General features: G+C 45.7%; 4 protein-coding genes, 1 long non-coding RNA gene and 1 pseudogene across 6 annotated transcripts; 2 read left to right on the plus strand and 4 right to left on the minus strand.

The window, feature by feature from the left end:
* Positions 1–26570: 26570 nt before the first annotated feature.
* MRPL30 (mitochondrial ribosomal protein L30) lies at positions 26571–185350 on the minus strand. The gene is made up of 6 exons (XM_086934232.1): positions 185234–185350; positions 158494–158569; positions 111500–111583; positions 84677–84823; positions 36947–37020; positions 26571–26838 (listed from the first exon to the last, which is right to left on the minus strand). The coding sequence occupies exons 2-6, from the start codon at positions 158539–158541 to the stop codon at positions 26706–26708; spliced, it is 486 nt and encodes a 161-aa protein (XP_086790358.1). The 5' UTR covers positions 158542–158569; positions 185234–185350; the 3' UTR covers positions 26571–26705.
* LOC147697163 (uncharacterized) lies at positions 75772–76731 on the minus strand. The gene has a single exon (XM_086933302.1). It carries the CDS (start codon positions 76729–76731, stop codon positions 75772–75774), a length of 960 nt encoding a protein of 319 aa, XP_086789428.1.
* LOC147697164 (uncharacterized) lies at positions 112090–117186 on the minus strand (annotated as a pseudogene).
* Positions 185351–185444: 94 nt separating the features above from the next.
* MITD1 (microtubule interacting and trafficking domain containing 1) lies at positions 185445–295519 on the plus strand. The gene is made up of 7 exons (XM_086934233.1): positions 185445–186323; positions 255699–255797; positions 270752–270888; positions 270988–271074; positions 288585–288700; positions 294590–294650; positions 294753–295519. The coding sequence occupies exons 1-7, from the start codon at positions 186185–186187 to the stop codon at positions 294846–294848; spliced, it is 735 nt and encodes a 244-aa protein (XP_086790359.1). The 5' UTR covers positions 185445–186184; the 3' UTR covers positions 294849–295519.
* Positions 295520–302568: 7049 nt separating this feature from the next.
* LOC147697166 (uncharacterized) lies at positions 302569–305671 on the plus strand. Its single transcript, XR_015299142.1, has 3 exons — positions 302569–303244; positions 303537–304059; positions 304270–305671. It is a non-coding gene; the product is annotated as an uncharacterized LOC147697166 (long non-coding RNA).
* Positions 304269–498955, minus strand: LOC147697167 (lysozyme g-like). Of its 2 annotated transcripts, XM_086933304.1 has the most exons (6): positions 498829–498955; positions 474017–474081; positions 443328–443426; positions 337331–337527; positions 337090–337228; positions 304269–305914 (listed from the first exon to the last, which is right to left on the minus strand). In XM_086933304.1, exons 2-6 carry the CDS (start codon positions 474075–474077, stop codon positions 305781–305783), a joined length of 630 nt encoding a protein of 209 aa, XP_086789430.1. In that variant the 5' UTR covers positions 474078–474081; positions 498829–498955; the 3' UTR covers positions 304269–305780. The 2 variants fall into 2 exon arrangements, with proteins under 2 accessions (XP_086789430.1, XP_086789429.1); XM_086933303.1 differs by lacking the exon at positions 498829–498955 and having other exon boundaries at positions 474017–474075.
* Between the last annotated feature and the right edge of the window lie 77761 nt (positions 498956–576716).

A 576716-nucleotide genomic window follows, 5' to 3' on the forward strand; every position in this document is an offset into this window, starting at 1 on the left:
ACTCTCTGGGGGGTGTCCGAGTTCAGAGAAGTGGATGTATAGTTTGCTGGTAGTTTTATGGGAACAAATACTGCTCTTGTGCTCAGTGATTTTGACCTGAACGGGCCTCATTGTCATCCCAACATACCTCTTGTCACAAGGGCAGGTCAGCATGTACACACAATGTGGAGTTGTACAATGTGGGGTGTTACAGTTAGTGTGTTTGATTAGCGTCCATGTAAATGTGTCTAATAGAACCAATTGTTTGGTGTTTCTGTTCTGTGGGCACACGGTACAAGAGCCGCAGGGATAGTGTCCTGTCACGGGTGGGAGATCCCACAGTTGCCTCTGGTTAGGGATGTTGCTCTTCTTGGGTCTAGCGTGTACCAACATATCTTTCAAATTGTTGGTACCTTTAAATGCAAACCTTGGTTTGAGTATTGACAGAGTACCCGTGTTCAGAATTGCCCAGTGTTTGTTCACTGCCTTCTTTATTAGATTGGATCTAGGAGTGTACATGGTCACACAGGTCAAACTGTCCGTGGGTTCTTTCTCATGTACCTCTAGGAGGCTTCCACGATTATTGTTTCTTGCTCGTTTCATGCAAGAGTGAACCTGTTTCTTAGGGTATTGTCTCTTCAGCAGATTGTCAGAAAGTATCTCTGCTTCAATTTTGTAGTCCTCTGTAGAACTACAATTTCTTCTAATTCTTAGAAATTGGCTGAAGGGAAAGTTATTTCTCAGTGTAGCAGGATGATAGCTGCTGTACAGTAGCAAGCTGTTTCTGTCGGTAGGCTTTTTGTATAGGGATGTCGTTATTCTACCCTCTTGTAATCTGATGGTGAGATCTAGGAAGGCAATGTTCGTGGCAGATATAGTGTTGGTGAATTTCAAACGCTGTTTTTTTTAGTTAATCCACTCGCAAAATTCAGTGCATCTCTGTATGTCACCCTGCCAAAAGATGAGGATGTCACCTATGTACCTCTTCCACAGTCTCAGGTTAGCTCTGAAGGGGTTACTCGCATGTTGAATGATCTCTTGTTCAAACGCCGCCATATACAAACATGCCACACTGGGGGAAAAGGTACTCCCCATTGAAGTACCCTGAGACTGGTGGAAGAGTTGGCTGTCAAACTCAAGAAAGTTTTCTGTTGAGGCCAAGGTGGCACATTGCATGATAAACGAAATGGGTGTTGGGTGCTGTCCATTCACTCCCACTTAGTGCAGATTCTATTACTGCCAATGTCTCTCTCTGTGGCTCTCTGGTGCAGTGCATTAACTAATAGAGGTTTCATAATGTATGTAGTAAATTTCCTCACTGATTAATATAACTTGTATTACGTTTCATTTAAGGTGTGTGTTATTTTATATGTAGTTACCGGAAGGTGAAAGACCAAAAAAAATGTATATTTTATTTTGTTAGCCTCGCCCACACCCTATATCACCCCGCCCCCTGGTGTGCCACATCCCAGTTCCCATAGTTTTTCTAAGGCAGCTAAGCATGGTGAGGGAGTGTGGAAAGAGCCTGTTGAATAGCCAAGTTTTAAGAAGTTTTCTAAAGGGCAGCAGCAATTATGAGGATCTGATATGGAGGGGCTGAGTATTCCAAAGTCTAGTGCCTCCTGTAAGGAAGCTGCTGCCACCCCATTTGGTTTTCTTAAATCTAGAAAGTGTAACTGAATAGGTGCCCAGAGATCTGAGATTCCTTTTGGGAATATACCAGGAGATGGGGTTTCTTAAAAATTCTGCAACCATACCATGTAGGGCCTTAAAGGTGAGACAAAGGGTTTTAAATTTGATACAATTACTGACAATGCGCCAATGTAGTTTTTTGAAGGCCAAGGAAACAGACCGATGTTTCAGAAGAACGAGAAGTGCTCTGGAGGCTGAGTTCTGCAGGACCTGCAATTTATTGAGGTACTGTTTCTGCAGATTGATATATAATCCGTTACAGTAATCTATTTTTGCTAAAATGAGAGAGCAATTGACTTTTTCTGGCGCTAACAGGTATGTAAGGGAGTATCTTTCTATTAGTTCTTAATGTTTTATAAGAACCGGATTTGATGGAGTTGACTTGTTTACTGAAGTTAAGTTTGTGGTCAAGAATCACTCCCAAGCTTTTAATCTTGGGAGTTGGAATAGGAAGTGAGCCAGCAGTCGGGAGTCCAAAAGCGAGGATTGTTTCCAAAGAAAATTACTTTGGTCTTATCTGAATTTAGCTTAAGACAATGCCTATCCATCCAGGTGCAGATTTCTCTCATACAGTTGTGAAGCTGTATGCTTGTATTATTGGCCTCGTTTGCCGCCGAGACCACAATTTGTGTCATCTGCGAATTAAATAAGTGAAAGACCAAAAGATTGAATGAGCGGGGCAAGCTCAGCCACATAAAGGTTAAATAGAGATGCACTGAGCGAGGACCCCTGAGGAACCCACCATGGTAGTGAAAAAGATGTGGAGCAGAAATTCTGTAGCATCACAGGGTTTTCCCTATAATGTAAAAACAATCTAAGTAGATCTAAAGCTAAACCTTTTATACTCATGGACTCTAGGCAATGGCATAATGTTGGTTGATCCACAGTATCAAAGGACGCAGATAAGGATCAAAGCTGCGTTTCCTCCATCATCAAGGATAGGTTTAAGTCTGTCTTTGGCTTTGATCAGCCCGGTCTCTGTGCTATGATCTGATCTAAAGCCAAATTGAGTTGGGTCTAACAAATTGTGTTCCTTAATGAATTGGGTAATTTGGGAATTCATCATCTTTTCAACAACTTTGTCCGGGAAAGGAAGTGTGGAAATAGGTCGGTAGCTAGAAGGAATGTCAGGATCGAGGTTAGACTTTTTTTTAGAAGAGGAAGAATGAATGCCTTCTTCCAAGCTGACGGAACAATGCCTAATAGAAACATAGAATTAAAAATTTTGGTTAGGCACTTTGCTACAAGCTCATGAATTTGTTTGAGCACCGAGGGAGGACACAGATCATTCGGGGACCCCGATTTATTGGACAGAATAAGATGTTCTACTTGAGTTGTCGAGACTGAACTAAAACGGGACATGTCAGGATGGGAGGCATTGTTATATTTCTTATCATCATTTACTAAAGTTTGCTGTGACAACGGGTAATAATTCCTTGATGCGCTAAAAATATTATAGATATGCTCCACCTTGTTCCTGAAAGATTGGGCAATGTCATCAGAGAAGGTTTGACTGCTTGTACTTACTTTAGCTACAGAGACTTTGGTAAGTTTGTTGATAACTTTAAAGAGTTCCCTGGGTGAATTATTAGAGGGTTCGATTTGAGCTGTAAAGCAGTTTTTTCTTTCACCAATAAGGTCTTATATTTGGCCAAAGAGAGTTTGTACATTTCCTACCCCTGCGTTTCATAGTTAAGCCTCCATCTCCTATTTTGTCTACATTTGTGTTGGGGGGGGGGGGGGCGAGGAGTGGGGTGGCATAATGGCCAGAGCTGCCGAGATTTGAGCCTCTGCACGGCTCAACATTCTGTGATTCAGGGCAAATCACTTAATCTCCCCATGCCTGCCAAAAATTAGTGTGTCCTTAACTGGTGCTCATGAAACTATAGCACCGGCATTGATTAAGTGCTAGTGCTGAGCACCAGAAACCATTGGCTCGAATTAAGCACTGTGCGTGTCATCAGCATTTCAGCTGTCAGAATTAAAAGTCCAAGGACAGATGCCTTTCTTTAAAAAGTAGGGGAACTATTTTTCTTAAATGAAAAAAATATGAGCATGTCATACCCCTTCGATCCCCGCACTTCCATCACTGGCACAAACAGCTTATTATTAATCGCATAGGTGAAACCGAATGCATTTAACAATGCTTTTCTTTTTGGCAGTATTATGTAGCGTGAATTTGTCCCGGATTGCTTACATTACACCATTAACATTAAACTTTTTTTAGGCACAGAGAGATTAAATAATTTGCCCAGAATCCATCATGATGAGCGATGCCGACTCAAACCTGGTTCCCCAGGTCCGAAGTAGGCAGTTCTGGCCATAATACCATATCCTCCGCTGCATTCTGTTACAACTTTAAACAAGCTTTTGCAATGCAATAGGTCTTGCATTCATGAGAGTAAGAGCTATTGGCGTTGTAAATGACAATGGCCAATTTGAATTTGTAAACTTCCTTTGACTCGCTCCTCTCTCTCGGGCTGAGTTGTCGCTCCCAGTGTCCCTTGGAGACATTTGGTATCGTTGTGCTGCATTGCTATCTAAAATTGCCAATTAGTATTGCCTGCTGTCTGCCTGGTTGCCGCTTTGCTTCATTTGCACTTTTATTATTTAATACTGTTGTTTTTACTCTGTTTGCGCGTTTGCCCCTAGCGCTCCGCTGTGCTCCCCCCTCCGCCTCCATTTTGTTTGTTGTTGTCGTCCTCGTGAGCCCGCCCCGCCTCCCAGCTGAGCCGCCCTCGCCCCTCTCCCTCCACTATCCATATATGACAGTTGTTCCCGCGCGCAGCGTTCTCGCGCAGCGGTCGCACCCAGTCGCGCCGAAGGTGCGCCAAAGGTAAGCCCGTCTACGGCCGTCCACGCCTGGACCGCGCCCAGCGCCAGACCCCCTGGCCCTCACATTGCCCAGCCCTCCCGCATTACCTACGATGCCTCCACCCTCCTAGCCCTTAACCCCGGCCGCTCCACCAACTGCGTCCAAGCCGCTCCTGGACACACCCATGGACCTTTCTCATGCTACTCCTGCAAATTCATCGGTACCGTCACCAACTCCGCTACGATCACACCTCAGATTCCCGACCCCAACCACCTACAATGCATCCTGCTCAACACCCGATCGGTCCACAGGCACGCCATTGACCTATGGAATCTACTAGACACCATCTCTCCGGACGTCGCCTTCCTAACAGAAACATGGATGAACGCTTCCTCCGCCCCAGACATCACCATTGCCATCCCAGAAGATTATAAGATCATACGCAAGGACCGTACCGGCCACACAGGAGGAGGAATCGCTATCGTCCATAAAAAATCCTTCCACATCTCAACCAGCTCTGACGTCAATCTCGCCAACTCTGAACACCTTCACTTCCAGATCCACATCGACCCCAAGACCACACTCAGAGGCACCCTCCTTTACAGGCCACCAGGACCCCGCGCACAATTCAGTGAAGACATCACGGACTTCATCACTCCACACGCGCTCCCCTCCAAAGATTACATCCTTCTGGGAGACCTCAATTTTCACCTTGAAAAGAACAACGACCGCAACTCCACCACCCTTTTGGACAACCTCGCCAACCTCGGACTTAAACAACTGGTCACTTCCCCCACCCACATCGCAGGTCACACTCTCGACCCTATCTTCACCTCCAGCAATCATGTCTCCTTCAGCCACACTACGGCTCTCCTCTGGACTGACCACAGCTGCGTTCACTTTACCTACAACAAGCCCAAACCCATCAACCACCCCAAACCAACTCTGCAAAGAAACTGGAACAAAATCACCATCGACCAGATCTCCTCATCGCTCCTTCTAAACACCCCAGCCCACTCTTCAAACCCCGACCAAGCCGCCACCAACCTCACCCTATGGTTATCCAACAGCGCCGACATCCTAGCACCACTGAAAAAACGACAAAGCAAACTTGGCAGCAAGAAGGCCTCATGGTTCAACGATGATCTTAAGAAGTCCAAGAAACTCTGCCGCTCCCTTGAGAAGGCCTGGAAAAAAGACCCAACCACCAGCACCAAGGACGCCTTCAAAAACGCCACCCGCAGACACCACCAACTAATCCGAAAGGCCAAGAAAACCGCCTTCAAGGATCGACTAGATAACAACGCCCACAACAGCAAGGAACTTTTCAACATCGTCAAGGAATTTACCAATCCCTCGGCCAACTCCAACGACATCACCCCCTCTCAAGCCCTCTGCGACTCCCTAGCTTCATTCTTCCACAACAAAATTGCAGACATCCACAACAGCTTCGACAACCAACCCGGAGACCAACCCACCCAACCATCTGCTGAACCTTCACCCCCCTTGAACATCCTTAATGACTGGAACCCAATCTCCACTGAGGACACCATCCGCCTGATAAACTCCATCCACTCAGGATCCCCCACAGACCCATGCCCTCACCACATCTTAAACAAAGCAGACTCCATCATAGCACCGCACCTCCGAGACGTCATCAACTGCTCCTTCAACTCCGCCACCTTCCCGGAAAGCTGGAAACACGCTGAACTCAGCGCCCTTCTGAAAAAACCCACAGCGGACCCCACCGAACTCAAAAATTACCGCCCCATCTCGCTCCTTCCATTCCCGGCCAAAGTCATCGAGAAAGCTGTCAACAACCAGCTCGCCGCCTTCCTCGAAGCCAACAAATCCCTCGACTCTTCACAGTCCGGCTTCCGAGCAAAACACAGCACTGAGACCGCCCTCATCGCAGCAACAGACGACATTCGAACTCTACTGGACAATGGAGACACAGTCGCCCTCATCCTCCTCGACCTCTCCGCAGCCTTCGACACAGTCTGCCATAGCACCCTTCTACAGCGCCTCAGAAACATCGGAATCCAAGGAAAAGCACTAGAATGGATCACCTCGTTCCTCACCGGAAGAACCCAGAGAGTCCGCCTTCCACCATTCAAGTCAGAGGCCACTGAAGTCATCTGCGGTGTACCACAAGGATCCTCACTCAGCCCCACCCTCTTCAACGTATACATGAGCCCCCTCGCGGCCATCGCCCGCCAACACAACCTCAACATCATCTCCTAAGCGGATGACACTCAACTGATCCTATCACTCACCAATGACCCTAGCACCGCCAAAACTAACCTACACGAAGGAATGAAAGAAGTTGCCAAAAGGATGAAACACAGCCGTCTGAAACTGAACTCAGATAAAACAGAAGTCCTCATCTTAGGTACATTCCCCTCCGCATGGGACGACTCTTGGTGGCCAGAAGCCCTTGGAAAAGCACCCATCCCGACAGACCACGCACGGAACCTAGGCGTCATCCTGGATTCCTCACTTTCAATGAACAGACAAGTCAACGCCGTCTCCTCATCCTGCTTCAACATTATGCGCATGCTCAAAAAAACATTTCGTTGGATCCCCACCGAAACTAGGAAAACGGTCACCCACGCTCTGGTCACGAGCCGACTGGACTATGGAAACACCCTCTACGCCGGTACTACCGCTAAACTCCAGAAAAAACTCCAACAAATCCAAAACGCCTCAGCCAGGATCATATTAGACATCCCGCGTAAAGAACACATCTCTGGTCACCTGAAAAACCTCCACTGGCTTCCCGTCAATAAGAGGATCACTTTCCGGCTCCTAACCCACGCACACAAAGCACTCTACGAAATCGGACCAGAATGCCTCAACACACGACTGTCCTTCTACACCCCCTCCCGCCAACTACGATCTTCCAACCAAGCCCTCGCCACTGTACCTCGCATCAACAAAACCACCATGGGAGGTAGATCCTTCTCCTACCTGGCAGCTAAAACCTGGAACTCACTTCCCACTTACCTTCGCCTTACCCAGAACCACCTAGCATTCAGAAAGCAACTTAAAACGTGGATATTTGACAAGTAATCCCCCACCCCTCCCCAAGCGCCTTGAGACCCTCTGGGTATGTAGTGCGCTATATAAATTCTCTGACTTGACTTTATGTGTGAGGCCGAACAGGCACTCATTTTCTACCATCCTTGACAAAAAAGTAAACAAGCAACACAACGGAGAAGGGAGGGATGTTGGTGGCAATTAAAGCAGGACAGAGGGTGAGGTAGTGTGGCAGGGGGTGTGAAAGCAAGCAGAAACAGCTGGGAGGAGGCCAGGGTGTGGGAGGAAGGGAACCAACACAAGCGCTATAGCTGCATCGGCAGGGCTAAATGTGGGACTCCTGGGAACAGGCAGCCGGTAGTGTTCTCGGTTCTGAAGTAAGTGTATCTGCAGAAAACAGAGAACCGCTGGTGTTCTTAGGTCTTACGCACATGTAACTGCAGAGATGCCTATCACCAGGAGAGAGGGGCTGGAGGGGGCGAGGATCAGCTGAAAACACAAGATGCAAGCACTTATGTTTTCAGCCGATCCTCGTTTAGTTTGCAAGCACTTGTGTTTTTAGCTGATCATTAGTTTGCAAGCAACTAATGAGGATCAGCTGAAAACACAAGCGCTAAGTTGGTTAAGTTATGTGAAATAAAAGGCTGGTAAATAAATCTTTGGAACCTTGTAATATGTTAATTATTCAGCCCAAACCTGCCGCACGGCTGAAAGGTGAAGCAGGCGCAATTATGAGAAGAAATGCGTTACTTACCTGTAACAGCAGTTATCCAGTATTGGTGTCTTTCATAGATTCACATGCCTGATTTTCTACCGCACGTTGTGCTAAGGGAGTCTCCTCTGAGCTCTGCTCAGATTCTGTGTTTTTTCACTTCATTAAATGACATTGTTGTCAAGGATTCTTTTCTACTATGGATTATCTTCAAATTTGAAGATAATCCATAGTAGAAAAGAATCCTTGACAACAATGTCATTTAATGAAGTGAAAAAACACAGAATCTGAGCAGAGCTCAGAGGAGACTCCCTTAGCACAACGTGCGGTAGAAAATCAGGCATGTGAATCTATGAAAGACACCCCTAATACTGGATAAGTGCTTGTAAGCTTTCTTATATGCTAAGTAAACAAACCGCCCAACGCGAGTTAGGTGGGAGAAAAAAAAGTGCAGCTGTGGACATGATGGTTTGAGTGCCGGAGTGGCTCAACACCCTGTGAATGTAGACAAATCCCTTGGACAGGATGGTGGCTTTAAGAAAGGAGGACCCCGCTGCATGGCAAAACTTGAGAATTTGGGCAAAATACTGAAGCAACATGGAGGCTTCATGAAGAGGGTTCATGGAGAGGGCCCCTGCTGCAAGCGAAACCACCCACTTCTGTTGGAAGTGGCAGACATGAAGGTTTAAATCTCGGTGTGGGCTCAACATCCTTTAAATCTGCGCAAATCATGCTGGCAGCATGGTGGCTTTATGAAAGGATGCCCCTGATGCACAACAAAACCACCTGCGGCTGTGACCGCTAGCATATATCAACGTACATTTTAGAACAAGCCCAAAATAAGTTACAGGCAATCCGCCACCTTTCTGGTTCATAACAATTAAGAGTTCTCCCAAAGCAACTGAAAAGGAAAGCAAGCTAATGCAATCTGTACTTGGTTGGTGCTGCTCGGTCAAACACTGAAGTGACATATCACTGCCTGAATCAGTTAGGAGGCAGCAAAGAAGATCAAAACTGGCCTGAACAATGGCCAGCAACGGGCAGGAGCATAGTCATTTATGGATTACCACAGGTCTTGCAAACAGCGAATGCACGCTGCTAGGCTCGACCTAAAAACACGAACGAATATCTTTTAGACAGAGGTGGTAAAAGACAGTGCATTTGTGTTGGTGGTTTAGAGTTGTAACGAACAAGTTATTTACCTTCGGTAACGCTTTTTCTGGTGGATACAGTATCTGCCTGTGGATTCCTCACCTTGTGAATATCCCCCTGCTTCAGCAACATTAAGAAAATTATTTTGTAGCACGCCGGCGTGGACGACGTCACAGGAGCACGGCATAGCGCGCGACTCCGACTGACGTTACCGACTCCTTATAAGGCCTACGTCGGCATGATGACATCAGTTCCGCCCTTTTTTCCGTGCCTTCGAGGCACCCGGACGGACCAATTACAGTAGATATAGACATATACAGTGTACACAGTACATAATATTCAAGATAACCCACATAGTGTGAAGACAATGCATGAAAAACACCATATATATACGAATATATAAATATTGAATATCACCTTCAATGCTATGGAAATTCCCCTGCTGCCCTGGCTCTGGCCCATTTCCATTAGTTCATGACGAGCTCAGCTCGTCATGAGTGTAGCAGCAGGCTACTGCATGACGAGCTGGGCTCGTCATGAGCGTGGAAGGAGTTATACTGCAAAGTAGACAAGCGGTACATAGTGAATCTACGGGAGGAATACTATAAACAATTGGGGCACTGGCGAGATAAAGGTTTACTAACATGGGATGAAGAGAGGTATCTCCACAAGGAAAATCCTAAAACCCCAACCTTTTATCTATTGCCGAAAGTGCACAAAAATATATCCAAACCACCAAGCAGACCCATAGTTGCATTTATCAATAGCCTCTTTGAGCATACCAGCATCTATATAGATCATTTTCGTTTCCCATTTGTTAAGGAATTATCTTCCTATGTGAGGGATACCTCTGATTTTATCCACAAAATCTCAAGTATTGAATTGGACGAACAATGTTGGCTGGTATGTTTGGATGTCGAGTCCCTATATACAAGTATAAGACATAAGGATGGCATTGAAGCATGTCAGTTCTTTTTGAAAGCACGAAAATTGGACTATCTTGAACATACTTGTATGGTTTTAGAAATGATTAGGCTGTGTCTGAACGACAATGTGTTTCTGTTTAACAAAGAACATTACAAACAACAACAAGGGACTTCCATGGGCACCTGCTTCGCCCCCAGTTATGCCAACCTCATGGTGGGCTGGTGGGAGAAGCAGGTGCTCTGGAATGACCGCACGGAAAGATGGGCATTGAATGTGGTACGATGGCTAAGATATATAGACGATGTCTTTTTTGTATGGCGGGGGACTGAAAATGATCTAAACTGTTTCATTGACTGTCTACATGATAATCATGTGAATTTAAAATTTACAAGGCATTACAGCAGATACTCCGTAGACTTCCTAGATGTCAAAGTCACAAATACCAACAACCAACTAGCCACCTCACTTTTCCGTAAAGAGACAGCAGGGAACTCTTTACTCTATTCCTCCAGCGCTCACCCCCCTAGTTTTCGGTGGGGAATCCCTTTTAGTGAATTCCTGAGAGCTAAACGAAATTGCTCAACTGAATTACACTTCCAAAACGTTAAGGAGGAGATGAAAGAAAGATTTAAAGCTAGGGGGTATTCCACCAAATCGCTCAAGGAAGCTGAATCTAGAATTGACAAAATACCAAGGGAGAAAGCTTTAACCCCTAAAACCACTACTGTTTTGATTACCAACACTGAAACCCAAAAAGTGAGGTTTATCACCAAATACTGCAGCCAGTCAAACCAAATTAGACAAATACTGAAAAATAGGTGGGATATACTGAGGCAAGATCCCATATTGAGAAACGCCATTGGCAGTTCACCTGGCATCTCATATCAACGTGGCCAATCACTTAAGGATTGCCTAGTACAAAGCCATCTAGCCCCTAAAGAGACTGATTGGCTGAAAACGACTAAGGGTTTCAGGAAATGTGGAAATTGCAAGGCGTGCAAATATAGTCAAAACTGTAATAAGATCCTCCTTCCTAAAACAAAATGAAATGTAAGTTTAACACCTTGATAACATGCACTACAGAATACGTTGTATACTTGATTCGTTGCCCATGCAACTTATGGTATATTGGGTCAACCACAGCACCTGTCAAGAAACGTATCCTCGAGCATTTCCGAGCGATTACTAATCAAGACTTCTCTTACAGTACAGGCAGACATTTTAGTCGATTCCATCAAAGTGATGCTTCTAAAGCAAACTAGATAGGGATTGCCACTATCAAAAGCAACATCAGGGGTGGAGACAGATTGGGAGCATTACGCAAATTAGAATCAAGACTGATTCTTTTGGCAGGCACCCGTTTCCCTGACTGTTTAAATGTGGATGAGGAGTTACATTCCCATCTTTAAAAGAATGTTTTTCCTGAGTGAAAAGTAGGACAGCTGAATTCTCACCTGAAATAATATACTCTTTGTTTTTTTACCCTTCCCGCACATTCTCACCCCCATAACCCCTTTCTTTTACACGTGAAACCAGTCTCTATTTAGCTATGATGTAGTTTGTATAACATACAATTGAGTAGGTCCTCTGAGTATTATCATGAACTCTTTAGACTGCCTTTTCTTGCATTTTATAAATCAATGAACTATTTCCTCTTCTTCCTTTAGGTTGTAAAGAAGAGGATACCACTTTTGAGTGACGTCCACACATGGGAAATTTACGTTCTTCCTATTTAATGTGTATATTATTACATATGATATGTGTAAGATTAAATATAGTTAGCTGCATGGAATAGGCATAAGGTACTATACCGCAATTGTCCTTGGAGTAATCATGTATTATGGTATATACGGGTACTACAACGTAATTATGGACCCTGCTAAATTTCACTGCTGAACGGAGTCTCTCCTCTAAAAAAAAGGTGGTTGTGCTATTTTGTATCTTATCTAAAAGGGGTATTTTCTCTCTTTTTTTCACTTTGTTCACATTTAGAAAATTTATATAAATTTCTGCGTGACATTAACTGATACAGAAGCCAAATTGTTGCACAGAGCTTTAAAGAGAAATGTTGTTTATGTCTATGATTTATTGTGTTTACACCTTTAAATAGTGGGTTGAGAAAAAACGCGGGTCATGTGACCAAGAACAACTTGTTCGAAACGCGATATCTCTTGACTTTTGTTCCAGCCGAATAAGGAACTTTTCGGATGAACTGCGGGCTGTCTGGATTCATTGAATTGGATTCCGTCTTTATATATATATATATATATATATATATATATATATATATATATATATATATATATATATATATATATATATATATATATATATATATATATATATATATATATATATATATATATATATATATATATATATATATATATATATATAAACATTGTCATAAACTCAGATATAGAAGAGTGGACAATAGGGAGGCGGTGGGCATGTGAGGAATCCACAGGCAGGTACTGTATCCATCAGAAAAAGCATTACCGAAGGTAAGTAACTTGCTCTTCTGAGAGATACATCTGCCAGTGGATTCCTCACCTTGTGAACAGAGTCCCACAGCAGTCCCCACTCCCAGAGGAGGGTGTCCACTCTCCTATACTAGAAAATCTTGTAGGACAGAGCGCGCAAAATGGCCATCCCTCCTCACCTCGCTCTCCAAGCAGTAATGCTTTGCAAAAGTGTGGAGGGAGGCCCATGTCGCTGCTCTACAAACGTCCTCCACAGGAACACCCCTTGACAAAGCAGATGTTGATGACTTTGCTCTAGTAGAATGAGCCCTTATACCCTCTGGAGGTTCCTTACCAGCCAGGGCGTAGCAGATCTTGATGCAAAGTATGATCCATTTTGAGAGTGTGCGCTTGTGCACAGCTCGTCCTTTCTTGCAGCCAGCAAATCCCACAAAGAGCTGGTCATCCACTCGATAGTCTTTTGTTCTATCAAGGTAAAAGCTCACCGCCCTCTTAGGGTCCAGACGGTGAAGACGCTCCTCCTCCTTGGAAGGGTGAGGGGGAGGATAGAAGGTAGGGAGGGTAATGGACTGTCCTAAATGGAATGGAGTAACCACCTTAGGCAGAAAAGCAGCTCTGGTCCTAAGAACCATTCGGTCAGCATGAATGGTCAAGAATGGGGGCTTTGAGCTAAGAGCTCGAAGCTCACTTACCCTCCTTGCCAAGGTAATTGGGACAAGAAAAACTGTCTTAAAAGACAAAAGTCTCAAAGGACACCTGTGTAAAGGTTCAAAAGGAGAACCCATTAAATATGTAAGAACTAGGTTCAAGTCCCATTGAGGCACAATAAAGGGAGTAGGAGGAAACTTATTTGTTAAACCCTTTAAAAATCTCAGTAGAACGGGAGATTTAAACAAAGATGGTTGATCCAGTAAACAGATAAAAGCTGATAAAGCTGATAAATAACCTTTTACCGTAGCTACAGCAAAACGCTGCTGCGCCAATGAAGGAGCAAATTGAAGTATTTCTGACAACCGAGCTCTCAAAGGATCAACAGAATTCTCTCCACACCAGGATACAAATTTAGACCACCTATATGAATAGATAGACTTGGTGGAGTCACGCCTAGCCGATAAAATGACATCCACCACATCAGGTGGGAGAGAAAAGGAATTCAGGTTGCCCCATTCAATCTCCAGGCATGAAGGTGTAAGGTCTGGAGGTGGGGGTGTAGAACCTTCCCCTCCACCTGAGAGAGGAGGTCTGCCCTGAAAGGAAGACGGAGCGGAGGGCACGAGGAGAGATGGAGAAGATCTGTGTACCACGCCCTTCTTGACCAATCCGGGGCGATCAATATAACTTGGGCCTGGTCTTGACGTATCTTCCTCAGAACTCTAGGAATCAAGGGTATGGGAGGAAACGTGTCTAGGAGTTGCGAGTCCCAACTCAACTGAAACGCGTCCCCCAAGGCTCCCTGCATTGGATACTGGAGGCTGCAGAATGACGGACAGTGAGCATTCTCGTGAGTGGCAAAAAGGTCCACCTGAGGCGTTCCCCATCTCCGAAAGACATGACGAACTACCTCCGGATGAAGCCTCCACTCGTGGTCGGCTGAGAACTGCCGACTGAGATTGTCTGCACGAACGTTCAGTACTCCGGCCAGATGATTTGCCTCTAGACAAATCTGATGTTCCTGAATCCAGGACGAGAGGCGCAGAGCCTCTCTGCAGAGACACTGCGACCCCACTCCTCCCTGTTTGTTGACATGCCACATCGCGGTGGTGTTGTCAGTCAGGACTTGAACCGACCGACCGCGAAGGGAAGGGAGGAAAGCCTTGAGTGCCAGACGTATTGCCCGCAATTCCAAAAGGTTGATGTGAAGAAACCTTTCCTCTGGAGACCAAAGACCCTTGACCTCCAGATCCCCCAGATGAGCACCCCACCCTAGAGTGGATGCATCCGTTATCACTGTGGCCACCAATGGAGGAGATTGAAAAGGCTTTCCTTGAGACAGATTGCCTTCCACTCCCCACCAAAACAGATCCGCTGCAGCTTCTCTGGAGATCCTTACCGACTCCCTGAGATCCCCTTGGTGCTGATACCACTGCCTGCGGAGGCACCACTGGAGTGCCCTCATGTGCCAGCGTGCATGGTTGACCAACAGTATGCAAGAAGCCATCAGACCGAGCAGACGAAGGACCTTCAGGACTGGAACAACCGCTCCATTGCGAAATAAAGGAATCCTTTCCTTGTATGTTGTGAATCCTTTGAGGTGGAAGGAATGCACGACACACAGTTGTGTCCAGTACCGCACCTATGAACAGGTTGCGCTGGGAGGGCACCAGGTGTGATTTGGGTACATTTATCGAAAAACCCAACCTGTGCAACAACTGAGTTGTCTCTTGCAGATGATGGAGCACTACCTCCGGAGATTGTGCTTTGATCAGCCAATCGTCCAGATAAGGAAATACTGGAATCCCTGACCTTCTGAGATGTGCAGCCACCACAGCCATCACCTTGGTGAAGACTCGAGGCGCAGGAGTAAGACCAAACTGTAGAACCGCAAACTGGTAGTGCTGAGATCCCACCGTGAAGCGGAGATACTTCCTATGCGACTTCAGAATGGGTATATGGAAGTAAGCATCCTGCAAGTCGATCGACACCATCCAGTCTTCTTCCATCAGCGCTTGAAGCACCTGCGCAAGGGTGAGCATCTTGAACTTTTCCTGCTTCAGATAAAGGTTCAAGATCCTGAGATCCAAGATTGGACGAAGTTTGCCATACTTTTTGGGAATCAAGGAATACGTGAGTAGCACCCCTGACCCCTTTCCTGCTCTGGAACCACCTCTATTGCACCCTTTTTTAACAGTGCCTTCACTTCTTCCTGAAGGAGTAACAGGTGGTCCTCCGAGCAAAAACCTTGGCAAGGAGGGTAATTTGGGGGAAACTCCTGAAAGGGAAGAGCATACCCATTCTCTACGAGATTGAGAACCCAAAGATCTGATGTAACCGATTCCCAATCTCGTAGAAAATAAGTAAGCCGACCCCCCACAGGACCCACATGATCCGGAATGGCGGATATAGGGCTGCTTTGCTGTTGTAGGTGGGGGGTGGGTATTAGAGGAGGAAGAGGAGGAGGAGGAGGCTTGATGTCCACGAGTACGACCCCTTTGTCTGCCTCTGTAGGACCTGTACAAAGGATTCTGTTGCTGCTGGGTTTGCTTAAAGGAACAAAAAGTAGACCTTCCTAAACCATTGTACCTTTTGGAGACAGAACCTCTAGTCTGCAAACCCTAAGATCTTGCCGTCGCTCTCCTATCATTAAACCTTTCCAAAGCAGCATCAGCTTTCTTTCCGAAAAGGCCAGAGCCATCAAAAGGCAAATCCATCAGAGCAGCCTGAAAATCCGCAGAAAACTCAGACGTCTTTAGCCAAGCAGCTCTTCTAGTGGCGACCGAAGACCCCATGATCCTAGCCACTGAATCTGCTGTGTCCATACCACTTTGTATGACCTGCCGAGCTGCCGCCTGCGTGTCAGATATTACTTCATTAAAGTTCTTTCTATCCTCCTCAGGAAGCTTAGATGATAGCTGTTTCACTGTATCCATCAAAGCATGGACATATCTGCCTAGGAGACAAGTAGCATTAGTAGACTTTAGGGCCATACTGCCTGACGAAAACACCTTCTTAGCGTTCTGATCCTGCTTCTTAGAGTCTTTATCTCCAGGAACCTGGGGAAAAGCATCTGCAGATCTTTTCGAGCAAGCAGCTTGAACCACCAAACTCTCTGGTAAAGGATGAATGGACAAGAATTCTGGATCTCTAGGCGCCACTCTATAACGCCTTGCTACTGTCTTTGACACTGCAGGAGCCGTAAGTGGTCTACTCCATACCTCCAATATGGGATCAGTAAGAGCCTCAGTAAATGGAAGAGTTGGCTCAACCATCAAGGATGGAGAATGGAGAACTTCAGTAAGGATGTTCGATTTGTACTCCACAGATGGTAAAGTCAAATTCAAGATTACCACATGGTAAGGCGCCACATCCTTAGAAGGAGCATCAGATACCGTGGGCAACTCTCATTCTGGTGAAAGTTCCAGTCCACTTGCATCATGCAACTCTTCAAAATAGTCCTCCTGATCCTGAAGCTCGCCCTCTTCAACCTCAGCCTCTCCAAAATTTCTTTCCTCCAAAAGGCGCTGCGCTCTATGCCTCGACCACTCCATTCGAACCAACGTAGTCAGATCCGCTAACGACTCAGATGGAGCCGGCGTCGAATGAGGAGATGGAGCGGCCTTCGAATGAGAAGCTGGAACCGGCGTCCAACTTCGAATTGAATCACGAGGTCGCTCCGGAACCGGTGAAACCGTGTACGGAGTCGACGACCTCGGTGGCGCCGAGAGATGCCATGGTGGAGTCGGCGTCGGCATAAACGGCAGGAAAGGAGCCTGAGCATATGCCTGAGGCACACCCAGATTATAAGCCAATGGACCCATGGGACCAGCAGGTGCACCAGAGGGGAACATTGCTCTCGCATAAACGCCATACATAGCGTTTAGAAAATGCGATGGGTCCTGACCAGGACCAGGAAACTGAGGGTAAGAGCCTACCGGCTGCTCCCGAGGAGGCTGCACCGGATTCGACCCCTCCTGTTCTTCGGGACGTCGTACCGGAGTCGTCGATCCCTGAGGAACTTCTTCTCGTTCATCATGCACCGAAGACTGATACGGATCCGGAGACGGATTCGATACCGGAGCCGGTGTAGGCTCCCAAAACTGTAAAGGTGTGACTTCACCTTCAGGAGTACGAACTGGAGAGGGAGAAATTGTGTCCTTATGATGTCTTCGAGAAGATGACTTCTTTTTCGAGTCCGACTCCCTGCCGGAATGGTGTCTCGAACTGTGCTTCTTTCTCTTGTGCTTCTTTTTAGAAGAACCAGAAGCATGACCCGAAGCCAACTTCGACGCCGACCTCGACCTCGATCTCGACCTCGTACGTCTCGATCTTGATCTCGAAGTCCTCTTGGCGTCCTTACCCTTCATTTTGGCAACTAGAGGTTTCGCCTCTCGTTCCCGAAGAGCCTTTGGGTTCATTTTTGAACAGGATCGACAACCCTTGACGTCGTGATCTGAACCCAGACACCATAGACATTCGTGATGAGGATCGGTGAGGGACATCATCCTCCCACATGAATCGCATGGCTTAAATCCGGTCTTCTTCGTTGACATCTCGACGGAAGACAGCAAAACCAAGCAGATACAGAACAAAAGTTCACAATAGTAACAAAGTAACTATCCGTAACACAGAAGATCCCAAGAAACCGTTAGCGTCGATGATGCGGAAAAAAGGGAACTGATGTCATCACGCCGACGCAGGCCTTATAAGGAGTTGGTGACGTCAGTCGGAGTCGTGTGCGATGCCGTGCTCCTGTGACGTCGTCCACGCCGGCGTGCTACAAAAGAATTTTCCGAACGTTGCTGACGCAGGGGGATATACACAAGGTGAGGAATCCACTGGCAGATGTATCCATCAGAAACTGCTTTTCACTGCTTGAAAAAACCAACAAGCTGTTACAACTTTAACCCCTTCGCTGCTAGATCTTCCCCATGTGCTAAGCCATTTTTTGGCAATTTGGGGTAGTTAGCGCTTAGGCCCCTGTAACCTTTTGACCACATAAGGTATCCACGCCAAATTTGAGTCCTTTTCTTCCAACATCATGGGGATTCTAATGTTACCCAGGGTTTGTGGATTCCCCTGGAGGGGACCAAGAATCTAGTGAAAATCCATCAAATTTTTGAAAAATGGGAAAAAAGTGCTGCAAATGAAAGAGTCTGTATTTTTCCCTGCAAATGTTATCAACTAAGGGTTTCTGGGGCTGAAATCACCATTTGCCAAGCTTTCAGGGACTGACCACTTTTGTCAGAAAACCAACATTTTATACAGTTTTGGCATTTTACTGAGACATAGCCTATTTTTGCTATTTTTTGTACTTTCACCCTTCTTCCAGTTAATGGTAGAAATGGGTATGAAAGCAATAATGGATCCTGGAAACTTATCCATTTTAGAAAAGTAGACAAAAGTCTGAATTCAGCAAGGGGTCATTTGTGTAGATCCTTCAAGGTTTCTTTATAGAAACTAACAGCTGAAAATAGGAAGAATTGAAAATGAGTTGAAAAAAACAGCCATTTGTGCCAACGTTTTCACCTGTAACTTCTTCTAATTAGGACAGATGTTTGGGAGCAATATACCGTTACATCCTTTCTGGTTGTGGGGATATATAGGACTTGTAGGTTCACCAAGAACCCGACGAATCCAGAGCCAATAACTGAGCAGCATCTTGCAATGGTTTTTTATTATGTACCACATATATAGCAATTCATATGGGAAAATATACACAGTAAAAATTGGAATGAAAGACACCTATGTATTTCTGAACTTGGAACAAAATATAGAGTTTAGAACCAGTAGCTATTAGCACATTTCCGAAATTGTGAGTACCCATACTAGCATGAGAATTATAGCCCATTTTTCAAAGTGACTTCTTTTTTACACATTGTTTTTCATTAGGAAGGAAGAAATGTATCGAACGTCAATAGGTAATAACAGTTGTACTAAGTCTCCTGATAAAAATGGTACCTCACTTGTGTGGGTAGGCCTAGTGCCCGCATTAGGAACAGCCCAAAACGCAAAATGAACACACCTCATTTTCACAGTGAAAACTGACCCTTTTTTTGCAAAGTGCCCAGCTGTAGACTTTGAACCCTAGCAGTGCCGGCACCTATGGAAATCTATCAAACCTATGCCTTTTTTAAACCTAGACACCCAGGGGAATCCAGGATGGGGTGACTTGCCTGGCTCTCACCAGAATCTGTTACCCAGAATCCCTTGCAAAGCTCAAACTTTGAAAAAATAAATACATTCCTCACATTTCTGTGGTGGAAAGTTTTGGAATCTGTGTGGATCTATAGAATTCTACCCCCCCCCAAATTCCCCAGTCTTCTGAGAAAAATGGCACCTCACTTGTGTGGGTAGGCCTAGTGCCCGCAACAGGAAATGGCCCAAAACTTAACGTGGACACACCACATTTTGACAGTGAAAACTAACCCTTTTTTTTCCAAAGTGTCTAGCTGTAGATTTTGAATTCTAGTTCTGCCGGCACCTAAGGGCAAACTAGTAAACCGATACATATGTGAAAACTAGACACCCAGGGGAATCCAGGATGGGGTGACTTGTCTGGCTCTCACCTGGTTCTGTTACCCAGAATGCCTTGCAAACCTCAAACTTTGTAAAAAAAAAATCCTCACATTTCTGTTGTGGATTTGTTCTGGAATCTGTGGGGATCCACAAATTTCCACCTACCCCGTATTCTCCAAAGTCTGCCGGGAAAAATGGTAGCTTACTTGTGTGGGTAGGCCTAGTGCTCACGACAGGAAACGGCCAAAACGCATCGTGGACACACCACATTTTCAGTGAAAACTGACCCTTTTTTTTGCAAAGTGCCTAGCTGTAGATTTTGAACCCTAGCTCTGCCGGCACCTAGGAAAACCTAGCAAACCTTCACATTTTTGAAAACTAGACACTCAGGGGAATCCAGGATGGGTTGCCCTTCTGGCTCTCACCAGGCTCTGTTACCCAGAATCCCTTGCAAACCTCAAACTTTGTCCAAAAAAACATTTTCCTCACATTTCTGTGGTGGAAAGTTCTGGAATCTGCGTGGATCCACAGATTTCCTACTACATGGCGTTCCCAGAGGTCTACGGATAAAAATGGTACCTAACTTGTGTGGGTGGGTCAAGTATTCTTAAGAGGCAAGGGTCCAAAACATATTGTGGAGACATCAAAATCACCTATCACAAAACAACCTGGTTTTCCACAGGGGATCACCAGGGTTTTTGGCCCCGGGCTTGGCGGCCATCTAGGGAAACCAACCAAACCCACATATTTCTGAAAACTAGATACCCGGGGGAATCCAGCGAAGTATGGCTTCCGTGGGGCCCCCAACGTTTTTCTACCCAGAATCCCCTGCAAACCTCAAATGTATCTGGACAAAAATCAAATTTTCCTCAAATTTCTGTGTGGGAAAGTTCTGGAATCTGCATGGATCCACAAATTTCCATCCTCCCAGCGCTCCCCCAGGTCTCCTTATAAAAATGATTCCTCACTCGCGTGGGTGGGTCAAGTACCTGTGACAGGCAAGGGCCCAAAATGTGCTGAGGAGACATCAGTATTACCTATCACAAAACAACCTGGTTTTGCAAAGGGGGGGGTTGTCACCTGGGTTTTTGGTCCGGGGCTCGACGGCCATCTTGGGAAACCTACAAAACCCACACATTTCTGAAAACTAAACACCTGGGGGAGTCCAGCGAGGTGAGGCTTGCGTGGAACCCCCCCCCCCCCCCCGTTTTCCTAACCAGAATTCTCAGCTCACCTCAAATTTAGCTGGAAAAGAAATCACATTTTTCGCAAATTTCTGTGTGGGAAAGTTCTCGAATCTGCATGGATTCACAAATGTCCTACCATTCAGTGGTCCCCCAGGGCTCCCGATAAAAATGGTACCTCACTCGCGTGGGTAGGTGGGTCAAGTACCCATGGCAGGCAAGGGCCAAAAATGTATTGCTGAGACACCAAAATTACCTATCACAAAACAAGCTGGTTTTGGAAGCGGGTCCCCTGAGTTTTTGGCCCCGGGCTCGGTGGCCATGTTGGGAAACCTACCAAACCCATACATTTCTGAAAACTAGACACCCGGGGGGGAGGGGGGGGGGGGGGGAAGGGGTTCCAGCAAGGTATGGCTTGCGTGGATACCCCAACGTTTTCCTACCCAGAATTCCCTGCAAACCTCAAATTTAGCTGGAAAAACACATTTTCCACATATTTTTGTGTGGGTCACTGTGCCGGAACAAATTTCCTACCGCACAACGTTCCCCTCAGTCTCCCGAGTAAAATGATACCTCACTTATGTGGGTGGGGCAAGGGCCTGTGACTGGGAAGGGCCAAAAACATAGGGATTAAGGGTATAGCACTGAGAATGCGAAGCGCTACATTTGTTTTAAAATACGTTTTTAGCCAATTCTGCATTGGACACCCACACAAGTGAGGTGTCATTTTACTCAGGAAACTGTGGGGAACGCTTTGGGGTAGGACATTTATGCCGACACGGTGATCCCACATAAAAATGTGTGGAAAAAGTGCTTTTGTCAGCTAAATTTAAGGTTTGCAGGGGGTTCTGGGTAGGAAAACTTTGGGGATCCACGCAAGCCATACCTCACTGGACTCCCCAAGGTGTCTAGTTTTCAGAAATTTGTGGGTGTGGCAGGTTTCTCTAAATGACTGCGAGCCCTGGGCTAAAATACCTAGGTGCCCCCCCTGCAAAACCAGGTAGTTTTATGATAGGTAATTTTGAAGTCACCACAGTACGATTTGGGCCATTTCCTGTTGCAGCCACTATCCCTACCCATACAAGTGAAGTACCATTTTTATCGGGAGACCTGGGGGAACGCTGGGTGGTAGGAAATTTGTGTCAGACCTGTGATCCCACAACTGTCCCACCCAAAAAAGTTCAGAAAATGTTATTTTTTTCAGCAAAATTTGAGGTTTGCAGGGGATTCTGGGTAGGAAAATGTTGGGGGATCCTTGCAAGTCATACCTCCCTGGACTTCCCCGGGTCTCTAGTTTTCAGAAATGTGTAGGTTTTCCTGGATGGTCGCCAAGCCTGGGACCAAAAACTCATGTGATCCCCCTTGCAAAATCAAATTGGTTTGTGATAGGTAATTTTGATGTTTCCTTTTATATGTTTTGGGCCCTTGCCTGTTTCAGGTACTTGACCCACCCACACGAGTGAGGTATCATTTTTATCTGAAGGCTTTGGGAAATGGGGTTGGGTGGCATTTTGTGGATCCATGCAGATTCCAGAACTTTTCGTCACACAAATGTGAGGAAAATTAGTTTTTTTTGTTAGTTTGAGGTTTGCAAGGGATTCTGGGTAAGGGAACATGGTGAGAGCCACACAAGTCACCCCATCCTGGATTCCCCTGGGTGTCTAGTTTAAAAAAATGTATAGGATTCTTTGGGTGCCAGCTGTGCTAGGACCCAAAATACACAGGTATGCACATTCTGAAAAAAGTCTGTGCCTAGTGGGATTTCTGACGCCCTGGGGAGGGGGAAATCGGGGGCGATTGCCTTGATATGCCCCTGAGGGGGGCAGAAAGACTGTGGCTATTTTTGTGGGGTGGGTGGGGACATTGGGATGCCCAATTTGGGCAGCCCCCAACCCTACGTATAAAGAAGACAGCATAACTGCTGGCGCCCCGTGGGCTCTCTGCTCCCCAGGGGGGCAGATCAGGGGCTACTGTCCCCATCTGTCTCCTTGGGGGGTCAGACAGACAATGGCATCTTTTTGGGGGGTTGGGCATTGGCATACCCATTCTGGGCAGCCCCCACCTCTGAATTTTGAAAAGAATTTACCCCTGGTGTCTAGGGGGCTTTCTGCCCCCATCTGCCTCCTGGGGGACAGAAAGACTGGCATTTTGGGGGTGGGGCATTGGCATGCCCATTCTGGGCAGCCCCCACCCCTATGTATAAAAATAAACAAATCCCTGGTGCCTAGTGGGCTTTCTGACCCCCCCCCCCCGGGGGACAGATCAGGGGCTACTGCCCCCATCTGCCTCCTCGGGGGGCAGAAAGACTGGAATTGTTTTGGGGGGTGGGGGCATTGGCATGCCCATTCTGGGCAGCCCCCCACTCCAAGCTTTGGGGGAAAAAAATTCCTGGTGTCGATGGGTCTTTCTACCCTCCGGGCGGGGGGGGGGGGGGGGCAGATAAAGGGAAGGGCTACTGCCCCATCTGTCTCCCAAGGGGAGGCAGAAACAGTAGCATTTTTTGGGGGGTTGGGGTACTGACCTGCCCATTCTGGGCAGCCCCCACCCCTACGTATAAAAAAAAAAACAAATCCTTGGTGCCTAGTGGGCTTTCTGCCTGCCCCCATCTGCCTTCTGGGGGGGGGGGGGGGGGGCAGAAAGACTGTAGCATTTTATTGGGGGTGGGGTCATTGGCATGCCCATTCTAGGCAGCCCCCACCCATACAAATATATTTAAAAAATATCCCTGGGGCCTAGTGGGCTTTCTGTCCCCCCCTCCAGCAAGGGGGGGGGAGAGATATGGGGATATTGCCCCCATCTGCCTCGGGGCAGGGGGTAGGTTCGGGGCTTTGTTATGCCCATTCGGGGGGGGGGGGGGGGGGAAGGCTGTCTGACAAAATGTAATGAGGGCGAGTAAAGGTCCTTTCCCAATGGGCTGCTGCCCCCTCCCTGGTGGCAAGTGGATCCCTGCTTGGGGATCGCCCTCTTTGCCCTGGGCTGCAGGGCAAGATCCTTGTTCGGCTGCAGACACAACGAGGAGCCGGCAGCAGTCCCTGAAGCCAGTTGGTAAGGCCTTAAGGCACAGGCATAGGGATAGTGAATAACAAGCAGTGCTTAAGGAATGTCTAACAGTCCAGAGACTCGAGCAGTCAAATGCAATGAGTTCAATCACAGACAAGTGTGTTGCACACAAATGTGAATAATAGTGATTGTGTTTGTCCATGTTGCCTGGGATGTCAGTAAAATTGACAAAGGGGGTAGGATAACCTGCAGAGTGCTGCCCACAGGGCATGAACAAATGGTGATCTGCTCTTGCCTGGGTGGGGTCAGAACCAGGTACTGGAGACAGGATTAGTAAATACAAATTGATATTAGTGCACAACAGTTGTATGATGGTACAACATATGCCTGAACAACGCATGCTTATACCACATGATCTCTACCACGCAATTTTGTGGTAAAGACATGATGGGTAAAGGGACATTCTTGCTAAAGATCATACCCCTATCCCCCTGCACTGTAAACTGTCCCTTTCCCTCCTGCCCTGAGCCTTAAAAACTAAACCCACATCCCAAAAACGACCCCGACCCCCCTTAAGTCCTAAAAATTGTCCCTTACATACCAAAAGTACCCCAACCTAACCCCCCTAGGTCTAAAAATGCCCCCTGGTCTGTAAACTGTGCTGTTACCCCTGCACTGAGCCCTAAAAATTAAACCCACACCCCAAAAACTACCCTGATCCCAGCTCCTCGCCCTAAGCCCTAAAAGCTGCCTCCTACATCCCTAAAGTATCCTCACCCAGCCACTACACCCGCGGGGCAGAAACTGTCCCCTGCCCTGTAAACCGACCATATACCCTCACCACGCCCTTAGCCCTAAAAATGGTCCTCCTGTCTTAAACAACGACCCTAACCCCAGCCCCCGACCTGAGCCCTAAAACTGTCCCCTACACCTGCAAAGTACCCCGACCCAGCCCCCTTGGCCTGAGCCCTAAAACTGCTCCTTCCCCTACAAACAACCACAACCCCCTACTGAGACCTAAAACCTACTCCCCACCCTGAAAACTACCCCTCCCCCAAAGACCCGGGCCCAGCCCCACTTATTTTACTGTATCCTCTCCCAAGCGTCCTTCCTCTCCCAGTCTTCCTCTCCCGCCAATCCGCTCGGCATCTAGACTGCGCACTGCCTTAACCATGCATATGCGTTGTTAACCTGTTCCATGCTCTTGACGGAACCGTCCGTCACGTGCCTCGGGTTGGCTGTGCTAGTGACGGAGCGGTTCCGTCACGGCCCGCTCTGCGCGCCTGCGCGGCGCGTTTCATTGAGCGGGCGGGGCCGTGACAGAACTGCTCCGTCACAAGCACAGAGCGCCCGAGGCTCGTGATGGAGCGGTTCCGAGTATAGGAACGCCGCGGGCCCCCCCTGCCCCCTAGCGCTGCGGCGGAATAGCCACTGCAGCTAAGGGGTTAGGCATATGTGTGGTTAAGGCAAGTGTGGTATGGCTTGCGTGGAAACAATTCGTGCTGCGTGGCTGGGCCCGCGTTCTTTGGGCAGTTTCCCGTGCACAACATCAACCATTAGAAAGATATGAATAAGCAGACACCTTACTTAACATAAGAGGTCTGAGTGGCAAAGACCAGGCTGAACCCAACGCACAGCTGGCCCCTGAAGCGGGCAATGATTGCCATAGAGAAAAAAAACCCTCATCTCAAATTAATTAGATATATAAAAGGCACAAGAACAGAGTGCAGTAGAAAGCCGGATACCAGATGTTACAGATGCAAGAAAAACAGTAAGGTACCTGTGTACACCTATGTACATTCCCGTAACACAATAAGTCCTATACAGAAGCGAGTGAACGAACAACTGAAGATAATGCCACAACAGTATCCTCTCAGCCTCCTTCATTGTCCTTGAAATTCTTTAAGGTGATCTCCTAATAAAAAGGAAATCTTTGATAGTATGAGGAATTGACAAGCAGACTGCTAACAGAGAATATGTGCTTGCAGCTTTTTCCTTCCTCAACAGACGAGACAAACATAAGAGGCATGTCTGCCAGGCACTGCAGAAAAAGTTGGAAAAGCTGGAAAAATCCACTGCTTTGTCATTTTTAGTCGACTGCCATGTTTAAAAGGCAAACCCCTCGAAAATAGCTAAATCTAGCCATGCATAGGTTAAGGTAAAGTTGTATGCATTTAACATGCATATATGTTTTATCATTGATTTTGATTGTTGTAAATCTGTTAAAGGTGTTTCAGGGTTTTGCGAACACGGGACAATTTTAATACTTACGATTAGCAATGAATAGCTCAAAATGAAAAAAACTAGATTACAATTACATAGTCAAACAGCATTTGAGGATCATGGCATTACAACTAGACAATTGTCATTGTACGAACGTACATGTAGCCAACATTATCAGCTCGGAGACAGAACATTGTTGTAAATTTATTAACAATGTGCACATTTTCTTGAAAATGTTACATATAATTAAATAGTTTTACAATAAAGAAATACATCAGAACTCTCATTAGCTATTTTCCAACAACATAAAAACACACACACACACATTATGGTTCAATTGCTTTGGTCTCCACTGGATACAAGCATCGCCGAATCACCAATTCGCCTTTGCTGTTCACATACGTATCTGATATCTCTTCTTCTGTTGGGAGGCCATGAGGTAATTTTAGTGGTTGAACTCTGTGAAAACATGTATTGTATTAGAATGTATTCGCAGTTCTTGACAGAGGACTGTATAACCCTATGAGGTGGTAGACAGATTTACATCAACACATCAAGTATAACGGTACAGAGTATTAGAAAGCAAACACTGAGGTGTAAAGCTAGGCAACTGAAATCGTGTCTCGTGTACTCTCACGAGTGTCAAAATAAACCTAGATGAAGGTACCCAATCCAAGTGGCAACCATCTGTAATGCTGGAAAAGAGTCAGGCATGGGGGCATAGATTACATTGGCTGCACTAGGTGGTTCACTGTTGATTTGAAAGATCTTCAGGGTACGGTGTAAATCGTACGAAGAAAGGAAAGGTGTTCAATATGTCTGGGGCGTGATCTGAAAAAAAGTGTTTGATCGTCGACATTTTGGAAACATGGAGTTAGAAGCACTCTATTAAAGTAAGCTTCCAAATTCCTGTGGCAGATTAGTTAGATAATCTAAATAAATGGCAGCGATGTGAGGCTGTTTTTAGAGAGAGTAGATATAGATGCAGCTAACTAAAAGATTTAAAACAAGCGAGATGCTATCAAATGTTCTACACATCGTAGTCAGCTTTGTGATAGAGTGGATGATTGCCTTAGATGTACTAGGTGCGGCTCTGTAGACCCAGTACAGAGGAAATTCCCACATTCAATGTGTGAGGTCACCAATGCTTGGACAGTAGTTGAAATATTTGGTGGGTAGGACTGGCCTGGTATTCCTCAGAAATTCAAAATGGCACCTGGCACTTTTGGTGACTTCTCTGATATACACATTTAGATTTAGGATCAATCTAGAGTGAAGTCAAGTGATTTTTGTATGGTCACTACCTTAGGAAGGGTATCTAGGTCTTTGAGGTTTTCTGCCCAACACCTGGGGTAAGTCTTTGGAGTTCCTTGGGGAGAGGAAGAGAAATTCCGTGTTTTTTTTTTAGTATTTAGCAGAGTTGCACCTGGGCCATCCAACATCCACTGCGAGAGACCGGTGATAAGGGAATGGATACAATTGTTGCTATCCATTTTGAAAATGAGTTACAAGAGCATTGGTGGAAAGTATTGTATTTAGAGAAAATCTCTGCAAAGGATTCAATTAAAGGTGTACCCCGTTGGCTGCCCTTATAAGTGTGTATGTATTTGTATGTTACATATACAGTGAAAACACGCAAAATAGTTATTGTTGTGGCTAAAACAGAACAAAACAACTAAAATTCACCAGCTATGGTATGCAATAAATAAAACATGCCATAACTCAAACCGGCGGGTTGAGAGATTGTGGTTTGAGTACCAAATACTGCTATTTTCTACATTTTTCTCAGTGCGGTACTCTGGTTTTCTACAACTTTGTTACCCCTCCATCACTCCCTGGGGTTTGACACCTCATGGGGGTCTCCTCCCCAACTACTGCTCGGGATTTTTAACAATGAACTGCAATTTTTTTTTATTTTTTTTTCCCAAAACCTTTATTGCACTTTGCATAGTACACAGCGGAATGCCTACAACCCTGCGGGCCGGCCGCTATCAGAGGATCGTTGTTCACAGTGATTTTCAGCAAAGAGGATAGTAAAGCAACAGTTACATTAAGTGTCCAACGGAGCTTACTGAAAAAATAAAAGTGCAGTTTGAGCAAGTGTTCAATGCAGAAAAAGAGGTTTTGATGGAGTTTTTTCGTTTTTTGAAAAATAACAAACTCGTAACGGTAAACAGGAATGACAGTACGGTCTGGCACGAATCAGTGCATTTCAAGTTACAGGTGTCTCTTGGGATTATGGAAATCCGACATCTCTGCACAGTATATGCATGCATCTACTTACAACACATGTCCCCACCCCCCTTGACTCACCATTCTAAGTTCTAAGATGAGGCCACATGCAGCAGCCAAGGCCTCCACCCCACCCAGCCATCCCGCCCAGCTTCAGCCCTCCTCATCCTCGTCATCGGAATCGCCCTGATCATCCTCTAGTAAGGGTTCGCAGATGTCCCCTCTGTATTCATTCCATTTCAGCCATATCTTGTTCCATTTCCCCGGGCAGGCTCGGTTGGAGTATACTGCGCGTTCGGTCAACATTACTCGATCCATGTTCAAGCACCACTGGGACTTGGTTGGAAGTTCCGCCGCCCCCCAGCGCTGTGCTATGTCGTGTTTCGCTACCATTAGCCCCGCCGTGACCCAAAGTTGCTCGTATCGGGACAAGTCGGTAGGCTCCCATATATTTAGCAAGCACCTTATCGGGTCAGGCAGTATGGAGTGATCTAATGCCTGTGAAAGTGTGCGGAGTATCTGTTTCCAGTATTCCTGGATCTTGGGACAGTCCCACATGGTATGGAAGAACGTGCCCTCCTCCCCGCACCCTCGCAGACAGTAAGGATGGGGCGCCCTGTGTATGCGGTGTAGCATTGTCCTTGTGTAATAAACCATGTGCAAGATCTTAAATTGCACTAGCCGCATGCGTGCCGAAATGCCTACTTCTTTAGGGGACCCAAGTGCCTCGTTCCACTCATGTTCATCCATGTCGTTAATCTCCCCTTCCCATTTCTCTTTCAGGTGTAATGTAGGCTCAGGGGTGTTATTGAGTAGCTTCCGATAAGTAAGGGATGTCGCCCGTTCTAACATGTAATCAGTGAGTAGGCGATCTTCTAAGGGTGAAGACTCAGGCAGTGGTGTGTCGGCTGGGATGGCTGCAAGCAGCGCGTGTCGGACTTGAATGTATCTATAGAGTTCCCTGTCATTGAGCTCATATAATTCCTTTAGCCGGGCAAAGGGGATCACCTCATTCCCTTCCCACAGATCACCCACCGTGGAGATACCTATTGTGTCCCATTGTGCGAACCCCTTAGTGTTCCTTAGGTTGCCTAGTGTGCGAGAGTCCCACAGCGGCGTCATCCTAGTGATCCTTCCTTTCCAGCCCAGAGCTGCCGTAGCTGCGTGCCATATCTGTACAGTTAGTTTAGTGGGGCCCACTAGGGTCCGTATCCTGCGGTGATCATATAGAGGACCCAACAGACTATCAGCGCCCAACTGCACCCTGTCCGATTGAAATGCTGGCTCGGCATGCGGTGCGTGGATCCATTGATTAATGGGTTTGAGGTGTGCAGCCCAATAGTACAGTTTTAGATTCGGTAGCGCAATGCCCCCGCTATACCAGTCTCTATGTAACTTGGATTGTGCCACGCGCGCCGGGAGGTTGCCCCATAGTAGGTTGGAGACCAAAGCCGCTACTTTCTGGAAAAACTTGGGGGGCACAGGATAGGGCGAGTTTTCAAGGACGTACAAGAAGCGTGGTAACGCCATCATCTTGTAAAGCGCCGCCCTACCTAGGAGCGTCAACGGCAGGCCTGACCAGAACTCAACATCCCGTTTAAGCCTTTCCAAATGCGGCTTCAGATTTTTATCTATGAATTCAGTTGGGTCCTTAGTGACATGTATGCCCAGGTATTTAAAAGATGATCCCGCCAGTTGTAGCGGGCAAGTACTGTCGAGTTCCGGGGCCGGGCCTTGCAAGACATATAACTCCGACTTGGACCAGTTTAGCGTGTAGCCGGAGATCCTGCCATACGTGTCGCAAATGCGTAATAAGGCCGGCACACCTTCCTCGGGGTCTGTTAAATACAGCAGCATGTCGTCTGCGTAAAGGGACAGACGGTCTTCCCAACCCCTGTTCCCAGGTATACCCTTGAGGAGGGGAGAGGCTCGTATGAGAGTCGCGAGGGGCTCCAGCGAGATGGCAAACAGCAGGGGTGACAAAGGGCATCCCTGTCGCGTGCCCCTTCCCAGCGGGAACGTGCGTGAAATGTGGCCATTCGCCACCACGTGAGCCACTGGGGCTGTGTACAGCAGTTTGACCCATGCACAAAAGCGAGGCCCAAACCCCATACGCGTCAGCGTTTCGAAAAGGTACTCCCACACCACCAGGTCAAATGCCATTTTGGCGTCAAGTGCTAGAATTACTGCCGGCATGGTGATGGTGTCAGTTCTGGGCAGGATACCGTGCAGCCGCCGCAAATTCAGCGCTGTGTTCCTGTGCGGCATAAATCCGGACTGATCCGGGTGTATAATCGATGACAGATGGGGCAGGATCCTTTGCGCCAGGAGCTTGGCCAGGGTTTTCACTTCCGCGTTTAATAGGGAAATGGGTCGATAAGAGGAACAATCCTCTGGTGGTTTACCCGGCTTGGGGATAGTTACGATAGTAGCCACTCGCTGGTCTAGTAGAAGGGAACCCCTCTCTAAACAATCCTTGAACATCCCCAACAAATGCGTGCTGAGGGTGTCCGGCATCACCTGGTACCATTCTATGGGTATCCCATTCGGTCCCATTGCCTTGCCCGGGTTCAGAGCCTTAATGGCCAGTTGGATTTCATCGGCTGTGATGTCCGCCTCCAGCTCGCTCGATGCCTCTGGCGATAGAGTTTGGACCTCAATCGGCGCTAAGAGCGCCCTGGCACTCTCAGGTGTAATCTTACGCGCCGGGGTGTATACTTGTTCAAAATGGGTCGCAAGCAGTTCTGATATACGCCTAGGATCAGTGTGTGGCACCCCCTGTTCATCTTTCAGACGCTGGATCCCCCTGGAGCTGCCCTCACGTTTATCGAGCCACGCAAGCATTTTCCCTGCTTTGTCCCCCACTTCATAAATCCGGTTCTGAGTGTCGGTTATGTGGCCCTTAATTACCAAACGTAGGTGATCATTATACAGCTGTTGTTGGAGAGTGAGTGCGTGTAGGGCAGAGGGAGAAGGGTGAGACTCATGAGCCGCGGTCCGTTCCTGCAATGTCACCTCCAGGTCGGCCAGTTCCTGTGACTGCTGCCTCTTGTGCCCGGTTATGGTGTTAATGGCTTGGCCCCGCAGAACTGTTTTATAGGCTTCCCAAAGCGTTGCTGGGGAACGCACTGAGTGTGTATTTTCAAGGAAGTATTGTTTCGTGGCGTGTTTGAGTGCTTTGCGAACCTGTGGAACCTTAAAATATGATGCGTGCATGGGGTAAATGCGCTTGCGTGCTCTAGTCTGTAGGGAAAGCGTCAGTGTGAGCGGTGAATGGTCAGAAATACCTCGAGGGTGAATCACCAGGGTATCCACATGACAAAGGCCATCCCCCAGCGACAGGAAATAATCGATGCAAGACAGGCTGCCGTGCACCGTGGAGTGAAAGGTGTATTGCTTCATGCGCGGGTGTAAGTGCCTCCAGATGTCCGTCAGGCCCATGGCCGTGGTGAATCGTCGAAAATATGTTTCCCCCCCTGTCGGGTTTGGTGAGGGGTGTTTATCTAGTTGTGGGTCCAGGACAGCGTTAAAGTCCCCCCCTAGAATGGTCTCACCCTCGGGGAGAGTTAAAAGGAAGTCCCCTAGTCTTGGGAGGTGGACCGAATACAACGCCGGTGGGATATACACTGACACTAGATTGAAGAGTTTCCCCTCCCACTGTCCCTGCACGGCCGCGAAGCAGCCCTGGTCGTCAGTTTTAGTTGATAGGGGCATGAATCGTGAGTTTTTCTGTACTAAAATGCCGGACCCCCTGGAGCCGGACGTGAAAGCATAGTGGGCCCACATTTTGTAACCACGTCTATCCAAGGCCTTCGTAGCTCCCCCCACCTGGTGTGTCTCCTGCAACAGGGCCACAGTAGGCGGCAAACGCTTAATAGCAGTCAATACCAACCCCCGCTTAACCTTGTCCCCCAAACCTCTCACATTCCAGGACATCAAGGTCATAGGTGGGCATTGTGTGTCGGAGGGATTCACCCCCCCTGTCGGTACGGAATTGTTAGCCATCGGGGAGTATAAGGTACATGTTGTATTGCCCCAGAGATGTAACCGGTCTATCAGCTGCGTCGTCGCGCAGCGAGGCGTTCAGAAGCATCATGGGGGCATAGTGTCACTGTCCGTTCCCAGCAATGTGTCTTGATTCCCATAAGTACTGAAACATCGTCCTTGACCCTTTGCGTACATTCCCAACATAAACAGTTCAAAACAGACCCCCCTCCCTGCCCCCCTGCTTAACGGACCTCCAACTGCCCGCCACCCCAACTGAGCAGAGTGCTTTACCCATCCCAAAACCAGAGTACTTGCGTGTAGGGGGGAGAGCGTCTCCCCGGGTTGGCGGCTCCCCTGTAGGCTTTCGGGGTTGCCATGCCAGAGTCAGCGTGCAGCTATGAAACACCAAGTTAGGTCGGTGATCGGCGATCTCGTTCAGTTCAGAGTCAGTAGCCGGAGTCATTCATCCCCGCCTCCCCCTTCAAATCCATGGGAGGGTGAGCGTTCTGCACCCTCCACTCGACCAGATGCCTGCGAGCCATTCCTGCTGCCTCCCCTGCGATCTTGATCCGGTCTATGTGTCCTGCGCTGTCGTCCAACGGTGTGCCAGCCCTCCAGCCAGTCCCGGGCCGTGTCTGGAGAATCGAAGAACCACACTTTTTTGTCCGCTACCACACGTAGCTTGGCCGGGAATATCATTGAGTACGGTAGTTCTTTCTCTCTCAAGGTTTTTTTGACTTCCAGGAATGTTCTCCTCTTCCTAGATACCTCCGCCGTATAGTCCGGGAAGAAGGTAATTTTCGAGTTTTGAATTTGAATGGCCGGCGCCACTCTTGCGGCCTTTAAAATGGCGTCCCGATCCCGGAAATTGAACAATCTCGCCAGTATTGGTCGTGGTGTGCCTCCCGTCCTGGGTTTCCCCCCCGGAACACGGTGGGCCCTTTCGACCGAGAAGAAATTGGACAGGCCTTTGGGCTGGAGTCGAGTTTTCACCAAATCTTCCACATATAAGTCCAGGGCCCCAGTGTCTTCCGATTCCGGTACACCTAGAATGCGGACATTATTGCGTCGTGAGCGACCTTCCTGGTCGTCCAGTTTGTCTCTGAGCAGTTTATTGTCAGTTTGCAGGCGTTCCATCGCTATCTGCAGTTCGGACACATCTTCGACCAGCGATTTAGTGACCACTTCGACCTGTTTGACCCGCTCGTTCATTTTTTGGAGATCCGCCCTGATTAAGGTGACTTCAGTTGCCGTGGCCCCCACAGTCTCCTGTACTTGCGCCAACGCCGCCAGGACATCATCCAGCGTGGCCTTTCTCACCACCTCGGCATCCGCCGTTTTCCCCCCGGTTTTGCGCTGGTCCTGGGGGGGTGAGTGTCTCTCGTATGCAAATTTGTCCAACTTGGCCTGGGTTGTTGTGTTTTTGGGGCCCCTGTGCGACATGGCGCAGTTATTGTTGAGGCGGCCTAGCGGTCTTCCCGGTCGTCTTGCCGGGCAATGGCGGCGATGAGTCAAACGTGTGCGGCGCCTTCCGCGCCTCCGGCAGAATTTTGCACGCCCGGAGAGGGTCAACAGGCGACTGTAGAGTGTGCTCTTGAGCACGGGTCGCTGTGCGGAATTTTTGTGGGTCTCCGGAGTGATGCAGTTGATGAGCCGACACTTCCTGTCCCTCGGCCCCGGCTTCAGGTCGCTTCCGGCCGGGTCCGACCAAACTGTGGCTCCGCGGTTTCGCGATTGAGAGTAGGCCCGGCTCCTCCTCCGTCCAGCGGGAGTGTGCTTGTTCAGCCTGTCGCTGCACCGAAAAGTTCTGGAGACGCTCGCTGCATGGACTCCGGGTCCGGTCCACCCTTCGTAGCCGGAGTAGATCAGGATAATTGTACGGATTGTTGCGGAAAGCCGCCTTTACCCGGGAGCCTCCCTAAGCTGCGGCCGCCATCGTTGGCTGCTAGCCACGCCCCCCCCTGAACTGCAATTTTAAAAGGCAGAGAAATACAAAAGTGCTTAAACCTTTCAAGTCCACGTGGCAACTTTTTATAAAACTGATATCCAGGAAACTATTGAACAGATTTACACCAAACCAACGAAAGCACACTTTTTGAGTAATGTTTGATTTTAATTTGAATCCATTGAGCAGTTTTGGCTGCAAGCTTCAATAAAATGTCCTATGGGAGCCATAATTGGAAAAACATATTTTCTTCGAGGGTGGTGTGTGTGTGTATATACTGATTTTCATCCAACAGGCGCAAAGGTATTAACGGTCAAACCCCAAGGAATTCCTATCTCTGATATATATATATATATATATATATATATATATATATATATATATGTGGGTGGGTGTCGTGATAGGCCCCTAGGTCAAATATCTTTAACTTGTCATACGATTTTGAGCAAGGAGGTTCTGATGTTGTTTCAAAAAGAGAGAGGGGACCCACTATCTAGGAGACAATGTACCATATACAATCAATGTATCAAAAAAACTATTTCTCTTGGATGACGTCACATAATCAACAGTATTTCACACTCAGTCACTCATATGATGTTGTGCCTTGACTGGGAACTGGCTTAAAATGGGGTTGGAGCTGCTCAGGAAGATGGCTATCAAAGTTAAAGTTTCCATAGTAAGCTCAGCCAAGAGAGATAGGCTTCAGATGGGGTTCTCGTTCTCCAAGGTGTTTGGAACGATGCATGGTTAACTTTTGTCAAAGGGGATGCACCATGACCACAATGGATACAGAGATGGAGAAGAAGCCTTGTTCAATGGATAATATAACACCCCCACTCGGGGTGGAGAGAGGGAATCCATGTTTTGCAGGAGGTAGGGGCATGGAGTTTGAGGAATAAGACAAAAGTTTAGTGCTTTCTTTGCCAAATTTAAGACCAGAACCTGAGACAAGTTTGAAGGAAGCCCATGATGCATTTAGAGATTTTCAACTGAAAGTTAAGCTATGGGTGTCAGGAGAGTGTAGGAATATAGTCAACTTCATCTCTTTGGTTTGAGATTTTCAGAGTCAATAATAAAGATCATTGAAATTTATGAGGGGGGTCCAGGAAGTATGTCATGGCACTATTCTTGTTTGACAGTTCTCTTGGCTAGTTAGAGGATTTCTCCAATTTGAAAAAGATATTACAGTCTGATATAGGAGATTCTTGTCTGCCTCAGAGCATAAATGACATGTTCAGTTGCGTTATAGGATTTCATCCTCTTTCTTTTTGAAGTACATGAGACTTTACCCTTATTGCTTGCATCCTTATCACAAGCTGCCTTTTTCATGGATTTAACTTTGAATTTGGACGGTGATAGTATGTTTGACACATAAGTGATTTACTTAATCAAACTACGCAACCAAGGTGGAAGAGCTGGGATGGCTGGAGTTATCTGGTTGGAATAAAAGGAGATTTTGATATCTAGAGGGATCAAGCATTGGACTTTTTGAGATGTCCAAAGTCAGGAGGTTCAGGGCAGGTTTTCTTTGCTATGTTGGCGATACATCAACTGCATTCTGTCATGCAAGGCAATTGCTTAAATTACAGTCGGGCTTAGAAGGTACCAGGTGAGTGGGTGCTGGTGCAAGATATTGAGTGTTGTTAGATAAAAGATACACAATCTCCAACTGTGTTAGGGAGGTCACGGTGGAGGATTGTGTAACTATATAGCAGAAATAGATCACCACAGGATTTGGAGGAGGGGCCAAACCAGGTTTCTGTGAAGATAGAGTTAGAAATAGCAGATCTTCAGTCTTAAGGCTCATTTTAAGTGGATATTGTAATTAAAGAGGATTAGTATTGCTTCTGCTGCCAATGAAAATGTTCTGTGGAGTTTCACAGGATGCCTAAGTATGACATTGGTGGAAATTGATAGAAGAACAAAGTGGGGGATCGGGAATTTTGTGAGTTTACAGTGGAAAGAGCTGATGAGGACATTCTGTAAGGTTAGCTATGGAATAAGCAGGGGAGGAGCGTTGCCTAGAGTAAAGGTAATCGTGCTGCTTGGTTGGATTTGTTATCACGGGGTTTGGCTCGTATCAAGGTACGAGTTTGTTAATTAAGTCAAAGGAAGCTACCTCTTCAGTAGCACCAGAGGAAGGCAGAGTGCTTATTTAGTCCAAATCTGACTGAGGGATGATGTGGTTAGACTTTTCAGAAGATGACAATCCCATAGAGAAGGAGGTCAGGTGGGGTAAGGGTAAGAGTCCATCAATGGTCATTTTGAAATCTATGTAGAGCATCATAGTAGTTTAAGGTCAAGAGCTGCCAACTGTCTTTCAAGTGTTTCAGTGCTGAAAGGCACTCAGCTAGAATCATGTGTTTATGCCATTTGTGGCCTAGTTTTGTGAAGGTAACCTACCTGATCAAATGTTTGATGACCTTCAGCTTTGCATTTATGGCAGGGATATTCTTATGTACTCTTGGATGAAGTCTCTGTAAATATCAAAGATTAGAGCAATTTACAAACAGGTGACAGTAAGAATAGTTGCGACAAAAGTGTACATGCTCTGATCCCTTCAATTATAAGATTCATTCATAAAACACAGTGACGTCCATGATGTTAATGTAAACTTTGTTTTAACTCCCAAAGCATACATTTGTTTTGTCTGTTATATGAAATGCGTTACTTACCTGTAACAGCAGTTATCCAGTATTGGTGTCTTTCATAGATTCACATGCCTGAATCATTCCCCGTCGTCGAGACGGGAGCCTCCGGTACATAAAAAAGTAATGTCCTATAGACATACATAGAGAAAATAGGCCTAAGGACCTCTCCTTAGTAGCCTTTCTTTGTCCCTATGTAAAAAGGACCAAACTCTCACAGTCAGCCAATCAGCTCCGACCTCCCTCTAGAACCTTCCTGGGAGGAGCCTCAGTCCCTCAGATTTTCGTACGCACCCAGCTAGGTTGGCGTAATATTGTCAGAGAGGGATGTGAGTCCTTCCAGGGGAGGCGGGAGGGTTGCATGTGAATCTATGAAAGACACCAATACTGGATAACTGCTGTTACAGGTAAGTAACGCATTTCTTATCCAGTATTAGGGGTGTCTTTCATAGATTCACATGCCTGAATCAGAGTAGCTAGCAATCAGATATGCACATGTGTGATGTAAAGTCGTCCTGCAGACATGTTAGACAATGCATATATTATCATATAACATGGGGACAGCATAATTGGAACATCACAAGAGCAAAGAATGTGCATACCTGGATGGCGGGATGTAGGAAGGCTCACCTCACTGAAAGAGATGGCGAAGCACCGCCTGGCCCCCTGCCGCATCCTTCTGAAGTTCGATATCCAGGCAGTAGTGTCTGGAGAAAGTGTGCGGTGACTTCCAGGTCGCCGCTCTGCATATGTCCAAGATTGGCACCCCAGCGAACAGTGCTGCTGACGTGGACATTGCCCCGGTGGAATGAGCAGTAACATGATCAGTCAAAGGCCGTCCGGCCTTGTCGTGTCAGAATGCAATCGCCGAGGAGATCCATCTCGAGATGCTTTTCTTCGTAAGAGGCAGGCCCATTCTTGGTCTGCTGTATGCCACGAACAGTTGTGAAGACTTCCTGAGAGCCTTGGTTTTATCCAGGTAGAACTTTAGGCATCTCTTGAGATCCAAAGAATGCAGTGCTCTTTCTGCTGCTGTGGAAGGGTTCGCAAAGAAGGACCTAAGGACAATTGGTTCATTGAGATGAAAGTCCGAAGGCACCTTTGGTATGAATTTAGGGGTCGGTCTCAGCACCACCCTGTCCTGTCTGAACTGCATATATGGTTCCTGAATGGACAAAGCTTGTAGCTCGCTAACTCTCCTGTCCGATGTTAAAGCGAGCAAGAGCGCCGTTTTCCAGGAGATGTATTTGATAGATGCTCGATGAATGGGTTCAAATGGATGTCTCATGAGTTGGTTGAGTACCAGCTTCAGTTGCCATGTCGGAGGGACTTTCCGAGGCCTCGGAAAGGATCTGTAGAGCCCCTTCAGGAATTGCTTGACCAGCCTACTTGACCACAGAGAAGGTCCCGTGAAGGTTCTGGTGAACCTAGAGATAGCTGCCAGGTGAACCTTAATGGATGCATGTGCCAGTCCTGACTGTGCCAAATGTAGGAGGTATGGTAATATCTGTTCAGTGGTGACAGCGAGCGGTCGCAGGCCCTGGTCTGAACACCAAATGCAGAACCTTTTCCACTTGAGAGAGTAGGTTTTGTTTGTACTGTCCGCTCTCGCTTTTGCCAGGACATCTCTGCAGTCCTGTGGGATATTTAGGTCACAGAACTCTGTGCTCAGGAGCCAGGCCGATAACTTGAGTGATCGGAGGTTCGGGTGCTGTATCTGTCCGTTGGACATCGTTATGAGGTTCGGGTGCTGCCTCAGACGAATCGGTGTCCTGATGGAGAGGCGATGAAGATCCGAGAACCAGTGCTGCCTCGGCCAGAACGGGGCAATTAGGATCAGGGTACAAGGCTCCGCCTTCATCTTCCTGAGAACCCTGGGAATCATCAGAAATGGTGGAAAAGCGTACGCAAATACGCTGAACCTATCGATGGAAAAAGCATTTCCGAGTGACCTTGGTTGGGGACGCCAGCTTGCATAGTTTGGGCATTTGGCGTTCTCCTTGGTGGCAAACAGGTCGATTCCTGGGGCCCCCCATTCTGAGAATATGTGATCCAGCGTACTCTTGTCGAGCTCCCATTCGTGGGAGAGGGATTTCTGTCTGCCTAGGGCGTCGGCAATGGTGTTGACCTTGCCCGGGACATAGTCCGCCCTGAGCGTGATCCCGTGGAGTACAAGCCAGTGCCAGATCTTTTGCGACTCGCGTGATAGAGTGAGCGAACGCGTTCCTCCCTGTTTGTTGAGATAGTGCATCGTCGTGGTGTTGTCCGTTCTGCCGAGCACCTGGGAGTTCTGGATGCGTGGTAAAAAGGCATGTAGTGCTAGATACACAGCCCTTAGTTCCCGAAGATTGATATGGAGTTGCTTCTCCTGAATTGTCCATTTGCTGCTTATTTGGAGATCCTGGAGGACAGCTCTCCAGCCTTCCAGGGATGCATCCGTGGTGATCACCAGAGGTGCTGCTGGAAGTAGGAATGGCAGTCCTATAGACAAATTCCTGTGATTTCTCCACCATTCCAGGTTTGTAGGTTCGAACTCTTAGGGACTTCCTTGATGCCACAGCCGTGGCCAGAGATATTATCCTGTTTTTCCTGTCCTTTGAAGGAAATGCCCTTGCGCATTCCGTGTTCAAGGTCGCCCCGAGGAAGGTGATGTTTCTTGTTGGGGTCATGCAGGATTTCTCGTGATTGAGAGTCAATCCTAGCTGCTGAAAGAGATTGGTGCAGGAGGATTTGGTCGCGCCTGCAGCTGAAGGTGCTTTGACCAGCCAGTCGTCGAGGTAGGGGAAGACTTGGTGACCCATTTGACGCAGGAAAGCTGCCACAGGTGAAAGGCACTTGGTGAAAATCCGCGGTGCGGATTTGAGGCCAAACGGTAGGACTTTGAATTGGTAGTGCTGCCCTGCCACCTCGAATCTCAGGAATTTTCTGTGCCCCTTGAGTATCGGGATGTGGTAGTAGGCATCCTGGAGATCCAAAGATGTCATAAAATCTCCTTTTTCCAGTATGCCTAGTATTTCTAGGATCGTCACCATCCTGAACGACTGACTCTTCAGGAAAGAGTTTAGTGCCCTGAGGTCTAGTATGGGCCTCCACTTTTTCTCATTCTTGCGTATAAGAAAGAAGCGGGAATAGAATCCTTTCCCTATTTGAGACGAATGAACTCGCTCGATCGCATCGCTCCTTTCTTCAACATCGCAGATATTTCCTGGAGCAGCAGGCGTAGATGTTTGTGCGGAAGCCTGCGGGGAGGGGTTGCTCCAGCCAACTGGCGGAACCTTGTCATCGCGATATCCATCGCGCAGTCTATAGTTTCTGACGCCGATTCTTCACCATCTAGCAGAATCCTCTTTGGATGAATCTGGCAATTCCGACAGGTATGGGGCTATGTGTGCCCACAATTGTCTATGATAGCGTCCCAAGAGCGCTAGGGCGTTCGCGGCCTTTACCATCATTGCCGACATTGAGGAAAACCTGTTCCCAATGTTGTCCACTCTTTTCCCCCCTTATCAGGAGGAAGCGACAAAGGGGCCGAAGGATTCCTGGAGCTCTTCTGGGTCGCCTATGTCACTACGGAGTCCGGCTTAGGATATCCTGTTAAACACGCCGGTGCTGTATCTGGCGCCCTATACCCCTTCTGACTTTCTTGAGAGGTTCTATGAAGTCATACAAGAAGCAGTCCTGTTCTTGAGAGGCCATTGAGATCTTAAAACGTTGATCAGCCTTCTCTACCACCTTGTAAGAGATTCCAGAATTGTCGGAATGTCCCTCGTCGACGAGCCAGTCGCAGAGATCGCAGTCATAGACTATGCCGTCGTAGACGAGCAGTCATAGACGAGGCCGTCGTAGACGATGCCATAGACGAGCCATCTTAGATGAGGCCGTCGTAGACCAGGCCGTCGTAGACCAGGCCATCATAGACCAGGCCATCATAGACCAGGCCATCATAGACCAGGCCATCATAGACCAGGCCATCATAGACCAGGCCATCATGGACGAGGCCATCATGGACGAGGCCATCATGGACGAGGCCATCATAGACGAGGCCATCATAGACGAGGCCATCATAGACGAGGCCACTATAGACGAGGCCACCATAGACGAGGCCACCATAGACGAGGCCACCATAGACGAGGCCACCATAGACTAGGCCATCATAGACGAGGCCATCGTAGACGAGGCCATCGTAGACAAGCCATCGTAGATGAGGCCATAGTAGACAAGCCATCATAGATGAGGCCATCATAGATGAGGCCCTCATAGATGAGGCCCCCCTAGATGAGGCCCTCATAGACGAGCAGTCATAGACGAGCAGTCATAGACGCTCTCGTCGTCGACGCTCTCATCGTCGACGAGCCGTCGTCGAGCCGTCGTAGACGAGCCGTCGTAGACGAGCCATCGTAGATGAGGCCATCATAGATGAGGCCATCATAGATGAGGCCATCATAGATGAGGCCATCATAGATGAGGCCATCATAGATGGTCATCATAGATGAGGCCATTATAGATGAGGCCATCATAGATGAGGCCATCGTAGATGAGGCCATCGTAGATGAGACCATCGTAGATGAGGCCGTCGTAGACGAGCCATCGTAGACGAGCCATCGTAGACGAGCCATCGTAGATGAGCCATCGTAGATGAGGCCATCGTATACGAGCCATCGTAGATGAGGCCATCGTAGATGAGGCCATCATAGATGAGGCCATCATAGATGAGGCCATCATAGATGAGGCCATTATAGATGAGGCCATCATAGATGAGGCCATCATAGATGAGGCCATCATAGATGAGGCCATCATAGATGAGGACATCATAGATGAGGACATCGTAGATGAGACCTTCGTAGACGAGGCGTCGTAGACGAGCCATTGTAGATGAGCCATCGTAGATGAGGCCATCGTAGATGAGGCCATCGTAGATGAGGCCATCATAGATGAGACCATCGTAGATGAGGCCGTCGTAGACGAGCCCTCGTAGATGAGCCGTCGTAGACGAGCCGTCGTAGACGAGCCGTCGTAGACGAGCTGTCGTAGACGAGCCGTCGTAGATGAGCAATCGTAGACGAGCCATTGTAGATGAGCCATCTTAGATGAGGCCATCGTAGATGAGGCCATCGTAGGTGAGGCCATCGTAGGTGAGGCCATCATAGATGAGGCCATCGTAGGTGAGGCCATCATAGATGAGGCCATCATAGACAAGGCCATCGTAGATGAGGCCGTCGTAGACGAGGCCGTCGTAGACGAGCCGTCATAGACGAGCCGTCATAGACGAGCCATCGTAGACGAGCCATCGTAGACGAGCCGTCGTAGACGAGCCGTCGTAGATGAGCCATCGTAGACGAGCCGTCGTAGACGAGCTGTCGTAGACGAGCCGTCGTAGATGAGCAATCGTAGACCAGCCATTGTAGATGAGCCATTGTAGATGAGCCATCGTAGATGAGGCCATCGTAGATGAGGCCATCGTAGATGAGGCCATCGTAGGTGAGGCCATCGTAGGTGAGGCCATCATAGATGAGGCCCTCATAGACAAGGCCATCGTAGACGAGGCCGTCGTAGACGAGGCCGTCGTAGACGAGGCCGTCGTAGACGAGCCATCGTAGACGAGCCATCGTAGACGAGCCGTCGTAGACGAGCCGTCGTAGATGAGCCATCGTAGACGAGCCGTCGTAGACGAGCTACCGTAGACGAGCCATTGTAGATGAGCCATCGTAGACAAGACCATCGTAGACAAGACCATCGTAGACGAGGCCATCGTAGACGAGGTTGGCTTCTTAGTCTTTACCTCAGACGGTATAGAAGACGCCCTTCTGAAGGGTCCCATGACCAGAGGAGGTGATTTTGACGGCTCAGAAGTCGTCTTTTTTACATGATTTTTCTCCAAAAGCCAGGCCTTTACTCTCCTTTTCCACAGAGTGAGGAGATTTTGAAGGACTGTGCCCAGAAGACCCATGAGTGGTCTTTTTGAGGGCCTTCTCAGGACGTTCCCCTGAGGAATGAGTCTGAGGAGATTCTCTTCTCTTTTGAGGTCTCCTAGACGTTGAGGACAACGCCTCATCTCGGTCACTGGAGAAAATAAAAAACCTCCTTTCTGGTCTTAGTGTCTCAAAAACTTACTTGAGAAAGTGCGACAGACTTTCAGTCCTTGGCCTGCAGTACAGGCAGTCAATGCAGTCGGTGTGAGGATCCGAGCAGAGCAACCTCTTCCTTACCAGACCTTCTTTAAAGAATGTATTTGAAGATAATCCATAGTAGAAAAGAATCCTTGACAACAATGTCATTTAATGAAGTGAAAAAACACAGAATCTGAGCAGAGCTCAGAGGAGACTCCCTTAGCACAACGTGCGGTAGAAAATCTGAGGGACTGAGGCTCCTCCCAGGAAGGTTCTAGAGGGAGGTCGGAGCTGATTGGCTGACTGTGAGAGTTTGGTCCTTTTTACATAAGGACAAAGAAAGGCTACTAAGGAGAGGTCCTTAGGCCTATTTTCTCTATGTATGTCTATAGGACATTACTTTTTTATGTACCGGAGGCTCCCGTCTCGACGACGGGGAATGATTCAGGCATGTGAATCTATGAAAGACACCCCTAATACTGGATAAGGATATAGTACCCGCACATCAAATAAACATTTCCGCAAAATGCAGATTTCATTGAAGAAACAAAGTAAACTTTTTGTTTTTGTTTTAGGAAACTTTAGCCAACAGGCAAAGTTGTGCAATGATGAGAAACTTCACAATTAACAACCTTGTAGAGTTCATCAACTTCACAAAACTCATTAATAATCCACACACCCCTTAGTAACATCTGCATGCACAGGGTTAGGGAATTTGTGAAACTTCAATATTTTTCTTTCAAATGGAACACATTATAAATTGACCCCCGCTACCCCCCCCCCCCCCCCCTTCTCCCCCCCAAAAACTTGGGGGATTGGGAGTGCTTCATATACTTTCTCACAATCCCTGGCATTCTCAAGTTTAAGATTTCAGTCTGATGTCCAGATACATTTTTCTGAACACACACTGATATACAATTAAGAGTGTTCACCTTAATTGCTTGATTGCTTGTACCACTCTGTTGTCAACAACCACTAGGAGTCATGATAAAAAAATGTGCATACTCAAGTAAATTCCAGCATGTCCTACCTCTGTAAATCGTGATCTGATTTCAAGCATGGGCATTTGATTTGTTGTAACCTTTAGCGAACATGGACTGTACCGTTTGCTAAATGTCTTCACGATCAGTATTTTCGAAAGACTTGTGATGTGTGTACTTTACCATATTTACGCAATGTTTGATTTAAGATCAGAGCTTTTATTGTTTTTACTTTTTTTCTTATTTAACTCTGCATTGCATGGGAAACACCTCTATCAGCTGGAACTATGTGACAAGCTGAAGAATCCAGTGGATAAATGCTTTACACTGAACTTCATTCAGATATGCTGGTGATTACTGATCTCTGCATTGGGAAGAGGTGCCAATTTGAACTTAAGTAAATGGAAGTCTGCATGGATCTTCTCATGTGTTCCTGGGCTGCCAGGGTTTACTAGGCCCACATTATATCAAAGTAATTTACCACTGGTGTCCTCTGGACTGAACCTTAATACTGGAGCGAAGGCTGAGCACCAAGTCCCCTCGAAAGGCACTAAACCCTCAGGCTAGGGAAATCAAGCAGTCCAAGTGTTACTCATGGAGATTGTGAGGGATTAGCGAGTCAGAATTCAACAAGACAACTAAAAGGTCAATTAATCGATGTCCAGGTAATGCTTCATCTTTAGCAAAAAATATTTTTGCTTCATTCACTCTCAACGTACTGTGGTACAAAATACTACAAGAAGACCACAAACAAGGTCGGGGTATGCGAGTGAGGTGTTCCTGTGGATCAACCCCTCGTGATACTCCCCATTCAACACTCACAGCTATGTCTCAGAGGTTCACCCCAGTGGTGAAATGCAAAATGTCGAGTGGGGGTAAGTGGCCAGGACAAGTTGAAACTGTCCCACTAGTATGGCTCAATTTTCCACAGGTTGGAACCTTTACATGGTTCATTGTTGATTACTGTAGGCAGTGCCTGTGGTTTACAGCATGCTGAAGGGCAATGAAACTCTACGTGGTGTTAGGTACCTACCCCAAAGCGCACACGTAACTCTCCAGCCCAACCAACAGGTGAACACCTGGCATTTAAAATGCCAGCGCAGTGTCACAGTTAAGCATAGGAAGGGCCATCATCAGTCCAGGAGGCAATTACTGAATTGCGGTACTTGCAGTTTGGAGAGGCTTGCAACTTCGGATCTTACGAGAACAGGCACAAACCCAACACCGAAACAAGCTAGGTACTTAAGTCATTGTTGCAGGCCACTCTGATGTTTCTACAATCGAGGCCAGAGTGCCAGAAGTGAACCGCATCAATAGACAGCTTTCTAGCTGGTCCAAGCTCTTTGTGGCTTCTTGGTGCTTGATTGCACTGTTAGACCTTAGACTGGCTTGAGAACCAGAATACCCTTCATTCACGGGGGTACACAGTCAGGTTACCCTGCAGATACACTTCTGCGACTTCCGGGACTCACCTTCAGAGAATGGTGAAGGCCCCTCTATGAGACAACAGGGAACATCTTCAGATTGCCACACCTCAGATTATTTATACTGTCCACGTCTTCTGAGTTTTCATGGCCAACCTGAAACCACAGTTTACAGAACCACTGTGCTGTACTGGGAGCGGCCTTCTTTTTCAAATACAAGTCTATCAGCATTTTAGTCACAATCAGCGTGTGCCACAGAAGATGGCCATTAGCGTGGATTAATGGGACTATTTTTGGCTGAGAAGACACATCAAAATAAACTGCCAGTATACTGCTTAGAGCCTCCTTCCAGAAAATAGTGATGCCTGCACACTCCTATTTATATAGATCACAGAACCTTTTCTTTTTATGAATCTGCAGCATTTATCAGATGTGGTTGAGTAGATTTGGCGCAATCTCTTGAGTTAAACACCATTTATACATGTAAGCAGATTCTCTATGTGATATGCTTTTGTACACTTGTGTATGTTTGACTACATGCCTCCCCATGTTCGTCAGGTTATCTCTGTGTTTTGCATTTGTGACCATCTTTCCTAAAATTTCCATGGGGACTCAGCTGTATTATCTTTTAGTAGTTTATAAATACTGCTGATCCTTCCTCTAGAACCCAAATTGTTTCCCACACATTTCTCTGTAAGTAACTCCCTGACAGCAGCTGTTTTATATAAAGGATACATAAACCAATTCAATAACTGTAAACAGTGTAATCTAGCCTTCTGTAAAATTTTGAATCCATTTTATATGGCTCCAATGGCTTTATTTTACTCTGCTTAAACATATCGGATATTGTACGGCATTCTCGCCCTTTCCATAGTTTGAAAACTTCAACAAATGTGGCTGGAGTAAAGTCAGGGTTATCATAATTAGGGTTATAAGGGAATGGAAGGTTCTTGTATTCTCCATCATTATTTACTTATCCTAATTTTCCAGGAGCGTTTTGACTGGCCAGGAAATAAAAGTATTTTGTTATCTTCCGGCTTTCGCTAGCCATGGGAGATCACAAAGTGATCAGCCTTTGACCACTTTTTCCATGCAAAGCTATTTCTTTTCTGTTTTCCTGGCAGTCCATTCTGTAATCGCCCTTGAATGAACTGTCCTGTAATATGCTATGTCAGGGCATACAAATCTTCAGTTGTCCCGTCATTTTAAGGTTTTGCATACACCCTAGCTCTCTTGCCTGCCCATGTAAAACAAATCAAGTCCCTTTGCAAAGAGAAAAGGTTCAGTTTCTGTAATGCGGTCTAGAATGAGTAGAAAAGCAGCAATACATTAATTTTTAGAACATGTATATGATTCAGACACCATACATTAGAGGGGCATCCAGCAGCCCATCTGAAGGGGCAAGTGACCGCTGTTTGCTGCCTTGCTTCTCTGGATAAAGTTCAATTTAATATTTAGGATTTTCTTGGTTAATATTTATTCCGGAGAAATTCTTGAATGTGCTCAGTATTATTGCTGAAAGGGATCCCTTTGAGTTTGAGAGGGGTAGAAGGATTTTATCCGCAAAAAGCTAAATTTGGTCTTGCCTTCTTCAAGTGTTATTCTGTTTTGCACTTGGCAAGCATCCATCACTTCGTTTTAGGGTCAAATCTCATCTGATGTAATGCACTTTCCATGTAGTTCTAACTAACCCTGTTAAACATCTTTTCTCTTCATCTAATTTAACAGGCTGGCAGGGATTTCTTCCCAGCGGATTTTTCAAGCAGGCGAGCTACTTGTCTTGCATTGTCACTTACTTGTCTATCCTTGATGAATCTTGTTTTGTCTGAGTCAACCAATGTTATCAACTTTACTTAAAGGCTTTGACAAAAAGATTGGTAAATATATATCCATCAGTATTTAGGAAACCTGTTGGGCTATGCTCAGAGTTATCTCTTCCAGGTTGGTGGATAAGAGCAATGTCAGCTTTCCAGTCTGGAAGAAAGACTTCAGATGTCCAATCACATGAGTTGAAGAGGGCTATCATAGGCTGTGCCACATAGGAGAAAAGCAGCTATAATATAACAAAGTTCACCTGCCATAATAGGAGTTTAACCCGTTGGGTGTGTCGAGCGTTCAGCTCCAGTGCTGAACGTTCGAAAAACGGGTGGGGGCAGCGTCGGCCAACGGACGTGCGCAGCACTACTAAGGTAGTGCACATGACGACCGTTGGGCGACGGCAGCAGCCGACGGGTTAAGCCACCATTGCCTGTTTAGGTCTCTTTTAATCAGCAGGATAGTGGTGTGTAGCCGGTGGTGCATTTTTAGAACACTGGCGCGGTAGCACACTGTCCTTTCCAGACAGCACATTTTACATTGAATTGGCACTAAATGTGCATAGACTAACAATTCTACTGTTAAAACTATTGTGCGCATAAACAATAGTGTGTGGTAATTGGATTTCAGCAAATATTTATCATTTGCACATCACCAAATAAAGTGTCTTGATTTGTTTTGATCCTATTAAATATAGTTTCCATCATACTTCCAAATGACAGAAAATGTGCTGCATTTATGCTTTCCTAAATGCTGATACGTTTGGGAATAGGTATATGGTTAATTTACAGGTATTTATATGATGTTTTGTATTAGAAAATAACTGGCATCCTACAGCAATTCTTTTCACTTCGTATACCCCAGCGAGATTGCCACCTAGATCTCTTTTACAAAATCCTCTCTTTGCGAGCAGAGAAATAAAAGTAAAACACCACTGTCAGCAGACATAGCCTTTGAATGCGAAACAAATGTGACAAGATAAACACTAAATTTAAATGCATCTTTATTGCTCATTCACCTTCTGAGCTCCAGTATGGTTATTTTTGGGGCTGCTGCATCACCCCCGCATCCCTACTTCTAGCACCTGCCAAAGTGTAAGCACTTTAGGGATTCTACACTTCTGTATATAGTTTTCGCTCTCTTTGTCATCTGATTAGTAAAACTGGTGAAAGAACTGCCTGAATGCTTCTCGTTTCCTGCTCAATCGGAGTGACTGATCCATCAACAATATGATTTTTAGGTCTCGTGACCCATCAATGCGCATGCGCATTGAGCGGCGCGAGACTATAGGGCTTTAAACAGACTTTAACTAACTGGAGATTTGGTGCTGTGCCCGTGCGCTTTTAGGTCAATGCGCAAACGCATTGACCTAAAATGCGCGTGCATATCATCAAATCGCCATCTGTTCCCTCAGCCGCACTCCTCCCACACCTTTGAAGTGAAGCTTAGCTTCACTTCAAATGCCCCTGCTGCTTCACACCCTTATCGCCGCTCTCCCCGCTCCGCCCCCTCAGCTGCCCGCCGTGTCGCATTTCTCCTCCCCCCTCTCCACAGCTATGCCCTGCGTCTTGTTTGCGTTTTGCTTCGTACTAGTGGGTGACCTGTATATTAATGTATGCTGGCATGTGGTGGCATGGTGGACATCTGTGAAATGCCCCAGCCTCTGTATAGGGTGTTCTGGCTGCATGTGCACTTGCATCTGGCTAAGAATCCTTCTCGTCCATTGATGGGAGATTCATGCGTTCATTCGCTGCTTAAACTGCTGGAGATCTGTCTGCTTCACATTGAGTTTGCCCCCGCCCAAACCACCATACACGAATTGAGAGGCTGTCGGACGCTAGCTAGACCTCTTTAAATACATTGCTGTGTCTGGACAGTGCATGCACAGAGACTTCACACTGTAGGAGTTTCACCCCTCTTCACCTCCTAAAACCCTGATTTTATTGCTGCACTGCCCTAGCCATTGGAGCGTTCCGACCTATGGAGGTATTCATTTATTTATTTATTTACTAAATTGTACAAGCGCGATCCGCTTCGGATGCGCTTGGTTCCGTGTCTCTTTTTTTTTTTCATTAGTTGTGTTTGTGCCTACAAGAGTTCTGCAGCATGCGGCTGTAATGAACAGATCTACTCTTTAAATACATTGCTGTGTCTGGACAGTGCATGCACAGAGACTTCACACTGTAGGAGTTTCACCCCTCTTCACCTCCTAAACCCTTATTTTATTGCTGCACTGCCCTAGTTTATTTATTTATTTAATCAGTTGCACAAGCGTGGTCTGCTTTGGCCGTGCTTGTATATTTATTTATTTAATTAGTTGCACAAGTGTGTCCGCTTCGGCTGCACTTGCTTATTTTTTTCTCATTAGTTGTGCCTGTGCCTACAAGAGTTCTGCGGCATGCGGCTGTAATGAAGAGATCTACTCTTTAAATACATTGATGTGTCTGGACAGTGCATGCACAGAGACTTCACACTGTAGGAGTTTCACCCCTCTTCATCCTCCTAAACCCTGATTTTATTGCTGCACAAAATTGGTTTGCTTGGATTGACATTCTGAAGGCTAGTACTGATAAAATCTTTTTAAAAGGATTTAAAGGAACAGCGTGCCGTCCTTCACTGGCCCCCCCTCTCATATTGTTTGTTGCTGTGAACACCATGTAATGAAGTACAGTCCCAGGGGAATTGAAAAGGTACTATATTTACAGGATTCGCACAGACTTTTACTACATCGCCCTGCCAGGGCTGCAGCTGCTCGACATGGTGTGCCCATGCAGACTCAACCTACCACACCCGAGCTCTGGCTTTTCAAGCTAGTTTGCAGGAGGAACTCGCTTCTTGGTCTCCCTCTCCCCCTCTGCCTGCTCTCCTCTCTCTCTCTCCCTCCCTCTCTCTCCCCTCTCTCTTCCCTCCGTCCTTCGCTCTCGTCCTCCCCCTCTCTTCTTCCCCTCCCTCTCTCCCTCTACCCTCTCTCCTTTTCCCTCTCTCCCTTTCCCTCACTTCCCTCTCTCCCTTTCCCTCTCTTCCCTCTCCTCTCTTCCAGTCTCCGTCTCTCTCTCCTCTCTCCCCCTCTCTTCTCCCTCTCTTTACCCTCTCCCTCTTCCTGCTCTCTCCCTCTCCCTGCTCTCCTTTTTCTCCCTCTCCCCATCTCCCCCTCTGCCTGCTCTCCTCTCTCTCTCCCCTCCGTCCTGCGCTCTCGTCCTCCCCCTCTCTTCTTCCCCTCACTCTCTCCCTCTACCCTCTCTCCTTTTCCCTCTCTCCCTTTCCCTCACTTCCCTCTCACTCTCTCCCTTTCCCTCTCTTCCCTCTCTTCCCTCTCCTCTCTCTCCCTCTCTCTCTCCCCCTCTCTCTCCTCTCTCCCTCTCTTAACCCTCTCCCTGCTCTTTCCCTCTCCCTGCTCTCTCCCTGCTCTCCTTTTTCTCCCTCTCCCCATCTCCCCCTCTGCCTGCTCTCCTCTCTCCCTCGCCTCTCTCTCCCCTCCGTCCTTCGCTCTCGTCCTCCCCCTCTCTTCTTCCCCTCTCTCTACCCTCTCTCCTTTTCCCTCTCTCCCTTTCCCTCTATTCCCTCTCCTCTCTCCCCGTCTCCGTCTCTCTCCCCCTTTCTCTCCCCCTCTCTCTCTCCTCTCCCCCTCTCTCTCCTCTCTCCCTCTCTTTACCCTCCCCCTCTCCCTGCTCTCTCCCTCTCCCCCTCTGCCTGCTCTTCTCTCTCTCCCTCCCCCCTTCGCTCTCTTCCTCCTCCTCTCTTCTTCCCCTCCCTCTCTCCCTCTACCCTCTCTCCTTTTCCCTCTTTCCCTTTCCCTCACTTCCCTCTCTCCCTTTCCCTCTCTTCCCTCTCCTCTCTCTCCGTCTCTCTCTCCTCTCTCCCCCTCTCTCTCCTCTCTCCCTCTCTTTACCCTCTCCCTCTCCCTGCTCTCCTTTTTCTCCCTCTCCCCATCTCCCCCTCTGCCTGCTCTCCTCTCTCTCTCCCTCGCCTCTCTCTCCCCTCCGTCCTTCGCTCTCGTCCTCCCCCTCTCTTCTTCCCCTCCCTCTCTCCCTCTACCCTCTCTCCTTTTCCCTTTCTCCCTTTCCCTCAGTTCCCTCTCACTCTCTCCCTTTCCCTCTCTTCCCTCTCCTCTCTTCCCGTCTCCGTCTCTCTCCCCTCTCTCTCCCCCCCTCTCTCCTCTCTCCCCCTCTCTCTCCTCTCTCCATCTCTTTACCCTCTCCCTCTCCCTGCTCTCCTTTTTCTCCCTCTCCCCATCTCCCCCTCTGCCTGCTCTCCTCTCTCTCTCCGTCCCCTCTCTCTCCTCTCCGTCCTTCGCTCTCTTCCTCCTCCTCGCTTCTTCCCCTCCCTCTCTCCCTCTACCCTCTCTCCTTTTCCCTCTCTCCCTTTCCCTCACTTCCCTCTCTCCCTTTCCCTCTCTTCTCTCTCCCCGCCTCTGTCTCGCTCTCCCCCTCTCTCTCTCCTCTCTCCCCCTCTCTCTCTCCTCTCCCCCTCTCTCTCCCATCTACATCTCTTTTCCTCTCTCCCTGTTCTCCTTTTTTCCCTCTCCCCATCTCCCACTCTGCACCACCACAGCACCACCACAGCACCACTCTGCACCACCACTCTGCACTACCACAGCACCACCACAGCACCACTCTGCACCACAGCACCACTCTGCACCACCACAGCACCACTCTGCACCACCACAGCACCACTCTGCACCACCACCACAGCACCACCACAGCACCACCACAGCATCACTCAGCGCAACCACAGCATCACTCAGCGCAACCACAGCATCACTCAGCGCAACCACAGCATCACTCAGCGCAACCACAGCATCACTCAGCGCAACCACAGCATCACTCAGCGCAACCACAGCATCACTCAGCGCAACCACAGCATCACTCAGCGCACCCACAGAATCACTCAGCGCAACCACAGCATCACTCAGTGCAACCACAGCATCACTCAGTGCAACCACAGCATCACTCAGTGCAACCACAGCATCACTCAGTGCAAACCACAGCATCACTCAGTGCAACCACAGCATCACTCAGCATAACCACAGCATCACTGGTTCAAATATGTTCTCTCAATGTTTCAAGCTTTATTACAAATGTCAAAAAATATGTTAATATTTCACTTCTGTTCTTGGATTTTCGTCACAATAAAATACACTGAACATAATCTTCACTAAAGTTATTTACAAAAGTTTAAGCTATTGCCATTATAAATTACAATCACTTTTATTTAAGTAATACTTATTTAAAAAAGTTAAAAGCCATTGTTCTTTGTAATATCAATACATCTAAGTCACGTAAATACAAAACATGTTGCATTACAAATGCTATAGGTGTCACATTTGCGAAAGTTATAACTATTGGCATTGTAAATGACAAAGCTATTAATTTAGATATTTTAAAAAACAACACATAAATAAAAAAAAAGTCATTTATAAGACCAATAGCTCAAACTTTCCTAATGCGAGACCTATTGCATTTCCAATGCTTGTTTTAAATGTATATTTTGGCCTTTTGGATTTGCAGTTGTCAGAACAACAGAGTACCCACTTTATTACATTTTTCAAAAAATAATTCCATCCCAAAATCAATAGTGTTGACAGTGTTTCACCAGTTTGTAACTGAAAACTGGGGACAAAAAATGTGAAACAACGGCTCCCTATAAAGGTTATTTATCAAAACCTTAACCTGATCTACAACAGTGGTACAGTTCACTATTGGTAAAAGTACACTAAGTAAATTCACATAGTTAACATATATATATATATAGGTAGCCATACACACTGTGATGAAAATCCATCTGAAATAGGTTTGCGCCATGGGACAACCTCTACCTTCACATATATGGACTCTGCAAGATCAGTAACATCTCTCCCACTTTGCTTGGGTGGCAGTCTTCAAATCATAAGATCTGTGAACCTGACTTATGAGTTTCTGTACAACCTGTATATCTGTATATATGCCTTCTGAATTACTATGTAGAATTTGTAACACCTATACATCTTTGCCCCCTGATGAAACAGAGTATGGACTACCATGGACGTGTGTATATACCCAGAGATACTTCATCCCAAATGATATATACAGACACTATATACGTTAAGTGTGTGATTCCGCTTGTAGATGTACTTGTAAATAATTGGGTGATGGGTACAATTTTGAGAGTATAGGTGTGTCTGTGACTTTGGTATCTCCATCTTGACAGACAACTATGCACTCAATTTCCAATTTCATTTTCACTATGATACACACGTAGAAATGGCTTAGTCTGACTCTATCAATGTAAATAGTGTAAATAGACCATTCCTTTGCAAGCTTTAGGAATTCAAAAGAGTTTTTTCCGGTTATATATCCTGTAAACAGCATTATCTATGAACCGTGACGAATTATCACAGAATGTTTGGTTTATTGACTGTTATAGGACAGGTATCATTTCCAATTTAATTTTGATTCTCCTTTTGATTCCTCTTTTCCTCTACTTTTTGCTTTCATGTGCTTGAGAATTTATATGACTTCTTACATGTTTTCTTTGCACTGATGTGACCATATCAGCATTGTAGATACATGCCATAGGACACTTGCCGATCCACGGCTTTATTTTTAACCATGATCACTCCATGTTAAAATCAGTACTTGACCCTTGGAGAGAACACCATTCCAAGATGGCGCCCTCAGTGGCGTAAGGGTTGTAGTCCTATGTCCATGACAATGCCTATGGTTTGTGTGTATGTTTATAACATGGACTGTGAGATGTGGACGAATGACACACTGACGAAGGCTCACGCCGAAACGCGTCTGTGCTTTTCCCTTTTCCCTCTAATTAAAACCCTGGTCTGACTTTGCTCCGCGAGTGCTGCCTCTTTCTTTTTGACTTTGGGAGAGTCGAGCGTAATATATATATATATATACATATATACATATATACATGTCAACATATCCTTTCACATAAACTGGGTACAGAGCCTAAAAGGATTTCATATTTAAAATTAATTACACATATTACCGTTCAGGGTCATTGGATCTTTTAACATGCAATAGTGTTTACACTTGTAATTTCAGTGTTGAAAATCTACTATGAAGTAGTCCCAATATTCCTACATCCTGGCCAACAATAAATAAATAAACATGGATGCAAGGACATTAACATGTTTGCTGAACATTTAATTGGCCTCGTACTGTAGCTATATGTGGGAGGGCTCGTTTGTCTAATATTTCCTAAAGTTGTTAAGTTGTCCTGTACTTAACCCCTTGCATGCTGATGACGAACCCCAGCCGTCATGCACTACGGTGCTCGTGTGCTGATGACGGCTGGGGTTCGTCATGGCCCGCCCCTGTTCATTTGTTTACAGCACAGGGGCGGAAACGGGCCAGCAGTGAAGGGGTTAATCTACTAACAGTCTGATTCTTTTCTTTTAGCGACTGTAATTTTCATAGCTTCTCAACTTATCGTTACCTTCAATGCATCCCAACTGGTCACTAACAAGAAAAACTACATTTTTAATTTAGAATAATTACCCTATATTTATGGGCTAGTGCCTGTTTTGGGACCCAGTCTCTGAATAGTTTCCAGACTGAAGTCTATATTTCCAAATTGCCTCTATATGCCCAGTCAGATACTGAAATATCAGACATGTGTGTAAAAGTTAGTTTGTGCATTATGCTCTTGGACAAAACTATAAAGACAATACAGGAATAGGACTTATGATCATGAGAGTAAAAGGAGACATACTTTGTGTCAACATGTAAGGCAAATTGGTAATTGCTTCTCTGTGGGGTACAGATAATATAGTTACATGTAATATCTTACTGATGATATTGTGAAATCACATAGAGAAAACAAGCATTTGCAATGCAATAGGTCTCGCATTAGCAAAGTTTGAGCTATTGGTATTGTAAATGACACATTTTTTATTTATGTGTTGGTTTTGTACAGATTGATGCTGTGGTGGCGCAGAGTGATGTGGTGGCGACGAGTGATGTGGTGGCGACGAGTGATGTGGTGGCGACGAGTTATCCTGTGTTGATGTTTTTTACTTGAAAACTAGGGGATAGTTGGTCCGTTTTCCGTTTTTGCACATGTGCACATTAGTGTCTGAAAGCCCTCAGTGCTCCGTACGGGACTGTCACATACCCAGCTTCAGGTAGGAAAGCACCTGGGGTGATTCATTCTTTAGGTCTGATGTCTGCTTAAGCTAATTTCCAATAAGCCTGCTACAAGGGGTGTCAGCTTGAAGGCAGAGCCATGCTCTGTGAGAGGATGTGTGGGCAATGAGGGTGGGGGCGCTGCGGTGACTGTCTGTGGGCAGAAGAGAGGCAAGGCCACTGCCCAAAATCCTGCCCTGAAGGGATATACCGGGACTGAGAACGAGAAAAGGCCTGTTCAGGGGTTGGGGATCCCCGGAATGAGAGAATACAAGGCAAAAGGGGAAGGAGAAGCGTGCAACGAAAGAGGGAGTAAAGGTCTACTGAGAGAGCAAACATTGAGAGGCAGAGAAGGGGAGGACATGAAAATAAAGGAGAAACAAGGGGTATATAGTTATATAGTTCGCGCAATCTGAATATGCAACGGAGGTGGGGTGATGTGAAGGGAATGGATAGTCCAAAGATATAGAAAAGGAGAGAGGGAACATATGAAAACAGTGGAGGGAAAGGGCAAATAATTAAAAGGGAACGCAGAGAATATGAAGTGAGCAGAGGAAAAAATAAACTAAAAAGGGAAGTAGTAAAGAAAAAAGCTAGAAAAGAGATTGAGGAAGTGAGTTAAGAGGGTAGAGATAAAGTAGGGAAGAAAGAGGGGACTGAGGAAGAGTTTGAGAAGGATGAGATAAAGAGTGTGTCTGAAGAGAGAAGAGAGCGGGGAGAATGAAAAGGAGAGTATATAGAAAGCGAGTGGAGAGGGAAGGCAAAAAAAGAATGGGGTAGATGAAATGAGCAGAAAAAAGGAAAAATAAACAGACATGGAAGGTGTACATAGAGATGACACTAGAAAAAGTAGAGTGAGGAACGTGCAAGTGAGTGAAAGTGTATCTAAATGGGAAAAGAAGAAAGATTAATAAAAACAAAGTATGGAGAGGTGAATACATGGAATGCAGGGAGTACACCCATACTCTTGGGGTGAGAGGGAAGGCTGGATCCTAAGCTCGAGGGGAGAGTACAATAAAGGGAGAGAAGGGAAAGTACAGTTGTCAGAAGAGCACATGGGTTGGAGGGTAGGAGAGCAGGTTGTGGAGGGTGGAGAGACAAAGATTGGTCATAGTGTTAGGAGATAATCGGATTTTGGGGGGACAGAGGAAGATTCTCAGAGGTGAGAAAGAGAATGGGAGAGAGCATAGCTGGGTAAAGTTCTGTGCAAGGAGGCACACAAGACTAAATGCTAACAGTTCATGCAGACAAAAGATAACAGGGTTCATTCAGGTGGGAAAGCGATTTGTCCAGGATCACCCGAGCGGCCTAGTGATGAAGCCAAGATCTCCAGAGTCACCAGTTGTATTTACTTTTTCGATATAAAATATCATAAAAGTATGAACAAGAGATATTTTTGAAAAAGAAATCCAGCAATTCATACGATAATAGCCCGATAAATTAATACAACAATTACAGGATAAAAGCATTTAAAAGTCTGTTAAAAAGAATTTTTACATTATTTACAATAAAAACAATTGCATATAAAGTTGGCATATGGATAAAGAAGGGTGCACCAAAGTAGTACAATGACGCGCAGAATATGTTAGGAGGAAGCAAGTACTTATGCCGACGGGGAGGATATTATCTGTACGTGTGCTATTGGGGTTATAGATGCCCCATGCACACGTTGTTGATCATCTGGCTATCAACAGTCTCCACCCCCAGCTCCATACTTCACAACGGTTGCTCTGGCTGAGCACTTCACTCTTCTGAAACAGGGCAACTGCAGCGTTACTAGACACCGCACAGACTTAGAGGCCTGACTTTCTCCTTACTTAACTGCTATTTGTTGATATAAAACCCATTGGTTTCTTTGGAGAGTCCCTGCACGTGAAATTTCTTTGATTGCTTTAAGGGACTCCACCTATAAACCTTTCTGCCCTGACGAAGTTCCCAACGGGAACGAAACGCGTTGGCTGAGGCCTTTTAAAGAGTTGGATCAATAAAGGAATTTTTTGCAAAAACTATAATTTGCTTGGACTTCTACTTTTGGTGCACCATCCTTATCCATAAGAATCTGCATCTATCTTGACAGTGTAGCTTCTCTGCGGCTAGCTCTGGATGTTCTTGTGCAGTACTCCTAATGGACATGCCGACATTTGAAACTTAAGTGCGAGACCCTAGTCAGCCGCAGTTGTTTGTTTGGAATTTACAGTTGGCATATGAACAGCATAAGGAGCCTATAGGTGCTAGTTCTTGCTATTTTTTAACATCTTTGAGCGTAACAGCCAGGCATTACCCATGTACTTTGCTACCGCACCGATAATACTGAGAGAGGAAGTATCAGATTTGAAAATGCGTAGTGCTGCCCTATAGTCGGTGACCCCAACGTTTTTGCATATAGGTTTCAACCATTTCCTCCTTGCAGCCCTGTAAGCGGGGCATGCAAAGAGGAAATGTGGGTGCGATTCAGATGGTGCATGGCATCCTGGGCAGCTCACAGATGCCAAGCTATGCTTCCGCCAACCTGCTACCATAACATTAAGTGGGAGCGTTCCTAGCCTAAGCTTCATGTACAGCAATCTATCGCGGGAAGATTGTATAAAATCGAGATAATGCTTGAATTTAACAGCTGGCTTATGTTCTAGAAACTGAGCAGTAAGGGTCCCTCGTTTAGGATTTCGTGCCTCCAACCCTTTTACCCATTCCCAATATGCCTTCTTTACAAACTGCTTGGCAGGCACGTTCTGGGTTACCCAAGCTTCTTCCAGCCCTATTTCTTTTGCCAACTTTCTTAGATTGCAAATCCACTTGATCTTGCTTACTAAGCCTCGGTTGATGATCTCACTCAATACGGCCGCGTAGCTTGCCAGTTCGGGGGTCCTTCTTAGGCGCACCCAGAACAATAAGGGACGTAGTCTAGCGATGTTTGTAAAAGACTGTCCTCCTAAATCGCTACTAAGCGGGGTCAGGGGGGTGGAGAGCGGCGAAGATACCAAGCCCCTAAAGAACTTTTTCAGATTTCTCAAGCTCACAGACATCTTCGAAACCCCATAGCTCCGACCCATAGAGAGCCGAAGGGAGTGCCTTGCCCTCGTAGACCACGAGGGCCGGGCCTACTGGTCTGCTAACTGATAGGCGCTGTTCCCTTAATATTAATATTATTATTATTATTATTATTATTATTATATTTAAGTTTATAGAGCGCACAGCTACCCGGAGGTTTTCCGGTGCTAGGAACCGGAAGAGGGGAGTGTACCAGCAGAATAGTGACTCAGGATAAGGGATGCCTATTGGTTAAATAACCATGTTTTCACATCCCTGCGGAACTTAAGGTAACTAGGTTCAGTGCGCAGGGAAAGAGGAAGAGAATTCCAAAGGGAGGGGGCCAAAAAAGCAAAAGAGCGGCCACCCATTCTGGCTCTCTTGATCCTAGTGACCTGAAACCTGTGCTGGTTGGACGATCGGAGGGTGCGAGAGGGGTAGTATTGATGAACTAAGGTTTTAAGATAATGTGAGGCCCTACCTGCGTTGATTCTATGCATAAAGCAGAGGGCCTTGAACTTAGTACGACTTTCAATACGGAGCCAATGAAGGCTTCGTAGAGAAGTGGATGTGGAGGACTTGTTAGGTAATTTGCAGAGTAGGCGTACCGCCATGTTCTGCACAGTCTGTAGTTTCCAAGTCACCTCCTTGCAAGCCCCCAGGAAAAGAACGTTGCCATAGTCCAGTCTGGATGTGATTAAAGCTCGGACCACGGTTTTCTGTGTTTCCCGAGGTAGCATCCAGATGATCTTTCTAAGCCACATAATGATAGTGATACAAGTGGAGGAGATTTTGACCACATGTTGCTTCATGGACAACTGGTTGTCAAAGATGACGCCAAGGTTGCGTGCTGTTTTAGAGGGGACAGGGAGGGTACCCATTTGTAGCGGCCAGTGGTGGGGCCCCCATAAGGTGGTATTGTGGCCAAACAGAAGGAGTTCTGTTTTTCCCCCATTCAGTTTTAGTTTATTGACATGCATCCAGGTGGCAATGATGTTAAGTTAAGTCCTGCGCAAAGGGATGATGCAGTGGAGTAATGGCCCATAGAAAGTGAGTAGATGATCTGAGTGTCATCAGCATATGAGTAAATGGTGAGCCCAGCTTGCTCAGCGATGGTGGCTAGCGGTCTAACATATAGATTAAAAAGTATGGGGCTCAGGATGGAGCCCTGGGGTACGCCGTATGCAGATTTACAGATTTTGGAGGAAGATGAAGAGGAAAAAACTTGGAAGGTACGATCAGAGAGGAAGCTGGCGAGCCACTTGAGGGCTGAGCTAGTGATGCCGGATGACTTAAGAGCGTCAAGAAGGATGGAAGGGGAAACCGTATCGAAAGTGGCACTTAAATCAAGCAATATAAGTGCCACGGTTTCCCCATTGTCCACCCGGCAACGAATGGTCTCAGAAACCCCCAGTAGTGTTGATTCTGTCGAAAAACCTGACCTAAAGCCCGATTGGGATTGATGTAAAATATTCCTAGATTCAACATGTTTGGTCAGTCGAGTATTGATGTGTTTTTCCAGAATCTTAGAGCAAACTGGAAGGAGTGAGATGGGACGGAAATTGGATGGGTTGTTGGGGTCAGCATTAGCCTTTTTCAGTAGGGGCACTATCATGGCGTGTTTCCATGCATTGGGGACCTTGGCTTGTCTGAGGGAGGTGTTAACCACTTGGACGCTATGGCACTCAGGCCCATATAATGGGATTTCCATTGAAATGAATGGGAGGGGCATGACGAGGTACCCTTGTCATTAGCAGCGAAGAGGTTAAGCAGTTCTAGAATTAGATTAAGGGAAGGAGAATCTAGGGTTTGTAGAATTTGTGGAGGGATAGGGTCCATTGGAGAACCAGATTTAATATTGCCAATGATATCAAGGAATGTAGTGATGTTGAGAGGGTCCCAGGCAAGGATCTGCTGCGAGGGAGAGGGGTGTATATGCTCAGGTGCCACAGGTTCGCAAGAGATGGCTGGCGTCGGCTGCACAGAAGATAAGTGGATGGGGGTTGGGACTCCAAAGTCGGTATAGATAGTGTCAATTTTGGAGATGAAAAATTCTGCCAAAGTATTGCATTGTATTGCATCAAGACATGGGGCTTTGGGCTGGCAGGAGGCACCTGAAAGTTCCTGTACAACCTTGAAAAGCGCCTTGGGGCGTTTTTGTGCATTTAGTATGATCAGGTTGACATATTCTGCTTTGGCTGTATTGCAGAGTGAGTGATACTTGGCTAAGGCCGTTTTGTACAGCTGCTTGGAGCATAGGTCATAGTGGATGCGCCACTTCCACTCAAGGTCTTTACAGATGGTTTTTTCCCTTTTCAACAGGTCTGTAAACCAAGGGGCGGGAGGGTGGTGCAGATTGTACTTCTGCTTACGCTGAGGTAGACACATGCTGACAGCAGAGGCAAGCCAGCTGTGGATGACAGCCTCCTCCTCGATACGGGTAACCTTGCTGAGGGGCCTAGTGTTCTTGAGACAGGAGTTAAATTGATTGGAATCCAGATTCTTCCAGTTTCTGGTTACCCTTGGTTCAGTGGGGATTGCTGGGGTTTTAGCGAATCGATCGATTGTAATGGAAAAATCTACCATATAATGGTCAGACCAGGGGATGGGTAGGGGAGGCCTACTTGTTATAGTATCTAAATTAGAGAAGATGGGATCCAGTAGGTTCCCTGCCTGATGGGTTGGGCCTGAGTTGTGTAGGGTGATATTCAACGCTGCTAGGTCCAGCAAAAGATTGGTGCTGGTGGGGCAGGATGTGTCGTTGAAGTGTATGTTTAGGTCTCCAATGATCAAGAAGTTGGTGGCGTTAATAAGTATGGGTGCTATATGCTCTGGGAGGGCGGCAGCTGGCAGGGCCTGGGGGATGGTAGATGAGAACTCCGGAGAGGGATCCCGCTACCCTTCTGTGGTTAAGGAGCATTTTTGCTAGGTGAGTGTTCCATTTCATGTGGTTGTTCAACCTAATCCCCAAATAATCAAACGACTACGGTTTCCAAAGGGGTACCATTCAGGTTAATACTAATCTTCAAGCCTTTGCGAGGGGAGAGTGCCATCAATATCGTTTTGTCAGTATTAATCGATAGGCCCCGTAAATTACAAAAAAGGTTAAACATATCTAAAAGTTTTTGTAGGCCTACAGGTGTTTTTGAGACCAGAAGCGTATCATCTGCGAATAGGAGGGTGGGGGTTTTCTCCCCGGCCAGGGTTGGGGCATCAGATGAAACCTCTCTCAAATGGTCTACCACCCCATTTACAAAGAGAGAGAACAAAGTTGGAGCCAAAACGCAACTCTGGCGTACCCCCCTATTCACTGCCACCCTTCCTGTTAGCTGGCCTTGGTTACCCCACCTAATTTTAAGAATCATGGGGGGAATCCCTAGATCATACAGGACTTGCCATAACTTGGCCCGGGGAACCAGATTGAATGCGGTCTTAAGATCGATCAAAGCCAGATATAGGCTACCCTTCCCAATGGATACCACTTTCCATTGTAGAGTACAAAATCTGAACACTTGGTTAATCGTCCCTACTTTCTTCCTGAATCCCGCTTGAAAATGCGAGAGGACATTAGAATCATCCATCCACGACCTTACTCTCGTTAGGAGGACCCTGCCAACCACTTTTTGTATTACATCAATCAAACTGATTGGCCTGTAGTTGGCAGGATCCTCCCGGTTGCCCTTTTTGTATATCGTGACAACCTCTGCCCCTTTCCAAGAGTCCGGGACAGGGTGGCCTCTGGCTATCAGGTTCATTATGCGGAGGATGAAGTCTGCCCACACTTTAACTTCGCGTAGGAGTAAATCACCAGGGAGGCCATCAAGACCAGCTGCCTTTCCAGGTGTCAGCCCAGCTATGGCAGAAGAAACCTCACTGAGCTCAAAGGGTTCATCTAAATTAGCCCCCTCTGTTCGGTATTCAAGGCCAGGAACCCTGTCAGATTCTGGGATGGGTCCATTGGACTCTATCGTAGCTGTTTCAACATCGCAGTACAGGGCAAGAAAATGGACATGCCATTCATGTTCCGCGATGTGGTTCGGAATCGGGCCAATCCCCTTTTGGCTACCTTGTTGATTATTTCCCAGAATACTGCAGGGTGTTTTAATAGAGAAGCGGCTTTAAGTTCTTGCCAATGATCTTCTTCCCAGTTATGTTGACTGCCCTAGCGTACTCCCTTCTTGCTAGTCTTATCAGGAGGGGATTGTTCCCTTTCAAAACCAGGGAAAGACTACGCCTCTTTTCCCTGCAAACGTCTGAGTACCACAGGTTAGGAGACCTGGGATGTTGTTTCCTGTTGGTACTCTGATTGCTAGGGACCGGAACGGTGAAGAATTCACCTAACCCATCAATTGTCCTTTGGTAAAAATCGGGAAGGGGAGAGGGCACTATGATCTCTGTAGCAGCAGTAATCGCCACAAGCTCCAATGATTTCTGCTTGACAAGTTCTCTAATGTTGACCAATTTAATCTCCTGATTCGCAACTTTATGCCTTTTAAGGCGTCGGTTACAATGGGAGGGGACTACCTCTTTTGTCATGGTCCTCACCAAATTTGCAGACTTAGAAATCGTCCAGGTGTTTCTTAGCTGCATGCAGAGTGGATTGTGGTCACTGTCCTGGGTTGGTTTCACCTCCATGTTTATTAGATCTCCCAAAAGTCGGATGTCTAGAATAATATAGTCAATCCGTGATGGGCAGCCATGCCTGTTATATGTATCAGCCCCTTTGAGATCGGAACGTGTACGCCCATTAACAGCTCTCAAATTGATCTCCACGGATATGGCGTTCAATTGTATGACTCGTTGTGTCCACTTTTTAATTGGGGGGGGAGGTTAAGCAATGGAATGGCAAATTTACTGTCCTGCTCCCCGGTACCCAGCACATCCTCCTCGCTAAGCGGCTTGAATGTGCAGTTGAAATCTTCTGCCACTATAATGACTGAGTTAGGGGGTAAGATGGACATTTCAGATTCAAGAGTTGCAATAATAGCCGAATGGGTGTTCCCCGGTGACCCTCTAGCATACACATTAAATATCTCCAAGTTGGGGCTATTTGGGGGACCTTTCACTGTCAGATGTAAGATGTCATGAGATGGGGTAGTATGCGCAGTTATACACCAATTTAGAGCGATGTTAAGCCAGATATGGAGACCCCCAGAGGGTCGGCCCCTCCTTGTGCCTAGCGCTGGAATAGAGAATGTTGCAAATCCTGATTTGTAAAGAGGGACCAGGCTCCAGGTCTCTTGGAACAAACATATAGCTTGTTCCTGAATAAAGTTATTCCATTCTGGTAGGTAGAAGCATTTTTTTTCTAGCCCTGCAATGTTCCATGAAAGGAGTCGGATTGTGCTTATGGTACTTCCGTCACCCCTGTGTATGTCTTCCGTGCCCCCCCGCAGATCTACCCATCTCTAGAACACTAGGGCAGGCAAGCTCGTCCTCGCTTGACGTATCGTCTGCTTCCAGGCTGGGAACCATGATCCGAGGCTCATCTAGTCAATCAACCAATCCTAGGCCAGTCTCTATTCCCTCCCCCCCTGTTGACCATTGGGGGGGAACAGCGAAACTGGATTGGAGAATGACCTGGGGGGAGGGTGCGAAATTCAAGTTCCACTAAATTTTTAGCAATGACGGCACTGAATAACTGTATCTCAATACAGTCCCTCTTGGAGCTCCCCAGGCTGACCCTTCTTAACCTTACCAGATCCTCTCTAATCACAGACCTGCAACCCCTAACATGTCTCATCCAATGTATCACTTTGTTTTTGAGGGAATCACTGCTCTCATAGTTGTTGTTACTTACTAACCTTGGAACATTAGTCATATATATCTTGGGAAGAAGGTTCTCTATAGGAGTAGTTCCCATGCGTAAGCCTGGTCTCGCATGGCTGCCCTGACCTTCCCTTATCGAGGCACTACTATGGACGTTACCTGTAGGGGTCTCTTTTTCTGGTACTGATGGCCTAATTCCTAGAGATAAATCTCTGATGTTCCAAGGAACGGCACCAGATTTACCGGGGCAGTTAGGCCTATCCTGGTATGCCAGTGCTTTAATCTTGTGCCCTGGTGCTGACTCAGCCCCGCTCCCTCAGTTGCCCCTGACCGAGGTCTGTTGTTTATACTACGGGGCAAGGGGAGTGAAGAGGGGACCACAACAGTACGGGGTCTTTGGCCATCACTAAAGTCAGTTACTAGGGTGGTGGCTGGAAAGTTAGTTCAACTGTGTCTTAAAACCTCCACCTCCTTACCAAGTGAAGCTAATTCTTTTTCAAGAAGAGCTACTCTTTGCAATATGGTGCTGATGTTAGTAGTTTAGGCATTACAGATCTCTCTATTACATAGAGGTTGCATTTCTTTACCTTTAGTCGGGGGCTTAGGAAAATTATCCTCACCAATAAATTCCATGATGTCATATCTATTGGTACACAGGATTTGGGCCTTAGCTAAGTCCGCATCTAACCTTCCTTTGGGGGTATCACCTGCAACTTCACTGACAATCTGCACTATGGGGAGTGGAAATGGTGTATCCTCCTCTAACCTATGTAACTCTCAAATGGCGCTAGGTAAAGTTGTTTTTTTACTAAATATTGCTGGGATTACTTTTCTCTTTGCTCCGCCTGGGGCCTCGTCAGGTGGGTCATTAGTTGCGGCTGGGGGAATTAAATTGTTAACCCCCAAAACTTCCTCGCATTCGCTTACAATTGCCTCAATCCTTGTTAGGACGCAATTGCTGGCCGCGTGTGTAACATTCTTACGTTTTTTCCCTCTTTTTGATGGAGCTGCTCCTCCCCCCTTCATAGACTTCCTTTTCCCTATCTGTTTCACTTGATACAGGTTAGGGCATAAAGGGAAATCCAAATCAGCATAAAATCACAATTCAAAACCCCAAAGGTAGATGCCAATATTAATAAATCCAGTCTATTGTAGCTCAAACATTGTCCCATATTGAATACTGCTACAAGTACCTTATTGTCCAGCACCCCGCTGCTCAAGAATAAGGTGGGAGGCCCAGCCCAGCCTCCTTTGGCCCCCTGACGGTCCTGCCCTTTTCCCGGGCTTCTCTCGGCGCCGACCGTGCGTGTCCCGCGGTGCGTGGGGCCCCGCCGAACAAGTAGGTGGCGTCTGGCGTGTCACCCTCGGCGACCCTCCTAGGGATTCTGGGAGATGTAGTTTACTGGCGGCCGTTTCCCTCACGGCGGATTTGCTGGGCGATGTTGGCCGTTTCCCTCTCGGCGGATTTGCTGGGTGATGTTGGTCCTTTCACTCACGGCTTGGAAGCAAGACCAAATCCCTCCTGCGCCCACTCAGCAAGGCTCCACACGGCAGGAGCGTCCAATTATGTCACTGAGAAAAGTTGTTGAGGTGTGGGGGAAGGTGACTGAGTGGGCTTACCAATTAGGAGAGTGGGTGTCTGTGGCACGAATGTATGACGTTACAACGCATACATTCACAACGCATACCATCACAACACAACTTTTATAACGCAACATCCATTACAACGCATGCTTTTACAACGCATGCCATTACATCCCAGATGCTATTACATGTAACAGGGGACGTCTCCATGTGAGATTCCAAAACACCAAAAGGAGGGGCTAATAAGCATAGTCTCTAAACAAAAGCAGGCATTTATGAAAGGCAATAACAGGAACCAACGAAAAAAAGCTCTCGGCATTGCTGGGGCGGGAGCGCATTCCTTTGAAGTCTGATGTAGAGGCACAGACAAATGGTGGTGTGCGAGCGGCTTCCTTCTAAGTCTGATGGGGGGGGGGGCTACTGTCAAAGCAATCTCAAACTGTATGCGAATGAGGTACTCTTTCACAAAGTACAAACTTTGAGAGATCCCGCTGTTCACCCAGGTTGCGAGCAATTTTGTATTTTATTTAACATGGGTTTTTGTAAGGAGGCAATGTAGAATAGGAAAAGTCCCGACAATGGCGGGTCAAGCAAGTATTATCTTGGGCCTAAAAAGTGGTGAAAATTGTGAAGACGATTCGGGGGTCCGGACGATGCAGGAAGAAATTACAATTATCAATGATTACCACAAACTATCCAATATATAAATTGTGTATACCCTAAATGACTGATCAGATAGTACAAACAAATAATCGAGGGAAATCAGAAATTCCGGGTATTGTTGGATCTATACAGGCACATGCTAGAAAGAGTAAATGTCACTGAGGTGCCCACAGGCAAAAATGAGAAGCAGGCTGCAGAAAAATATTTTGCTGACTATTCAAAGTACAGCAAAACACACAAGGTGATGGACGGAAAGTTGCACATTGGCAAAACATTCCCCCCCGCCACTGGAGTCAAACTATCCTAGCTGATGAGGGCTGAAAGCTCAAAACCGGTCCTAGAATGCTTGTTTCCAGTCCAGGGAGGACCTGGCTTGGCAGTTCGGGCTGGACTGTTCCTATGGGGCACAGAGTCAAGACTGATTTGCATATGGCTGGGTTCAAACTGGAATGGCATGGTGAGCAAAAAAACGATGGATTTAGGCCCAGATCTCTGTACTGGGGTGAATGTATGACATTATTCTGCATTCTGTCCATCAAATGCTGTTTTTGCGACTATTCTAAGTACAACACGGGGGCGTGGCTAGACGAGTCACCATGGCAGACGTGATTTAGCTGGGCTCCCTCCAGCCCATTAATTATTCTACACTTATCCTACCTTCCGTCCTGAGTACGATGCCTTGGGGGTGACATCCCGACACCGGCAGTCCGTCAGGGCACCCCGCCGGCATTTTCGTGGTCAGGCATGGCCGGAGCCCGGGGCTGTGGTCCCCGCGTGGTGAGGCCTGGTGTGATCCGGAAGAGCCGGGGCGTCAGGTTTGGAGTGCCCCGGGACGGAGACGCGCACTCAGCTGGCAGGATCCTGGGGCAGTGGGCCCCCCAAGAGGTGATCAAGGGGCATATCCGCCCCCCCGGAGGCTCCTGTAGTGCGGCGGATGGGCAGGGGTCCTGGAGTGGAGGGCCTTCTTCTTTATCCTAGTGCCTCCGTGAGGTGGGGCCTGCGGAGGGTCATCGGGGCCTGGTGGTATAGGCTGAGTGGCGGCCCCACGGGTGACAATGGCCTGAAGGACGCCCGGTGGCAGTCGGATCGGGCTGCAGAGGGGAGGGGTGTGGTGTAGGGGCCGGAGCGGCGCCCCTCGGTGAACATGGACATCGGTGCCACCCTAACTGGGAGTCAGGGGAGTGGAGTGTGGTGTGCCTGGCCGGACTAGTGGTGGCTGCGGAGGCCCTGTGATGACCGGCCCGTGCCTCGCTGAAGAGGAGCGTGTAGGTGGGGCCAATGTGGTGTCCAGTGGTCCCGCACCGGCGGAATTCTAGCGGAAGGCCAAGTGAGTGACCTGAGACGAGGGGATGGACTTCAAAGCGAGAGAGCAGCGGACCCTGGATTGGGTGCCCGGCTGGTGGATCACGGCCGGCGCTGACTGTAGGGGTGCCTTCGCGAAATGGGGTCTGGTGGAGGCAGTGTTCTGGACTTGAGCCAGGTCGGTGGGCACCCGGAGGCAGGTGGTCATGACGAGGGGCAGGGGCAGTAGTGCCGCCATAACCCAATGACCTATCGATAAATTTACCGGTCCTGGCGGTGGGACTGGAGCAGCTGGGGGTCAGCGGGAGCCCGGGCCGGACAACGCAGCATTGATGGCGGCCATCAAGCAATCCCGAGACATGTTGCATGCAGAGATCGGAGCGGTGGGCGCGGATGTCACGCTCCTGCGACAGGACATACGGAACGCTGTGTCCCGCATTACGGGGAGGGGGGCGAGTGTAGGCCATTCCACAAAACTGCAGGACATGGTGGTGGGGCTGGACTGGGTGGACACGTGGCGGCGCCTTCATGGGGATAAACGGGAGTATACCTTTCTCTCGGCCGTCCACAAATCCTTCTCCAGGTGGACTATATATTCGTACCCAGGGTAGCGGCTGGACGAGTAGAATCAGCGACAATCCTCCCGAGAGGCCTTTTTGTCCATTCGCCTATTTCCATCGAGCTTCGGCTGGGCAGTGGGAGGCAGCCATTCCGCTGGCGCCTTTCAGTGTGGCACCTTCAACAGGATGACTATGGGAAGCGCATGCATGAGGCGATTTCCAATTATCTAATCGGGAATGTAGGTTCGGTCTCTAGCGCCGGGACGTTGTGGGAGGCACTGAAGCCCACTCTCCGGGGAGTGGATATCAACTGGTGTGCAGTGGCTCAAAAGCAGCGGCGGGCAGGGCTGGTGGGCGCGGAGGCAGAGATTCGGGAGTTGGAGCGCCAGGGACGCTCGGCGGGTGAGACACAGGAGGTGTGCCGACTCCTGGCCCAACAGTCCTATGCGGACATGGATGAGGCGCGACAGGTATGGATTGCTACACGCAGTAGAATTTGTCAATCCGGCAAAATGCTGCATCGGCTCTGTCAGGGGACCTTCCATGCGCAGACTTTGCCGGGGATCATTGATGGAGCGGGTGCTCTGCTGACAGACCCTGGGGACTTGGCGCAGAGTTTCGCTGCGTATTATGCAGGAGTGCCTACCAGAATATATGGTGGACAAGTTCATAGCTGACTTGCCTCCTAGAGCGGTATCGGACGAGGTGCGGGATCGGTTAAAGCTCCCTCTGGCTGATGAGGAACTGGGCACGACCCTGGGTGAGCTCAATTCGGGGAAGGCCCCGGGTCCGAATGGGTTCCCCCGCGAGTTTTTCAAGAAATATAATCTACAATTAGCCCCTCACTATCGGGTGGCGCTAGAGGAGGCCAGGGACCAGGGCAGGCTCCCTCCGGACTGGTGCCATGCGGAAGTGGTGGTGTTCCACAAGCCGGGTCGACCCCCAGAGCACCATGCCTCCTTTCGCCCGATTTTGCTCTTAAATGTCGAGGCCAAAGTCTTGGCCAAGGCATTGGCCAACCGGCTTCTTTCTCATATCTCGGAGCTTGTCCACCCGGAACAGGCTGGCTTTATGCCTCATAGGGCGACCAGGCACAATATTAGATGAGCTCACGTGGCGGTGGAAGCGATCCGCCGTACGGGGCGGCAGGCTGCGCTCCTCCTTGCAGATACGGACAGGGCATTTGATTAGTTAAGCTGGGTCTATCTGTTCGCGCTGCTGACCCGGCTCAATCTTGGGCCTCATTTCCTGTCTTATCTGTGTCTTCTCTACACTGACTTGACGCCCTCAGTTCAAGTGGCGGGGGCGGTATCGTCCAGGTTTCAGATTCGGCGAGGTACCCGGCAGGGGTGCCCCTTCTCGCCCTACCTAGTCGCCTGGCTATGGAGCCTCTGGCGGCGTGGGTACGCATGAATGCGCAGCTGAGCGGGTTTGAATGGACACAGGGGCCGACTGACAGGATGGCATTATAAGCAGATGATGTCCTCTTTTTTCTTACAGATCTTAATAGATCAGGGCCGCGTCTCCTGCGGATAATGCAGATCTTTGGTGAGTCATCAGGGCTCTATATGAACCCTCGAAAGTCCACACTATGGGAGCTGGGGGAGCGGACACCAGAGGTGGGCAATTGGGCATCTTCACTCCAGGTGGCGGTGGGGGGTCTCAAGTATCTGGGGGTTTTCCTGTCGGAGGTCCCGGCTGTGTCCTGGGAGCAAAATCTGGTGCCGGTTTGGGAACGTGTGCGGGCTGACCTAAGAACCTGGTCGCGTATGCTGCTTACTATTTATGGTAGGGCGGCAATTTTTAAAATGGTAGCGCTCCCGAGCCTGCTGTATCAACTGCAAAATCACCCGTATCCGATATCGCTAGGTTGGTTCCGTCAAGTGAACTCCGCCCTGGGGCAGGTTTTGTGGGGGGGGAGGCGCGGTGCGCTTTGCATTGCGCGCGTGTTTCCTATCCACCTATTGTGGGGGACTGGCATCCTCTGATATTCTTTCCTACTATCAGGCCTCCCATCTTTTGGTGTTGAATGAGTGGTGGTATGGCGACAGAGGTGACCCGGCGTACACCATGGAACGCTACTTGATGGGCTCCCACACGTTACACACTCTCCTTTACACTGACTGCGTCGTTGTGGAATGTGTTGCCGGCGGCCACTCGAGTGGTGTTTCGTATCTGGCGACAGGCATTGCGCCGGATGGGGTGGTGGAATACCCTGACAGCGGAGACCCCCCTGTGAAACAATGGGCGGTTTCCCGGCCTGGTGACGTTACAGGGCTTTAGGGGATGGGACAGCATAGGCATTTCGACCCTGGGTGATGTACTATGGGGTACGACACTTAAGTCCTTCCAGGATCTTAGGGAGGAATTTGCTATGCCTCGGTCCCAGTTCTTTAGGTACCTCCAATTTTGCCATGCATTGTTCCCCAGTCTGGAGGGGTTGGAGTCCCTATCATAACAACTCGTAAGAGAGGGTCCGAGGGAGTGTTTAACGACCAAACAGGCTAATACCCCCTGTGTAACTACCTATATAACAACAAAGCCCATTGGTCACGTGGTGCTGAGATATAACAATTAACACTGGTAAAGTTGCACAACACTTAAAAACTATCAACTAGATGATTAAGTCCTATCAGCCCACCTGATGGCGGAGCCTCATCATCTAGGACTTGCCAAACCAGGTTGTGTGCAATCGCCCAATTAGATATTAGCGACACATCACAAAACCGAGGTGTGGTTACCAAAATTGTAAGTCTAGATAGTGGGACTGATATGTGCAGTGCAAAAAGAAAAAAAGTGAAGTGAATTAAAATGGCTATCAAGGCAAACAAAAACCTTTAATAGTGTTCACCTGGATGTCAGATTAAAAATAGTGAACTGACAGTGTGAAATAATCACTGTCTAACTTGCTTGGTAGAAATCAAGACAAAGATCTATACAGGGCCAACATGTTTCTGCCTTCTTGTGAAGTGTCACTGGCATTCGTCAGGGCCAAGCTAAAGTCTGCTACTGCAAGGGCACTATCATATGTGCTCAACTAAGAAATAAGCAAATAAACATACTAGTGATAAATTAGAAACCATCCTACCACATCTTCTCAGTATTGTTCTGATGATGCAATAGGTCTTTCCTATGTAGGAAAAAATGAGAAGAAAACATTGTAGACAATGCATGTGTTTTATCCTTACAATTATATCTACAACGAGAGCAAAGTGAAATTGCTGAATGCTTGTGCACGACCAGTGGTAATGTAAAATACTCTCAGAATGGACCATCATAACTCTATGATAGTCACATATACAATATATTATGTTTCGTCACACAATGAATAAGTATACAAAAGTTTAACACTTACCCATCAGTGTGTGGGAAGTGGACCTCACCTCACCCGGCAACTGCTCGGACGAATGAAGGCACCGCTCTAAACATATAAAGACAAACTCTATGATAGATGCATGTCTTAAGGATACGACCTGTGTGTGCTGTTGGAGAAACCCACTTGTTCTTCTAGTCTGTCTGTAACCAGTAACCCACCGGTGTCCTTGGTGGCCCCATCGGACGAATAAGGTATCTAGTCACCTTTTCTGGGGTACTGGGTGGTTATCCCATGATATCTACCGATGTTAGTGTAGACCACTGGGACATTATGCTGTTTACAATTGTAGCAAGATGTCTGCCCTACATTAGAGCCATTTCTCAGGTGGGAAAGACAAATTAAAGACTTATAAGTCCTTAGGGCCTGTCCTCCCCAGTACCTAGAATGACTTAGGTGTCTGGTCCCCTTCAGTGTGTTCCTGCGGGGAATGAAGGGTCACAGCATTATGTTAAGACCACAGCCAGTGACTACAAAGCAGCCGTTTAAGAATGCTGCTAGTAACTGATGTGGTTGTTGTCCCAGCTAAATTCACTATTGATAGGGGTAGTTAGGTGCCACAGAATTATGCCTAGACAGCAGTCAGTGTCTAATATGCAGCCGTTTGTGAATGCTGCTAATAACTGGTGAGCTGATGTCCCAGCTAAATTCCCTTTTGTTAAAGTGGAGTGGCAAAACTATAACTAATGTCTACAACCCTGGGTCCAAGCAACCAGGTCCCAGCTTACCTGTCCGTCGGTACCTTGCGGCGGAAACACGAGCCGAAGGGGAGGCACCGACGGACAGGACTTGCGTGTATTTATAATGCAGATGATTGGATAATTGGAATCGGCTGGGCCGTCCTACTGATGCGCTGCCGTTGCGCTGTTAAAGGATGGTATTCCCCTGCACATGCGCCGACTGGCCCGGACAGCGGGCGCGCAGGCGCGGAGGCAAGCGTGGGGGAAGCGCGTCCTTCTAATGCGCTGCCGATGTGCTTCTGAAGGACAAGAGTTCCCCGCACATGCGCACCCTGACCCAGACAGAGGGCGCATCGACTTAGGAGATAAGCGGGCCCGTTTGGCTGCACCGGGCATGCTCGACGGGAGTGTGTTCACTACACATCGAGGGCGAGACACTGCCGCATTAACTCGATAGCCTGCCATGCGCTGCACAGCTCAAGGCAGTATGTAATTGCCAGCTCTGACGCCGCGGCGCAGTAGTCAAAAACACAAAAACAAAGAGTGTATCTATCAAAATAAGATAGGGCCGTGATCATCATCATGGGAAATCAAGGATGATTATCAGTCATAGATAGCGTAGAGGACGCTATGTGACCTTAATCAACAGTGCATAGATGTGGGGAGAGATATGTTATCATGCTTACTTGGACCCCTAAGTGCTGTCATCAGCCATAAATGAAAGATGGGAGATCAAGATAATGATCAATAATGGAGATAGTCAGAATTGCTGATTTAATTAGTAAGTCTAAAAATGGGTGGATCAGTGGACACCCAACATTTGAACCTGAAAAGTGATTATGACAGGTGCGTTATAATGAGCGCCACAGGTGTGTGGGACACTCAAACGCTCCATGATGTGATATCAAAGAGCACCCAATGGTAAGTGTTGTGTTCAGATGGACAACCATGGAATGCTGTCATTCAGTCCGTTGACGTCAGATTTCAGTCTGTATATCCACCGTTGCTCCTTGACAAAAAGGAAGTGGGAGACATCAGTAATATGTTGTGGTATGTATGGCTGTTCCAATACAACCCAGAACAAGTCCTCAACTTTATGATTTGCTTCCAGAAAATGGTTGGTGAGGCCTGTAGATTGCTTCTTGCAGCGAATTGTGCTTTTATGTTCGCTGATGCGGGACTTAATCATCCGCGTTGTATGCCCCACATATTGCTTCTTGCAAGGGCAAGTGATCAGGTATATTACTTTTTCTGAGTTGCAGTTTGTGTGCCTAGTTAGTCTCCACGGTCTGTTCGTGCCCATGTCAATTGTGAAGGTTTTCCGTGTCTGTGGGCAAGCAGCACAATTCCCGCAGGGGTAGTGACCTTGAACTGGATTGCTATTCCAGAGGGTGTTGATGGTTTGTTTTATTTCATTGCGAGGTCTAGTGTGCACCAGGTTATCTCGAATAGATGGTCCCCTTTTGAATGCAAACAACGGGCGAGGTATTGTCCCTGCACCTGTATTCAGAATTTTCCAATGTTTCAATATGGTTTTCTTCACTTGATTGGAAGATGTAGTGAAGGTTTGAACCATAGTCATCCGATCTTTGGTTGTCTCGGGCCTCTGATGTTGCAGGAGTGCCTCACGATTGTTGTTAAATGCTCTCTTTCGTGCCTGGCGTATTAATCGGTTGGGGTAATGCCTATCTTTCAGGTTGACTGCCAATTCCTTGGCATGATGTTCGTACAGGGTATTAGATGAACAATTTCGTCTAATCCTGAGAAATTGACCGACAGGTAAGTTCTCGCGGAGTGCTTGAGGATGAAAGCTCTGAAATGACAAAAGCGAGTTACGTGCCATCGGTTTCTTGAACAGTTCACTCTGTAGGCTACCCTCTGCCGGAAAGATCTGGAGATCGAGGTACGCTAATTTGTTTTTACTGCTCTCCATGGTAAACTTGAGAAATTGGTTCCTAGAGTTTAACCATGTATGAAAGGATGATACCTCTGTAGCCGTCCCTCTCCATATCACCAAGACGTCATCAATGTATCGTTTCCACAGTACCACCTGATGGATGAAGGGGTTACTGTGGTTAAATACATGGTCTTGCTCGAATTGATGCATGTAAAGGTTTGCCAAACTAGGCGCAAAGACACTCCCCATTGAGGTCCCTGACACCTGGAGATAGAGATCGTTCTGGTACTGAAAAAAGTTTTCCATCATGGCGATCCTCGCACACTCCATGATGAAAGCAACGGGTGTTATGGTATCCATTTGTCTAAACTCAAGGAGGCTCCTAATGCAGTCCAGTGTTTCTTGCTGCGGGATTGACGTCTACAATGATTCAACGTCGAAGCTGACCATGAGGTCTGTCTCAACGTTGAACTCAATGTCAGCCAGTAGTCTAAGCACATCACCAGTATCTTGTAGGAATGTTGGAGTTTCCTTTACGATAGGTTTTAGGAAGAAATCCACGAAGGTAGATAAAGGTTCGAGTAATGAACCTATGCCCGAGATAATGGGCCTTCCCGGGGGCGGTCTCTGGGCCTTATGTATTTTAGGAAGGCAGTAAAAGTAGGGAATAACCGGGTGTGTTGTTATCAAATATCTTGCTTCGTGAGGGGTAATCCAACCCTCTGCTATTCCTTCCTCCACCAGACTCTTGATGTCATTCGAGATTCTGGGAGTTGGGTCTTCAATGAGGAGACGGTAGGATTTGGTGTCATTAAGTTGTCTTGATGATAGGTTGTAGTGTCTTGTAGCACTATAGCTCCGCCCTTGTCAGCCGGCTTGATAGTCAGAGACCTGTCATTAGACAGAGCAGAAAGCGCTGATTTCTCTAAGTTGGACATATTATGAAAAGTCTTCCGTCGTTGTTCGATGTTAGTGACCTCGTGTGTCACTGCTTGTTCAAAAGCTAAGACATTTGCTGGTACTTGATGGTTCAAAGGAGTAAATGTCGATTTGGGTCTAAGGCCAGTATTCTGTTCACCTTGATCAAAGTTGTCAGACTCGTTCGTAACAGAGCTAGTTGTCTTGAAGAAAAAGTGCAGACGTATTTTCCTATAAAAACTTTCGAGCTCGCACCTCAATTTGAACATATCGCCTGTATTGGTAGGAACAAAGCCCAGCCCTTTGTTCAAAACAGTGTTCTCAAGCGGTGTCGTAGTCCTTGAGCTCAGGTTCACTACTAGGTCGCAGCTCCTGTTGTCGGGCCTGTCTTGTTGGGCTGAGGAGCCCAATTCACAGTTTGTTGGCCTCTCCTTTTGCCGCAGTTCCTGCCTCGGCCCTGCCATAAAAAAGACTGATCATAGTAGAATGACGGGTTTGGGGGATACATGGGCATAGGGTGACCCATAGGTGGAGGGCCCATCGCTCCAGGATGATAGTTCCATGGGCCTGGGGGCCACCACTGTCCCGGATTGGGGTACTGTTGTCCTCCCCTGCCTCTATTGGGTCTTCGTTGGAAACCACCACCGCGTGTCCCGGTGTTGGGGCCTGTGTTGGAGTTCCCTTGATCACTGGAGCCTGAGTCAGAGCCTGAAGAAGAAGAATTCGACCCATATCTCCTGCCTTTGGAATTGGTTGAGGGAGCTACATAGGAGTCACTCAGGTAGGGGTAAGCCAATTCCATGGAGAAACGTGCCAGATCTTTTTTGAACTTCTCCACTTTGTTAAGCAGGATGTTGTCATAATATTCCTTGTTCGTTTTGTTGGCATCGTCCAAGTTCTTTTTATAGATCACAGGCCGCACAGCTGCGTTGATTTGGCCCTCCAGAACTTGGATCTCTACCAATAAGGCGTCCGCCGTTTTCTTTGCTGTCTTAATAATTAAAACCAGCCAATCACGGGTACACCGCCAACCAATCAAAGCCCAATTTTTCAAGAATTCTTTGTCTTTCAGAAAAAGTCTCGGTGTCGTGGTGACAATTAAACCAGACGGTGCACACTTACCATGTAGGTACTCGTTCATAATCACACCGTGTAATGAGATACGGGAGTGATTCTTTTTCAGGTTCAAAAGTTTAACCCAATCATCCTCTATTGTGGGACTAGAGGTGGAGGGTAAGTCATCTAATATGCTGGGGTTGTTACTTAGAATGGTATTAAGATCCTCATCGTCAAATGCTAGGCCACCAAATTCCTCCATGGCGAGGAACTGCAACAGACAGACAACTAAATAAAAGAAGTGGGTGAGCTGAATTGCACTACAACATTTGCTGTGTGGTGCTAAATAGGAAAACAAGGACCCGCAGCCGAGGCTGCTCCATACACTATCATAACAACTCGTAAGAGAGGGTCCGAGGGAGTGTTTAACGACCAAACAGGCTAATACCCCCTGTGTAACTACCTATATAACAACAAAGCCCATTGGTCACGTGGTGCTGAGATATAACAATTAACACTGGTAAAGTTGCACAACACTTAAAAACTATCAACTAGATGATTAAGTCCTATCAGCCCACCTGATGGCGGAGCCTCATCATCTAGGACTTGCCAAACCAGGTTGTGTGCAATCGCCCAATTAGATATTAGCGACACATCACAAAACCGAGGTGTGGTTACCAAAATTGTAAGTCTAGATAGTGGGACTGATATGTGCAGTGCAAAAAGAAAAAAAGTGAAGTGAATTAAAATGGCTATCAAGGCAAACAAAAACCTTTAATAGTGTTCACCTGGATGTCAGATTAAAAATAGTGAACTGACAGTGTGAAATAATCACTGTCTAACTTGCTTGGTAGAAATCAAGACAAAGTTCTATACAGGGCCAACATGTTTTTGCCTTCTTGTGAAGTGTCACTGGCATTCGTCAGGGCCAAGCTAAAGTCTGCTACTGCAAGGGCACTATCATATGTGCTCAACTAAGAAATAAGCAAATAAACATACTAGTGATAAATTAGAAACCATCCTACCACATCTTCTCAGTATTGTTCTGATGATGCAATAGGTCTTTCCTATGTAGGAAAAAATGAGAAGAAAACATTGTAGACAATGCATGTGTTTTATCCTTACAATTATATCTACAACGAGAGCAAAGTGAAATTGCTGAATGCTTGTGCACGACCAGTGGTAATGTAAAATACTCTCAGACTGGAGTTCAACGTTGAGACAGACCTCATGGTCAGCTTCGACGTTGAATCATTGTATACGTCAATCCCGCAGCAAGAAACACTGGACTGCATTAGGAGCCTCCTTGAGTTTAGACAAATGGATACCATAACACCCGTTGCTTTCATCATGGAGTGTGCGAGGATCGCCATGATGGAAAACTTTTTTCAGTACCAGAACGATCTCTATCTCCAGGTGTCAGGGACCTCAATGGGGAGTGTCTTTGCGCCTAGTTTGGCAAACCTTTACATGCATCAATTCGAGCAAGACCATGTATTTAACCACAGTAACCCCTTCATCCATCAGGTGGTACTGTGGAAACGATACATTGATGACGTCTTGGTGATTTGGAGAGGGACGGCTACAGAGGTATCATCCTTTCATACATGGTTAAACTCTAGGAACCAATTTCTCAAGTTTACCATGGAGAGCAGTAAAAACAAATTAGCGTACCTCGATCTCCAGATCTTTCCGGCAGAGGGTAGCCTACAGAGTGAACTGTTCAAGAAACCGATGGCACGTAACTCGCTTTTGTCATTTCAGAGCTTTCATCCTCAAGCACTCCGCGAGAACTTACCTGTCGGTCAATTTCTCAGGATTAGACGAAATTGTTCATCTAATACCCTGTACGAACATCATGCCAAGGAATTGGCAGTCAACCTGAAAGATAGGCATTACCCCAACCGATTAATACGCCAGGCACGAAAGAGAGCATTTAACAACAATCGTGAGGCACTCCTGCAACATCAGAGGCCCGAGACAACCAAAGATCGGATGACTATGGTTCAAACCTTCACTACATCTTCCAATCAAGTGAAGAAAACCATATTGAAACATTGGAAAATTCTGAATACAGGTGCAGGGACAATACCTCGCCCGTTGTTTGCATTCAAAAGGGGACCATCTATTCGAGATAACCTGGTGCACACTAGACCTCGCAATGAAATAAAACAAACCATCAACACCCTCTGGAATAGCAATCCAGTTCAAGGTCACTACCCCTGCGGGAATTGTGCTGCTTGCCCACAGACACGGAAAACCTTCACAATTGACATGGGCACGAACAGACCGTGGAGACTAACTAGGCACACAAACTGCAACTCAGAAAAAGTAATATACCTGATCACTTGCCCTTGCAAGAAGCAATATGTGGGGCATACAACGCGGATGATTAAGTCCCGCATCAGCGAACATAAAAGCACAATTCGCTGCAAGAAGTAATCTACAGGCCTCACCAACCATTTTCTGGAAGCAAATCATAAAGTTGAGGACTTGTTCTGGGTTGTATTGGAACAGCCATACATACCACAACATATTACTGATGTCTCCCACTTCCTTTTTGTCAAGGAGCAACGGTGGATATACAGACTGAAATCTGACGTCAACGGACTGAATGACAGCATTCCATGGTTGTCCATCTGAACACAACACTTACCATTGGGTGCTCTTTGATATCACATCATGGAGCGTTTGAGTGTCCCACACACCTGTGGCGCTCATTATAACGCACCTGTCATAATCACTTTTCAGGTTCAAATGTTGGGTGTCCACTGATCCACCCATTTTTAGACTTACTAATTAAATCAGCAATTCTGACTATCTCCATTATTGATCATTATCTTGATCTCCCATCTTTCATTTATGGCTGATGACAGCACTTAGGGGTCCAAGTAAGCATGATAACATATCTCTCCCCACATCTATGCACTGTTGATTAAGGTCACATAGCGTCCTCTACGCTATCTATGACTGATAATCACTCTTGATTTCCCATGATGATGATCACGGCCCTATCTTATTTTGATAGATACACTCTTTGTTTTTGTGTTTTTGACTACTGCGCCGCGGCGTCAGAGCTGGCAATTACATACTGCCTTGAGCTGTGCAGCGCATGGCAGGCTATCGAGTTAATGCGGCAGTGTCTCGCCCTCGATGTGTAGTGAACACACTCCCGTCGAGCATGCGCGGTGCAGCCAAACGGGCCCGCTTATCTCCTAAGTCGATGCGCCCTCTGTCTGGGTCAGGGTGCGCATGTGCGGGGAACTCTTGTCCTTCAGAAGCACATCGGCAGCGCATTAGAAGGACGCGCTTGCCCCCACGCTTGCCTCCGCGCCTGCGCGCCCGCTGTCCGGGCCAGTCGGCGCATGTGCAGGGGAATACCATCCTTTAACAGCGCAACGGCAGCGCATCAGTAGGACGGCCCAGCCGATTCCAATTATCCAATCATCTGCATTATAAATACACGCAAGTCCTGTCCGTCGGTGCCTCCCCTTCGGCTCGTGTTTCCGCCGCAAGGTACCGACGGACAGGTAAGCTGGGACCGGGTTGCTTGGACCCAGGGTTGTAGACATTAGTTATAGTTTTGCCACTCCACTTTAACAAAAGGGAATTTAGCTGGGACATCAGCTCACCAGTTATTAGCATCATTCACAAACGGCTGCATATTAGACACTGGCTGCTGTCTAGGCATAATTCTGTGGCACCTAACTACCCCTATCAATAGTGAATTTAGCTGGGACAACAACCACATCAGTTACTAGCAGCATTCTTAAACGGCTGCTTTGTAGTCACTGGCTGTGGTCTTAGCATAATGCTGTGACCCTTCATTCCCCGCAGGAACACACTGAAGGGGACCAGACACCTAAGTCATTCTAGGTACTGGGGAGGACAGGCCCTAAGGACTTATAAGTCTTTAATTTGTCTTTCCCACCTGAGAAATGGCTCTAATGTAGGGCAGACATCTTGCTACAATTGTAAACAGCATAATGTCCCAGTGGTCTACACTAACATCGGTAGATATCATGGGATAACCACCCAGTACCCCAGAAAAGGTGACTAGATACCTTATTCGTCCGATGGGGCCACCAAGGACACCGGTGGGTTACTGGTTACAGACAGACTAGAAGAACAAGTGGGTTTCTCCAACAGCACACACAGGTCGTATCCTTAAGACATGCATCTATCATAGAGTTTGTCTTTATATGTTTAGAGCGGTGCCTTCATTCGTCCGAGCAGTTGCCGGGTGAGGTGAGGTCCACTTCCCACACACTGATGGGTAAGTGTTAAACTTTTGTATACTTATTCATTGTGTGACGAAACATAATATATTGTATATGTGACTATCATAGAGTTATGATGGTCCAGTCTGAGAGTATTTTACATTACCACTGGTCGTGCACAAGCATTCAGCAATTTCACTTTGCTCTCGTTGTAGATATAATTGTAAGGATAAAACACATGCATTGTCTACAATGTTTTCTTCTCATTTTTTCCTACATAGGAAAGACCTATTGCATCATCAGAACAATACTGAGAAGATGTGGTAGGATGGTTTCTAATTTATCACTAGTATGTTTATTTGCTTATTTCTTAGTTGAGCACATATGATAGTGCCCTTGCAGTAGCAGACTTTAGCTTGGCCCTGACGAATGCCAGTGACACTTCACAAGAAGGCAGAAACATGTTGGCCCTGTATAGATCTTTGTCTTGATTTCTACCAAGCAAGTTAGACAGTGATTATTTCACACTGTCAGTTCACTATTTTTAATCTGACATCCAGGTGAACAATATTAAAGGTTTTTGTTTGCCTTGATAGCCATTTTAATTCACTTCACTTTTTTTCTTTTTGCACTGCACATATCAGTCCCACTATCTAGACTTACAATTTTGGTAACCACACCTCGGTTTTGTGATGTGTCGCTAATATCTAATTGGGCGATTGCACACAACCTGGTTTGGCAAGTCCTAGATGATGAGGCTCCGCCATCAGGTGGGCTGATAGGACTTAATCATCTAGTTGATAGTTTTTAAGTGTTGTGCAACTTTACCAGTGTTAATTGTTATATCTCAGCACCACGTGACCAATGGGCTTTGGGGTTGGAGTCCCTCCCTGAGTTCAGCCCGCTAGAGGCGAAAGTGTTCATGGGGGACCTGGAGAAAAAGAAAATATCCCACATCTACCAGACACTAGTCACACACTATTCCCCTACCCTGCAGAGGCTTCAGGAGCAATGGGAGGAAGACGTAGGCGAGTTAGAGGAGGAGGACTGGAGGGAGGCTCTGTCTGCTCCCAGGGGTGCCGCCATAGCAATGCGTCTCCGCCTCATCCAATTTAAGTATCTCCACAGAGTCTACTATACCAGGGTTCGGCTCTGGAGGGCAGGACTGATTGCTTCGCCGGACTGCCTCCGCTGCAATAAGGAGAAAGGGTCCTTCATATTTATTTATTTATTATTTATTTATTTTTAAGATTTGTAAAGCGCGACTTTTACCCGTGGGTGTCTTGGCGCTGTAACTCAACCTATTATCTCAGTGAGAACATCATCAGGCTTCAAAAATGGTACAGTAAACAGAAAGATTATTGGTCAAACAACCAAGTTTTCAGCAGCTTTCTAAACTGAAACAATGAAGGGGTAGATCTTATCGCCATCGGAAGAGTATTCCAGAGTCTGGCGGCGGTGTTTGTAAAACATCTGTCGCCCCAAGTGACAGTCCTAGTCCGTGGCCCTGTCAGTTGGTGCAGATGTTCAGATCTAAGTGATCTATTGGGTTGTTAGAAGATAAGCTTCTGTTTGAGAAACACCGGGCCAAGACCATGTAATGCTTTAAAGGTGAGGCATAAAGTTTTGAATCTGATCCGATTTCTTACAGTTAGTCAGTGGTAGCTCCTGATTACTTGCTTAATGGATTTGAATTTGGGGGTGCCAGACAGTAGCCTTGCTGCTGCGTTTTGGATAAATTGTAATTTGGCCACCACCCGAGATTGAGCATTCGCAAATAGTCCATTGCAGTAATCCAAGGATGAAAGTACCAAGGAGCTCACCACCGTTTTCCTCGCATTATCTGGAAGAAATGGTAGGATTTTTTTTAGAAGTCTGAGTTTGTGGAAGGCAGAAGATGCTATCTGATTGGCATGGTTAGCAAAATTAAGCTTTTCGTCAAAGATTATCCCTAAATTCCTAACCTTATGAACAGGGGTTGGTATGGCTCCAGGTAATGGGGGCCACCAGACGGAAGACCACAAGGGAGATAACTTTCCGAAGATAATTACCTCAGTCTTCTCTGAGTTTAGTCTTAAGCAGTGTCCAGCCATCCACTCCTTGATTGCCAACATGCCTTCCTGAAACCGAGCCGCCACCTCTTCTCCATCGTTCTTGATGGCAAGCACCAACTGGGGGTCGTCGGCATATGTGGTAAGGCTCATCCGGTAGTTTTTAATAACCCTAGCTAAGTTCGACACATAGATATTAAAAAGTGTCGGACTTAGGGATGAGCCTTGAGGAACACCACATGGTAGGGCAAGATCGGCAGGTTTAAAAGATCCCAGTGTTACTGCCTGCGTTCTGCCCGCCAAAAAAGAGGCGAGCAGGGCCCTAGCCATTGAATGTATACCCAATTCTTCGACACGGTCAATCAAGATGGAATGATTGACCGTGTCGAAGGCCGCAGACAAATCCAATAGGACCAACACCGCTTGGAGCTTTGGATCCCTTGATCGGTTCTGGAGGGGGGTCCTGGCCTGTTTGTCGGAGGTACTGGGATGGGTGCTCACGCGCACGCCACAGTTTGCCCTGCTGCATTTCATGGAGGGGGTGGGGGGTAACCTCTACAAAAGGCACCTGATGTTACTTGGTCTTACAACGGCCAAAAAGACATCGCTAAGGGCTGGAAGGCCTCACAGACCCCGTCCGTGGCCGTCTGGAAGAGGGGGCTGGACTTTTGTATGGGGCTGGAGCAGCCGATATTTGTGGCCAGGGGGTGCCCGCGGAAACATTATAAAATCTGGAAGCACTGGGCAGATTATAGGGGTCTGTGGCTTGAACCCCCTGTGGAGCAGGAGGACCTTACCTGGGAGCGGTGAAGGGGCAGGTGCTGTGGACCTAAGGGACTTGGGGCTATGGGAGGCGGGTGTGCTTGTGCATGTTTTACCTTTTCTTGTTGTGTGTTGCTCGATATGGGTTGGTAGGGCCTGGTGGTGGATGTGCGACTCAGGAGTGGTGGGCAGTTGAGGGGGGGGGGGGGGGGGGGGGAGTAGGGAGGGAAGGGCGGTTGTTCAAAAAGTGCTTGGTTATCCACTTGTTATTTCGTGCTTGTAAAGTGAAAAATCGATTGCTCCTTGACACTGTTTGATGATTAGAGGGAGCGGTCCAAACTTCTTGAAAATATTACAGGGCCAATGAGTATTGATTCCCAATTTTTATTATTCACGTTTCATTCACCAACTGGCGACAGCTTCCTCAGTGAATTTCAACATCAATGAATCCAGATTTTACTCAAAACATCAGACAGCCGACGCGTTTCGTCCAATTAACCTCTTGGATGCTAATGACAAGGGTAACTCGTCATGCACTGCCCATTCATTTCAATGGAAATCTCATTATATGAGCCTAATTCCAATAGCGTCGAAGTGGTTAAGGACATCATCAGGGCTCTTAAAAGTTGATTTGACAGATAAATCTCTCTAGTCCCAGTGAAAATAGGTTTTGACCATAATTTGATATCTTTTTATTAAATAAGATCCCAGTTAGGACCTCAACTCCCCTTTGTGTTCCTCACGTCTTCTATTAGAATCTCCTTTAGCTATCCATCATTCACTCCAGCGTTTCTTCAAACTCTATATTTCCTATTCTGGTCTCATTTATTTTCTTGTTTGTAGTTCCTTAATTCATCAACAAAACGTTCAAATGCGGGAAGTCTCAGTCGGCGGCTACGGGCAAATCTCCTGTCCTCCCTGCATACTGTGTGCAGTCTGACAATAAAATGTGTTTAAAAAAAAAAAAAAAGTACAACACGCTGAGAAAAGAAAGACCATCACACTAAAGGTACGAGAAGAGTTACTTTTGTAACAAGTGGGATAACACAAAGGAACAACAACAGAAAAAGGCTGCAATGATTAATAAATAGCGCTCAAGTGCACCATGTCCAATGAGATTTAAAAGTGAATTTTCTTTTTGAAAAAATATAGAAACTATGATTAAGCGGAGTACCTTATCCAAGCCAAGATCATGCAGGATCTTTTTTTCCCAGTATGGCCGCGCTATTCCAGTTCGAATTCTGGTAATGAGATGCAACTTGTGTGGTTGTTGTGGGTCACCTCCATATTTCTCGTGATCTTCAGGACGAACTTCAAAAACCTGGGGGAAAATTAAATTCACAAAGGCAATCTTCAAAACACAACGCATAATTTAATAATCACCAGATGAGCTGTGAATAAACTAATGGTTCCAAAACAGACTATAAATACTTGACCATTAACAAAATTGGGCAATTTTCACTGGTTTCCACTTATGTGTTTCTAGAAGGCTGCCCAGTGTCATGGCGTTTTTTGAACCAACACTCTCCCACCCCAACTGACCTCCACCTTTGGTCTTGGGCCAAAAGGACTACTGTAAAGATCTGTGGGATTGGTCTCAGATTGTTACATCAAGGTCTCAAGCAGGGCCCTTCCTTATGGGTCTGTAAGGGGACCTTTCAAATGGGATGTTTCCTGGTCTCTCCTCTTGCATTAAATGTATGTGAGGCAGAAGACACAAGGGGTGAAATCAGTGACATGTCCATTATTTTGCTTCTAGCCTTCTGCAAAACTAGTTAGTAGTAGAATGTTTTTGGGGTGTTCAAGGAGAAACATCGTGGCAGCAATCAGGAGTATATCATATCAACTTTGAAAGGAAGCTACTGCCTTTCAAAATAAGTGAAAAAGAAGGAGTAGTTTCTTACCTGTAACTCCAGTTCTGTAGTAGGGCGAGAGAAGAGTCTGAGCCTTCCGAAGAATCGATAAGCGTCGCTCCGCCGAACGACGCACGCTTGCCCTGGAGGCTCCCAAGTACAGCAGACACTGAACAGGAGTCGGGACAGACTTGGACATGTTGATGTGCAAACCCAGTTGGTTCAACAGAACAGCCGTCCTGTTGAAATGCAGCTGCGCTTCCTGGAAGGTGGATGCTTTGATCAACCAGTCGTCCAGGTATGGGTAGACAAACACCTTGTTCTTCCTCAGGTGCACTGCCAACCCTGCCATGCACTTTCAAAACGTCCTGGGTGCCGACTAGAGACCAAACGGAACTACGGTGTACTGATAGTGATTGGTGCCGACTAGGAAGCGCAGGAACTTCCGATGCTTCTGTGCAATGGAAACGTGGAAGTACGCGTCCTGCAGATCTATTGCGCAAAGCCAGTCTCCTCGATGCAGCTGAGGATAAATCTGGTGCAAGGACAGCATGCAAATTTTTTTCCTGCAAATCCATTTGTTTGCTTGTCGCAATTCCAGAATGGGCCTGAACTCGTTTTTAACCTTTTTGCACACAAGTAGGAACCTTGAGTATAGATCTTTTCCTCTCTGAGATGGAGGGACGTCTTCTATCGCCCTTTTTCTTAACAGGGTATTGGCCTCTGCTTGGAGTTCGCGCAGCAGGTATTGTGAGCGAACCGGTGGAATAGCTGGAGGAGGGCTCAGAAAACGTAGACTGTATCCATTGCAAACAATATTCAGCACCCACTTGTCCAGAGTAATTTTTCTCCACTCTGCCAGGTAGTTCTGAATGCTTCCCCCCACCGGAGTGGGTAACAGAAGAGGGGGAAGTAATCCCTCAGGGCTTAGACCCAGCCGGGCCCTTATTCCCCGATGTGGACTGCTGGTTGCCTATGCCCCTCTGTCACCTTTGGAAGGGCTGCCTCCGATATCGTTGTTGCTGCTGCCCAGCCTGGCGACCCTGCCCGCGTTGGTACCGCTGGGAGGAATAACGCAGTTGGTAGGGACGGAAAGTCTTTCGCTGTACCTTGGGCTTCCCCAAGCCCACAGCCATGAGTGTCTCAACTTCTGCCTTCAAGTGAGCCATTTCCTCGTCCGCATGGGTCCCGAAGAGAGTGGAACCCAAAAAGGGCAGGTTGGCAATCCGCTGTTGTGCTTCTGGCTTCATGGAGGTAACCTGCAGCCAGGCGTGCCGCCTCAAAGTCACATTGTTACAGTATCCATGGGCTGCTAGAAAGATGTGTCTGCAGCCGCACTAATGATTTGGTTAGACACCATCATGCCTTCATTAACAACCTCCTGACATCGTTACAGTATCCATGGGCTGCTAGAAAGATGTGTCTGCAGCCGCACTAATGATTTGGTTAGACACCATCATGCCTTCATTAACAACCTCCTGAAAGTCCTCACGTTTGTCCCTCGGGACGAGTTCAATAAATTGTTGGAGAGACTCCCACAAGGAACGTCCTAAGAGGGCAGTCGAACTTGCTGCCTTCATGGAAGTGGATGCTGTACTGCAGACCTTCCTCCCCGCTGAGTCCAGCCTTCGGCTCTCTTTGTCCGGTGGCACTGTAGACGATGGAGCAGTAGAGTGCTGTTTCTTTGCCGCCACCACTATAACCGAGTGCGGAGGAGGATCCGTCCACAGGAATGTCAGAGTCCTGTATTTCTTCTGAAGTCGAGATGGAGCCGACTTCGCAGAGGCAGGCGTCAAGAAAAGTTCCATAGCCGGTTCCTCCAAACCAGGCACTACAGGAAGCAGGGGACGTGAGAGCTGTTTCCGTTGCAGCATCTCGAAGATCACAGAAGTGGAGGGGTAGGCGCAGTCAGCGCAATCCCCAGCTTAGCCGCTCCCCTCAGCAGTACATCCTGAAAGGTAGTGATGCCATCAATTGGAGATACCCTCATGGGAGGCGAGTCTGACAAGGTCGGCGAATATCTCCCACCACTAGAGGAATCCGTGTCCCTAGTCTATCTGGAGTGTGATCTCTCCCGGTGGCGACTATGTCGAGACCTGGTGGAAGACCTGTGCCGGCTACGAGAACGATGTAGCGTTCTGGAGCAAGATCTCAGCCGTCTGGGCACAGGCTGATCACTGGCACCAGTGGCTGAAGTGGCATTGCTCTGGGCGGAGCCAGAGGCGGAGGAGGAGGCGGTGGAGGAAGAGGTGGAGGCGGAGAAGGAGGAGTCGGAATCCGAGGCCGTGGAGGCGACAGACGAGGAACCACAGGCTGGTCCCTCCCCGGAGACCTAGTTGGTGAATAGGTCCTGGAGTATTCAGAGTCCGGTGAACGAGTCCCTCTTCTCCTCTTACGGTCCGGCCTTGAAGAAGGTGCCCCGGAGGCCGTGTCCCCTGATGGAGACCGCCTGCGCCGCTCCGACTTAGAGCGGTCAGACGTAGAAATGCTGACCACTGAGCGCGACCTGCTCCTGGAAGGAGTCCCCTTCCTAGACGTCAATTTTCTCCTTGACGTCGATCTACCGGACATCGACTTTCTCCTCGACGTCGATCTTCTGGACGACATCGACTTTCCTCTCTGCGTCGACGGCGAAGATCTCCTTTTCGACGCCGACCTGCGCGTCGACGTTGACGGCGGTGTCGCCTCAACGGCGAGCGCCAATGCCTTCGGGACTCAGATCGACGACGATGATGTGTCGACGTCGGCTGCGAAGTGCTCGACCTCGTCCGAGGTCTCGACGGTCTTAACCTCGACGCGAGAATTGACGTTGTTTAGACCCAGAGCCCTGGGTCGACGGGGAACATATCATCGTCATACCTTTCGACGTCGTAGCCATCGACGGCGACCGGGACCGATGCCGTTTCTGGGCCTTCTTGTGACTGGGGAGCCCCCCAGAGGCCAAATCACGGAAAGTGGAAGCAGATAGATTCCCTCCACGCCCGAGGTCCCACCTGCATCCCGATGTCTTCTCTGCTCCAGGCCTTGAAGACTAATCTTCTCCCTGTCACGCAGAGTCCTCCTGGAGAATGACTTGTAGATGACACAGGAGTCAGGAACATGAGTAGATGGAAGACAGAGTATACACACTCTGTGAGAGTCCGACTTGGCCTGCTTCCTGCCACACTCAGGGCACTTGTCAAATAAAGATGGCATTTTGACAAGAAAGAGGTGGCTTAGCTGCTCAAAAAAGACATCAAAAGGAAGAGAAAGGCCACAGACGTTGAGTGAAACACTAAAACTTTTCAAAAAGTTCAGAAAATTGAAGTTATACCAATAAAGGTAGAGCTCAATGCTCCAGGGTCCTGCTAGCAGGTGCCAGAAAAAAGAACTGAAAGTAACTTGCCTTTGGCTGTGCATCGTGGGATACCGAGGGTCTCTGGAGGGTTCCTTTAAGGCACGGTATCCCTTTTCCAGACACACATTGGCAGCCTATGGGGCTTGTCTGTCAAACCCTTCATCTCTATCATGACAAAGGATTTTTGTGAAGGGGAGTTTCTCTATGTGTGAAACTCTGTAAAATGTGCACATTTCTATATTATTTGGCTATCCTTTTTCACTTCAGGATGAAGTACTGGCCAATGTAGCCTTGTTAATGTTAGGCTATATTATTTGTCTTCTTTTAAGTGTCTATGCAGGGCTGCAGAAGAGGACAACTTAAGAGACTATTTTGATTGCTCCTTGGTCCACGCACATGGGCGGGACTATTCACAGATTATGACTATCACAGAGATACCCCTACTACAGAACTGGAGTTACAGGTAAGAAACTACTACTCCTTTTTCACTCATTTTGAAAGACAGCAGTCTTCCTTTCAAAGTTGATATGATATACTCCTGTGTGTTTGGGGGTGGGGATGTGGTACATTCTGATGGTACAGAAATGTAGCATGAGACATCAACTTAAAGATTTACTTTCAAACGTTACTGTATAGCAATGAACTAAAAGCATATTGGGTTGGACTTGTGGATCCTTGCAAAGTTTTTTTTAACATCTGTATTATTCGTTTTGAAGGCAGTACATATAAAACCACACAGCTATCCCATGCTGTTGTAGAACAATTGCATTACAAACAAAAGTGAATACATAAGCCATACATGAGACACATTGTAAATAGTGTAAGGATAAGTATATCCTTAGCAGATAATGCATGCATCATTGGTGCATTAGCATAATCCAATCAAGACACTGCACCTTTAGTTCCATAGCTGCTAATGTACTAAGATTTTATCACTGGTTGACATATAATCTGGTATGCTTGCTGAGCGGTTACATTACAGGACTGTTCATACTTAAAGTAAAAACTGCAGATTTGAACACTTTGTAGATAAACCAATAGGTTGCCAATTAGAAGACCAGTAGGAACATCCCCCAGCACTAAACTGTGCATCAAGGTAGGGCTCTAAGGGTACTTTATGTTACTTGTTCGCAAGGTGCTGGTGCAGTGATCCCGGTAAAAGAAGCAATACGTATATGACTGAAGTCTTATATGTGCTGAGGCGTGATTGCACGAGCACGAGATGCCACGTCGTGTCTGACTAATCAGGCAGTGTGAGGGGATGTAACACCACAGTGTGACACAAAATCTCAGATTCATGAAATCACCATTGGGTCTAAGAGAGGGCTGCAGAAAAGGAAAGTAGTATTTTGTCCCATTGATCTCTGTGTAACACTACACTCTCTATTTATGACTATGTTATAACCCATCTATATCATGCTGCTATTGTGGGAGTGGGAGTGAGCATAGCAATCCCCATTTTGGTCGTTAATAGCGCCAGAAGCATGAATTAGTTAGAACTGTTGAAGTTACAGGGCAAGTGTACCTTCCCAGTAGGCAACTTCCTGGAGTGTGTGATCCAGTTCTTCCTAGGGTAAATTTGATTTGAGAGGTAATACCTTCCAAAAAAGGGGTCAATGCTGAACATTCCCAGACCATGCGAAAAAAACCCTGCTGCTACTTTTATCTTCGAGCATGTCACAGGGATAAATCCCGAAATCCGATTCAGTTTTTAGGGTTAGATAAGATCTATGTAAATAATAAAGTGGAGTGTATTTGAAAAGCTGGTTGTGTGATACTTTGCATGTGTACTGTAGGATTCATGCCCAGTCTTTCTCCACTATGTCAATGTTAACATCTGTTTCCCAGTCAACCTTAATGGTGTTTAAATTCATTCTGGTATGTTAACAAGGGGTTTGCAGAACTAAATGATCTTGTGCTTGCAGCGACCCATGGTGTAAAAAAGTTAGAGGACTTTTTGTTGCTGAGAATTTGAATCTGGGTCTTTCCAAATTGCTGTAGGAGTTGCCCTCTCGGCAGCCCGTCATTGTAGATCAGTTTAGAGTGTTTTAAGTCTAGCCAAATCATACCAGTTCCCTACCGCCTCCATTTCTGGCCTCGTCCAGGTACACATCTGTAGTGTACAAATTGCCTCTAGCTCTGGTGAACTCTACTAAAGAAGTCACTTGTGCCTCACTCAGTGTCCCTTTCGCCTTCAATAGCACAGATTTCCAGGTAGACACTCGAGGTACAAGTAGTCTCAGCCTATGCTCAGAAGGGGGGCCATGCTGAGAGAAGATAAACGGTTAGTGGTACTTGGAGCACAGAAGCCTCGGTTAGTCCTGTTTTCACCAAGTGTACCCTTCTGCCCATTTGGAAAACTACTGCATTAGCACAGCCAGGAAGTACAATTCAAAGTCTGACACACTCAAACTACCTTCGTCTTTGGGCAATTTCAGCTTGGTCAGAGCCACATAGTGCCTGAATGAGCCCCACATTGAATATGGCAGAATAGCAACAAATTCCCTAAAAATGGACCAGGGTACCTGAATTCGGAGCACTCTAAAGTAATATATTAACCTAGACAGCAGGACCATTTTTGATAAAGTAATGCACCCGATCACTGACAGAAGTAGAGATTTCCTAAACGCAAAATTTTGCTTCATTGCATTAATTTAATTCACTATGCACCTTTCTTAATGCCTTTCTCTGTGTGGTATATTTGAACTCCCAGGTACTTGAATGTGTATGCTTCCCATGATATTCCCTGCTTTGTAAATACCACAGAGTGTTAACTGCACCAGGCCAGATGGGCAATGCACAAGTCTTATACCAGTTGACACGCAGATCTGAGTCAAAACCAAAAACAATTCTGCTAGTGTCTCTGATGCTACAGGTATCAGAAACACCATCTCTCACAAACAACACTAAGTAATATACGTAAAGTGAAATCATGTGTATCCCATCCAACAGGTCAAAGCCTGCTGCGCAACATGTCTCTTGGGCCGCCATCGCCAGGGATTCTATCATCAACGCAAATGGCAACACAACAAAAAGCATTCCACGCGGTTCCTCGGCACACAAAGAATGCCTCCGAGATCAATCTTGCTCTTAAATTTAGCTGTGGGATTGGAATACAGAATTTGAAACCATGCTGCGATTTGAGGAACAAATCCCAAGTACCTTAATACATGTAACAATAAATGCCACTCGAGCAGATCGAAAGCTTTTCAAGGGTGTCCCTTATTATCTGTGCCGCTTTCCTAATGTTTAATGCAGTGTTTACCATGGGTATAAAACAGTTTTGATGCGGGTGGATTAGTAAATGCATCTGTGATTGAATTCTGGTTTACCAGTACTTTGCTATGGATTTCATCATTAGTGTTTAGCATAAACAGTGGTTTACACGAGGGGGTATCAGTGGGGTTGCTCCTAGGTTTTGTAGGAGAACCTATACGGCTTTGTTTCTAGCTAGCTAGCTTGAATCCAGTGGCTAAGTGAGCTGGGTATGAACTGGGGTGGCGAAGTGAGCAAAAGAACGATGATGCATTCAACCAAGATCTGTGACTGGGGTGAGTGTCTGAAAAGTTTCAGCTGTCTATCATCTCCTTGTGTTTGCTTTGTTCGCCCCAAGTTGATAGGGTATGCCCAGACGTGGGTCACTTGCTCACTTTGCCACTGGATTCAAGCTAATCTTGCTGATGAGGGGTGTTGCCCCGAAACCAGTCGCAGGATGCTTGTTTCCGGTGCAAGGAAGACCTGGCTTGGCAGTTTGGGTTGGACTCTTCCCTTGAGGTACAGGGTGAAGACTCATTTGCATATGGCTCGGTATGAACTGGGGTGGCGAAGTGAGCTAAAGAACGATGATGGATACAACCCAGATTTTTGACCAGGAGTGAGTATCTGAAAAGTTTCAGCACTCCGTCCATCATCTCCTTGTGTTTGTTTTCATAACCCACCTGCCCTATCACTTTCTTTGTTTACTGGTTTAAGGTATTCTTTCTAATCAAGCTAGTGATGCAAATGCTGCATATTTTCTGCCTGTCTGGAGTTGTGTCTAAGCTGCTTATCACCACTTTAAGAATTGTGTACAGCTGAATGAGCTCACTCGCTAGTGCATTCCTAACACCTACTGTTGCCTTAATGTAGTGGCCTCTGATCACAGTTTTAAATGCCTCCCATTCAGTCAGCTTATTAGAGGCAGTTTCCTATTCCTCAGCAAAATAATTATTTATGGCCTGCCTTAGGGATTCGGGATATAAATGATCTTTAAACATTTGGGTCTGAAGTGTCTATGATAGGACAGAAGTGCCTGCTGCCCCCCACCCCCTCTATATAACGTTTAGGCTTAATGGGGTGTGGTCAGACAAATTTCTGCCTAGGTATTCACCATGTGCTACTGTAACATATGCTTCGGAAAATGAATAATCTCTCACTGATGGATGTAGGTGTCTCTATAGGTCTGCCAAATTCCATTGCTGTTACCAAATGTTAAATCCCTTATATGCCCTGAGGGCTTGTGCTCCTGGCAGTGGTGGGTGGGGTCCATCCATGTCAATATTTCTTCAAGAAATTTGGTTTGTTCTATATTTGGTGCATAAATTGTCCACTTGCATGGTTTCTAGCCCGTCTAGTCTCCAACAAGTTAGGACATATCTACCGCTTGTGTCAATGCATGTGTCATGTGTCTTAAAGGATGTGATAACCCATGTCCATATTAGCACCCCACTTCTAAATGAGTATAATATTGCCAGTATTCGTCCGATCCATCTGTGCTGTAGTTTAAGCAGTTCTTTGTTTATGAGATACTTTTCAAGCAGGACTGTGTCTTGTAAGGGTTTCGAACTAGTTCCATACCCCTAATGTTTCAATTATTCTATAAATTATCTCTGTAGACTGGTGCACTGAGAAGCATGAGGCTGGCTGTGTTATTCTGTTGTGTGCCCCCAATTTACTGCTGAACTCACCCGCTCAATGGCACCATCTAATCTAATGATCACTCCACTGCACTACATAAGCTTGATTTGCAATTTACCCGCCTTTCCACAAGGCAATAGCAGAACAGTACCCTAGCCAAATTCCCAACAATGGGGGGACAAACTGCCTTCATTCCGATAGAATGTCAATGCATGAGGAGGTCAGGAAATCGGGCACATTACAAGCTCGAACAATGTAAGTTCTTTCAACAACTACTAATGTCATTCAAATTATATGCATCTGCCAGCTGCTTGACTGTTTTTGCTCCCAATATGTAGATGCTGCTGGTAGCTCAAAGCTATTTACAAGGTCATCTGTTGTTTGAGACAGTAGAACAAGGTCTTCTGAGTGTTCCATGCTTGTGTCGTCATATGAACTATTTTGGTCTAATGTCTTGGGGCTCTGTGGTGATGTTGGCTGGCATTGAGTGCCCACAATCTCTATTGCCTTTCTCCGATTTTCTGCCAGGGCTGGGTCGTATTACGGAGCTTCAGGGCACTCTTTGCTCATTGCTCAGGGAGTGCATGTGGTTTTAGGTTTGGCATTATCACCTCAGCCAATGTCAAATTGCTCAAACCACTGCCACACCTTGTTCAGGCATGTGAAAAATAAGGATTTATCATCTAATATGACAAAACCTGGCAGAGAAGATCAGTATGAACTTAATGTTTTGCTCTCTTGGGTATCTTTTGGCTGCTATAAAAGTGGCTGTTGTACTGTGGCAGTGTAGTGAGGAACAATTTATAACTTGACTATTTTTAATTGTGAAATATACTGCCTCCCAGGAGTACTTTAGGAAGACGTCTCTGCCTTTGTAGTGTAGCAGACGAGCAATCACTGGCCTTGGAGGAGAGCCCAGGGGCAACCTTCACACTAGGACTTTGTGTACCCTTTGCAAAGTAGCTTCAATTCAGCAGAATGAAGCTGTACTTTAAAGGACTGCGCAGGATTTGGCAGCTGGGCAGCTTCTGACTATGCCTATGTAAAATGGCACTTCGCCTGAGAGACGGGTGATTGTCTGTAACTGCACACTCAGGAGGCCGATCACTGCTGGGCTTGAAATGACGGATGGTTATTTTGGAGGATAGCAATGCCACCCAGCAAGTTGCAAGGGGCAGGCCTTGCAAACTAGGGCCGGCTGGCTCACTTATGAGATCAACTGCCCTGGGTACAACGGAAGGTGCAGAGCAACGCAAAGCAGGGGGAAGGACCAGAGCATACGCATGGAGCTCTACCGAACAGGAGGAGAGTGCTGCAGGGGGCACGTGGACTTGAAGCTGGACAATGTGTAGTCCGCCCTTTCCTGCTTTACCAGACAAGTTAGCAGAACAGTAGATGAATTTGACCTACAGCACAAACGCCACATCTTGGCTAGCTAAAACACACAAAGTCTTGGATTATGTTGCTGCGAATGGCAGGAAAATGTTCCCCTCACACTAGTGTAGCCTGCTCGCCTTCATTTGCAACCACAATATTTCCACCAAACCGGGAGGGGGGGCTGAGGGTGGGGGGGAGGGTCTCTTAGAAGCTGTTGCTTTCTTTAGCGATATGCCGGAGTCTAAAACGGACTGTTGCATGATCACCATAAGCTGTCATATAAGAGTCAAACAGACACACTACAACTTGCATTAGTGAAACTTGAAACAGTTGTATGGGAGCTCACAAACAGAATAATCATACTGGAGGGCAGGTTGAAAGACACTGAGGAGCGATCCAGGCACAACAACATTCAGGTGATCGGTCTCCCAGAAGGGATCAAGGGTGAATATATGGTGCGCTTTCTAAAAAGGTGGAACTTGGAAGATCCTGCACCACCTATTGAACAAGTTCTATGTGCTGGACAGGGCACAGAGAGTCTCGCAGCTGCCATACATACCCTCTCCCGAATCTATTGCGGTTTCACAGCTATAAACGAAGAATAAATGACTGTAAAGAGTGAGGGCCCAGGTATGCTGAAATTAGATGATTTGGCCTGTTTTCAGCCAAGTGACCCCCATATGGATCTTTGCAAGGTTTGAAGAGGCTTACTTGAGAACTCTTACATGCAAAACGTCCAACCTAGCCTTAGTTTTTCAGCTGGATATAAGCTTAGTTGACATTTCATTCACTATTGCTGCACTCTGATTATGGTGGTCTATATTTTATAAGTTGATGAGCATTTTTATTACACTGTTTAAAGAGACTGACTTCGATGAAGATGTACCTCGTAGGAGGCAAAAATCAATTTCCATGTTATTATATGCGAACAACGCTGTTCTAATCGCGCGTACTGCAAATAGCCTGCAGTCCACTTTAGAGTTGTTTCTTGTGTTTATGGAGGACCTGGATCTCAAGTAAGATTCTCAAAGTCATATGTAATGACATGCGCCTACCCCAGCACTAATTAAAAGTCTTTCAACATGGGGGACTTGTTTAACCAGTCACTGAGCTGGATCCCACTTTTAACAATTAGATGCCAGACTTTTAACCGGAACATTGATGCCATTTTTAGATGTGACCATAAGCTCTAAAATAACCCAATTCCACAAAAGCTGAATCTATACAGGAGGAAGTGCACCTCAGCGGGGGTATATGGCGATGATCTCTGGGGGTACAATAAGGTGGATACCCTACAACACGCAGAAAATACCTTTTTGCACAGACTACTTTCAGTCCAAGGGGCTACAGCTACCTTAATATTCCAGGAGGAGCTTGGGATGCCTTATCTAAATCATTTTCGATTAGCTCCTTTTATTATTGTGGGTTAAAATAGGGTCATCCCCAGAGGACTTTCTGATTAGAGCTTGCATTCGAGACTGCATGTCATCAGATAGGGTGAATCAGGTATAATGGATAAGGTATTTGAAGGTCACCTTTGATAGATTGGGCTTCCTCAATCTTTATAAATTCCCTTAAACAATCAGCCCCAATCACACACTATGCATTAAAGAACTGTTTTTAGAGCATTGTATGAATAAACATTTGGCTGCTGCTCAGGCCAAACAAACAATTGCAAACTATGCCACAGTTGCAACAACTTGTGATTTAGAGCCTTACTTGAGGTGATACGTTTTCCCTACATATCATTACTAGCTGACTTTGTTTAGACAATGCACTTTAAATTTGCTTTTCCATTCCCGGAGCACTCCAGCAGGATATATCTCTTTCTGTGAGCAACAACTTCTCGATCCAAAGCACCATTCATTTATTTTTGTTTCGCCCATTGTATCAAGATCCAAGACACCCTTTTTGGTGCTGTTGAAGAGCAAGGCCAATGTGAGGCGGCAGAAGGATGGTTTACTTTTCAGGCAATATTTTGGCTCACCTGAAATGTGTTTTGCAATTTACATTTTTATAAAATCAGTGTTTTATATCAGTAGGAGATTAATTTTAAAGGCTATCATTTTAAACGGTTTTAGTCTATATGACTTGGCTCTTTTAAATATTGTATCTCAGAATTGTCATTTGAAAATTGGGTATTGTCTGTGATTCTGAACCAGACGAAATTATTATTCTATGTCTTTTTTATTTTATGTATGCTTAAATGGCCTTTGGCTGAATAGATTTTACTTTGACTTGACTGACTTTGGCTCCTAAAATCCAAATGTAGTACTGCATGTAAAACCTTTTAGAGCTTACTAGGTACTCAAGTGCCTAGGACACCAATGGAAAATAACTATCTCTGAGATACTACCTAGTAACCTCTTGCCGATAGCAGCTGAAAAAGCCAGTAATCTACACACTGTCAGAAGTGAAAAGTTATTGCCACCATGATAAAAACATGGGTGCTACATTCATGCCAAAGTGAAGAAATCTGTGCTGGTAATACGAACCTTTAATTAAAAACTAGAATGGTCTACATTTCAATAACTACACCAACTAATCATTTCCTGACTGTGACTCAGCTCCACCGCCCCTTATTTCAGTCTCTGAAATGCTATAACCTTTGTCTACCACAAGCCACTCATGTTTTCCTTCACCTACACCTTCTCCTTTAGCTACTTTGACAAAGTCTCATCGCCAGCCCCATGAACCAGATTTTAAAATATTTTCGAGCAGATTTATTGACTGAAAAAACGGACCTAATAATTAAAAAATGCTGAACAACAGAAATGTAGGCCACCAACTAACTCTTTCTAAAGATGAACTGGAACCTCAACCTACTTCGTACCCTTATGACGGATACTGATCCATCACGCACAACTATACCCAATAACCTTAAGATGTCTAGTTCCCCAGACTAGCAAAAAACAAGAAATCCCTTTTCGAATAGATAAGAAGTGAGCAAAGGAAGTATAAAAAGGATTTTATGAATAAGCACTATACCCCAGACTATACACTCGAGGTTTCCAAATAGCAAAAAACTCTGACATGTAAGACGCCCTTTTTTGTAGCAATAAAATCTGTTGCCAACCTCAAATGCACTATAGGTACAGTGAAAGCATTTGCAAACATTGTCTCTCAATGCTTCCTATTCAACAACTTCACCTCTCAAAGTAAACTTCCAGTCAAGATCGTGCAACCTACTTTGAGCTGACAACATTGAGGAACAGATTGCGGATTAGTTTATGTAGCTCAGATAGTCCATCTTCATGCATCTCTAAAAACCCACAATTAAAAACATTCAAAACCCTAAAGCAAAATACTCCAATAGGCCAAATGTCAGTAATTTCACATAAGTACGATTAAAACCGACCCCAAATATGAACATCTTTATACAGCCTTCTTCACAACTATGGACCAGTTGACAAAGATAAATATAATCCTAACCGATTTCTGACCTGTTATGCCTGATCGCATAGTACTTCATAATCTGTGAAAACCAATACAGTAGAATGGGTGGGCTGGCAGTGATTGTTACAAGAAAGGACAGATTCCATCCAAGATGAAAGTATGAAAAATGAACAATAACTTCCCACCAGCTGGCTGCTTAATTCATTTTCTATTTCATGTTCTAAATTACTATCCAATGTCTACACTATTGGTCAATTGACAAGCAAAGGATTATGAAGTCCCAAAACATTCATTTTTGCATCCTTGCGTCAAGAGTATTCTCAAATTTGTAAACTATGCTCAAAGTGTAATACGTTCATGCACTCACAGACCATTTGAATGTTACAAGGCATGAGACTGTTGATGATTTGAACTAAAATTATTTATAAATACATTAACAAACACTGGCCGGCCAAAAGCACACACACTCTGAGGCAAATAGTGTGCTTAAACACAAAGTTGGAACATGGAAGATTTGGAAGGACACTTCTGACACCCATGTTTTCTTTTCAGAGTACCAAAACCAGCTATACTACTCCAGACTCAAAGTGGGTGGGCAGAATCGAACATTTCTGCTTTGCTATATAAGGTTATGTTGGTTTGGTTTATCCATGGGTGCTCAACTGCTCCTAATCTGTGCACCAGCTTTGCCCTTCTGCATCATATTCGTCCTGAGCTCTCAGCAGTAATGATATTGCTGAATGTTGACAAAGCATTTGATTCTCTTGAACGGCACTACCAATTGGCTGTGCCAAGAATGATTGGGATAAGTGACAATCTAATTAAACAATCATCTCTGTTGTACTCCATGCCTAGTGTTCTCATTCAAATCAAAGGTTATGTCACAACCCAGACTGAAGTGGACCGTGCAGAGGTGCCTCTTATCTCCAATGTTATTTGCTATTGCTGTGGACCCTTTGCTTAGCTTGTAAAAGAACACTATTTGCCTAGTCTGTTATTGCTTAGGGGGGCACGGGATATTGATATAATTATCTGCAAATTCTATCTAGTGCTAGGTGCGGAATGCTGCTAGAAATCGGTTTCCTATGATTTGACAGAGAAAGGGGTTGGTGGGTGGTGTTCATTTAGACGGCAATTTAAATGGAATAAGTCCGAAATTTTACCTATGACAACAGAGACCTGGTTGTGAGTTGGAATTTTCTTTACGATGCAAAATGTGGGTATACAACTTCCCCAGAATGCACAAACAGTGGTCAGTGACAACTATGGGTCAGTAACGCTCAAGATTCGTGCCATAACTGATCGCTTTACTTCCCATCCTCTTTTATTGGAAGGACTCATTGTGTTTATTAAAATAGTGATTTTTCTCACAAGGCTCCTTTATATATCTACTAATATTCCTAGCAAGCATAATGAAGGATGTTTGGAAATTGGGATATACAGCAGAGGCTAGGCTTGGAAATGCTAAAGGTATCCTATACTGGGGTAATTTTTCATTCTCGGATAGTGAGTTACATTTTTCCTTTTTATTTGGCAGTGGAGCGAGAGGTGATGTACCCAACTCCACTAAGTACGGGTTTGGCATGACCACTGACTAAGCCATCAACATATCCCCTGAATCACAGTTGAGAAGTAATTCATGACTTCCACTGTCTTACACACAGAAGGTGTGCCAGCAATATGATTGCCTTGGACCAGTCCAAATGAAAGATATCCCCCCAGGGGACAAGTTCATGTCATTCAATCAGTTTAAGACACTTAGGAAGTTGACAGCTTTGGATCTATTCTGGTACTGCTCGAAAAGCCAGGTCTTGAGTTGCTTCCTGAAGGAGAGATGGTCCTGGGTGAGTTGTAGGTGGGTGGAGAGGGTGTTCCAGGTCTTGGCCGCCAGGTAGGTGAAGGATCTTCCTCCGGTGGTGGTTCTGCGGATCCGTGGGACGAGGGCGAGGGCGAGGCTGGCGGAGCGGAGCTTGCGGTTTGGCGTGTAGAACGTGAGGCGGTGTTGAGGTATTCGGGGCCCAAGTCGTGGAGAGCCTTGTGTGTGTGGTGAGGAGTCTGAACGTGATCCTTTTGCTGGCGGGGAGCCAGAGCGGGTCCCTCAGGTGGGCGGAGAGTTGGCTGTGTCGGGGGATGTCCAAGATGAGTCGTGCTGAGGCGTTCTGGATGCGCTGGAGTCTTTTCTGTAGTTTGGCGGTGGTCCCAGCGTAGGGGGCGTTCCCGTAGTCCAGACGGCAGGTGACGAGGGCCTGGGTGACCGTTTTCCTGGTTCCAGTGGGGATCCAGCGGAAGATCTTATGGATAATGCGGAGTGTTGAAGCAGGAGGAGGTAACGGCGTTAACTTGCTTGGCCATCGTGAGGGAGGAGTCAAGGATGAAGCCCAGGTTGCGTGTGCGGTCCGTGGGCTTGGGTGGGGGGGCCACCAGGAGTCGTCCCAGGCGGAGATGGATGGGCCGAGGATGAGGACTTCAGTCTTGTCTGAGTTCAGTTTCAGGCGGCTGAGCTTCATCCAGTCTGTAATGTCTTTCATTCCGTTCTGGAAGCTGGCTCTGGCGGAGGTGGGGTCGTTGGTGAGGGAGAGGATCAGTTGGGTATCGTCGGCGTAGGAGATGATGTTGAGGTTGTGCTTGCGTGCCATGGCTGCGAGGGGGCTCATGTAGACGTTGAAGAGGGTGGGGCTGAGCGAGGAGCCTTGAGGTACGCCGCAGATGATCTTGGTGGCTTCTGCGAGGAAGGGCGGGAGACGGACTCTTTGGGTTCTGTCGGAGAAGAAGGAGGTTATCCATTCCAGGGCCTTTCCTTGGATCCCGGCGTGGCGGAGGCGGGTTGTCAGGGTGCGGTGGCAGACCGTGTCGAACGCAGCCAAAAGGTCGAGCAGGATGAAGGCGGCGGCTTCTCCGTTGTCCAGCAGGGTCCGGATGTCGTCGGTGGCCGCGATGAGGGCGGTCTCGGTGCTGTGGTTCGCTCGGAATCTGGACTGCGATGGGTCGAGGGAGCCGTTCGTCTCCAGGAAGGCTGTCAGCTGTTTGTTGACGGTTTTCTCGATGACTTTTGCAGGGAAGGGGAGGAACGAGATGGGGCGGAAGTTCTTGAGGTCTGAGGGGTCTGCGGTGGGTTTCTTCAGGAGGGCGCTGATCTCTGCGGGCTTCCAGCTCTCCGGGAAGGTGGCAGATATGAAGGAGTTGTTGATGATGTCCCGAAGTTTGGGTGCAATGATGGAGTCGGCTTTGTTCAAGATGTGGTGTGGGCAGGGATCGGCTGGGGAGCCAGAGTGGATGGTGTTCATCGTGTGGGTGGTATCTTCCCTGCTGACCTGAGTCCAGGCGCACATGGTGGTGGTGGGGGGTGTAGGTTCTGTGGTGGGGTACGTGTTCTGAGCGCCAAAGCTGTCGTGTATGTCGACGATCTTACAGTGAAAAAAGGTGGCCAGAGAGTTGCAGAGGTCTTGAGAAGGCGTGATGTCGTTGTTGCTGGCGTTGGGGTTGGAGAGCTCTTTCACGACATTGAAGAGTTCCTTGCTGTTGTGGGTGCTGTTGTCCAGTTGTTCTCTGAAGGATGACCTTTTGGTGGTGCGGATCAGCTGGTGGGGTTTGCGGGTGGCGTTCTTGAGGGCTGTCATGTTGTCCGTTGACTGGTTGTGGCGCCAGGCTTTCTCGAGGTCACAGCAGGATTTCTTGGAGTCTTTGAGATCGTTGGTGAACCACGCGGCTTTCTTGCTGTTGAGGTTACTGGGAGGGTTTTTCAGTGGAGCAAGGGTGTCACGCAGTCGGTGATCTACTGTGTGAGGTTGCAGGCTCCTTCGTTGGGGTCTGTGGTGTTGGTAGGAGGGTTTAGGCGCAAGGAGGTGGTGAGTTGGTCGGTGGTGATCTTGCTCCAGCATCTTAAGGGGGTTTGTTGAGGTCGGTGGTGGGTCGTTGTTTTCCTGAAGTTGAAGTGTACGCAGCAGTGGTCGATCCAGTGGAGCTCGTTGGTGTGGCTGAAGGAGATGTGGTTGCTGGAGGAGAAGACAGGGTCAAGCGTGTGGCCGGCGTAATGGGTGGGGGTGTTGACCAGTTGCTTGAATCAGAGGTTGGCGAGGCTGTCTAGTAGGGCGGTGGTGTTGTTGTCCAGGTCGTTCTCCAGGTGGAAATTGAGGTCTCCTAGGAGGATGTAGTCGGGGGAGGCGAGGGCGAGTGGGCTGATGAAGTCTGCGATGGCTTCGCTGAAGTGTGAGCGTGGTCCCGGGGGTCTGTAGATGAGGGTTCCTCTGAGGGTGGTCTTGGGGTCGGTGAGAATCTGGAAGTGCAGGTGCTCTGCGGTGGCGAGGGTGGTGTTGGTCGTGATGCGGATAGTGTTTCTGTGGGCGATGGCGATGCCTCCTCCGGTCTGCTTGACGCGGTCCCTCCAGATGATCTTGTAGCCGTCCGGGATGGCAATGGCGATGTCGGGGGCTGTGGAGGCATTCGTCCAGGTTTCCGTGAAGAAGGCGACGTCTGGTGCCGTTTTATCCTGGAGGTCCAATAGTTCAATGGCTTGCCTGTGGATGGAATGGGTGTTGAGCAGGATGCACTTGAGGTGGTTGTTGTTGGCGGCTGATTCAGCTGGCGAGGTGCAGAACCGAGTGCAGGTGAAGTAGCCGGCGTGGCAGGTGAAGGCTCCATGGGTGCGTTTCGGGGTGGCTTGGTAGCAGGCTGGATGTCGGCCAGTGTTGAGTGCGTGGAGGGTGGCGGCGTCGTAGCTCAGTCGGGTTGGCTGGCTCTGGCGGGGTCCAGGGGTTCTGGCGCTGGGCGCGGACGGGCGTAGACGGGCTTGCCTTTGGTGCGCAACCGGCAAACCTGCTGCGCGTGCCCGCTGCGCGTACGTGCGGTCCCCGCCATTTATGGCCAAGTGGGAGGGAGGAGCAGCTGGGAGGCGGGTGCAGGGCGGCGAATGGGGAGCGGGAGACAAGAGAAGGGGGCGGGCCGCAGGAGAGCAGCGGCGGGGAGCAGAGGGGGGGTTGGAAAGAGCGGGAAAGCGGAGCGGGGGAGAGCGAGGGCAAGCCTGGGCAAGCCTGAAGAGCGAGGGCAAGCCTGGAGAGCAGGGGCCCTAAGGAGAGGCGGCAGCAAGAGGGCCAATCAGGCAGCGGCAGCAGAATCCGGGCACACGGGGGCCGTGCGGTAGTAGAGTGACCGGGTCAAGGGTCACAGGGTCTATGACAACCCAGTTAAACTGGTCTTTTGGCCTTGAAGGGGTTATTACGTGCCTTCGATGTTGACACCCCAACGCCAACTTCCTATGTATAGCATGGACATGCCCCATGCTAATAAACAAGACAAATGTCTTTTTCAACTTTGTTGGGCATGATATGATGCAGAAGGACCTTTCCTACTCTTAGCTCTACTAGGTAATCTGAAGTATTCTCCGTCCTCCTCTCAAAGGTTCACGACACTTGCATTGGGCAAAGAATGGCCATGTCCTGGGGGTGGGGTCCAACTCTCAGGACGTGGAGATGGATTAGCTATCTGGTTGGACCAGGAACTTTCTGCAGGATCATCCCAGATTTTTGCCTTCCTTTACGGAACCTGTTTTTGATGGCTGTATGACTCTGCACATGTTACTCGTTCTAATCAGTGATAAAACACTTGTGCTCTCCCTTTTTAACATGGTAACATTGGTATACAACTGAATTGTATATATAATTAACTTATGAGTGCAAACTATATGATACTGCATGTACCTAGGGCCTTTAAATTAAATTCCACAAGATGGAAGCAGCACTCATTGTGCTATCCACTTCAGTAGTCCTGTAAAACATGTCTCCAGGCTGGCCCCTACAGCTTGTGTGTGCAATTTTAAACTGCCACCTGGCAAAAGAAACCTTTTGTCAGGCAAAAGCCTTCCTATTTTTTAATATTTAGAAGTCACCCCTAAGGTAGGACCAAACGGCTTTTAGGGGAGGATGAATAATATTTAATAAATAGGACATGTGTACTTAAGCTTTAAATGTCATGGCAGAGAAAAAGTCCCAAAGTTCTTTTCAGTGCAGCAGGGCTACCTCTTCCATATGCTAACACTGGGTTACCTTATTACACTTAATAAGTGATAAATTTAGTTTGGGAGCAGATACAAAAATGCTTCTTCCATTCATTTGAATTGTAATTTAAACTCCTCTTTAATGGTAAAATTGGATTATAAATTTCCATTCAGAAAATGGCATTTTCAGAAAGTACTGAGTCAACAAATTGCTGCCTGTGCCACTGGATTCAAGCTAGCCTGGCTGACGAGAGGCGATACCCTGAAACCGGTCCCATGATGCTTCTTTCCAGTCCAGGGCGGACTGGGCTTGGCAGTTTGAGCTTGACTGTTCCCATGAGGAGCATGATCACGACTGATATGCATATAGCTGGGTCTAAACTAGGGTGACATAGTGAGCAAAAGAACAATGGCTTTAACCTAGAACTCTTGACTGGGGTGAATGTTTGATTTATTCAGCATTTTTCCCATCATTTGTTGCTGTAGCAATTTCTACCATAAGTGGGATGGGTATGCCCAGAAGTGGATCTCTTGCTTGCTGTGCCACTGGATTCAAGCTAGCCTGGCTGATGAGGGGAGATACCCCGAAACCAATCCCAGGATGCTTGTTTCCAGTCCAGGGAGGACCTAGCTTGGTAGTTCAGGCTGGTCTGTTCCCATGAGGAGCAGGGCCAAGATTGATTTGCATATGGCTGGGTCAAAACTGGGGTGGCAAAATGAGCAAAAGAACAACAGATTTAACCCAGATCTGTTGACTGGGGGTGCATGTTTGATTTATTCATCATTTGTTGTCATAACAACTTTTAGAAAGTAGGCAAACCAAATGTGCCTTTCTGCAAGTATACAGAGTCACATGACTGTTAATGTCTCTCCTGTGGTGGGATGTGTTTTCTTTGCAAACAGGACAAAAGGGCCATGGGTGTGGGGAAGATGTTTCTCTCCTGCGCAGGATGGCCTGTGGAAAGAGGGTGTATACTCTTCTTGAGCATCAAATGGTAGCTGAGGGCTGTGCCCACCACCTTCCTGAATTCTGAAGCTGCCTGCTCTATCACTGGGTGGTGTAGTTAACACAAAAGCCTGCCTGCCCTTTGCTTCTCTAGCCAGATTTTAGCCAAACCCAAGGAAAGGGGTAAGCTAGTCAAAGAAGGTTGGCACTGGGCATACAAGTAGCACCATCAGACCCTCTCAACAGAACATTGCTGCACCTGTGGAGACCCTAAAAAAATACTGCCCTGCTTTCTAAAGCCTGAAGGAAGAATTTGCCTTGAACCAATGACCCCAGAGACCTAACTCCAAGGGTCAATTGGCTGACGTCTTGTTTGTGCTACAAGGACACAGCAAGCTTCCAGAGGCTTCTCCTGAAACTGCAGTTATTGGTTTGGGATTTTCCTTGTGTTAGGTTTTCACTTTAATACTATTTGAATGGTGCATTAATACTTTAGCCAAAGGCTTAAGCACAGGTTTATTTAGGGTATTTTGTGGTTAACCTGACAAGGATTGTATATATTATTTGAATGGGACCCTCACCCCCTCACTAATAACTCAATTTCTTACAGATCTGATATACTGTAATGATACACCTGATACATAAGCTCAACTGTTACTGTGCACTTAACTTTTTAAAGATATATGTTAGCTTTACGTGGGTTCCTAGCAACGGATTGCAGTGGGTGGAGCAGGAAGTTGTGCTGGATGGAGTTCCTGGCAATGTGTAGACCTCTGCCCTGTGAAAATGGTGAGTCTTGATTTAAAATATAAACACTGCACTTCGTAGCTAGACACTTCCCCTGCATACAAGATGTGTGCTGCCCTGAACCGTGGACCTGCACAGAATGTTGTGCAACATTCTTTGTTTGTAATTTTTGACCTGTGTAATTTAAACTACTAAAACCTAGGTAAGTATAAAAAAAAATGAAACTGAGCACTTTTTAATTGATCAGCAAAACTCATTTAGGAAAAGGGGAGGTGATGTTGAGCAAACCTGCAATCATGACTGACATCTTGAGAAAACATCCACCCGCCTCGAACAGTACAGACAGCACTGCACAGGATTTGGACCATTGTGCAAGTTAATTTTAAGGCGTAGTGTGTAACAGAAGTGCCGGTGAATTACACATATAAAGAACATCCAGATATAGTACCCTTCCAATACACTCCCTTTTGGCACTTATAACCTTTAAGAAGTGCATTCCAAAGGTTAATTAAAAAGAACAACTAGAAAAGAACTACAGACTCTGGTTGCGAAGTACTTTAGAGTTTGCTAAACGTGACAATCCAAGCACAACAGAACAGCCCCGCATTTTACTGGATCACAGCCAATTCTTGTTTTTCCAGGAACTCATACCAAAGTATGAAGGTCCTTCAGTGGCACCTCTTTACACATGGGCTAATGTTATATTTTAGATTTCTTCAGTCAACACGCAGGAGCCAGATGCTTCAAAACAGAGCACAGGTGATAAAACACCAGGACAATAGCATCAATAATACAGGGCAAAGAGAGCAGAACAATTAATAATAATGTGAAGAACTGACACCTAACAGTTACAAAATGTTTTGCACTAAAAACTATTTTTTTAAACAACATTGAGAATGAAAGCTGTAATATATTTAAAATCTGGATATCTTGCTTCAGAACTGACATTAATTCCAAGATAACTGTCCTTTTAAGGTCTCGCCTATGCAGCGCATGCAGCGCGCATGCGCTGCATAGGAAAGAGACTTTTAGCCATGGATTCCCTTTTGGCCCTAAAAACGTGCAAGCGTTCTATTGCCTTCAATGGCAACGCGTGGGCGTTTGGTGATTCCCTTGCGGGAGCGAGCAGCTGGCGCCATATGTTTGTAATTAACTTCCAAAACACATGGTGCCCATGTCTTGCTCCCGCAAGGGAAACAGGCGCCGACCCCTCCTCTCTCCCCTCCCCCGGTTGCCAGAGCGAAGCGCACACGCTTGTGCTTGTTTTTGTTGCATTAAATGGAGATGGACATTTCGATTCTTGGAGCCTTATACTTTCATCCACATGCCCAGCTGCATTCATCACTATATAGAGGACGTTTCATACTGGACCAGTGCCATCAAATGGGTGGACTTTCAATGAGAATACGTCACTGGCCCATGTCTTTCTCCAGGGCTCTGGTGTGATCGGTATTTAAACCCAGGGCTGGTTTCAGTGGGTCGTTCAGTCAGCAACATATTATATTGAAGATCTATCTACTCAAGGCATCCTTTTTCTGACTGCCGATTTTTAATTCACAAGTATGCTTCCTATATATATATATATGCATTCGCACCGGTTAAGGCTGCAGGGTGTCATGCCTTGAGCAATAATTGCTCCAAAATTGCCTCTCTGGAGCACTTACTATAACATTGTAGTGAGTGTACAGTTTCAGGAACGCTCACCTTGGCCATCCTGGTTTCAGCCAGCAGAACTAACAGTTCCCTTTAGCCAGTTCTGCATGACTCACACTCACAAACAATAGGCATTCCACTTCTTTTGATGACGTTTTCACAGGTTTTAAGACATTTATGACATCATTCAGCAGATGGCCCCTTCAAGAGGCAGGTAGCTACACAAGTGGACTGGGTTTATCAATGACGTCTTGGCTATTCCCTAAATCCAATCATTTCATTTCCGTGGTTCTCACTGCGATGTACTTCAAGTGGGATGGCAAAGGCACGTACATGTCAAGATAAACTTGACAAGTAGCTGTGCCGATCAAAGGTTCACGTCCTTTACATCCCACCGTGACATCACCCCAAAAACATTATTATGAGAAAAAGCATTGTTTAAATTGTATGCAGACCCCGTGTTTTATATGTCTCTCCCTATTAAGAAAAGAGATCTTATTTTGGGAAAAGGTGGCTTGTGCAGGACAGTGACATATTCTCGAAAAAAAAAAAAGGGAAAAACACAATCCCCTTTAGCACGGTGGAGAGTCGAGCACAAGAAATGCTGTTTTTATAAAGTGACGATATTTATGACACAAAAGCAGTTACAGTTGCTGATCAACAAAAACAATAAGCATCTCTCTCAGGCCCTCCCCCACACCACAAACACACAGAAAATGAGCGTTAAAGGTGCCTTTGTGAATTTCTGAGCATACCTCAGAGTCCCGAGCAGACCTTGTTAGAACTCACTCGAACCATCAATGACTGCAGCGCATACATCGACACCACTGTGCCACTGCCAAAGCTCATTTGCGTGCTCGTGCAAAGGGTACCTGCGGCCTGGTGAGAGGGAACCCCCCAGTACCTGAAAGAAGGGACTGATTCAGACCGTGCTTACACCCCTCCCTGCCGGCGGACTTTGCTGTCTCTGTACTCTCCTGTCCTATGCTTCTGGTGCTGCGGCTGAGGCTGCAATGAGACGACTCATGTGCATACGCAGCATCTGGTTTGCTCAAGCTTGGAAGAGACCAGAATGTCGAGGTCACGCGCTCCCAGGCCTGGATGCTGATCACACACAGCTAGACAAGTGGCCATTGGCTAAGACTGACCGCACGCTGCACCTCGCTGATGACGCCCGACAAGGTGGAAACATGTCTCAGGCTCTGCCTTTCAGAGAGGAGGTAGGTAGGGGAGCACTTCGGGTTGGCCTCACACTTTTGGGAAGTGCTGCAACGTAGGTCAGTTCCTTCGTGTTCCGGTACAGGATCAATACACAATCGTATGGATACTGTTAGTTCTGGCTGGATTTAGGGTATTTTGGCATTTCCTGTTTGGGTGCAGTACCTGGCTGGATTTAGGCTAGTCTGGCATTTCCTGTTTGTGTGCAGTGCCTGGCTGGGTCGGCTGTAAGCTCTGGGGTCTTCTTTTAAGCCTAGATGAGCTACCATGAACCACTACACTTCACACATTGGGCTATAATCTGCACTATTTATACCAATGATAAGGCCTTGCTTAGGGTATAGTGGTTTCTGAGGATCACCTAACAGGAAAAAAGCATGGTCCAGAAAGCTTCTTCCATTGGTCTGCTCAACAAGCTTTCACATTTTGCTTTTGCCCAATCCCTCCATAGAGCTGCGGGCGATAGGTCAGCCCACTTCAATCACTTGTTTTCCTGCATGGTCAAGTTTTTCCCTAGATCATATGTGTGCGTGCATCTATAAAGCAGTGTACATCAATGATGTTGAGTCAATACTTAGCCAGTGATTATCTTTTCATTATCTGTCTGATTTTGTTAGTCATCCGTGTGTGCTTATGCTTTGCCTACAGGTTACAGTAATGCAAATGACTACCAATGATGTTGTCCATCAGGCCAATATGTACCATCTGTATTTAGAGGCATTGAATATTAGCACTTTGCACAGTCACACTTTACTTTGCATTTTTACCTGTAAATACTGAGCTATAGTAATCTGCCTATTTTAATGATCCTTGGATGACCTTGCATTTATTTAGATGGCCTATTGATTAGGAATTATGCATTATGCACTATGCACTTTACAAAACCAGCACCTTAGATAATGCTGCTAAACGCTCCAGCAAGCCCTTATTTTAACTGATGCTTGCAACATGTGTCCTGTGTATATATTGCTGCTATTGTAAGGGTGATTCCTGCATATGTATATTTCATTCGATAATGCCATAGAAAAAGACTTAAACTTGATGATCTGGACAATAATGACACCTTGCACTTTGTTATTTCAGTGTTGCTGCTATTGATAATAACAAGGAAAATCCAACAATGTTTTTACCTTATTTTAATGTGATTTTTATTCTGACCATGTACGTAATTATGTGTGTACTTTTATGGATAATGAAATATCCGAATAAAGGTTATTGACTTGACTTGACTACCAATGAAGAGAAAAGGGGTCTAACCTGGTGAGTACCTGCCAGCTGTCCCGAGGGTGGTGCCCCCGTGAGGGGTCTTTTTGTTCTTCACATATTTTTTACACTACATTGTGTGTTTGTGTTTTGATGCCCTGTGTAATGTTTGACCCAGACATCGCTTTGCGCTCTTGTTGACTGTCAATTTGAAGTGTACAAGGAATTTCCCGAAAAATCTATTATGCTACGAAATTTAGGCAAGAAGCGGTAATACACCCCAAGTTTAAATTAAGAATTTTTGTGTTGTAGCAGTGGAAATTGATACATGGTCTCTCCATTGCTTAATACTAATACCGACAATGAACGCCTAAGGGACAGGGTTTTGCTGTTATTGATGATTTGTGAGTGGAGGGCATCCCTGGTTCGCATTTTCCCTCTAGGCTCTTGTGTGGATTAGATACAGTAATTCAAAACCAAACTTGCCCTTTTCTTGCACCAAGAATAAAGATATTTTCCTGCGAGTGAAATAAAACTTTAAAAAGTGTTTTTTTTATATCTGTGTTAAGTAGATCTGCCTGTTAGGGAGCATTTGTATTGTTCTATTATAAATAAATGAATAACCACCACATCATCAGTCAGCACCACCACATCATCACTCAGCACCACCACAGTATCACTCAGCACCACCACAGCATCACTCAGGGCCACCACATGATCACTCAGGGCCACCACATGATCACTCAGGGCCACCACATGATCACTCAGCTTCACCACTGCATCATTCAGTACCACCAGAGCATCACTATGCACTAACACAGCATCACTCTGCAGCACCAATCAGCATCACCAGAGGCATCGGTCAGCATCACCACAGCATCACTCAGGGCCACCACAGCATCACTCTGGGCCAGCACAGCATCACACATCGCCGCCGCTACATAACTCAGTGCTTCTTACACTTTTTAATTGCAACTTTTCAGCATACTGCACAGCAGCCACACTTCTCTACAGAACAGTTAAAAAACATTAGCAAAGTCAATAGCTCTAGCTAAAAACGTATAAGGCCCCCCAACACATAGCCAATAGGTCTCGCCTTTGGAACATTAAAAGTGTTTAGTTATCCAGCACAATATCCTTCATTAAACAACATCAAGTGCTGCATGGCTAATCACATATAAGGTCCCAAAAGCTAGAACTATTGACGATGCCAATGCTTGTTTGTTTAGGCAACAACAAAAGTATACTGAAATGGAAAAATCTCACATGGAAAACGCATATGGTAACAGGAGATAGGTAATCAGGTTTGACCTGATGCATTCATTGTGGCGAAATAGATAAGTTAACTTATCTGGCTAGACACACACAAATATTGCACTTACCTCCTTTGGAATACGAGATTTCGTAAACTTATAACGAATGCATTCCGTCCATGTGGGAGAAGTGAACTGGGTCAGTTTCACATCCTAGAACAAAATGTTCCAACATTGGCATCAGCTTTTTATACATGAAAACATGACAAAACAAAGATGCACACTTGACATTTTCTTTCAGTTATCAGGCCGAAGAATGTAAAATGCATAATATCATCAAGAGATTATGATTAACTGACCAAACACTGCTGGAATTATACAACCTGAAAATGTCATAACTTTGGAAATGGCCCACAAGCTCCTCAACTATATAGATATACTTAAACACAAACAGAATGCTAAAAGAGAAGTTTCAAATCTATGCCCTTATCTCTAAGTCATGACCAGAGCCTGATCTTCTCATCCATTAACACATGACTCCCTTCCTCCAGGTTCAACTTCTGTTATATCTACACAAACTATTAACATGGCGTGTAACAATCTTGGATTCTCCTGGTTTAACCTCAAAATATTACCTTCCAATATATTCTATTTATAGAAGGTTTTTGCACTGTAGTTCTCTAAACTCCATTTCCAAGCAAGTTATCACTGTGAATTCTCTAACTCTGAACAGGGATAATTCTGAAATATTCCCTGTAGCTAGCATTCACTGTGGTTTTGATAACCACATATCTATGGAAATATGTGAGGAGGTACATGACGCCAATATAATCTCTTCTGGGAGCAGCATCTGGGAGATTAATTTCCCCTTTCTGGAGTTTAATCAGTGGCGGCCAGCATGGATCTGTGGTGGCAAAGAGGAAGGGGGGGGGGGAGGGGGGGGGGTGTAAGAGAGGTCTAAAAAAATAAAATTCACTTACCTCCTGCCGGGTCTTTCACACGTCGTTTCTCCTCACGTTGGGCTGAACAGGAAGCAGCCAGGCTCCTCTGAGCCAATCACAATGCTGCAATGCAGCGTTGCGATTGGTCTGATCGCCATGGTTTGTCGCTCAGCCAGGAAAAGAAAGCCTGGGCGTGTTCTCCACCCATACTGCAATGCAGTTTGAGTGGATAACATGCTAAGGGCCGGCCACAGCCTCATGCGCACCACTCCTCCCCTGTCCTGCTCTGTGAGTAGAGCTGCCCCGCCCCACCCCACCCCACAAAGCTGCAGCAGAAGGAACAAACAAAATGATAATAACATCTTTATTATCATTTTATTTTTCATTTTTTTCATTGCTGCAAAGCAGTGTGGGGTGACGCTCCTCCGCCTTAGCCACAGATCCGTAATTAAGTTCAATGGGTATATTCATTCTGACAGGTTTTCTAAAAGTATAAATTTAGTGCATTTTGCCAAACTGGATTTTATAGCTTTATTAGTGTCTTCCAGGACTCCCCTCCTAAAGTCTGCAAGTTTAGGGCAAGCCCACAGTATGCAAGTGTTCCTGTCTCCCCACAACCTCTCCAACACTGACAACCGCCAGGAGGCCCATTACCCCCCAATCTTGCCAGGCTGTAATGCCAGCTATAGTTCTCTTAAATAGTGTCTCTTTTCCTTTTCGATTGAGTCCCTTGCTCACTGCAGAATTCAAGCAAGCCGGGCCGAAGACGGCTGTAATGCCAGAAACTGGTCCCCGGAAGCTTGTTTCCTTTCCAGTAAAAGAATTGGCTTGGTAATTTGGTCTGCCCTGTTCCCATGATGCACTGGGCCTGGGACAGACTAATTTGCATGTAGCCAGGTTCTAAGCTGGGATGGTGCAGTGAGCTAAAAAACGGTGATGGATCAAGCCCTGATCTGTTGACTGGGTAGGAGTGCTCTGCTTAATTCAGATACTCTGTCCATCACCACCCCCTTTTCTGAATTGTTTTGTAGATAAGCTGCTATTGCAGACAAATGTATACGAATGGAAGCATAGGCCAGATTGCATTTGTATAGATGCAACAGATAACAAATGATGTTGTGAGTAGGTGCATCTAGCGGGTTGATGTTGTGGTCAGCACAATAAATGACTAACCGCTTCCATTTCGCCGCATAACTTGCTCTGGTGGTGGGCTTCCTTGCTTCCCTTATGACATCCATACAGTCTGGAGGCAAGTTGCGGTAGCCAAATTCTAAGACTTCAGGAGCCAGATCGGCAGGTTGAGCTGTTGCGGATCTGGATGCTGAATGTCTCCATGGCTCTGCGTCAAAAGCCTGGGTGTGAGGTGCAGCCTTTGATGCGGTACCACGGATAGTTCTAGAAACGGGGTGTACCATGGTTGGCGTGCCCACGTCGGAGCAACCAGGATGAGTGTCATCGAGTGTTGCTTCAGCTTGCGTGCCACCAGCGGTATTAGAGGTGCTGGGGGAAAAGCGTACGCAAATATGCCTGACCAGTTCATCCATATCGCATTGCCCTGCGACTGTGGGTGTGGGATCCTGGCGGCAAAGCTTTGGCATTTGGCGTTTTCCTTTGTGGCGAACAGGTCTATCTCTGGATGACCCCACTGATGGAAGTACGGGTGGAGTACTGATGGTTGTATCTCCCACTCGTGCATTTGGTGGCTGTACCTGCTGAGCAGGTCCGCCATCTGATTGTCTTTGCCTGGGAGGTGTTCCGCCATGAGGAAGATGTTCCTTTGAATGGCCCACTTCCACATGCTCTGAGCCAGATGAGACAACTGTGGAGAGTGTGTACCTCCCTGCTTCTGAATGTAGTACATGGCCGTCATGTTGTCCGTCCGGATCAACACGACCTTGTTGCACAGATGTACTTTGAATGCTTTCATTGCCATGAAGATAGCCATCAGTTCTAGAAGGTTGATGTGCATCTTCTTTTGCTGCGTTGTCCATAGTCCCTGCACTGTGTAGTGGAGTACATGAGCTCCCCATCCCTGGAGAGATGCGTCCGTCGTCAGAATGATCTGTGGCACAGGCTCCTGGAACGGTCGTCCCCTGCAAAGGTTTTGTGGATTCCACCAATGCAGAGAGTTGTATGCACGACCGGTTACCAACACTAGGTCTTTCAACTGTCCGTGAGCCTGATTCCACTGACGTGCTAAGCACTCCTGAAGCGGACGCATATGTAGTCTCGCGTGCGGAACTATGAAGATGCAGGCCATCATGCCTATCAACTGCATGAACACTTGTGCTGGAAGCGAGTGTTGCGGTCTGAATTTTTGTATCAGCAATTGAATGACTTTGATCCTCACTGAATTTGGCTGTGCTGTGGCTGCCAGAGTGTCTATTGTCGTGCCCAGATACTGTCGTACGTGGGCGGGCTGAAGGTTGGACTTTGGGTAATTCAGTGAGAATCCCAGATCATGAAGAAGGTAAATGGTGTGGGACATGTGGGCGGCACACTGCTCCGCCGACTTTGCTTGAATAAGCCAGTCGTCCAGAGAAGGGGAGACATGAACATTCTGTCTCCGTAGGTGTGCAGCCACTGTCGCCAGGCCCTTTGTAAACACCCTGGGTGCTGTCGTCACTCCGAAAGGGAGGACCTTGAATTGGTAATGCTGATTTTGAATGGTGAATCTGAGGTACTTTCTGTGTGACGGGTGTAGCGGAGTATGCATCCTTCAGATCGAATGTTGGGAGGAAATCTCCCTGACTGAGCAACGGTAGGACCTGCTGCAGTGTTAGCATGTGAAAGTGTTCTGACAGGATGTACTGGTTTAGGGGTCTGAGGTCCAGTATGGGTCTGAGGGACCAGTCCTTTTTTGGGATTAGGAAGTACAGTGAGTACACTCCTGTGCCTCTTTCTTCCACAAGCACGAGTTCGATTGCTCCTTTTTGCAGCATGACGAGTACCTCCTGCAGCAATAAGTGCAAATGCTCTGTGGACATAGGACGGTGTCTTGGGGGTATGGTGGGTGGAGTGGATGTTAACTCCAGACAATAACCGTACTGGATAAGCTTCCTGACCCACCTGTCTGCGGTGATGGATTTCCAGACTGGCAGGAACTGTTGTAGTCTTCCCCCGGCCGGTGTTGTATGGTCGGGGGGCAGTGACAAGGCGTCACTGTTCATTAGTGGCGGAGCATCTGGAGCTGTTGATTCCACGCCCTCTGCCCTTGGCGCTGTTTCCACGATAGCCACCTCTACTTTGTTTGGTGTATGTGGTTTGCGCGCCACTTTTATTGTACTGTGTTTGCTGGGACAGCTGGCCTCTTGAAACACCTCTATTGTTTGAGCGACGAAAAGAACCACCCCTGAACGGCTGCGACTGGAGAGCCCCCATAGACTTTGCAGTTTCAGTGTCCTTTTTGATTTTTTCCAAGGTGGTGTCCACCTCTGGGCCAAATAAATGATCAGGGTTTACAGGCTGATTTAGTATGGTGGTCTGTATCTCTGGCTTGAACCCGGAGATTCTGAGCCAGGCATGTCGCCTCAACATCACACTGGTGTTAATGGCTCTGGCCGCGGTGTCTGCTGCGTTCAGTGCACACTTGATAGAAGCATTTGATATGAGCTTTCCTTCCTGAATGAGCATCTCTGCTGCCTCCTTATATTCATCTGGCAAGTGTTGTAACAGGGTCTCAAGTGTATCGTAATGGGCCCGGTCATATCTGGCTAAGAGTGCCTGAGTGTTTGAAATGCGCCAGATATTGGCCGCTTGAGCTGCCGCCCTTTTTCCTGATGCTTCTAGCACTTTAGATTCTTTGTCAGGGGGAGGAGCATCACCCGTTGTTTGCGAGTTCGCCCTCTCCCGGGCATTGGAAACAACCAGAGAGTCCAACTGAAACTGTCCCTTAATGTAGGTAGGGTCCCCAGGCGCCGGTTTGTACTTCTTTTCAATTCTGGGGTTTATTACCCTGGCCCTTGTGGGCTCTTTAAATATGTCTCCAGCATGTTTTAAGACACCCTTCAGCATTGGCAGAGTCTTGACAGTTCTTTCTGAGGTGGAAAAGGTGTCAAACAGAAAATCCACTTCAATAGGGTCAGCATGGAGCTGGACATCATGGTTTTTGGCTGCCCTTTCAATAAGTGCATTAAACGCCGCCGAGTCTTCAGTAGGCGATGTTTTTACAGCATACACATGACTGTACGGGGCAGTGTGTGGATCCCCTGGGTCAGCAGCGTCCGCCCAGGGTTCATTTTGATCTTCTGGATCAGTGTCCACAGGATAGCTGTACTCCTCATTGTCACCATCCCCTGTCTCCACATCCGAGTAAGTGGGCGAAACAGGAGCAGTGTCTTGGCCACGTGGAGATATAGGTTCGACAAGAACGGGTGCTGTAGTAGAATCCTTCTTCTTTTTCAATGTGATTCTATATGACTCCATAGGCTGTTCCGGGGCGATCTTTCGTTTGTAAATTGAAAGTCTACCAGTGTCGGCATCGATTAATTGTTCCGACTGCTCTTCAAGCGAGGGTTGTCGATGCTTTGTGACTAGTACCGCAGTTGTGGGCTTCGGCCCCGTGGACACCTTCTTGGACGCTTCGACGGCAATCTTCGGGGCGAAGGCCTTAGGTACCACTTTCGGCGGCAGCGTGAACTGGATGGGCGCCGGCGACTTTTGAGGTTTACTGGCAGGCTTTGGTGGTGGAGTATCCTTTGGTCCGACAGCCGAAGCCTTTTCCTTAATTCGCTTGAGCGATTCCGACACCTGCTTCGAGAAGGAGGCGGGTGGCTGCGTCGACACGACGGGTTGTTTCGAGCCACCGCTAGGCGTGGAGTCGAGGTTCGTACCGCTCTTAGCCTTGTCTGGTCGACGCGTAGGATCGAGAACCATCTGAGCTCCGAGTCCTTTGTCTGTGTCGACGGTCTTCAGTGCTGATTTTTTCGGGTCGACGTCTTTGACCAGTTTTTTCGGTGTCCCAGTCTTCGGCTCGACACCCTTTAGCGACCTCACCGGGTCGATAACACCTTTTTGGTTCGTCGGTGCCGATAGTTCAGAGGACTTCGAGCCGACCAAAGCAATACGCACTTTCGGTTTCGATTTCGCCTCTAGTGCTTTTGGTTGCGTAGACACCGAAGCTTTCTCTTTCGTTTTCGATTTGGCAACCCGTGGCTCCTTAGAACTGTCTGAAGGCGAGGCTGTAGAACCTAGTGTAAGATCTTGGGTAAGGCCATGTGGCAATCCCTCGACCTGAGCCTTATTAAGTGTCTCGGCCCCAGTATCAGCATTCGGGCCTAGCTCCTCGCTTGAGCTATCTTCCATGGCCCCAAAGGTCCCATCGTCGTCTCCTACCTCGTCGAAAACGTCTTCAGTATCGACCATTTCAATATCAGCGTTGTAGCTGGAGTCCATCTCCGATGCGGGATCAGACAGGTCCTCTCGAACCTCCCGCTCTGCTCCCTCATCGTCCCCGGCATCGAATATGTTCACCGGGTCAGGTGCCGTCTTCTGGGCTTCTTTGCGCGCTGCGCGTCGAAGTCGAATCGTCTTCTTGGTGCGGATACGAGAACAAGCCATACAGCTGGCTTCATCGTGATCCGGAGACAGGCACTTGTTGCACACCGGGTGGACGTCGATGTGAGGATATTTTGAGTTACACACAGGACATATCTTGAACGGGCTCCGTTCCATGATGGTTCGTCGATAAGGCCTCTGGCGTCGACCGGGCCTTCAGTGCTGAAAAGCCACGCGGCTCCTCTGGATGTCTGGCTCGGGAACTGAGCTGGAACAGAACTGGGCACCGATCGCAAGACAATACCGACGATATACTAAAGGCCTTTTGGCCAAAAAGAAAGTTTTTTATCGATTCCGAACAAATATGCATCCGAACCCAATGGCGGAAAAAAACAATCTGAGGATGGAGTCGATGCCCATGCGCACTGTAGTCCAGGTGAGGAGCCACCTATCTCGTGATACTCCGAAGACTCTTCCAGGACAACAATGTGCGATCATCCGGACCCATCACTAGGCGGCGATTAATGCACAGATATGAATTCAGCATCCCACATGCCTCGAACACCAAGGTTCTCATCAAAGTGGTACCTGACTAAGTGTGTGCTATATTATGCACCACCCATTGTCTGTTTCTATTCTGGTCCATTTGACTAAGAAGCGATGGTGTGTCATTAAATAATACCTTCTAATGTTTGGGACACCCAAGCCCCCATCCCACCGTTAGCGTATGTCTACTTTATGTGCCCCTGTAGCTTTCAAAATGAATTTACCGCCTCTGCAGGATCTACAAATATCTTCTATATGCACCGGTAGGGAATAAAAAATTAATTATTTTGGGAAGGATTAACATTAAATTTTATTGCTGCAATTCCTCAAACCCTGAGTACAGATCTATGCCTCCCACTCGTTAAATTTGTCTTCACTGATTTGCATAGCTTCATAAGGTTCATAAAGTAGGCTTTCTGCAGAGTTTTCCTTAAATCAGCTCCGAGAGATTAAATCGTCTCAGTGGACCATCTGAAGGTTGCAACACCCTCCACTACAGAAAGTGCCTTATTTTGCAATAAGATGTTCAAGCCTTCAGATTTATTTGCATTGATTTTGAATTCAGATACTCTACATAAGTGATCAGGGGGCAGATGTATCAACCAATTTTTTTGTCGCAAACGCGAATCGCAAAAAAACAGCGTTTGCGACTAAAAAATAGGAAAAAATAGGAAAAAGGTATGTATGAAATAAATCGCATTGCAATATAAGGAATCATAAAAATTGTGATTTCTTATGTTGCGAGAACATCAATTCTGCAAATTAAATTGAGATTTCAAATTTTGCAATGTTTCAAGTTTGCGAAAATCGCAAACCAGAAATTGCAAATTAAAAAATCGCAGTGACATGTATGAAAAAAATCGCTAATTGTGAATTGATGGAAATCGCAATTTAAGAAATCACAATTACCACCAAGTGCATGCAGGTGGTAACCAGGTTGAAGGTATAAAAAGCAACCCACAATGCAACAGAAACTTCCAACATGGCAGGACTATACCTGATGGGCAGGAGGCTGCATATCTGTGCCCTTGCATAGAGGAGACAGAGACAGGAGCGAGTATTCAGACTGCGCATCAAGCTGTTCCAGCAGACTGAAGAGGACATCTATGATTAGTACAGGCTGCACCCACACACCATTTTGGACCTCATAGATGAGCTGAAACCCTTATTGGAGACCCAACAGGCAGGACACAATCAATTCCTACCCATGTGCAGGTATTGTGCTCACTGCACCTTCTGGCCTCAGGGTCTTTTCAAGGAGTCATAGCAGAGGTTGGAGGGCTCTTTCACGTTTTTTTCATGCCTTTTTGGACGCAATGCTGAACAGGCTACAACATCACATTTACTTTCCAAGCACCCAACAGGCATTACAAGAAACAAAACTTGGTTTTTATCAAATTGCACGTTTCCCCCATGTGATTGGCTGCATTGATGGGACCCATATTGCCATCACACCACCAGCAGCTACAGAATATGTCATCAGGAATCGGAAAAGCTACCATTCCCTGAACATCCAGATTGTGTGCAATGCCAAATACATAATCAATGACATTGTGGCCAAATACCCAGGCAGCACACATGACTCTTACATTTTCCGACATAGTGGGATACATGGACGTCTGAGTACTGGACAGTTTGGAGAGGGATACCTGCTAGGTAAATACATTTCACACATACATCCTTCCATACATTACTAATTTGTCAGTGGACTCTTACTTTCCATCCATGCAGGTGACAGTGCCTACACAGTGCAAGACTTCATCTTAACGCCATATTTAAATCCATCAAATGCAAGTGAGAGAAGATACAACAGGGCACACCGGTCAACGTGCAGCATCATAGAACGCACATTTGGCATTTTGAAAAGCCGTTTCAGGTGCATAACTAAAAGTGGAGGGGCATTGCAGTACAGGCCTGAAACATGTTGTAAAACAGTGACAAGCTGCACAATGCTACACAACATGGCCATGAGGAAAGGCACTGAAATTGAAGTGTGCGACTCAAACACATCGGATGATGATTGCACGCCTCCCCCTGGCAGGGCAGCAGCAGGAGTAGGAGCAGCGGCTGGACGCCAGAGACGGTCTGAGATCACACAAAATTACTTTTAGGTAAGAAATGAATGTAGTCTCACAAAATATCTGTGTCACAGGTGCTGTGTTTATTCACACTTTACACACCTTATTGATCTTAGAACCCATAACATGTTACAACACAGTCATACGATTTAGAAAAGGGGGGGGTGGTGATGAACAGAGTGTCTGAGTTAAACAGACCACTCTTACCCAGTCCAAAGATCAGGGCTTGATCCATCACCGTTATTTATCTCACTGCCCCATCCCAGCTCAGAACCTGGCTATATGCAAATCAGTCTGTCCCTGGCCCAGTGCATCATGGGAACAGGGCAGACTAAACTACCAAGCCAATTCTTCACCAGAAAGGAGACAAGCTACCGGGGACCGGTTTCTGGCATTTCAGCCTTCTTCGGCCCGGCTTGCTTGAATCCTGATGGAGCAGTGAGAAAGGGACTCATGTCTGAGTATACCCTGCCACACCTATAGTGGCCAAAAACGATTTAGAAAAGGGGGTGGTGATGAACAGAGTGTCTGAGTTAAACAGACCACTCTTACCCAGTCCAAAGATCAGGGCTTGATCCATCACCGTTATTTATCTCACTGCCCCATCCCAGCTCAGAACCTGGCTATATGCAAATCAGTCTGTCCCTGGCCCAGTGCATCATGGGAACAGGGCAGACTAAACTACCAAGCCAATTCTTCACCAGAAAGGAGACAAGCTACCGGGGACCGGTTTCTGGCATTTCAGCCTTCTTCGGCCCGGCTTGCTTGAATCCTGATGGAGCAGTGAGAAAGGGACTCATGTCTGAGTATACCCTGCCACACCTATAGTGGCCAAAAACGATTTAGAAAAGGGGGTGGTGATGAACAGAGTGTCTGAGTTAAACAGACCACTCTTACCCAGTCCAAAGATCAGGGCTTGATCCATCACCGTTATTTATCTCACTGTCCCATCCCAGCTCAGAACCTGGCTATATGCAAATCAGTCTGTCCCTGGCCCAGTGCATCATGGGAACTGAGGAAATATGAATTTTTATGATCAAGTGTGTCCCCTATCTTAGACCCCAACGACTCCGTGTACGCGTTACAAGTACATGTATGTTCCCTCCACTTCCAGTTATGAAGACGCAAATACATTTGCGTCCAACGTTAACATGTCCTCTTTCAGATCCACCATGAATGGGTCGAATATTCCGTTCCTAAGTATGCCTTGCCAACGTCTTTATGTGGTGTACTTTACACGTTTTTCAGCTCTGGCGAAGTAGGCCCTGAATTCTGCCATCGAGCCTTTTTCCTGCCTTCTGACTTTGAATGCCTCAGCCTGGGCCTGCATCTGTACCCGTGACCTCTGCCTTACTCCCTGCGCGGCTAACGGTGCTTGGTTCAGCCTGTTGCCTGCCAAGACTGTATTCAGCCTTCAAGTTATCTGCTCCGCTCCTCGAAAAATACATTCCTGTCTAGTAGTTCAAGTAAACATCCTTCCAGCTGCAGAGCAAAGGGCCCGGCCTCACTGTCTCCGTGCAAGTAATTCATAGCTCCTGTTACCATGGTAGGCCCATGCCCCCTCACATCTCATGCAGACACGTAGACGCTTATACACGCACTCACAGTTAGTATAGAATAGCCTCTGTCCGAGAGACCTTTCCTTCCAGATAATGTAGTTCCTTAAACACGAGATATTAGATACGATTTGGGATTAGGTTGTTCTGACATCCCAGACTTCTGTCTCCTCATGTAGGGCTAAATGTCAAGTCCCCTTCACCCTCCAGTTACACGTCAATCACACGTCATGCTGCCTGCGCGCGCATCTCTGCCATGTATTTCTGCTGACACTGCAGGATTCTCTTATGGATCCACCCACTTGTGACATCTTCTTAATGACGTTTCTAGTACACGCCTTCATGCACGCCTATTGTAACGTCTTTTCATTACGTATGTGTATTCTTATCTCTCCTCTCAGCTGTTACGCCTCCTGCATATGCCTTTACTGTAATGCATTGACTATATATATGAATGATTGTCAATATAGTATGGTCTGTCAGTCCCTTCCCGAACCTACGCGGTGACGGAATGGTATGCCACCTTTGGTTCGAACCAAATACCCATTCCTTTTTAAGGAATAAAACCCCTTTTCAAAACCTCAAATATCACGGATTTTGCCTCTTATTTTTCTGAGTTATTCTTATTGAACTATACCGCATAAATTAAGTTTTGGTAATTTAAATTTACCACAAAATTGGCGCCCGAATAGGGACTCCTCCCCCATCTCACGCGCCGGAGGTGCGTTGCAGGCCTAGCCCCCTGCCACAGCCGGACGGACAACTACGCGTACCCGCAGGATTTCCTGTATCTCCCTCAGGCCAACGGAGGTGACTGAGGCTGCGATCAACACCCAGACGAGGCGGTGAGGAGTGTGGAGGATCCCGACCAGAGCCTAGCTGAGAGAGCAAGATCCGAGGTATACAGAGGCCCACCAGGTTCCGAAGTTCCGAAGTATCGGCGTCACGAGTCGAGTCGAGTCCAGTCCAGTCCAGTCCGGTCCAGAATTTCAGAGGCCTTCCGTTTCCGTGCTTCCCGGTGAGTACCATTGCTGGGGACGCATCTAGACGTGCGCATTAATTTGTGCCGGTCAAGACGGGTTTGGGTACACAGACCTGGTCTGCACTGTTTAGCAGTGTATCTGTACTGTTTAGCAGTATATCCGGTTTGCACTGTTTAGCAGTGTATCTGTACTGTTTAGCAGTACATCCAGTATCATGCAGTTAGCTAGTTTTATTCTAATCATTGTTGTTCGTTTTAAAATGTTTTAATGTGTTTTCAAAATGTCGTGGTATGAGTGATTGTTCGATCTTCATTGTTGTGATTATTGTGTTAATTGTGTTCATATCTAAGTAAGGACCAAGTAGCCTGATTTTTAACAATGCCGTTATTCTCCAAATTAAGACAGATAAAAACTAGAAAAGGGATACTCGAGGAAGCTGTTCCCATTCCACCTAGGGACACTCCAGGGTACTTTATGTACCACAAACATGGCCTAGATGCCGTTTTATATCTCGATTTATGGGTGGACTACGCCAAGGATCTAGCAGAGAATCAGAGATGGCCCGCTGCTGGGACATGGGATGCAGATAGCATCATGAGAGTAGAAGAAGCATTATGGAAAAAGAAAGCCAGACAGTCACAGAAAGATGCCATTGAATTATGGCGTAAAGAATCGCATAGGCGTACAGAAAAAGCACACAGAAAAGAAGAGAAAAGTAGAGAGGATTCAGAAAAGGCCCGTGAAAATGTATTAGTTGAAGAAGGTATCCGAGTAAAAATAGAACAAGTAGATAGACAACGAAACACCCTTATGAATGGTATGTATCCTCTTCTGGCCGAGGGTTTACCTAAGGCCACCCCGGAAGTACCAAAAGACCTGACACCTCCATTGCTCCCGACTAAAATGCACCAGAAAACCGCAAAGGACATTTTCCTTTCTTCCTATCTAGACGATGTAGCCCCCGAATATGTTAATACTGCAGGCCCCGTACCGCCGCACACACCCCCTACTGGCGGCGCTCGACCCCGAGATAGTCAGACCCCACCTCCGCGACAAACTACTCCTCCTCCCGTCCCGACCCTTCCAGCCGTTCTTCCACCTCTTCCTGCAACTATTCTTCCTACTTTGCACCCAACGAATCCCTTCGGAGCCGGCGCCTCAGGAGGCGCGTCCGGAGGGGCGACAGGTTTCCAGACAGGTTTCCAGACCCCACCACCAACACATAGGTGGACTTATAGGGATTTAGCACTACAACGTACACCTCAAGCAGCCGATTTTGACATATATAAAGAACGTCTTGCAGACTGTAGATATGATCCAGTACCCGGTAAAAATGACTACAGATTAATACTCGCATCAGTGCGACTAAGACGGGTTACCAACTTTTTATTGACACTACCTGGAATGGTTGATCATCTAGACAGAATATATCATTTTGTTCAAACAGGGGAAGGCCCTGAAAGTATTGGCCAGGCCATGGCTCACCAGAAAGTTGACACTCAAGCCAAGATATTACGGTTTTTTATAAACTGCCTAATAAGAGAACAAGATAGGCCGGGTGTAGACCCGGAGGAAATGAGAGCACTTCATAGATGGGGTCAGAATATAGCAGATGGGAACCACGGTAAACAGAGTTGTATAAAAAACCTGTATCAAAGAATCAGAAGCGCAGTAATAAAAATACATGAAAAAAGACAGTTAGAACCAGAAATAGAATCAGACAAGTTTGAATCCTCAGGGGAGGAGGACCCACCAGAAACGGCGACAGGACAAGCACAATTACCAGTTAGAGAAACGATAGCTTATGTAGGTAAAGGAAGACCCTATAATAATTCAATGCGTCCAGTACGTCCAGAAAGTAAAAGAATTTTTCAAGAAGCCATGTGTAATCCGAGAACTCCTGAACACCTATTCCAAGCCACTGATAACAGACTTCGAGAACGAATGGGGTACCATGTACTTGATTCTATGGATGAACAAGAATTAGCCAGGTCAGCAGTACAATGGGCTGACAATCCCGAGAAATACAGTGATGATGCGTTAGCACACACATTTTTGAATATGACACCAAGCGAACAGCGTTTAGCTGGTACATACATGATACAACACCTGCTCCTATTATATAGAAGCCAACACTCTGATCCAGGTCCCCTGCCTGATATATTAGCAGAACTACTCATGAATAAATGGAGAGGTCTACGTACCGATCTAATTAAAGTAATTCTAGAACATCGGCACAGATATAGTGCCTTCCTATGTCCACAATCTGATTCAGCACACTCCTTGGAAAGAAAAATGTATTACATAGACAGACAGAATCCGTTACGAGAAGTGCACCCAGTTCAGAATACCGACAATACGCTTAGACGTGTGTTTGTGTACACGCCCATAACTAAAATAGAATTATTGGAAATGAAAAAGTTAGTACCTAGCCATGACAAAGATCCCGCAGGTTTTCACCGTGAAATAAAAGACATGTTACTCATGGGTGATTACACTTATCCAGACCTTATGAAAATATTGAAAGTACTACTGCCTGCTGGTATTTACGAGAAACTCAAAGAAAAAGAATGGGAAGTGGGAAATGCAAAGATTGATTGGACTACATTAGAAAACGAAGAAAATACTCGAGTTCCAGGCCTAGGGCTTGGAGACAAAGTTAAAGCGTTACCAGGATTGTTAGTACAAGTATTGCCACGTTTATTAAGTACAAAAAAGGAAGATTGGGGTGCAATCTCAGCCTGTAAACAGAAACCCGATGAAGACACCAGTGATTTTTATTCCCGATTTGAAAAATGTTTTGGTATTAATAGCGGCCTGAAAGCAAGTAGCGAGTCGTACCCACATCTTTTTGTAACGAAATTAGTCGAGAATTCCCTGCCCCAGGTTAAGAACAGAGTACTGAAAGTCGAAAGCACTTGGCAAGCTAATACTCCTTCACAAATGTTACAAATGTTACAGTACCATCAGAATAGAATTAGAGAAGAACAAGAACACGAACAAAGACGTATGAAAGACACGAAAATGAAAATGTTAGTTGCTCAGTCAGTTCCAGCTGACGGTCATAAAAAGGGTACGACCCAGCCCAGTAATTCAACGGCTCCTGTTAAAGGGGTATGTAACTATTGTAAACAGCCAGGTCATTATATAAACGATTGTGCAGTTCTGAAACACAATATCTCCACGGGTAAGACCAAGGAGAGACCACGTCCACCTAGACAAGATCAAGCCCAACAGCAAGTACCCCAGAATATACAGCATATACCACCTATGCCAGCCTCACAACAGACCGTAGCAGTACCACAGCAACAGCCTATTGCCGCAACACAAAACACGACACAACAGATGTACCAGTATGCACAAAATGACTACCCAGATTATCAACGATACACATGAAACAGCCTAGAGAGGGAGGTTGGCTTGCCTCTTATTGAGGTTCCTGTAGATCAAGAGGGTCCTTATGTACACAGTCAAGTATTAGGGAAAGACAGAAAGTTTCTAATTGATACAGGGGCAAGCCGTACAACAATAAGTCATGACGAGGTTCCAGGGGCACCCCTCTCAGGCTCACAGAATGTTTCCCTTGGTTTTTCAGGAAAACCTATTATCAACGAAGTATCACAACCTCTTCCTCTTGCAGTCGGTCCTCTGACACGGACTACAGATTTATTGCTTACAAAGTCATGCCCAGAAAACTTACTAGGTATAAAGACACTGAAAGCTCTAGGAGCTATAATATGCTGTTCTCCGGAAGGAGTACGATTATTCTTGCGAGATTTTAAAGGTCACTATGTATTGAGAGACATGGATCACCGATTACAGAATGTCCCTGCACATTTGTGGGCACAAGGCCCCACTGATGTAGGTTGTATGCACATTACACCATATTGAGTCACACTCAAAGCAGGAGTTGTATTACCACGAATTAGACAATACAAGTTACCCCCAGATGCTGTAGTGGCTTTGCTGAAAATCATTGACGAGCTCATTGCACAAGGAGTGGTTGTGGAAACCGACTCCAATGTATGTAATTCTCCTATCATTCCAGTCCTTAAACGTACTGATCCAAATGCACCACCAGTTTATCGATTAGTTATTGATCTGCGCGAATTGAATAAATGCATTGTACCACAGTATCCCGTGGTTCCAGATATCTCTTCATTACTGACAGCTATTGATCCAGAAGCAACGTTCTTTACTGTAATTGACCTCAAGAACGCCTTCTTTAGCGTCCCAATAGATCCGGAAAGCCAATACTTGTTCGGATTCTGTTTAAATGGACGAAGTTTCAAATTTGCACGCGCACCTCAAGGATTCACAGAAAGCCCCAGCATCTATAGCCAAGCACTGAAAAGACAACTTGACAGTATCCACATGCCTGCTAACACCGCCCTACTTCAGTATGTCGATGATCTGTTGATCACCGCCCGAAGCGAACCCGAATGTGAGAAAGCATCACTGACGGTTTTGAATTTTCTGGCCGACAAGGGGCACAAGGTATCCCCTTCGAAGCTGCAATTCTGTGTTCAGCAAGTTGTGTACCTTGGTCACTTGCTGTCCAAAGTGGGGAGACAGCTCACACCTGATCGCATCCAGTTAATTGTAAACATGTCACCACCCAAGACACAAAAGGAGGTGCGGGCCTTTATAGGCCTCACTTCGTACTGTAGACAATGGATTCCCCAATACGCATTCCTAGCAAAACCACTTATTCAGCTGACAACTCAGGAGGCAGCGACATCGACTGTCCTCCCTTGGACTCAAGAACATACACAAGCTTTTGAAGACTTAAAGAAAGCCTTATGTCAAGCACCAGTTTTAGCAACACCATGTTACAGTAAGCCTTTTACACTTTTTGTCACAGAACGTGAAGGCACTGCTTTGTCAGTACTCACTCAGGAACAAGCAGGTTCACACAAACCGTGTGCTTACTTCTCTAGCACATTAGATCCAGTAGCCCAGGCTCTGCCTGCGTGCTTGAAATCAGTTGCAGCGACAGCTTTAGCAATCAGACAAAGCGATTCCATAGTACTAGGACATCAATTGACAGTACAAGTTCCACATTCCGTGGAAGTTCTTTTAAACCGTACACAGACCCAACACTTGACTATAGCAAGACTGACAGGTTATGAATTGACATTGTTTCAGCCACACATAGAAATCAGACGCTGTAGTACGTTAAATCCTGCCACACTTCTGCCATTAAGTGGCGTAGACCCATTGTCACATGATTGTATTGAAGTCATTACTATTACGACCAAACCCAGACAAGACTTGACAGACGTTCCATTACCAGACCCAGACCTGACACTTTATGTGGATGGTTCATGTATGAGAACAGGTACAGGTGAATTAGTGGCCGCCTACGCAGTCACGATAGACACCGAAGTTATTGAAACCAATTGTATCGACACCCTGTCAGCTCAAGCAGCAGAGCTCATCGCTCTGACACAAGCCTGTATTCAAGCCAAAAATAAGAAAGTTAATATATACACTGATTCACGTTATGCATTCGGAGTTGTTCACGACTTCGGAGTCCTCTGGCGAGAGAGAGGTTACTTAACTTCTCACGGTGCCAACATTCAACACGGTCCCCTCATTCAAGCCCTGTTAGATGCAATACATCTGCCTACTGCAATATCTATTATGAAGTGTAAAGCACATACAAAAGTCACCGATATCATTTCCCAGGGTAACGACCTGGCAGATCGAACAGCTAAGCAAACTGCTCAGAATCAAACTCATGTAACTAACTTGACAAAGACAATAGTTCCGACATCGATACACTGCATGACAGTTAGGGATCCCGCACATGATGTAATCGACATACAGACACATGCTACACCAGATGAAATCAAGAAATGGACTGAACTAGGAGGGATCCAAACAGATCAGGGATGGATGACGAAGGGAAAATCTACATGGTTTCTCCCCGACTCTATGGTTCAAGTCATCATTAACACGATACATAGCCCAGCACACCTAGGAGAAAAAGCCATGCTAGACAGTATTCAACACATATGGTTCAATAAAAACTCACGAGCAGCAGCCAAACAAAAAGTGCGTACTTGCATGATATGTAGTCAGTTCAACCCAGGTAAAAGCATTCCCGTAGAGCAAGGTGGATTTCAGCCTCCCGATCACCCTTTTGAAGTCCTCCAGATGGATTATATCCAGATGGAACGTTGTCGAGGATTTAAATATGTCCTCGTAGTCGTATGTGCACTTTCCCGATGGACAGAAGCATATCCAGTCCCAGATTACACTGCTCTGACCACTGCCAAGCAACTGGTTCGTGAATTCTTCCCACGGTATGGTTTGCCCCGTATCGTGTACTCAGATAACGGTCAGCCATTCTTATCCGAGCTTGTGAAACATATTGCACTCCTGTTAGGCTATCAGTGGAAGTTCCACTGTGTCCGGCATCCCGAGGCAGCAGGTCTCGTGGAGCGTCATAATCAGACTCTGAAAATCCGACTTTCTAAAATCTGCAGAGAGAAAGGCGTTGACTGGATAGTAGCCTTGCCAGTTGCCCTTTTCTATATGAGGATGGTAGCGCATTCTCGAACCGGGCTATCCCCGTATGAAGTGGTCTTTGGTAGGCCACCAAATATGTGGGGGACGCCTATACCTCGTAAAATCACAGATGTTGACTGTATTATGCTGACAGATTACCTTGCCTCCTTGATGTCTGCACTACAATCTTGTCGTTCACAGGTAGCTGCAGCCTTTCCCGACAACACCGAGGTGAAGCCCCATGAAGTGGTTCCTGGTGATTTTGTTTTTGTTCGTAATTTCGACCGGAGAAGTCCGCTGGAGCCCCGCTGGCAAACCCCGAAATTGGTTCTTCTGACGACGAGGACCGCTGTGAAGGTTAAGGGCAGAAAAGGGTGGCTGCACTCAAGCCACGTTAAGAAGTTTCACGGACTCCCTTCGGACTTGGACTCTAAGCCCTGCCCTCCTCCACAGACTGATTCAAAACTCCCCCTGGTTGAGAAAACCGCCTCCGAAGAATATAGACTGAAACTACGGTCTAGCAAGTCAGACAGTTTAATTGTTTAAGTCCTCCTCTAGGTGAATCGGTTAAATTAGTTTCTGACATGTATCCCCTAGACCGAGATAGAGAGAGAGATAGACAGAAACAACTCAAGAAACGTGCATATTGTAAATCACTTCGTAGTCACTGTATAGTGACATTATTGATTATGTTTTTCCTAAGTCTTCTGATTATTGCTGCCAGTATATTACTACATATCTATTACCCTATTTTCAAGCGTGCACCATCTGCTTACAACGTCACTGCCGAACATTCTTTTAGCGAACTACCTCCACACGAATTGTCTTACAGACTTGCGCTGCGCAACAACACATTCATTAGTATGTTACATCACTCTCATCAGACCAACAACGCTACAAATTGTTGGATATGTGGCCGACTCCCTCCCTACCAGAAATACAAGGGAGTTCTGCCCCTCTTTCCGTACCCGTTCACTCACAATGGCTCATGTGGTGCATGGTTTAGACTGATTAATTCTTTAGATTCTGATACTATAGTTTATGAAGGAAATTGGGTTTGGGGAAACCTGAACTTAGTTTTGCTTAAAGCCTGTTACCCTGACAAAAAGGGACTTCTCACCAGGACAGGAACTGATCTAGAAAATGAAGTATATGGATTAGGTAATTATACAATTAACCTCATGATTTTAACGGTTGAATCCGAAGCTGCACCAGTATTGCCTGCTATGTCAGTATTACCAGTCACAGGTGAATTATGTATCAGAAAGAATGGTTCAGTACACTTAGGTCATAGTAAATGTACTACTGTGGTCGAATTCAGTGATCAAGGCAAGTCTACGTTCAGAGCTACTCGTCATTCCTACTTGGTTTGTGGTCATACCGCATACATACGCTTACCTTTAGATTGGGATGGTACCTGTTATATTGCATTCCTTCTGCCACCTGTTTTCCTAGCCCCTCCTGATTATCACAGAAATACCAATCTAGTAAACAATAGACTTCGAAGAGATCTCCCGATTGTCGACTACACTGAAACGGCATGGGAGCAATACACAGACTTCAATAAAGGTTTCTTTCCCTACTTAGGTGCTGTCTTTAATAGTAAACTGATACGCAAATTAACTAGAACCCTCGAAGCAGTAGTGAATGAAACTACTTCCGCCCTAGGCAACTTAACAGAGGAGCAGTCTGCTATGCGGGTTGTTGTTCTTCAAAATCGTCTCGTCCTTGACGTCATCCTGGCCGATAGGGGCGGAGCCTGTAAGGTCATCGGGTCAAGCTGCTGTGTTTTCATTCCAGAAAACGCGCCATCAGTATATAAAGCCATTACCCGTCTTCATAAGATTGCAAGTTTGATACACCAGAATCCAGGCACCTGGACTTGGTCCGGTTGGTTCTGGACAACGTTGACCGCCTGGGGATGGAAGGTCCTATCCTTCCTAGGCATTGCCCTTCTCGTAGTATTCAGTTGCTGCCTATGTCTGCAATGTGGGCCAGCGATTTGCGGCCTGTGTGCCACATCATGTATTCCACATTCAAGTTCCCATTCAAAACGCCATAAGAAGAAAGAAGAGCAAATGATGTTACGTGAACAGATTGATCGATTCATGAGGATCGATATGTCATGAAGGGTCCGTAGGGGACAAGGAGGGTATGAGGAAATATTAATTTTTATGATCAATTGTGTCCCCTATCTTAGACCCCAACGACTCCGTGTACGCGTTACAAGTACATGTATGTTCCCTCCACTTCCAGTTATGAAGACGCAAATACATTTGCGTCCAACGTTAACATGTCCTCTTTCAGATCCACCATGAATGGGTCGAATATTCCGTTCCTAAGTATGCCTTGCCAACGTCTTTATGTGGTGTACTTTACACGTTTTTCAGCTCTGGCGAAGTAGGCCCTGAATTCTGCCATCGAGCCTTTTTCCTGCCTTCTGACTTTGAATGCCTCAGCCTGGGCCTGCATCTGTACCCGTGACCTCTGCCTTACTCCCTGCGCGGCTAACGGTGCTTGGTTCAGCCTGTTGCCTGCCAAGACTGTATTCAGCCTTCAAGTTATCTGCTCCGCTCCTCGAAAAATACATTCCTGTCTAGTAGTTCAAGTAAACATCCTTCCAGCTGCAGAGCAAAGGGCCCGGCCTCACTGTCTCCGTGCAAGTAATTCATAGCTCCTGTTACCATGGTAGGCCCATGCCCCCTCACATCTCATGCAGACACGTAGACGCTTATACACGCACTCACAGTTAGTATAGAATAGCCTCTGTCCGAGAGACCTTTCCTTCCAGATAATGTAGTTCCTTAAACACGAGATATTAGATACGATTTGGGATTAGGTTGTTCTGACATCCCAGACTTCTGTCTCCTCATGTAGGGCTAAATGTCAAGTCCCCTTCACCCTCCAGTTACACGTCAATCACACGTCATGCTGCCTGCGCGCGCATCTCTGCCATGTATTTCTGCTGACACTGCAGGATTCTCTTATGGATCCACCCACTTGTGACATCTTCTTAATGACGTTTCTAGTACACGCCTTCATGCACGCCTATTGTAACGTCTTTTCATTACGTATGTGTATTCTTATCTCTCCTCTCAGCTGTTACGCCTTCTGCATATGCCTTTACTGTAATGCATTGACTATATATATGAATGATTGTCAATAAAGTATGGTCTGTCAGTCCCTTCCCGAACCTACGCGGTGACGGAATGGTATGCCACCTTTGGTTCGAACCAAATACCCATTCCTTTTTAAGGAATAAAACCCCTTTTGAAAACCTCAAATATCACGGATTTTGCCTCTTATTTTTCTGAGTTATTCTTATTGAACTATACCGCATAAATTAAGTATAGGTAATTTAAATTTACCACAGAACAGGGCAGACTAAACTACCAAGCCAATTCTTCACCAGAAAGGAGACAAGTTACCGGGGACCGGTTTCTGGCATTTCAGCCTTCTTCGGCCCGGCTTGCTTGAATCCTGATGGAGCAGTGAGAAAGGGACTCATGTCTGAGTATACCCTGCCACACCTATAGTGGCCAAAAACGATTTAGAAAAGGGGGTGGTGATGAACAGAGTGTCTGAGTTAAACAGACCACTCTTACCCAGTCCAAAGATCAGGGCTTGATCCATCACCGTTATTTATCTCACTGCCCCATCCCAGCTCAGAACCTGGCTATATGCAAATCAGTCTGTCCCTGGCCCAGTGCATCATGGGAACAGGGCAGACTAAACTACCAAGCCAATTCTTCACCAGAAAGGAGACAAGCTACCGGGGACCGGTTTCTGGCATTTCAGCCTTCTTCGGCCCGGCTTGCTTGAATCCTGATGGAGCAGTGAGAAAGGGACTCATGTCTAGAGTATACCCTGCCACACCTATAGTGGCCAAAAACGATTTAGAAAAGGGGGTGGTGATGAACAGAGTGTCTGAATTAAACAGACCACTCTTACCCAGTCCAAAGATCAGGGCTTGATCCATCACCGTTATTTATCTCACTGCCCCATCCCAGCTCAGAACCTGGCTATATGCAAATCAGTCTGTCCCTGGCCCAGTGCATCATGGGAACAGGGCAGACTAAACTACCAAGCCAATTCTTCACCAGAAAGGAGACAAGCTACCGGGGACCGGTTTCTGGCATTTCAGCCTTCTTCGGCCCGGCTTGCTTGAATCCTGATGGAGCAGTGAGAAAGGGACTCATGTCTGAGTATACCCTGCCACACCTATAGTGGCCAAAAACGATTTAGAAAAGGGGGTGGTGATGAACAGAGTGTCTGAGTTAAACAGACCACTCTTACCCAGTCCAAAGATCAGGGCTTGATCCATCACCGTTATTTATCTCACTGCCCCATCCCAGCTCAGAACCTGGCTATATGCAAATCAGTCTGTCCCTGGCCCAGTGCATCCCTTGCTCATTGCACCATCAGGATTCAAGCAAGCCGGGCCGAAGACGGCTGAAATGCCAGAAACCGGTCCCCGGTAGCTTGTTTCCTTCCCAGTATAAGAATTGGCTTTTGTAGTTTGGTTTGCCCTGTTCCCATCTTGCACTGGGACAGGAACAGACTAATTTGCATACAGCCAGGTTCTGAAACTGGGATGGTGCAGTGAGCTAAAAAACGGTGTTGGATCTAGCCCTGATCTCTTGACTGGGTGAGAGTATTCTGTTTAATTCAGAGACTCTGTCCCTCACCACCCCTTGTTGTAAATATTTTTGTCCACCCTAAGCGTGGAAGGGTATACTCAGATGTGAGTCCCTTGCTCATTGCACCATCAGGATTCAAGCAAGCCGGGCCGAAGACGGCTGAAATGCCAGAAACCGGTCCCCGGTAGCTTGTTTCCTTCCCAGTATAAGAATTGGCTTTTGTAGTTTGGTTTGCCCTGTTCCCATCATGCACTGGGACAGGAACAGACTAATTTGCATACAGCCAGGTTCTGAAACTGGGATGGTGCAGTGAGCTAAAAAACGGTGTTGGATCTAGCCCTGATCTCTTGACTGGGTGAGAGTATTCTGTTTAATTCAGAGACTCTGTCCCTCACCACCCCTTGTTGTAAATATTTTTGTCCACCCTAAGCGTGGAAGGGTATACTCAGATGTGAGTCCCTTGCTCATTGCACCATCAGGATTCAAGCAAGCCGGGCCGAAGACGGCTGAAATGCCAGAAACCGGTCCCCGGTAGCTTGTTTCCTTCCCAGTATAAGAATTGGCTTTTGTAGTTTGGTTTGCCCTGTTCCCATCATGCACTGGGACAGGAACAGACTAATTTGCATACAGCCAGGTTCTGAAACTGGGATGGTGCAGTGAGCTAAAAAACGATGTTGGATCTAGCCCTGATCTCTTGACTGGGTGAGAGTATTCTGTTTAATTCAGAGACTCTGTCCCTCACCACCCCTTGTTGTAAATACAACACAGTCATGGCACTGTACAGTAAAGTCAGTTCAAAATAATAGTTTTGTTGCTTCACCATTTTAAACAGTAGTGTACTGAAGTACTTCACTTCCTACGGTGGCGGCTAGGTGCAGGGCGGTGTTCAGATTGTGTGCTCTCTATTCCATGGCTACTAGCAGAACCATGTCCACACTTCTGCGTTGAGTGACTGGCAATGTAGGAGTGTTACTGCTACTGCTAGAGGTCTCCTCAATTTCTCCTGAGACCATTAGAGTACTGGCGCCAGAGTTGGCTGTTTGCAATAGTTCCACAGCATTTGTGACTTGCTCTAGGCCTCTAGCAATATCTTGACTGCAGTGAGTCATCTGCATCTTCATGCTGATGCTGCGCCTTGTAAAGTTTGATGTGACTGTGCAGAGGCGGTTAACAGCCTTTGTGTAGCTGTGCATATGTACATGTGCACGTTGTGCAGCCCTGTTTCTTGCAGTTTCGGTGCGCTCAAGTGTTGTACATAATTTTTCTATTGAACCTGTCATCACCATCATGCCCTCACCCATGTTACGCTGATTTCAGTTTAAATTGGACAGCTGCCTATTGATTGACCGCAGTGCCTTGTGTTGCAGGCGCTGCACCTCAAGCATGTCCTGCTCCAGTCCAGCAAATACAGCAGGGGTCTCTACATTAACGCTACTACTCCTGGACAAGGACCTTTGTGCTCCATATGTGCGTGTTCTTTGCTGCTGTTGCTGTTGTCCTAGGGTCTCTCCAGGTTCCACAGTGTCTTAACTACTGTCTCTTGCATCCCCATGAATGTCCATGTCATCCTCCAAAGCAGGCAGAGGGGGCACATGTCTACAATCCTGCGCACTATTGGTGTGGTCACACATTCCTCACTGTTATCCCCTTAAATGCCAGAATCAACATGGATTTGGGAGTCCTCTCCCTCAGCAATGTTCCCTGGTGCCCTTGATTTAGCTGTGGATGTAAAGTGGGCACTGTACAGTAAAGTCAGTTCAAAATAATAGTTTTGTTGCTTCACCTTTTTAAACAGTAGTGTACTGAAGTACTTCACTTCCTACGGAGGCGGCTAGGTGCAGGGCGGTGTTCAGATTGTGTGCTCTCCATTCCATGGCTACTACCAGAACCATGTCCACACTTCTGCGTTGAGTGACTGGCAATGTAGGAGTGTTACTGCTACTGCTAGAGGTCTCCTCACTTTCTCCTGAGACCATTAGGGTACTGGCACCAGAGTTGGCTGTTTGCAATAGTTCCACAGCATTTGTGACTTGCTCTAGGCCTCTAGCAATATCTTGACTGCAGTGAGTCATCTGCATCTTCATGCTGATGCTGGGCCTTGTAAAGTTTGATGTGACTGTGCAGAGGCGGTTTACAGCCTTTGTGTAGCTGTGCATATGTACATGTGCACGTTGTGCAGCCCCGTTTCTTGCAGTTTCGGTGCGCTCAAGTGTTGTACATAATTTTTCTATTGAACCTGCCATCGCCATCATGCCCTCACCCATGTTACGCTGATTTCAGTTTAAATTGGACAGCTGCCTATTGATTGACCGCAGTGCCTTGTGTTGCAGGCGCTGCACCTCAAGCATGTCCTGCTCCAATCCAGCAAATACAGCAGGGGTCTCTACATTAACGCGACTACTCCTGGACAAGGACCTTTGTGCTCCATATGTGCGTGTTCTTTGCTGCTGTTGCTGTTGTCCTAGGCTGTCACCAGGTTCCACAGTGTCTTGACTACTGTCTCTTGCATCCCCATGAATGTCCATGTCATCCTCCAAAGGAGGCAGAGGGGGCACATGTCTACCATCCTGCGCACTATTGGTGTGGTCACACGTTCCTCACTGCTATCCCCTTAAATGCCAGAATCAACATGGATTTGGGAGTCCTCTCCCTCAGCAATGTCCCCTGGTGCCCTTGATTGAGCTGTGGATGTAAAGTGGGGCATGTGAGTTTGTGTTTTGTTATGCATCTTGAAACAAACAAAGTTTTCAATTTTGAAGTTCTAACAATCCTGACACTCTCATTTTGTCTACAATCGCAACCACAATGTGAGCATGTGTATCATTGCTCTCAAATACAGAGTATCCTTCATAAGACTACAACTCCCATGATCCATTTGTATGTGTATGTTAAGGAGTGGACCTGGACTCAAGCTTGTTTACTTAATGACCCTCTATTTACAGTGTGTGCATGCAACACCTAGCTGGTTTTATCTTTTTATCATGCATCTTACCTTGAGAACTGGAAGCAGGGTCGGAGCTGTCAATATCAGCCACTCCACTAACAGTCTCAGGCAGGAGAGTTGTCTCCACGAAATCCTCATGTGGTGCTGGTTGCTCAGCAGTTAAAGTACCACCACCAGTCTTCTGTGCCTCCTTCAACCTGGCTGCCACCCTCTCTTTAGATCTCTGGCGTATATCGTAACATCTTTTTTTTCTAATTCCTCTATGGTACATGTGGTGACTCCAACAGCATTCACCTTTTCTTGTATGTCAAGCCAGATCTTCCTCTTCCTTGACTCTGGAACCTTCAATGCTTTCTTCCCAAACAGCAGCTCATGGCTGCAAACCATCTCCTTAATTAAAACCTCCTGCTCCTTTTCTAAAAACGTATGCTTCCTTTTCCTTTTTTCTGCATCCATGCCCTCCTGTGGCCTCTGGGACTCCATTGCAGAGCTAGCAGTTCAGTGCAGCCTGCAAACACTCTCCTAACTGCCACTGGGTGTGGCTCAGGCAAGCAGGTGATCACTCCCTCTTCCTGGTTGTGATGTCATCAACCTGCACCCGCTTTGCAGATTCACGTTTTTGCGATTGCTTAAATTGCGAATTTCGCAATTAAGGAATTGCAAACCATTATTCTGCGGTTTTTTAGCAACAATTAAGAAATCCCTAAAAGTTAGCGAATATTTACATACATCCCGTTTTGCGAATCTGCAACTGCGAATCACAAAATTTCGCAAATACAGATTCGCAAAACGGAATCTTGATACATCTGCCCCCAAGTTCCTAGACTATGTCCAACAACAAGGTCTTAGGTTTAGTTACTGTCAGTGTGATATCTGTCTGAAAACATCGCTATTTTTAATTTATCGCCTCCCAATCTAATGCACTTGATCCAATTGTTGGCAAGTATCTGTGGTGCTAAAGGCTCCAGAGTCAAAGCAAACCAGATGGAGTCAGGGAGAATCCTTGCCTCGTACCTCTCTTAATATTGATCTGTCAGGAGGTGGAATTAATTAGTCTAACTCTTGCTTTCAGGGTATGATTTTCTGCCAATATCAATCATTTGAGGCCCTTGCCACATCCCATCTCTCATTAAGGACCAATCATCTCTATCAAGAGCAGTCTAGTTGTTATTCAACCTGCCTGGCCATGATGGACTAATGGAGGCACCACGTTCTGTATGCAGGTTACAATGATAAGCAGTATTTTTAAGTCTGTATTCAATGCAAAGAGGGCCTGTACAAACTACAGTTTCCTGACAGGTTACCACGATTAACTATGAGGCAAATAGTTGAGGCATCTTCCATTCTTTGAGTGACTACATCTTGTCCTATATTTACAAACAATTTCAAGATGGTAGGCAGCAATGTAGCTTCAAAGTTTTTAAAGAAGGCTTCTAGAATCCGTCAGAGCTTGGTACCTTTGCTGTTTTGGAATTGCCTATTGCTAGTAAGATCCTGTCTTTGGAAATTGGTTTGTCTAATTTCTCCCTATCTTCATCCAATAGTTTTAACGACTTGGTGCGGACGGACTAAGTATTTCCATCTAACAGACTTCTGTGGGTTCACCAGCATATAGCTGAGAGCAATATTTGTAAAAGAATTCTGCTTGGTCTACCCTTTTAGTGTGGGTGACTCCTTGACCGTCCTATTTCTGTTACACAGTGATCTACTTGTTTGGCTCCGATTAGGTTTACTAGAAATTCGCACAGTTTATCACACATCTTGTGGAAGCTCTGGTTAAGCTCTGAGTATTCTAATCTGTCCCCTGAGATTAATTACGTTCTACCAAACTCATTGTGACTGTTTGTGCTTATGTGTCTCTTACTTATATTTAGTAAGCAGGGCCTCAGTGTTGAAAGTGCCTCTCAGCAATGTTTCCCAAAGCATTGTCTTGGATATGTTATCCATATCGTTTGCAGCCAGATACTCAGTAATGCATTGGGTAGGGTGTATCACTACTGGGTCCTTCAGTGGAGTCTCATCGAGGTGACATGAAGTAAGCCTTTCTGTGGGTGTTTTCCAGGTGCTTTCTAGTGTGCACATGACCTGTGGGAGATGGAATAGGCTCATCCATCCATGTTCTGCTTTCGTCACCTGAGAAAAATGTTTTGATAAGAAGAATAATGTGAAAAACCAGCCTTCATAATGGGCCTATAACTCCAGCTATCAACCAACCCTATCTCCTCCATCCACTCCTTCCCAGCATAGGATGTCGCTATTGTGCCCTCTAATCTGTTGCCCTTGTCAATGTCTCTGTTGATAGCTAGATTCAAGTCACCTCCAAGTATCAAGGGCTCTACCTCACAAGCACCTGTATTGCCTGTACAGCTTTCTTCAAAATTCTCTGCTGCCCCTGGTTAGGTCAAAATTATGGTGGGGAGGACCTGTGTGTACACTTTACTGCCACCCATCTCCCTTCCTCATCGCTCTTTTGTTATTGTACCTTAAATTGAAATCTCTGAGATAACACTATCCCCATTAGAGCGGTTTTTTTTCTAGCCCCAGAGACGAACTGGAGAGGGTACTTCTGAGACCTACATCTTGGTAAGTCCTCTTTCAAGAAAAGGGCCTCTTGGATCAAGACTTGGATGTGAGCTTCCATCTGGGTTAATTAATGTAGCATTCCAATCCTGTTGGTTGGAATATTAAGGTTCCAGATAGTATGGGAGACTACTGGAAATGTTAATTTGTGGTGCATAACAGACTGCCACTGTGCTGTGACAGGCTCACACTCACTTCATTGTGTTGTGGTATGTCCCTTAGCACAAGCACCTCTCTTAAATGCTTAAGGCCTTCCCCTTTGTCATTTCTTTGAAAATGAACTCCCTCCTCTTTGCCGTAGCTTGCAAATCTTTGCAATAGCTAAGGAAGTCATCATTTACCTCAATATATTCTGTGTGTTGACCTTGGAGCATCCAAGGTTTTGTACCCGTAACTCCGATAAGTCACCATTGTTTCCCCAAAAAAGCATTCTAATCATTTGATCTCCCAACCCAGTGCTCTTTGGTAAGGTACTTTTAAACAAATGTAATGAATACTTGATTATATTCAGGTCAGGTGGTAATCAGATCACATGCATAATAGATCAGAAAAGCTGGCAATTTGACTTGAAGCATTCAGGTTTATGGCAACATAATCATGCTTAGGTCAATTTATCTGTGATGGGCTCCGAGAAAGATGTGTTGCTACTTATCAGTCTAGAAAGAAATATAGAGCTATTTTCAAATAATACAAAATCCATCCTTTTACAGTGAGAAAGATTACCTACTGCTTAAGACAATTCAAGGCAGTGTGCCAGATAGTACAGGATATCTGAAGGCTGTTCGATCCCGCCTGGATGAGGCTTCACCCAAGACACGGGTGAATGTACTGGGAACCGGAGCGGAGGAAAAAGCTGCTCCGGATGCCGGAAGTCAGGTGCAGCCTAAGCCTGGTTGTGGGCAGGACCAGGGAGGATGGTGCTCCGGAGTCTGGCTCATCGGAGGAGAGACGGCTGCAGTGCCAGCCACTTGAAATCTCTCAGCCCCCAAAGAATGGCGAGTGGGGCTGAGCTTCGTTGCAGAAAGCTCCGGTCGTTGTGAGGACGGGAGCGTCCTTTGTTTTCAGTCAAGGGAGAGGAGGGGGAGCAAGGGCAGGCACGGTTCGTCCATTGGGGTGTGGGGGCGTAGCCCCCCCTGTCCGAAGCCGCCCACAGCTCCCTCGGCGTTTGTGACAATCATGTCACTGAATCAACATGACGTCAGACCGCCCTGCCTGGCGGTCTGGCGTCATGTTGATTGATTGACATGATTGTACAGGCGGCAACACAAGTGCGCATGAGTGGGGACGGAGGGTGAATTTTTACCCGTGCCCACGCATGCGCACTTGTGTTTTTGCGACGTTGTGCATGCCCATTAGGAGCCCTAATGGCAGTGCTGCGGGCGAGAAGGTACCTGTGCCCCTGGTGCCAGGATTGGCCAGGGGCGCTGTGAGCCTGTGACGTGTGGGGAGCAGAGCCCAGAGGTGGCGCGGACCGGGACCGGCAGCAAGGTAAGAGTGTGTGTTTTTCTTTTATTTTAAAGTGTTTGGTGCGAGCGAGCGTGTATGCATGAATGTTTGGTGGAGAGTGTTGCGAATGGATGTGTTTGTGTGTATGCATGTGTGAATACATTTCTTTGAGTGTTGTGTACGTGGGGGGACTACATTGAATACTTAAAAAATGAACTTTTAATCCACCTGGAACCGCTGTGTACCAAATATTTCACTGTATATTTATTCACCAGTCACTTTGCGCCACCCATGCTGTCTCACATTGTCACATGCGTCGCTATTTTGGTTTTCACGGTCACACCTAGAGCACCACGTACAATTTGGGTTGTTTTTCAGTTTTTGTGATTTATATACTGCAGTGCTGCTATAACTGCAAATTATATCTCTGTTTCACTTTTAAATATTTGTACATAAGATGATGCTTATAACACATGTCAGAATCATATAGAGCCTCCTTGTTTCCTTCCGGATAATGTTTTTTGCATATCTTTGCTAACTGTCTTCAATTAATACCAGTTGGGATATTATTTTTTACATCGGGGGTTATTGGAGCATCTTTCACTTTTTTGCTATTTCAGACCCTGACTCACCTGTCTCCCCTGGTCTCCCTGGTCCACCACTGGGTCTTCCGGATTGTTGTGGAGGGAACCGAGGGGTGGAGGTTACTTCCTCAGTTTTCCAGCCCCACCGTCGGCCTGGCAGGGCCGACCGCCATCTTTGGGGTTAGGGCTCTAGTCCTTCTCCAGTTCCTGCCATAAATGCAGGAGAGGGACCGGACGCGCAGCGGATTCAGTTCGCTCTGAGAGGCGAGGGGTGCCTTTTATCAGTGTTTTACGCATTTTTAGATTTCTACTCTGTTTTAACTGATTTTATACTGCACACTTCTCTGTTTTTGGACACCTATCTGTTCTAGTTTTCTGGGCATTGCAAAAGAGTGGGTGAGGTTGGGGTCTTGGGGGGGTTATTGGAGCATCTTTTACTTTTTTTAGTTATTTCAGACCCTGACTCACTTGTCTCCCCTGGTCCACCACCGGGTCTTCCGGATTGTTGTGGAGGGAACCGAGGGGTGGAGGTTACTTCCACCGTTTTCCAGCCCCACTTCCGGCCTGGCAGGGCTGACCGCCATCTTTGGGGTTAGCACTCTAGTCCTTCTCCACTTCCTGCCATAAATGCAGGAGAGGGACCGGATGCGCAGCGGACGCGCCGCTGGCGCGCCGAAGGCAAGCCAGTCTGCGCCTGTCCGGCGCCAGGGGGCAGGACCCCTGTCTCTTACAGAGGAGAGGCACTCCTTGCACTACGCTATACTGAACCTATTAGCCATTTGCACTCCTTGCACTACGCTATACTGAACCTATTAGCCATTGTTTCCCCCATGACCTGCATGGTGAATACAAGGAGTATATCTGCTCTGTGTGCAACTCTCTCCCTATAAGGGTGGGGGGCTAATGCGTGGTACCCAGAGAGCACATGTCAGTGAAATAGTAGAAGGACAGAGGGGCAACAAGACACACCATTTTGTGCTCTTCAATACCAGATCACTCATAAAAAATAAAATGGAATTTGCAGATTTCATTAGACAGTACAATCCTGATATCTGCTTCATTACAGAGACCTGGGCCAATGAGGGGTCTGACCCAGATATCAAGACTGCAATCCCGGAGGGTTTTAATATCCAAAGGCTGGACAGAATGGGTCAAAGAGGAGGGGGGCTGGCCATTGTATATCGCAACATGCTTTTTTTTTTTTTTTTTTTTCTTTGATATTTATAGAGCGCGTGCAAATACCCGTAGGCGTCTCGGCGCTGGTATGCAATGCTGTGTATCCCTGATCAGCAGATTGGTATCTGGGTTTACTGGTTGAATAACCACGTCTTCAGTTTCTTTCTGAACTGGAGGAGCGTGGAACTTATTTTAATGTGGTTCGGTAAGGAGTTCCAGATTTTAGGGGCTGCGATAAAAAAGCGGCGATCACCCCATGAGACTGTTCTACTTCGTTGAACCACAAGTTGGTTCAGTGAGGAGGACCGAAGTGTTCTAGACGGGTTATAAGGAATTAGTAGTTTTTTGAGGAAGCGCGGTCCTTGATCTTGCAGGGTCTTATAAACTATGCATAATGCTTTGAATTTAGCCCTATTTTGAATGGTTAGCCAGTGGTAATCTTTCAGGGTGTCCGAGATGGGGGTAAACTTGGGTTTTTTGGATAGCACGCGTGCCGCTGCGTTCTGCACAGTCTGAAGCTTTTTCGTGACTCTGCTTTGTGCATTAAGCAGAAGACCGTTGCAGTAGTCCAACGATGTCAGGACCAAGGAGGTGACTAACGTCTTGGCTGCTGAATCTGGTAAGTAAGGAATGATCTTTTTTATTACTTTGAGCTTAAAATGGGCGTTAGCTGCCACCTTGTTTGCATGGGCCATGAAACATAGCTTGTCATCAAATGTCACTCCTAGGTTTCTAACCTTAGCGGTGGGGGTAGGAGGGACACCAAGAACCGATGGCCACCAAGCTGCCGACCAGGCTGGCTGAAGGTTACCAAAGATGACCACTTCCGTTTTATCGGAATTGAGCTTCAGGCAATTTCTTGCCATCCACTCACCGATAGCAATCATCCCCCTTTGGAATCTTTCTGCTACCTCCTGTCCATCGCCCTTTATGGCCAAGACCAGCTGGGTGTCGTCAGCGTATGAGGTGAGGCTCATCCCGTGTGCTTTGATGACACTAGCAAGGTCCGACACATAGATATTAAATAGTGTCGGACTGAGGGATGAGCCTTGAGGGACCCCACACGGCAACGACAGTTCCGCTGATTGGAAAAGGCCCATGGTGACTGCCTGGGTTCTGTTGGCAAGAAAAGAGGCAAGAAGATCCTTGGCAGTTAGCTGAATACCCATCCTTTCGACACGGTCGACCAAGATCTTATGGTCGACCGTGTCGAAGGCAGCTGAAAGATCCAGAAGGACAAGCAATGCTGTACCTCCCTGATGACGGATGGTTCTTATGTCGTCAGCTGTCTTGATGAGAGCGGTTTCCGTTCCGTGGTGTTTGCGGAAACCGAACTGTGTATCATCCAGCAGATTGTGACTCTCAATGAATTCCGAGAGTTGCTGGTTCATGGCCTTTTCAGTGACTTTTGCTAGAAAAGGGAGGCTTGCGATAGGGCGATAGTTTTTTAAGTCACCTTTATCTAGACCAGGCTTTTTTAGCAGGGGTTTTATCAGTGTGTTTTTTAATGAAGCAGGATAGATTCCAGATGTCAGTATAGTATTACAGACATGTGTGATAATGGGAATGACTGTGTCTGGTACGGTTGCAATTACCGAGGTTGGGCAGGGATCCAGAGCTGACCCAGCTTTGATCGATTTTACTATACCCTTAATTTGGTCGGTGGTGAGGGGTTTAAAATTGGTCATGGTGTTTTTCGGTGTGATCATTGAGGACGTGGCAGGACTGCTGGCGGGGTCTGAATTAAAAGCTTGGTAAATGTCATTGACCTTCGTGAAAAAGAACTTAGATAAGGCATCACATAGTACTTGTGATGGGGGGGGGTTGAGATCTGGGGTATTTCCAGAAAGGGTTTTAGCAATATTATATAGCTGTCTGCTGGAATTTTTCGCAGTCTCTATATTGGTGGTGAAATAGTGTTTTTTTGCAGCTACTATCATAGCTTTATAGGAAGCACGAGCTTGTTTATATTTTTCCTTATTTTCGCTATCATAAGTTCTTCGCCAATGCCGTTCTCTATTCCTAGTTAATTGTTTTTGAATTTTCAGTTCTTTAGTATACCACTGAGCTTTAGGCAAATTTCTGTTTTTTGACAGAGATTTGGTAGGTGCCAGCTGAGTGGTGGCTTCAGCCAACCATGTCTGAAATTGGTTGGTGGCAGTATTGGGATCAGTGGATAGATCCGGGATGGTGTTGTTTAACAGCATCGTAAGGTCATTGGAGTTGATGTCCTTCCATGCTTTAAAAGTGCCACTATTCATGTGAGCAGCCTTTTTTCTCGACGAGGCTTTAATAGTAAGGTGGCTAAGAATGACTAAGTGATCAGTCCATGTCATGGGGAGAACTGAGGCTATGCACAAACCTTCCACGTTAGAAAAAATTCCATCTAGCGTATGGCCTGCTTGATGGGTGGGGGTCGTGACCAATTGGCTGAGGCCCATTATTTCTAGGTCGGATATAAGGGAGATAGTGTCCTTATCGCTGCTTTGCTCCAGATAGAAGTTGAAGTCCCCTAAGATTGTGGTAGACTCTTCTGTCACTATAGACTCAGTGAAATTACTAAGATTATCAAGGAACGCAGTTCTGTTCCCAGGGGGCCTATAGAGGAGCACTCCCTTGAAGTTGTAAGTCGGGGACAGCTTTATATTAAAATGCATGGCTTCGCATGAGGTAGTGGGTATAGGCGCGAAGCGAACTTCCAAATGGTCTCGCGCAATGATGGCTAGCCCACCACCTTTCCCTTTGGGCCTGTCCTGGCGATAGGCACGAAAGCCTGAGGGAACCGCCGTAACATAGTCTGGGGCAGATGCCTCATCTGACCAGGTCTCTGTGATCTAAAGAACATCTAAATTGAGATCATTGATGAGATCGGCTATTTCCTGGCAGTGCTTGCTCAGGGAACGCGCATTAATAAGCGCCATGGTCACTTGAGTGTCTTTATCAGATCCTAGGTTTTGAACTGGGCTGGTTGGATTCGTAAACGCGAATGTAGTATTACAATGTTGGCATTGTATTTGCATCTCTGGTGACATTATGGAGAGATCGTATTTAGTACAGAGAGGAGCATAGGAGGGACCAATCTCCAGCAGAGTGCTCCGGTTGTATGAAAGAGGAGGGCCAGGGGTTGTGGCCCTAGGCCCGGCGCGGACGGGCGCAGACGGGCTTGCCTCTGGCGCGCCTCCGGCGCGCCGCCGGCGCGCCCGCTGCGCCCGCCCGCTGCGCGGACGGGCAGTACTGTTGTTTTTATACATACTTTGGGCGGGAGGAGGGTGGGAGGGGCGCCGAGCTCTCCGGCGAGCCTGCCCAATCAAAGATGGCTGCCAAAGTGGTGTTCGAAGCTTTCCTGCACCTCACTAGAGTGATGCTGTGGAAAGGGGGTGCCTCAGCGAAGTGGGCTCGCTGTAGGGGGTATCAGGGGTATTAAAAACGCTCCCAATAAAATATAGAACAATTTTTAAAAAAAATTGTGAACAATTAGCAAGTCGATCGTTTTTTTAAAACGGGGGTGCAAGAGAGCACAATAGACCTCCGGCTTCCGCCTCAGAGGGAATCAACAGTCATTAAACACAGAAAACCGATTTAGATCCAGTTAAATACCCAGGGAGGGTGGGAGGGGCGCCGAGCTCTCCGGCGAGCCTGCCCAATCAAAGATGGCTGCCAAAGTGGTGTTCGAAGCTTTCCTGCACCTCACTAGAGTGATGCTGTGGAAAGGGGGTGCCTCAGCGAAGTGGGCTCGCTGTAGGGGGTATCAGGGGTATTAAAAACGCTCCCAATAAAATATAGAACAATTTTTTAAAAAATTTGTGAACAATTAGCAAGTCGATCGTTTTTTTAAAACGGGGGTGCAAGAGAGCACAATAGACCTCCGGCTTCCGCCTCAGAGGGAATCAACAGTCATTAAACACAGAAAACTGATTTAGATCCAGTTAAATACCCAGGGAGGGTGGGAGGGGCGCCGAGCTCTCCGGCGAGCCTGCCCAATCAAAGATGGCTGCCAAAGTGGTGTTCGAAGCTTTCCTGCACCTCACTAGAGTGATGCTGTGGAAAGGGGGTGCCTCAGCGAAGTGGGCTCGCTGTAGGGGGTATCAGGGGTATTAAAAACGCTCCCAATAAAATATAGAACAATTTTTAAAAAATGTTGTGAACAATTAGCAAGTCGATCGTTTTTTTAAAACGGGGGTGCAAGAGAGCACAATAGACCTCCGGCTTCCGCCTCAGAGGGAATCAACAGTCATTAAACACAGAAAACCGATTTAGATCCAGTTAAATACCCAGGGAGGGTGGGAGGGGCGCTGAGCTCTCCGGCGAGCCTGCCCAATCAAAGATGGCTGCCAAAGTGGTGTTCGAAGCTTTCCTGCACCTCACTAGAGTGATGCTGTGGAAAGGGGGTGCCTCAGCGAAGTGGGCTCGCTGTAGGGGGTATCAGGGGTATTAAAAACGCTCCCAATAAAATATAGAACAATTTTTAAAAAAAATTGTGAACAATTAGCAAGTCGATCGTTTTTTTAAAACGGGGGTGCAAGAGAGCACAATAGACCTCCGGCTTCCGCCTCAGAGGGAATCAACAGCTTTACCCCAATTTCCCAGCTTGACTGCGAAGTACTTATGTTTGGGATCAATCTAAACAAATTATACACGTTTAATGGAATGCTAATATACCGACCCCCAGGCTCGAGTTTCACTGATAAAATCCAGTCGTTTATGGAATCCTGTGCGACTCAGGCCAGCTTTACGCTGGTAGGGGACTTCAATTATCACCTTGAGCTGCCCTCTAACAAGAACTCAGGGCAGTTGATCGACATTCTGAACAGCTTCAATTTACATCAACTAATAGATGCTCCCACTCACACAGCAGGCCATACGCTAGATGGAGTCTTCACCAATAATATAGACCTAGTTATTGACAAGCTTCTGCCACTCCTATGCCTATGGTCAGATCACAAGGCCATCTTCTTCTCAGTCACAACCGCAAGCAACAAAATAGATAGCACCAGCGTTAACAGAACAATCAAATACAGGTCCTGGAAGCATACTAAAGTGGCAGCATTGTGTGAGGCCCTATCTCAATCAGCTCCTTTGCCTGAGAGCAATTTAGACTGCGCCACTACTAGCTTCATACACTGGCTTGATGCGGCTTGTTCTAATGTGGCACCTGAAAAAATACTAAGGAGCCATAGGAAAAATCCTTCAGGTCCTTGGTTCTCACAATCACTAAAAGCAGAACAGCTTAAGTGCAGGATGCAGGAGCGTACTTGGAGGAGAGACTATGGGTTGGAAGAAAGAGCCAAATACAAGAAATGTCTCCTGGAGTATAAACAGTTAATCAAAACAGAATAGATAAAATACTTCTCAGAAAAGATCAGGCTCGCGGCAAACTCCACCAGGGAACTCTTCAAAACGGTCAAAAACCTGTCCAATTGGAACAATAGCAACGTTTTTGTACCAGATGTACCTTTCTGCAACAAACTGGCGAGTTCTTTCAACATAAGGTCAACACTATCTTTCAAGCGTTCTCCTTAAACTCATGTAGATCCGATCTCTCCCCTCATCAGACTGAGGATATCACCTTAGTGACATCCTTAGGGGAAGGAGCTCCTTTGCATTTTGCGGAGTTCTCTCCTCTCTCACAGGAGAGAATTATCAGCCTTATGAGCTCCATTAAATCTGGTGCTCCTCGGACCCTTGACACCCCCTTGATTTTCAAAAAAGTGGCCAGCACAGTAGTTGGACCACTTAAGGCCCTACTGAATGAAGTGCTTAGCTCCAGGCACTACCCAAGTTGTAGGAAAAAAGCCTCTATTCTTCCCTTGTTGAAGAAACCTTCACCGGACCCAATGCTTGTAGAAAGCTACCAGCCTATCTCTCGACTTCCCTTCCCAGCCAAACTGCTAGAAAAGGCTATGAACGAAGAAATGTTAGCATTTCTGGACGCGCATCAGTTGTTAGATGCGGCCCAATATGGGTTCAGAGCTAACCACTGAACAGAATCAGCTCTGGTAGCTGCAGCAGAGGAGGTAAGAATAAGAGTGGACGAAGGCGGCAGAGCAGCCTAATTCTCCTGGATCTCTCTGCCGCCTTTCATACGGTCCACCATGCTTTACTTATAAAGTGTCTGTCTGCTTTGGGTTTTAGGAAATCTACACTAGCGCTGCTGAGCTCCTTTTTAGGTCTCGGCGTCAACGCGCGGAAGCGCGTCTCCGCCGAAATCTTTTGTTAGCGACTATGCTTCCCAGGAGACAGTCCCGGCCACGCGCATCCTTCCAGGCGATTTGTAACTGGAACGCGCGCTGTGGCCAGGCGCTGTCTCCTGGGAAGCGCAAGCACCACACACGCATGCGCATACACGCACACACAAGCGCCCATGCACGCACGCACATACATACATACAGAGACACCACCCCTGACTCATACACACACGCGCGCACACACACAAGTGCACCGAGGCCCCCCCTCCCCCTCCCCCGCCGTCACCGTCGCACACATACATACATACACACACACACACACACAAGCATACACACACACAAGTGCACCAATCGCGCTCCAGCCTTTTGGAACTTACCTTACCTCAGCACGCGGCGCCCAACCTCCTGCTGGCGCTGCCCCGGGGCTCTACACCGCTCACAGGAGCCCCGGGCCGCGAGACGCAACGACTCCGCCTGCCTCCTCTTCCGGTCTGAACGTGGCCCCGCCCCCGTCACAGGCGACCGTGCCTGACTTCCGGGGCGGCCGCGATACTAAGAAAGCTTTTTCAGAAACTATGTAGGAGCGTGATTGGAGACCCACAACAGCAAATAACCCAATCACAAACACGCTGGTACATTGCACAGGCAGAATCTACTACATTAACTGATGCAAATGAAAAGCATCTTTGCTTCTACTTCAGGACGTACAACCATTTTCAAAATATTAAATGACCTAAGTCTACTTAAATTAAAACGACTGCTCTTTCTGCTGCAACACTTCCAAGGTGCTCCAAGATGTATGTATGTCAAGCTTTGCATGCAGCCTGTACAAAAGTCCCTGCAGGTTTCAGATACAAAAGGCAGTGAGCGGGCTAGGGTGCTAGTATTATCTCTACCTGGTGGTGAGTGCAGAGTGGTGAGTGCAGAGTGGTGAGTGCAGAGTGGTGAGTGCAGAGTGGTGAGTGCAGAGTGGTGAGTGGTGCAGAGTGGTGAGTGCAGAGTGGTGAGTGCAGAGTGGTGAGTGCAGAGTGGTGAGTGCAGAGTGGTGAGTGCAGAGTGGTGAGTGCAGAGTGGTGAGTGCAGAGTGGTGAGTGCAGAGTGGTGAGTGCAGAGTGGTGAGGGCAGAGTGGTGAGGGCAGAGTGGTGAGGGCAGAGTGGTGGTGAGTGCAGAGTGGTGGTGAGTGCAGAGTGGTGCGTGCAGAGTGGTGTGTGCAGAGTGGTGAGTGCAGAGTGGTGAGTGCAGAGTGGTGAGTGCAGAGTGGTGAGTGCAGAGTGGTGAGGGCAGAGTGGTGAGGGCAGAGTGGTGAGGGCAGAGTGGTGAGGGCAGAGTGGTGAGTGCAGAGTGGTGAGGGCAGAGTGGTGAGGGCAGAGTGGTGAGTGCAGAGTGGTGAGTGCAGAGTGGTGAGTGCAGAGTGGTGAGTGGTGCAGAGTGGTGAGTGCAGAGTGGTGAGTGCAGAGTGCAGAGTGGTGAGTGCAGAGTGGTGAGTGGTGAGTGCAGAGTGGTGAGTGCAGAGTGGTGAGTGGTGAGTGCAGAGTGGTGAGTGGTGCAGAGTGGTGAGTGCAGAGTGGTGAGTGCAGAGTGGTGAGTGGTGCAGAGTGGAGAGTGGAGAGTGGTGAGGGCAGAGTGGTGAGGGCAGAGTGGTGAGGGCAGAGTGGTGAGTGCAGAGTGGTGAGGGCAGAGTGGTGAGGGCAGAGTGGTGGTGAGGGCAGAGTGGTGGTGAGTGCAGAGTGGTGGTGAGTGCAGAGTGGTGGTGAGTGCAGAGTGGTGAGTGCAGAGTGGTGAGTGCAGAGTGGTGAGTGCAGAGTGGTGAGTGCAGAGTGGTGAGTGGTGAGTGCAGAGTGGTGAGTGGTGCAGAGTGGTGAGTGCAGAGTGGTGAGTGCAGAGTGGTGAGTGCAGAGTGGTGAGTGCAGAGTGGTGAGGGCAGAGTGGTGAGGGCAGAGTGGTGAGGGCAGAGTGGTGAGGGCAGAGTGGTGAGTGCAGAGTGGTGAGGGCAGAGTGGTGAGGGCAGAGTGGTGAGGGCAGAGTGGTGAGGGCAGAGTGGTGGTGAGGGCAGAGTGGTGGTGAGTGCAGAGTGGTGAGTGCAGAGTGGTGAGTGCAGAGTGGTGAGTGCAGAGTGGTGAGTGCAGAGTGGTGAGGGCAGAGTGGTGAGTGCAGAGTGGTGAGTGCAGAGTGGTGAGTGCAGAGTGGTGGTGAGTGCAGAGTGGTGAGGGCAGAGTGGTGAGGGCAGAGTGGTGAGTGCAGAGTGGTGAGGGCAGAGTGGTGAGGGCAGAGTGGTGAGGGCAGAGTGGTGAGTGCAGAGTGGTGAGTGCAGAGTGGTGAGTGCAGAGTGGTGGTGAGTGCAGAGTGGTGGTGAGTGCAGAGTGGTGGTGAGTGCAGAGTGGTGGTGAGTGCAGAGTGGTGGTGAGTGCAGAGTGGTGGTGAGTGCAGAGTGGTGGTGAGTGCAGAGTGGTGAGGGCAGAGTGGTGAGGGCAGAGTGGTGAGGGCAGAGTGGTGAGGGCAGAGTGGTGAGGGCAGAGTGGTGAGGGCAGAGTGGTGAGGGCAGAGTGGTGGTGAGTGCAGAGTGGTGAGTGGTGCAGAGTGCAGAGTGGTGAGTGCAGAGTGGTGAGTGTAGAGTGGTGAGTGCAGAGTGGTGAGGGCAGAGTGGTGAGGGCAGAGTGGTGAGGGCAGAGTGGTGAGGGCAGAGTGGTGAGGGCAGAGTGGTGGTGAGTGCAGAGTGGTGGTGAGTGCAGAGTGGTGAGTGCAGAGTGGTGAGTGCAGAGTGGTGAGTGCAGAGTGGTGAGTGCAGAGTGGTGAGGGCAGAGTGGTGAGGGCAGAGTGGTGGTGAGTGCAGAGTGGTGGTGAGTGGTGAGTGCAGAGTGGTGAGTGCAGAGTGGTGGTGAGTGCAGAGTGGTGGTGAGTGCAGAGTGGTGAGTGCAGAGTGGTGAGTGTAGAGTGGTGAGTGCAGAGTGGTGAGGGCAGAGTGGTGAGGGCAGAGTGGTGAGGGCAGAGTGGTGAGGGCAGAGTGGTGAGGGCAGAGTGGTGAGGGCAGAGTGGTGGTGAGTGCAGAGTGGTGGTGAGTGGTGAGTGCAGAGTGGTGAGTGCAGAGTGGTGGTGAGTGCAGAGTGGTGCAGAGTGCAGAGTGGTGAGTGCAGAGTGGTGAGTGTAGAGTGGTGAGTGCAGAGTGGTGAGGGCAGAGTGGTGAGGGCAGAGTGGTGAGGGCAGAGTGGTGAGGGCAGAGTGGTGAGGGCAGAGTGGTGGTGAGTGCAGAGTGGTGGTGAGTGCAGAGTGGTGAGTGCAGAGTGGTGAGTGCAGAGTGGTGAGTGCAGAGTGGTGAGTGCAGAGTGGTGAGGGCAGAGTGGTGAGGGCAGAGTGGTGGTGAGTGCAGAGTGGTGGTGAGTGGTGAGTGCAGAGTGGTGAGTGCAGAGTGGTGGTGAGTGCAGAGTGGTGGTGAGTGCAGAGTGGTGATGAGTGCAGAGTGGTGATGGCAGAGTGGTGAGTGCAGAGTGGTGAGTGCAGAGTGGTGAGTGCAGAGTGGTGGTGAGTGCAGAGTGGTGGTGAGTGTAGAGTGGTGAGTGCAGAGTGGTGAGGGCAGAGTGGTGAGGGCAGAGTGGTGAGGGCAGAGTGGTGAGGGCAGAGTGGTGGTGAGTGCAGAGTGGTGGTGAGTGCAGAGTGGTGAGTGCAGAGTGGTGAGGGCAGAGTGGTGAGGGCAGAGTGGTGAGGGCAGAGTGGTGGTGAGGGCAGAGTGGTGGTGAGTGCAGAGTGGTGGTGAGTGCAGAGTGGTGAGTGCAGAGTGGTGAGTGCAGAGTGGTGAGTGCAGAGTGGTGGTGAGTGCAGAGTGGTGGTGAGTGCAGAGTGGTGGTGAGTGCAGAGTGGTGGTGAGTGCAGAGTGGTGGTGAGTGCAGAGTGGTGGTGAGTGCAGAGTGGTGAGTGCAGAGTGGTGAGTGCAGAGTGGTGAGTGCAGAGTGGTGAGTGCAGAGTGGTGAGGGCAGAGTGGTGAGGGCAGAGTGGTGAGGGCAGAGTGGTGAGTGCAGAATGGTGGTGAGTGCAGAGTGGTGGTGAGTGCAGAGTGGTGGTGAGTGCAGAGTGGTGGTGAGTGCAGAGTGGTGGTGAGTGCAGAGTGGTGAGGGCAGAGTGGTGAGGGCAGAGTGGTGAGGGCAGAGTGGTGAGGGCAGAGTGGTGAGGGCAGAGTGGTGAGGGCAGAGTGGTGAGGGCAGAGTGGTGAGGGCAGAGTGGTGAGTGTGCAGAGTGGTGAGTGTGCAGAGTGGTGAGTGTGCAGAGTGGTGAGTGTGCAGAGTAGTGAGTGTGCAGAGTGAGTGTGCAGAGCAGTGAGTGCAGAGCATTGTGTGCTGTTGAGTGCAGAGTGCTGTGTATTGGCAATGTTAATGACAATGCCCATTTATTTTTGATTTAAAGAAAAAAAATGTCATGAGCAATGCCAATAGCTCTACCTTTAATGATGCCGAGACCATTGCATTGCAAATGCTTGTTGTTAGATGGATCTCAATGGGTGGAGATGGGAAACGCAAAATCACATTCTTTCTCGCTCCTCTGAGGAGTGCTGCATGGCTCGGCACTTAGTCCCGTTTTTTTTTATGTGTATGTGACTCCCCTGATACAATGGATTCTCAGTTTTGGCCTGACTGTACGGTCATATGCCGATAATACACAGATAGTGGCACCCATCTCATCTCTGGTTGAGAAAGACGCTGAAAATGTTTGCAGCTGTACGATGGCAGTGGCGAGTTGGATGCGGACCAACTGCCTTAAATTAAACTCGGACAAAACTGAGGTACTACTCTTTGGGAGAGAGACCTCTTTCTGGAATGTGTCCTGGTGGCCGGCAGAGTTGGGAAACCTTCCAAAGCTGGTGCAGAAGGCTAAAAACCTGGGAGTATTATTTGACACGAAACTGTTTTTCTGCTCAAATTAATGCAGTAATGTCGGGAGGCCTTTTCATGCTGCGTGTACTTCAAAAAGTCCTCCCTTACATTCCTTTCGACCTGCAAAAAACAGTGATGATGGCCCTCATCACATCCAAAATGGACTATTGTAACTCCCTTTATCTAGGGGCTTCTAAATATCTGCTAAGAAAATTGCAGTCTCTTCAGAATGCTGTAGCACGGACACCTCTGAAAATTCCTAAATTCAAACCAGTATCCCATTTACTGCATGATCTGCACTGGCTGCTTGTGGAGAAAAGGGTGTCTTTGAAGGCACTGTGCCTTATGCACAAGGTGCTTTATAAGACAGGCCAGTCGTACTTTCAAGAGCAGTTCCCCTGGTACGTGCCCAGCAGGAGCCTTAGATCCAGCCCCGCTATTATGGTTACGGTCCCTAGAATCAAACAAGCCAACTGGGGTGGCAGGACGCTAGCCTATCAGGGAGGAAAACTATGGAACTCTCTCCCCCTGGCTCTCCTCGCACAGCCGGCGCTGCAGGTGTTTAGGAAGCAGCTCAAGACCTGGCTGTTTCCGCATTAAGTCAAGGAGGTTACCCGGTCTCCCTACCCCCCATAAACCTATGACCCCCTCGTTCTTTTCGGGACTGAATCTGCTCAGCGCTAAGACACCCTCGGGTAATGCGTGCTTTATGAAATCATCTCATTCATTCATTTCAAGTGCAGATCTACGACTTTCAAGAAGTAACAAGTAGGCCACGAAATAGTACTCCTAGAAGATATTTGTAAACTGCATTTTAGCATGAGCAAATGTACATGTGAAGATTTGCCCATGCGAAAATCGGAATGTTTGCAAGTTCACTTTCCTTCCAACCACTTTTTTCCCCAAACCTGGAAGACATTTTACGTCTGCAATTTTCAGGAGTAAATTTCCAACCTTTGTCAGTAGGGGAAAAGATGAGAGAAGAGTTGGTGAAAACCCTTAAATAATGCAAGTTAGTAGGTTTGCACACACTCAAAAGGGTATTCCAACCTTGGAACTATTGCTTACCACTACTTTGAGCCCCAGTATGTAGATCTGTGGAAACGTGGAAACATAAGGGAATTGCTAGTATTCAAACCCTACTATGGTATGAGCCCTGGCATAATCAGAGAGGCTATATCAGAGCTATTATATAATGAGATTGCTGCCATCATTTGTTGCCGCATTACATGGCACAAAAGGGACAAATGGATTTTTACAGGACACGTAGATTTGTCAAGCAACCTGCGCCATGGGCAAGTAGATATTTGATTAAATTCCACACCCCTGAGGGGTTATCTTCAGTGTGTAACTCCCGTGCCCCGACTAGATTGATGGTTTCTGCCTGGCTTTGGCGCAAGCCCTAGCCAACCAGAAAGCCCATTTTTCACAAGTAATGTATACAATTGTCATATAATAAAGCTCACCCATACGGCTGTATGATTAAACAACTACTGCCTAAACCACGAATTCCTTAACCACAAAGTCTAAACAACGAGCAATGCCAAATCACTACTTTTTTTACGAGTTCCTTAACCACGAAAAAAACCACCTTGTTACTGGCCAATAGATGGCACTATTGTAATAACAATACTTCTGTGTGTGAAGCAAAATAGTAGTCTTTGATGTGTTTTGTGCCAAGAGTTCTTTTACTTTTTCACTTTTCTCAGAAATGCTTTGAAATATTTAGACAGGTATAGGAATAATGCCCTAATGACGTGATGTGTACTGTGAAACACATGTTTTCATATTATTCGATACAATCACTTTTAAAATAAAAGAAAATTAGAGAAGAAACTTTAAAAACAAAGGGTATGAGGGTTGATTTGAAGATGATAAAGTTTTTTTATGGAATATTTTTGTAAATGGTACTTTGTAGTGTTTGCCCAAGCCTTCATTTGAAATTACGTTATTACTAGTATTATGGCACTGACCAGGATGTAGGGAAATATAAACTTGATCTATCAGCCCCAAAGCAGATTCTGCAAAAGGCAATCAGGTAATGCCTAGGTCTGCCGATGATTCTGAGATGAAATCTTCATGGAAACATATAAATAATCTGACGCACATCCATCTGTTGGCCCCCCGCAGACCATTCATCAACAATTAAGTGCATCATACAAACGTCTTCATCGTGTGAACACAGTAATTGAACTTCGCCTCAATAAATATGATGGTTATTTTAAGATAGTGTAAATACAATTCCTGCATAGCTTATTCCCCAATGTCTGTGATCACACATAGCCACTACATGACCCAGAAGCCCAAAGTTCCTGGGATAATTCATGGGAAATCCCTTGGCAGATACGTACCACGCATTACTAAGCTTGCAGGATGAAGGGGGCAAAGATTGTGTCAGGACAGAAGGAGCAGAGGGGAGAGACTGGTGGTTTAGGAAAGTCGTGCTTAAGGAAAGTCATGGTTTAGGAAAGTCGTGGTTCAGGATTCGTTATTCAGGTAAGTCGTTATAAAAACTTTGTTGTTAAGGAGGTTTCCCCACCCATACAGTACATTGTGTCCCAAGTGAACAGAATCACCAAGAAACAAATATACTAACTGTCAATAACAAGAACAGAAACATGTTACAGACAGAAACCAACCCTGAATGCCCAGTCAGTAGGCCTTGTGTGCCTCAACCCGTATTGGGTTTGTCTGAACAATATTTATGTCGGGCGGAGCGCCACAAACAGGCCGTCAGTGGCGGTCCACCCGACATCCAGGGCATAAGCCCGACATTATGAGGCAGGCGGTAAGACAGCAAAGGCCGGGGGAAAGACCGCCCCCTTCGACAGGACTCAAGATCCCATCAGGGCGGCTGTCGGAATCCTATCCCTACAACGGAGGAAGTACCTGTGCAGGCAAAGCCGTAGGGATAAGGATGTCCATTTTCGCCTGCCTTGTCATGACAGTCCCACTGCCATGAAAAGGGCAACCGGAAAGGGACTTTGGAGGCACCCAATAGGGTCCCTGTGGGCCACTTCAAAGTGGTGCCTGGCACATGGTGCATGGATGTGCACCAAGTGCTTTTTTTACTGCGGCTTGTGCTGCAGCCCTTTTCCTGGGCCGCAGCACAAGCTGCAGTGAACAAAATGCACAGGGGAAAACCTGTGGGGACAACATAAAGAACATGAGCTGCTCTGTAAGACAAGCTGCAACATATAAGGGTTGGCACAGTAGGGACATATAGAGTTATGCCTGCTGGGTAAGAGAAGAGGAATAGTAGTACAAAGGTTTGCTGATTATGATTCTGAAATATTGCGACATATTTCGGATACAAAACATTACATTTGCCTATCTCACAATCCCTGAGAAGCAATAAGATCTAAGATATTGACTAAAACTATACATGGTAAACACAATGGTTTTCCACATGAAAAAGAAGTTAAATTCCTGAACAAAACGTATCTACGTACACCAGTTTTGTACAGTCTTCCCAATATACATAAAGATCTGAATCCTGCTCCTGGGAGACCTATTTTGTCAGGCTGTGGCTCTGTACTTGAGCTAAATATAAATGTGGTCTTGCGTTACCCAAGAGCAGACCACCAGAGCGGGTTGGGTTTGAGTGCAACTGAAGGTGGTACTCCTTTTGATGTGGGTGAAGAAACTCCCCAAGTCCAGGTCAAGCCACAATTGACAACTGAGGGGAGTTAATAATATACTTATACAGCCCTAGCTCTTTTGCCAGCACCCGACGTTCAGGAGGACACCCACGGTCCTCCTAATAAAACCAAGGAGTCTGCCATGACTGGAACCCCTATTTCTTCCAGGGTGCGAAGGTGTGTGGTGACATACATGTAGTAAAACTGAGGTGCACATGAAAGGTTGAAGTACTCCAGGTTGGGTAAACCAAACGATGGGTTGCTGTGTAAGAGGGGTGTACCCTTAGTCCCTTTGCTGCTCATCCGTCTCAAGTTTCATATACAGGATATTATAGCAAGAGTATTGTGTCAGGTTCGGCTTCCCAAAACTCTCAACAGTTAATGTAAAGCTATATCTGGAAATTAAAATGTAAAAGACCAAAAAGAAGTCGAAACAAGATGCACTTCAAACTAATTGGACCTCTCCTCACTAACACAAACACTGCACCTTTTTAAGTGGCTAGTTAGGACCATGCACAGCCACTGTTGAGGACAAGTTAGCATTCTATGTCAAGGAAGCGTGTTCATCCTGACATACAACATAAGGTTAGCAAGAGAATAATTTCAACAGGGTCAGGAAGATTTAATGCCCTGCCCCAAAAGTCTGAATGAGACTCAATGGACTTCCAGAGAACCCTTACATTTTTCTTCTGTTCTAAATATAACACGTTTGAGCTCCCAGCACTAGTTAAAAGGGTGATTCTCTTTTCTGTAAGAGGTATTACATTTGCATTCTGCCTGAAGTCATGAAAGCTTATGAATAAATTGTTTTGTAGCTTAATGAATGTATCAATCTATTTGTTTCTTCAAATTAAATATATTTATATTTCAAATGTTAGCTGTTCTACATGAGAATTAGACCAATGGTAAGTGCTGGTGGAAAAATGCTTAAAATAAAATAAATTGAAATACCTTGAGAGTAAGTGAGTATTTATGAAGAGTTCTGCAGAATGCTGCCATGGCATTTGTTCCACTGCAACTCTTCCCTCTGCAAATAAAGTATAAAATCGATTTATTTTTCAACAAAATATAAGCAGAAAGCAAATCTACAACAAACTTTATAGAGTCTCCAGTCAGGGCATTTCTCCAAGGGCGTGGGATATGGTGGAAACAGGGCAATCCTTTTCAACAAATATAGCATATTGGCTCTTAAATTCAATGAACTAGATAAAATATGGAGATTAATGAACTGCAGAGTACTTTCTTTTCTAGGCTAAGATTTTCAGGGGTAGGGAAATTAAACAGTCAAGGCTTCTTCTTGAAGGGTGATGTAAGCCTAGAAGGCTGAGATGCAGGTACCAAATATACAATAAATATCAGATTGAAGAATTACATTACTATGAAAAGGAGATAATTTTAGTCAATATCAGGTTCGTCAGTTTAGTTTAATCCAATACTTTCACAGTTAAACATTGCTACCAATATCCTGGAAAATTCCCTCTTCTGTGTGGTAAACAAATTACACTCTGGACACAGAATACAGAGAGAGCCTTGGTCCATAAATGTATATTGTGCGCTACAATGGTCTGGGCTGTAGGGCACCTTTAACCTGATAAGCAGGCTGCAGACCGGATCGGTGCATCCTATTACACTTAATGCTCTGCCCTCAGGGCAGCAATGAACTTGCACATTCCTTGGGGCAATGCATCAGTGAAAGGCGGACTGACCACTTAAAGCAGTTGCAATGCAGCCTGTCTTTCAAGGTAGACAGAAACCATCCTGCAGGTAGATGCAGTGAGTTACTGCACCCAACAGCAAGAAGATATCTGTTGGCATACAAGGGAATAATTTTAAGGGGACCTCCTCAAGGGCACATTGACTGGGGCATCTCATATACAGTGCAAAATCAGTTTGCCCTCTGTCAGCTTTTCTGCACCACCATCTACACTACGGTAGTAGCACAGAGGCAAACAGTTCCCTGATATGCATGTGGTTACACTCCCATGCAAATGAGGGAGCACCTCCTTAAGATCGTACCAGCGCACATTGCTACGAAAAGGGCTGCACAAGAGTCTGCAGCAGTCCTACCAAGTGTCACGCAACAGGTGTGAAGCTCACGCATTTCAGTGCGGTGATCCGCATCACCGCACTGAAATGCATTGTCACGCATTTTGCTACTTGCTGCCAGGCGAGCCACCAGCACCGTCTGTCAACTCTGTGCCCGTGCTCTCTCTGCTGCTACGGACCGAGTGCCCCTGCTTCCGTCGTTCACATTCCCTGCTAAGACATGTTTGACTAAGGAGAACTGAGTTTCCTTATTAATGTTTCCCAGGGCATGGCTCTCTGACTTTTCAGCCTGACATTACCGGGCCCAGTCAGGTTGTGTGTTACGTGCCGTGCACGGGGACGTCACATCCTGCGTGCTGGTGCAGGAGGCAGGAGGCTGAATTTGCGCGCCTGCAAAGCAATCATGGGGCTTGCAGTGTCCTGCTGCAGCGCGCACCGGCCCGGGCCGCAGTGTGCTGTGCTGCAGCACCCTGCTGCCGAAGATTTAATTTCTTAACGCAGCGGAGGGAGAGTGCAGTCAGTGACCGGGTTAAAGCAGCCACCAGACAGTTTGTTACAGGACGGGTCCCCGGCCCAGGACGCACTGGACAGCCTGGACTAGGAGTCACATCTCTTAGTTACGGTATGTGAGTCACTGAAAAAAATCTATTCATAAAATTCAAATTCAACATTTACTTTCATCCGCTTTCATTTTAACAGGCCCTGGTGATAATATTGCATGAATAGTACTGCACCACTTGTCAGCCGTTTGTTTTCTGAGTGATAACATTTTAACACAGAATAAAGACTTCCTGCCAGCAGACCCTGAATAATACCATTGTGGGTGGCGTTGTTTCTTCATCATTAGTGATCTGATAAAATTGTGACATGATTGCAAAAGCTTGTTTTCAAAACTAATAAAAGACTGTCAGTGCAATTTGTATTTGTTTGCACTTTCATGTGTTCAGAATAAAACACTGCCAAGTTTTACTCTGGTGTTTCCCACCATTCTTTTTTACCTTATTACATTAGCAACCAATTATGCCTGTGACTGAGTGACAGCATTATCTTCTAATCGCACTTGCTATGGTTAAAAAAATCCTTTTTGGGTTAGCTCATGTCATGAATGATCACATCAATGAGATCATCAGCAGTGCCTGCCTGCCCTCGGTTACTGAGCACTGCAGACACGTAGTCTGTGTCTCTGGTTAGTGCCCTTCCTTCCGTTTCTGGTGCTTTGCAGATATGTTTTAAAATCTTCATAAAATTTCTCGTTGCTTAAATTAGTGTAATTTCTGATATCTATATGATCCCCTCATCATCATCATTGCTTGATTTTGCCGCGCGAAAGTGTCACTCGTAGTCGTTGAAATGTCACTCATAATTACTCTTAACTTATGTAAATGTCACGCATAGCAATCTGAAACCTTGGCAGCTATGCTGCAGCCTTTTCTGTAATACCAAGATGCCCTAGGGCCACAGAAAGTGGGTGTGCTTGCCCTATTATGCCCCCAGGAAACTCAGTGCAAACTGGCCCCAAGTTTGTCTTGAAATGATTACAGTCTCTGCAAGATCTGTTCCAAGTGTTACATAATGTTGGTGCGTGCAGAAATTGTCAGGGGACTCCACAGTCGCGGGCGGGTGGGGCGCAATGCATGCAATGCTACATAATACGGTTTTATTTTCTACTGCACAGTATTGGTGTTTGGAAAGTTTACATGTTGAAAGGAATAATGAAATTTTATGAATTTACCAATTTATTGTATGACAATGTCTGTGAGATAAAGTTTGAAAGACTGGTATGGATACAAATGTGATTTTCACACGTTATGCTTAGCAACCCCTTTTTCGCTGCTCATGCAATTAACTCATACCATGCATCCAATAACTGCCTTTGTTATTTGTTGTGCATGGCTATGGATAATCCACCCCTGTATATTCACCATTAGTTCCAAACAGGAGTCCCATGTTTGCCACGTTCAGTACTTGCTAACATATGGTGACATTTGCTTTGCAGCTACTTCTGCATGTGCTGCACATGATGCATGGTGCACCTCGCAAAAGCAATACAGTTTGCAATTTAGAGCACAATAAAGCCTCTACAGAGAATGAATGCACAGTAAAAGATGGAGAAATGAAAATGAGACAGACCAACTAAGGGGGTGCAAGAAAAAAAATATATACATAGGGAACAGAAATAGGGTGAAGGCAAGAAAACAGAAGATGGAAAAAGTAAAAATAAAGTGATGAGAGGGAAAGTGCAAGAAAGAAAAAGCGAGAACCGAGTTAAAATACGAAACAAAGAAACAGAAATGGCTTTTAGAAATTTGAACAGCAAGATTTAGGCCCAGATCTCTGTACTGGGGTGTATGACATTGTTCTGCATTCTGTCCATCAACTGTTGTTTTTGCATTTGTCACCCCGAGTGGGACGGGTATGCTCAGACGTGAGTCCCGTGCTCTCCATGCCACTGGAATCAAGCTATCCTGGCTAATGAGGGCTGAAAGCACGAAACTGGTCCTAGGATGCTTGTTTCCAGTCCAGGGAGGACCTGGCTTGGCAGTTCGGGCTGGACTGTTCCCATGGGGCACAGGGTCAAGACTGATTTGCATATGGCTAGCTTCAAACTGGAATGGCGATTTAAAATACGATGGATTTAGGCCCAGATCTCTGTACTGGGGTGAATGTATGACATTGTTCTGCATTCTGTCCATCAACTGTTGTTTTTGCATTTAAGAAAATTGAAGTCAGCATACAGGAACAAAGAAAACAAAAAGGGGGAGAGAGTAAGGGCAAGAAAGGTTAACTGTTACCACAGAAAAATCAGCTGCATGGTAATGGATGTGCACGCCCAACTGTATCGATGTCTGGATCCTTAATGCTGATTTTTGTTGTCATAAGCAAACACGGATCATGTGTGTACGCCATGATACATGCTTGTCTCACGGATTGCGGTCTTGGACTGCTAAGGGTGCCCACAGCAGTACCGTCTTAGAGCTAAAAGTCTAGTGCCATCACCAGGAGTTCAGCAACAGTAGTGACAGCATACTTTGTAGTGATCAGTAGGAGTGAACAGGTCCTCTTTAGCATGTGTCACTGGAGTGAGGCTTGCGGGGTCACTCATTTTAAAGTTCTGCTGCTGTGTGCTTAACTCACCCCTTGGCTTACATAGGTTTAGTGTTGCGCAGCGCATGAGTAATGCATCTGCAATGGGTGTATGTGTGGGAAAGGTACAATGCAAAGAAAATGCAGTACTGTGCAGGACGTTCATGGTGAATGAAGGTGCTGGGTGTTTGTGTGCCAGTGAGTGGTACAGTACATAACATATGTAAGCATTTGGTTGGACAATGATTTATTACAGCAGCTGCGTGAATTAGGAGTTGTGAGCCCGTATTCACTATGCTGCATCCCCCTCCCCCCAGGGGAGCCTCATACTGCTTGACCAGGTTCCTGCTGAGAGTTGAGTGCAGAAGAGTAACTTGGCCCAGTTATTCAGGATCCTTAGTAGGTAGGGCCCTGGGGCTTCAGGAGTACAAGCCTTTTACTCCCACAGTTATTTTTCTTCTTTTAGAGAGTTGTTTTATATATAGCGTGAACTAGACCCGAGACATCGGGTATCAGAGCGCTTTACATGAGCACCAGTTTCGTTTCAGTTTTTGATAGGCACAGGGAGATTAAGTGATTTGCCCAGAATCACAGGATGTTGAGGGTCGTTGTCGAGACTCGAACCCAGTTCCCCAGCTTTGAGGTCGACCGCTCTAAACGCAAGGCCACATCCTTTCCCCAGAAGGCCCTGTGTACCCAATAGCCCTCTGAAAGAGGTTCTGACAGTGAGAAATGAGGGCGAAAAAACAGAAGCGCAAGAGAAAAAAAAATAGCTGTGAGCATGACAGATGAAAAGAGAGAAAAAAGTGATGAAAGTGGAAGTAAACAGGAAAAACAGACAAGGAAAAGGGACTAAAGGGAATGGGCAACAGGAAGAGTAGGGTTAAAAGGGAAGTAAAGATAAAAACAGACAGGAGATAAAGTAAAAAGAAAAAAAAAGAAGTGACAGGAACAAAAGGGAGTAGGAGTGGCACAAAACAGACAGAAAAACAAGCAATATAAGAAATACGTCTGACAGGTGCTCTCAGTCGACTCTCATTGGAGAAGCATGGGTGGGGGTTACCAAAGATTAGGTTTCCATTCATGGATCTTTTCCCCATTACCCAGAACAGGTGGTGATCGGCAGAGGACAAGAGAAGAAAAAAAGAAAGGAAGGGAATGAGAGCTGAGCATGAGACTCTCGGGAAAGCAAATACTTCCCCACCGACGGAATTCCAACCTAAATGCATTTTGGGATTTACAAGGTTTTTTTTGTTTACATGAAAAAAGGATGACTTTGACCCCTTAGCTTCTGAGGCTTTTCTGCCCCAATGCTCAGCCCTTTTTTGATGATACAGCACTTATTAGTTTTTCCCACAAAGGGTATCTAGGCCACATTTGCATCTCTTCTTATCTCAAATGTTGGGGATTTTTAAAGGTACACAGGGTTAGTGGAATGCCATTCTGGGAACAAAGGAAAAAGCCAAAACAACATTTTTAAAGAAAAGTGGTAAGCAAGAAAGTACATGTTTTTTCCCCTAAAACTACAATCAATAAAGCGGGTGCTTTGCTAAGACCACTAACTTCTCAGTTTTAAGGAAGAAGCATAGTTGTTAAAAACAAATTATTAACCATAGTTTTTGCATTTTGGTTGTCTATTTTTCCTATTTAGTGGTTTCAATCTGCTTGCGCTTGCACTGTGTGGTGGAAACAGATTGTGAGAAAGTGCCCTCCTTCTGCATGGTAGCCCCCACCTTTTCCAGACCTGCTGATGTGCTTTGACTGAGTGTGCACTGGACTCCTACCAATCAAGTACCCAGTGCCTATTTTTTTTCCCTAAAACTGCTTTGATAACAAAATCAAATTGGCATCCCAGGCCACAGGTCAGTCCCGGGTAAATGGTACCACAGGTACCCAGGGCCCTGTGCCCAGGGAAGACCTCTTAATGTGCCACCCTTAGAAGCCCTGTACCATTACACTCACACAGTGCCTTGGCAGGCTGCGTATTTTGGTGCAGAACAAAATGAAGAGTTGACATGGCACACATCCCTGTGTGCCATGCCTACAACCCCCTGCCCTGGCATAGATAAGTCATCCTCTAGCTGGGTGCCCTATACCAGTGATGAGGGTACAGGCGCATAAGCTCTGTACCCCGAGAGTGTCTTAGCCCATTCTTAGACATTGTAAGTGCAGTGTTGCCATTAAGTATATATGGTGCTGGGAGTTTGTCATTACAAACTCCACAGCACCATAATGGCTACACTAAAAACTGAGAAATTTGTTATCAAACTTCTCAGAACATTAAACCCACACTGATGCCAGTGTGGGATTTAATGAAAAATGCAGACACAGGGCATCTTAGAGATGCCCCCTGAAAAACGACCTACCACTAGTGTCCAGGCTGAGTGGTTGCTTTCAGCTGCCACCACCAGACATGTTTCTGGACCCCTGGGTCGAGAGCCTGCTGCTCTCGGGGGCCTGAAACAATGCACATCCTGGGACAAGGAGCCTAGCCTCCTCCCGAGGATGTGCAGGGTCCAGGAAGGGGAAGCTTCAAAGGCATGCTGCCTTTGTGAGCTTCCCCAGGCCACTTGCTGCTTTCGGCAGCTGGTCCCCACTGGTTCTGACTCCCACTTTGGGCGGGAGAACCGGTGGGAAAAACAAGTGAGGAAGAGGCTTGTAGGGGAATCTTCTTATTTTTTCCCTTTAAAAAGTGGGGTACGTCAGGGGTGCATTTTGGCACCCTTGCTTTTTATTGTTTATATTAATTAATAAAGTCACCGCTTGTCTGTAGCTACTAATGATATACCAAAGATTTGCTAATTCATTTGTCCCAGCGTTATTATAAGCTCACAACGCTGTTTTAATGGCAAGGACTCCTATTGCCTTACATATCTTGGTTGAGCCTCTTATCTCATTCAAGGGTAGCTTAGACCTGCCAACAAATTATGGGAAATTTCATATAATGATGTGTGGTCCAGGGAAGAGGACTAGGACGTCTCTGTCGATGAAAAAGCAGTCTCTGAGTTGTGTGAATATTTTTTGTTACCTTGGTGTTAATTTTGATTTAGCAGGTTGTTGGCAGCCCCAGATAAATGCCTCTTGTATGAAATTAGGCAGGGCGGCAGGATGATCATTCCTGAAAACTAGGTACTGGCCTTATTTACCCCTATATTAAGGTTTATAAACTGTAGTGCGTTCCAACAGCTACCTATGGAGCAGGGGTTTCAAAATGCCTCTCCTACACAGGTGGAGGAAAAGCAGATTTGCAGGCTGCTTTTCTTTAACCTTCCACCGACTAGTTCCCATTTTATATTGCATTTGGAGCTAAATTTTATGTATGTTTCCAGTTTGGTTAAGTTGGCCTTGCTTATGCTCTGGATTACTGTGTGGTCAAACGTGGAATCAAATTTTAATAGGACGTCATTTTAGACTGTTTAAGTTTATAAAAGGTTCTTTCAATCCCTTGGTTGAAATATCTCTGTAAGTCTTTTATTGATTTATGTCTGCCAGAAATGTTTACAGCATCGTTCTCTTTAAGAAAATCAGATAAGAGGCAGACGAAGTCTCGTCATGCAGTTTTGTTTATCCCAAAGATGGGAAAAGGTTTTAACTAAGTGCTCTATCCGTATTTACTTTACATTTTTTGATTTGGGAGGGAAGGCTTTTTAGGGCTCGGCCTAGCGTACACTGCGCAGCAGTGTCGCGCAGCCGAGATCTTATGTTCCCCAGTACTGGGGCTTGAACCCGCCTTCTCTTCCATTGGCTAGCTTCATAAATAAAGGCTAGCCATTGGAAGAGATGTGTGTCACTTAGTTCTGTCCCCGGCTTGAGCAGATTCGTGGGCGTTTTTTGCTTTTTTTTAAACCCCGCCCCTTTTTTTCGTCATTCCGAGGTGGGCGTTTACTTTTTTTTTTTGGGGCGGCGCTTTTGTTTTGCCATTTTCCCCGACCGCCGCCGGAAGAAGTCGTCCTCAGGTGAGTGCTTGCTGTCCCTTCTCCCTTGATTAGTTGTGCTGCCCACCCCCCCCGCGTTCGTTGTGCTTGCTGTCCCTTCTCCCTCATTTAGTTGTGTTGTCCGCCCCCCGCGTTTGTTGTGCTTGCTGTCCCTTCTCTCTCGTTTAGTTGTGCTGCCCACCCCCCCTCCGCGTTCGTTGTGCTTGCTGTCCCTTCTCCCTCGTTTGGTTGTGCTGCCCGCCCCCCCCCGCGTGTTCGTTGTGCTTGCTGTCCCTTCTCCCTCGTTTGTGCTGCCCGACCCCCGCGTTCGTTGTGCTTGTTTTTTTTTAAGTCATCTTGAATCTTTGACTGCCATAAGCTGTTCAATTAGAATTCATCAGCAGTGCTGTTGCATGGGTCATTGTATACATTACTTCATTTCTGAATGAGGTGCATTCTTTTCCCCTTACACATAAAAATACTCCCTAAGCTTCCCCTCTTGGCATTATACGAGAAGATCCAAAGACGTGGCCAAACGTTTTGCTTTTTCTCACACTCGTATCTTTTCCCCAAGTTCCTTTTAAATCGTGTCTTCCCCACCCTCCTGGCCAGTGTTTGAACTTTGTTTTTGGTGGGTTTTTTTTTCTCTTCATGAGCTCTGGACGCGTTTTGCAGCGCCAGCTCCGTTTTTTCCACCTTCCCAATTTTTAAAAAAATATTTTTCTTTTCCCCTGGGCGCACCTCGAAGCCACTCTTTCTTCATTTCATACCGACACTCACTTTCCTTCCTCATATATTAAATCTTTGCCGGCTCTTTCATTGGAAATAAGATCGGGGATGACAGAAAGATTGAGTTTGCGTCCAAGGCGGGCCACTGCCAGACCCAAATAAAACCTACGTTTGCAGCTACTCCTTTTTGGCAAACACGCCGTAACCCTGGGGTTAGAAGAGAAGGGCTGCTCTGAATAATGGCCTCTCTTGTCGTGCTTCACGGAAGAGAGGCCTTTCTCATGCTTCTGGTCATCTGAAAGCATAAGACACTGAACGAACGCTACCCTCACAGGCCTGAGAAGAGCCAGATGTTTTTGTAGCCTGACCAACGCGATAAGAATTTACATTTTACTATGATATTATAATGACCTAAACTCGCCCGCCAGAGCCTTCTGATAGTTGTACCGTGCAGTTGACTGTTTGAATCATTTTAAAGGTACCCGCTCCTATCCTGGCCCAACTCTTTGAGATGATAAGCAGTTGTTAGCTTAGCATTAAGTTACAGATTTACAGGGTTTGCTTTACTCTTATAAATAATAAATATTTGAATAGTGATATAGTATAAACGAGGATAATCTGTGCAGCAGAGATTGTGCTTCAAAAATAACTATGTACGCAGGAGGAAAGATTATTTTAATGAGAAAAAGCCTACTGTGTAGTAAGTAATTTGCTTCTTTGCTTTGAGTATAGCGTGAATTAAGAGAACATGCATTAAGAGAACAGTTTTACAGGCCGTACTATTTTGATAAATAGATATCCGATTTGTGGCAGAAAATGTCTCGGTGCTGTCGCTGCTTTTGTTTGTTGCTGTTACCTCAGGCCCTGCCACTGTGAGTACCGTCTAATTGACACGCGGTTAAAACCAGTGTATTTTGTGTTTGGTTTTTGCTTTGTTTCTGTCATGTTTCCATGGAGTTTGCATTTACACGGACTCCTCTTCTTCCTCATTGCTTCGTTCGCTCCATGCTGGTGATCCTCAATTTAGAGTTGGAATTCCCTCGGGCTAAGTCTTGCCGAACAGATAGCATGAAGTCTTGCTTTGCTTTCCACATGCGGTCCGACAACTTTAAATGGGTTTAGACTTGGAGCCAGCCCATTGCTTACCTCTGGTTGGCTTTATTGGCACTCTTGTTTACTTGCTACTGTGTGCGCGTGGGTGGCTGTCTGTCATTGTGTGCGTGTGGGTGGCTCTGTCTGTCTGTGTGCGCGTGGGTGGCTCTGTCTGTCTGTGTGCGCGTGGGTGGCTCCGTCTGTGTGCGCGTGGGTGGCTCTGTCTGTGTAGGTGGCTCTGTGTGTGTGGGTGGCTGTATGTGAATGACTCTGTGGGCGGCTCTGTATGTGTGTGTGGGTGGCTTTGTGTGGGTGGTTCTGTGTGGGTTCAAATGCAATAGGTCTCGCATTTGCGAGCGATTAAGCTATTGGCATTGTAAATGACAATGTCATTTATTTATGTTTTCAAAACAAAAATAAATAAAAATAATGTCATTAGCAATGGCAATGGCTCTAACTTTAACAATGCCGAGACCATTGCATTGTAAATGCTTGTTTATTTATCTATGCAGTGGGAGAGGTCTCCCCTCTCTCGTACCACGGTAGGCACAGTGTGGCACCTTTTGGGCATTTCAAATGGGGAAAAGCTCCGGGAGAGTAGTTTATGGACCTGTCCTTATGATGCGTCGGCGGATCATTCTTTGTAGCATTTCATGTGTTTTTGTAAATTGCATAGATCGTTTTTCTTATGTTGTCTTAAATACATTTTAAAACATATTGTCTTCGGGAAACGTAAAGATGCCTTATTGTATTTACAGTTGTTAGATAGTCCAGATATGTGTAATAGCTTATGCTGCTTTTTCAAAATGACAGTAAGAAGTAGGTAATCTATGGTTGTCTGATGGGAGATTATCAGGTCAATTCTTGTATTTGCCGTCCGCATATTAGCGGAGGTGTTCTTTTTTTGAAAATGCACATTATAGAGTTTTTATTAAATGGAGATGAGATTCTCAGAGGATTGAATGGAAGTAGCATGTTTTATTTATAAAAATGTTATGTATTATATTTTTATGTGATGAATTGCATTGTACTCATCTGCAATACACCTAACAGTGGTCCTGCCACCCAAATCAAACCACTCCCCTTGTCTTACTTCCTCCCTAACTCGTTAAGATCCAACTTCCATCGGCCAACTATTCCAAGTAATCAAGGGCCTGCACATCCCCCACAATATGCCCCTAACCACTGGCAGCAGCCGCCAAATTTTCCATCTTTGGTTCCGCACCATGCTGGCCCCCAGTGGCAACAACCTTTCCACCCTTTACCACCTTTTTTCCAACCTGCCCAGCAGTGGCAACAACTCCCTCAGCCATCACTTTCTGCTAACCATCAATGGCAACAGCCATGGCAGGACCCGTCTTCGTCCTTTAACCCCTCCTATTCACAGTTTGCCCATCCAAATAGGTACTGTGTACTAGATGAGGTCGATTGACTTTCCCCCAAGGGAGGCCTAGATACTAACCTCCCCCACAGCAATAATACTATGAAGGATGTAGTATTGGATACATCTCTCCTTACATACCCAGAGGTGTCACCATCTACACCAATTAGGGGCAGTGTAGATCCACTTAACCCCCAATTTGCTGTGATCCCAGACGGAGACTCAGCACATGGCGAGCTAAAAATCCTCAGTTGGAATCTTGCTGGGATCTCAAGGAAATTAGGCCTCCCGGAGTGGAATGCCCTGGTTGATACTCATAAAATTTGTATATTTCAAGAGACATGGGCTACTGAACCACTGCAACGGGTTGGGTTTGTCACTTTTTTTACACCAGCAGTAAAACCCAAGGCAGGGAAGGGGCGGCCATCGGGGGGGCTTATTATTTGGATAAGCATCCTGCTTAATTGCAGGTTAATTATCAAGAAGCCAGGAACACCTGATATCCTCGGTATTTCCCTACTGGGCTTACAGGGAGGAATAACTGTCGACCTCTATAATGTCTACATCAGAGGAACAAAAAATGGGCGTATCTCACCTACAATAATGGAGCTTGAGGCCCAACTAGGGGAGCAGAGTGGACTTGGTCATATCTTAGTAGCAGGGGATTTTAACTGCACATACGAGCCACTCCCCCTAGAAGGAATACCTGACTTAGGAGAAGAGGATAGCAGATGGGGTATCCCTACCCTCTCTATCCCACCCATCAAGCGCTGGACTCGCAGTGCAATCCATCTAAATGCACTCACATTGGAGTTTGGTTTAAGAGCAGCCAATGGCCGCACTCGATCTGATCTGTTGGGTGCTCCCACATTCAACAGAGTTGGTCACTCTACACGGATTGACTACATCCTGTTGGATAGGGGCCTCTGGAGTCTTGTTATTGACATGGTTGTTATTACTACCATAGAGAGTGACCACAACTCACTCTCCTTATCCTTAAAAAACCTTTGGCCCACTGAAGCGTTGCCAGCCCCACTAAGCTGCCCACAGGGGATTACTGTCTCCTCTTGTGGCAGGCGTCTAAAGTGGAGCAAGATTATGTGTAACACCGACAAATTATCCACCATAGACGAAGTGGTTAAGGGCACGCAAGCCGAAATTGGCTCTATTGATTTAACTAAATCAGCAGTCAAGGCCACTGCTATTTTTGAAGCTGCCATAAAAACCATAGGGGACCTCTTTTGGGTACAATCGTCTTCAGGGAAACAGAAACCTCCATCTAAACCTAAAGGCAAACACGACTGGTACTCGGCAACATGCAGGAAGGCCAAATCTCGTCTAATAGAGGCAGTTAAAGGGAAGTCCCCCCCATTAATTCAAATTGCCAGAAGAGAACATAAAAAGGCCCTGCAGTTAGCTAGAAGGGAGTGGGATGATGCCTACTGGCTAACCCTCAAGGAAGCAAGTATGAAAAAAGATTCCAAATGTTTCTGGGACACTATAAGGGCACGAAACAGACCGGATAGTGACCTTATAACCTGCAACATTTCGGGACAGGTATGGGAGGCCCATTTCTCCAAACTTTATTCCTGTCACAATGGCCCCAATGAGAGAGGGTTCGTTCAATCCTCTCCTCACATTAACTACATGCTTCTCCCTGGCGACCCTGACTTTACGCTAAAGGAAGTAGAATATGCCATAAACTGTATCATCCCACAAAAAGCTGCTGGACCAGATGGCATTCCCGGGGACCTGTTAAAATCTGATAGTGTTAAATGGGGCAAACTTATCCACTCCCTCCTTGTTGCCATCTGTAGGGGCGCCCCCATTCCCTCGTCATGGAAGGGGGCGGAGGTGGTTCCCATCCACAAGAAAGGCCCAAGGGATGATCCGTCCAATTATAGGCCGATTAGCTTGCTAGATGTCAGCCAAAAAGTTGTCGGTAAAGTTCTTTTACTCAGGATACTCAACTGGGTAGAAGAAAACAAAAGTCTTACCGATTTCCAGGCCGGTTTTAGAGTAGGTACTGGAACGATAGAGCAAGCATTTAGGCTTATGATGATTTATTGGAAGGTGGTAGTGATAGGCAAGGGCAGTCTTTATCTCGCATTCATCGATTTAAAGACTGCCTTTGACCTTGTCCCTAGGGACTTGTTATGGAAGGTTCTGGCCAACATGGGGCTGCCACAGTATCTACTATCCCTACTAGTCAGGCTCCATCAGGACAGCTTTGCCCAAATTAGGTGGGGTTCTGGAGGGGAGAAAACGGGCTGTATTCCGGTCGAGAGAGGGGTCCGCCAGGGATGGGTTCTGGCTCCCACCCTTTTTTCTTTGTACATCAATGGGGTGGTTGAGCATCTACTTAAATCTCCATCTGACGAACCATCCCTGGCTGGGGCACGCATACCGACCCTCCTCTTCGCGGATGACACACTCTTAATCTCTAAAACCCCAATGGGACTACAGAAACTCTTGGACAATTTCCAATCATTTTGCACTGACCGGGGCCTGGTAATAAATACCAATAAAACAAAGTACCTGGTCCTCAATCCCCCTAAACAGCAAGTGCGTACCCCCATCTTAAACACTGAGCCCCTAGAAAGGGTAAAAGTATTTGATTACCTAGGGATACGCCTTTCAGACAAAATGGATTGGACGCTGTGGAATTTTAGTTTGCGATCTGAACATCATCTGCGCCAGCTTTTCACCTACGTACTACGTGCACAGCAGCCATTTTAGGTCACCTATGTACTACGTGCACGGCAGCCATTTTAGATATCATGGTCTCCCTGTCCACGATCGATCGCCAGCGCGCCCCTCTGACCCAGCAAGCATCCTCCGCGCACCCTGGCTCCCCCTCCCTCCTCCTTATGAGCATGACCCTTCTGCATGACCCTGTCCTTGGGAGTCACGCCAGCGCCTGACCAACACCTCCTCTCCTCCCATGAATGCCCCTCTGTTGATAAACCTCCCCTCTGCACTAGATTGTCCACGCGGCATGAATACCACTCCATTGATGGCCCCTCACCCCGTGTCCGACTGTCCACACAGGTCCGAGGCCATTGCCTAAGCCGGGAGATATCATTTACTGCCCTTTATTGTATGAGGTCGCCCTCCTTCAAAGGACCCTCTATTGATCCAGGCCTCCCCACCCCCTGTGATATGATCAGGCGCCCACATCCTAAGACTCGACGGAACACTCAGCTGCGTGATGACCCCCTCCTCTTATCAGCGGATTGAGGACCTCTATTTTGAAGGTATATGGGGGTGGGATTAACACGAGGATTACGGGGATGTCTTTTCTTTGCTTCACAAAGTTCTGATTGTAATAAAGGAAGGTCACATGCCATAAACCAGTGTATAAGAGGCCAGGCCTCCGAGAGGCTGTTAGAGCACCTCGAGACGATACCTTGTTGTCTGATCTGATGTGTTCTGCTCCGTCGGAATAAAACTTCTGTTTCCTGCCTTCTGGTCTCCGGCGCCTGCCTCATTGCTTGGTAAAACTTGAATGGTACAAGGGCGGTTAGCGCCGGGCAAATCCTGAGAAAGGTCCTAGCCCTACCTTTTTCCACAATTTGGCGTCCCAAAGCGTGGGGCCCATCAGCGACACGTGGATCCAGTGGGAGAGGTCCCGATGACAGAGTGAACGACTGCAACGATCGGGAAGAGCTCATGTCCGATAGACCCTCGTCTGACAGCCGATCATCCGACCTTCACTAGTTCTGAACAGACCTCTCTCGAGTGATCTACGGTCCTGACTGGGAACCATCAGGAGTGCCGCGAACATCACGAAGAAGAGAGGACGATCGGGCGCTGGATCCAGAGGACAGGAAACCGTCCATGCGGTCCGGGTAAGGTCGTGTAAACACGACGAATTGAGGAAAATTGTTTTTGTTTGGATAATACTAGTATTACGCTTTGTTGAAACCTCTGGAGATTCGCTGTCTGCAAACGGAGAAAAACAACAGGCTCTCTCTTTGCAAACAGTGAAGGATAGGTAACGCAGACTTTTGTCCCCGTTGTAATCCGTCGTGCCTATTTTCCTCCCCCACTGTTTCCCGAACTGTCGTTCGTGGATTATTGACTGGAGATTCTTTGTCTGCAAACAGGGAAGAACAAGGTCTCTCTTTGCAGGTAGAGAAAGAGTGGGTAACGATAACTTTATGTGCCCACTTATTCTCCCCACTGAATTGTTTTGATTGACCGATTGTTCGGTATTGGTTCGTTTGAGGTATTCACCGCCGGCAAACAACGGAGAATAGAAATATTCTGTCTAGTCTTTGCCCGCCGTGATAAGATAGGTAGTGCAGACTTTTTGTCCCCGGTGTAAACCGTCATGCCTATCTTCTCCCCACTGGTTGGTAGCCTGTTTAGCCCGGACCGCTTATTAGAGATGAACCATCCAGCTCCACTGGAGGGCACCCCTAATAAGGACATGTTCACTAAGTATGGACTAGTCGCTATAGCTTACACTAGACTATGGCATAAATATACGAAAAAGAACCCTGAAAGTCAGTGGCCACTGATAGGTTCCTTTAATGAAAATAAAATAAAAACATTAGAAATAGCGCTCCAGAAGAATAAGACCACGCCCACTATGCTCGACAGTATCGGCATGTGGCGCAAAGAAACGGAACAACGAAAGAAAAGAGAAGAAGCAAAAATAGGGAAAGAATTACGAAAGGCAGCCCACCTGGCCGCAAAGCAACTAGAAGAAGAAATAAGAGAAAGAAAAGAAGCTACACAAAACCAAGAATCAGGGTCAACAGGCCAATGTCCTGTTAGGACCCCCTCTGCGCTCTACTCTGAATTGCCCTCCAAACAACGGGCAAACAACGAGTTACTGCTAGGTCCCCCAATCATCTACATGCCCCCTCCATATGCTCCCAGCCAACAAAACCTGCAAGCCCCGAGTGTGAGTGAAAGTGACCCTGGTGCTAGTGCACCGGCCTTCACGGCCTCCGCACCAGCCACATTAACAACTTCGTCAGACGACCCCGAGGCTAGCAAACAATCATCAGCCAGGTTAAGTAGGTTAAGCAAAGATGAGCGGGATGGGATCAACGAAATAGCAAAGACATTGGTAGAACGAAGGGAGAGCGAAGAATACACAATGAGCGTATATAATTCACATGCCGACAGCCACAGACGGCATTTCATTTTGCGATTCAGCTACCACACCCTGAACGCGTATGAAGATAGGTATCAGAGTAAGGGTCCCGCTAAACTAACAACACTGTATAGGAAGATTGATGTTGGAGATGGGACTGAACGTGAGGCGACGGAGCTCTTCATGCAAATGCTTGAGGTCTTCCGCCACCTCGCGGAACAGAAACCAGAAGCCAAGGTTACGGTCCCTGAAACAACCTCGGCAGAAGTAGCCAATACTATGATGCCTATCAGAGAAGCGGCTCCTTACTGGATCCCGCCACGGGGCCAGGGAACGAGCGATGATATTAATAATGAAAATGCAAAGGGGAGGGTTGTGTACAATTGGGTTTACCAACCATGGGACCGGCAAGACATCCTAACCTTTAAGCAAACCCTGCCCGACTTAAGAAAGAACCCGACGGCATTTTATACCGAATTAGGCACAGCCTTGGGTTCGACAATAATGACTTTAGCAGATATTGACTTGTTCTTTGGGTTATGCCTGCCAGCTGATGTGTGGAAGCAAATCCGGAAGGCTGACCACACGGATCTGTTTGGACATACCTGGGACCAACTCGGTAAACTAGATAGACAGCGAGAGCCGGGGAGTAAGCCAGTGAAAGACATGCTGGAACTCCCAGATAAACTGGTTCAGAAGTTAAAAACACTGGTCCCGGAAAGAAAAGTAGACTGGTCGATAGTCACGGCCTGTCGACAGAAACCCCAGGAAGATGTGTCAGAATACTTCTCCCGATTTGAGACAGTGTTCTCCGACTACAGTGGCCAAGACATGACCACCGCAACCGGACAGCACCTGTTTGTGCAAAATTATGTAAAGGGACTAACACAAGAAGTCTCCCAAAAACTGCAGACAAGTGAGAGTAGTTGGGGGGCCTCCAAACCCGCAGCTATCCTTCAGATGGCTCAGTATTACGAGCACCAAAAGAATGAGAATGATAGGGCATCCGAGAAAAAGAAGAAAGATTTAAAGGAAAGGGTAATGATAGCCCAGATACAGGGTATAACGCTAGGACGGGAACACCAAAGGGGGAACTACCAATCAACCACCCCCAGAGATCTACCTCCTAAAGATCACACCCCAACATCCCACACTGGACGGAGAGACATTAGCACTGATCAATGCGCCTTCTGCAAAGGGCTCGGCCATTGGAAATTCCAGTGTCCGGTTCTGCTAGAAATGAATAGAAATAGGGATTCCAGGGATGTGGCGGGTGGCCCGAGAAATAGAGTACAAGGACGAGGGAGCACCAACGACACCAGCAATGACAGATCAGGGAGACTGAACACGTTTGACCGTCCCCGACAGAACCAATATCAGCTGTCCGAAGGTGAACATGCCCCCGACTTTGCATAGGACTGCCAGGGGCAAGGGAGGGATCCAGTCGAGCTCTGTGTTGACCAGCAAGGTCCTTATGTCACCGCTAAGGTCTTGGGTACAGAGTCTCCATTCTTGGTAGACACTGGGGCGACACGTAGTGTGTTATCAAAACGACTGATTCCAAGGGCACCCTTGTCTGGCTCACACATAACGTCGATAGGTTTCGATGGGACGCCCTCCACTAACCCCCTGTCCGTACCTATTACCTTTGACCTAGAAAACAACACTACTGACGCGACATTTCTACTCTCCTCCAACTCCCCTGACGCCATTATGGGTATTGACTTACTGAAACATTTTCGAGCTACCATTAGGTGTTCCCCAGATGGAATACGAGTCATCCTGTACGACAACCCAGACATGCCCAGATCCCCTCCCCCACGACACATGTGCTCCATAACTGACGCTGACCTGTCCCTGCTTGACACCCTGCCTCCGTACCTGTGGGCCAAAAATGACTCTGATGTGGGGCGAATGATGATTGATCCTATTCACATAACTGTACGACAGGACGCTATGCTCCCGAAACTCCCGCAATATCGGATATCGCCAGAGGGTGAGAAGGCACTGGTAGCGATCATTCAGTCTCTGGTAGATGGAGGAGTGGTTGAAGAGGTGGTTAGCAACGTCTGCAACAGCCCAATCCTACCTATTGTTAAGAAGCAAGGTGAAGGAGATGAGAAAGCGTACCGCTTCATCATCGACTTGCGAGAGATTAACAAAGTGGTTGTACCCCAATATCCTGTGGTCTCTGATATCACCACCATTCTGACCCTCATCCCGTCCACTGCCACCACCTTCTCTGTTATCGACCTTAAAAACGCGTTTTTCTCTATCCCCATTCATCCAGACAGCCGTTATCTCTTCGGCTTCACCTTAAAATCCCGTTCGTACCGATTCTGTAGAGCTCCCCAGGGGTACACTGAAAGTCCCAGCATTTACAGCCAGGCCCTCAAAAGACAGCTGGATGCCTTCCAGCTACCAGAGGGAGTGGTGTTGATCCAATATGTCGATGATATCCTTTTGGCGGCCGACACCACCCCACTTGCAACGACAGCCACCGTCCAACTCCTACACTTTCTTGCAGAAAATGGCCATAAAGTCTCCAAAAAGAAGTTACAGTTCTGTCAGCCACAGGTGACTTACCTAGGCCATCTTCTGTCCAAAGAAGGGAGGAAACTTACACCCGACCGAATCCAAACCATCCTAGATACCCCCATCCCGAAAACACAAAAGCAGGTCCGCTCTTTGGTTGGCCTAACATCTTTTTGCAGACAGTGGTTGCCTAATTACAGCCTCATTGTGAAACCATTACTTGCCCTACTGACCAAAGATGTCCCCTCCCCGCTTCCTTGGACCGCTGAGTGTCAAGCCTCCTTTAAGGAATTACGGGATGCACTCTGTTCAGCGCCTGTCCTAGGAACTCCGGATTACTCCAAACCCTTCTCCCTCTTCACCCACGAAAGGGAGGGATGCGCATTGTCTGTCCTAACTCAATCGATTGGTCCTAAGCAGCGCCCTTGTGCCTACTTCTCCGCCACTCTTGATCCTGTAGCCAGAGCTTTACCTGCCTGCCTTCGAGCAGTAGCCGCCGCTGCTGTCTCTATCCGTCAGAGCGAGGGAATTGTACTTTCCAACTCCCTCACAGTGCTAGTACCCCATGCAGTCGACACCCTCTTGAACCAGACCAAAACCCAGCACCTGACTAGCGCACGACTGACAGGGTATGAGTTGACTCTGCTTGCACCCCACATCACACTAAAGAGATGCACGACTTTGAATCCTGCCACATTGTTACCCCTGCCTGAAAATGACCCCGACATTCCTCCCATCCACGACTGTGTGACCCTCACGGACGAACAAACTAGGAGTAGGGTTGACCTCCGAGACACTGCTTTTTCCGACCCCGATGGAGAGCTATGGGTAGACGGCTCATGCATCAAACTCCCAGATGGCACCACCTCAGCTGCCTATGCAGTAACGACAACCCGAACAGTAGTTGAGACAGCCTGCATCACACAACGATCTGCCCAGGCAGCAGAGCTGATAGCCCTCACCCGAGCGTGCATCATAGCCGCAGGGACCACCACGAACGTATATACGGACAGCCAGTATGCCTTCGGAGTGGTCCACCATTTTGGGCTCCTGTGGAGGGAGAGGGGATTCCTGACGTCCCACGGCACCCCGATCCTCCACGGAGATCTCGTCTCCGCTCTGATTGAAGCAGTTCTCCTCCCCAAACGATTAGCAGTGATAAAATGTCAGGCACACAAAAGGGTGACAGACTTAGTCGGACAAGGGAATGCGTTGGCCGACATCACTGCACGAACCACAGCTGAGAATAGGACGGTGACACGCATGTACATGACCAGGTCACAAGCAGAAACATGGAGTGACACAAGGATAATGATCAGAGACATACAATCGGCCAGCACCCCTCACGAGCTGACTAAGTGGGCAAGGGTGGGTTTGAAGGATGAGGAGGGCTGTTGGCGAACGAAGGATGCCAGCAAATGGTTGCTGCCCGACTCATATCTGATTCCCATACTGACAATGGCTCACTCCCCCGCACACATAGGATCTGCACCCATGATCGAACTCATTTCCAAAGTCTGGCATAACGACAAAATCCCTGACTCAGCCAGACGTCTAGTTCAGCAGTGCCTTATTTGCCTGCAACACAACCCCGGGAAAGGAACTGTAGTGCCCCGGGGAGGGTTTGGGACCCCCAATCACCCCTTTGAGGTCCTTCAGATGGATTACATCCAACTAGAGAGATGCCAAAACCTGAAGTATGTACTAGTCATTGTATGTGCCTTCAGTAAATGGGTAGAGGCCTATCCAACCCGTGACAACACTGCCATGACTACTGCCAAAGTACTGCTGAAAGAATTCTTCCCTCGCTATGGCCTTTGCCGAATTTTATGGAGCGACAATGGCCCCCACTTCATAGCTGAGGTTATCCAACTAATCCTAAAGGGGTTGGGGGTGAAGCAACGATTCCATGCGGTCTTCCACCCCCAATCCGCTGGTCTAGTGGAACGCCATAATGCCACACTGAAGCTGAAACTGGCAAAAATAGTGGCCACCACTGGACTTAACTGGCCGGATGCCCTCCCACTGGCCTTGTTATCGATGCGCTCCACTCCCACCAAGCACCATCTGACCCCCTACGAGGTCGTGTTTGGGCGACCGATGAATCTCTGGACTGCTCCCAAACCGACCTCCATTCATGACGTCCCGGACGTCCTACTGTCTGATTATTTGTGCAAGTTAACTAAAACGTTGTCTGTCATTCATCAACAGGTGCAGCAGGCCATCCCCGATGCTTCCAGGGGCCCCGGCCACGACATCCAACCGGGAGATTTCGTATTGATACGAAATTTCCAGCGAACCAAGAGTCTGGAACCTCGGTGGACGGGCCCCTGGCAAGTGCTGATCACCACCCGAACGGCACTCCGAGTGGAGGGGAAGAAGCACTGGCTGCACGCACATCATTGTCGGAAGGTCTCTGCAAACCTGGCCACGACAGAAAACGTCAGCACCCAAGAAGAGCTCCTGAGCAAAGACCGACCGATATTGGACTGTTATCCCGATACTGAGGCACTCAAACTTGCAAAATTCTCTGATCCCACTGTGCCATCCAGAGAAGGGTATTTCCTGCGTCGAAAGGAGGGAGTTTCGGCTAAGTAGGCCACGGACTAAGTTAAATCTCAGAACGGTGACCTAAACACAATCAAGGGTTGCCGGGAGAGAAGCTAAACGAAGTCTGTGGTTCTGCCCACTACCGAGCCCCCTTGAAGGTGATGGAAGCGCCAAATAAGAAGATGATGGAAGCGCCAGATAAGAAGATGATGGAAGCAACGGGAAATACCCAGTATAGAAATCCAAAGACTGACAACCTGCACAAATCAAAGACAATTGCACTCTTCATTGTCTTCCTCTTCTGCCTCCTCCTCATGACCTCCTTCTGGATTCTGGAAGAAAGCACACCGGCTCATGAGGCATTGCTACCTACTGCACAGCCAACACCCCTGAAAGAGCATCACCTAATCTCTCTGTCGCCTCAGCTCCGAGAAAGGCGCAGGGAATTCTGGAACAATTCCTTCGTGCAACTGTTGCACCAACACAACCTTGCTGCAAATGCTACGAACTGTTGGATCTGCGGGTTGCTCCCGCATGCCACTGGACACTCCATCCCCTTCATCCCTTCACCCTTCTCAGTTCACGGCTCTTGCCTCGCCTGGTTGATCCTCATGCAAGAGAGCCACAGGGACAACGCCACCTCCAGCCGGACAGTGTCACACTTCTACTCTGGGTTCTGGCTGAACAAAACAGGAAAGACCCCAGCTGCCCTGTGTCCTGCGCTCGCAGGCGCCACCTTCATCAAAGACATTCCAGCCAAAGAACGAGTCGAAGTACAGGTGCTCCACAATCCGGCCAGAACCACCTTCACTCATCTGCAAAAACAAACTACCGCCACTTTAACTGTGGCCCTGTCTGTTATCAATGTCACAGGTCTCGTGTGTCTCGAAGGCCAGGGAATGCAGCTGGTGGGTTACAGCGCCTGCCGAATCACCAGAACATTGGACTCAGCCGAACCCCCTTCTTTTGTTGCTTCTCCGAATATGTACTTTGTGTGTGGCACCAAGGCTTACACCTGGCTCCCGAGAGGTTGGAAGGGCACCTGTTATATTGCCTTCGTTCTTCCACCCACATATGTAGCCCCTGCCAACCACCACCGGCAGAGGCGTGCAGACGACCTTGGACAAGCCGACTCCACCGGAGCACAGTTCCTGGATGCAGCAAAGGGACTTGTTCCTCTGTGGGGCCCAATGGCAAACAGCCGTGCTATCCGACACCTGACCCAGGCAGTAGAAACAACGATCAACATCACGGCTGGTATCCTCGCCAACAACACTGCGGAGCTTCAGGCGGTCCGCCTTGTGACCCTTCAAAATCGACTCGTCCTAGACGTGGTCCTAGCCGACCGAGGAGGAGCATGCCGCATCATCGGATCCAGCTGCTGCACCTACGTGCCAGACAACTCGCCTTCAGTCTACAAAGCCATCGAACACCTCCACAGACTTTCCTCGGAGGTTCACCAAGAACAGGAAGGATGGTCGCTTGGGAGCTGGTTTTGGGACACTTTGAAAAATTGGGGTTGGAAGTTGTTTTCCTTCGTGCTGATACCTGTTGTAATATTATGTGGGTGTTGCCTAGGTATCCAATGTCTGCCACCTTTGTTCGGCCTTGTTTCTAACTGTATGTGCCCAAAGACTTTGGACTTCCGAAATGAGCACATGAGCCCCCTCTATGAAGTAGAAATATGTGGCCTTATGGGGATAAATCCAAACTGACAAGTTGGCGAGACATGTTAAAAGGGAGGACTGTGGAATTTTAGTTTGCGATCTGAACATCATCTGCGCCAGCTTGTCACCTACGTACTACGTGCACAGCAGCCATTTTAGGTCACCTATGTACTACGTGCACGGCAGCCATTTTAGATATCATGGTCTCCCTGTCCACGATCGATCGCCAGCGCGCCCCTCTGACCCAGCAAGCATCCTCCGCGCACCCTGGCTCCCCCTCCCTCCTCCTTATGAGCATGACCCTTCTGCATGACCCTGTCCTTGGGAGTCACGCCAGCGCCTGACCAACACCTCCTCTCCTCCCATGAATGCCCCTCTGTTGATAAACCTCCCCTCTGCACTAGATTGTCCACGCGGCATGAATACCACTCCATTGATGGCCCCTCACCCCGTGTCCGACTGTCCACACAGGTCCGAGGCCATTGCCTAAGCCGGGAGATATCATTTACTGCCCTTTATTGTATGAGGTCGCCCTCCTTCAAAGGACCCTCTATTGATCCAGGCCTCCCCACCCCCTGTGATATGATCAGGCGCCCACATCCTAAGACTCGACGGAACACTCAGCTGCGTGATGACCCCCTCCTCTTATCAGCGGATTGAGGACCTCTATTGTGAAGGTATATGGGGGTGGGATTAACACGAGGATTACGGGGATGTCTTTTCTTTGCTTCACAAAGTTCTGATTGTAATAAAGGAAGGTCACATGCCATAAACCAGTGTATAAGAGGCCAGGCCTCCGAGAGGCTGTTAGAGCACCTCGAGACGATACCTTGTTGTCTGATCTGATGTGTTCTGCTCCGTCGGAATAAAACTTCTGTTTCCTGCCTTCTGGTCTCCGGCGCCTGCCTCATTGCTTGGTAAAACTTGAATGGTACAAGGGCGGTTAGCGCCGGGCAAATCCTGAGAAAGGTCCTAGCCCTACCTTTTTCCACAACGCCCCATCTAGACAAGATGCTGCTGAGCCATAAAAGGATCACAGGTGCCCTCTTGAGGGAGCAACGTTCCAGTTCGTTCAAACCAATAGGAACAGTCCTCGAGATCTACGCTGCCAAAGGTGTCAGCTCTGCCCTTTATGGAGCTGAACTTTGGGGCTCTGCATCTACCGAAGCTCTACAAAGATCTGAGAATAATTTCTGTAGACAAATAATGTCCCTCCCTCAAAGCACCCCACTTTTACCCTTATTCATGGACCTTGGCTGTACCCAGATCGGCGTAATTGCGAAATTTCGCCCTCTCTTACTATGGGCCCGTATTTGGCGGGTAGAAGAACTTAGTGGCTACGCCAGAGGTCTTGAAGAAATAATGGCATCACCACACTGGGCCAGAATCAAATGGTTAAAAGATATGAAAATCCTATTGTCCAACTTGGGCCTACTCGATTCTTGGTTAAGCAGAACTTCACCTCCAAAACAAACACTCAAAAAGCTCTATCGGGATTGGATTTGCTCCCAAAGACACTCCAGCACGTCCATTGGCAGGCTTATAGAGGATTTTTTGATGTTTAAAGACTGTCCCAGGCGAGAACCCTACTTAGACATAATCGGGAAACCTTTTGCCCGGTCTTTGTATTTTAGATTTAGAACGGGTACTTTGCCACTGAATACCTTTACCAAAACATGGAAATCCTGTACAGGCAAAACTGATTTGTGTCCATCATGCTTAGCTCACCCAGAGACATTAGCCCATTTCTTATTTGTCTGTAAGGAATATGCTAACCCAAGAAGGGTGTGGTTGAAGAATCTATGCCGTCAGCTGGGAACCAGGAGCCATGATGTGGCAATTAGGATACTTGTTTCGGACAGCTATGTACCCTATGTGTGTGCCCTAGCCAAATTTTTATCCTGGGCTTGGGCTATTCGAGCCAGAAAGCTAAAATACTCTGTTTAATTCCTTTTTAAAGAATATTTATTCTAGTAATGTCTTACTTATTGTCATCAATTGGCTATGTGTTACTAATTTTACTGTTCCGCTTTTATGATAATGAAATTTTATCGAAATAAAGCTTTTTGACTTTGACTTTGATAATGGCATTGTACTCTTATGATTTTATATGTAAAATCGAACAAAGATATACTGAACTTGACACTAAGAGTAATGAAGATTACCGGTATCTAATCGAACCATTTATTGACACGAACCTAAGGCAAAAAAAAACTACCAACATAGAGAAGCATAAAAAGAGATAACCTATTGGCAAAGTCCATTTGGATTTTACTGGAAAGGCTAACAGACAGGTTCTTTGCTTTGAAGGGATGCAAACAAGAAAACAAATGCCTCTGGGAATCATAAAAGTCAATCAAATGCATAGGCAGGGTTTTAAGTGGGGCGGGTCTTGCCAGTGCTAAGCACCAGCAGTTCTTAAAATCAGTTGCTAGGATGGGTCCCTATTGGGCTCTCCCTTTTTGCCCTGTGAAAATATTAATCTTAACTCTGCAGCAGTACCACCCTTCACTGCCTTTGATGTACCTTCAAAGAGACTCGTTATAGTTCTTTCAAAGTCTCAATATTTCAGAACTGCAGCATTTTCAATATGATATACCTCGAAGGCATGGTTGTTATTTATCTTATGCAACTAACAACCATTGACAAAGCCAATAGTACTGGCTTGTTGTAAGTGTAATGTTACTTGCTGTATTATATATCTGGGTGTAATGACAAAAGTTGCAAAATACCAGTTGGGCGGCACACTAAGCTAAGCATAGATTTTCAGCTTACGTGCTTTATAAGACGCGCCATTAACTGCATGGGCCACTCTCCTTTGAGGGACCCTTCCATTTTTTTAATCCCACTTAAATCCCTGTGCATAGATCTGGACTGGAAAGGTTCTCAAGTCTCTCGGTTCTATGCATGAGTAACTAAACCAGTATAGCGTTCTTTGTTGTAATCTAGGATTCGTAATCATAATGTATCAATTATGAAGTAGGACGCCTAGAAAGCAAAGAAAATATGTGCATGCGTTGAACTACTCAAGCATGGAACCTCGAAAGCTCTGTGCCTGCACATAAAAGGCACGTGAATCAATTAAAGTATTTAGCTCTTCTGGAGCGAGTGGGTGCTGTCATGTACTCGGTACCTACACTTGTGTAATTTGGGAGAATCCCACACTTCTAAGCACTGTTCCAAAGCTTTCAATGGGGGGGAAAGTACAGTGACTTCTCAGCAGCAAATGTGACGTCCTAGCTATGGCGCTTCCAGTGTCATGGTAACTGGAAGCATACTACATAGCTGGATTCTAGAATGTACTTCGATGAACAGTGGGTGTGGGGCTACAGCCGTGAAACACGTACCTGCTTGCTCCTGAATAAAAATACTACGTGTTCTACTACTTTGCATTGAATCCTACTTTACAACAACCAGGTATTCTAGGAGGGGAGGAGTACCTGCACTTGTATATTTCAATGCCAAGCACTGTCTAAATCTACCAGTGATCGACCCCGCTTTTCCTTAACAACGTGGCCACCTTGAAACAGATAAATACAATGCAAACACCGCGCCCACCCACAAATCCCGAAACTCTAGTTACCTTAACCGGTAATGTAATACTGGAGGAAATGACAGTATCCAACTTTTCACAAGGAGAGACAGCGTCGGACTCAAGACTGGTCGCCCCTGAAGTGACGTTTTTAGTTGGCCCCGCCCCTTCAGCTATCAACTCTCTGAGTGGACGGTAGCGTGCTGTCAGATGCCACTTCTCTGCAGCTACTGGCTGTAGCTTCTGCACTGTACGCAGGCACAGTTCTGGCGTATTACGAGTGCGACTGCTCACAAAGCATGAACCTGGCCTTCAGATGACTGCTCCTCAAACCTAACTCTCTTGATTTATTAATGTCTTAGTTACGGCAAGAGATGCCGAATACAGAAAAGAACGCGCAGATTATTGTCCATGCAGGCGAAAATTTTTAAACGCGCTTTTTATCTGGGATGACATTTGTGTAATTAGTGCTGAAAATTGGACAAGTTTGCTGTGCAAGTTTACGAAGTAGGAAAGAGGCGGTAGAAAGAGCGAGTTCAGGATGGGCAAGGAGAGGGGTCCTTGAGAGCGTACTGTCTTCCAGTGCGTATGTATCGTTCTTTAACTGATTGCCATAAAATACAAGAAGTACCTCAATAGTAAGTAAAGTAAAACTTGTTTTAGGTTATAATAAGCGTCTTGTCAGGGATAGTAAGCGCTATATAAACTTCGACACCTCGTCAGGAGTCGCAAACGCGATATAAATACAATTATAAAAGGCGCTAAGGCACGATACCTCCTTTCTTCCGTATTGTTTTGTTGTCCATTTTCTCTTTCGTCTGTGGCGCGGCTGCCCCAAGATATCGGAAGTGTGAAGATTGCTCACGCGGAATAATGAGTTTCTATTTCCAAGCCTGATATGCCGGTGTGCACAGAAGCAGTCCTGAGTGGGCAGCGCTGGACAGGACTGCCTAATCTGGCGTGCCGGGCCGCGTTTGTCCCCTATTCTCTCCTGTTCTGGCCATGGCAGCTCTGCCGGGATTGGAACAGTCGGCTGTGGCTGTGCTAAAGAGGGCGGTGGAGTTGGATGGTGGCTCAAAGTTCCAAGAGGCCCTGATTTGCTACCAGGAGGGCATAGACCTTCTCATTCAGGTGATGAAAGGTGAGATGGTGTTCGGGAGAGTCGCTGCCAAGTTTTCAGTGTGCTTCGTTCCTTCAGTACATTTATATTTGACGTTTTGTTTTTGTGTGTAAAATGTAAGAGTTATGCATTTGGCTCCCTTAGCGACACTCTTACACCAGCATTTTTTGGGCCTTTTGTCTAATGTGGTGCTTATAGATGGCTTTTTTTTCATTGCATATGTGTGACAAAAGTGGAATCACAAGCCATTTGTCTCACAGCCGTGGGGCCATATTATCCAGAACGGCGCAAACATTATCGCGGTTTTAGCAGCAGAAAACTGCAGCTAAAGCGGTGATACTGGACTTGATAATATGCCCTAGAAAATTCCAATATAAGCCCAGGTTTGATGTCCTTGACACCAGAACCTGGGCTTCTATTGGAATTCTCTAGGGCATATTATCAAGCCCCTTATCGCCGCTTTGAAAGTGCCGCTAAAGCAGCGATAATGTTTGCATTCTTCATAATATGGCCCGAGGAGTTTCTGTCGTCAGCACTTCTCCTTTTTTGCACAAGAACAGTTCAAACATGAATGGCAAAATATCCTAGTTCGCAAATGTTTTCTGCATAATTTTAGCTTTGCCATATTTGCCACATAATACATCATCTGCTGAATAGTCTGACGATTTTAACTAATAAATTGTGTGTAACTCAAATAGATCCAAAGTTAGCAAAAAAATTGACATGTGTTGCTGCAAAGTGGAGGGCCCTTCGCAAAGGTCGACTGGTCACCTTTCTCACTGCTGTATATGTATGTAACACTGGTACTAACAAGGCAAAATCTTTGCAAAGACTGTTGGTATGTGTAACAAGCATTTACAATGCAATGGTCTCGGCTTTGTTAAAGTTAGAGCTTTATATGGCTCAATTAGTATGGCAAAGGCCCTGTACGGTGCTGAGGTGTGGGGCTTCAGGGACTCTAAACAACTACAATTAGAGGAAGATACATTTCTCCGTAGAATCTGGAAAATCCCACACTCCACCTCTGCCGAAATTGCTCACACAGGACTTGGGATACCATATATTTTAGACTATGTTAAGTAAGTTGAGGCCAATTATAGCATGGATCAGAATATGGACCAACCCAGAAGCAGCATTGAGTAGGGAAATTGTCACAGACTGTCTGCAAAGGGACAAGGGGTTACAAATTCCCTGGCTAAAATACGTTAAAAGCACTTTAGAGAATATAGACCAGCATCTCCTTTTTAGTGACCCTTCCTCAATTTCTATTAGCTGTAAATCAAGGGTCAAAAAGTTGCTTATAGAAAAATTTGAAACTGTTATACTTGGTCCTGGACCTTTAAAGAGATCAATAGCAGATCACGGTCTAGTCAGTAATGGGGAGGGCATGGAACCCCATCTGTTCTTGATGTATAACCACCATGATAGATTTTTAATGTGCCGTTTTAGGCTCAATCTGTTACCTAATATTTTAGCTTATCCCTCTGGTTTTACTGTAACGATTGAGCAGAAGGGTGCCTGCGGCTGCGACAATAGGTCTCCGCAGGACACCCTTCATTTTGTACTTTTATGTTCATTTTATCGAAACCCTAGGCGTAGATCTTTGGTTGACATCCTCAGGAAGCAGAAATTTCGTCATGCAAGAGCTGCACTGCTTTTCTTACAGAGAGCTAGTGATATGCACACCTTAAAGTTTCTTAAAAGTAGCAGTGAGACTGAGAAACACAAGAAATTAATCAACCTTTGTACATAATAATTATTTCTTTCTATGAATTGTACCTTCTACTCCTTGTAGTTTTTATTTGTCAAAAGTTCAGAAATGTAATTTAATGAAATTTTAATTGTGTAATGTATTTTTATGATGGTTTTTAATCGTCGAAATAAAGATTTACTGAACTGAAGTTAGAGCTATTGGCATTGCAAATGGCATTATTTTTCCAAAAACATACATAAATGGTATTGTCCTTTACAATGGCAATAGGTGAGCATTAGAGAGTAGTAGCGGACGCAGAAACAGACACACACACCCTACAAAAAAGCTACCCACACAGAGCCACAGACACACACAGAGCCACCTACACACACAGCCACCCTCACACAGACCAACCTACAGAGCCACAGACACACACACAGCCACCTACACACACAACCACCCTCACACAGACCAACCTACAGAAAAAGCTACCCACACAGAGCCCAACACACAGACAGAGACACACACACACACACACACACACACACAGAGCCACCCAGCTGCAGCCCACCCAGCAGGGCACAAGGCAGGAGGCAGTGCCATCAGCCTTCCTGTGCTAACACCAAGGGGAGCCAAATGGGTGCTGGGGAGAGTGTGCCAGAAAACAACGATTTGGGAGACAGTGAGTTAACGTGTTGTCCATATGTAATAAGCATTCAGATAGTCGGATCAGTGACACCTTGGGAGATTGTCTGATTGTCTTTTCTCATGCTGGGCTTCAGTTTGCCATTGCCTCTGTTATTTCTCTTTCTCCCCCACCGGTGGCCGCACCATGGCTTTCATCAGAAAAGCTTGCCAGCATGAACTGCATGTTGTTTGCTTGCGTCTGATACGAAGTAGCTGGCCTGGTGATCGTCTGCTCTACCACACATTACCTCACAAGAAATAAAACAATCTCTAAGTTGCGCTGGGTACACTTCCCCCTGCCCTGGCGCGAGGGCTTCTGCTACGAAGTTCGACTCGTGCATGGTCAGAAAACATTGTTCGAGCCCCTCCTGCTCTGCTCCTTTCGTGGTTCATCAACTGGAAACAGCCGGGGGAGAGGGCTACACTCTTCAAACAAAAGGAATCACGTGTTGTGTAAAGGATTTGCACAGTGTCACGGGGTTAATTCAAGTGGCACGGCGCTGGGCATGCAACGCTCACAGACGAGCCAGTTGAGGGCGCAGCACATTCAAGGCGGTGTGCAAGAGAAACTGGCTGGTGTAGTACATACATACTACTTGCCATACATGCCAACGTGGAATTCTTTGGGCACGGGACATACAACATACACTATGAGACGTGGACATGCCAATGTGAAACCCTTCGGACCCGAGCTCGCTTGGATAGTGAAGACATACGTGCCCATGTGAAGCTATCTGGGCAGAGTCCTTCACATACGAGAAGACAAGTGCACAACAATGTGAAACAATCTTGGCACAGGACATACTGCACTTGCAAGGAGACACATCATGGGGGAAGGATCACTTGTCCTGCATAACCAGGGTATGCAGGTCGGTATGGGGTGTCTCCCAAGTAAAAGACCCCCATGCACGTGTAAATTAGGATCTCGTAGTAGTATATGTTGTCTCCCCGCTCTTGTTAACACGTGTGTGCATAATCCGGGTCGAGATAGGCAGAGACAGCACAAGCTGCGCTGAAGGAGAACAGCCCCAGTGAGGCGCTCCCTTCATAGCTGCCGACCTGAAGAAGTGTTGATTGTCACTTCAAGAGGTACAATGCGACCTCCCATTCACTGAAGAAACAGGTCATAATTACCTATTTTTTCACTTTTTTCACTACCCTGCACTGGTCCTGAAGAAAGCCCACTGACCTATATAGGCGAACAGGGCTGAAACATGTCGACCGTATTTTAAATCACTGTATCAGTGCGCTTGAATCCCTTATCATTCCATAGCTGCACACCAATTTTTCAATTCAGTTTACTCGAACCCAGACCAATTAAAGTTTGTCTGTTTGTTCGGGTATCTTAAAACTTCCCTTGAGCACTTATCACCCATTGTTCACGATCACTACTGTTTTAACTAAGGGTAAATACCTTCTGGCGGAAGCTGCATAAATACTGACCCAAGGATTATGCACACACGTGTTAACAAGAGCTGGGAGACAACATATACCGCTACGAGATCCTAATTTACACGTGCATGAGGGTCTTTAACTTGGGAGACACCCCATACCGACCTGCATACCCTGGTTATGCAGGACAAGTGATCCTTCCCCCATGATTCGTGAATAACCAACAGGAGACTGAATGGATCAGCACTCTTCCTCCCCCCATTGATTGATCATGCAAGGAGACATTCATGTGAACAAGAAACTACCTAGGCACAGGATAAACATCACAATGCAGGGGTCATGCATGACAATGAAAAACTATTTTGGCACGGCAGAATCCTAAGTTAGCGAAGCATGGGTGCATCGGGCCCTACTGCGAGCAAGAAGTGCCTCCATAGTGCCTGCTTTAAATTGTAATTTAAAAAGTGGGGGCCTTTAAAAGGGGTGTGGTCAAGGAAGCATCACAGAGAATCTTTTACAGGAGGCATAGCCTACAATTAAGTGTGTGACTAAACCATGGGGAAACAAATACCGTGCTTTATACACAATGCCACCTGACCAGTACTTAGGTGCCTTTCTGTGAGTTTCTGTTAGCGCATCCAGGCATGTCATACAGCAACAAATATATGTACCTAAAATAAGCCAGCCCTATTGGCTATGCAAGTGCTTGCCAGCAATAATTTTCATTCAATATCAGATAAATAGGTACCAACCGTGAAATTGTCATGAATTGCTCAAATTCGAACTATTTCAATTCTGAAAACACGAGACTTTGAATGAAACATTATAAAAGTCCATGGAACAGGGAGTAGTCTCCTGGGATGTCATTCACTCTTGTCCCTTTCATATCACTTTCCTCTGCGATCTCTCACTCTATATTAGTCTTTTACAGCATTTTTCCCCACTATATCTATCTTTCTGAAATTCCGAATCTGCATTTCTCATTTTTTATCACCTTCGTTATTGCGACTTAACTATTTCCTTCTGCATGTACTTTCCTATATCTCCCACCTTTCACCATTCTCTCTCTTAGCACCTGCAAACACAGCATTGTCAGCACTATGAACATCCATCCACAAGGTAAACTCACTTTGGCAACCACAGGCACCTGAGAAGTATGATCTATGCAAAACTCATAGTACGTATGAAAAACAAAACTATAGCAAGACAACATCTGGGAAAAGCAAATTCTCCTAGGTAATAAAAAATGAAATTCAAAGTGTGCACTGTAAACAGGGACAGCATCACTGGCATGGATGACTATAAGGGTTTGTACAATTGCTTTAAAAAGATCTGTGCATTGCCTGTAAACTTAAGGACATGAATACAGTGTCCGAACTTGAATTACTTCCACTGTAGAACACTGGCAAGACCCACCCCACTTGAAGCCCTATCCATGTGTCCTTGGTGGGTAGTAAAATGTAGACATATTTGGAGTGCTATAGGCCCGTCACACACCTGGGCTTAAGTGCCACTTTAAAGCCCTAATGATCACGACGACACACGCTAACTGGGCGAAGTACCCACATCGCTGACTAGAAAGACGTGCTTATAATTGTAAAACTATATGTACACAGTACATACAACGATAACTAGGAAACATACACACGACAGCCATCGAGACACAGTGCATGCGCTCTTTACTAGGAAACGTGGGCATGCCAATGGAAAACTAGCTGGCACAGCGCATACAAGGAAAGATGTACAAGCCAATGCAAACCTACCTGGCACAGTGCATGCAGCACGTACAAAGAAAGATCCCCACACCTTTAATACCGGGAGCAGTCCAAAAAGCACGTACAAAGCACGATTGGAGTGCCAGTGCTAGGACACAGTAGGCACAGCACATCCAAGGAAGGATGCGCGAGCTGACGTGAAACTATATGGGGCAGAAGATTCTATGTGCTAACTTAGAACTATCTGGGAAGTAAAACTATGTGGGCGCAGTACACACAGCTGGTAGGAAGTGCTGCCCAGCACTAGTGCCAGTCCAGTCCGCACAGTGGTTCCCAGGAAGAGATGTACGTGCATTGGACCGAAAAGCTGCTCGAGAGCTGAACAGAACAAAAGCTGCTCATACTAGGTAAAAACCCTACAGATTCAGTGCAACACTGCCTGCTGGGTCTACCTATCCAGCCAGTAACACCCGCAGGAGGGGTTGAGGCCAGAGAGGAGGGGGAGGGGGGCTGCAGAGGGAGCGACAGGAAAGGACGGGCGAGATTATCTGGGCAGCAGGTGAATAGGAGTGAGATGATGGGAGTTGGGACGGAAGGGAGAGAGGAGAGCACCAGGGGAAGGCGCACGAGAGAAAGGAGACAGCAGAGAGAGGGGCCAGCAGGAGGGAGGGTTAGAAGGAAAGGGGCTTCAGAAGGCTAGAGGACCAGATTTGAGGGGTGGGGTGGGAGATACCAGATTTGAGGGATGGGGTGGGGTACAGCAGGGGAGGTCTTCCTGAGGACTCTACTTCCGGCAGCGTTCATCCAGAATTGGTGTCACAAAAGTGGCGCAATTTTTGCGATTCGGGGGCGTGTTTTTAGCAGTTGAGTGACGGATGACGTCACGGCTTAAAAACTGCAAAAACCACGCCCCCGAATCGTAAAAAGACGGGGCTTGAACAGAGTGACACCCCTCTCCTCCAATGGCTGGCCTCCGTTTAGGAAGCCAGCCAATGGAGAAGAGGGGCAGGTTCAAGCCCCACTGTAGCCAAAACAAAAAATCTCGGACTCCGCCCACTGCTGACGCAGTGCGACGGAGGCCGAGTCCTAAAAATGTCAAAATAAAGTATGAGAAAATATACCGCATTATACTGTAGACTTTTTTTTACAGCGGCAAGATTTTGTCCTCCATTGCTGCATAATTCCTGTGCCCCCAAAGCAGACAGCACATTTTAAAAGTGCTTGTGCATGAAGCAGGGGGACTGTGAAGTTTGAAAACTTAGATTGGCATTGCCGATCCCTGCTGCTAAAACAAGGAGAATGGTGGTATCAATAGGTGAGACGGACTTGCCTCAAGGGCCCTGTGACCTCAGAGACCGAATCACTGTCGCTGTAGGGTGTACTGATTCATAGGCCTGCCTGCAAGACTGGTAGTGAACTTTAGTATTGATTGTGGTGAACATGCCTTCAAGGTTAACCCACACTTGCCATTGCGAAGGTCCATCTGCTGGTGCTAAGACACCAGGGCTTCTGTGGTCTAGGGGAGCCTTCTATGGTCTAGCATGGGAATGTGCTCCCTCAGGAAAGGGGTCTGGTGGACTGGTCATAAATTCTGAACCTGGTTCCTCAGTTCCAAATTGGGCAGCCCTAGCCATAGTGTCATATCCTCTCCCTCACTGAACACCATATTACCCCACTGAGAGAAACTCTCACCCTCTTCAGCTACAACCCAATTGTGCCCCGCAATAAACACCTGGCTGCGGCTGAATTAAAATTATGCACTAGACAAGAGTAATATGCTGCCTGGAAAAAAAAGCAAACACTCAAGGGAATTGAAGATTTAGTAAAGCATGTGAAATGTAAGCAGGAACATCATGGGTTACCTTAACGCTTTTACACTCATTATTTAAAAATCAATGATTGTTTTTGCTTGAAGTCAAGGACAAGACTACAAGGCCCAGTAGGGGCGCGTTTCAATGTTCATTACTTATATCCTTAAAAGACGTAAGCAGTATGGTTTAAAAAGATCACATCCATGAATAGAGAGCTGCAGTATGCACTTTATAAACTAAAATAAGGACAGCTGATAATAATCATATTAAACGTTTTCCACTCCACACATCAACCAGGTATTGTAGAAACTCCAGAAATGGTGCAGTCCCCACGCTCAGGGAAAACAATGCTGTTCAAAGAAAGACCAGAAAACAAAAGTAGCGCTTCACTGGCAAACTCTGTAAAATGGCACTAATGTGGGCACTCATTTAGGTGGTTGTCAATAAACCCTATCTGCCACTCTGCGACCACTTTGTCTAGCTTTACTCCGTCATTTATTTTTAATCGTCAACCTTTTTTTTTCTCTGCATCCCCGAAGCAGCTCTTTTTGAATAGAAAAAGGTCATAAAAAGAGGACATTTCCAGGAAAAGTGTTTTCCTTTTTTGGATCCATCCACTCTGTCTAGCATTATTTTGTTATTTGTTTTTCATCTTTAACCTTTATTTTCTCTCCATCCCAGAAGCTGCTCTTTTGGAATAGAAAAATGTCATTAAAGTGGGCATTTCCAGCAAAAGTGTCTTCCTTTTTTGGATCCATTTCACAGGGGAACAAATAAAGGAAAAGAGAGGGTTGGAGCCGTTTCTTGAAGTCACAAGTTTCAGCAAGTGAGGAGGAGAGAGACAGAGGGAAGAAGAGGAAGAGAAAGAAAGACAGGTGGGGCAGCCACAGAGCAGGATAAGTGAACACTGACTGTCCTTGTCTTTTCTGGGCAAGAAGGAAGAGACAGAGCCCTTTTCCTTCCACGCCCTCCCCGCCTGTTCTGAACGGCCACGAACGGTGAGCCTTATCTATAGGACTTGGCTATTTCTGATGTCCTGGGATGCATTTTTCAAATAAAAAGTAGGGGAACGCCGTGCCTTGCCAATCCTGCCCACTTCTACCACTACTTATGAGTGACATTCTACTGCCCAAATGGTTGACCCCTCAAGTGAAACGTTCTTGTGAGTGAACCGAGTATCGAAGACCATGTAAAGAAATACATATTGGAAATTTGAGCAATGAGAACTGTTGCAAACCCCCTGAAAAGGACGGTCTATACTGCAACCGTTCATAACACAGCAAATATGCTCTGAGTTGCTAGCTGCCTTTTTAGGTATCGCTCTCGAGACCTATTGTCACCGACATGCCTCTCAAGGGAGACAGACCGGGGCACGCGCGGCAATTCCGGACCGTGGATGCGCACGTACAGGCACAAGCGCGCGCACATCTCTTGCTCCACATTCACACTCACGGAAGCACACACACACTCGCGCACACGCACACGCACACATACACACACGCACCCGCACGACTAAGCCCCACTTACAGCATCAGCAGCCTCAGCCACCACTCCTGACTTCTGCTGCCACCGCTCCCCTGGGCCGTCCATCCACTCCGTGGGCGCATAGGACGGAAGTCCCGCCCCACAACAGCCGTGAGCGTGCACATCCCGACACCCGAAGTTCGGGAGAGTGCAGGCTCAAGCAGGGGCGCGCGGTGTGGCTGCCGGGGGGCGGGGGCGCGCAGAGGGAGGCTCCATCAGTGCGAGCAGGAGTGCGCCAGCAGCAGCTGTCACTATTGGTCTGGAGTCGGTGGTCGCCAACCTCCTGAACCGGTACCTGGGAGATTACGTGCAGAACATGGACCGGTCTCAGCTCAAGCTTGGGATCTGGGGGGGGTAAGAAAGGGCAAGCGCCTAATCATTCTATTAGGTTGACCCCGCCACCATGCGAGGGAGTCCCAGGCAGCTAGGACACAGGCAGTGTTTGAGGGTGACAATAGCCACTAACAGTTCTTTTTTTTTTTTAAATTTTTTTTTTTTGTGTTCCTCATCTCAACCATGGCTAGCCCGTCAGTACCGTGGACAGGGAGAAATGAGATATGAGAAATAGACATGCTGTCTCAGTGCAGGACTGGTTGGGGTGCAATCGTATTACGGATCCGCCAAGACCCTTCAGCCATGTCAATCTCCCAGCTGATCTCTGGCCCTTGTGTACCATTTGGACGGTAATTGCCATTAGCCAGATTCCACCATTGCTGTTACCACTAATTCGCCTGAAAGAAAGGGCAACAGTGATAAAGCGAAGAGAGTGCGTCATGGCTTCATAATCATTGGAACTGAGGGGGGGGGGGGACACACACACAAAAAATAAAACCCCAGCTCAAGTTATTGAGACCAATCGAGTTTCAACCAAAACGCTCTTTTATCAGGTTTTCCAGCCCTGGAAAGATCCATTTTAGATATTTGTAGCATGGAGGAACACCAGTCATGCAACGTCGGAGGAGAAGCCTCTTTCCACCCCCTGCTGATCTCACGTCGAGCCACCAGCATTGAGTAGAACAAAATGTTGTTATTAGCACTTCGCTTTTTCTCCACTACTACAAAAATTACTAGGCGGAGATCTATACTCACGATAGAGCCTATAAAAGATGTTAACTTATTGCCTATTGATTGCCAATAAGATGTTAAATGTGGGCAATCATAAAACATATGCTCGTCCGAGGCTGCCCCTTGACCACAACGGGGACAAGCCACTGGTACACCTGTTGAAAATGTAGACAACCTCTGAGGAGAATAGTAAGCCCTATGGAGGGTAAAAAGGTGGTTTCTGCGAAGCCAGGCAGGTTTGACAATATCCCAGAGAACGTTGCGGGATGTTAACCATAGTTCATACACATGTATTGCAGGCAAAAGGGAGCCCCACAGCTGGCCTGGAAGATGGAATTCCCCGTCAATCTCCTCTAAGATTAGATTGTAAAAGTAGGAGACCTCTTTAGATGTTGATGCCTTGTCAAGTAAAGAAGATTCCAGTTGACTACTTCCTCCTAAAGGTGGTTGTTGGCGACGAGGGGGCCCAGTTCTTTGTGCTTGTGCCCAGCTTGAGATTTGTAAGAATTTTAATCTAGAGAGATTGGGGCCTACCTTACTCACTAGGTGTTCCCAAGAGAGCATTTCCCCTTCAAAGAACAGGTCTCCCCATGTTAAAATTCCAGCGTCTTTTAATGGGCTTATCAATGCGTCTTTAGTCCAGCAAGGAGGAGCAGGAAGATCCCATATAGGAGATCCATTAGAATGGTAGCCTATTTTGGTAGTGATTCTAAGGTTATACCAGGTTCTTGCTAGGCCCTGCAATACTAACAGTTCATGAGGGAGACACGGGATAGGCTGGCATATATATGAACCAAGAGAAACTAAGATATCCTTAGACCTCCACGCACGTAAATAACATGAGCATGGGCTTTTACTTACAGTTGCAGAGTGACGGCGTTGTACACACACACACACACGTGCACAGAGGTTTCCCTTCACACGCTTGGTAACATGACCTTCCGGAAACTCGCAAACCACAATGACACAAACTTTTTCCTTTCATTCACAACTACTATACGGTGGTCCACGCACACATGCCCAATAACTGCTATCTGCCACCCGAATTTAGATATAAACTCCTATATGCAGGGCTACAAGGAGTGTCCAGTTTTTAAGAGTATTCCCGCGCATTCCCTCAGAATTAGGGACTTCAACTCCCATGTCATATCCCAACCTTCAACTCACACTCGTGTGTAGATATTTAGTTTACAGCGTGCAAATCTTCCTAGTATGATGCACATATAGAAAATAGTCCGATGAGAGACTGCGATAGGAGAAGGAAAGTCATCTTGGGTTTAATATTAAGCATATTGACTGGAGGAGGTTGACCGGGTACTTGGGAGGGGTGGTACACATCACAAGTGCAGTAGGCACTGGCATGCAAGATAATAACCCACAAGTACCAAGAATTCCCGTTACTCGTCACCGTGGGTTCAGTTGAGGAATTAGAACAGGGATATAAGTGTTTTTACTAGGACCCAGTCATTTTGCTGCTTGTGCAGTGGAAAGTTGAAGCATTTAAAAAACTGCAACAGTAACAACTATAATTTTGTTTTAAGTGTTTCTGTGTGTATTTGGAACGTTTCCCAATTGAACTTCAACAAATGTAACACGTAGGCCGCCACTTTTGCCTTGTTGTCTCTCTCTTTGTGCCTTATTTTCTCAGTCCACTCTCAGTCGTTGTTCATCGCACATATTCAAGGGGAGTCCAAGTTACTTCCCCTATGTATCTCGTGCTTCCCGATATTTCCGCCTGTTTGTCTCGCGTGTAGGCGGACACCAATGTACATGGTTTCATTTATTTTCCTAACCTTTCGTTAAGCAAACAAATGTATTCTTGCGCTGGGCCGAAGTTCCGGATGACAGTTGTTTGCAAAAGGAAAGACTGGCTCCAGAAACATGGTGTAGTACTGGTGACAATTACTCAACAGCTCTACTGGTTTGCTTTCTCGCAAATTCTGAAGCCAAATAACTATTAATAATGTAGAAATCCCGATGCACTTCTAAACCACCTTCTGGTAAAAGTTTTTTTAAGATTGAAATTAAATGTGTGGTGTAGCGTATTTATTGAACATTGGAACATTCATCAGCAGTAAAAACATCATTCCATACTTAAGGCACAAGTGGGAATTCACTTTATACTAATATGGCTACAAACAAGCCTTAAGTAATCGCAATGCCAGATAACGCATTCAAAGTAATGATTGGAAAACGCTGTGAAACAAATGGCAGTCAACAGTTCTGTGTAATGAAACTTAATTATGTCGGTTGCAATGAGCTAGCTGTTCATAGCGGCTTGTCTGTAGTCAGCCTGCCGAGGACACCGCCCATTGTCAATAATGCCATGTGGTAGATAGCTTTCGTTTACTATGAACCACGTGACTCTGTATAAGGTTTCGGTCTTTGCCGAATATTTCAGGCCACTCCTACATAAGTCAATGCTCCATGGCCCTGCGACGTTTTTAAATGCATCGTGCGTTTATAGATTGTGGACATATCGTGTTGTCACGTAGATTACTAATTGCCCAAAAGTCTACCAAATATGGCTCATTTGGCACATCCATTTTTGCACTGTGGGGGCTGTAGTCTAGAGTTTTGTTTTAGATCTGGTGACAAAGAATCATCTATAATCCTCTGAGTTCTAAGCAACCTTCTCATTGAATTCTTAGGAAATCTCTCCTCTGCTTAGCATTTATCAACTTCTCACAAAATCTCGCTGAAATTGACATTACCAGAATCGTCAAATAAAAGGTTTGTTTTCCAGTTCATATTTGTAGATTCTGTGGTGAAGCTCGAATATGAAAGGCAAGGCCAGAGAGGGTTGGGGTAAATAATCATGCTGAATTTTTCTTTTTTTCGCTCCAGTAAATCTTCATGAATGTACATCAGTATTGTGAATGAAGTGCCCTTCCTAGGTCCCTTGTGGCCAGATTCCGAGTGAATGCTTCCTTTTTAGCTTGCAAGACATATTGGGGCTTAACCAGAGCTTATCCATCGGGCGATTGCATCCTGTGCCCGTTAAAAGCAAGCTCATAGGGCAAGCGCATTGACCTAAAAAGCGCGTGCACATCACTTCTCCTCCCCCGCTATTATTTAAAAATATACTTTCATTGTCAAATTCCCCACTAGTACTGCCCCCTCCCACTCTTTTTACTGTGCTATATGCCATACAGGTTTTTCAAAAGCAAACAAAGCTTTCAGCAACCTCTTTAGACGGTTATCAAAAACGCCAAACAGTTAATAAACAAATAGTCAGAACCTCTTTACAGTCCAGATTATTCCATACATTTAGCAAACAGGCAAAACATGTACACGTTTAACATTACACACATGATGTTTTTTAACTAAAAAATGTTTTAGCTACTGCCAATTGTGTGCCTTTAAGTACAATATTAGTTATCAGAAATTATGAGGAGTTGGACTGTTTCACTACTTGTACTGCAAAACTTCCCCCTTTAAATGCTATACTTAGCTCAGTCTTAGTGTAAGCTAAAATAACCATTATTCATCTTTCGGTGCCCTCAGCACAGGGCCAAATTGTTGCAAAGCAAATACTTATAACACCTTTACACTCTGCATCACTCGATGCGCTTAGCAAACACACCAAATAGTTAGTGAGCAGATATTTAAAGCAGTTTTATAAACCGCCAACTGCGCCTCTGTGTACACTGTTTTACTCATTCTAATGTCAGCGTAAGCAAAAAAATACAGCCCGCATCAATTGGTGCACTTAGCAAACAGCCCAAAAACATACATAAGCATGGACTTTTAACAAACTGTATCAACATCTCATAGGCAATGCTTCACCTATATAGCGCAAGAATGTACATACTTTATGCTGCAACATCCGATAATGTAAATGTTACTAAATTTTCTAGTTTAAATACTAGTACTGCCTCCCCCCTCCTTACCCCATTTACTATGCTATACTTAGCTCATTAGTAGTGTAAGCTATAATAAAATGTCAAAGAAAAGTTTGCATCAATGGTGCACTCAGCACTAAGGCCACAAAGGTAACAAACATTTTTTAAGCCGCTTCACTCACCGTATCACTTGCTGCCCTCTAGCTATCGCCCTCCCTCTGTCTATCTATCGCCCTTCCTCTGTCTATCTGTCGCCCTCCCTCTATCTGTCGCCCTCCCTCTATCTATCACCCTCCCTCTCTTCCACCCACCTCCTTCTCTAACTCCTGTTCTCTTTTCTTCTCCTGTGCTAATCTGCTGTTCTCTTCCACCCGCCTCTTTCTCTAACTCCCTGTTCTCTTCTCCTGTGCTGATCTGCTGCTCTCTTCCACCTCACCTCCTTCTTTAACTCCCTGTTCTCTTCTGCTGATCTGTTCTTCTCTTCCACCCACTTCCTTCTCTAACTCCCTGCCCTCACTCTATCTGTCGCCCTCACTCTATCTATCTGTCGCCCTCACTCTATCTATCTGTCGCCCTCACTCTATCTATCTGTCGCCCTCACTCTATCTATCTGTCGCCCTCACTCTATCTATCTGTCGCCCTCACTCTATCTATCTGTCGCCCTCACTCTATCTATCTGTCGCCCTCACTCTATCTATCTGTCGCCCTCACTCTATCTATCTGTCGCCCTCACTCTATCTGTCGCCCTCACTCTATCTATCGCCCTCTCTCTATTCATCTAGCTATCTGCCTCACTCTGTCTGTCTATCTATCTATCTATCTATCTATCCATCTTTTGCCCTCACTCTATCCATCTTTCCCCCTCACTCTATCCATCTTTCGCCCTCACTCTAGCTATCTATCGCACCACCACAACATCACTATGTGCTACCACAGCATCACTGAACGCCACAGCATCACTTGTCGCCACAGCATCAATCTGTGCAACTATTCAACCACAACTGGTTCAAATATGTTCTCTCAATGTTTCAAGCTTTATTACAAATGTCACAAAAAGAGGTTAATATTTCACTTCTGTTCTTGGATTTTCGCCACAACAAAACACACTGAACATAATCTTCACAAAAGTTATTTACTAAAGTTTAAGCTATTGCCATTATAAATTGCAATAACTTTTATTTAAGTATTCATTACTTAAAAAAATTAAAAGCCATTGTTATTTGTAATATCAATACATCTAAGTCACGTAAATACAAAACATGTTGCATTACAAATGCTATAGGTGTCACATTTGCGAAAGTTATAACTATTGGCATTGTAAATGACAAAGCTATTAATTGAGCTATTTCAAAAAACAACACATAAATAACCAGACCAGCGGCAAGATGGCGGCCGTGCTCTCGGCCGAGTGAGTTGGCGTCTACACCGCTGAGCCCTAGTGGACCCTCTACAACCTACGCGGTCTTGATGTAAGCAGAGCTTAGCGGAGAATATCGTTTCAAGGACTTTTTTCAGCGTTTTCATTCCTTACCGACTCGTCTGCACCGATATCATCTCCTCCAGCGTCTTGCAGCGTCTTGCAGCAGTCTACCCGTTCCCAGCGGCCGACGCAGAGCCGTCAGCTGTTTGGCTCCAAACCTTCACTGACACGCCGCTAATGCCTCCGAAAGCCCTCACCAAAGCAGCTGCCATGAAATCTCGCAGCGCGGGTCGTGCTCAGCAGGACACCGACCCGAAGAACACTGTAACAGCGACCCCCGCAGTGAAGCAAAAAACTCGAGCTGTTGACAAACACAGTTCGCTGACTCCCGCAGGCAGTGTCACTAAGGATAAAATGCTCCCTGCAATGTTCAGCAAACACGGAGGAAAGGTGAAAAATCCCAGTACTGATGCTGAAGGTGCTGCTGCTGCCCTGCAAGAAAGGAATTTGACTGCTGCAGGAACTGCTACAAAGGGGGGGGTGAGTACTATGGTTTCTCTGCCCTCCATCTTACAGCATGTCTCTAATGACTCCCCCCCTCTCTCTGAGCTGCCTCCTCCTGTTAATGGTATATCCTCGATTACAGAACCAGTCGCAAACACGGCTGCCATTCTAGATCCATCTGCAGGCCAACATTTACCACCCCAGTGCATTCTGGATAATGTAGTCCAATCTGTAACCAATCATGTAACAGTTACACAGGAGTTACCTACAGCATCGTCTCATGATACCTGGGGGTCTGAGGTTAGCGACCTTAATGAGAACTTTTATTCAGTTTCCGATCACTCTGCATCTGGGGAGGACTGTCCAGAGCTGCAGTGGTCTGATTATGATAGTGACTCTGGAGACTGGCGTGTTAATCGGTCATTGAAAGATTCAAATATTAATACCGTTCGTAAAGCCTCTGGCACCAAGCCATCATCCATCTCTAACCTGCAGGATTCCCTCAATGGCCTCTCTACTGATCAATCTGAACCAAACACGCAGAAAACCGGCGAACATACTGTGTCACCCACGCCAGAGGCTCCTGGAGAGGTCTCATTAGTAACAATCTACCAAACTATCCTCATGCATAGGGAGGCAACTAAACAAGAAAATATGCGAACGCAGGGGGCCTGTCGCAAAATGCAGAATTCCCTAAGACGGGTTATCAAAACGTGTACTGAGACTACCACGAGGGTTACCGAAGCGGAAGAAAGGATTTCTGCTTTGGAAGACGCTGCCGTTACTCAGAAAGAATTAGTTACCGAGGTCAAAGAACAGCGCAAGGACATTCTCTGGAAGCTTACTGATCTCGAAAATCGTGCAAGAAGGAATAATCTTCGCGTTTTGGGGATAGAGGAAAATAAAGAAGGTGATGATCCACGTCGATTTATAGTGGAGCTCTTTTCTGAAGCATTTCCCGAGGTCACTCAGTGGGATTGGAACCTCGAGATCCAAAGAGCACATCGCTTTCCGCTCAATAGTAGGAAGCAATCTACCACTGCAAAAAACATTTATCCTCGCGCCATCCTGATCTGCTTCAATAACTTTCTTGCCCGCGAGCGTATATTTGACCCTGCCAGACCCAACAAGAAACGATCCGCCAAGGGATGTCAATTTTTTGTGCGTCCAGATTTCTGTTCAGAGACGGTTACTCGTCGCTGGCACCTCCGGCAACAAATCCCTCTATTCCAGGCTAAGGGGGCCCAGGCTTATTTGCTTTTTCCTGCAAAACTGAAAGTTATTTTTCAAGGCCAGACAAGGTTTTTCATGTCCGAGATTGTTGCTAAGGAGTTTCTGGACTCAATATAAGTCTAGTTTTGGGTTTTTTCCTTTTTTCTTTCTGATTAAGCAACACATGATAGTATTTTTTCTTCTCTCTACTTGATGACCCATCAAATATACACATGGTATTTGCTGGTTATTTAAGCTGTTTAGGGTCATCGGCAGTTTGAAAATTGGGGAACACTAAAGGCTCAGCGGTGTTTGTGTAACGCTGACTCAACCATCACAAGGACTTTCGTCCTGATGCCCACTATGGGGGGAGAGGGGGGGTGGGGTTCCCTGGGTGGGGGGGGGGTGGATTTCGCAGGGAGGGTGGTCCAACCAGGGTGGGTTGTGGGGTGGTGGTATGGTGGTGGTGGTGGTGGTTGCGCTCAGAGTTGAGTATCTTGTTTTTTCATTTTTTGTGTCATCTGTCAAATGCATTTGAGGTCATATCAATTAGTATATTTTTCTGCAAAGAACAGCTTGATTGTATTTTTTTTGGTCATAAAAAGTCTCATGTTTACTTAATGCTACTGGTCGTGTATCAAATATCATGGCTGTTTCTAGTTTGAAGTTTGCAACTTGGAACATTTGTGGTTTAAATGATCCCAAGAAACGTAGAGTTTTCCTTGAGTTGTTAAAGATAATGCAGGCCGATATCATTTGCCTGCAGGAAACCCATATACCATGGGGTAATCGTGCATGTCTTAGATTTCCGGGTTATGAGTTGCTGACTTGTACCCGACAGACCTCTACAATCAGGGGAGTCGCTATCATTTCAAAGTCTGGGTTAGTACTTGTTAAAAGAGTAAAACAAGATAATTGTGGCAGATGGTTAATAGCAGAACTATTGATTAAGGGTCGTCTTTTCTCTATCTGTTCAATTTATGCATCTAATTTGGACGACCCTCAGGTTATAAGGGATCTAAATTTAGAACTAGCTATGTGGCCCCATCCCCTGTTTTTTTGTGGAGATTTTAACATAAATATTCCCAGTCATCTTGATATAACAAAACATAATTCATATATAGGACGGAAGCCCCAAGTCTATAAGGCACTACGGACTCTCCTGATCGAACATGGCTTGTCGGACGTATGGCACTATCATCACTCAAACCAACCGGGCTTCACTTATTACTCGATACCTCATAGCAAAATGGTCCGCATTGATTATGTCTTTACCTCTCTTTCAATTGTTGGGTCTGGTAAGATTGAAATTAATCCAAGGACAATATCTGATCACAACCCTATCTTTTTTAGCTTTCCCTGGGATCGTCCAATCAATCAGATCAGATCATGGACATTTGATAGGAAACTCTTAGTTGATAAATTATATCAAGAACAACTCAATTCATGGATCATAGAGTTTTTTTTAATCAATACTGGTACTGCCTCGGTCGGTACCGTTTGGGATACATTCAAGGCCGCGCTACGCGGTGAGACCAAAAGATTTGCCTCTTATCGCTGGAAGACTGAGCAGCGAGCCGTAAAAACTAGACTCACAGCTCTTCAACAAGCTGAACTTGATCTAAGTTCCGATATTCGTAGGGGTGAAGACATAGCAGCTAGTACGAAATCAGTCGCCATAGCTAAATCTAATTTATTAGAACCTTTATATAAAGATGTAGCTACTAAATATTTCCAATTTCGTACTACTATGTATGAACTTGGTGAAAACTCGGGTAAGGTTTTAGCAAAACGTCTACGACAAAAGGCCATAGCTAATCAGATAATTAAGGTTAAAGATAGTTCTGGCAATATTCAGGATACAAGTGTTGGTGTTTTAGATGTTTTCGTTGACTTCTACACAACCTTATATACGGAAGAAACTAATATAACTTTACAGCAACAAACTGGGTTAGAACAATTTTTTCAATCTTTGGATACTCTCAGAGTCACAGACGACCAGAACCAAATTCTTATCGAACCTATTAGTTGGGAGGAAGTTCTGATTGCCATGAAATCTCTTTCTAATGGCAAAGCCGCAGGACCAGATCTTATTCATCTTGAATTTTATAAAACCTTTTCACATTTATTTAGGCAGCAAATGTTAGAAGTTTTTCGTCTTGCCCAATCTGGGTCAATTCCCGACTCATGGCGACATTCTACTATCGTACTCTTTAAGAAAAAAGGCAAGGATGAATTAAATCCATCTTCATATCGTCCGATCGCGTTAATTAATACTGACAGCGAAATCTACTCAAGGATACTTGCCCATCGTTTAAACCAAACAATTCTCCCCTTGGTTTCTATTCGTCAACATGGTTTTATTTCCGGTCGGGATACGACGGATCACATCAAGCGAGTAGTGGCACTTCTGGATTGGGCAAAGACCACAAATTCTGCCCTCGGGGTGATCCTGTTGGATGCCGAGAAGGCATTTGACAGGGTCTCCTGGGGGTATCTGTGGTCCGTTATGTCCTGGAAGGGCTATGCATCCGAATTCATCCAAGCTCTACAAGCTCTATATATATCCCCAATAGCCAAAATTCGTATCTCTGCTAATGAATCACATTCTTTTTCCATCAGTAGGGGTACCAGGCAAGGTTGCCCTTGCTCTCCACTCCTTTTTGCTTTATTTATTGACCCATTTTTATCCCTAATAGAAAATTCCCGTCTTATTACCCCTGTTACAGTGCACGGAATTAAATATAAGTCACTGGCATATGCTGACGATATCGTAGTGTTAACTGACAATGTCTCTCAATCTTTTCCTGCACTTGAGACTCTGGCAGCTCAATTTGGTACAATCTCGGGGTACAAATTAAACATCGCAAAAACTCAAATTATACAATCCATGGCTATGCCCATTTCACAAGCACCCATCACCACTGTTGCAACTTACCTTGGGGTCCAAATAGCGTCTGATGTAGATCAGATCCCAGACTTGAACTACTCTTCTGCAATTGACTCACTTCATAATAAATTGGAACGTCTTGATCATCTACACCTCTCGCTCTTTGGTCGATCTAATATCCTTAAAATGATTGTTCTCCCTAAATTCTTATATTTTTTTAGATCTATCCCATTGTTAATACCATCACTAACCTTGAAAAAAGCGGAAAGAATATGTCAACGATTTCTATGGTCATACCGTAAACCAAGACGGGCTGCTAAATGGACGTGCCTCCCACAGGAGCGCGGGGGCTGGACAGTCCCAAACCTAACATTCTATTACTGGGCAGCCATGATTCAACATTTTGCTGTCCCTCTTTTAGGGGATGCTGTTGAGTTACCAGCACATCTCTCTCCCTCGATATATTCAATATCCTTGGGAGACTCTATAAAAGGGATACTCACACGTATACTCGAACCTAGTTATTTTAAAAAAAACAAATTTAAGGTATTATGGACATTATTCTCAATATGGCAAAAAGTCCCTGTTGCATTTCCAATGCTTGTTTTATAGGCTTTCTGTCCAAAGCTTAGCATAATGTCCTAATCTAAAGAAAATCTTTCTTTGTGTGATGCTGTCAAGCCATATACATTGAGGTGCATACCTCGAGGAAGAGCCACACAGGTGTTCATTTACATGTTCTAGTAGTCAATTTATTTTCTACTGCATATTTCAATGGGTGCTTTTCTAATTAAAATGTTTTTTACTTTTCCGTAGACGTTGTTTCATTGCTGCCACCACTCAAGCTACACTGCTATTAATATATGTGAACTGTATCACTGTACAAATCCCACACTTAAAAAGATAACACAGGTCTGTGGTTGTTAAATAGCTTTGAGATTTGGCTGTGTTTGGTTTACAGTCACTCGTACAGTGAAGAATGTGTTTGGCATCATTTTTTGATCAGTGAGCTTAAAATCTGTTGGGACCAAGGTGAAAATTTGGAATTTACATAAGTGTCGCTTCTGGGCAAAACCACCTGGAACTGGAATACAGCGAGGAGCAAGCACATAAATGCCTCTGGATGTTTCAGAACAGCATATAGTTTGCCACTTAATGAAAATGATTTGGGACAGTAGGTGATAATACTTTGCTAATGTTTCCCAGAAATTAATTTTCAGAACTTCATCTAGTTGAGCCCTCGATTTAAGGGTTTTGATGAATGTAGCAAACTGTCTGTTACATTTGTGTAGTTTTTCATACCCCCGATGAAGCCGCAAAGTGCTTTTGGACGAGGCTACTCCATTTATTATTGTTGTTTATTTGTGGAGCCTGAGTTTGTGGAGTGGTATATGTGGTAAGAGTTTTGGTGTCAGAAAATTAATTTTGAAGGGCTCTTCCAAACGTGGAGAAGTGAACCACTCGCTGCCTTAATTATTGTATCCACCGTTTGTTACAATCTTCATTTCTAGAAACCCAACTCGATATCCAGAGTACAACAGCACCATTTTCTCCCTCACACAATTCTTTGGCCCTTTTCCCTTAAAAAACCAACACAGGAGAGTGCCCTAACTGCCACGGTTCCTGGGCCTTATGTCAATGGAATCCTTTGAATCTGCAATGTGAATACTGGATTTTGATTTGAGAACCCTTTTGGTGTTTCACAAGTGTCTGGAAAATAATCACAATGTACCCTTTATTATCATGTGTCTTTACTCAATCACTTAATTTTTACATGGTAAATAATGCATTTATTATTTTTAGCAGTTACTGACACACCAACCAGCACTTAACAGTATAAACACTGAAGGGTTTTTATTACATTCGTAGTGGCATGGCCAGTTCCAATAAATTAATGTTTACTCTAGTAACTGTTTAGAAGGAACAAAATTTAAAAAAAGGGATATTTTAACTGTACAAGCAATCTTATTACATTTGATCTTCAGCACATCAGCGACATAGGCATTTGTTTCTATTCAAATCATGTTTAGGTCTCGCCTGCATCAGTCCATGCCCTTTCACTTGCAAGAGATATTTTGTTCAACAAGGGACTTGGTGCCCACCCATTGCTTCATTGTTACTAGCATTTGCTGCCTTCTAATTGGGCAGCTCGAGTCAGCTTCACTGTTCTTTTGGCTGGAGCAAGTACCGATTGCGCCATTAGGATTTCTCTACCACTGGTGATGTGATTGAAGTACTTTTTTAGGTCTCGCCGAGCCAATGCGCTTGCGCATTGCTGGCGAGGTTATAGTAAGGGGAAAAGAAAAGTCTACCAAAGACCTTTGGAATGCGGTTTATGGCCAGTGCATGTGAGGCATTCAAGCGCGAATTTGGCATCTGGCGCGTGCAAGTTGCCAGCCACATCCTACACCATTTGTTGTCTGAGCCTCGGCATCAGACTTCAAAGGAAGAAGCTCCCCCGCCACGCAATGCCAAGAGCTTGTTTTTTCACCTCCAGCACGGCGCACGGAAGACTTGCCTGATTTGCCAAAGCTTGTCTCTGATTTTGTATCACTCTCCGTATTTGCACCTCTGTTCATCTTATTATAAATAGATGATTCTTCTCTCTGGCTGAGTGGTTATCAGCGGCATCACCTCACCCCTTTGCGTGTTTCCCACTTCACCAAGTGTGTGTCTATTTGTTTTGTGCTTGTCTCTCACTTCGTCTCCCCCTCCTCCACTGCAGGCTCAGCATAAGATAATGCGCCACACTGCGTGGCTGCGCTGTCCCGGTCTCAGCACCCCCCTCTCACCCCCACCCCCTTACAGCAGCTGCTCTAAAGCTATTGAAAGGCAAGACTTGCCAGCTTTGCCAAAGTTTGTTGAGTTCTCTTGCGCTTCATTTACAGATCTATATTTACCGCTTACATTCGTGATCATGCATTAAATGTTGAGATTCCCACTAAAATTTCCCGAGCAGTTCATTTAACTAACACATTTGGCAGTTCACAGGCACACACACACAGGCATGCGCTTTCTATTCAGCAAGCTGTTACTCTGTGTCATTATTTCAGGTAGATCCTCCCAAATGTTTTCTCACTTTTCCACCGATTAGCCGGGCTTTTGTCAGAGGTACCTCTTTATACTCACAGATCAATGGGAAGGAAATGGACGCGTTTCACTCATTATTCCATGTCAGAATCCCTTTTTTAGGTCTCGCTCTCGAGACCTATTGTCGTCGAGATGCCTCTCAAGGGAGACAAACCGGGGCACGCGCGGCGATTCTAGTTTGTGGACTCGCACGTGAGACGCGCCTGCTACAAAGCGTGCACAGCTGGCTCGAGTCAACAGTGTGAACGCGCGAAATTGCAGTGCAGCATGAAACCAAACAAGCCTTTGCGTTTAGAGCTTCGTGGCCTACCTGGTGCTGTGTTGTGTAACACGCCCCAGCCACACATCTTGTGTCAGGCTGTGTGGACAGTCTAGTCACATTATATAATCAGACTACCACCAAACCCATCCTTCACTCTCCCTTACAGCTACGCACGTTTATATTGACAACAATAAACTATAACGCCCGTCTGACTGCCCCATCCTCACCCTTTAACTGGCTGGTACTGAAAAAATGACTGTACATACAAATTAGAAATTTTTTGATGATTGTATTTTTCTCTCCTTTTTAAGTTACTATGCATTATATATACTCGTCGCTTAACCCGTGAGATATACAAATGCTTTCCTGTGTAAAGCACTTAAACATGCCCTGGGATGATGTCCACTCTATGCAAAACAATTGACTAAATACTGCTATGTTATTCTGTGCATGACACCTGTCATACGTGTCGTTTGTCCGTATACACTTTAACACAATTACTGAATATTTACTCCAACCCCAGCAGCTTGATAATAGGCAGCCCTCCATCCCTGCCCCAGTCCCCCCCCTCCCCCCCCCCCCCAGCCAGTGCTGCCCCTGCCCCAGGCGTGCACTCAACTGCGTAGGTCTGCGCCGCACCGTTGGCCCGGGGCGCAGCCGCACCTGCTCCTGCTCCTGCACGCGGGTGTTCTTCAGCTGCTCGCGGTCCCGCTGGTCCAGTGGTGGTCGGAGGGCAGCGCCAGGGAAGAGATGTCCATGTTGGGCTGCAGAGCCGACATGAGGAAGGTGCCGCCGAGCTGCGCAGCACCCACCTACTGGAGCACGGTGAAGCCTGCAGGCGCCGCCACGGGGCACTAGCCGCAGACCACGGCAATGTGCACGCCTACAATGCGTGCGCGTCTCTCCCATCCCTCCCCATTCAAGCAGCAAGCTGCCCATTGTATTTTTTTATTTATGCATTTTAATATAGCGTGGACTGTACCCGAAGGTGTCAGAGCATTTTACTAAAGGAACAGAACTGATATAAGAGAACAATACAAGTTAACAAATTGCAAAAGTTACATTACATGAGGCAAAAGTGACAATCGTGAGTGAACAAAGTACAAGTGGTAGCAAACGGTGCATTACTGGAGGAAAAAAAGTGACGTGTGCAGGTTACAAAAGCGTACAAAGTAGAAGTAGAGGTATAATACTGCAATAAATGGAGGACACTCAAACACAAGAACAAATGTTACATAGGCAATGGTGGCACTTGTGCAAGTATCAAGAGCAAATAAAAAGTAAGAGGTAGCAAACTGTGTGAGCCGGTACCAACAAAAAGGCACACCACTTCACCTGCATGGAAGTGTACACACAAATATGGCTTGTTGTGATACCTTCCAAGTAATGCAGACCAGTGCGCGAGCAGACTTTGGTCTGTGAACGCGCTTCCCACGAGCAGGTCTGTGAACGTGGTTCACATGAACAGCTTTTGCGCGTTCATTCAATTTGAGTGCTTCTCTCCGGAAGACCTGCTGCGTTAATTATAGGTCCTTTCCGGGAGAGGTGCTATTATTTAGCAGCGTGGGGCGCCTGTCGGTGTGCTGTTTTAATGACTTTCTTTTTAGGGTTCGACTGCAAAAAAGCTGCGCAAGCAGCTTTTGCGCAGGAGAAATCTAATGAGTTACAGTATGTTGCTCTGGAATACGCCCTCTGTTCCATTGGCTAGCTCCATAAATGGAGGCTAGCCATTGGAACAGAGAGGCGTCCGTCATGGCCGGACAGATTCGGGGGCGTTCCCGAGAATTTTTGGCTTTTGGCTACGTCAGCCAAAAGCCGGGAACGCCCCTGAATCTGGTCCGGCTGGGCCGCAAGCAAGCCGGAAGTCCCGCCGCCGCTCTTTCTATGCCAGGGGAAAAGTGCCCGGGAGAAAGGAGTGCGGCCGCCAGCGAGGCCCCGGTGCAGGAGAGCCCCGCCCGCGGCACCCGAGAAGAGAGCCCAGGCCCCGGCAGAGGAAGGACACCGCAAGCGCCCCCGCCGCCTCCTGGGAGCAGTCCGGTGAGTTTTGAAGTTCTCCGTGTCCCTCCTCCCGCCGGCCCCCCTCCCGCTCTCCCCCCTCCCGCTCTCCATGTGGTCCTGCCTTCCTCCCGGAGCCTGGTAATGAAAGCCTAAGCAGTCCGGTGAGTTTTGAAGTTCTCCGTGTCCCTCCTCCCGCCGTCCCCCCTCCCGCTCTCCCCCCTCCCGCACTCCGTGTGGTCCTGCCTTCCTCCCGGAGCCTGGTAATGAAAGCCTACGAGGTTGTGAAATGAGGCCCATGAATCTGCTACGATATCATGTGAATCTGCATTCACCCAAACAGCGGTTACAACATTCTACCTTTTTTCTGGTATATGTCTTTGTCTTGTAGGTCCTATTCACTTCCTGCCATACCCCCTGTATTTTATAACTTGATCACTTAAGTGATATTTGTATTAACTTCCCTTCCTTTTACCGATGTGATTTTTTTTATCTGTCAATTTCATGTTCATATTTTTTTTTCCTCGCCCTTTCTGTTCCTTACTACACGTGGTGTAAATTGCTAAATTGCTCTTTTGCACTATCCAGATATGTGCTGCACGTTGTAAATGTCTGGATTGCTCCTGCCCATACCATATCTCACAGTGTAAATTAATTTATGTGCATTTTCCCCTTTCCACACCATATCCTATTCAGTGTACACCAATCCCCTTCGTCACAGCACGTCACATCCTGTGTACGCGGATATGTGCTGGTATAGCCCGCCTTCATATATCAGCCCCCTGCGGAGTATATATGAATATATGTTCGTATCTCGTCGCCATACAGTATCCCTGCAGTGTGTATTAATATATGATTGTCCTCGTCGCCATACCATTCTCCTGTAGTGTATACACCATGCCTTACTCTCCAGTGTATGTCAACCTGTGTCCGTATCCCCCCCATATTAAATTCAGCCAGTGCACACTAATCTCTCTTCATTCTCGTAGCTTACAGTATTTGTAAATGTATATCTATATTATTATTTCTTAATCCACATCCTTTTGTTCAGTACTCCGCTAGTATGCGAATAATTATGAAACTTGTTCGTTTGAAACTTGTTCTTGTTCTCTGCAGGTCGTTGCATCTTTGGTTCTGTCCGGGGCTTGTAGTGGGCACAGGGCCAGTCCTAAAAAAATCTTTTGCCGGTTAGCCTGCGTGCGAAGAAACGATCAAGGTACTCACAAGGCACAAACTGGATAGCATACCTCCTTCCCTTTCCGGATCTGCTTCTGGAGAAGCGCAAACATATTTGAGTGTGTAATACTTAACACTAGGCAATTATACATACGTATTACTCTGCCAAATACATCGGCGTCATTAAGGTTATTTGTGAAAGAAACAGAACTGCCTCTCGGTAATTTGTGAAAAAAAACGAACTTATCTTTGGGCACTATAGTAATGGGGATAATTATTAACACATCAAATAGTAATAATTGTTCGACCTTGGAAGGGTGGAAGACTCAGTGGGCCCTTCGTGTATTTGCATTCGTGGTCTGCATGTCTGTGGGCGAGTGCTGAGCCCACTGAACTGTTACAGAAGCCCGAAAAACACCATAGTTTGGGATGCCATTGTGCCCGAAAAATGCAACACAGCATTCTCGAGTGCCCCAACGTTAATGCCCGTGCGCGGGACCCGGAGAGCACGCCCCTGCACGCGCGCTCTGGCGGGGCAGACCTACCCGTGCCTATTTTGGCTCGGGACAGTAAAGTGCAGCGATCGGCGCTCCGCATGTCTCATACAGAGACATCATCTTTTAGTGCCTCTCACTGCCGTTCTCAGGACAGGTGTAGAAGAGTCCGCAGAGTTCCGTGCAGTGCCAGCTGTGGCACTACCGCCGTGCACGTGCTGCTGGCGCGCCCACGGGTGGCACAAAACACGGATGAAACGTAGAGAAAGCGGGCCTAAGAGGCCGAAGACTGAACTCTTGAACGAACCAGAGCCCAGGCCTCTCTGCAGTCTTCACCTAGCGTTGTTTCCTTGCAGCGTGGACAAGGGCCAGCAAAGAACAGAAGTAAGCGCATCGAGGAGGCAAGAAGGCTGCCGAAGTGTGCACACGGCCAATACATAGAATTAGAGGAAATAAAAGCTAAGCAAGCGCTTAGTGAGGCTAGGTGAAGTGTAAGGGTGTTCACAAGGAGCCCACACAGTAAAGCGCGGGTCTCTTGCTAGGCTATCATTGATGAGAAAAGGGCTATTGGTGCGAGAGCAGGGAGCTCTGGCAGACCAGGTGTCACCAGTTCAGGCCTGGGACACTCACTCTCTGTGACTGAGCTGCAGGCTCCCCTGCAAGGCCCAGCCTTTCCCCTCTTAGAGGACAGGGGGTTCTGGGGAGCTCTGCCTCTTTGAGCAGTGTGCCTGGGCTGGTGCACGGCTGCAGCAGTCCACGAACCCCCTTTCATGGGTTCACAGAGCCGGTGCTAAACTAGCATGAGTACGACTTCTCCACAGCGCCTCGAGGACCAGAGACACCTCCTCTTGATTTAAGTGCAGAGACCGCACGGAGGGCGAAACATGGTTTTCTGGGTTAGGGAAGCCCGTGCTGACACTGGGGGGTCTCCGCCGAGGAAACACAGGCGGTCAGGTGATGCCGGTTTAGGAGGGCTCTTGCTGCACGTCCATCGGCGGCGGGGACCGCTCCATAGCAGCGGTCCGGGACCTTGTAAAGGTTTCTGCAGCCCTGCCAGCGTGGAGGGTGGGATCTCCGTCCACTTCTTCCTCACGGGCCCGGTCTATCAAGGAACAGTCCGGTGTTCTCTGTTAGTAAACGTTCACGTCGTATGTGCGGACTCCTGGAGACTGTCTTATGTGTTTGTCACACCTCAGCTGCCCTCTCCAGGTATCTGGGCTGTAAATTGTTCAAACTTCAGATGAGTCTAACTTCTCTGGACAGGCCGGGGCTTCAGCAGCTGACACCTCAGGCGAGGTCCTTCTGTGGAGCGGTTCGCGCCTTTAACTGCTTACACTAGGGCAGGCCGGGGCTTCAGCTGCTGGCACCTAAGGCGAGGTCCTTCTGTAGAGCGGCCCGGGACTTTCACCAGGGCAGGTCGTTCTCTGGAGAGGCCTGGCCATTCTGTTATGTGTAGCTCAGATTAGGCTCCTCTTTGTAGTGGCTTGGATGTTCAGCTGGCTACCCTTCTGAAGATGGGGCCTCTTCTTTGGGCTCTATGAGAAACCCACATCTTGTGAGGAGGAGACATAAGGCTCGCTGGTCCCATGGGTGTCTCTTCTCTTGAAAGGAAGAGCCCCCTGCCTTTGAGACTCTGCTTCTCAAGAGGTTCTCAACTCCGTAGGTCCTGTGAAAAGTCCCTCTCTTGGGCCCTGTGGGAAGGCTCTGTCACTTTAGTAAGAGACCATCATGTCTTGGGATGCTGAGGAGAGGGTCAGATCTTCACCTGGGAGGCAGCAAGCGGCATTTCCCTCAGCACTTTAAGGTGCTTGGCAGTAAGGCTCTCGGATACAACCATCTTAGGTGGGTGCACCCTGGAGGGGAGGGGCGCAAGAGAGGCCTTTACTTGAGGGTCCCCCTCACAGTGAGTCACCAGCATTGAGCAGTGCCTTGGTGCCAGGGAGGGCACTCAGTCTCTCACCACTGTGCCCACCACGGAAACGTCACCGTCTAACAAGACATCTACTGTGCGCACCAGCCCGCGCAGATGTTGGCTTGAAAGCGGGAGCTGGTAATCAGTGACCCGGAAGGAGCACCCTCGGGTCAAGGCCAGGTTTGCTTAAAATGGCTGCTTAAATAGAAGATTGTTGTAGCTGGGATTGGGGCCTTTTCTCATCGGATACGACTTGTAAATTAATATACCACACACACAGCGGTTCCTGTTTAATATTTTTTTCCAAACCTTGCCAGTTTGGTGATTCGGGACACCGGGATTATTTGCTTGGTCCGGCTTGGCATGCACGGTGTAGTGGTAGAAACGAGTACACGGTTGGGTTCTGACATTTCACTGATCAGGCCTGTCCGTGGTACTATCTGCGTTCACACACACACCTCCCTGAATGTACACGTGTTTGCAGGTCAGGCCCGTGTCTGCCCGTCATTTCGAGCTCCTCTGCTCACGCAGTGTCACAGTTTGCAGCACCACAGACAGCTCCCGTGGAACTACTGCTTCTTGCGCAGCCCGTGTCATGGTCCCGCACTTGGAGCCACCGACCGGCAGCTCTCCACGGGTCGCCAGGGGCCCGCCCCGGAGAAGAGTGCCAGCCGGTGACAAGGGCCACGACACGTCCCAAGGTTGCGGCAGAGCAGATACACACTCCACGGAAGGAGATACACCCGCTCTTAAGGAAACATGAAAACAGGCACCACAATAAAGACCGTCGCCTCTGTCTCTGTCTTGGAGGAGTGGAAAATAAGCGTTTTCTAAACAGATTATACCTATATTATAGTTCTGAGAAAAATAAGCAACCGCCACACGCGCCTGAGTCCTCGGACTTTAACTGACAGGTGAAGGTTAAATCAGGAAACGGAAGGCGAATGCGGATTGTGCCGTGACGGTGGGATCTGCGGGGTGTTCACCGGCCAGCATGAGTGGGGGCTCTGGGTGTGGGTGTGTTGTCCCGCAACAGACACGTCTGAGGCACCGGAGATGTCTTGCCTCCTCAAGGTGTCCCTGAGTGTATGTACTCGGTGGCTAGGTGTAGTGCGGGGGCGAGGAGGGGGGCACGGCTGTGAGTCTCTGGGTTCATGTGGGTTCCGTGTCTGAGTGCTGTGGGTGCTTCCGGCCACCGTCGGCTGGGTGAGCATTAGTCTCTCGGATAGTCTCTGCTGGAATAGCTACGTTGTGGGTGCGCAGAATTTTGGGGTGAGGATTCCTTTGTCGTCTTCTTACATTGTGACGTCAGAGCAGGCACTTTCTGTATCGGGGAGTAGGGGAATTGCGGGGCGACTGTAAGTGGAAAGGACGCTACAGCTGGCTTATTTGTTATCTCACTTGTTGCACACCGCCAGATTTATAGGCTGCACACTCGTGGAACTTGGATGCGTTTTTTTTAGCGATATTTATTTGTTCATTTTCCTATTGAACACTGTCACAATAATATACACCTTCGTCATCTGAACCCACGCACGACAGAGGGCATGGGTTACTCGCTTTTCCCCCTGCGCAGTCATAATGCCCCGAGTTCCCGCTGCCCTGAACGCCGCGCGATCACTGGCAGATGCCTTTTATTTCTTTCTTCTTGCGACATTTAACGCGAGGGCAGGACGGGACCCCTGTACAACAGCCGGAACCGGTGACAGAGGGATGGGGTGGAGGCGGGGGGTGGCCGCAGGGGGTTGAATACCGACTGCAGGACGGGCCCCTCCCTGAGCAGTGATGTAGGGTGAAGGGGAGCTTTCCCAGTTACTTGCTCTGAGACGACCCTCAGACCTTTGCTTTTCATTGTGAGTGAGAGAATACAGACGCTCCTGCCAGGCATTTTTTTTTATTCAGGAGTGAGTGGGACAGCTGGAGTTAAAGCCACTTTTTAGGTTTCGACTGCAAAAAAGCTGCGCAAGCAGCTTTTGCGCAGGAGAAATCTAATGAGTACAGTATGTTGCTCGGGAATCCGCCCTCTGTTCCATTGGCTAGCTCCATAAATGGAGGCTAGCCATTGGAACAGAGAGGCGTCCGTCATGGCCGGACCAGATTCAGGGGCGTTCCAGAGAATTTTTGGCTTTTGGCTACGTCATGCTACGTCAGCCAAAAGCCGGGAACGCCCCCGAATCTGGTCCGGCCGGGCCGCAAGCAAGCCGGAAGTCCCGCCGCCGCTTGTTCTATGCCAGGGGAAAAGTGCCCGGGAGAAAGGAGTGCGGCCGCCAGCGAGGCCCCGGTGCAGGAGAGCCCCGCCCGCGGCACCCGAGAAGAGAGCCCAGGCCCCGGCAGAGGAAGGACACCGCAAGCGCCCCCGCCGCCTCCTGGGAGCAGTCCGGTGAGTTTTGAAGTTCTCCGTGTCCCTCCTCCCGCCGTCCCCCCTCCCGCTCTCCCCCCTCCCGCTCTCCCCCCTCCCGCTCTCCGTGTGGTCCTGCCTTCCTCCCGGAGCCTGGTAATGAAAGCCTATGAGGTTGTGAAATGAGGCCCATGAATCTGCTACGATATCATGTGAATCTGTCCGGGTGAACTAGCAGAGAACAAGCTGCTCGCATGTACAGACGGGGGACGCCAGGTGGCCTTTATGGAGATGGCGTTTTAATGAAATGTGCAAAATTATAATTGCGCGTGCTCGGAGTTATGTCGGACCGCAATGAAGCGCAGCCTGTGGGACAGGCAGCCGTGAGCGCTCGGGTGCAGTGTACTTGGTAATGCATTTGCATTTGCTTATGACCCAAAGCGCTAACCTTCTGCAGAGCAGCTCTCTGTGGCCGTGGCTGTGCTTAAATTACTGCCGTCATTATAGACTCTGTTGGTGGTACATGCGACATTGGATGGATCCTGTGTTTATCGTTCCTGCTGCTCTTTCGGGTATAAAACGAGCACTGGTCTGGCTTTACCGTGCGAACGTCGGTTTGGACAGATGTACACAGACTATTGTGGAGTCTCTGTTTGCAACTTACTTCGTTCTGTGCCTCGTACCTCTGTGCTCTTTGTTTTAATCATTTCCCAAGTTTGCAGTGCTGCACATGTATTTGAAAACGTTGAGAAATCCACACCTATTAGCTTTACCAGTGCTTGTTGCCTGTGCTTGCGCATGTTCTGTCAGGGATTCCTGGAGTGCTTTAGTTCCCCATCTAAGAATGAAGTAAGCAACGCGAGGTGTTAACATGGAAAAGATGCTGCTCAGAGTGACGTGCCATTCCATCCTCCAATCCCAGCGTGGTGCTTCTTTCTGTCAGTACAGCCCGGAATCACCACCTCCGAAGCACTAATACCTCCTGCGTGTAAAAGCAGCACCACTAGAACTAGAGTGACATACGCAGAAGCGAGGATGAATACAACCGGACTTCAACAATAAGAAGCATAGACAAAGCCAGTAGGCCTCACTATTTTAAGAATGTCCACCATTTATAGAAACCGTTACTAACATTCTGCCAATACAGGCATTTCATTGTTTTTGTGAGTGCTAGAGTGCTTGGTTGCCTCATTAAAATAGGTTTGCTTTATTAAGCGAATTTGTACTATGCACCTCTATTTATATTAGAAAAGTGTGTTTCCTACTTGGTGTGCATCAGTAGTGATGGGTGTGAGTGTTGCCGGTAGTGTTATTACTAATCTGTGTGGGGTGTGAAGGTAATGTGTGACTGCTAATGTGTAAAAGTACTCCTGGTAGCGTGTGGATGCTAGCCGGTGAGGGGAGTGAATATGCTTCCAGTTGTGTGTGACTGCTAGTCTGTGGTGGATGGGGGGGCTTTTAGTTGCATGTGACTACAACATTCGGAGGGTTTTTAGCCCTGCTGGTAGTGTGTTGTCCTAGTCTGTGAGGGGTGTGACTGCTACTCTCGGAGGGCTGTTAGCGCTGCTGGTAGTGTATGGTGCTAGTCTGTGAGGGGTGTGAGTGCTTGTGATAGTGTGACTGCTACTCTCGGAGGGCTGTTAGCGCTGCTGGTAGTGTGTGGTGCTAGTCTGTGAGGGGTGTGAGTGCTTGTGATAGTGTGACTGCTACTCTCGGAGGGCTGTTAGCGCTGCTGGTAGTGTGTGGTGCTAGTCTGTGAGGGGTGTGAGTGCTTGTGATAGTGTGACTGCTACTCTCGAAGGGTGGTTTGCGCTTCTGGTAGTATGTGGTGCTAGTCTGTGAGGGGTGTGAGTGCTTGTGATAGTGTGACTGCTACTCTCGGAGGGTTAGCGCTGCTGGTACTGTGTGGTGCTAGTCTGTGAGGGGTGTGAGTGCTTGTGATAGTGTGACTGCTACTCTCGGAGGGTTATTAGCGCTGCTGGTAGTGTGTGGTGCTAGTCTGTGAGGGGTGTGACTGCTACTCTCGGAGGGTTGTTAGCGCTGCTGGTAGTGTGTGGTGCTTGTCTGTGAGTGCTTGTGATATTGTGACTGCTACTCTGTTAGACTTTTAGTAGAGTAGGGTTGCTGGTCTTTGAGAGGTGGGAAAGTGCTATTGGTAGAGTAGAGAGAGTGCAGAGTAGAGAGAGTGCAGAGTAGAGAGAGTGCAGAGTAGAGAGAGTGCAGAGTAGAGAGAGTGCTAGGGACTGCAGAGTGACTAGGGAGTGCTAGGGAGTGCAGAGTGACTAGGGAGTGCTAGGGAGTGCAGAGTGCTAGGGAGTGCAGAGTGACTGCAAAGTGACTGCTAGAGATTAAGCTAATGGCAATGTAAATGACAATGCCATTTATTTATCTGTTTTCAAAACCAACACATAAATACAAATTTTGTCATTTACAATGCCAATAGCTCTAACTTTTCCAAAGGCGAAACCATTGCATTGTAAATGCTTGTTATTGGAATGCAGCCTGTTTCTCTTGCTCTTTTTTAAGATAAATGGAATGCTCCGATATAGTTCTTAACACTATCACTGCTGCAATTCCCCCTCTGTGCTGAAAGTGCTTGAAATCCATTGTTCATGACGAGCTAAGCTGGTCATAAGCACACCACCAGTGTACTGCATGACGAGCTGAGCTCGTCATGAGCATCGAAGGGGTTAAATCGTTCCTTTTCCTTTAAATGGCATCACAGAAGACCTTTCCGTTTAATCAACGCCAGGGTTTTTTGAAAAGGACAATGCTTTCTTTTTCACAGAAATGTCTTTGTTCTCACTGCATTAGGTGTCTACTACGTAAAGTCACATGGTGTAACCATATGCTTCCTAAAATGTACCTCAAATTGCCTCCAACCAACTTCCTGATGTGTGTTTTTTTCGCCCCTTGCTGCGCTCGTCTGCTCGGGAAACTTCCTCCCTGCACCAACAAATAAACAGGACTGGCAAGCAACTACCTCAAAGGGTGCACCCACATCGGAACTTTGTATTTAAACAAAAACTTTATTGAAAATATCTTCAATGGTCAAAACCATGGAAGAAGGACTCATGCGTACACCAGTTTATCGCAATAATAGACAAACATGAAGGTCCCTTGCAGTCTGCCAACTAGTGCTCAACACTCGCCGTGGATCTGCTGTCAGAACTTCACCTGCCGCCGACTGATTAGTTGTCATTTTTTTTTTTTTCCTCTGGCTTGTTCCAGCACGTCAGCCATATAAGCCCTGCCTTCTTGCTTGCCGGCGTCTCTTTTGATTTACTCAGTCGTCATCTCTATGCTTCTGGTGAGTCTATTTCCAACCTCGATTGCCCTTTTGATTTGTGCAGTTAATTTTTCCTGCTAGGCCTCCATAGTGCTTATGGTTTTGGCAATCTGCTACGTCCCCTGACCTCAAGGAATTTTGCCCAGCTGTGCTCGAGCTCCGCACACCCACCTTAAATTGCCAGGGGGTCACACCGCGAGATTACAAACACAACACAGCATTAGTACTTACATTCACACGGCCCATTGACTAAGTTTTGATTTTTTTAAACTGCTCTCTTCCCTGCTCTTTCTGCTATGCTTAATTGTGTCCTGCGTACCAATTAGTATTGGTCTTGAAGGCTCATTATTCCTCTAACCCCACATGCATTCAGTGATTTTCTCTTTTCACAACACACAGACCCAACGTTGCATGGTCGTGGTACACGCCGTACTTACGTGGGCTTGTGATGTATTGTACCTCTTCACAAAATTAATGTTTCTTATTCACGGAAATCCACCTGTACACGGTTGTGCTTCACACAGTGTTTATACAGGATTCCTTTAAATGACCCTATTCACTAGCGTTTCCCTGGTATTTTATCACCTTCAGGGGGTCTGACATTCTGGGCGCAGGGTTTTGATAACTTTAATAATGCGTTTTCCAACCCAGTTACCGAAGCCTCCCCTTTGTTTTAAGGTTTCCGTCCATTCTGGTTATTTCTCCTCTCACTAACAAGGGCCTGTGCGTTTGCTCAATCCTCCAAATAATACTCTGCACCCATCTGCTGTTTTCGTGTGCCGCTGTTGCCTGCTTGTGATCGGGTTTTCATGCTCCTCTGTTGCCTGCTTGTGATCGGGTTTTCGTGTGCCACTGTTGCCTGCTTGTGATCGGGTTTTCATGTACCACTGTTGCCTGCTTGTGATCGGGTTTTCGTGCGCCTCTGTTGCCTGCTTGTGATTGGGTTTTCGTGCGCCTCTGTTGCCTGCTTGTGATTGGGTTTTCATGTGCCTCTGTTGCCTGCTTGTGACCCGCTTTTCGTGTGCCTCTGTTGCCTGCTTGTGACCCGCTTTTCGTGTGCCTCTGTTGCCTGCTTGTGACCTGCTTTTCGTGTGCCTCTGTTGCCTTCTTGTGACCCGCTTTTCGTGTGCCTCTGTTGCCTGCTTGTGATCCGCTTTTCGTGTGCCTCTGTTACCTGCTTGTGATCCGCTTTTCATGTGCCTCCGTTGCCTGCTTGTGATCCGCTTTTGTGTGGCTCCAAATGCAATAAGTGTCGCATTTGCGAGAGATTAGGCTATTGGCATTGTAAATGACAATGCCATTTATTTATCTGTTTTCCAAGCCAACACATAAATACAAATGTTGTCATTTACAATGCCAATAGCTCTAACTTTTGCAAAGGCGAGACCGTTGCATTGCAAATGCTTGTTGTTTTAGTTGCTGGCGTCATGCTGCCTCTTTCCGAGTCCTCATGCTGCAATTTGCGCTTTTAAAGTTTGCACTTAACTGAACAAAAAAACACTGCCTCGGCACTCTTAATGTCTTTTTTCTTAGTCCTAGTCAGTAAGTATAATCCTCAAAGTATCCACAACGCTGCCCACACAAAATATCAATCTTAGTAATTCAGTCCAAGATAGCTTTAATTCTCCAATATCAATGCTGCACTTAATAGTGAAAGTCATATTGCAGTGATTTATGTAAATCAGTCCAGCATAGTAACATAAACCGTGTGAATAGATGGAGGTCGTATTCCTGAGGCCTCCTCGGTGTCAAAGGATGATGGCAGCCGACACGTGTTTCTGTAACTTCTACAAGGCTTCATTCCTTAAGGATTCCCGCTATCCTAAGTAAAGAATAGCATACCAGTTTAAAACGAGATATTCAAGGGACCCCTATGTTAAAAGAGACCAGAAATCGTTTGCAAAGTCTATGTATGAAAAGATTGATCCCTGGAAGGTTACCGAAAGAGTGTGTCCGGATTTCAAAATTCAATCTATGTTGTAGGCCACTGTTATGAAATAATTGTCAAGCCTTACGTGGGAGAGACATGTCTGCGTTCTGACAATGTAGTTAGACGAACAACATTTGCACTGTTTAAAAGTAGAGTGCACAAGGGCTATGATATGCCTCTAATCCTCCGCGATCCCGCCGTATATTGTTCTGTCCAGCCCGACTTTTGCGGGACCGGGCTGGACAGAACAATTATGGTGGGGTCAAGGTAGGCATCACTATAGCAACCGGTATCCTCAAACTGAGCCTGGCTCATATTGCTTGGGTGCAGCACTGCCCTTCTAGGGCAGGGGCTGCTTTGTATTCTTCCAGAGCCGCCTGCAGAGCCTTACTATGCATTAAGAGCTTGACTATGCATAATATTAGCATTTGACTGCAATTATGAGGACACTAGCAGTAACATGCATTAGTCTAACCCCTGATGCATGGTACATGGCAGTGTTGGGTGATCACTTGTTATTAACGGCACATCATGACTGCACAGAGCATCTATTGCAGGCCTTCACCTCGATGTATCATAAGTTTCCCATATCGGCCAGTGTTCTAGTTGTAAAATTCTTATATATTTTTAACCTTAATAAAAATGTGTTTGCCTTTTTTTGTTTAAAACCTCATTGACTTCAATGCAAGTTTCATTTGGATGTTTAACCCCACTGATGTTTTTACTGAATCCTTCTTTTTCACCAGAGTTTGGAGTGTATGCCTTCAGTGTAATATGTGGTTTTCAATATATTCAATAGTACTCATTAAACAGAGCTACTGAATATATGAAGCATCCTTATTGTTAATCAAAGCATTCGCCTTTTTTGGCATTGTATCCAGCCCTGGTTTCAAAGCAGTGTGCTGTCAGAGCTCCTGTGAGGCATCAGTACTCCAATAATGCACAAATTTAACTGACCCAATTTTTTATCTTCTTGTTAATGCACTACCAATAAACTTTTGCCGGAGCTGTTAGACCCTTGCACTTTGAAGGACATGTGTCCTGTGTAATGGTAATCATCCCGTTCCCATACTATGAGATTTTAAGGCAGTCTGGTAGTGCGGCAATGTCCCTGGGAGACATGTGTCTTGTGAAAAAACTGCATCTTTCCTTTATGGTAATAGTCTTGTTTCCGATACTGGGAGTTTATCAGGGGGTCTCTTAGTTCGAAGGCCAAGCAGGAGCTACTAGGCCTCAACTTTGGAGATTGGGATAGTTTGCCTCTGGAAACAGTGCCAGTTACAAACCTTTCAGCACTTTACTATAAGGATAATGAAGGAGAGCTGGCGCAAACTTCTCAAGTAGGTAATGCTGAGGTACTCCAGGTCCTACTCAACAGTCAGTCAACAACCGGATAAAGTGAATGCCTATGCCAGGGACTATCTTTTCAGAAAGTACTTTAATCGCTCAATACAACATACTACTGATAGTAAGCAAGGCAGTGATCCTGGGCTTTACTTAAGCAGGCGCTACACCCACCCTGTTGGACAGGCCTCGGGGAAGGCCCGCTCCCTCCCCGCATGACGGGGACCGAACCCCTGCACTCCCTGTATCCCCGACAAGAACCATCCCGGCAACCCGCTGGAGCAACCCACAACCCGTCCACAACGGAACTCCAGCCCCCGAACACCCCAGTATCGGCTGGCCCGGGCCCCCGTCAGCACCACTGCCCCGGCCCAGCCGCCATCTTTGGACACAACATTACAAGGCCGCGTGGCCTCGGCTCGACCCCAACCCTGGGCCTGGCCAGGCCCCGACATCGCGGCACCACCATCCACCTAGGGGGTGAAGAGACCACTTGGCAGGTCAATGGGAGAAGGAGTGTCAACGGCTCCCCTCCGCCAGGTGTCGATCGCCCCCGGCCTCCCCGGGCGCTGGCTCCACCCCCCTGCTGGGTGTCTGGACTCCCTCATCCCGGACCTCCCGACCTCCAAGTGCGAGGGTCCGGACATCAAAGGAGGCCAGACCTATAACTGGGGCAGCTCCAGAGCCGGAAGGCAGTTGTATCTTGGAGTCGAGAGACACCGTGAGGAACTCATCCTTGAAGGCCTGCTGGCGCTGCCGCGGCCCCTCTTGTGAACCATCTCCGAAGCCTGCTGGCGCTGCCGCGGCCCTCTTCAACCTGAACCATCGTCTTGGCCTGCTGGCGCTGTCGCGGCCTTCCTCGTCGTGCACCATCTTCGTAGCCTGCTGGCACTGCCGCGGCCCTCCTCGTTGTGAACCATCGTCCTAGCCTGCTGGCGCTGCCGCGGCTCATCTTTGCCGACCCCCAAGCTCGAGGATTGTGAGCTTCCATCTTGCCGCACCGGTACCGGACCGGTACTAAGACTGTCCCGCTACCCCTTTCCCCTACAGAGACTAGAATTGGGAGGATCCTCGTGTCCTGACCCCACTGTATCGCCTATTACCTTACCTCAAGATTCTGATATGAAGTGTGTTGAACTTATCCTTGTGTGGTGTCCATCTGTGGGGGGGGGGGGAGTTACTTGTCTGTACGATCGCCGGAGACGGCCCTCACCGGAGGCCTCTCCCCCTGCTCTCGGCCGACCCGCCGGGTCCCCGTCTAACACACCCTTCTTCTTCTTTGTCATCACTGATGTCAGCAGTGCATTTTCAGGCAGTTCTTGAGTACCTTCTCTAGAGGCACTTGGCTGTATTTCGCGGGGCTCCCGCTCAAGCGCCTCTTAGCAGGTGATTGAAACTAGGGGTGGGCGAAGAATTCCGCTCTGCTGGCGGAGTTTGCAGCATTTTGCCTACTCATTGTGGAGTTCCCAAAAACTCAGTGAAGTGATGCAGAGCAGAATATTTTTTCTCTTGAGTGGTTTACCAGTGTTAAGTTGGCGAGCGCTCGTGAGAAAAAAGCATGCTCTAAACCTCCTCCTGACAAGATTTATCAATGTGGGTAGTAGTGGCAGTAACCACTCGCTTTGAGAAATCTACCACGCGAGTAGAATGCCTACTCGAGCAGCAGAAAACCCCAGCGCCCTCTGGTGCGACGCATAGGGGAGTTTGCACTGATTTTACATCGTGGGATAAACTCCGGGTGTTAAAAATCAATGCGAGTAGCGCAACTTAACAGACTCTGCTGCTGATGGAACTTCGCAGAGAGTGGCGGAGTTCCGTGGAGTAAAACTCTGTGAACTCAGCCCAGGCCTAGTTGAAACAGCAGTCTTGACATTGTGCGGTCCTGCCTGGACTCTCTATGTAGCCAGCAAATTGAGCCTACGAAATGGTTGGCTGTACCACAGACAGCGACCTAACAGGGTCTGTGACACATGGCAGTTGCAAGTTTAGCACTGATGGGCTGGTTACATATTCAGCAGTTGTTGCGCCATCAAGTTAGGTCACATATGCTGTAGTTTCAACCCTGCAAGGGCTGGGCAAAATTTGCTAGTTGAAGCCCTTCACTGGCCAATCAAGATTTAGTAGATGCATCCCTGCAACTTGGGCCGGCAAGAAGTTTACTGATGGAGCCTAACACACACAGGCCATATGACAACAAGTAATCTAAGGCACTGTTGGGTGTAGACAGTCGTATCACTGCAAAATTGCGTTACTGTCTGGAACTTTTAGGAGAGTCTGCTGTCCCTATGACACCCAGACCCTCCCGGATTGCTATCCAACAGTCTTGTCCTCAGAGCACTCCACAGCTGCCTGCTAATTGCTGATCTTTGCTTCTTCCTGGACAGTGTCTCCTCCTGCAGGGAGACAGGTGCATTCACTCTCTCGGCAGCCGGCTTCCAGGCACTCAAGCTGGTTGTGTTCCCTTGCCTCTGGAAGACAGCCTGTCATGCAGAAACATGCCTTGATTGCCTAGCAGCCTTCTGATTATCCTGCCGAGCACTCTCTTCCTTGGCTGTAGTCGACTTGGAACTGAAACAACTAAGTAGGGTAGTGGGCCTCACTTTTATATACAATTGGCAATGGGAGTGTGGTTCCCCTGTTAAAGTGTAGAACTGGTTTAGGGAGGTGCACCTTTAATTTGTCCTTTCAAGGGTCTACTCCAGACGCAGCTTTTTTGAAGTGTGATGCTCCACAAATCAATGTCAGTCATCATAAAACTATAGGCATGTGAAGAATACACTTCCGCTGCCCGGGATTACAGTTCTCACCCTCTATCTTTATCTTGTGCTAGGTCAGACCATGGATATCCAAATTGGATTCCACTGCTCTCAATTACTCTCTGCTCATTCACATATACCACGCATGTTCCATGCAGGCTACACACATGAACACTCTTAACATTCATTCTGGATGTGAGCACGGAGGTCTACAGTAGCAAAACAAAGCAGAATTTTTATATATGTAGGCCTCTACTTGAGTGACTCCGCTGAAGAGGTCTGGCCACACTATTCTCAAAGTACACTATACTGCTACCAATGTCAGGGATCGTAGTCCTCTGTCTTAAATTAGGGCACACTTGGTACAGCCCTTCAGGCAGAGGTTGACTTCAGGACCTACTCATAGTCATGGACAGGCCAAGTTCTCAGCACACGCGCTAGATTAACTTGACCCCAGGGCCAAACCTCAAAAGTCATGATAACCAGATGTGGGCCATCCATTATTCAGGGCAGGGGAGAAATCCTGTTCAAAATGCAGATGTTATTCCTGTCCCAACATTAAAGAACAACACATTCCAAGTCACTTGGTGCCCCGGTCTCTATTCTGGGATCACTGGGAGCACTAAACCTTATTCACTATGTTCAGGATCGAAAATGAATCACCCTTATTTGAGCCTTTAACAGCACAAAATATCTTAACATATTTTTTGATCTTTCTTATATATACAACAACAAAACTGAGGAAACTTCAAAATTGAGCACAGTAAAATAAAATGCATTTTGGCTATTTTTTCAGCATTTATTTTTTTGTTTTGTTTTTTATTCTTGTGGTCTAGCTCCTCCTAGTCTTTCTGGCCTTTTTCTTTATCCTCACCTTCTTGTTTGTCTACTGTTGCAGATGGTCCTCCTATTCTGGCTTCTGTTCCTTCTCTTCCACCTGGTCCTGCTTTTCCTCACGGTGCTAGTCCGACATCTGATCCTCATAGCTCTCCTCTCCCTGCCATCCTGGTTCTCTTACTCCTTCTGGTCACACTCTACGTCTCCTTAGTCCTGTGTTGGTTCTCTTTGACCTACTCTTATTGGGCCTGGTTCTCTTGGCCATGGATGCGTGGTTCCATTGGTCTTGGTCCGGATTTTCATTGATCTTAGTTTTCCTGATGCTATTCTGTGCTCTCTTCGTCCTGTTTTTTACCCTCCAAGTTCTGTTCTCTGTCCTCCAAGTCCTGTTACACCTGTGTTGGTCTTCATGGTTATAGTCATTTACCCTGACCCTGGTATGCCCGACTCTGCACCCATGAACTCTATCGCGGTGGCCCTCTTTGTCTTTTTAGTTTTAATCCTCTTGGTTCTGGCCCTCCTGGTGTTCTTTGTCCTGCTGATGATGCTGGTCCTCATACTCTTCTACCTGCTCTTCCCCTACTTCCTTATGGTCATCATAGTCTTGCTCCACCTCCTCTCTTACACCCAGATCAGCCAGAGACCTTTTTATTTTTTTATATGGTTGAGGCCAACCTGTGGAAGACAGAAACAAGAAAGCCTGGTAAGGACACATTTCAAGTGCTTTTTTTCTTTTTAAATTTGATGCTGAAGTCCCTCAGGACCTGTCCAACATAATGGATCCAACAAGTTTCAGGGTGTAATAACGGTAAGGTCGTTCGGGTGGTTAATGTACCTTCCGGACAGATGTCTCACATCTCTGGTTACTCATTGGACAATTATGAAACAGTGCAGAGCGTTAATGTGCTAAATGCGGAGTGTAATGTGTCAGATAGCTTTGTGTGCTAAAAATTTCACTGCAGAGACCCTTCTTTCCTAAAAGGAAGCGAGGGGGAGCCCAGCAGAAAGGAAGGAATCCCAAAATGCCCAAATTAAGCAAATTGAATGAAAATAAAACTGTCAGCCCGGCAATCCTCGAGGACTCACCGCAAGGTCCTGAAATTGTAAACACCGGGAACTCAGATGGAAGTGGTACAGGACTGCCAGTGTTAATAGATGAATTTCTGTCTAAAATAGGTACCATAATGAAATCGTCCCTGGAACCCATATTATCAAGGCTCGTACTAATTGAAAATAGGCTTACTGGACTTGAGTTATCAATATCTACTGTTGTAAATGCTACGAAGATTATTCCAGTGAGCGGTGGGCATGACAGAGATTCCACGAGGGCGGGGAATGGAGGGGGTCTACAGTTTCCGCAGTCCTGGCAGATTCAAATCTTATTCTAACTGCGGGTGTGGGACCCAGTCCTACTGTTAAAAATTCATTTAGGCCGGGAACAACTACTTCACTAGTACACCCAATTATAGAGTCTCAGGGCGCCCCCTGTAATGGCAACAGAGAACCCCAGGGACAACCAGAGCCTCTGCCCCTGAGGGAAATCAGAAAGGGACTGAGATAGAGAGTGAATATCAACATCTAAACCTCCCCCCTGAGTGTTCGCCCTACGTTATTGTTCTGACTGGGGTTCCCAGACTTAAATCAGGGCAATTCGAAACTTATGAGCAACTGAAGAATAAGTCAATGCATTGGCTAAATGCCAACAGACCACTTCCCCGCGACATGCAGTCAAAAATGTTATTTGTAAGAAGGGTGGACTGGGTAGGACCTATGAAGAAAAATATTATTGGTGATTGCATTGTTGTCAATTTTGATGATCCGAGGGTTGTCGAATATGTCTGTAGGGGAGCACGGGCAAACCCAGACACCCACATAGTCTAGGGATCTGAGCTATTGTTATATACCTCCAGTCCCTATGCTAGATTTAGAGAATTTTGAACTAGTGAGAGGTGGGAGGGGGCATTGCGCCAGGATGACCGCTAACGTAAATGGGGGCCAACAATTTCTAATGCCTCTGTACAATAGGTTTGAGCGGCTGGACTCAGTGGATTGACTGATTCCAGTTGGCATCAAGCCGGTTGTGAGTTTAGCTGGGTGGAAGGCATTGACCAATGAAGGACCCCAAGGGGGGATGGTGCACGAATTGTCAAGACCCGCAGAAATAGGGATTAGTCACATAGAAGGACAACTGACCACGGACAATAGCCCTGAGGGTTGTATCAAAGAACTAACTAAGGATACAACCAACAACTCCAGTGTAGCTATCTTATATTCTGAAGCTCACCCTCATGACCCTTCCTGTCCTATTGATTTAGGTGTACAAGAGAACATAGGGCCTGTTGTTAATGCAGGGAGTGTCTTAGTGGAAAAAAAAGGTGGCATAAAAGTGCTATCCTGGAATATTGCGGGTCTTGTGTCCAAACTTGCAGTGTTAGAATGGGGGGACTTCATTGACTTACACGGGTTTTGCCTACTACAAGAAACTTGGACCACAACTCCTATCCATAGAGCGGGGTTCGTTACATATTACGAACAAGCTGCTAAGGGACCCAAAGGCAGACCATCGGGGGGATTGTGTATATGGGTGGCAATCCACCTTTGACTCGTAGCAAGGTGAGTTGACACTCATTGCCCTGACATAACTTGTATTTTTCTGACAACTATGAACTCAGAAAAATTGGCACTTATTAATCGACCCTGGAATCTTGAACAGTTTCTTGAAATCTCTCCCAGGTGACAGGCATTTCGTAATTGGCGGGGACTTTAACTGCCATTACGAACCCCTTAAGGGTACCTCACAACCTATAACTGCTGGCGAGGATGCAACTTGGTCAGTCCCACCACCTAATACATATCCGGCCAAGGGATGGACCCCAGTTGTTCTTCAAATGTTTTCCCTTACCCTAACTTTTTCTATAAGGGCCTGTAATGGGCGCTTTCCGAAAGACAATCCAGGCCAACCAGCGTTTGAAAGAGCAGGTCAAACATCAGTAATTGACTATTTTTTAATCAGCATAGATTTATGGCAAAAAGTTTTACATTTTAGCATTGTGCAGCGTTCTGAAAGTGACCATAATCCATTGGTCACTCTTTTAGATATTTGTTCCAACAATGCAGACCAAGGTTTTATAACTCCACCCAGAAGCGATTATAGAGTTGGGGCTGGAGGGAGGCGCACTTGCTGGGCCAACATCATCCAATCCACTGAAACAATGGCTAGAATGTATAAATGTATAATTCCGTTGTTGGAAAAGGCACGAATTGTTTCAGAAAATCTCCTTAGCAGTGCTCACAGTGAGGACCTGGGAGAAATCCATCAGGAAATGGTTGTAATCCTGGCGGAATTCTTTTTTAATACCAGGCCCAACAAGAGTAAACATCTAGGTAACAAGAATCCATGGTTTAATAAGGGATGTTGGGCAGCAAAGCAAATCCTCCTTTCCTCTCTTAAGGAGGGAAATTATCTACGTATCAAGGAAGCTAGGGTAGTATTCAAAAAAATTATTTTAAATGCAAAAACAGAATGGGAGGTGGAAAGATGGCAGACCATTAAGTCTGCGTTCGATTGAAAAGATGTGAAGGCCTTCTGGAATATGGTGCATAACGGGAAGTCAGAGGGCAAGTCTACCATCGACCCAAATATATGTGAAGAAGCATGGCGTTTACATTTTAAAGAATTATATTCAAACCATTCAGTTGAAGCAAGTGAGCTGCCTGCTTGTCTTTTAAATCCCGATCCCACATGGTGTATACCACCTTGCACATTGGCCGAGGTACAACTGGCCTTAGATAAGCTCTAAAGGAATAAAGCGCCTGGCCTGGATAGGATTCTTGGAGATTTCTATAGAGAGGAACAGATAGTCTGGTCCCCATATTTACAACTACTATTTAATGCAATTCTAGGAGGTCTACCAGCCCCCTGTACCTGGGCGGGGGCGGAGATCATCCCCATCTACAAAAAGGGTTCGTCTATGGATCCGGCAAACTACAGGCCAATTAGCCTGATTGATGTATCTCAAAAAATTTGTGCTAGGGTCTTGCTCCAACGGTTGCAAGAATGGATGAGTGACCAAGATATCCTGACACCGTTACAAGCCGGTTTTAGGGCCAAAACCTCCACAATAGATCAGTTATTCAGGCCCCAGTTAATCTACTGGAAGCATGTTGTGTTGGGAGGTGGTAGTCTATACCTAACCTTTGTAGACCTGAAATCGGCATTTGATATGGTGGACCGTAACCAGCTTTGGAGTATTTTGCTGGCTATGTGGCTCCTCCATATCTATGCCACCAGTTTAAACTTCTTCACGAAGGTGCTTTTGCAAAAGTGAGGTATGGTAGGGATGGGTGTCTGACGGCCCCATTCCCTGTAGATAAGGCTGTCAGGCAGGGCTGTGTACTCGCGCCGACCTTCTTCTTTTTCTAAGCGGGTTGATAGAAGACCTCCTTGCTACTAAGGATATAGACTGCCCGAAACTGGCATCACGCAGTTTTCCCGCTCTTATGTTTACGGATGACACGCTGCTGCTCTCAAAGTCATCTATGGGCATGCAGCGTGTGTTAAACGCATTTTCCCAGTTTTGCCAAAAAAGGAATCTTGTGGTTAACATTAATAAAACCAAATACATGGTTTTTAATGCTAACTCTACCAATTGTCCTCATCCAATGATGGAGAATAGACCCCTGGAAAGGGTATCCGTCTTCGACTATCTGGGCCTCACATTGAATAGTAAAATAGGGTGGGGCTAAGGCCGGATAAGGCCAATTTGAGATTGAAGCAGGCCATGGGGGTAATCCTAAAAATGCAAAACAATTGCGTATCGGAAACTATAGGCCCACCTCTGGAAATCTATAAAGTACAAGCCATGGCAGCATCCCTACATAGGGCGGAACTGTGGGGGCATAAACCCTCTAATACCCTCACATCAACAGACAATAATTTTATTAGACAAATCCTGATGCTGCCGAAAAATACACCACTAGTACCGCTTAGGAGGGATCTAAATATTCCTCCAATTTCCGATGTTATTGCAACACGTCCGCTGCTTTATTGGCGGCGGTAGTAGTGCACCCCTGAGTTGGGCAGTTACAGAGAAGAATTCAGAGCGGTGATGACAACATTAGGGGCAGGGAGCATACCCTGGTAAGCCTTTGTAAGGCACTCTTTTAGTATAATCGGTATGGATAACCTCTGGGTAAAAACAGAGGTTTTCTGTCCGGAGACATTGAAAAAAAACTGAAAAATGCACTCAAAGAGTTGAAATTGATGGAAATGTTTTGGTCTGTGAAATTAACAACTCTGACACATGGGTTTCTGGATTTTAAGTGCCATTACGAATTTGAGCAGGTGTTAAATACCACACAGCCGACTTTAGCTAAAAAGCTTTTCCTACAGTTTAGATATGGCACCCTACCACTATTTGCAATTACTAGTAAGTAGGCGGGAGTCTCAAATGGTCTCTGCTCTGGATGCCTTATAGAGGAGGAAACCGGAGTCCATGTAGTACTCTTCTGTGTGGCATACAAAAAATCTAGGGTGAAATGGATAATACAACTGTGTCGGAACCTGGGTATTAGGAATCATGCAGTTTTTTTTCAGGATCCTAAGAACGTATACTAACCCAGTTTATGTGGTCTCAGTAGGAAAGTTTCTGCTTTCTATGTGGACGATCCGCAGAAACCTGTTAAAGTCAGTTTAGATTTGTATTGGTGCATTGCACCTCTTATTCTGCAATTGAACTACTGAGCATGAAATCCTAGTTTTAGCTAGAAGGAGAATTGGCCTTATTTAGCATGGGACGGGAGATTAGTGCAATGCTTTTAGTAGTTTTATTTAGCATGGGACAGGAGATTAGTGTGATGTTTTCGCTATTTTAGAACTGTATATATAATTTAAAATGTTAAAGTGTTCTTATGCACTTATGATATTTTACGCTTAAATGATACTTATATAATTTTATTATTGTATCACGCCCGAAATTCCCATGTACGTAGCAAATTCTTATCCTTGAGTCACCTTGAATTTGTAATTGTTGGAAATGAATGTGCTTTTATGGTTACAAATAACCGCAATAAAGTTTTGAATGATTAGTCATCTGTTCCTTTAGTCGTGTCACTGCTTCAAGAGTGCCCCTGGCGATCAATCAAGGGACGCATAATCACATTTATGAATTAATTCATCACTTACGTTTTAGGGCAGAAGTTACACTTTCTTTCCACTACTTCTTATGAGCCTCACACAGACCACTCGAAGACCCCTTTGGTCATAGAGCATTCTTAATGGACCATCATTTAAATGCAGCATATAAAGGCTGCAAAGAGTGCACATACGTTTTTATGCTGCATATACCATGTATTTAGTAGTCAGATTATGTACTGGTAATTAATGGTAATTATCCAGTAATGATAAACTACTGACACTTACCAGATACGGCCCCTACACCATTTACTCCCCTCTACTATGCACTGCTCATGATCACATACAAGTCTGCACTTGTGACAGACATCCTAATGACATCACATATGACATGACAGATGTATCATCAAGCACCTCAGTGGTGAGCACACCGAATGACTTCTGAATGCGGCCTTTACATTATCTGTACCTGAAAACATCACGATTTTTGCTGATCACCAACGCTCTTCTTAGAGCACGTGAGGACGCATAGATAGGCGGCCTATCTATGCTGGTTGCGCCTGCCGTTGAAGGGTATAAATCGAAGGCTAATCATGCCTGTGACTGGGCTATTCCTGGCCGGGCACATAATTAGCACCTCCGAGTCCCTGACAGGCTCCGACGGACACACCTGACAGACCCAAGCTCTCCTCCTCAACTGAACTCGGTGCTTCCCAATATTGCCCTCTGTCACTCCAGTGCACCTCAGTACAGCCATCAATCGCCTTCCACCGCTCTAGTACTGAGACATGCATACTGCCCCCAGTGCTCGCTGCTGTTGCAGTACTGAGCAAGGGGTACAGCTCTGCCAGTCTACCTCAGTACACCAGTACTAATATGTAGCTGCTCTTTGCAGTATTCGCTGCTTTTTAGGTCGAGCTGGAGTTGCATCCGATAGGATGCTCCAGTTCGACAACTTTAGTCAGCCGTCTCGAGGGAATCAGGGACAGGAGGGTGTTACGCGCCTCTTTTGCCGATTTGGCTGGATTTGGGTGCGTGAACGCGCACGCTTTCGCGTTGGTGAACATGCACGCATGCAGGCACACACACGCGCGCACATGCACGCAGGCACACACACACGCGGGCAGGTAGGCACGCACGCACACACACACACACACACACGCAGGCACACAGACACACACATACAGGCAAACTCACCCGCCCCCCCCCCCCCCCCCCCCCCCTTACCAGGCTCGCACCACTGTGGCCAGCGTGTCCAGGTCTTCCAGCCGGTACTGCGGCGGCTCCTCTGGAAGCGGCAGAGGCGGCTCCTGCAGAGAGGTAGGTGGGCACCAGGCTGCCTCCTCTCCTTGCTGTTTGCCAGTGCTGCTCGCCGGGCCGCCCGGTGCTGTAGACGACCCAGCCTCCATCGGCGGGGATCCCCCCTCACAGCCGCTGTCCTGGCCACGGAGTGCCCCGTCGGACGCCACCCCGCAGGCCGGAACACAGCACTAGGAGCCCGGGGCTTCCGCGCCACATTATCTCGGCTCACAGGGAAGGCATGTGGATCTCGCCGGGGGACAGAAGCTCCAAACGGAGACAGCGCACCTACAGCCGGCAGCGGCGCACAGCTACACACAGAGCGGCGCGGAACACACATCCCCGCCCACTCAACAACTAGTAGCCAATACCAAACGCCCTAGGTCTCAGTACAGGATCTATTGGCTGCGGCACGTTCCCACTCCTCCCAGCCCGGATACCACACTCACGTTTTTTTTTTTTTTTCATTCGCGTCCGCCAATGCTTGTTAAAGATGGGGCAGCTATCCTCTTCCAAAATAACAGCCAGCCCCCTCCCCCGGTTGGATTCATAATCATAGCGAGGACCCTCTGTTCTTAGCCAACTTAGCAGTAAAGAGTTATGCTTGCCTGTGTCGCTGACCGTGTTAGGAGTCTGTTTTCCTCCTGTATTGGCAGTGTATTTACTGCTTAAAGCTAGAAGTATTAGTGCTTACTTCTCGGCGCTTTACATTATTAGCAGTCCTCTGCACTTTGCTCACATTGTTACCAGTGTACTTACTGCTCGGGCTAGAAGTATTAGCATTGTGTTTACTCCTTAGGGTGGGCTGTAATAGTAGTGTGTTTACTGTTCCGAGCTATCAGTATTAGTTATATTTACTACTCAGGGCAAACAGTATTATTCAGCGTGTTTATTGCTGAGTACTAGCAGTATTTGCACTATAGTTAGTGTTCATTGGTTGCCGTGTTAGCAGGTTGTTTACTACTCACTTCCGGCGGTATTTGCAGTGTCACAGTATTTATTTTCTGCTCAGTGAAGCCAGTATTATCATGGTTTACTGCTGAAGGCTATACTAGTATAGCTGTGTGTTTATTGTTAGGTGCTAGCAGTTTTTGTATTGTAATTTTTGTTCATTTCATTGGTGGACTTGTTAGCTTGCTGTTTACTACTCACTTCCGGAGGTATTTGCAGTATCACAGTCATTAGTTGCTGCTAAGTGAAACCAGTATTATCATTGTTTACTGCTGAAGTCTAATAGTATTACCAGCGTGTTTATTGCTACGTGCTAGCAGTGTTTGCATTCTAATTCGTGTTCAATGAATCAACATTTGAACAGGGAAAGGGGGCTTATTTCACAAATTCCCTAATTTTATTAGACACTGATTTTATATTATTTGGCCATGGCTGAAAAACAGCTTTATTATATGCATTATGTTAACAATACGTCGTGAGAGCATGTTGAGCTAGCTTCTCACATCCTTAGTCTGAAATATTTTAGCAAAAAAAATTTAGACCGTTTTCTTACATTTATTTAGCAGAATTGCTGACCTTTGACCTAGAGACCTCCACCAACTTAACAAAAGTTGTGTAACTGCAAAGAATCACTGAAATTGCAAAACGTTTTATGTAGTCTAAGCCAACCTGACCGATGCGTTATCAGGTCCCGCGGACAAAAAAAAAGCATTTGCAATGCAATAGGTCTCGCAGTTACACACGTTTAAGCTATTGGCATTGTAAATGACAATGCCCTTATATTTATGTTTCGAAACGAAAAACAAAAATAAAAGGCATTGTTATTTGCAATGTCATAGCTCAAACTTGCGTAAATGCGAGACCTATTGCATTGCAAATGCTTGTTTAGTACTGAGACGTACAGCTCTGCCAATGCACATGAGCACTCGAGTACTGACACACAGCTCCTGCCCTGCAGTACTCGATGCTGTTGCGGTACTGAGACATACAGCTCTGTCAGTGCAATTCAGTTTGAATGGTGATAGTTTTCTTTCTGCTGTTTCATGTGAGAATCCTTTCAGTTCACGGTCTGTTGCTGTGTCTGTCAGACAACTGCAGAGCTGTGTGCACTGAAGGCAACACAATGCAGCGACCCTACCCAGATGGCTTCTGCAGGGAGGGCGTCCGTGCGCGTTCCCCCAGGGAGGAGTGTGTTCACACACATGTATTAATACCCAGGGCATGCTTGCTATGCAAACATAAATGGCCATATAGCTGCAGGATTATGTGTTTGTGCGTAACCACAAGACTGTTCATTAAATGTTTAACGTCCAACATATAACAGTGCAACACCGGTTAAGTATTCACCTCCTACACTCGCCTGCTGGTAGCTGGAGGCTTTCTGTCTGTTACTTAAGTCGCTGAAGAAGGGAGATACTGTTCTTTGGGTTTTATTTTCAGTGGCGTTGTCTGGCAGTGTGCAGTACAAGCAATGGTAAAATGCGTCCTCTCTGTTCAGCACCACGCCCTCTACCGAATAAAGCAGTGCGCCTGCTGTGTGCATTGCTCAACATGTTTGCCACAGATTTTTTTGCTCAGATAAGAAGTGGTGCTGTGTGTGTTGGTCTGTGGTGTCTGTTTACCTTCGGGAGCACCAGTGTGTATGTATTTTGTGAGAATGTGTGTGCGCACCTGAAGTGAACGGGTGTGTGTATCGCGGTGTCTCTGTTCCAATGTGTGTGTCCGAGTAGCTTCCCGGGAGCGTTCAGTGTCAATGCTTGCAGTGCTATTTGAGTTGCCTTTGTGTGTGAGTGTGTGTCTTTCCTCGTATACTGCAGTGGGCGTGCAAGTAGTATTGACTTTAGAGCTGTCTTCCTTTATTCTACTTCTTGTGTGTCTGGCTGGCTGTGTGAATCGAAGAGCAGTGTGTTGGCTTTGTGTCCGTCCGTGTAGGTCTCAGTGAGTTCCGCTGTGCCAAGGGCAGTGCTGGCCGTAGGGCTGTGCCGGCGCGTCTCACTGAAGTGCTTGAGAAGTGTCACTAAGACATACATGGTACCCTTGTGGCTAGTGACAAACAACAGCTGATGCGATCTCTCAGATGGTGTATGAGTTATCATTTCTGCCAGTAGCTGAGTCGGCCCCTGAACCAAAATGGAAAATGGTCTTCGCCATTTGTGAACATTGGCAATTTTAAAGTTTTTATTTTAAAGAGATTGGTGAATTTGATGTGTGTAATTAGGTTATCTCTATTAAACAGCACATATAGACACACAAGGCTCCTGTGACATTATAACATGGCTCTGTCAAATGAGAGAATGAAAACCTATATTTGAGGGAATATGTGGCATTCTATGAGACACCACACTCTGGCCGTGAACAATAGGCCCCTAGTGTCTATTTCTGGCCCTTTCTTATTCGTAAGCCCTATGTGCATCTGGGAATAACACACATATGAACGCCAAACAGCTATTCAGCCTTGGTTGTACATACATTTACATTAACATAACCCGGAACACATTTTTGCTTGAATTTTGAGAAGAGGCAAGGGTTGCACGTGACAAAAAGGGAGGGCTGGAGCTCCAGGCAGGAGAGAGCACAGACGGGCACTGAGAAAGAACTTATAAAGAGAGCAGGGAATGACGGTGGGGGTGCAGACAGGAAAACACACAGCAAAAGGGAAGGGAGGAAAGAGAACAACTGAGAGAAAGAGACACAATGAGAAACAGTCACAGAGAGAAGGGAAAGCGCAGAGAAACCGAGTCTGTTGCGGCATGAGTGGGGTAGTCTGAGCCTCATCCGCTCCCCCCGGACACAAAATACTGGCCGCCCTCATCTGTGCGGGCTCCTGACCGACCCCTGCTTTCACTTAGAAAATAACTTTGTTTGACAATTTGGAAACTTGTCCGGGTAGCTGGACCCGTCGTCTCCGTGCTCCCCCCGCTCCCCCCACACTCCCCCTCGCTGAGAATTAAAGGGCCCTCCACCCTGAGTGCTGCTGGGCACAGGAACCCCATCACCTTCAGCGTTAGTACCACCCCCTTCTCCCCCAACCCGGGCCCCCATCTGTGTCCCCTGAGAGTTCAGAGACTAACCTAAGCGTTTGACCCCCCGCCCTGAGCATATGAACCCCATCCTGGAATTAACAACCCCAGTCCCCCACCTCAGCGTTCAGACGCCCACCCTGATCATTGCGACCTCAACCCGCACTATGCGACATGAAGTAAAAACAGATAATTAAATAGTTATCTGGCTTAGTACTCACCCAGACCCTTGCATCCACAATCTTTTTTTTTTTTTTATTTGAGTTTATTGAGAAACAGTGAACAGCATTTAGTAATGCCTCAAGCAAGAAGAACACAAGTCAACAAAGAATAAACAAGCATTCAAAATGCGATAGGTCTTGCCTTTCATTAAGTTAAAGCTTTGCTATACAATTCCATTAGCAAATCAAATGGCTTTAACTTAATCAAAGGCAAGACCTATTGCATTTTCAATGCTTGTTTTATTAGGTCTCGCCTAGTGTTGCTGCGTATGTGCTGCTCTCTTTGAGAGGCATGCAGTTTTCGGTATAGTGTGGAAGCTCCGCCCACTCTCGGACCATCTTTTTAATTGGCTTGTCTCTTAAATGCTGCCTTCTGATTGGTTGCCGGCTTGTTAGTCCCTCCTAATGACGGCCATGTCGTCATTTGTGCCCTTCCATGGCTACTGGCCCCTCTACGGCACAGACTACTTTCTACCCGTGCCCCCCCACCCACCCCCCCCGCAGTCCGATGCCTTCTCGACGGCTCCCACCCTCCTCCGCCCCCTGTTCTGCCTTGTTACCGCACGCATTGCCATTTGCAATACAATAGGGTTCGCGTAAATGCGAGTCCTATTACATTGCCAATGCTTGTTCTTTCTCATGTGAGATGTAGGAGCACCTCGAAAGTAAAAGACTGGGACAAGGGTGGAGGGGTTTTGGGTAATCAAGCTTTGCCAGTACGTACTTCAATTTGAGTTTATAACAGTAGCCATTGTGAGTGTTAGTTACATATTTCTTAGTTTGTAAAGCTCTAGCTCATAATTATCAGCGGTTTAGTTGTTATGCGGTCGGTTGCAAGCATGCATAGTTTCTAAAAGTCTATTGGTTCAGTAATGCCAGGCTTTGGCCATTTTAAAGACCGGCATAACCACTTTTATTATTGTAGTGTAAAAGGGTAGACACAGACGACTCTAAATGAAAATGATAAAATAACCCGATGCCTGGTATAAAAATTGCAACCGCTAGGAACATTGTTACTCACACTAGCATGTGTCTATATTATATTTATTGAAATTTTGTATGCCGCTGACTGGACCCGAAGGTATCCGAGCGCTTCACAGCAAATACAGATATGCAACAAAGGAAAACGTGGACAGAAAAACAAGAACAAAGAACAGAGGCAGGAAGTAAAGTGTGCACAACATCAACTTGAGCACACTACGGGACGGAGATCAGGAGCGAATCATCCGGCTCTGGGTTCAGAGAGATAGCGGTCTTTCACAGTCAAGAGTGTGGTTCTCGTTACGAACCGGAGCGCTCAAGGAAGAGGGCTTTAAGTAGCGTCTTGAATTGCGGCAAGGAGGCTGTTATTCTGATATGGGGGGGATGGAGTTCCAGATCCTGGGAGCATTACCCGCAAAGGATTTATTTGAGGTTTTGTGTTTCTGTGATTTCAGAGGGATGAGTAGGAGTGTGTTGGAGCTTCTGAGTTTCCTGGACTGACCGGCCCTTTTGAGTTTGGTGGCCAGATATTCTGGTTTGCCTGTATGCAGGGCTTTATGTGTGAGGCAAGCTGTACGGAAGCTGTCTCGTTGGTCTATCAGGAGCCACTTCAGTTCCTTGAGTGCCGGAGAGATGTGCTCATATTTCTTAGTTTCTGTGACCATTCTTGCTGCTGCGTTGAGGGTGGAGGTAAGAGGTCCCAGGTGAGATTTGGCTGTTCCAGTCAGCACTGCGATGCCATAGTCAATTCTGGAGAGCACCAGTGCCTGAGTGGCCTGTTTCAGATCTTTTGGGGGGAGGAAGGGTTTAATTTTGTAGAGAAGTTTCAGGTTGAGGAACGCACTTCTGGCGGTTTTTGAAATGTGTTTTTTCATGTCCAGTTTAAGGTCTAGAGTGATCCCTAGGGATTTTGCGGAGTCCGTTGGCGCTAGAGAAACATTGAGGGCATTTAAGGCTTTGAGCCATTCTACTATTTGGGGGTTTTCATCTTTATTCGAAATGAGTAGTACTTATGGTTTTTTTTTCATTAAGTTTGAGGTGGTTGGCTGAGAGTTAATGTTGTCCGTGTGTACCGTTTAGTCTGTGAATGTCTGCGATCGATGTGGTTTCCAAAAAGAGTTGTGTGTCATCCGCGTAGAGGTGGAACGGGATGTTGGAGTTCCTTAGAAGTGAGGTGAGGGGTTCCATGTAGATGTTGAAGAGTTGCGGGTAGAGTACTGACCCTTGAGGAACTCCTCTACTGATGGGGAGGAGGTCCGATTCGAAGCTGTTGATCTTTATTCTTTGTGTGCGGTTGTTGAGGAAAGAGGAGAACCATTTTTAGACCGTCTTTTCAATGCCCGCTCTCTCCTGGAGGACATTGAATAGCAGGGTATGATCAACTGTGTCGAAAGCAGCCGAGAGTTCAAGGAGGATGAGAAGGCTATATTGGTTGGAGTCGAGTGACATGTGGAGATCATCTAGGACATTTAGGATTGAGGTTTCAGTGCTGCAGCCCTTTCTGAACCCTGATTGGTGTGGATCAAGTAGATTAGTGTTCCCTAGATGTTGGGTTAACTGTGAGAGAACACATCTTTCAAGAATTTTGGATAGGAGCCGAAGGTTCGAGACCGGTCTGAAATTGTTCATGTCCATGGGGTCAAGGCCAGGTTTTTTTTAGAAGTGGCGTGACTTGTCCTAATTTGAGGCAGTCAGGAATGGAACCCTCGCTCAGGGAGCTGTTGATGATCTTGCCCCAGATTGGGGCTAGAGTTTCAGCTCCTTGGTCAGTCTCGAGGGTAGCTGATCGAGAGAGTGAGACGAGGGATTAGCGGAGGCGATAAGATTGCTTATCATTTCATCCTGGACAGGCCGAAAGGATGACAAGCAGATAGACAAGTTCACTGGGGGGTTGTGGTTAGTTGCAGGAATCTGGGTATCTGTGCGGGAGGAGGGCTTTGAGTTGAATGAACAATCAATTTTGGCGATTTTTTTTCATTGATAAAGCTTGCAAAGTTGTCACAATGGGTTATGGACGCCGCCAAGTTGGCTGCCACTGGAATGACGGTTTGGTTCCTAATGATGTTGAAGAGTTCTTTGGGGTGGTTTTGGCATTGTCTAACGCAGAACAGAAGAAGGATGACTTTTTGCTCTTGATAAGATTATAGTAGTTTTTGCGTGCTGCCTTGAGTTGATCCCGGCGGAGGGAGGTGGGGTTGTTCCTTCAAGTTCTTTCCAGGGATCTGAAGTGTCTTCTTTCCTCATTAATGTCAGTAGAGAACAAAGACCTAGAGCGGATGCTTCTGGGTTTTTTTAGTTTCAGAGGTGCCAAGTTGGAATGGTAGAGTGAGGTGAGTTCCGTGGTTGAGAGGGACTCCATCGTGTTCGGGAGGAGTGAGCTGAGTCCTTTTTCTAGCTTGTCTAGGGGGACTATGGATGTGTTCCTGACCCACTTAGGGGAGGCTTGAGTGGGTGGGAGGGATAGGGCCGAACGATTGATATGAAAGAGAATGATGTGGTGGTATGACTAGTCCACCGGGATGATGTGATCAATCGTGATTGCATTTTTGTCCGCAATGATTGCATCCAGGATCGCTCCTTTATGGCGCGTTTCCTCTTAGTAGTGTTGGATCATATCGTTGTTTTGCAGAAGGGTGTTGAGAGATTGAATGAGCGGGTTATTAGTTTAGTTCCATCCTAGGTTGAGGTCGCCCAGAATTAAACTGTGGTCGCTGTCGAGTGCGGATTGGGTGATCAGATCCGACAGCTGAGCTCCAGGTTTGTAGGAGTTGCCTGGAGGATGTTAAAGGAGATGGCATTGAAGTGAACTATGAGTGGGAGGTTTGAAGTTGACAGACAGGCATTCGAAAGAATTGTACAGGCAGGCGGGCATTTCAGAGATGGAGAGGTCCCTTTTGTGGATACTTGCTATGCCGCCACCTATGTGTATGGGCCTGTCTTTGCGAATAATTGAGAACCGGGCGGCACCAGCATGTCCAGAATGGGGAGGGATAGGGTGTTTAGCCATGTTTCCGTGATGAAGGCTACATCCAGTTCATGAGAGAGGATGGATTCTGCTATTTCCTTGGCATGTTTGACTGCGGACCGGCTGTTGATCAGCATCTCAGAATTTGACCTGCATAAGTGAATTTGTCCTTTTCGGCACTCGATTTGTTAAGGCTACGTTGGATAGGACGCCACGGAGGAGCGCCGATAATGTAGATTTCAACACTCGGCTATCTGCTAGCAGAGTCTGGCATGGGCTGTGCCTCTTTGACAGCAGCTCGCGCTTCCTAGAGCTGCGGAGCAGGAAGCAGGGGAGTGGAGCACGAGGTTGGTTGAGGGTACAGGACGGAGGCCGGGAGGACTTGTAACAACAGTAGTACAAAACCCTACGGATAGCTCAATCGCAACAGGCCCAGGTACAGACAAACTTTGCCCACTATACTTCACCGTACGCTCACTTACACCTGCTGTACATACTTTGTCCGGTGTGCAAACTGCTCAGGAATTGACACACTGCAGACAACGTGTACATAGAATGGACAGAACCCACACTGTAAACTTTGTTCATGGCAGATTTCCCCCTGAATACACTCTGCACTATGCAGTTTGTAGCCACCCACGCGCTCTACATAGAGTTTTCTGCAGCCCGACCCATGCATCCCTGCTATATGGATCCTTCTTTCTGTGCTCACCTCGCTCTGTAGTTTTACCCACGAACACGCTGCTTAGTGCAACCTGTCTCAAATTGGTCACGTACAAGCTCCGTACACACTACCGCTTGCCTCATCCACAAAACGCTGGGCATAGTGACCACTGAAGTGGACATCACCAGTGGAACCTTTACCATTCTTAGTCTAACTTATTTGTAGTCACTACCATGTTCAGCTGTCCGAATCCATATACTCAAGTGCCTGTGTAGCCTAATTCACGTGTAGACTGCACTCCGTGGTCTGATCATATGCTCCCTACCCATCGCCGGCTCCTTCACCTACTGAACACAGTGCCCGGTGTATTTATGAATTGGACACATTGACCACTTCTGGCTTGCTCAATGCAGCTTAGGTCAGCCTGTCTTATGCTCCATATCGTATGCACAGTTTCATCTTCAGCCTGCCTGCCCTGGGTGTACACTTCCCTTTACGTCTTGGCCCTTCTACTAAGATTCGTATGCAGTTTGGCCAATGTACACAGCTTATCCTGTACAGTTGCTCCCTGTACACACCCTGTCCACTGCAGACATCCCCATTTTTCCCCCCTCATACTGCTAAGGTTACCATTCCCCCAACTATTCTCCGTCTCTGCAACATGCCCCTTATGCATAGTATTTTGGTCTGCCAAATATTTACAATAAGCTGCGTAGACTATCTCTCTACACACGCTAGTGTTGTTGCCAATTTTATCCTGCCATATTTACAAACTAATCTATACCCAGCGTCCCTTTTACTGTAAGCAGTGCATCTTGCTCCATGTCCAGACAACGAATGCAACATACCCAGTGTAGTTGAGTTGTACACAGTGTCATCTGCTCCATGTTCAAACTATAACTTCTGCACATACGTCTGTCTGTAGTCTTCTCTGTGTGCACAAATTGTTCAGTGCCTACTTACACCTGTGCAGACTAAACAAGCACACTGCATGCCCAATGTCCTGTGCAACAACTGCACGGATACTGCATACTCGTACATATATAGCATGCACTGCCAGTGTACAATAATAGGGCACTACTATTCAGTTTATACAAGCTGTGCACACACAGTGCAAACTCCGCCCCAAAATCCTTATTTTTGTGAAGACATTGTGCAAGCACTTCCATATATGCCGACATGTCAGTCACACACCTAGGGCCCCCACCGTCTTTACATGCAGTTAGAAGCTATTTGCAAATCCCTCTTCATTGTTCAATTTGCCATGATAGTATTCATTTGGCCAATTCTCCCTGATGAACCACTACTCCCGGTCTTTTGAACGCACTGCAGAGTGCACCAACTCTACAGACACTGCGCACACTTTACAATTTGCAGACCGTATGCTGAAATGGCGTGTCACGCAGTTTGGTGGTTACTTTCCCTCCATGTTAAAGAACAGTAGATATTTCAGCACCCAGGCTAATGTGCTGCATAGCTAAATACATATCGGGTCCCAAAGGCGAGACAGATTGCTTTGCAAATGCTTGTTAAGAATGGTTTAAAATGACCAGAGGGCAATTGTTTGTGCATCAGGCTTCTGAAGCCCAGTCTCACTACAATGGCTTAGCTATCTTGTCTTTCGAAGTCTCTGGAAACCGTTCCACACTTCCTGAAGAGTTTGAGTGGTAAGCAAGATGAAATGGTTTTGAATAATTCTTGGTCCAGAGAGCACATAAAATAGGTACACTTATCACACCCTGTCTGGAGAGGAATTCCATCCCTTGGGATAAAATGCCTTTGCATTTCTTGCCTACAAGGATTGCATTATCTCAAGCACATGAGTAGGCTTCAATCCATCTAGAAGGCATGCATACTAGAAGCAGATAATCAAGTCACTCAAATGAAATCAATGTGGGAATGGGTGAAGTGCCCTCATTGCAGTGTGTTGGCTGCAGGGGTGGTTTGAAATACGTACTAATGTTGTATGCTTGTCAAGTGGCCAGTAGAAGGGTGGAAATAAGCATACCAATGAATACTTGCTGCATGGATCATCCTGTCTGTTTATATGGGCAACCCCATGGCACAGTCAGGCAAGGTTCGCAAGTAGTGCTTTTGGTGCAGCCACACTTCATGGCTTGTCCCTCCAACCTCCATCTTGAGCCCATTTTACAGTCCTGCTTTAACCATGCACTTTTCAGTATCGAGGGCACAGTCTTCAAATACAGCAACTCCTTTATGGTGGCATGAGGAATTCAGAAGTATGGGATGCATATAAAGTGACTTCTGAATTGGAGACAAACAGCTCTTTTAGCTCTCTGATTGGAAGGGCCTAGCAAACGTGTTCCGCCCATTTAGTCAGCCAGGATTTTTCGCTTATAACTACCGGTGCTTAGTTCTACTTTTATTTATGAGCGAGTCTCATTGTTGTAGTCTCACTCACAGTAAATTCATGGTAATTGGACTGAGCATCTTAACCGCAAGTGTCTGCCTTATGAGAGAAGGCTGCTGCACAGCTAGCATAAAAGGCACTGGGCTTGTTACATGTGAGCACGCTTGAGCAGTCTTCATGTTTGTGACTACCGCTGTCCAGTATCTGCACACAGGTAGCCTGTTGCAGAAGGATTTGTATTGACTTGGGCTAGACCTTTTAATAGGAGTGGGCATTTCTGGAGTTGGTCTGTCGTGCCTTGATGGTTTGTCTGTATTATACATACAGGTGAATTCTGCTCTTATGTACAGTTTTTCTTCACTTGAGTATAATGTCCAGCGAGGTGTCAAACTGGAGTAAAACATGCACACTCAGATGGAATATGCTTTCCCCAATAAAGCACATATTATGGGATTTCAGTATTTGTCATGTTTCTCTTGATCAGCTCATATTCATATTCCAGGTCTTTCTAACCCATACCGGGCCGAGTTAATTACTCTGCTGTCCAGCAGAGTGATCAAATACCTCCCCAGACAAAAGGACAATCAACAGTGATTGACACAGTTCCTGGGAAAGAAAAGATGGGGAGGAAATCTGCATCTGATTATTAGCTTGTCAACCTGTACATGGTTTGATACAAAGCAGGGAGCGCAGACCCCTGGAGCCAGCACGAGAGGGGCTTGCCTTTGAAGTTTAAGTGGGAAGGGTTCAGGCAGCTGTCATCCAGAGGTGGAGCGGATGCCCACAGAGGTGCTCTTAACAGAGAAAATGTGAAGTCTTCATTTTGGATTGTCCCAGAATGCTGTGTAGAAGGGTTTTGGGATGGGGTGGAGGGATGATGTGGCATGATAGGATTGGCCAGGAGCGTCTGACCCTTGAAACTTTTTACCAACACTTAAAACCTCCCTCAGAAGCAAGAGACTGATGAGAAGGCCCAGGACCTTGAAGCGACGACAGCAGAAAAAGAGACCCACATGGAAGGTGAATCCCTCCGACACCCTGCAAGGATGGACTAAGATGTTTAATTCAAGGTGAACCCAAGGATTAGTGTGGGTCTCTCGAGGGCCAGTGGTGCTACTTCCCTTTTACCCCTGATGACCATTGGGGGAAAAGGGCCTGCTGGGGAACTTTGGTTGGTTCCCCTAGGACTTCCGTGGACCGGCCCTTGGCTCTGCTACGGGTCCCCAAAGTCCGATTCTGACATCTGTTTCGTGCCAATCAGACCATATCTGAACGGCTGTCCAAATCGGACATCATAATCGCTCTGGCGGAAACGTGTCCATAGAGCTGTATGATTCAGCTCCAAACAACTTGGGCTGTCCGAATGCAACTTGGAACCGAATTGGACAGCACCGAAAGGTCTCCTTGCATTGTAATCTGCCATTCGGAACTGTATCCGATTTAATCGTAAACATAGGTTCCCTTTTCGAATCTGAATCCCGTTCGGAGCCTTTTGGAAATGTATCGTAATCAGCCCCCTAATTGTAAAGTCAACATTTTGTCAACCTTTCTTTACCTGTATCCATAAACTCCCTGCCCCCCACCCCCACCTGCAGTTCTACATGTCTTCATGAAACTCAATATCAAGTCTAGCCAGGGCACTTTTGTCAAATTGCTGAAGGGCTCTCGAACTCTGCGGGCATGCAATTTCCCTGCAGTCTTTGTCCATCTAGTTTAAAACCGAGTGCTGTACTAACAGAAAATATATTTTTTTTTTAGTCAGATTGCTAGACGGTAATTAGATCGGCATTGTGTCCCAGATTTTGCTGCGCCACTTATGTGTCATTGGAGCCATTCTTTGTTTCCATATTCTTACAATTTCTGTTTCTTCTGTAATCAGCAGTTGGGAGTTCAGATCCCATTCTCTTTATTGTACATTTTTCCCAAGATATTGTTTTTTTTATCCCCAGCACTCTCAGTTTTGGATTTGATGGACTCTGAAGTCTCAATCTTTCTAATTGCATCCAGCAACTCTTTGGACAATATTGTCAACACTGGGCATGTCCACCAGATATGCAGTGGGTCCCCTTTTTTCACTGCATTGCCTTCAACACGTCTGGCTCATGTCTGAATCACTTACTCAACTTAGTCCCAGAACATCATTATTTTGAGCCTTGTTTTACTTTGAAGTATTGATTTGTTGAATCTTGTAGCATCCCTTCAGAAGTCAAGCTATTCTTTCTCTGTTACTACAGCATTTAACATCTTTCCCATCTTATCTTGTATCTCAGTTTTTGAGGTTTAGTGCTGTTAGAAATGGAGGTCTCTAGTTGGCAGAGGGTAGGCACCTTTGTCCAAATAGGGACCTTTCTTCCTAGTCTGGATAAGGGAGTTACACTCCTAAAATAATCCCTACTCACCTGCTTGGTAGCTTGGCAGGAACAGTCAGGCTTATCTTAGAGGCAGTGTGTAAAGCATTTGCGCATAACCAACAGTAATACAGTGTAAGCACTACAAAAGGACACCAAACCAGTTTAGAAAAATATCCAATATTTTTATATACTTAAGACCAAAAACGATATAAAAATCCACAATACAGTACTTGGAAAATAGATACTTTGCAAGATCTCTTGTAAAATGCAGAAATATCTCAAAAACACTGTTCGCACGAGTCGGTAGCTTTGTCTGGGGCTATTGCGATGCTGAAAACAACAGAGTCTAACAGTTCCAGCCGACCGCATTGAAATGGGCCAGCAAAAGCGTTAACAGACTCGGTAACAGGACCTTTCTCGTTGCGGTTACACAGGGTGTGAGCCCGTCGTGGCAACCGTCACTGTTGCGTTGTAAAATGGAAGCAGTGCAGGGCGCGGTGTCCTCTCTATGCGGTGCAGGCAGAGGCTCGGTGACGATTGTCCAGACTGCGTCGGTGAGACCAAGGCTTACGGTGCAGGGCGAGACTGTGCTCGATGCGGTGCTGGCAGGTTGTAGACTTATTCTAATAAAAATGTTACAGAAAGTGAAAGTTAGTTAAGGGAATTAGCATAAGACCAGAAGAACTACAGGAATGCCATGAATGAATACCACCAGCACATAAGAGCCACCAAGCGGACCTTTATTAAGAACAAAAGCCACACCGACGCAAGTAACGCAAAATAACTCTTCAACATCATACAGCAGTTCACCAAACCCCCCAGCGAAGCCACGGACGTCTCACCGTCTCAGGACCTCTGCAAGAAGCTCAGCTCCTACTTCTACCTGAAAATCAAGGCCCTCTACGACCACTTCAGCAAACAGACTCCGGACACCATCCCCCTCTCCACCACAGACAACCAGCCAGCCAACCATCCAACCATCACCACTTGGAAACCTGCCACCACTGAAGACACCGCCACGACCATGAAGAACACCCCCTCAGGAGACCCCACGGACCCCTGCCCTCCGCATATCTACCACAGAGCTGCTGCCGCAGCCATAGCACCTGAACTAGGCCGGACCATCAACGCCTCCCTCGAATCCGGCACCTTCCCCGACGACTGGAAGCAGGCAGAGATCAAGCCCCTCCTCAAGAAACCGTTGGCTGACCCGACAGACCTGAAAAATCACCGGCCCATCTCTCTCCTTCCCTTCGCAGCCAAAGTCACAGAGGGATTCGTCAATGCCCAGCTGACCACCTTCATTGAAGAGAACGCCATCCTCGACTCCTCCAAGTCTAGATTCCGCAGCAACCACAGCACCGAGACTACCCTCCTCGCCGTCAACGATGACATCCGCATGCTACTCGACCAGGGCAACACTGCGGCCCTCATCCTTCTGGATCTCTCCGCTGCCTTCGCCACCGTCTCACACCGCACACTCACAGCCAGACTCCACAACGCTGGTATTTAAGGAACCGCGCTCGACTGGACCAGCTCCGTTCTCTCCAGCAGAACCCAAAGGATCAGATTCCACCCCACTTCCTCTCCGAACCTACAGAGATCAACTGTGGAATACCTCAAGGATCCTCGCTCAGCCCCACACTCTTCAACATCTACATGGCCCCACTCGCCACCACCGTCAGAAAGCATGGGCTCAGCATAGTATCTTACGCCAACAACACCCAGCTCATCCCCTCTCTCACGAAGAACCGCAAAGACACCAGACTCAGCTTTCAAGAAGGAATGAAAGACGTTGCAGCCTGGATGAGCGACAGCTGCCTTAAACTGAACTCGGAGAAGACAAAGGTCCTCGGACCCTCCTCCACTACGTAGGATAGCTCCTGGTGGCCCTCGGAAACCCACCCACCCGACGGATCATGCCTGGAACCTTAGCATCATTCTAGACTCCTCTCTCACCTTGACCCACCAGATCAATGCTGTCGCCTCCACCTGCTTCAACTACTACCAGATCCTCCACAAGACCTTCAAGTGGAACCCCCCGAATGCCCCCCAGAATGCAGAAAGACCGTCTCCCACGCACACATAACCAGCAGACTGGACTACGGTAACACCCTCTATGCCGGAATCCACAAAAACCAGCTACACAAGCTCTAAACCATCCAGAACACCTCAGCCAGGTTCGTCCTCAAAACCCCACAACACGAGCACAGGATCCAGCACCTACGAGACCTCCACTGGCTCCCCATCGAGGAAAGAGTAACCTTCAAACTTCTCACCCACGCCAACAAATCCCTCCAACGTCGGACCCAAATACCTCAACAAAAGGAACCTCCAATCCACTGACCTCGCCCCGGCAGAGACCCCACGCATAGGCAGAACCAGAGCAGGCGGAAGAGCCTTCTCCTACGTCGCAGCTAAGACCTGGAACGTGCTCCCAATCAAGATCCAATGCTCCCCCACTCTGTACACCTTCAGAAAGATTAACGTAAACCTTGTAGGTCACAACGCGGGGAGCCATCGGAGTTGAAGTTTCTCCGATGTGAAGTAACCCCTGCCACTTTGCCCATGAAGTGAGACCGATACTGGTTTCACATTGTAAAACCTGAAAATACCAGGGTGAACCGGTATTAAGAACCGTGAGTTTTGTATTGTTTAAAGGAACACTGAGGTTAGGGTACGCCTTATAGTGCGCACACTGCCCAGTGTTTGTATTGTTTTTCTGGTCCTGAAGCAAGCTCTGCCAAATTGGCCTTAATGAGCAGAAACATGTCGACCATCTGACTGTCCTTTCAAAAACTTTTAACCGTGCGCTCATATTGATCTTTAATAAAGTCTGGTTTTGATCAATGTCCGCACCTTTTAATTTTTATCACGATCACATTCTTGCACTGTTTTTATCTTCACCCAGCTCCACTGCAATTGCAGGTGTCGTAGCACACCAGGTAGGTCCTTTACCAGGCTGGTGAAAAATACCCAATGATGAAGCATGTCAACCAATAGACGGGTGAGTGAGGGTAATACAAAAAAAATTTTGTTTATTTTTTCACGTATCACTCCACTCTAGTCACTTGTTTGAATTTTCAGCCACTCCTATGTTGTTGGTTATATCTAAACTGGGGTAGAGGAGTGTCCTTTGAACCCTATCTCTCCTGTTGTTTATTCATATCTTGAAATAGCCAACTCTCATCGGAGCTGGCCCCTGCAACCACTTTCTTCTACCACTAACCACTTTCTACCCGCTCCTAGTCTGACTGTTATTACACCTCACACAGTACCAGTCACGGAGTCCCGCACTACTCTCCCCCTTTTAGACTCCTGTCCCCCTCTTAACTTAGATTCCTTAGCTATCATTTTAGACACAGTTAAGTCTGGCTCTCCTAAAGACCCGTTACCTATTTCCATTCTCAAGCAACTTGCTCCTTCCCATATGCATTTCATCCTGAATGTTTTAAACTGTTCTCTACTTGAGTCCAAAGTTCCTGATTATTGGAAACATGCTATGGTGACTCCGCTTCTAAAGAAACCCAACGCTGACCCTATTGTTCCAACAAATTACTGACCGATTTCCCTTCTGCCAGTCTTCTCCAAAATCCTTGAAAGACACATTCACTACCATCTCTCCCAGTTTATTGAGACTAACAAAATTCTCCCCCCCCTCTTAATCTGGGTTCAGAACCGGGTTTTCCACAGACCACTTTGTTGGGGGTCACAGAGAGGCTACGCCATCACCTCAATATCTGAGACCACGTCGCACTCACATTGTTAGATCTCAGTGCAGCGTGCGACACGATATCTCATCCCATATTAGTCAACACACTAAGGTCCTTTGGCATTTGTAGTTCTGCCTTAGACTGGATTGTCTCTTTTTTGAACGGCTGCACGTTTCAGATTTTTTCAGCTACGGATAGTTCTGATATCCATCCCTCACCCTACGGGGTACCCAAGGGCTCTGTACTGAGTCCCATGCTCTCTAATTTGTATGTCAGGCCTCTAGCTGACATTGTAGAACAGACCGGCTTGACCCTTTTTACTTACGCCGATGATTCTCAGATCATCTTCTCACTTTCACACTCTGACCCCTTCTCCACATCCTGTCTTCAGCTGGGTCTTGGGCGTATTGCAGCATGGATGAACCAGAACTACCTGAAACTAAACGGGGATAAAACTGAGGTCCTAATCCTTGGTAAGGAGCAACATCTTTGGGGTCCGCTTCATTGGCCCACCGAGATGGGTGCACCTCCACCACCCTCCAGCCATGTCCGGAACCTGGGCATTTACATCGATGATTCCCTGCCCATGCATCATCATGCGGTCAAGGTCACAGCTATTTGCTTCACCATCTTAAATTGGCTTAGGAAGAATCTCTGGATGCTACCTAAGGCCACCCAGAAAACTGTGGTCCATGCTTTTATCACTGCTGGACTACGGGAATGTTCTTTTTCTATGTGCAAATAAGGCTGTGACCCGTAGACTGCAGCTGGTTCACAACTCTGCATCTAGACTTCTTTGCAGAGTCCCTAGTTTCACTCCCATTTCTGGCCATCTCCGTGATCTGCACTGGCTCAGTGGAAAACCACATAAAATTCAAAGCCCTCAGCTACATGTTTAAGATCAAATGCGGTTCAGCTCCACTATACTTGCACTCTTGTTCACCCATACATCCCTACACTCCATCTTCGTTCCGCCACTCTCGAAAAAATTACGGTCCCCAGGTTCAATCTTGCTAGGATCGGTGGCAGGTCTTTTTCTTGTCTTGGCCCAAAGCTCTGGAACACTCTCCCGATCACTATCCGCAAAGAAACCATTTATACCAGTTTCCGCAAATCCTTAAAGACCTGGTTGTTTAACCAGTAACGTCCTTCATCATTATTCCTCTGTACCTTGCTTCGTCCAGGCGCCGGGAAACCCTTTTTGGGTAGCTGTTGCGCCCTAAAAATTCCATAAATAAATAAATAAATCAAACCAATATGGGGCACTATTTTCCCCAAAAATATTTTACTTATTCAAGCTCATGCCTTCGGGCTCTGCTTTGTACAGGTCTCACAGGGAATAGGCGAACTTGTTGAAACTTTCTGAAACCAATCTGGTAAAGTACAAAGATCTCTGTTAGAGAGGTTTGTAGGTCCAAACCAGACACACACAAAACAAACCTACACTGTAATGTGCAGAGAGCATAATGCAATGAGCAGTGCAAGGGCATGTAGGGGGGGAATAAAGGTAAGGCCAGTATCACCAAGATCCAAAACAGTACTGTGCTTGGACTCCAAAGTACGAATATACTTTGCATTTGGAATGAAGTGTGACATCCTATTTGTGACTGGCTGCACAAACTTTCACCAAGAAGGCCAATAAACAACCCATATAACAGGTTCACAAGAAAAAGGGACTGTTCCTCCCCACCATCGATGGCTGGCACCAACCCAGACATCATGACCTGGACATGGGACCATAAGGTTACAGCTCCAGAGATGTTCATCCTTTCAGGTTTTCATGGGAGGTGTTACATTCTTTAATGACCTGTGATTATGAATGACATAAAGCACACCTCATCAGGTAATAGGGCTTAGTACGAGAGAGATTTCTAAATTGATCCATACTGAGAGCACCAAGCACAGGAGTAGTATTCTCCACTGGTCTTATCAAAGAGATGGTGGGTTAGGCACAGAACCTGTTTGTTTTCATTGCCTCATTGCTGATCGCGGCAATGTAATTCATCGTGCATATTGTTGACTTTACTTGCAGATGCGGAAACCGAACTGTTAAAGGAACACCTTGAATAGTGCTGCTATATCATTGTATAGTAATCTGCTTCCTAAGCACAGCAGGTATGACTCTCAGTAGTGCATTTAGCTACGAAGAGGAGCCTTTTGATATTATGATATCATTTAACTTATTTCTCCCCAGTCGGATTATACCTGGTTTAAGGATTTTGTCACCATTTAATCATATGAATAAATAATCTATCCATTTAGTTCTTATATGACAGTTTTCCTCTTAATATAGGGAGGTTCTGTGCAAAACCTTTGATAATCTGATGGTTGGTTGACCCAGACATTCTCTTTTGCTTCTTTGCCAGGACTTTATGCTTACCCGTTCTATGAGCTTTTCTTTCTGAATTCCAGTACTGTCCACCATGCCATTGTAATGTAGAGACAAAGGTAGATAACATGTTGCAAAAGTGTGCCATAACACTCCCACGGTTGTGTTAAGTGTTTCACTAATCAATGGTCACCTTGTATTTGTGCTGGTAAATGTTCTCTCTCCAACGCAAGATACACTGAAGAGACCTGTGTAAGCTTTGTACTGACAACCCACATTTCTTAGAAATGTGCTGATCATCTTGGAATCAGTATATTGACCACTAATTGTTTATTCACTTCATTTGTAAGATATATGTTTCACCTGGAGTAAGATGATGCTGGAAGGTCTTTTAGGAATGCAAACATCACAGGCATGAGGAAAATTCACAAATAACTACAGGCCGAATAATTGTCATATCATTTTATATGCAGGGCATATCCTTGTAACTGCCACCATAAATGGGTAGTCAAAATATTGGAAAACCCTGGGCAGCGCTTAACAGCTAGCCCCTTTCCAAAACTAATTTTGATACTCCACCTTTTCATTCAGAATGTGAATGTGGCTGTTGAGGTCAGTGGGGCCCATTCGTTGATAAGCAGAGCTCCTCTTTTACCACTTTTCCGTAAAACAAGAGTTTCCTTTGTGATTTAGTAGGAATTCTGGAGCTGGTGCATGGTGACACTCCATGGAAAAATCTATTATCCACCTCTTCCCTTAATTAGATCTTCCCCCTGCAGTGTGTCTGTCTGTTTTTTTCCACTCCCACCCTCAGTATGCAAAGCTCTCCCTCTTTTATATAATTTACTTGTGTGGCAAAATATTAATTCATGTTGATTGTATTTTTAAAAAGAAATTTGACTTCAATTTTATAAAACAAATGTTTCCTTCAATTGGTATTAACCATGATCATTTAGCAGTGGGATGCATTCGAGCAAACAGGATATTGCAACTGTATCTCTAACAGCCCTATATAAGAGTGATACCCCACAATGCAATACTCGTTTGGCAATTTTGAGACTAGGTTGCGTATACATTTGAGAATGTTTTTAAAATATGCATTTGTGCAGCTTTTAAAGAGAAAGGCTTCACAATTGCTATTTGTTGTGTGTTTATTATTTTTTAAAACTGGATTAAAATTTAACATTTTGTAATTGGATGTATGTCTTATTTCACAGGGACAAAAGACATCAAGAAAGCGCACTACAGGCAGAAAATTACAGATTACATGGACAGGGCAGAACAAATTAAAAAGCATCTTGAGAAAGAAAAAGAGGGTAGGTTCTGTTTTGTACATTTATATACTATGGTTTGGAACATTTGAATTTAACTGCATAAGTACAAAGTCACATGGAGTGCTTTCAGCATAATACTCAGGCCATATATTTTGAATATAACTGTTTTTTGTGTTTTTGTGTTTTTGAATTATACTGTCCACAACTGTAGTTTTATTGAAACACTCTGATTTAGCAAATCTCAGCGATAACAGTTGTTACATTGGTTGTTAATATCATTCTGTTGACTAGAACGGAGTAGCTGCATTTACCTGCTTCATTTTTTCTACAACCTTTCATATAGTACACCATCAAACTTTGCGTTTCTTGCTGAAAAAGCTAGGGATCTCCTGTAGTTTTCCAGAAAAATACATGAAATTCTCTCTCTTCTTCTATTCCAGCATTAACATTCAAGTAGGTGTTCCCCAAAGTTCAACCAGTGCAATCTTACTTGTTTTCTCTAAAGCATCCCTCAATTCTCTCCTGGATATTATCAAAATCTTCAGCCTCCTTTGACACACCTTATCATGAAGCTATAGAAACCTTTTGACTTTTGCCTCAGCCCAGTCCACCTGGCCGTAGATAAGTGTATGTCCTGCAGCCATTTGAAACTCAACAAAAACATGCATTTTAACCTACAGAAGATGGTCCAGTATCCAACTAAAAGCCTGTTTGCTAGGGATCGTCGCACATCTCTCATCATCATGGACTCTAACGCACATTATCACATCGGATGAATCTGGTATCCAGATTTTTCTTGTTCACCATGACTATCTCAAGATACATTTTTCCATTACTGTGATACCCACAATGAGGTGAAGCTGCCATTGATCTTGTACTGTCCTAGCTAGACTACTCCAACACAGTATGCTATGGGTTTAGAGAGGCTCCTGCTCACCGCTGCCAGACTACTACTGTACTTCAAAATGCAAGTTTATGAGACACCGGCCCCTCAAACCCTCCTCTCATTCAAGTTCCTTTGCATTGCACACCAAACACTGTATGTGATTGGTCTGACCTTTCTACATCACAAACGTTAAACCTCGGATTCAAAGAGGCACCTTTATTAATTATCTAGTTTTGCACATGAGCTTTTTTAGTACAGACCTCAAAACTGAGACCTACTTCTCCTCTAATAAGAAAGCTGTTAGTCCACTTGGAATTGTGGAAAGCATTAAAACATGGTTTTCTCCCCACTCGACACCCACCCCGTATGCATCAGACCTTGGTACCTATGACTTTCCCTGGAAGAGAATACCACATAAACAACTGAATGCCTTCTAAATCATTGATCGTGACTGACACGAATAACAACTGTTAGTCTGTTCACGCACCAATTTTATATTTTTGCACTTCACCATTTTTCACCGCATTCACAAAAACTTTTTCATAAAAAAACTTGGTCCCACATACTCTATCCTGCTCATCTTGGTAATTATACCTTTTTGACATTTGTAAGCTCTGAGATTTATAGAGCTAGTCTGTCATTTTTTACATCAAAGGATACCCAAATGATGAAGCTGATCACCAGGCTTGGTGAATGATGGGAATCCATACGCATAAATTTCTATGTCTATTTACTATTTCACAATTCTGATTCTTAGTAGGAACTTCCTTTATTTGTTCTCTCTCTAGACGCTGGAATATATTTTGTATGTACTAGTCACCTTCATGACCCTTACCCCATGGTGGACAGTGAGTAAATGATTAGAAAGACCTGTTTAATTTTTAAACCTTTATTGGGAACTGTACCGCCTAATTTTGAGCCATTGGGAAATACTAGGATATTCCCCTTTTACTCAAAACTATCAGGGATGCCTCTATCTGCAGATTTTCAGAACTTATTTTTTTTATAGCGCTCGGCTACTCTAAAAGAGTGTCCCGGCGCTTTCCACAGGCAACTTACAGTGTAAAATCAACATAACAAGTAAAAACAGAACCCAAAAGAGAAGGAAAAAGAAACCCACCTAAACAGAGTGATTAAAAAGCCACGTCTTCAAATTCTTCCTAAATTGAAGCAAGTTGGGGGTGCTACGAAGTGCCAATGGAAGCGAGTTCCACAGCTGGGAGGCCTTAAGGCTGAAAGAGCGCCCCCCAATGCGGGCCTTCCTCACGCGTGGAACCACAGCAGTGAAAAGGGATTCTGAACGCAGTGAGCGAGCCGGGCGATAGAAAGCTAGTCTTTTCTTCAGATATCCAGCGCCTGAGCCAAACAAAGCCTTGTGCATCAGCGTCATAGATTTGAAAACAATCCGCTTCCGGATTGGAAGCCAATGGAGCGTCTGCAGCAACACAGAAGCCCGAGCTCGTCTGTGCAGACCAAAGATTGCCCGGGCTGCCGAGTTCTGTGCCACCTGCAGACGCTGAACCAAATAATCCGGAAGGCCTAAGAAAAGGGCATTAGCATAGTCAAGCCTGGATCCGATGAGCGCCTGCACCGTGATCACCGTGTATAAGCGTCTACGTGTCTGCATGAGATGCGAGGGGGCATGGGCCTACCATGGTAACAGAAGCTATGAATTACTTGCACGGAGACAGTGAGGCCGGGCCCTTTGCTCTGCAGCTGGAAGGATGTTTACTTGAACTAGTAGGCAGGAATGTATGTTTGAGGAGCGGAGCAGATAATTCGAAGGTTGAATACAGTCTTGGCAGGCAGCAGGCTGAGCTAAGCGCCGTTAGCCGCGCAGGGAGTAAGGCAGAGGTCACGGGTACAGAGGCAGCCCAGGCTGAGGCGTTCAGAGTCATAAGGCAGGAAAAGGCTCGATGGCAGAATTCAGGGGCCTACTTCGCCAGAGCTGAAAAACGTGTAAAGTACACCACAAAAAGACATTGGCATGGCATACTTAGGAACGGAATATTCAACCCGTTCAGGGTGGATCTGAAAGAGGACATGTTAACGTTGGACGCAAATGTATTTGCGTCTTCATAGCTGGCACAGGAGGGAAGTTACATGCACTTTAAGCTCGTACATGGAGAAGGTGGGGTACACGTTAGGGAACATTTCTTGACCATAAAATTTATATTTCCTCAGGGTGCCAGTGTGGGGTATCGGGAGGTCATGGAACAAGGGTTGCCACAGTTCAGATGCAAGAGTATTCGTGGCTGAACAGCAGTTCTGAAACTTTCTGGAAGAAACATTCATTTTTATTTTTTTTACTACAAAGAAACAGCTGGTACTAAGCTGTTGAGTGTGTTAGTGTTGATACATTACTGTGTTATAGTTTTCTTTGCGGTGGTGGTGTGTGGTGACAGCGGTTTTGAAGGCGGCGTGGTCTGGCGTGGTCTGCCGAGTTCTTCCTGCTCCTCCATTTTCTCTCCAGCCGTCTGCAGGTGCAGCTGGATTCTTGGAGGACAGTGGAGAACAATCTAGCTTTCTCAGAGAACTGCTTGCCGGAAGGTTCCCCGAGGGGAACCAGTGTGTTGGCACAGTCGAAGATCCAAAGGTGGAGGTTGTGTGCGGAGGCGTTTGCGTCCATGGAGGTTGCTGGTGGGTTTTTTCGGAGAGAAGTGCCAAGTTGGTATTCGGAGACCTTGTTCCAGCTTCTGTGTGGGTGGCGGTGGGTGCGTTGGTGTTCAGTGGGTTTGGGGAAGGAGAAGTGGATGCACTGGTGGTCAGTCTAATGTAGTTCGGAGGTGTAGCTGACAGAGATGTTGTTGCTTACAGAGAAGACAGGGTCCAGCGTGTGTCCTGCTGAATGGGTTGGAGAGGTAACCAGTTGTTTGAGTCAGATGGTGGCGAGGTTCTACAGTAGGAATGAGGTGTTGATGGTCGTGGAGGTAGCTATAGCACGACTGACAGGTTATGAATTGACGCTATTCCAGCCACACATAGAAATCAGACGCTGTAACATTCTGAATCCTGCAACATTGTTACCTCCGATTATGACAAATTCAGCCCCGCATGATTGTATAGAGATCATTAATGCAGTAACAAAGCCCCGACGAGACTTAACAGATGTTCCACTGACAAATCCAGACCTGACACTTTACGTGGATGGTTCATGTATGAGAACAAACACAGGAGAATTAGTGGCCGCGTATGCAGTGACCACTGAAACTGAAGTTAAAGAAACATATCGTATTGATACACTGTCCGCTCAAGCAGCAGAGCTCATCGCTCTGACCCGAGCCTGTATACTAGCCAAGAACAGAAATGTTAACATATATACAGATTCACGTTATGCTTTCGGAGTCGTACACGACTTCGGAGTGTTATGGCAAGAACGAGGTTTCTTGACCTCTCACGGTGCCAAGATCCAACACGGTCCCCTCATTCAAGCACTATTAGAAGCAATACATCTGCCTTCAGGCATATCCATCATGAAATGTAAAGCACATACTAAAGTTACAGATTCCATTTCCCAGGGTAACGACCTGGCAGACCAAACAGCAAAACATACAGCATTGACTCACACCCAGACAACTGATGTGACAAAGACAATAGTGCCGACACATTGTATGACAGTTAGGGATCCCACACTAGATGTAATCGATATTCAGACACATGCTACTCCAGATGAAATCAAGAAATGGACTGAACTAGGAGGGATCCAGACAGATCAGGGATGGATGACGAAGGGAAAATCTACATGGTTTCTCCCCGACTCTATGGTTCAAGTCATAATAAATACAGCACATAGTCCAGCACACCTAGGAGAAAAAGCTATGTTAGACAGTTTACAGAATCTCTGGTACAACAAACATTTACGAGCAGCAGCAAAACAGAAAGTGCGTACTTGCATGATCTGTTGTCAGTTCAATCCAGGTAAAAGCGTCCCTGTAGAGCAAGGTGGATTTCATCCTCCCGATCACCCTTTTGAAGTCCTCCAGATGGATTATATCCAGATGGACCGTTGTCGAGGATTCAAGTATGTCCTCGTAGTTGTTTGTGCACTTTCCCGTTGGACCGAAGCATATCCAGTCCCAGATTACACTGCCCCGACCACTGCCAGGCAGCTGGTTCGAGAATTCTTCCCACGGTACGGCTTGCCTCGTATCGTGTACTCAGATAACGGACAGCCATTCTCATCCGAGCTCATGAAGCAGGTTTCACTTCTGCTAGGATATCAGTGGAAATTCCATTGTGTCCGACATCCCGAGGCAGCTGGCCTTGTAGAAAGACATAACCAGACACTGAAAACACGCCTTGCCAAAATATGTAAAGAGAAAGGGGTCGACTGGATAGTCGCCCTGCCAGTTGCATTGTTCTATATGAGAATAGTCCCCCATTCGAGATCAGGACTATCCCCGTATGAGGTGGTCTTTGGCCGACCACCAAATATGTGGGGGACGCCCATGCCTAAGAAAATAACCGGTGTTGATTGTAATATGCTGACAGATTACCTTGCCTCCTTGATGTCTGCACTCCAATCATGTCGTTCACAGGTTGCCGCAGCCTTTCCCGACAACACTGATGTAAAGCCACACGACGTCCGTCCCGGTGACACTGTGTTAATTCGCAACTTCGACAGAAAAAGCCCGCTGGAGCCCCGCTGGAAGGAGCCGAAGATCGTCCTTCTGACCACGAGGACGGCAATTAAAGTGGAGGGCCGAAAGGGGTGGATCCACACGAGTCATATTAAAAAATGTAATGAACTGTTGCCAGAGACTGACTCGTCCACCCCCTCAAAGGACTGCCTCGATACTAGTGACTTTAAAGTTCCCAAGAGAGAGAAAACTCCCCAAGAGGAGTATAAAAGGAAACTACGGTCTAGCAAGTCAGACAGTTTAATTGTTTAAGTCCTCCCCTAGATGAATCGGTTAAATAGTTTCTGACATGTATCCCCTAGACCGAGATAGAGAGAGAGAGAGAGACAACTCAAGAAACATGCATATTGTAAATCACTCCGTAGTCACTGTATAGTGACATTATTGGTTATGTTTTTTCTAAGTCTTTTGATTATTGTTACCAGTATATTGCTGCCCATATATTACCCTATCTTCAAGCGTGAACAATCTGCTTACAATGTCACTGCCGAACATTCTTTTAGCGAATTACCCCCTCATGAATTATCTTACAGACTTGCGCTGCGCAACAACACATTCATTAGTATGTTACATCACTCCCATCAGACTAATAATGCTACAAACTGTTGGATATGTGGCCGACTCCCTCCCTATCAGAAATACAAGGGAGTTCTGCCCCTCTTTCCGTACCCGTTCACACACAATGGCTCATGTGGAGCATGGTTTAGAATAATTAATTCCTTAGATCCTGATATTGCTGTTTTCGAAGGAAATTGGGTTTGGGGAAACCTGAACTTAGTTCTGCTTAACGCCTGTTATCCCGACAAAAAGGGACTTCCCACTAGAATAGGAACTGATCTAGAAAATGAAGTATATGGATTAGGTAATTATACAATTAACCTCATGATTCTTACTGTTGAATCCGAAGCTGCACCAGTTCTCCCTGCTATGTCAGTATTACCAGTCACAGGTGACTTATGTGTCAGAAAGAAGGGTTCAGTACACTTAGGTCATAGTAAATGTACTACTGTGGTCGAATTCAGTGATCAAGGCAAGTCTTCCTTTAGAGCAACCTGTCATTCCTACTTTGTTTGTGGCCATACCGCATACATACGTTTACCTCCAGATTGGGATGGTACTTGTTACATTGCATTCCTTCTGCCACCTGTTTTTCTAGCCCCTCCTGATTATCACAGAAATACAAATCTAGTAAAGAATAGACTCCGAAGAGATCTCCCGATTGTCGACTATACTGAAACGGCATGGGAGCAATACACAGACTTCAATAAAGGTTTCTTCCCCTACTTAGGTACCGTCTTTAATAGTAAACTGATACGAAGATTAACTAGAACCCTCGAAGCAGTAGTGAATGAAACTACCTCCGCTCTAGGCAACTTAACAGAGGAGCAATCTGCCATGCGGGTTGTTGTTCTCCAAAACCGTCTTGTTATTGACGTCATCCTAGCAGATAGGGGCGGAGCTTGTAAGGTCATCGGGTCAAGTTGCTGTGTTTTCATTCCAGAAAACGCGCCAACGGTATATAAAGCTATTACACGTCTTCATAAAATTGCAAGTTTGATACATCAGAATCCAGGCACCTGGACTTGGTCCGGTTGGTTCTGGACAACGTTGACCGCTTGGGGATGGAAGATCCTATCCTTCCTAGGCATTGCCCTTGTTATAGTATTCAGTTGCTGCCTGTGCCTACAGTGTGGGCCAGCGATTTGTGGTCTGTGCGCCACTTCATGTATTCCACATTCCAGTTTTCACTCAAAACGCGAAAAGAAGAAAGAAGAGCAAATGATGTTGCAAGAACAGACTGACCGATTCATGAGGATCGATATATCATGAAGGGTCCGTAGGGAACAAGGAGGGAATGAGGAAATATAAATTTTATGGTCAAGAAATGTTCCCTAACGTGTACCCCACCGTCTCCATGTACGAGCTTAAAGTGCATGTAACTTCCCTCCTGTGCCAGCTATGAAGACGCAAATACATTTGCGTCCAACGTTAACATGTCCTCTTTCAGATCCACCCTGAACGGGTTGAATATTCCGTTCCTAAGTATGCCATGCCAACGTCTTTTTGTGGTGTACTTTACACGTTTTTCAGCTCTGGCGAAGTAGGCCCCTGAATTCTGCCATCGAGCCTTTTCCTGCCTTATGACTCTGAACGCCTCAGCCTGGGCTGCCTCTGTACCCGTGACCTCTGCCTTACTCCCTGCGCGGCTAACGGCGCTTAGCTCAGCCTGCTGCCTGCCAAGACTGTATTCAACCTTCGAATTATCTGCTCCGCTCCTCAAACATACATTCCTGCCTACTAGTTCAAGTAAACATCCTTCCAGCTGCAGAGCAAAGGGCCCGGCCTCACTGTCTCCGTGCAAGTAATTCATAGCTTCTGTTACCATGGTAGGCCCATGCCCCCTCGCATCTCATGCAGACACGTAGACGCTTATACACGCACTCACAGTCAGTATAGAATAGCCTCTGCCCAAGAGACCTTTCCCTCTAGATAATATGGTTCCCAAACATCAGATATCAGATATGATATAGGTACGAGTTGATCTGACATGCCAGACTTCTGTCTCTTTCCGCTAGTGTAAATGTCAAGTCCCCTGCACCCTCCAGCTCCACGTCAATCCCACGTCATGCAGCTGCGTGTGCATCCAGGCCTCAGATTTCTGCTGACATTGCAAAATTCTGCTTTGTACCCACCTACTTGTGACACTTACATGTGACGTTTCTAGCACACACCTCTATGTTCACGCCTAGTTCACGCCTTTTGACTACGTATTGCTAACACGTGTGTGTTTTTATCTTGTTTCTCTCAGCTGTTACGCCTACTGTATTGGTATTCATTATATGGTTTAAGTATAAAAGTTATGTCTTGTCAATAAAGTATGCTCTATCCCTTCCTGCACCCCAGTGGTGTCAGGAACCCGATATCCGGTACCAGAACCATTCCTTTTTAAGGAATAAAACCCCTAAGAACTCTAACACCACGGACTCTGCGTCTTTCTTTCCGATTGAGTTATTTTTGTTTAAGTACTTACCTGCATAGAAATTAGGACGGTAAATCAAATATTTACCACAACCCCTTAAGGCCATGCTATGTTCCCCAACACTTCTCGTTCCGGGCTGAAAGAAATATGACTTCATCACCCCAATCCCAGTGGAACTCCGTTGCCTTCCCTTGCTGGCCCGCATCATCTTCAAAATTAGCGGCAACATTTACAAAGCTATCATGATTAGCACTCACGCTATCCTGTGGACAAGCTCACCATCTCCCGTGTCTCTCTGCACACCCACAGGCAGGCCACCATCAGACTGGAGACTAAGGAGCATGAAAAAGAAAAGGTATCGGGCCTTTTTTCATGTATGCACCCAGGATCTGGTACAACATGCCCATATCGATAAGAAATGCCCCAGCACTGCTTCAGTTTACAAAAGAGTCAGCCATACCTTATTAAAGAACACTAAATAACAATACAATAACAAGCGACCTCTTATATCATTTGTAGACTGTATGCTTGCCTTTGACCCTGGTTAGAGCCCAGCTGCCTTTTTGGCTAAGGTTATGGTGTACAAATAACGCATATATACATGCTGAAGGGAAACAATAATAATGGGACTACTGAACAGTCACAAGATATGATTAATAAACATTTGCACCCAAGCTACCACAGACTCCATCTTCTTCTTAAAAGTGACCTACCTGATAGCCACACGTACCGACTTTCCAATAATACAGCCGGGAGACCTCAATAGTGTATTATCAGGGTAACCAGGTGGAACCCAAGAAGTCATAGAGTATAATGGAGTCAATTAAAAGACATATCACATTATGACTTGGTAGACAAATGGAAACTACTGCACCCAATGATACAGACATGCTCCTTATATTCTTCTGTCCTTAATACGTTCATCAGATTAGATTAGGTCTTCATCCCAAGAGCGGATACATTTCTGAATGAAATGGAATACCTAGGCAGAATAAGTTTCAGCCCACATCTCACACATACTTCGATAGTTTAGCGAGGGCACTAACTATCACTAACAGACCCACAGTTCAAACATGTGGTGGAAGGATTAGCTAATTATTTTACACAAAACGAATGATCTAAATTGTCCCGGGCAGTGAAATGAGATGCAATTACAGTAACATTAAGAGGGAATAGCATAAGACGGGCATACTGTGTAAAATCCCAGCGGACAAGGGAAATAATCAAAACTGAGGACAAAAGAGCAAATTTGCAAAAAGAAATTGTACAAGGAACAGGTGGCATGAACTAAAACTCAAGTGGTTGTAGCTACATACATCACTAGATAAATATTCTTGCATATCCTTCAGGCAACAACTGTATATCGAAGAGGACAAATCGGGTAAACTATTAGCGTGGCTATTAAGAGGTTGCAGGAAATGAGACTCTGGGCCCCAGATGGCGGCAACACGCTCAAACAGGCCTCAGCACAGATATTTTGAAAATACTTTAAATAACTGTACACAACCAACTAGGAAAGAAGATAGTTGAAACTTCTCAGAAAGCATTAACTTCTCCAAGCCTACCCCAGAAATGAAGAAAGAACTGAAAGCTCAGTTCGAAAAGCAAGAATAAATGGAGTCCTTCACAACCACGAAAAAGAGATGCTAGTGAAAGATATCCGTATGAGACAGGCTACCCATTGAACTCTATAAAATAGTGACAGCCACATTCATTGACAGTTTGCATACCGTATGCCTAGGTTCATATGAAAAAATAAACTCCCAGATTCTGAGGAAAGCTTTACTTGCCTTGGTCCCGAAGCCCAAAACAAACCCACAAGATATACCTGTTGAATGTGGACTTGAAGATATTCAGTAAACCACCATTGAATTACCTCTTAATAGTCCTCCGCCATATGGTCCACCAACACCAGACAGGCTTTGTGTCACATACACATACCATTGTAAATCTAAAAAGACCAGCACATACCAAAACCTTTCTCTGGACGAATGAAGAGGAACGTGTAGCCGCAGCCTTGGACATCGAACAGGATTTTGATACTGTAGGGTGGGAACACTATATTCAAAGCATTAAACTCAACTCTGGGCTAGTTTTCATAGCTGGTTGAAGCTACTGTAAGAATCCCATATGGCAAAGGTGAAAACAGGTCGGATGAAATCTTGACAGATGGGACTTCAGTTAGGCATGCAACAAGGGTACCCCTGTCACTCATCCTCTTCTCCCCAGGCCATGAGTCCATTAGCAGGAACATTTAGAATAGTTCCGGCAGAATGGGGAATCAAAGTAGGTGAAACCAGGCATATAGTGTCCATGTATTTAAGAAGAATAGCCATCCACTGGACAAAAACGAAAAGTCCAGAGGTATATGAGTGGGAAACAGCTATAGGGATTAGCAATAAAAAGAGTGCTCTTACTACAAACTGACGACAAACTTGCGGAAGACCACATTGTATAGTTCCAGATGTTGGAAAAGTTCCTGGTAAAAGGAAGAGTAGGACTCTTTAGTGAAAAAGTCATGCTGAGAAATCACTTATTTGGCTGCCATGCCCAGCAAATATCTTCAGTTTACAGAAAAAAGATTAGCTCATTTTGTTATTTATCCTTTCTTGGTTTCTTGATGAGTGCCACGTGACCAATTGTTCTAGCTATGACTTATATGCAGAAAAGCTACAATTCAACATTTCTCAATGGATTCCTAAACCTAGCCTAACACTTTGAAATCAGTGTAAACAAATCCTCATCCTTTGGGATTTCAGAGTTCAAAATAAAGCCAAGAACAATAAATTATGACCCCTGAGGAACGCGTCTCTGTTTTGATGTTGATCAAAAGGGTTGTTAGATGGTACATCGTTGATTTATAAATGAACAAGGCAAAAAAGGTCGTATGGTGGACCCATTTAAAAATACAGGCCAAAAATTGGAAACTGAAATGGAAGAGGATCTGAGGTGTGAGGAGATGAGAAAGGTGAATGAAAGCATTGAACATGACCGGAGCAGATGATAGCTGAGACTGGAAGGCTGAAGGCAATAGCTGAGACATAGTAGAACAAGGGTGTGAGTGTTCTTTTTTTTTTAGCTTGAGAAGTGAGGTAAGAGATAGATGAATATGCAGCGTTATAAATCTTAAAGCTGCATGTTTTATACATTGAGAATGTATTAGTAAAGAAGGCAAATGCAAGATCAAAGATGATATGCTTACTATGGGCATGATTAGAAAGGTAGGTGTAAAAACAAAAAAGACCTGGGTGAAGTAGATGGCATCAAGAGTGTTGAAGATTTTTTTATTTTAATTTTAAATGTGAAAAAGAAAGGAAAACTTAATAATTATGTGTGTATTTTAGAAATGCTATATAAAAGCTGAATGCAGGCATGCTAGAAGGCAAGGGTGTTTTGTTGGCAAAGGCATCCATACTGTTCTGCACCCTTCAGAAACCAGGATCATGCAACCCCGCCCAATTGGTTGTTAATTGGGAACATATGAAACAGACCCAAATGTTGCACTGCTCAAGGTCCACGTGGGGAAATGGTCCCACATACCTTTCTAGGACTGGCACATTGACTTTCTTTAGTGTGTGGAAGGAATAGAATAATCTGCCCTGATCCACAAACTACATGAGAAGGAAGAAACACAGAGGAAAGGTGCATGAAAAATGTTCTGGAATAGTGTGCCTTATCCTTTCAGTGATCTTAAATCTAGCGATTCAGGAAAGAGCCGCAAACCTCCTGAAGGAAGCTGACTTTTTATGTAGTGTGCCCAAAAAGAGGTACATTATGTAGAAAGTGCAACAACTCTTATTGGCTTAACAGGTTTAAATTAATAAGCCCAAATGCTCTCTATTGTGGTAGTGTTGGCAAGCAGTTTAAACTTATCAGAGGGTATTGTTAAGTATGTGTTGTACACAGTCAGTAAATGAGACACACACTCAAGAAGAAAAACTCGACCATTTTTAGAAAAATAACAGGCATTTTTATATACATATTTTAAGACCAAACACTATGTAATCGGGTAAGTACTTTTAATGAAATCAATTTTTACAGGTAATTAAAACTTTCACACAAATGAGTTTTTACGCAGTAATGCTTTTTCTTTTGAGAAAAGAAACACATACTACATACGGGTACTTGCAATCCTATTCCGGGGGTCTCCTTTAAGACTTAAGGTGCAGAAGGGGACTTTGGGACAAGTCTGGGAACTTCCAACAGGGGGCTCCGTTTGTGAGGGTCCTGGGAGCAGGGAGCTCAGTTGGTTGCCGGGGACCCAGTCAGGGGAGCTCTGGTGTAGAGGGTTTAGTCATCTGGGCCCATGCGGCAAAGGCACTCACGGTTCTCGGTTAGACCTGCAAAGGGGGACAAAACAGGACAGCTGGGCCACTCTTGGTGCTGGTCTCTGCGATGCTGACGTCCCTCATCAGCTGGTCGGTCTTTGCCGTGTTGGAGTCCAGATTAGACTCAAACACGCTTTGGTTACTGCAAGGGGTCTGTGCCCTGGGTATTGGTGCCGGGTTGCTCTGGTTGGTCCTGGCCTTTTCTCACTTGTTCGGGAAACAGATCCCACCTCCTGGAGCACAGTTACCTCCTCCTGGGAGGCTGCTGCATGGGTCAACCCAGTGAACAGCAGAACAATGAACCGGACGTTGCGGTCCGTGCTTGCAAGTTGCAGGTATGTGGGTCCTCCACTTCAGGGGAGATGCTGACGGCTTGGCGAAGTGCAGAGGCCCTCCAAGGCTTTTGGATGATGCACAGCTGCAGGACGAGTCAGTTTGTCAGGGCAGGAGCAGTCAGGCTGGGTTTGGCGCCAAAGTCCACCAGTAGTCTGCAATTCTTGCCTCTTCTGCTTGGTCCTTCTTCTTGTGTCAGGAGAATCTGCATTCCTAATGTCAGGTGGCCACCTAAATACTGAAATTAGGGGCATTAAGGGGAGTGAAGGGGAATAGCCAATGGGCTACTTGAAGAGTAATAGCAAATGGGCTACTTGCCCTTGGGGTCACTACACCCCCTAAATGACCACTTCCTGTGAGTAGTGGGCATAACCCTATCCCACAATTCCTAATTCCACCAAAATCAAAATGGAACCCTTCTTTTGTGGAGCACATCAGGGGTGTGGCTGGCATAGCTAATTTCCCACCTGTCCTGGTGCCAAATGGGCCTTAAGGCAGGGGGTGGCATCTCTCAGGTCTATGGGAAGCCGGGGTCGCACATCAAAGGCGGCAGGGACTTTGAAGTCGGGCCTTGGTATGCAGATTTGCTATCCTTCCTGCTGGAGGAGGTGTGAACACCTTCCTCCAGAGCAGGCAGTGTCTCCGGCCTCAGAGAGTGCGGGCTCTCACCTGCAGGGGGCCGGAAACAGATCTATGGTGGCAGGCTGAACAATACCAGTCAGCCAGCACACTAAGAGGGTGGTAGGTTTTCAGTGAGCACCTCTAAGGTGGCCTCTGGGTGCATATCTTAATAAATCCACAACTGGCATCAGTATGAATTTATTACAACAGGGAGTTTGATACCAAACATCATAGGTTTCAGTGAAGCCATCATGAAGCTGGGGAACATATACTTAAGGTGGCTTCCTTATGCACTAGTACTATCTAGCAATTGAACTGGACAGCACAGGGGCATATCTGCTCTTGCAGATATGTTCTCACATGTAATATAATGCAACCGGTGTTAGGGCTGTACGGCCTGTTGTAGGGATGACTTGCATATATATAATATCTGTGGGCATGACACACAGGCTGGCCATGTGGCCATGGCGTGTTTTCACATTTGTCTGCAACATTTTACGCTGCCTTCAATAGCAGTCTGCATGGGATTGGTGGTAGGTCCATTAGAATCGTACAATACATGCTACAGACCTTAGGGACCCTCTGTAGTACCCAGGCCCTAGGTACCAGGGGTACCATTTGCTAGGGACATAAGGGGATGCTAAAACCTTTGCCATTTGGATTACATTTGCACAGGGCACTGGGTACCTAGGTAGCAGGAACTCTCTGCAATTCAAAATTTACATAACATTTCAGGCAAAAAGTGGGGGTGACAACGTCAAAAAGGGGCACTTTCCTACACAACTTTAATAAATGGACCTTTCATTTTGACTGTACCACACTGCGAGCAATGGTACATTCCCTCTGTCTGTTAGACAGATATGGATGGGTAGTTTAATCCTTTCCATCCAACTCGCTGCTCAACTGTAACACTGTTGACCAATAACCTAGGGACCTGCACCTCCTTAACCCAGATAGACTAGATGTCCTTAATTCTGGACCGACCCTATGTCCAGGATGTAACTCAGACGTGGCATACTACCGGGAACCCGAAATAATGAAGGCCTGCAAATTCATGCTTACTAATACCATAAATAAGGCTATGTGTGTTAGGCAAATATAGGTTTATACATTCCTCCAAGTGTGTAGTTTAGAAGCAGCTAATTATTGTCGATAATGGTTTTTAAATTGAGGTACTTTTATTGCATGTCTTGTCTTTCCTTTTTCAGAGGGGAAATATCACAATCAAATAAAAATACCCGAAAACGGAACAGGCTTCAGCTACGAGAACCTATTTAAACCCTATATTAATGAGACATTGACAGAAGTGTGGGTAGAGGATCCGTACGTTCGCCACGTTCACCAGGTAAAGGATTTGAATGTAGTTTATAAATGTTAACTGAATGACTATTAAACTTCGGGTTCTACAATTTTATGACATACCACATGCTATTTTATTTTTCAGTTGTATAACTTTTTGCGGTTCTGTGAGATGCTTATCAAAGGACCCGGCCATGTGAAAACAATCCATCTGCTCACCTCCAGGGAGGAAGTAAGGCATGTTTTTTTGCAAAAAAATAAAAATAAATCAATACTGCCTATTACTTCGGTCTTCCTTCCATATATCGCCCTATTCTTCGCAATAGGGCTTTCTTGCCTTTTTATGTTTAACCGCTTGACAAGAACTTACACAGAATACGAACATTGTCATGCAACTTGCCTTTGCTCCTTTGCTGGTTTTTGTTGTGGGTAATGCTTTTCACTTCTTTTCTCTCTGTAATCAACCCCACATGAACTTGAGAGAGATTTCATAGTTGCTGATAAAGAGAGCTAACTACTTTGTCTGTACTTCTTCCCCACAGGCTGTGTAAATGAAAGGAAATATTTCCATATGTCAATTCTTTTGAAAGGTGTGTGAGTTTCTCAAGAACTTTTTCCAGCAATCGCACAGGCTCTCAATATTGCCCTTTCCTTCTCCTCTTCCGTACCTCCAAGTTCAAAATGATATCAGGATTCAGTTGTGAATCGATACAATTCCCAGCTCTCCCTGCAGGACTAGGACTAAGGCAGGAAACCGATTCCCGCTTGCTCCGAATGCTCCCAGCATTCTGACGCTCTCAGCCCATGTCCGGGATCTCTACCCATTGTCTGCGGCAGGCGCGCAACACCCATTGGACTCACCGGGCTTCAGCCCCCCCCCACCCCTTCTAAGAGCCCCTGCAGCTCCACTCTGCCTACTGATTAAAGTTCAGCCCCGTCTGCAACTCGAAGTATCCCCACATCGATGTCCACCCGGTATGCAACAAGTGTCTGTCGCCGGACCATGATGAAGCCAAGTGTATGGCTTGTTCCCGCTTCAGGTCCAAGAAGACGCTTAAGCTTTGTCGAGCTGCGCGCCAGGAGGCCCAGCATGCTGCACAGGCGCCTGTGGACATCTTCGATGCAGGGGATGTCGAGGAAGAATCTATCCAGGACATTAGTGGATCGAATCCCGCGTCGGACGTCGACTACGACGCGGATGCCGAAATGTTCGAGGCCGAAGAAGTCGTCGACGAGGTAGGAGACGACGACGGGGCCCTCGAAGCCATGGAGGATAGCTCGGACGAAGAGCTTCCTCAAACTGACTCGTGAAACCTACGGTCTCGACACAAGAAACTGCGCAGGTGCCGTCCTCGAAACCGAAAGTGCGCATCGCTTTGGTTGGATCCAAGGCCTTGAAGCCCTCGGCGCCGAAGAAGCAGAAGGGTACTGTCGAGCCGAAGGCTCAAGTCAAGGGCGTCGAGACAGTCTGCCGCGCCAAAGACTAAAGTCAAGGTGGTCGAGCCGAGTGCGTCAGCGCCGAAGACGGTCGACACCAGCAAAGGACTCGGCGAACCGAAGAAAGCTCTCGGTGACCCAAAGAAAGGACTAAATGACCCGAAGGTACTCGTGACTCCGCGTCAACAGGACAGTGCCAAAAGCGGCGCACCCCGAGAGTCTACTCCTGGTGAGGCCTCGAAGGATTCCGTCGAACCGGCGCGCCCATCCGCCGCTTTCACCAAGAAGGTGACGGACTCCCTACAGTGCATCAGGAACAAGACCTTATCGGTCGGACCGAAGGATCCTCCGCCTCCGAAGCCGGTTGAGAAACCTCATAAGGCGTCCACGCCCATTCATTTTACGTTTCCGCCGAAGACGGTGCTGAAGGCTTTCGCTCCTAAGGCGGTCGCCAGCGTCCCCGAGAAGGTTTCCTCGGCGCCGAAGTCGTCAACGGTGGTCCCCGGCCCACAGCCTCGACGGCCTTCAGTGAACGAGCATCAAGAACACTTCATTGATGCCGAAACGGGCAGGCTTTCCCTCCACAAGCGGAAAATTGCCCCAGAACGTCCAATGGAGTCCTACAAAATTCCTCTCAAGAAAAAGAAGGACTCTGCTTCCACTCCTGTCTTGGTGGAACCACTTTCTCCACAGACTCATAATGTTTCGCCCACTTACTCTGATGTGGACGTTGGGGAGGGCGATGTTGAGGATGAGTACAGCTATCCTGTCTATACAGACCCTGAGGATACCAACGAACCCTGGGCCGCTGGTGCCGACCCAGGTGATCCTCATTCAGGACAAGACCCTCAACTATTTTCTGCGAAAACGTCTCCTACAGAAGACTCTGCAGCTTTCAATGCCCTCATTGAACGGGCAGCTAACAATCACAACGTCCAGCTCCATGCTGACCCTGTTGATGTCGACTTCCTTTTTGATACCTTCTCAGTCTCAGAGAGAACTGTCAAGACTCTGCCTATGCTGAAAAGTGTCTTGAAACATGCTGGCGAGATCTTTAAAGAGCCTACCAGGGCGAGTGTGATAAACCCTAGGATCGAAAAGAAATATAAGTCAGCGCTTACTGATCTTACCTACATCAAAGGACAGTTGCCTCTGGGACTCCCTTGTTGTCTCGAATGCCCGGAAGAGGGCTAATTCTCAGACTACGGGTGATGCTCCTCCCCCAGACAAAGAATCTAAGGTCTTTGAGGCATCGGGAAGAGGGTAGCAGCACAGGCAGCCAACATCTGGCGCATTTCAAATACACAAGCGCTTCTGGCGAGGTATTACAGGGCACACTATGACACGCTGGAGACCCTGTTGCAGCACCTGCCTGATGAATACAAGGAGGCAGCTGAGATGCTTATTCAGGAAGGGAAGCTGATCTCTAATGCTTCAATTAAGTGCGCTCCGGACGCGGCTGACACCGCAGCCAGGGCTGTCAACACTAGTGTTATGCTACGACGACATGCCTGGCTGAGAATCTCTGGATTTAAGCCGGAAATACAAACCACCATCCTTAATCAAACAGTGAATCCAGATCACCTGTTTGGCCCGGAGGTTGACACCACCTTAGAAAAAATTAAAAAGGACACGGAAACTGCTAAATCCATGGGTGCCTTACAGTCCCAGCAGTTTCGGGGTGGGTCTTTTCGTCGCTCAAGCACTAGAGGCGTTTCCAGAGGCCAGCTCTCCCAATCCACGCAGTACTACAAAGGCAACACTCAGTCCACATACACCAACAAGAGTCGAGGTGGATATCGTGGTAACAGCGCCAAGGGCAGAGGTCGTGGAAACAACCACTCCAGATCCTCTGACACCAACAAACAGTGACGCCTTGTCACTGCCCCCCGACCACACAACACCGGTCGGGGGAGACTCCAGCAGTTCCTGCCAGTCTGGAACACCATCACCACAGACAGGTGGGTCAGAAAACGTATACAATACGGTTATTGTCTGGAGTTAACATCCACTCCACCCAACATACCCCCAAGACACCGTCCTATGTCTGCCGAGCATTTGCACTTATTGCAGCAGGAGGTCATCGTCATGCTGCAAAAAAAAAAGCAATAGAGTTCGTGCCTGCGCAGGAAAGAGGCACAGGGGTCTACTCCCTGTACTTCTTAATACCAAAAAAGGACGGGTCCCTCCGGCCCATCCTGGACCTCAGGCCACTCAACCACTACATCCTGTCGGAGCACTTCCATATGCTGACCCTGCAGCAAGTGCTCCCGTTGCTCAGTCAGGGGGATTTTCTCACAACTTAAGACCTAAAGGATGCCTACTTTCACATTCCACTGCACCCTTCACACAGGAAGTACCTCCGGTGAACCATCCAAAACCAGCACTACCAGTTCAAGGTTTTGCCTTTCAGAGTCACCACGGCACCCAGGGTGTTCACAAAGTGCCTGGCGACAGTTGCGGCGCACCTAAGGAGACAGAACATCCATGTCTACCCTTATCTGGACGACTGGCTCATCCAGGCGAAGTCAGCCCAGCAGTGTGCCGCCCACATGTCCCACACCATTCACCTCCTGCATGATCTGCGATTCTCACTGAATTTCCCAAAATCCCACCTCCAACCCGCCCACATACGGCAGTGTCTGGGTGCTACCATAAACACTCTGGCAGTCACAGCAGAGCCGAATTCAGTGAGGGTCAGCAGCTTTCAATCGCTGATACAGAAGTTCAGACCTCAACACTCGCTTCCAGCAAGAGTGTTCATGCAGTTGATAGGCATGATGGCCTCCTGCATCTCCATAGTCCCGCACGCGAGACTACATATGCGTCCGCTTCAGGAGTGCTTAGCACGTCAGTGGACTCAGGCTCACGGGCAGTTGAAAGACCTAGTGTTGGTGAGCGGTCGGGCATACAACTCTCTGCATTGGTGGAATCCACAAAACCTTTGCAAGGGACGACCGTTCCAAGAGCCTGTGCCAGTGCCACAGATCATCCTGACGACGGACGCTTCTCTCCAGGGATGGGGAGCTCATGTACTCCATTACACTGTGCAGGGACTATAGACACCACAGCAAAGGAAGATGCACATCAATGTTCTGGAACTGATGGCGATCTTCATGGCACTAAAAGCCTTCAAAGTACATCTGTGAAACAAGGTTGTGTTGATCCGGACGGACAACATGACGGCCATGTACTACATTCAAAAGCAGGGAGGAACACACTCTCCACAGCTGTCTCACTCGGCTCAGAGCATGTGGAAGTGGGCCATTCAGAGGAACATCTTCCTCATGGCAGAACACCTCCCAGGCAAGGACAATCAGATGGCGGACCTGCTCAGCAGGTACAGCCACCAAATGCACGAGTGGGAGATACATCCATCAGTACTCCAACCGTACCTCCAAAGGTGGGGTCATCCAGAGATAGACCTGTTCGCCACAAGGGAGAACGCAAAATGCCAAAGCTTCGCCGCCAGTTTCCCACACCCACAGTCGCAGGGCAATGGGATATGGATGAACTGGTCAGGCAAATTTGCGTACGCTTTTCCCCCAGCACCTCTGATACCGCTGGTGGCATGCAAGCTCAGGCAGCACTCGATGATTCTCATCCTGGTTGCTCCAACGTGGGCTCGCCAACCATGGTACACCACGTTTCTAGAACTGTCCGTGGTACCGCATCAAAGGCTACGCCTCACACCCAGCCTTCTGACGCAGAGCCATGGCGACATTCAGCATCCAGATCCGCAACAGCTCAACCTGGCGATCTGGCTCCTGAGGTCTTAGAGTTTGGCTACCTAAACTTGCCTCCTGACTGTATGGACATCACCCGGGAGGCGAGGAAGCCCACCACAAGAGCATGCTATGCGGCAAAGTGGAAGCTGTTTGTCATTTATTGTGCAGACCACAACATTAACCCGCTAGATGCATCTATTCAGAACATCATTTGTTATCTTTTCCATTTGTACAAATGTAATGTTATGTTATGTTATGTTAATAACTTTTATTTGGCGCACAGCTGCCCCAGCGAAGGGGCGTCCTGGCGCCTGATCAAGAGCCACAACATAACAGGAGGAGCTGAGAAAGAAGAATCAGTTAGCAGAGGCAAACAGGTGAGTTTTAATGGCGCGTCTGAAAAGAGTTAGGCTGTTTAGGGCACGGATGTGGACAGGAAGAGAATTCCATAAATCAGCCGCCAGAATGCGAAAAGAGCGTCCTCCCATCCTACTCAGTCTGAATCTTGGCTTAATCGCCAGATGGTAAGATTCAGACCTGAGGGACCGCGCAGGGACATACGGAGAGATAAGGCCCGCAAGGGCGGGAGGGGAGGAAAGCTTCAGGATCTTAAATGTCAGACAGAGAGCCTTAAATTTGATTCTCTGTCTGACCGGAAGCCAATGAAGGGAGGTCAGAACGGTAGAGACGGAGCATCGTCTCGGAAGGCCCACAATGGCCCGTGCAGCGGCGTTCTGCACCCTCTGAAGCCGAGTAGCCTCAGCCTGATTGACTCCAAGCAGCAGGGCGCTCCCGTAGTCCAATCGGGAGAGGATGGAGGCCTGAACCACCAGTTGCCGCGTGGGGGGGTCGAAGAATTTGAGGACAGGTCTCAGTCCTCGCAGAATACCAAAACAGGTAGCTGCTGTCTTCTTTGTATGGCTGGTAAAACAGAGGTTGGAATCCAGCCAGACCCCCAGATTTTTAACTTCGGCCGCTGGAGTAGGAGACACCCCCAATTCGGGAGGCCACCACTGGTCTCCCCAAAGTTCCGCCTGTTTCCCTAAAATCAGGACCTCGGTTTTCTTCGCATTAAGCTGTAGGCAGTTGTCACGCATCCAATTAGCCGCAGCTATAAGTCCTGCACGGAATCTGGGCGCATTCACCTCAGGGTCCCCACTGAGTGTCACCGCCAGCTGCGTGTCGTCGGCGTACGATGTCATGGTAAGGCCACATTGCCTGACGACAGCGGCCAGCGGTTTCACATACAGATTGAACAGTGTGGGGCTTAAAGCAGAGCCCTGAGGGACTCCCAGACCCAAAGGATGGAAAGAGGACTGGCCAGGTGGAATAGCTACTTTGAAAAACCGGTCCGAGAGGAAAGAGTGGAACCACTGAAGAGCCTTCCCAGCGATACCTACCTCCTCCAAGCGCCGCATCAAGATGTCATGAGACACCGTGTCGAACGCGGCGCTCAGGTCTAACAAAAGGAGCGCCGCTGTCTGCCCAGCATCCAGCACAGACCGCAGATGTTCGGTCATAAAAAGCAGGGCCGTTTCAGTACTGTGCTGCGAGCGAAACCCATTTTGACTCTCGTCAAGAATATTTTTACGCGAGAGATGGGCAGACAGGATGGAATTCACGTGTGCCTCAGTGACCTTAGCGGTCCAAGGCAGGAGGGAGATAGGCCGGTAATTCTCCGGGAGCAAGGGGTCAAGGTTGGGTTTCTTCAGAATAGGGCTGACCACAGCTTGCTTCCAGGAGGGAGGGACCATGCCCTCACTGAGAGAGAGATTAACCAGGTCCAAGATGGGCTCACGACAAAAGGGCGGGAGGAGAGTAAAGACCTCCGGCTTCAGCGGGTCTAAGGGGGAACCAGATTTAATTTTGAGGCTAAGAGTGTTGAATACCTCGTTAGACATGGCCGGCAAGGAGGATAGAGTTTCAGATACCGAGACCTTCACAGAACTAGGAGCATCCCCGGAAGCAGATGGTATGAATCCTCGGTAGATTGTCTGCACCTTCTCGACGAAAAAGGATGCCAAACTTTCACAGTGCGAGTCCGTGCAGATTTCACGCGAGGTAGCCCGTTTCCCCATCAGGTCTTTAAGTACCTTAAAGATTAACTTGGAGGGGTTGGGGCTATTGGAGAACTCAGCTGCGTAATAAGCAGCCCGGGTTTGGCAGATAGCTCTGTGGTAGGTCTTGAGCTGGGCAAAGTACAGCGATTTAAGCATGGGATCAAAGGATTTCCTCCAGGCCCTCTCAGCTTGCCGGCAGGTTCTCTTAAGCTCGGCAAGAGTCTCGTTGTACCAAGGGCTGCGGGTCTTAGCGTGACATTTAGACCAACGCAGGGGTATAAGAGAATCGAGGGCAGTGAGGACCCAGTTGCAAAACTGATCATATCCCTGTTCCACATTCTGTAATGTGCCTAAAGGCTGTGCCTCCAGTATCTTAACAAACTCCTCCAGCTTGAGTTTACGCCAATTGCGTTTAAGGATCTGTTTATCCACAGGTTTGAATTGTGGGTTATCTAGGGGACATGACACTTCAACCAACATATGGTCCGACCAACCCACCGCCATCGGGTCAGATGTTCTAGCCTGGCCAAGGGTGGTGAAGAAGGGATCAAGTATATGGCCTCCTATATGGGTGGGAGAGGTGACTAGTTGATTGAATTGCAGTGCTTCAAGGTCCGCTAGCAAGGTGCTGATGGATAAAGATGATGTCTGGTCAAAATGTATGTTTAGGTCACCTACGATGTTGAAGTTAGCACAACTAGAAATCAGTGAACTAACCACATCTACTAGGGCTGCCTTGAAGGTGGTATCATTCCCGGGTGGACGATAGATAAGCGTGCCACTGAAGGTAAATTGATGACTGACCTTTACCTTAAAAGAGGCGCTTTCACAAATAGGAAGATCCTGAACCTTCCACTCAGCCAGGTAGCAAGATTTAGTCGCCATGGCTATACCACCTTCCCTAGTTGCCCGGTTCAAAGTGAACACCGTGTAGGTAGAAGGGAAGGCCAGATTTATGATGGCAGTGTCAGCATCCTGTAACCAAGTTTCAGTAAGAAAAATGATATCAGGAGAGTCCGTATCTATCATGTCCCGGAGTGACTGATAGTGCTTGACCAAGGATCTTACGTTCAAGCTCCATATAGTAAGTGATCGCTCGGAACAGTCTATATGAGTGCCGCGTACAGTCTTTTCAATGGGGCGCACCCCAGTGGGTGAGGCCAGAGAGAAACAGCCGCAAGCACAGTCATAAGGTCCCGAGAGTGGAGGTAAAGGGACATGGTTGCACACCGGAAGACTGTCTCTGATAGAAAGAATATCAGCACGATCGTACCTGAGCGGCACGATGTTACACATGATGATAAAGTGGCAGAAGGCCAGCGTCCATAGCCCGCACCCGCTACTAATCTGGCCTATGCTTCCATTCGCATACATCTATCCGCAATGGCCGCTTATCTCCAGAACAGGCAGCACCTCTCACTTTTTAGGGTGCCTGCCATAAAAGCCTTTCTAGAAGGACTCAAAAGAGTCATTCCTCCGCGGACTCCACCAGCTCCAGAGTGGTACCTCAATGTGGTCCTCACCCGGCTAATGGGTCCTCCCTTTGAACCACTGCATTCCTGCGAGATTCAATTCTTGACATGGAAAGTGGCTTTCCTTATAGCGATTACATCACTGCGACGAGTTAGTGAGCTCCAAGCACTAACTATCCAAGAGCCATTTATTCAAATTCATTCTAACAGGGTGGTGCTTCGCACTAACACTAAATTCCTTCCTAAGGTAGTGTCTCAATTCCATATTAACCAAACTATTGAATTGCCTGTTTTCTTCCAAAATCCTGAGTCATTGGCGGAGAGAATGCTCCACACCCTTGAAGTCAAGAGGGCCCTGATGTATTACATCGATAGGACCAAGGATTTTAGGAAAACTAAACAACTCTTTGTTGCCTTTGCGCCACAACACAAAGGTAACCCCATTTCCAAAGCTGGTATAGCTAGGTGGATCGTTAAATGTATTCAGATCTGCTATCTGAAAGCCAAGCGTACTCTCACCATTCCACCAAGGGCCCACTCCACCAGAAAGTTGGGGGCCTCCATGGCTTTCCTTGGAAATATTCCTTTGGAAGACATATGTAGAGCAGCCACATGGTCTACCACACACACATTTACAAAGCATTATTGTGTTGATGTGCACTCCAAACAGGAGGCAGCTGTAGGGCAGGCTGTTCTAAAAACACTTTTCCAAACTGCTGCAGCTGGCACGGGCGGCTGCTGTTAATGGAGGGACTGCTATGTATTCTATGCACAGATATGAATTCAGCAGCCCACATGCCTCGAACCGAATATGCTACTTACCAGTATGCATCTGTTCTTGGCATGTAGGGCTGCTGACATTCATATCGCCCGCCCTCCTCCCCGGCTCCTGTAGCAGCTGCAGGATTCACATATACTTCTAGCATAGTCGTCATTCACTTAGTTTCACTCCATCTTGGCCACAATGGCTAAAAACAATCTGAGGATGGAGTCGATGCCCATGCGCACTGTAGTCCAGGGGAGGAGCCACCTATCTCGTGATACTTCGAAGACTCTTCAGGACAACAATGTGCAATCATCCGGACCCAACACTAGGCGGCGATCTATGCATAGATATGAATGTCAGCAGCCCTACATGCCAAGAACAGATGCATACTGGTAAGTAGCATATTCGTTAACAGCCATACCTCAGATACGCACAGGGTACAGTACATCCTTGATCTGCACAGAAGCCATGCTATTCCTAATACTACAATATATATTTTAGCAACACTGGCACCCTTACCTGTGGCAACATCTGGCGCTTAAGTTACCTCCAACATGCAGTACAGTCCTGCCGAGTCCTTTACAATTTCTCCTATTTGATACTTAAACAACGTCATTCCTCCAGGTTACCTCATTCTACATCAGGACAAGCTGCACGGTAGTGCAGTTATCGTATAGTAATATTCCTTTCTGCCGCTCTGTTTATGGTATCGTCGGAACTGCAGAAAGGAACTTAGAATGTTGAGGATTAGTTCTAGGCCAGTGGTTTTTGGCAGTTACAGAGCGGATCGTTGCTGCGGAGGGTGCGTCCTCCTTACAGGCTGCTCTGACTACGGTTATTCTTCAATAAACTATACTTACCTGCATCTCCTGTGTGGGATTGTTTCTGCCGCTACTACAGAGTATTAAAAAACAGCCTAGCCTTTTCAGTCACGTCGGCACCTGTTTTTTTGCAATTGGCTGCTAGTACCCCATTCATCCTTTCCACCTTCCCAAAACATTGCACTACTTAGTTTGTTTGCTGCCATTAACCAGGAAGTCACTTTTACAATCTGCACAATGTTATCAATTTGATCGGGTCCCTTACAGGTATTCCTTCTTGATAGTATATGGTAATGTTAATATTTGGCTTGACTATTCTACAGTCGATTTAGCTACAGTTGATTTTGCCACCATTCAACATCTTACCTTTTCCATCTAATCGGACCATGGCCTGAGACCATGCCCTGATTGACTTCCATCTCCTCTGCGATGTGAGGCCCTCAAAGGCCGCGTAAAAAATATTGATTAAAAGTGCTTATGTGCCAATCTGTTGTGGCTCAGCGCTCCTCATTCCAGGTGTATTGTGCATAATGCCCCAATTACTTACTGGTAATCTTCATTACTCTGAAAACTCTTACTTGTCCCAGTACTTGTATAATTGAGGTGTGTCACACCTCCCCCCCCCCCCCGACACTGTGATCTTTTAAAGACCAACGTTGATCCACCCCACTTACTCAGCTGGCCACTCTTACTAGGCCTACTTAATCATTTGAGCCCCTCCCTCCATTCATTTGCCCAAAGTAACATGGATCAAAGTTTGATAGAAGGGAGGGCGGTTAGATATGCAAGTCCTGGCACAAGGAAGGGTATTCCGAGTAATAAAGTTCGGTGTATAGAAATCTGAACTTAATCTCCTCAATCCTCCCTTTCCACAGTCCCTACATTATTAAGAAGATATTAAAGCAGTATATCACTACTTCCAATCTACAAAGAACAGCAGCACTCATCATGTAGTGCTTGGGATATCTTTAAATATGTGTAATAGCATCATCTGTGTGCCCCAACTGCAGCCAAGACACTGGTTCAAAATTTCAAACACTTACAATTTCCAACATCCTGTCTATAACGAGATATTAATGTGTTAGGTCTAGGCAGTGTAGCTGCTTGACCTATATCTTCAAGTGAGGCACCTGCAGCCTCAGCCCAAGAGGATGCCATTTCCTGGGTAGAACATCCCTGAACGTCGCCTCACAAAGGAACCTGTTGTTTTTAATGGGAAATGGAAATCGTGGACTTCATGCAGAGACCTAAGGTGGACGAGAATTATTTATGACGTCTCTAAAATACACCAACATTTACAAACAGACTGTCATTGACTCTGTGTTCTGTTGATTGTGAAATTAACAATTCTACAGCCCTAGCAGCATCTAATAAATGCCCTAATTGTTGTTTACCAGAAGAGGCATTGGAAAAAAGATAGCAACATCATTTCATGCTCTGAAGAGAAAGTAGAGATTACTTTTTTCTGACGGTAGGACCAAGAAGTAGGATTAGCCTATCCACAACAATTCACAAATAAAAAGGCCTGATTGAGCGAGCCATTAATTCCCACCAACCTTCTTGCTGATGTGGCCACCATAAATTTGAAGAGGTAGATTTTAAATATCTCTCACTCAAAACAAAGTCTCAAAAGGTGGAGACTGTTATGCCTCAGGACTAAACTTAAGGCCCAAGGAAAATTATTGTTGCATTCCTCACACCTGAACACTGCATAATCAGAGCTGTAGAATTTAATAATAAGCAAAACGTATATTTTTCCATTGTAGCAACATGATGGCAAATAATAGTGATGTTGCTGATATTCTGTGATGCTCTCCTGTAACATATTGTTTAATATGCGGAATATTCAATGACCGAGCTTCTTGTTGTAATTGCATTGTACTGTATGTATATTCCCTTCTCTCATCATTTAATCAAAAGAAATGTAAAATAAATAAATGTATGTCCCAAGAGGAATTGAAGACTTAGATATAGTTCCCCTCAACAAAAATCCTGTAAGAAGTCTGTCTCCCTTCTTCTATAAACCTCCCCATGGAGAACACATATCTTTAATGGCAGCCCACTTCACTTTGAGAATGCCAATTGCCAGGTCCTAATCAGAACCATTTTGTAGAAATTGTAAAAACTATTTAGGATCACAGGAGCCTGGGTCTAAAATTGTCTTCTTTCACCAAGATTCAATAGAAGATTATGGAATGGACTCATCCCCAACTGGAATCTCGGGAAAAGATTTATCAGAAGGCTTCCGTAAGGCATCAGCTAAACACTTCATCAAAGACTGAATTTGTGCTTGTGAAAGAATAACTTGAGACCTGCATTGTTTTAGAAATGTGGTGCAAAGCTCCATATCTATTGTACTCTAGTGCACAAATCATCACTATCCCTGACTCCCTATATATGGGCTCACCAGGACCCCAGGAAGGAGGTCCAGAGCCAGAAAGAATACCCATGACCTAAAAAGAGACTAATCTTGAGCTCAAGTCATAAAGGAACAAAACAGCAGACCACCAACTACCAGGTCTTGCATTATCAAAATAAGTAGGTTAAACCATTACTAAATACAGGCTTTACTCCGAAAAATGTCATAACCTCTCCAAATTTAAAGCATTCTAACCATATCCTTTATGGTAACTACGCTCCCAAAAATATCAGTAATTGTAAACCGCAGTATTGGCCAACTCTTTTTGGGGACTTTTCTACTGAGGGGTGATAAATACATAGCACCGCTGGAAGAACTCCCCAGGTCTTTGTGCGTGCCCTGTTTTTTAGACCGAATACCAAGCTAAGGCCAGGACTCGAACCAAGGTCCTCCACTCTAAAGTCAGCAGCTCTAATTAATATGCTATTCACTCATTTGTTTTTGGTATGCCACCTGGGAAGTGAGTCTTTTTAAAGAGTCTTCCATGAGCACTGAAAGCCTCTGCTGCCTTGTCCTGAAAACCTCTGCTGCCTTGTCCTACAGCCTCTGTATCTCTGTCCTGAAAGCCTCTGCTGCCTTGTCCTTAAAGCCTCTGCTGCCTCTGCTGCTCTGTCCTGAAACATCTACTCCTCTGTCCTGAACGCCTCTGCTACCTTGTCCTGAAAGCCTCTGCTGCCTTGTCCTGAAAGACTCTGCTGCCTTATCCAGAAAACCTCTCCTGCCTTGTCCTGAAACCTCTGCTGCCTTGTCCTGAACGCCTCTGCTGCCCTGTCCTGCATCCTCTGCTGCCTTGTCCTGAAAGCCTCTGCTGCCTTGTCCTGAAAGCCTCTGCTGCCTTGTCCTGAAAGCCTCTTCTGCCTTGTCATGAATGCCTCTGTTGCCTAGTCCTTAAAGCCTCTGCTGCCTTGTCCTGCATCCTCTACATCTCTGTCCTGAAAGCCTCTGCTGCCTTGTCCTGAAAGCCTCTGCTGCCTTGTCCTGAAAGCCTCTGCTGCCTTGTCCTGAAAGCCTCTGCTGCCTTGTCCTGAAAGCCTCTGCTGCCTTGTCCTGAAAGCCTCTGCTGCCTAGTCCTGAAAGCCTCTGCTGCCTTGTCCTGAACGCCTCTGCTGCCTTGTCCTGAACGCCTCTGCTGCCTTGTCCTGAACGCCTCTGCTGCCTTGTCCTGAACGCCTCTGCTGCCTTGTCCTGAACGCCTCTGCTGCCTTGTCCTGAAAGCCTCTGCTGCCTTGTCCTGCATCAATTGCATCTCTGTCCTGAAACCCTCTGCTGCCTTGTCCTGAAAACCTCTGCTGCCTTGTCCTGCATCCTCTGCCCTGAAAGCATCTGCTGCCTTGTCCTGAAAGCCTCTGCTGCCTTGTCCTGAAAGCCTCTGCTGCCTTGTCCTGAAAGCCTCTGCTGCCTTGTCTGCATCCATTGCATCTCGGTCTTGAAAGCCTCTGCTGCCTTGTCCTGAAAGCCTCTGCTGCCTTGTCCTGAAAGCCTCTGCTGCCTTGTCCTGAAAGGGCCTCTGCTGCCTTGTCCTGAAAGCCTCTGCTGCCTTGTCCTGAAAGCCTCTGCTGCCTTGTCCTGAAGCCTCTGCTGCCTTGTCCTGAAACCTCTGCTGCCTTGTCCTGAAACCCTCTTCTCCCTTGTCCTGAAACCCTCTTCTGCCTAGAACAGGGTGCAAAAGTCACCCATGGATCAAGGTGCAAAAAGTCACCAAACAGTGTGCAAAAGTCACCCATGTATCGGGGTGCTAACAGTCACCCATATATTAGAACAAAGAAAAATTAAGAAGAAAGGTAGACTAAAGTAATCCTAGGTTTGAAAATGTCCTAATGTGAGAGGGATAATAATTCTACATCCTCTGCTGCCCTCACACACCCTGGGGGGTGTCATGCTTCATCATCGGGCGTTTGCTCCTCGTAGGGCCGGCGCTGCAATTCCCTACGGGTCCACCGAAGGGTCACTTTATCGGAGATCTTTTTTGAGGATTGCCGGATGTTGCATGCGGGTGTGTGGGGATAGGGTAAAAGGAGAGTAAATCAATTTATGTGCATGTGATAGTGTAAAAATGGCCTGGGTGTCTAAAGTCAAGGCCAACATGTTTTGCGCCTCTGTTGCCCGTAGGTCATTGGCGCTTCTTCAGGACCACAATAATAAACAGTGTAGTGCACGTGCTAAAATAGGTAAAGATTAAAATGAGAACCCTCTTAACTCAGCCAGGGCGGGTCTGTATACCCTCAAGGTGGTTACAGCTGCTACATGGAAGCCGCTCCTCAGTAATACCTTGACAATTGACGGGCAATTCATTATTACACAGTTTGCAAAGGAAATAAGAGTCTGTGTTTTAGAATAGAGTGGTTGAAATGAAGCATCATTCTTTTCTGCACCAATAACACTCTCCGTGCAGATTTGTATAATTGTATAGAGCGCACATTTGCAAAAGTGATTCACACTAACTGGCCCGTCTATATTTCTTGACGCACTGGCCTCTAAAACTTCCTTTTAGTCTGCTGCACAGTGTTGATCCACGAGAGAGGTCTTGTCAAGCTTAGCAAGTGTCTCACAGCCCCATCAAACTTTATTCTCTTGTGTCTTCTTTGCCGCCATTAGTTTAAAAATGTAGTTATATTAGAGGTTGTAGGTTGATGACCTTTCATTTCATTCGTTTCTCATTATTTTCAAAATATGTTTAGAGCTTCTCATTGGTCAAAATATAGAAATTTCTGATATTTATTTCTTTCAATGCACTTCATTCGATGATTTTTCTAAATGCAGAAAGTGCCCCCATGAGTGTCACACATTTGGCAGCTGAATGGAACTCCTATTCATAAGTACATTGAAACCATTGAAATGTTATAGTTCAGACTGCAGGCATCAGAAATGAAGAGGCTTAACACTGCGCGGTGCCTCAGAAACCCTCTCCAGCCTTGTCCTGGACACCTCCGCTGCCTTGTTTCGCCCATCAGTTAATCTTTCAGCTCACATATCCATCCTTCTATTCTTCCTTCTCTTCTTCCTTATATCCATCCTTCTTTGCAATGTGCTGTCCACCAACCATCTATTCATTCTGTGATCCATCATTTCACTCTTTCGCCCATCCATTTATCCCTCTATCTTTCACGTTCACGCAACTGTACTTGCATACGTCTTTCCAACTTTTCCCCATCTTACCCTTGCTCTTCTTTCATTGCTTTCACTCATCCAGATGTCACCCTTCTACTTCTGCCTGCCCATCCCTCTCTATCCTTTAAATTTCCACACAGCTAATCGTTTCACCATTCCATCTATCAACGCTTCTCACTTCCATCCATTCACCCTTCTTTCTTTCTTTTTATCTATGCTTCCTTCCACCATTCCATCATTCCGCCGCTCATCATTCCTTCCTCTTTCCTTTCACCCTTTTCTTCAACTTTTTTGTTTACCTTCTTTCCTTTCACCTGTTCACCATTCATTCCTTCCTTCACCCCCTTTATTTTCATTTTTATTTTCCTCCCTCCCTTCTTTACTTTTTTCTTTCTTACCTTTCTCTCTTGTGCACCCTCTTCTCCTCTGTTTTCTTTCTTTCTCTGTCTCTGCTTGAAAGCCACCCCCACCCCATCTCTAATTTCTTCCATAGTATTTCCTCACAGTGTTATCCATGACCTTTGGTCTGCCAACATGCAGATACACGAGAGTCAAAAAGGAGTAATCAACTTTTCAGTGTGACCCAGTGTAGCAGCAACCTCCAATTTAGCCACTAATTCTTTTGATGAATGCATCTACTGTTGATCCCGTGGTTCAAGTTTAAACCTATCTCTGTTTTGCCTGTGCTGGCTACAATAATGGAGAAAGTTGCGGTTGCCCAACGCCAAAGGTAACATTATAGTAAAATGTGCCTTTTCTCTTCCCTGTCAAGCTTTTGGCCAAAACATGGCATTAAAAATGTGTTTTTGGGCTTTTGGGACGCTGCCCTTTAATACATGAATGAGTTTGCCCTCCGCTTGGTCATACCAGACCTATCTACAGCATTTGAAGCTGTGAACCATTAGATTATTCTGAACAGGTGAACCACAGCTATGTAGGCTTCTTATAACACCATCAGCTGGTTCAAACATTTCCTCTTCAAGCAATCACAGAAGTTTTCTCTGAGTCCTATTTTCTCTAATGAAGTTGACGTATTGCCCACATTGTTCCATATCTTTATTGCACCAATTTTAGATACATTCAAGGATACGCAATTGGAAGAATAGGGATGTGTGGGGGTTTGTGTGTGTGTTCTATGTAGATAACACTTTGATAATGGAACGGCTTAATACATTTAAGCATGTTGAATGCATTTTAATCGGCTCCAACTTAACAGTTACAAAAAAGAGATCTTTTTTGCTGGTGACAATGCCCTCAGTACTCTAATGGGGAAAGTTGTAGAATGTTTCTTTCACCAACTTTGTAACTTTCAGGCTTTTCTCGCTTTACCTTCCACCTCGCACCTTGTGGGAGCTGTAGTGAATTCTGGACTAAACTGGTAAATGTCTTTTGTGCAGGACTTTCAGCAACTCTGTTTTGTCTCCTTCAGGGAGCTTAAGACGAAGCAGCTAGATTGATTTAGAATTGGACATGAGAGACTAAGAAGGTAATTACACTGGGCCCCCGGCAGAGGCTGAGTCTGCTTTAGATTGGTTTGCTGGATGTACAGCTGTCAGCAACATCCTACCACTATAGATTGGCAAATTTGATTTCTTTATATTGCCCTATAAGGAATGGAAGGGCTACTCAGCAAGGTTACATTTAGGTTAAAAAAAAGTGATTATTTACATTTTATCGTCCTTGGGGAATTTTTAGCCTCAATAATAGGGATCTATTCATCTAATATGGTCACCTTTATGTAGGAAAAGAGAATCTATCTCTTTAAACCGAGCATTTTTAAGATCTGCCCTAAGAGACCTTCATAGGTAGTAGTTTGTGTAATATTTGTTATAATTAATTCCTTCTACTGTAAATTCACATTGTAATAGAAAACTGCACCTGAACAGTGAATAATATCAACATTCATCTTGGTTGTTATTTTGTTTCCATAGGACAATGGAAAAGAACAGCAGATGAGTGCCCTACATGAGATAAAACAGTCTTTGGAAGGTTATGGAATTACGTTGGAAATCTCATTTTCTTCTTCAATCCACGACAGAGAAATTAGGTGTGAGCTCCAGACAGTTTATCTCCCAATGCTACTATTGGCTGTCCAGAAGCATGGGTGTGAGTGGGATTTAGACAGCCATCAAAAACATTTTTAGTAACATGCATCTATTATCGCTAACATTTTAGGTACAGAGAAATCCCCATAAAAAAATCTCCATGAAACTAAAGAATATTCTTAATCCAAGTAAAATCCCCGAATACCCAAGAGAAATGGCTGAGACAATGTTGCCACTCCATGCATTCAAAGAAAAAGGGGCAACCCAATAAACCTGGGACCAGGGTGGTACTGCAGGAACTGTTGCCACGCCATGCATAGCTTTCTTTTTTAAAAACAGGGAATTCCTCCATGACCGCCGATTCTGGCTACCCTGGCGCCGTCCGGTTACGACTCTGTAACACGGAAATCCGCAGCCCCATTTTGGGCTTTCGGTCCGGGCTAATTTTCGAGCATCGACCTGCCCCGTGTAAACTACGCACTGCCTCGGCAATTTGAGGTTGAATGTAATAAGGCAATTATTTATTTGTCCTGATGATGGTTCCCATGACCCTTTAAGGGGAACCAAAACGCCGTCGACTTGCTCATGCACCTTATACATATATATTTGGTTGATGAAACTGATGTAATGGTGCTGTCTGATATTTTCTGTGCAATTTATATGTAAACAGAAAAACGCTTGTTTGCCTTAAAACCTTTCCTATCCTCTCCAACTGTAAATCACCCCGCTAGTGTTGGGCACAGGCTTGTGTACCTCACAGGGGCTTTGTGGAAGGTATCCTTGTTCTATGTTTGAATTTTGTTTATTAAGTAAACGTGAATGACCTCTGTCCGGCTGGACATATCATTCTAAAAATATAGATTTGATTTCGTCTATATTTATTGAGTGTGAATTGAGAATTGCATGGGACCACTGTTGTTTTAGAAAATTGTTCCCCGAGGTCCCTAGCTGACTGAATTGGGGTCCCTTGTTGTTAAAAAACGCCATGCATAGCAGCATCCAGGTTGCCGTGCATGTGTTCAGGAATGAATTCAATTTCATCATTTTAACCTGATGTACAGGTTCAAACTTTACGCATCGTGGATGCCTCTTTTCCCTCCCCAAAAGCCTGACTGGATACTGAAGTCTAGCAGTCTTGTTCATTTGACCTGCTCATTGTGAGATTTAGAATATTTCCCTGAGCACTTATGTGGGATTCCCTGTATGGATATTTCAAGTGACTAGGGTGAGATTTAGTAGATGTGAGTACAATAACCACTGGAATTGGAGCACGCAGAGGTCCTGTGCAGTAAAACATTAGGTGTCAAGCAGTGTTCGGGGCGCCTCAGAGCAAGCGGGACTATAGGGCCTCAGCTGTTGGGTCTTTGGGGTATTTGCCTCTGATGTCCCAGGGTTCTTCCTACAATGGCTTTGCAAACTTTGACCAACTACAACCCCTTCAGCTACTGTCTGTCAGTGAATGATGGCAAGCAGTCTCAGGCTTCTCAGGGAGGTAGTGTGGGACTGTGCAGGCCCAGAATGCAACAGCGAAATAACTGATTGTCCAAACCAGAGATTTACTTAGAAAAGAAGAGTACTTTAATGCACACAATTCAAATGGAACACACCTGTACACAATGCAGGGCGCATTCCTGTCCCATATTAGGGGGCTTTTCTAGATGTTTCAGAACACCAATGAGCTTCAACAGTGTCAGAGAGTTCGGGATATAATAGCCACACCAACTTGTAGACAACCAGCTGCCTGCAGTGACTGAAGAAAAAGGGCAGGCCTGTTGTGGATTTTTTTAATAAAAGCAGGAGTTGCTGTTTGCTCAAAAGTACAGACTGCCGGTGTACTAATTTTTTGGATGAATGGCTGAATTGTAAATTGCAGCTCAAAGTAAAGCTTCACTGGATATAAAAGCACCACCATGTGCTCTGATAAATCCAGAGGCTCAGTTTCCCCAATACATTCTGTCAATTGTACCAAAATGATTAACTCGCCTCAGAATATACAGATAAGAGTAGTATTAGTAGATTTTGCGTAAAGCGGGCAGTAGAAGAATCAATTCCATAATTCTAGGACATAGACATGACTGGGGGCATTTGAGGATGGGCACTTGTCCCTCCGCACCTGAAATGGCGGTACTGTGTGTCCTGCCTAGGCGCTTAGAACTTCAAGGCTGTAAAGCATTTATGGTCAACAAAGGCCAGTGCAGAGATAAAAACCCATGGATCATCAATTTAAAAAAATAAATAACTTCAGAATGCAAGACTTCACAAGACCAGTCACTTTGGTCCTACCTCCCTACCTAATACTTCTGCAACTAAAGACCACCTAATGTAAAATAGTACCAGTGGGAAGTGGCTGTAGAGTGGTAAGTAATGCTCTATGGACAAACCACATTACATCATACAGCAGGATTGGTGATGCAATAATTGCATAAACTAGTAATCTCAACGATATCTCCCTTCTGAATCCTATTCTAAAGAGTTCAAGCCTTCAGTGACTTATCCTATATAAGTGTATCTTTTATTTGTTTGCATTTGGGGAAGAAATTAGTAAACCGTATCCTTCCTCCTATTTTGTCTTTTGAGGCTTTTACTTAAAAATACAAACACATTTTTGCCTTCCCAGACTGTCCTTTCTTTACTTCATTTGTTCTGTAGATGGTCGTCTTTTGCCAGGCTCTTGCATCACAACCCCACATAGCCAATGTTCTGATTGCAACAGTTCTCTCCAGAATGCTGACTCTGCCATACTTGTTGTTCCTTTCCGGTGCATGTCTTCATTAAAGGTTATAAATGCTTACAACTACTGTGCCATACCTTTTTTTACAGACATCTAGTCCTTTAATAGTCAAGCAACTCCTTGGAAACTGTATTGAGCTCTCCGAGACATGCATCCGTTTCTCTGGAGTGAGAGTCAGCCCCTAAATGAAACAAACGTTTTGGTGGGCCAGAATTGCGAGTCCCTAGCTACTTATCATTCAGAAGTATTCGCATATAGTTTTGATGGTCCTTCTCCTCAAAACTGAGAACAGACACCTCTGATTGGATGAGCAGGCTGAGCAAGGCAGGGTGACCTCTTTTGTGAATAAAATGTCTGAATGTAGTTGAGTTGACCACATGCTATGCAGTCTATCAACTGATAAGGTGACAGCAGACAAGAAAGCTGAAACGTTGAAACTCAATTTCGCTCACAATTATCCAAAATGATGTAGAACTGCTGCAAGAAATAGAACTAGGCAGGCTTAAGACTGGGCAATAATGTCTGACAGCCTCAGCTAAATTGTTTTCTTGGAAGAAAAGCTAGGATTGCATTCCTTTCCGGCTGGCACTTCATTAACTCCACTTGCTGCTTCTCTTGTTAAAATGCTGACTTCCCTAATGGAGTAATTCGAGTGGTGTCCAGTATTTTTTACAATATAAACCAAAGCAGCAAATTAAGCAAAACTTGGAGGGGGAGGGGAGTTTGATGGTACAAGTGTTGTGTAGTGGCAAAAAGAAGCTCCAAACGCAAGATACAACTGGCAGTCTAGGAGTGGTTTGCCTAATCAGGTGAGTAGCAAGACTGCTTCCACTACTGACCACACATTATCACCTTCTGACCAGATCATCATGTAACTGGATGATTTGGAATCAATGTTGTCTACTCACCCTGAAGCTGTGGGAAAGGGAAGGTGCATGGAGGAAAGGAAGGTCTCCACAGAGGTGGCATCTCGTTAGCCTCCTCTTTCGCCTACACAGCTCAGCAAGATTGCAGTTGATGAGAAGTAGCTGGCACTATAGAACAGGTTGGAGGCTGTTTTGTATGATCCAGTGAGAATTGTTTTTTTTTAGCTTTTCCAAGGCCTTAGAGCTAGCAGATTATAATTATTTCAGTTACAAGGGTTGTTTTGTGTAGTTCTACACACCTGTGTTGAGCCTCTTCAGAGTGCTTGTGAGGGAGGAGGCTACAGGATTACACAGATAGTGCTTGGGTATTATTACAGTAGAGTGTCTACGTGTTCAATTTCCTTAAAACTGCCTAGATATAATATGATAGACCACATAACTTGTAAAAAACACTCTTTGGAACGCAGGTGACTTTAAAATCAGTAGTTTGATACATTTTGTGGGATTAGTGCTACTTTTGTTTTCACTGGACCCACTTGACAGGGTTAATGTTGGCAACAAAAATATTTTCTGGGCTGCCAGAAAACCAGTTGTTCAACATTTTGCACCAGTATTATTTATTTATTGTTATAAGTTAATAAAAACCGTCATAGTATGTTACATTTAATACAAAATAAATGTGTTTGCTTTAAGATACATCGCCTTTGTAAATGATCCCAACACATTTTTTATGAATAATATAGATTAATAAGATCTGTTTAAAATTCAATTTTTTTTAAATCAGTTTTCTAAAATGCACTACTTTATATTGCAAGAATAAAGGATAATATATTGTTCTTCTTTGCAGAATATTATTGTAAATTTCCTTCCGATTCTTAACCATTCATAATCTTCTCGATTATTGTAAAGTGGCATGTGCATCGGTAAAAAATTAACTAGTAGTTTTACTTATAAGAGTATCAGCGGATCAGTGTCGGAGTCCCATACTTGTGTTGATGTCATATTAACGTATTTCGCTCACAGTCTAGGCCAAGTTCCTTATACTGATGTAAGCTCCTTGGAATTCTGTTTGATTGCTTTATCATGTGATTGTAAAAACTTCAAAAGTTTGCATTTGGTCAGTGGAGTCAAGGCTTCTCATGATAGCTGTTCTGCATGTACAAATCCCCCTCTGGTTAAATAGGCGCTTTAGGAGTACATTATTTAGTATGAGACATATGCACACCAAACGCAAGAAATCCACTTAAGGGCACCACATAACCTGCACATTTTTGGACCTTTGTATCTCCATGGCGGTTTATCTGCTAAGGATGGTACTTCTCCTAAGCGTATAGCCAATAATCTTTTCTTGAGAGATGCCTGATAGGTTAGATGTAAATATGCTGCAGGTTGCTATGTGACATATGTTTGAATTGTCATCCAGGCATGTGATCGCTGCGAGAATATATTTTTATCCTTGACCAGTGAATGAATTTTTACTTCTTTATTTATCGTCTGACAAAAAGTGGAATGTGTCAGATTTAGGTCCCATAAATCACCCCTATTAGTTATTTGTAATGATGATAACAAATATTTGTTGTAGCTTAAGTTCTCATTGTTAATCACCAGTCAAGGAGAGTAATTTGCTCACATCACAGCACTCCTGGAGGAGCTCTACTAGCTCCCCATTCACAGATGAGCACTATTCAGACATCTCACCCACACTTTCAAGGCTCTATATAACAATGGCTCAGCATGTCCGAACAATCGCATCTGTTTCTAGATACCTTTCCTCGTCCGGACTCCTATTTGCACAAACCCCATGCATATGGCAAATCCAATCCAGCGGTCAAGCCATCTCCTACATCGCTCGTAAAGTGTGGAACGACTTGCCGCTACACATAAGAACCTCCTCCTTCTCACTTCTTGAATTCTACAAGAAGCAGAAGACCTGTCTTTTTAAGTAGTCCCTCTAGGCCCTAGGGTAGCTAGATTCACACATGCTCAGCACCAGGATACTCTCCTGTGTGATAGTTCGCTCTGCAAATCTGCATACTGTAACATAACAATGTGCTTGAACCCATTGAATAACAGTGCACTATCTTAGATTTGTTTTGTTTGTTTGAGTTGTAGTATAATTCCATGACGTAGATGCATGAATACAGCAAACCCAAGGTTTAACACCGACTTTAGAGATAGTCAGTGTTTGCCTCTTGTATTTTGTTTACTGTTCTGTATCACTGAGGATAATGCTAATTCACTTTACATTGCATCCTGCTGATGTATTAAAACATTTTAATCCAATATTATCCTAGGTTCAACAATGGCTGGATGATTAAGATCGGAAGAGGCCTCGACTACTTTAAAAAGCCTCAGGTAGTTCCCACTGCTCTTTCAGTTGTCTGCTATATTACCACAAACTTTAATCCTGCCTACAATGTTCTGATTGTGTTCTTTTGTGTTTTTATTTTATATCAGGGACGATTTTCTCTTGGATCCTGCGACTACGACTTACGATTGTGCCATGAAACATCTGTGGACATCTTTCACATCAAGCACACAAAGAAAACATGACCATATATCATCCATTCTCCCTTTCTAAAAATTATTTATAGCACAAATGCTCTTTTATTTGCTTCTTGCTGCCATATTCAGCAAGATTTCCCTCCCAGTTTGTGCCTTTGGCAAAAGTCTTATTAAATAAGGACCACTGATATACTGTTTTCTAATACAATGAATATATTTTTCATAATATTTTTTTATAAGAAAGAGCTCTAATGTATTTTTTCACTCTTTGTTGTCCTTGGTATGTTTCTGTTGCTATTTTTCGAGGAGCAAAGGATAGAAGTTGTGGCAGTGCTCATGGTATGTTTTGTGTGGATCTTTTAAGTCCAGGTAAAGCAGTTTGTCTGTAGCATAGCAGACTCCTCTGGGTAATTGAGAGCTCAACTTGACATAACCAGAAGTCCTAAATCAAGTGGATTCAACTAATCCAATGTACGTGCTGTAATGGCCTTAATGAGATCTTTCTTTGGGGGAAGGGGAGGAGAGAACGATCCCCTTGTGTTGCTCAGAAACGCCTTTGATTGTACTATATGAAATGAGTACAAAGATGAGGTTGGTGTCAAATGTGCCCCCCCAGTTTCCTCACTGTGGCATAGTGGTGCCAAGCAGGTTCTAAGGAGGTTTACCATTTGATTAGGAGAGGATGTCCTGGGAGCCACCTTGTATAGGAAGCATACAAACAAGTGAAGAATACCAAAAAAGTGACTGAAGAGCCTACCATGCCACCTCCGATTATTTAATTGCAATTGATGGCCTAAGTGTGACGGGTATGCCCAGACGAAAGTTCCATGCTCACTGTACCACTGCATCCACGCTGCATCAATTAAAGAGACCCAATGAGGCCAAAACAGGTCTTTGGGTGCTTGTGTTCCGGTTCAGAGAGGACCTTGTTTGGCAGTTTCAGCTTCACTGTTCATGTTGGCATGGGACCAAGGTTGATTAGCATATTTTTGGGTGTACTGTAAGGTAGTGTGGTGCTCAAGAAAATGATGGACTGGATTGCAGCTCTGAGCGATCGCCTGTGGCTGAGATTATTTCAGGGATTATATTGAACACGTTTTTTTTTATCTATACAAAGGATTTCAGTCCTTAAATGCACTGACTAACAACTAAAGGGGGAAGGTTAAGACTTGGTGGAGAGTTCTATCCATCACCCTTTTAAAATAGGCGTATAACTGGATTTACATGTATTGTGAGTGTTGTGAAAGGAATGATTGCCTTCATGTAAGGACTTCCTTAGATGTCCGTTTCTTGGATGACTGTCTCAAATAGAGGGATATGCCTAATTGTATCAGACAATGCATTTGCGACTAGCAGGTTAAGAAGACATTTTGAATTATTATCCAAGCCTTGAAGAAGATTGAAACACACATCTAGCAGTATCATGACTATAGTTAAGGCAGAAACCTGATTGTCCACATTCAAATGGTTATCTGCACAATATTTACAAGATTGTTGCATGATCATTTTTTCAAGTCCTTGGACAGAACAAATTCAACTGTAAGTCACTCTACAGCAATTGAGGGGGCCTTATCACATAAAGCGAGCACTGAAAGTGCTAATATTAGACATGGTCTCTGACACTGTTTTGGGCAGACTGGTGTCTTAAGAAGTGCCAGGGCAGTGCTATTTTATCACCTTAGCCTGTGGCAATTGGTTGCTTGTCTCTGGATCTTTAAAAGCACGGGCTGCTTTTGGCTGAAAGTGTGGCAGCATGTGCTGTTATATTCAAGTAAACAACAGCAAATTACACATTAACAAACACAAATCATCATAACACAATTATAACAGGACTCAACAAAATAGTGCAAACAAACTGGGACATAACACCCACATTACACATTGCAATAATGCAGTACAAAAACAGAATGATGCACAAACATTTTTCTCATATGTTTACCCACCCAGAAAACTGCTTTCATAACACGGTGATATAATGTAGGTGTACACCAAACACTGACATAGTTTAACACCACGAACATGAAAATAGTGCCTGTCAAACAGGTTTTGGGATCTGCCCCAGAAATCTAAAAAAACGAATCCCAGAAACTAGACCAGACAGAAACCATACACTGGTATTGAAATTACATTTCCAAAAGAAAAATGACCTTTTAAAAATGTTTTTATGGAAACTGACAAGCAAATTTTTGGTTGTAGAATGAAAGCTACATTTATTCTGCGACATGTATGTTTGCTAATAATAAACTGATGTGTACGTTTTTGGATATCTTTCTGTTTGCTGTCATTGATAGGTGTGTCAAATGTCTTTATATTGAAAAACAGATGGAGGTCCAAGTTGATAAGTTTGGTACAAATAAAAACGACACCACTTGACAACGCTCCTTCAAAGACTGTTCCCTGATCACAATGCAGCTTTTTTTTTTAAAGCGTATGTTCTACGTTAAAAAGAGGTTGTCCGATATACGCACACGGGTGAAGAGCGCCCCCGTCTAGGTCAGTTGTCCTTTTAATTTGCTTACTAGATATTATTTTGGCGGTTTCAGATGTTTTTTCCTGGTTCTGCTTGCTAATGTGAAGATCCTTGTGTACATACCTACCTAATCCTTATTGAGAAAACACTGCCATGTAATTCATGTTGAGTGTTCACGTGTGTGTGTCTTGGTGTACACTATTCTGGATTAGGTATGCTGATGTTGGTCTTTGCTTGTTTGTGCGCCTGACCATCTTTAGAGTCGAGTGCATGTCCGGGGTGTTTTATACCTGTATGGGTCTGTAGGTAACTTAAAAGGTGACTGTCCGAGTTTCTGTGCAGGAGTGTAAGATTGTATCTTGTAGGCTTGATGTATTGAGAACATTGAGTAAAATGCCCCTGTAATCGTTTTTGGTGATATTACAGGGGTACAATTACTCGTTAAACTCATCCGCTTATTTCCTCGCCAGTCAACTCAGCCATCTACTAATCGATCAATACCTTTTTCCATCCATCTGCTGACCTGTCAGTGTATGTGCCAGTCCACTCAACATCACTACTGCCTATGCTATAAGTGCTGTGTAAGAACAACTGCACTGCTTTCGCACGTGCTGTTTCTGCTGTATGTGTGTAACTTCTGTTGCTGCACATGCTGTATCTGGATCCTGTGTGAAGAAAGCTTGCACTGCAACTGTTGCCTATGCTGCATTTGTTCTGTGCATGAGGGAAACTTACACTTCTTCTGCCCCTTCCATGCCTGTGCTGCAATTCTCTTTTGTTATAAAAACCAACATTTTGTCTATTGTCATTGTATGTGTTAGTGAAGGTTGGTGTAATTAGTTCACTACGCAAAAGCCCAAACGATTGGCGTGGCCAGTGCTCGTGTTTGTTAGGGATGGCTTTGGGTGAAGTATTGCAAACGAAAAATGATACTATAGCCCTGATACGATGCAGAGTGACCTGTTCTTTGGAGTGGAGTGGAGTGGAGAAGTGTGGCTCAGGGGTTAGAGGCGGCAGACCCGGAAGCTGAGATCGGCCCTGGACCAGGGTTCAATTCCCCGCCTCGGTGGGTCTTGGGCTAAAAAAATTCCACGGACTCGATAATTCTCGCTCTGGTGCCTTCTCAACTCATGGGTTTACACTCTGCGACTCTGGGCAATAGCTTGCTTAATCTCCACAACGGCCCCTCGCGGCGGGATGCCTGGCTTTCACCTTGTGGATACCCTGCCGGGGTTATCTCACAGGGGAATACCAGGACGGGTTCCCTAAGCAAGCGCCGGGAAACCCTTTGTGGGTAGCTGTGCGCTATATAAGCTCAAATACATTTACATTTACATTTCTTTGGAGTGGGTGTTTTTAAGTGGAAGGGCAAAGTTTAGTTTCATAACATTCACAACTAGCATACTTTTCGACTTTTGCAGCTTGCGAATCAAATCTTCCTCCCCCGTCTGGTGCACTCGAGAGACCTCTGTTATTTTCCATATTTCATTAGAGTTTGGAAAAGTGCAGCTAAGCAGTTGACAAATACAAGATAAACACAATGATGTATTCTTCGTTTTTTATCAAATTACCTTTTGTTAGTCACCAGTAAATGAACGTGGATACCTGAAGAGTTGGCTATGAACTGGTGGTTTAGGTGCAAACCTGAAGAGGAGCTTAAATTATGAGCAATACATTGTTTCCTGCAGTTGGAATTGTGAGTCAAAGCAATGATTTGCAGTTGTACGTTCTCAGATACTCAAGAGTGACCAGACCATCCTTGAGATATGTATTGCTGTCCATGGAACCACAGTAACCAAATACTAATGCAATGGGGGCAGGGTTGGACTGCGGCCACAGTTCGGCCTGGGCGGCCAAAAAAAGTGGCCCACATTTGCAAATCGCAACCTTTCGTAATACACTGCTTTGTTAGTATAATGGAGCTAAATAATGACAAACATTTGCAGTAATAAAAGTATTCTAAAGCTTGTAGGGCCAGTACTTAGATAGGAAATTAACATTCCAGTGGAAAAAATATACTTTAGAAGCACAGAATTATTAAAAATAATAGGAACTCACTTTTATGTGTATTTTTTATCCATACCTTTGCTGTGGATGTTTTATTTAATGCAATTTTCTGAGTGATTACTTGGAAGCTTAACCAGTCACAGATAAAAGCTTTATCATTGTTATACTTTATAATACGTTGTGCGTTTGGTATACTAGTGGTGTTTCCACCAGATGTTGAACTTCATGAGCAAAGGGTCATGTTTCCAAAGACTGTAACAATAGCCTTTCATACTGCGCATTAAGGATGGAGTCCTTTGTAGGCCAAACACCCGGCCCACCAACTGACTTCAGCCAGAAGCCAATCGGCCAATGCCTGACTGCCCACCTTGCCAATCCGAGGCTGGATGGGGGGCATGACCATGCTGGCGCGTCCAATATGGCCGGCTAGTGCGGCACTGGGACAGAACCTGATGCTTTAAAGCCAAACGGAACAATCCAGGCCAACCATTGCCCATGGACATTGGGTGCATCCCCCCGTACATTTAGGAGTCGAGGCATGTGGGTGCGGTTGGCGCTCCTGGTACATGGTTGCGGCCCCCTCGAAGGCTTGGCAGCGACAAGGGCTGCTGGCGAGCCTCCTGCTGAATAGGAAGCAGAAGACTTCACTGGGCCGTGGGGGCAACACCCTGTTGGCAGGGCTGGCAAACACTGAGAGACGCTGTCAAGGAGTAGCCTCTTGCTGGACCGCGTGTGGCCTGACCTTGATGTGCAGACTGGCTGTGCGCCACCCCTGAAGTCGGACCTCCGGACATGCTACATGAGGCCCATTTTTACCGCACTGCCTGGACTGGTGAAGATGCCCAGTGTCCTGAGTGGTGCTGTGACGGGGGAGCTACCCTGCTCGGAGGTGAGGTGCAGGTGTGTCCTTTATGATTGGACTGTGGGTTTGTGCCACTGTGGAACGCCACTGCGCACTATTAAACCTTCAGTATGGGTGACCTTGCCCGCAGCCTCTCCCCATGTTATATAGCCTAGTGCAGGGGTTTTCAAACTTGGGCCCCCCTGAGGGGCCTAAAGTGATCCCAAGTGGGGCACCAGGCTCTGGCCAAAAGAAGCATTTAGCTGATATGCAGTGCTTTGTTTTAAGTGGGGGTGTGGAGGAACGAGCATGTTGTAATTGGCATCACTAGTTTCTTTTGTCCTTTATATCCTAGCTGGGAGTATGTGTCAAAAAGGAAGGGATTCCAAATGATCTGCCGAACCCCCAACCCCATTTCTAATAATCACACTGTGGTTTTACACGTTAGTAAGGCCTGCCTGACCACAATAGTGTTTGGAAATCATGTCTTTGGTTGCATTTTTTAAATGGTTACAGACTTTAGTGTTATTGCTCTTGTGCCTCTTGTTAGGGGGCGCATGTACTGGACTGAAGCCATCGCTGCCACTACTCACCTCCAAAAACAAAACACTAATCCTCTTCCTGTGTCAAGCTTTTGCTGGCCTTGAGATTCGTTTGTTTTCTCTGACCTCTACCTGACACCAAGAATGCCTGTGGAAATGGGTAAGGGAGACCCTAGACAGGCCAAATTGCACTCTGAGCAGAAGAAGTCTACCCAAAAAAAATGCATTACTCCGGTACTGAGGAGGCGGACCCCTGAGGCCTCTGCTCGGGTGGGCTGATGATGCTCTCTGCGTGCAACTTTATGGAGCCTTGCACTCCATTGGCAATAAAATCAACTCCTTGGCATACTCTGAATAATCAGCTCACAGAGAGGTTGGTTAGACAGGCGACACTCATCAAAAGTGTGGAGCACCCAATCTCTGATCTGGAAGATGAAAATACTGCTCACGGCACCCGTTTGCCTTACATGGAGAAAAAACTCTCCCAGGTAATGGCTAAGAATAAGGATTTGGAGGCCTGATCCAGATGAAACAATAAACACATTTTGTGTATTTGTCAATCTAGGATCATGGATAGACCAGATCGATTTCTTGAGAAACTGCTTGGGGAATTGTTTGACGCCTCGGAGTTCTTCTCTGCTTTTCTGGTGGAGTGTGCTCATAGATCTCTGGGTCGGCAGCCACTGCTGTGGGCTTCACCCTGCCCCTCATAGCCCGATTGTTGAACTACCACCAGAGCAACACAGCTCTCCATCTGTCAAGGGAGAGGGTACCTTTCCAGTTCCAGGGGTCTGCAATATCCATCTTCCTACATAGGTGGTGCAGGATGCTTGTAAGAAATTCAATGAGGTGAAGAAGTTGTTGATGGCAGGGGGATCCGATAATGCATGTTGCACCTGGCGCAGCTGTGGATCGACATGAATGGCAAAACGCATCTTTATGCTCCTACCTAATCCCGGTAAAGACCCAGTGTATAGTGCTTCTTACCGGGCATTATCTTTAATGAACATTGATTTAAAAATATATATATATTAGCAAAAGTAATTGCAACATGCCTTTCTCTTCTGATGAAATATTTGCTCTGGTAGGTTCAGTAAGTTTTTTTGCCCCATATTTCCACATCCATCAACCTGTGTACAGTCTTTGCAGTGCTAGATCAGATAGCCCCACAGGTAGTTGTGGCATTCTTTTTAGTTGCAGAGAAGGCAAGTGCACTTATTAAGTTACTCTACGCCGTATTCTGGTTAATGGCTACCTAACTGACCTTGTACCAGTACCCAGAGGCACGAGAAAGGGGTTCCCCCTGTCTCCTCTGCTCTTCGTGTTGGCCATGGAGCCCTTGGCCTGTTCTCCCGGATCCAGAGTCCCACTTTTCTCCTGTGATCCGTGCTATCATACAATTTGGCAATCATTCTGCCTCAACCATCAACTGGGCGAAATCTGAGACTTTTTTCCCCTAACAGACTGCACATTGCAGGCTCCCCTAGAATATTCTATTGGTTGGGTCGCTGACACTGTTAAATATTTGAGCATAATACTGCTCACGCCAAGCTACCGCAGTGGAATTGGTGACCCCAGTTCTTACACTCACACTAATAGAGAACACTCTTTTCATAAGATATTGGAGCGATTTTGTGTGCATGCTCCAAGGAGTCCTGACAAAGGTGTGAGATGCTTTAGCAAGCTGGAGTATTCCAAGCCGTGGGAGACCAGAAAGCATCTCCTAAAAGGCACAGTGATTCTCTCCTGTGATGAGTAACTTCTGAGGGGTCACCTTAATAGAATCAAACTTAGTTTATATAATTCTCTCTTTCCACTGTCTCCTCTCTCACTATTACCCTCTTTGTTCCATACTCTTCCTCTCTGGTTCTTGTTCCCTCCCTTCTCTTTCACTCCTGCTTCTCTTGCTCTTTCTATGGGTTCCCTGAAAAAATTATAGATGATCCCTGCTTTAATTGAGGTTTCATAAAGTTAACTCAAGTTGGTTAAAGTAATAGGTGAAGATTTAATACCACACCAGGTGCATGTATTCTCAGCCTAGCCCGAACACTTTTGAGTTCAACTGAACTAGTGGAATCACTGAACATGTTTACTCTGCATTAAATCACCCATACTGTGGAACACCGATAAGTTGACCCACGAACGCAACAAACTCTGGATACAGCGCTCCTCTCAATTACTGTTGCTTCTTTCCGCTTCTCTAACCCCCAACCCCCCCCCCCCCCCACTGGTACTTTTCACTTTCTTCCTATTTTTTCTCTTTCTGTGCCCTCTTGGCTTTTCTTTCTACTCCCTTCCCTTGTCTATCATCCTCTCTCACTCTCTGGCTCCCGCTCCCGTTATATCTTATTTGCTGCTCCCCAACTCAAGGTGAAGCAAGTCCAGCCACACCCATCTACTGGAGTTTAAGTGGGATTCTCATCCAGGTCAAGTTCCAAATTAGTCTGCCTTTGATGGACCAGAGTAAGAGTGAAGAAGGCAAGGCGCTCAGATCTGATTCCTCGCCCTCCTCTGTGGAGCTGAAATCCAGATCCATGACAACTGGCAAATCAAGTTTGAAAACGTGTTTAGATTATTTTTCTATGTTTTAACAAAAGGGGTAACCCTGTGTCCCTCAGAACCTGGGTAGGTGTGGTTAAAGACAAAATTGGTTCTGCCGGGTAACCGAATATATTGCTTTTAAGAAGTAATTCCGGTGTTTTACATACGTGACGTTGTTTCCTATATAAATACCTTGAACTATATTTGTCTTCAGAGAGGTTTCATTCAATTTAACTGCACTGGAGTTATTACATTGTGTTTTGAGCTAACCTAGCCTTTTCTTAAAAGCAATATATTCGGTTACCTGACAGAACCCATTTAGATTATTTTTCCAGGCAAACAGACCAGCTAATCCTATCCATGAGCTCGCTTAGTGGATACACCGCAGTATGTCAGCTGGATTTAGTCTGTGAAGATGCTGTTTAATAATGAAAAGGATGTAATAAATGGAATAGTTTCTTTCTACCGTACTTATTTTTGAATTCTGTAAAGGGTTGAAGAGAGATTTCGTTTGGCTGTGAAACACTTGGCGATTATCATGCATGAAAGCACAGTTTGATTCATTTCAGTGAGTGAAATGTTGTTTATGTTCAAACTGTGCTGTGTCACAGAAATTATGGGCAAGAGAAATTGAACTGTGTGGCATCACTGAGATTTTCCAAGACCTCAACATTTTCCATTTCTATTCTTTTTCAGAGTAGCACATAAACATAAACACAGTCTTTTTGAATCCATCCTTACTGCCCACGAAACTTTCCTTACCTATGTATGACCTGGGAGTCATTCCATTGAATCATTGTATACTGGCTGTATTTATTTTGTTTTAAAAAACCTTTTTATTGTTCTTTATTAGTTTTTGTATCTGTAGTGCCCCAGCACAAGTCAGCATTCTAGTGCTAACTCTGTATCTACACTTAACACCCACCCACCACTGATGTCACTGGTCAGGTGACACAGTATGAATAAAAGAGGCCGAGCCCACGTGCTCTGGGCCAGTTGCACCATGCATCCAGTGTGTCCTGTGTCAGCGTGATTGTAAGCATGAGGGCCTAGGGCCCGACCCTACAGTATCCATACATGAGTGAATCGGCATTATCTGTATACAGCATCTGACAATGTGAAGGTTCTCATTGTCGTCATTCTCACTATGAGCAGTATGTTCTGGGACTATCACCACTTGATTGTTTCATAGTGTGATGTGTCAGGGTGAGATTGTTTCATAGTGTGATGTGTTAGGGTGAGCTTTTATCTGACAATCCTTCCAGGCAATCATTCAATGGTTTCGTGCACTGTAAGCTATGCCTTTTCCTGTCTGTTTATATAGTCTAATTCATGTTTCAGTTTCAGCATTAGCTCATTTATTTAGATAATGTATCCACAGGTTCACTGCAGGCGCCCCTGCTGATTTCCGGTACTTTTCTCTGTGTCTTTTTTGCCAATATTAAGGCTAGATTTATAAATTTGAACACGTTTGTGTTTTTAAGACATTGAAAACTGCCCCATTAAACATAACAGCTGGCACGGTGTCCGTTGTTTCTTGGCGGTATCTCTTAAAATTTTGAGGACATCTCCCCCGTATTCCTGAAATGTAGGACAGCCCCAAACCATAGGGTAAAAATTCACCTCTAGTGACCTACACCTAGGACAATAATTATTGTTTCCTGCTTACATTCTTTCAATACTTTTGAGTGAGAGGTACGTCTGGTGAAGGTAATTAAATTGAGTGCATTTGAGGCATGCATTTCTAGAGACCATGTGTGGATATTTCGGCCACTTATACTATTTCTCATCTGTTATTGCCTGCCCTGTCTGTACTTCCGAATGTGCTCTTGAGTCTATATTTTCAGGTAGGTAAAGTTGTAACACGGCTTTTTGTGGCAGACTTATAGCTTTCTTACCATGACCGTAAGAAAGTGTAAAGTGCAGCAGTTCATATTTTGGTGGTTGGTGGAGCTTTCTTAGTTGTTAATTATTTTAGAAACTGTTTTTTGTTCTGTTTTGAGCAAAAATGGCGCCCGATTTGGAAGGATATGCCTAAGATTTTGTTATAACTGTACTTTGGACCTTCAAATACATTTTGAAAATCATGTCATCATAAAGTATCAAGGGACTCTCATTTTTGAAAATGGATATTTAATATCACCAGCTAATGCCCGAAAGCTTTATAAAATGTATGTCTTTTAAAAAAGAGTATATTTAATATTCCAACCTAATGAAATGTACCTCGAGCAACAACATCATTAAAATTGTGGTGGACTGTAGTGTGTTTATTAATTTTGCGGTACCATCCTATATGCAGCTTTACCACCTAGAAATAAAGTTACGCATATATAAAGGCACTGTCTTGTTGAATACATCCTTATTGCCAGTAAAACATTTCTTATTTGGATTTGAGTTTTATTAACAAGTTTATTCTGTTTTGCATACAATAATCATGGCAGATTTTGAAATATATGGCAAAGATTTCTTCATAACTATACTTTGGAACATTAAAAGTATTCTGTACATCCTACGTCTCCATAGAGCTTGAAGGGAATCGAGGAAGCATATTTCGAAAGGAGAATGTTTAACGGCACCATCTAGAATCCATTAACCTTAAAATATATGGCACGAGCAATAACATCATTGGAGTAGTCATGGCCAGTGGTGTACTTATCAACTTCTGGATATGTCTTGACGTTTCCAGGACCACAATTATAGGCAGCAATGGCACCTAAAAATAAAACATGTAAGTCTTTACAAACAATGTAATTAACAATTTGTCATTGATTATTTTGTAAGTTATCTTGTTTGTTATTAGCTTTAATATCAACGCAGTGACGAAAGAAGAGCCTTTTTCTCCTTCGTGATAAATTGACGTGCTCCCTCACCCTACCCCACCCCACGCATATATGTAGGTGGCGTTGGCAGCATTTAACCTTTCGTATGACCTGCAAGCATGAGGCTGCACTCTTACCCTGTCATTCCAGCTAGGAGTGCTGGTAGTTGCCCCTCAGTCATTTTCTAGAGCATGGCAGGCACTTCCACTCAGGTGCTCTTGTTGGATAAAAGAACTGCCAAAGCACACTGCTTCTCAGTCCTCCATTGTTGCCAGTGTTTGAAGAATCTACCAAATCTTTTTGTTTTGGCCCCTCCCCTTCCTCCTGGTATGTAATCTTTTTTTTTTTTTTTTTTTTTTTGTTGTAAGACATTTATTATGAACAAATGAAAGAGAAGATGCACACTGCGTCGCGCCAACAACCCGGAGGCAGGCCGCGATCAGGTAGGTTAAACAAAAATTACATAGAAATAGCTCAGAGGCCATCATCTGGCCGGGTCGATCATGCAGAGGTGAACTTAAGATACAATAAAACCTACAGCGTTTGCAGTGCAACTTCAGCGAGTAAACGGTCTTACTTTTCTCACAGTGCCGCTGACAATTTAAAGATAGCTAAAATCAAAGAAGCCGCCCCTAAGTAAGCAGCAGTCAACCACCTGCTACAGCGGCCATAAAGAGGATGTGTCTGTCAGCACCATTTTTCTCCCAACAGGACCCCCCAACAAGCTAAACCAGAAACTTCAAACATAGGTGCAAGTACGTGGAAACAGCATCCATACAACACTCCAGTTCACAAAGGTGTCGCGTGGGCCTGCCACAGGTTGTTCAGATAGAGGGTCAGCCATGTTCAGGGCGGGCATGTAAAGGCATCTTGGCCGTGCACAAATTGGCGAAGGGCGTGTGGGGTGGGGGGGGGGGGATGGGTAGTGAATTGTCCACAGGGGGACCGGTAGGATGGGGGGGGGCAGGGGACACCATCCTGGTCAGTGGAGGCAGCAAACGCGTAACCTGCGTCTTGGCAGGGCCTGTCAGTGTAAGCGCGGGACTGCGGGACCCCGTTCATTAACCTACGCAGCGCGCACCTTTAGCCCATGTCGTCTGAAATACTCGTAGCACGTGAGGTACCCTGGGAGTCAGAGCTCGTGCGTTCTGTAGTCCACTGTACAAACGGGCCCCATATGTCCGTGGGTCTGGAAGCGGTGGGCATGGTCTCCCAATAGTGCGTCAGTTGTGTGTGGCCGTAAGTCACATCCCTGATCCAGCTCTCAAGTGTGGGGAGGGCCGGTCTGCCCCAGTGCAGAGCGACCTGCCGTTTGGCATACAACAGGAGTAATGCATGCAGCTTCCTGTCGCTGGGCGCAGTGTTCTTAACATACCCCAGCAGTCCCAACAGTGGGGACGGTGAGTCACTCCTTTGAGTGATTTGATTAATGGCATTGAAGACCTCTGACCAGTATACCCTCAGCTTGGGGCAGCTCCAAGCCACATGAATAAAGGTTGCATCGTCACCCCCACATTTCCAGCAAGAGGCATCTTCACGGATACCCATTCGGCGTAGTAGTGCCGGAGTGCGGTAATATCTGTGCAGGAACTTGAAGTGGATAAGCCGCAGTCGATAGTTTGGGGATAGAGCTGTGAGTTGCGTGCAGCAATACTCCCATGCGTCATCCGGCAGCTGGTCCCCTAGGTCCTCAGCCCAAGCGGTCGTAGCCCTGGCCACTGTCACCGGGGCTTGTTCCTGCATGCAGTTATATAATCTGGACACCAGCTTTTTAGGGGAAGGTCGTGAAAGCAAGTTTTGGAGGGCGGCTAGTGTGCAAGGTTCTTCCGGGAAGCACGGTCCTATCTTCTTGCAAGATTCCCTAAGGGAATGATATAGTAATTTGTCAGCAAACGTGTAAGGCTGGTCCTCCCCATCAGCAGGCATCTCGAAAAACGTGCCATCTGGATATAGGTCAGCGAAGGTGAGAAGTCGATTCCCACGAATAGTGAGGACGTCACCTCTTGCTGTCAAACAAGGCAGCATCGGATTGCCCCTCAAAGGGACCGCTGGCGCATAAAGCAGGGAGAGACCGGCTCGTTTCTGAAGTTCTCGCCAGGACCAGCGGACCATTTCCACTGTGTCCACCTCACTCGACGGGCATGTTACCTTTCCATATAGTGCCACTCGCAATGGCAAGGGGGCGACCACTGCCAGTTCCACCGCCGCATGTGGCTGGTAAGGGGTGGGGTAGGCCCAGAAATGCAGGAACTGAGCTTGCGCACAGAGCGAATAGAGCTTCAAGTCTGGGGCACCTAGGCCCCCTTGTCGGAGCGGAAGCGTGAGTAGGTCCCAGGAGACTCTGGCTTGCCCGCCAGCCCACACCAGTTTCAGCAGCAGTGAGCGAACCCGGGTGTGGAAGTGCGCTGTCATAGGTAGTGGTACGTTGACGAACAAGTACAAGAATTTAGGAAGGACCACCATTTTGGCCAGTGCAATTCTAGCGACCAGGGACAGCGGTAGTCTATTCCAGGCCTCGACCTTTCCTTCCAACCAGTCCACCGTCCTACCAAAATTCAGCGACCACAACTCCTGCACATCTCGGCTGATCCAGATGCCCAAATACTTAACAGCCTCCGTCTCCCACCTGAGGGGGTAGTCAGGGGCAGGGCGATCAGTGCTTTCCGTCAGGGGGAAGGCCACCGACTTCGACCAGTTAATGGATATCCCTGCCAAACCCTCAAATCGAACAAATTCCCGAAGTAGCGGGCTCAGGTTGTCATTAGGGTTCAGGACGTACAAGGTGACATCGTCCGCGTACAGCGAGATCAGTAAGCTTCTAGCACTAAATCCGATGCCCCTTGCGGTGTGGTGCTGCCTAATTCGAGCCGCAAGCGGCTCCATCGCAATCGCAAAGAGGAGCGGGGACAGAGGGCATCCCTGCCTAGTACCTCTTGAGACCTTGAAGGGCTTGGAGACTAGACCGTTAACGCTCACCCGGGCTCTGGGTTCCGTGTAAAGGCGCTTGATCAGGGTCATGAAGTTCTGGCTGAATCCCATCCGCCTCAGTACACTGAAGAGGTAGGGCCATTCTAAGGAGTCAAAGGCTTTGGTGGCGTCCAGGAAGACCACCGCCGCCTGTACTGACGGGTGTAGATAGTGAAGGACCGAAAAAATCGTTCTGAGGTTATGTGATGTCGCTCGGCCAGGGATGAATCCCGATTGGTCCGGGAGCGCTATCAGTGGCAGCATCGGCTGTAATCTATCGGCAATTACTTTCGCGTATATCTTGGCATCCACGTTTATAAGGGACAGGGGCCTGTAGGAGTCTAGCTGCTGTTCATCTTTATCCGGCTTGAGGAGCGTGATAATGAGAGCCTCCCGCATGGAGTCTGGAAGGGAGTTGGACTCGAGAGCCTCAACAAATACAGAGTGTAGTCTCGGCGCTAGTTCAGCTACGTAGGTTTTATAAAAGGAGGTGGTCAGGCCATCTGGGCCAGGTGCCTTATTGGCCGGCATGCTTTTAATCACCTGGGCGATATCTTGTATTGTGACGGTGAGGTCCATGTATTGTCTGTGGTTGTTGTTGAACCACACAAGTGCTATGGAGTCAAGGAAGTCTCGCAGTGACGCCGGTGTCGTGGGTTGTCTTGAGGTGTGCAGGGTAGCATAGAAGTCTGCGAAGGCGCCCAGCACCGCCTCCTGGCCCACCACTAGGTTTCCGGTGTTATCATAAATAGTGTGTATATAGTTCGATTGTGTGCGGGGGGCAATCAGTCTGGCAAGAGTCCTGCTTGGCCTATCTCCCTCCCCATACCTGCGCGCCTCTGCCTGCTTCCCCAGGAACCGCACCTCCCGCTCCACCTCCTCATTGAAGGCCAACAGTTTTGCTTTCAGAGCGCCAGCAGTCGCCAACGATGGGTCGGAGCTAAAAGCAATATCAAGGTCCTTCAGTTCCCCCTCAAGTTTAGCTAACGTGTCTCTTATGGTGCGTAGGACCCCTGCTTTTCGTGCAATACATTGACCCCTGATTACAGCTTTAAATGCATCCCACACAATGGCTTCAGATGTGGCAGACCCAGCATTCTCAACAAAGTAGTTAGTGATGTCTTCTCTTATCTCCTCTACAAACACAGGGTCTGTGAGCACATGTGGGGGAAGGCGCCATTGGAACGCCCTATGTGTTGTGTCGGGGGGATGTAATACCAACATACACGGAGCATGGTCTGACAGTGATCTGGCCATGATATCAACATTTGACACCCATGTCGCAACCTCAGGAGACACCAACCAGAAGTCTAGTCGCGACCAAGCAGCTTTATGGTGGGTGTAGCAGGTCCCTACTTTTGCTCCCGGGTTTCTAACTCGCCACACATCTGAAAGCAGACCCTCACTCATGATATCAGAGATCGCTTGACGCGCTCTAGTGTGCTGCGGTCTGCTCACACCTCTGCGATCCATGTCATCATTTAACACAATGTTGAAGTCCCCCCCCAACACAACAGTCTGACAATCCAGCAACACAATTTTCGCCCAAACATTTCTAAAAAAGTCAGGATCATCCACATTTGGGCCATAGATTGCAGCTAGGACAATGGGTCGCCCTTGCAAAGACCCATGGAGCAGGACATACCTTCCCTCCGCATCCCTCACATGAGAGCACTCCCGCCAATCCAACCCTCTGCGAATGAGTATAGCAACGCCCCTTGCATAATTTGAGTAAATGGAAGAATAAACGTGCGCCCATCTTGAATTTTTCAATCTAGCTGAGGGAGTGACATTCAGATGTGTTTCTTGTAGGAAGCAAATATCTACATTGTGTCGTGACAACACGCCATGCATCAGACGGGCCTTTTTGAAGTCCCCAAGGCCTCTAATGTTCCAAGTCCAGAGTTTGATACCTCCCATTAAAGCGTCTTACAGCCCCAAATCCCCATCCCATATCCCCGCCCCCGGAAGCTATTTAGGCACCTAGACACCATATTCGCAGACCCAGCGCACAGATACATAGGCATGTGTAGTAGTACATTGCACCCAATACGAACCAAAACTCGCAACATGTGAAAACCCCCCATCCCTCCCCCTCCCTCAACAACCCCCCAATCAGGTCGTGACATATCCCAATAACATGTACACAATGCGTGAAAATACCCCAACATCAACAACAAAGGGAGGCACCCCATGAGGCGTGGTGCGCTCGGCAAACACCCCCGTGTACGCGGGGTGGCTACAATCAAACTTTAGTGTTCCTGGGTACTAGCAGTGCCCCCCAACCCGTAGTCTTCAAGGTCCGCAGCCAACCAGTGTCCCAGCGGGAGCGCGGAGACAGCAGCAAAGGCTGGTGCTCAATAGCGTCACAGTAACTTACCCCCAATTAGACAGTTCGGGAGGAGCAAACCTGTGCGAGAGATCAATCTGGCTTTCAACCTTAACTCAAAGAGTAAATTTGCAGTCGTGCAGGGTGAACATTGTAGAGACCTCAGTCATTGTCGCTCAGGTGCTCCGAAGCTTCCTCAAGTCTTGGCGATTTTCTCCTGGCCCCAGCACAAATGTGTTTAGCGAACTTGAGGGCTGATTTGGCGTCAGTGAAGAAGTGAGAGGTATTTTCGAGGTGAACCTTCAGCTTTGCCGGGTATAGGAGAGAGTAGGGCACTCCGGCTTGTAGTAGAACTTTCTTCGCTGGTAAGAATTCCTTCCGGGCCGCCTGCACCAGAGGGGTGAAATCCGGGTAGAAGGAGATGTGATTACCTTGATGTGTGATCTTACCCTTCTCTCTCGCCAAACGTAGAATGACGTCCCTATCTTGGTAGTTAAGTAGTTTAGCCAGGATCGGACGTGGTGGGGCTCCCACCGGGGGCTTCTTCCCTAGGGACCTGTGCGCCCTCTCCACCGTGAAAACCGGGGACAAATCCGGGTTGAACAGTTCATGCAGAAGGTTCGACACAAACGATTCCATCTTTCCCGTGTTTGTAGTCTCTGGAATGCCCGTAATGCGGATGTTGGACCTTCTGGAGCGTGCTTCCAAATCGTCCGATTTGGCGCGCAAATTGTCGAGTTCCCGCTCCAGCGTCGTGATGTGCCGCTTAGCCTGTTGCTGGAATTCGCTACATTCGGTTTGCCTGTTTTCGAGACAGTCCAGTCGCTTCTCGTGGGTGTCCACCTTAGTCTTCACGGTTTCGAGTTGCGCCGTCATGTTATCCAGTTTTGCATCTATACTCTTCAAGCTGGTTCTCACCTCCATGATGAGGGCCCCAAAGTCTATGTCCGGGGTAGCACCTTGCGATGACGATGCGCCAACATCCGGCTCCATTGTCGCGTTCTTCGGTGGCTTTCTACTGTCAAAAGTCAGCTTAGATTGTTTGGCGTCGTTTTTCCCCATCTCAGCAGTCCAGAGAGATCCACCAGCCACGCAATGGGGCAGCACCCCTCTGTGCCACCACTAGCGGGTGCCCCGTGTGACCGTGACTGTCCAGGCGGTGCCAGTGCGCGCCAGGCGTTACTACCTAAACGTGGGAAGGCGGGCCAGCCGCGTGGATGACCTCTGTAGGTGCCCCGTGAGTTCAGCAAGCTGCAACGCTTGACTAGGGTCTTCTCCGGATTTAAAATGGCGGGCTCTCGCAGTGCAGTGAGGGGTCCGCTCACACCGCTAGGAAAGCGCAGCACAGGGGCTCAAGGGGAGCAGGGCTGCAAGGCGCCTCTCCGTGTGTGCAGCCGTGTGTCCCGCCGAGCTGAAGGTCAGCGGGAGGTCCAGGCGCAGCTGCGGAACGGCAGGACCTACAGGGGACCGCGTCCCTCCTTAGCCCCCTCTCACCTCCTCTCCTGTCGTCGCCGTGATATAGATGGCGCAGGTTCAATCTCTCCGATCCCCACTGGGTGCAACACTGGCCAGCGCCGCCTCCGGCGGTCTCAGGATAACTACACCACGGCGCGGCTGTTCCACCAAGCCGCGCCGGTCTCCGTTAGCACCCCACAGCCTCTAGCCAAGGTAGCTCTCCGCCGGCAGTAGTGGGGGCTCAGCAGTTAGTTGACCTCGGCGAGTTCCGCTCAAGCAGCCGGGGCCTCCACAGCCGCGGCCCACAGTGACTCGCGGCTTACAGCAAGGGGCACTTCCGGCGCGGGTCAGGACCAGCCCGCCAGCCGGCGAAAAAGTAGCACGTCTCCGCTTCAAAGGGGGACTGTCTCCGCTCACCAACCTCGGGTCGGAGGATCACCAGGGTGCAGGTAGCAGAACCCGGGTGGTGTGGGTGTCTGCAGTCGCCAGGAACAGGATTATTGAAGGATCAATCGGAGTAGCCGGCGGAGCTCACTCAAAGAGCGGCCATCTCGCTGCTCGGCTAGCCACGCCCCCTGGTATGTAATCTTCTTTGTATAATACATGTGGTAGGTGAGCTCAATCCCACCACATTACCGCATCCAGGCAGTTCTTGCCTGCACCTCACAGGTTTCTACGCAAGCCAGGCAGGGAAAAATGCAAATGGTAGCTGAGAGAAGTGGTTGTGTAGAGGATGCCCTCAGTAAAGAAATAATAATACAACTATAAAAAGGGTGCTCAATGGGGACCCTTGTGAAAAAGGTAATCCAGGCATGAGGGCCACCCCACAACGAAGTTTAATAAAACAGACGGGAGGCACTTGAAACAAAAAAATCAAGCATTAACAATGGTAAGTGTTCTAGCTTTTTGATAGAGTTGGGCCACATTGCGTGTGTTACCTCAGCTTTTCTAGAATGAGTATCCCATAATGAAGAAACATCTTGGGCTAAAGCTAAGTGGATGCTGAGGAATAGGGCCCCTTTGATGAATACACTGCTTTACAAGAGTTAAGCAGTACCCTCAAAGAAGAGTGCCATGAAAAGGAGCCGGAAGATTGCATTTACCTAGTAAGTGCTGATCTTAAAGGGCTTACATAGGAGGATACTGCTTAATAGATACTTTTTACAAAGGGCATCCAAACTGCATTAAAATGCCCCAGGATAGATTGGACTCTTTGCTTTACTCGCAGAGTTGCAGTGGGGCACAGTGAAGTTCTGTAGGACCTGTCCTACTTGCCAAATGAGTAGTAAATTTGCAGGTAAAACCACAGTACCTATGCTGCTGATGATGGTAGTGTGTCATTTGAACTTGTGAGCATTAACATCCTTGGTACAGTTGACTGCCCCAAACAGCCCTCCCCTCATCATCCGGCAACACATCTTGGTTGTGGTGGGCCATGCTACCAGATAAAAAGAGGAAGTTCTTCTGAGGAGCACAGTGGCTAAGGTAGTTCAAAGATCACTCCTAAGATCTTGCAATGGGTAGAATATCCCAAGATGGTACTTTCCTGTGAGAAGTTGGCCTGATATATGATGTTCACTAGTTCTAGTGACCACCTTGTATCAGTCCAAACAACCCTTATGGTGATTGGTTGGAAGTCAACCTTATAGGCCAGCTATCCTAGTAGCGTGGACAAAAGCAGTCTTTAGGCTAAACTCTTTATGGCATGTTAAGCCAGCTGTTTTACCACATATAACCTTTGAATACCAAATGAAAAGGACACCACACAGGTTGTTATGAAAATAAACAGTTATTTATTAACTAACATACACCTCTGAACTCTTTATGAGGTCAGAGGGCTAAGCACATGACAAACTCTTGGGAAAAATACGTTTAAGTTGCACGATTTACAATGGGGCACGACAAACCATATACTAAATAAATGGAATGCGAAAGTCAATTAAAGGAATGGAGCTGTCCAGAGGTTGTAGGATCGCTGGGACCACACTATACTAACTTGAGGTAAGTAATAGGAGGCCCACGGAGCGCGTGTGCAGAGTGTGAACTCACACGCGAGATGCGTACAAACATCTATGGACAGTACAGTTTAAAGAAAAGGTGAGTACGGACGTTCCTGACTAGATAGGACTGAAACGACAATGGAACTGGACACTAGGAGAGTCAAGCTACCCTTGAGCACCGAAATGCTCGTGTTACCTCACCTACAGGCTGCGGGTGCATAGGTGTGAAGTCGTGTCGGGTTTCTGCGTCGAAGTCTATGGAGCCTTGAAGAAAGATGCTGCAGGCGACCAGGAGGAAGATGTCCGGTGCAATCCAAGGGTGGATTGGTGAAGAGATGAACCTGAAAGCAGAGGGGACAATGTTCAAAGTCACTAGCCAGTGACTGGAGTGGAACCAGGAGTGGAACCAGATGTCGTCGTCGTGATCAGGTGAGGGTGGACGCTTTTCTCTGCAGCCACGTGGACCAGGCGGTGTCTACGACAACCAGGATGGAGACACGAGCTGTCCCACGCAGGCTCTCGCTGTCAGCGGTGTCGTCTCCGGATTCGGGTTCAACAGGCCTTGGCAAAGGCAACCCACGCGGTGAGTGGAAACGGCATCTGGAGTGGACCCGGAGGGTCCGGGGTGCCCCTCTTTTGGAAGGGAGCAAGGGCCAGTCTGGAGCAACCAGACCAGCAGCAAAGTTGTCGGTGTTCGTCGTCTAGGAGGTCACTAGCCAGCTGGCAAGTGACCAGACAACGCGTCGAGCAGCAAACAGGCAGAAGGGCCCCACGCAGATCTCGTGGATGCTGGAGGGCTGATCTTCGATGCAGGAGCTTCTCGGGGTCAGGGCTTCTCAGTACCCAAAGCACTTGGACGAGGAGGCCTCGGAAGTCGTGCTGGAGAGAAGTGCTGCTTCTTTCAAGATGGCCGGTCCCACGTGTCTCGTCGCACCCACGGGTCTCAGCTCGGCTGCAGATGTGGGTTTAGGTCGGAGAGGTGGGAATCCGGGTCTCGTCGGGCTCTGAAGTCTGGATCCCTTGCAGGAAGACGACAAAGGGAAGTCGCGGTACGCTGATGGTGCCTGCAGATGCAGGGTGGACACTCCTTGCCCACAAGGGAGATTCCTTCTGTCTTCTGTGGAGCAGAACGTCGAGGTCCAGAGTTTCTTCTTGTGAAGTTGATCAGGATAATCTAATTTGGAATGGGACCAGCTCCTACCTTTATTCAGCTAAAGGGGGCTGCACTACGACTAGGTCCCTCCTCTGGGTGGGACCAGGAAGGGGGGTGGTTACACCCCCTTTCCTTTGTCCGGTCCTGCGCCAGCTCTGGGACTGGGGTGCCCCAGGAACTGGTTTGGACCGGCATATGCACAGGGACACCTTGTGCGCCCCATGCATGTCTCATTCCTTTCAGCCCTGTCCTACCTAATACACAAAATCCTGTCTGGGGTGGTGCTAGCACCTCTCAAGGCAGGAAACCCTTTGTCCAAGCCTCCCTTGCTGGAAGGACTCCCAGCAGCAGGAGGTCAGACTTGTGTCTGCGGTGGCAGCATCCATTTTGGAATGCTGAGGCTCGAGTTAACTTTAACCGGGGTTCACAGTTACATCCATCTCGTGTCCCTCTAGAAGGGTGGAATGCTAACCCCGTCACCAGAATTGGCGAGGGGTTAGTATTCCAATTCGTATGACACCTTACTCGACATGTTTTGATAATGTGATACCAAAGTTAGCAAATAACCGCGAGGATTATAATGCACTTAAGAGTATATGGTACGCGTTATCATAGAACAGCTATCAGGACTTGGTTCTGCAAGCTGCAAACGGGCTCAGCTCATGCCAGAGCACCATCTCACATAATTCCAAGCACTCTGCCTTCAGGATTGTTAAGGCCTGCCAAAGGAGTGACTGATAGGAGGATATGTGTCCATTTTAGGGTTAGATACAGGTATACTATATCTAAAGCAAAGGGTGATTACACCACCTTGCCCCAGCTGTCGTGCAGCCAGTTGTGTCAGATTTGGATGGCCAGCCAGGGGTGGCATAAGACATGCTGCAGCCCCTGGTAGGCCCTGGGTACACCTATGCCCTGGATACCTAAGGTATGCTATTCAGGGACTGATAAGGCGGCCCAGTACCAATTAGTAAATGCACCTAGGGTACATGCTTGTCAATTTAGAAAGAGAACAGCTAGGCTGTGGGTCTGATTAGCAGGCCCACAGCCAGGGAAAGTCGTAAACCAGTGAAGCAAAAATCGGGGGTGACCATAGGATTGCAGACCCCACTCTCCTACATTTCCAACCAGGGAAAGAATTTAATTTACTCTTACAAGAGAGCGATGTGGGAGCAAGCTGGTGTGACTTCCCACTTCTCCTTAGAATACCACCTGTATTCTAGTAGGTTGGTGGAACTGTTTAACATGAGTGTTAAGAGAATGACAGGAGTTCTACCATAGAACCTCATAGGAAGAAGAAAGTTGGTTCAGCCCTTTTGAATTTCTATTTGGGCATTCAGTTCATGGCCCACTCACCTTGGCTAGAGAAGAGTGGGAAGGAACTTCTAAGTGAAGCAAAAAGGATGTGGTGGGCTATGTGATTGGCCTCAGTAGACTGATGGCACAGTACATGTGTGTAGCAAAGAAAGATATTCAGACAAACCAAGAGCTGATGAAGGGGTGGTATGACCAGAAAACAGTGCTGATTTGGTACTAGGCGGGTCAAGAGTTATTGGTGCTGAAGCCCATTTGTCCCAGCACACTGGAGGATGAGTGGTCTGGGACATACAGTCTGGCACAGAAGATTTCTGATGTTAACTACCTAGTGGACACTGATGTCACTTGGGAATTATAGACGGTGTTCCATATGAACTGGCTGAAGCATTACCACCGGAGAGATTTTATTGTGGACGTCCTGGCAATGACAGGGGAGACTGAGGAGGATAGTAAGCTACTCTCTGACCTATTGCACAGTGGTGAGAAGGATGGCCCTGTAGAAGAGGTTAATCCTGCCCCTAAAAGGACTACTAAACAGCAAGAAGAGTGTAGAAAGGTACTGAGACTATTTTCCCATGTTTTCTCACTAACACCAGGGTTGGTGCCCATCTATGTACATGGGATAGCTTGCCAGTGAAGAGCAAGGTTAATAGGATGTCGGACCTGTTCCAAGAGCACATAAAGATAGAGGTAGCTAAGATATTGGACCCAAGAGTGAATGAGCGCTCCCGTAGTCCCTGGGCCATCCCAGTGGTTTTGGTTCCCAAGCAACAGTTCAAAGACCTGCATTTTGGTTTCCTCAGTGAGGTAACTAAGAACAAAGCACTCCCCATTCCCCAAGCTTATGAGCTGGAGGACCGGCTGGGTGCTGTGGTAGTGCTTGGGTACTTTTGTTCTGACCAGTGGACTTTGGCAGGCTGCTTAGTGCCAAGGAGAAGAATGTATTCTTGCTACCAGAGGGCCTGTATCAGTTTAAGATCATGCTGATTAGGCTTAAGAATGCACTTGAACTTTTCAGCACCTGGTGAACTATTTTGTAGTGGATCCTGAGAAGTTTGTATGGCCTACCATGTCAGCATTGCTATCTTTTGCAATTTGTGGGAAAACTGCCTGAGCCATCTGGAACAGGTGGTGGGCAGGAAGCAGGTGGCAAAATAGACCATCAAGGCAACCAAGTGCTAGAGGGGGCAATCCTCTGTTGTCTACCTTGGACATCAGATAGGCAACCAGAATATCCACTCATTGGGTGCCAAGATCCAGTCTGTTTTAAAGTAGGAGGTTCCCACTAGCCAGACTCGTTTAAATGCTTTTCTAGGACTCACAGAACATTTGTGGCCAAATATTGTCCAGTGCTGTCCTCTTTACAGCGCTGACATCCAAGCAGCCCAGCAAAGGAATCTGTAGTGTCAGAATGACTTTAAAAACTACAAGGCAACACTGTGTAGTACTTCTGTATTGAAGACATCTAGCTACGGCCAACCATTGATTATACAGAGGCCTCAGACATACCATTTGCAACAGTACTGGCTAACTCAATTACACAGGTAAAGAGCTTCTGGTGGCATTCATAAATCACAGATTGCTTCCTAAAGAAGATATTTGGGCTGCAGCTGAAAAGGAATGCTTTGCAATAGTATGGGCCCTGAGAAGGTTCCAGTCTTACTTATTTGCTATCACGTTTGAGGTTCGAACAGATGACAAACCACTCAAGTAGTTAACACCAATCAAGGAGAAGGATCCCAAGTTTCTGAGATGGTCTGTCTCAATAAAAGGTGTAGATTTCCGTGTAAAATTCAGAGCAAAGATCAACATGGGAATGCAGATGGACATTCCCCCGGTTTTGTTGATTTGATGGTCATGCTTCTCTAAAGTGGAGTAAGGTTCTAGGTAGTCTGACCTGGAAGGGGTATCTTTAGGGACAGTGAAACAAAAGGAAGGTACACAGTTCCTAGGTTAAGAGGTTGTTACCCAATTCCAGCTGAACAAGAGTGTGTGGTAGAGGAAGTAAAAGCAGGGGCTGTGTCAAGGTAGAAGGAGGGGGGAATTCCTCCTTGTGGAACTAGGGCTCTCACACACCCAGCAAGCTAGGTGTCATGCTTCATCATTTGATGAGCCGGCGCTGCAATGCCCAACGGGCACCCTTAAAGGGTCTCTTTTCCGGAGATCTTTTGTTCCCGCCGTAAGGGTGCAGTGGTGGTGAGGGGGCCTAGTCTAATGTAGATGTCAGTGGGGTGAGTTTAAAATAGGTTAAGGATTCCTCAGTGATGCTTAATTCATTTGGGTACCTTACCTAGGGTAAGAGGAAAAAAGGAGGGCAGTGTGTTCTCTGTGTTAGGTACAGGAAACTCTACTCTACTCCCTAGTGGTCAACATGTTTCTCACCATACAGTTGTCTAGGAGAGATCCAAGGCGATTCTTCAGGACCGTGCAGAAAGGGTAAGTGGAAAAATAATAATTACTATCTACAATTTCGCGTGGAAAGTATAGGGGTTATACTTGCCACTTTTGAAGCGCACCTAGGGGAATCCTCCTAGGAAAATGAGGCCACCTGTAAATAGAGAAAGGCATGGGGGGGGAATGGCATGCACAAGGGTCACATAAAGAACACAATTTGCTTTCGAAATGTTGGAAGGTGAAGTGCATATAATGCCATTGTTGTGCCTATCTCATATATATTAAAAACAATTATGCTCCAAAACCTGAAAAAAAAATAGACACAAGTAACACATTTATAAGGTGCTGTTAATCTACATTCTGCGGCTATCGTGTAGTGTCCCTAAGGTAGGTTAAAAAAGCAGTTCAGAGACTTCAAAAACAAGTACGCCTTTCTGAAGTGTGGGACAGGCCCAGATATACACTATTCATAAGGCACCTAAGAGTTCACTCGGTCAAATGAGGTAGTCCACTAGCTCGGAAACTTAAAATAGGTGCTCGAGGAGGCAAACATGGTTAGAATCACTCTGGTGCCATACATACACAAACGGTAATGCCAAGCCTGAACCAGCATACGATCCCGTCTTTTATGGCCATTGACAGAGTACACCGTTAACATCCACTAATACATATCTCAGGGTAGGGAAGCCTCACAGGGTCCGTAGTGCCCCTCTGGTGGATCTTAGCGGGTTAAATGAGTAAGTCTAACCGGTTACCCCATCCACAGCAAACCCCGTATTTGCGCTTACCTGTTCCGAAGTACGGAACTATCTTCACGACCTACCCCTACCGCCGCTCCTCAGGGTGGTAAGATCATATCGCACCAGATGTATGTTAACTATTTCCTTTTGAGGGACGGGTTTTCTATTTAGAAAAACAACTCGATATGCACATGTCTGACTATTTAAACTTAGCCATCACCACTCTAAGATGGCCGACACTCTCTACTTTCTAATCTGGGCCATTTTCGATCTAAACATATGACCCGCAAAACCAAGCCCACCGCAGCGCACTCATCCCCGGCAGACCTATGAACCCATTAAGTACTTATACTAGCGATCGCGCAGCCCTCATTACCACTACGGCCCCTGTGAGGCTTATCTACCCTGAGATCTGTATTAGTGGATGCTACCGGTGAGCGACTATTCGCTTGATTATCTGGGCCCATGAGCAAATTGGGGCACAATCAAACCGCCGCCGATCCCGCCGCTTCTCATACAAAAGAGAAAACTCCCCGCCCGCCCCCTCCACCACATTGCAGCATGGAGGTGGCCCACACCAGTCGGGGATCAGTACGGATGTGTCACATTGCACGTTGGGGTGATATAGACCCTTCTGATCCACTCCTGGCCATACACGGGCACTCCAGGCCAACCCCCGACTCTGTTGATGGCCATAAAAGACGGGATCGTATGCTGGGTCAGGCTGGGCATTACTTTTTGTATGACTCCAGAGTGATTCTAACCATTTTTGCCTCCTCAAGCACCTATTTTAAGTTTCCGAGCTAGTGGACTACCTCATTCAACCAAGTAAACTCTTAGGTGCCTTATGAGTAGTGTATATTTGGGCCTGTTCCACACCTCAACAAGGCGTCCTTGTTTTTGAAATCTCTGAACTGCTTTTTTAACCTACCCTATGGACACTACTGTTGCGTGTCTCGATACCGCTGCATCCAGATGAGGCCTGTGCTTTCCCCACTTTAGGTGAGTCTCACACGACAGCCAGAGAATGTAGATTAACAGCACCTTATAAATGTGTTACTTGTGTCTATTTTTTTCCCAGTTTTTGGAGCATAATTTTTTTTAATATATATGAGATAGGCACAACAATGGCATTATATGCACTTCACCTTCCAACATTTCGAAAGCAAATTGTGTTCTTTATGTGACCCTTGTGCATGCCATTCCTCCCATGCCCATCTCTATTTACAGGTGGCCTCATTTTCCTAGGAGGATTCCCCTAGGTGCGCTTCAAAAGTGGCAAGTATAACCCCTATACTTTCCACGCGAAATTGTAGATAGTAATTATTATTTTTCCACTTACCCTTTCTGCACGGTCCTGAAGAATCGCCTTAGATCTTTTCTAGACCACTGTATGGCGAGAAACATGTTGACCACTAGGGAGTAGAGTAGAGTTTTCTGTACCTAACACAGAGAACACACTACCCTCCTTTTTTCCTTTTACCCTAGGTAAGGTACCCAAATGAATAATGCATCACTGAGGAATCCTTAACCTATTTTAAACTCGCCCCACTGACATCTACATTAGACTAGGCCCCCTCACCCCCCACTGCACCCTTACGGCGGGAACAAAAGATCTACGAAAAAGAGCCCCTTTAAGGGTGCCCTTTGGTCATTGCACCACCGGCCCAACGAGGAGCAGGCTCAAATGATGAAGCATGACACCTAGCTTGCTGGGTGTGTGAGAGCCCTAGTTCCACAAGGAGGAATTCCCCTCCTCCTTCTACCTTGACACGGCCCCTGCTTTTACTTCCTCCACCAGACACTCTTGTTCAGGGGGAATTGGGTGACAACCTCTTCATCTAGGAACTGCGTACCTTCCTTTTGTTTCACTGGTAATTGGGCAAGTATGCTGGACCTATTTAAAAGCCCTTTCAACAATTTTTCCCCCTCCTTTTGATACATATCTTTAGGGACAGGAATGCCCTCTGTGTGGTGAGTAGCTGACTAGGTGTGTACCACTGGCCTGACAGTGGAGACTGCATGTGAAACTAACATTGTGTCTGTACATTAGCTAGTCTATTGTATACACTAAGGCCTGGGCCTGTCCATGATGATTCTTAGGTCTAGAGAATGTTCTAGGACCTAGCGGGTGCACCAATCATACCCTTTATCTAAACATACGACTACTGTCCATGTCCCAGGTTGTTGACATTAAGTGTGTGGCATAATACCAATATTTGTGGATTATAGTACTAACAAACTATTTTCCTGGTTCGGCTGGAGTTCTGTGCCTACATGTCCCACTTGTGTAAAGTTACACTTGTAGGTGACACTAATATCTGTGCGCTGACATTGCAGGGCTGTTCACAAAATGCATTTTGTAGTACATTAGTAGTACTGCAATAGTACTACTAATGTCCTACAAAATGCTATTCACAAATTTACGTGCAGAGGTTCTGCCTTTAACCTGCCTATCCTTTCCTATGTGGAGTTGTCTACCCCAATTTTGAAGTTTCCACACACACAAATTTACTTTTTAGTCGTACATATTGGAGGGACAAAAGTGAGTGGTGGGAAAATAGGGATTATTTAGGACTAGGTAGGAGGTAATCCGGCAGGAGTGAGGGGAGGTTTAGGGAGGAAAGTGCAGCCACCCAAAACAGAGTGTAAACACATTGCTATACACAAACTGTACTTCTGAAGTTACTTCAGCTAAAAATGAATAAAACAGTAGTAAATGTACACCAGCTCAGAGCTGGAGCAAGTCCAGCACCACACCTGGACAGCCACTGGTACTACAACATCTTCCCATATAAAATGGTGATGGTAGGGACTTAAAATAAAACCCCATAGAAAATATAGTTAAATTAAATTATTTAAAATAGTTAACATATAGATAAATGTAATGTCAGAAAAATTATCTAAAAAGAAAATATAGTATTGTATTTTAAAATACTTGAATACCCTTTTTTAAATTGTAGCAATTGAAAAATATATATATGTATTTAAATTGCTTATAATTATATGCATTCAACCAGTTTTAATAATTAGTAATACATAATACAAAAAATATTTGTGTGGGGATTTTTTTAATTTAACTTCAGAAAACCAGTTGTGATTTAATTGATTCGAAATTATTAAATGTAACATTTTAATTCAGTTATTAACGCTGTGTGTTTTGGTTCTACATTTAAAATAAAATTAACATTTATATTTGACATAAAAGTGGAAAGTGAGAGATTTGGGGCGCAAGAGGGCGGCCGTGATCACGGCCGACTAGGGTGGTGCTCCGCACTCTTGGACTTCATCTCCCCCCTGAGGGTGCTTACCTCGGTGTTTGCTGAGCATAATTGAGCCCTTTTGCATGGTGCTTCTCCCCCGGCTGGAATCTGTTCGTGCGGGTCATACCGCTAATCTATTTTCTATTTGGCGTTCTCCTGTTCATTCCCGCCCCCGTCATCGCTCGGCTCCGGCTCCAGTTCTGTTCCGCTCCGGCTTTTGAAGCAACTCCTGGCCGGGCAGTGGTCGATCTTCAGCATTCCTGATTATGCCTCTGAAGCCGCCCATGAAAGGAGCCACGGCTGTTACAAAAACCCGCGGCTCCACAAGAAATGTTCCCGATGTAGAAGGGAAAGAATCCTTGGCTCCGTCCGGTGGTGGCAGTGAAAAGTTGACTGCAATGAAATCAGCGTCTATCACTTCCTCAACATCAAGGAAAGAGCAGACATTGCCGGATCTGTTTAATCGGCGAAACCTTAAGGAACAGGTTCCTGGTGCCGGTGGAAATTCGAAAACTTCCGAGAAGCCGCGGGACTCTTTAAACAATCAAAAAGTTGTTGCCGGTAAGGAGGTGGCAGTGGCTCCTACTCTTTCAGCGTCACAATTGTTATCAACACCACAATCTGTACATGCAAATTCTGACCTACAGGCTAATATTGTGCTGTGTTCTGACAGTTCTGATACCATACAACCTGTTAATGAGGATTCTGTTATTGGCAATGGGACTCTGTGTATTTAAACTGTACAATTACCTGCTAACTATTCCGGGATTGATGCCACTTCTCCCTCCCAATGTATGTTGGCTGATGTAGTTCATCCTATTTCACAGTCAAATACTAATCTTTCGCATAGTATTAATCTTGTGGTCCCATGTACAGATGCTGTTCTGGATGTAAGAGAGTCGGAGGGTACGGAAGCTACTGACAAATTTACTCTGTCAGACCACTCATCGGATGATGAAATAGAGTTGGAATGGTCTGATTATGACAGTGAATCTGGGGATTGGCGCCTTAGTGAGGCCTCTAAGGACAGAAGTGCTTCCGGTACTGTTCGTAAAGTTCTTCGACCTACAGCTCTGTCTGTAGCCCTAACTGAGACAGATCCACACCATACATCTTTAGACCAATCTGCCGCAAATATTGAACATGCACCTGGTAATTCTCTACTACAATAGAAACGGCTGGTGAAATGACTCTTTCAACAATCGATCAAAATATTGTAATTCACAGGGAGCAAACATGGCAGGAAAATATACGTACTCAGGGTTCATGTTGCAGAATACAAAATTCCTTATGAAGGGTGATAACATGTACGGATATTGTCTCCAGGATCGGAGAAGCAGAGGAGCGGATTTCTGCCCTTGAAAATGCAATAGTTGCTCAGAAGAGACTGGCAACCGAGATTAAGGAGCAAAGAGCAGATATCTTATGGAAGCTCACGGATTTAGAAAATCGTGCAAGAAGGAACATTCTTAGAATTCTTGGTATTGACGAAGATAAGGAAGGCGATGATGCCGACAATTTGTAGTTGAGTAATTTACTGAGGCCTTCCCGAATGTTACACAATGGGACTGGAACTTTGAAATCCAGCGTGCACACCGATTCCCATTCAAGAAGCGCCAATCTCATAAAAAAATAACTTTCCACGTGCAATTTTGATATGTTTCAATAATTTTTTGGCTCGTGAGAAAATATATGATTTGGCCAGACCTGATAAAAAACGGGTGGGGAAAGGTTTTGCCCAGCAACTGTGGAACGCAGATGGCATCTTCGTCAGTTGATTATGAAGTTTCAGTTGAAAGGTGCTCAGGCCTATCTGCTTTTCCCATCCAAGCTAAAAGTGATTTTTAAAGGTCAAACGAAATATTTCGAATCTGAGGTGCTCGCCAATGAATTCTTGGGCTCTATTTAGCTAGAACGGTTACAATTCATTTATCAACCCGGGATCGGGTCCGCTTGTGCAATGTTTTGTGCCATAAATCAACCCAGATACTCTTCTCTTGTTAGAATTTTGTGACTGTTTATATCTTCTAAGTTGAGACGGGTTGCCTAGTAGTTTACATTTGGGGGGGTTTTTGGATACAGGAGAGCGGTGGGGTCACCAACCTAAACCGTCATAAGGACTACAGTCCTGCTGCGCTACAAGGGGGATATGGGGGACGGTGAAGCTCGGGGTGGGTTCCTGGGTGGTTGGGGGTAGGGTGGTGGGGGTTGATTTGGTGGTGGTGGGGGGTGTTTAGGAGGCATTATCTGTTGCAAGAATCATACCTGATTGGCGGAAACACATTTTCTATCGCATCAACACAAATATTCTTTGATTTCAGTGCGATAAAATTGAACTATCTTTGTATCATTAACATGCGTGTGTGCTGGTTTATACTATTTTTTTAATAATGGGGGATAGACTCTGACTCTGTACCTGGAACATTTGTGGGTTAAATGACGGGAAGAAACGTAGGATTTTCTCTAAAATCCTTCAAATTATGCAGGCTGATGTAATGTGTTTACAGGAGACCCACATTGCATGGCACAATCGTGGTTTTTAAAGATTTCCTGGGTATGAGTTAGTCGCCTGTTCTCGACAAACTTCTACGATAAGAGGAGTTGCTATTTTGCTTAAGAATGGGGTTGGCTATTGCAAGAGTTAAAGAGGATAAAGCAGGTTGGTGGATGATTGCAGAATTACTGGTTAACTCTTGTCCTCTTTCAATCTGTTCAGTATATGGTCCTAATTTGGATGACCCTGATGTATTTAGGAACTTGAATGTAGAACTAGCGGCCTGGTCACACCCATTGATATTTTGTGGCGACCTTAATATTAATCTGTCTAGTCAAATAGATCTGATAACTCACCGTAGCTATATTGGTCGGAAGCCCCGTGTGTTGAAAGCCTTGCAGACATTAGCTGTAGAACACGGCTTGTTTGATGTATGGCATTATCATCATAATGATCAGGAGGGGCATACATTCTATTCCATTCCGCACAGCAAAATGGTCCATCTCGATTATATTTTGCTGTCAGATCATTGTGCTGGAGCTGTTAAAATTGAGGTCGCTCCAAGGACGCTATCGGATCATAACCCCATAATTCTTGACTTGCCGTGGGATCGTCCTACTAAATTGGTTAGGTCATGGACATTTGACAGAAAGCTGCTTTTAGACCAACAATATCAGCAACATATGAGTTCCTGGATCTCAGAGTTTATGGATATTAATCGGGGGACCGCCCAAGACTGCGTTGTCTGGGATGCATTTAAGGCCGCGCTGCGTGGTGAAACAAAAAGCTCTGCATCTTATTGATGGAAGTTCGCCCAGCACTAGATTAAAAACAGGATGGATGAGTTAAGGACAGCAGAGCTTGAATTAAGTACTAATATTCGATTACGGCATCCATTGACACGGAGTCAGAAGGCGGTAGCTATATTGAAATCCAATTTGCTCGATCCATTCTATCAGGACTTGGCAGCTAAATACACTCTGTTCCGTACGTCATTGTATGAATTTGGGGAAAATTCAGATAGGGTCCTGGTGAAAAGATTGCAACAAAGGGCTATGGCAAATCGGATTATTCGGGTGATGGGTCATCAGGGTGCCCTCCAGGAGACTCCAAACGGTGTTTTGGATGTCTTTATGAGCTTGTACTCCAGCTTTTACACAGAGGAGCCTAGTATTATCCAAAATCAGGCCCGGTTAGACAAATATTTGGATGCTATAGATACCCCAACGTTAACAGAAGAACAAAATCAGTCATTATCAGCACCTATCAGCTGGGAGGAAGTTGAAAACGCTATCAAATCCTTGGCCAAAGGCAAGGCCACTGGCCCTGATCTTATCCACCTTGAGTTCTAGAAGACCTTTTTGCCAATATTAAGACAAGATCTGCTCACTATTTTCTGGGCGGCTCAAGCTGGAGATATTCCAGATTCTTGGCGATATGCTACCATCGTCTTATTTAAGAAGAAAGGAAAAGACGAGCTGAACCCTGCATCATATAGGCCAATAACGCTTATCAATACTGATAGCAAAATATATTCAAGGATTTTAGCATTTAGCTTGGTTCAAATCATAGCCCCTCTTGTTTCTAATCACCAACATGGGTTTATCCCTGGAAGGGACACAACCGATCATGTTCGTCGTGTTGTCACCCTTCTTGACTGGGCGCAGGTTACGGGCGCTTCCCTCGGGGTGATCCTGTTGGACGCCGAGAAGGCGTTCTACAGGGTCTCTTGGGGGTTTTTATGGGCAGTATTGCGTTGGAAAGGCTTCACTGATGGGTTTATCCATGCCCTTTAAGCGTTATATCTTTCTCCAATGGCAGCTATTCGTATATCAGGGAAAGAATCTGGGTATTTTAGCATTAGCAGAAGGACTAGGCAAGGTTGCCCTTGCTCCCCTCCGCTATTTGCTTTATTCATTGAGCCTTTTTTAAATATGATTGAAAACTGTCAGGATATCTCTTTAGCTACGGCCCCGGGGATGGATTGTAAAGCATTGGCATATGCCGATGACATCGTCGTCTTAACGGATAATGTCGATTCCTCCTTTTCCGCCCTAGAGTCTCTGGCTGGGCAATTTGGTGCCATATCTGGCTATAAGCTTAACATTACAAAGACTCAAGTGATTCAATCCGCTGGTATGTCATCTTCATTCTCTCTAGCTGTTAGTGTGGCCACGTACCTAGGGGTACAGATCTCGCCAGAAGTGGACCAGATCCCTGTCTTAAACTATCTTCCCGTAATTGACTCTCTCCATACCAAACTTGAGAGACTGGATCATTTACACCTATCTCTTAACGGGCGCTGTAACATCTTGAAGATGATTGTTTTACCCAAATTGTTATACCTCTTCAGGTCTATTCCTCTTTTGATTCCTCAGGTAACTCTGGCCAGAGCTGAAAGAATTTGCCAACGGTTTCTATGGGGATATCGTCGGGCAAGAAGAGCTGCTAAGTGGACTTACCTACCTCGGGATTGAGGTGGTTAGTCCGTTCCCAGTTTGTTATACTATTATTGGGCAGCTATGATTCAACACTTTGGCTCACCATTGGTGGGCGATCAAGCTAACATCCCTTTGAGTTGCTTTCCCTCTGTTTATGATATTGTACTTGGTGATGCTGCTAAGGGGGTTTTAACGCGAGTTCTGGAACCAAGCTATTTTAAGAAAATTTAATTTAAAACTTGCTGGACCTTGTTTTCTATCTGGCATAAAATTTGCCGTCGCTTCCCTATTTCCAAGCTTAATTACTATACCCCACTTAGTACCTCTGGTTTGTTACCATTAATTTTCCAGGATGGGATAATGTTTAAATGGAGGTTGTTAGGCTTGAAGGAAATTAGTGACCCTGCCCAAGATGGGCAAATGGCTTCCTTCTCCTTTCTTAAGGAAAAATTTCAGCTTCAATCCAATCAATTCTTCAAGTATTTGCAAGTCAGAAGTTATCTGGATAAACAACTTTCTCGAAATACTAATATGTTTGTCAAGATTCCCCTTGTAGAATTGATTAAGAAAAAATCTAGAATAGGTGTTCTTTATCAATATATGCTATCTGAACTTCCGGATGACTTGGAGGCTCAGAATATCAAACTAAATTTGATGTTCCAATAATAGATCTTGCATTCCCACTTGAACTAGCCAGATCTGTTTTAATCTCTGGCACTCTAAGAACTCAAAGCTACATGACTTTGTTTGACCTTTATTATACCCCCTCCAAGATTGCGAGCTGGGGTGGTGTTAGAAGATCTAGGGGCGACTCCTGTTCTAGATGTAAACTATTTGCTGCAGACGCAATTCATATGTTTTATGCATGTCCAGATCTGAATATATTTCTGAATGAAATTGAGGTTTTTCTTAATCAAGTTCTTAAGATTCAGGTCCAGTTAACACCAGAGTTAATTATTACCGGATATGAATATTCAAGTGGTATCGAAAGAACAAGATATATCCGTTCATTTTTGTTTATTGTAATGGCTATGATCAGACTATGTATAACATCACAGTGGTTAAGCCCTGAAGCTCCTACTTTTAGTCATTGGAAAGCTAGGATGCTTGCATGGTATCAACTAGAATCTTCTGTTTATTTATTGAGGGGGATGAGAAGACGTATAATCGCATCTAAGAATTGGGCCCCTTTTGAGGACTGGCTCTCGCGCTGAGATATAGTGTTTTTTATTTCTTTCAATGTCTTATTTGATTGTCTCTCTTCTTAAACTTATTTATTGATTTACAACTGGAAACCGATTGTAACAAATTCTTTTTTTTTTCTAATTTGATTATGTACTTATTTGATGTAATCTTGTGTTTCCTTAAACTAGATGCTTAGATGCTTGTTTGTTTGCCTCCTATTAAATTGCAAAATAAAAAATAAAGTTAAAAAAACAAAAAAAGATATATATTTGACATAAAAATGTTTTACTTTTTTTTTTGCAGTTTTGTAAGCTTCTTCACATTTCTCAATGCTTTACCATAGGGAGATTTCTAAAACTGGGCCGTTTGAGTCTTTATCAAGTGCAGTTCCTCTGCCACTGACCATCTGAGGATGTCTTTGTCTTTTGTCCAAAAAGGAATACTCCAACCTGCATACCATTACATAATTATAACCATGCATATACCACCTGATCCATCTTCCTTGTCATACTCATTACTAATTGAGGGTATGTCCAACCAGAAACCCAGGCTACTTTACAGAGCAACATATGAGATGACAAAAAACATAATGCACCCCCAACTGAGGTACTCAACTAATCTAATGAGGGAGGTATGAGCAAACCAATAGCAGACCTTAGTCAAACTAGCATAGCTTTTATATAACCAAGCTTAATGGAAGAAATCAAAGATACCATGGTTTCATGGTGGAAATCCATCTTGTGCTTTACCCCTGGTAGTAACTTTGAAAGGGAGGGGAGAGAAGCATACAGAAATGCATCACATGCCACTGAGAGGATCAAACTGTAAAAACAACTGTTTAGGAGATCCTATCTCAAGTCATAACCAATTCTGTCCCAATGGCCTATTTCTAGCGTTAAGAAAGGTCTTATAAACTGACAGGCAATATAGTAAGTCTAGCAGGAAATCAAACAAGAAATTAAGTGAGATTTGCAAGCCTCCCTGGGGTCATGTATGCCTTTGACACACCAACAACTTAAGAGCACAAACCATAGAAAACCCAGCAACAGATAATACTGGTGAACTTTCATTAACCTTGTTAATGTGCTGGATCACAGATCCCCAAAGGTCCTAGATCCTTTCCCATGATACAAGAGCATGCCAGATAGAGGCATTGCAGTCTTGGGTCCTCCACCGGGAGCACATAACCGAAACTGTGGATAGTATACATTATCTGAAGAAGAAGAGGCTTGAAGGCCTAAAGATGTGGGAGGTAAACAATATGTGGGCCCCCGTGAAAAGGTTTGAGCCTAGACAAAAAAACATAAGGGGAGTAGTCGGGTAATAAACTCTCTCCTGTGTACAAGGCCACCAGATCTTTCATCCTGCTTCTAGCCCACCTTCCTAAGAAAATGAGACTATCATTTTCCACATTCTGAAGCAGTCCCTTCATGCCAGTTATGTGTGACCTAGAGAACTTATGGGCAACTGGGCAATCCTTGTAAGAAGCATTGCCTGTTGTCCCTGCAACCTCCGGAATTAGATATTACTGTAAGGCAATGAAATGCTTAAAAACTCAATTTTAGGCTTTGCCTCTTCAGTGGCATTAAAGTTGCACTTTCAAAGGTTATTCTAGAAAGGTTGTGTTCATATAACGCTTAAATGTTATCAGGCTGTGTTATAACTTTTTTTTTACAACGTATAAGATTTGTAATCCCAGGTAAAGGTTTGATACCTTAGTATAAATATTTGTATTTGCTTCGCAGTAGGTTATAAGCAACACACTGAAATGCGTACTGTCTAGATTTCCCAGGTATGCAGAGGAAGCCTACATGCATTGTACAGGAATTCAATGGCAAACATTTGTAAAAGTCATGCACACAAATAGTCTGGTCTGTAGGGAAAATGTAGGAAGTTCTTTGCAAGCCACATGTTGACATGACTAAACTGATCTGGTCTTGTCAGATGAGCATAAATTATGGGTCTCTATGGGAACCAAACATACAAGTCTTACAGTTTCATTCCGGGAAATATGCATCAGTGTGGATTGCAGCTGCAAGAAAATTAGTCCTAGACTAGTCTGTTCACAAGTGTTAGTGGAGATCTGTGAGTGGCATTGCCACTTCAGGCAAATAAGTGTCCCTGTCACTCAGCTACTTACTTAGCCACCAAACTTGTTTGTGGGGGCACAGGTAGTTCAGTAGATCTAGGCTTGATGCGATCTTTGCAACCACATGAATTAGTCCGAGAAGGTACAAGAGAGATGCCACAATGTCTGCTTTGTGAAGGACAGCACACAGGGAGAAGCAGATCTCCGGGTTCTATGGAAAACTGCAAGGGACAGTGGTATGCCCCAAAATTACCTGAGCTCCTCGTTCTCCTTCATGTGGTAGGTGGAAGGTATCTTCACGTATTTCAGCACATTTTCCTGGTCTTGTCCACATTGTATGCTTTTGTTTTTGAGCTAATAATTCCGGTTCTCATTACAAATTACAGGCTACCTCCTTTCTATATCAGATCACAGCAATACAAGCCATTTACTAGGTACCAACTTATAGGTTAAGACTTCTATGTGGGTAACCAATCTTTCCTCTGGTTGGGCAAGAGCTTGAATTTGAAATCAGAGGTGAACATCTCATTGGCTGTTAGAACCAAAAGCATAGGTGCACCACACAACAAAAATAGATCAGTAAGAACAGTTATAAAATCCATATCCAATAGAAAGAGAGAAGGATTCCTCAGTTTTTTCTCTTTATTCCATTTTCATTTTACGTAGACAAAATAGAGACCAGTTCTAACCTACAGTACAGCCGACGTATTTCATCCTGGTGCTGGACTTCTTCCGGGTACTGAAAGATGGTGGAGTCAAAAGCCTCCATGGGCTGAAGAGGACATTGAAAAAAATATGCTCTTGGGCTGTTTCCCGTCCGGAAAAATATTATATCAGGACTTTGTAGTCGTCTGTATAAAAGCCACGACTAGTCAAAAATTACAAAGCAGGACCCACAAATCTGGAGTTCAGAACTGCCACAGTATATTTGCAATGATGTTGCAGCAAAGGAAATCCCCCCCTGCTCGAGGTATTTTCTTTGCTGCAACGTGTCCAAGTGTCTTTCGCTGAATGCAACCATTGTATTGCAGCTGTTGTTTTCCTGCCTTAAGTGGCTACCAGTAAGGAGTTGTTTGATGATGGGCTGTTTCCTTCCCTTGGATACATTATAGACCATTCCCTATAGGTATCAATCTGATCATCATTGCAAATATACTGTGGCAGTTCTGGACTCCAGATTTGTGGGTCGTGCTTTGTAATTTTTGCTAGTCGTGGATTTTATACAGACGACTTCAAAGTCCTGATATAATATTTTTCCGGACAGGAAACAGCCCAAGAGCAGAATTTTTTCTATGTCCTCTTCAGCCCATGGAGGATTTTGACTCCACCATCATTCAGTGCCCTGCAGAAGTCCTGCACCAGGATGAAACGCGTCAGCTGTGTTGTATGTTAGAACTGGACTCTATTTTATCTATGTAAAATGAAAGTGGAATAAAGAGAAAAAACTGAGGAATCCTTCTCTCTTTCAATTGGATATCGACTTTATAATTGTTCTTACTAATCTATTTTTGTTGTTTGGTGCACCTGTGCTTTTGGTTCAAACTTTTGGGTTCCTGAGGGAACAAGCACTGTGACGGTAGGTGCTATTCGGTGTGCACACGGATCCTTGCAAGTACAGAAGGGATAATACTGGTGGAGCGATAATAGGTTAGGTTCTGGCAGCGAGAAGGATCTACTGTTAGTCCTATTTGTTTTTGTATCTCATAGACTGTTAGTTGGGGGCACAGCCTGTCACTCAAACCTTGTGCAGCAGTTGATGTTTTCAAGGGGGATGAAATTGGGGGCAATTGCAGCTTGCTCAAAGTTTAGTCTGGTGGGTTTAGTAACAAACAAACCATAATGTCAGTTTCACTGGTTCCAGGTTCATAGAAGTCGTTTCATAATGCCACCAAGAACTATTACTATCACTCTGACAATTTTCAGTCTGTATGGAACTTTTTGCTGGATTTATGTCTACTTCTGACATGGTTGACCACAGGGAGTGGATGATGGTCCCTAAACACTTCCTATTTGTTCAGATGTTAGCGACCATGACTTTGACCACCTTCTTTGTCAATGTAATGGTTCTTTGAAGGCTACAGGCTGACATGAGCAAACTGGTTAGATGAGTAAAAATGATGTTTCATTTTTACCACTTATCGTTTGTGGATCGAAACTAAACACGTAACAAGTTGGTTACAATCGCAAGTGTAGTGAGAGGGAATGGGAGTGAGCTGCGCAAGTATGTGCTGAAAACACCAGTTTTTCAAAGCATGTTGTCTTGTGGACTCCTATGTTTAACAATACTGAATTATCAGCTCCCAGGAGCCGGCTGGCCCTGTACACGTGGCCGACTACCACTTTCGGACTGGTGTGTTTTTGGCGAGTTATTCCCATAATATTAATACCCCACACAGACACTCCTTAGAACTAGGAACTGATTTAATCACCCTCATTTAATTTATTATACAGTTTGCTCTTTACCTTGTCCTGATGAATACCCCCCATTAAGGAGTTAATTGGCCTACCTTTTATTTGGAGTTGAAATGTCGAGATATACCTATTACCTATGCAGGAAATACGTTCCTTAGACATAATTTGCCAAGGAAGATGTTCTAGATCAGTATTAAAAGGAAATTCCGGATAGGCTTTTTTCATGTGACTTTGTATATATTGATTTTACCTGCAATCTTTGTCCTTTACTTGATCTCTGCCACAAGCACTTTTTCCCAATCACTTTCCCACTTACTATGGATCAACTTATTATAATTTCTTAAAAAAAAGAATGTATTTATGATCAAACAAATGATAACATTCAACAGTTTTGCACCTTTTTGAGTGTCTGTTTCCATATATTCTGGGTACTATTTATGTTGAAATAATCTAGTTGGGACCAATTGCTTTTGCACTATGTTGTCTAACATGGCATAACATCTTGAAATTTGTGCTGGTGGTAACCAGTGAGCTGGTGGTAACCTGCAAACCTGCCTGCCCAGGCCCTGCCAGACCAAGGCATTCATGACCAGGGCCAGCTCACACAGGGGGCAGAGGGTGGTGGTTTCAGACCCTCCAACCAATGCTCTTGGGCTCTCAAGGTGAAGCAGAAGCACGTGTCCTGTGATGGGTTCATTACAGACGAGGCTAAATAGGCTGCACTGCAGTCAGCCAATCAGAGGACAAATCTCTCAGCTAAGTGGTGGACTAGCTTTGCAAAGTTCACTCAACAGACTACTATAGTTTGGGAGTTGTCAAGTTTGTACTTGTGCAATCGAACTGTTTTAACACTGGAGTGGTGGGTCAGGGCCACAGTGGTAGCCATAGTGTCTTGCTGACTTATCGCAGCGGTGACAACAGTTGCAGTTCACCGTCATATCATTTACCAATTGACCTCTTTCTCTCCCATGAGAAGCCCTAGTACTGGAGCTATTTATCTGCGCAGATGTTGCAAAGTTCCTTTCCCGACACATACAGATCCTTATTACATACAGGCAGTGTTATATGATTTTGGCACTGGGCTCTGAAAGTAACTACAGAACCAATGATAGTTAGAAATTGCACCTAGAGACATTCTGATAAATATATCCCCACGGGCTCACACTATCTGTAACCAGGTGGCGCACTGCTCCCTTCAGGGTCTGTCCTTTCATTGGTTCTAACAGATAAATCATTAATGTTCGACTTGACGGTTGCACAATTGGTAGATGCCCTACCTAACTCATGGCAGACCAATGCCTACCTTCCTGCACTCTCCTGTGACTGCCCCAGGCGTTATGAAGCACCAAGGGATTCTTAATGCCCATTACGTAACTTCCTTCTTCATGTGCAGCTCTAATGTTTACCTTTAAAGATTAGGTCATGTTAACCTCACACCTGCCGAATCTGTGCATTGTTGTGGGATTCGCGTGCCTTTCCGCTTCAATACTGGTCTCCAATTGGGTGTGAATCACTCAGGCAGGCTTATTTATTTTATTTTATTTACTGAACACAAAGTTTAATGGTTTTGAAAATATTGCATAGAAATAATTACACAGGACAAGTGTGCTGCGCCTTCAACAAATCTCATGTAGTCACTATTGATCGTTATTCATTTGTGCGTGAAATTTATTAAACAATTGAACTCCTTATTAAGCAAAACACACACATTTTTGGCACATGCTCATTCATTTCAGGGTTCTTGGCTGTATTTTAGATATTGTAGTCCTATAATTTAGCCACTTATAAAACTGGGGGTACAAGTCCCAGAAAGCAAGGAAAAATATCTGATCTGGATGAACTGGGATACTTTAGAACTTCAATCTGTGAGCCGGGCTTGCTGATTACCACATGACCAGTGCATTAAGTAAAGAAAATACTCCCAGGCCTGATTAACATACCAACATATCGAATATTACAAAAAAACCTCCTATGCTGTCAAAGACCAGTTCAGGTGAATGTCCCAGGTCATAGAGCATGCACAGCTGTTAAAATGCAGTTGTCTCAATCTTTTATTTAAATATGGCCATGCCCAGCACAAACTGGGGGCAAATTAGATCCTTTTTGGCTTTGATTGAAGCAGTGCATGACTACACTGCTGCTCGGAGATAACTGGATCTATGTGGACATTTCTTAACAGCCTATGGTTTCATGAGTTCAAAATGCACAGTTTGCAAAACAAGGGGTATCAACTAGTCTGTACATCCAGAGGCGACTGCCCCATTGCATTCTGATGCCAGGAATGATGCCAATAAAAAAGGGGTAAATACTATAAAGCAAGAGGACAGCATTTTGCGTTAATTCTTTTGTTGTCTGAAAATCATACTTTCAGACCCAGGCACTGTCATCTGTTTCAGTTGCACTCATTGTGGGTGGGTGTCTATAGGAGTCATAATTACCAGGGTGACTCAGAAACATTCAGGGGTTTCTCAGATTGGCAAGAGTCTGGTGGATCTATAAAAGATGTCTTCAACATATCTTGCAACCTCTTTCATTCCCTCCAAAGCCCTTGGGACAACTGTGTTCAGTCGTTCAGGCAAATTTAGGAGTTTCACTTCTGCTTCACCAACTTTAAAGTTCACCAGCCGCCACTGGAGGCTGGACAAGTCCATTTGAACTGATAGGACACATCGAAATTTTGGAAATGGCAGTCGCAGGAATGAATCTGAATTACAAATGGGGCCATGTCAATGAAAAGATACTGAAACTCTGCTCCAGAGTAACGTCAAATATGTGTAATCGAGCACATGTGATTCTCTGCAATTAGATGCTTTTGGAGCTTGACACTCACCTTTCAACTGTTGATTTATTGTCCAAGTTGGAAACTTTGTCTGGATTGACTTCATCATCTGGATTAGAACCTCTGTCCCCTGAGTAATGTGCTCTGCACTGTCCCAATCCCCTTTAACTGTGTGCCATTCTTTGTTGAGCTAAAACACAAGGCCATGTAGTTCGTATTACTTTCAGAAAACAACACAGAGGTTCATTGAAGATTAGAATCGTAACTGCGTTGCACTGATCTCGGCTCTCACCTGCATTAAGCCAAAATATTTCCCCCCAGCATCCATTCCATTCTTCAAGCTGGCGCCCACGTGAGACTCGCGGGAAATAATCGCAGCTATCACAGCTGGCTCTATACACAAGTTGTGAGCAACAATTCCAATAGTTACTTTGTACTTGCCCATCCTTTTGAAATCCGCTTCTGCCATTTGTAGTGATGCCACGTGCCCTACGACAAAGAAAGCAGTGAAATTAAATTAAAAGCAAAATACCCCTTTGACTTCTTTCATTGTTAAACAGGCCAATTAGCTTTGTAAAGCTTGATAATAACTACATTTTATTTTGTGAAAAAATAAGAGTGAAAACATAATAGGTGACGTTGTTTATTTATTCTGTTGCTAGGCATTACAATGCAATAGTAGTTTGCTTAAAATCATTATATAAGTCATTCACAGTGCACAAAGGTTGCATGTACATTTCATGGGCCCAGTTTAGCATAGTGTAAACTTACTTTACGTGTTATGACTCATTCACCATAGTGATCTCTACTGTCTCAAAATACAAGTTAGGCACAGTTAGGCATTAAAAACGTATACACCCTGTTATATTTCCGGGTTAGTCCCATGTAGCGAAGAAGCTTATTTCTTACATTGTCCTCACAAACTATATTTCCAAGCTGTGACATTTTGCATACATTTGCACGCACAACAATGTTAGATTAGTTTCTCTGAAAGTAAACTTGTTTTACCTCCAGCTTCGCGCAACATTATCACAACACCCTGAACATCATGTACAAGGTCTCGTTCCTTACTAGTTACAAATGTCATCACTATCTTCATCCACGGTGCGACAGGGCTATCTACACATCCACAACATCTCTAATCTATGCATATATCGCAAGGCTGCTTTCTATTATAAAAGATAAGCATCCCAATAGATTAGTAGAAGAGGTACTTCTGCTGACACCGAGTGTCCTAAGTAAATATAAGTTAAGGTACCCCCAATATAATTTTAGATCTAGAGGAGGGGGAAAATGATGAACTATATAGGAAGGAACCTCTAAACTGATCTATCAATTTTTTCACATGGATATCAAATCTCTATTTTTCATAGATGATGCACACATATCAAATTACCAACAAGTAAATGGTTTTCATTCTTTTAATTATTCTTAAAAGTAATTTCTTATTATTGCAAAACCAATCGTGCATGAAAATAGATTGAATTCTATCCTTACATCGGCAAAAACACCACAGAACAGGAAGCATCCCTATAGGTAAGATCTACAAACCCTTAGGATTTTTGGTACCGAGAAATATAACCAGGCAGACTTTTGATAAGTCTCTTACGTTGTTTTAGGAACCTGGAACCGGTTACATTAAAATGAAAAACTGAAAATTCCTAGGGAGATTGTTTACTTTCTTGCCATGAGTAAGTAGGCTTTCCATGTCCCGCTCCCCCTACTAGAAAGCTTGTTAAACATTCCCTGTGTATGCTTCCCCCATAGCTGCAATTCATATTTAAGAACAGCCAGCACAGATCACGATAGTCTCAAAAAGATCATATGACAGAACCCATGTAGGTATTGAATCAGAACTGTCACTTTTACTTGGGGCTTTTTTCTTGGTGGTATCTTAGCACGCATTTAAAATCATTGCACTTTCGGGTGTAGATTGTCTAATTCTTGTCTTTCAAGTAAATCGTTTGCTAACAGTGTTTCATCCGTGACTCCTAATCACTCTAGATAATATAAAGACTGAGACATTGTTTGAATATCCTCTGTTGAGGGTCACCCGTTTTCTTCATTAATTTTAGCACACTCTCTCAGAGTTCTAAATAAAATAGAGATGTTGTCCGTATAGCAAAGATGCAGCACACATACCTATTTTCCCATTAATTCGTTACAGATGTGAAGATCCCCCAGCTTTTATATGAATATCTGATTGTATATGTCGGCCCTGATGAAGGTGGTATAATTTGTTGTTCACCGAAACGTACGTAGGCCACATACATCTGAGAACCTTACCAAGGAGGACCTTTGGAAATCAGGATTAAACCAGAAAACAATATATGGGACTCATGCCATGCAAATAACAATGAACAGTGTTATATAGGGTCCTTGTTTCTTGGATGTTTTGTTGTTCTTTTCTCTTCTTTTTAGTAGTTTTTGCACCATTTGAGAGTGCGTATGCTTGAGAAGAATGGATGGTGAGCTAGTTTAGAATGAATAGACATTATGGATAATGTTTAAGAATTTTTTTTTAAACGGTCTATTGGGGGTGTTTTGATCTTTTGTGTATAATAAATGAGTCAAGTAATGTATTTTTACTTGTAACAAAAATGAGTTAAAAAAACTCAAAAAAATATTTCTGAATGAAATAATGCAATAATATGAAATTACTTTGAAGAATAATAAAAAGAATGAAAACCATTTACTTGTTGGTAATTTGATATGTGTGCATCATCTATGAAAAATAGAGATTTGATATCCATGTGAAAAATTTGATAGATCAGTTTAGAGGTTCCTTTCTATATAGGACACCGAGTGTCCTTGCATGCTGAGAATTCACCATGCAGCAAACTGACATTTCGTGAGGGGTGTCCAGTTCATGACAAAGAAGGGGTCCTTCACTCTATCCCATCAGGTAATGGGGTTGAATCGTCCCTTGTGCGGATTCTTTTATCTATACCTACAAACACTCTAGGTACACTCAGAATTGGGTTTCCATAGTAGGAGTACGCTAGATGACCGCACTGTTTATATGCCTGCATGTATACAATTGTTTAGCGCCATGGTAGAACTATATCTACTATTTACGCTGTTGGTGCTTGTAATCGCGTTTATCTGCTTCTGTCTACTAATCATTAGAGCACACATATTTTATACAAGAATAATGTTGGTTCAATAAATATTATTGAAAAAGTCCCACTGTGTATTCTCTGTATATTTCTCTGAGAATAAGGGAGTGTGAGTGACTAAGCGAAAGGTTCTGTACTGTTTCCATGATTCCTGAGGAATCAGGGTTGTCATGCTCAGTAGTTGCCAGAAACCATTTGTTCCCTGGTCGGTTTGGGGGCTTACAGTGGCACTCTGAGCTAGCTGGTCTATAGGCCAACATGTCCTGTGGGGGTCTCTGGAATCAGTCTTGACACCAAGTCCTTAGTTAATGTTGTCCGAACAATGCGCAGGTCCTACGGATTAGTAGAAACTACACGAAAATCCCCAAGAAAACATTACAGAACCACCCACCTTTCCTCCCAACTCCCAATATAGGCATCACCACACCTAATCAGTGATATCTGGTTACAAAGGAACAATTATTTTTAAGTTAAACAGCTTTATTAATTTTAAAGTAAAATATTGGAAATGTTTGGAGAATGACAAGACTTCAGAGTATGGATGACAAAGAGCCGATTTCACAAAATGGCATATTCTCAGAAGATAAGTCCCCAGACTCTAAAGTGATACAGGGAGTTCAATGAGGATGGCAAGAGCTATGAGCCATAGCCCCTACTCTGCTAAAGATAGACTGGAATATCAACAGGCTGAAATGTTAGAATCAAAGACATTGTTGAGCGCAACCCCTAAAAAGCAAGGGGACAGGGTATTACTGGCCTTTGTCAGAATTTCAATCAGAACGCACTTGCAGCTGCTGTGTGCATATCGGAGACAGAATGTAGCTCTGTATATTGAATAATTGAGAAAAATGTTTTATGGCCTCAGATTAGGAAGACTTGTTGTTACAGAAAATGGTCTACACCACACGTATGACGTGACATTTGAAACAGGGATATTTAGTTTCTGATCATACAGAGCTCAAACATAATAAATACACTAATTACTGATTGTGGACTTTAACATAATTGACCATCCAAGGCTCCTTAAATGAGGTTCTGTATTTAATATACATACAAATACAGGATCACATAGATATTTATAACTGGGAAGTCTATGAATATAATATGTCCTAAAGAAGGTGGTTTTACATTTACTCCACCGAAACTTGGCAACAAAAAAGCTTTTACATAATCCAATAGTACTTATCAAATGTACATGAACATGTATTTATATTTGTCTAGTGACATGAATTAATGGATATGTTTTTGTGATAGCTAATGCTATAGCTTGATTTATATATATATATATTTCTTCCTATGTACTAAATGATGAATGGTTTTTATGTGATTTTAAGTGTTTTTTGGATTTGTGATTGTTGTGTTAAAATTGATGAACTGATATACAATTGTAATACATATATTTGCTGCCAGATTTTATATCATTGAGGGGTTGGTTTCAGTGTTTAAAAAATATATTGTGCAGGAATTTATGTATGATTGTTTGACTGTCTGACAAGTTAGTACGACTACCTAGCAGAAGTATTTTTTTCTGAAATGTCAAAATACCATCATGCCTCTTCCCTCCATGTTAAGCAGACTTCTGTGTTACCCTGTCCCCTTTTCCTTTCCCTCATCTGTTTTAATTTATAGGCCACCTAGTGTACCAGTGTCTGGTTGTTTGTTTTGATTTGTTGTGCCTTTTTTGAATTATGTAATTCAAAACTATATAAATGAAGTGTGGAAAAAAATGCATTCAATTCGTTTGTCACTTTTAAATAATTAGCTAATAATTTCCCAGCTTTATTCATCCCTCAGTAATATTTGATTATCCTCTTTAATAAAATCCTACAAACACTAACTGTTATCATGTTATATAGTTCCTGTTTAGCTTTGACTAACATATGCATCACTGCTGTAATAAATATATTCCAGAAACAATGGAAACTCTTACAGAACCTAGCAAGTGCCTTGGTAAACATCATATCAGAGGAATTGTTAAATCTCCATCTATGACTGTTATTAACAATAACGTCCAGATCAAGAATAGTACTGGCTGGAGCAAGGTCAGAAAAATATAATGTTCTTATTACAGATTTAATTAAATTGGTAGTTGAATTTTGCTATTGATAATGCAATCTATTCTACTTTGAGAACCAGCAGCACGTAAAGACAATGTGTACTCTCTATATTGAGGATTTTAGATTCTTCAGTAATCCGTTTTCTTCTTACAAGTGCAGACTTAAAAGCCTTCTTTCAAGTCAAGATATTCCTATCTAGAAATGGGTGAAATATCTGATTATAACCACTTGCTAAAGCTTATCATAATTGTATTCAATGAATGTAATCTTAATGTCTTAAAGCTAAAGATTATTCTGAATAGGACCATAAATATTTAGGATAGATAAAAGTATTGGTTCGAAAAATACACTCTAGTTGGCAGAGGTATACACCCTGTCCAAGTACGGAGTGGGACCACCACTCTAATCATGGTAAGTCAGATACGCAACCTATATTCAACTGATTACAACTAACTTGACCCGTTGTTCCAATGACATATTCCTTGGTGACTTCAATCTCCATTGAGAAGACCCCTCTGGACAAGCAGGTCAACGCTATCAAAACCTTCCTAGCAGACCATTCCCTTATCCAAGCCACCATAAAGCCCACTCATTCCAAAGATGCTACACTTGACTGGATAATTTCTAAAGAGAAAATGATTGCATCTATCTCGATCACCCCTTGTGACTGGTCAGACCATCACATTATTACCTTACAAATTACCTCCGCTAGAAAGAAAACGTACTTGCAGCAATTCAAGCCTAAACACTGGATAAGAGACACGAAAAACCTCAACTGGAACAACCTAGCATCCTCACTGCTCACTACAACTCCACGATAACCAAAGTCCTTGACCCAGTAGCCCCATAAAAACTCAAAAGAATACCGGACAAAGACAAAAACCCATAGTTCAACGGAGCCCTAAATGAAGAGAGACATAAACTAAGATTAACTGAACGGAAATGGAGACAACATCCTTTTCCCCTCTAACTTAAACTACTTAGGAAATCTAGAAACTCCTATAACAAAAGTGTTCTACAATCAAACAAAGACTTCTTAAGATCAGAACTAGACAATGCCAAAAATAGACAAAAGAAACTCTTCAAATTGCTAATACAACAATCTAACAAACTGGCCAAAACCTCTCTCTTGCCTTCGAATTCACAGCTTAGTAGTGAAGAATTTTCATCATTCTTCACAGCAAAATCCAACTCCCTCCAAATCAAGCTAAAGACGGGAGCAACTAACTCATCTACTCCAAAGAACACACAAGTTGAAAATCCTAAACAACTTGATCTACCTTTGCCGAAAAATAACTCTCATTGGTCTACCTTCAAACTTTACAATCTCAGTGACATCAATAAAAACCTTAGCTACTATCAAACCCAATAAACACTTCACCAGCCCTGTCTCCTTAAACTGACTACCCCACATCTACCATATCATCGCCCCTCTCTTTACCAAAATCACCAATGCCTCGCTAGCGCAAGGTCACATCCTGGACTGCCTAAAAATTGGTCAAGTTACCTCTATCCTAAAAAAAACGACAGTAAACCCATCCAACATTAATAACTTCTGACCTATAACCAACATTCCCATGTTAACCAAGGTCCTGGAAAAACGTGTTCAGCAACAACTGAACCAACACATCATGGATTTCAAACTACTGAATGACTAACAATCAGGTTTCAGACCCCAGCATAGCACAGAAACAGTGATCCTGCACATAGTAGACGATTCCCTCCTCGCTCTTGACTGTAATGAAACCTGTCTCCTAGTCGTACTCGACCTCGACCTCTCCTCAGCCTTCGACGTGGTCAATTAACAAGCCTGGAAAACAGGATGGGTTTATATGGTACAGTCCTTCAATGGTTCAAATCCTTTCTGGAAAACAGAACGCAATCGTGCATGGTGAATAAAAATCTTTTTGCCGCTTCACCCAACCGACTAGGAGTACCACAAGGCTCTACCCTATCCCCAGCGCTATTCAACCTTTCTGTCGAACCACTAACCAAATTACTACAGCAGCCGAATATCTCCTACAACACTCAACTTTACATCAAGATCACTTCCACTAAAGAGATAAAGATGAGGAATCAAGCTCCCCCCCTAAAACCTTGTTGGAGATAAAGGAATGGACCAAGTTGATCACTGTTTTAAATTGCATGCCGACTGTGGTGGACTCCACCAATTCACTTTGAATTACACTGGATTAAAACCTTAACATGCAAACACACCTGTTGGCAAAAAATGCTCGCTTTCACCTCAGCTATCTCAGAAAAATTAAACCTTTCATTGAGAACTCTGACCTCAAAACTGCAGTTCAGGCTACAGTCATCTCAAGGTTGGATTACGGATATACGGGGCTTCCTAAAATCTCAACAGACCCTCTAAAAGCCTGTCTCAACGCAACAGCTAGACTCCTAACAGGATCTAGGAAATTCGACCACATATCGCCGCACCGGAAGGCTCTCAACTGGCTACCCTAGAAAGCTAGAATCCACCTAAAGATGGCCTGCATTACTCATAAAGCTCTTCACCACAATACCCCTCAGTACCTAACCCAGAAATGTACTTTATCTGGAGGAAACAGACACTCCAGGAGCTCCAACAAGCTATTCCTGAAACCCTCTCCCTTCTGTAAGAAAAAAACTTCTGACAGAGCTTTCTCCGGAGCTGCACCAAGGAAATGGAACTCACTACCTCTGTGCATTAGGAAAATCTCCTCTACACCACTTTTCAAAAGGGAAGCAAAATGATTGCTGATGAGCAAATTCCTTCCTTACTTCCACACTTGCCTCACTGTATGGGGCTCGACTACCACACCAGCTATTACACTTACTGGCAAGGCACTGTACCAGTCTACTACCTCCAACTTGATTCTATACTCCCCTTAATGACACCTTCACCTCTATGACTTACTCGTACTCGAACCTGTTCCTACTGCTCAGAACAAATCATCTCTATTACCATTTCTGCTAACCTGTTAAAATTGTTTTGATACTTTCTCTGCTTTGTTTTTGCAAAAAGTTTATACTTATTCTGCTTTGTTTTGTAAAGCGCTATGATACCCTATTCTGGGTCATGTCCACGCTTTAGAAAACTATAAAAATAAAAAAATGAATAAATAAATTAACCTGTACTCAGCCTCTGGTTGCCTGGCATAGAGCAGTCCGACTTAAATTAAGAGGCAATGTGTAAAGTATTTGTGCAACATTTAAACTACAGTAACAGTGGAAACACCACAAAAAGACTCCACACCAGTTTAAAAAAATTGAGAATATTTATCTAGTTAAAAGAAGACCAAAACGACAAAAATCCAATCAGTAAAAGTTGAGATGTGCATTTTTAAGGAATAAATGCAAACACAGTGCTTTTCAATTTATTAGCATTTTTACAATGCAAGAAGAATAGTTCTCACAATGTTCCTAAATACAATTGGTCGTGGCTGGTCTCTCTAAACCATGGAGAGCCACACCACTCCACTCTGTGGTCCTTCACAGAGGTTACTGTAGGAAGCTGGCTCTGTATATACTATACCAAAAAGAGATATAGTGTGCACATAGTTTAGTGAGTCCCCAAAGGTGTAGCAGAGGATAAAGTAGATAATACCTTACTCTCAATTTAGTGGTAGCTGGGCCGAGCAGCTCGGCTGAGCAGTTAGGCTTATCAGAGGGCAGTGTGAATGCATTTGGTGGGCATACTCATACAAGGCAGGAACACACACTCAATGACTGAGTGCAGGCCAATGTTTGTAAAAATATTACTTTAGTTACTTTCATTTTAGCAACCAAGTTGAACTCAGCTACAGGTAAGTCGAATTTTCAATTATGCAATACTTTTTTAGTTATTATTGGCAAAAGGTTTGTGTAGCATCAAACAATACTTTTCATGTACATGAAATGCTTATCAATTTAGAAAAAAATACTTTGTATTCAGGATCAACTCTTAGTTCAATACAGTGAGAGACCAATGCAATCCTATGGGAGGAAAGACAGATGAATAACATACAGGTAAGTAAACGGTTTTGAGATTCAGCCTCCGGGTGTTTGGGTCAACACTGGGAAATGTTCAGACCAAGGTAGGTACTGCACCACCAGCGGCACTGGGATGGCCAGGTGCAGAGGTTCCTATGGAGACTGGGGGCACCTCGAAGAGGCACCAGTAGCAGGTAAGTACCTGTGTTTCAGGGACACATGCCCTGGGGGTTGAGGTCAGCACCGGAGGGGCCACCAAATAGCACTGAGAATGCACCACCACCAGCCAGATGCAGAATGCAAAGGAGGTGTTGGGTGCCCTGTAGAACGCAATGGTGATCCTCATTCCAGACGGCTGGCTGAAAGAATCTAATGACTGGTGAGGTAAGTTACTTAGTGGGGGGATTAAGGGAGACTGTCAGTTGGGCACTTCAATGCCTGAGGGCAGCAGGTGCAGGGGTGTCTTAAGACATTGGGGTTCTCTCACCTTATTCGGTCGTGGTCGGGGGGACTCTTCAGGATGAGATTGCAGGCGTAATGGGGAAGGTCAGGAGAGGTTGTCCAATGCTGGATCCCAGGTCAGGATCACCGGGGAGACGTCACTGGGTTGGTGGGCCACCTGGACTCGTTCCGTAGGCATCTGGTGCAGAGTGGTGCAAGTGCCGCGGATCCACCTGGATCCGGAGTCCTTGTGTTAGTTTCTTGCTGGACAAATCCAGTGTACATGGGAGAAAAGTCTTTGTTAAACACAGCTCAGGCCTCCGGGGTTCTTGGAAGATGTGGCTGCAGACCTCGCTGGCTGCTTGGAGCAGGGTCGCTGGAGGAGGTGGCAGGTCTGTAGGGCTGGGGCCAAGTAATTCATTGTCTTCTTCTCCACTGCTGCACAGCTCTTTGGTCCTTCTTCTTCATAGGACATCAAATCTGAGGAACAGGGTTCAGGGAAGCCATTAAATACTAAATTTAAGGGTGTTACTGAGGTTGGGAGGCAGTAGCCAATTCTACTGTTCTCTAGGTTGACTACACCCTTTAGGTGCCCCCTCACTTTGGGGAGAGGGGCACGTCTCTATTCCTATTGGGTATCATTCTCCAAACCAAGATGGATTCTTTTGAAGAGAGGGGTTCACCTCAGCTCACAGCCACCCTAGGGGTGTGCCTAGCCAGTGCGAACACTCCTACTCTCCTTGAAAATGTTTCCCCCTGTCCTGCTGCCAAAAAGTGGGGCTGGGAAAGGGGGATGAGCATCTCCAGTAGTTGGAGCTTCCCAAATCAGCATAACACAAGTTGAGCGTCGTTGAGGCTCCCAGTCACGTTTTGCTGTTCCTGCAATGGGGAGGTGTTAAGCCCCTCCACCCAGAGCAGGCTTTGTTTCTGACCTCCAAGAGTGCAAAGGCTTTAAGCCCATGAGGTCCGAAATCTGGCTGGTGGTGGCTGGCTGGCTGGCAGAGACCAGTCAGCCAATACACTAGAAGCTGGTTGTTTTTCAGGGGGCATCTTCAAGATGTCCTCTGAGAGTATTTTATAAAAAAAATCCAACAATAGCATCAGTTTGGGTTTATTATGTTGAAAAGTTTGATACCAAACTTCTCAGTCTTCAGTAAAGCCATCATGGAGCTGAGGAGTTTTTGTTGACAAACTCCCAACCCATGTACTCAAAATGGCTTCACTGCACTTACAGTGTCCAAGAATGGACTCAGATATTGTAGGGGCATACTGTTCATGCAGCTATGCACTCGCCTGTGGTATAGTGCACCCTGCCTTAGGGCTGTAAGGCCTGCCAGATGGGTGACTTACCTATGCCACAGGCAGTGGTGTGTAGGCATGGTACCTCGGAATGTGTGCCATGTCGACTCTTTTAGTTTAGATACGCCAAAACAATCGTAGCTTGCAATGGCAGTATGTGTGTGGCTGGTGTGGTGTCCTTTAGGGTGGCACAATACATGCTGCAGCCCTAAGGGACTCTTCCTGGTCACAAGGCCCTTGGTACCACTGGTACTTTTTACAAGGAACTTATATGTGGGCCAGAGGTGGGCCAATTGTGGAAACAATGGTACCGTTTAGGGAAAGGGAAAGAACACATGCCATGAGAACCTGATTGTCAGGGACCCAGGGCACACTCAGTCAAAGTGCATCAGATAGCTGGCAAAAAGTGGTGGAGTTACTGCAACAGAAACACACTTTGAAACCGAAACCCACTTTCCTACTGTTACCACCTGGTATCTGAAACAGGTAATGACCCAGAGCCCCTGCTGAGGATGAGGATTTAAGGGATCAGTCAGGCAAGAGGCAGGGTTGATTTGTGCTGTGTGCCCCCCTCCCAGGTCCCACTACAACACAGTATCTTGTGGAGATGAGTTGAAAAGGTTGGCTAACTCCGAGAGATGGTGCCGATGTAGGAGCCAGGTGTTGTCTGTGGGCTTTGGAAGTGTGACCAGCGTCCTCATGTGCTGTTGTCTTCTTTGAAGGGTAGGCAGAGACGACTGACAATCCTTGTGTCGCTGGTCCGCCCCTGGTTACAGGGGCAACATGTCGCTGAGAGAGAGCTGTGCTGGATGACGCTACCGTGACTTCAAGGGAGATGTGCTGATCTCATCTAACTCGGTGCACTGGATCTTTTTGTAGTAGATGAACTGCCAATCAGGACTGGGATGTTCACGGGGCCGATTCCTTCAAGTGAAGAACGTTCTGTGTAGCAGAATGCACTGGCAGTCAGACACGCTCTGATCCTTGTCCACGGCCAGCTGCTGGACTCACAAATGACAGGGTCTTACAACAGTGGCCAGGAGGCAAAATCTTTGATGGCCATGAGATTTCCTGAACAAGGGGAAAGCCATCAAGCCCTTGGACTCACTCTAAGCTTAATCCTTGGTCCTTAGCAGTGCAGAGATGAGCAGGCATCAGGGCAGCAGGGAAGTAGTTCTCAGAACAGTCAATCACAGCAGAGTGGCAATCCTTCAGCACAACAGTCTTTACACCAGCAGAGTTCTTTCCACGTTCAGTAGTGTACTCATTTGGTATGGTCAAAGCCCTGGCACTTATACCCAAAAGTGCCTTTGATGTAAAGGGTGACTTCGAAGGAACCTTTTGAAGTGCACAAGGATCCCTTTCAGCCCAGCCCTGACTTCAGACTAACAGAAAGGGGTAAATCAGCCTATTTGTGTGTGATAGCAAGACACCGCCTATTCAGATGTAAGTGTGAGCCACTCCCCTCAGCCCATGAAAGCTATCAGAATGCAGATGAATCTCCTGTCACACCCAGTGCTTTCTGTATTGTGGCTGTCTAGAGGGAATGCCCAAAGTGTAGCTATCACCTAGCCCAGATGTGTATTGGAGACAGGCTGCAAAGCACACAGTTATAAGCATAGAGAAACGTCCACTTTATAAATGTGGCATTTCTAAAATAGTAATGTGAAATCCAACTACACTAGTAAGGAGGATTTATCATTACCATTCTAAACATAAAAAACATGAAAAAGCTATTCCTTTCTGATCCGGAGTGACTACTTTAAAGTATATAAGGGAATTCCCAGTGCTAACCTATGAGAAGAGTAGGGCTTACTGCAGAGACAAATTAGATAGGCTGTTTGTCACTACCAGTACTTGCAAAACATTAAAGTACATGTCCTACCTTTTATTCACACAACACCCAGCCCATAGGGCTATCTAGGGCCTACCTTAGGGTGACCTATGTGTAATAAAAGGGGTGTTTAAGGCTTGGAAAGAAGTTTTGAATGCCAAGTAGAAGTGGCAGTAAAATGCACAGAGGGGTTATCTGACAATAATTGCGATACAAAAGGCTGTAAAATATCCTTTTTTTTAACAGACTAATTAAACAGCTTGTAAATGAATCGTATGGTTACTTCAAAATATATCAGAAATTATTAAAGAACTTTTTTTTGTAATTCAGAAGTGTGATGCAAAAAAAGATTTACATAGGAGCAAAACAAATCACAACACTTTACTTGGTGATGTGCAAATGACAAATATTTGCAGAAACTTGATATCCAGACATGGTACAGTATATAGTATTAAAACCACTTCATTGGGATATACTGTGGGCATTTCGATATAAAATCTGCTGATTTCAAAAGGCAGTGCACTGCTATCTCATGCTTTAATTGTGTATTTATTAAAAGTGACAGTTTTTAAACATGAGTTCAGAAACATTTCTGCCCCTGCACTGATTACAATGCAGTTAATGAACTGAGGCAAGTCAGCGGTCATGTATATCCTATATGTGGCAAGATTTGTATTGTATATGGAGCAAATGTTTAGTCTATTAAACCAAACAAGAGTTTTATGTACAGAAGACTTGCATATTCGTAGGTGATCTTGTATGTGATAAAGAAGAAAATGGCGTCTCCTTGAATTAAAATACTTGCCTAGGATCATAGAATTTGAAACCAGTTTATAGGTCAATAGAATTATAATTAGGTCGAGAAATATTTTTAAGTCACTAGACCTGCAGGTCTAGTAACATTTTTAGGATTTTTCGAGGACTGTGTAAAGGTCATTCATCTTCCAACTTCTGATACTTAAGTGGTGCATTTTTTATATCACTTGCTCTCTGTTCCATTTACCCTACTCATTTTTCAATATCTATAGTTTCTACGAAGAACATTGAACCAGCACAGAATATACCAAACCCTCTCCACTCCTGTGATACTTGTAAGGGAGAGCTTTCCTTTGTCCGGGACAGTGAGCGATGAAAACAGCTTATTATTCAGGACATAGGCGAAACCAATGCCTTACCAATGCTTGTTATTTGCTGGAGTTGCCGTGGAGAGGTTTTGTGGTATGTAACTAGTAAGACCAGACTAAGTTAATTGTGTCGTAACATTTTCAAGTTATAACTGACTTTAGCGTCCCTACTGAAAGATGGAGATTTCATTTCTTGCCCAAACAGTGAGTTCATTGTATTTTCAGTTCATTTAAATTAGGCAAACCAAGGTAATTAGGCAGGAACCTCTTAAAAATGTAAAACATTTGATCTCCCCTCAACTTCTTTGAGAATGCCTTAAAGTGCTAGATTATTACAGTGATTATTCATTTCTGAGTCCTCTATTTTCTTGTTCGGTAAAGGTCATTCTTCTTCCAACTTCTGATACTTAAGTGGTACATTTTTCATATCACTTGTTCTCCGTTCCATTTATGCTACTCATTTTTCAATATTTATAGTTTCTAAGAAGAACATTGAACCAGCACAGCATATATGCTTCTTAAAACTTAATGGAAATAATGTTTAATGGGCAGGCTATCTAAAAGAAACGCATCCCATGCACCGTAAAACTGACTTATCAGTACAGAAATTGTGGAAGAGTTGCATTGAACTGCATATTTTAAATTTGTTGCATCCACTTGTCATTATTTATTACAAAGAGACCATATTATGTTTATTGGCTTCATAAGATTAATCAGAAATATATATAATTGGGAAGTACTGATTTAAAATGCAAATGTCCCCAAATAAATATTTCAGAAACACTTCACAAGATATTATTAAATCATACACAATAAGTGTATTCATTCCATTGTGAGTGTATGATATTTTGCAAAGAAAAAGGAGCTGTTTGGGCATTTCCCAGTATTTTTCCTGATGTTAGAAAAACATAGTAGGCTACACTGACAAAATGGGAATTGTAGGTTATAAATCTCAAATTAAAAGCTGCTACTAAAAATGGGTCAGGAGCAATGTGAAGTAAGAAAGTGTAATATCAATGGTCATTATGGACATGCTCCACAGCATTTTTTATTTTTTTTTATTTTTGAAAACCTTTATTTGTGTAGATGGTTGCAGACAAATACGGGCCTACAACCCAGAGGCCGGCCACAGAACAAACTGGAAAGCACCAATATCAATAAAAAGTACGGAATGGTTACGCAAAACTGCACAATGCTGCGAGTCCATAATGCTAACTGAGTGTAACCCCCCGGCACAGGATCACAGAAGGTTAATTTTATGTTAAAGAATAAAGGATCGGTTGTATAATAAGCATCCTGGTGCACATGGCGGGGAACAGGACCAACAACATTATAATAGGGAATCCATAGATCTGTCATCAGAACAGTCCAAAGCGTTCAAGCCATAGATGCCCTTGCAATTCTTCTTCAGTCAGTGTCCACCCGCAACCTCATGTGCCCAAAGACAAGCAGAACATCACTCACATGAAAATCAAATTATCAGTGAGACGGAGAATTTGCAATCATTATACAGCCCAACCTGGAGAGTAAAAGAAAACGAAAAAACTACAAAAAAGGAAAAGGGAACTCCACGTTACTGTACCCGCCCCACGGCGATAATGGTGATCAACAATCCAGACAGCAAACATTCTTAGGGGCGGGGCGGCTAAGTCAGGGTACGCAGAACCTGAAAGTACCACATTATATAGGAATACCCAAACCTCCCCCCCCCAGGCACTCACCCCGCGGGAATCACGCACAGTCATGGAGACCCAAGAAAAGGACACAAAAGAGCCATAGAAACAAGTAACTATCTAATAGACCCCAATCCACCCGCCCCACCCTGCACCCATGCAGAAGGCTATGGCCTACCCCTCCCAGCAGCGTGCCTGTCGTCCTAAACATGAACCCGAAATATAGAATGAGATAATATAGGGAAATGGAAGAAAACAGATAAAAAGGGAAAAAGGAAAGCCAGGGGGGAAGATACCATGTAACAAGGCGCACGACCCCCACCCCCCGCCCATACAAACAATTAGTGCAGCCCAAAACGAAACTGGCATGTTTTTCAGGTAGCCATACATAGTAAGGATTCGACAAATTATCTCAATTTGGGGCAGTCCATAACTCCGTGCACCAAACAGCAGTCCTCCGTATTAAAAACCAGGCTCACCCCTGTCCTTTTTTAGCTATCGCCACGATGTATGTCAAAGTAGCGGGCATAAAACAAAGCGGAGAGAAAAGGCCGTTGAGCAGCCGCTGAACGGCCAATGGAAGCAACCCATGAGATCTCCTCCGCCGACGGTAATGCAAAAGCTGTTTACGGCAGTCATGTACATCAGTGTCAATGATCCCCAGCAAATCTTCCCGCAGGCGAACCAAGACATCGCTACCCCCACCAAAATGCGGGAAACAAACAGCAACCACCTCGGGCCCATCCGCATCTCTGAGGGACGGCCCGGGAGCAATGGCGGTTACCACATTGTCTTGCACACAAGAATCCCGGGCCAAGGTCACTTGCCAAATCTTCAGCGCTCGTAGGACGTCGCCAATCGTGGGTTCACGCTCCCCAGTGCAGGCCCCATCACAGTACAGAGGTACAGCATCGACATTCCACAGCACACGGCATCAGTCGCCATTTTGCGTACCGCGCCGTCTTTTTGGAACCAACTCCTGGGGGGACCCGCCGGCGCCACCGCTCCGCTGGAGCCACTCTCCGCCACCGAGCGATGGAATTCGGAATGGCCGGGCAGGGCAACAAGGGGGGGAGCCACCAGCACGGTGTCCCCCACACACAACTTGCCGCACCTCACCTCTGGACCACCGGACTGTAGTCCCAGGCGCGTTCAGTTGCCTCCGGCTTTTTCGCACAACTGTCTCCTCCGGCCGGTCTCCATCCTCCACCCGAGGCCGCCACCGACACCGTCTCGCCGGCTACTCGCTGAAGGCAAGGCCCCGGTCTCCACACCACAGAAGCCGCACTTCCTGGGAGGACGCCGCTGTGGACCCACTGACCGCCGGAGCCACCAGGACGGGTGGTAAGTATCAGCAGACCTTCATCTATAAAATGTTATCGTTTTTGGGCAGGATGGGCGGCAGGATAGATGAGTTTGGGCAGGGAGGCCGGCGGAGCCGAGCTACCATGCGGCCATCACGATGTCGAGCTTGGCTCCTCCCCTCATGCTCCACAGCATTAAGCAGAAGACACTTCCAAACACTTACAATCAGTGTTTCATTTGAGCTGGAGGTTTCCAGTGCTCGGGACTGGCACGTAATTGTTAACACTGGCACTTATGACAGTCTGCCACATGGTGGCAGTCTCTAACTTAGAGATAAGCACAAAAACAGTTATTTATTAATTCATTATACATTAAAAACAACGAATACCTCCCACCCACGCAATTCTTATATCTGTGGGGCATGGAATAGTCTGACTGTCACCATTGTAGGAGTGTGATGGTTAGCAGTTGTGTTGGTATTATCATTGACAGTGTTAGTAGGGGCAATGGTTGGAGCGAGATGCAGTGGCCTCCAGTCTAGGGCCCTGGCACTCATTTTGCTACTAATTAAGCATTGTTTAAATGTTGTTAGTAGAGGTTTCATAGGTCAGCCAAAAATAATTTTCTATAGTGGACTGCAGTGCCTCTCGCTACTAGAGGTACCTGAAGGCAGACACTAATTCTTTTCTGCAGCAGGCTGCAGTATTTTAGGTCATTGCTGCTGTGAGGTCCTTTGATGTACTTGGCCCTTTTTGCAGGGTCATTCCTGAAACTTTTTGCCTCCCTCCTGTATTTTGTCTGACCTCTTTTTGTTGGTTTTATGACTCTGGGCACTTTACCACTGCTGATCAGTGCTAAAGTGCATATGCTCTCCCTATTGTAAATTGATGTATGGATTAGTGACTCCGTGATAGGCTGGTTTGGTTTACTTGTCAGACCCTAGTACAGTGCACTGCCTGTACCCAGGGCTTGTAAATCAAATGCTGCGGGTGGGCTTGCAACACTGGTTGTGCCACCCTCAGAAGCAGCCTGTAAAGTGTGTCTCAGGTCTGCCATTGCAGAGCCTGTGTGCAGTCTGGTACTGCCATGTTGACTGGGCAAGTGCACCCACTTACCAGTCCCTAAACCTTCCCTTGTCTGCATATTAGTCACCCCTATGCTAGGCCCAAGGACAGGATGCATTGTAGGTAAAAGGTAGGACATGCCCTGGTTGTGGCATGTCCTAATAGTCAATTTCAGCCATTTTCGGTCTTTACTATTGCAAGCTACCGGTTCCCCATAGGTCAGAATGGGCAGTTTGATTATAACATCTTATAATCCTAACTGACTCGGGGAACTAGCTAGAAATTCGAGTTTATCATGCCTGAACTCAGAATGATAAAATACATCTTTTAGTGAATTTGGTTTTAAAATTCTGTGTTTGAAAATACCACTTTTAGAAAATAGGAATTTTCTTGTCTAACCATCCAAGCCTGCCTCTGCTAGGTTGTGTATTCCTTGTCTAGAGTTTGAGTGACAGGGGCTGGGGGATTCCAAGAGACAGGATGAGTCAGCACAGGGCTGAATAGAGAGATCTGCATGCAGATGGTAGGTAGGAGTTGCACAGGGAGAATAGGGCTGTGCCTTCCCTCCACAATGCAGGCTCCACCTCCTATGGTGCGTCTGATGTCCCTGGCCTACACTGTGAAAGGAAAGAAGGAGTCCTGTCAATAAGGTGCTCCAGGACTGACCAGAAAACCTCTCTGTCTTCAGAAAATGAGGATAAAAGGGGGGACCCAGACCCCAGAACTTTAGATCACTCTTGGGAAACAATAAGAAACCTTTGCTGAGGAGAGGATCCAGCGAGACTGAGGAGAGACTATTCCTAAGCTTGAGGGATTGGCCCTCAGTTGTTGCCTGACTGCCAGACAGGAGAAAGGACTTTGTGCTACTTTCATTCAACTTGTGAAGTACCTCCAAGGGCTTGAGATAGAGCTTGCCTCCTGCTGAAGTCTCAGGGACAACAGACTTTACTCACCAGCTCCCCAAGAGTTCTTTGGAAGTGCCTGCAGTTCTGTTGGGCTTTCTGAGGGACTGCGTGTCGCAAGGAGCTGGAAGCACAACTCACAAAGAAGCAGCGTGTTAGGCTTTCTGATGGACTGCGTGTCGCAAGGAGCTGGAAGCACAACTCACAAAGAAGAAGCATGTCGCTGCCACTGTCGCTTCACATGGCAGAAGCGCCTTACATCGCTGGAGAAGAGGATTTGCGTCGGACCAAAGGCTGCCGCATCATCGGAGAGGTGTGTCACCGCTGCAGCCACTGTCTTCGCATCGCTGGGAAAGCGTGTCACCGCTGCAGCTGTCGCATTGTTGCCGAAGCGCCTTGCATCGCCGGAGAAGAGGATCAACGTTGTATAAGATGCCGCCGCATCACCGGAAAGCTTATCGCAGGGCCTGTCGCGGCTCAGAAGAATTGTTGAGTTGGTGCATGGCCGTTGGGCCTGCACACATCGTGTCGCATCAGGGAGAAGACACCATTTTTGTTCATTGCACCAGATCTTTATCGCATCACAGCGCTGCTGGTCACATCGCCACAGAAGTGCAGTAAGAAACAGACGCATCACCTCACCACGCCGATAAGAACCGATGCGTCCCCTACACATCAGTAGGGACCCGACGCATCACCGTTCTTGCATGTAAGGAACCGACTCATCACCTTCTCTGCAACACTTTCGTTGTATAGCGTTACGCATCCAAAGGTACATTGAACTCAAAGTGTTGGATTTTACATCTTAAGAGAACTAAGCTAATTCTACCATCTTTAAGTACAGTATTGTGGATTTTTGTCGTTTGTGGTCTTGTGTTAAGTCTACATAAAAATACTTATTTTTATACTACAACTTGTGTGGTGTTCATATGTAGTGTTGTCACTGGGTTAATTTGAATTTTGAAATTTGAAAGGGTATTTATAGAGCGCAAACGGTCGCTCCGGAGGGAGCATCATGGCGCTGAAACAACCTGATGGCCTAGTCGTTGACTTAATGTATGTGTTCACAAATGCTTTACACACTGCCTCTGAGATAAGCCTTCCTGCTTGTGCCAAGCTACCAAGGGGGTGAGCAGGGGTTATTTTAGGAGTGTACCCCCTTATCCTGACTAGACAAAAGGGTCCCTATTTGGACAAAGATACCTACCTCTGCCAACTAGAGACCCCCAAATCTAACATCCCTGAAGTCAGAAACCAATCATTTCTGTAGCTTGCTGCAGTATGATAGGGTGTTACTAGCAGCTGCGTCTTCTCCGCTAAGGGGGAGGAGGGTCCCCTTACTGCATTTCGAGCAGTGAATAGAAGAAAAAAAAATCTTTTTTTCCAGTTTACAGGGCTGGGCTTAGCTGTGTCACAGCCAGCAGGGGGAGGAGTGGTGGGCACTTAAGTGGGCATGACTGCTTGGCCGGCCGTTTTGGCCTGCCCAAACAGTCATTTGCACTTCGAAAATTCCCCAACAGGCTGTAATGCACAGCCGGATGAGGAACACGCAAAGGCTCCCACTGCCTGTCTGAGCTCTGAACTTCGGCTCTCAGACCAATCACAACGCTGCATTGCAGTGTTGTGATTGGCTGGGGGAGCCTGTTTGTGAGAACAACGTGTCATGTCTTCCCGCCTGACCCTGTCGAGGGACAGGACAGGCGGACAGGAAACGGGAACCGGAAACGACACGCACAGGATATGGTAGTCTGTAAGCTAGTATGCTACTAGCAGGGAATAAAGAAGCACGCATATAACGTACCTGTGCCTCGGTGTGTTTTTCTTAACGAGCGCTGCGACATTGGCGACGAGGGTGGGATCATCATTAACCCCACACGCAGCACCATCGCTCAGCCACCCTGTGTGGCCGACCACCGAGCCCTGCAGCACCAATCCTGGCCGCGCGGAGAAAGAGCGCGAAAGTCGAGGTGCATCCAGCCGTCCGCCGGAAAACCAGAGAGCGTATGCCAGAGCGCTACTCTGTGTGTGGCCAGAGACTGCCGGCCGAGTGAAGGACAAGCGCGTGTGCCGAGCGCTGCCATCGTGTGAGCCTACGAGCTGCCTGCCTGCAGAGAACTGGAGCGCTGCTCCGTGTGCGTCCGGACCCCACCCCCGCCTGCTGAGGAGGACACTGGCTGCCGGTAACGAGCACGAGCGAACGAGCGCTGTTACCAGGCAACCCCTAGAGTCGAGCGATCGGCTCCTCTTAGCGCCGCAGCGCCGGAAGCAGCCCCAGACACCCAAGAGAAGGTGAAGAGGCCGGCCAAACGAGAAAGTAAAGGAAAATAAATACTAGGGTGAGTCTAACCCTGCAAGCTGCCCAGCGCGCCCTGCCATTCATATATACGGGCCCCAGCCAGCACGAGGGAGTCAAGAGACCACGAGGGGAATCAGAAAGAAAGACCCCATGTCCCGAGTGGCGGCCATCTTGGGGTCAGGCGCCAGTGCATAGCACAGACCACACACCTTCGACGGCGGCCATTTTAAGGTCAGACACCGTCCAAAAATCAATACGCTGGTTGCAGAACAAGACGAAAAACGCAAGCCCAGGACACAGAAGGGCCCCAGAACGAAAGAAACAGATCAGGATTGTACACAATCCAATCATACAGGGTCAGCTAATTACAAATGTCCGATACAAACCCGGACAGCTCCTCAGAGGTAAACGACGGAGCAGGAACAGCAAACACAGGAGAACCAAGCACAGGAAGCACAGGAGGCCCAACCCCTCCGGTCAACAACGCGCCCACGATGGCCACCAACCCTATTGGAGCATCGTTCGTGCGCCAACCACAACCACTGCCACTAACGCCAGGAAACAGTATGGGCCCGACGTGGAAAACGTGGAGTGAGGACTTTAAGGACTACATGATTGGGTCCCAAACAAAAACTAGTGGCCCTAAGAAACTTGATAGGCCCGGACATAGCACAAATCATCAAAGAACTACCTAACGCAGCAACTGCCAACTACAATGAGGTAAAAGTTGCCCTTGATCGGCGCTTCCTTCACAAACGCAACGTAGACTACGAGCGTCACACATTCAACCTAGCAGCACAAGAGAAAGATGAGTGCATGAGTGATTTCATCATGCGCATTAAAAGACTGGCGCGATACTGCGACTTCGATAATTTCAAAACGGAAGATGCTTTGAGACTCTGCATCATCGACGGATGCCAATCTGAAACCCTCCGCAGGAGACAAATAAAGAAACCATGCACACTAGAGGAGATTGAGGAACTAACGAGGATCAATGACCAAGCAGAAGACTACGCCAAGCGAATGGGGACACAGAAATCATCAGACAGGAAAGACCAGGCTCTGCGAGTCTAGGCACACAGCTCTTCCAGGACCTCCAGACACACGTCAAAATCTCACAAGTCTCACACCACCCGGAAAACATCGTCCAAGCAGAGTTCACGACACACAAAATCCACAAAGTCTGCGCCCACCTGCTACAGATGCGGACAAGACTACCCACACTCGGGACAGTGTCTAGCGATAGGTCAGAGATGCCACCGCTGTGGAAGAGATAACCACTTTGAAATCGCATGCCAGGCCAAGCAGCCACACCACAAGTCATCCGTCAAAAGACATGACACACGTCATCATGCTAGAGCAATAGAAGAGAGAAGAAGTTGGTCATCCAGCTCATCAAACTCCAGCGTCCAGTCAACATACTCCCAGCAATCCAGAGGACGATCCGGAAGCGGCCACCGCACCAAGCATTATGCGACTGGATCATACCGGTCACATAGAGACACGTCCAGTGAGTCATCTTCACACACCCCACGTCACAAGACAGTGATGAGTATATCTGCATGGTCTCAGACCCAGACCGATTGAAGCGATATCCAAAGCTTGACATACTGATAGGCGACCACCCGGCCAAATTTGTCCTAGATTCCGGAGCCTCTCTGAATTACATCTGCGCCCTAGAGTACCACAACATGAAGCAGAAACCTAAACTGGAACCAGCTGCCATTCGCATATTCACATGGATGTCACGCAAACCACTACTTTGCCTGGGTCGTTTTCCTACCACCCTCACATTCAAGGATCGGAAAATCGACGCCTACATACATGTGGTAGAGGGGCCAGATGCCGCAGACTGCCTGCTAAGCTTACCCACGGCAGAAAGACTCAAACTTGTAGAACTGCTATTCATGACAGAAGATGCCCCCGACATCGTGGCAAAGTTTCCAAACCTATTCAAAGGCCTTGGCAAGTTGAACCACTTCAAGGTAAAACTACACATCAACGAGAACGTGACACCTATCGCTCAACACCATAGGAAGGTGCCGTTTCACCTACAACAAGCCGTCGATGACGAGCTCCAAGACCTGCTTCAAACAGACATCATCGAACGCACGACAGGACCCACCCCATGGGTATCGCCAGTTGTGGTGGTTCCCAAAAAGGGACAGGATAACAAGGTCAGACTGTGTGTCGACATGCGCGCGCCCAACACCGCTATCGAGCGGGAACGCCACCCTGGGCCCCACATCAGTGACATGATCACGAAATTAAACGGTGCCACAGTCTTCTCCAAACTTGACCTAAATAAAGGCTACCACCAGCTGGAATTGCACGACAAATCCAGATATATCACGACCTTCACTACTCACCAAGGTTTGTTTCGATACAAACGCCTAAACTTTGGCATCTCCTCGGCCGCCGAGATCTTTCAAGAGGCCATCAGACGAGTTATTCAAGGCATTCCAAATGCTTTCAATTACAGTGATGACCTGCTGGTATTCGGAAAGGACCAAACCGAACATGACACCGCACTGGACAGGGTCTGCCATGTATTACTAACTGCAAATCTTACACTCAACGCTAGCAAGTGCGAATTTCACAGAGACACTTTAAAATTCTACGGACACATATTCTCCAAAGACGGAATGCGACCAGACCCTGAAAAGGTGACAGCCCTTGCCGACACCCCAACGCCCAGAGACGTGAGCGACCTTCGCTCTTTTCTTGGGATGGCAAGTTACTGTGCGCGGTATATTCGGGATTATGCCACAATCAGCTATCCCCTACGAGAACTCACTCGTTTAGGTCAGCCATTTGACTGGACTGAAGCATGTCATCAAGCTTTCACCATCATCAAACAAGCTGTCGGGTCTGCCATCAACCTGGCATATTTTGACACAAAGAAAAAGACGGAAATCACAGTAGACGCCAGCCCGGTGGGTCTGGGTGCCATCCTGGCCCAATACCGTGAAGACTCTGACCAGAGACACATCATAGCATACGCAAGCCGCAGCCTCAGGGACACCGAAAAAGCCTACTCCCAGCCGGAGAAAGAAAGCCTGGCTGTCGTATGGGCGTGCGAGCACTTCCATCTCTTTGTTTACGGCAAACACTTCACGATCATTACGGACCATCAGGCACTCATCGCAATCTTTGGAAACCCCAATGCGAAGATGCCACCGCGCATCGAGCGATGGGGCCTCCGCTTGCAAGACTACATTTTTACCATTGTTCACAAACCAGGCAAATCTGAAAACCCAGCTGACTTCATGTCACGTCACCCACTACCCGGTAAACGCGCTGCCCTCTCTGTGGCGGATGAATACCTTCACTTTGTTATTGACACCGCATGTCCTCCCACAGTTCCAGTTGAAGCCATTCAAGAAGCCTCTGCACTGGACCCCCTTGTGCAAGCTGTAATGACTCGAATCCGCACCAACTCATGGAGGGACGTGAAACAGCACTCCCAAGACTCTGCGCAACTTCGCCAAGACCTCACGGCATTTCAACGTGTGCGTGCTGAACTGTCCATTAGTGACAATGGCCTTCTCTTGAGAGGGGGGAGGATAGTCATTCCACACAAATTACGCCAAGGAGTTGTCAATCTGGCACATGAAGGCCACAGAGGCATCAATGCAACCAAGAAAGCCCTGAGAGAGCGTGTCTGGTTTCCCTCGCTTGACAACATGGTAGAAACAACTCTGAAAGACTGCATGACATGTCAGATAGTCAACCGAGAAGAGCCACCGGCACCACTACAAATGTTGGAATTGCCAGAGGGAGTCTGGCAACAGATTGAAGTTGACTTCTTTGGACCATTACAATCGGGGCAATACATCATGGTAGCCATGGATGAATACTCCCGATTTCCATTTGTACATCTGATATCATCCACCCGAGCAACCACCGTGATTCCGGTACTCGATGAGATATTCGCATCCTGGGGCATCCCACTGCGAGTCAAGACAGACAATGGGCCTCCCTTCAATGGGCAGGAATTCACAAACTTTGCAACACATCTTAACTTCAAACACCAAAAAATCACACCACTATGGCCGCAGGCAAATGGCATGGTGGAGCGATTCATGGGGACACTCAAAAAGGCAATTCTGCAAGCTGCGTCGTCCCACCGGGACATCCAACAAACGCTAAATGAAGTACTGAGAGCCTACCGGAATACGCCACACGCCACCACTAACCAATGTCCAGCTACAGTGATGCTAGGAAGAACACCTCGTACCAGGATGCCTACGTTAAATGTAGCGCCACAACTACGACCAATCACCGTCGATCACAGCACACTAGTTGACATTGACCAAGCAAAGAAGAACAAGATGAAGACCTATGCCGACCGGCGTAGACATGCCAGAGACTCCAATATCCACGAAGGAGACTGGGTAATAGTAAAGAGTGACCGCCGAGCTAAAGCAGACAGTCGATACTGTGACATTCCCTTACAAGTCATCCAGAGAAAAGGAACCATGATCACAGCCAAGGCGGATCACAAACAGCTGACGAGGAACATTTCACACTTCAAAAGATGTTCCATGCGTGATCGACATGAGACCTCATCTAGCCAACTCTCAAGTGATCTGTCTAACCCAAGCGATGACAGCGACCAAAATCACAGCCCCCCACGACTGGTGGAACCCACAACTCATCCCAGACACACACCCCAGCGAGAGAAGCGCTCACAACGTCTTATCAGAAAACCTCGACGACTCGTGGAAGAAATGTAGGGAAAGCGAGACTTTGCAAAACAGGGGAGATGTCATGTCTTCCCGCCTGACCCTGTCGAGGGACAGGACAGGTGGACAGGAAACGGGAACCGGAAACGACACGCACAGGATATGGTAGTCTGTAAGCTAGTATGCTACTAGCAGGGAATAAAGAAGCACGCATATAACATACCTGTGCCTCGTGTGTTTTTCTTAATGAGCGCTGCGACACAACGTGAGATCAGGCCACGGTCCGGGATCAAGGTAAGTCCTTTTCTAAATGTATTGTCATATCCCCCCCACCCCTGCATAACCCGTGATACTTGGTGGCAGCCGCCACTGGTTGCTAGAGGTCCATGAAGTTAGACACAGATCTTGTTTGATGCAAGGTGCAGTACCTTACGGTGTTACTGGAGTTCCCTGATATCTACGTAAGTATGCATGGTGTGTAATACTGCCCAAAGGGGAATTTTTTCTTGGCATTGGCCCTGATATCGGACATGTTTATGTTATAATCGGGCTGAAGTACTTTAGGTCATAAATATCGGTCTCTTGAGTCAGAAACAATTCTTTTCTGTAGCAGTCTCTCAGAAGTCAGACATACATTCTTTCTGACTCATGATGCAGAACCTTACGTTGTTACTAGAGGTCCCTGGAGTAAGACACATATCCTTTTCAGAAAAAGGGTGCCGTACTATAAGTTGTTATTAATGGTCCAAGAAGTTAGCTAAATAACCTTCCTGTAATCAGGCTGCAATACCTTAAGTAATTATTTGTAATTCCACCAAATGTCAAATTCTGCCCATTACAACTCAGGATACTAGAGAAAGATGAAGAGTAGAGGTAATTGAACATCTTGTTGCAAAGATGGAAATGCCAAAAAGTTGACTTTGCTTTTGTTTCTGGCAGACCAGATCCCACATATGTTGTGGCTTCTATATAAATGTACATATTCACTTTCACAAGTCTTGATTTTTGCTTGTTTCTATGTTCAAAACAAATATGCTAGAAATCGACAGTGATGACATTAGTCATCCTCATGTCTTTAAATGCACTCCTATATGTCCTGGAAGACATCAACCTAACATTCATATCTAATACTGGTCACTTGCATGTTGAAATTATCAACTTTCTGCATATACACGAAAAAGTCTTTCTTGGTGTTCTATTGTAAAAGGAGTTTTTGCAGTGGAAGTATACAACTTATCCATTCAAAATACTGTGAGACTGAAGCGCTTCTGGCAGAGACATGCACAAGAATTGGGAGGAAAGCCATCAAATCACCAGCAGGGACCTGAATGGCTAACAAAGCAATCCAGGTATGAGAAAGGGGATGACCCAAAGCTGACTGTATTTGTTAAAATATTAAAAACAACCTTTAGCAAGACTTAAAAAGGAGCAGGTGTCTGAGAAAAGTGTACATGATGTAGGAGAGGAGATTGATAAACGGGTTCGGCATCTGATCTCCGCACATGCTGGAGTAATTTACTATTATTTTGGTTCCCTTTTTGGCTATAGTAAATTTAGAAGTCCAGTTTGTGAATAGCAACGGGGATGTTATTTTGTGTGTGGTTGCATGTCCTTTCTCATAAACCTCCCTAGCCCTCGCAATACCCCTCCTTAATCCTTCCTAAACTCATCCCATTTAGAAGTAAGTATGCCCTTTTTCCACACCATTTCCTCCCACATTTACTACTAAGTAGCAAACTTAAAAAAAAATGTTATTAGCTTTATTAAACATACATCCATCTCAGCATATACAGTGTTTGGTTAGATACATGCTTATCACAACTCGATAACATAAATATGCATACACAGCAGCTTCCAAAATACATAAATGGTAACAGTAAGTAACACAACAGTCTTTAACCCCTTCGCTGCGGCGGCTATTCCGCCGCAGCGCTAAAGGGGCGGGGCGGCCGCGCGGCAGCCGCATGCTGGTGACAGAACCGCTCCGTCACCAGCCGCGGTTGAGCTATGCTGGTGACGGAGCGGTTCCGTCATGACCCGCCCCGCTCATTAGAACGCCCGCGCAGGCGCGAAATCAGCGCCGCGCAGGCGCGGCGGCTGGGCCATGACGGAACCGCTCCGTCATCAGCACAGCTCAACTGTAGCTGATGATGGAGCGGTTCCGTCATCAGCAGGGAAGGGGTTAATAGTAATGCATCTCATAGGCTATCAGAGCATAATTTGCTGGATTGAGTCGAGGGCTGTAAGTGAAGAATGTAGTGTACTCTAAGGATGAAGTTCAGTATTCGTGGAAGCATGTGGGCCTGTCTTATGTGGGGGTGACTGTGCCGTAAGGGGAGCCTCCATAGGGTGCTCGAGTAGATACGTCTTGAGGGGGTTGCAGATATCCTTAGGACGGGATGTCAGAGGGAGGAGTTTGGCGTATATGAGTGACTGTTCCTGCCAAAAGACCATGTCCTGTATCCACTCCTTAGATTTTGGTGCACTGCCCCGTCTTCAACGACATGCTATTCTCCTTTTGGCGAGTAAAAGAGCAAGTGATACAAAATGGCGGGATGCAACGTCAATCTCCTCTGTGTAACCTAACCGTGCTAGCAGTGGAGAAGCATGTAGCTGTAATCATGCCTGTTCCAAAGCGTGAAAGGCCTGCTGCCAATATGTCTCTATCGCGTTACATTTCCACACGAGATGCAGAAAGTCAGCACCTTCTGCGCCGCACACATCACATTTATCACTATCGCGCATTTTTGTATCTGTACAATTTGGCATGAGTATAGTAGGTGCTCTGCAAAAACCTGTAATGTATCATGGGCAGGCGGCGTCCGGACTAAATGTGCACACTTTGTGTACGGCAATATCCCTCCTGTTTTTCATTTATTTCTTGAGCTATATCAGTGGTCCATTTGTCCCTAGCGGGGTAATGATCTGAAATCAGGATAGTGTACAGGCCGTGGTATTATGTTGCTACCACGTGCGATGCATCCTTAATGCACAGCAATGAATGTTACGGGGGAGGTCTTGTGGCCCTTGTGGATACAGGGTGTGTGCTCCTTTATGCCTTGGAGGAGTCTGACATATAGAATGATATCCATGGGGGTGGGGGTTGCACCAACAAACATCTGCTTTACGGAACCTGCCATTAAGATACAGATCACCCCAGCAGGTAATATGAAACTTTGCTTTAGTTTTCTGAAACTCTCCTTCCAGGATGGTAGACCAGAGGAAGAAGAGGGGAATACATCATGGGGGTGTGTGTACGTTTGGCGATGTGTTTCCATGCTCGCACAGTACATGTGATTGGTGTAGGGCCGGGGTCTTGAGGCATGACCGGGCTTAATTGAGCCCCTGCCAGAGGGGTAGGGTCCGCCAACCAATGTTCTATAGCCACTTTGGGCATATATTTGGGCGGATGAAACCAATAATGAGCATAACGTGTGTGCTTGCAAAGATAGTAGAGTTACAGATCAGGGATATCAAACCCACCCTGTGAGTAAGGTCTGACCAATGTGTCCCTTTGTTGCCTAGGCCACTTGCCTCCCCATGTCAGGCGCATCTGCTCTTTGTAGCGCTGAGAAGAAATGCCTACCCGGGTCATATGGAATATTCCAAAAAGATAAAGGAGTTTCAGGAGAATGACCATTTTAATGAGCGAGGTGCACCATGCCATGGTGAGAGGAAGCGCTATCCATCTTGTGGCGTTACTGTTTATGCTTTCCAGTGCCTTGCCATAATTCAGGCGCATCAGTTCCTCATGATCAGTGGTGACATATACCCCCAAGTATTTAACCTCTGCTGTACACCATTCAATTGGGAATTCGGGCGCAAAATCAGTCAGATTTCGTCCAGTTAATGTGTATTCTGGAGAGCCCCCTGAACCGCACAAACTCTCGCAAGAGTGGATTAAGGTTTTGTTGAGGGTCTCTAACATATAGGGTGATGTCATCTGCATATAAGGAAATTAGGATAGGGTGCAGTTGACACCTCAGTGCCGTGTCATGATGGTGCTATCTAATTCTAGCAGAAAGAGGTTCGATAGTGAGTGTAAAAAGGAGAGGGGACAGCCTTGACAGGTGCCTCGCCTGATGGAAAAGGGATAAGATGTATGCCCATTAATCAGAACTCTGGCCACTGGGGAAGTATATAGAAGCCTTACCCAAGATGGAAAACCCTTGGGCAATCTATATTTTGTAGTATGGTGAAGAGATAGTCCCACTCGATGGAATCAAAGGCCTTCGTTGCGTCCAAAAAGAGTGCCACTAGGGCCAGCTGTGGGTCAACATTTCGCAGAATGGAGAAGAGAGTGCGAGGATTGTGCGCTGTTGCCCTCTCGGGAATGAAGCCTGCCTGATCCAGTAATACCAATGTCTCCATCAGTAGTCTGAGTCTGTTTGCCAGTACTTTGGCGAGGTTTTTCGCGTCATTATTAATCAATGAATGAGGATGGTAAGAATCACATAAATCAGCGGGCTTGCCAGGCTTCAGAAGCGATGTAATAAGGGCTTCTCTGAGAGACACTGGGAGGAGCTTGCATTCCTGCGCCTCTTCGTAGACCTCTGGTCAGCATATGCTTTGTAGAATTCAATAGGAAGGCCGTCAGACCCTAGGGCTTTTCCCGACTTTATCTGCATAATTGCTGTCCGTATCTCATAAACTGCAAGGGTGCTGCCAGAAATTCCCTCTGATTATACACAAGCCAGCCAAGAGTAATGTCTTTCAGGAATGCAGAGAAATCTGGGGGTTGCGTCCTGCGAGTGCTGTAAAGGTCGGAATAGATTGATACAAATACACCCAGAATATCTTGGCCATCCCTGTGACGTATGTCCTTGTTATTGTGGATTTCTAATATGTGGTTGGAGAAACGAAGTGTATGGATCTCCATCACTAGAGCCTTGCCAGGCCGTCTTCCCTTCCTGCACTTGCGGCTGTATAGTATTTTCCCCATAAGAGAAATTCGCTTTCAGCGGTATCCCTATAGTCAGTTAGCTTATCCCTGAATGAAATCTGTAATGTCCCGGTTGTATCATGACCCATGTCACCTTCTAATTGCTTCAACTCACCCTCAAGTTTTTGTAGGTAGCTTTGTATGTTACGCAGGACACCAAAACTCCTAGCAATGCAGAAGCCCCGCATCGTAACCTTAAAGGCTTCCCAGACCACACCCACCTGTGTGACAGAGCCAACATTTCTTTGAAAAAATTCAACAATTTCCGCGCCGAGTTCTGCCCTGAAAACGGAATCCAACCTCATATCTGTCATAAGTTTTAGCCACATGTTCTACACTGATTATCCATGTGCCAACCCCACTGGAGACAACTCAGTAGTCCAAGCGTGTCCAAGTTGCATGCATGGTTGTGTGGTGTGTGCCTTCCAGATAACCGGGGTGCACGTTTCCATGCATCGATGAGACCATGGTCAGCGATTATATCTGACAATAAGCCCTGTGTTTTAGTGTAGATACTGAGTAGTAAACTTACATGTGTGAGGATCTCCCCATAGAAAAGATAGGAGAGGTGGAGATTTACACTGTGAAAAGCATTTTGAAGTACTTTTGTAATACTATTTTAGTACTACTGGACGTACTACAAAATGCAGTTTGTGAATTAGCTCTATTGTTCATAGATGCACACAATACACTATCTCTTCCAAGAACAGATGTGAAAGTAGTGTCCACCCAGCTATCCACAGTGGTACATGCAACCCTCAAAATCAGCACCTTCTCCTTAGGTACAGAGCAGATGCATGATACAAGCCACCCGGTGCTACCAAGTAGGACAGCAGAGTTATGATGGATCTCACACCAATGAAAGCAGAGGTTGCATTCATTAAGAATCACACGTGCATAGTCCCTTTTACAAAGAAAATCATAAAAAGTACATGGAAAGACACAATTAGGACACACTTGTTAGAGGAAAGAGTGAACACAAATGCATAAAGTATACTCAAGCCTAGAAGCATGCACAGGCAGACTGAGAGCCACACACTATGAACTGTGGGCACATGCCTCTTTTCTAGTAAGAACCTGCAGAAAATGCCAGTACAATCATGTGAGGAAATGCGGTTTATTATATTATGTGGTTGTGAGACCCCACCATGTAATACACTTCAATCCTTCCTAGGACCGGTTAGGCTTAATTGGTCAAATCTTAGGTCAACCCTGGGTAGCTGTGGCTTCAAGTACACAAGCTTTAACAAAGAAACAAGTGAAAAGCACTTGAAACAGCAGAAAAACAACTGTAGAAAAACGAACACAACTCTCAAGAATTCACAACACCAATTTATAAAAATAGATGATAATTTATGAATTTATGAAAACCTGTAAATAAGTTTCCTATTTGACATGGTTACCCCCCCCCCCCACAAACACTTTGTGCCTGGTATCTGAGGCAACGTTGACTGAAAGTGCACTGGATGCCTGCTAACCAGGCCCTTAGTACCAGTGTTTTTTTTCCCCTACACTGTACCGTTGTTCTCCCATTGGCACTACTTTAGGCTCCATGTAAGCCCCTAATAAATGGTAACCCTGGTACCTAAGACATTAGGACTAAAGAGTGTTCCTAAAGGCTGCAGCATGAATTGTGCCCTCCTAAGTAACCCTTCACCAAGCCCATGCACACTGCCATTACAGCCTGCTTGTCTTGGTGCAGAGAAAAGTGAAAAATCTGCATGGCATACATCCCTGTGTGCCATGCCTACAAAACACTGCAAGTGGTATAATTAACCTCTGCAGCAGGCCTCACAGCCCTAAGGTGGAGTGCACATATGTAGATGTTTAAAGTAACAATAAATCATGACTTTCTACTGAACCACGAACAAGCATTGGGAAATTTGAAGAATTACAATCATGTTACATTAAGCTAAAATGTAGTCACTTTGGTTTACTTTGGGTGTCCAATTCTGACAGGGAGCCAGTCAGAGGGACCAACAAGATCTTAAGGAACAGTTACTTTTGCAAGAAAAGCAGTCTCCGTCCAGTTCCAGCATTAACGGCCACTTGCCATTGACTTCTATTGAGTGGTCTAGATGCAAGGGATGTGCAGATGCTCAAAGATGCTGCAGATGCTGTGAGTTCAACAGGGGTCTTCCTAAGGCTACTCCTTGGTCCGCAGTTCAGGAGGGGCTACTATGGCCATACGGCTCGATGTCACACAAAGTCCTCTTTGGTTTAGCAAAAGTCTAGTTGCCACTGGACTACCAGTCACCAGCCCCAAAAAAACAGTGGTTTCCTTCTTTTTTGCAATAACTCTCCTTCTGGACAACCAAATTGCTCTCTAATGACTCTCCCGGGTCCAGCAGACTGTGTGCAACTTTTGAGCATCGGGTCTCATTCTCCCACATTGCGTGTGATGAGGAGGAATAATTCATTTATCTGGGCTACCAACTTGCCCAGGCAGGCTTCCTCACCTTTTGTGGCCCTGTGCAGCCAGCAGGAAGTCAGCCAACTGAGTCTTGGAGGATGTTTTTCTGGTTGGCCTTTGGGGTGATTTCAACATGAACAGGACAGCACAGGCATAGTCCTATATTCACTAGCCCAAGGAACAGCAGGCGCCTTCCAACTTTGGTGCAGCCTCTCTTTGCAAGGTCCAAAACCAGCAGGGCAGTTTTTCTTCAGTGACATGTGTGGGCATATCTGTGCAAGTGAATGTGTCCCTGTGATTTGTAAGTCCATCCTTAAATATCCCAAGTGCACAGGGAAGCCATAATGAGTAAATCGGCTGTACACTCATGATTACAAGTTTCCCAGCTAAATGAAGATTTTACTGTACCCACAGATGTTTAGAAGCAAACATCTCATATTAATAAACCCACAATGATGCCCGTGTTGGATTTATTAATAAATGCACCCTGAGAGCACATTTGAGGTGTCCCCTGAAAACCTACCAACTACTAGTGTATTGACTGACTGGTCTTGACCAGCTAGTCACCTCAGACATGTTGACTCCCTGAGGTGACAGCCTTCGCTCTCAGAGGTCAGGACAAAAGCCTGCTCTGGGCGGTGGTATTTATTCCTCCTCCACGCAGGATCTACATTCCATGGCTGGCAGCTTCAAATGCTCTACCAACTTTGTTATGCAACCTCAGTCCCTCCAGAAAGTGCCCCTCCAGAAAGTGCCCCTCTGTTCTGACCCTACTTTCTGGCAGCAAGACAGGTGCGAAAACTAGTAAGATAGGTGGTGTGCCCAACACTAAGCCAGCACCTCCCCTAAGGTGAGCTAGCTGATGTGTACACCATCTTTTCAGATTCCTCCATTTGTTTTGGATAGAATTAGCTTTCTAGGGTAAGGGTTATGCTCACTTCCAACAGAAAGTGGTCATATAGAGGGTGTAGATACTCTAGAGGTGGACACACCTGGACACACCCATGGACCCTTCACTTGCAACTCCTGCAAGTATGACGGCACCAAGACCAACTCCACATCTACTAACACCAAACAGAGATCGGACACCAACCACCTTAAATGCATCCTTCTCAACACCCGCTCGGTCCACAAACACGCCATCGACCTTTGGAATTTACTAGACACCATCTCTCTGGACGTCGCCTTCCTAACAGAAACATGGATGAACGCCTCCTCAGCCCCAGACATCACCATTGCCATCCGGAAGGCTACAAGATCATCCGAAAAGACCGCATCAAGCAAACAGGAGGAGGCATCACTATCGTCCATAAGAATTCCATTCGCATCTCAACCAGCTCAGACGTCGACTTCGCTAGCGCCAAACACCTTCACTTCCAGATCCACACCGACCCCAAGACCACACTCAGAGGCACACTCCTCTACAGGCCACCAGGACCCCGGGCACAATTCAATGAAGACATCACTGACTTCATCACCCCACACGCCCTCCCCTCCGAGGAATACATTCTTTTGGGAGACCTCAATTTTCACCTGGAAAAGAGCAACGACAGCAACGCCAACACCCTTCTAGACAATCTCGCCAACCTCGGACTCAAACAACTTGTCAACACCCCCACTCACAACGCAGGTCACACACTCGACCTTATCTTCACCTCCAGCAAACATATCTCCTTCAGTCACACCACAGTTCTCCATTGGACGGACCACAGCTGCGTTCACTTTGTCTACAATAAGACCACAGCCCACAACCATCCTCAACCTATTCTGCGAAGAAACTGGAACAAAATCACCATCGACCAGATCTCCTCATTGCTGCTTCAAAACCCCCCTGCCTACTCTTCGAACCCCAACAAAGCAGCCATTAACCTCACTCAATGGCTAACCAACAGCGCCGACAACCTAGCACCTTTGAAAAAATGTCAATTCAAACTAGGCAGCAAAAACACCTCCTGGTGCAACGATGATCTTAAGAACTCCAAGAAACTCTGTCGCTCCTTCGAGAAGGCCTGGAAAAAAGACCCAAACACCAGCACAAGGGACGCCTTCAAAAACGCCACCCGCATACACCACCAACTGATCCGGACTACCAAGAAAGCCGCATTCAATGACCGACTAGATAACAACGCCCACAACAGCAAGGAATTATTCAACATCGTCAAAGAGTTTACCAACCCCACTGCCAACTCCAACAACATCACCCCATCTCAAACCCTCTGCGACTCCCTAGCTTCGTTCTTCCACAACAAAATCGCAGACATCCACAAAAGCTTCGACAACCAACCCGGAGTCCAACCCACACAAACTTCGGCTGCACCTCCACCCCCCTTGAACACCCTTAATGACTGGAACCCAATCTCCACTGAGGACACCATCCGCCTGATGAACTCCATCCACTCTGGATCACCTACCGACCCATGCCCTCACCACATTTTCAACAAAGCAGACTTCATCATAGCACCACACCTCCGAGACGTCATCAACTGCTCCTTCAACTCCGCCACCTTCCCGGAAAGCTGGAAACACGCCAAACTCAGCGCCCTTCTGAAAAAACCCACAGCGGACCCCACCGAACTCAAAAACTACCGCCCCATATCGCTCCTTCCATTCCCGGCCAAAGTCATCGAGAAAGCCGTCAACAACCAGCTCGCCGCCTTCCTCGAAACCAACAAATCCCTCGACTCCTCACAGTCCGGCTTCCGAGCCAAACACAGCACTGAGACCGCCCTCATCGCAGCAACAGACGACATTCGAACTCTACTAGACAATGGAGACACAGTTGCCCTCATCCTCCTCGACCTCTCCGCAGCCTTCGACACAGTCTGCCATAGCACCCTCCTACAACGCCTCAGAAACATCGGAATCCAAGGAAAAGCACTGGAATGGATCACCTCGTTCCTTGCCGGAAGAACCCAGAGAGTCCGCCTCCCACCATTCAAGTCAGAGGCCACTGAAGTCATTTGTGGCGTACCACAAGGATCTTCAATCAGCCCCACCCTCTTCAACGTATACATGAGCCCCCTCGCGGACATCGTACGCCAACACAACCTCAACATCATCTCCTACGCGGATGACACTCAACTAATCCTCTCGCTCACCAAAGACCCCAACACCGCCAAAACCAACCTACATGAAGGAATGAAAGAAGTAGCTGAGTGGATGAAGCACAGCCGTCTGAAACTGAACTCAGACAAAACTGAAGTCCTTATCTTAGGTACCTCCCCCTCCGCCTGGGACGACTCTTGGTGGCCAGAGGCCCTTGGAACTGCACCCATCCCGACAGACCACGCGCGTAACCTGGGCGTCATCCTGGATTCCTCACTCTCGATGACCAGACAAGTCAACGCCGTTTCATCCTCTTGTTTCAACATTCTTCGAATGCTCAAAAAAACATTTCGCTGGATCCCCACCGAAACCAGAAAAACGGTCACCCACGCATTGGCTACTAGCCGCCTGGACTACGGTAACACCCTATACGCCGGAACCACCGCAAAACTCCAGAAAAAACTCCAACGCATCCAGAATGCATCAGCTAGACTCATACTAGACATCCTGCGTAAAGACCACATCTCTGGTCACCTGAAAATCCTTCACTGGCTTCCCATCAATAAGAGGATACCATTCCGCCTCCTAACCCACGCACACAAAGCACTTTACGAACTTGGACCCGAATGCCTCAACACACGACTTTCATTCTACACCCCCTCCCGCCAGCTACGCTCTTCCAACCAAGCCCTTGCTGCTGTCCCTAGCATTAACAAATCCACCATGGGAGGAAGATCCTTCTCATACCTGGCGGCTAAAACCTGGAACTCACTTCCCATTCACCTTCGCCTCACTCAGAACCACCTAGCATTCAGAAAGCTACTTAAAACCTGGATATTCGACAAATAACTCCCCACCCTTCCTCAAGCGCCTTGAGACCCTCTGGGTATGTAGCGCGCTGTATAAATCCATCAGGATTCAAGCAAGCCGGGCCGAAGAAGGCTGAAATGCCAGAAACCGGTCCCCGGTAGCTTGTCTCCTTTCTGGTGAAGAATTGGCTTGGTAGTTTAGTCTGCCCTGTTCCCATGATGCACTGGGCCAGGGACAGACTGATTTGCATATAGCCAGGTTCTGAGCTGGGATGGGGCAGTGAGATAAATAACGGTGATGGATCAAGCCCTGATCTATGGACTGGGTAAGAGTGGTCTGTTTAACTCAGACACTCTGTTCATCACCACCCCCTTTTTGTAAATCGTTTTTGGCCACTATAGGTGTGGCAGGGTATACTCAGACATGAGTCCCTTTCTCACTGCTCCATCAGGATTCAAGCAAGCCGGGCCGAAGAAGGCTGAAATGCCAGAAACCGGTCCCCGGTAGCTTGTCTCCTTTCTGGTGAAGAATTGGCTTGGTAGTTTAGTCTGCCCTGTTCCCATGATGCACTGGGCCAGGGACAGACTGATTTGCATATAGCCAGGTTCTGAGCTGGGATGGGGCAGTGAGATAAATAACGGTGATGGATCAAGCCCTGATCTATGGACTGGTTAAGAGTGGTCTGTTTAACTCAGACACTCTGTTCATCACCACCCCCTTTTTGTAAATCGTTTTTGGCCACTATAGGTGTGGCAGGGTATACTCAGACATGAGTCCCTTTCTCACTGCTCCATCAGGATTCAAGCAAGCCGGGCCGAAGAAGGCTGAAATGCCAGAAACCGGTCCCCGGTAGCTTGTCTCCTTTCTGGTGAAGAATTGGCTTGGTAGTTTAGTCTGCCCTGTTCCCATGATGCACTGGGCCAGGGACAGACTGATTTGCATATAGCCAGGTTCTGAGCTGGGATGGGGCAGTGAGATAAATAACGGTGATGGATCAAGCCCTGATCTATGGACTGGGTAAGAGTGGTCTGTTTAACTCAGACACTCTGTTCATCACCACCCCCTTTTTGTAAATCGTTTTTGGCCACTATAGGTGTGGCAGGGTATACTCAGACATGAGTCCCTTTCTCACTGCTCCATCAGGATTCAAGCAAGCCGGGCCGAAGAAGGCTGAAATGCCAGAAACCGGTCCCCGGTAGCTTGTCTCCTTTCTGGTGAAGAATTGGCTTGGTAGTTTAGTCTGCCCTGTTCCCATGATGCACTGGGCCAGGGACAGACTGATTTGCATATAGCCAGGTTCTGAGCTGGGATGGGGCAGTGAGATAAATAATGGTGATGGATCAAGCCCTGATCTATGGACTGGGTAAGAGTGGTCTGTTTAACTCAGACACTCTGTTCATCACCACCCCCTTTTTGTAAATCGTTTTTGGCCACTATAGGTGTGGCAGGGTATACTCAGACATGAGTCCCTTTCTCACTGCTCCATCAGGATTCAAGCAAGCCGGGCCGAAGAAGGCTGAAATGCCAGAAACCGGTCCCCGGTAGCTTGTCTCCTTTCTGGTGAAGAATTGGCTTGGTAGTTTAGTCTGCCCTGTTCCCATGATGCACTGGGCCAGGGACAGACTGATTTGCATATAGCCAGGTTCTGAGCTGGGATGGGGCAGTGAGATAAATAACGGTGATGGATCAAGCCCTGATCTATGGACTGGGTAAGAGTGGTCTGTTTAACTCAGACACTCTGTTCATCACCACCCCCTTTTTGTAAATCGTTTTTGGCCACTATAGGTGTGGCAGGGTATACTCAGACATGAGTCCCTTTCTCACTGCTCCATCAGGATTCAAGCAAGCCGGGCCGAAGAAGGCTGAAATGCCAGAAACCGGTCCCCGGTAGCTTGTCTCCTTTCTGGTGAAGAATTGGCTTGGTAGTTTAGTCTGCCCAGTTCCCATGATGCACTGGGCCAGGGACAGACTGATTTGCATATAGCCAGGTTCTGAGCTGGGATGGGGCAGTGAGATAAATAACGGTGATGGATCAAGCCCTGATCTATGGACTGGGTAAGAGTGGTCTGTTTAACTCAGACACTCTGTTCATCACCACCCCCTTTTTGTAAATCGTTTTTGGCCACTATAGGTGTGGCAGGGTATACTCAGACATGAGTCCCTTTCTCACTGCTCCATCAGGATTCAAGCAAGCCGGGCCGAAGAAGGCTGAAATGCCAGAAACCGGTCCCCGGTAGCTTGTCTCCTTTCTGGTGAAGAATTGGCTTGGTAGTTTAGTCTGCCCAGTTCCCATGATGCACTGGGCCAGGGACAGACTGATTTGCATATAGCCAGGTTCTGAGCTGGGATGGGGCAGTGAGATAAATAACGGTGATGGATCAAGCCCTGATCTATGGACTGGGTAAGAGTGGTCTGTTTAACTCAGACACTCTGTTCATCACCACCCCCTTTTTGTAAATCGTTTTTGGCCACTATAGGTGTGGCAGGGTATACTCAGACATGAGTCCCTTTCTCACTGCTCCATCAGGATTCAAGCAAGCCGGGCCGAAGAAGGCTGAAATGCCAGAAACCGGTCCCCGGTAGCTTGTCCCCTTTCTGGTGAAGAATTGGCTTGGTAGTTTAGTCTGCCCTGTTCCCATGATGCACTGGGCCAGGGACAGACTGATTTGCATATAGCCAGGTTCTGAGCTGGGATGGGGCAGTGAGATAAATAACGGTGATGGATCAAGCCCTGATCTATGGACTGGGTAAGAGTGGTCTGTTTAACTCAGACACTCTGTTCATCACCACCCCCTTTTTGTAAATCGTTTTTGGCCACTATAGGTATGGCAGGGTATACTCAGACATGAGTCCCTTTCTCACTGCTCCATCAGGATTCAAGCAAGCCGGGCCGAAGAAGGCTGAAATGCCAGAAACCGGTCCCCGGTAGCTTGTCTCCTTTCTGGTGAAGAATTGGCTTGGTAGTTTAGTCTGCCCTGTTCCCATGATGCACTGGGCCAGGGACAGACTGATTTGCATATAGCCAGGTTCTGAGCTGGGATGGGGCAGTGAGATAAATAACGGTGATGGATCAAGCCCTGATCTATGGACTGGGTAAGAGTGGTCTGTTTAACTCAGACACTCTGTTCATCACCACCCCCTTTTTGTAAATCGTATAAATTACCGACTTGACTTGACTTGACTAAATTGAGTATTAAGGTGGCACACCAGAACCAAAGAGCTCAGATTCAACAGACCCAGAGAAGAAGGATGAAGAAGAGTCACTGCCTGGTGAGAACAGAAGAAGAACTGTGAACGTTTGGTGTGAAACCCTGCCTACTCGCAAATCTCTCGACAATTGCGACAGAGTGACTCGGCCTGCAAGCCGGAGATCTACCTAAATCCTGAGGTAGCTTGCCAGCACCTTGAAATCGCGTACAGTCTCCTTTGGAGTAGAGGAGCTACTCCCCTGCAGTGCGCAGGCATCGAGACCTGAGTCCTGTCCACCGCATTACAGCTCCCCGGCCCGACGGATGCCGCTGATGACCAGGAAAAGGTACCTGTGCTCTGGAAGGACAGATCTGTCTCCCCACTCAGTGGGAAGACACAAGAACTATCCAGGGCTGTGCAGCACCAAAACCCATGTTACCAGATGCCTTGCACCCACCACCAAGAGTGGGAGTGCATTCCAGATTCTCACTGCACCACAACTAAGCAGCCATCAAGGGACATCAGCATCACTGAGACCCACTTCATGAATGGCCCAGCTGTCCTGATTTTGCCCGTGCCAGCTGTTTGCCCCTAACCATGAGTAGCACCTTTGCGCACCCAGCTCAGCTGACCAAACCACGCTGCAGCAGAGCCACCTGTCCTTAGTATCACTGAACCAGCTGTGTTCCCTTGCTCTAAGCTCTTGGAATTGTCCCCAAGCCCCCCTTTGCAGCCTGTTTCCAGGTGGCCCCTTCTCCATAGCGTGCACAGCTATCAACCTCACCAGCAAGCTGCCCCCGCCGGGAAGTTCCCAAAGACCTGCTGGTAGTAATTTGGACCTGGGCCCACTTTAATCTGAAAATCAGAAGGTGAACGCCTAAAACCCACTGTACTTACCATTATGCATACATGTATTTTCTGACCATAAGATTGAATTGTGCACAAAGGGGGTGATTTCAACATTAGCTTTACTTCCCTGTAAAAATTGCTAACAAAAACATGACTTACTTTTGAACAAAGTTCTTGGTTTTATAAAATATATTAAAAGAAGTTTTATTTTTCGAAATGTGGTCTCAGATTTATTCTTTGAGTGTGTGTCTCATTTATTGCCTCTGTGAGTACAACAAAAGCTTAGCACTAGCCTATGATAAGCCTATCTGCTCGCCCACCCTACCACAAAAGAGAACATTAGTGCTCTCTACATTAGCCTCTGTCAACCAATTGGGGATCCACTGGTCTCCCTGCACAGTTTACTTCTCTTTAGTGCCCTATATAGAGAGCCAGCTTCCTACAACACCAAAATAATAAATATCCTCCGGAGGGATCCGGATATGTAGATTTTCAAAGAAACAATAAATCATGATTTTTCACTCAACTGCAAACAAGCATTGGCACATTTGAAGAATTTGACACTTTTTCAAAAAAAGTTACATCAAGATTAAATGTAGTCACTTTGGATTACTTTGGGTGACCAATTCCGGCAGGGAACCAGTTAGAGGGGCCAACAAGATCCTAAGGAACAGTTACCTTTGCAAGAAAAGCAATCTCTGTCCAGTTCCAGTATTAACAACCACTTGCCATTGACTTCTATTGAGTGGTCCAGATGCAAGAGATACAGGATGTGATGATGCTCACGGATGCTGAAGATGCTGTGAGTTCAACAGGGATCTTCCTGGGGCTACTCCTTGGTTCTTGGTTCAGGTGGGGTGACTTTGGCCGTAGTGGTTGACGTCCCTCAAAGTCCTTTTTGGCCCAGCAAAAGTCCAGTTGGCCTATACTACTGGTCACCAGGCACAACAAGACCAGCGGTTTCCTTCTTTTTGCAATAACTCTCCTTCTGGACAACGAAACTGTTCTCCAATGCCTCTCTCTGGTCCAGCAGACTCAAGAGCAACTTTTAAGCATCAGGTCTCATTCTTCCAGGCTGTGTGTGGCGAGGAGGGACAATACAGTGATCTGGGCTACCAACTTGTTTAGGCAGGCTTCCTCAGCTTTTGTGGCCTTGTACAGCGAACAGGAAGTCAGCCAACTGACTCTTGGAGTCTGTGCTTCTGGTTGGGCTCGGGTGAGTTCAACATGAGCAGGACACCACAGACACCGTTTTATATTCTCTAGCCCAAGGAGCAGCAGGCACCTTTCAGCTTAGGTGCAGCCTCTCTTTGCAAGGTCCAAGGTCAGCAGGGCAGTCTTTCTTCAGTCGTCTTCTTCAGGACATGAGAGATCTGAGTTCTGGGGCTAGTGGTGCCCATTTTATGCCCAGAAAGTGCCCTTCAGTGAGGTCGTAGTCTATAGCCAAATACCTCCTTGGTTCCCTTCCCCCTGATGATAACTTCCTGTTAAGTGTGGCATCTAGCTATTCCATAGTGCTCTATTCTGCCCTCTCCCAAGATGGCTGAATGCCTCTCGTGTTGTGTGGAGCTCGGTTGCCCACCCTAAATGTGTGACTACTTGGGTGCTACATGCCCAATGAAAAAATTGTTTGGCCTGTGTTTCCTTCTTTCTACCCAGACAAAAGAGTAGCCTTTCTCATGGATATTTACCATTTGCCCTTCAACAGTGGCCTTCCCTTTGAACAATGGTCTAAGTGCATTAAAGAAGTATGGGAACTATAATGCTGTGCTCAAAGGGGGCAGGTTGGGCGAGCGGTCAAATGCATGCCTAAAAAACCTAAATATTCTGTAACGTTTTGCAGTCTGTCACCCTCAGGTAACTACATCTAAAATTAACCACATATTAAATAAAAATAAATACAAGTTTAGTTAATCACTGGGAACTGCCTCAGACAATATGAAACCTTTTAGGTAATGCACTGCAAACTGTGTGTGTAACTGAGAGCCAGAGAATTAAATTGTGGTTGGTAGTGGAGAAAAGTGACTTGGGTATGTTTAATGGTACATGGTCCCAGTCTGTGACAGGAAGCACTGTGAACATGTAGGTCATTATTTTAAACTTTCATTACACAAAATATAACATAGGCTGCTACAAAATGCACAGAAAGGTTTAATATAAAGTGTTTCTAAAATGTAAATTGTAGTAATACCCAGACAGTACATTTGCAATTGCTTTTATAACTTCACAGCTCAGCTGGTAACTCCTGTGCACTACCACTCAAAAAGAAGACATTTGTGTCATCAGGAATCTTCAATTGATCACATCCATTACAGACAAAACCGGCTTCCAAGCACCCTTTACTTTTCCAGATTAACCAGTTGTTCACATTTATATTTCTTTATACGCCTCATATTGGGCCAATTACTTTACTCCACTCTTCAATGAGTTGTTCATTACAAATGGAAGCCCAGAAACATGGAGGGGAAGCACCATCAAGCCAATTTTCAGAGGGGGAAATTCAACAAAGCCGATAAATTATAGATTGATCGCTTTAATTGATGTTGAAGCAAAGTTATATGCAAGTTGCCTGTTAATACAATTGAAAAAAATGGTCAGACAATCATAACCACATCCCAAGATCTCAAACAGGGTTTCGGGCCAGAGCAGGCACACAAACAAACCTAACGGCACTAACATTGCTAGCCCAAAGAGCCAAATGTAAGAACACCCGCTTATTTGCCTGTTTTGTGGACCTTAAGCAAGCTTTTGACAATGTGCCCCGCAAACGTTTATGGGGAAAATTGGACAGCTGGGGCATCCCAACAAAGTTATTAAATGCCATCAGAGAACAATATTCGTGCACATAGAGTCGGTTAAAGTTAGGGGATGGCCGGTGGATAACAAAGAAAATATACACCCAAAATGGTCTGAAACGGGGGTGCATGTTAGCGCCAACTATTTTCAATCTGTACATATTTGATCTTGAAGACGCTATTCTGGAAAACAATAGCCATCCCCCATCGATAGCCAATGAGGAAATCAGGTGCCTTCAATACGCCGACGACCTAATACTATTAAGCCAAACTCCAATCGGCTTACAACGAGGAATGAGCACCTTATCAAAATATTTGTCAGCACAAGGGCTAGAACTGAATTTATTAAAAACAAAGGTTGTGCAGCTGGTGGATGCCAAACACAAGAGATTCATATGGCACATAAAGGGTAAAAAAGTTGAAGCGGTCACCTCCTATAAATATCTTGGTTTCATTGTAGAACAAAAATTGAGCTATAAATCACAGCTCACCTCAATGAGGTCAAAAACTCAAAACCTGATATATGGTTTTAATGCTCTAAAATAGAAATTAAGCTGTCCATCATACAGTAACATATTAACTGTCTTGCAGGCACAGTTAATGCCAACAGTAACCTATGGCACTGAAATAATGAAAGGTTGTGACATCCCTGCCTTGAACAAAATACAAACAAAAGTCTATAAAAAAGTTTTTCATATCCAACAATGTGCATCACCAGCCCAGGTGCGGCTAGAGTTTGACTTAAAAAATCTGGAATTTCGTAGCAGAGGCGCCTTCATTAAATTATATTGGAGGTTACGTGCTTCTGAAAGCGGGTCCATAGACCAACTATGCTGGAAAGAAATAGGCAGACAAAAAGAAAAGAGGACGCACATATCCTGGGGTAGTTATTTAAACCAGGTGATAGAGGATCTGTCTGTGCAAGACATTTGGAATTTCAGCATAGGGAAAAAGGCTTTTAACAAACTAATTAATGCCACAATAAAACTCTTGTCTCACTCAATGGATGAGAATACCTTACTGCTAAGACAGCATGCCTGGACAGTTATCCGCTCATATGGAAAAAGGAAGCCGCAGGAATATTTATCAGCCTATTTCTCGCCTACCCTAAAACATCAATTTATGAGGCTGCGTCTTGGCATGTGGGGAACAAAAGATCAGGGGCCAGATGTAGGTAAGTATATTTTACCGATTCATAAATACCGATTTTTACCGATTCGGTATTTATGAATCGGTAAAATAGAAGGGGGAGATGTAGATAGAATCGGTAATTGAATTACCGATTCTTACAGAATCGGTATTTACCGAATTAGTATTAGCATTAGCATTGAAGCCCATAGGAATCAATGGGCATTACCGAATCGGTATTTACCGATTCAGTAAATACCGAATGTTGCAAGGGTGCAGGGGGTGTCACTTTGACACCCTCTAGCACCCCAAATTCAGGCATGTGGGACATGTGGCACACAGACATGCCCTAAGGGCATGTCTGTCTGTCACATGCCATAGGTGTGCATGCACACATGTGCATGCACACCTGGAATCAGTATTTTACCACCCGATTGGATTGGGTGGTAAAATACCGAATCGGTAAGGCCTGTGGGACTCAGAAGAGTCCCACCCACATCTCAAAATTACCGATTCGGTAGAAATACCGATTCGGTATTTTACCGATTCGGTAAATTTACCGATTCTGTAAATTTGGTTGCCATTTCACAAAAAGTAGAGGAACTGTTTTCCTTAAATTAGAAAAATATGGGCATGTTATGCCACTCAAATCCTGCCCACGTCGACCACTGTCTTTGAAGCTTTTCTTTTGGGCTAACACCCTGTGTGAATTCCTGACAGGAGGGTCTTACACCTCATCCACCAGCAGGCCTCTATTTTTACCTGCCCTGCGAGTCATTTACACGTCTTCCCAGGTGGGCAGAAGGGTGTCACGTGGTCAGCATCTGCAAATGGCCACTGGGATACTTGGACAACAGAGTAGCAACTTTCTCAAAGTTGCATGTAGGAAAATGTTACACCAATCTGGCATCAAGCTTAATGTAATGAGTCGTCTGATACCTTGAAGTACCAACATTAGTAGTCTCATTCAGAAGTTAGCACATCTGAATTGTCTGTGTGTAACCCTGTACTTGCCAATGTGACTGCTAGCCTGTTTTTACTGTTACAACATGTAAAACACATGTTCTACTTTTTTGCATGCTGCACCCTACCTTAGGATTTGATAGGCCTGCTGTAGGGGTGATTTATGCACATTAAAATGTGAGGTTTGGGCTTTACCATTATTTTAAACGGGAAGGACGAGTGAGCAGTTTTTAAACTGCTCTACCAATTTGCAGTGGCATGCTGAGCGACATGTTTTACCATGTCTCTCCCAGGGTGGCACAACAAATGCTGCATTCCCTTGGAGGACACTTTAACTTGCAGGGGCTGGTTACCCCTGGCACCATATACTAGGGACTTATAAGTGAGTTGGTTTATGCTAATCGGGGATGGGCCAATCAAACATACATGTTTAAGGAGTCAGGGCACTGGCCCTGATGTCTGGATAGCAGGCCACTTTGCACTTTCAGAGTCGAAAAACCAGCAGCATCAGTCGAAATCTTTGGGGGCTATCATGCTAAAAGAGGCATTTCCTAACATTGCCTACCTCCAAACGAAAGGTGAAAAGAAACGAACCTACACCCTGGGATTTCTCATCATCTAAGTGGAAGAAACTAGAAAGGCCAGCTGCATGAGCATGGTTTGTCCCAGGTCTGTGTTCCACTGTAAAGTCCAGACCCTGTAGGGAAATGGACACCCTCAATGGTTTGGGGTTCTCTCCTCTCATCTGCAAAAGCCACGTAAGAGGTCTGTGGTCCAATTGAACTCTGAAGTGAGTACAAACAGTTAGAGTCTCAGCTTTTTCAAAGAGCAAACCACAGTAAAGGCTTCCCTCTCAATGGTACTCCAGCGCTTCTCCCGGGAGAGGATAAAGGCAACCGGTTGAACGTGGCCCAAATCATTCAATCTTGACAACACTGCTCCAATCCCATGTTAAAAAGCATCAGTATGGACAATGAACTTTTAGCTATAATCAGGTGCCTTTAGAACAGTGCTGAGCAAAAAGATTTCTTGAGGGTGTCAAAGGCCTTTTCACACTGCTTAGTCCAGATAACGTTTCTAGGTTGTTTCTTAGAGTTGAGTACTGCTAGTGATGCAACTTTGGTACCATAACCTTTAACAAACTTTTTATAGTGCCCAGCAGGCCCACAAAAGGCTCTCACTTGCGTTTGGGTCACAGGAGCTTCCCCGGCCAGAACTGTCTGTATCTTGCGTTGGAGAGGTTGCACATGGCCTCTACCTACTTTGTGGCCCAAGTACTCAACAGAACCTTGCCCTATCTGACACTTACTTGCCTTAATAGTCAGGCTTATCTGCTGCAGGGGCTGATGCATGTCCTTGAAGGGGATCAGGTGATCCTCCCAGGTGGAACTGAATACAGCAATATTGTCCAGATATGCTATCCTGAAAATTTCCAAGCCGGAAAGTACTATATTCCCCAACCTCTGGAAGGTGGAAAGTGCATTCTGGAACCCAAAAGGCATCACTTTGAATTGAAAGTGGCCTTCAGTTGTAGAAAAATGAGACCTTCCTCAGCTCCTTGTGTGAGGTTTATCTGCCAATAGCCTGAAGCCACATCAAAAGTAATCCGATATTATGCAGCCCTTCAATGAGCTCATCAGCTCTGGATATGAGGGGGATATCAGTCTTGGTGACTGCATCTAAGCCTTTGTAGTCCACGCACAACCTCATCTCAGGTTTCCCTCCTTTTGGGTTTTGTTTTGGGCACCAGTACCACTGGGTTGACCCAAGGACTATGAGAGGGCTCCTTCACCCTAGGCATGGGCGGAAAATCCGTTCCGCTCGCGGATTTTGCGGATTTTCGGGAAATCCGCAATCCGCGAGATTTGCGAATTTCCTGCAAAATCCGCAAATCCGCGAGCAGCGGATTTTGCTCGCACTGCTCGCACTGTTCGCGTGAGTTCGCGCCCCGCGAATAAGTGCGAAATTGCAGAAATACGATTTAAGCAAAACTGAAAGTAACTACTTACCAGGTTCAAAAGTTCAGGCACATCATTAGTAGCCATTTCCTGTAGTGCTTCCTGAGGGGCCCCTCCAGAGTTCAGTTGCCAGTTGAAACTATTATGTGACCCTGCTCTGAACCTCAGAATAGTTACACATATGCCACAAAGGTCATGAATTACAGCTAAGGGAGACAAGCAGGAGCCAGGCTGGAAGTTAAAATCCATTAATCAGCCCCTAATTCATTATTGTCAGTTGGGGCAGGGCAGGTGTTGTAACTAATTTTGCAACAATGAAAGCACTTAGCAAGTGCAAAAGATCACTAATCAGGGCGCACTAAGGAAGCAGGTGCCAGCTAAAAAAATATTCTGTGACACATTAATCAGCCCCAAATTAATTCAGGTCACTTGAGGCAGGGAAGGTGTGCTTTGCTTTGCCGAAAATAATGTACACTGGACAACCAGAGGGTGTGGTGATGAAACAGAGGGTGGCATGGGTGGGCCAGAGGGTGGCATGAGTAGTCAGAGAGTGGCAGTGGTGACAGAGAGTGGCAGTGATGAAGAAGAGTGTCCCAAACAGGTTGGACACGTAGAAACAACAAGTTCGCAAAACTTGCGACCCGACAGGTAAGTTCGCAAATTGCGAAATTGTAAAAACCCTCGCGAACTGGCAGAAACACGGGCGAACACAAAAAAAAAAAAAAATCCGCAAATTCGCGGGAATTCGCGGATTTTGCGGATTGCGAGTTCGCAAATTCGCGGATTGCCAATCCGCAAAATCCGCTCATGCTTACTTCACCCCCAACTCTTGCAACATGGCCATCTCAGCCTTGATACTAGCTTTGATGGTCTGGCAGTTTGTAAATTTGACTCTTGACAGGCAAGCTGTTACCTTATCGGCCAGGCAACCGGTCACCTCAAGGGCCAGGCAAGCTGTCACCTTAAGGCACGCAGGTCCTGGGTAACCCATGTACCACGTACTAGGGACTCATGAATAAGTTAGCTTGTGCCAATTGGGTATAGGCCAATCAAACATGCTTGTTTAAGGGTCAGGACACTGGCACTGAGGTCTGGATTGTAGGCCTCAGTGCGCTCTCAGAGTCAAAAACCAGCAGCATCAGACCAAAACGAGGCATTTCCTTCCAAATTATTGGTATGGATCGGTACACTACATGTAGGGATGAACGTTATTAAACTTTTTTTGCTAATCTTGTCTGGTTTTCTCTGTGTCACCCATACCTCCTTCTATAAACAAGCCCACTGAATGCATTCCACATTCTTTATTCACTCAGGGGTGTCCATTAAGTACACCCCTGAGTAGTAAACGTCTTTCCCCTCAACAGGCGATTAAGCAGCTTGTCTTTTAGTGGCTGCTGAACTTGTAGGGCAGGGAATTGTTTTTTTTGCTTGTAAATCTGAAAGAGTTTAATGACCACCTCATGAAAATTCTACTGATTCTGAATAAGGGGGGGGGGGGGGGGTCCTTCACTTCCCTAAGCGTTCTGAATTGTGTGATGTACATTTGACACCTCTGCATTTCCATGTGCTGTTCAAATGGTGTTTAAGAAGGTACAGCATAAGCAGCACAATTAGGATTAACCTGGGTGCTTCTATGAACCTGACAATCTGTATCTGGGGTCTCCGACCTTTTCTGTAATAATAACTACTTATGTTCAATGAAAATCCCCAGAGCTACAAGTATTAATGTTGTAGTACGGACCACATCAGACAAGATTACATTAGTGGCCAACAAAAGCAAGATTACCAGCAGTGATGACCTCAGTGTGTCAGGCACGATTGCCGGCAGTAATATAACAAGCATTTACAATGCAATGGTCTCGTCTTTGTTGAAGTTAGAGCTCTTGGCATTGCTCATGACATGTTTGTTTTCAAAACATATAAATAAATGGCATTGTCATTTACGATGCCAATAGCAAATGCGAGACCTATTGCATTTGCACCCACACACACACACACAGCCACACCCACCCGCACACAGAGCCACACAGACAGAGCACACACACCCAAACAGACAGAGTCACAAGCACCCACACAGACAGAGCCACACACCCACACAGACAGAGCCACTTACACACACACACACACACACACACCCACACACACACAGAGCCACTTACACACACAGAGCCACACAGACACAGACAGAGCCACACACACACAGACAGAGCCACACACACACAGACAGAGCCACACACACACACAGACAGAGCCACACACACACAGAGCCACACCCACACAGAGCCACACCCACACACACAGAACCACACACACACACACACAGAGCCACACACACACACAGAGCCGCACACACAGAGCCACACACACACACACAGAGCCACCCACACACAGAGTCACACACACACAGAGGCACACACACAGAGCCACACAGACAGAGCCACAAACACACAGAGCCATACACCCACACAGAGCCACACACACACAGGGAGCCACACACACACAGGGAGCCACACACACAGGGAGCCACACAGACAGAGCCACACACATAGAGCCACACACACAGAGCCACACAAACACAGAGCCACACACAGACAGAGCCACACATACAGAGCCACACATACACACAGAGCCACACACACACACACACACACACACACACACAGCCACACACACACACACACAGAGCCACACACACACACAGAGCCACACACACATACAGAGCCACACACGCACAGAGCCACACACACACAGAGCGACACACACAGAGCCACACAACCTCACCCCAGGGAGTCTCCTTATTTACAAATGGGTTATTTGAGGCCCCCACCAACTCCCAGAGCTCACCTGTTGCTTGCCTCAGTCTAGGTCAGCCACCCCTATTAAGGTCCTTGCACATTCTCATCGATAACTTTTTGCACATTACCATCGAGAGGCCCCTGCACATATTTTAAAGAGGCCTCTTAGAATACTCGTTAGGCGGGGCTCAATCACATCCCACCAAGGCGATTTCCTTACACCTCAGAAAGCCATACTCCTCTTAGAACACAGTCCCTCTTTGAGGCCCAAATACATGCCCTCAGAGAACCCCAACATATCCCACAGAGAAGACGCTGCACACCCCTACAGAAGCCCCCTGCATAATTCTTTCGAAGAGGCACCTGAACTTTGTCTCCCAGTGCCTCCGTTTATCCCCTTGAAGTCTCGGCTCCCTTCAGACAGGGCCTTTCACCCGCTTCAGAGCCCATTGTCACACATCCTCTGACAGCCACCGTACAACAGCCCCCTTACATTCACGTGCCCCCTGAAAACTCCTCAGAGTGCACCCCGCAGATACCTGAGGAAGCTCCCTGGAGCGCCCAACTGACTACCGTTACCTCAGAAAGCCCCATCCAGGCCTAACCCAGAGAGACCCACCACACCGCCCCTACACTCCTCTTAACCTCTCACAGGCCTCACCCCCTGCGGCTCCCGTGAACGCTCCGCTGTGCAGCTCTCGGGAAGCCCCTCTGTCAGCCCGCCCGCGGGCACATGGAGAAGAGGCCGGAGATGCAATACATCTTCGTGCATAAAATATACTTGACCCCATGAGTGCTACAAAACATATACCTGGAGCGCCCAAATCACTGTCGTAGACGCAGATCTGCAGACGCTCACTTTGTGCACATGGTGTGGGACGGTTCAGAACTAGCACCCTACTGGGGGAAAGTAATAGACAGCTTACAGAACACCACAGGATGAAAAATACCACCTAATATTAGAGTGGTGATGCTGGGACTTCTCCCCACGCCCAAAAAGAAAAAACTCAGTAGAAAATGTCTTCAGTTAGGGCTAGTGTTAGCAAAAAAAAGGATAGGAAATAGGTGGCTGAGTCCAGATCCCCCCACAGTTGAGAGTTGGGTTAAATATGTACATGAATGGGCTACAGCAACTAATCCGAATGAAAAAAGTTAAAAGAGACAATAAGCTAGAGGAAGATGCGAGGGCCTGGTATCTCAGGATAACAGATGTACTTAAAAAAGATGACCTGCCGACAGGGGAGACAGGCGCGATGTAGTCAGGACAGGGAGATATATTAGTAGTGGCGGGGCCCACAGGTCCCCCAGCAACTGAGGTTAGTTCAGAAAAATGAGGCACACAAAAAGTGGTATAACCTATTGTTCCCGGAGATGATACGACATAGCACAACCTTGCGGGAGGAGGGAGGGGGATATGTTACACGTTAAAGTTCTACATAGTTGGAAAATGGTATGTGCAACATCTATGCTGTAAATGTATCGGAGGAGGATCTGAGAACAAGAACTTGTGATTTACGAAATTTATAACACCTCAATGCGGAGGCAAAGATTGAGTATGCTAATATATTACATCTGAATGAAAATGTACTGTTGTTATGCAAAATGACAATACCAACGTTAATAAAAAAAACAATGTGAAAAGGGTGCATTTCCTTACTTGTGTTTAAATCCTGGTTTTTGGAGGTAAATTGACGCTTTTCTGAGTTAGAAAGTTGGAAGAGTAGGGAAATGTTTTGTAACCATTCAAAATAAAATGCTGATACACATTTAAACAGATGTGGGTGTCTTTGTTCTGCAAATAACTATTTGTGTGTCACTGTCTATGGGGGTTGACTTCCTTCCAAGTGACATCATCATTTTTTTGGATACTTCTGTGTCTAACTCAATTCATAATGCGGTCTCTTTGTCTTTTGAAAATGTGGGTACCGATATCAATATCTCAGTAGCGACCATAATATCTAATACTTTTTTGGCAACTGCTGGAGGCAAAATGAAGAATAAGTATGTGGTACTAATTGAAAATTCTTAAGGGAATGAACATAATGTAAGTTGTGGTGGTTCAATGCTGCAATTTAGAAAGACTGAGGGCCTCATTTTTTAAAACTGTAGCATTGCTGCGATTAAACAGCAATCAACAGTTTTCACTACACCCTCCTTGCAACACAATGGATGCGCCGTATTTAATATATGGCTCTCCATGTCGCAAGCAATGACGTATCTGTCGGCGCAAAAGTCACACATTGCTGGAGTTGTGTCGCAAGCATGACGCAACTCCAGCAATGCTTGGGGTAGGCCTATTGCCATTGCACTTCGTCACCCTTAAGGCTGCTATGAGGCAGGCGTAAGGTTGTGACGCAGTGGAGTCCTAGAAGTGTCGCAGTGAAATCTCATAGATTTCACTCCGACACTACTACAACTTCTACAACCCTTTTTTACTTGGGAACGGCCACCCTGCATACATTATACCCGACGTAGGTATAATGTGGCGCAGGGCTTTACAAGGTGATGCATCTGCCTAGATGCGTTACCTTGTAAATATGGCACAACTTGTCGCATTGTTTATGCTGCTTCTGCATCATGAAAAGTGATGCAGCTGCGGTGCAAAAGTGTTGTAAGGCCTTCATAAATAAGGCCCTCAAAGTCCATGTGTCAGGATACAAATATGGGTACAGTTTGTCCAAACAAAAGGGCATTTGATGATTCATATGACCAGTATCCGAATGATTTTCACGACACTGATGCATTTTATGCTGATGATAATGCCACTAATAGTGCTAAGAAACTGTAATCAGCCAACAAGCCACACATCGTAATTGTCCATGCCATAGCAATCTCATGTTTGATCTGGGTTTGTTACAGCACCCTTACTCTGTGGAGTGGTTTGACCAATATTTCTGGTTGATTATGCAAATGCCAGGATCAGAAATCTTATTGATAGAGCCACTAGCTCTAAAATGAGGGCAGAATGCTCAAGACCGCTTATTACAGATTAAGAAGCTTTGACCCAGGTGTTAGACACAAACATTGTCACCTTTTTAAGTAAAGGGGCACAGTTTCCAGAAGGGATGTGAATAGACTAGAGCCTGGGCATCATACCTGGATAAAATGTTGGACACACTAGGCCCACTGACCTAGAGTGGCCTGGCCTGGCAAAGAGCACAGTGGAACCTTTTGGTCCAGAGGTGGCCTCAGGTGGGCCTAGAGGGTCATATGCTTTTTGGGGAAAAAAAACCACAAAACTGTCATATGAAAGGCATAAACAGCTTTTGCTGAATATAGACCCAAAACTTGACGATCTTGAAGGGTCCAAGATTGGACTGAATTGTCAGGGGTCTCTGTTTGGTGATGACTTTATTAGGGAAATTGGACATTATGTGCTGGCGTTTGCTTCACTGAACAAAGTCCACTCCTCACTGATGAGGATGTTTGGTTGGGTCTCTCCCAGGACTAGCTGATACAGGGATTGCTTCACTGGACTTTTCACCTACTTCAGGCCCTACTTCAACCGCTAACAGTACAGGTACGACCAGCTGATTTTCTTCCCATAAAGGAGGAGAGGAGAACAATTTGGCATTGATAGAGGACAAGCAAGGGAAGGGGAAGTTCAAGGTAAGAGTTACCCCCCATTATGTTGTGCTTAAAACTTTCTGTGATTAGAACATACATATCCTGCTAGTACGTCTGCAGTGTCTCTCTAATCCACATACTTTTTCATCTTTTGGTTCCTCTTTCCTCCTTCATTACAAAAGATGTGCGGGAACTATGGCTTTTAAACTTGCCATCATTTGTGACTAGCTCTGCTTCTCAAGTTTGCCATAAATACCTCATCCACTACTCATAACTTACTACTCTGCAGCAAGTGGCGGTGTTCACAAACAGCAGCGTCCCATAGCACCTCATATGCAGTGAGTAGTTCATAGTATAATTGGGGTCGGGTGAAACCATCTTTTTACTACACCATCATCTTCCAAGTATCCATCTACCCTGTTTCTTGTGCACCGTATATGGACAGGACAATTGCACTAGAATTGGTGCCCACTTGGAATAAGCGCACCAGTTGCGAAATGGGGCTCTATGCAGCAAAATTAGAACAGTTACCATACCCTGGTTAGCAGCTAACGGAAGACCTCCTCACTTTAGCCTTTCTAGCTAGGTCAACCGGCTACATTTAAAACAACTGCTTGGATGCGGGGCTGTAAATCTGAGCGGATTGAGGGATCACAAAGCATCTTACACCATTGCCAGTTTAGGTAGAAGTTTAATCGAATCACTTCCCTTTGCTGCAAGCCCAGTTGCTATCCACTCAATCCCTAACAAACATCTACACATAGACACTAGTGAATGTGGAAAAGCTAAGTAATTTGAACAGATAGGATCAATTACAACCAATGATCCTTCACATTTGTCATAGAAGTATTCCTCATCAGCAATGAGTATAGCAACAAAACCAGGACATCAATGGCCTGTTCAGAAGACCCCCTTCATTGCCTTATACATCACAAGATGTTGTACATAGAAGCTCAGAAGAAAGGAGGTTTGAGGCAAACAGACCACATTAGCAGGTATCAACGACATCAAAACTACTGGACAATATGGAATCAGGATTCCCAGATCGCATCTGTCCCTCATCTTTTTTTGCATTTAGGTCTCTCCCACCAACTATTGTCGGATTACTGATATTTTCTTGAAGCCATCTGGTGTGGTTCTTAACTACTAGAAAGTCAAGTAGTCAACCCTTGTAGTTAAAATGGACAATCTTGTAAGTGTATTGGTCAAGAAGTAGCAGCCTATAACCGTGGTTGCTGTGTTGGATACAGCATCCCGCGTTGGCGTACTTCCACTGGCCTGAAAATCTGGGTAATGCGTCCCTGTTCTCAAAAAAGGTTAAATATTAGGAGTTTTAATCAATCATGACCTTTACCACTCAGCTAAAATTACTGTGGTCTCTGCAACATGTTTCTGCCTACTAAAGCAGCTGGGAGAAGTCCTCTCATTCAATCCAACCAACTTGAAGCTTAGGTCGTTTCTGCTTGCATTTTGTCAAGGAGTAACTATTATAACATTCTCTTTTTTCTAGACCTTCATGAATCTTCCTTAATCAACCTTCAAATGATTCAGAGTCAAGCAGCGCGAAAGGTATGCAAACTATACATTTAACTAAGTCACTCAAGCTAGAATCCAACTCCAATGGCTTCCGATTAACCAGAGGATAGTTTGAAAAGAAGTATGTGTCATGTACAGGATTTTTAATGCAACTGAATGCATTCTCAATATTTCACTCACTACACTTCTGTAAAATCTCAGTGTACCAACTCTCCTCTGCTGTTCTCTATCCTTTGTAATAATTACAATTTCTCATTTAGGAGGTTGTAAACTATGACTGCTGGTCCCCCAGCTCTGATAAAGCCTCCCATTACACATCCAAACTTTTCAATCATATATTTTCTTCAAGAAATCCTCCCAACCATTTTTTCTGCCAATGTATGTTCTTGTAGTGTTTAGCTCAAGATTTGCTTTAACTGTTCCTAAGCGCCAATATGCCACTTCAGGTGACCGTGTGCTGTATAAATAAAACAATCAATTATGGCAACTCTGTAAAATTCTAGAAGTATTTGTGTCTCTGGATCTTTGGCCATTAGGCTTTCACATAGTCGGAGAAATCACCCTTCCCTTTGCTACTGAGAATGACAGCCAATAGGAGGGACACAGCAATCCGATAATGGTGAACCTTTCTGCCACATTTGACTTAGTGGATGCCACCATGCTACAACTCAGGCTTCGAGAAAGAAGTAACATGCATTAGTATGGTGTCCAATTGATTCCTCAATGTTTTGAGTATCTGCTCACAGCCTCTTTCTTTATGAACCTTTTGGCATACAGTTTTGATGGCTCTTCGGAGATCTTCCCTGTCACCTCTCTTGTTTAACATGGATATGAAGACACTGATATTATTTTTAAATACTATGTATGTGCCGACTTCATGTAGCCGGACGGGACTCAGCTCATTGTAAGAATAGCCTAATACGACTCTAAATCTCTAACCTGCCTCAGCGACTGTTTAGTAATCTCTGAGCCTCGATGAGTGACAAACTTACCTTTACTAAATAGTAAAACAAACATTAGCGAAGCCAAACATCTGACCATGGCCTTCCCAATGCTTGTGCTATCAAGGTAGATGACCCTTTTACCAATACATCCTTTCAAAAGTATTCAAAGATGGTTGCATGTATGTGCACCACATGGGCAGCCATATTTGACTTTTTTTTAATTCTATAAGATTGCTTACCATTCCAAGATGTCCAATACATTGAAAGTGTATCAGCCATCATAGACCGGGTAAAATAGATAAAGTACTGAAAAAACTACTGCAAGATGGCCGCATGCATGTGCATGCAACGTGGCAATCTTTTTTTTTTTTAAATACAATTTATAGCTTTTGGCATTCTTTATTATTACTCTACCATTCTGGAAGGCTGGTGGTCATTTAGGAAAATTAAATAAATAATAAAGTATGCACAATATACTGTAAACATTCAGATGTGTAAGCAGCCAGGTAGCAGTGGGTGTAGCATTGCCAGGCTCTTGCCAAACAAACAGAAGACAAATACAAAAGCATAATAAAGGCAAATGTTCTCCTACAAACCCTGGCACTGAAGTGCGCTATGTAATGCTGGGATGACCGCATTGTGAGCGGGCAACATTGCGTCACTCACAGTGAGGGAAGTAAATTGCTGAGGTGGTTTGATCTATTGTTCAATGCTGTGTACTGTTGTGAGAGGAAGCCTAATGTGAATGACAATTAGTCACTAGTGAACGTGGAAAATATATATATTCCAACGTAGAGTTTTAGCCCTCAATGGAAGAAGCCACAAGATTGGTAAAATTTGAATCCATTTCTTTTAGGAGCAGCTGCAACAGGAGACGCAGGGAGAACAGTCACCATCTGTTCGTGTACAGCCAGACCGATTTTGGGAGTCTATCCCTTCTTCAATGGCTCCTGCTTGGCAATGATGATGCAGTATGCACTCGTGTTTATTAAAGCCTGCCTCCAAGGGCGTGGTCAGATGAAATGGCCTTGTGGGTCTTGTAGTGCATACACAATTTACCTCGTGTGAGTTCATCATTGTGGCAGTTAATAAAATGTACGATTAAAACCCATGTGGGCTGGTGAGCATGTGGCTCTGGGTGTCCTCTTGTTTATGGTCAGCTGCTTCTGGACACCACTCCCCCGTACTAGGCATGAGCGGATTTTGCGGATTGGCAATCCGCGAATTTGCGGATTTGCGAACTCGCAATCCGCAAAATCCGCGAATTCCCGCGAATTTGCGGATTTTTTTTTTTTTGTGTTCGCCCGTGTTTCTGCCAGTTCGCGAGGGTTTTTACAATTTCGCAATTTGCGAACTTACCTGTCGGGTCGCAAGTTTTGCGAACTTGTTGTTTCTACGTGTCCAACCTGTTTGGGACACTCTTCTTCATCACTGCCACTCTCTGTCACCACTGCCACTCTCTGACTACTCATGCCACCCTCTGGCCCACCCATGCCACCCTCTGTTTCATCACCACACCCTCTGGTTGTCCAGTGTACATTATTTTCGGCAAAGCAAAGCACACCTTCCCTGCCTCAAGTGACCTGAATTAATTTGGGGCTGATTAATGTGTCACAGAATATTTTTCTAGCTGGCACCTGCTTCCTTAGTGCGCCCTGATTAGTGATCTTTTGCACTTGCTAAGTGCTTTCATTGTTGCAAAATTAGTTACAACACCTGCCCTGCCCCAACTGACAATAATGAATTAGGGGCTGATTAATGGATTTTAACTTCCAGCCTGGCTCCTGCTTGTCTCCCTTAGCTGTAATTCATGACCTTTGTGGCATATGTGTAACTATTCTGAGGTTCAGAGCAGGGTCACATAATAGTTTCAACTGGCAACTGAACTCTGGAGGGGCCCCTCAGGAAGCACTACAGGAAATGGCTACTAATGATGTGCCTGAACTTTTGAACCTGGTAAGTAGTTACTTTCAGTTTTGCTTAGAACGTATTTCTGCAATTTCGCACTTATTCGCGGGGCGCGAACTCACGCGAACAGTGCGAGCAGTGCGAGCAAAATCCGCTGCTCGCGGATTTGCGGATTTTGCAGGAAATTCGCAAATCTCGCGGATTGCGGATTTCCCGAAAATCCGCAAAATCCGCGAGCGGAACGGATTTTCCGCCCATGCCTACCCCGTACACTGATCGCACCGTTGGGCGCCATCACGGGTCAGCAGCAAGCAGCAGGCTTTGCTTCCGCGACTAGACTCAGCCGCAAATATTCCAACGTATAGTTTTAGCCCTCAGTGGAAGAAGCCACGTTGGAATATTTGCGGCTGAGTCCAGTCACGAAAGCAAAGCCAGCCGAGTGCATACTGCATCATCATTGCCAAGCAGGAGCCATTGAAGAAGGGTTAGACTCCCGAAACCGGTCTGGCTGTACACGAACAGATGGTGACTTTTCTCCCTGCGTCTCCTGTTGCAGCTGCTCCTAAAAGAAAGGGATCAAAATTTTACCATTCTTGTGGCTTCTTCTACTGAGGGCTAAAACTCTTCGTTGGAATATTTGCGGCTGAGCCCAGTCGCGGAAGCAAAGCCTGCCGCTTGCTGCGGACCCGTATGGCGCCCAACGGTACGATCAGTGTATGGGGAAGTGGTGTCCAGAAGCAGCTGACCACAGACAAGAGGACACTCAGAGCTACATGCTCACCAGCCCACATGGGTTTTAATCGTACATTTTATTAACTGCCACAATGATGAACTCACACGAGGTAAATTGTGTATGCACTACAAGACCCACAAGGCCATTTCATCTGACCACGCCCTTGGAGGCAGGCTTTAATAAACACGAGTGCATACTGCATCATCATTGCCAAGCAGGAGCCATTGAAGAAGGGATAGACTCCCGAAACCGGTCTGGCTGTACACGAACAGATGGTGACTGTTCTCCCTGCGTCTCCTGTTGCAGCTGCTCCTAAAAGAAATGGATCCAAATTTTACCATTCTTGTGGCTTCTTCCACTGAGGGCTAAAACTCTACGTTGGAATATATATATATATATATATATATATATATATATATATATATATATATTCACTGAAAAAACCATAGGTTTAACACCAGTTATAGTTAGCTGGAAATTTTACTGACATAAAACCATTGAAATTCCCACGTTATAGTTAGTTGGACTCACTATAACTTGCACGTGTAATGCACTGATGACACCATCCAGTGAATGTGTGTCTTTCAGATAAATAAATATGTTTTATATATGTATGTTAAGGTCGATGGAAGAATATTTGTTTAAATTATTGTCTTAATGGATGTTTTTAAAAAAAAAAATAATTGGATATCTGCCTTATTAAGTGTATCTTAGTGAATACATATATTAGCGAGTGAAAGTAGGTCAGTCTCTCTGTCATCAGTGATGTCATGAGTGATGTCACTGACCATGTCATGAGTGATGTAATATGTGATGTCATCAGCAGTGCATTACACGTGCAAGTTATAGTGAGTCCAACTAACTATAACGTGGGAATTTCAATGGTTTTATGTCAGTAAAATTTCCAGCTAACTATAACTGGTGTTAAACCTATGGTTTTTTCAGTGAATTTGATAGGTTTTTTAAATGCTAATTCCTAACTATAACTGGTGTGAAACCTATGGTTTTTTCAGTGAATTTCATAGGTTTTTTAAATGCTAATTCCTTTCTATATCGAGTTTCTAACCTTTTTTTTTTTTACAATTTGCTGGTTTTTTTTAAGTATTCATTTTTTTTATATATTTTTTTTCTTTTGCGCTCTGGGTGCGCGCTCCGGGAAGCTTTCAGCTAAGCTCTCCGGTAAGCTTTCCGGTGAGCTCACCTGAAAGCGCACCCAGAGCGCTACTGTCGTTCGTGAAAAAAAATATGAATGAAAAGTTAATAATAATGCAAAACATTTCGTACCATACAAATAAAATCCGTTTTTTTTTATAAGGAAAATGATTATGTATTTCTGTAAAAGTTTGATGACGTCACTTTGGCGCGCAACGTAAGTGCCCTCGGAAGCGCCTACGATCGCGCCGCGTAAACGCACCCGGAAGCGCCCAAGATCGCGCCACGTTTGTGCCCCGGAAGCGCCTACGATCGCGCCGCGTAAACGCACCCGGAAGTGCTCCGGAGCGCGCTGCGTAAGCGCGTCGGGTCATGTGACCCTAAAATAACACTTTTCATTGGTTGCTAACAGTTTTTTTTACAAAGAATGAAATCCCCACCCATTTCCTTCACTATTGCTTTGTACTTGGAGAGAGCAAGAGCTGTTCTGTGTACTATCTTCATCTCCTACTTTCCTGATCGACAGCAATGGCTGCAAGAGAGTCATCCAGCAGTGATTCAGAGGCATTTGTAGATGAGGACCCTCCTAGGCAGAAGAAAAAAATCAATTTCATCTGGAAATTTTATAACATCCCTGAAGGAGAAAAAAAAGTCAACGCTCCAAAAGTAACCTGCAAAATATGTGGTAGTACTTTATCCAGAGGCAATCCTCTGAAAAAATATAGTTTTGGAAATGCCAATTTAATCAGGCATGTCAAAAGAAGACACCCAAACAACTTTGCGAGGGAGAGTGTCAGAGACCTGGCACGGAAATTACCCACAGATGGCGGCAGCACCTCCACTGGTGGAGCAACACCTTCGGGACCATCCCGTAGAAGAATGGTCCCTAACATACAGCCAGAGTTTGCAGGCATCAAATTTCTGTGCACGGAATGTGACGAACTGCTCTGCTATGGGGAGCAGAGTGTTGAACTCATTGCCCAAAAGAAACAGCAACACCGCTGCCCTGACAGTCCCTAAATTTTCACATTTTTTTGCTCCTGTTGAGCCGTTTTGGAATCCCTGTTTTTTGTTTTTCCCTTGACAAAAATCCCAAAAAATTATAAAATTGTTTTAAAAAGTCTAAAAAAAAAATATAAAGCAAAATCAAAAAAAAAGTTCTTTTCAGAACTACCTCTAATTTATAAAAAAATGCAATTTTTTTTATGAAAAAAAATCTGTCATTTTTTATCTCCATCGTACGCTCCCCAGTAAGCTCCCCGGTACGCGTACCGGGTGCGCCCCCGCGGAAATCAATTTTTTTTAAATTTTTTTTTTTACCCGCGGGACCCTTTTATGGCCCCCACATCAAAACTAGGGGGTCAGAGGGGGTCTACTCTTCCCCCTTATGGTCATTTGCCCCTTTTTTTTAAACCCCTTGTGTCTCGATTTTACCGAGACACAAGATGGCGGCCGCTCCAGACTGTTTAGAATGTTTACAGACACCCAAGAGCCAATCAGCTTTCTGTGCGCAAGTCGCGTGGCGCGCTTTGAGCGCTCCCCGGTGCGCGTACCGGGGCGTGGCTCTAGATATATATATTTTTTGAACCTAAATTACTCAAAATCCACTGGAACACATATCTTGAGACATAGCAAAGGCACATCGGGCTACCAGTCCCTACAATTTTGCCAAGTTTGCTGTATATCCATTCAGCCGTTCGAGCTAAAAGTGAAATCGACCGCCCTATGGAAATTAACATGGGGAAAACGCGTTTTGGGACCCCCCTTTTATCTCGGCCCCCGCTTGACGTATCCCCCCCAAACTTTCAAGGAAGAACCGGAGCTCGACGAGGCCATTTTCAGGAAATTTTCAGGCAGATTCCTCAACCGGTGCCAAAGTTATTCCAAATAGAATTTTGAGATTTAACATTGAAAAAAATCCTAACTATAACTACCTACTGGCGACCGCCAGTAGGTAATATATATATATATATATATATATATATATATATATATATATATATATATATATATATATATATATATATATATATATATGAATCCCACCTTGCCTCGCTACTTCAATAACCTTGAAAAGACCAGCGTGGACCCAGGATTTCTTCAGTGCATTATTTTATTTTTGCCAATGCCGCCATGATGCTTTTCGGGAGATCCCTCCCTTGATCACATGACATCTCATTGATTTTTCTTGTCTCTTTTAAAGTGCTAGTGCAGTGCATAACCTTATAGACATAGAAAAAACACTATTTGCTTGTATGTCTCTTCAATGTCATCAATGCCAGCATAAATGCTTAATTATTCATCAATTTTAAAGAAAACTTTTTTACATGGTACAATCATTGTATTCATGAAATTATAACAGCATATATATATATATATATATATATATATATATATATATATATATATATATATATATATAGATCTTTCATATTTTTCCACCACCCGGGAGTGTTGAAGGGTTAACATTCTTTTGTGATTATGTCAGGAATGTCCCTCAAAAGGATCAGTCTATTTTGCAGGCAGTGAGGAAAGTAGATTAATATTTAGGGACCTCAATTCCTCTCAATTTTGGGCCTTAATGAAATACAACTAGAGAATTGCAGGCTTCTCCCAAATGTTCTCTCTAAGTATATGAAATGGATTTCCTCTGAGGGAGGTAAATCTACCTGGGAGAAGTTAACAGCATAGTTTTCAACTATGTTTACTGTCCATACAATAGGGGCCTTTTGAGGTCTTGTGGCTCAGCCAGAACTGCTTTCAGCTAGAATTGCTTTCAGCTACCAAAGAGGTAAACAGCAAAGTACAGTTGATACCTGAAAACCTTCTTTTCACACATATCAGACACACTTCATGCATTTAGTCACTAAAAGGAGTCACATGTTCCCAGGGATTTATATATATTTTAAGTGAACATATTACGTGAATCTAAGAATTTACTTTTTGAAAAATTCCTATAATCATCACAGAAAATATTAAGCATTTCACACTTGGCTCTTTAGTGTGTAAATACCTGGCCCATGGTAAGATGCTTTGATCGAAAACCATATTCTGGTTGCTCAGTGAACTAGTGCTTCACCTTCTGTGATCCAGTTCTGATTTTCTATTTGTCTGGTTCCCGTTCGCGTTCGTGCTTTCAGTGTCGCGGGGATGCCTGTCGGGAGGCTTTCACCAGCTTCTTTCAGCCCGCTGCAGCCCCCCGCTTGGCTCCATTTCTCTATCGAGGAGCCTGCTTTGAGTGCCTCGGGCTGCGCGTGCCGTGAGCGCTTCAAATGCCGTGAATGCTGTGAGTGGTGGCAAAAAACAAGCCCGCAGCTGCCTTGTTCCTCTGTTCACAGTGTGGTCCAGTGAGGAAGCGCCGCAGGTGGTTTCAACCAGCCTGTGCAGCCCCTGCTTGGCCGTCACCCGCTCCCACTTGCCCCTTAGCTTGCTGTGTCACACTCCAAGGAATCAGCAAACAGCGAGGAGTGGAGAAGTGGAGCTGAGAGGGCTAGCTGTCCTCCCTGCTGTGGTGTGTATTGAGCTGGGATCTTTCTCCTCTCTGGTCCATGTGCCCGCCACTGGACTTCTTGCCTCAGAGCCACGTGAGGCGTTGTGAGAGTAGTGAGGTAGGAGGAGGAGCGTTGAGCTTTGGCAGGGAGGCCTCAAAGCCGTGAGGAAGGTGCATCGGGGGCCCCGGGGTTGGGTAGAGTCTGGCAAAGTTGAGCTGGGGAGCTGTTGTAGGTAGAGAGAGAGCATGAGCACTGCCGTTTTCAGTGGTGACCACTGAGTGGTGTGCCAGGCAAGCCCGTGACCAGGTTGAGTACGGGTTATGGAGCCCAGCATTCCCTGCTTTGGTGCCTCTCGCTGCCCCCTCTGCCCCACTGCCTCCCCACTCTGCCATTGCCCCTGCAGTCACTATCTCATCAAGGCCCGGTAACTGCGGTTTCTCCCATCAATGCAGACTTCAACAGCCTGCACCAGCGTTAGACAGCAAACAGCCTTCACCAGCCTTTACCAGCCTGCACCACCTGTATCCCATCTGTATTCCATCTGTATCCTACCATACTCTTGCCACATGCCGCCTGGAGCAGCCTGGTACTGTCACAACATACTTGGATTACGATGCTAATACAGTTATGAGGTCAGGCTGAGTAAGGAAGACGCCCTTAAGGCCAAAAACCAAACCAAAAAAAGAAAAAGTAAGCATAGAGGTTTCAAGTGGCCTTGGATTAGGGCCAGGAGCCAACAAAACAAGCATAGAAAGCAACAAAGCCAAGAGCAACAACAGCACTTGCTCCGGCATAATCTATTTCACCAACGGCGAAGGTGCCAGCGAAGCCCGAAGAACGGGAAAAATAACTTCTCATCAAATAATTGACTTGATGCAGTTACAGGGAACCCAAATGGACAAAGATCCTATAGATCCTATAAGTATTGACGGGGCACCCCAAAGGAAAAACCTCTGTACTTTCCAATCAAAAATCTACACAAAATTTTCTTTCTTGAAAGATTCTGGAACAGTAATTTACCCCAAAAGTAAGAATGTAAAAGGGGTGCAATCGCTTTTACAGCCAGAGAAGTTTGGATCAATTTATCAGTCTTTTACCGCATCCCCGGAACCCCCATCCCACCACCATCTTAAAAACAATCAAAGCAACATGCTTACAGTGGGTGACCAGGTTCCATTAAAATACACAATCGACACCCAGGTAGGCGGAGATTCAGAAGAAACAATAGGAGGAAGAGTCAACAGAAATGGCCGTGTGCCAACCCAAGCGGTAGCTCCCAATAGGTTAGGCAGTCTTAAAAACTATCTAAGGCCTGGGAAACTCCAAAAAGTGGATACAAAAGGTCTCCAAAAGATGAGCATTCCAGAGGCTTTGGAGAATCCGGAAATTGAAATCGATTTACGAGGGGACAGGAGGAATCCTTGGTGTCAAGCCAGTCCCCCATTTGCAGCCAAAAAACAGCTCCCCACTACAGCTGCAAGAATTACAAGCCGGTGCTGCAGCAGATGCGGCAGTTTTCAATAGCCCACTGGACAGCAACCCATCTGAGCCACTTATGATGTCTCCCTACGAAGATTCTCACGCAAGAAGCCCAGAGATTTCTTTTCTCGCCTCACAGGAATGGGAGGAGCTCCTTGCTTCTTATAATTTAAAACCTGTCCAAAATCATACACCTCCTGAAAAAACTAACGCACCGTTGTTGGAAAGATGCAACCTTAGCGATCCCTTGCACACAGAATCTATTTGGGTAGCAACCTTAAAAACAATGTAATATTCAACTACAGCCCTACAATACCAATTACATAAAATGAATTTACAGCTCACGGTCCTTCAGACCTTGGCCGACTTTACGTCAGGGATTGACAAAAAGTTATCAGAGCTCAATAGCTTAATTAAGCGGGGACAAGAAGCGCTACACGGAAGCTAAACCGCCCTACTTGAATGCACCTGCGCCCCAACAATCGACAAGCTAATAACATTACCATCTATGTTAGGAAATCTCTTATCAGACATAAAAGGCAGCACTTCAATGTCCACTGATTCCATAGATGGACTACGTCAGCCAGGGTCAGCTCCATCTGAGCTCCAAAAAATAGATCCAACATCAACCAATTTATCCAATACTCTTGTAGGCAGTAATGCAACAGCAACAACGGCCCCAACACAAATGAATCCTGCCAACAAAAATAAACACACCTTGGAAAGCCTGTCACAAACAAAAAAGGAAGGGACGGAACAAGAAGCCACTAGACCTCGCTCTTAGTGCTTCGAGCAAACCATATGTTACTGTGGCTGCACCAGACTCTGATGTTGAAGAAAGCGGGCCCGACCCCTTCTCTACCTTGTCAGGCAGGTTGGATCACTCCATGCAAGGGCCTATCACAACCACAGCTGTCACTTTGGGGCCACCCATGAGATCATCAAGACGGAACATCTCAAAAACGGATGACCGACATGAGTCAACACGATCGGTAAAAGAGCCAGTAACTCCAAAGCTAGAACTACCTCACAAAATTAAGGAAGAACAAAACATAAGGTTGTCCTCCAATCAAGTCCATCTGTCCGAAAATTAGGACTAAACACAACAGTCGGAGGGGAAGGGGGCGCCGCAAAACAAAGTTGCTCACCTAACATAACCAAGGAGCGGGACAAAGCAACCTTTTGCAATCAAGGCCTCATCCTCCGAAGGGAATTTCTACTCATGGAACGAAGGAGAGTACTACTGAAGAACCGATCAGCATTTTTTTTCCCCCTGAATATGAATCCCGGGGAAGAGATGACATATTAAACAGAGGGAATGTACTACGACTTTTAAATTCCATTCCAAGCCTTGGAAACATAGAATTCCTTCCATAGAATTCCTTCCAAGTAATAATCGTCTGTGGCCTGAGGCGACCAGGACAAGATGGGTTGCCAGTGGAATTGCGAATACAATCAAGGAAGAAGAAAGCAAGCTTAAGCTCTGAGGCATAAAGCTGGAACCAAAATTAAAATCTCCCTACCCAACTCCGTTCCTTAATGCTCGGATCAACGCCCCAGATAAAATTACTACCTCAGTATTAAGAGGGGCAAGAAGCAGAACTCTTGATGAACTAACTGCTTGCATAAAGGTTTCCAATTCAAGTACAAGCTTTGGGCCATCAATTCCAACCTTGACACCGGGAACACAGACTTGGGCGCAAATAAGATGCACAATATTAACAGAGCATCCAAATTGACAAGAGAGTGGCACCCTAAAGATACCCACTGCAGAACAAGGGAGAATTAAAATGTGCATTTGGAAAATTAAGGGCCTGGCAGGCAAAACTGACGACCATGAGGTAGTTCACTACTTAAAGTCATTTGACACAATACTTCTCCAGGAAACCTGGGAAGATAGGGCCTTAGAACTCCAGGGCTCTAAATTTGGTTGCAGTTCGGGGGGGGGGGTTAATGATGTTAGTTTCAATAATCACAATAGGCCAAACACAGTCCATAGCGGCAAAAATCACACCACCAAATGCGGTTCAAGCAGTAATGATAACGCTCAAGTTCAGCAATATGCCCCAAGAAGTTATAATAATAAACACCTACGTGCATCCCGAACAGAAACAAAAATCTTAAAGGAACTGACAAAAGAAATAAAAAGGATTATAAACGAACACGATGCCAACCATATAATCCTTGCTGGCGATTTCAAGTTACACCTTTTGGGGTCAGGCCAAGATTACGGCCCTGCACACGATCCCACAGCAATATAGGGGATGCCGAGTAAAAACTAATAAAGCAACAAGATGGCCTAAACATCTGCTACAGGAATTAGAACACTTAAATTTAAGAGCACTGAACGTCCGCTTCTTGAAGGACAATCCACTGGCTGCCACATTCCACTCTTCAAAAACATCCTCTTATCTGAATTTTACGTTTACAAAATTATCTATGTTCAACAAAATAGCAACTTTTAGAATAGGTGACAATGCACACAGTGATCACCTACCGCAGGAAGTTGTTCAATGCGAGACCGGCTGTTGCACTAAACCCTTGGAATCCCATTGTAACTGAAGAGATCTCTAACCTAAAGAATATAAGGTGCAATCTTAACAATTTTGAAGCACTATCAGCCTCCGCCAAAATCCTACACGAGAGAGAAAAAGAAAAAAATGTATTACGACCTTCAGTGGGAAATTTGCGATTAGGATAGGGACCAAACCAAGACAATTGGAAGATGATCGAACAAAAGTGAAATGCAGCCCGGAACCAAAGAGTCTAAAAGGCACCATAAATCAAACACTGAGACAACTTTGAAAAACACCAGGGAACTTGGACCTTCAGTCAACTCTATGACATGTGAAGGCAATACTGAAAAGGAGGAAGTGGAGGAAAATAAGATTAAAGAATGATAAACTGTGGGCCAAGTTACTGCACAATTCCAAGCAAAAACACAGCGCAAAATTTTGGCAAACGATCCACAAGCTAGAGCAACCAAACCATCCAGGAATAAGCTCCAATATAACAGAGGCCGCTTAGGTAGATTATCTCTCCACCCACTTTAACAACAATAGGCAAAAAGAAGCGGGATTGAACACGGAAATGGGTATTGCGACAATGGATAGTGAATCCCCCAACAGGGTAGAAGTGATACAAAACTGCACTGTCAAAGATCAATCGGCCGATAGTTCTTATACCCATATACAACAAGGGGTCCTATTGGCCGCCGACTTAGATTCATTAGCTCCCATTAAAGAGGAATGGTATGCACCCACAGAAAACAGATACAATGTCTGATAGCCAGGGGTAGAGCTATGTGTGCCCTTGGCCCCAATGGCATGCCTCCGATGTTGTACAAACATGATGCCGACTTCTGGAGCAAGGCCTAATTACCAGTCTTAAAGGGCATAAACTCCACAGCCACCATCCCTGAATCTTGGAAAGGATCAATTATCAGTCCTATTTTTAAACAGGGCAATAGAAACAATCCAAACATCTATTGATTAATCGCCCTTATCGATGTAGATGCAAAATACTACGCTGGAACAATCTTGGATGAGTTAACTTCCTGGGCCTCAGATAACTCCATCATTCTTATCAATCAAACTGAGTTTTGCAGTGGCCAAGGAAAAACAACTAACATCTTGGCCTTCACACTGTTAATGGATGCAGCTAAGGAATCAAACCTCCCCCTCTTCCTTTGTTTTATTTACTAAACATCCACCTTTGATCATGTTGACCGAGCCAAACTCTGTGGAAAACTTGAAAGTTGGGGTTTACCAAATTCACTCTTGGATCGTCTCAAACAGGTACACACAGATACCTGGATCAGGATTAAATTAGGTGCAGGGACACATATCTCAAAACGAATCATGACCTCTAAAGGCCTCAAGCAGGGATGTGTTCTTGCACCACTTCTTTTTAACCTCTTTTTAGCTGATCTCCCAGGGAAACTGGATAGTTGCGTATCACATGCTCCAAAATTGGGAAACAAGTTATTGTCAAACCTGCTATATGCTGACGACCTGGTATTGATCAGTCTGACTCCCATTGGTCTTCAGCATTTTTTAGACACAACAAGTAGTTTCTCACACCGGAACGCCCTCCAAATAAATCTCACGAAAACTAAAATCATGGCAGTTAACTATCACAAAAAGAAGAATAACAGCTGGTTCCTAGATCACCAACGTTTGGATCAGGTAACGAATTATAAATATCTGGGAATACTAATGGACGCCATCCGCAGACATCACCACCTCATAAGAGCAGCCAAAAGGTCCTCCTTCAAAGCCCGCCTGGACAACAACTAACACAACAGCAAAGAGCTATTCAACATAGTGAATGAACTCTCCAACCCCAGCGCCAACACCAACGACATCCTGCCCTCACAAGATCTGTGCGACTCACTGGCCACCTTCTTCCACCTCAAGATAGCCGACATCCACAATAGCTTCAACACCACGACCTCTCAGACAACACCAGGCTCCAACACCCCCTCAAACACCACCAGCACCAACCAACTGACCTTCTGGTCCAACGTAAACGATGACAAGATGCGCACGGCCGTGAACTCCATCCACTCAAGATCACCATGGGACCCCTGCCCACACCATATATTCAACAAAGCGGACGCAACCATCGCACCCCAACTACGGAAGGTCATCAACATCTCCTTCGAAACAGCAACATTCCCGGAAAGCTGGAAGCACGCCGAAATCAACGCCCTCCTCAAGAAACCCAAGGCGGACCCCAAGGACCTCAAGAACTTTCCACCCATCTCCCTGCTCCTCTTCCCGACGAAGGTCATCGAGAAAATCGCCAACATGCAACTGACCTGCCACCTTGAGGACAACAACATCCTAGACCCATCCCAGTCCGGATTCAGATGAAACCACATCATCAAGACAGCCCTCATCGCCGCCACAGACGACATCAGGCGCCAACTCGACAACTACGAGACATCAGCCCTCATCCTACTGGATGTGTCAGCCCCCTTTGACACTGTCTGCCACCACACACTAAAGACACGCCTCCATGAAGCCGGAATCCGAGAAAAGGCCCTGGACTGGACCGCGTCCTTCCTCTCTGGCAGAACCCAGAGAGTCTGCCTCTTACCCTTCTGATCTGAAGCCACCTACACCATCTGCGGTGTACCCCAGGGCTCATCCCTCAGCCTGACCCTCTTCAACGTCTACATGGCCCCCCTCGCACAAGTGGCCTGCCAGCATGACCTCAACATCATCTCCTACGCCGACGACACTCAGCTCGTCCTCTCCCTCACCAAGGACTCGCACACCGCCAAAACCAACCTCGATGAGGGAATGAAGGCCGTCGCCGAATGGATGAGGAGCAGCCATCTGAAACTGAACTCAGACAAGACAGAGGTCCTCATCCTCGGCCCCACCCCCTCTACCTGGGACGACTCCTGGTGGTCGACCACACTGGGAACAGCACCGACACCCACGGAACACGCATGCAACCTAGAATTCATTCTCGACTCATCCCGATCCATGTCGAAGCAGGTCAATGCCATCTCCTCTGCCTGCTACAACACCCTCGGCATGCTCCGCAGGATCTAAAAATGGATCCTGACCGAAACAAGAATAACGGTGACCCAAGTCGTCGTCAGCAGCAGACTGGACTACAGCAATGCACTCTACGCAGAAATCCCTGCCAAACACCTACAACGACTACAACGCATCCAAAACGCCTCCGCCCGACTGATCCTCAACAGCCTTCATCGCAGCCACATCACCCCCACCTGAGACACCTGCACTGGCTCCCCGTCAACAAGAGGATCACCTTCAAGCTCCTCACTCACGCACACAAGGCACTCCGCAACACTGGATCAGTCTACCTCAACAGCAGACTCAGTTTCCACACCCCAACCTGCCAGCTCCACTCCGCCAGCCTTGCCCTCGCTTCAGTTCCCGTTATCCAACGAACCACCTCCGGCGACAGATCCTTCTACTTCCTCGCCACCAAGGCCTGGAACACCCTCCCTACCCACCTGTGACAGACCCAAGACCTGCTCACCTTCAGAAGACTCCTCAAGACCTGGCTCTTCGAGGAATAGCAGCACCCCCCTCCCCTCAGCGCCTTGAGACCCTCACGGGTAAGTAGTGCGCTTTACAAGTGATCGATTGATTGATTTATAAGCTCTTTTATACCTCAGCTAGAGTCCATGCGGAGAAAGGGAACCATAACTTATTTAGCACTGAAGTCATCGAAGAGATGGCTTCCCGACCTTACGCTTAATCCCTTACAACAGAATTTGCAGGTTAAACTGCTGCTGACAATAACATATGGGAGTGAGGCTCTTAAAGTCAAAGACGCGGCAGCCCTAGACGTAGTAATAGCAATTCTTATAAAGCAATTTTCCATCTTCCAAAATATGTCTTCCCTGCTCAAATATGTCTGGAATTTGGGGTCCAAAGACAAATAGTGGAAAGGAGGAGTGCTTATGTAAAAAGGTGGCATAAAACCCGAAGTGCAGAGGCAGGATCCCTAAACTCCCACCTCTGGAACACATTACTTAGGCTAGGAAAATGCTCAGCCAGGGATTACCTGTTAGACTCCATTGAGCTACTGGGTCTGTCTGAACTCTGGGCCGTACCAACAAATCATCTTTTCTTCAAAAAAGCAGTGAAAAAGACAACGTCCATGCTATCTGTTTTAGAAGACAAAGCAATTCTTACTTAAAACGCACATGGCTGGATAATGCACTGTGATTACGCAAAGCTCAAACCCCAATCCTACTGGAGTTCAGGAGTCAAAATAAGAATGAAGGAGAATTTTCTAAAGCTGCGATTGGGGTAATTGCGATCAATCCCCACCTCCCCCCATGGGAAAGGAGAGGAGGAACACCGACTTGTCGTTCCTGCGGAAGCGGCGAGGAGGACATTATTCACGTAATCTGTAACTGTCCCAACTTAAAGGATATTAGATGCACCTTGTTACGTCCTTTTTTCAGATATTATGGTACCTGATTCTGCAGGCAGGAAGTGAAGCTTTGCTACAACCCTGTGGACGTTCAGCCTAACTGTCGGCTAACAAATTCTTCGAGGCGGTAACCGAGAGACTCAAAAATGTGTTGTTATCTGAAGTATGTCAAAAATAAGAGCACACAGGCATCAAAAGGGAGTCACCAAAAATCAAAAATGAACAAGAACACTTTTCAGTTGTACCAGCACTTTTATTTATTGCCTAAAGGTTAAGAAAACGCTTTTTATATGTTAAATGAACTTAATACCTTCCAATAGGTGCACTAGCATTTTAAATTAAAAATGCCTAACAGTCTGAACAATGTACTTGTTTATGCTGCGTCTTGCTGCATGTAAATCAATGGAAGTTATTGCCAGCTTGCATTTATTTATTTATTTATTTATGGGCTTATAACGCGCCGGCATCACACCCGAAGGTGTATCTCCGCGCGGTGCTGTGAAGAACAGGATAGACAGCGCTCCAACTAGAATAGAGTTGTCTTTAGGAGTTTCCTAAAGGCTAGATGGCTCGGGCACTCTCTAAGGGAAAGGGGGAGATTGTTCCATAGGCGCGGGCCCATAATGGAAAGGGCACGACCTCCCTGTCTGGTCTTGTAGTGTCTAGGAACCTGGAGTAATAGTTGGTTGCTGGACCTGAGATTGCGGCAGGGGCGGTGGTATACAAATTTGTCGGCCAAATAGTGTGGACCGAGGTTGTAGAGACTCTTGTGTACCACACAACAAATCTTGAATTCCACCCGTTTCCGGATGGGAAGCCAGTGGAGGGCCTTGAGAAGGGGCAGAGATGGAGTTCGAGGGGGGGCATTGGTCACCAGGCGGGCCGCGGTGTTCTGAACCACCTGAAGTTTATTAAGCACTCCTTCGTTAGCTCCCAAGAGAAGGCCATTACAGTAGTCCAGGCGGCTCAGAACGAGGGCCTGGACCAAGGTCTTTCTTGTGTAGTCTGGAAGAAGGGGGAACACCTTCCGCAGGAGGCTTATAATGTGGAAGCAAGATCCCGCCGTGGTGCTGGCATGATGGGCAAGGGTGAGGTCGTGATCTAGACGAACCCCCAGGTTTTTCATCACCTGTTTAGGGGAGGGGGCCTGCCCCAGACTGGAGGGCCACCAGTCAGGGGTCCACAGGATTTTTGCCTCTCCGAATAACATGACCTCAGACTTTCCCACATTGCACTGGAGAAAGTTCGTGGCCATCCAGCTGGCGGTCGCAGTCATGCCGTTGGAGAAAGATTGTCTTATCTCCGGAGTAAATTTTTTTAAAAGTGAACAGCAGCTGCGTGTCGTCAGCGTAAGAGATGGGCATAAACCCGAAGGACCTCATAATATTAGCCAACGGGGAGACATATACGTTAAACAATGTAGGGCTAAGAGAGGAGCCCTGCGGGACTCCTCTGGTGATGCTGGCCGAGGGGGAGCTGAAAGAGCCCATATTCACCTTCTGGGTACGCTCGGAGAGAAAGCTGGTAAACCACGCCAAGGCAGATCTATCAATACCAATCTCCTTTAATCTGGTAAGGAGGATGGCGTGGGATATGGTGTCGAATGCTGCGGACAAGTCCAACAGCACCAACACCACTGACATTCCTCTGTCCAGGGACAAGCGTATAGCATCTGTGACGGAAAGAAGAGCCGTTTCGGTGCTATACCTAGGCCTGAACCCTGACTGAGAGTGGTCCAGACTGCCGGTTTGCTCAATGAAGCTGGAAAGGTGGTGATTCACATGCTTCTCCATCAATTTGCTGATGAACGGCAAGAGGGATATTGGCCTCAAATTTGTCATGTCTGACCAGGGGGTGGAGGTATTTTTCCTAATGGGCGTGACCATGGCCTCTTTCAACTCCCGGGGGACCCGTCCCTCAGAGAGGGAGCGAATGATCACCATCTGAATGGAGGGGTTCTAAGGACACTCCCAATAAGGTGCATGATACGGGCGGGTACAGGGTCCGCAGGGCTGCCTGATTTAATAGTCCCAATCAGGGAGTTGACTTGTTCTAAGCTAATCTCGGGAATGGAGGACAGCGTAACAGAGACAGCGCTGATTGTTCCGGGCTGGAGGCTAGAGGAAGGGGCCAATTCCTCAATAGGTGGACTAGCTAGGGAGATGTTTCGATAAATAGAATCGATTTTATCGGCAAAGAACCCAGCAGTATCTTCACACAGTTTTTGGGTCAGCATTTCCGGACTGTCACAGGCGACGGGCTTGGTAAATGTGCTGAGAACCTGGTACAGTAGTTATTGAAGTATAGGAATTTATGTGTATGGTTTTACAGAACAGCCAATTGCACAAACTGGGAATATTTTACTGACGATCCTTTCAATGTTGTTTTTAAGCTTAATAATTTGTTTTCAATGGGAATCTTTTTGTTATGCATTTGCAAAGATTTTATTTAATCAAGCAAAAATAAGCATTAATGCTTCCACTGCAGGGGTCTGAGTTTAACCTCATGGATCAAACCCCGGTGGGTCCACTCTGTTATTCAGTGCCAAGATACATATGGGTGAAAGTGCGCTTTACAAATACATGTGTTATGTTATTTGGGGAAAGATCGAATTGCTTCCCTCACTATACAAATTCCCCTTTCATTTTTGATAATTTCAATATTAGTAAACAGGGCCATAGCAGGTGTAAAGATGTCTGTGATGGGAAAATGGCCAGTATGCCCATAAGGCAAAGTAAGAAAGAAACCTTTATTTGCTACTATTTGGTGGCACTAAACTAATGAAAAAGGGCCAAATGTGTGGATTTGATTGTATTGAGAGTACTCCAACTGACAATACTGTATTTCACCTGAAGCATTCTACACCCTAGCACCACTTTGGGATAGTAGGAGCCCACAGGTTAAAACAATTCTATTAAAGATCTGGCAAGCTTAATCAGATAACTTCGATTGCAGTTTGACTTGAGGATTTGTTAAAATATATACATATTTATATATACCGGCTCAGATGCATCACCATTTGTAAGTGATATGTAATCGTAGTAAATTAGGATACAAATAAGTGGAATGCCCGCACATATAAAGTTTGCAACAAAATAGAAATATTCTTGCTTCTCCCCATTTACACTTATTAGCCTGAGCTTTCTGTATTTTTTGAACACATTCTTTATTTTTGTACAGGTGTTTTTAAAATTATACAGAAAACTAGCCCATTTGAAGCCTAAAGATCACTTGTCTTAAGTTTGGAACATGTATAAGACTGTCTGCATTTGCTACAGGTGGGGGAAAAAACACAGGGCTGCAGTTTGAGGCCATCATGATGGGCTGCGCTGGCTCAGGAACTGGTTTTATGCGCCTGCAGATTGAAACGTTACTTCATTTATCCCGATATTCCTCTGATTTAGACCTTCATTTTCAGACCGTGCAGCTCGAAAACAGCGAGCTGGGTTTGCCGCTTCCTGTTTCTGAGTTGTGGGCCCAGATTCGCAAAAGCTTAGCGTTACTTCTGTAACGCTAACCCGACAATAAAACTATTTGGGGATTAACAAACCAGCGCTAATTAGTATTAGCATTGGTTTGTATGGAAAAGTAAAGCAAACCAGCATAAAATGCTGCTTTGCATCAAGGTGGCATTACATAGGTCGTATATGGGCGTTCCCATTTCCCATACAACCACCCATGCTTATTTATGCTAAACTCTATCTACTGACATTAGTAGCCAGGGTTTAGCAGCAAAAGTTGACAGTAACAGGAGAAATGTTTCTATTTCTCTTTTCTTTTCTGACTTTTCATTTGTCCTGCCTTGCGCAGCACATATACAAAGTAGGACACGTTTTTAAACCAGTCTAGCCATAGTATTGTGTACAGGAAGGGTGTCCTCCCTGTACAAAACCTATGGTAGACTCAGGCCTAGCACTGTGGTGTTAAGGTGCGTGGCTGCTGCACAGCAGCTGAACTCTGTGTGGGCTCTAGGGAGTGGGGAGGAGAGAGCCATATCTCTGTAAATATGGCATTCTCTTACTCTCTCCCTGTCACGTAATGCTGCTCAGCCTCCTTGGGTGGTGGGCTGCATTGTGACACGTTTGTAAATCTGGGCTGCGCGGGCTAAAACGATGAATTAACTTGGAGTTAAAATAATTCACTCAACAAACTGCAGATACATAAAAATGAAAGCCAGCGCAGCTCCCATGGGTAACTACACAAAATATTGAGTTAAAAATATCGACTTACATAAATTTCGACTTCAAAATATAGAATGGACAAAATATCGAATGGACAGAATATAGTCAACAAAAATATCGAATTTATGGTAAGTAATGTAATATCGAATTTTTTAAATATAGAAATTCAAAATATCAAAGTATATAATATAGGTTATTAAAATATATCGAATTTTTGATAATATCGAATTTTTTCAAGTGTTCTGTATGTTAGTATATGTGTGAATAGCGTATTTTTTTTTGTAATTCATTTTAAGTAATGAATCTTATGTTATTTAATTTTTGCGTAATTTAATTCTGTAGCAGGTTGTGAGTTTATAGGGGAATAGGGGATGAAGAAATGTAATTATATTAAATAAAATATAAATTTTTAGAAATTATTTATCATTTTTAATTAAATTTTGTGTTTAAGTTATGTAGCGGGTTGTGGGTTTATAGGGGAATAGGGTGGGAAGTAATTTACTCGTAATTAATTAAATATGTTAATTTATGTATTGGTATTTATTCTTAATTAATTTCTAATTGGTAAATAATTAAATTTTAATTGGTACTTAATTTGTATTAATTGATTAATTGATAAGTATGTGAATTTTATTAGTTTATTTTCCGTAGCGGGTTGTGGGTTTATAGGGGAATAGGGTGGGAAGTAATTTAATTGTAATTAATTAAATATGTTAATTTATGTATTGGTATTTATTTTTAATTAATTTTTAATTGGTAATTAATTAAATTTTAATTGGTACTTAATTTGTATTAATTGATTAATTGATAATTATGTGAATTTTATTAATTTATTTTCCGTAGTGGGTTGTGGGTTTATAGGGGAATAGTGTGGGAAGTTACTTAATTGTAATTAATTACATATTTTATTTTATTTATTGGTATTTATTTTGAATTAATTGGTAATACATTTTTAATTGGTAATTAATTAATTGTTAATTGGTAATTAATTTGTATTAAAAGGAAATACATTTTAAAAATTAATATTTATTTGTATTTTTAATTGATTAATTATTATATTATATTAAATTGGTACTTACTTTTAATTAATAGTGTATTGGTATTGATATTTAATTTTTTTTATTAATATATTAAATATTTACTTTCCCTACTGTTAGGCTCACTAGAGTGGGAATAGTAATTTTTACCCCTACGCTATCCAACGCTTTCCCTACTGTTGCACTCTCTGGAGTGGGAATAGTAATTTTTACCCCTACGCTATCCAACGCTTTCCCTACTGTTGTTATGTTATGTTATGTTACCTGTTTTGTAGAGCGCAAACAGCTGCCCCAGCGACGGGGCGTCCCGGCGCTAGAACCGTAACACAATCAGCTGGCAACGAAAGAGGGACCTACGGGGAGGGAAAGAGATGGGTTTTGATCGATCTGCGGAAAGCTAGCAGATTATCCATGCAACGGATGTGGAGAGGGAGGGAGTTCCACAACTTGGCCCCCAATAGTTTAAAAGAGCGCCCTCCGATTCGACAGAACCTCGTATGGGGTATCAAAGCTAGGTGTTGCCCCATAGACCGAAGATTCCGTTTGGGTGTGTAGGGGATCAACAATGAACGGAGGAGCTCAGGACCTTCGTTCTTCAAGATTTTAAAGGCAAATATGAGGGCCTTGAACTGGATGCGGGCTTCCATGGGCAGCCAATGAAGTCTGTAAATTGTCGCTCTTACTGAGCACCTTCTTGGGAGACCTACTATAGCTCTTGCCGCCGAATTCTGGATTCGTTGGAATCTTTTTATCTCAGCTTTGTTTGCTCCTAGCAACAAGACACTCGCGTAGTCCAGTCTGGACAAGATAGTAGACTGTACTATGAGTTGTCGTGTCTTGGAGTCGAAGTAGCCTAAGATGGGGTATAGACTTCTCAGTAGGCCAATACAAGTTGCGGAAACTTTTTTGGTGTGCGACTGGAAGCTAAGGGTCGAGTCCAGCCATACTCCTAGGTTTTTTACAAAATTTTTTGGAGGGGGTGCTGGGCCCAACGATTGGGGCCACCAGAGATCGTTCCAATTGTTGCTATTTTTCCCCAGGAGGCAGTTTGCTGTCATCCATTTGGCGACAGCAGTCAGTCCATCCCTGAAGTTGGTGGCATCAGGAGAGGGGGCCTCACTCAGGCTGATGACCAACTGAGTGTCGTCAGCGTACGACACCATTGTGAGGCCCCAAGTCTTAGCAACCTCCGCCAAGGGTTGCATATATAGGTTGAACAGGGAGGGACTGAGAGCCGAGCCCTGTGGGACTCCTTGTCCTATATCTTGTGGTTGAGAGATAAACGGAGGGGCAGATACCCTAAATGATCTATTGGTTAAAAATGAACGAAACCATTGAAGCGCCGAGTCTACAATTCCTATATTTTCCAGGCGTTTTAGTAGGATGGCATGGGAGACCGTATCAAAGGCCGCGCTGAGATCGAGCAGTATCAGCGCGGCACTTTTGCCTGTGTCCATAATTTCCCGTAAGCTTTCCGTGGAGGTGAGGAGCGCGGATTCCGTACTATGGCCCGGCCTGAACCCGTGCTGTGAGGGGTCCAGAATGTTATTTTCCGCCATGTACTCACTGAGTATTTTATTTGCATGCGCTTCCGCTAATTTAGCGACCCATGGTAACAGTGAGACAGGCCGGTAATTCTCTGGTTTAGAGGGGTCTAGGGAGGGTTTCTTTATAATCGGAGTAACCCAGGCCTGTTTCCAGCAGGTGGGTACCGTGGCCGTAGCAAATGAGAGATTAAGAATCACCGTTAAGGATGGGAGGAAAAATTCCAAGTCTCCTAGAAAGTGAATGGGTCTCATCGGGTCTGTGGGTGCACCCGACTTCACCTTCCTACAGAGTTTGGTGAGTTCTTCACCGGAGATAGCGGGTAGGCATGTGAGCCTGACGTCTCCGAAGGTGGCGTTGGGAGGGCTGATGTCCACTGGACTGTCCTGGGTGAAGGTGTTGTATATTTTCTTCACTTTCTCCGTGAAGAAGGTGGCTAAGTCTTCACATTGTTGCGTGGAGGTAATGTGAGCGGCCGGCTTGCCCCCGTTTTGTAATTTTTGCACAATTTGGAAAATAGTTTTCGTGGGGTTTGAGCTGGCTTTTATTTCAGATGCGTAGAAGGCAGCACGGGCTGTCCGAATTGCCTTGTGGTATGATTTCAGAGTAGCCAAGTATACGATTTTGTCCTCCTGCTTATATTCCTTCCTCCATTGTCGTTCCGTTTTTTTGCAGGCTTTCCGCATTGTTTTGAGGTTCTCGTCAAACCAGGGGTTGGAAGGAGTATTTCGCCCTTTGGTCCACTTGGCTGGTATGATCGCATCCAGTCCCTTGGTGATCCAGTCCTGGAAAGACGCATACGCTTTTTCTATGTCGTCTGCGTTCTCCAGAGTAGGTCGCCCTAGGATGGCCTCAAGGTCACATTGTTGGAGTTTGTGCCAAGGTCGCTTTAAACAGGAGGTGGGTGATTTTTTTACAGGAGGGGAGTTATTCGGAATAGAGAGGGTTACTAGCGAGTGATCAGTCCAGGCCATGGGTTTAGGATCGTCAGCTCTGGCCTCGGGAATGTTAGTGAATACCGGATCAAGCAAGTGTCCCGCTACGTGTGTGGGGGATTTGACGAGCTGGGTTAGTTGCAAGGCAGCTAGGTCCGCTACAAAGTTACAGATTTTAGCATCCGACACCATGTCTAAGTGGAGATTGAGATCTCCTAGAATCGTGAAGTTAGCCGAGCCAGTGATCAAGGCATGCGTTACTTCAATGAGCTCTTCCGTGAAATTGGTAGAGGGCCCCGGAGGTCTGTAGATAAAGAGGCCCGTTAAAGTACAGTTGGGGCTCGTGGAAATTTTAAAGCGAGCGCATTCGCAATCCGCAATACTTTCCTGTTGGAAGGAGCAGGTAAAGGGGGATCTATATATGGCTGCAATGCCACCTCCTCTTGAGTCTCTATTGATGCACGTCATAGAGAACCCGTCCGGTATTGCTAGATTGGGGATGCTAGTGAGGTCGTCTTTAAGCCATGTTTCACTTAGAAACAATATATCAGGGTTCTCGTCCATTAGGAGCGTTCTTACCTCTGCATGGTGTTTAACCAGAGATCTGACGTTCAATTGCATGATGGTAAGTGACGTTTCGTTCCTTTTAATCTCTTTATGGCCTATGAGGCGTGGTTCCGGTATGGCCAGCTTACAGTTCTTGCAGTAAAGGGCGGTGCGACCAATGCAGCCTTCCATATTGTCGCATCTAGGGCCAGTATTGAGCGACTGTAGTATATTACTGTCATAAACGAATTTTTGGGCAGGGGGTCTGGCGAGAGGCGAGGCCTTGGCGAGGACGGGCGAAGACGGGCTTGCCTTGGGCGCGCCTTCGGCGCGCTGACGGCGCGCCCGCTGCGCCCGTCCGCTGCACGTCCGGTGATTGCACATCCTTAAATAAGGGAAAAGGGGGCGAGTGGGCGTGGCCTAGAGGTAGGCATGTCCTCTACTCCTCGCCGTCAATGGCGGCAAAACATTAGTTTTGTTTGTGGGTCGTTGCAGCGAAGGAGTCGCTGTTTCAGCGTATCTCTAGCCCGCTATGGAGGTGGCAGACGGGTGAGTGCGCGTTTAAAAGAACATATAATTTTATCAGGTGACACAAGAAAAATGCAGATTTTTAAAAATTGTCCGTCGTCTCCCGGCTTCCGCCTCAGGAGATTGCAGGGTTCTGGCAGGTAGCGCTGAAGGCAGCGTTTTATAATCTGGCGAGTGGGCGTGGCCTAGAGGTAGGCGTGTCCTCTACTCCTCGCCGTCAATGGCGGCAAAACATTAGTTTTGTTTGTGGGTCGTTGCAGCGAAGGAGTCGCTGTTTCAGCGTATCTCTAGCCCGCTATGGAGGAGGCAGACGGGTGAGTGCGCGTTTAAAAGAACATATAATTTTATCAGGTGACACAAGAAAAATGCAGATTTTTAAAAATTGTCCGTCGTCTCCCGGCTTCCGCCTCAGGAGATTGCAGGGTTCTGGCAGGTAGCGCTGAAGGCAGCGTTTTATAATCTGGCGAGTGGGCGTGGCCTAGAGGTAGGCGTGTCCTCTACTCCTCGCCGTCAATGGCGGCAAAACATTAGTTTTGTTTGTGGGTCGTTGCAGCGAAGGAGTCGCTGTTTCAGCGTATCTCTAGCCCGCTATGGAGTGGGAATAGTAATGTTTACCCTCCCGCTATCTAATGCTTTCCCTACTGTTGCACTCACTGGAGTGGGAATAGTATTTTTTACCCCTATGCTATCCAATGCTTTGCCTACTGTTGCACTCTCTGGAATGTGAATAGTAATTTGTACCCCTACGCTATCCAACGCTTTCCCTACTGTTACACTCACTGGAGTGGGAATAGTAATTTTTACCCCTACGCTATCCAACGCTTTCCCTATTGTTGCACTGTCTGGATTGGGAATAGTAATTTTTACCCCTACGCTATCCAACGCTTGCCCTACTGTTGCACTCACTGGAGTGGGAATAGTAATATTTACCCCTACACTGGAGTGGTAATAGTAAATTTTACCCTCCCGCTATCCTACGGTAAACATATTGTATGTTTTTATTAATAATATGTTAATATATATATATATATATATATATATATATATATATATATATATATATATATATATGTTTTTTTTTAAATTGTAAGTTTTTTTGTAACTTAAATTAATTATTTTATAATTTTAAGGTTATTTAAGTATTTTTAAATATGTTTTAGTTAATTATTTGTAATATTTAATTTATTTTAAATTACTTTCAAGACATTTAAAAAAATTCGATATTTTGACTAACTATATTTTTTTAAACGATATTTTTGATTCGATATTTTTGTACTTACCTGTTTGTAGATAGGAATTTGATATTTTTGTATTCAATATTTTATCCTCAATATTTTTGTAAGTCTATATTTTGAAATCGATATTATTTCAGTGATCCCTCCCATGATAGGGCTCCTAATGTACAGAAGCTTTCTTGATGTAACTCTGATAAAGTACAAGGCGAACGAAAGGTAATGAACTGTTCTATCAAACACGGATAACACATTAAACGGCAGCACATTAAAATGAACACATCCATCGGGGCCGGACTGGCTACTGGGCTTTCCTTAATAATCAGTGCAAAACAAATGTTTAAAAAGTACACTTTAAATCTATTTGTTTTGCTTTGTTCATTTAGAAGCGCCGGCAGCTCCCCAGCAACAAAATCAGCCCCCTCCTCAGTGACCTTGGACCCAACCGTGCCACCCCAGCAAAAAACGTCCAGTAGCCAGTACGGCTCTGACATTCATCTTATTTGTTCTAGCAAAGGAACTGTACTCCATCCCCTTCGCCCCAACTTTGCTTCCTTCTGTATAATAGCACAGTACCTACTCTCCCATTATGCTGCAGTTTATACCTTTTCTGCTTGTTTTCTATAATCTTTTGTTTTGCTTTCCTCACACGTGCCATTTTATTATCATCAAGGTACAAACCCCTTTTAGCAGTGATATGGTTAAGAAATGAAAGACTACTGCCAGGAATAGATGTTTTATTGTTTTTAACTCATTGTATCTGGCTAATGGACTCTGACTGTGAAACAGAATATGTCTCAGATTTAAAGCCAGTGAAATGACTTAAACCTCTTAGAGGGTTGTATTTCCTGAAGAGTCCAACAGTAATAATAAACAAGTTACATTGTTCCATGATCGCTGGCACTGAAATGCACTACTACTTTAATGCTCTCACACTCCTCGGTCGCCATCTTGAGTGAGGGACCACGCTATTCGCAAGTTTTGCGGCGCCATTTTGGGACGCGCTCTAATGCTGATATGCACATTTGCTGCTGCAGACCTATTTAAAACCGCCAATGCAACCGTGCAGCCTGTTAGACTGACGATAGTAGGGCGCTGACTGCCTCACTGCGAGAGGAAGGTCTTTTAATGCGGCATGTAAATTGTTCTGTTGCTGTTTTAAAAAGAAGTGTTGGAAACTGTTCACTGCCTTATTTTTAATACTTTGATACACTCACTACATTTAGCTGCCTCTTTCCGCTTAGCCACATTTAAAATTGAAATACACATCTCGTTGCTTAGCGAGAATCTACAGCTCTCACACTCTTCGGTCGCCATCTTGAGTGAGGGACCACGCTATTCGCACGTTTTGCGGTGCCTTTTTGGGTCGCGCATTAGTGCTGATTTGCACATTTGCAGCTGCTGGTCTATTGCACGCAGCGGGCACGCTGGGGCAAGCCCATCTGCGCCCGTCCGCGCCAAGCGCCAGCCATGCTGCCCAATCCAGTCTAGACCAAGGTAGGATAATATATTCCAGGGAGAACTTGCTCAGTATTGGCAAGAGGGAAGAGGGGGGAATTCCCAACACCCAGCAATTTTGAGGGTTGATAAGAGCTTTCTAAATTGTGGGCTGATGAACTTTAGATCCTTGATAAAACACCATACCGAGATCTCTAGTATGGTGGTTGATATGGACTTGGACGTCCTATTCCTCACAGAGACTTGGACTCGCACAGATTCTATGGTAGAACTGGGCCTTGCCTGCCCGGAAGGCTTTAATATTTTTCACAAACCTAGAGGGGTGGGGAGAGGAGGAGGAATTGGGGGTGCTATACAAGGAAAAATGGGACTTTACACGACTAGAGATAAAGATGGTTACGGGGGTAGAACTACTGGGCTTCTCATTTAAGGAGGCTAAGGGGAGGCTAATCATGGGTATGGTTTGTTACAGACCCCCTGGATGAGATACTCAGTAACAAGTACTTTCGATATCATCACTGACCTGACCCTAGCCCACTCCAGAATGATCATATTAGGGGATTTCAACCTGTGGGATAATGGGACTCTAGGCAATCATTTGAGAGACCTAAAGCAAACGGTATACAACTGTTACAACGCATCTTTTACCACGCAATACCATTACCACGCATCTTTTACAACGCAAATACTTTTACCATGCATACATTTACAACGCATACTATTACAACGCAAGTACCTTTACAACGCATGTACCTTTACAACACTTTTTTTTGGTTAAATAAAATCTTGAGTATTTTTTTTAAATTATTTTTATTACATTCTATTTTGATTAATTATTATTACTAGAGTATTTATTGAAGTTTTATTATTTTAATGATAATAAATCAGAATACATTTACAATGCATTATATTATTACTACAGTATTATTGATAATAAATCAGAATACATTTACAATGCATTATAATATCATTCTACAATTTAGAATACATGAGTATTAATTTTAATACACAAGTATTAATTTTTTTAAATGGTATAATTTTTATCCCTTACGTTATAGTTTTTCATATCATTTTTAATACACTTCCCCACCCAAAACCCCTAGTTTCCCTGCATCCCGTTCCAGGTTTTATTTTACAAAAAAAAATATATATATATATTATATTTGCGTTGTAATGGTATGCGTGGTAAATGTATTTGTTGTAATAGTACTTTACTATTATTAACACTATCTTGTGTTGTAATGGTAATCGTTGTAAAAGCATGCGTTGTGAAAGTATTTGCGTTGTAAAAAATGCGTTGTAAAGTACTGCGTTGTAATAGTATGCGTTGTAACGTCATATATCCAAAGCAAACATGTGAGAACTGTAACCTGTTCCAACTGGTACAAAAGCCGACACACCAAGGAGGAAGACAGGCACCAAGATAGTGGACATACTGCCCCAAAGCTGGTCGGATCACTCCCTAGTTTTCTTTCATATATTAATACCACGATCAGAGAATAGTAACAACTGTTGGACAACCTACTAACAGGGAAGAGAGTGGGCTAAGCCAGTTAAAATTAAGATATACCTGACACCTCCGAATCAAATTCTTTTTGCTCCCTCTAACTCCGTTGATGAAAACTATCAAGCATACTGTAATTTTATAGGTAGCTCTCTGCATAATATTGTGCCAATAAAGAGACTCAAAAACAGGAAGAACGCCTCTGCTCCATGGTTTAGTGAGGTATTGAAATCACTACGACTTAGTTGTAAGAAGGTGGAGAGAAAATGGAGGAGGAATGAATTAGAGACAGATAGAAAGGAATTGATACTAGCTAAGGCCAGATACAAGGAGGGCATAGCGAGGGCTAAAGCAGATTTCTTTGCCAATTCTATTTTGCATGCCCCGAACAGCACAAAAGCACTCTTTAACATGTGAGGAATCTCTCCCATCCAGCATGCACCAGCAGTAAGGTGGTTGCTTCCCAGAAATTCTGCGATACGATTGACGCACATTTTGAAGAAAAAATCAGCAACATTGTTGGTGAGCTGGGCCCCAATAATATCAACAATTGGGTTGACCTGACTGAAAGACCAGGGGAATAGCTTATGGTAGTCACCTGTATGGAAAACATTTAAGCCCCTTCAGAGGACCTTTTCAATGACCAGGCTCAAAGTATCACCTCAGGCTCCCCCCGGGACCTCCTCCATCCCAGAATCTGGAAAACATCTGGAAAGGATACCCTCCCCTGGCTGCGATTAATCTGCAACCAATCTTTGGAAGAAGGAGTGGTTCCAGAAATTTGGAAGAGGCAGTAGTCACTCCTTTGCTTAAGAAACCCTCCCTTGATCCCGTGGTCCCTTCCAATTTTAGATCTATATCCCTTCTGCCATACACGGTTAAAATTCTTGAGAAAATAGTCAGTAAAACCTTGTCTGGATATTTAGAGGATAATCTCCTATTAGACAAGGATCAATTTGGCTTCCGCCCGGGCCACAGTACTGAGACTGCCTTGGTTACCGTTATGGATAATTTACGGATGCAAGCCGACAAGGGAGAATCTTCTGTCCTAGTATTACTAGATATGTCAGCCGCATTCGACACAATGAACCATACAGTACTGATGGAAAGATTAAAAACTATGGGGATAAAAGGACAAACCCTGCAGTGGTTACAATCTTATCCAACTGGGAGGCAACAGGTAGTGGCTATGCCACCGTATGAGTCGAGTCAGTCCTTAGTACTTAATGGGGTTCCGCAGGGATCTGCGATAAGCCCCATCCTCCTTAATATCTACTTGCGCCCTCTACTCTCTTTGATCAAGTCTTACAACATCGACCTAGTTAAATATGCAGACAACACCCAACTGATGTTGTCTGCATATTAACTGAAAGGGAAATAGGCGGTGTTGATGGACAAGTTTCAAGAGTGTATGCGCCAGACAGTAGGCTGACTCAGGCAAAATTCTTTTCAATTTAAGGGGGAAAAAAGAGAGGTGCTTTTTTGCCCATCCTCCAGCTTGCATCAACATTTAATGCCGAAGTTTAAGCTCACTCCAGAGGATGATCCCCTGGTTCCAGCCAAAGCTGTGTGCAACTTGGGGGTACTAATGAATGGTAGTCTCCAAATGGAATCCCAGGCAAAAAAACTGCCAATGTATGCTTCTTGCTGTTGCGGATGTTACGACAGATCCTCCCTCTTCTGCCTAAGGACACTCGCTCACTTGTGGTACAGAGTGTAATTCTTAACAGACTGGATTACTGTAATGCTCTATATTTGGGAGCATCGCAGTACATCGTACAGAGATTACAGAGAGTCCAGTCTATGGCAGCAAAGTTGGCGCTGAATAGGCAACGTAGGGCCTCTACGACCAGAGCCCTGAAAGATCTACATTGGTTGCCTATTAAAGAGAGAATCTGTTTTAAATCTCTTTGTATTGTGTATAAAGTGGTGCATGGCCTGGGCCCTATTCCCCTATGAGAAAGGTTTACCCTTATATAATCCGAAAATTTACTAAAGACTACTGGTTTTAAGAGGATCAGGATATGGGGCAGAGCCTTTGGCATGGCAGCCGCACAACACTGGAATGACCTTCCCCAGACCATCAGACAGGCCAATTTGTTGACCTGTTTCAGAAAGATTCTGAAAACTTGGCTATTCCCCAGGGGGATATCTAGACCTTTTATTGCCAACATGAGTCTGCTCAAGTGCCAAATAGTCTGAGGTCTTAGCTCCAGGATACTCATAGGGTGACAGTTTTGTGCTAAAACAATATCTGATACAATGCAATACAATACTTAATGTGTGGATGGCAACATTGTACACAGGCAAACTGCCCTCAATGGCAGGGAAGGGAGCCAGTGGTTTAAATGAGCTGACCTACTGACTCAATGATTAATTTGAGCCAGTGGTTGCGAGTGGGTGCCACTGGCACTCCTTTTTGGGGCCCAGCACTTATTTCACCCTATCAGACATTTACCGAGAGTAAGAGAGAGAGAAAAACACACAAAAGGGGAAAGACAGAGAAAGAATACAGTGTCCGGCAAGAGTGGGATAAACAGGCAGAGAGTTTCTGGCAGTGGATTAAAGAGGCCTGGGCTGGATTTAAGTCTACTCAAATTCCATATTAGTCGTGCTAACATTTAATAGCACCCTCTGTAGCTTTCTGAGCAGAGCTTTGGGCACTAGCCCTCATCCTTTTGCAAATTAAGCACTGCACTGCCCGATGCTGTATGCTGTGGTAGGCGGAATCCAAGAGTGAATGACGAATGAACAGATCAATAGATGAACACAGCTATCTCAAAGCTGTCTAAAAGGCAGACCTACAAAAGAGCTGATACTAGTATATATTAAAATATCACACAAACCTCTATGAAGCAATAGAGCTCTGTACATTGCATGAGGAGTTGGGAGGTGATTATAGATTGTGTACATCAAGTGAGGAATAGACAAATACATTTCAACATAGATTTTTAGGCACAGGGCTAATAAGTGATTTGCCTAGGATCACACAATATTGAGTCAAGTGCTGAGTCCTGGATTAAACATGGCTCACCAGGTTCCAAAAGTGGCAGCTCTAGCCACTAGGCCACCTCTCCTTCTAAAAACAATAGCAGAATTCTATCTACTTTGGCACTGCCCTGCATCAGTGTGCTGTGATAAGGGCAGAGGGGCCCCACCCTCAACCTTTTTGCAGACATGAATAGTTGAACATGTCAGGCTGAACAAAGATCAGTCTGACAAACACTTTTTATGTTTAATTCAGGCACCCAAGTGCTATACATGCGCTAAATGCACAGTCACCTGGCTGATTGAGCTGAACCTTTTTGGGCAGAGGATTTCACAGCCCTGTGGGCATGATCTTCTCAGCCCAACAAAGTGCTGCAAGGCCCTCCCCCTCATGATAAGAGGGAGTGTCACTGACAGACTCAGACCTAGGTGCTTCTGTTTTATGCCCTGAAGTGCCCAGGGCTGAATGTCAATCAGTGGTGGGGTCAGAAACTCTCACTGACCCCATTCCACTCTATGATGAGTAAGGGACTTCTGCCTTCTCTCATTGGTTGACCCAAAGTCAGTCAGTGAGAGGAGGCAGAAATCCTAACCCTCCAAGCTTCCCTCCTGCCACCCAAGATCACTGCTGCAGCTGGTAAATTGTGATTTAAAAATGTTTTTGGGTGCCTGCGTGAGTTTATGTATGAATTTATATGTACTCTTGTGTGTGGTGAATGGGTGTGTTTGTATTTGCTTGTGATTGATTAGAGCGGCAGACCCTGATGCAGAGGTCTAGCCCGGGACCAGGGTTCAATTCCCCGCCTCGGTGGGTCTTGGGCTCAAAATTCCATGGACCTGATCATTCTCGCCTCGGTGCCTATTCCAATCATGGAGTCCAACTCTGCAACTCTGGGCAATAGCTTGCTTAATCTCCACAACGGCCCCCACAACGCTAAGGATGCCTGGCCTCCACCTTGGGGGTGTCCAGGAGTGGACGCCTCACAGGGAAAGCCAGGATGGGTTCCACAGCGGTATTCGTACAAGCGCCTTGAGACCCTTGCGGGTGAGTAGTGCGCTATACAAGTATCAATTTCAATTTCAATGGCCAGTGTATGTGTGCACGCTTGTGAATGCATGGGTGTGAGTTAGTGTGCATGTATATGGGCGAGTGTATGTGTATTGCTTGCTTTTCCCCCCCTCCTGTTCGAATTAGTGGCCACCACTGCCCTCTGAACTAATTTTTAATTGTAAAATCTTTTTATTGGCATTTCGTTAATAAGCAAGGTACATACATCGTGGTAACATTTTCAGGGTATTCAGTACAATTTCTACAAAACGTTCTGTTTTGGATGTGATTAAATTAGGTTGTAACATTCATCTTAACACGTCAAGCTACTGTGTTTCTAGGGATTGCGTGCTTATACAGCTCATGTGAACATATGTTGCTCCCTAGAGACCGTACTGTTACTCTGGTGTTGACCTGCAGTGTCGGTGTTGGGTGACACCATCTGTTAAATGTTCTTATAGTGGGAACCATAACTCTTCAACTTGGGAGATTAGAACCGGGACTCACTGTATAGAAGTTTTCACTTCTTAGTGAGGTCTAGTGGGTCAGATGGGTGACATCAAGCTCTAGGCTAGATAGCACAGGGGTATGGGATGTGAGTGTCTATATAGGGGATGCATCAGTTGCTTCGCGCGGTCCAGGGGTGTTCACGCCTCCCCAGAAGTCGATTGTCGGGGAGGGGTATGTTGTGCGTTCTCTTGGTGCGTTTCCTCCACAGGAGCTGCGCCGGCCTGTGTGGGTGGTTCATCTGTTGCTCCCTGCTTGAAGGCGTGGAGCAGAGACACCCATTGCATGGAAATGTGGTGTTTGCGGGTGCCTTGGATTTCTTCCGATCTAAGCACATCCTCCTCCGCAGCTCCCCACTTACTAACGGCTCCCCTCCAAGCTTCGATCGGTGCCCATCCCTGCACCCTCCAGTGCATGGCTATGGATCTTTTTGCCAAGAGGATTACTAGGGAGACAAAGCGTGTCTCCACCTTTTGGTGCTTACGGCGTCTGGCTATGCCCAGCGCACCGACCTCCCATGTGTTGAGACCTGCAACCCCTGTTATTTCCATTAGGGTGGTGTATATCGTGGTCCAGTATGGGTGAAGTGCCAGGCAATCCCAGAACATATGGAGAAAGGAAGCGCCAGGTTCCAGCCGGGCACCTAGGGCAGGTGAAATGTATGTTAGGGTAGTAGCGCTGAAGCATTTCCAAAGTCAAGTATGCGCGGTGCAGTATATGGTATTGTATGTTTTTGAAATGATAGTTACGGGACTCTTTTTTTCTGGAACTCGAGGGTGGGCTCCCATTCTTTAGCATGAAGGGGTCTCTGGAATTCTGCTTCACATTTCTCTTGGAAAGGGGTAAGGGTAACCGCACCTAGGGTTGCACCGCTTTTACAACCATGCCACCAGATGTTGCCCTGGTCCCATCTGTAGGATAGTATGCAGGAGTGGGCGTGTAGGTGGTTCTTTGTCTATTGTGTGCCACAGTCAGCGGCACTCTATCAACAATTGCCTGTGTGTGAGGAATTGGCCATTTGGAAGGTCTGTGTCGGCGGCAAATTCAGCAAATGTCTGTAATTGTCCATTAGCATACAGGGTGCCCACCCTGTATGCTAATGGACAATAGCTTGATTGGAAAATTGACTATTGGTTTATGTGGTTTTGCTTTATGTTTGGTTTATGTTTATATGAAATACAGAAACATTTTTATATCACATTGTGTGGAGTCTCTTTTGTGGTGTATGACTCACTGGTGTGAGTGTGTTGCGCAAACGCTTTACACATTGCCTCTCGGATGAGCCTGACTGCTCTGGCCAAGACACCAAATGAATGAGCAGGGATTATCTTAGATGTGTAACTCCCCTACCCTGACTAGAGTGGTGGGTTCTGCCGAGATGAGGTGCTTATCCTATTTAACCAGAAACCCCTTTTCTAACACTAGTACTAATAATAATGATGATAATACTAATACTAAGATCCAGGTTGTTTCTCACCAAAATTCCCAGATCTTCACCTCTTTAAGCCTTCTTGTTAGTCCTCATTACTAAGGGAACAGTCCCTTTTCACTGCTTCTTCCACCTCTGAGGAGATACAATCGTACATCCGTTATAACTAGCTTATCACACCTGTTTAGGCCTGCCACATATTCATGGTCTTTACACCTTTCTTATTCAGTTATGTGTAGTACTTATAAAATTGCTGACGCCTTTTAGTTACACCTTATTTCTCACACTTTGCTATGTGCTTTTGTAGTTAGCATTCCTTGTAAAGTATGTTTGTCCACTCATGATCATGAGTATGACATGCACATAAGAGGTTGCTAGGTTAACTTATACACATTGTCAGGATTAGAGTCGAGGGTAGATGCGGATAGATGCCGTCTACCCACTATTTCCAGAGAGTAAATACCATCTACCCTGCTGTAAAGCTGGCTACTTTCAGCAGAGTGCCACATTCTCGTCTTACTACTCCCGGTGAAGGAGCAAGAAATCATAGAAAAGAGATTTGCTCTGACACAATCCTCTCACGGAACTCTTAACCCCTTATTAACCTTGTATTGTGTAAATTAATATGCACCAGACTACACTAAAGAAGAAGAAGCTTGCCTATATGTTTTACTAATGAGTAACTCAAGTGAGATTCTAAAACGGCCGCTAATGAAAATCTTTAGTACGCATGAGTCTATTGCATCTACGTAGTATGACCTACCTTCGCTTGGAGGGAATTTCTTATGCTTGCACAGTTGCTAACAAGATGGCTGCTTTGAACTCACATGTTTGGCATCTGCTTTGCTAGAAACTAAAGCAAGTTATTTAACTAATGCTAAAGTGGGGAAAGCATTAATAAGTAAATGGGGTTAGAATAAATATTTGTGGTATACAGTGAAATCATTTATTCTTGAAAATAACATCTGTCTTTTTGACTTTATTATTAGCTCGCCTTTGGGCCTCTCGAGTATGACAGAAGTAAACAGAATCATGTGAATGAAATGTTCATTTGCGCATGCCTATTGTGAGTGAATCCTGAAAGATGACTGCAAACTTGAATACAAGCCAAGGCCACTGAGTGTCCTGGTTGGGAACCAAGTGGTGAAGAGTTCACCAGGATGGCAGAAACCGTGGAAGCTAATATAAATGTTGCAAAAATAATGTGAATGCAGGTGGGGAATAGAGTTTGAATAAAAAATTAAGGGGATGGGTTTATTAACAAAGGGCTCACTTAAAAGAGTGAGATGTAAGCATGGTGTGATGATCACCTCCCCTTGCCTGTCCAATCAGAGTTAGGAGTTTCATGATAGTGAAACATTTTTGGGAGGTACGTGAATATTGTAAGATATAATTGAGGTAGTTCTTAGTTAGTTAGAGAGACGTCGATGCTGAATGCTGCAGAGACCGAGATGCTGTCGGAGTAATGAAAGATGCAGAAGAAGAATCGAATTGCAGAACCATATATCTTGAGCTAAATAAATTAGAAGAAGATCGTGGGAGAATCTCGAGGAGGAAGAGAGTGTCAGAAAAGGGTGCTACACAAGCCCCGGTGATAGAGAAGTTAGCTATCCTGTCCTCATTCCTGTCCTGAAGCCTTTGATTGCCAGATCTGTCCTTGTGGACCCTTCCCAGCCCCTTGGCCTGGGGGTTGGTTTTCACACCAGACTTATAATTATATGTCTGTTTTATGAGCCTATGTCCTTTTCTCTCTATCCCCTCCTTTCCGGTCATAGTCATTGCGTAGTATGAATGAATACATTCAATAATTGATTTAGCGAATCTTCCTTCCTAATGAATAGATGGAGACTTTTCTGTACTTTGTAAGTGGTTTACATGAAATTATTCTTAGATAAAGATTGAAAATACATCCGACTCTGTTATCATTTAATATTTGCAAGTAAGTTGCATTATTTCATTTCACCATCAACTAGTTTAACTAATGGTCCATCGACCAGAGGAAAGAACTATTTGATCAGTGAAGGATTAGTTCAGAACCAGAGGTAACCAATCTTGAAATGGTAAGAAATTCCTAAAAACATGACCCCAGCGGTTATTGCTTGGTTTTTGTGAATGTGTGCATGAGCCCATGTGAGTATATTGTGTTGGACTACCTATTGCTGGTAAGCTACTGGATCAGTTTTCTGGTAGCAGAGCTATGGTTAATATTGACTAGTTTGGTGATTAGTATTGATTTTTATTATTGATTTATGTTTAACAAAAATAGTTTGCGTTTTGTTCTCTTTTGTCCAGCATTCCCGGAAAATTGAATCGCGGGTGGCGATGGAAACCACACTGCAGTGAGGTTACTCATCTGTTGAAATAGCACTGAGAAGCTATGCAGGGCTGGCAGTGTTAAACTAGGGACTATTTTCTGTGTAAAAGTGAGAGTGATTGATAGCAAAGAGTCCGTTGGTGAAACTTTGGTGTTATATCACCTAGTAAGAGTAACACTGAAGGAGTAGCAGGTTCTTCTGAACTTGATTGATAGCAGAGACTTCGCTGGTGAAACTTTGGTCTTATATCACCTAGTAAGGGTAACACTGAAGGAGTAGCAGGTTCTGCCGAGCTTGATTGAAGGGTAAACGGAAAGTTTTACTCACAGTGTATGAGAAGTAAACAGAAGGTCTTACTCAGAGAAGAGTGAGCAGAAGGTTATACTTGCAGTTGAAAGAATTAATCTATCATATTGATTTATTGGAACAGAGTAGCAAATGTTTTTATGTTGTTACTAAACGGTTTCATTTGAAAGAAAAGTAGAGAAAGAAGTTTCTCATATTACCTTGTAAAGGGAGGGTTAGTTGCCGGAGTCGCAGTGACGGCACAGTGAGCCGCGCTGGGATAGGTAGAAACAGCGGGCGTGTGTCTGAAGCGGATTTGTAAAGGAGGAGCCAGTAGCAAGGAACAGGACTGACAACATCTGAAAGGTCGTGCTAGCATTTGTTAGACCACAAGTGTGACTTAAAGCTTTATTGGAAGCTTGGGTGAAAGCTAATTTGGGTTGGCAAATGGAAATTTGTACACCTGATTCTCATTTGTCTTTTAGTACGAGGTGCCTAAAACAGGAAGTTTAAAGTTTGCAGATTATTGAACTATATTGAGTGCCCAAATGTATGGAGAAAGGAGGAAAATGTTGTTTATAAAGAAAATCAGGAGTTTCTTTAGGGAAGATAAACCTGTTTTGACTAGAGAGGGAATACCTTTTCCACCAGCAAAAACACCTGCTTCATTTATGATGATGGAGAGAGGATATCATACATGTGTATGGATGGCGAAATGGATGGAATATACAAAGGATGATGGTGTTTTAGCTTTCCAGAGCATGGTACCTTTAATCGAAGAATTTAAGGATGCGGATGTATGAATGAGAACCAAGACCTAGATTAACACAATATGATGCATTAGAAGAATGGGAAACTGAATCATTTGAGAGAGAAAAATGTTGAAGAGGAAAATTTACAGGATTCTGTACAAGACGTATGAATGGGACGCGTGAAGAACAGATGGAACAGTGGAGAAGAGCAATGGTATCAGAAGGATTATATCCAGTACCTGAGGCTGATGAACAAACAGTGAGTAAGTGTAAAGAACAATTTAAACACTTGAATACAGCAGGGAATGGAGAATCAGAAGATTAATTATTGGAGGATATTCTAATTAAAAACCCTCCCCCGTATCAAGAACGACCAAATAATTTTCCCCCAAGTGCACCAGTATTAGGAGCACCTTTAATTCCGCAGGTATTACATGATCAGCCAGTTAAAAGAGTATTATATGATAAAGGAAAAGTAGCATTGAATAAAAATAGGGAAGAATTAATGCAGAAAATAACTCAACTAAATATAAATCCTGAAGTATTGATAATACCCGTAACCATAGGACCTGTTGTCCCTTTGTATGGAGACAAGGTAAATTGTCCAAAGGCACAAGTTGCAGTGATTTCTTGGAACAATCCCAGAAAAGAAATTATAATTACTGATGACCAAGCCAGTGAGTGTGATTCCGAAATTTCAATAAGAGACTCAGTGAATGAAACCCCAAAGAGAGGTATGCCTAATAGTTCAAAAGAAGGAAGGTCAGCAAAATCCTCAGGAGTCAGAAGTGCCACAGCAGTAACTCCAGAAGATTTAGAAAGATGGGCACAAGGGATAGAAAAGCAGAGTTCACCTCCTAAAAAATTAGATATTTACAAATTAAAAGTGGAATTGGACAAAATATAGCTAGAAATGTGTGAATAGATTGATTTAACACCTACTAGCGCCAGGACACCCCAGGGTAGCAGTGCGCTTTATAAGTACAATTAACATTAACATTAACAATGAAGAAGAATTGTTGTTTATATGCAGGAGTATAACTAGAAATGCAAGAATATGTCATGAGAAGTTAACTGAACTTTCATCAGAAATGGGAACAGACGTAGAGAGATTGAAAGTATTACAAAAGCCTTATCGAGTGGATTTTTCGGACAAAGATTTAGAAACTATGAATGTGTCTGGAAGGCAGTTACAAGTAAAAGAGTTACTGAATATTTTGTAGAAATAGGGAGACATTGACAAATGGAGTGTAAGGTGGTTGAAAAAAAAGGAGAAAGTCCAGGCAAAGGAAGCATCTATTGCATATCTATTAAAAGAAACAGGGAAAGTAGAAAGATTGTGTCTCATGAGAGAGGTTCCTGGTGAAGGATATTCTCATCTTCCATGGAGTCAACAAGATATTTTGTCATTTACAAACAATTTTCCAAAATTGAGAGAGAAGCTAGTTGAATGGTACAAATAAGTTGACAAGATTTGTAAAGGTTTTGAAGGTTCTGTTGAAGATTAAGATAGTTTATTTTATATAGTAGTGTCGGCAGATTTACGGACAGAGTGTAAAATCACAGTTGATTGGCCTATTGAAGAATATTCAAGAGATTCGAAAACAGGAGCACCATCAGATGATGTAATGAAGAAATATCACCAATGAATTACTTTCTTAAAAGAGAAAATTCCTCCAAAAGAAACAGATTGGGTGAAGATAGATAGAACAACACAAGAGTCAAATGAATCTGTTCATGCTTATTATGAACAATTGTTACAGGTGTTTAACAGTACAGTGGGTTTGAGAACATTGGAGAAAAGAATATGGGTCATTTTGTATATCGATTTGTTTATGGTTTGAACCTGAGATTAGTCAAATGATTCAGCAACATAAGCTTTGCTGGCAAAGCAAAAGCATTGATGACATTTTGAAATACGCTAAATATTGTGGTGATTACATTGAGGCTAGACATACAAAGTTAAAAGAGAAAGTGATGTGGGCAAAAGTGAAATTGGCAGAATAGCAGGAAATCAAATTAAATGGTCAAATGAAAGGTCAGGTAAACAAACAGAATCAGAGTGATAGTGTGGCAAGTGCTGGTAAACAAAAAGGACGAATGAATAGAGAGGATGCAAAGAAAATGTTTCCTTGTCATGGATGCGGAAAGCTTGGACATTGGAAAAAACGAGTATAAGAATATTCAGAATATTAATGTGCCTAATAAAAATGTAAATCCACAGACACAGGATGAGGTGTTTGTGAATCAACCACAGCAGGTAGTTAATCAGCAGTGTCAGTTGCCACCTGCCCCTATGCCACATTTTGTGAATTAGACACAATACAGTGCAAATGCCTGATTTCAAGGAAGTGGTAAGAAAAATTCAGTGGTTTCACAATATTTTTTACAGAACAATACCAAAAAGAAAATAGTTACATGCCATGACGGTCCCTGAGGGGGGAGGAAGAGGAATGCGTACTTGGCGCATCCTTGCCGGTAGATGAGTCAGGTCCATTTATTGATGGAAAAGTGGAAGGTACTGATATCACTTTCCTTTTGGATACTGGTGCGACCCATTCTACTGTGAGAACAGCAGACATCCCAAACCTCCCCACTCGGGAGAATCGATCCAAGTAGTAGGAGTTTCAAACCAACAAATCCGAACCACACTCACGAAACCTATGGAGGTGCGAATTGGAACATTTAAAGATATGCATACATTCGTAGTTTGGGATTCTAGTGCAGAGACCTTCAATGGGTTCCATGTTTAAATATCGATTACAAAAATATAGATGAAAAAATATCAATGTAAAAATATCGATTACAAAAATATCGAATCCCTATACTTAAACAGGTAAGTACAGTAATATCAACTCAAAAATATTGATATAATAAATATAGATGTGAAAATATTGACTTTAAAAAATAACTTAACTTAAAATAAATGAATGAAATATTATTAATATTATTAACAAAATAAATTTAATGTAATTTATATTTTAACTAATTATTACAAATAAACTTAATTTAATATATATAAACACAAAAAATGTGTACATATACATATATTTGCTTAAATACATTTGATTAACTATTATCTTTAATTGATACCCTTTTTTGATTATATAAAAATAAAATAAACACATATATAAATAATTTAAAATAAAATATTCTATATTTAATTAACACATTCAACTATTCAAAAAAATAATACATATATTTAATAACAAAATAAAAACATTAGTAGTTAAAATGTTGGATAGCAAAGGGGTAAAAATTACTATTCCCACTCAAGTGAGTGCAACAGTAGGGAAAGCACTGGATAGCGGAGGGGTAAAAATTACTATTCCCACTCCAATGAGTGCAACAGAAGGGAAACCGCTGGATAGCGGAGGGGTAAAATTTACTATTCCCACTTCAGTGAGTGCAACAGTGGGGAAAGTGCTGGACAGCGGAGGGGTAAAAATGACTATTCCCACTCCAATGAGTGCAACAGAAGGGAAAGCGCTGGATAGCATAGTGGTAATTTTTACTATTCCCACTCCTGAGTGCAACAGTAGGGAAAGCGCTGGATAGCGGAGGGGTAAATATTACTATTCCGACTCCAGTGAGTGCAACAGTAGGGGAAAGCGCTGGACAAGCGGAGGGGTAAAAATTACCATTCACACTCCAGTGAATGCAACAGTAGGGAAAGAGCTAGAGATGCATTGCCTCTTGTACTGATTGGGCTCAGAAGTATTCCTGACAAAAACACAGGACTCAATCCCAATGAGATTATCATGGGAAGAGAAATGATAATTGAGACAAGCATACATACCAGGACATACATTGCTGAATATATATCAGATGATCTGGTATTCGATTTTTGCAAAAGATTGGTTAACCTAGTGCATTCTGTCTCTCACCAGGTTGGAGAAGACGCAGTGACCAGGCAGCCGGAGCAAGCACATGATTTGAATCCAGGAGATTGGGTAATAGTAATGAATCACACCAGATAGTCATGTCTAGCACCAAGATGGGATGAACCACGACAAGTCATATGAGTCACCACCACAGCAGTGAAGTGTGCAGGTTTACCAAACTGGATTCATGCCAGTCATACCAAAAGGGTGCCAGCCCCTGATGAAGAAGGACCACAACTGACTCAAACAGTTGGGGAAGATGAAGGGTGTGCAGTCGAAGAATCTATAACACAAGATTCAAGGGAGACTGACAGAGAACCAGTGGTTGACATACCAGAAGTTATTATCAAAACAAGGAGTATAACCAGATTAGTGGAGCAGGAGATTAGAGATGACCAGATAGGTATAGAGAACAAGCTCAGAAAAAAAAGAACCAAGAAAATAATGACCCTGAGCAGGACCAGATAGGGACAGAAGAACATACAATCAAACGAAGAACCTGAACCAGGACAATTAGGCATAGAAGAACATGTTCAGGCGGCAGAAGATCAAATTGTAATAAGACTTGACCAGGACCAGTTAGGAAAAGAAGAACAAGTTGGGTAAGAAAAAGAGCAGATTAAGAAAGTACCTGAACAGGAACAGAAGAAGGAGAACGAGTTCAGGCAGTAAAAACCACGCAGACAAGACCTGAACAAGGGAAGGTAGAGAGAAACTCTGAAAACGAGAAAAAAAACGGGTTGTGCCACAACATAACGAGAATAAAAGAGGTTGTGAAAGAGACGAAGAAGGTGAAAGTGTAGTGCAATTTAAACGGGTCAGAATAGGTGATAATTTGCCGGGGGGAGTCAAAAGATTGAAATATCGCCTGAGGAAAACAAAGGGAAATCCAGAACAAGTAAATGAAGTGACTAGCAAAACTCAGACCGAGCAGGCAGTTACTAGAAATGTTCGTAAAAGTCCAAGATTAAAGGTTTTGAATAGCAAATTCAAAGGACCTGAAAGGACTCATGCGATTCTTGAAGAATTTGAGAATCTAGATTTAAAGGAAGGATCTGATGAAGAAATAAAGGCTGTACAGATTGACGACAAGGAAGTGAGGCCTCCTTGAAGTACTTAAAGATTCGAATTCATAACTAAAGAAAGAAGAGGAATCTTCTTGAGACTAAATGGCTGAGAACAGAGTTGCAGAAAGACCAAAACGAAGTTGTATAATGAAATGCTGTAGAGTTTGCATATGTAGTATATTATTAGTGATTTTAGTATGGCTATTTTTAACAATAGCAGTTCCTTATCTCATGATAAAGGATAAGAAGAATGACACAAACACTAATGAAAAGATTGCAAACCAAAATGGAGATAGAGTAGAATTAGAAGCATTAGATGAGACAGATTTACATCACACCGTAACAGATAATGACACCTCTTTAAATGTATTTACAAAGTTATTGCTTATGGAGACACAATAGAGATTAGTGATTGGTATGTTTGTATGAAACTACCTACTTCAGTAGCTGAGGGGGTTACATACCACCATTTACCTTTAACATATAGCATTTCATGTAGCATATTGTCAAGTTTATTTTATAGAGCAGGAAAACTGCAATATTATCATTCTAATATAGATGTAGTATTTACAGAAATTCCTATTAGAAAGAATATGAATCCAGTATGCAGTAGTTTAGATGCACAGTTTATGGGTGAATTATCCTAACTAGGAAATCATTAGATATAGAAAAGGCACATAAAAAACAATCTAACATGCTCATTACGTGCTCATTACCTGAAGAAGAGAAAGTGTTGTTAAATTGAGTTGAAGAAAGGAGACAGGATTTCCAAAGGAAAGTTGATGAACAGAAGCACCCTATTCCACCATGGGTTGAGAAAGAAGGGACTTATACAGCTGGCAAGGCTCATGCTGCGATGTTCCTAGACTTTGTGAAGAGAGTGAAAACATGTCTCCATAGATTGAAGACAGATTATAATAATGTATTTATTGGTTCCAGTTAATGTGAACATAACTTCCTAATTTTGGGAGGTTGGGTACTTAAAGGGCGAACTGATCCAGTATTTCCAGGAGTTTACTATGTGTGTGGTAATAAAGCTTATTGTAAGCTGCCTGCAAGATGGTACGGGAGTTGCTATTTCGGAATAGTATTTCTCAAAATCTTGTGAAGAGAAACATTGTAAGCAATTATAACACTAATGATCTAACCCGAAGAAAGAGAGCTAGTTTTTCAGAAATATTAGGCGATATATTTAGTGCATTGATACCTTCAGTGGGAGTTGTTCTAAATTCACATAGAATTTGTCCATTGTCATCAGTGGTATCGTCTTTCGACTGATACAGCTGGAGGTTTCTTGATGATTAATACAGAAATGGTTGCAATTGGATCTATGGTTTTGCAGAATCGACTTGCGCTTGACATATTATTGGCTAAAGAGGGTGGATTCTGTAAAATGTTGAAAGTGCAACATTGTTGCACTTACATACCGGATAAATGGACAGAAATTAAAGGATATATAAAGAATATTACAAAAATGCATGAAGAATTAAAACCACTGGAGGTTGACAGTGTATGGGAAAGACTATCAAAAAAGCATTTCTAAAGTAGGGACTTGGCTTACTAACATAGGGAAAGGTATTCTTAGACAAGTAATATTTCTATTAGTAAGTATAGCAATAATAGTTTTGGTAATAATAATGTGGTGTAAATGTTGCACTAATAAGTTGAGAAGAAGGAGATATTAAATAAATGGAAAGGGAACCAAAAGAAAGTATGAAGAGATATAATTAGAAGAAATGAAGGACAAGTTATATGACTGAATGAGACAATTAAAGAATAAAGATAAAAACAAAAATGAAGAAGGAAAAGAAAGTAAGAATTGCTAAAATTGGCATCTGATATGGGATGGGTAATTTTGTGATGGCTTTAAAATGCCATCAGAGAGGGGATTGATGGAGCAAGAACTCATAGAAAAGAGACTTGCTCGGACGTAATCCTCTTACGTAACTCTTAACTCCGTATTAACCTTGTAATGTGTAAATTAATATGCACAACAGACTACACTAAAGAAGAAGAAGCTTGCCTATGTGTTTTACTAAAGAGTAACTCGAGTGAGATTCTAAAATGGCCGCTAACTGAAAATCTTTAGTATGCATGCGTCTACTGCATCTACGTAGTATGATGTACTTTCACTTAGAGAGAATTTCTTGCACTTGCCCAGTTGCTAACAAGATGGCTGCTTTGAACTCACATGCTTGGTATCTGCTTTGCTGGAAACTAAAATAAGTTATTTAACTAATGCTAACATGGGGAAAGTATTAATAAGTACATGGGGTTAGAATAGAAATAGGTGGCATACTGTGAAATCATTTATTCTTGAAAATAACATCTAATAAAGTCTTTCTGACTTTATTATTAGTGCACCTTTGGACCTCTTGAGTATGACAGAACTAAGCAGAATCATGTGACTTAAATGTTCATCTGTGCATGCCTATTAAGAGTGAATCCTGAACGGTGACTGCAAACTTGAATACAAGCCAAGGCCACTGAGTGTCCTGGCCTGGGAACCAAGTGGTGAAGAGTTCATCAGGATGGCAGAAACTGTGGAGGCTATTATAAATGTTGCAAAAATAATGTGAATGCAGGTGGGAAATAAAGTTTGAATAAAGAATTAAGGGGATGGGTTTATTAACAAAGGGCTAACTAAAAAGAGTGAGATGTAAGCATGGTCTGATGATCACCTCCCATTGCCTGTCCAATATGAGTGAGGAGTTTCATGATAGTGAAACATTTTTGGGAGGCACGCAAATATTGTAAGGTATAATTGAGGTAGTTCTTAGTTAGTTAGAGAGACCTTGATGCTGAATACTGCAGAGATTGAGATGCTGTTGGAGTAACGAAAGATGCTAAAGAAAAATCAAATTGCAGAACCATATATCTTAAGCTAATTAAATTAGAAGAAGATCGTGGAAGAATCTCGAGGAGGAAGAGAGTGTCAGAGAGGGGTGCTACACAAGCGTTGGTGATCGATTCCTGTCCTGAAGACTTTTTTTGCCAGATCTTTCCTTGGGGACCCTTACCAGCCACTTGGCCAGGGGGTTGGTTTTCACTCCATACTTGGTAACTATAATTATATGTCTATTTTATGAGCCTATGTCCTTTTCTCTCTATCCTCTCCTTTCCATGCATAGTCATTGCTTAGTATAAATGAATACATTTAATAATTGATTAATTGATTCTTCCTTCCTAATGAATAGACAGAGAGTGTTCTGTACTTTGTAAGTGGTTCACATGAACTTATTCTTAGATAAAGATTTAAAATACATCCAAATCTGTGATCATTTAATATTTGCAAGTAAGTTGATTTATGTCATTTCACCATCAACTAGTTTAACTAATGGTCCATCCACCAGAGGAAAGAACTATTTGATCAGTGAAGGATTAGTTCAGAACCAGAGGTAACCAATCTTGATATGTTAAGAAATTCATAAAAACATGACCCCAGCGGTTATTGACAGGTTGTTGTGAATGTCTGCATGGACCCAGGTGAGTATATTGTGTTGGACTACCTATTGCTGGTAAGCAGCTGGATCACTGGAATTTAGAGAAATATGTTAAACTTATCCTGGTGTAATTTTCGGACACCGGGGAACTTTCAGCAGTGCCTGCACATTGTCTGCTGTTGTTCAGAGCAGCAACGTGCAGGTGGTTAAAGCGCACATCAGAGTCCAGCTTCGCCCATAACAAAAGCTGGAGTTATGGGGCCATTAGGCCTCTTTATGTTGAAGTATCCTGGCTGGGAGCTATCTGGAGCCTCTTAAGATTGTTTTTGTGTAAGAAGGTGCCTTTTCCTGCACAAAAACAATCCTGCACGTAACAGATGCACTCTTGTACCGTGGTGCCAGGATGCGTACATTGGTGCTAGGCTGCCGAAATGGCACTAGCACAGGTAGAAAGGATAGGAATGCACCATATTGCTTAAATACTGTGCATTCCTCCCCTTTTACTTTGCCATAGGGCAGCTCAGCAAGGTGCCTTGCTGTGCTGCCCTATGCCAAAATCCCGAAAATAAGCCCCTAAATGTATAAGTTGAGGAACCGGTTTCGAATCAGGCTTGGGACAATATTGTGGCACAACCCCAATGCAAAATCTAATTTGTTAAATATTATAATGCTCTCTAATGTACTGATGATAGAACTGCTAAACATAAGTGAGGTCTTAAGATCTAACTGTGAAGCCAGTCCCAGGATGCTTGTTTCCAGTGTAGGGATGGCCTGGCAATTTGGGCTGGACTGTTTACATGAGGAACTGGCCTGAGTCAAAACTGGGGTGGCTTAGTGAGCAGAAAAACGATGATGGATTAAACCCAGATCTGTAACTGGGGGTGAGTGTCTGAAAAGTTTCAGCACTCTGTCCATCATCTTACTGTGTTTGCTGCATTAAGATCTAATGTCACTGCGTGTGAGCTCATAGGTTGTGATGCCACTTCCTGTGATGTCAAGCGCTGGGATATCACACACTGTGATGTGAAGTGCCATGATGTGACTTACTGCCTAACTTGGTTAGTCCCCTGACTTTCTTTTTTTAGGACTTGTGCCCTGTGAGGAAACATTGATTTGCGAGAATTGCCAAATACTGGAATAGAAATCTTTGTTGGTAACATTCTCAGTCAAAGCAGAGCCTCTCTGTATAACTGTGACTGCAGCATTTTAAAAAGTAGCTTTATCATGCATATTTTCTCAGTAACCCACCTCCGTTATTCACCTGTATTTGCAGTAGCTTGTATGCACGATACTCAGGTTAATGACAAACTGTTCAAACTGAGTGATAGCATGTCACTATGACCCATTTTAAAATCCTCTACTTCATTGGCTCTGGAACCCGTCATCTCTTACGAATGAAAGTGTTGCTGGTTTAACACACGGGGCTAGTCATCCATCAGTTTGTTAAATTCCATTCTCGTTTATCCAGGTTGCAAAGAATACACATAGAGGTAAAATGCCTTACTGAAGTTAAAGAAATTGGGAGTCTGGCTCCAAGCTACTTGAAAATCGTGATAGACTGGAATTTCTCCAAAGGCCAACCCAAGTGCCATAACTGAAATCTCCTTTTGCACCAAATGCTACTGTTAGTACTTTTTGCAAGTTTTAAAACTGAAGCTTAAGCAGAATTTCCTGGAATGAGTGACAGCGTGTTGCCCACCTGATCGTGACTTAGTCATGTGGATAAGAAAGGGGGTACTTCCAGGGTCGTAGCTAGAATTGGTAAAGCAAGTGCAGTGGCACAAGAACCCAAAGCCCTGAATGGCCCATTGTTACTTGATAATTGGTGTATTGTACTACCCCAACAGTCCAAGGGACAATTTCTCTGGCTGCACCATGGCGTTCTACTTTGTGCAGCTCCATTGTCTGACTCTCCCTGCGACATAGCTGCCAGGTTTTCGACTTATATGCCTGATGTACTTGTCCAGTCCAGGTTTTGCCTTTGAATATTGGGTCTTGTAGTCCTGTTTTATAATCGAATAAACAAGACTACAAGTTCCAGGATCCCAAAAAACCTTGGACTGGAGCAGCACCACTCTTGGACCTGAGAAGCTTGACAGGGCTGCTGTGAGGACTCACTAGAGACAAAAGAAGCAGTTAGCAGGGGCAGACATTTTTCATTTTTCGTAACACCGCCTCTGTAGGATGGTCCCGCAGCAGTTTTCATGTAATGCCTGCATGACGGTGACCAAGCCCCTCCTTTAGAGTAGCAATACTGGGCTCATTTTGGTTAGTTTTGAGCTAGAGAGTGTTCTCAAAATCTAGCAACACTGGAAGGGAGGTCATAGTGTTTTGGAACTGTTTTTAAAGGACTGCCCTAGCCTGCATTGCCAACATAAATCATGTTTGTGTCTCATCTCATCAGCCTTCTCTGACCCCCCCCCCCCCCGCCCACCCCCGCCCCCACAGCCATGCTCAAAATTTCGAATACAGTGTGCAACTTGCATTTTATTTTTTATAATGATCAGAGTGTCTGTAATTATCAGTGTATGCTTGGGTAGATTAATACATATTATAGGTCACAATTGCAGTTTCTAGCATCTTTATTGCAATGTCTTGAGTGCTTTGTTCTTGGTGCAGAGTTTAGTATGCCACAGGCTTAAGTACTGATCAGCATATTACGTGTTAAATCTCTTAATATATTCAAGTGTACTCATGACAGACCAACTGAACATGCACGCCACTTCCGGTAATGTCACTCCCTGTGATGTCACGCGTGATGATGACACATACAGTGATGTCGCACCCATTCTGCCTAACTTGGTGAGTCCCCCCACTTCTTTTTTTAAGGACTTGTGCCCTGCACTTAGGGAATTAACCTTTGTTGCCCTGCTGTCCCCACTGGTTACTTAGGGATCAGGGTGGAGGCACCTGTCGAACGGATTAGGGTTCTCCTTCAGGGAACTGATGAGCACAAGATGGTGAATAAAGAAGCATCTCATTCATACCGTGTCTTGAGAAGACGAGCAGGAAAGATAAAAGTGCATAGATTCTCTTGTTTGTACAATCCACAGCCCAATGAAGTGTACGATTGTGCTGATCAAGGAAATGTAATGCAATACACAGTGATTAATTACTTTTCAGCAGCCACCTCAGACCGCTTTGTGAAAATAGGTTACAAAGCTTAGATGGAACAGATTGCGATTTGTGCTATTTTCTCAAGAATTAAACAGTACCTACCACAATATTTCAGCTTGTTTAATCTTGCAGTTATGCAACTTGCCCCAGAAGTTGGAATTTCCCTCACATAGCCGTAACAAAAAGCTCCACTCGATAGATCTAGAGAGGTAAAAATAAATATTTTAATTAAAATTGACAGATTTACAAGATTCGGTGTTTTTAAACCTCGCTAACCTGTCAAATTTGTTAAAAAGCATTTAAAGTACATGCATTGGGGCATGGCCTGCAGGCCAACATGGCGGATGCAACCATATGAGGCTCCCACTTGGCCTGAACACAATCATTAAAATCCGGTCTAATCTGCACAACTGAAGACCTCCTACACCCACAGCTGAAAGTGGTGAACATGTGGAAGCTAACTGTGGCCCAAGACACCAAGGACCTGCAGTGCAGAGTCACTGCACACCAGGGACTCAGTCTGCAAGGGGAAGGCTAGCGACGTCTGCTCATTCTTGGCACGCGCTGCTAGGCGAAGTGGCACGAGTCGAGGTGCAAGAAAGAGTCCTTCCCCGCTGGGAGGCCAAGAGCCCTGAGCCTTGAGAAACAAGGGAGGAAGGAATTTGCAGAGAGGCCACATGGGTGGTGTGGTGCCGCAGCACGGGGGCAGGGACCACCTAGGCCGCAGAGTGGGGCCTAACTTTCACTTCAAATGAATGCACACAGACACTGGCTAGCAGTAGGGGCCGAAGACCACGAGCGGTCTCGCGCCCATTTATTAATACCCCTCGGGCGGGCCCGCCCTCAGGGTGCATGGGTGCGTGCGGGTGTGCGGGTGTGCGTGCATGCGAGTGTGGACAGGCCGGGTGGCTCTGTCAGTACATCCCTCCAAACTCATAGATATATAGTCCACCTCACTGGGGCACTTGCACCGCACCCAGTGCCCAGGCATAGTCCTTCAGTCTTTGGCTGGGAGTCGGGTTGGGTCGGAGGTTGTATCTCCGGCTCCGCTGACTCTCGGTACCTCCCGTCTCTCTAGCGCACTCCAAAGGACTCCTGGGTGCTCCTGACGTACATTCACTGTTCGCAGTTGTCTCAAGTTCCGATCTAGACGTAGAGGCCTCTTCCCTTGGTTGGCTTGGCAGTGTCTCGTTGTGGGCCTGATCCCCCTCCTCGCTGTCTGCATCCGCAGATGCGGGCCCATCGGTCTCCCGACTTTTCGTGACTCGTTTGAACCAAGACACGTTCCGCTTCACAGCTCTGGTGCCTCGGGTTGCTGACACCATGGTGCCCTGAATGTTGACGATCTCCCATACCTCCGGTTCATACGCTGTGAGGTATTTCCAGTTGGGGTGTCGGTTCTTCAGGATCACCTTGTCACCGACCACCAGGGACCTGGGTCGAGCTCTCCGTGACTGGCTTGGTCTCTCATTGGTGTGTTGTCTTGTCTGCTGGGTAGCGTTTTGGTCCAGTTCCGGTGGATGCCAGGAGGGCCCTGTCGGCATACAGTCTCTTGGAACTTTCCTGAAAAGTAGATGCGCTGGTGCACATTTGGTGGTACAATGGGGCGTCTGTCGATTTGCACTCAGAAACTGAGATAGGCATTCCTCCGCTGCTTCTCCTCTCTCGACTCAGATCTGAAGGGCCTTGTTCAGCGTGTGCATAAATCTCTCGACTTCTCCATTCGCCTGTGACCATTGAGGCGTGATCTTCCTGTGGCAAATGCCCCGTGTCGCCAAATAAGCTTGAAACTCTTTACCTTGGAACGGTGGACCGTTGTCCGACCGTATCTCTGTGGGTATGACCATCATTGCAAATGTTCGGTCTAGCGCTAGCTTGACATGGGTGAATGCAGTGGAAGGCACTTCTTCCACCACGGGGAAACGTGAGTGAGAGTCTATGATTACTAACGTGTTTCTCCCGTCTGGGAAGGATCCAAAGTCGATACTTAGTTTCGTCCACGGTTCTTTGCATGGCTCTTCTGTGATGACCGGGTGCGGCGCAGGGTCTTGGCCTGTAATGCTGCATGAATGGCAGTTGCACACCTCTTCCTCCACTGCGAAGTCCATGCCCGGGAATCATACCTTGTTGCGCAGCCGCGCTTTGGTTTTCGACACACCTTGGTGCCCCTGGTGTGCGAGGCGCACCACCTCCTTCTGTAGGCTCGAGGGGATCATGATGGTTCTGCCGCGCAGGACTATTCCGTGGGGCCCTTCGCTGAGCTCACTTTGAGCTCTCCAGATCTGCTGTCATAACGACTTTTCCTCGGGCGTGAGGGCACTTGCGCCATCCAGGAAATGCTTCCAGCTCCGGGTCGTTAGCGTTGCTTTGGCTTGACTGAGGCATTCATCCTCCTCTGTGGCCTTCCTAATGTCCTCAAGCGTGAGAGCCGCGGGACATGCCTACTGCATCAGCATCTTTACGAACTCCTCCCCCTCCTCCGTGTCATCTTGGTCCGTTGCGGAGAGATAACTTTCGGGTGCCGAGACAGGAAGTCCACTGGATGGACAGCCCCCGGCCTGAAGATGGCTTTGAAGCGATATGTCTGTAGTTGGATGGCCCATCGTTCGATTCGCGGAGGGGCGAGTTTGGCTGTTCCTGCGAATAGAGGCACCAACGCCTTGTGGTCCGTGACGACCTTGAATTCGTGGCCATACAGGTACAAGTGAAAATGATGGCAGGCCCACTTGATGGCCAGGGCTTCACGTTCAATCTGCACATAACGCATTTTGGTGGCTGTGAGAGCATGAATGGCGTAGGCAGGGGGAACCCATTTGTGAGCCTCGGTCTTTTGCATGAGCACGGCGCCGAGCCCGACCGGGCTACCGTCAACTACAACCTCCGTGCGACGATGAGGCCGGAAATAGGCCATGACCTTGTCATCTATCAGTGCTTCTTTGACAGCCGTGAACACGTTGTCTTCCTTTGCCGTCCATACCCAGGGCTGACCAGCCTTGGTCAGTGCACGGAGGGGTTCAGAGAGGAAGGCTAGGTTGGGGATGAAATTGCCACAATACGTCGCCATCCCGAGGAAGCTCCTGACTTCCGTAGCCAAGGTGGGTCTTGGTGCCAAGCGAATGGCTTCCTCTTTCTTCAGGTCGACACGCAATCCATCTCTGGAGAAAACATACCCCAAGAACTCCACCGACTCCTGGTAGAAGGAGCACTTGACGCGGTGTAAGGTAAGGCTGTGATCCGCCAGGTGCCGCAGGGTGGCTCTGAGGTGGGCGTGGTGTTCCTCAAGTGTCTTGGAAAATACTAGGATGTCGTCGCTCAGATTGATGACACCGGCTAGCCCGGAGAGGGTTTCCTTAATCGCGTTCTGAAACACTTCAGCGGCGGAGAAGACGCCAAAACTCAGCCGCTTGTATCGCCGTAGACCGACGTGTGTTGAGAAGGTAGTTATGTTGCAGCTGTCCGGGTGGAGCTCCAGCTGGTGGTATCCCGCATTTAGATCCAACTTCAAGAACCAGCGGGCCCCATTTAGGTCTGCGACTATGTCGTCCATCGTAGGGGTAAGGAGGTGTCTTTCCCTTTTGACAGCCTTGTTCAGAAGAGACGCATGTCCACACATAGACGAATGGTGCCGGGTTGCTTTGGCTTCGGAGCGACCACAAGGGGGACACCCAGGGTGTCGGGCCGGACACCTTCTCGATGACTCCGAGTTCCTTGGGTTTCTGCATTTCTTCTTCCACCTGCGGCCGCAGGTGGAAAAGCACCCTTCTGTGTCTTAGCCCCGTCCGTCGAACTGTGCGATCTACGTGTAGTTTGAAGGTCTTGCCTTTGAGGCGACCTAGGCCTCGGAAGAGGGTGGGAAAGTCCTTAAGCATCATGTCTGCGTGCAGCTCGTGCACCTGGTGTGCGAAGAACACCAGTTGGAGGTCCTCGGCGGTATGACAGCTGAGTAGCCTGCCACGTTTTCCTCCTGTCACATGGAACTTCGTCTTCACCTCATGTCTGTTGCTGGCCACCACCACGTCTATCACCCAGCGCAGGGGCAGCGGATCATCGATGTCAAAAGTGTAGATTTTGGCTTTGGATGGCGAGAGAGGCGGACGAGGGGAGAGGCTGTCGTACTGAATGCTATCCATAACGTTCACTGATGCCCCTGTGTCAATCAGGGCTTGTACCTGGGACCCTGCGATCTGTATGTCGCACATCGGTGGTGGCCATCTTCGGGCACCATCTCTGCCGACGAAGGATACGAAGTATACATCGTCCTCCAAGTTGAATGCCGCACGGGACGCATCACTGCAGGGACCTGGCTCTTCGAGCGACAGCTGCCGCACGCCTTGGGCGGGTCCTCTTGCGCTGGGGTTGGTTGGCCGTTGATTTCCGCCCCTACGGCAGACTTTTGTGAAGTGGTTCTGTTTTCCACAGTTCGAGCATGTCTTGCCCTTCGTGAAGCATCTCCCTCCCGCTGGGAGATCCATCCCGCAATTCCCACAGGAGGCATGCAGCGCCGCTCTCGCGTTCCCTCTTGATGCTTGCTGCTGTCGGTATATCACATCGAGGTGCTCCTCCTTGATTACCGGTGTGCAAGCCGCAGTTCCGGGCTGGTGCAGAGCGGCCTCCATGTCATCCGCGTGGGCATTGGACAGCTCGTGCGCCCGAGCCAGCACAAGGATCTCGTTGAGCGAGATGCGCGGTTGCCTGAGGATAAGGCGCCGGAGTTGGACAGACCTGCACGCCTGGATGAGTTGCGCCTCAAGCTCCGCCCTTTGGTCTGGCAGTTCGCAGGCGGTCGCAAGTTTGTGGAGTCGCGCATAATATGCTCCAATGGATTCGGCTTCGCCTTGGCGCGCTTGGCACAGCTTGAACCATTCGAAATCTTGGTTGACACGTGGGTCAAAGTAGCGATTCAGTGCGTTGACTGCAGCCATGTAGTCGTTAGCCTCGCCTCTGTCGGGCAGCGTCTCGAAGAGCTCATACAGTTCGTCACCGCCATAACACATCAGTAGGGAGAGTTTGACTCTTTTGTCCGTTTCCCTAACGCCAACAAAGTACTGGTCCAGGCAGCCAATCCACAGCCGCCATCGTGCCGCGGCGGATAAGGGATCAGAAAGTTCACTGAAAGGCGGCAGGGGAGCAGCAACTCCATGGCCTGGATGCGCGGGCGTCGCAACTGTGACAAGTCCTTGGGCACCTACACCAACCGGTGGCGCTGCAACATTCTGGGGGCCTGCGGCCTGCACAACAGGGGCGGGTGTGCCATCAGTGGGGGCGGCCTGATTCATCTCCCGGGTGGGCATGGGCCTGTTGGCCATCTGCAGGCGTCAATATCGCTGCTCCCCACCCTTTCCTGACGTTGCCGGCAGCACTGCGGAAGATGGGCACGTCGTCGTGCTGTGGCAGAGGCCAAGGACAAGAGGGCCTCACCACCACGTGTGTCTCAACCGTAGTACAGGGCTTGGGGAGTGTGAGTTCAGACGGGGCCACGGAGTATCCAAGGAGTGGGCCCAACGTTGAGCCAGTACACCACCCTTTCCCCTCTGAGCCTGTGCTCTTCGGCGTCTGAAGGGGGGGAGGGGGGCTGGCAGGATGCTCGTGGTCAGGCCGCGTGAGCAGAGCAGATAGCAGAGCGAGGGAGGGGCCGGCCTTGAGAGGCACAGCCTCACAGCTTGAGGGACGGGAGCACGCTCCAGTGATGGGTGGGGTGGCACAGCGGGGAGTGCCGTCACGCTTAAGGGCCTCCCGTGGACCGGGATGGGCCGTCGCGGCCGCCGGCAGGAGCGGTTGATGCCTCCCGTGTGGGAGGGCTCACCTGAGCGCCTCGCCGGGCGCGAAGACAGCGTCGCGGGGACAGGTCCGCAACAGGTCGCGGGTGCTGGGGCCAGCCAAGGAGCTGGTCCGGGTGGCAGGTACCCTTGAAGAATCTGCAATCGCCGGGGCTCGAACGCCGGGGCGTGAGCACAGCCAGTAGTGTAGGCGCGGCAACAGGCAACAGCGGGGCGAGGCGTGGGGAGACCCGCCTTGTCGCCAATGTGGTGCCGGAGCACGGGGGCAGGGACCACCTAGGCCGCAGAGTGGGCCTAACTTTCACTTCAAATGATTGCACACAGACACTGGCTAGAAGTAGGGGCCGAAGAACACGAGCGGTCTCGCACCCATTTATTTATACCCCTCGGACGGGCACGCCCTCGGGGTGCATGGGTGCGTGAGTGCGTGTGTGCGTGCATGCGAGTGTGGATGGGCCGGGTGGCTCTGTCAGTACAGGTGGATCCAGAATGACCTCCGCAGAAGAAGGAGGGCTTCAGAAAGGCTTTGGCAGGAAGCCTCCCTTCATTTTAATGAAGATAAGTGGGCATGTGGTGCCGGGCCTGCATAATGCTGAAGTCACCCCTGAGGTGGAGCTAAAAAGCCCATTAAAGGGGTGCGACCTTCCGCCCACCCTCTCGCATTGAAGGAAGAGACACAAATGGTGGATTGTAAATGAAGAGAGAGTGTGAAGCAAAAAAAGGGGAGGGGGAGGCCCCATTAGCACTCACCTACACTAATCAGAGTTATGCATTGGACAGACCCCAACTATGTGTCATAAGGGATAGAGGATCCTATATCCATCTGCCAACTAGACGAAAGGTGGACAGCAGCAGTGGGGAAGACAGCCATGTTGGAGGACCTCTTGGGAGGTGGCGATGACCCTGATGTATCTAGGCACCGAATCCTGCACTGACAAATACTGCCCTTAAGAAAAGACAAGCTAATGTAGAGACACCCTCTTGTAGTTCTGACTCTCATGGCTGGGACTGCCTTACCTCATGAGACTGTGTGAAGAACCAAATGTTTGGGTGATTGTCTGCTAGTCATACCCTTTGCCTGAGGTTTGGCCTCCTCCCTATGAGACATTATTGATGGAACACGCAAAGTAGGCACCAGAGATAAGGAGAGATGCTTTCTAGGAACCCTGTAGGGCTGGGAACAACAAACGACAATATTGCATCTGGCAGTGTACCACATGAGACCATGACCACAGGGATAGGAAATATGAGGAGAGGGGAGAAGATTTAGCAGGCTCACCTTCCCATCCTCCACCTTGCTACAGCACTGCACCTGTCCAGCCAACTAACAGTTTAGGCAATTCACAACCAACCTAGAAACAAGAGTGTTCATATTTCTGAAAGGGGTAAATAACGGTAGTACACACGTGAAGGAACTCCGGCACAGTGGTGAGAGGCAAGCCCAATCAAGGGCTACAACAGCCCATAAATGATACATTTGCCAAGCCTGTGGTTGTGGTAGATAAGCCCCTGGGTAGAAATGGCACTTAAGCAGAAGGAACTGTTGAAGAGGCGGAGCATGACAACGATACTATTGCAATCCTATAGGCGATCAGGAGCACCCTCTTTCTGTTTATATATTGGGTGTGTCCAGAGAGCACTCACACAGAAGTCCCTTGCACTTGGGACCAAATGGGAGTGGGGCCGGACTCAGCCAACAAAGATGACTCCTGATGCGGCCAGCTTTGATTAAATGATAATATAGGAGTCCCAGTAATGGTAACCAATGATGGACAATACAATGACACTATTACATTCACATTAGGGGGTGTCAGCCAAGTGCTAAACAATCACAGAAAGTACCTCCCTTGGTTCCTGTGCCCACCCCACCACACAGATGCTGTACTTTGTGTGTGTGGGGGTGTTGTGTTAAGGTTTGAGAGATGGGGCATTTTTGTCCATGGCTTTTTTGGGGGACCCAGCCACAATGGTAGACTCTCTACATGCATTAATACTTCATGATGTAGAAGAGTAGTGTGTGGGTGGCCCGGATTCATTTGATAAGATTACAGTCCTTTTCATATGGCTTTGCAAATATGAACTTAACAGAGGGCAAGAGGCACATATGCCACTCATGACACAAAATAAAGCAGCTGAGAATGGCCTCGCACCTGGAAAATAAAATAAAATATGATGCAATCCGTATACTACCAAACAGTACGATGTAGATGACAATATACAGAAAACACACCCAATGGGAACAAAATATTCACTACTCGCATGCCAAGGGCTTTCCATCAAACTGCTAGGCTCACAAGGGGATCATGAAGAGGTGCAATACTGCTAAGAAATCACCTCTCTTTCACGTGGTTGCATACAAGGAAGAACATACAAGAATGCTATATTGTGACCATGGGAATCCTACGTGGGAAATCCATTTTTTCTAAGCATCTATGACCAGCTCCCACTAACTAACACTTTTCTAAAACACAGAGGTCTGTTTAAATCGCAGCTTCTGAGAGGAAGACTGATCCTGAGATGAGATCAAATGAGGTACCAGATTGTTACAAAGATAGGACAGAAATGGAAGCACCGAACCCACATGCCTAGCCCACAGGTTTAGAAAATTCTTAACTGCTATGGGTATTGTGACATTTGGAGTCACTTCCACCTGACCCCAGAAAGGTTTCACTTTTTTTCTGTAGAACCCATGCTCAGCCTACAGGGAGGAATGCATAGGGAGGCGCCTCAGTGCATCAATCAATCAATCATTTGTAAAGCACACTACATACCCGCGAGGTTCTCAAGGCGCTGGGGAGGCACTGGCCACTACTGTTCAAACAGCCAGGTCTTGAGTATCCTCCTGAAGGTCAGTAGGTCTTGGGTCTGTCGGAGGATCAGTGGAAGGGTGTTCTATGTCTTGGCGGCGAGGTGGGAGAAGGATCTACTGCCGGTGGTTGTTCTTCGGATCCACGGGACCGTGGCAAGTGAGAGGTCGGCGGAGCGGAGCTGGGTGTTGGGGATGTATAAGGAGAGTTGTCAGTTGAGGTAGGATGGGCCGGTCTTGTGGAGTGCTTTGTGTGCATGGATGAGGAGCTTGAAGGATATCCTCTTGTTGACGGGGAGCCAGTGCAGGTTTCTCAAGTGGGGGGTGATGTGGCCGTGGCATGGTATGTCGAGGATCAGTCGTGCTGAGGTGTTTTGGATGCGTTGTAGTCGTTTGATGAGCTTGGTCGGAGCTCCCGCATAGAGGGCGTTTCTGTAGTCGAGTCTGCTGTTGACGAGGGCATGGGTGACTGTCTTTCTTGTATCTGTCGTGATCCATCTGTAGATCTTGCAGAGGATGCGGAGGGTGTTGAAGCAGGAGGAGGAGACAGCGTTGACTTGCTTGGTCATTGAGAGCGTTGAGTCGAGGATGATTCCCAGGTTGCGTGCGTGGTCGATGGGTGTCGGGCTGCTACCAGGAGTCGTCCCAGACTGTAGGGTTGGAGCCGAGGATGAGGACCTCAGTCTTGTCGGAGTTCAGATTCAGACGGCTGATCTTCAGCCAGTTGGCGACGGCTTCATTCTTTCGTGGAGATTGGCTTTGGCGGTGATGGGTCCTTGGTGAGGGAGAGGATCAGTTGAGTGTCGTCTGCATAGGAGATTATGTTGAGGTCTTGCTGTCGGGTGATGTGTGCGAGCGGGCCATGTAAATGTTGAACATTGTCGGGCTGAGGGAGGATCCCTGGGGTACGCCGCAGATTATCTCGGAGGCTTTGGAACGGAATGGGGGGAGGCGGAAGCTCTGGGTTCTGCCTGAGAGGAAGGAGGTGGTCCATTCCATAGCCTTGTCTCAGATCCCTGCGGCGTGGAGCAGTGTGCGTAGAGTGCGATGGCAGACGGTGTAGAAGGCGGCAGAGAGGTCTAGGAGGATGAGTGCTGCGGTCTCACCATTGTCCAGCAGGGTCCTGATGTCATCTGTGGTGGCGATGAGGGCAGTCTCAGTGCTTTGGTTGCTGCAGAACCCTGACGGGGTGGGTCCAGGATTCTATTTTCTTCAAGGTATTGGGTTAGCTGTCTGTGCATGGGGCATTACAGATGCAATTTTCATTGCAAATGAGGCAGAAGGTAACTTCATCCAAAATTGAGTGGAATCACAGGTGACCCTTTGGGAGGCTCCTAAGGCAAGTATTATGGGGAAAGTCATAAACTGCACTGTGGGGCACAACAGGTGGAGGTGTGCAGACTGGAAGCCACCCTCCTGCCACCCAAAAAATCAAAACCCTAAAAATGTAACAATGAAAATCTAAAGTGACACCAGTACAAATGCAACCTCCCAGTCAGACTGCTTACCAATGTGAAGAAGGAACTCATAGAGGAGGAAATGTGGAGGAAGAATTGTCAGTGAACCCACACCAGATTCAGACTGGAATAACACCCGGTCCTAGTGGTTTCCCAGCTGAATTATTTAAACAAATGCCAAAAATAATGAGTCCTTCCCTCAAAGCAATTCTGGAGGAGTCGCTTGCAATTGGACAACTACCGGCACCTTTGCAGTCAGCCAAAAGGACAGCAATACTCAAGTTTGACTGACTCTGGAAGCTGCAATCATCCTACCAATTCAAAAATTCTTTATTTCAACCGACCAGGTCATAAAAGAGTGCAAATTAAAACAATAACACTTTTAAAAAGGAGATATTTACAGCCATTAAGTGAACTTCATAAATTACACTATAAAGATATCACACATTTGAAATATAAAAATAGTTTTCACTATTAAAAACTTTAGCTGTGGATATCAATTAATTTACACCTTCTGGTCCACATAGCTATAAGATACTTGGAAAGTGCAAATACGATAGAGCTTGATGTATTGATCTTTAGAATTCTGAAAGCAAACAAACAATTTTTAAATCCTAAGTTTCTACAGAGTGGAGCGAGCCAATGCTTCCCGGAATTGCTGTATGCAGGACAAAAAAAAAGCACATGAAGTTCATCCTCGACATCACAGGTACATCCTGGGCATGATTTGTTATCAGCCGCTGACCATTTACCAGTGAATGCTTTAAGTTGCAAAGTGCCATATCTCCATTGGATAAAAAGTTTTCTCGCTAAAATCGGAAAAACACAATCCATAAAATCTTCAAACATATATGAATTTTTGAAGGCTAAAAAGGAATCAATTAAGGTTCCAGCATTTGAAGCACAAAGTGCAGAGTTCCATTTTTTCTCCTTAAAAATCCTGGACAGGGACTTGCGTGATAGGTCGAGACAGCCCCTTTCTGGGTTGTCCCACAAATCGGGCCGGCCAAGACCCAAAGGTTTGTGCTTCACAAATGCCAACCAAGGAATTTTGCCATGCACCGTTGAGGCTCAATACCTGTTTCAGCTCTTGCCTGTAATATAACAAATCTGTGTTTACCCATAACCTATGCTAAAACCTAAGTGGTTTTAGTGCTAATTCATCTTCTATAGGAGAGAGTCCCAGATTCAGCCTTAAAGGGAGAAGCAGGGTGCTTTGAGGGAGTGTCAGCAACCGTCTAATGAATTTAGTTTCCAGCTTTGCAATTTCAGAGGCACAAGAGTGTCCCCACAGCTCTCCGCCATAAAGAGCTGCAGCCCTGGCTTGAGTCTTATAGATCTCCAGAGCTGGGCTCACTGGCCTGAGTGTGGATGTATTTGATACCTTGGAGATACCACCCACAAGCTGGGACAATTTCAGTCAGGATTTTACTTGTTGAGGTCCCCAGGAGAGATTTTCATGTAGTGTTACCCCTAGGTATTGAAATGTCGTGACCCTTTCCAAACCTACATGACCCAAAGTTGGATTTGGTCGTTTGGACGCCGGGGGATTAAATATCATATATTTTGTTTTGTCGACGTTTATCTTGAGGCCAAGAGATCGACAGAAATCCCCAAAGCCATTCAATATCCGTTGTATCCCCATAGGGAATTTGAAAAGCAGGAGAGTGTCGTCGGCAAACATAATTGCCTGGACCCTCCTGCCTGCCAACTTAGGGGCATCATTATTGGGGATACTGTCCAGATAAGAGATTACTCCATTGACATAAAGGGAAAACTGGGTCGGTGCCAAGACACAGCCCTGTCTCACCCCTCTGTCAACTGGGAACCTGGATGACAGTGCTCCATTCCTTCCACATCTGACCAGGGCGTAAGTCCTCTCATGAAGCCTCATGAGCACTTTCAATATTTGGGAAGGGACACCCAACTCCTGGAGAACCCTCCAAAGTTTTACCCATGGCACCAAATCAAACGCGGACCGGAGGTCCACAAAAACCAAGTAAAGGCTGCCACCCTCGAACTTTGCCGTTTTCCAATACAGGAGAATCAAGCGAAAGATCTGATCCATGGTAGATGTGTTCCTCCTGAACCCCACCTGTAGGGGACTTAGGACCTCATGTGCCTCCATCCATTCCAGGAGAAGGTCCAAACCGAGCCTCCCGAAATATTTTTTGTGGCACAATAATAAGGTTGATGGGCCTGTAGTTGGCTGAGAGCAGAGGAGAGCCCTCTTTGAAAATTTGGACTATCTCTACTCCCATCCAAGTACAGGGAACCTCCATACCTCCTAAAAGTGCATTGAAGAGAATAAGCAAATAAGAGGCCCAGATCCCAGGTTCATGCCTGAATAAGTCCCCAGGGAGTTTGTCAAGTCTGGGGGCCTTACCCATTGCAAGTTTCCCTATCCCACAAGTGACCTCACCCAGGGTGAACTCCATGGGCTCATGCTGTACATTTATTAATACTGGAGCGGATGAGTGATGTACAGTAGATTCATCAGAATAAAGAGCTTTGAAGTGAGCTTCCCACACTGAAGGAGAAATATTAGGTTCTATTGCAGATTTTGGTTCCCCTAAGCCTGTATTAACCAATGACCAAAATCAGCGTGCGTCTCTTGAGTCCAGGATAGTGGTTACACTACACCGCCTATCACAGTCCCACTCACTTTTTGCATGAGTCATTGCTTCTTTATAGGACAACCTTGATTCGCTAAGTTTTTGTTTATTGGTCCCAAACTTAACCGCCGAGATCAGCTTAGACTTGGCCTTTCTGCAAGATGAATTATACCATGCTGCAGCTGGTGTTCTCTTTTTCCTTAAAGGAACTTGGGGATTGAAGACTTCTCCTAAATCGGAGACTAAATCGGCATAAATGTGGCTTAGCTTCCCATTAAAGTCTGAGGGCATTGGATGGGTGATCAAAGTGTTAACCTCGAGAAGTCGAGGGAGGACTAAATCATACAATTTTTCCAGTTGATATTGGGAATCTACTATTTTGCCCCACTTTATCCTTTGTCTGTTATTTGTAAGTAACAATCCTGCACCCGATCATCTTTTTCTGTGGAAGAAATTTCCTTTGGTCCTGGAAAGACCATCTCCAGACATAGTGCATTGTGGTCACTATCAACCCTAGGGATCACTCTAAAATCGATGACCTTAGACCAGATCCTCATTTCCACAATTATGTAGTCGAGGCGCGATTCTTGACCCTTTTTGTTAAAGGTGCACATCGATGGGATATCAGATGGTGTGCGCCCATTACAGGCCCTTAATGAATTATTTAAGATAAGGGTTGTTATTTGGATCGTTAAGGGAGACCATGATTTTGGGCGAGGGGATTTGCACAGTGGAATACCCCAATAGTCATCCTCACTCATAAGCGCGCCCTCACTCGTACCCAACAGAGGCTCAAAGTGGCAATTGACATCTCCTGCCACCACAAGGTGGCAGTCGGTGGACAATGTGCTTAAAAAGTTGGATAGCTGATCTAAAGTGGGTGATTCAGAAGTCAAACTCACTGGGCGTGAATAAACATTCACAATAGCTACTTTGAGCGAGTTTGGCCACTTTAGTAATATACACTGGACATCTTCAGAGTGTGTGGCCTTAACCTCTACCGAGCAGCCCAAGTGAGTAGCAACCCATATCACAAGATTGCCAGACGGTCGTCCTTTCCCCCCCCCCACCTAGCAAGTACATGGAATGTGGCGAAACCCTCTCTAGAGTGTTCTTCCCTGGCACAAGTATCCTGAAAGAGACAAATATCCTTTTGGTCCACCAAGGCTCACCACTCTGCACAGTTTAGCTTATGTGACAAACCTGCCACATTCCAGGGTAATATTGACATCGTCTTGGATGGTACAACCGAATCTCAAATGACAACACTGCCCAACTGTACTCCCTCCTCATGAGATACACAAAGAGAGAGCACTTTATGGGGCAGGACTGCACGCCCGAGCCCACAGAGCCCTCTTCCAGACTAGATGGGCCACCCCGAACCCGCTCCTCCAACCCATTTAAGTCGGGGGTGCCTAGATTGAATAATAGGGACCATGTCCATCATACTGGAGTGTAGTCAATCTACCGCTTCTAGACTACTAAACCTATTCTGTGTAATTGGGTAGCCCTGAACAATCGGTTGGCCAGGCCTGCCCCTCTCCACCCTTCACCCACGTCGATATGATACTAGGGGCCAATCACCTGCACAGTCTGAAAAATCTGTTGGAGGATAAAAAAATGATAAGGGGTACGATTGAATGGTTGACCCAATACTGTTGTAGTTCCAGTTACAAATATACTCCACTGTATGGGGATCCCTAAAGTTTACAAGGACACAGTCACCTGTAATGGTTTTGGAACTTTGACCCACCCATGAAAGTCTGCGTACCATCAATATTTCACTAATAATATGTCGAGGTAGTGGTCTGTTTTGGTAAAGCCAGTGTGACACTTTATCTTTTAAAGACATATATGATTCCTGTTTCGGATTGCTTAATTCGGGAATGCCTGTTAAGACCACCACATATGGACTCGTTTCAGGAGGTAAATCAATTCTACTTTCCGCCTGAATTGCTACTGGCAGTGAAATCTGGCCACTCTCTTTTGGAATCAAAGTGGTGAAAGGGATACACAGTATTGTAACAACCAGAGAGGTGTCTCACTCTGTCCCAGGGGGCTGAGCCTAGTCTAAGGAAAGCAGAAGGTTCCCCTGGACTTCAGTTTTAGACATACAATGTTAATATTCACTCAAAACCTAATTCTGTTTCACACTGTTGCCATTGGATTTAATGAATTGTTAAAAAAAAAGTTACTTTCATGACCTTGTTTTTATAAATGTCGTGTCTAGAATATTAAATATTCTTTTTAATGAACTAATGTTTGCTTTGTATAAACTGTTTTAAAATTATTTCTTTTTAACATTCTGTAGTGTGATAACTATATATTTGCTATAAAAAACTTTTTTAATGAAAAATAAAAAGAAGTATATAACAGCACTACTTTCCGGTTTGGATATAGACTATTGATATAAATGGTAAAATTGCTGGATTGGATGGATGATTGAGTGTGTGAAACAGAATTAGGTTTTGAGTGAATATTAACATTGTATGTCTAATTCTGAAGTCCAGGGGAACCTTCTGCTTTCCTGAAAGGGATACACGTACTCTGATTGGCAGAATGAGTGGGACAAGCATCAGCAGTTTGGGACAGAGGTGGTTTGGTAGCACTGGAAATAATTGACACAGCGCGAGACAGAGGAAAATTATGAATTGGAGCACCATCACCCTCAGGATTAGTTAAAACATTACCCAGTCCTGAGCCATGTGGCTTTTTCTTAACCATAGGACCCCTAGTATACAGTTCCAGATCCAGTTGTGAGAGCTTATGTTCAATACGAACAAGTCTATCTTCTAGTGGGGCAAGCGAAGACCTTAGTAGGACGGCCAGTTTAGTTAACAGAGGATCTTCTTCTGCTCTTATACCACCGGAGAGCTGGACGGTGCCTGATGAATTGTGCCCATTGTCCTGGGCGCTCAATGCCAATGGCCCCTGAGTATTCAAATCAGTCAAAGCATGGTAGCCCTTATCTGTAGATATTGTATCATTGTCACCCAACCCTTTAGCACGTTTGGGTTTTCTCCCGCCCGCAGTAGTCGCAGCAGTACGCTTTCTTTTGGATTTATCCCGCTCCTGTCTTTCTCGGGTACATCAGGTGGGTAATTTCTCAGGAGAGTTGGCCGGCATTAGGGAGTCCGAAATTAGCGAACCCTCTGGTGTTGGAAGAGAGGCAAGGGGAGAAGTATGCTCATGCTCCTGGGAAACAGGTGGAGTGTGTATGGTTACCGGAGCTAAGATTATGTTAGCGCTGCAGTTTTGATCGGGGGTACGTGCATTAGCAATATGGCCCATTGAGGAGCGTTTGGCCAAAGCGAGGTTATGAGACACCCAACGTTCCATCAAAATGATCCCCTGGTCAATCACTGAGTTAGCTCTTGTAATGAAATTGTCCAGGGTTCCTGTGATCTGTACCCTGGTGGGCACAGATTTGTTCCTCAACTCCCGACCAGCCATGGTGTTCCTGCTGAACGTCTGCCAATCAGTAGGTTGTGTATTCTTCCGCAGTCGTAAGAGGGGTGGCCCGGTTCGGTATCTCCCGGTCTAGAACGGGCTAAAACAGGCCCTCCCTTGGCCCGGGCTTCGCCCGGCGAGCGTCCGCACGGTGCGCGTCCGCACGTGTACCGCAGCACTGAGGGTGTTGACCAGAATATAGGGCGTGAGGGGGGAGGCAGGAAGAGGCACCAGTGTCAGGGTCAAGGGCTGCTGGTCCTCGCAGTCCCGTGCTCACTCCCAATAGCTCCCAACACAATGTCCGCCTCCTCAAGCGGCACCCGCGAAGCGGGGCCACAAGTCGCTGGTTAAGTGCTCCGGCGAGGGGGGGCGGGAAGAGGCACCAGCGTCAGGGTCAAGGGCTGCTGGTCCTCACGGTCCTGTGCTCACTCCCAATAGCTCCCAACACAGTGTCCGCCTCCTCAACCGGCACCTGCGCCAATTCACTAACCGCCAGAACACATGAGCAGTCTACAGTCCTAAAAGCAGCACACTGTACACAAAATTCCGTTTGGCTGACAGGTCTCCACACTTTCTTCAAGGCAGCATACTATGCAGGATATGATATGCAGCGCTTTATCAGCTGCTTTAATCCTCCAGTTAATGGCTACAAATCAGCACAGCACAGCCGCCGCCGCCACACCACGGCAGCCTGCAGCCCTCGATCAGCCTCTCCCTCTGTTTTCTCCCCTCTCACCTGCCGCGGGCTCCCACCCCGTCAGGAGAGCTCGGACGGGCACAAACTCCGGAGTCAGGAATGCCCACACCTCAGAGCCAAAGAAAGCCGCAGCGTAGGAGCACCTCGGAGACCTCGGGGACCTCAAAATCATTTAATTTTCACAACACAACATTTATCCTGAGCTAACACAAAAATCCACTTTGCAACCAACGAACAAATCACAAGTCGCTGTTTGTTTTCTTCTTTTCTTTCTTTTATTTCATGCGTTGATTGTTCATAAAACCTCCTAGCCGACACGTGTTTCGTCTGATTTGGTGTTAATCCACAGACTTCTTCAAGGCTTGATTAGTCAAATTCGACCTCTAGTCTCTTGTTCAACACCCCTGCCACAGCGTCATTGGGGTTCAGTTATCCTCTTAGTCTATTTTTCACGTTGTTTTGGCCCGTAAATAGCGGTTAAAATCAGTCTCTCTCCATACTGTATTATTCGGGTATTTTCCTCCTGTGACGATATCTCGTCCTCTGTAAAAAAGTTCCTGGCGTTCAACGCATGAAATAAAAGAAAGAAAAGAAGAAAACAAACAGCGACTTGTGATTTGTTCGTTGGTTGCAAAGTGGATTTTTGTGTTAGCTCAGGATAAATGTTGTGTTGTGTATCAGGGCATTGACTGGTTCATGCCTGTTGTGTTTAGTTTGGTGGTCTAAACCTTATCCTTGGAGCTTCTTTACTTGTTCTTATCCTTACTATTATCATTGTTACCCAGCGCAACTGTAACCCAGCCACCAATTTCTTCATTGGTATTTAATTTTCACCACCAACAGCCGAACAAAGCTGCAGAATCACCTCATCGCCTCAGGACAGGTACATAAGCAGACCTGCACGCCGGCAACGATCCGCCATCACGGGGTGGGGCTTAGCAGCAAAAACAATTCAATTGAAAACGTCTGCTGCAGAAAACCATCCAACTTCACTTTTACATATTGGGGTCAAAATTCTCTTACTTTGTATCACATTAACTTAGTTGCAGCAGATAGGAAAAATATCTTGCATATCATCTGCACATTTGGGAATCTGTGATAGCTAAAACGCTGCATCACTCAAGTGAGGCGTGGCCATAGAACATATGAGAGCCATACACTTGTCAAGAGTGGGGACTGAGCATTAGTAGATAGCTGCGACAGAGTGGTTCGGCTAGTGAGATAACCTATCTCTGCCTTGACGGTGTACCCAGGAAAAGCACTGTGGCATATAGCGTGGCACCATACTGCAACACTGTATTCAGAATGAAAGAGGTTTCATCTAAGTCTGATGACAGGCTTAGATTGTGGGAGAGTGCTCTGCAGAGGACATTTGAATAATAGTCATTGGAAAAGCAGATCTAGAAATGGCACACAACTATGTCATCTTTCCAAGGTGCTTTATTTTATTTCTAATTTTATTCAGTGTGGTAGGAGATTGACAGAATGGTGGCAGACAGTCCCCTTTCAAAATGGCATCCCTTCAAGGACGCCAAACAGAAAGTAGAGCTGGCAGACACCATGCACGTCAATTCACCAAAATGCCTTGGGTAGCAGAAACAACTTAATTTGCCCTTTGACCTATACACACACACATTCACACTGACACACACACCCTCATATAAATACACTTTCCCGCACACAACGTGCATTTAAAAGCATTTTTGTGTGAACAAAACCCTAGGCAGTCAACAAATGGGCAAACAAGTAATATAAAGTGACAGCGAAAAATCATACATGGAGAATTAAAATACAAATAATCATGATTTTAATGAACACAGATAAAAATCATACAGGTAACTGGCTTAACCACCACCGTATGATGGCAAAAATTAGTTAAAAAACATACAATTCATACATTTATTATTTAATCATGTAAAGAACACCCCTACAGAATAATATCATTGGTATCAAAGAGAGACAACACTGTGGCGAGTAAAACTTGACGCGCGTTTCGGCGTGGACAACGCCTTCTTCAGGAGACACACAGTGATATCTGAAACATATATATGAAAGAATAATCCTATTACAATATATTCCACATGGTAAAACAGGACATAAAAATCACATATTAAAAATACATCTTTTATAAAAATAAATCCACTTTTTATAAAAAAATAACATTTTCGCTGTCAAATTATTTCATCTCTTATCTTGTTTCCACGGCAAACATGATGAAGCCATAATTAAAGAGATTGTGCAGTACTCAAAACTAAACTAAAGAGCAAATGAGGAGATACAGTCAGTGACCCAATGATAATCATCACAAAGGCATGATCTGTTACAGCATAGGGATACTTGAACTAATTCTTTGATAATTATATCAGTTCATAGGAATAATCATTTAACAATTTATTTCTATATAAGCATTCGATAGCTCTATTCATACTTGTTGGATTAAACTCACTGTTTGAGAAGGATAACAGGACTTGTATACAGGAAACAATCAATTAGATCCTGAAAGCTCGGCAGAATAATGGCCGCAACGGATATAATCCTAAAATACATAAAATACCCAAATTCAGTCTGCAATCCTATAAGTGCAACCTGTCAGATATAAGGACAGCATTAATTACCCAAACAATGGGTGCCGCATGAATACATTGTTGAAAGGCATGTAGAACAATACATATCAGCCATGTGGATGAGGCATTTATTCAAAATATTACCAAAGTTGTTTAACCTAATCTAAATTATATGCGGGTCAGTACTTAAAATCACGCCTTGGGACACAGTCAAAATCTATACCATACTGATCTCATAGTTTGTATCTTAATACCGCGCTAATATGAATGTGCGTGGCTGGAGAGAAAGTGTTACGATTCAAACCCAATGAATTCTTTCGTGGTACTATCAATCCATAGCGTTACAATCATTCTTAGTCAAATACAATGATGACGAATGCATGGAATTCCTTGGATGGCAGTATGTTTACTAGCTTAAAGGACTACTCTTTATTAATCTATATATATGGTACTAGAACCAAAAGGGAGCGGCGGAGGAAAGAAGGGGGCACTCAGCTTCCCAGTAAACAGATAAAAGGCTGATATAAAGTCGTGTGCCCACGTACCTGATATATAAAGAGAGGAGGAAGCGGCAATGCTTCTATATGGTAAGCCAAGGATGTGATAGTATCCACAAGTACCAATAGATATTATATTGAAATTCCTGCAAAAATAATTAAAATACAACCAATTCAGGACCAAATGAGCCTGAAAGAAATTAGAAAAAGGTGCCCTAACGTGAGAGGATATACCTTTAAATTTGTAGGCATGTCCTCTGTTCGACAGCATGCTAATGTTACACAATGCTTCTTAATTACCGTACACCGATCTTTTAAAAGCCTCCTCTGGGTAAACAAACTAAAAGGGAGGGAATAAGGAAAAGGGGGGGCGTAAAGCACGCATTCCTATTAAATGGATAGGAAACAAATAAGGCGGAAAAGACTCGTGGATCGAGTATTATCTTAGTACTAGCCGCAATATAGGAGTCTCAAGAAGGGAGGGAAGAAACCGTCCCGAAGATCGCTTACCTTTAAATTTAAAGTAGGAGCAGGATAATGCTCTCAACGTAACAAAGTCACGACGTGCAGATCCGTCATAGGAACGGAGGGGCGGAAGAATGATCAAATTTGCCATGCTCGGCAAATGGTTTAAGTACCTCATCTAGGATTAGATCAATGCCTACACATGATAAGGTAGGTGAAATAGAAATGGGACTGCTAGCCTCAGTGTTCCAGAGTTTCTAGTCTTACTAAAGAAGGGACTATTTGTAATGTGGCAAGAAACACAAAGGAGGGACTATCCGATGTGACCCTGGTGAGAAAGAAAGAAATCCACTCCAATAACTGTTATAGAGGCCAAACGGATGAAAAACAAATTACGGAAACAGATTGCCGTGTATGTAGGCAGTCGATAATTAGAGAATATCTTTCATATTGGGGTGTCCTACGTTTCTGAAAGGGAGATTCAATACCCAGTCAGAGATTCACATCTTCTATGTGAAGGACTAGATCTAGTTGGAAGGAGAGATCTAAAAAGTATTTTATAATGACCTCATACAATATGAATATAATTCAAAGATATATTAAACTAACATTTAATATATACTATACCGGCTGACTAATACATATAGCTGAAACTCCATCTCAACTAAAAAGGACAACGATTCAGAGTCATATGAAATTCGCACCTATTGTTCAGGCAGAAAGATGCAGGTTAAAGAATTGCATTCTCCCACGGGATTTTACTATTTAACCCGTTTTTAAAAGTGCCCAAACTGAAAATCCAAAAGACTTCTCTCTTTTTTCGAACTTTACAGCCGCCTTTATTTTCTGAGAGCCTGATCTTCTCTATGATACGCCCTTTAAAGTCATCAGGCTTGTGTTGCTTTTCTTGAAAGTGTCTGACTAGGGGTGCCGCAATTTTATTAGTACGTATCGCTGAGCGATGTTCAGTCAACCTTGTTTGGATTGGTCTTGATGTTTCGCCAACATAGCCAAGGTGACACGGGCACAGAATGAAATAAATGCAATTGGCGGTCTTACAGTTCCACATGTCATTAGCACTCATGTGGCATCCATTCTGTTCAAAAGACTCACCTCCCAAGATTGCATTACAGGATTTGCAAGATGAACATTTTACAGTACCTTTGACAGGGAAATTACCAGACACTGATCTTTGAACAAACTCAGACTGGACATTCTTGTTGGCAAAGCGTGAATGTACTATCAGGTCTTTCAAATTCTTATTTCTCTTATAGGCAAACAGAGGCTTAGCCAACTTTCCATTTGCCGTGGGGTTGGAATTGAGAATATGCCAGTTGGCATTAATGATTTGTTTTACTGTACTATCAAGAGTCGAGTGTTTAGTAATGCAAACCAGTTGATTATTCTCTTTGGGTGGTTTTGTTCTCAACAGGTGGTCACAGTCATAGAATCTAGCTCTTTTAAATTAGTCCCTTACCAGCCTATGTGGGTATCCTCGATTGAGGAATTCTGGTCTCATTATAATGGCCTGTTGATCAAAATCTGCTAGGTTGGTGCAATTCCTCCTTACTCGTAAAAATTGTGAGAAGGGAATGCTTTGACGCTGACTCCGGGGATGAAAACTGTTAAAATGGAGTAGCGTATTGCGTGCGGAAGGTTTCACAAAAAGAGCCACTATTAATTTGTTATCCTGATGTTTAATTAATAAGTCAAGAAAATTCAACCCTATTCTCATCAAATTGGGCTGTGAACTTTAAATTCATGTCCGTCAGATTAATCCGTTCTAGGAAATCCACAATGGAATCCTTCCCACTGGTGCAGATAAAAAAGATGTCATCAATATATCTGGACCAGTGGGAGATGGATTCGAAGAATGGTGCGACCTCATTATAGATAAATTTGGTTTCAAAGGCCGCCATATAAATATTCGCAATGGACGGCGCCACAGATGCCCCCATACCTACCCCTTTCACATGGTGAAAAAGGGTATTTCCGAACTCAAAAATATTCTCTGTAAGCACAATTTTCAAAAGTTCAAGGATGAATTCCTTGAACCTTTGAAAATTGTGCTTAGAGAGAATATTTTTGGACCAGTGGGAAGTGGGAAGGATTCCCTTGTGGATTTCCTAGAATGGATGAATCTGACGGACATGAATTTAAAGTTCACAGCCCAATTTGATGAGAATAGGGTTGAATTTCTTGACTTATTATTTAAACATCAGGATAACAAATTAATAGTTGATCTTTTTGTGAAACCATCTGCACGCAATACGCTAATCCATTTTAACAGTTTTCATCCCCGGAGTCAGCGTCAAAGCATTCCCTTCTCACAATTTTTACGAGTAAGGAGGAATAGCACCAACCTAGCAGATTTTGATCTACAGGCCATTATAATGAGACAGAAATTCCTCAATCGAGGATACCCACATAGGCTGGTAAGGGACTCATTTAAGAGAGCTAGATTTTATGACCGCGACCACCTGTTGAGAACAAAACCGCCCGAAGAGAATAATCAACTGGTTTGCATTACTAAACACTCGACTCTTGATAGTACAGTAAAACAAATCATTAATGCCAACTGGCATATTCTCAATTCCAACCCCACGGCAAATGGAAAGTTGGCTAAGCCTCTGTTTGCCTATAAGAGAAATAAGAATTTGAAAGACCTGATAGTACATTCACGCTTTGCCAACAAGAATGTCCAGTCTGAGTTTGTTCAAAGATCGGTGTCTGGTAATTTCCCTGTCAAAGGTACTGTAAAATGTTCATCTTGCAAATCCTGTAATGCAATCTTGGGAGGTGAGTCTTTTGAACAGAATGGATGCCACATGAGTGCTAATGACATGTGGAACTGTAAGACCGCCAATTGCATTTATTTCATTCTGTGCCCGTGTCACTTTGGCTAAGTTGGCGAAACGTCAAGACCAATCCAAACAAGGTTGACTGAACATCGCTCAGCGATACGTACTAATAAAATTGCGGCACCCCTAGTCAGACACTTTCAAGAAAAGCAACATAAGCCTGATGACTTTAAATGGCGTATCATAGAGAAGATCAGGCTCTCAGAAAATAAAGGCGGCTGTAAAGTTCGAAAAAAGAGAGAAGTCTTTTGGATTTTCAGTTTGGGCACTTTTAAAAACGGGTTAAATAGTGAAATCCCGTGGGAGAATGCAATTCTTTAACTTGCATCTTTCTGCCTGAACAATAGGTGCGAATTTCATATGACTCTGAAACGTTGTCCTTTTTAGTTGAGATGGAGTTTCAGCTATATGTATTAGTCAGCCGGTATAGTATATATTAAATGTTAGTGTAATATATCTTTGAATTCTATTCATATTGTATGAGGTCATTATAAAATACTTTTTAGATCACTCCTTCCAACTAGATCTAGTCCTTCAAATAGAAGATGTGAATCTCTGACTGGGTATTGAATTTCCCTTTCAGAAACATAGGACACCCCAATATGTAAGATATTCTCTTATTATCGACTGCCTACATACACGGCAATCTGTTTCCATAATTTGTTTTTCATCCGTTTGGCCTCTGTAACAGTTATTGGAGTGGCGTTCTTTCTTTCTCTGGAGGGTCACATCGGATAGTCCCTCCTTTGTGTTTCTTGCCACATTACAAATAGTCCCTTCTTTAGTAAGATAAGAAACTCCAGAACACCAAGGCTAGTAGTCCCATTTCAATTTCACCAACCTTATCAGGTGTAGGCGTTGATCTAATCCTAGATGAGGTACTTAAACCATTTGCCGAGCACGGCAAATTTGATCATTCTTCCGCCCCTCCGTTCCTGTGACGGATCTGCATGTCGTGACTTTGTTACGTTGAGAGCATTATCCTGCTCCTACTTTAAATTTAAAGGTAAGCGATCCTCGGGACAGTTTCTTCCCTCCCTTCTTGAGACTCCTATATTGCGGCTAGTACTAAGATAATACTCGATCCACGAGTCTTTTCCGCCCTATTTGTTTCCTATCCATTTAATAAGAATGCGTGCTTTACGCCCCCCCTTTTCCTTATTCCCTCCCTTTTAGTTTGTCTACCCAGAGTAGGCTTTTAAAAGTTCGGTGTACGTTAATTAAGAAGCATCGTGTAACATTAGTATGCTGTGGTATAGAGGACACAGCTCCACATTTAAAGGTATACCCTCTCACGTTAGGGCACCTTTTTCTAATTTCTTTCAGGCTCATTTGGTCCTGAATTGGTTGTATTTTAATTATTTTTGCAGGAATTTCAATATAATATCTATCGGTACTTGTGGATACTATCACATCTTTGGCTTACCATATAGAAGCATTGCCGCTTACTCCTCTCTTTATATATCAGGTACGTGGGCACACAACTTTATATCAGCCTTTTATCTGTTTACTGGGAAGCTGAGTGCCCCCTTCTTTCCTCCGCTGCTCCCCTTTTGGTTCTAGTACCATATAGATTAATAAAGAGTAGTCCTTTAAGCTAGTAAACATACTGCCATCCAAAGAATTCCATGCGTTCGTCATCATTGTATTTGACTAAGAATGATTGTAACGCTATGCGATGATAGTACCACGAAAGAATTCATTGGGTTTGAATCGTACCACTTTCTCTCCAACCACGCACATTCTTTTAGCGCGGTATCAAGATACAAACTATGAGATCAGTATGGTATAGATTTTGACTGTGTCCCAAGACGTGATTTTAAGTACTGACCTGCATATCATTTAGATTAGGTTGAACAACTTTGGTAATATTTTGGATAAATGCCTCATCCACATGGCTGATATTTATCGTTCTACATGCCTTTCAACTATGTATTCATGCGGCACCCATTGTTTGGGTAATTAATGCTGTCCTTATATTTGACAGGTTGCAATTATAGGATTGCAGACTGAATTTGGGTATTTTATGTATTTTAGGATTATATCCGTTGCGGCCATTATTCTGCCGAGCTTTCAGGATCTAATTGATTGTTTCCTGTATACAAGTCCTGTAACCCTTCTCAAACAGTGAGCTAAATTCAACAAGTATGAATAGAGCTATCGAATGCTTATATAGAAATAAATTGTTAAATGATTATTCCTATGAACTGATATAATTATCAAAGAATTAGTTCAAGTATCCCTATGCTGTAACAAATCATGCCTTTGTGATGATTATCATTGGGTCACTGACTGTATCTCCTCATTTGCTCTTTAGTTTAGTTTTGAGTACTGCACAATCTCTTTAATTATGGCTTTATCATGTTTGCCGTGGAAATGAAATAATTTGACAGCGAAAATGTTTCTTTTTCATAAAAAGTGGATTTATTTTTATAAAAGATGTATTTTTAATATGTGGTTTTTATGTCCTGTTTTACCATGTTGAATACATTGTAATAGGATTTTTCTTTCATATATATGTTTCAGATATCACCGTGTGTTTCCTGAAGAAGGCGTTGTCCACGCCGAAACGCGCGTCGAGTTTTATATATATAATGTGGGTGAAAATTTGGTTAAAAAATATTACAGGAATGCCCAATAATTTATCAATAACATACATTTAAAAAAATTAAGAATTTACCTTCTTCTTCCACTTGCAGTTGTCGACGCTAAAATGCTTTTCTCTCCCCCACTCACCCACCTATCGCCACAGTGTTGTCTCTCTTTGATACCAATGATATTATTCTGTAGGGGTGTTCTTTACATGATTACATAATAAATGTATGAATTGTATGTTTTTTAACAAATTTTTACCATCATACGGTGGTGGTTAAGCCAGTTACCTGTATGATTTTTATCTGTGTTCATTAAAATCATGATTATTTGTATTTTAATTCTCCATGTATGATTTTTCGCTGTCACTTTATATTACTTGTTTGCCCATTTGTTGACTGCCTAGGGATTTGTTCACACAATATTATCCCTGCCCTACGAGTTCATTGACACCAGTGCCGTATTTAGGTTGTCCGATGGAGCCTGCAGCTATTATTTGTCCACTAATGCATGCTATCTTCAGTGAAATGCATGCTGGTAGTGGCAGTATATTTCTTTCCCTTTGATGGGGTCTGACACTCGTTCTCCAAATTCTTTGCCTGATTAATGTTTCACAGCCCTCCAGTGGGCTACAGGCGTAATGTTCAGCTCTCATTTCAGCTCCCTCATGCCGTATCTAGGTTGTCCGATGACAGCTCAACAGACCCGCTTCCATATTTCACGGCGGGCGGTGCATCTCTCGCGGTTGAGGCGTGCCGCGTACAACATCAATCCAAGGTGCCTCGGATCTTTTAGAGACGCCACTCCAACAAGGTAATTGGTTGCAAACCTTATATTTGCCAAGAGCTGCGCATTACAACTGTTCCAAGAGAAAGTCCCGACGTGTTTCGCAGCTCACGCTGCTTCTTCTTGGGACGGCAATACCACGAGGTGCCTGGAGCCTGCAGCTATTATTTGTCCACTAATGCATGCTATCTTCAGTGAAATGTATGCTGGTAGTTGCAGTATATTTCTTTCCCTTTGATGGGGTCCGACACTCGTTCTCCAAATTCTTTGCCTGATTAATGTTTCACAGCCCTCCAGTGGGCTACAGGCGTAATGTTCAGCTCTCATTGCAGCTCCCTCATGCCGTATCTAGGTTGTCCGATGACAGGCCACCAGACCCGCTTCCACATTTCACGGCGGGCGGTGCATCTCCCGTGGTTGAGGCGTGCCGCGTACAACATCAATCCAAGGTGCCTCGGATCTTTTAGAGACGCCACCCTAACAAGGTAATTGGTTGCAAACCTTTTATTTGCCAAGAGCTGCGCATTACAACTGTTCCAAGAGAAAGTCCCGACGCGTTTCGCAGCTCAAGCTGCTTCTTCATGGGACGGCAATACCACGAGGTGCCTGGAGCCTGCAGCTATTATTTGTCCACTAATGCATGCAATCTTCAGTGAAATGCATGCTGGTAGTTGCAGTATATTTCTTTCCCTTTGATAGGGTCCGACACTCGTTCTCCAAATTCTTTGCCTGATTAATGTTTCACAGCCCTCCAGTGGGCTACAGGCCCACTGGAGGGCTGTGAAACAATAACATATTTCTATTTGGTGAACAACTGTACAGGCAAATCTCTGGCACGGCGATGGGAACCTGCTTTGCTCCCAGCTATGCGAACTTGTTCATTGGCTGGTGGGAGGAGCAGGTGCCCAGGAGCTGGAAGAAGGGGCATGAGCATTGCAGGGTGGTACATTGGTACCGGTACATAGGCGATCTTTTTATCGTGTGGCAGGGCATGACTGCAAGTGCAGAAATGTACATTGAAGATTTGAATAACAACTGCTACAATCTGCACCTCTCGGGAACAATTAGCCGAGTGGCAGTCGACTATTTGGACCTGAGGGTGTACATTGATGAGGGCCTGGTACATACTTCCCTGTACAGAAAAGAAACGGCAGGGAATTCCATTCTATTTGCTAAAAGCAGTCACCCACCCAAGCTTATCAGGAGCATCCCTTATGGGGAACTTCTCAGACTCCGCAGAAACAGCACACAAGTACGTGAGTTTGAGAAAGCAGCCCATGAATGTCTGGAACATTTCCGACTAAGGGGCTATGATGATTCCCTACTACAGAGTACACTTAAGAGAGTCAGAAAGATCCCTAGGATCGAATTGCTGAAAAAGAAACGAACAGAAAATGATTTGCATACTAAGACCATCAACACAGAGAATAGTAAATTCAGGATGATAACACCTTATTCTTCTGGAGCCAATCACCTTAAGGCCATGATGCGAAAAAACTGGCACATCCTACATACAGACAGTATACTGAGGGAAGATTTGCCTCTCTATCGTCTAGTGACCTTCAGTAAGTGCAGATCGCTGGGGGATATGTTGGTACATAGCCATTTCAACAAACCCATCACCAAACCAAACACACTGAATGACATGAGTGGGTTTTACCCTTGTGGTCGCTGTAAAGCGTGTGCAGCAAGTAAAAGAGTCCTTCGATATGGAAACCAGATGACAGGTAGTTCCATGGCTATACAGAAATTCTTGACCTGCAGTACTATCTATGCAGTTTATTGTTTGGTATGCCCATGTGGGCTCCGCTACATCGGGAGTACCATCAATCAATTAAAATTCAGGGTGCTAGAGCATCTCAGGGCCATTGACAAGGTTGATCCTTCCTACCCGGTAGCACGCCATTTCTCTGAGTATCATAATAAGGATCGCAGTAAATTTACATACTTTGGGCTGGATTACGTACCTAATAACATCAGGGGCGGAGATAGGTTAAAACGACTCAGACGATTAGAATCGAGATACATCATCGATTTAGCGACTAAGCATCCGGGAGGCCTTAACAGTGGGGAGGAAATGGCAGTTCACCTAGGAAAATGATCCGCCTAGGGAAGATATTAGCTTTTTAGCTGATATATTTGTTCTGTAGTCATTGTTAGGAAAAAGTCTGAAGTACGATCTCAGAATAGGAGAATTTATGAACTATGATATAAGAAAATGAATATATGAGAAAAATATGAAAAAATGAATTCTTGAATTTTCACTATTAGTTTATCCAGCCTATTCATCAACTTGTATATATATGTATATATTTTCTAAAACCTTGAGATAACATGAAGCCAAGACATATGAGTTAGGTCAGCTATCATGTGTATATATATTCTTCTGTGCAACCCTCTAGGTGTGTATGTATGTATATATGTATATATTCATTAGTGTATTTGCTCTTTTGATTTTCATGCCGATATAAGCCTCATTCTTATAACAACAGACCAATAATGAAAGGACTTATGCCGATCCACTGCTAGATGTTGTCACATTATATAATTTGTTTAATTATTATTTTTTGGCATTTACCACTTGTTTTTCTAACCGATACACGGTTTGATTACTTTGGAAGGGTAATTGTATGTGTTAATGTGCACATCTTATCCATTACAAGATGGCGCCCATATTAGATCTAGAGTTTGTCCTTCACCTATGTCTGTCACCATGAGGGAGGTTTAAAATGACATCATGTGCCTAGTGTCATTGACACTGACGAAGGCTGACGCCGAAACGCGTTTGTTGTTGACTTTCATTTGAATAAACAAAGACCGCTGTGAATTTCATCACCCCCGGAGTGCTGTCGTTCCTTTGATCGAAGGGACCTTTGAGCGTTCATATATATATATATATATACACACACACACACACACACGCACACACATCCACCCACACACACATACAGAAACACACACACACACATACACACCCACACACACACACACACACACACACACACAAACACACACACACACACACATGCACACACGCACACCCCCCACGCAAATACATGCACAGCCCCACGCGCGCACACACACACACATATGTATATATATATGTATATATATATATATAAAAAAAGGAACCCTCCGAAACGCGTCATGCCCTATGTTTTAATTAAACTATGGTGCTTCACGAGCCCCGCTGTGTCGCCTCGTTCTTTTTCTAACGAAGAGGAAGCCTTGGAAATATGTATATATATATATATGTATGTATATATATATATATATATATATATATATATATATATATATATATATATATATATATATATATATATATATATATATGTTGATTGTGTTGTAGAGTGCTTCATGTAAAGGAGCTTGCCTCCACCTGACACTTGATAACTACCCAGAGTTTCCTTCTTCTCTATTGCACAAGTTCTGAGATATTCAAAACCTGAACAGGCATTGTTTGGATTTATACTGGGTACTCCTTTGTGACAAAGCTATGCTTCTCTGACGAGCTCTAATAAGAGCAAAACACATGTATCAGAAGCTTCTTTTAGTAATTCCACGACCATTCTGTAGCACACATATAAAAAGGAAAAAGCCATGTGATTGTTTTTGTGCAGGAAGGTGTCCCTTCCTGCTCAAAAATAATCATCCCTGCAATGCAGGCACCCTTGCATCACGGTGCAAAGGTGCCTGTGTTGGCGCATGGCAGCCCATTTTGTGCCAGTGCCGGGAAAAGGACAGGAATGCGCCGATGTGATAGATAGGACGTATTCCTGCCCTTTTCTTTTGCTGTAGGGCAGCCCCCAGGAAGGACTGCGGCACTGCCCTTTGGCAAAAACTCAAAAATAACGTCCCCTGTTAACATCCTATGAGTGGAACTCTTTAATTTGAAATATGTGTATCCCAGAGAGCACCTGAGTCCTATAATTTATTTCTAGTCTCAGTGCCTTTTTGGAATTTCTCAAAATATTTATTGTTGAATAGTCATCTATAATAGATTTTGAAGCTGTTCTTACGCTTAATTCTTGATATACCGACTGGAAATTCGTTGCTGTTGCGAAAGACCCCTTTCTTGATTTTTGTCAACATTTTTGTTCAAAATACGGATTATTTTGGAAATAGAAAACTATATTCCCTCGTAGCCTCAAATGCACATTGCTGACCTCAAAATGCATTTTTTAAAACATTTAACAGGAACTACAAGAATGCATTACTTACCTACGAAGGCAGTTAAGCACAGACCCATGAGTACAAGCAACATTGTTTCAGGCATTTTCATTTTCCTAAAAAGAGTTAGCAAACATATAACATTAATACTTCAGATTGCAAAGGCGCAACACAAATGACACGCAAAATAAGACGAAGCATGCACATATCTTCGATAGTGAGCACGAGTTGTTGCTCACATACAGTCTAGCGGGACAACAGAGCACAGAATCTATCATTTAAATTTGAAGACTCTAGGTTATCGAAAATCCAACCCTTTTCCTTCAGACCGATGTGATGTGTTTGCTGATTTTTTTTTAAATATAGTGATGGCAATTGTTTCGCTCTTTTTCTGACCCTGATGTTGATTCTAAATGTAACCATCTGTCATATCTGGGGGGGGGCGGGGGGGGGGGGGGGGTGGAGGGAGGCTGGGACGGCAGTCTCGTGCTCCACCCACGTTGTTCTGTTCCATGTTTCTCATCCCTGCGATGTTATGTTTTATAAAACGGGTAAGAAAAGTTTTTGTTTAAAAAAAAAATCCACCACTTTCAAACAGAGATGTGGGATTAAAAAAGCAAGTGGTTGTGAGAATATGGTTTTTATTTTATTTATTACATAATGTAGACGAAAATGTCAATATGGGACTGATGCATTTAATTTTTTGTTGTGTTTCGTAACCTGGTTTTTGCTTCCAGTTTCTAACTTTCTATAGAGGCAGACACACACAAGTGTTAATGGATTCCATGGGTGTTGCGAGGGAACACTCACAGCAACATCCGTAGAACACCCTTTTCATACAGTGCTCTGCGTGAAATAGACACATATTTACAAGGCCATGAAAATCCACGTAAAGTGGCTGCACATGGCCTTGTAAATATGCCAGGGCATATTGTGCCACTGGAACGTCAAAAAAAATTCGTTTCGGTGGCCCAAAAGTGCTTATAAATGAGGCCCAAAGTATTTAAACCAGACTTTGAGAGCATGATTTTTGTAGAATCACATTAGAAATTACACAATTTAAACACTAATTAGACCAAGTCCAATCCTGCCACCACTGGCAGCAGTATTAATAACTACAGTAGCGGCCATGATGCCTTCGCATAATAGTGGCGCATTAGCTGAAATTGGCAAAGGCAATGCATGAAATGCTGGATAATGTCCTTGTTTATTCTGATGCCTCGATATGACTACTTTGTGAAAAAAAGCAGAGTGGGATCCATGGGCTTTCACTCCCTCAAAGATGGTGCTGTGGGGTCGAACCTGCACAATCCTCAATGACAGTGGGCCATGTTCATTTTTAGAATTACCTTCACTTGATGTGCAAGCATCCTCCCCCCCAAAAAGTAGAATCCTGGGATTTCTCACACCCGTATAGATGATTTCCTCTTGCCTTTTGTGTGTTGTGCAATCCCACTTGGCAATGTTATGATATTAGCCAAAAGGACCTAAAAAGGGCCCACATTCTGGCTCCTAGGCCAGCACATCTGACAGCGCCAGAGTGCCCGATATTCCAGTCCAGCAGTGTTAACCTTCCTCTTCCGCAACACTTCGAATGGCATGCAAATGCCAAGGTACCCTAAAGTTGCAGAGATGTACTCTAGAGTAGGAAGTAGCTGAATCCGTCACAAACATTGCATAATTAAAAGAGTGCACAACTTTGCCCATTGTTTTAATGCAGGTATAAATGTGGAAATATTTTTGCCCCATCATAGCCAGACACGTTTAAAGGCATGGGCAAAGTGGGCAATTGCCCAGGGTCTCCATCTTCCAGGGATCCCCCTGGGAAATTGAAATTTTTCTGTATTTCACTTTTGTCTCTCTACCCAGTATTATCTAATGATTTTTGGAGTCCTGGCCAAGAACTATCGGAACAGTTTTTTGTGATCTTGTGAAAATGTAACATAATTTGGTATTGTTTGGCATCATGCAGTGTTGTATTAGAAGGAAATTGAATAATTATAATTTAAATTTGATCTCTACAAGGGCCCCCACAATAAGTCTAGCCAGAGCCCCCCAAAATCCTTAAACTGACACTGATCATAGCCCATATAGCCTTCTAAAATCTTCCATGGTGATGTGCTCCAATTCTTTCAATCTTCCTGATACTCCTTTGGCGAATTCTAGGCATAGCTCCAAGTCTTATACACACCCCTCCGCCCTTGCTTCATGCTACTACCAAAAGTACATATATTTCATGATGCTCAGAAAGTCCTCCTCGTCCCTCCCACATACCTCCAGTCCTTGGAGCAGACATCTAGGGGCATATTATCAAGGACAGACGATACATTATCGCCGCTTTTATCGGCAGGAAACTGCCGATAAAGCGGCCATAATGGCCTTGATAATATGCTCTATGAATTCCAATCGAAGCCCATGTTAGATGTGTTCACATCTAACATGGGCTTCGATTGGAATTCATAGAGCATATTATCAAGGCCATTATCGCCCCTTTATCGGCAGTTTCCTGCAGAAAAAAGCGGCGATAATGTAATGTAGCGCTTGCTACAAACTCCTGTCCGTTAGACCTGGACCTTGCCCCATTACATCCTCTGTACTCGTGTCCCCATTGTAAGACAATCATCCCTTTGATGAACAAAATCCTCACTCCCACGATTAAGAAACGCCCAAAGAGCATTTTGATTGCACTCATCAATGTCCGTTCCCTTGAAAAACACAGGCAAGACATTGCTGCTCTGATAAGGGACAGGAACATAGACATATTGTTCTTGACTGAGACATGGATGGACAGTGCCTCCGACCCAGACTTAGTGGTCGCGGTCCCCAACGACTTCAAGGTTTATAGACAAGACAGGGAACGTAAAAAAGGAGGCGGGTTAGCAATCATTGCCTGTGACACTTATGTTGTCAGAACCTCCCAGATCCCCTCGTCCACTTGTGAAGCCATGCAATTTGCCATTAGATTCTCCCCATCTGATAATCTTAAAGGAGTACTCCTATACAGGCCACCAGGAGCACGGACCGAATTCCTCGCAGACTTTAGTACTATGCTTGAGCCTTTAGCCATTGAAAAATCCCTAATGGTATTAGGGGATTTTAACTTCCATTTAGAGAAAATTGAAGATAGGGACATTACTTCCCTTCTATCCGATATGAGCACCTTAGGGCTCCCTCAACTGGTCAATTCCCCTACGCACGATGGTGGTCACACTTTGGATGGCATCTTTACCAACTTTGAGGGTTTTCAGTTAACGGATAGCCTTCCACTTACCTGGTCAGACCATCATGCAATTATGGGCATAATTACCCCCAATGAAGTCATTACTGCCAATCCACCTATTTCCAATCACAAACCTTTTAAGGTTTGGAAAGAAATAGATAGTGCTACTTTAAAAACTTGTCTCATTAACTCTAAGCCCATATTATCCTCTGATCCCAACATAGCTATTAAGCAATTTCAGGACTGGCTGGGTCTTGCCACTAATTCTCTAGTACCCCTAAAACATGTAACAAGAAACAGATCCACCCCCTCTGCTCCCTGGTTTACTGAGGACCTCAGGGTCCAGAAACAACTATGCAGGAATAGGGAAAGGCATTGGCAGAAATCGTATAACGATGAAAGTAAAATGCGTTATAAGATGATGTTGGCCAAATATAAAGCTATGATTGCCAATGCCAAATGGAAGTACTTCAGCGAACGGATAGAGCAAGCTAAGAACTCAACTAAACAACTTTACGATACCACTAAGTACTTAGCTGGATATTCCCCCGACCTTACTCCTCCTCCCTCTCAATCCTTTTGTGATGCATTGGGAACCTTTTTCTTTACTAAGGTTAATGATATCTATACCACTTTTCTGCCATCACCAATAGCTCCCCAACAACCACTTACTCTACACCGTCTGTCTCTTTATTTACACAATTTAAAGATATTACAGAGGATCAAATAAGGCACACTATCTCCTCGGTTAAAACTGGTTCAGCCCTAGATCCTCGCCCTGTCAATACTCTCCTTGCAGTTATGGATATTTTGTTACCTGCCATCCCTCAAATCTGTAATGACATGTTCAGATCTGGAATTTATCCGGAAATTTTGAAAAAAACACTCCTCAAACCTCTTTTAAAAAAGCCACATCTTGATAAGGATGACCTCAAAAACTACTGACCGATAGCCAGCCTTCCATTCCTGGCAAAGGTAGTAGAAAAAGTGATGAACTCACAGTTGTCTGAGTTCATCAAAGAACATCACTTACTGGATGACACACAATTTGGGTTTCGTAAGTTCCATGGCACCGAAACCGCCCTGATCAAAGCGGCGGATGACATCAGGGTCATCAGAGATCAGGGAGGAACTGCAGTATTGGTACTCATTGATTTATCTGCAGCCTTCGACACGGTCGACCACTTGATCTTGATCGACTGTGTCGAAAAAATGGGCATTAAACAAGTAGCTAAAGATCTACTGGCCTTGTTTCTGTCAGGCAGAACTCAGGCCGTCACTTTGGCTCTTTTCAATCGACTAATCTGTCTCTGCCATGTGGGGTCCCACAAGGCTCATCCCTGAGTCCGACGCTTTTTAATATCTATGTGTCGGACCTAGCCAATATCATCAGAGTACACGGGATGAGCCTTACCTCATATGCAGACGATACACAGTTAGTCCTCTCCATTAAAAACAATGGACAAAAGATGGCTGATGGATTCAAAGACTGTATGCTGGCAATTGGAGACTGGATGGCCTCCAATTGTCTAAAACTCAATTCCGACAAGACGGAGGTTGTCATTTTTGGACTACTTACACCTAGCTGGTCCCCTGCTTGGTGGCCTGCGTCTTTCGGAACCTTGCCTAATCCCATCTCCAAGGTAAGGAACTTGGGAGTTGTTTTTGACAACCAGCTCAACTTCGTTGCCCACGCCAACCAAGTGAGCATCCTCTGCCTTTCACAAACTGCGCTTAATAAGGAAAATCATCCCTTTCCTTCCTGAAAGTGCCGGGAAAACTCTGGTAAGCTCTCTGGTGTTGTCCACCTTGGACTATTGTAATGGTCTTTTTGCTGATGCCCAGGTTAGAGTATTCAGCAAAATGCAAACAATACAAAATGCGGCAGCTAGACTACTTGCCGGAATTCCCAAACATAAGTCTGCCAGAGATACCATCAGAAGACTTCACTGGCTTCCAATTAGAAGTAGGGTTACGTTTAAAACTCTCTGCATCGTATACAAGGCTTTGCATAATCAGGGACCTCAGTTCCTCAAGGATCAGCTGATTCCTTACCGTCCCCTCAGGGGACTGCGATCCTCCACCCTTAATGACTTAGTGGTGCCCCGTACCAGGACTGTCTCCTGGGGAGACCGTCGATTTATGGGTTCAGCCCCAAAGCTGTGGAATACCCTACCTCAGTCAATCCGGACCAGCACCTCTCTCTGGTCCTTTCGAAAACATCTTAAAACGTGGCTGTTTAACCAGTAATGTGTCAGATCATACATTTGTAGAGAGAATAGGATGCAGAAGTTGCAGCGCCGAGACGCTCAAGGGCATTCGTTCGCGCTTTATCAAATCTCATAAATAAATAAATAAATAAATATATCGCCTGTCCTTGATAATATGCCCCCTAGACCCTACCCTTATCTTCAGCTCTCTCTGGGTCTAGTCTTAATTGGTCAGCTAAACTTTCTTCATAGCTGGGCCTCCTTTGCTTTTTTTTTATTCCTGTAGGAGCAACAGGAGGTCAAGCAATTGACAATTCAAATGTAGTTCTAGTTTCTGGGTGCCAGCAGGAATCAGAAGACATTTATTCTTCTTTCCCTAGCAAGCAAGCAGAACCTTCCTTTCTCTTGATGTTCTTTCCAGGCCCAATATTGTGATGAGGTGGTGGTGGTGAAGTGCCAGTCTCATCCTGTGCATGGACCAGCCAGTAAATGGAGAATTTGCTACACTTAATCTTAGGAAGTTCCCCATAGAAACCTCACCTTCTTTTTCAGCACTTTTATCACAGTTTGTTGAAAACCTTTGCAGAGTTCCTAAGATGGTCCTTCTTTTAAAGGAGAATTGTGTGCCCACTGAGAAACACTCCTATGGGAATGTGGTCTCCTTCTTTCCCCCTTCTCCACATTCTGATACTGGTGTCCTGCTGGGAGGGGTGAGGGGGTACAGAGAGAAAGTCTAGAAGGGCTATGGGAATTCATGGTTTCTATACCTGAGAACCTGCACTTAGGTTAAAAGGAAGAGCTCTCATGGCAGTCCTCTGTGTTGCCATCTGTTCCTTTTCGCCATGACAAAGAATCCACTAAAAGCTGTTGAAGCAAATGATCCCTAGCACTAAAGATACAACAAGCGTTCCTAAGGACCTGGGAAACACTTTAGCAAATACATCTCTTAAATGCAGCATGAATGATCACCTAAATATAATCTTTGAAGATATTTTCAAAGGTAATCATTAAATCCCAAGTATCATGTTGAGAAAGCACAAATTTTTCTAGAAACTTCAAGCTATTTGCTATAGATAAATAAACTGAACCCCCTCCCCCACCAATGCAAAAACAACAGTTGATGGACAGAATGCAGAACAATGTTATACATTCACCCCAGTACAGAGATCTGGGCCTAATTCCATTGTTCTTTTGCTCACCATACCATTCCAGTTTGAACCCAGCCATATGCAAATCAGTCTTGACCCTGTGCCCCATGGGAACAGTCCAGCCGGAACTGCCAAGCCAGGTCCTCCCTGGACTGGAAAAGAGCATCCTGGGACCAGTTTCAGGCTTTCAGCCATCATCGGCCAGGATAGCTCGATTCCAGTGGCATGGAGAGCACTGGACTCACGTCTGAGCATACCCGTCCCACTCAGGTGACAAATGCAAAAACAAAAGTTGATGGACAGAATGCAGAACAATGACATACATTCACCCCAGTACAGAGATCTGGGCCTAAATCCATCGTTCTTTTGCTCATCATGCCATTCCAGTTTGAACCCAGCCATTTGCAAATCAGTCTTGGCCCTGTGTCCCATGGGAACAGTCCAGGTCGAACTTCCAAGCCAGGTCCTCCCTGGACTGGAAACAAGCATCCTAGGACCGGTTTCAGGCTTTCAGCCCTCATCAGCCAGGATAGCTTGATTCCAGTGGAATGGAGAGCATGCGACTCACGTCTGAGCATACCTGTCCCACTCGGGTTGGCAAACGCAAAAACAACAGTTGGTCGACAGAACGCAGAACAATGTCATACATTCACCCCAAAACAATGATCGGGGCCTAAATCCATCGTTCTTTTCCTCACCATGCCATTCCAGTTTGAACCCAGCCATATGCAAATCAGTCTTGACCCTGTGCCCCATCGGAACAGCTCGGCCCGAACTGCCAAGCCAGGTCCTTCCTGGACTGGAAACAAGCATCCTAGTACCGGTTTTAGGCTTTTAGCCCTCATCAGCCAGGATAGCTTGATTCCAATGTCATGGAGAGCTCGGGACTCACGTCTGAGCATACCCGTCCCACTTGGGGTGACAAATGCAAAAACAACAGTTGATGGACAAAATGCAGAACAATGTCATACATTCAACCCAGTACAGAGATCTGGGCCTAAATATATCATTCTTTTGCTCCCCATGCCATTCCAGTTTGAACCCAGCCATATGCAAATCAGTCTTAACCCTGTGCCCCATGGGAACAGTCCAGCCCGAACTGCCAAGCCAGATCCTTCCTGGACTGGAAACAAGCATCCTAGGACCGGTTTCAGGCTTTCAGTCCTCACCAGCCAGGATAGCTTGATTCCAGTGGCATGGAGAGCAAGGGACTCACGTCTGAGCATACCCATCCCACTCGGGGTGACAAATGCAAAAACAACAGTTGATGGACAGAATGCAGAACAATGTCATACATTCACCCAGTACAGAGATCTGGGCCTAAATCCATCATTCTTTTGCTCACCATGCCATTCCAGTTTGAACCCAGCCATATGCAAATCAGTCTTGACCCTGTGCCCCATGGGAACAGTCCAGCCCCAACTGCCAAGCCAGGTCCTCCCTGGACTGGAAACAAGCATCCTAGGACCAGTTTCAGGGTTTCAGTCCTCATCAGCCAGGATAGCTTGATTCCAGTGGCATGGAGAGCACGGGACTCACGTCTGAGCATACGCATCCCACCCAGGGTGACAAATGCAAAAGCAGCAGTTGATGGACTGAATGAAGAACAATGTTAATCATTCACCCCAGTACAGAGATCTGGGCCCAAATCCACCATTCTTTTGCTCACCATGCCATTCCACTTAGAACCCAGCCATATGCTGCTGTTGTTTACTTTATTCGATAAAAAAATGTCATCATAAAAGTGTACAATTTATACACTACATTAAAAAAGAAAAAAGAAAAGAGTAGGGGCCCACCAATCCTATATAAACATACATCATCCCAAACTACTCAATTGTGTTTAAAATTACTAAGATGTAAATGTCCAGCACATTAAAAAGATAAAAATGCAAGGACCCACCAATCCTATGTAAACATACAACATCACATACTACCCAATTGTCATGAGAACCATTAAAAGGCACATCCTGCCTTGGGGCCAACTGGTGGTTGGGTTGGGTGGGGTGGGCTTGGACCTCCTTATACGTGTCTGCCACACACTTTCCAAATATTTAGCTACCCCACACACCATAGCAACGGAGGATGTATCAGTACAGAGGACCCGTAGGGCCATTTTATGACATCTAAGGCCCAACCCCTTACATAGTGGTTTTAACCATATCTTCCTGGCAACCCTATATGACGGGCAGGCAAAGAAAAAATGAGCCAAAAAATGAAAAAATATGCAAATCAGTCTTGACGCTGTGCCCCATGGGAACAGTCCAGCCCGAACTGCCAAGCCAGGTCCTCCATGGACCGGAAACAATCATCCTAGGACCGGTTTCAAGGCTGATTTGCATATGGCCATGTCTGAACTGGGGTGGCGTGGTGAGCGAAAAAACTATGGATTTAGGCCCAGATCTCTGTACTGGGGTGAATGTATGACATTGTTCTGCATTCTGTCCATCAACTGTTGCTTTTGCTTTTGTCACCTGAGTGGGAGGGGTATGCTCAGACATGAGTCCTGTGCTCTCCACGCCACTGGAGTCAAGGTATCCTGGTTGAAGACTGCTGATAGCCAGAAACCGGTCCTAGGATGCTTGATTTCGGTCCAGGGAAGACATGGCTTGGCAGTTCAGGCTTGACTGTTCCCATGTTGCACAGGGTCAAGGCTGGTTTGCATATAGCCATGTCTGAACTGCGGTGGTGTGGTGAGCAATAACATGATGGATTTAGGCCCATAGCTCTGTACTGAGGTGAATGTATGACATTGTTCTGCATTCTGTCCATCAACTGTTGTTTTTGCATTTGTCACCCCGAGTGGGAGGGGTATGCTCACACGTGAGTCCCGTGCTCTCCATGCCACTGGAGTCAAGCTATCCTGGCTGAAGATGGCTGATAGCCAGAAACCGGTCCTAGGATGCTTGATTTCGGTCCAGGGAAGACAGGGCTTGGCAGTTCGGGCTTGACTGTTACCATGAGGCACAGGGTCAAGGCTGGTTTGCATATGGCCATGTCTGAACTGCGGTGGTGTGGTGAGCAAAAAAATGACAGATTTAGGCCCAGATCTCTGTACTGAGGTGAATGTATGACATTGTTCTGCATTCTGTCCATCAACTGTTGTTTTTGCATTTGTCACCCCGAGTGGGACGGGTATGCTCAGACGTGAGTCCCGTGCTCTCCACGCCACTGGAGTCAAGCTATGCTGGCTGAAGACGGCTGATAGCCAGAAATCGGTCCTAGGATGCTTGATTCCGGCCCAAGGAAGACATGGCTTGGCAGTTCGGGCTGGACTGTTCCCATGAGGCACAGGGTCAAGGCTGATTTGCATATGACCATGTCTGAACTAGGGTGGTGTGGTGAGCAAAAAAACTATGGATTTAGGCCCAGATCTCTGTACTGGGGTGAATGTATGACATTGTTCTGCATTCTGTCCATCAACTGTTGTTTTTGCCCCTCCCCCACCAAAGCATGTAATGTGTGTGAAAAGGCACATTTTTGGTTCCAAAATATGATCTAGTAGTTTTCAATAAATTGACATTTAGTTACCAGGCATTAGCTCGTCAGTTTTAATCAAGAACCCATGTGTACTACTGCCATATAGTAGCCAATTCTGCCTTAAATGTCCCTCTATCACCTGTGCATGTCAGGGATGTTTACGATTTTGCCTTTGAATGGTCCCAATTAAAACTGAAAAAAGATATTTGAAACACACTATATATAGAGTGTCTAAGAGAATGTTTAAAAGACCTAGCATGTATATACTCCCCTTGGTGTACTTATAAACAAATACACAATCCATGGGTCTAGAAAATATAGAAGGCGTAAAAACCTATTTTGATGCAGAAAACCTAGTATACTGTATTCAGAGGATATTACCTGCTAGGAGGCAAATTAGATATCTTTAAAAAGGAAAATCCTCTAAAAAGGACAGAAACCCATCTCTCACCGTAGTGATATGCTTCATCATCTGGGTTCTCCTTCCCAGTTACTCAGTAGTGTAATCATGGGCTACTCCCTTCTCACTAAGAAAGGAGAGCTCATGGATGTTTTCAAACAAAGAAGGTAAGTGAGAAATTGCAGTTGTGAAAAGTGAGTGATGGACGCAGTGCATAGGTGTGAAATGTAAACATAAAACTGGTAGTAGAAGAAAAAAGTTTTAATAGGAACCTTCTGCCAATCCAAATTAAAAACAGTGCCAAAGCAGTATAAACAGATGAACTGCTTAGATGTAACTGGTTCTGGTCCACATGTTCCAGTCTATCTGGATGTCATTTTATCCAAGGCCTTCCTCGGGACCATTATAAATATTTGCTACTGAGTAGTGAAAAATAAATGTGAATGGAAAATAGAAAAACTCAGGTTGGAATCAATACAACCTAAAAGCCTGATTTGAAGGCGTGCAAATCAGGGTTTTCGTCCGTTTTAAAGGATTTTCGTTTTTAAAGATATCTATTTTTGCCTCCTAGCAGGTAACGTCCTCTGAATACAGTATACTAGGTTTTCTGCACAATTAAGACTGCCCACAATATGCTGAGCATGAATGCAATTATGTAAGACCCATTATATCGCCAAGGGAAGTTCTAAAATGTAATGGATGCACACAATAATCAGGGTTGACACTTGTCTGCAAAGAATGCCTGCCATTAAGCCAATGCTAAGTGTATGCTAGAGACAGACTTCATAAGCCAAGGATGCCCACATTTCCCAGGCGCGATATGCTCGCCGTCAAACACCCTTGGCGGCTGAATGTCAAAAATGAATACAGTCATCAGAGTCCCTAAGCTGGCTCTTAGACTCCTAATTGATTCTAGCCACCTACAACTAGCCCTCAGACTCACCCTTCCAGCATTCAGACCCACCCGGTCAGGCTTTAGAGCCTTTCAAAATTCTATACTGGCCATTTTACAGCCCTTGCACTCTTCCAGACACCTGAGACCTTTCCATAGTCCACCAGAGTCAATCTACAACTCATTCTTAGACCCCCATGCCTAGCCCAGGGAAACCATTATCCAACTCTCAGAAACCCTTAGCTGGACTCACCTTCCCACATGAACCCTTTATTGCCTCTCAACGGTGTCTCAAATACCCTCTCCCAGCTCTCACAACTCTTGATCACCACCCTACCAATACCAAGAACCTCTTCGACTGAATCTACTGGCTCCTATGGTCCTACTGCTCACCCTCAAATGTCAGATCTGAAAAGTCTCTTCCTGGTCCTCAGGACTGGCCAGACCACATCCACTAATTCTCAGAACCTCTCTATAGTACCCTATAGGCCTTTCTGAAAAAAAATTGAGCCCTTAAATGGATCCTTGGACTTGAAGACTGCCTAACTTTAGCTCCTCTTTGCAACACTAAGGGTCCCTTAGATATCATCTCCTAGCTGAAGAGTACTTCTTAGGGTCTAAGAGGGCCAGAAGACTTCCTTCAAACCTGGGTTCAGTGCCCCTGGCAGCCCTTCATACACTTAGCACTTACCACTAAAGCTCATTTCCCTGGCCTCATATGTCGCGAGAACCCCAGAAAAAACTCCTAGGATGCAATGAAGTTGTCAGGTCATGGAAAGAACTGATTGTTTAATAGGGCCTTCCATTAGCAATGGCACAGTGACTCACTCCCACCATGTGGAATCCCAATTAGTCCGATTTTAAGCCCGAGAGGAACCAATGGATTTTCTTTTCACAGTAAGACATTGAATCACGTCTGGATAGACTAGGCTTTTTTAGCTGATTTCTGAACCCCCTCTGTATGTACTAGTTTTTCGAAATACTGTATTGCAACAGTTTGATTGAAGCTGGAAATTAACTCTAGTTTGCCAGTTTCAGGTGGTAACTAATTGTTTCAAGTGGCATGAGATCCCCGTACATAGTGAAACTTTTGTTTTTGGTCCATATAACAAATGCAGTCCTATCATGTTTCATCCTCTTGGTTCTAAAAAATATTCAGTGTCAGTAGTCTTGGCTGAGCTTTGACTATAGCGACCAGTTTGAGCAGAAATTGGTCTTCTGTTGAACTGTGCCTGTGCCCTCTCCCCATAATTAGCAACGAGATCATCAGTACCCTTGGTATTTAGACACTGAGGGCCTAATTTACAACAATTTGGCACAGGGCAGTGCTACAAGTCACTTTGCTGCACACCCCTACGTTAAAAATAAAGGGCAGGAATATGCAGTGTCAAGGAGATATGGCTCTGTCCTGTCCTCTTCCACTGCGCTGGCCCATAAATTGGTGGCTAGTGCCAACGCAGACACCCTCTGCACCATGGTGCAAGGGTGTTGTGTTGTTGGCGCAATTGTTTTTGAGCTGAAAGGGGCGCCATCATGAACAGAAACAATCCCCTTGGGAGGTGCATTCTTTTCATGCATAACCAGATTTATGGTGTATTGTAAATCTGGGAATGCGTCAAATACCATGGACGTTGAGTGAGAACCACCACCGCAACTCCCATGGCACACCTCCCTGATGCAGTGTGAAACAACTCTGAGACTTGCGGTGCGTTGCCTTACACCATATCTATGAGGCCATGAAAGGCCACACCTGGTGATGTTGGTAGCCTCCTAAATATGGGTCTGCACTCTGCACTGCAAAACCTCAAAAAAGTGATGTTACGGCAGCACAACAGGCCTGTAAATAAACCCATGAAAGTTCAACTCTTTAAGGGCCAGATGTAGGTGTCCATTTACCGACCAGTAACGGCCAATTTCGGCCGTTACCGACCGGTAAATGGTCATTTGAGATGTAGGGGCCCTTTTTTAACGATTCGGTAAATTTACCGAATCGGTAAAATACCGAATCGGTATTTTTACTGATTCGGTAATTTTGAAATGTAGGTGGGACTCTTCTGAGTCCCACAGGCCTTACCGAATCGGTATTTTACCACCCAATCCAATTGGGTGGAAAAATATCGATTCCAGGTGTGCATGCACATGTGTGCATGCACACCTATGGCATGTGACAGACTGACATGCCCTTAGGGCATGTCTGTGTGCCACATGTCACACATGCCTTAAATCGGGGTGCCAGTGGGTGTCAAAGTGACACCCCCTGCACCCTTGCAAAAATCGGTATTTACCGAATCGGTAAATACCAATTCGGTAATGCCCATTGATTCCTATGGGCATTGAAGCCCATAGGAATCAATGGGCATTACCGAATCGGTATTTACCGATTCGGTAAATACCGATTCTTACAGAATCGGTAATTCAATTACCGATTCTTTCTATATCTCCCCCTCCTCAATTTTACCGATTCATAAATACCGAATCGGTAAAATTCGGTATTTATGAATCAGTAAAATTAAGTTACCTACATCTGGCCCTAAGTGTAGAACAGTTTTCTGACAGCTGGAAACTAAGGAATCCCAGGTCATTTTTGGTTGTGTGTCAAAAAGTGTTGTCACATATTTACTGTAGAATAGGGTTATTCTTGCGTCATGTAGGTCATTGCAAAACAACGCAAGTCCTTAACTGGGATTTACTAAGCCACGCAAGCGGTTTGGACTTCATTCCGTGTCTTTTTACAGTGAAACTAATGCAATGCAGTCCCTTGTGCTGTGTTGCTTTACACTGGGTCTGGAAGGCATTCCATGGGTGGAGCATGGGTATTTCCATGCATCCATCCATGGATTCTGGCGCATTTCTAGATTCACTAATGCAAGTAATCCTTGGAATGTGTCAAAAGACTACACCTTGCCCAGTGAAGTGTAACCAGGAGAAATATCGTCCTTTCTCCTTGTTACTTCCTCTTTTTATGCGAGATGCATTCCACATCACGCATAGAAGCAGGAAAATGCCTTTAAGGATTGTTATTGTACATGAAGGTATCCCTTCATGCAATAAAAACAATCCTGTCTGTAACAGAGGCACCCCTGCCTTGGGGCCAACTGGCGGTTGGGTTGGGTGGGGGTGGGCATGGGCCTCCTTATACGTGTCTGCCACGCACTTCCCAAATATTTAGCTACCACACACACCATAGCAACGGAGGACGTATCAGTACAGAGGACCCGTAGGGCCATTTTATGACATCTAAGGCCCAACCCCTTACATAGTGGTTTTAACCATATCTTCCTGGCAACCCTATATGCCGGGCAGGCAAAGAAAAAATGAGCCAAAAAATGAAAAAATATGCAAATCAGTCTTGACGCTGTGCCCCATGGGAACAGTCCAGCCCGAACTTCCAAGCCAGGTCCTCCATGGACCGGAAACAATCATCCTAGGACCGGTTTCAAGGCTGATTTGCATATGGCCATGTCTGAACTGGGGTGGCGTGGTGAGCGAAAAAACGATGGATTTAGGCCCAGATCTCTGTACTGGGGTGAATGTATGACATTGTTCTGCATTCTGTCCATCAACTGTTGCTTTTGCTTTTGTCACCCCGAGTGGGAGGGGTATGCTCAGACATGAGTCCTGTGCTCTCCATGCCACTGGAGTCAAGGTATCCTGGCTGAAGACGGCTTGCACAATGGTGTTATGGTGCCTCCGTTGGCAGCTTTGCTGCCCACAGTGCTCCAGTGCAGGAGAAAGCAGAAATGCTCCACATCTTTATAAATATGAGGCATTTCTGCTCTCTTCCTTTCTGCAACCCAGAGCAGCAACTTTGTTTGCTGCCCTGCGGGAAGATTAGAAATATGCCCTTTTGTTATTAGTAATATTTATTGCAAATTCTCCAGTATATGAGATTTGGCTTACTAAACCAATGACCAATAAAACATGTGCCAAGTGACATGTGTTATAGCATAATTGATACATTTGTGGCATTTTTTCTGCCAATTTTGTTCTGTTAGTTGGGGATTGTAATTATAACCATAAGAGATAAGAGTAGGACCAAGACATGAAGGTGTTTTTTAGGACCCCAAAGAATTAAAATATTCTAGTAAAAGGTAAAAATAAAGGTATCCAGGGGTGCGTGGCTTGGTAGCCAAACATGGCGGACGTGCTTTGAGCCGGCTTCGTCCAGCCCATATAATATCCTGTATTAATCCTGGCAATCTGGTATTATTAACGTTACTGAGCTGCCGCCTTGACCGCGGCAGGAGTCCCTTTGTCTGGCGGTGTCCTTCGTGGCAGCCGGGACCGTCGTGGGGCAGAGTTCCGGCTGAGGCCTGTGGAGGAGTGGAGGCCGGGGAAAACGTGACAGCCGGGCTGCGGCTGGTCTGACCTGCGGAGAGCTGCCGGGCCGGGCTGAGAGACCCCCCACGGGAGGTGCGAGGTCCGGAAGGTCCCCCAGGGGACTGGCTGGCTGCTCAGAGGTCGCGGGCCCAGGGAGCGACTGGCATCGAAAGAAGATTGGCCGAGTGGAAGACGGAGGCCCGGCGACACCTTGAGCCCGAGGTGCCGAGGAGCGGCGCCTGGAGCCCAACGAGTGCCTGGAGGGGGCGGACAAGGTGAGCGGAGCTAGGCAGCTGCTGAGAGGGGCGGCAGTCCTGGCTCCCTGCGAGCCCCCTCCTTAGCGGGGACTGCCGCTGCGGGGATCGGCGGTGTGGTCGTGCCACGGGGGGCCCTTGGGGTAACTGTGTGCAGATTTGGCCCCTGGCGTCCCACCCCCTCATGCTGGATAGGGGGCATGGTAGCTCGCATTGAGACAGGTGGAGGCAGATACTGAGTGGACAGGCCCCCCCCAAGATATGAGCGGCGCCTGGAGGGCGGTTTTGGAACATCTCCCGCCAGCGGATGGAGGTCGTCCCCGTGGGGCTGGTGGGCTGCGCCTGAAGGAAGTCGAGCCGGGCGTAGTTTGGGCCCCTCCATTTGGCGGTGCCCCCCTTTGGCAGCCAGGACTGTCGTGGGGCAGAGATCCAGCGTAGGCGGCAGTGCAGCCTGCGGCAGTGTAGAGGCCAGGAAGTACGTGGCGGCGGGCCCAGAGTTGCTTCAGCGGACTGGCCTGCGGTGGGCCGCCTGGCCGAGCTGTGTCGTGCTGTGGCAGAGGCTCCCCCCCCTCGCGGACTGTACTGGTGCAGGCTGGTTGTGCGGCTCTGGTCCCGGGACGCGGGTGGGGTTGCCCGCAGTTGGTGGAGCGGCGGAGGAGACGAGGCCCGGTGGGGCTATTGAGCAATGGGGTTGGAACCCCGCGGTCTGGACTGCTGGTCTGCCCTGACTTTCGCGCCTTGTGGTGCGCGCTTGGCCCCCTCCACGGAACTGGACATCGCTGCAGGACAAGTGGCCAGCCGGGCCTGTGGTTCGGGGGGAGTGCAGTGTAGACCCTCCGGAGCGGGGTAGACTGGCTGAAATGCCCGGGTGGAAAAGGGGCCAGGTGGACGACTGTGTGGCCGGGCGAGAAGCTATGACCAGGGACAAAGGGGGCCATGGCGCAACCAAACAAGGGCCCATAGACAAGTTCACTGGCCCAAGTGGGAGGTCTGGAGTGACTGGGAATCAGCTGGGAACGGTGCCGGACAACACAGCCCTTATGGCCGCCATTACCCTGGCCAGAGACATGTTAGATGTTAAAATTGGCGCAGTTTGGGCGGATGTTATGTTGCTGCGCCACAACCTACAAAACACAGTATCCCGCATCTCTAAGGCTGAGACTCGCATCTCGGGGTGGAAGATGATGTGACGGAACTCAAGAGGAAGGTGGCGGCAATGGAAACGGTCCAGAAAGGCTTGGTACTACGCCAGAGGATGCAGAGGGTCGGGCTCACCGCAACACTCTCCGTTTTGTTGGATTTCCGGAGGGCTACGAGGAGGGAAACATGAAGCATTTCCTCACGGCGTGGCTGGAGGATTGGCTGCCGCCGGAGTCGCTGTCAAGGTGCTTTGTTATAGACAGGGCACTTATGCAAAAAACCCCGGTAGGGGCCCACCCGTGGCCAGTTATTGCCAAACTACTTAATTATATGGACAGGGACACCATCCTGAGACAGGCCCCGGCTAAAGAACGACTCCTATACAAAAATGCTCGCATCCTGATTTTTCCCGACTATACGCTGCAGGTTCATCAGCAACGCCAGTCATTTATGGCCGCGGAGGCGCGGCTAAGGGCGCTTAAACTTCCCTACACCCTCTTGTTTCCTGCGCGTCTTCGGGTGGTCTTTCAGTCCCGCACTCATTTCTTTGACAGCCCAGAGGAGGTCTTCCGATGGACGGACGAGATGATCAGGATACGGCCCTACACTCCACCGGGTAGAGATCCTGACCCCCTCGGCGAAGGAATTGCCCCGGGGGGATCCCGGCCAGTGGCAAAGAAGCAAAGTGCGGCGGTCCAGGAGGAGGCGCTCGAGGTCCGTGGAGGTGGTGTCCCATGAGGGGCTGGTCCTGGAAGAACAGATCTTGGAGAAATGATGGGGGCAGCAGCAGATGTATGGCAAAACATTTGTGACACTTGACAGATTGCCATGAACTGGGCTTGTGCTTCCACTGGTAGTGGACTGGCATAAGCTCTACTACATGTTTTTAGGCTGTGAATTGGGGATTTATTGGTTGGGGTGGGCCCGGTTCTCCGGTTGGGGACTTGGGGTTAGCTCCTCCGCGACAGATACTTCAGAGTTGGGGTTGAGATATGGGGAGGGGTTGGTTGGGTTGGGGTAGTTTTGGTCACCAGGTCACTTGTTTACCACAGGCACGATGGGATGCTTACTCACACCACCGCAGCTTAATGTCTGCATTACATGACAACAGTCTCTCGGATGGCTAGCCTGAATGAAAGGGGGCATGGTCAGCAAAGGGGTCTTCGTATTGTGAGCTGGAATGCTCGAGGGATGTTGGATAAGGTCAAGTGGGGGGCAGTACTCCAGCATGCGAAGCGCTTGCGAGCGGATATCCTTATGTTGCAGGAGACACACCTTATGGGCACGAGAGTCCTGTGCTTGCCGCATTTTGGCTTTCAGCAGGTGTTCCATTCAGGCTTTAGCAGGGGTCGAGGGGAGTGGCTATACTGATACACCGGAGGGTTCAGTACACACATGAAGAACAATGGTATGATCTGCAGGGACGCTATGTGCTCATTCGGGGAAAGATTGGTGGCTTTCCCATAATACTGGGTAGTGTGTATTCTCTGCCTCTGCTGCAATGGACTCTAATACAAAAGCTGAGGTTACTCTGGGCGGAGATGTCAGATGATATGTTAGTCCTGGGGGGGGATTGGAATGATGTCATGCAATTGGTGCTGGATAGGTCCGGGTCTGATGTGGGGGCCAGAGGAAGCCTACCCACGAAGCTACATGCATTGGTGACGGGAATGGATTGGGTTGACGTGTGGCGTCGGGCGCACGGCGCGGCCAGGGAATACACCTATTTATCGGCGGTTCATAAGTCATTTTCTCGGTTAGATTATCTATTTGTTCCTAGGGCTGGGGCGGGTAGAGTGCTGGCAGCTGAGATACTGCCCCGGGGCCTCTCGGATCACTCCCCAATTTCCATAGAGTTGGACATTGGAAGGACTAGGCAGCCATTCCGTTGGCGCCTAGCTGTGTGGAACTTGCAGAAGGTGGAATATACAACTCACATGGGGGAATCCATTGCTCAATACCTGACAGAGAATGAGGGCACAGTGTCTGGCGCGGCCACATTATGGGAGGCTCTGAAGCCCACGTTGCGGGGGTGGACATACCGTGGTGTGTAGCAGCCCACAGGCAGCGACGGGAGGCGCTGATCCGAGCCGAGGCTCACATAGAGCAGCTTGAGCGCCAGACTCGAGAGTCGGGTAGCGAGCTGGGAGTGCGGCAATTGCTTCTGTCTCAACAAGAATGTGCGGTCCTGCTAATGGAGGAGGCGCACTTGGCCTGGCTGGCTGCGCACAGTAGGGTGTACCAATGGGGGGACAAATCAGGGAAAATGTTGCACCGGTTATGCCAGGGTACCCCACATGCGCAGCCCCTGCCTGCAGTACTAGACTTTGCAGGGGGCCGGATTACAGATACCTTGGCTATTGCGGAGAGCTTTGCCGAATACTTCGCCGACCTGTATGCCCCTAGGGAGTGCCTGGAGGCTGCCATGTTAGAGAAATTTATAGTGGACCTGCCACCAATAGCGCTGTCAGATGACCGTGAGACCATCTGGAGGCTCCCTTCTCGGAGGAGGAGCTGGGAGCGGCTCTGGGAGAGTTGAGAAGGTCCAAACGGGTTTCGAGTGAATTCTTCCGCTACTACAATTTGCAGCTGGCTAGGCACTACAGAGCAGTGCTGGAGGAGGCTCGGGAGAGGGGGGAGCTTCCTCCGGATTGGAGACATGCAGAGGTGGCAGTGTTTCAGAAACCCGGACGCCCTCCGGAGAGTCATGCGTCCTACCACCCCATCTCTCTTCTAAACATTGAAGCCAAGGTTTTGGCGAATGCGTTAGCTAATCGACTATTGCCACATATGACATCCCTGATACACTCGGACCAGGCGGGCCTTATGCCCCAGAGGGCTACGCGACATAACATCAGGAAGGCGCAGGTGGCAGCTGCAGCGATTCGGCAGCTGGGGGAAGCAGCGGTGATGCTCCTGGCAGACATGGATAGGGCATTTGACTCCCTGAGTTGGGTCTATTTATTTGCCCTGCTGCCTAGGCTCAACCTGGGTCCGCGCTTCCTCTCATACATAAAATTGTTATACATTAGCCTCACGGCAACTGTCAGGGTTGCGGGCCGTCTACTCTGCATTTAAGATTCAGAGGGGTACGCGGCAGGGGTGCCTCCTGTTGCCTTACCTGTTTGCCCTAGTCATGGAGCCCTTGGTGGCTTGGGTGCACATTGATGCGCAGGTCCATGGGTTTGAGAATAGCCCTATACGCAGACAACGTTCTCTCCTTCTTAACGGCCCTGGATAGAACAGGTCCACGGTTGCTGGAGGTCATGCAGATTTTCGGGGAGACGTCGGGCCTATACATGAATCCCCGCAAATCCACACTATTGGTCCTAGATGGGCACACTAAGGTGGGATCGTGGGCGTCCACGGTACAGCTAGTGGTCAGGGGATTGAAGTATCTGGGGTTGGTGTTGTCGGAGGTTCCAGCTGTGGCATGGGAGCGTAATGTGGCACCTGTGTGGGAAAGGACACGGGCAGACATCAGGTCCTGGTCACGCATGCCCCTGACGCTGTTCGGTAGATCGGCAATTTTTAAAATGGTGGCACTTCCCCGTCTCCTATACCAGTTGCAGAACCACCCATTCCCGATTCCAGCTCGATGGTTTCGTACGATAAACTCAGTGCTAGGGTAGTTCTTGTGGGTGGGAGGGTGCGGGTGGCGGTGCGTACATGCTTCCTCTCTACATACAGCGGGGGATTGGCTTCACCTGACCTCCTATCCTACTACCAGGCCTCGCACTTGCTGGTCCTCAATGATTGGTGGTACAGGGACAGAGGGGATCCAGCGTATTCGCTAGAGCGCTGCCTGATGGGTCAGCACACGCTACACACTATACTGTACTCGGCCAGGTTGCGTGGCACACTGCCGCCAGCTACGAAGGTGGCGTTCATGATCTGGAAGCAGGCGCTTCGGCGCTTGGGTTGGTGGGGTGTCTTGACTTGGGAAACTCCCCTGTGGAATAACGGGCGGCTGCCTCAGTTGGCGGCTCTGTTGGGACTCAGTGGGTGGGATGCCATTGGCATATCCACGCTGGGCGATGTGGTGGCTGATAACACTATTAAGTCCTTTTGGAATCTGCAGGAGGAATACCAATTGCAGCCGGCACAGTTCTATCACTACCTACAGTTGAGACACCCACTATCCCCCAGTTTGCGGGGTCTGGAGGACATCCCTGAGTTCAGTACCATAGAGGCCAAACTTTTTATGGGGTATCTAGGAGACAGGAAGATTTTGCGCATATACCAAACCCTAGTTAGGCACTGCTCCCCCACACCTCAGAAGCTTCGGGGGGATTGGGAGGCTGATGTGGGTGTGTTGGAGGAGGAGGACTGGGTGGAGACGCTGGCGTCTCCACGCGGGGCCGCCATTACAACGCGACTTCGTCTAGTCCAATTTAAATACCTTCACAGGGTGTACTTTACTAGGATGCCCCTCTGGTTGGTTATGGCCATCATCATTGGTTTGGGATAGGACCGCTCCAATCCATGTTCAGAGACATCTGTCTGCACTATGAACAGCTTTGCATAATCTGAAGCTTTAAGAATGGGTGCTAAGCACATTACTTCCTTCAGAGTGACAAGAGCATTTTGACAGTTCACTGTCCAGTTAATCTTTATGGCATCTTTTTGGAGGTCAGTTCTACAAGGGGTGTCACAATATTACCTTACCCCCTCACAAACCTCCTGTAATACCCAGTCAGGCCAAGTAATGCCCTGACTAGAGTCTGGGTAGTTGGAGCTATCCAGTCTAGAATTGTCTTGATCTTAGGTTGTAAGGGTTGCACTTGGCCTCCACCTACAAGGTGGCTCAAGTATACAACAGAGCCCTGCCCTATTGGGCACTTGCTTGCCTTGATAGTGAGGCCTGCCATTTTCAGATCCTCAAAGTCATTGCCAAGGTACACCAGGAGGTCTTGCCAGGTGGAACTATAGACAGCAATACCATCAAGATAAGCTTCACTAAAAGGAGTTTAGAAAGGACTTTGTTCACCAAACTTTGGAAAGTGCTAGAGGCATTTTTTAATCCAGCAGCATTCTTTAATGCAAAGGGCATACAATAGATTAAAGCACCATTTGAGAGTCCCTGCTGCCATCAAAATGACTGCATGTGGGTAACATGAGTGACTACAATGTGGACTGCATTACCTCCGATCCAGCAATTCAGACTCTAATGTTAGATCTATTTATCCTGGAGACAGCTTACTACCGCTACCAAAAGACAGAGTATACACATGGTAAGCTGTCCACCGATGAGCTGAAGTGAGTATGATGCCAACAAATGCAAACAATAGGTATTATACTGTGAGGCCAGGTAGCCATGGGAGTTATACCATGAGGAAAAATGCAGGCACCACATGCTCAAATCCATGAAGTGACCAACCTCTCTTTGCTGCAGGTGGGGTAAACATCTTTTGTTCAAGCCAGACCTAAAGAAGGCAATAATGAACTTTCTCCATGCCAGTTCACTGTCGGCCTTTTTGGGGCATGCAGCTCTCTTACTTCAACACTTGAGCAGATGTGAAAAATACATTTGTATGTAGGTCAGTGCATAGGTATGATACATTTTATCATACCTATTTATCTATAATTGCTTCACTATTAAATTATTTAAATATATATATAAATATATATATATATATATATGAAAACAATAAATTAGATTAAAGTACAGCAACACTTGAAAGTCGGAGTTTATTAAATCCAACTTAAATTTAGTTATATTTCCTTCATTGTACATTTATACCTTCAATGAACTTATGTATCTTCATATTTATTACTATACTCCTAATTCAGCACATCCAATGCCCAACCCTATATCTCACTCTATACCCCTTTCAATATATCCTCTACCTCCACTCTTTGACTCATCCTAGACCTCATTCTACTACTCTCTCCAATGCACTACCCAATTTCTTACTCCAAACCTCACTTCAAACCTCTCTCAATATATCCTGTACCGCCACCATCTGAAACTTCCCAAACCCCTTTCTACTACTATGACCCCTAAAATAATCCTTTCTAGACTCTTTCATCTTCTGCTGCTCCTTGAATCGTCTCACACCTCTTTTACTATTCTGCTCTCCCAAACAAGCCTTTTCAAACCCTTCCCTCATGTTTTCATCCTATACTCCTTGGATACCTCATCTTCCTTCTTAAACCACTTCTAGAGACTTTCCCCCCTCCATCTCTCCTGTACTCATCCCACATCTCTTCTACTGCCATGATCTCCAAATAAACACTTTCTAAACCCTTCCCTCCTCTATCCCACCACTATCCTTTTCAATCCAATGCTACTCGCCGAAAAAGCATTTTTGATGCCTCATCAAAGATAGTAAGCGCTATATAAATTCAATTACAATATCACAAACAAATTTTCTCACGCAAAATTACAGAAGCAATAAATCAACTCCAGGCGCTCTACAGATCCACAAACACTGCCAACTCATTGCACGGAAGCTAAAGTACAGTAAACTCAATCATTTTGCAATGACCTCTGAGCTTTTGTATGGCAAAATTGAGTGAAGTAGACCCTAAACCCATTCCTCCATGCAGCAGGTGGCAAGGCTCTCGTCTTCTCCGTGATGAAGGGAGCCCTATGAACTTTTTTTCAGCCATTTGCTTTCAAGCCTTGTGCAATTTACAGTATTGGCTCTTCACCAAACCTAGAAACCTAGAATCTGTTTATATCTCAAGTTCCCTCCAAGTCCCACTCCCAACATGTAATCACTGTAGAGGTTTGGGGGCTGTTGTGTTCGCAATAACAAAATTAATCTTCACATGCCACACTCATTCGTACATTTAGAGCATGAAATAAAAAATACTGTGAAATGATGAACTTAAATGTTGATCCCAATGACACTCATTTAAACCTATGCAGTGATGGTATAATTGTGTAATATCTGCCTTGCCTCAGATTTCATCCATACCTCGGATTTAGTGAAATAATGTATTACTTCATAACTTCATAAATACACCATGGGGCAGATTCAGAAGAGCATTTATGAGTATGGGAAGTAGAACTATACAGGTACTACTCAAGTACTCTTTTATGTACTCTCACATGATTTTGCTAAATGCTCTAGAAATGTTGAACTTCCTATTAGTAACACTGTAAAGAAGGCACAGTCCTTTCAATTTGTACCATGGTGCAAAGGTGCCTGATTTGTAACCAGTATTGTTTTTGTACAGAAATGGACACCTTCCTGCACAAAAACAATCCCTTGAGACATTTTCCTCTTTCTATGTGTGCTGCAGAATGCAGTACACATAGAAAGAGGAAACAACGAGGAGAAATAAATATATTTCTCCTTGTTATGCGTCGTCTTTGGAGGTGAAGCATTTTGACACATTCCCAGGTCTAACACTAATGGTAAATTGGAGAATGCACCAAAATCCATGGGTGGTGCATGAAATCACCCACGCTCCACAGATGGAACGGCTTCCTGGGGGAGAGTAATGCAACACTGTGATTTGCACTGTGTTGCATTACTCTAGATTTATAAGCCACTCAGGGCCACGCAGGGTGGCCTTGCGTGGCTTGATAAATATAACTTGAGAGTTGCGTCGCTCTTGCGCGCTGCTGTGTAGTAGAAGGACAACGCAACCCCTTGATAAGCAAGCCACTTAACAGCTACATTTAATGAAGAGGTGTGTACAAATTTTCAAAAGGATTGGTAAGTCGGCTTTTTTGCCTTTAATCTGAAAGTTCATAATTGTTTTAGAATAACCCTCAGACATTGCCCTACTTCTTTTTTCCCTCTGCTACAGATGTGTTTACTGATCAGTATGCTCACACTTACCTTACTACTGCAGGAGAGAGCTAATTCTGTGAGCTCTTTCTTCAGGTTTCTGGGATCGAATGAAAATATCAACCTTGGATCCTGCTGAGAAGTAGTAGACTCCCTCCTCCAGTAGCACACCTGTGGTTTCCTCCCTTTGCCACTCACATTTAAATTTCAGATGGATAACTTTGCTGGGACCTATTAATGTCCAACCAAGCTTGGCAATCACCCCAAATGTAAATGAAGGTTCTACAGGTGAAGTGATTGCATATAAATAAGGTAGTTAAAATAATTTATATTTATTGCGTACAGGGTGTGCCGTGAAGTAGATTGAGGTATTGTGGCTTATTTTCAGTAACTCTGGTACAAACTGTGTAAGATTCACCCTAGTAGAAGAGTCAAATACAAAGCCATAAGAAAGCTATGTAGAATAAAACACCTTCCTTACTCTGAACAAAGGACCAGATGTACGACCATTGACTTTTTCTGCAAGTTGCAAATTGCGTCGATTTGCTCTTCACAATTTGCGACTCATAAAAGTGAATGTACAACAGTGTCTCAGACACTGTTTGCGATTCCCAATGGGGTCGCATAAATATTTATGAGGCAAGCACAATTTGCGACCCCATTGGGAATGGCTAGCCCTCCCGGGGATGGTGGCCAGCTGGGGTCAGCAGACCACCATGTCTGTGACTGCCTTTTTAATAAAGCAGTTTTTTTGTTGAAGAAAACAGGCTGTATTTCAAAAAGAAAAATGAAACTTTTCATTTTCATTTTTTAATAGCAGGCAGTGGTCACTGGATAAAATATTTTTGCACACACACGCAAAGGGGAAGGGGTTCCCTGGGTACCTCTTCCCATTTGCGAGTGGTTTACCACCTACTAGTAGCTGGTAAACTGCGAGTGTTTTGCGGCTGCAAATGTAGTCGCAAAACAATAGTACATGGCATTGAGAATTGCTATTAAGCAGGGACGCCCCTTCCTAATATCGATAGTCACAAAGGCTATTTTGCAAGTCAGTGACTCGCAAAATAGTGTTTGTACATGCCAGGACCCTTTTTTTGCGGTCGCAAACAGGCCCATCTCCCGTTTGCGAGCGACAAAATGGGTCATACATCGGGCCCAAAATGAGCAGCAAATGTGCCACCTGAGTGGAAGTTGATCGTAGAGGAATATTAGTGTAAGCACCTCTTTTTAGAGGAGAGCAGTAAAGGAGCAAGTACCACAAAAAGTGGATGTTCCATTCCGCTTCCTCTGGTCGCTGTTACCATAACCTAAGGGTCATGGAAATGTAGTTCTTGATAGTGAATCCACCTTGAGTTCTACAATTGGAAGAATCCGTTTAGCAGCTGTGGCACTTACACACTGTTTGCATAACTTGGGGCAAAGCCATTGTTTCCTTTTCTGGATGTGTTCCTTTTAGACCTGAGTCCATCTGTCTGTCTGTCTGTCTGTCTGTCTGTCTGCCTGCCTGCCTTGCCTGCCTGCCTGCCTGCCTGTCTGCCTGCCTGTCTGTCTGTCTGTCTGTCTGTCTGTCTGTCTGTCTGTCTGTCTGTCAAGTGAATCTATACGTGCTTATGTATACCTACCTTGACGATATGCTGGTAGCTGATATTCTGAACATAATATAATTGTAGTCTGATAATTGGTATATTTCCAAGGCCCTCCTTGTTACGTGAGTGGTGGTAGTATGATATTAGAATGTATGTGTGGGGGGTCCTGCACACATATTGTGGCACAAGAGTCAGTGCCATGGGGGGCCAGACAAGGATGCGGGGAGGAGTGAAAAGGGACAAGTTAACAAGGATGGAAGCTGACACAATTACTTCCCATACCTCCTGCATGACCATCATGGAATGTTAGGGAGACCGACAGATGCTGGTGTGCAGAAGTGCTGGCTCTTTAAATTTTCAAAACTTACAAATAGAACACGCAAGGGGGTAACACACTTTAGTAGATGGATTGCAAGGACAGCTGAGATACACCTATTTGTAATAATTAATGGTCACTCGGGAAACCAAAGCAAAGTACACTAAAAAGCCTGCCATTTTTTTTAATTGAGAATTCATTGAGGTTTTCATTGAGAATTCAACATGCCCATCAAGATTTGGCCGGTGGCCTATTTTACCACCTGTTTGATTGTATCTATTTTAGTGCAGTTTTCTTTCCACACTTCATTGAGGAGCAGAACACAGAGTGCAGCCGTTGTTACTCACTGTGCCTTCTTGCAGAAAAACATGTGCCTCTCTCCAGTGTTTTGGGGGTGTTGCTGGAGAATTCACCTGCAACTAAATAAATAAACCACGGCGATATATCTGCAAGGGATTTGGTGGGGACTCAAACGTTGTTTTCTCTTTATTTCGCCTTGAGATATAAAAGTTCGCATTTGTGTACATGAGGAGATATATAGGGACAGTTGAGAATCACTGTCGCTGTCCATGGGGAAACTGATGTGCTGTGCTTTTATTAATGCGTTGTAAATATCTAGCTTCTATGTTGGTGAACATTGAGCTGATGAATTTCCTCTGCATAAAAGCTTCAGTATGGTCGCCATACAGGAGCTGGCGGTCACCATTTACTGGTGGTATGGAAATGTCTGAAAGAAGATGGCCCCAGCAACACATTTCAATTACAGTGAAACACATTTGAATCCTAAAAAATGACAGAGACTATTGTGTCCAAATCATGAAGGTTTCATGAACAAATTAGTCAAGTTACAAATCTATTAATAACTAAGTAAATTTAGCCGGAAAGCATCTAAATCCATAAAATTGTGCAATCTGACTATGCATAATATTAAAACAAGCATTTACAATGCAACGGTCTCGCCTTTGCAAAAGTTAGAGCTATTGACATTGTAAATGACAAACTTTTTATTTATGTGTTGGTTTTGTAAACAGATAAATAAATGGCATTGTCATTTACAATTCCAATAGCGAGACCGATTGCATTTGCACACACACACAGAGCGCCACACACACACACATACACATAGATGTGGTGGATCTGGTGGTGGTGGATCTGGTGGATGTGGTGGTGGATGTGGTGGTGGAGGATGTGGTTTGTGGTGGATGTGGTGGAGGTGGTGGTGGATGTCTTGGTGGTGGTGGATGTGGTGGTGGATGTGGTTGATGTGGTGATGGTGGATGTGGCGGTGGATGTGGTGGTGGATGTGGTGGTGGATGTGTTGGTGGATGTGGTGGTGGTGGTGGTGCATGTGGTGGTGGTGGATGTGGTGGTGGTAGATATGGTGGATATGGTGGTGGTGGATGTGGTGGATGTGGTGGTGGTGGTGGATGTAGTGGATGTGGTGGTGGATGTGGTGGTGGATGTGGTGGAGGATGAAGTGGTGCCACGCCCATTTGAGAGACCTCCCCCCAGTTTCTTCATCTCACTAGTCAGAAGTGGACATAACATCTGAGCAGGAGGGAGAAGTGCCCATCACAAACACACAGCATAGAAGTGGCCAGAACAGGGCAGCACAGAACAATGCAAAATAGAGCATGGCAGCACAGAGCAGTGCAGCACATACCTGGACAGAACAGAACATTGCAAAACAGGGCAGAACAGTGCACAGCTGAACAGAGTAGTGCAGCCAAGAAGAGGGCCAACAGAACTTAGCCCAACAGAACACGGCAGAATGGAAAAGGGCACTACAAAACTGGTCAGATCAGAACAGAACAGGGAAGAGCTGAACATGGAAACAGTCAAGAACAGCAGAGGGCAGAGCAGAATCGAACAACCAACAAACGGCAGAGCTAACATTTGAAAAAAAAAGTAGGAGATGCTCTGCGTGAAGAAAAATGAAAAACAAAATGGGAAAAGTGAAGGACAGAGACGGGAGAACAAAGAAGGGAGAGGAAGTGAAAGGGAATGGGGAAGGTAGGGTTTGCTGTAGAAAGGCAGAAGAGACTGGGTGGTGAAAGGAAAGGACGCGTTCTAAAGAGAGGGGCACAAAGGGGGCTCTGGAAGAGGAGGGAAGTGAGCAAGAGGAGAAACGAAGAGAGGAAGCGAAAATGTATATGACCAGGATTAAGCAGAAAGACATAAATGTGTGCGTGTAGAGCTTAAAAGTCACACCCCTTCGAGCGCCTCCTGCCTGCTCAGGCTCACATATTACAGTCTCCGGCTTAGAAATTCGGAACTACAAAGGATTCACTAAAGTTACCAAAGCCTCCCCTCCTCCCGACCACCGCCGATGAACAATGCAACAATGAAACGAGGCATGACAGACCAGCTGCCAGGGACTGCGACAGGTGCCTGATTACTACAATATGAGACCAATATTGGGGCAAAGATCTCTCTGGAAGCTGTTAAAACAGGTATTTTGGGTGTCAAGCGCCTAAAAGTACAACAATTGCAAGGCTACAAAACCATATTCAAAACACACAAGATGATGGACGGAATGTTGCACAATGACGAAACATTCACCCCCAGTCACAGATCTGGGTTTAATCCATCGTTATTTTGCTCACCAAGCCACCCCAGTTCAGACATGGCCATATGCAAATCAGTAGACCCTGTGCCTCATGGGATGAGTCCAGCCCGAACGTCCAAGCCATGTCTTTCCTGGATCGGAATCAAGCATCCTAGGACTGGTTTCTGGCTATCAGCCGTCTTCAGCCACCCCAGTTCAGACATGGCCACATGCAAATCAGTTTTGACCCTGTTTCTCATGGGAACAGTCCAGCCCGAACTGCCAAGCCATGTCTTTCCTGGACCGGAATCAAGTATCCTAGGACCGGTTTCTGGCTATCAACCGTCTTCAGCCAGGATAGCTTGACTCCAGTGGCCTAGTGAGCAAGGGACCCACGTCTGGGCATACCCTTCCCACAAAGGGTGAATAGCAAAACACACAAGATGACGGACGGAATGTTGCACAATGGCAAAACATTCATCCTCAGTCACAGATCTGGGTTTAATCCATCGTTATTTTGCTCACCAAGACACCCCAGTTCAGACATGGTCATATGCAAATCAGTCTTGACCCTGTGCCTCATGAGAACAGTCCAGCCCGAACTGCCAAGCCATGTCTTTCCTGGACCGGAATCAAGCATTCTTGGACCGGTTTCTGGCTATCAGCCGTCTTCAAACAGGATAACTTGACTCCAGTGGCCTAGTGAGCAAGGGACCAATGTTTGGGCATACCCTTCCCACATAGGGTGAATAGCAAAACATACAAAATGATGGACGGAATGTCTCACAATGGCAAAACATTCACCCCCAGTCACATATCTGGGTTTAATCCATCGTTATTTTGCTCATCAACCCACCCCAGCTCAGACATGGCCATATGCAAATCAGTCTTGACCCTGTGCCTCATGAGAACAGTCCAGCCGGAACTGCAAGCCATGTCTTTCCTGGACCGGAATCAAGCTTCCTAGGACTGGTTTCTGGCTAACAGCCATCTTCAACCAGGATAACTTGACTCCAGTGGCCTAGTGAGCAAGGGACCCATGTCTGGGCATACCCTTCCCACATAGGGTGAATAGCAAAACATACGAGATGATGGACGGAATGTCTCACAATGGCAAAACATTCACCCCCAGTCACAGATCTGGGTTTATTCTATAGTTATTTGCTCACCAAGCCACCCCAGTTCAGACATGGCCATATGCAAATCAGTCTTGACCCTGTGCCTCATGGGAACAGTCCAGCCCGACCTGCCATGCCATGTCTTTCCTGGACCGGAATCAAGCATCCTAGGACAGGATTCTGGCTATCAGCCGTCTTCAGCCAGGATAGCTGGACTCCAGTGGCTTAGTGAGCAAGGGACCCACGTCTGGGCATACCCTTCCCACATAGGGGTCATAGCAAAACACACAAGATGATGGACGGACTGTTGCACAATGGCAAAACATTCACCCCCAGTCACAGATCTGGGTTTAATCCATTGTTATTTTGCTCACCAAGCCACTGCAGTTCAGACATGGCCATATGCAAATCAGTCTACACCCTGTGCCTCATGGGAACAGTCCAGCCCCAACTTCCAAGCCATGTCTTTCCTGGACCGGAATCAAGCATCCTAGGACCGGCTTCTGGCTATCAGCCGTCTTCAGCCAGGATAGCTGGACTCCAGTGGCCTAGTGAACAAGGGAACCATGGCTGGGCATACCCTTCCCACATAGGGTGAATAGCAAAACACACAAGATGATGGACGGAATGTTGCACAATGGCAAAACATTCACCCCCAGTCACAGATCTAGGTTTAATCTATCGCTATTTTGCTCAGCAAGCCACCCCAGTTTAGACTTGGCTATATGCAAATCAGTCGACCCTGTGCCTTAATCGGATGAGTCCAGCCCGAGCGTCCAAGCCTTGTCTTTCCTGGATCGGAATCAAGCATCCTAGGACCGGTTTCTGGCTATCAGCTATCTTCAGCCAGGATAGCTTGACTCCAGTGGCCTAGTGAGCAAGGGACCCACGTCTGGGCATACCCTTCCCATATAGGGTGAATAGCAAAACACACAAGATGATGGACGGAATGTTGCACAATGGCAAAACATTCACCCCCAGTCACAGATCTGGGTTTAATCCATCGTTAGTTTGCATCAAAAGCCACCCCAGTTCAGACATGGCCATATGCAAATCAGTAGACCCTGTGCCTCATGAGATGAGTCCAGCCCGAACGTCCAAGCCATGACTTTCCTGGATCGGAATCAAGCATCCTAGGACTGGTTTCTGGCTATCAGCCGTCTTCAGCCTCCCCAGTTCAGACATGGCCACATGCAAATCAGTCTTGACCCTGTTTCTCATGGGAACAGTCCAGCCCGAACTGCCAATCCATGTCTTTCCTGGACCTGAATCAAGCATCCTAGGACCGGTTTCTGGCTATCAGCCATCTTCAGCCAGGATAGCTTGACTCCAGTGGCCTAGTGAGCAAGGGACTCACCTCTGGCATACCCTACCCACATAGGGTGAATAGCAAAACACACAAGATGACGGATGGAATGTTGCACAATGGCAAAACATTCACCCCCAGTCACAGATCTGGGTTTAATCCATCGTTATTTTGCTCACAAAGCCACCCCAGTTCAGACATGGCCATATGCAAATCAGTAGACCATGTGCCTCATGGGATGAGTCCAGCCCCAACTTCCAAGCCATGTCTTTCCTGGACCGGAATCAAGCATCCTAGGACTGGCTTCTGGCTATCAGCCGTCTTCAGCCAGGATAGCTGGACTCCAGTGGCCTAGTGAACAAGGGAACCAAGGCTGGGCATACCCTTCCCACATAGGGTGAATAGCAAAACACACAAGATGATGGACGGAATGTTGCACAATGGCAAAACATTCACCCCCAGTCACAGATCTAGGTTTAATCTATCGCTATTTTGCTCAGCAAGCCACCCCAGTTTAGACTTGGCAATATGCAAATCAGTCGACCCTGTGCCTTAATCGGATGAGTCCAGCCCGAGCGTCCAAGCCTTGTCTTTCCTGGATCGGAATCAAGCATCCTCGGACCGGTTTCTGGCTATCAGCTATCTTCAGCCAGGATAGCTTGACTCCAGTGGCCTAGTGAGCAAGGGACCCACGTCTGGGCATACCCTTCCCACATAGGGTGAATAGCAAAACACACAAGATGATGGACGGAATGTTGCACAATGGCAAAACATTCACCCCCAGTCACAGATCTGGGTTTAATCCATCGTTATTTTGCTCAACAACCCACCCCAGTTTAGTCATGGCCATATGCAAATCAGTCTTGACCCTGTTTCTCATGGGAACAGTGCAGCCAGAACTGCCAAGCCATGTCTTTCCTGGACCGGAATCAAGCATCCTAGGACCGGTTTCTGGCTATCAGCCATCTTCAGCCAGGATAGCTTGACTCCAGTGGCCTAGTGAGCAAGGGACCCACGTCTGGGCATACCCTACCCACATAGGGTGAATAGCAAAACACACAGGATGACGGACGGAATGTTGTACAATGGCAAAGCATTCACCCCCAGTCACAGATCTGGGTTTAATCCATCGTTATTTTGCTCACCAAGCCACCCCAGTTCAGACATGGCCATATGCAAATCAGTAGACCCTGTGCCTCATGGGATGAGTCCAGCCCGAACGTCCAAGCCATGTCTTTCCTGGATCGGAATCAAGCATCCTAGGACTGGTTTCTGGCTATCAGCAGTCTTCAGCCACCCCAGTTCAGACATGGCCACATGCAAATCAGTCATGACCCTGTTTTTCATGGGAACAGTCCAGCCCGAACTGCCAAGCCATGTCTTTCCTGGACCCGAATCAAGTATCCTAGGACCGGTTTCTGGCTATCAGCCGTCTTCAGCCAGGATAGCTTGACTCCAGTGGCCTAGTGAGCAAGGGACCCACGTCTGGGCATACCCTTCCCACAAAGGGTGAATAGCAAAACACACAAGATGACGGATGGAATGTTGCACAATGGCAAAACATTCACCCCCAGTCACAGATCTGGGTTTAATCCATTGTTATTTTGCTCACCAAGCCACCCCAGTTCAGACATGGCCAAATGCAAATCAGTCTTGACCCTGTGCCTCATGGGAACATTCCAGCCCGAACTGCCAAGCCATGTCTTTCCTGGACCAGAATCAAGCATCCTAGGACCGGTTTCTGGCTATCAGCCGTTTTCAGCCAGGATAGCTTGACTCCAGTGGCCTAGTGAGCAAGGAACCCACGTCTGGGCATACCCTTCCCACATAGGGTGAATAGCAATTCACACAAGATGATGGACGGAATATTGCACAATGGCAAAACATTCATCCCCAGTCACAGATCTGGGTTTAATCCATCGTTATTTTGCTCAACAACCCACCCCAGTTCAGTCATGGCCATATGCAAATCAGTCTTGACCCTGTTTCTCATGGGAACAGTCCAGCCCGAACTGCCAAGCCATGTCCTTCCTGGACCGGAATCAAGCATCTTAGGACCGGTTTCTGGCTATCAGCCATCTTCAGCCAGGATAGCTTGACTCCAGTGGCCTAGTGAGCAAGGGACCCACGTCTGGGCATACCCTACCCACATAGGGTGAATAGCAAAACACACAAGATGACGGACGGAATGTTGCACAATGGCAAAACATTCACCCCCAGTCACAGATCTGGGTTTAATCCATCGTTATTTTGCTCACCAAGCCACCCCAGTTCAGACATGGCCATATGCAAATCAGTAGACCCTGTGCCTCATGGGATGAGTCCAGCCTGAACGTCCAAGCCATGTCTTTCCTGGATCGGAATCAAGCATCCTAGGACTGGTTTCTGGCTATCAGCCGTCTTCAGCCACCCCAGTTCAGACATGGACACATGCAAATCAGTCTTGACCCTCTTTCTCATGGGAACAGTCCAGCCCGAACTGCCAAGCCATGTCTTTCCTGGACCGGAATCAAGTATCCTAGGACCGGTGTCTGGCTATCAGCCGTCTTCAGCCAGGATAGCTTGACTCCAGTGGCCTAGTGAGCAAGGGACCCACGTCTGGGCATACCCTTCCCACAAAGGGTGAATAGCAAAACACACAAGATGACGGATGGAATGTTGCACAATGGCAAAACATTCACCCCCAGTCACAGATCTGGGTTTAATCCATTGTTATTTTGCTCACCAAGCCACCCCAGTTCAGACATGGCCAAATGCAAACCAGTCTTGACCCTGTGCCTCATGGGAACATTCCAGCCCGAACTGCCAAGCCATGTCTTTCCTGGACCGGAATCAAGCATCCTAGGACCGGTTTCTGGCTATCAGCCGTTTTCAGCCAGGATAGCTTGACTCCAGTGGCCTAGTGAGCAAGGGACCCACGTCTGGGCATACACTTCCCACATAGGGTGAATAGCAATTCACACAAGATGATGGACGAAATGTTGCACAATGGCAAAACATTCATCCCCAGTCACAGATCTGGGTTTAATCCATCTTTATTTTGCTCACCAAGCCACCCCAGTTCAGACATGGCCATATGCAAATCAGTCTTGACCCTGCGCCTCATGAGAACAGTCCAGCCCTTACTGCCAAGCCATGTCTTTCCTGGAACCGAATCAAGCATCCTAGGAGCGGTTTCTGGCTATCAGCCGTCTTCAGCCAGGATAGCTTGACTCCAGTGGCCTAGTGAGCAAGGGACCCACGTCTGGGCATACCCTTCCCACATAGGGTGAATAGCAAAACACACAAGATGATGGACGGAATGTCTCACAATGGCAAAACATTCACCCCCATTCACAGATCTGGGTTTAATCCATCGTTATTTTTCTCACCAAAACACCCAAGTTCAGACATGGCCATATGCAAATCAGTCCTGACCCTGCGCCTCATGGGAACAGTCCAGCCCGAACTTTTAAGCCATGTCTTTCCTGGACCTGAATCAAGCATCCTAGGACCGGTTTCTGGCTATCAGCCGTCTTCAGCCAGGATAGCTTGACTCCAGTGGCCTAGTGAGCAAGGGACCCACGTCTGGGCATACCCTTCCCAAATAGGGTGAATAGCAAAACACAGAAGATGATGGACGGAATGTCTCACAATGCCTAAACATTCACACCCAGTCACAGATCTGGGTTTAATCCATTGTTATTTTGCTCACCAAACCACCCCAGTACAGACATGGCCATATGCAAATCAGTCTACACCCTGTGCCTCATGGGAACAGTCCAGCCCCAACTGCGAAGCCATGTCTTTCCTGGACTGGAATCAAGCATCCTAGGACCGGTTTCTGGCTATCAGCCGTCTTCAGCCAGGATAGCTTGACTCCAGTACTGTACATAGTGGGAGGAGAGTTATGTTCGATGGCTGGCTCAATGTTCTTTCATGTGAATTTTTAGCAGTCTCTGGAATCTTAGTTACATTTCCTCGATGATTTCATCTTATATTTTGATCTTGATTCCTTACAGCTACTAACTCAGTAAAGTACTTTATCACATTCCACATGTCTGACCATTTTATATCTCTGTTCTACATTTCTATGTGAGAGAGCTCAAACCATTTGCAATATTACATTTCTGTTTCCTGTGTACCGTTTATGGTTGAGAAAATCTGCATTCGGCACGCACTTTGTAGGGCTGCTCCACGATTGGGATTGTTCTTTTAGATGTCTTTTGTTTCGGGAAGGATTATATACATTTATTTACACTATGTTACACAGCCAGCTTCCGCACAGCCTGCCTCACACATAAAGCCCTGCATACAGGCAAACCAGAATACCTGGCCAACAAACTCAAAAGGGCGGGTCACTCCAGGAACCTCAGAAGCTCCAACACACTACTACTCATCCCTCTGAAATCACAGAAATGCAATACCTCTAACAAATCCTTTTCTGGGAACGCTCCCAGGATCTGGAACGCCATCCCCCCACATATCAGAATGACCGCCTCCTTCCCGCAATTCAAATCGCTACTCAAAGCCCTCTTCCTTGAACGCTCCGGTGCTTAACGAGAACCTCACGCCGGATGGTGAAGTCCGATATTTCTCTGAACCCAGAGCCAATTGATTCGCTCGTGAACTCCGTTTCTTATTGCTCTCAAGCTGCTGTTTTACAGACTCTATTTCCTACCTACTGTTCCTGATTCCTGTTTATCTATGTTTATTTTCCTTGCTACCGATCTCTATTTGCTGTGAAGCGCTCTGATACCCTCGGGTCTAGCCAGCGCTATACAAAACTTCATTAAATCAAAAATAAATAAATAAATGTACATGTAATTATGCATCCAGATTATGTCCATGTGGGTACTCCGTGCCCATCCCAAGGATCAATCTGCTTTCCATTTTCCGCAGTTTCAAGGTGCGATCGCCTCCTCTTTTAGCAAATTTTCTAAGCTTAATCCCAGAGTATCTTAATTGTATGCAATCTCCTTGATGATGTTCATTGAAATGTTTTGCCAAGGGATAGTTTGGATCGTTGTTTTGTATTGCATGTAGATGTTGAAGGATCCGCAATTTCAGTTTGTTGATAGTGCTCCCAATATAGTATTTTCCACATGGGCCTTTCATTCTATAGTTCACATACATCGACTCACAAGTAATGTGATCTAAGATCTTTTCAGTTTTTCCACTTTGTAACGTGTACTCCATGATATTGTGACCATATTCACAAACTTTGAATTTCGCACACTTCCAAAAGCCTTGCGTGCTGAGCCATGAGATCTTTTTCTGCTGTTTGATTTCCAGATGGCTTTGGGTTAAAATGTCTCTTAGGGATGATGTTTTTCTGTAGGTTATACTTGGGTTGGGTGTTAGGTGTTCCTTTAAGATTTCATCCAAGAACAAAATTTCCCAATTCCTTTTTATAACCTTTTTGAGGTCCTGACTTTGATTGTTAAATCCATAATGAGACATGTTTTACTTTCTATTTCTTCCATTCCTTTATTATTGGTTTCTGGGACCCCCAGTCTTTGTTCTTGCTCTTTCCATGAGACCAAGAGATCCAATCTTTTCTTCAGATTCATCCTGGATTTTGCTGCTGCAAGAACCTCAAATGGGTATCCTCTCTCTCGGAATGGGCCCATCATCCTTTCAATTTCAGCTTCTAAGTCCTCTTTCTCCGATCAGTTTCTTTTCGCTCTCAACATTTCACCGTACGGTATACTCCATTTTAAATTCGAAGGATGACCGCTATTGGCATGGAGGATTCTGTTACAGGATGTTGGCTTCAGATGCATCTTAGTGCATAAGTTGTTTTTTCTTACACACATTTCCACATCCAAAAAAATTATGTTGGTGTTACTGATAGTTGATGTGAAGTGCAAGTTGTAATTGCTATTTTCTAGAGAGTCAATGAAAGCCTGTAGTTCTGTCTGGTTCCCATTCCATACGACGAAAAGGTCATCGATATATCGACACCAGGTTTTTATTTTCAGATGTTTCTTGTTTTCTTCCAACAGGACTTCATTTTCCCAGATAGCCATCAATAGGTTTGCATATGTTGGGGCAAAAGATGTCCCCATCGCTGTGCCTTGTTGTTGCAGGTACAGTTTGCATTGGAAGAGGAAAATATTATGTTTCAAACAGTAGGTTAGTATCTCAATCAGCATGGCTGAGTGTTCCAAGAAATTCACTGATCTTTCTTTTAGAAATTCTTGAACAGCATCTATACCATCCTGATGTCGTATGGACGTGTATAATCAGGAGACATCCATTGTTGCCATTTGATATTCTGTGTCCCACTCTATGCTGTTCAATTTGTTCACGAAGTCCATGGTATCGCGCAGATACGAAGGTAGTTTTGTCACATAAGTCATCAGAAATGTATCTATGAACCTTGAAGTTGTTTTCAATAGGGACCCAATTGAACTCACTATGGGCCTGCAGATGGTTTGCTGATTGATTTATGTACTTTCGGCAGAAAGTAAATAGTCGCCGTGATAGGATTATCCCTTTTCAAGTACATGTATTCGTCAAAATCAATCAGACCCCTCTCTTTCCAACCTAGCAGGAGTGCATGATACTCCTCCATCCATTTTTCACTTGGATTTTCTTCCAAGAGTTCATAGTGATCTTCATTTCCTAGTTGTCGATTTGCTTCTTCTATATAATCTGCAACATTCTGTACCACAATGTTAACCACTTTGTCCGAGGCTTTGATTATTATTGTGGGGTAATTCTTGAGTTCTGTCATTGCTTGATATTCTTTAGGTTTGAGGTTCCAATCTTTTCTTCTCTGAGATTTGTTTTTATTTCCATTTTGTTGCTTGTTATTGGCTGATCTCTCTGCCATTTTTGTAATTTCCTATACCATGATCTCTTGGAACAAATCAATTTTGTTACCAGGTTGTAGTTGCGGACAGAATCTGGACTGTTTTTTGAGTCCACTCTCTCCTCCTTGGTTCGTGGCAATCCCTTTTCTTTTGCAAAATCAATATCCGACGCTGTTGAATCTTGGTTATACTCGATACTTGACGATACTCCTGTTTCCAATGAAGTTAGTGTTTTAAGGCTTGGGAGTTCCTTTTGGGTGAATGGCGTTGGATCTGTGTTTTCTTTTTGGCGGTTGTCAATCGTGGGTTTCTTTTCCAGGAAGTATTTTTTAAGTTTGATCTTTCTACAAAATTTATAGAGGTCTATTCGTACATTTGGGAAGATATGAAGATAACAGTCCCTTTGTAGACGCAAAGTTAGCAGCGAACATATAAGTCTATTTATCAATTTGATTTATTTCAACAGTGCTGACAAATGCGTTTCAGCCATAATGGCCTTTATCAATGTCAGCGTGCAATAGTGCATTAATTATTTTTAAAGTGCAACAACATGGTAATTAAAAATGGACTCTCAAAATATCCTATTATTATCCGAAATGGGCCCGCCATTTTGATAGAGTTCTGTGCTACTCATGTGCTGATTATTATTATACAATAGCAGGTTTAAAACAATACATCAATATTTTAACAGATTGTGTCCCTGATAAAAACAAATCCGATAAATATCAAACTCCCAAATATTATTAAAAACAATTCTCTTTCATTCTAAAAAAGAGATTATTAATCAACCTTTGCCATTGACTAATCTACATTGGGCCCTTGATGGGCTGGCTCAACGGTATCTACACCCATCAGGTGATCTATGAGGCCCTTCTATCCGCTGTAATTGAAATACATCCTAGAATTCCTAATGTAACATTCTCCTCATATATACTATTGTAAGGTGCTTGGAACCACACACAATATTAGAACCAAAAAGTCTTTATTAGTGCCTACCACCCATTAAAATCACTGAAATCATCATTACACTTGAAACAGTGCTTAATGCAAAAGGTTTCAGAAGAGAGAGACCAACCCTGTAAGGGGCTTCTAACAATTGGTATAGAGGGACCTGTACTCATCTATCCTACATGGATCCACAGTTCCTCTTCACTGTTTAACCTGAGTGGGGCCAAGGTCCTCAATTATAGTATGTACTTAGATTTAAGTTGATATAAAGCTTTTACCCTGTCAGCACCCCTTTCTGAGATGGACAACTGGTATACACAAAAGAAGCTCAACAGATTACTCTTGCTTTGATGATGAATTGAGAAATGTCTAGCTACCAGGTAGCTGTTGTCTAGATTGGTTATAGTCCGCATATGTTCTAGCACCCTTTTCTTTGCAAGATGCACTGTGCTCCCGACATATATAAGGTTGCATGGACACAGTAGGCAATAGACCACAAAATCAGTGTTCCAATTCAGCAACTTGGTGATGGACTTCCTGGATTTATTCTCTGGAACTGCTTAATCTTTAATCTTCACACTCTTCCTGCATGCTTGCATTTCATCCACGAGAAAACCCCCTCACGTTATGTTTAATTGTCCCTTTCCTTGAGACGTGACTGTGCACTAAAGATCTTTCAGTGAAGTGATTTCCTACAGTTTATACTCGGATAAGATGGAACTACTTGACCAATTAGTCCTTCTGCTTGTAAGATATTCCAATGTTTCATCAAGATTCCACGTACCTGATTGGAATCTTTAGAAAAAGTGAGGATTAACCTGGTAATTTCATCTTCTTCTTCCTACACTTCTTAGTTAACAAGTTTATTCTAGCTTGCTGTTCAGCTCTGGCCACAGCTGTGGCCAGAACTCTGTTAGGGTACCCCCTTCTCTGGAACCCGGATATAGCCTCTTTGCTTGCTATCTCGTAGTTTTCCTGGGTCGTACCGTTGTATTTGATTGTTGGCGACATTAGTGCTCTTCAGAGAAGTATAGATTTGTCCAGACACAAGGGAGCACCCAGTATAAGTCAAAACAAGGCCCTTTCAGGCATAGAGTGATGCATAAATTATGCAAAAAAGAAGCAGAGAACTCTGTATAGTTCTCAAGTTCCTGAAAAGGTATTGTTTAGACATATACTGGGTGTTCCCTTATGTCGGGACACAGATAGACCTCTCTGAAGAGCTTTAATGAGACTGAAACATGTCAGGGGTTGCTTTTATCCATTTTATATCAGCTTGGTTGGTATTTTACCAATCCAAAGTAGTAATTCTGTGCCTGGAGTCGTATAAGGCTTTTGTCATTTTACATCTTGGCATGGATAGCACTGCTCTAGTCCTATGCTTAAAAACATTGCTGTAGAAATGGCAAAAGACTTTCTCCCTCTCTATCTCAGCATGGATTGCACTGTGCTGATCCTATGCTTAAAAACTTTGATAGAAAAGCAGACATTTGAGGTGAGCAAATTTAGAGTGTTGATGGAGCAAGGTTTCATGTATACAGAAACTTGCTTGTACTCAGCCCTCTCGATATAACTTATAACATATTAACCAACATGTTTCGTTCATTAATATTTGCATTACATGTCATTCCTAGTATCTAGGGGAAGCTCGCTTATGTGCTTTTACTAACATTAACTCAAATGTCCTAAAATGGCTGCCGAAAACCTGGGAACAGTATTGCGCATGCGTCCACCACTTCTACGTGGTGTGACGTATCACTGCTTTGGAGGGATTTTTTCACTTCTGCGGATGGCTGTTTCACACCTCACATGCTCACGCTTATGCTGCAGCTTATACTAAGTTTGTTCGTCTTGCTTAACCATTAATTCAAAAGTTAAAATAAATTCATGGGGTTAGAGATAAGTGGTATACAGTGCACACATTTATTTTTGTATTCAAATATGTTTCTCTTTGATTTTACTGTTAGTTCGAACTTGGGCCTGAATATTGACTTATTCTCCATTTTGGACAAAGCCGCACCTGTGCACTCAGACTCCGAAAATGCTGAAGCATTGGCATTGAACCTCAGCCAGCACTCTTCTTACCCACAATGTTCCTGGGAACCTGCTCATCTGTCCTCTAGAGAGGAAGCTACAAAATACAATGTATTCAAATTGTGAACCAATATTGCTGGGCGGAATAAAAGTGCATGGGAAAATAAATTATGGGCGGTAACTGGAATCAATTAAAACCAATATTGAAATTACCTCATTTAGTATGGTGTGATGACCTCTCCTTGTCTTTCTGACCAATCACTGAAGGGGAACACATAGATTTGCAACATTTAGGGGTGGTACATTGCCCTCGAAATAGTATAACTAAGGTAGGTATAGATAGAGAAATTGTCCGACTTGTCCGAATAGCTGACCTGTCACTGACCCAACGCACTCAATAGGTGATAGAGAGCAGAGGTGCTGGCGGAGCACTCTATCAGAAGAATCAATTACCCAACAGGGTACTAATTGGCTTTTCCTAGAGAGAGGGGTATGACGCTGGCGTTGCACTTAGAGAAGGTCACCTGTCCTGATCTGCACCTGTCTTGTCCCATGGGCACCTGATTAGTCAGGAGCCTGGCCCTGGTCTTTTTGCCCCAGCCCGTGACCAGGATTGGTCATTGCACCATTCTAGGTAAATATAATCCATGTGGTATGTCCTTGTACTATTTCCCTTTCTCACCCTTCCCAGGAATCAAATGTTCAAAGGTGTTACTGTGATTTCTTGCAAACTTTATGTCCTACTGGTTATATTCTTGCTTTTAAAATTTATAGTCACAAGATTGTGGCTTTCTCATTTTGACTTTCATAGATAAATCTTTTAAAACTTCTTCCTGAGTCGGTGGTTCATTACAGGAAAGGTAAATGTGTTTAAATACTGCCTGTTTTAAAAACGAAACTAACTCCCTTTATGATCCCCAGGACTTATAGTAAGGGTGACAAGGATTGGTAAGTCATGTTTTACAGGCATGAGTCCTGAAAGGGCTCAAAGTGCTGATAGGGTGATTAAAATTAGTAATTAATTAGGCAGGACCGCTAGTTCAAAGTGTGAATGGTTTATGGGTCCAGGTGGGTATGGTAAAATTGAGCTACTTGGTCCCTGCGCGCGATATCAGTATACTTTTCTGGTAGCAGTATGATGGTTAGGGATTAGTTAAAAATAGGTAGTTAGTTGTATATTGAATATTGATTATTGATTGATTATTGATTTTTATGTACTAACCAATATCCGCTTGTGTTGGTAAATGTTGTCTGGAATATCCTGGGATAAAGAAAGTGGTTGGTAAATAGAAGCCATACTGCTGTGAGGTTACTTGCCTTGAGGAATAGGTGCATAGAGTTAGGTAAAACTTGAAGCACTAGTTAGGGTTTATTTTTTCTCATATAAATGTTAGAGTGATTGGTAGCAAAGGAGTTCGATGGGGAAACTTTGGTCTTATATCACCTAGAAAGGGTAATTCCGAAGGAGTAGCAGGTTCTTTTTTGCTTAAGTGAAAAGTAAACGGAAGGTTGTTTTACTCGCAGTATATGAAGAGTAGGCCGAATTAGGTTTACTCGTTGTGAAAGCAATTGTCTTCTTTTGAATTTAGTCAATCAGGCAAAGTAGCAAATGTTTTCATGTTGTTAATTAATGATTTTTTTTTTTTTTTTAAATATATTTTTATTGCAGGAATCAGTAAATCGTTACATAATCGACCAGCATTATAGCACAAGCAAGATCAATGAGACACAACCCTCCGTCCCCCCGCCGTAAGTTTCTTACACAGCCATTCAGCCCACAACCCTGGGGTCGGGCGGCGAAATTCAATGGGGGCTCAGAAGGATGTCGAAGCTGGTCCGGATGATCCACTGTCCGTCATCTGCTTTTCCAAACAAGCCTATAAACCCAAAAAGAAAAACCCCACCCTCAAAAACACTACGAACCAAAGAAAACCCTACCCGCCCCCGCCATCACCGCACGGTAACAACCGCAACAGGATCTGCCAAGGGACCCATGGGGAAAGCAACAGATCTGAAAAGTGCAATCATTTATCGGGACATGGGGCGAGCTGCTTCCTCATCTTCAGAGTCGCTGGGGGCGCAATAATCCCTGAGGGCCTGCACTAACGTCTCCCACTCCAGTGCTGCCTCCTGCGTCTTCTCATTACGCTGCCTCCAAGCTAGCTGGTATCTCAGCGTGCTCTCCCCCGCCGCCCACTTCAAAAGTTCGCTGTGCCACCGGCTTCCTGTCGGACCAACTCGTGCCTTCCAGTTCCTGGTCACCTCTCGTTTAGCCAAGAGTAGCCCTAAATCGATGAACTTGCTGGATATTTTATTCTTGGGGGTATGAGGGAACCAGTGTAGGAGTCCCACCGCCGCGTCAAACGATAAGGATCTCCCCGTCACTTCCTCCAGGGTCTTCCCCACTTCTTCCCAATAGGACGACAATCCCGGGCAGGCCCACAGCATGTGGAGAAGGTCCGCCTCCTGGGCCGGGCACCTGGGGCAGTCCACCGAATTCGTAGCGAAATATCGCCGGATTTTCACCGGGGTCAGATATGCTCTATGGAGCACGTAATAGTGGACCAGTTGAAAGCGGGCGTGGCGTGTGCCCTTCCAGGCTCGCCGCACCAGCTGGGACCAGGTCGTCTCCGGGATCTCCTTGCCAATGTCCTCCTCCCAACGGTTTCTCAGAGTAGTGAGGGGAGCCAGCCCCTCATTGATCAGTCTGCCGTAAAGGCAAGTGACCGCCTTCACCGTGCCCGCAGACATCATCACATATTGGCACACCGGAGATAAAGTGGGTTCCTCCTGCCCGCGTCTCCAGTGCACCTGGATCGCTCGGACAAGGGCCGAGTGCAGGAGAAAGTCGCCACGGGGGATCTCGAAGCGATCAATGAGCTCCTGAAGGGCAAGAGCGTCCCGTCCTCGTATAGGTCTCCCACAAGTTGTAAGCCGGCGTCCTCCCAGTTCGCCAACCGTGACCAATTGCCACCATGGGGCAAAGCCGTCAGCATCCCCAGAGGTATTTCGGGCGCATACGGTGTTCTCAGGTGGCCCCGGGCGTGAGCTCGGTTCCAACACAGGCAAACGGTCCGCTCCTCCATCGACAGGTCCTGCAAGGCCAAACGTTGTCGCAGCGCTATGAAGGAGAGAACATGCCTGGCCATACCCGTTCCCCTTCTGTCTTCCGGGCCCCGGAATTCCCGGGCGATCTCCTGGGTGAAGGTCTGGAGCTGCGCCGCTAAATAATACTTTTCAAAGTCCGGCACCGCAAGCCCACCTCCATCCTTCGGCCTCATCAGGGTCTTGAGGGCCACCCGCCGGCGGCCCGAGCCCCAGAGGAATCCGACTATCATAGACCGTAATAGTCGAAACGTAGCCGGCGGGACCCAGATCGGGAGTGTCCGGAAATAATATAACAAGCGGGGAAGCGCCACCATTTTAAGCAAAGCGATCCGCCCTGCTACCGAGAGCGTTAGCGTGGCCCAGAAGTCCATACAGCCACGGGCAATGTTCCCATCCAGGAGGTCAGATGGCTCATGATAGACGTACACCCCCAGGTACTTCAAGCAGTCGGGTTCCCATCTAATCTCCCTACTTAGAGTAGGGGTAGGAGTGCCCCTGCGAACCGGGAAAAGACAGGTCTTAGTCCAATTCACCCGGAGGCCCGAGACCTCCCCAAACTCCGCCGCAGCACCATGCAGGGCGGCGAGCGGGTCCTCTAGGAAGAGCAGCAGGTCGTCTGCATACAGCGAAATGTAGTGCGGGCCCGAAGGAGTCCATAGGCCCGTATAATGGGCTCCCGACCGGAGATGCAGCGCAAGGGGCTCCACTGCCAGCGCAAAGAGAAGTGGGGATAACGAACATCCCTGCCTCGTGCCCCGTTCCACCGGATATTGTGAGGAAATCATCGGTCCCGCGCGTACTCTGGCCGATGCAGAGGCATACAGGACCGTGGTCCATCTGATGAAGCCCTCACCGAGGCCGAACCTCCGTAGCACAGTGCAAAGGTAGTCCCATTCCAGGCTATCAAAAGCCTTCTCTAGGTCTACCGATAAGACAACCTGGCACGGGGCGTCCACAAGCGGCTCCCCTAGCAAGCGGAACAACCTGCGAATGTTCATGGTCGTGTTACGCCTGGGGATAAAGCCAGCCTGGTCCTCATGCACCAGGGAGCTCATGTGTCCCAGCAGCCTCGAGGCCAAGATGCTGCTCAGTATTTTATAGTCAACCGTCAGCATTGATAAGGGACGGTAAGACCCCGGGTCGGATGAGTCCCTTCTGGGCTTGAGGAGTGGGACCACCAACGCCTCGCACATCGAGCCCGGGAGTCGCCCGAGCCTCTTCGCCTCTCTGTATACTATCAATAACCTAGGGGCTAGGAGGTCAGCATAAGCTGCATAGAACTCCACAGGAAGGCCGTCCAGGCCCGGGGTCTTATTCCTCGCCATCTTTTTAATGGCGCTACGGATCTCTCCCAGTTCTATGTCGGACCCCAGGGCTTTCGCCACGTCCTGCTCCACTGTTCGGAGCTCCAGAGGCCGTAGATAATTATCAAGCAGGTCAGGGTCTCGGGCAGAGCGACTGCGATACAAACGTTCGTAATATTGCCGGTAGCAGCTCAGAATCTCAGGCTGAGTGTACACCTCGGTTCCGTCTGCCTTGCGCATGGATGTCGTCAATGAGGACTGCCGCGTAGGGTTGGCCAGCCATGCCAGCAACGCGCTCGACCTATCCCCCTCTGCGATGGACCGAACCGTATAGGCCTTGTAGTCAAAACAGCGAAGCCGTTCGACCTCCGCCGCCACCGCCTCCTTCGCCTCCGCCGTGCGTACCTGTAATTCAGGGCGCCCGGGGCGGCGAATTTCCAGCTCGCGGAGTTTCCGGTCCGCTGCATCTAGGTCGGCGAGGATAATTCGCCTCATGCCGACCTTTTTAGAAATACAGTATCCCCTCACCACCACCTTAAAAGCGTCCCACTCTAACGCTCTCGAGCTCGCGGTGCCGCCGTTGGACGCAAAGTACTCTGAGATCTTATCACCTAGGTCCGCCCTGAAAACACTGTCCTCGAGGATCTCGGGCCGTAATTTCCAGGTGGGCACCGCAGGCGCCCCGGGAAACCAACAAAGGTCCAGCAGGAGGGGGTTGTGGTCCGATATGGTCCTGGTCAAATATTCAGACCGGACCGCTGCCGAAACCAGTTCGGGCGAGCCAAGAAATCCGTCCAGTCTAACGTGCAACTCATGGAGGCTCGAAAAGTAGGAATAGTCCCTAGACGTGGGGTGTTGCGCCCTCCAGATATCCGTTAGACCCCAGTGAGTCTGCCAGTCCCTACGACCCTTAGCCATGCGACGAACCGGAGAATCGGGAAGGGGTGGATGCGAGCGGTCAGCATCTACATCCACCACTGAGTTGAAATCTCCACCGAGCAGGAGGGGCCCGGAGAAGAAGTGGGCCAACGAGCCCGACAACCTGGAAAGGAAGGCAGTCTGGTCTATATTAGGAGCGTACACACAGCAAACGTTTAGGTCTCTCCCTCCCAAAGTGCCCGAAATGGCCACATAACGCCCCTCTGGATCTATCACTGTTTTCGTGACCTGGAAGGGAACCCCAGCTCTAACCCAAATCAGCGCCCCTCTGGCATACGCGGAGTATGAAGTGCAAAAGACCTGCCCCCTCCATCTACGCTGTAGCGCCGCCCCTTCCGCCTTGTTCAGATGAGTCTCCTGCAGCAGCGCCATTTGTACCCCCCTACGCACTAAATAAGCGTGGACTTTGTGACGCCTGGACATAGTATGAAGCCCCCGCACGTTCCAAGTAACACATTTCAGATTAGCAACATCAGCCATTGTCCCATATCGTACTCGCAAAGTCTCCCCATCTGGGTCCCAACAAAGAAAGGACATCAATCATCCCAGCACTGATGGCGGCCATTTTCCCCAACCAAAACTTAACAACCCAAGTATGAACCAAACCCCCATCCACCCTCCCCAGAACAGGACCCAAATAGCACCATCTAGTTCCCATCCAAACCATACCCTCCAACAACCCACTATCCCCTACTAATCCTGCGGTCGCCACCGTAGGAAGGCATTAAGGGCCAGGTGCGGGCTGGGCGGAGGCAGTGGGCCCTCGACGCTCAGGCCACCAGGACTAAAGCAAGCCCAAAACAGTGCCAAAAACCCTTGGGGCAAAAACAGGGCACCCCACCCTCCCTACCCCGGGAGTCAGCATCAATTGTCGGCACCCGCCACCCCCCTGCCGGGCCCCCTCCCAAAATGAAGTAGCTCACCCCGTTACCCCTGCCCATCCAGAAGGTCGTCCACGGATTTCGGTGTGATCACCGGTGTATGGACGCTATCAGTCACCGATTCCTCGGAGTCCGTTGGTGCCACCTCGTCACCAGGGTCCGCTTCCTCCTCAATGGCATCGTCCCGTGAGCCAGACAGCGCAGATAACACCTCCAGCACTCCCTTCCGCTCCGTCGAAGTCTCTGCAGTTGAGGGCCCCCCTGAGCGGCCACGGCGACTCCGAATCCTCTTGGACCGCCGTCTCTGCTCCGGCTCCGCCGCCTGCTGAGATGAGGAGCCGAAGCCATCTTTCCCTGCTCTATAGAGTTCCAGCCAGTCACAGACATCCTCTGAGGTATCGAAGAATTGAGTTTTGTCATCGACAATTATGCGGAGCCTTGCAGGATATAGGAGCGAGTACTGGATGCCCTCGCTCCTGAGCTCGCGCTTGACCGCCAGGAAGGAAAACCGTCTGCGTTGAGTTTCATAGGTGTAATCAGGGAAGATGTTTACCTGGCTGTTCGCCACTTTGAAGGGACCATTATGTCTGGCGGCATTGAGGATAAGGTCTCTGTCCCTAAAGTGCAATAACCGTGCCACCACCGGTCTCGGGGCACGTCCCTGCTGTGGTGGCCTCGCCGGGACTCTATGGGCACACTCCAGGGTGTAGAAGGAGGATAGACCTTCCGGGGCCACCGTGTCACGGAGCCAGGCCTCCAAGTATGCCACCATGTCGCCATCCTCAATCTTTTCCGGCAGGCCCACCACACGAATGTTGTTCCTCCTGTTACGGCCTTCCGCATCCTCCGCTCTCTGCTCCAGGGCCGTAATCCGGGATAGAGCATCCTTCATAGTCGCAGCCAAGGTTCGCTGCGCCGGCTCCAAGGTTTTCACCGAGCTCTCTACTTCCTTGACCCGGTCCGAAAGTTTGCCGTGGTCCGCTCTAAGGAGACCTAGGCTCGTCGCTACCTGGGCAATGTCCTGCTGGAGGGCCGAGCGCGTGGTCGCTATCGCCTCTAAGACGCGGTCAAATTGCTGTTGCATCGCTGCACCACCAGAACTCTCTGGGTCCCCACGTTCCTCTTTGTCCTGGGTCTCCGAGTCTGATGCGGCTGGGGTTGTCCCCTTGGCTCCTCTAGGTTTCCCCATGTCGCCGGGAGCACTCTGTGTGGGCCCAGGAGCAGGCGTCTCCGAGTGCCGGCGCCGATTATGACTCTCCCGATTGCTGGGCCTCAGGTCGAGTGCCGGAGATCCCCGTCTCCAGGGCCTATTGGATCTTCTCAGCTTCGGCTCGCGCCACCACCCCGTCGTCCGAGGGCACCGAGGAGGAGGCGGAGACAATCGTCGCCAGGTCGGGCAGGCCCGCACAGCCGATAAAGTCCCGGGGTGAGGGTCACCAACTCCACCGGACGATTTGCGGCGCCAGAGGGTTGCGCCTCCCATGGAAGTGGGTCTGCCAGGAAAAGGTAGCCAAGTGCGGTGAAGGGAGTGGGGCACCGCCGGGACCTCCAGACGTCCGTGTGCGGGATCCACTATAGCGTGGGCATCCACCCATCCGCCCATCCGAGTACAATCCTCGTTGAAAGAGACCGATCTGACCGATGTCCAGATCGCATATCACTGGGAGATGGCAGAGCAGGGGGTGTGCCACCGCTGGTGATGTTCCTCCAGTCTAATGGATCCGGCCAAGGGGACAATGAAGTCCGGGCGCCATGTTGGGTCGCACTCCGCAACTCCGCAAACTTCGATTTTCCGCCGGGTCACCACTCGTGCAGACCGCGCCAATGGCCCCGGCAGGTCTCCGTCGGGCCGATCAGCAGAATGCGGGGGCTGGGGTGCCCCGCAGCCTCCGATTTACAGGATAATCACGGGCTCAGTCCCGGAGCCGAGCTCTCAGGCGACCATCGCCATCGGCGCCCAAGCCACGCCTTCCGTTGTTAATTAATGATATGTGTAATTCAATTTTGAATGAAAATTGAATTGTCGTATTACCTTGCAAAGTAGGGAGTCAGTTGCGGGTGCTGCACTGACGTCATGGAGAGCCGCGCTGGGATTGATAGAAACAGCGGGTGTGTAACCGTGAGAAAATTGTAAAGGAGGAGTGAGTGCAGAGAGTGAGATTCACGTCACAGAAAAGCTGCGCAATCATTGGCTAACTCTGCTTGTAAGTTTAAACGGTATACAACCTTTACAACCAAACTTTTACAACGCACTACCATTACAACGCAGTCATTACAACGCAAACCATTACAACGCATTGCGCTGGGGGGCGCTCTAGGATAGGGAATATGCTTAATTTACTATCCAACACCTTCCCTAGTGTCCACGGGGACTGGAGTTGGAATAGTAAATTAAACTTTTCACTATCCAGAACCCCAAAGCGCTATGCGCTGTAAAGGGATTGGTGTCAGTACAACGCGATGTTTTACAACGCGTTCCGTTACAACGCGATTTTTACATCGCAAATACCATTACAATGCATGCCATTACAACGCATGGCATTACATAGCAGATGGTATTACAACGCATACCATTACATCGTAAGTATTGGTAAGTATATCTTTTTTAAAAAAAATGTAATAAAGTTAATTAAATTAATTTAAAATAATAAAAATAATATAACATTTTTAAAACAGTAATTAATTTAATTATAGTAATTTAAAATAATATAATTAATGATATATAAAAAATTTATAAATAGAAAATAATATAATGTAATTAATTACAATAAATATAATTATAATTTAATTAAGTTATAAATAATACATAATATAATTATAATTAATAAAATTAAAAGTATTTAATTAATTAAACATTTTTAAATAATATAATTTAATTATAATCGTTTATTAATACAATTAAATTAATAATATATTAATTTAATATATTTAAAATAATATAATTAATGATATATAAAACATTTATAAATAGAAAATAATATAATGCAATTAATTACAATAAATATAATTATAATTTAATTAAGTTATAAATAATACATAATATAATTATATTTAATAAAATTAAAAGAATTTAATTAATTAAACATTTTTAAATAATATAATTTAATTGTAATCGTTTATTAATACAATTAAATTAATAATTGTAAATATTGTTATTAATTTAATTAAATTAAATAAAATTAATTTAATTAATTTAATTTATATAAAGTCGTAATACCCCTGTACCCCAAAACCCATACACTGCCCTAAAACCTAAAAAAAACCCTGTACCCCAAAACCCAAACCCTGCCCTAAAACCTAAAAACACCCCTGTACCCCAAAACCCAAACACTGCCCTAAAACCTAAAAACACCCCTGTACCCCAAAACCCAAACCCTGCCCTAAAACCTAAAAACACCCCTGTACCCCAAAACCCAAACCCTGCCCTAAAACCTAAAAACACCCCTGTACCCCAAAACACAAACCCTACCCTAAAACCTAAAAACACCCCTGTACCCCAAAACCCAAACCCTGCCCTAAAACCTAAAAACACCCCTGTACCCCAAAACCCAAACACTGCCCTAAAACCTAAAAACACCCCTGTACCCCAAAACCCAAACCCTGCCCTAAAACCTAAAAACACCCCTGTACCCCAAAACCCAAACCCTACCCTAAAACCTAAAAACACCCCTGTACCCCAAAACCCAAACCCTACCCTAAAACCTAAAAACACCCCTGTACCCCAAAACCCAAACCCTGCCCTAAAACCTAAAAACACCCCTGTACCCCAAAACCCAAACACTGCCCTAAAACCTAAAAATACCCAAACACCCCAAAACATATACATCAGTACCCCAAAACATATACTCCTATACTCATACTTATTTTAAAAAATACTTAAATTAATATATTTAATTTATAATATTTAAAAACGAAATAAATATTTTTTTATAATTAATAATAATTAAATCAATAATAACATATTAAATAAAATAAAAATAAAAATTAAATACTTACCAATACTTACGATGTAATGGTATGCGTTGTAATACCATCTGCTATGTAATGCCATGCGTTGTAATGGCATGCATTGTAATGGTATTTGCGATGTAATAGCTGCGTTGTAACAGCATTACGTTGTAAAAGATGCGTTGTAGCGGTAACACACCGCTGTAAAGGCATGCGTTGTAAAAACCGCGTTGTAAAGGCATGCATGGTAAAAGTATGCGTTGTAACGTCATACATCCATTTAAATGCATTGATTATTTAAATTGAGAACCGCGCTGGTATTGGAGAAATAATTCTGCAAAGTAAACAAACCGAATCAATTAAATTAATTGACTTTTAAATAGTAGTACATGTGGCATTTAGATCCAGCATTTATAGGAAATCGTCCTGATAGAAAATATTTAGGATCTGCGAGAGAACAACAAATTAGAGGAAGACCTTATATCATGTACGGTGAAAAAAGACAGATGTCGTTTTTAGTAGAATAAAGAATTATTTAAAAAAAGACAAAGTTATTAAAACTAGAGAAGGGATTATTATTCCACCACCCAATACACCCTCATCATACATGATGGTAGAAAGGGGCTATCACACATGTGTGTGGTTAGAAAACTGGATAGAGTACACTAAGGAAGACCGTATTTTGGCATTTCCAGAACATGGTACCTTCAATGGTAAAATTTTGTATAACTTAATAAATCATATGAATAAGTTAGATCCCAGACCAAGATTAACACAATATGAAGCTCTAGAAGAGTGGGAGACAGAGGTGTTTGAATGAGACAGGTTCAGAAGTGACAATGACAAAAGGGAGACAGTCCATGTTAGTGGAAGGATTATATCCTGTTTTTACCACAGAAGAGCCGACAGGACGTAAAAATACAGAGAAAACGAGAAATGCAATGACTAGTGGTGATTCGGATGATGATTATTTAGATGACTTGTTAATAAAAAATCCGCCACCTTACCAAGAATAAACCCAGAGAGTTACTCCTAGTGCTCCGTTTTTACAACCACCTTTAGTTCCGCAGGTTATACATGAAACCTCATTAGAAAAGGTACTCCAAGAAAAATAAAAGGAAGCTTTGAATAAACAGCGTAGTGAATTAATTCAGAAAATCTTTCAGTTGAATACAAGTCCTGAAGCTTTGACAATACCTGTATCAATAGGTCCGGTAGTTCCGTTATATGGACATAAGCAAGCAAATCCTTAAGCTCCCGTTCTGACTACACCCATAGCACAGCCAAGAAAAGAAACCCTAATAGTTGATGATCAAGCAAGTGAATGTGAGTCGGTAATTTCCTTAATGGATTTACCTATACGAGAACCAGTAAGTAACTCGATCAGGAAAATGACTCCCACAAGTTCAAAAGAGGTACAGATTGAAACATCCTCAAGAACGAGACATGCAACTGTAGTAAGTCCAGAAGAATTAGATAGATTGACTCGAAACAAAAAGCCTAAATCACAGTCAAAAGTATTGGACATATTCAAATTGAGGGTGGAATTAGAAGAAATGGTACCAGGAAATGTGGGACTGAACAGACTAAACTCATTTGATGAAGATGAATTATTGTTTATATGCAGAAGTATTACTTGAAATACAAAAATATATCATGAAAAGTTAATAAATTTGGCTTTGGAAATGGGAGTTGACATTTGAAAATCAAAGGTATTGCAGAAACCGTATAGAGCTTAATTTACTGACAAAGATTTGGAAAACATGAATGTGTCAGGACGAACGTTGCAGATAAAAGAATTATTGTTGTTATTGCAAAAATGGGGAGATTTAGACAAATGGAATGTAAGATGGACAAAGTAAAAGGAAGAGGCACAGGAAAATAAAACGTCTTCTGAGTATTTACTAAAAGAAGCAAAAAAAGTTGAAAGATTGTGTCCAATGAGAGAAGTGCCAGGAGGAGGTTATGTACATGTCCCATGGTCCCGACAGGATATTTTATCATTTACTAAGGATTTCCCAAAGCTTCGAGAAAAACCTATAGAATGGTACCAACAAGTTGAAAGGTTTGTGAAGGTGTCGCAATTACTGTTAAAAGATTTAGATGGATTATTTGACATTGTTGTTCCAGCTGATTTATGGACCGGGTGTAAAATTACAGTAGATTGGCCAAATGGCGAATACCCTATAGACCCTAAAACAGGAGCACCATCGGATGATGTGATGAATAAGTAGAATGAGGTGATAACTTACTAAAAGGGAAAGATTCCTTCAAAAGAAACTGATTGGACTAAAATAGCCAGAACCACCCAAAAAAAAGATGAATCTGTACATGCATATTATGAACGCCTCTTGCAGGTATTTAAACAGTACAGTGGTCTAGAAAACATTGATAATAAAGACATGACACATTTTATTTATCGTTTTGAGTCTGGACTAAAACCTGAGATCCCCCAACCAATTAGAGAACATAAACTGTGTTGGCAAGCAAAGCCTGTTGACGAAATTTTCAAATATGCAAAATACTGTGAGAATGAAATTGATAATAAACGAAAGAAATTAGAAGAAAAGGTAATGTGGGCTCAAGTTAAAATTGCAGAACAACCGGAACTTCAATTAAGTCAGAAAAAGGGGAAGGCCAAGGTGAAGGAAATGGGGGCAAACCCAGAGGAAAAATGAGTAAAGAAGACGCAAAGAAAAAATTTCCTTTTCATGGGTGCAGAAAATTGGGAAATTGGAGAAATGAGTGTGAATTAATACAGAATAATAATGTCCAAATCAAAATTTAAATCCACAGACGCAGAATGAGGTGTCAATGAGACAGCCGCAACAGGTAATACAGAATCAGTTACCTCAAGACCCTACGCCAGATTTTGTGAGTCAACCCAAATACAGTGTGGACACCGGATTTCGGGAGGGAAGTGGTAAGAAAACTACGGTAACACCACAGTTTCTTTTGCAGGACACATTTTTTGAAGACAATACGTACTGACGGTGCCTGAGAGGGAGGGTAAGAGGATTGCGTACTTGGCATATTCTTACTGGTAGATCAGTCTGGTCCTTACATTGAAGGGAAAGTGAAGGGAAATGATGTTACCTTTTTGTTAGACAATGGTGCTACCCGTTCTACTGTGAGAATAGCAGACATCCCAAACCTACTCCTCTCAGGAGAAGCGATACAAGTAGTGGGCATTTTTAATAAACAAATTAGGACCCCTGTCACAGAAGTCTGTGTTGGTAATTTCCGAGAAATGCACAAATTTGTAGTGTGCGATTATAGCCCTGCTAACTTGCTAGGAAGGGATCTATTGTGCAAAATGAACTGCACTATTTTCTGTACACCAAATGGTGTTGAAATTCAGACTACAGAAGAAGACGGAGTGTATAAAATTATGCTTGCCAGACAAGAAGCAAAAGTAAAAAAAAAATGCCTAGAAGATTTTCCAGGAGAACTAAAAACTTTTGTGAATCCTGATGTATGGGATTTTACAGGTAAAGAAGTAGGCCTAATGGCAGATGTCGATCCCATAAAAGTGACAGTAAAAGAAGGTGCAGTTTACCCAAATATTCGGCAGTACAAAATGAGTACCGAAATAAAAGCAGTAGTTGCTAAAGAAATAGGGCATTTGATTGAACAAGGCATTCTTTTTTTTTTTTTGAGTCCTCATTTACCGTTAGCAAACACAAATAAACACTAACAGCCCTAGTTGTGACCTGGGCGCCTCGGGCTGAAGTTGTTGCTATGCCTTAGGCCAACCGGCCTGCCCTTTTTGTCTAGGGCGTGGTGTAATCATAGGACCCCGAGGCTTTAGACCAACCACATTTCTTTTCCCCACTCTAACAGAGGGTCCCAGACCATACTATTTACATTTTGTGTTATACCAACTTCCAGGCGTGCTATTCTTAATACAGCTCTAAGCCAATTCTCGTACAGGGGGGGGCTCGGATCTTTCCAGATCTTACAGATCTCTCTGCGGGCAGCAAGAACAAGGTTAAAAAATAAAGCCACCTGTGTTTCCCTAAATCTACAAACAAAGTCAGTGTCTAACCCCAAAAAAATTCTAACTGTGTTCAACTTAATCTTAACCTTATAAATGCCCTCCAAAGCTCTTTCTACAATGGCCCAAAAAAGGTCTAAACTGGGACATTCATAAAATATATGGATATCGTCGGCCTCTAGTAAACCACATCTAGGACAACAACTTGGTGAAGAGGCGAATTTAGCTATCTTTTTGGGAGTGTAATATAACCTATTTAAGGTGAAGAAATTGTTTTTCTTAAGAGAAGCAGACTTTACAAATCTGTACAGATAGTGGAGAGATGTTTCGTATAGTCTGCTTGAAGCAACCTCTAGGGGAGATGAGTTCCACACAGTATGTAGTGATGGTATATGTCCTTCCTCCACCTCAAGCATAATTCTATACCAAAAAGCCACTTCTTTTTTCTTATACCCTGGTGTTAAAAGGGCAGATTCTATATCCCAATTGCCACAGATGTTGGACTTCTCTACAGAAAACCAAGAGCAAAGTTTTATATATTTGAATCTGGAGAAAGATTCTCCTATCTTCAGCCTCAACACCTCCCAAGGAAGGACTCCTTCCGATGTTATCAGGTCAGACCAAACTGTTATACCAGCCCTAATGATAGGAATGGAGAGAGTATCTTTAAGGCATATTGGTAAGCCCGGGGAATCCCGAATTGGAGCTAAATCAGAGTAATATTTTATGCCCCATCTTGCCTTAACTCTGGTCCAAACTAAAAAAGCCATTTTTAAAACCTTTAGACGTACCTTTTTGTAAAACTTTGGTGCCCCAAACTTATACAAGAAACCGGGCCCTCCCCCTTCCTGGCGAGCCATGATTCCCAAGATCTTTCCCCAGTTGGATTTGTCAGGGTTGGAGAGGAGACTACGTATGTTCTTTAATTGGAAAGCTAAAGCGTATCCAAGGACATCTGGAAGAGCAAGACCTCCCTTTAGCAACCTTCTTTTCAATTTCTTCCACGATAACCTGGAGTTCTTATTAGCCCAGATGAAACTTCCAATGTTTCCCTGAATTCTACCGAGCATTTTTTCAGGGAAAGGCAAGGGAATCATATTAAATAGATATATTAACTTGGGCAGTATCACCATTTTAATCAGATTGACTCGGCCAAATATTGTTAAGGGGAGGTTCTGCCATCTTAACAATAACTGATCGATTTCCTTGGCCACCCTCTTTATGTTTATCTGGGGTATATTGGTTAACTCAGGAGTTATAAGTATGCCCAAATATCTGAATTGACTACTTTTCACTCCATGGCAGTTGTTAGTCCCCCAACACATTATTTCAGTTTTTAAGGTATTAATACGGTAGCCTGAATATCGACCAAAATCAGACATAGTCGCCTCTACTCTGGGAAATACCTCTGCTGGATTATTTGTGTAGATCATCAAATCATCCACGTACAACGCGAGCTTACAGCTATACTCATCCACTTTGAACGGTATTATTTGATCGTCCAACCTCAAGGCTTGCGCCAGGGGCTCGATATAGAGGTTGAACAGGAGGGGCGATATAGGACACCCCTGCCTTGTTCCCCTGCTGATGTTAAAACGAGATGTCAACAAACCGTTCAACAGAATATTAGCCGAGGCACCTTCATAGCAGCCTCTCAATACATGGGGGAAAATTGTCCCAAACCCCATGACATTCAGGACATCTCACAGATAGCCCCAGCTGACACGGTCGAAGGCCTTCGCTGCATCATATGCAGCCACAGCCAAGGACTCCGACCGTGCCACTGCCAGATCTATGCTGCCGATCAGCTGGGAAGTCAACTCGTGAATATGCCTTCCAGGCATAAAGCCCCTTTGATCGGAATTAATAAGTAAGGGATCCAATTTGGCCAATCTCCCTGCCAAAATACTAGTAAAGATCTTGTAATCTGCATTTAACAGGGAGATTGGCTGAAAAGAGTCCGCCTTAAGAGGGTCCTTACCAGGCTTGAGTATAAGGACAATTGTTGACTCCTTCCAAGAGGGTGGCGTCCTACCCTTCAGGCTATATACATAATTAAAAAGTTTACAGAGTCTTGGAAGTAAAGCTTGCTGAAGAGCTTTGTATACATCGCCAGGAAGGGCGTCAGGACCGGCTGCTTTGTTGTTCTTAATCTTTTTTATTTGAAGGCTAACTTCTTCAATCGTAATTGGTCCATTCAAAATCTCACACCCTTGATCTGTCAGTTTAGGTAGGGCCTTGCTCTCTAGCCACTGGAGTGTATTTTTAGTACTCAGAGACTGTTCTTCTTTGTATAAATCCGAGAACATAGTAAGAAGGCGCTCTTCCATATCTTCATGTTTGGAAGATACGGTGCCCTGGTCATCAATAATCAGTTTATTAATGTTATTCCTGACCCGGTCAGCCCTTATCTTACTGGCCAGGGTCGCCCCTGCTTTCTCTCCATACTCATAATTTTCCATAGAGTAGGAAGCCCACTGTACCTTGACTTTCTGGTCAAACAATGCTCGATATTCAGATCGGAGGCATTCTAGATCTACCAAGATCTGTGGTAAGCTATCAGGATGTGATTTCAGCCTTAAGTTCTCAAGCTTGAAGATTTTGTCTTCCAAGATTTTAAACTTCCATTTTTGTTTCTTGTTATTGGAACAAATAAGGCTATGGAACTGACCTCAAATGTAGGCTTTATATGTGTACCAAACTATTTCAATTGGCGCTGATCCCGAATTATCGGAAAAGTAGTTGGTAGTAGACAGGGTAGCCATAGTAACCAAATCTGGATCCTTCAGGGCAGTACGTTTTAAAGTCCACCTGGGGGTGATAGCACTGACGAAGACCCCTTTTGAAAGAACAACCATTACCGGAGCATGATCAGATAGTATACTAGGCAGAATTTCTATCTCCACCAATTTGTCTAGACATAATCTATCCCTGAGAACATAATCAAGTCTGGAGGCATGTCCATGCTTTTTTCTAAAATATGTAAAGCCTGGCTCATTTCCTTTCTTAGCTCTCCAAGCATCGATTAGACCAAGCTCATGCATCATATTTTTCATGGCTTGTCGAGATCTTGGTGCTGCAATATGGCGGCTATAGTTGGACCGATCCTGCTGGGGATCAAGGAGGACATTGAAGTCCCCTCCTATGACTATAGGAGTATTAACCTGAACCAAAGTGGACTGTATGTTTAATATACTAGAAGGATTGTCTATGTTTGGTCCGTAGTATGAAATAATGGTTAATTCCTTTCCACTAAACTCGGCCCCTGCTAGGACCCACCGCCCTGTCTCGTCTGTTGAGCTAAATTTTAACGTACCACCACTACCCACTTTAAGCAAAATGGCAACTCCCTTATTAATCACAGATTGCCCAGAACAACAAAATGAAGCAATCCATCTAATGTTTCCAAAAAACTCCCTTGCCTCAGTAATACTCAAATGAGTTTCCTGTAGAAGGATTATTTTAGCTGGGGACTGCTCTAAATATTTTAAAATTAGCATACGCCTCTGTGGACCACGAAGCCCATTAACATTCCAGGAAATACAGCGTATGTTATTATCCGCCATCATCTAGTCTCATTCCCCCTGGAGCGTGGAGTGCCCATTTTTCTAAATAAAGGCATCTACTGTTTATTGTGAAATAAGGACATTTTTTTGCTACCATCACCCACCCACTCCTCCCCCCACCATCCCTGGGGAACCCTCCCATCCTTAATGAGCATTATGCTCCTTGACGGGGCTCTCTCCCTCCCCCTGATCTATGTGGATTGACAAAAAAAGAGAAGGTGCTTATTTTTTTTTTTATAGAGTGATTTAGCTTGATTTGGTATAGCGAGGGTAAATACCTTGGAAACGAGAACAAAAAGAACAAAAGAACAGAAGGATACAGAAAAAAGAAGATATGAATATGATATTCCTACTATTCCTACCGCCTGACTACCATCTGCATTGTCTCACCACTCCCCTCTTTTCCACCCCCCCTGATTTTTTCAATCAAGATGTCTGCTTCTTCTACATGATAAATGTTGTGCATGTGATTGTTCCACATTACGCAAAGTGAGGCAGGGAATCTAAGCTGGGCACGCGCCCCTAATGAGTTGAATATCGTAAGTCTCTTCCCCATCTCCCGTTGTTTGGACGCTGTGATATGAGAGACATCTGATCGTATTGTGAAAGAGAAGGGGATGGAAAAAGATGTTGATCTTATTGAGCCAGCTTTGAGGGCCAGGGAAAGGATCTTCTCTTTGATGGAATATGTCAAGAAGTTGACAAGGATCTTCCTGGGGCGTTCCTTCACCGACTTCCTTCTATACGGATTCCGATGAACTCTCTGGATGTCCGTCAACAGATCCTGGTTAATATCAGTTGAGTCCTTTGAGATATTAGTTTTGAGGATGGCAACAATAAACACCTTTATATCCTTTCCTTCGAGATCCTCAGGCACTTTCAAGAATTTTAGATTGTTTTTCCTTGAGTGATTTTCAAGTCTTTCAAGGTCATCCTGCAGTTCTCGATTCTTCTGAGCTAATTTATCCATGGCATCTGAGGAAGCAGAAATTGCTTCTTTAATCTTAGGGAGCTCTGCTTCCAAGGCGTCAGTCCTTAAGGTAACCTCCTCTACCTTTTTGGCCACGGCCTCACACGAGGCCTGAATGGACATCTGTTTTGACTCTGATATAGAGAAGCGCTTCCCTATGTCCTCCCTCAGGCCCAATAGAATGGCTGCCAAAGACCCCGGGATAAAATCTATTGGGGGAGTTTGACCAGCGGATGAATCACTGTTAAGTGGGCCTGTGCTCTCTGGGTTATGAGGTCTGCCGACCTCCTCTTGGTTAGATGAATCATTCTTGGAATCTCCTGGATCTCTCACAGCTGTGTCCTGCTCACCTTGCTCATCATGAACATCATGAATCTCTAGGGCAGAAAATCTATTGGAAAGTTTAATTGCGGGATGGACAGTATCCTCTAATGGTTATGATAACATCTGTGTCATGTGATCTAATTTCAAAGGCTGACCCTCAGTGTTCAATGCCAATACTCTATCCGCCTGTGTTTTGCTCACAGTAGGCGTACCGTTATTAGCTTCAAGTTCAATTTGAGTAGGTGGAGCACTAATTGCTGCCATTGTTTTTGACTTTCCAGTACCAGAAGAGGAGAGGACCTTATAGTATGATTTCAGCGGGGGAGTGATTCTCGCTGAAGCAGAGGTGCCAGCTTTAACTTTCCTCCAACCTTTCCTTTTTTCAGGGGGAGTATCCGCTCTCGAATGCGCCCCCTATACTTTCCCTTTATGTGATGTAAGCTTAGCCTGAACTATAGGTGGAGAAATGGATGGAATTTGATTCGATAGGTTTTGTGGAGCAGAAGTTAGATTAGCTGCCCGATTTCTTAGCGTATAGCAGATGACTCTCGTTTGATGTATTTTCCTTTGCTCTAGTTTGGTATAGTTACCGAGCCCAATTCTAATGCGGGAGCTTCGAGGCCACTAACCGCTGCAATAACGGCTTCTGTCTCCATACAAAACTTCTTCCTTCTATAGCAGAAGAGACCAGGGCAAAGACACCCACTGGCAGGAGACTGATTATATTAGTCTCCAGTATCGGAACTTATTGTATTTAAGTAACCAATTTCCTTATTCTGATTCCAGGGTTGTGCTTTCTTATAATCCTGAGACTCCCCAACCTTTAGCAAGAAATCCAGCAGCACTTCTAATGTAGGATAGCTATAACAGTACACACGAGAGGTTTTCACTTGGTCCACGGTCACCGCCCCCGCTCCATAGACGGGTCTGATCAACCTGCTTGTGTTTTTCCGCCACAATCGTGCAGCTCCTAGCTCTCGGAGCCACGCCGGCGCTAAAAGGTGGCCGCCCCTTCATACAAAACCATCCCTATTTCCCCACACTCGTAACACCAGCAGAAAGCTGCAGAAAGCCTCTGAAATTAGCGAAATTCCCACTAACGTAAAGAAAGGCTTCCCACAGGCAAAAACTAAAAGGATCCAGCTTTACAGCTTACAGGTGTCCAGTCTAGGTCAGCAGGTCCAGGTCAGCTTCGGCGTATGCAGCCTGCACAGGGAAAGAATCACCCCTCGTCATCGGAGCCTCAGGACCCAGAGAAAAATAAGAAAAGAATACCTCTAGCGCCCTGCTTCCTCTCCGCCTCTCCTCCGCTGCACAAAAACGCCGAACAGAAATGCAAAAAACGCACCGAAAAGCACCTCAATCATAGAGAGACCGACAAGTTGCTGCCGGGCTCAAAACGCCGTAGTCTCCATAGTCAGGGGGAGGAGCTCCGTCACGGCCGTTAGCTTCCGGCCGTCATGTTCCCCCCACAGTGTCTCATGTTCCCCCCTCAGTGTCATTGAACAAGGCATTCTAGAATAAATAATGAGCAGTCCTTGCAATTCACCTATAATTGGCAGAAAGAAACCAAACAGAAAGTACAGGGTGGTCCAAGACCTCCATAAAATTAATAAAATTGTCGTCCCATGTTGCCCAGTAGTACCAAATCCAGCTTTAATTCTGTATCAAATACCATAGGGAGCAGGATGGTTCACTGTAATTGATTTATGCCATGCTTTCTTTTCCATTCGGCTGCATCCAGATAGCAAGTTTTTATTTTCATTCAAGTTTGACGAGGATGTTTACGTTGGGAATCGTGTTCCTCAGGGGTACACGAAAATTCCATCTATCTTTAACCAGATTTTGAAAAGTGCCTTGAATCACTGATGCTGCCCGGAAAATATGTCCTGGTGCAGTATATTGATGACCTATTGTTGGCATGGAGAACAAGAAATGACTGTGTGATCAATTCCATTGCGTAGCTGAATCATTTAGCAAAAGGTGGACATAAAGTATCCCCAGAGAAATTGCAATACTGTACAACCTCAATAAAGTATCTAGGACATCAGATAGAAAGAGGGGTCAGGAGAGTGACATCTGAAAGAATCAGAATAATTCAAAACATGAAATGACCCCAAACTCAGAAAGAAATCAGAATGTTTCTCAGAGTTGTAGGTTACTGAAGGCAGTGGGTTGTGGGATTTGTAGTACTTGCAAAGCCATTGATTCAAATGACAAAGAAACGAGCAAAGGACCCAGTCAAGTGGGACCATAAAAGCATGACTGCTTTCTGGAAAATGCATAACAGTCTATGTGAAGCTCCAGCATTAGGGATGCTATATTATTCAAAAGAGTTTGCACTATTTTGTGACTTAAGAGACATTTGTGCTCTTTCAATTTTATCTCAGCCCCATGGATTAGAGTGACAACCTGCAGAATATTTTTCTGCAACATTGGACCCAGTGGCATCTCCACTGCCAGGTTTTTTAAAAGCAAAAGCTGCAATATGCAGGAGTCTTGAGCAAAGTGAGTCCATTGTCATGGGACATCCTGTAACAGTGTATGTTCCACATTCAGCCGTGATTCTGTAAACCAGAACACGTACTCAGCACCTAACACCTAGTCGGATGACTAGATATGAAAGAATTATTCTTGGTTCAGAAAATGTGGCAATAGTGAGATGCACTATCCTAAATCCAGCAACCTTATTGCCTGATTCTCACTTTGAGGAAGTGAGAGAGGAAGTCAAACATGATTGTATCGACTTAACTGAATTCAGTACTAAACCTCGCGCAGACATACAGGAAGAACCTTCAAAAGACCCAGAACATGAACTGTTTGTAGATGGTTCATGCATGCACCATGAGGAAGGAGGACTAATCGTTGCTTTTGCTGTATGCCCACTATCAAATATAGTGTTGAAGGATACTATTTACCAGGAGTCAAGTCAGCACAAGTAGCCGAATTGATTGCTTTAATAAAAGCGTGCAAAATTGGTTAAAATTGGAGGGTAACAATTTACACCGATAGCCGGTATGGTTACGGTGTTGTGCATGTCTTTGGCCAGCTATGGATGCTAAGGGAGTACATGACTTCTTCAGGAACTCCTATCAAAATGGGCAATATGTTAAGGAATTACTTGAAGCAATTAAATTACCTAAAGAATTGGCCGTGGTCAAGAGTGCTGCTCACCAATCTGGAACTAACAGAGTGACAACCGGTAACCGATATGCTGAACAAGTGGCTCAACATTGTGCCAAGTATAAAATGGCAATAAACAAGAAAATTGAAACATGTGGAAACAGTTGCCAACTTATGCTATTGAGTGGTGTGAATACACGGGAGAAAGTGAGAGATTTACAAGGTCAAGCAAAGCCCAAAGAAAAGGAAGACTGGCAGAAAATAGGGTGTCAGGCAAGACCTGAAGATGGCATAATAGTCTAACTAGATGGGAGATCAGTGCTACCTGACTGTATGCTTGCACCAATGGCTAGAATGTACCATGGGGGCACACATATAGGAAGAGATGCAATGGTGAGGTTCTTTAGAAGGGACTTGTTTAATGCGAAGTTCAGGAACATAGCAGAGAGTCTTTGCCAGAGGTGCCTAACATGTCAGCGATTATACCCTGGTAAGAAAACTGTAGTATGTCCTGCGAAAATCGGGAAAGCAGAAGGCCCCTTTATTAGATTACAAATTGACGTTATTCAGTTACCTGCTTGTCGAGGATTGAAGTATATCTTGGTCATTGTCTGCCTATTTTCAAAATGGGTGGAGGCATACCCTATCCGCAGGAATGATAGCTTAACTGTAGCCAAACTCTTTTTAAGAGAACTCATTCCTAGGTTCGGTTTTCCAGTAACGATTGAGTCAGACCGAGGAAAACATTTTAATAATGAAATAATTAGTCTAATTTGTGAAGCATTCAAAATTGAGCAAAAGCTGCACTGTGCATATCGCCCAGAGGCTTCTGGAGTGGAAGTACAATTGAATGGCACAATTATTTTTTGATTTTTTTTTAAAACATTTTTTATTACATTTATAACAACATATAAATTAATTGGTTGCAGATCAATAATCATTGGGATAAGCATGACAATGCATACAGTTGACAGGGACAAGGGCGGTCCATTGGGGTGTAGCACGGCAGTCCATACATTAAGGACAGTTGTACATGAAATAAAATAAAGGCAGATCATGAGGATGGTAGCATATTGAACCATTTACCCCACACTTTACTGAATAAGTCAGGGCATCCCCGTGCTTCGAATAGGGCTTCCTCCTGGATCCCACACCAGTCCACTCCTCTGCTCCAACCTTTTATAGTAGGCGCCTTAGCCTGGGACCAGTGCGCTGCTATGTCTCTCTTGACCACTGCCAAAACTGCCCCCAACAGGTGCTTCTCCACCCTAGAGCCATCCAAGCTGTCAAACACCCCCAGCAACATAAGCATCAGATCATGGTAAACCTCCCATCCCAGGGCCAGCGTGAGCTCACGCTCCACCCACCCCAAAACGGCGCCAAAGCTGGATAGCACCATACTATGTGATAAAAATCAGCTGGGGCAGAGGCACATCGTGTACATGCTGGAGAGGATTTCAGCTGGGCCTGGAATAGACGTGTCGGGGTGAGATATGCCGCGTGCAGGTAATAAAGTTGAACCAAGCGCAACTTGGAGGATGTGGTCAGGGTTTTGGGTGCCATACGGGCATCCCTCCAGTCCTCCTCTTCTAGGGGCCCAGCCAACCCTCCCATCGAGCCCTGAGCCGATCTAGGGAAGCGGGACCATTGTTCACCAGGGACCAGTAAATACGGGACACTCCCCCCTTCCTAGATTTCCCATCATCACCTGAGCCTCTAGCGGGCTGAACTCTGGAAGGGAGACAGGGAGTGTGACATGTGTTTGAAGGTTGTAGGTAGACAGGGGGTGTGACACGTGTCTGAGTTGTAGGTATTTATAGAGTTGGGAGTGTGGAAGGGCACGGCGCAGCTGCAGGTCCGCAAAGGAGCGGATGTGGTCCCCCACCGAAACATCCCCAAGCACTAAAACTCTGATGAGGTCCCACTGTCAGAACCCCTGCATGGACAAGACCTCCTGCATCCGGGACCAGTGCCAAAGTCTGCAGAGTGAGTTTCCGGTCCCACCTCACGTGGCGTAGGGCCGTGTGCCAGGCCAAAACACTGTCCTGGTGACCCAGGGCAGGGCCTGTGGCACTGGATCTGCGTGAAGTCCGATGTGCTAAGTTCCACACGGCATGCAGGGTCGGACCAGCCGCCCGCATAGCAATCGTGGATGACAATGAGTTTCATGGCCAGGTAGTAGAGGTGGAGATTGGTTAACCCCATACCTCCATCAAAGGGGGAATATGACAGTGCGCCAGAGATAAACGTGGTCTCCCCACTCCTCAGAGAAACCGGGTGAGGACACCGTCCAGCTCACGGAACCAACTACCCGGGAGGTGGACAGTAATGTTTTGCAGTATGTAAAGAAAACGGGGGAGGACCATCATTTTGAAGAGTGCACTCCTGCCCAGGGGGTTAAGGGGGAGGGTCTGCCACCTCTTGAGATCCGCCTTCTTCCGGACTACCCAAGGAGTAACGTTTAAAGCCCATTCGAGTTCTGGCAGAAGAGCTACCCAAATGCCAAGGTATTTGACCGAGTGTCTCCTAAGGGGGATGTCCGACTGCCAGCCATAGCAGTCTCTGGAGGGATGCAGGGGAACCAAAGTTGACTTCGCCGGATTGAGGCAGAGTCCAGAGACCCGCTCAAAAGCGAAAAGGGCCGCAGGCACCTGGGGCCAGAGCTATCTGGGTCTGCCAAATAAAGCAGAATGTCATCCGCATAGGGCTATCTTATCAACCTGGCTTGAGTCCCAGACCCAACCCCCAATAAGGGGGTCCTGTCGGATGAGGGCCGCCAGGGGTTCCATCGTCGGCGCAAATATGAGTGGCGAGACCAGACACCCCTGACGCGTACCCCTCCTGATCGGGAATGCCTCAGAAAGCTCCCTATTAATGTGTACTCGGGCTCTAGGATTAGTGTATAAAACTCTGATCAGATGGCAGAACGAGGTATCCGAAACCCATCCTGTCCAGCACATCCTGCAGATAGGCTCAATTCACTGTATCGAAGGCCTTCTCAAAGTCTATGAAAAGCAATGCCAAGTTAGGGGGTTAGGCGACCATGGTGGGCCAGAGCCAGGTGGAGACGACGAATGCAGTGGCGAGTGCCCCTGGCAGGCATGAACTGCACTGGTTCCGGGTGGACAAGGTCTTGCAGGAGGGGTCAGAGTCTCTGAGCCAAGACATTGGCGAAGTTCTTGATCTCCGTATTGATCAGTGAGATCGGGCGGTAGTTGGCACAGTTCAGGGAGGGCGGCTGCGTCTTCGGAATAACCACTATCATGGCGACATCCGACTCGGGCGGGAATGTCCCTGTCTCCGCCACATGGCGGAAAAGATCCACCAGATAGGGGGACAAAATATCCAGAAAGGCCGCATAGTACTCTTGAGGGTACCCATCAGGAACAGGCGTTTTACCGGGGTGTAAGAGCTAGACAGCGTCCTGGATTTCCTCCAGGGTGAAGGGGCAGTCCAGAGCTTCTGCAGTCTCTTGAGAGAGACACAGCAGTCGGGAAACCAGTCTCGTCCAGCAAGTCAGGCAGAGAAGCGCCCAGGGGGAAGAGTGGTGTGGAGGGTCGCGTAGTAAGCAGCAAAGGTTTGTGCGATTGCTGAGGACGTCACTTGGAGGGCCCCGGTGGTCGGGCAGACCTCAGGAATAATACGGTTGACTTTGGGATAGGACACAAGGTTGTGGAGGAGCTTACCATTCTTGTCACCCCACCCATAAATACGGGCACCTGAGAAACGCCAAAGCATCTTAGCAGATTCCAACGAGAACCAATGGATCTCCTCGCATACAACGGCTAGTTGTCGGGAGGAATCCCTCGGGTCGCTAGAGAGTTGAGCTGCTTCCAGCTGTGCCACCCAGGATTCCAGTTGGACAATTTGGGCCATCTGCTCAGACCGTTTCGCGTGGACCTGTCCCCTGGCCATCCCCCGGTTAACGGCCTTGCTCGCCTCCCACAGCGTCCCCGGCGAGAGAACCGAGCCCGTATTGGTGGAAAAAAAGTGACACAACTCCTGACCAAGTGACTCCACTATCGCAGAGTCCTGTAAGAACCAGACGTTTAGCCGCCAAGCCGCTCATGGTCCCGTCAGAGGGAACCCGAGATGGAGGGAGATGGGAGAGTGGTCTGAGATCCCCCTGGGCAGTATCGCGGCCCCAGAAATCAGCTGGCAGTCTGTGGCCTGCATCATGAGAAGGTCAATTTGGGAGTATGATGGGCTGCAGACGTGTGGGTGTACTGTTCCCCACGGGGGTTCCAAACTGGCCATACGTCACAGAGACCTAGGGCCGAGGACCAGCTTGAGAGGATCTTCGCGGAGGCGACACGGGCTCTGGATGGGGTCCCCGTCGTATCGCGCAGGGGCGGCAGAACGGTGTTAAAGTCCCCCCTACCACCATAAGACCCTGCGGGAGGGAGGAGATCACTTGTGTAAGGTGGCGAAGTGTTGGAAGCAGGAGTGGGGGGGAATGTAAAGGCATAGGAGGCTCAAGGGGGCCCCTCAATGGTGCCCGAGATGGCCACTTAGAAGCCCTGCGCATCAGACTCAGCTTTAGCCAGGGTAAAGGGAGGCCCTTTACTTAGCAAGATGGCCACCCCCCGGGAGCCCCGTGTAAAACCATAGTGCCAGACCCTGTCAAATCCATAGAGAGCTAGGAAGTTGCATTGTGTACCCAGGAGGTACGTCTCTTGGAGGAAGAGAATGTCCGGAGTGTGGTGGTGAGCAGCGGGGAGGACAGCTGTGCGCTTAATTCGGTCCAAGAGGCCATTGACATTCCAGGAAAGGATGTGGATAGGTCTAGTGAGGGTGTAAGTCAACTAAGGGAATGGACTGTGGAGGGGCGAATAACTACGTGGGACCTTACCCACCCGGAGAGGAACACCAACCCAAATCCGAGCTCAGAAACGGAACCATGGAAATTGGTGATCTGCTCATCAACTGTGGAGACCAAGGAAGGAGGGAACTTAACTACCGATAGGAGCCCCCGATGGCGGCCCGTAGATGCCAAAAATAACAAACTGATGGAAGATGTCATCTGCGTGTTAAATGTGGATCAATCAGAGAAACATAGTTACCAAGAAGAACTGCAACCAGCGGCCCATAGGTGGCTAAACAAAACAAAAACTGTTGAGGAACAATGATCCCCCGTCCCTCCCAGCCCCCCCAACTCCCCCACCCTACACTGCTGAAGTGGAAGCATCTGTCACCTCAAAAACCCAACTACTAACTACACCACAAAGAGGTGATTCGCTACTCTAAAACGGTTAGCAACAATCAGTCAAGAGCATGGCTAACTCCGACCCCCCTCCATATATACGGATGCATGCCCACAACGCCCTGGCCGGGTCTTCCAGCGGAGCCAAAGGAGAGCCCCATTCACGGGGTCAGAGATAGGCTCGCTATATAAGGTCCTGAAGGGTAGAAAGAAGGCATACAACTTGTAACACTGATCACACCACCTCCTCCCCACCAGAGCCACGGATCACGGGCCTCCCGATAAATCTGAGTCCGACAAGGCCCTCCGCTGGGTAACGTCTGATCGTGGAGCGCTACCCATATCGATGGCTCACTTCACTGCAGGGCCTGCCATCCGCAGCTACCTGCCGCCATTGAAAGAGGAAGGAGTTAAAAATGTCTCGAGACAGCCGCCCTGCCACCGCTGCGGGTCTCCCAGCCCCTCTCCACATCTTGCACCCCAAAATGGTGGAGGGTGTGAATGTTCACAGCAGGCCAGAAGGGGGAGGGGCACCCCAGTGGGGGACGCATACGGGGGTTCAATGGGGCCCACGCAGATATTAGTACAAGTCCAGGCTCCAGGACAGGCCCGACCGGCCCGCCAGCACTGCAGCGCACAGACCCACTGCCCACCTCAACCTCGGTCCAGTCGTCCCTCATCCACGTGATACGACACAGCCGCCGAAGGGTGCAGGGGGAGAGGAGGCCCACACAGCAAACCCCCGCCTCCTCACCTCCTCTGGATCATGGCGCAGGCTGCCCCCGGCTCAAGGTGCCTCTGCAGCCGCTTCGGCGGTCACCTCACCACACCGCTCCGCCCCACGAGCCCCGCCGATGCGCCCCGGAGCCAGCCCTCTGAATCAACAGGCACCGGGGCGGGAGGTCACTCCTCAGGTCCGGGCCGCAGCTCGATCCCTCACCCCCGGTACAAGCCACTGCCGTCAGAAGGAGCACAGGTGAGCATGGCGGGAAGGGAGCAGCCTGGGCGCCCGGCCAAGAGATCAGGCCCTAGAAGCAGGCAGTGCGGGCCGCCATCTTGAAGAAGGAAGGCCCCCCGGAGCAGAGGGCCAGTGAGGGCAACTCGGGCACCAGGCAGGCCCCTAGAGGGGTCAGGGCGATGCAGGCAGGATGTAGGAGTCGTCCTTGAGGCTCTGGAACACCGATGGCCAATATTAGTGGGCAGATGCAAGGCAGATGACGGAGGGAGTCCGGACCACTCTTAGAGTTCGACCGCCATCTTGATGCCTCAAGCCACGCCCCCTGAATGGCAAGATTAAAGCAAGATTGGGAAAGATGTGTTAATCTACCCAATTAGAATAGCCCGATGCTTTACCTCTTGTCTTGATGGGTGTTGGACCTGGCCCTTTTTGACAGGTTCATCCCGAAATCTTTTGCTTTTGTCTGGTCTGTTTCTGTAACCTGGTGTTGGTAATTTTAGGTCTCTGTGCACTTTTTCACTGTGGTCCAGTGTAAAGTGCGTGCAGCAGCCAGCAGCAGCCAGGGTCCTACTTAGCCTCCCGAAATGACACCCCACATCTAAAGCCATACAAGAACTTCATTGGCTCCCAGTTAGGTGCAGAGTCCAATTCAAGGCCCTATGTCTGGTCCACAAATCTCTGTATGGGAAAGGATCACAGGCTCTCTCAAACCTCTTCCCTCGCTATGTGCCCTCACGCACACTTAGATCTGGCAGTTATGATGTAATTCATCTGCCTAGAATAAAGAGAGCCTGATGGGGTGGAAAATCATTTTTCTACCAGGCATCCAAACTGTGGAATATCATGCCCATCGCACTACGTTCTGACAATAACAGAACTAGCTTTAGGAAGGCGTTAAAAACCTGGCTCTTTGCCATGTCCTAATCATCATCTGTACTTCTTCCGTGCTATAGCATCAAGACGCCTCGGCATAAGTGCGCTTAAAAAATAATTTAGTCAGTCAGTCAGAAGTGTTGCCGCGTCGAAGAGGGGCTCGTCTCGTGAGGCGCGCTGGGATTGGCACAGCGCTGTCCCCGATTGCCAAAGACGAGCCGGAAGGCTGGCGATGGATCCTGTGGGGCTTCTGTTGCGTGGAGGGAGCCCGTGTGCCACCCGAAGTCCTGCCGAGGCCGAGTGGTGGGGAACCGAAGAGGAGCATGGTGCCGGTCGCGGAGGGGGTGCGAGGCATATTTCCGGTTCCTGCCCCCGCCGCGTTAAAGAAGGTTTGCCGCTGGAGTTCCCTACAGCCGGTGAGTCGGGCCCGATGTTGTTTGTAGCAGAGGAATAATAGAATGGGTAAAATTGCCTCCAAAGGAGTTTGTTGTCTTTAATTAAATTGATTTATTTTAGAACTGAGTTGAATGCAGGTAACTTAATTGTCCTGAACAAAATTAATTCCAGTTGATTTAAAAAACATTCATATACTTATAACTGATTAGACATGACAATACTTAACAATGAGACAAAAACAAATAGACATGTGCATAGGCAAAAAAGTGAATTTTATCAAAATTAGGTCACAAAGGGAAATATACAATGCAAAAGAAAGTTTCTTGTAAATGTGTATAGCGCAACAATGAACGTTTAAATTAGTCATTATATCATAGTCAAATTGTTTTATTCTATTTTTACTAGGGAGTTACAATATTTACTATCTACTGTCCTGATGATGGTCTTGAAGAGTTGCCCATAAAGACCGAAACGTCGACTCTCAGCTTTATCCAAAAGAAAATTCTGCTAATCTTTATTTTGGATAGGCGGCTAACAGGCTTTACAGAGATCTTGATTTGTTTTCAGACATCTATCCTGTATTCCTGTTTTGCATACTTTCTTTTGCATTGTATATTTCCCTTTGTGACCTAATTTTGATAAAATTTACTTTTTTGCCTATACACATGTCTATTTGTTTTTGTCTCATTGTTAAGTATTGTCATGTCCAATCAGTTATAAGTATATGGATGTTTTTTAAATCAACTGGAATTAATTTTGTTCAGGACAATTAAGTTACTTGCATTCAACTCAGTTCTAAAATTGAATCAATTTAATTAAAGACAACAAACTCCTTTGGAGGCAATTTTTCCCATTCTATTATACCTTTACCCAAGCCCCCAAAGGTTTACTGGGTTGCTCACTCTATTTACTATGTAGCAGAGGAAGGCATCGGGGCACATTGCCGGTGCCCGCCCCTCCTATCAGTGATTTGGAGCCCACGAAGGGCTCCGGGGGCCATTTGTAGTTATTGGGGGTGTCGGGGCACATTGCCGATGCCCGCCCCCTCCTACCTGTGTTGTGTTGGTTCCTTAGAGCGGCCCCGGTTGACAGAGGGCTGCTCCAACGCCTTGGGGACTCCAACGACGCCGCATTTTTCTGCCGAGCCTGCGAGGCTCAGCGGGCATTTCGCTTGAGCCCAGAGAGCCTCCGGGGCATTAGTCGTTTGAGCCCTGAGAAGCTCCAGGGCCCCACAGTTGTTCCCAGCCCACAAGGCTCCTACCTTGCGGGGTAGATTTGTTTAGAACCCACGAGGCTCTGGGGGACATTCATTGATTTCGAGTCCCCAGGCAGGGGGGCTCCAACAGTGGGCGCAGTTTGGTTTCTAGGGCCCTGTCGCAGTTTGCTAATTACCAGCTGTCCAGCAATTAGTGGGCAGCTGCAACATTAAGGCCCTGTTGCTGTTCCCAGCAGCCCAGCAAGTAGTGGGCAGCTGCAACATTTAGGTTTGTGCCGGTGGCGCACCCCTGACTGGCGCTGCGTGGCAGCGCGCACTGACATTCTGGACACAGGGCATTTGAGCCCTCCTTGAGATGGCCAGTTGGCCAGGGGGCTGGTATGTGATTTCTGCGCAATGTGATTTTACTATGTTTATGATGGTAATTGTCTAATGTGATTTATGGGCTAGAGTGATGTGGGGCTAGGAAATGTAATGCATTTAGTATGTTTTACGCACCCTGTATTGATAGCTCTAGAGATGGTTTTTCCTGTGGAGGTTTGTATTAGCGAGATTGTGTTTCACTATGATTTACGCCCCTAAATGTGAGTTATGCTCAGGGGTAGTGTCTAATGTGTTTAGACTAATGAGAGATTGCCTACTGTAGTTATACTGTTTAGGCCTAAATGTGATTGCTGCGTAATGTGCTTTGCCTTTATGCTTGTGTTATACTTCTAAAGGTGCTCATGCTAAGAAGTTTGCTTTGCCTAGTATGTTATACTAGAGAGGTTATGTGTCCATGCGTGATCTAGGCCTATGGTTATTAGCATTGCGTAGTGTGTACCTACCTGTTACCAGTGGTTACTGGTTGTGACCTTTAATTGTTATTTGGTTTGACAGTTATTCTAAGTGCTAGTTCTACTAAGTGCTGATTCTGACAGTGGCCCACGTGGCCCTGTCCTGGTGTAAATAATCCCTTGTGAATATTGCCCATGCCAGTTGATACAATGTATATTGTGTGATTACTATATGATGTGTTTTGACAATACAAAAGTTATTTTACATAACCTTGTGTGGAGTTCCTTTTGTGGTGTGCCTAGGATGCTGTTGCTGTTGTGTGCGTGCGCAAATACTTTACACATTGCCTCTGGGATAAGCCTGTCTGCTCGTGCCAAGCTACCAAAGGGGCGAGCAGGGGTTATCTTGGCGTGTGACTCCCTTGCCCTGACTAGAATGGTGGTTTCTGCCTGGCTTTGGCGTAAGCCTTAGCCAACCAGAAATCCCAGTTCTAACAATGGGACTCAGAAGCATTCCAGACAAGAAAACAGGCTTGAGTACCCATGAGATACTCATGGGAAGGGCAATGAGGCAAGCATGTGTTCCAGGACATCAGCTGTTAACTATATCTGATGATTTAGCGTTGGAGTACTGCAAAGAGTTGACTGACCAAGTGCGTTCTATCTCTCACCAGGCTAGGGAAGACGCTAAAGCCAGACATTCAACTCCAGCACATGATTTGAACCCTGGAGATTGGGTAGTAATAAAAAATCACACCTGGGAATCTTGCCTAGCACCAAGGTGGGGAAAGCCAGAACAAGTGATATTGGTCACCACCACAGCTGTAAAGTTCAAGGGAATCCCCAACTGGATCCACGCTAGTCACACTAAACAGATACCAGAACCTGACAAAGTTGAGGCTGAAGGTTGTGCAGCTGAAGGGTCTCAAGAAGTTGATCCTGAAGTAGTTGACAAACAGCAACCAAGCACCAGTCAGGATTAGTGGATCCCAGTGGTTGACATACCTGAAATAAGAGTGAGAACAAGAAGCCAGACATATTTAGATAGTCAGACTGATAGTGAGGACGAGATAGGTATAGAAGAACATATTCAGATTACAGAAATCCAAGCTAATAGTAATCATGAGGAGAACCAGCTAAGGTAAGAGCAATATACTCAGACCATTGAAACCCCTGCCAGAAATTCATTATCTGAGGAGGGACAGATAGGTACTAGTCAAAAGGCACAGGTGGAAGACAATCAAGAATCGGCAAGACCTGTGCAGGACCAAACAGGATTAGTAAAACGGATTCAGGACAAAGAAAAAACTCCAGGCCCAACAAAGTCATATCCTGAATCAGGTCAGATTAGTCTAGGAGAATTCATCCAGACGGAACAGTCAACAGTACTAAGCCTTGGACAAGGTGAGCTACAGAGGAAACCTGAAGTTGATGAAAATCAAGTTGTGCCACAACTTAAAGAAAATAAGAGAACATTTGAAGAATCAGAAAGCACAGGGCCAGCTAAAAGACTTAGAAAATGTGACAAATGGCCTGGTTTTGTTAAAAGACTAAAATATCGCCTAGTCACATTAGATGAAGAGACAGAAAAAGTAGATGAAGTGACAAGTCAAACAGAACCATCTACAAGCAATCAAAGAAGGAGAAGTCCTTGCCTGAAAAATTTGAACAATAAATTTAAAGGTCCGAATGGACATACATCATCCTTGAAGATTTTGAAAATCTGGAAATCAGTGATGACAGTGATGAAGAATTAAATGCTGATCAAGATATTGAAGAAGTGAGGCCAACTTAAGATAAAGCACAGGTGTATTCTATATAAAATTATCAAAGAGGGGTTACGCCTCCTTAGTTAAAATGGCTGATAAAAGAGTTACTGGAAACTCGAAAATAAGTTGTATAAAGACATGCTGTAGGATATTTATCTGTAGTGTATTGATAGTACTAGTAGTATGCTTATGACTGACAATAGCAATACCGTACTTGATGGCTGCTAAGCAAAATGACACTAGCATACACGGAAAGATAGCGCACCACAAACAAGATTGAGTAGACTTAGAAGCACCAGATGAGATAGAATTACATCACTTTAGAAACAGAAACAAAACTGAGATTAATGTATTTGCTAGTCTATTAGTACATTATGTAGAGACGATGCAGATTAGCGATTGCTATGTTTGGATGAAATTACCCGCTTCAGTGCCTCAAGGTATTGCCTACCATCATTTACCCTTGACCTATGGCATTTCCTGTAGTATATTAACTAGCCTGTTTTATAAAACTGGGAAGTTACAGTATTATTAATCTAACATAGATGTCATTTTATAAGAAATTCCTATCTGTAAAAGAATGAATCCTGGCCTTAGTAGCAAAGATTCACAATTTATGGTTGAATATTTTCTAACGATGGAAACAATAGATATAGCTGATGCACACAAAGACAATTTAACATGTAAACTACACAAAGAAGAGAAGATATTTTTAAAGTTAGTAGAGAAAAGGAGACTGGATTTCCAAAAGAAAACCACTGAATCGAAACCCCAGATACCCAAATGGGCTGAAAGGGAGGATTTTATGGCAACTGGAAAACCTCATGCTTCTATGTCTTTGGACTTTGAAAATAAGGGGAAAATCTGTCTCCATAGAAAGAAAACTGAGTATAATCATGAATTCATCAGTTCCAGTGAATATGAACAAATTTCCTCTTAATTGGGGGTTGGGGAATAAAGGGGGGGGGACTGATCCAGTATTTCCTGGAGTATCTTACATATGTGGGAACAAAGCTTACTTTAAGCTGCCTGATCATTGGTATGGGAGTTGCTATTTTGGAATACTATTCCCAAAGGTATACCATGTAAAACAAATAACTGAAAGCAATGAACACGAAAATGAACTAACACAATATAAAAGAGCTAGTTTTGCAGAAATTGTAGGTGATATATTTAGTGCATTGATACCTTCAGTGGGAGTAATTCTGAATACTCAAAGAATCTGTATATTGTCTACAGTGGTTGATCTCTTATCGACTAACACTGCTGGAGGATTCTTATTGATCAATACCGAATTGGTTGCGATCAGATCAATGGTTTTACAAAATCGACTTGCCCTTGATATATTATTGGCAAAAGAGGTCGGAGTCTGTTAAATGTTGAAAGTGCAACATTGTTGCACTTACATACCAGAAAAAAGTGTTGGAATTGGAATGTATGTAAGGAACATTACTCATTGGGAAGAAGAACTGAAACCACTGGAAGTTGATAGTGCATGGAATAGACTAACTGATGGTCGCTCTTCTGTTGGTGATTGGTTTTCTAATGTAGGTAGAAGTATTGTAGGTAAAGTACTGATGCCAACAATGGGGATATCACTATTAATAATAGTGATAATGATTTGGTGCAAATGCTGCAGAAATAGAAAAGGATATACAGTAAATGGGAAAAGGAAAAAAAGAAAATTAGATTAAATTCAAATGGAAGAATTAAAGGGGGATATATACAAAAGAATGAAAGTTTTCCAGAATGAGAGTGGAAAAAGAACTCCCAAAGTAATTGATGAAATTGAACTGGGAGAATGTTGAAGTTGGCATCTGGTTCCTTAATTTGTGATGATATAAAATATCATCAAAGAGGGGATTGATGGAGCAAGGTTTCATATATACTGAAACTTGCTTGTACTCAGCCCTCTCGAAATAACTTATAACATATTAACCAACATGTTTTGTTCATTAATATTTGCATTACACGTCATTTCTAGTATCTAGGGGAAGCTTGCCTATGTGCTTTTACTAACATTAACTCGAATGTCCTAAAATGGCTGCCGAAAATGCGGGAACTATATTGTGCATGCGTCCGCCACATCTAAGTGGTGTGACGTATCACTGCTTTGGAGGGATTTTCTAGCTTCTGCGCACTAGAACCAGCAATGGCCGCTACAAACCTCACATGCTCACGCTTATGCTGCAGCTTGTACTAAGTTTGTTCGTCTTGCTTAACGATTATTGCAAGAGTTAAAATAAAGTAATGGGGTTAGAGTAGAGATAAGTAGTATTCTAATGTTTCTCTTTGATTTTACTATTAGCTCGTACTTGGACCTGAATACTGAATTATTCTCCTTTTTGGACAAAGCCGCACATGCACACTCAGACTCCGAAATTGCTGAAGCATTGGTATTGAACCTCAGCCAGCACTCTTCTTACCCACGATGTTCCTGGGAACCTGCTCATCTGACCTCTAGAGAGGAAGCTACAAAATACAATGTATTCAAACTGTGTACCAATATTGCTGGGCGGAATAAAAGTGCATGGGAAAATAAATTATGGGCGGTAACTGGAATCAATTGAAACCAATATTGAAATTACCTCATTTAGTATGGTGTGATGACCTCATCTCCTCTTTCGGACCAATCACTGAAGGGGAACACATAGATTTGCAACATTTAGTGGTGGTACATTGCCCTCGAAATAGTGTAACAAAAGTAGGTTTAGATAGAGAAATTGTCCGACTTGTCTGAATAGCTGACCTGTCACTGACCCAACGCACTCAATAGGTGATCGAGAGCAGAGGTGCGGGAGGAGCACTCTGTCAGAAGAATTGATTACCCAATCAGGGAACTAATTGGCTTTTCCAAGAGAGAGGGGTGTGACGCTGGCGTTGCACTTTGAGAAGGTTACCGGTCCTGATCAGCACCTGTCTTGTCCCATGGGCACCTGATTAGTCAGGAGCCTGGCCCTGGTCTTTTTGCCCCAGTCCGTGACCAGGATTGGTCATTGCACCATTCTAGGTAAATATAATCCAGGTTGTATGTCCTTGTACTATTTCCCTTTCTCACACTTCCCAGGTATCGAATGTTAAAAGGTGTTACTGTGATTTCTTACAAACTTTATGGCCTACTTGTTATATTCTTGCTTATAAAATTTATAGTCACGAGATTGTGGCTTTCTCATTTTGACTCAGAAAATCTTTCATAGATAAATCTTTTAAAACTTCTTCCCGGGTCTGTGGTTCATTACAGGAAACGTAAATGTGTTTAAATACTGCCTGTTTTAAAAACTATGGGGCATATTACCAACAACTAGCGATAATTATCGCTATGTTGGTTTAGCGGCGATATTTTTATCGCCGAGCTGCAGGGGTTTTTATCGCTTAGGAAACTTGCTATTATCAAGGTATATCTACTAAGCGATAAAAATCGGCCAAAATGCATGAATATCGCTTAAAAGTCAGCGATATTCATGCATTACCCAGCTAATGCTCTTAGCCATGTTATCCACCTACCATTGGATAACATGGCTAAGAACTGCTCAGGGGCAGGTGTTAGCTTTTGGAGATATTCGCGCTTAGCGCGAATATCTCCAAAAGTTGGTAATAGGAGATAGCGATGTTAGCGACTGTTTCCAGTCGCTAACATCTTGGCACGCCCACTTTGCATGCCATTAGTGATAAATATCACTGACATGCAAAGCGGGGCCCAAGATGGTTGCTATCTCCTACTAGCTGTCGCTAACTGGTGTTAGCGACAGCTAGGTAATAGGGAGATAATTTTATCTCCGCTTTCTCGGCTTTTAAAGCCAAAAAAGCGGAGATAAACCCCCTTGATAATATGCCCCTAACTCCCTTTATGATCCCCAGGACTTATAGTAGGGGTGACAAGGATTAGTAAGTCATGGTTTACAGGTATAAGTCCTGAAAGGACTCAACGTGCTGATAGGGTGATTAAAATTAGTAATTACTTAGACAGGACCGCTAGTTCAAAGTGTGAATGATTTATGGGCCCAGGTGAGTATGGTAGAATTGAGCTAGTTGGTCCCTGAGCACTGTATCAGTGTCCCTGGTGTTGAGGGTGCTCTATACATGAACTGTTTTCCACCTAAACTTGTGAACTACCTAGAGTTCTCTGCTTCTTCTTTCTTTACACAAACACACACACACACACACCCACCCACACACACACACACACACATATATATATATATATATATATATATATATATATATATATATATATATATATATATATATATATATATATATATATATATATATATATATTACCTACTGGCATTCGCTAGTAGGTTTATAGTTAGGGCCTATTATCTATAGGAAAATCGCAACATTCTATTCTCAATAACTTTGGCGCCGATTGACAAATCTTGGCAAATTTATCAAAACTCCTGGCCCGCTCTGGTCCGCTCCTATCTCGAATGTTTCGGGGTGATTCGTCAAGCGGGTGCCGAGAAAAAAGGGGGACCTAAAATGTGTTTTCCCCATGCAATTTTCCCCAGGAAACTTTAGACACGGCTACAGCCTGAACTGCTGAACCAAATTTGGCAAAAAGGTAGCACTTGGTTCAGAAAGATCCCTTTTTATTAAATGATGTAAATCCGTTCAGTAGTTGCTGAGAAAATCAAAATTAAAAATGTTTCGATATCTAGAGGCGGATCCCCGTACCCTCCCGATCACGAGCTTCATGCTAATTAGCTGTCAACACTCCAAATCAGGAAGTGTTGGCAGGCATCTTGTGCCTCGGTAGAACCGAGGCACAAGAAATCGGGAAAACAAACGCCCAAAAAAAGAAAAGGAGAAAAGGAGACAGGGTCTAAACACCCTGACCCCCTACGCCTGCTTAGGGGTCCCACAAGGACCCCCAGGGCCAAAAAAAAGATTTTTTTTAAAACGGCTAAATGTGCGACATGTCCGCGCATCTGGCAGCGAAAAAAATATGATATTCATTATTAATTATCCCCCGAGTGGGCCAAATCCCGGGGGCAATGGTAATATTATAATGGGGGACCGCCAGCCCCGGGGCTTGTTTAATAAATGGGTGGGGGGCTCAAAGGCCCCCCAAGCCCCGGGGACCACCAACTTCCTGGACTTCTATAAAATATTGGCGGGGCACATGGCCCCTCATAGCCCTGGGGACCGCCACCCCGGGGCTTCTTTAAAAAAAACTACCTGTGTGGAGTGGCTCGAACCCCCACACACCCTGGGGACCACCACCTCCCCGGGGTTCTAATTATTTAAATTGGGGGTTCTGTGATTGACCCCCTAAGCCCCGGGACCACCACACCCTGGGGCTTTGCAAATGTGGGGAGGGGGGCAGGGCTGCTCCCCTCCTGGAGCCTGTAATGGCCCTGTGGACCGCCACCCCCCAGGGCCACCTCCTGCAGTGTCCTGGGGTGCCCACCCCGGGGCCACTGCTGTTTGCTATGGCAGGCAAAAAAGGGGGTGGTGATGGACAGAGCATCTGAACCAATCAAACACTCACACCCAGTCAACAGATCTGGGTTTAATCCATCACCGTTCTTTAGCCCACTCTGCCACCCCAGTTCAGACTGACCCTGTGCCTCATGGGAACAGTCCAGCCGGAACTGCCAAGCCATGCCTTCCCTGGACCGGAAACAAGCTTCCTAGGACCGGTTTCTGGCATTACAGCCCTCTTCAGCCAGACTTGCTTGAATCCAGTGGCAAATTGAGCAAGGGACTCACGTCTGAGCATACCCTGCCAACTTATGGCGAACAAAGCGGTACAAAAGGGGGTGGTGATGGACGGAGCATCTGAACCAATCAAACACTCACACCCAGTCAAAAGATCTGGATTTAATCCATCACCGTTCTTTAGCCCACTCTGCCACCCCAGTTCAGACATGGCTATATGCAAATCAGTCTGACCCTGTGCCTCATGGGAACAGTCCAGCCCAAACTGCCAAGCAATGCCTTCCCTGGACCGGAAACAAGCTTCCTAGGACCGGTTTCTGGCATTACAGCCGTCTTCAGCCAGGCTTGCTTGAATCCCGTGGCAAAGTGAGCAAGGGACTCACGTCTGAGCATACCCTTCCAACTTATGGAACAAAGCAGTACAAAAGGGGGTGGTGAAGGACGGAGAATCTGAACCAATCAAACACTCACACCCAGTCAACAGATCTGGGTTTAATCCATCACAGTCTTTGTACTGCTATGGCAGGGCAGGAGCCTCACGGCTCCCGCCCTGCAATAGCAAACTGTTTTGGTTAGTAGAAGAGAGAGCAGGAAACCTGCTCTCTCTTCCAGAAACCAAAGATGATTGCTTTTTCTCACCGGGAGCTGCATCTTAGCAGCTCCCCATGTGTAAAAGCAATGCTGGCTCCCGAAGGACGTGGGGAGCCGGCTTGACCGTGGGGGGATTGGGGACCCCCATACAGTCCCCAACGGAGAGGGACAGACCCAGGGGATGGGGTCCCTAGGGCTTGAAGGGGCCCGACACCTCACTGCAACAGTGCTTACTGGAGGTGCCTAGTGGGCTAGATTTACCCTAGAGACCCTCAAGATTCACGGGGACTTTATCTCCTAACTTAAAATGGTCACAGGGCGTGTTTACACAGTGGGGAAGGGAGGGGACGGGGCCTGAGGGGTCGTGTGCAAACACACCCAGTGACGCGTTTTAAGTTGGGGAAATATTCCCCCTTCAATCCTGAGGGCCACCTGGGGGCCAACTAGCCCACCAGGTGCTTCCAGTAAGCGCTACTGCACTGCTTTGTAGAGAGGTGGTCCAGGCTGTGCCCCTTTTTACAACTCTCTGCAATGCAGCTCTGTGACGCTAACTGGGGATACCTGGTGGGCTAGTTGGACCCAAGGGACACACAGGATTCAAGAGGACTTTATCTCCCAAATTAAAACGGCCACAGGGTATGTTTGCACACATGTCACCTAAGTTCCCCCCTCCCTTCACCAGTGTGCAAACTTGCCCTGTGGTGCGTTTTAAGAGGTAGTTTTAATCCCCCTGCCCTATTATGTACTAGGGGCTTACAGAGGAGGCCATGGTAATCACAGGGGTACCCCAACGCATAGTGTTCCCTAGTGTATGTAGGTGTTTTCACTGTATTCTAAGTGTCTTTTAGCATAGCACTGGCTCTTGGACTGGTTAGTCAGTTACCACCAGTACCCATCTGAAAATAAGTTGAGGATACAGGATGATTTTGCAACAAGGCCTCTTTCTGCTCCTCTGTTTGTTCTTTCTGCAAGTCTCCCTTCTTCCTGCACTTTTTTTTGTCTTTGAGGACTTCTGTTGCTTCTTTCTGCATTTCTTTTGCTTCTTTCTGTGCGTTTTGTCTTCTTTCGTCACATGTCCTACATCTGTAGGCATAGTTAGAAACTAGCATTTAAAAAACCTTTGAAATTCACTGAAAAAAACATAGGCTTCAGACACGTTATAGTTAGAAAGTAGCATTTAGAAAACCTTTGAAATTCACTGAAAAAAACCATAGGTTTCAGGGGCGTTATAGTTAGCTGGACATTTCACTCATACAAAACCCTAGAAATTCCCCTGTTATAGTTAGTTCAGCTAACTATAACTCACGCGCCCACAATGCACTGCTGATGACGTCACATATTACATCACTCATGACATGGTCAGTGACATCACTCATGACATCACTGATGACATCTCAAATGACATCACTGATGGCATCATCCTTGTGATAGTGGGCGACCTTCTTCTCAGCCTAATATAACCTTTGATACACATATTCAAAAATACAAACTAACGGGGCGTGGCTTTCACGCCAACGAGAGAGGACTGCTTCTCCGTGAGCTCCGCTACGGACTCGACCCGCGGATGCCATGAGAGCCTCTTTTGCCGTTTGTCGAATGGCTGTGTATGTGGCAATATCGGCGGAAGGTGCAGAGACCCCGAGGACAACGATATGGGAGGTCTAATTACAGCGCGACAACATTAACTATTGGCGGTAATTTTTATCTCTCTTGAGACGCGGGCGGCCGCCATTTTGGCTGCCGAGCTCGCGTTTGTGTTTTTACTCGCATTTCTTCCCACCGCGCATAATCGCGCTGCTTCTTTCAATGACTTTTGGACTGTATCCTTGATGTTCTTTGCTGGGTGCTTCATGCAATTGAGTGTGCAGTGTTCTACCTATACTTTCTGTGAGGAAATACGGCCACCATTTTAGGAATGCTGATCTTGAAGGGACAGTTTATTTCTACCATGTAATCGGTGTCACGGTGAATTGCAAAGTGAAATGTACCTTACTGTCTAACAATATACTGGTATTGGCTCATGCAGGTGCTTCCTATGATGGTTTAGGACTCTTCTCTGTGCACTCCTGCAACATTTATTAGTGGTCTCTCAACACAGTGCTCAGACAGTCATTCAAGTGATTTTCGGTCATCTACCTTAGCTTCTACTGTGTAACCTGTTCAATTTGCGCATACTTATTGCTGCTTGAGCACCTTTGCGTTTGTAAGGTCACGTCAGGATTATTGGCAATCTCTGTTCTACGTAGTGTACGCCTTACTCTACTCTTTTTGGCGCACTTCTACGTTTTCACCATGGCCAATGACTCACATACTCCAAAACTGTCTCACACTGGTGCCAAACCTAAGAGACCTAAAAATGACCCGCCTTCGCCCATTCAGTCTTCCTCAAACCCTGTCCTGGATTCCTTTCCTGAGGAGGTTCGTGGTCTCCAACCGTTCATGACTGCTACCAATGAAAAAGTTAAGCAGATTGAGGAGCGTTGAGTTATTATGGAGGGCAAGGTTTTGAATTTGGAGCAACGTGTGGGCCATATTCAAGATGCCTCAGCTAAAATCCCGTTACTGGAGCAAGAAATCCACAAACTCAAACTACACACTGAGGACTTGGAAAATCGTAATCGTAGGAATATTCTACGCGTTTATGGTATTCCGGAAAATGTGGAGGGTCCAGACATGGTGTCTTTCATACGTAAATTCATACAGGAACTTTTGGATCTTCAACCTGCTTCTCACCCTCTCAATATACAGAGAGCTCACCGTCTAGGCCGTATAAACTCCAATTCCACCAAGCCTCGTGGCATCATCTTGCTTTTTTTAGAGTTCATACAGTTAATGTCTGTCCTGAATGCCGCCAGGCTCAAACGGCGTCGCCAATGGTCTGGCCATAACATCTATATCTCACAAGATCTTTCGACTGCTACGAACGCCCGACGCAAGGAATTCCTGAATCTCCGCCCTCTAATGAGACAGCTGAACATTCAATATGGGATACTGCATCCTTGCTTCCGCAAGATCACGCATAATGGCCGTACCTGATCATTTGATGATCCACAAACGCTTCGCACTTACCTACAGAGTGTCTCTCCTTCCAATATGGACACTGCTAACTAGTATTTCTCTTTGTCTGGATCTTCATTGTGGTTCTTCTTGTTTTCATTTTGGTTTCCCTTGATCTTCTCTTCCAGTCTTTGTTCCTCTTCCTGAGGTTCCGCTCTTACTTTCGTTCCTTTTTTCCTGTTTATGTCCCTTCTTTGGCAGCTCGTGGGGTTGTGTCCCCTCTCTGGTGTATCCTCGCCCCAGATGTCTTGGTTGTTCTCTTCTCCGATCATGCTCCTGTGCCTTGATATGTCTACTTTTTCATTTCATTTCTTTTCTTTATTTCTTTCCCTTCTTCCTCTCCTGTCTCATTTCCTTCCTTTCCTTGGTCTCTTTGCTTCTTCTCTCTCTTTCTCTGCTGCTCTATTCCTAAGTGGTTTCTACTTCTAATTTTTTTCTTCTTGTTGGTATTCTTCTTGAATTCAGGTGTATTTTGCCTCGGTAATATGAGTGTGTTGGGAGTTCCCTTCTCATGTAACTTATTTGTTTGTTATTTCCCTTTTTGTAGTCATCTCCTTGCCATGTGTCTGCTCCGTGTGTCGCCCATCCTTTCTTCCTACCATCATGTGTAACTTTGTTTCGTGGAATGTACGAGGTCTCGGTCACCCTGTCAAGCGTCAAATGGTATTGTCTCACTTATCTAAACTTAATTCACAGGTTGTTTTTCTTCAAGAAATGCATTGTTCTGATGTTGAATCTATTAAGCTAAAAAGGCAATGGGTGGGTCAAGTTGTGTTTTCTCCTGCTGTTCATAAAAAGGGGGGTTGCTATCTTATTTCATAAAGCTTTAAATGTTCAGATTCTTTCCTCTCAGAATGACGATGAAGGGCGTTGGGCATTGGCTAACGTTGTCATCCAAAATAAGACAATGGTATTGCTGAACTTATATGGCCCGGTGCGTCCTGATACCAAATTTTTGAAAGATATTAAAGTCCTGATTTCGCCCATAGACTGTCCTGACTTTGTCATTGCTGGTGACTTTAACCAATGGTTAGACCCATTTTCAGATAGATTATCCTCCAGTAAATTCCAACCTGACAAATCTCATAAGAGCTTTCAATCTGCCATTGCCTCGTGTCCTTTATATGACTCACGGAAAATGTGTAATCCTGATTTGCTAGAATATACTTTTTTCTCTAATGTGCATCACACCCGCTCGAGGATTGATTACATTATGGTTAGTAAATCTTTACTCCCTTTCCTTCAAAAATCTGTAATAGGTTCCATATTTATTTCCAACCATGCTCCTGTTTCCACTGCACTTGACCTCTCCCACATTTCATCTAAATTTAGTCGTTGGAAATGTAATTCCTTTCTTTTGTCTGACACTGTTTTTATGAAAGAAAGTGTGGAGTTTTTAAACAAATTTTTCTCCTTTAATAATCCCTCTGACACCTCCATTCCTAATAATTGGGATGCTTTTAAGGCTGCTTTTCGAGCATTTACTATATCTTATGTCTCTAAGAAAAAGAAACTTAATAGAAAAAAATATGAAGGTCAACTTTAGGAAATTAAACAACTTGAACATTCTTATTTTTCCTCTAAATCCTCCTCTGCCCTACAGGACTTAATCCTAGCCAAACAGATCTAAACAAAATTATCACTAATAAAGCTTGCAACACTCTCCTTAAAATCAAATCTAAATTCCATGGTGGTCAGAATAAGGCGGGAAAATGCTGGCAAATTATTTAAAAATCAAATCGGAACGTAAAAATGTAGGTCCTATCTTTAATGACTCTATTAATAAGCTTGTTTTGTCTGATGAAGATATTGCTGAAGTATTTCATAATTATTACCAGCCTTATACACTGATGATACGCACCCTTCTGATATAAACTTAGCGTCCTTTTTTGAAGGCCTTCTGCCTCCCCCTTCCCTTCCAGATGATTTTGCTCAATTGGGAAGAGATATTACTCTTCAAAAAATCGAAGTCCCCTGGCCCAGATGGCCTTCCTGTTAAGTTTTATTCTTCTTTTCATACTTTTTTTGCACCAAAACTCCTACAATTATTTAATTCCTTTATTTCAGATGCTAAGGCCTCTGGGTCCTTTTTGGATGCACTAATTATCATAATTCCTAAACCCGACAAAGATCATTCACAATGTAAAAATTATCGCCCTATATCTTTAATTAATTATGACAGCAAAATATTTGCTAAAATCCTAGCTTTGCGTCTTGACTCCATTATTCCTTGTCTAATTAAAACGGACCAAGTGGGGTTTGTGAAAGGTAGACTTGCTGCTGACAATGCTCGCTTGTTTTCTAATGTCATTGCACATAGTAAAAATCTTAAAGTTCCGTTGACAGCTTTGTCCCTAGATGCTGAAAAAGCTTTTGACCGTATTAACTGGCAGTTCATGTTTCGTACCCTAAAATGGTTTGGATTTGGTTCCTCTTTTATCTCCTTGGTTAAACTCCTTTATTTGTCACCCCGTGCCAGTATTTTTGTTCACAATCAATTCTCCCAAATTTTTTCTTTATCTAGAGGCATGCGACAAGGATGCCCCCTCTCCCCTTTATTATTTATTCTATGTCTGGAGCCTTTTTTAGAAAGAATTCGTTCAAATCCTAGGATTTCTGGCTTTAAATTCTCATCTATTGAAACTAAATTATCTGCTTATGCAGATGATGTGTTGGTATATATGTCTAACCATGAATCTTCCCTTCCACATTTCATGGATGAGGTACGGTTGTATTCCTCTATATCGGGATATAAACTCAATCTATCCAAAACGGAAGTTCTGCCCCTAAATTCGATTTGTTATCAATACATGTTTAATAATACTGATTTTGCATGGTGTCTTTCCAAAATTAAATACCTTGGAATATGGTTCTCATCATCCCTTGTTGATACCCTTAAATTTACTTTTGATTCCCTCTTAAAGAAACTCCAATCCCTCCTTCAAATCTGGTCCCCCTCATTTCTTTCCTAGTGGGGTAGATTAGATACGATTAAAATGATGATTACCCCCATGTTCTTTATACTGTCTCCAAGCTCCTTTTTAAAATTCCTAATTCATATTTTTCCCGCATAAACTCTACTTGTACTAAATTCTTATGGAATGACAAGCATCCTTGAATAGCCTTGCATAAGTTGATCCGTCCTAAAACTGAAGGTGGTGCTCGATTTCCCAATTTCAAAACATCCCACTCCGCCTTCCTTATTAAACAATCCTTTTCCTTGGCCCTTGGCATATGAATTCACAAATAACCCTATTCCTAAATGGGTTCTCCTAGAACGCTCTCTCTTGAAAGATTTTTCATTTCAACATACTGTTTTTATGTCAAATTGTTCTTTTTTAACTAAATACCCTATTATAAAATACTCCCAAACAGTGTTACATAATGTTTTTTCTTCTACTCTTTCTCCTTTACAATGTTTTTTATCATCTGTTGTGTGGTATAACAAATTCTTTAGATACAAAGGCAAATCGTTTTACTTTAAACACTGGAAAGAAAAGGATATTTTGTTTGTTCATCAGTTTTTTGTTGATGGATCTATCATTACGTTTCCGGTAATGCAAAATTTATTTCATTTGTCTTCATCATTTATAAATGAATATACCATTATAACATCTGCCATTCAGTCACATTTATCTTCTCTCTCACTACCTGATATATTTCCCTCTTTCGTCCCTACCAAGCCACTTTACCCTTTATTTTCTACTCATCAACCTAAGGCTGCTCTTGTTTATACAATTTTGTTATCAACTGTTAAGGATCGTTCTAAATCAACTATAGAGACTGCTTGGGAAACTGACCTCTTTATTTTTCATATATCATAGATCATAGAGTTATTATTACCCCTGTTCGTATTCATAAGTTTTCCCATACTTCCTCTTCGCTTTGTTGGTCATGCTCTAAAGAAACTGGGACGCTTAAACATCAATTATATGAGTGTTCCCCTGTTTTGTCATTTTGGAATGAGATTTGAAATATATGTATGCCAATGTTTTGTTGCTCAGCCTCATTTTCTCTACAGAATGTTTTTTTAGGATCTTTGTCAACTGATATTGATATTGTATCGTCTTCTTCGAGATTGTTGGACCTGTTTATTGCTCTTGCATTTAAAGTTATTTTATTGTGTTGGAAAGATAACTCTAAGCTTTCTGTTCATACTTGGTGGAATTCTATTTGTGATGAACACAGGATCGCTATTGCTTCATCCTCTTCTGTTCCTCTTAAAATCAAATCCAATATCCTCCGGCTCTCCTTTACCACTTATCTTTCTTCCAACTCTCCTACTTAACTGCTATATATTATTCCCACGTGTTAAATCCTGTTCTCTCTTTCTTCTCCATTCCTTCTTTCATTTCTTCCTTTCCTTCCTTCCTCTTTCTTTTCTCTCCCCCTGTATCTCCCTTTTCCCTTTCTCTTTACCTTTCTCAATCTTTACTTATTTCTTAGTACATCTGTTTTATAATCCTTATTAATATGTACTTTTTCCCAATATTTATGACATATATATCGTTTTCTATTTCAAAATGATTAAAAAAAATTCTTAAACAAAAAAATACAAACTAACATTTTCAAAACAATGCTCATACCAATACCAGTTACAACACACCTATTCAGTATTTCCAAGATCTCCAGACACATCCACTCATTCACCAACAGTCCTATACAGTCACTCATACATGTATTCACTCATCATATGTACTCATACACCTATACATCCTGTTACACACCACCACTCATCTATAGTTACTCACACACATACTCACACATGCAAAGTATCAAACATCCATTTACTTGCAATTACAGTTATACACACACAACCACACTTACTTCTAAAGAAACGTACGCATCCTTACTCTCTTAAACAATCACTTATAGAAACATCTACTTATTTCTACAGGAACTCATCCAATCTCTCACTCTCACATATACTCACATATATATGCACCAATACTCACATATACTAGTTTAAAACATACGTAGTTCCTCATAAAGACACTATTGAGACAGTCATTCACTGACTAACACACCCATACACACTCTCATCCACCTATACAGTCCTGCATACATGCTGTCTTCAACACATACAAACAGTGAGTCACTCGTTCATACATCTATGCACTAAGTAATACCCCCCACCGAACCATAGAGACACTCAAACACTAATACTAACACTAAAAAAAACCAACTAATAACCTATATAGACACTTATGTAGCTACTCACTATCCCATGCAGCCACTTATGCACAAAGTGAGAGGCTGATATAGATATTTATATATTTAAACATTACTCACTAACCCATGTATTCAGTAAGATACACTTAATCAGTCTGTTATACAATCAATTTTACAAAAAAAATCCATTTAGACACTTATATGCCCTTTATTCTTCCATCGACCTTGAGATATACATATATAAAATATATTTAATTTTCAGAAAAACGCACATTCACTGGATGATATCATCAGTGATGTCATGAGTGATGTCATTTGAGATGTCATGAGGGATGTCACTGGCCATGTCATGAGTGATGTAATATGTGACGTCATCAGCAGTGCATTGCGGGCGCGCAAGTTATAGTTAGCTGAACCAACTATAACGGGGGAATTTCTAGGGTTTTGTAGGAGTGAAATGTCCAGCTCACTATAACACCCCTGAAACCTATGGTTTTTTCAGTGCATATATATATATATATATATATATATATATATATATATATATATATTACCTACTGGCGGTCGCCAGTAGGTATATATAGTTAGGATTTTTTCGCTATGGAACTTTTGAAAATTCTATGTCGAATAACTTTGGCGTTTGTGGACGGAATCGGCTGAAATTTTCAGGAAAATGGCACAGTGTGTTTCTGAGCAGCCCCTGAAAATTTGGGGGGGTTTCGTCAAGGGGGGGCCGAGAAAAAAGGGGGGTCCCAAAACGCGTTTTTCCCATTCATTTTTCCATAGGGCGTTTGGCCTCATTTTTAGCTCGAACGGCTGAATGGATTTACACGAAACTTGGCAAAATTGTAGGGACTGTTAGCCCGATGTGCCTTTGCTGGGTCTCAATATATGTGCTCCAGTGGATTTTGAGAAATTAACGTTTAAAAAAACAGATATATCTGTGACAGCGTCCCGGATAGCGCTCCAGTTCGCGTACTTTTCGCGTAACGGAGCTTTGCGAAGCGAAGCTGATTGGCTCTCCGGTGTCTGTCAACATTCTAAACAGTCCGTAGCGGCCGCCATCTTGTCTCTCGGTAGGATCGAGAGACTAGAGGAGGCCAAAACGAAGGGGGAAATGAAGGAAAGGGGGCAAGGTAGACCCCTTCTGACCCCCTAGGATTGATGAGGGGGATATTAAAGTGCCCCGCGGGCCAAAAAAAACAAAAAAAAATTGTGTTTCGTTTTAATCAAATTACAAGATGGAGGAAAAACAATGTGGGAAATGGGTATAAGGGGGTACGGGAGACGTATCCTGACCCCCTTATTTTCTGAGGGTGGCTGAGGATGCTCATATATGTTGATACTTGTCTTCCAGCGGCTGCGCGTAAGCGTTTTTTTTTTTTTTTGCTGCGTGACGTCTGTTAACGTTCGATTCGAAGGAAATCAGGAAGTGTTGACCGCCATTTTGACACTGCGAGTAAATATATTGTTAAAAATAATTGTTATAAATTAATCCATATTGATAAACCTTGTCTGCGCCATCTTGCTTTTTTTCCAATGCCACACTTTTGTCGTGCACGGCAGTCATTTTAGATGCCTTGACCAGACCCACTCTCTGCACGACGCCGATCGTGACGTCTGTTAACGTTCGATTCGAAGGAAATCAGGAAGTGTTGAACGCCATTTTGACACTGCGAGTAAATATATTGTTAAAAATAATTGTTATAAATTAATTCGTATTGAGAAACATTGTCTGCGCCATCTTGCTTTTTTTCCAATGCCACATTTTTGTTGTGCACGGCAGCCATTTTAGATGCCTTGACCAGACCCATCTCTGCACGCCGCCGATCCTTAGCATGGCTCCCCACCCTCGCAAGCAACTCCCCCACGCACTGGTCACCCCCGCTCTCTGTCTTATGCATGGGCCATAAACCTCCCCCCATCTGCGCTGCTCTTCCCTGAGAATCACACCCTGTGCCCGCCGACACCACGCTTTCACCCTATTCACTACCGCACCCTCTGACACTCCTCTTCCTTTGTGTCCGATTGTTCAGGCCGGTCCCAGGCTATCACCTAGCCCTGCGGATGTAGTTTATGGCCCCAACTGTAAAGAATCACCCCTCTTCATAGGAGTTGCAGTAGATCAAGGCCCCCACCGATGAGATCCGTCACACCACACGCGTTCCTACTATCTGATAACCATCCTGTATTGTGATTGGGGAGGGGATTCTCACTGTGAGGGTGTGTGGGACCGAGCCTGAAGCGGAAGATTCCAGGGATGCCTTTTTGTACATCAAAGTCTTCACAATTACGTGTCACATTAAAAATATATAGAACTCCAACAAAGTAGTAGGTTTATAACACTTTAATAACTTATAAATATATACATCGCAACAAAAACAGTAAACACCTTAATTTTTTTTTTATTAAAACAGAAGCAACAATGGTCAGTAGCGGTCTGTTGTGCGAATAGTTCCAAGGCAGCACAACGTGCTGAGTTGTGGACGGCACCCAGGTGAAGAACCATCCCTTCTTTAAACCCCATGGTGACCAACTATAGTTTATTCTCTATTTCGTTCCCTTGCCATAACAAAATAAAAGTCTTGGGTTATTTATGGAAGCAAAGACTTTTTGTTTCTTCCAATTTTTTAAAAAAAACAAAGGTTTAAGGAAAGGCAACCCTTAATGTGCATGTTTTCCACAGAAATTTGCCTTTGAAAACTAGAGGCAATAAATAAGGCCGAAATCTGTATTTTGTTTTTGGATACACATGTTATTTGTGTCTGTGTATTCATTTTTATGCATGACTTTATATGGAATGGCTAAAATAACTTATGATGCAACTTAACAGGAAAGATCACAAACATTTCAATGAGTGCTATGTCCCAGGTTTACATAAAGTAGTGTTTACCTAGAGTGGTGCTGTGTAGGAACACTCTGAATGGAAATTAACCAGAACTATAACCATAACAACAACAACAACAACAACAACAACAATAATATAACTTTTATGCCCAAATTACGCAAAGATTTAGCTAATCTGCTAAAGGGGGGAGTCACCATTTCTTTTGATAATTTATTCACCCATCCGTAGCCTCTCTAATCTCCATTACAATATGTTTGTTGCTGTCGCTAGCTGATGAAAAAACTAAAGTGATAACTTCCTCATCCTTAATTTGTCTTTCTTTGTTCCTTAAGATGTCATCTGTGTCAACCTCTTCCGAGAATGCTGATGCGTTAGGGATTTCCTTGTGTTTCTTAATAGCATTGGTGTCTGCACACTTCTTTGTCAATTCTGTGAACATGACAGCTGCTTCATAGACAGACGATATCTTTGTTAAGTCATTAGGGTTAAGTGTGTCTGAAACTACAGTGCCCTTCTGTTTTACTTTCCTCAGACACTACAGAGTTTTGTGTGTTGTTCTTCTGAGCGACAATTATTCCAGAGGTTTCAGGTTCACTTGTTTTGTCCTGCAGTGAGTTAACAGCTTCAGAGACTTCATGTTTATTTGCTATGTCCTGCTGTGCGTCAACTGCTTCAGAGACGTCAGCCTCATTTGTTATGTTTGACTATATCCTGGACCTGCCCGGCCGAGCCCAAAATGGCGCCAGTATAAATGGAACTCGTAACTCCTTGTTGTGTACTGGTTGCCCAACCTTGATATCACGAGATACGTATGCAGTTTTGAAGCACATGGCGAGCAGGGACGAGAATTGATTGAACATTTTGACATCCCTATTGATATTAAGTTCTGATGTGTTATTGATTACTGTACTATTGAAAGATCGAATTAACGTCACTCATGGTACTTGCCCGCTTTTGCTGCACTGTGCCTCGTCAGTAGCGGTCTGCTGTGCGAATAGTCCCAAGGCAGCAGAACGCGCTGAGATCTGGACGGCACCCAGGTGATGTCCAGTAAGTTGCCGCACTGGTTTTGGTATCCTACAACGCTGCTCCGAAAAATGGCGTGGGGCGCCCCGGGGGTGGGGGGCGGGGGGAGGCGGCGTGAACGGGCCTCCCCAGGTGGAGGCTCGTCTGCTGTAGTGGGGCGCCCCTTTACCGTTTCAGTTGCCATTCCGCCCGCTTTTGCTACACTGTGCCTTTTCCGCCATTCAGCTGTTTACCGCCCGCTCTTGCGGCTACAGCGTCTCGCTCACCATGTAGTTGAGTTGCTCCCACTCTTGCGGTGCAGCGATAGGCGGCTGCAACAGGACTCTTAAAATGGCGGCCGGCTCTTCGGATTTGGGCCTGGTCCACTAAAATGGCCCTGGGACACCTTGGAACTCGGACGCTTGTCTGCTAGGGCTTGGGCTCCATTCTCGAAAGCGTCCCCTCAGCCTTGAAGATTCTACAAAAGTCTTGGGGGCCCCCGACTCCCGCAGGCTTGCGGTGGGGAGCGGCTGCCATGATTGCTTGCGGAATGGCCATGACGGAGCTACGAGATGGTGGTGCTCTCATGCTGACGCCAGCTTTAGTCTGAAACTTCCAGAAACACTGTAGACTATCAATTCGATGAGTTCCGGTGGAGCCCCAACGTGACCCGGTAGGGAAGAACTTGCCCTCCCCTTTTTTGAGTGATGGTTCTTGTTGCCTGTCCCCTCTGTTGTCATCTAACGGAACCTTTTTTGATTGCCGAGTGAGAAAAAAAAAGGTGGGTCTTTCATCGTTTGGGAAAAAAAAATGTTTTAATCCAATGAAAAGTGTTATTTTTAGGTCATATGATCAAGCATTCCATCATTAGGAAACCAAAAGTAAAATGAACCAATGAAAAGTGTTATTAACAAGTCACATGACCTGTTATGCTTACGTTACGCGCTGCGCGCCACGCTCTGGATCGTTTCCGGGAAGCTGCGCCTTGCGCACCGGAGCACTTCCGGGTGCGCTAACGCGGCGCGTCATATGACGCATTACGCGACAACGCAGGTCCAGAATATAGTCAAAATGTCTCCACCAACCAGCGGTCGGAATACAACCCCTTTCAGCAGTCCAAAAAGTTCTGTTAAATGACAACAGAAGGGACAGGCAACAAGAACAATCAGTCAAAGAGGGAAGGGCAAGTTCTTCTCTACCGGGTCACGTTGGGGCTCCACCGGAACTGATTGAATTGGTAGTCTACAGTGTTTTTGGATGTTTCAGATTGAAGCGGGCGTCAGCACGAGAGCACCCAATTCTAAAACAGTAAATGCTTGGATAACAATCAATCAAATGTAGAGGGAAGCAGGCACGACGGGTTACAATGGGGGCAAAGGCTTACGTTACCTACCCTTCACTATCTGCAAAGAGAGAATACTCCTAAAAGAAAAGAGGAGGGGGGGGGGCAGCGTTCAAAGCACATCAGCGTGCATAAATACGAAAATGTTTTTACCTACCACGTACTTGACATTTTACAGCTTTTCATATTTGCTATTAAAAAACCATTGAAATTCACTGAAAAAACCTACGCGTTACAACTACGTTTGCTTTTTCAAAAACCTTTAATAAAAATGTTGGTGCACAAATACGGGCCTACAACCCCGTGGGCCGGCCACTGAGCAGGCTGGAACTGTAAATGGGGGGGGTATTTATTTGTGGAAAACATAACAGAGTCAGTGGTCGTTGATTTCATAGTAAAAAGTGCGACAAGTGCAACAAAATCATATCGATAATTCATTGTGAGCAAGTACCAAAAGTGTCGACAATTCGAACCTTCAATAAATACAGTAATCAATGATGCATTAAAACTAAATATCAATTCATTGTCCGAACGTGTAATCAGTACCCGTCCCATGTCAATTCATTGTTCGAACGTATAATCAATACCCATCCCGGATCAATTCATTGTCCGAACATATAATCAGTCTTATCCCATATCAATTCATGTGCTAAAAACTGCATACATATCTCATGATATCAAGGCTGAGCAATCGGGGCACAACAAGGAGTTGAGAGTTTCATTTGTACCGGCGCCATTTTGGGTGAGGTCAGGAAGGTCCAAGTATAGTCAAAATGTCTCCACCAACTCGTGGTTGGACCGGGACCTCTTTCGGCAGTCCAAAAGTATTCGTTGAAGGGTAGCAGAGGGGACTGGCGACATCAACCATCAGTCAAAGTGGGGTGGGAGGCAACAATCTCTCCTACCGGGTCATACTGGTGTCCCACCGGAACTGATCAAGTTGGTAGTCTTGCAGGATTTTGGTCATTTCAAGACTGAGGCCGGCGCCGGCATGAGCGCACCGACGTCCCGCGGCTACGTCGTGGTCGTTCCGTGGGTGATCATGGCAGTCATTCCCCATCGGGGTGTCTGCGGGGGTCGGGGGCCCTCGTGGCTCTTATAGAATCTTCAAAGTTGAGGAGAACATTTCTGGACGCAGGACTCATTTTCTAGCTGAACTCAGAAGCGCCGTTGCACCGCAACAGTGGACGAGACCCCCGCTGGGTGAGCGGAGCATCATTGCCTCGCAATAGTGGACGAGACCTTTTGTTGGGTGAGTGGAGCATTAGGGGTGCAGCTGAGGGGCCCCCACCTGCGGGGGTGGGAGAGGCTCGTTCGCGCCGCCTCTCCCTCCCAGCGCACCCCACGCCGACACCTGGCGTTGATATCCGTGATGTCCGGACCAGGCGATAAGAGGGGGGGGGGTCGGAGGCAGAGGCAAGACATCCCCCCGTGGCCTGCAGGGCGCCGCTTCAGGACCGAACGGGGAGCTCATACCAAGCCGGGGCCAGACCAGGAGATATGAGGGGAGGGGAGGGGGGGGGTCAGTGGCATGTGCAAGACATCCCCCCCGTTGTCGCAGCCATTATTGAAGAAAGAAGAGGATGGGACAAGGGATCCCGTCGGCCTCGGCTCCTCTCCTGGCCCACCTTACGCGACGACCTCCCCGGCCGACGGCTGCCAGCAGGACTCGCCCTACACGTGCCGAAGGCCTCGTCTTCTGGATGGGTGTAGCCGCGAACCTGTTGCAATTTGGGAGTTTCCGGAATGGGGGTAGGTATCTGCTGATTTGTATCTATTTCATGTTACCGTTATTGGGCTGGCCGGGCGGTGGGACAGACATGCTTGGAGCAGTGGGGGGGGTGGCAGAGCCTAGCTACCTCGTTGCTGCCGTAACGTCAAGCTTGGCTTCTCTCACCACTTTCATGTTTCTTATTTCTAGCGAAGTCAAAAACTCATCAGTGGCCTACTGATTTTGTTCGATTTCTTTCCCTTCCTTTTCAAGTGTGTTTCATGCTAAAGTTTCTGTTTAACAGGATACAGTGATTACTTCGTATTTTACATATGTCTTCTTTATTAGGGGTACCCTCCGGTTGAGCCAGATGATGTACCTCTAATAAATGGTCCGGATGGAACTAGTTTATCAATCAGTGGGGAGTAGATGGGCATGACAGATTACAACGGGGACAAAGGTCCGCATTACCCACCCTTCACTACTTGCAAAGACTAGACAGAATATTTCTATTCCACGCTATTTGCAAACAGAGAATACCTCGAAAGAACTATTCCTTGAACAATAAATGTCCAGCCAATCAATCAATCAGTGGGGAGAAAAACAGGCATGTCGGATTACAACGGGGGACAAAAGTCCGCATTACCTATCCTTCACTATCTGCAAAGGGAGACAGAATATTCCTATTCTTCTCTGTTTGTAGACAGGGAATATCTCAAAGAGCAATAATCGATAAAAGATTTGTAGGATTATAACACTTTAATAACTTATAAATATATACATCGCAACAAAAACAGTAAACACCTTAAAACATTTTTTATTAAAACAGAAGCAACAATGACAACTAACAGTAGTTATATCCTGGGCGGGTGATGGAACTGGGATTGTTAATGGAAAAACATCTACAGAGAAAGCTATTAGTGAATTATACTTCTCCGGAAATTTAAAACTCACAAATGTTTCATTTGTGTAATCGTTTCATAAACATGTACATTAAAAAACTAAATACGCTCCACTGTTTTAGAAAATCTTTACAACTTGCTAGATCACCCTTTAAAGTTACAACTACGAAAACCTACTTACTTAAGCTGTTGAATTTGGCTTCAAATGTAAAGCATAAGTTCAAGCTCGCATATCATATGTCTAAAAGGTTTAACATAATTGATATGCAAATTTAAATACTACCCTTTCTTAATGGTGACACCTTATCTCTCCAATATCCCACAATTTCCATGAGCAAAGCAAAAGAAATTCTGAGGCCCTGAAGAAATAAGGCTTACTGTGGGGTTCAACTCAATCTGGTGTTTGGGAGATTCCATGTTTTAGGGTGATATTCTGTGACAGGGTGCAGGCACCAGAAGAATTTTAGCCTAGTTCATCACATTGGAGAATGAGGGTCTGGGAAAATATCTAATCTGGTGAAGAACCATTCCTTCTTTAAACCCTATGGTGACCAACTATAGTTTATTCTCTATTTCGTTCCCTTGCCATAACAAAATAAAAGTCTTGGGTTATTTATGGAAGGGAATACTTTTTGTTTCTTCCAATTTTTAAAAGAAAAGAGGAGGGGGGGGGGGCAGCGTTCAAAGCATATCAGCGTGCATAAATACGAAAATGTTTTTACCTACCACGTACTTGACATTTTACAGCTTTTCATATTTGCTATTAAAAAACCATTGAAATTCACTGAAAAAACCATAGGTTATAGACTATATATAGTTAGGGATTAGCATTTACAAAACCTTAATTTACTCGCACAAAACCATAGAAATTCGCATATATAGTTAGTTGCAATAACTATATATCGCGCACCCGCAATCCACTGCTGATGATGTCACATATTACATCATTCATGACATGGCCTTTCTTTTATGTGAGAGAAAAATTGTTGTCCTTAATCATATATATTGCCAGAAAAAGTCGCTGTATTAAATTTTAGCACAGTCTAGTCTCATGAGAAATCATCCTGGCTCTAATTATCAAGTTACGTTACTACAACATGTGGGACTTATACTAATGGTAATGCTGTCAAACAATTCTACCTTATTAAAAACATAAAGTGCAAGTGCAATGGTCAACAGATAAATAAATACTGTAAACGAATCGACTGGACATTGCACATGGAAAATGACAAAGTGCTAGTGCTCAAGAGGTACTTAATATCTCAAATAAAGTGCAAATATTACTGTGTTTCTCACAGGAATTCATATCTACACACCATCCTCCTATGATATATAATTACATAGCATTGGAGGGATTCCTTGGTCTCATTATAAAGGTGCAAGTGCCTTTGCATCAAAGTACAGTACTTTATAAATGTAAATATATATATATACCACAAAGTTCGCCTGTTTAAAGAAGACTCCTCACCACAGGTAAAACGTATGCCACATCTGTTTAATGCTGGAACCAGGTAGCGTGAGCAGTCTCAGTTCACTAAATTGAAAGGCCAGTCCCAACGCTTTTCGTTTGTTAACTTCCTATGGGGCACATGGCAAATGACGGCAGCAGCAGGACATGTTTGGCGGCACCTGAATTGATTCCAAATACCCCGCCTCAGTGGGCGTGGCCCTCCCAAGGGCTGCTTGTACTTGTAGTGTCCACCATCTTCTCCAGGGCCAGGGTCAGACTAATTTGCATATAGCCAGGTTCTGAGCTGGGATGGTGCAGTGAGCTAAAAAACGGTGATGGATCAAGCCCTGATCTTTGGACTGGGTAAGAGTGGTCTGCCTAATTCAGACACTCTGTTCATCACCACCCCCTTTTCTGAATCAACTTTGAAAACCAGCAGCAGTCTTCCATGGTGAGCAGTAGCTGTACTACAGTGATCTAATGAGCAACTAGAGTGCTAACATTCAGAATTTACGGCAATGTGTGACACATCTGAATGCCTTCTTGATGGAACCAAAGTAAACAACTGAAAGCATTTCCTACTGAGGAGACTGCCGTAAATGAGGAAATTAGGAAACTTCATAACAAATACATCTCCCAAGATGGCCACCAGAGACAAAAAGCCCTCATGTAGAACAGATATCACCCAGATGTAGCCCACATGTAGCCCAATGACAGATGTGTGCAAAACACTTTTTATTTGTTATGTTTTTGCAGTTTTATATAGTACAGACTTGTCAGGTATTGGAGTGCTTTACATAGAGCATTGGTTACATCACAGAAGAACAAATTCATTTTGGTTTTAGACATGGGGGAGATTAAGTGAATTGACCAGAATCACAGAATGTCAAGCTGAAGCAGAAACTCCAACCTGGTTCCCCAGTTGCATAGCCTGCAGCTCTGGAAGTAACATACATGCTCTCCCCTAAATGCAACCTTTAATCAAGTGGTCAACTGGATAAAAAACATAAAGATAACAGATAATTTAAAAGTGCTTTGCCGCTATTTGAAAACTCAGAAAATATGTCCTCATTTTAGTGTTTTAGAGCACTAACCATCATTTTGATGCAAATAAGAATCTCTCATATATGTAATTTCTAAAGGAAGTGCTCTAGGTATTACAGTTTTGATTACATCAACATGACGTCAGTAGTTCCACACTTTTGTAATAAATATATAATGTTAGCAATCTAGTTGTTCATTAGGATACTGTTATGAGGCAGAGGCCAGGGGCACGGACTCTGAAAATTGAAGGTTGGTAGGAGGGTGCAGAGGCAACAATTTGACCACACTAGGCAGGCAGGAAGGGCAGTGGCAGGACAACAGACTATGGAGGGCAGTGGGAAGGGGGACAGGAGCCACAAACCAACAATACATGACTGGCAAGAGAGCCTGTGGCAATATAATAGACCATTGTGGGCAGCAGTAAGAGGCAGTAGTAGTGCAACCATACATGCCAACAGACCTGATTCAGCCAGGAAACATCCAATGTTTTTAAGCCCAAATGGGTTTTATTTGATCTGTCTCATGTCTACAATCTCCTCTTTTTCAATGTAAATCAAAGGGGTAAAATCAATACCCAGTTTCGTTTCAAAATCTCCCTCTTACCAAGTTCAAAATGTTACCAAGTATGGTACATTGGATCATGGAAGGCAGGAGGAATTGAGGTAGGGACATGGACTTGGATAACAGAGGACAGGAGGGACATGTAGAGGTGCACCAAACTGACCCTACAGGGCAGGCATCAGGGTTGGCAGCAGCACAATACACCACACAGGGCATGCGGGACGGGAGTGCAGCACAACAATCCATAGAAAGCAATAGGGAGGGGACAGGACCATGCACATGAACAACAGAGAACCGAGGGGAAAGAGGCAGTGGTATCTAGCTGACCATAATAGACAGACAGGAGAGAAAGCTGCATTATAACGGACCATAAAGGGCAGGAGGGAAGGATCAGGGGCATTACAAAGGAACAAACAAACCAGGAGGGAGGGAATAGGGGTCTGCACATGGAAACAGAGGGCTGGGGGTAAGGGGGCAGGGCAGGAGCAGCACGATGACCATGAAGATCAGGCAGGATGGGCACTAGAAGCAAGACACACCATGGAGAGCAACAGTGAGACTATAATGGCATACACACAGACCATGGAGGGAAGGTGGAAGGGGGTCATGGGCAGCTTGTTGACCACACAGGGAAGGTGGGAGGGGCCATGGCAGCACAGAAGAACATGCATGGCAAGCAGGAGGATTAGTGGCAGCACAATGGCTATGATGGGCAAGAATGAGGGTGCAGAGGCATGCACAAAGGACCATGGAGGATAGAAGGGAGGGTCAGGACTTGGGCACAGACAAAAGAGTTCAGGGGAAGGGGCCTTACAACAGACCACGCGGGGCAGGCAGAAAGAGCAGTTGCGGCACAACAGACCAGGGAGGGGAGAAGGGTGTGTCAGGGTGTGTCAGTAAAATGGACCATGGAGAACAGGAGAAAGGGGATAGGGGCATGAATGTGGACAGGCAGGGTGGATGTGACAAGGACAGGTTACAGTCATTTGACAATGCTAGGCAGGTGGGAGAGGAGTGGCAGCTCAACAGAACACTCAGAGTGGATAGGAGTGGCAGGTCCATTAAACACGGTGGACAAATAGGATGGAGCAGGGGCATGCACACAGACATCGGAGGGCAGGCGGAAGGAGAATAGGGGCAGCAAGCTAAGCACAGAGGCTAAGCAGGAGGTCAATGATGTGGCATAGAATTGGGCAATGGAGGGCAGTAGGAGTGAACTGGCACATAATGCTAAATGGAAGGCAGTGGCAGCACATCCAACCATGCATAGCAGGAGGGAGGAGGCTAGTCCATGGATTCAGACAACAGATAATTTGGTGGAGGTGGATGGGGCAGCAAGCTAACTGTACAGAGATGGCGTGCAGGCCAGTGGCAGAACAACAGCCACACAGGGCTGTAATAAGGGAGCAGGGACATGGACTTGGACAATGGATGGCTAGGAGGAGGGAAGGCAGGACCAGCAAGCTTTGGTGGGGGCAGTACAATGCCAGGCCCTGCTTCCAACCGCCCACCATCCATTGTGATATGCATCGTACTTAAAGTTAAAAAAAAGATTACAGGGACGGTATAGTTTGACTCAGATTTCACTCATACACAACCAGTGAAATTCAGCAGTTATATTTACTTGAGCTAACTATAACTTACGCCCTGCAATGTACTCTTAATGACCAGATACACTACATCATTCATGACATAGTCAGTTACATCGCTCATGACATCACTCATGACATCTCAAATGAGCTGTGAATGGAATGGAACTATAATCACTAGAACTTTATTTAGGGATAGTGTATGTATAATAACACCTCTTTTTTTCTTTTCTTTTGTGTAAGAACCATTATAATACGCAACATCCCTATTATGGCCAATAGCCTTTCACTTTAAAGTAATGTGTAGTCCATTTTTTATGTTGATGTTTGTAATCCTAAATATGTTTATTATGAATAAGTCTCACGTTGAGGAATATACAGGTATGGCGGTCACGGGGCAAGATAGGCTGAAATGACATTGTGTGCATATTAACACTTGTTTTCTTTTCTTTATTGCATCAATTCCTGAATTTTCACATTGTGACCAGGCCAATATGGCTTTCATCTTTTTGGATTAAAGTAATATGTAGTCCTTTGTTAATGTTGGCAACTTTAGGCATTTGTACTTTTAAATAAGGATGCTACAATGACGTCCTGTATCATTATCAAGGTTCGGACGAGCCGAAATGTGTGGACCAGGTCCTTTGAAGATTAAATACTTCCAAACTACAACCTGAGTGCTGATTCCTTGCTTGTAAGAGTGAGAGGAGATTAAATACATATATATAAAATTCACTAGAAAAAACACAAGTTTTAGGGACATTATAGTTAGAAATTAGCATTTAAAAAACCTCAGAAATTCACTGAAAAAACCACAAGTTTCATGGATGTCATAGTTAGTTGGACATTTCACTCATACAAAACAAGAGAAATGCGGGTGTTATAGTTGGTTGTGCTAACTATAACTCGTGCCCCGCAATGCACTGCTGATGATGTCACATATTACATCACTCATGACATGGTCAGTGACATCAATGATGACATCACTGATGACAT

Source organism: Lissotriton vulgaris, chromosome 8, assembly GCF_964263255.1.
Source record: "Lissotriton vulgaris chromosome 8, aLisVul1.2, whole genome shotgun sequence".
Taxonomy (NCBI): Eukaryota; Metazoa; Chordata; class Amphibia; order Caudata; family Salamandridae; genus Lissotriton; species Lissotriton vulgaris.

Coding starts and splice junctions, on each gene's coding strand:
- LOC147697163 (XM_086933302.1), bottom strand. CDS start 76,731: ATGGAGGAATTTGGTGGCCTAGCATTTGACGATGAGGATCTTAATACC.
- MRPL30 (XM_086934232.1), bottom strand. CDS start 158,541: ATGGCAGCATTCTGCAGAACTCTTCATAAATACTCACTTACTCTCAAG. Junction 37,021..84,676: donor ATGATCTTGGCTTGGATAAG/GTACTCCGCTTA, acceptor TGATATTTACAG/AGACTTCATCCAAGAGTACA. Junction 26,839..36,946: donor GTCATCAAACATTTGATCAG/GTAGGTTACCTT, acceptor ATGTTTTCACAG/AGTTCAACCACTAAAATTAC.
- MITD1 (XM_086934233.1), top strand. CDS start 186,185: ATGGCAGCTCTGCCGGGATTGGAACAGTCGGCTGTGGCTGTGCTAAAG. Junction 255,798..270,751: donor TCTTGAGAAAGAAAAAGAGG/GTAGGTTCTGTT, acceptor TTCCTTTTTCAG/AGGGGAAATATCACAATCAA. Junction 288,701..294,589: donor ATCCACGACAGAGAAATTAG/GTGTGAGCTCCA, acceptor ATATTATCCTAG/GTTCAACAATGGCTGGATGA.
- LOC147697167 (XM_086933304.1), bottom strand. CDS start 474,077: ATGAAAATGCCTGAAACAATGTTGCTTGTACTCATGGGTCTGTGCTTA. Junction 443,427..474,016: donor GTGCTTAACTGCCTTCGTAG/GTAAGTAATGCA, acceptor TTACCTCTCTAG/ATCTATCGAGTGGAGCTTTT. Junction 337,528..443,327: donor AAACAAGCTGAAATATTGTG/GTAGGTACTGTT, acceptor TCTTTGTCGTAG/GGCACGTGGCATCACTACAA.